The sequence below is a fragment of the Xiphophorus hellerii genome, chromosome 13, assembly GCF_003331165.1.
Source record: "Xiphophorus hellerii strain 12219 chromosome 13, Xiphophorus_hellerii-4.1, whole genome shotgun sequence".
Taxonomy (NCBI): Eukaryota; Metazoa; Chordata; class Actinopteri; order Cyprinodontiformes; family Poeciliidae; genus Xiphophorus; species Xiphophorus hellerii.
Window position 1 is genome coordinate 26,925,294 of NC_045684.1, and position 476,220 is coordinate 27,401,513.

Here is a 476,220-nt window from a genome sequence, read left to right on the forward strand (position 1 = left end):
TCTGAAGAGGCTTAGCTGGACTAGTAGTTCCTTGCAGTACATTTTCTGTTTTCCACAGTACTGCGAAGCTAACATGGTCTGAAAAGCTGTGCTTCATTCCTTAAGAGCAGCAGTAATAAGTTGTGTGTAACATCCTCTAAAAAGGAGATGAGGAAAAGTTCACTGCTCTGAGCAGCAGGCTCATTCAGACAGACATTACATAGATATAATATAAAGATCTAATCATTTCTCTTTATTTACACATAGAAAATGCTTGGCACATTTCTTCTTAAAGTACATTGTCTACATATACTTGAACATTTTTATGGCTTAATGACTTAGCAGTTACTAGGATAGATATTGAAACTCAGAAGGCGTCTCTGCACTTCTTCACATTCATGGGGAAGCTGTGCTCCAGCAGGGTCCATCCACCCAGATGGCCCGCCCACTCGCCATCTTAACCGTGACCACTGTCATCGCTCGTGTTTAGGCATCATGTCTCTGTCCACCGCCGCCATGGTAGGCCTGCTCATCTCCTTAGAAGACAGGTCAATGTAGAACTCAGCCACCACCGGGCAGTGATCTGACGCCACGCCTCCCCACGACCAGTTATCTGGGATCCAGGGATTAGTCAGGCCCTCCCGCACCACCATGCAGTGACCTGCCAGAGGAGCAGATTTAAGATCAAAAACCCAAAAACTAAGAAGCTGAAGACATGTCAGAGAGACATGAGCAAACAATTATGAGCAAAAACTTTCTTTATAGTTTTGTTCCAAGGAGCCACATTTTCTAGTAATGGGTTTAAACTGCAGCATTCTGCAGATTTTCTGAAGGTCTTTCAAAGTTTGTGAAAATTGGACAGTGGTCGTGTTTTATTATTTCAACCCAGAATAATTAGATATCATTATTTACATTTTAATATATAATAACTTCCTCCTCACACTGTGTCACCATAAAAACCGCAAGGAAGAGGAACTGACCTGAGTAGATCTTCTTGAGGGAGCGGCTGATCCAGATGTTGTCCAGGCACAGCGTGCCCTGAGGGCAGCGGGTGCTGATGTTAGTGAACTGGCTGGATGGTACCAGAGGACACAGCTTCTCCTTCCTCAGGACGTCGAACTCAGAGCTTTGTGGTGACGAGCCAAAGTGTCCCAGTACGACCAGCTCCTTCTCACCTGCAGAGGAAGCCATGGCAACAGGGTCAGGCTCCAGCTCTCCACAGGAAGGAGGCTGCTGTTTGGATCTGGTTCTGGGAGTTCAGACTGACCTCTGAGTGTTTCCTGGATGCTGGGAAAGAGGTGTTGCCCCTTGTCTTCGCCTGATTGGTGGGTTTTACTGCTGGACTCTCCTGCTGAGGCGGTGCTCTGCATGTGGACGCTCACCACCGTCAGCTCCACAGAACCAACCTGAACGGCACGATCAGTCAGTAAACACAAAACACGCACTCACTCAATCATTTCTTTTTTGCAGGCTGTTTCTTTACCAGCAGAGCTCCATTTTCTTCTTTGGAACATTAAAGATAATTACTCCTACATTTTTTTATGCTTTATTCCTGACCTTTTTTTTTTAAATCGATCACTTGATTCCCCCTATGCAGATTAAGTCGTGTACACGCTGGGACTCAGCTGCCTCTGTGAACCAGCTCCAAATGACTCCAACACTCACATTAGTGAGAATAAAAGGTTCTCAGTTAGACTCACAACTTCATCTTGTGGTGCTTCACAAAACAAGCAGCTCCAGTTCAAACTCAAAAACATGTGTGTTTTTTTTTAGCTAAATACAACTTACTAAAAAGTGCGCCAGATACAGCTGAGGGTGTGCATGATTTCCGTTGCCGTTGACGATAGGATGGTCGAGGACCACAGCATCCTTCAGATCAATTCCAGATGAGCTGTCCCACAGAAAGCCAGAGTAACTCGCTCCCTGCAAATAGAGAACGAGGAGAAACAGAGTCTTTAATTAGAATCCATGGCAACCTATTTACACCTTTCTATTACTATCTTCCTCCGAAAAGGTATCAAAACCCCCTACTGTCTCCTTTTTATTTGCTGTGAGAGAGAGATGACCGACAGACCAGGTCACAGTCACCTCACTGCTGCCAAATGATTTAGCAACTTTTCAGACAAAAGGGAAATGGCTGTCGGCCAAAATCAGAATGAGCAGGTCAGGCTTTTTAAAGATCAGAGGTCGGCCACAAAACTGCAATCGGTGCATTCCTAGTTAGGATGTTAGGCCAGGAGCAGAAAATAAAACACCTAATTCTTATCAGTTGATCATTATATAATCATTTTATGAAGCGATTAAGATAAATGATTGAAAGCCTAAAGCGATGATGTTCATGCTTACTTCTGACCAAAACTGTAAACAAAGTGACATTAATACAAAGGAGAACACTTTCAGTTCATTTTCCTGAAATTGATGGGAACATGAATTATAGTTTTTATAGTTCTTTCCAACCACAGGAGGAGTCAGCTGCTGCTAACAGAGGCATCCAGTCACACTGTTCTCTCACTGATCCAGTTTCTGCTAAACGATCAAAAGTCCATCATTCCCATCAGACTGTTGGAGTTAATCATGCCCAGCTCTTGTTGTCATATCAACCACCCATCTCTCATGATAGACCACAAGGTTGACCCAGTTCTTGTTTATATCACAACTTCAAATGGAGCTTTTCACTATCAACACACGGCATTGGCTTGTTAGAGGAAGCAAGGTGACCATTTAAAACTAAATAAATAAATTGGATCAAATGTTCTGCTTTCTGTAGGTGTTCATGTCTCGGAGCATCAGGGTTTGTGATATGGAGACTTCCATACCTTGCTGGAGCGTCCAGTGGGCTTCTCAGAAACGATGCTTTTCCACACGCCTCGGGGCCATTTCCACGTCCGTACGTTGGCCAGGGTTCCTTGGTTCAACTCCACACAGAACTGGAACAAAACACACAGGAAGCTGAGTCAGAACCACAGAACAGCCACATATAACAGCTCCTAGAACAGCCACATATAACAGCTCCTAGAACAGCCACATATAACAGCTCCTAACGGCATGGTATCTGGAAACAAATCAGCAAACTCTTCCAGTAGGAAGAGTTTCATTTTTAACTTAAAATTTAAAAAAGCAAAGCTACCTTAATCTTAATGATCCAGTCAGATATTTCACTGCATGTAGAACAACTACAGCTTACCAAAACATGATACCAAGACTTTACAACTTAACTGTTTGTGTTTGCTTCATATTTTTGTGTTAATATACTGTGGAAGCTGAAAGCTACTGTATTTTAACTCGACCTGATACCCCTGCATAAATCAGAGAACCGAGAAGCATAAGCAGTATGATGAGATGATAAGGCATGTAAGGTAACATTGTATCATGTGTTGATGTAAAGAATAGGTCTTGTGTTAGGAGTTGTGTCATAGAGTACAAAGCATGGAAAATACAGTTATCAACAAATTAAACACCAACTCAAAACGGCATGATTAAGTGCAGCATTTTACAGCTTGGCTTCAGCCTAACACTAGGGGGCAGATTAACTGCTTGTCAGCTATGTGTTTCTGAGACAATACACAGTTCAGTGAACTCCAGTAGCCTGGTGTGAGGTTACTGGAGTTCATCCAGGCAGCCTCAGAGCAAACACACCCGGAGAGGAAGCTCCTGATGTTGACATGAGCGAACACTGAGCTGATCAGCAGTTATGTCCCGGAGAACAGGTAGCAGTTCCTCCATCACAGCACAACAAAACAAACATGTTCAGAAAGGCTTACAGGTCAATCAGAGCAGGAGTTCCATGTGGAACACCAGGAAGTTCAGGCGGACCCCACCCACACACACAAACACACATCGGGGTCCTTACTGTGAAGGCCCAGGCTAATATGAGGCTGTTTGTAGGTTTATCTATGCTATAGCTACTGCTACAGCTACAGCATGAGTCTAGCATGTGAGGGACTGATCTATTGTTTTATTGCACCTAAAAATAAACAACAACATCATGCTTTGTCTTGATATGGGATCCCGGATTGAGAGACCAGAAACAAACACTCCAGGTTAAGCTAAGCACAAAGACTGAAGTGGACAGAATGAACAGAGAAGCTTTTTCAACTTTCAGGATTCTAAAGCTAACAGCTGTCAGGATGATTATTAATCCTACTGATCCTGTACTGTAAAGCAGATATTACTCTTACTGTTGCAGCTGTCAATGTTGATGACATCATTAGGTTGGCAAGGAACCAAACTGACTTTAGTAGCAGAGTCAGCTTTACGCCATTTCATTTTTCTGACTTCAAAGTTAGTTTTAATGCCCATTATAAATTTAAATTGCTAAAATCTAATTACAAATGATTTGTAATCACAGTTAAGTTTCATTTGTCACCGTCTCATTTATCACAACACAATCCTGGTTTAAGTGACCTTTGCATGAATGGGTGTGTCTCTTTAAATGTTTGTCATTTAATCTTGAGCAGGCTTTCTCTAGCTAATCTAAAGGTAACAGGAACCAGTTCAAATGAGCTTCATTCACTTCCTAGAGAGAAAACGGAGGATCATGTTAGGTTGGAATTTTTTGATCCTAAAGGAGGTTCTGTTCAGAAGCAGAGAACTTTGGCTAGCTGAGCAGGACTCTGCGTTCACTCAGCTGTCACAGCGGAAGTCATAAAACCGATGACAGAGCAGTTTTCGGTTCCCAGTAGGTGGAAACCTGAAACAGGATTTTTTCTCAGGCATCATCTCCAGGGGCCACTGAGCCTGTCGGGTACAGAAAAGTGAACCGCTTACAAGTATTATTTTGCCAAAACACAAAACAGCCTCATAATTCACTCTGAGTGTTGTAAAGTGCACACACAGCATGGAGCCAGCATCCTGGCAGGCAGCCCAGCAGTCCCAGGATGCTTTACTGTGAGACCTGGACTGGACTGGACTGAACTGGACTGGACCGGGCCAGGTTCATGTCTTACTCTGGAGCCCAGCTTTTCATGGTTGATTTATGTGACTGGTGAAAAGACAGAGATATTAAAAGCATTGAACCAGTGACTGGTTCTGTTTAACTCTGAAGTTGGAAGTCTAATAACATCCACTTTAACAGGGTTTCAGGTAGACAGCAGTAGATCAGCAGGATTTGCCGATTCCTCTGGCCGCTAATAAAGCTAACAACTGTTAGCATCACAAAACAGTGACCTCCTTTATCTGGATTCTGTACTTTTAACTGTTATGCAGATTGAACTGATTCTCTGATTCCATGTGATACATGTAATACATAAGCTAGCAACACCTTTTATGAAAGAAGGAAGACATGTTGGATTTTGGGGTGAGGCCTTGAAGATTTCAAGATGAATTTCAATTAAAGGGGCATTCCTGGGTATTTTTCTGACCTACCCAACAGAATTTCTTACTTTCACAGGCTGTGATAAAGCAAATATGCTAATACTGTATCATTTCTCCATGAGTTAACCAGCACTAACTCCAAACCAGAGAGGGTAATCACATAAACCTTATCCTTTTAAATGTCTCACCTAGCTTTTGCTGAAAAGATTAAAAATGCTTCCTGAGAATGAATTTTTTAATATCACAGTTTGTTTTTAATCCTCTAATTTAACAGAACTGGATGTGAACCAGACACAAAGGTTCCAGCCAGTCAATGAGCTCAGCTGAGCAAATATCACTGCTCTCTGTTTCGGTAGCAACATCTGGATCTTTAAGCGTTTGTATTGATGGAGGAAACGATGGGGTTAGGTTTGGGTAGCAGGACTTGTTTGGATCCCCTCTGATGAACAAAAGAACCAGCAATCCTGATGAATGCTGAAAAATATTCCATCAGATCACAGTTCTTGTTTTCTTGTGAGAACAAAGAATTAGCTTGTGGAAGTTCACAAGAAGACGACAGTGAAGTCATTGACCCAGATGAATTGTTCCGTGTTGCCTTGGTTCGGACTCGTCATCGTTTGTCCTCCTTCACAACGTTCAATGGCCAAACATGAACATGAGCTGTGGTGGTACACAACTGGAGTGGCTAGTTAGTATGCAAAACAAACCCTGTCATGTCTATGTGTGTGTGTGTGTGTGTGTGTTTGTTTATCTACTAATTACATTAGTTATGCTAATACTCACATATTATTTTTCAGTATGAGTAATAATGAGGAAGACACCCAACCACAGACAGAAGCTTCCTGAGCAACCAAGTGTCTGTTTTGGACAACAGTCCAAAGCAGACACACACACACACAGAGTGTGTGTGACTGATCTCAACAAACAACCAGCAAAAATATGCACAATTATATATTCATAATGAGGATCAGGAGATACAATAAATTATCATTTTATCTAATCTCTCAGATTATTGTAAGATTCAAAGATGCATTCCTTAGAATTATTCTTCAGTTGTGTAATATTATTACCTCAGCTTTTTTGTCCAAGTCATTCCACAAGAATTATTATTATTGAATTATTGTTTCTGGTGTCTCTAATCTTCCTCTTGATCTGAATGCTATTGATTCTCTACGAGGTTTGAATTTTTCACAATGTTCTAACTTTCTGAAACTCTGAACTTTGGGTTTTCACTAACAAATAATCATCAAAATTACATGAAATAAAGGCTTGAAATATTTGACTGTGTAACAAATCAATATAATACATGAGTTTCACTTTCTGAAATAAGTGAGAAAAAACAAATGTACCTGTATTTTCCTTATTGCTCTCTTTTTTGATTTGCTTATATTTTTGGAAGGCACTTTTTCTACTGTTATTGAAGACTCATTTAATATGGCAGCAGTGTTTTACTGCTACAGTTTGTCCATTCTTATGAGTAAATGGACAAAATGGAAAACACAGTAGTTTTCTTTTAAAGACTTTCCATAAAACTAACTGACATAATAATAGAGCAGAAAGAAACAACTTTTTTTTTGAATATAATCTGCACTTCTCATGCAGCCAGACATTAAAAATGGCAGCGGTGGAGGTTGGTGGAGGTAAAACGACGTGAGTGTGGGCTGAAGCTTCTCCATCCCTGCACTGCCTCGCTCTCATCCCACACCGCTGCTGACCTACTTCCCTCACACAGAGCTCTCATTTCTCAGCCAAGGTTAGACAGGGTTAGAGTGTCTAGGACAGAGTGACATTACCAGAGTGCGATGTGTGTGTGCATGTGGGTGTGTGGAGGCTTAGAACGGACATGTGATGCTGCTAAAATTGGCCTTTTAAGCTCTCAACATTTTATGGAGGCAGCAACATTTGTTCATTAATGCAGATGGCCTACATATTTATTCCATAATTGGAGAGAATGATGTGACTAGAGAAGATTCTCCAGGTATTAATGATTGTGTTTGTCTGTGTATATCTGTCTGAGCAGACAGAAAATGTGGAGTCTTCAGTCTTGACGTTTTCCCACCTCAAATGATCTGATGGAGCCTGGAAGAGATTTGGAGCAAGATGAGACTAACATCTTGAACCTGACCCAGAGGGACGTCAGGCCTGATGGGGGCGCTCTGGCTCCCACAGGAAGGCCCCTCCATGAGGGTCCACCAGCTGCCAGTGCGGCTGGGACAGTTGGCGTGGCAACACACACCAGCACAACCTGCCAGAGCTGGTGTGTGAGGTTGGTACCAGCTACCAAATAACAGGACTCACCTCCACACACAGCTTGGGCTCTGGAACCAACTGTGGGAGAGCTGGACAAGCTACTCTGGCGTTGCCATGGGAGACAGGCCTCTAGCAGGGAGAAGGGGGCTCACAATCCTCTGTCATGGTGTTATGGCAAGGCTGCCTCTGAGGATTCTATAGTGGTTGGCTGGGTAATGTAGGCGTTACTGGGGAGCTGTGATTGGAAGCCACAGCCTCCACAACCTGAAGCTGAGCAGATTGGTGTGTGAGGTGGATCAGCAGAGCTGCTAACTGATGGAGTCATCCAGGACATGTTACCGTGGATACTGCACTGTTAGCATGTCTTCATACAGCAACAGTCTTCGGTCAGACAGTTCTTTAGATTAGCTGCAAAACTGACTGCTAGTGGAGATCCTTCCAGCCCACATCCACTCTTTGAAGACACTTGGTTGATAGCAGCTACAGCAAAGAATATTGTCTCTGCTGTTTTCATTTGTTTGGGATGAAAATAAAGTATTTCTGAATTGAACTGAACTAAATCCGGATGAAGCTGTTAGCTAATCTGAATAAAGTCCAGGTTCATAATGAAGATGTTTTTCTCTGTTAGTCTGTGCTTCACTGGTGATAAACAGCTAGATAGCAATAAAAGAAGTAAAGCAGTTCATCCCATTCACACCAGTCATCTCCAGTTAAACCATTTGGACCTGGGCTGACCGTACCTTATCCAGGGCCTCCCGCTCCACCAGGTCCTGCACGGCCACCATCTTGATCCTGCAATGAGAGAAGGAGCAACTTTTACATTTATATAGTGTAATAGTTTAGCATAAATCAAACCTTTTTTCCAAAGACATAATATTTTGTCCAGCAGATATATATATATACAGTACAGACCAAAAGTTTGGACACACTTTCTCATTGAATTCAATGAGAAGGTGTGTCCAAACTTTTGGTCTGAACTGAGTACAGACCAAAAGTTTGGACACACAGTTGTGTCCAAACTTTTGGTCTGTACTGTATACAGTGGTGTGAAAAAGTGTTTGCCCCCTTCCTCATTTCCTGTTTTTTTGCATGTTTGTCACACTTAAGTGTTTCGGAACATCAAACCAATTTAAAAAATAGTCAAGGACAACACAAGTAAACACAAAATGCAATTTGTAAATGAAGGTGTTTAGTATTAAAGGAGAAAAAAAATCCAAACCATCATGGCCCTGTGTGAAAAAGTGATTGCCCCCCTCGTTAAAATAGATTATAACTGTGGTTTTTAACACCCGAGTTCAATTTCTCTAGCCACACCTGTTTTCAATCAAGACATTACTTAAATAAGAGCTGCCTGACACAGTAAAGTCCACCAAAAGATCCTTAAAAGCTACACATCATGCCGAGATTCAAAGAAATTCAGGAACAATTGAGAAAGACAGTAATTAAGATCTATCAGTCTGGAAAGGGTTATAAAGCCATTTCCAAAGCTTTGGGAATCCAGCGAACCACAGTGAGAGCCATTATCCACAAATGACGAAGACATGGAACAGTGGTGAACCTTCCCAGGAGTGGCCGGCCGCCCAAAATCACCCCAAGAGCGCAGCGACGACTCATCCAAGAGGTCACAAAAGACCCCACAACAACGTCCAAAGAACTGCAGGCCTCACTTGCCTCAGTTAAGGTCAGCGTCCATGCCTCCACCATCAGAAAAAGACTGGGCAAAAATGGCCTGCATGGCAGAGTTCCAAGAAGAAAACCACTGCTGAGCAAAGAAAACATTAGAGCTCGTCTCAATTTTTCCAAAACACATCTTGATGATCCCCAAGTCTTTTGGGAAAATATTCTGTGGACCGATGAGACAAAAGTGGAACTCTTTGGAAGGTGTGTGTCCCATAACGTCTGGTGTAAAAGGAACACTGCATTTCAGAAAAAGAACATTATACCAACACGAAAATATGGTGGTGGTAGTGTGATGGTCTGGGGCTGTTTTGCTGCGTCAGGACCTGGAAGACTTGCTGTGATAAATGGAACTATGAATTCTGCTGTCTACCAAAGGATCCTGAAGGAGAATGTCCGACCATCTGTTCATGAACTCAAGCTGAAACGAACTTGGGTTCTGCAGGAGGACAATGATCCTAAGCACACCAGCAAGTCCACCACTGAATGGCTGAAGAAAAACAAAATGAAGACTTTGGAGTGGCCTAGCCAAAGTCCTGACCTGAATCCTATTGAGATGTTGTGGTATGACCTTAAAAAGGCTGTTCATGCTCGAAAACCCTGTAATGTAACTGAATTAGAACAATTCTGCAAAGATGAGTGGGCCAAAATTCCTCCAGAACGCTGTAAAAGACTCATTGCAAGTTATCGCAAACGCTTGGTTGCAGTTGTTGCTGCTAAAGGTGGCCCAACCAGTTATTAGGTGTAGGGGGCAATCACTTTTTCACACAGGGCCATGATGGTTTGGATTTTTTTCTCCTTTAATACTAAACACCTTCATTTACAAATTGCATTTTGTATTTACTTGTGTTGTCCTTGACTATTTTTTAAATTGGTTTGATGTTCCGAAACACTTAAGTGTGACAAACATGCAGAAAAACAGGAAATGAGGAAGGGGGCAAACACTTTTTCATACCACTGTACATATATATATATATATATATATATATATATATATACTGCTCAAAAAAATAAAGGGAACACTCAAATAACACATCCTAGATCTGAATGAAAGAAATATTCTCATTGAATACTTTGTTCTGTACAAAGTTGAATGTGCTGACAACAAAATCACACAAAAATCATCAATGGAAATCAAATTTATTAACCAATGGAGGCCTGGATTTGGAGCCACACACAAAATTAAAGTGAAATAACACTACACGCTGATCCAACTTTAATGTAATGTCCTTAAAACAAGTCAAAATGAGGCTCAGTATTGTGTGTGGCCTCCACGTGCTTGTATGACCTCCCTACAACGCCTGGGCATGCTCCTGATGAGGTGGCGGATGGTCTCCTGAGGGATCTCCTCCCAGACCTGGACTAAAGCATCCGCCAACTCCTGGACAGTCTGTGGTGCAACGTGACGTTGGTGGATGGAGCGAGACATGATGTCCCAGATGTGCTCAATCGGATTCAGGTCTGGGGAACGGGCTGGCCAGTCCATAGCTTTAATGCCTTCATCTTGCAGGAACTGCTGACACACTCCAGCCACATGAGGTCTAGCATTGTCCTGCATTAGGAGGAACCCAGGGCCAACCGCACCAGCATATGGTCTCACAAAGGGTCTGAGGATCTCATCTCGGTACCTAATGGCAGTCAGGCTACCTCTGGTGAGCACATGGAGGGCTGTGCGGCCCTCCAAAGAAATGCCACCCCACACCATTACTGACCCACTGCCAAACCGGTCATGCTGAAGGATGTTGCAGGCAGCAGACCGCTCTCCACGGCGTCTCCAGATTCTGTCACGTCTGTCACATGTGCTCAGTGTGAACCTGCTTTCATCTGTGAAGAGCACAAGGCGCCAGTGGCGAATTTGCCAATCCTGGTGTTCTCTGGCAAATGCCAAGCGTCCTGCACGGTGTTGGGCTATGAGCACAACCCCCATCTGTGGACGTCGGGCCCTCATACCATCCTCATGGAGTCGGTTTCTAACCGTTTGTGCAGACACATGCACATTTGTGGCCTGCTGGAGGTCATTTTGCAGGGCTCTGGCAGTGCTCCTCCTGTTCCTTCTTGCACAAAGGCGGAGGTAGCGGTCCTGCTGCTGGGTTGTTGCCCTCCTACGGCCTCCTCCACGTCTCCTGGTGTACTGGCCTGTCTCCTGGTAGCGCCTCCAGCCTCTGGACACTACGCTGACAGACACAGCAAATCTTCTTGCCACAGCTCGCATTGATGTGCCATCCTGAATGAGCTGCACTACCTGAGCCACTTGTGTGGGTTGTGGAGTCCGTCTCATGCTACCACGAGTGTGAAAGCACCACCAACATTCAAAACTGACCAAAACATCAGCCAGACAGCATAGGTACTGAGAAGTGGTCTGTGGTCCCAACTGCAGAACCACTCCTTTATTGAGTGTGTCTTGCTAATTGCCAATAATTTCCATCTGTTGTCTATTCCATTTGCACAACAGCAGGTGAAATTGATTGTCAATCAGTGTTGCTTCCTAAGTGGACAGTTTGATTTCACAGAAGTTTGATTTACTTGGAGTTATATTGTGTTGTTTAAGTGTTCCCTTTATTTTTTTGAGCAGTGTATATATATATACAGTATAGATATATACTGTATATATATCCCTACCTAAACTTCATGAAGCTTTCATAACAAATGAACTGAGACTGAAACTATTTGTCTATTCTTTCTGATAATCTGCTGGCATCCCAACTTGATTATTCGGATCTAAATTACTCATTTTATTAACCATGTCTGGCATTTATTATTAAATATTCAGAGCCAAACCAGGCATATTGTTGAACAACAGGGGAGAGTCCTAAATTAAAGGTGCAGACGTGTTATTGGACTGCAGGAGAAGGAACTTTACAGCCCAATAAACCTTTATCTGTTTTCATTCCAACTCATTTTCCAAACCAACAGTCAGCACAATAAAAAGCAGTCAGTTTCTGAGCGGCCCTGGATCTTTTCCTCTAACTCCATTCGGCCGTGAAGAGAGGAAGTGCTTTGTGAAGCAATTTGTCATGAAGGGAGAAGCATTCCTATGCGAGTCGTTTGCGCTGACTTTCTCAACAAACTGCATTTAAAGATGAAGAGAAAAATGGGATAAAGTGGGCATCTAATATTTTTGTTCTTCTACAGGTCTGGAAGCTGTTTACACAGCCCAGCATGCACAGCTCCTGCAGCAGCAGCAGTAAATGTCTGGGGGATCTACAGCATTGCAACACAGTAGAACTGAGTTGGTTGCACAAGGAGATGATGACTGAACTGCGTTCACCTCTCAGCATCTAATCTGAAATCATAAAATCAGGTTACATAAGGGTCTGTTCTCTTGGTGAAATGCAGCCCCTAATAACCAGCATAGCTCAGCTTCTGTCACGACTGTACACACACGCAAACACACACATGTAACAGGGCCCAGTGGCTCCACTCAGGCTCAGAGACCAAACCTGGCAGAATGAATCAGAATGTCATTCTGTTTCTCCCGTTGCAGCAGACAGAAGTCCCTGCAGACTGCTTCCTGCTTCAGTTCGGCTGAGGCTAGGTCAGATCCAAACCATAAAACACACACAACTAAACACCACACTGATCGATTTATCTGTCAGGCTCAGCTTCAGTCAGCTGACCTGCTGTATTCTAGGAACACACTGATGTGAATGAGTCAGCTGCAAATCAGCTGCTGGGATCAACACTGTAACACACACACATCATTTCTCCCCTTCTGTGCTCAAGGCAGAAGTGTGATGAACAGACATGGATCAGCTGGCATTCTGGTCGCTCTAACAAAATGAGAAAATGAAGAGAAAATGTGAAAAATGATTTTCTTTAGCAGAGGCAGGGAGGATGGACAGAGATGATGGGCAGGTGGACAGAGCTGAATCCAGGACACGGCTGGAGGGAAACCTGTTAGAGGCTGCAGAAGACCTGAGACTGGGATGGAGCTTCACCTTCATCCAGCCAGAGCTGCAATGGAATGTTTTTCAAAGCATATTTAGGTGTTATAAAGGCCTAGTCAAAGTACAGACATAAATCCAACTGACAATCTGATTTTCTTTTGGGATGGACTGATCCGCTTTTTGCCCTTCCGATACCAATACCGATATCTGAGGTCTACTATCGATCCGATAACCATACAAAAAACAGCTGAATTGACTTTAAGCGTTTAGTTGTCTAAACAAACATAAATGTACTAAATTACAAATGTATTTGACAAATCTACACCAGTACAGAACACTTAACACCAACAGCTTCACAAGCTTGGTCAAACATGTAAAAGCAACATCTTTAATTTGTTCAGTCAGTGAGTATAACAGGCAATATAAAATAAATAAAAAAATTGAAACTGACTACATCAACAGGTTGACCACCTTAGTCAAACATGTAAAAATAAACTGTAACAAACCTTCTTTCAAATGGTTCAGAAAGTGCAATTAGAAATTCTAAATATAATATAAGATAAATAGTAAAGCATGATGTTGCTCAAAGCATAGAGTTAGACTAAATAGATCTGCCCTCTTGGATCAGGCACATTGTCACTTAGACCTAATCTATGATGTTTTTTCAGCATTGCAACCGATACAGATATTAATATGTATCGGAGTATCTCTAATTTGCTATAATATCTTATATACAACTATTAAAATTGATACTTGTATCATTATTTATCATTATTTTCCAAACAACATATTGGAAATCTTTCGGTCCTACTTTTCAAATTGTCATGTTAGAAAACAGATTGCAGCCAAACAAGCAGCCAATAAAAACAGCAACTCAGAAACCAGTGAGAAGGCATGGAGACAGTTGACACTTATTGCAACTAATCTAACCTCTCTGCTGCTCCACATGTAAAAGCTGACTAACATCAACATTAATGCCTCACATAAACATCTTAGTTCAACTAAACACGTACAAGACGGAGCAATGGACCTGCATTCAGACTGCTGAGGAAACTCAGTGTATGAAATAGGTTGGTGAGAGAACAAGGAGACTTTACCACCCCCACTGTTACTGTAGTCAGCAACTTCAAACACTCCTATAAAGAAGCATTACTGTTGACTGAGGGTCAAAGGCAGCGCAGCTGGAGCTGACCTGACGCAGCCGTGCATCAACACACCTCCACCTTGTCCAGAGGTCAACAGAATGAGCTCTGTCTGAAGGGAAAAGATCTGACCCAAGTCATACTCTGACCCAGAGTATACTCAAAATAAAAAACTCAAAATGAACATGAACATAGTCAAGGGGGAGCAACACACACACACACGCGCGCGTGCAAGCACGCACACACGAATCTTATGATTACATGAAATACCAACAGGAAGTAGATTTATCTTGAGTGTCGCTCTGACAACACAGATTATTTCTAATATCTGTTGGTGCTGCAGAGACATAAACACAGAGCTATAAAGTCAAATCAAATGTCTTCTTCAGTACATGTCAGATTACAGCAAGCTTGAGGACAAACACGAGGTTGTATAATCAACGAGATGAGCTGCTGGGTTCTGCTGGGCCATGCTGGCCCTGACAGTACACACTAATCTGATGAGAAGTTCACAGGTTTCAGCTTCAGATTCACATGGAGTTGTTCCTCTTTCCTAGATCCTCTTCTGCATCAGAATCACTTAAAGTCCTGACAAAACCTCTCAATTTCAGGAAATAACAGCACAGCAGTTAGCTGTAATAAAATTCTATGTGTGTGTGTGTGTGTGTGTGTGTGTGTGTTTGTCCTTGTATTTGACACATTTTAAGGACAATTTGTGTTGTGCCGTGGGGACCCCCTGCTTCTCGTGGGGCCCAAAGTCCAAGACCTATAAGAAGCAGCGCTGCTTTGGGTTAGGAGTTCGGTTTGGGACTAAGCTGTGAATTCAGTTTATGTTAGGTTTAGGCTTAGACATGTACTGGTAATGGTCCCCTTATAGTACAATCAAGTAACTATGTTATCTTCAGTTGCTATAAAAATGCTCCAAATATCAATCATGACTTAAAAGAAACCTGACTTTGTAATTTAGTGCCTTAAAATTGGATCTCTGTCTCTTTAAAACTTTTGTTTCTTCTGAAACTCCTCCTTCAGGAAGTGAGCACAGCACGGCTCTATTAACCCTTTAACAATGTTTTTTACCAGCGTTGCCCTGAGAAGTAGCTCAGTGCAATACTTGTTGTAACTGCAGATGAGCAGTTCCACCAGGTGTTTGCTAAATGATGCTGGCTAGTCTGAAGGAGTAGAGTGGAGTGGTGAAGGGGGAGCTGCTTTCTGAGGCCTGTGGTTCAGTTCCATCTTCAGATTTAATCAGGAACCTCCATCACGCTGCACAGGGACCAACAGGAGAAAATGCTAATGATGTCTGTGTTAACACTTATGTGAATTATTCTGTAAGCCTGTTCATAAAGTGAGAGTCGTTGATGTGAAAATATCCCCATCATGTACAGCCAGCAAAGACTTCCTGAGCATCGCTCCACAAACCAAGCTCCTGTGGAACTACTTATCAGTGAAATAATCTCTTTATGATAATGACTCCTTTTCATTGCCACTTCACATGTTCTGCCATCTTTCTGTCTTGATGCTAGTTGTACTAATTAGTGTTTAGACCTCACTGTGAGCTGATGCGCTGAAGGAAAATAAGCCTGAATTGCTTAATACAAAATAGGACTGGGAGCGCTTTACTGACCAGAGTGCCTCCAGTCTGGCAGGGCCTGCCCAGCAGTTCACATTAGCTCAGCAGAGTATCTCTGAATGAGCTCAGCTAGCGAGCAGGAGCTGGAAAAGAAGCTGTGACATGCTCAGCAGGATGCTGGAGAGTTAACGTCCTGCTTGTTTTCCTCTTTCTGCACCCTGGTTAATCTGCCATGTGATTAAAGAAACATGTGGAGCTTCCACCAGCTGTCCTGCCTTCCCTTCCCAACACAAACAACTGGATATTCTACTTCACACAACCTACTGACTCTTCTGTAGGTTAGCAAACTCTTTTCAAATTATTCAGACATGTCCAGTTTGAACGTCCGGAAGATGCTCCGTCCTTATGAAGAGTTTCCTTCCATTAATTGCAACACATTTTATTAGATGAAATCAATGCATATTATAACCACAAGCATTAGTCGAAGTGAAAACCTGAAGCGGGATAAACAATGAATGCCTTCTATGTATATGTTGCCATTAGGATCCATCCTAAGAAAGTTTAATATCCTGTTCCACTGCTTTTCTGAGGAAATTTAAGCTAATTTTTCATTAAAAATAAGTCATATATATATATATATATATATATAGTATATAAAGTATATATAAAGAAAGAAAGGCTTTAAGCCATGGTGCCCAAAGTGGGTCCTGCAGGGCCGGAATCCTGCATGTTTTCGTTCTCTCCCTGACGTACTCTCCCAGTAACAACCTTTTGTTCTTCTAATGAGCCATCATTGAACCAGGGAGAGAACTAAAACATGCAGGGTGCCGGCCCTCCAGGGCCCACTTTGGGCACCACTGGTTTGATGAGTTTACAGTTAAAGTGTAAAGTGACCTGCAGGTGGAATAATCAATGCTTCCCTGGTATCTACAGTCCAAAGGGTCAACACATTCAGCTTTGATTGTTCAACATGGAATCAAGGGTCATTTGGAAAGTAGCTGCTTCTGTGTTCAGAACTGCACAGAGTCTGGCTCAAGCACACAGAAGCCAAACCTGGTTGTGGATAAAAACTCAAAGAAAGAACTGAGACAGACGACCCAGGTGACCCATTCTGGGTGTCTCCCACCTGACGTTATAATTTTTTAACTCTCCCACAATCCTGTAGCTCAGCGTTCAGGAAGAGCTAAGCAGATGTCACGGTCAGAGAGCAGAGAAGAGATGAGTGTGTCCTGCAAGACACACCCATCTCAATGTGACCCCTCAGTGTGACCCCGCCAGGACCACGTACTGGGTAAAAGCTCAACTCTTCTTAGGACTGTGACTGGTTAATTATTATATTGATTGTTCTACATATACAAATAACTGCTCTGTAAGAAACTGTTTTCCTTACAGAGTAAAAAGCCTTTCTGACATAGTTTATCTTCAGATCAGCATAAGTTTTGGCAGATTTGTAATCAGCCGATCTTCTCTACCTCCACAAAGGTCTGAAAATCAGTCACTGCTCTCTTTTGCTCTGCTGTGAAAGGAGACTGACTGACATCAGGTGATGTTAGCACGGACGTGGCTAACACCAGCCACCCCACTGTGGACAGGTTAGTGACTCTGTCAATATGCAGCCACTTTTCAGACAAAAAGAAAATCAGTTTTGGCTAAAATCAGAATCAGCACTTCAGGCTTTTTAAAGATCAAGATTGACCAGAAAACTGTAATCAGTGCATCCTGACAGAAACAGTAATCTTACACACATACCAGGAGAAGTTTTTAGCTCATTAATTATTGGAAGTTCAGCCCAGTTGTGCCATTGTAAACCTCTGACAGGAACCTTTATGTCCGTATCAGATTAAATTAATTTGCAGGTAATGCTGTATTTGCCACCAAACAGTTGGACTTCAGGAACACACAGCAGGCTGAACCCGGACAGACTGAGCTCCTTTCCACTTCACTGCCTCTGTGTTCAGGGACAAGTGTAAGAGCAGCTTTACAGCAACCATAGATGGGTCAGGCCAGAACTGCAGCCTGAAAATAGAACCTCAAGTCGGACACTTCTCTAAACACTCCCAACTGGCTAACTCAATCTGGAACGGACAAACTGGGATCATTACTTCAGACAAACTCACAAGGTCTTACAACATCTTTGGAAAAACAGAGAGCAAACAAACACAGGACTACTTGGTAGGTCAAAAGTTTGTGATACCCTGTAGGAAATGAGTTATGGAATCAGAAAGTTAATCATAAATTCATAGGGCAATTTATTAGGTACATGTCTATGTTCTTCTGTATCCAGACATGATTAAAGAACAACATCCTGCTGAAGGTTAAGCTGCACATCAGAATGGGGAAGAGACACAATGTGAGTATTTCACAAACTGCAGATCTCCTGGGAATTTCACACACAACCGTCTTTCAGGCTCACAGAGAATCGTGGGAAAAAATGAAACAGAGGGCAGAACACCGCCTGGTCAAAAATGTGTGGTGGATTTCTGTGGTCAGAGGAGAATGTTTACGATGACAGAAAGGTGAACTTTACTCCAGTAAATGCTGCTAACTGCTAAGGTACACAGAACATCATCTCTGAACATCAAAATTAGAGAAAGTTCAAATTTGGTGTGAATAACATGAAAGCATGGATCGATGGTTCAGGTGCTGCTGCCATGGTTTGGAGGATATTGCAACACTTTGGGCCCCTTGGTCCCGACTCAGCATAATTTCACCCCTACAAGCAACCTGAGTTACTGACATTATGACCCCAGTAGAACCGTCTTCTGATGATTCCTTCCAGCTGGGTTATGCTGCTTTCTTGAACATGATGATGAGTTCAGTGACCTTTGGTGACCTCTACAGTCAGTTCCCAGTCCAATAGGGAAGCTCTGGATTCTCTGATACAGAACATCATGGATGTGAAGCCAACAGATGAGCAATGATGCTCATCATAATATCCACCTTCATCATTTATGCAACACGAGTCATTTTAAAGGTGATGAGTCCAACACAATCTGATTGGTGAAAAAATGAACGTCCTAATCCCAAACACAAAGGAACTAGAGGAAAAGTCAGGTTTACAATAAAAATGTCTATCTCTGTTTGGGTGTGCGTGTGTGTGTGTCCTTCAAATAAAATAAACAAGCACTTCCCTCGGCTGTGTGTGTTCACACAGGTAGACTGGGAGTGAGCAGAACAGCAGCATGTTTAGCCAGTCAGGCCAGTTTCATTCCAACCGGATCACAACCAGCGTTATGTACACAGCATGAGTCCGCTCAGAGAAACCATCTGTTCAACTGGATCTGAATCTCTGCGGAGGAGATTCAAATAAAAACAGAACTAATATTTCCAGAAACCAGAACTGTGCGCGACGGCCCAGGAGACGGTTCTCCTTAACGTAACATGACCAAAGCAGAAACATGTCTGATGACGAGACGAGACATGATGGAAGGCGTTAATATCGGAACGACTTCCCATGATTCCACGGGTTGTGGTAGAAATGCAGCAGACTGCTGGATCCGTTGGAAGTCCATCAGTCAGAGAAATTCTGATGGTTTGGATTTCTCCTCTCAGAGGAAACCGTGCAGCAGCAGGCGGCTTTGAGGAGACGATGGTGACGTCTTTGCTCCATGATCCAAACTCAAGTCTTCGCCCTCCTTAGTTCCTGTCAGAAACACCCTGAGGAGCCTCACAGCAGGCAGCCGACACACACTGCTGAGGGGTGTCCAAAATGTCTGGCACGTGAGCTAAAAGTATTCTGGGGCCACAAAAATATTGTTTTTAAAACCTAAAATCACCAAAAGGTTGTCATATTTTTACCTGCACAACAATAAGCTAAGCATGAACTATTATAAGTAAACAAATAGGATAATTAGATTGTTTTTGAAGGAACGAGATCATTGTTCTAAATCTTCAAATGGTTTCTGCATGATTCCTTGTTAAATGAAAAACGTTCAGTTTGCTTGTTATTCTGAACTTGATTGAAGAAAACAATAAAACAGGATCTATGTCTGTCTACATTTGAAAACCTTTGTTGTATTTAGACAAGTTTTAATACAGCAATTAAAAGCAGATTTGGCTGCATCAACGTGTACGTTAAAGTCATGGATAGTTGTGGTTACCATGACAATAGTTCCAAGAAAGCTTGGAAAAGATTATTGATTTCTGTTGCTTCTAACATTTTTGCTGAGATTTTAATTTAAAAGTTGGAATTTTGTCCTAATTTCTTTAATTTAATTCTTGAATCGTCGCTGGAGGACCGCACAAAATCAGTCCAGCGGCTTCAAATGGCCCCCGAGCCCTACTTTGAACACCCTTGGTTTAGCCAATCCTGACTACTGAACACCTACAGTAGGTCCGAGTTTATTTGCTGCTTTCAGGATGTTTCTGAACCCCAGCCTGAACCGAGTGTGTGACGTCACACACTCGGTTCAGGTCCCTGAGGACAAATAGCTCAGCTCCTGTGTGCGTGCGTGTGTGTGTGTGTGTCTGGGCTGGGTCTTTCTCACACAGAGTGAGCAAACAGAGGACAGCAGACCTGCTAATGAATCTCTAGGATATGGAACCTTAACCTGAAGAAGTGCTGAGTTGCTCTTCTTTCAGTCTGCTTGTCTACATTGTCTGATCTTAATCATCTCTAATAGTTTTTTGTCAGTAACTGATCTGATCTGATCTGATTTGGTAGGTTTGAAAACTTCCTGGTTTAGAGCTTTTAGAGTTCAGCTTTAGTCTGGGAAAAGTGTTTTAACTTCAGGGTATTTTATTGTCATTTAGCTTTGTGGAACAACATAAAACAGTGACAAGGAAGGGAAATGATGTGTTTTTACAAGTAAAAACCTGATTAGTTTTGGCTCACCTGCGTTTCTAAGGTAAAAACTGGGCAGAACCAGCTTCACTGTTACTACAGCTGGTCTTTGGGGGTTTGTCTCTAGCCGATCTTCACATCCAGAGACCAGAGATAAACTCAGTCAGAATGGATAGAGAGTTTATCTGAGCATCAAGTTTTCAAATCTTGCTCCATTTTCAGTTGGATTTAGAGATGGACTTTGACTGGACCATTCTAACACATGAATCAATATTTTGTGATAACATTGTGAGAATGATAAATGTTACAATAATTATTATTTATTGCTTCTTTTATAGGTAACTGTAAGGCTGTGACTGCGCCACAAACACAAATCCACCTCTAGAGAAATCTGATTTGTATCACTAAACAGCACAGTGATTGCATTCAATAATATTTTACATTTTATTGATATTTATTGACGCTCTCATTGAATGATGTGGAGAAAACAGTAAAACTATAAATTCCAACAATACAGACAGTTTTGGCGGGTTTTAAGCTACTTGTTGTCATGACAACAAGAAATCTAAATTCTTATCATGTTAACAAATTTATCACAAAAAATGCTAAATTATACAACAAATGTCCACCTGTAAGGGCTCCATTTACTAGTTTGGTGACCTCTGAGGGTTGTTGGTTTTTTTTTTACTAGATTTTAGGAACAGAGCATCAGATTAAAGAGGTCAAAAATGTTAAGAATTTTTACTTAAATGAATGAAAATCACTTTCCTTCCCTCTTAGTCTTCCGCCCAACTTATTGTTGGTGAATTGCACAAATAAATTCAGTTAAAGATTGTGGCAAACATTTTCAGTTAAATAAAGTGAATAGAATGTGTATGGTTCTGTATATTACACCATCCTCAGCAGAATCCTATCATTTATGAAAATCACACATCATTTCCTCACTGTTGTCCTAGAACTAAATTTTCTATTTAGAGTTGTGTTATCTGCATGGAGCATCATTAAAGGTGGAATATCAGTAATAAAAGTTCTCACAAACTGAGGAGCAGAGAGAGAGAACCGTGACTGCAGAGCTGAGAACCGCCAGACCTGATCCACATTAACCTGCTGCTGGAAGCCTCTGCTCGCTCTCACTTCACCCAGACAGAGTCTGGATCATGAAAAATAGTTTGTATTTGTTGAAATGTTGGCGTGTTGTGATGCATGAAGCCGTATCAGACGAGTAAGGAGGAGTTCTGGACGGGAGGAAAATGGTTTTAATCACTAAGCCAGTGTGATGTTCGGTGGAGGGTAAATATTTGTATTAAATGAGTCATTTTGTTTGTTTATCTTCATCAGCAGGTCTGTACCTGGCTGTGTACACAAAACACAGATCTGCATAGATTTACATAGATCTGTAAATTCCCATTCTTTACGCTCAAATAACACAAACAGGAAGCTGACATTACCAATCATCCTGATTTGAATGACATGATGCTGGGTCACATTTATGAATTTGAGTGACTTCCATTTTGAATGGACACGTTTTAATGGGAAGATGCTTCATGCTTTGCAGAGCAAGCAGCTGGGAAGGTTTCCATCTGCTTTAGCTGTTTATAACAACGTCTGACCATCTGAGATCATTGGTGAGGTCAGACACTGATGGTGGACATGAAGGTATAGTTCATAGTCTGCACTCTAATTCATCCCAAAAATTTGTATAAAGCTGAGGTATCATTACATAAGCATTTCATATGAGTTGATATCAATAATTATTGATTAGTTTTTTGTTTTAAATCTCTGAATTATTGTCAAACTGGTGAAGCGACTTTTCCTGTTTTATCCATTGTTTCCAGAGCTGTTTGTTCTTTTCACACCATGCGATTATGTTCTATGTTTAAGGAGCTGAGGCACACTGACGAAACTTGAAACTGCTGCTGCTAAAGCTACAGGTTGTTGCTAGGTAACCAAAGACTGAGTGACTGAGTTAGCCGATTCCACCCACCTTACTCACCTAGCTCAACATGAGAGATTGAATGGCTGAAACATGTCTGTCACTTCCATCCCCCAGAAACTGTCTAAGAATTCACATCCACACATGTATTGTCACGAATGCATAATTGTGAGTTTCTTGTAAATGTTCAGAAACATTGGTGTTACTAATAATAATAATAATAATAATAATGCATTTTATTTGACAGCACCTTTCAAAACACCCAAGGACACTTTACAATAGGGGTCTCCAGTCCTCGAGGGCCGCAGTCCTGCAGTTTTTAGATGTGCCACAGGTACAAAACACTGGAATGAAATGGCTTAATTACCTCCTGCTTGTGTAGATCAGTTCTTGCAGCCTTGCTAATGACCTAATTATTCTTTTCAGGTGTGGTACAGCAGAGGCACATCTAAAAGTTGCAGGACTGCGACCCTCGACGACTGGAGTTTGAGACCCCTGATTTACAACATTAACGTTCAGTGATGCTAACTCCCACCTGGATGTGGGATCGATGTGACGAGCAACAAAAATTGAGGGATTTAATTTCTTAAAAGATTAAAACTGTTTGTGCGTAATCTATCGACTTGATTATTTTGTTCCTTTTTATTCTATATGTTAACTTTGGACGGGGTTTAATGTAGAAAAAATATCATTAAATTCCTTGCAAATCTTTCTAAAGTAGTTCCACAAAATAAATGGTTTTGATTGCAAAAAAAAAAAAAAAAAATTATAAAAATTACTGTGAAATCCTGGAGGAACTGATCAAGAGTTCTTTTTACTGGACATACTGGTACAGAGGACAAATGCTGTCAGACAAGGCCTGTTGTCCTGGTAACCGCCAAACCCAGAGCGGTCCACTGGACCTCCAGACAAAGAGGAACGATTCATCCAGATCTCCTCCACCTCTAATAGACGTCTAGATCAGATTTCAGATATCAAGACAAAGGCAAGAAAAACACAGATAGAAGCAGCTCTATGCTTCAGGACCAGACTCTGGTCTGGTTCTGGTGAGTCAGAACTTTTGCACAGGTGACAAAACTCTCCTTCAGTGAGAGCAGTTAGTATCAGCTGTCATCCTGAGCCACAGCAATGTGCCATTCTCTCAAACAAACAGAAACTCCTCTCTATCCCACATGATATCCCAGATTAAGATATTTATCCTCCTTTGAGAACAGGTCTCTGTGACATTCTCCTCACCCCTCCTGCCTCCCAAACAGGTTCAGGCTCAGCAGCTCAGCTCCCAGCTGTGGGACTGGCTGGGAAACTCTAGTCACACCCAGCACTCTATCTGACTGTCGCCGCCCTGCTGGATGACAACGTAGTCCCTGAGAAACACTGACAATTCACCAGAATGAAGCGAAAGCACATCATATTCTGCCCTCATTGTCCTTTTCAGGGAATATCTGAACCTGGCTGCAGGGGAACGCCCAGCACTGAGGCATGGGCCGGTACTGGTTTTGTTTTAACCTGGTACCCTTTGTTGTTTCACCTCTACCTGCTCTAGTTCCACGCCAGGTCAGGTAATTTCCTGATAAATGAGGCGTAATAAATCCTGAGCAGAACCCAGAGGGAGGAGAAAACTAGTTAGATCATTGGAGCCAGGAAGGGAAGAGCTTAGCAGCAGTGTGGATGAGAGGAACGTCACTGCAGCCTGATCAGAACGGGCTGCCTGGACCAGTCTGACCACAGCCTAAACACAACTGGTCCAGCCGTAGAAACTTAAATAAGAGAACCTGAATTCAGGCTGCATTCGGAAACACCATCACATCTCGAAAAACAAATTAGATTTCATTTGATGTCTGCCTTTTTTGTGTGATCTGGGGAGACCTGATGAACATAGTAGCTGTTTATGAACAAAACTGGGAGTAGCAGATGAGACAGAATAACAGCAGCTTGAGATCGCTACATTCAGCCTGGTTTGTCCTGATTACTGAGCAGCAGATGATTAAAAGTGAATGACTTCCTGTTTATTCAGCATTCACATTCTGAAACCGTAGGGACGCTCCACAGAACAAAGTTTGTTCATATTATCTTTTTTTTTTATTATTACTTTTTTAAATGTTTCTTTGTTGTAGACATTAGGACAAAGTCAAACTGTGTCTGCTGGAATAAAATATTCCAATAGCCCAAAAGATCAATGAATATTCTGTGTTTTCAGATTTATAGATTATTATGAAAACAAAATCTGGAAAGGTTCTAATTGATTCTGTCAAGTATTCATAGAGGCGACCAGGCTGGGTCTCAGTTATGGATAAGAATGGTGATGCACATATAGAAAAGAATCAGCCGATTTCCCCTTGATCGGCTCTAACTGGTGATCAGCCAGTAAAATACAGTTTAAATCTGATTTTATCCTATTTATTAATTGCATCAAAACAAAGAATATTCAATATTTTGATCCACAGACGCCTCAGTAAACAGAAGCTAGTAGGAGATACATTTGTTATTCATTTTCTGATGAATTTCAAACTATGAATGAGCCAGCAGCACATCAGGACCGGCCTGAACCTGATCCGATTCAGATTCTGATCCAGACTCTACAGCCTTTACAGACAAAAGAGCCATTTAAACCTGCAGACCAGTGGATTAAAACGTGTCTGGAAACACCTGCAAATGTCACACAACGTTTTTTTTTAAAAAGCAACTTATAATTTCAGATATAATTTGATGCCATTTATAAAGAACCACCATTATGGTTTCTATTTTTTGATTATTTAAAATAATGATGAACCTAAAAATGTATTAAAAAGAAGATCTGTTTTTTCTGTGGGACGGAAAATAATGTAAAAAAATAAATCAAAAGCTCATAGAAACCAATCTAATTATAAGAAACTAAAGGAAAATGTCACATGAAGAAAATAAATAACTGCTAGAATCCTGCGTCTGTTATTGTAAATTCAGCTGGTTCTGTTCATGTTTAATCAACGTTATGAGGCGCCACTGCAGAGCCGTGCTGTAGCATTACTCACTCATTCTCCAGCAGGGTCATGCACACCACCTCCCTGACCCCCGGGTTGTTGGCCTTCTCGCAGGAGCAGCCCTGCAGGCTCCACGTCGCCAGGCGCACCGCGGGCTTCCCGTCCCGCAGCCCGAGCGGAGGCTCCACGTTCGGGCGCACCGAGATGATCTGCGCCGGCCCACCCGGAGGAAGGTCCAGGTCGTCACTTTTCAGACTGAATGAAGTGGGGCTCGGCTGGGACTTGGTGGTGCCGGTCAGTCCTCCGTTGGTGTTGGTGGAGGGCGCCCTGGAGCGCTCCACGTACACCTGGAAGCGGATTTTGTCCAGCAGCGAGCTGTTGACGTGACTGACCCTCACCAGGTCCTCGATGCTCCGGAACGGCCCGTGCTCCGCCCTGTAGGCCACTATGTTCCTGACGATCTTCTCCGTCAGGCCGCGGATGCTCATGAGCTGCGCCGCGGTGGCCGTGTTGATGTTGAGGCCGGTGCAGGGCTGGTGCTCCACGTCTCTGCGCAGCGACGACGGGGAATGCTGGGAGGAGTTGGTCCTGGAGGAAACGCAGATTTCCAGCTTGATCGCCTCCAGCTTGGTGGCGCCCACCCCGCTCACCAGAGCGAGGTCCTCCACCTTCTTGAAGCCGCCGATGCAGTCCCGGTACTCCACGATGTTCTGCGCAACGGAGCGGTTGACTCCCGGCAGAGTCATGAGCTCCTCCTCAGTGGCGGTGTTGATGTTGAGCCGCTCATGGTTGACCAGGATGTTGCTGAAATTGCACGCAGCGCTGAATTTGCGCTTCCCGCAGCTGAGGTCAGTGGGGTCCCTGGGGATGGAGCGGTGGCAGCCCAGATTCCCCATGGCGGCTGGTTCCGGCGGGTCACCGGCGGACGGCTCGGTGCAGAGTGGGCAGTAAAACAGGAGGAGGGCACCTGGGAGGGCAGAATGAGCGCAACAAACTGCGACTACATTCTGCGCGCTGCTGAAGCCCGTCTGCGCGTCCTGACGCAGAGATGGATGTGAAATCCAGACTGGGCAGTAAACTTTGCCCTGTGTGTCAACACGCAGCAGCCTCCGCACACACACGCCCGCACACGCGCACACCCAGTCCTCTGACAGCCTGGCATCAATCCCGCAGCATCACGCCGCTCTCTGCTTCCGGTCTGGAGCAGCATCTGCCTCAGAGGCAGCCAGACAGCCAGAGCCGCAGCAGCTGCATGAAGCCGCACAGCTGGAAGCCTTTCACCAAACACTCCACACATCTGGTCGGTTCACATCTGTGCATATTGGATTAAATCTATAGTTCACACAAATCCTCTAAAAGGCTTTTATTTTGAAGCCAAGTTTTCTTCTTTTCCGGGACGGCGGCCGTGGAAGGCGTGGCTTCAGGTGTGACAAGTAAGAAGGAGGGATGAGAGGGAACGGGAGGGGGGGTGTTATCATACATGTACATTTTATTTTGTTTATTGCATCTAGATATGACTTTATTACAGGCTAGGATATTATTTACATACCGAGCTGTTAGCTAATACAACAGTATATTCAGTATTAATGAGGTGTCAGATGAACGGGAACAGGGTTCTGTTAGGAAGTTAGATGACTGAATTATTTAGCTAAAAAGAATAATAATTTAAAAAAACAACTAATACATTTTTTTAGCTTATTGTTTATTAGTTTTTCGCTTTGTTCCCATAATATCTGCACTGAATTTCTACAAAGAATGTTGTCACACAATCTTTGGAAAAAAGACAATTTATTATTTCAGATAAATATCTACTATAGAAAATTTGATGTCATTTTTAAAGGACCACCATTTTATTTATATTTTTGGATTTAAAATAAGAAATTAAGATTGAATCAAGCAAATAGAGGGGATTTTTTCTCTCTCTCTGTGGAACCAACATATATGTAAAATAATAATGATAAGATACTCAGATCTAAAAACATAGTACTTTTAGAGTCATTATTTTTGTGAAACTTTAATGCTGATACTGCGGGAATAAACTAAAAAAAACTCTTATTATTTATTTGTTATTATATCTCAAATTAATAATATTAAAAGTTATTAAGAGCCATTGTTGAAGGCCCAATGAGCCACAGGTTGCAGACCCCTCAGCTAGAAAGTTATTTTTTAGTTTAAGAGTCTAGGAAAATCACACACTGCAAGTAAGATATTGACTCAATAGAACCCCAGTTTAACCAGCTAAACTATCTATAGGAACCGAAAAAGAACTATAACACACACAGCTAACACTGTAGCTAAAAGTAAAGTTAAATAATACAAGGCTGAAATAAAATATTAGGAAATCAACTCAGAGCTACTGTGATGGAACTGGGCTCAGTGATACTGTCTCTATCTGGAACAGTTTTCTTCTTTCTCTGATTGGATCACCATAACAACCAGTTCAGATAAAATGTGCTTCATTTCATTCTTTATTATCAACATCTATCACCACTGCTGCTGGTGTGCAGTGCTGAAAAGCCCTATTCAGCAGATGAAATGATTTTTATATCCTGTTTCAACACCTTAAAATGCTGCCTTACACTTTCACAATGGAACTTTGAAACACACACACACACACGCACACACACACACACACACACACACACACACACACTGAGCCAGTTTTATTTTACTGGGTTGTGTTTTTTAATCCTAACAATCTGACAGCAGTTGATCAAAGAGCTTTTAAACACATCCTTTAAAGCTGCAGTATGTAACATAAAACACACACACACACCCAAGCCCACACACCTACACACACATATATACTGTATATAAAACAGTCCTGGATTGTTCCTGGTTCAGCTCTCTGAGCTGCATGTGATTTCTCACAGATCTGTCAGCTCTCTGATTCTCAGCTCATGTGTGAAGCCAGCAGATCCTGCTGCAGAGTTCACAGTAAGCAGAGACAGCGCCTGGGAAGACAAGTGTCTCATACATAGAGACACTTCTATGTATGAATATTAATATGCAGACAATGTGGCAGTGAGAAACGTTCTGCTGCTGCAGAGATGAGAGCCTCCAGGGTCTGTGACGGTTTACATAGTCACGATGCAAAAGTATTATTTATCTTCTACGGTACATTCATCTCAGCACAGATTCATTTTCATCAGCCTCTTTTAGCATTATGGAGTCATTTTGACTAATTTGTTCTCATAAAATTTTGCTTTGTTTATTAAAAACATGAAACATGTGAGGTTGTGTCCAAACTAAGTTATCCTTGCCCAAAATATTCTAGAGTTTATTCTAGAATGTGAATCTCTACAAAGTCATTGAACTCTCTATGATGAGTTCAATGACTACAAGGTGCCCATGTACTGTAGCAGTAATGTAAGACCATATCATCATCCTTCCTCCACTGTACTCCAGTGTTTGCTGACACTTTAAACATCTCAGCTTTGCTCTCATAACTGTCAAATCAATGTTCCAGAGACGTTCAGGTTCATTCAGATGCAACTTTGCAAAACCAAGATTGTGCCGCCATTTTCTTTTTTAGTGAGAACAGGCTTTATCATCCAACCCCTCTTATCAAGTCCATTCTTCTTCTGATTGTCCTCTCATGAACTTTGACCCTAAACATGCAGACTGCTGCCTGTAGTCAGAGACAGAGCTCTTACATATGTGCAGTTTGTCTGAACTTGGACAATCACAGTTACCAAGATTGGTAACAATTTCACATGTTTCCCTCTTGAAAATAATTGTGTCATTAAAGACAGTTTGAAAATGGCCTCATCAATCTTCTGTTAATAAAGTTTATCTGACTAGCAGCATGTTGTTGCTAATTTCCCTCTGTTTATTCAGGCTGCAGTTTATCAGATTTTTCAATGTTTGTTTTGTCCCTTCATTTTCAAAAATAATCCTCAACATGTTTCACCAGTTAATTTCTGGGATCAGAGTCAGAGCTGGAGTAGTTCAGGCAGGAATCAACCTTTAACTACACTACAGCCTTAGGTACGTACAGAAACCACCGGTAAATAACCTGAACTGTTTTCACATATTAAGATTTGACATGACTGTTTAATTGATCTTCCATTCACAACATGTGACTTCCAACTAAAACAGGTCCAGGTTCAGTCCATTTCCACCCTCATCTTCAGGACTGGCTGGATACAGTCAGTGATTACACCAGACGGCTGACTGAATATTTACTTTGGATCCAGTTTCTTTGTGAAAGCAGAACCTCTCTTCTCCACTAGGGGCCGGGGTCCTGCATGTGACATGACTATACTCTGATCATGTCACATGACTACACTCCTCCTCTTCCTCCTTGTAAATGAAACGGGGTTAATGCAGTTCATTCTGGGAACAAGAGTTTTCATCCCAGCTCTTTCTCTGGAAGTAACTCCGGCCTTCATGGCTGGGGTCCAGCAGGGGCCCCTCTGTCTGCCGGCTGCAGTCTTATGAAGGGGGACATGTCCTCCTGACTGAAGGAGGTCGTACAGGAGGTAGCAACAAAACACCACTGGAGATTTAGTTACAAACAAGTATTTGTTAATGTGAGATTTTATTTTTTTACCTTTTGAATAATTTCAGTCCAATTAAAGAATAGATGTGATATTCCTTTAACTCAAAACTACTTTATTTGTCCCAAAGAGAAATAATATGTTGTCGTAACTCGTATCATCCAAGTATCTTGAAATTGCTCTTGTGGATGGTGATGCTGTGGACAGAAAGGATCTCCAGTAGCAGTCAGTCTTGTAATGAATCTGAAAAGCCCTCTGACTGAAGACGGTAGCTGTGCCACAATTACATGACTGTTATGACACTTTAACAGCTCACAGCTAACAGCAGAGACGATATTCTACAATACCATGTCCTGGATGTTAGCTAGCTCTACTAATCCACCTCATTTGCTTTTGCTACTCTTCTTTGAATCTCTGTTCGGCCGTACGGTTAGAGAGATGCTGGAGTTGGGGATCTTTGTTTATCATGATGGTTTGAACTTCTCCTCCTCTCTCTGGTCCTGCTCTGCATCCAGAAGTCTCCTTTTCACCTCCTCTGGGGTCGTAGTTCAGGTTTTATTTGAGCTTTTGAGATGCTAATCAACTGTTCCCAGTGGTAAAAAATATATTTTTGCCATGGTTATGCAGCAACTTTCTGAAAGTAAAATCTAAAAACCTTCCAGGGGCTCAACATCCAAAGCCAGAGGGCAGGGGCACAACTGCATACTTTCTGATTTTCTCATTCTTACAGATTGATATGAAGCCTTATCCAAACTGGCAACCCACATTAATAAAATGGTGAAATAATATTGACCACAAAACACTATATTTATAAAAGATATCAAAGTTTTTCCTACACAGTCCTAACAAACGTTTTTAATGTTGAAAAAATAAACGGTTTCTCTTCACAATATTTCTTAATTTATTTACTGTTAATCTATTTGTATGATTTGTTCTTTAAATTGCCATCTATATTATTTTTCGGTCTCAGAAAATGATTGAGGGATGAAGAGACTGATGTCTGGTTCTTTAGGTTCTGACGGGTCTGCGGTTCCTCTCCTGGTCCATTCTGTCTGATATCAAACCCACTGGGCGCCACTGAATGTCACCGACACATTTTTTAATGCCCCTATTAAACGTCTCTGTGATTGTTTAGCCTGTGTCTTCCCACCACCATCTGTATTTTTGCCAGAGGTTTTGCTTCTAAGGACGGTGTAGTGTCGGGTGGACATTTTAAAAAGACGCGGGTTGATAGCAGCTCACTGCGGCTGCGTAGAGTCCGTCTCTAAGCAACCGTGAGGTCCTATTTAGGTCGCGCAACGACAATTTAGCTGACCTTAATATTTCCCGTGTTTTGTTTTGGTCATTATTGTTGAGATGTGTGTGATAGGTGTGTCTATTAGACATTTATAGCAATGCGGAATAAATCGAGTCCCGTATTGGTTCAATACGGGGCGGAGACAATAACAACCACCTGTTATTTTAGGCTAGCTTAAGCTAACCTGAATATTTACAACTCTCTTGTAGATACACTGACCGACTGTGGCTCTATGTTAGAGTAGTCGTCTTGCAATCGGAAGGTTGTAGGTTCGATTCCAGCTTCCTCCTGCCACATGTCGATGTGCCTCTGGGCAAGGCACTTAACCCCAAATTGCCTACCGATCTGCGTATCGGTGTATAAATGTGTGTGTGTTTGTGAGTGCGACTGGGTGAATGTGACTCTAGTGTAAAGCGCTTTGAGTGGTCAAAATGACTGGAAAAGCGCTATATAAGTTCAGTCCATTTACCATTTATATACCTACTGTCTTTCAACCACTTTGAAAAGCTTTTCTTTGTCTCTCCAACATCTTTATTCCTCCCCCTCTTCCGTTTTCTGCCCCAGAGTTTTTGCTCCCTGTTGCGGCTCAATCTTTTCCGATCTATTGAAAAAGGCTCTTTCCACTGGGTGTTTGCAGGGCTTGTCCACGGTAACAATTAATGATGAACATCGATCCGATGCCCCAACAAGTAAGCTGGAGAAAGGTTTTAAGATGTTCGCCTCGTTATACACAGATAGGAAGGTGAGTTTTACTTTCTTTAAACTTTGTGGCTAACATTAGCTTTAGCTTATGCTAGACATTTTTCTTGTAAAAAAATGTGTAAGTATCTAAACATTTTTCATCATTCATTAACGGACAATGTTTTTACCTTATATTCAAGTATATTACGTGGTTTATTGTTGTTAGTGTCAGAGACCAAGTAACGGGGGATTTTACGGTTCAGGCGTTTTGCTTCTGAAGCCTGAGGAACAACAAGCCCATAGCTTAACAGTAGAGCAGCTCTGGTGTCAGAGTTCTAGTTCAGCTGACTGTTCAGGTTCAAAGTTGTTGCTTTTAGAAAAATATGGCCGTGTTCCTTAAGGTCTCCGTGTTACTTCACTTTACTAGTTTTGCATACTTCTTGTGAAGCAGCACGGTGTTTACAGCAGTGTGTACAGGCGGATCAGTAGCTCGGCTGTCTGGCTCTGGTCTGCTCTCTGGTTCCCATAAACTCTCTTTCAGGCTCAATACAGAAGTGATTCCATGGAAATAACACAGAAGGCTCCTTTACCTTCTTCTTTAGGCTGAAAAACCTGATCTGGAGTGACGTGAAGGCTGTAAACTTTGCTGTGTGGTGTTAGCTTTAACTGGTAGCTGCGAATATTTACAAGCCACTGTCTTCTTAATTCAGGACGTTTGGAAATCGATGAAAACTTAAAAGCCCATTATATTAGGAAGACAGCAATGTTCATAGTATTGTTTTATTTTCGTCTGAAATAAGACTTTGTCTTTTCTAGCTGTCATGGTAACTCAAAGCGAAAAAAAAGAGCCGCATTTGCGCATGCGGTTGTGACGTCAGCGCGGCAGGTGCAAAGAGCCCATTCAAATTTAAAAGAGAGAAAAAAAACCGCGCTTCAGGAACGCTGCCCAAGCTACCTGTATGGGAGGGGAGAGCGGCTGGCAGGAGGGGATGGACGCCTAATCAGTGCTGTTCCTCTGTTATTGATCATTTCATATACAAACAGCTGTTAAGTACATGACTAGAAAAAAAATTCCTCACATTGTTTTTGCGCCCCTCTAGTGCAGCGCCCCTATGCGTTGCATACACTGCATACCCACTTTTTGCGCCACTGCCAAAGGGGAACAGCTACCCAAACATGCAGCATTCCTCCAAATAAATATCAAATCAAATCAAAGTCTAGTAAAACAAATCAGAACTAACAGCACAGTTACCACCATGAGTGGCACAATTCTAAAACTACTCATATTTGCACATATTGCAAATATGAGTAGTGTATCTGGATCAATAGAAAAGCAGAGTCTGAGGCTTATCCAGCTAAAAGCCAACACTGTGCAACATCATTTCATGAGAATACTGCTAATGTAGAAGCAGCATTCTGAGCCAATACACAGTAAATAATACAATGTGGACTGATTTACATGATGGAAAATCTAAAAGCAGACATTATATTATCTACATGCTGTCATCTGTTTGAAGATACAAATTCTGCCTCTTGGCTCTTTGTGTTTACCCAATCAAAGTGAGTGTACTGTTTAGGTAGGAGCCAGTTCCTGTGATGTGCGATCAGCAGTCAGCCAGCTGGTAGAGCAACCTGTGGCTCACATTACATCTCTATTTCCAGACAGGATGTCCCCTGGCCTGCATGCAGAACACTGCCACCTCATTATGTAACATGGATTTAGAACAAATGCTTAAAGCTGGGCTAACAAGTAGACGTCTTTTTAACCAGAGGAGTGCTTCAAACTTAATGACTGAAAAAGAAGTGAAGTTAATGTAGAGAACCAGGTGAGTGTGCTGTATATTCATTGGCACCGGTGGGATCCTCTCATGCCCTGGTTTCATCGGACTTCTATTACCTTGGGGTTCAAAGCCAAAGAACATTACGCAAGCAGCCATTTTTACTGCCTTCTTAATCTGTCCTCTGAGTGCTGAATGTCTGACATATCAGAGCCAGCCCAGAACTCCTGAAGCTAAATCTCTGTTTGGTAGCAGGTGGAAGATGAGTCGGCATAATGAAGAAATCCCAACTAGCTACAGTTAAACATGAAGACAGATTCCCCCAGGTTTCATCATCAGAATTAAAATATGTTAGAATGAAACTGACCATATTGTCCCAGTTTTACTGAGGCTGGGTCAGCATGTGTACCGCATTAGACAGGGTATACATTCAGAAACAAGCTGCATGAACAAGTTTCCCAACTTCCAGAACTGCGTTTGTCCACAGACGGGTCAGTCAGGTCAGGGTTCCACCAGGGTCACAAAGTCACTGATGATTTCTGAACCTGGTGGACCTTAGGTGCACACAGGCCAGTCAGCAATAGGGGAACCTGGCACAGACAGGAAGCACGCCCGGTGGTGAGAGTTTCTGTGTGTTCTGCAAACGTCGGCTTAGGGTCCAAAAGGTCTGCCTTTTATTTGAACAAGCAAGAGAGAAATTACAGTTTACACTTTCACCTAACTGGGTTTATCCTGAAGTATCATTAGACCACAGCTGGAGCAATGTGGACAAGACACACTTGCTAATGAGGTTTTATTTAAAATGTTGAAAGTATATTTGTCATCTGTAAAACAAGAGTACTCTGACTCCATCTCTAACACTGACTTACAAACTTGATCTGTCCCATAATCATCTCTTGTTGGAGAGTTCCGTTAGAGTCACTTAGCTCTCTATGAGAGGCAGAGCAGAATTATCTGGCTCCTAATAGCTACACCTGCCAAGAGGATGAAGAATAATGGTTAAATGCTGCAGCTTTCAACTCAGCATCTTCAGCGTTTCGGTAAAACGTCAACACTGGCCAAGTCGGATGATATAGTCCTCAACTGGAACCAGGAGGACTGCTCTGTCCAGGTCAGGGGTCAAAGTTCATGTTTCTTAATGGAATGTTCACAAATGATGGGAGACTTTGGACCAGGATATGTTCTGGAACCCTCACTTTTATTCCAGGGAGGGATTGTACATGCCTTCTGGTCTGCCAGAATGAGTTAGAGTACTGCTGGGTAAGGAATGTCTGGGTTTTCCTTCTGGAATTGTTATGTGATCCGAGCTCAGATCACATGACTTTATCACCGTACAGGGACAGAAGTCCAGGTAACAGCAAATACTGACTTCCTCAGCCTTAAAACTAATGAAGAATCCCAGCTGTGTTGACTACTTTATACCAAAGAGGAAAGTAGGAATATTTAATTAAGAACCACTTGTGTGACAAGAAACAGCCCATAAACTCTACATTAACTCAAGGTGTTGCCGTGGGAACATCCTGTGTTTACCTACGGCCCCTGGCAGTCTTCCCTTGGACTTTGCAAATGATTCCAGGAAACTTCCGGAAAACACAAAGAACGCCAACAAACTTTACTAGCCAGGACATTATTTTACCTGTTAGAACTCCTACATAGTAAAACAACACACTGATGAGACCACTGGAGCCTTGTGCTTTTAATAAGACCTTTAATCTGTTCTGTAGGAAGAATAGTGGCATGGAGGTAAGAGGGAGGACATCTGCTTAATGGGTCAGAGGTAAAGCCAACAGAAATGGGGCGGTGGGTGTGGGGGAGGTTGGGTTGCCTTTGCTCCACAGAATTGCAGTAAAAGCAGCTGTGTCCTGGTTAAAGTTCAGACACAGAGATATGGCTCATCCAGGGACAGGGCCATATCTTACTATCAAGAAGTAGTGCTTTGGAATGTTATGCTGCCACCTACTGGGCAAACTGCAGAACGTTTAGCTTTAAGGCCACAATATCCTTAAGGTTGGTGGCGTTTGATCTGTTTAGCTTCCTATTTGATGCCGGCCAAATGGCTCTGGTCACAGAGAACATCAACAACAGAGGGGATTTTTGATATAGACTACTTGGCTTTCTACGATGGCCTGGGGGAGCATCATGATAATACAACAATTAAAAGTCTGTTGTGGTCTGAATGAGTTCTATATTTCTCTTTTTCATGTGTTGTCTACATGAATGTGCACAGACCCTGAAGCCATCCAATCACTGAACAGATGTTGAGAACAGATAAATGTGTGGATGTGCCAAAACTTTCTCCAGATGAACAGAAACAAAACTGAAGTTATCTTTGGACCCAAAGAGGAACAATAGAGTCAACACTCAGCTTCAGATTTACAGATAGAAACTAGAGATCAGGCTGAAATCTGGGTGTAGTGATGAACTCTGACCTGAACCTTTAGAGACACAGAAAGACAGTTATAAAGTCGGCCTTCTATCACCTGAAGAACATTTCCAGGATTAGAGGACTAATGTCTCAGCCAGATCTAGAGAAACTCATTAATGATGTGTTTATCTTTAGTCGCATTGATTACTGCAACAGTGTTTTTACAGGTCTGACTAAAAAAAGTTTGACTTGTAAACTTTTTTACAAGTCAAACAAAAAAACTTTACAGGTAAAAAAAATTTCACAGGTTTTTTTAGTCAGTCAGCAAACTAAAAAAGTCAGTTGACTGACTGAAAGTCAGCTGACCAGCCAAAGGTTGCAGTTAACTGATAGAATAACCTATTGACTAGATTATTTTATCTTTCATATTTTTATTTTTCATAATTTAGTAAAAGTCAGTTTTTCCTTTGATGAAAAGGTTTTTGTCAAAAACAACCAAAAAAACATTTATTCATTTGTAAAAGCAATAAAAGGGTAAAATATCCAAAGGATGAAACACTTTTTATTTGAACTGTAGATAATAAATATGTGAATAAAGGCATTTTCAATGCATTAAATTAGGGCCACCTCACAACTCAGCTTACAACAGGTTTTCCTGGTGTCGACTGGCTCTTTGGGCTGTTTGAGTTTGTGTGCAGAAAACCTCAACTAAACTAACATACTGGAGATGACCTTGGGCCCCAACAAAAGAACTACATTTCATTTACTAACATCTTGTACTGTTGTGCTAAATTCCTGCAGCCAACTCCAAACCTTTAACTCAAAGCTAATGTGAAACGAGCTCAATATGTTACATCAGCACACTGGGCTGGCAGTCGCTTTAATTTAAGCCAATGTTTTAAAAAGTGACACTTTCCAAACTGCAGAATTTCTGATTAAAGTGATTTTTATGAGAGAACATGCTTAAGTGTCCGGAGGCACAAAGTGCTGCCCTTTCCCCACCTGTTGCTGCACACTGCTGGTCAGCTGGCTAACTAAAGGCTACTGCACTTTTTCCTCACTAATCTATTTGTACTGAAAGTTATTGTGCCATGAAACGCTCTAAAATGTTGTGACTTACAATGAATATCCTTTATTTCCGCCATCACAGTTTTATTTTGTGACTTTGTACATTAAAACATAACATTACAAAAAATAGATGCAGTCCAACTGATGTTTACTGTCAACTTGAAGCAGGACAGACAGACAGTCTGCTTCATCTTTCAAAGGAAGTTTCTGTTGGAAAATATTCTTATGCAAAATCTGTAGAAGCTCCAAAAGTCTAATCCAAGCACCGACTGCACAACGCCCTCTCCTGATTGGTTCCGCTCTGCGTGAGCCCACTGAGGAGTCCGTTTGGTTTCCAGGGGCAACACCATCTACAACACTCGCATTAAACACTGTCTCTATCCACAGGCCAACAGGAAAGAACAGAAGGGAAGAAATTATGAACAATCATGAGTAAACACTGCTATACCTGGTTACAGTTTTAATTAAAGCAGCAGTGGCTCATGCTAACTGCAGCCTCACACTTTGAGTGTACAGGAAGTGGTGGGCTGACCCTTTGTTTGGGTTTTGGCTTGAAAAGATTGTGCAGCATGAAATATTCCCAAAGCAGAAGAACAAAGGGCAAAGAATGACTGAACTCCGTCTGTTTGAATCAGGAAGATAAAATAGTAGTCATGCTTCTTTGCGTACATTTGTGTGCCCCAAAATAGATCCAGAAAAGAAATAATGAGTTATTTAAGGTTAAATTCAGACTATGCTGCTGCCCACTGGCTTTCACTTGATAGTCACACAGTAAGGTGGTCAAACGGTGGGAGTACTTTGATCAGCAGATGATTGGCAGCTTGGCAGATCAGAACCAACAGTCCAGAGAAAGATTAAAAGATCTTCTTCTTCTTGCCCTTGTCAATGGTCCTGCAGAAACCAGAGCAGAATTGCAGAGTTACAACTCAACACATTTATCTGATCTAAAACCTGATGAGAGAGCATTGCTATAGGAGTCAGACAACATTAAAGCTGCAGTATGTAACTTTTATAAAGATATATTTCTTAAACTGTCACCATGTTCCTGACATTATAACGAGACATGGATCTATGAAAAGATATATATATATATATATATATATATATATAGATAGATAGATCGATCGATAGATAGATATATACAGTACAGACCAAAAGTTTGGACACACCTTCTAATTCAATGGATTTTCTTTATTTTCATGACTATTTTTAAGGCAAGAAATCCCACTTATTAACCTGACAGGGCACACCTATGAAGTGAAAACCATTTCAGGTGACTACCTCTTGAAGCTCATCAAGAAAATGCAGACTGTGTGCAAAGCAGTAATCACAGCAAAAGGTTGCTACTTTGAAGAAACTAGAATATAAGGGGTATTTTCAGTTGTTTTACACTTTTTTGTTTAGTGCATATTTCCACATGTGTTATTCATAGTTTTGATGCCTTCAGTGTGAATCTACAATGTCAATAGTCATGAAAATAAAGGAAACTCATTGAATTAAAAGGTGTGTCCAAACTTTTGGTCTGTACTGTATATATAGATATATATAAATAATTGTTTGTATCATGCTTATTCTAGATTTTTAATTTTATTCATTTGTATTTACTTCATTATTATTTACCTGCACCTGTATACAGTTGTATATAGGGCAGGGTGATATGGCTGAAAAATATATCACAATATTAACATTTCATATCAGTCAATATCAATAAATAATTGTTGATTAGTATTTCTGTTTTAAATATCTAAAATCCTGCTGAGCTGGTGATGTGATCTTCTCTGTTTTATCTGGTTTTCCCTGGACTTGTCCTGATTTTCTCCCTTCCCTCCATGCTGTTGTTTTTATATTCTGAAGCATTTCTGATTCACGGTGGCCAGACCTGAACCTGCTGATATACACGTTACGCAACAGGTTGTTGCTAGGTAACCAAATAGTGAGAGAGTTAGTTGATACCACCAACCTAGCTTAGCAAATTGTAAGAGGTTGAGTGGCTAAAGTCTTTAATCCGCCTACATCTCCCAGAATGCTGTGTGATTCTGGATCGGATTTCAGCGAAATTATTTAACGTTCTACCAGATGTATTTTCTATTGATTGATCTATTGATTGCCTAGCCCTACATACCAGCCCTAAGTATATGTATTTATAGTCACTCTTACAGTTTTTCAGTATTTTTTCTGTGTACTCCGGTAGCCAAGCAACAACTTCTCAAATTTACTGTTGCATCTTTGTTTAGTGACAATAAAGTTTAAGTCTGACTAACAGCTGTGTGTAAGGTTAATAAGCTTTGGCGTATTTCTATGCCTTTTTGAACTGGATATGTTTAGATAAAAGTTTTAAAAAACTTTTTTTGGTTTTAAAGGTTGATTATTACTTCTCCCATTATTTTTTCCCTCTGACATATTCCGTGTTGAACACGAATAAAGATTTATTCCATTCCATTACCTGTTAAGTTCTAGCTTCTGCTGCTCCAGGATCCTCTGGTGGGTCTCCCAGGTGTTCACCTCCTCCTCAAACTGACGCCGCTTCTCTTCCAGCTCTTTGTACTGAGCTTGCAGGTTTTTCTTCATCTGCTCATGACGCTTCTGGAGCTGCAGAGACAATAGAATCCGTTCTGAGATCTGCTCAGGGAAACAGATTTATTCCCTCCTCAGCTGTGTACCTCCACTTCAGAGTCTTGGAGCTTCTGGACCTTCTCTTTGACCTTCATGTCAAACACTTGCTCCATTTCCAGCTCCATCTTCTTCATCTTGGCCACGTGCTCGCGCCGCTCCTCCTCCATTTGAGCTAGGGGGCTCCTGGAGACATGGACACAGGTTCATACACAGCAGATGCTCACAGGCTCTTCACCTCCCAGAGGAACAATTCCCAACAGTAGACGTAGAAAAGGAGGGAAAGCTCTACATGACTGTTGTCACTGGAAGCCTTCTATAGCAGACTGCTTTCAGAGAGAGCTGACAGAGAGAGGAAGCAGAACCAACCAGAGTTTCACAGACAGAGAGGTAAACTGGCTCCTTGTTTCCCTCTGAGCAGAAGGGATGGAAGCTAATATCACTTCACGGATATTCATTATGATGTATTGGGAAGGCTCTCATCGTGGCTGAAAACCAGCCAGTCATCCAGATGAACTACGTTCCCTCTGACTTCCAGCCAGATCTCTGAGAAATACTAAAACACAACGATCAGCATTCTAACATCTGCCTGGAAGGCCCAGTGGGAGCTGAGGGGGGATTTATACATCTGAAGCACAATGGTGATTATAAATGATCTGTTTGTGTCACGATAAGCAACAAATCAACTAACAGCATTATAAATTAATAATGAGCTCAAAGAGATGATTCCTTTTAATACTGCAAACATTTGACACCCAGAACCAAGAGGTTAGTTTGCTCTTTTTTTCTTGCCTGTTTTCCCTGCCTAAGCTGATTAATATTGTTGAAACATAACAACTAATGATCCGTTTTAGCTAATGCTGATTTGGTTATTTTGTTGATTTATTTTGAATATTTAAAATGTTTTCTAGTTTCACTGTTAAATGATTTTATAAATGGATGCTCTTTTTCAGAGGGTGTGCATTGATATTCCATTATTATAACTATATTAGTTGAAAATGGTCAAAAAGATGACAATATGGTTTAACAGCATTTCATTTCTGGGACAATTTATCGTTCAGTAAAGTGTCATCATGACCCGGCCTAGCTGGTGATTCTAAAAGCTCACCAACGAGGCCTGTGAGCTAGCTCAAAGCTAGCTTACACAGCTGAATGTTTTAGCATTTATAAAGATTTTACTGATTCCAGACGAAAATATTCATCTATGTCCAACAGTGAATGGTTTAGGAGTAAGGTAAATGCAAGGTGAGACGAACAGCAATAACAGGATGTGTAACAAACTGCAGTTGGAATTAAAGTGGGCTAAACGGCGGGTGAGAATGAACCCTATGGTTCTTCAGTTTTTAGAAAACAAGCATGTTAGGTTTCATGTACATCTCATGTTGTATTCATCCAATTCCTCTACCTGGTAAGGACTTAGTATTCCCTGATAAAACCTCCAGATTTCACAGAGAGCAAACAGACTAAAAGCAATGCAGCTGAAAATAAGATAGGAGTCAGGAGAGAGGCGAAGCTGGAGCCTTTTCTCAAGGGAGTGAAGAAGTGAGGTAACTTACATGTCATCAGGTGTGTCAGGTCTAAAAACAAAGAAAGAAAGAAATGCACAGACACTTAGCATGCTGCCATAAATCATGCATTAGCTTGTGACAGTGTGCTGGTGGATAGAGACAGTTGGAGCTATTGGTTTAGCAGTCAGATGGGGATTCAGTTAGAGTGGGATTAAATCCAGCTGATGACCAGTTAGTGGGGGTTAGTGCTGGCTCGTTTGGACAAGGAATCAGTGAAGCTTTAGTCAGCCTGTGGTCTAAAGGAAACTTCAGGGTCAAACTGGGAGCAATCAGCTCCCAGAACCTCCAGCTGGGCCGCTAAGCTAATCCTAGGAGCCTTTTCTTCATCAATGTGACCTGTAGGGGGTTGGTGTGGTAAACTCACTTGGTTAGCTGGCCCTTGTTCTTATTGTTGTCAACACCATTATAGGTGACAGCAGCCAGCTTCCTGCTGCGGTAGTTCTCATAGTGGACGTTGTTAGTGACATCCTTCAGGTCCTGCATATGAGTCCTGAAACCAAGAAGAAGTCTGTTACCTCCTCTATGGGATGAATCAACAGGACTTTTCGTTTGGTAAGCTGCAATGTCATGCAAGTGAGATCATGTAAACCAGGGGTCAACAACCTGCAACAATGGTTCTTAATAACTTTGGCAAAAAATTAAGAAGAACCAGCTAATATTTTTAATTTTAGATATAACAACAAACAGTCCTTTATAATTTGATTTTTATTTTAAATCCTAAAAATAGAAATCAAATGGTAGTTCTTTCAAAAGGACAACACATTTCCTGTAGAAGATATTCATCTAAAATTATAAGCTGTCTTTTTCAGAAAGTCATCTAAAATTTGTGGCTCTAAATGAGATTTAACTAACTGTCCTGAGTGTAAAAATGGCTCTTTAGGCTGTAAAGGCTGTAGAGATGTGGGTTTTCACTCACCTTATCAGCATGTTACGAAGAATAGTAAAATCACAGTGGTCTCCATTTTCAACTGCAGATAAAAGAGAAATGATCGAAACAGAGCTGCTAACAGTGAGGAGTCACAGTGTTCCCAAACTCTGACCTTATGTTTCAAACTTTCCTTGAAAACTAAATCACTATTCATTACATCTAAATGTGCACCAGGCAGCAGCTCAGTGTGGAACCAAGCAAGGTAAAAACTAGCCTGCCTGCTGCAGTACCGTAACATGCCACAGTGTGGCAGCCCATGCATTCCTCCACAGTGAAGCTCACCACAGTCCTCTGAGGTTTCTCTGTGGTAGAGTGACTTGCATAGCTTCTCAGGGACCTTGCCCTCCGTCTCGCTCTCTTCCCGCCTGCTCTTTATATTTATGCTGACATGTTGCCAAAAACATTTTTGGTATTCCAGATCTCCCTCCCAGAGGACGGCCCACCCTCGCCCAAAACCAGTTTCATAGCAGCACGCCTACAACTCGTCTAATTGGTCGTGTTGTGTTCAGTCCTTCGGCTCGGTTTTTCCATATTGATCCAAGCAGATTCTTTATGATGTTTAACTTGTGTTTACTGCTTCAGTCATCTGCTGCTCTGTGGGCTGCAGATGTTCAACAGGTCTTCCCACAGAGCCATGGCAGCTTCCTGTGTCACGTCAAACGGCATGAGACTTTCACATCCTCTGAGAAAATGAAATCTGTGGTCTGTCCTGCTGCCTGCGTCAGAGTGACAATCTTTTATTCTGATTAAGCTTTTCTTCACTTGAACTATAAGAATTAAGGCATGTGAACTTTATATGACTTAATTTGCTATAAGTTAGTCATCTTGTCATCAAAAACAAGCTGATGTTGGGAACTTAAAATATTCACAATGCATTTCAATAATATTCACACTATTACTGTCACATATAACCACACACTTCAATATATTTGATTCACATTCTCTCCTCTTGTCACTCTCTCATTCAGTATATTTCAGTATCGTCACCTTCCTAAAATAATGGCCTTGGTCTTTTTTTCCAAAAGTGATTTTTTTTTCATCTAAATCATCTTTTGGCAATAAAAAGGAGGGATTTCTTTGCCAAAATAGCTTTTGGCAAAAAATGACTTAGTCCATTATTTTAGGAAGTTGACAAGGTGGATCAGAAAAAGAATTTGCATGTGTGAAATAATCTACATGATGCGTTTCTCTTAGTGATAAATTACTGAAATAAGTGAACTTTTTTCTAATTTCTATTTTCCAGTGTGTCAGCAGCTCAACATGCATGGAATGGAAACTGTGAGGTGTTCATGAGTGGGACGTCCCACTGGCTGCTATTGATGAGCTAACAGCTCTCACCTTCAGCCACGCCCCAGGGGTACTGCCTGCCCCGGACCCGCTTCCCGTTGACCTCGATGATCGTGTTGCTGCCAACTACAGCGAGAGGCAAACGATCCTGCAGGAAGGGAGAGGACGCCGGTTACACGGCGCATGGACCACTGCTAGAGACCACCGTTTCAGATGCATGACCAGAAACATGCATCTGAAACCATTTCAAATGTCACAGAGGAGCATCAAGGAGGAGCTGACCTTGATTTTTCTGATCATCTTCATCTCCTCCTCATTGTCCGTCTCTGGGAAGTCGTAGATTTTGATTTTATGCTCATGGATTTCTTTCATGATCTGCGTGCAGCACAGGAACAGAGGGATGTGGGATGTGAGACAAACACCCAGAAACATCAATAGTTACAGCTGAAGGGAGTCAATACACAGCAGGGGGTCCGACCATCAGCCAGGTTGCTCTGACATTATAAAGTATAAAGCAGCATTAGTGCAGCTGTTATCAGTGTCATTAAACAACACAAACGTGGATGTAGTCTATGAGGCTACATAATAAAGATATGTCATGTAATAAAATGATTTTAATTTATTAAACTAAAATGATTGAATCAGAAACATTTCCAAATGAACAAAGCAAATTAATATGAGCTGTAATGTAACAAAATGGCTGATGTGGAGATATTAGAGTGCAGAGAAAATCCTGCAGGCTGATGCAGGATCTCAAACACTTTACAGCATCAACGGGAAAATAATCTGCCTCCATGTTTATCAAATAATAACTAGGTCTGTTTCTTTAATACGGTATAATCAGGACAGTTTGGATGGGGCATTAATTTAAAAACAACATCAAACATGACAAAAGTGAGTTAAAGGGAAAAAAAAAGTAGTTGGGGCAAAATATCAACCATGACAGAACAGGGAAATCAACAGGAAGTTATGAACTCTGTGTCCTGAAGTCACAGTGACTGACAATTCAAATGTGGTTTCTTTAATGAACATGAAACTGTGTACCGGTACCCAGGTATGATGAAGAGGTAGAAGTTTCCTGTTAAAGCTGCAGGATGTAATTCTGATGTAGATCTGTTTTTTGTGTGTTTTTTTTTAACATATTTGCTAAAACTGTCACTATGTCTTGACAGTATAAAATGAGGCAGATCATCTCTGCCTCCTCTCTGAGCTCCTATTGGCATCTACAGACATACAGCAGTCAGAAACAAGTGCTGCCAATCACCCTTGTGTAAGGGCTGCTCACATCCTACCTATTGCGCTCGGCTATGCTATGGTAGTTCCTAAGTAAGTACTCCCAAGCTTTGTTTTGGGCAAATGTAGGCCCAAAACAGAGCAGTAATAAAGTGTGCAATTAGTATTTAGTATTAGTATTAGCAACTAGTATTTAAACTAGTCTTTAATCAATACATTTAAGGTGTATTTGTTGGATTTAGAACACCTTTAGAACACTAAACATGTTTCTTTTTAGTGACATAAAAAACAATGTTAGTTTTAGGAGGGACAGTCTGAGGATGCCTTCATGATTCAAAGGAAACTAGTAAAGAGAAACAGCAGTGGATCAAATGAACTCAGTAAAACTGTAGAACTGAAGAGGAGGCTGAGTGCAGCTGCAGGCAGACGGTAAACACACACCTGTTTTTTGAACTGTTGACACTCTTCCGGAGTCATTGTGTCAGCTTTGGCGATGAGGGGAATGACGTTGACTTTTTCATGTAACCGCTTCATAAATTCAATGTCTAGCGGCTTCAGCCTGGAGACAGCAGTAAGTCACAAGGTTTCAGTTAGTAGGACAGAGAAGAATTCATGATACTGGGTTCATTCAGAAAGCAATGTTGATCTGTATGGTGCGACAGATTTAAGGAGCCCATGTGCAGCTGTCAGTTTGCTGCCATAGTGGGAGTGTCTAAGGCAGGGTCTGGTGGGTTTCACGACCAGAACTACAGATAACAAATTGCACCGGCTCAGGCACCTGACTGGGACCATTACACACACAAACTTATTACAATAGAAGGCCAATAATATCTGAATCAGAATCAGCATTGTTATCAACATGTTTAGGACACATTCCCAGCCTATAAAAGCTGTTGTTTTGACAGTCTGAGGAGCAGAAGCCCAGACTCCCCATTCAGCAGCAGATGCTGCAAATAAACTCAGCCCATATGGTGGCGGACCTCAGAGGTGGACACAGTCCAGCACACCGGGTCACTGTGGGCCAACAGGCTCAACAAGCATCAAAAACAAAACCCTCTTCTGGTTAAGGAGTCCTGTGTGGCGTGGTGTGTGTCTGTGTGTGTGTGTGAGGAAGTTTGGCAGGAGCAGCAGCAGATGAGAGGAATGAGGTCTCCAGGTCAGTGAGCTCAGGGCAGATTACACCAATATTATTCCAGCCGCTTAGCCAGCTACGAGGCCGCAGGCAGGATGGGCCTGAGGGGAGCTAGCATACAGCCGGGGTGGCAGCGTAAACACACTGCCAACAGTGTGACTGCCTGTTAGCAGTCACAACTTGAAACTACCCAGCAGCACTCACCCATGACCAGACGGAGCGATGAAGTACAGGCAGCAGTGCACTCTGCTGTCCGGCATCAGCCGTCTGTTGACCCGCGACTCTGAGTTGAGGAAGTCTTCAAACTTATTGTCGATGTAGTCGGTCACCGGCTGCCAGCTGGAGAGGGGAGAGGGGTTTAGAATTCAAGGTTAAATATCAGAACAAAAAAAAAGATGGATGTCTAACATTCTGCTCTACAGTCTAACATCTATAAACTTGCCAAGCTTCAATGTATTTTATTGGGATGTTATGTGACAGACCAGCACAAAGCAGTCAAGTAGAAGGAAAATGATACATGGTTTCCAAACTTTTGTACTGATTGAAATCTGAAAAATACGGTGTGTGTTTGTGTTCATCCTCCATGAATGAATACTGTTTAGAAGCAGGTTTCACAGGGCGAGCAGCTTTCAATATAAACTTGCTTCCTCTGTCTTTTATAAAGCACCAGCTCAAGTTCATTTGGGTAGGATGGAGAGCCTGTCTGCTTGTAGAACTGCTTGTAGAGCTGAAGCTCATTGTCTGACTACAAAGTTTCTTTCCAAAATTTGCTAAATCCAATTTTCCAGCTTCCCTGCTGAAGAACAGTTTTCCCCCATGATGATGCTGCCACCACCACGTTTCACCATGAGGATATGGTGTCAGTAATGTGCAGCGTTTTCACCAGACACAGCACCAGTCATTTATTTGCTATGTCCCTCTACATGACTACTGCTGAACTGCTATTGGCAGTTCTTCCTGCCAGTGGATTTTATTGATGCAAACATGCCCCACACTCTTTTTCAGATGTTTTATAGTAAAAAATGTTGAAAACCACAAATAAATTTTCTTCCACTTCACATTTCTGTTCACCTTTTATCACAGAACATTAAAATAAAATACACAAACGTTTGTGACTAAAACCAGATAAAATGGGGCAAAGATTAAGCAAAATGAATATTTTTGGAGCCATCAACAGTAACCTATAGATGAGCTCACCAGTTACTGTTGTCTACGGCGTCCCCAAAGCCAGGCGTGTCAACGATGGTCAGCAGAAGGTGGACCCCTCCTTCCTTTATCAGAACCTGGGACTGCTCCACCTGTCATCAATAAGAACAAGTGTAGGGAACGGGGTTTGTGTCAGTTAGAGTCTCATTTAGAAACACTTTACTGAGGAGAACTGGAGATAAAACAAACAGAGCAGTCACAACATGGAAGTTCCCATAAAGCAATGGAAGAATCCACACCATAACAAGTAAGAGCAGCACGGATCATGTTTGTTTGGCGAGGAAGAACCAAGAGAACAAAGATGCCTCTGAAGGCATCAATAAGGTGGGGCCTGGAGGGGTAGAGTGGGCTTTGATCAGCAGACCAGTGTGGGGTCGAGACACAACTCGTGATCAGCAGATCAACTTTGATTCAATCAGCAGATCTGAAGCCGACCTCGGCCTCCCTCATGCTTTCAACAGGAAACCTCTGAGTGAGAGACAAGATGCAGCCAGTCGGGTCAGAATTAGAATTTAATGTTTGTCACTGTACATATGTACAATGAGATTAAAGCCAGCTTCACAACAGTGCAAACAATGTAAGAAATATGCAATATACACATAAATATGGTGGTATTTACAGTGTTAAGTCAATTAGATTTCTATATACACATATACACAACAAATAATTAGCACATGTGAAAGTTCAGACTCAGACAGCTCTTTGAGTCTGTTTCTTTTTGAACAGATCCAGAAGAAAAATTAGATGAGATAGGATGATGAAAATTTGTTTGGGTTCCCAAACAAACTTAAAGTAATTATTTTTCATTACTTCAAAGCTAGAAGTTTATTACTATACCTATTTGGTAAACTCAAATGATGCAACAGCATTTTAAACTTCTGATTGGTTCATTCACAATGCTTGAGTTAACAAGCGGCCCACCTGTAGATGCGTTTTAGAGCTACACCTTAAAGCCACTGCTTATCAGGAAGAGAACAATGCTTCTTCACTCCAATGTGTCCCAGAGATGATGACTTCTGCTGTGAAATTTATACACCACCACCAAAACGAAGTTACACCTTGTACAGGTGCTAACTGAAGTGAAACCAGTCTCATACCAACCTAGCCTGAGAAGCCACTCAGAGAGGAAGGAGCAAAATGAACAGCCACATTACAGTTTTATTAGAAGTGCCGACTAAGTGTCATTACTTACAAAATAATGCAAAGTTGGCACTTTAATGGACTTTCAATGCAGCTTTTAAAGCAACTTTGCATTAAAAGTGTCATTATTTACCGAATGACACTTCATGACAACAGTCATAGACATTCATAAACACTCGTTCATGTTCATGTCAGGTGTTACGTCATGTTTATGACCGTGTCATGTCAGTATTATACACACCCTATCAAATAAAATGTTAACGCTAATTCAAATAAAAAAGCAACAATTCATATTTAAAATTCCCACCAGGAAGGCTGAAAAACAGAAAACAAAAAAATAACTGCATTCATTTAAGAGTATAATTTAAAACAAACCATAAATGATTATGTTTCAAAGTAAAAGACCTATGAAGATGTTAACTGGTTGACCGTCGTGTAAGTGTGTAGGATTGTTGTGGAGACAGCTTGAAACAGACTTCCATCTACTGCGCAATGGGGCTGACTCAATCCCCAGACACGCCCCGTGAAAACAGTGAACTCATGGGAAAAAGCTGGAGACCAGATCCGCCTTCCTGCTCAGGTGCATCAGGGGGAGAAGGACTGTCCCGGTGAGACAGCATGTGTTCTGAAGCAAAACAATCTACCAAGTCATGCTTTACTTCCTTCCTGTGAAAACATGTTCTGCACCTCCTGCACCCACACTAAGCTAGCCTCAGTTCTACTGATGTAATCTGCTGTCACTTTTATAACTGGAGGTTTTGAAAGAGTCCCAGACTGGAAGCTAATATTAGCATCATCATGTGGCTGAATCTAAACGGTTTATTCATAATATTAGACAAAGAAGAAAAGTAAAGAACACTTTACTGATTTAACATTAAATTTCCAAAACTGAACCAAGGCATCTGTTAGAAGTTGCACTTAGTTTAATGAAAACTCCACTAACTCATTCATGTATTCATCAAATACTTCTTTATGTTGCTTTACATCTATTTGGATGATTTGGTCAGTTTCCCAAGACGTTGGGTGAGTAATGCAGTTATGTAGCATGTGGTCCAACCACATGATTATCAGGTCATCAGAGCAGATTTTAAAGTAAAAGCAAAACTATGTTGAAACTCGGTTTCCAATCATACTTCACTGTATTTTCCAAACCAGCCTGGCCAAGCAGCTACCTGGAGCCTCTAGCAGCTGCATTTTTCCAGTTGGGCTCCAAACATTGTTTCTTTCTCTATTCAAGGCAGCTACATTTCTTTATCAGGTTTTTCAGAGCAGAAAGTCTCCAGGGCTCCTAGTCTCACTACAGATCATTCTAAAGAAACCAGAAATTCTCCTATTGTCACTTCCATAAGCAACACTCTTCAATGCACATTCCTAGAATGAGTGTTGAAGACTCAAAGTTTTCAGTTTTCAGTATCAGTAAGATGTTTAAAGATGAAGTCAGAATAAGCACAAAGACTTCTGATTTTTTTTGTTAAAGAAGATTGTTTTCTACCACATCCGGTTCATTGGTTCAGAGAGAGTGAGAGGGCAGATAACAGGAAGGCTGAACAGACTTCAGCAAAGTTGCTCTGTCTTATCCTTTTTATTTTGTCAGAGCAGAGACAAGGGAATCAATTCTCTGGGAAATGCACACAGACTGATGGTTTTCTAGTGCTAGCCATGCTAATGGCTAATATAAGATGCTAGGATAAATGAAGCCCAGATTGCAGTGATTGTTTTCTCAAGGTCAAAAAAGAGATTTTTAATCATGTATCTGTTTTATCATAAAGGCAAATGAAAGTCAGGTAAAATTAGAATCAGCAGGTAGGAGCTATAGAAAAAACAGATCAACCCAACTGGAGCTGAGGCAGAGTGAAAACAAACAAGCAAGGCTGAGCTGAAAAGTGAGAAAAGGAAATGAAAATGTCCTCAGTTGTTCAAAAGCTTCTCTGTGGTCCTGGAGGAGGTGGCAGCAAGATGTGGCTTTCAGAGGGGCCTTCAACACCTGACATCAATACATACAGCTGGCCATGAGCATGTGCTTTTAGGTCATAGCTCTTAGTGTACAGATTCAGTCTGTTACCTACAGTACATGTCAGTACAAATGACTCAGGACATGTCAAAATGTTCAGCTTTTCTTCACAGACAAATCAAACCGTCAAATCAAACAATTTCCCACAATGCCAAGGATCCAGTACAGTCAACTGGTACACACTGACTTAAGAACGGATCCCCATTGACTAACATCACAACAGAATGTACTCTGACCAATGACACTGGAGGAATGCCAAAAACAAAAAATAAATAAATCAATTCACATAAGAATCCTGATCCTCATTACTACAATTAAAAATCAATTTAAAATGTAAAATTGATGTTTAAAAAATAAAACAAACCCAATGGTTGTTGGTTTCCATTTTCTATCCATGCAGGACGTTCTCCATCCACACAGGAAATGAATACTGAACGTTTATCTGTTGTGACGAAGAATTATCATAACCGTGAAGTATGATTAGTGAATAACTAACTAACTACAAAGACTTCATACCTTTAGATTAAAACATAAATCATTATGAATAATTGTTTCGACTCGAAAATTAATTGTGAATCAAATTGTTGCCCTAAAAGTCAAAATGAAATTGCAAGATAGTAAGAGATTCTGCCCCTATATGACACACCTGTACATGCTTGTCCTGAGCTAAATGAACCCAACTCTTCAGTGAACTAGTTCCTGAACTAGAACCCAGGACGTGTTTGTGAGTCAGCGGGACAAGAATGTGCTCATTCCCCAGGCAGCTTGTTGGCTAATCACCAAGTCCCTGCCTCATGCGCTCAAATTAGACAGGAACTACAAAGACACCCACCCAGGTTTTCTCACGTCCAGCTAACACCCCAACAAATTCAACTGGATTAGTATATGACAAACTGCATTCCTTACAGTGTCCTCACATTCTAGCAGTCTTTGCCAATAAAGGAACCACAAATGTGTCCAAATCTTCAGTCTGTGGTTCCTGGAGAGCTGAAGAACAAGAGCTGTCTGTTCTCTGTTGTAATCATCTCAGTGATCTACCAGTAAGCTTCACTTAAAGCCCCCAATTACCCAAGGACTGAAGCAAGGGGTGAATCCTGAAGCATAAAGTCTGTGGGAACACCCCTACACACACACACACGCACACATCCTAAATCTCCTTTAAGAGCTCAGGGGTGTAAACAAATTGGAAGCAGCAGTGGGTTGAGGATAGACAGAGACCCTCAGTATGCTGCCAGGAATTAGCTGAGATTTAGAGTAAAGTAGAAGATCAGAATGAACAGAGAAGGGCGAGGTCCCCCCCTTCTTTACACCAACTGCTTCACTTGTTCTCCTTCAACAGGAAGCTGCAGTTCAAGCTACAGGTGTGGGCTGTTAGTGATCCCTCTCCATCTGCCACCGCAAGCAGAAGCATCGCCTAAAGATTCACTTGAAAACACAGAACTCTGACATTTAGAACCATATACAGAAAACTGAAAGTCTTGCAGCTTTCATAAGCGTTGTTGCTTCCTTTATTTGTCCTAATCAGGACAACTTCAGCGTTTTACTTTTAAATATATACCAGAGGAAGTGGGAGAAATTGAATTAAAATCTCTGAGGGGTTCTTTCTCCCATCGATCAAACAGTAACTGTGAGTGAGAATTTGAACAAACCATGTGTTGGATGTAACAGCAGATACAGCAGTTTTCTGGGTTCATTGTGTTTTCTTCTGAAGCTTTAACCTGTCAAGTTAGACTCACTAATGAAGATTTTTGTCATACTTTGTGTGTGTAGCAAATACAGGAAGAGGATGTTGCTTTCATCACTGTTTTGAAGATGATGTTTAAAGGAAGTCAAGAGAAATATAAAAGTATGATGGATCTTTGTCACTTTGAGAAATGAGGCCAATAAATAGGATTTAATCCAGGCCTCCTGCCAAACTTCTGTTTGGCAGGACTTTCCTGCTGAACAGAAAACTCCTGGAAGTAGAATATACTTCAGTAGAATATACTTGTCATGGCAGGAGCTTGTTTGGTTTGAGGCCCGACACACACACTGACATGGAGCAGTAATTGGCTCAATTACAAAAAATCAGCAGAGAAACATCAACAAAAACCAGCTATTACATCCAGCATTCATTTATCTTGTAGAAGATAACTGCTCTCTAATAACCTGGCAATGTTATATGACTGCTATCAGATAAAGTTATCCATAAAATCCCAAGTCCACAACACATAAAAAATGAAAACAAGTTATTGTTTCAGAATATCTCCTGCATCCACCATGTTCTGAGTGGCCAAACTAGTTCTTCTCTGTGATGTACTAGTATGAGTTCTACAGTGAACACACATTGCTGAACAGTTGTTATTTTTTAGCAGTTTATCTTTAAACTGCCTGAAGTGAGAAAAAGTTGATCTTTCTCTATTAAAACTAAAATAATCACCAACTAAAATCCGATGCAACAGGAAGGGTGAAAGTAAATATTAAACCAGACTAAACATCTGCATAGGATTTCTAACCTTCCAGCTTCTAGGTTTTTCTTACCAGGTCATAAAACCTTCATCATACACAGATTATTTATCTACTGCTGTCATGACATAGTGACAGTTTGACAAATGTAAAAAGAACTATTTTTTAAGAAAAGTTACATACCGTAGCTTTAACAGGATGCACACCTATGCAAGCATTTCACAGCAACAAATGAAACACACTGTGACATCATTTAAAAATCATTAATCAGCCAAGATATCAGGAGGAGAACTGCGTTCCTCCACAAGTACAGCTCATCTGCGGTTCTAATTCTAAGAATCCTAAAGTTGAAATCCTCATACAACCTTCCTGCTGAACTACATTCACAGACTGAAAATAAAACTACTCACACCTCAAGTTCATCTATAAGTTAAATCAAGCTGCAGTGAAGCACAGCACGGCCCTGTGGTGTTTGTGTTGTGTCTCATTCATTGCAGTAGTACCATTATTGAAGCCACTGATTGGCTCTGCTCTGCATAGTCTGCATTTAGCTTGATGGCAGGCAATGGAGCGCATGCTGTCCCTAGAACTGCAGTCAAATGAAAGTTGTTCTATGTTAGCTCTTTACAAGGAAAAATTCTCAACTACACTGAGATACAAATAGGTTTATTTTGGAGATTTGTCTTGGAGTCTAATGACACCAGAATGAAACGCTTTGGCCATAACAACCGTTGTTACATCTGAAGAAAAAAGGGGAAGTTTGCAGCCTGAGAACACTCCAACTGAGAAGTATGGGGGTGGCAGTATCATGTTGTAGGTATGCTTAGCTGCATGAGGGACTGGTGCAGTGTACAAAAAAGCTGGAGTGGGGTTGGAAAAATTATCTCAAGGCATCACCAAGGAAGTTAAAGTGTGGACCCAAATGGGTCATCCAAATGGACACCGTACTCAGCATCACACCAGATCACTTAGTGAGGGGCTTATGCACAGTAAAGTCCATGTTTTAGAATGAACGTTACAAAGTCCTGATCTCTGGATTATAGAAAATGTGTGAGAAGGTGTGAGGGCTGCTAACCTGTTCTGTCAGGGGGAATGGGACAAAATTCCAGCAAACTATTGGGAGAACTTTGTGGAAGGAAACCAGTAAACGTGACCTAAGTCAAACAGTGTGAAGGGAATTCTATCAAAAACCAAGAGTGGTAAAAAAAAAAAAAGGAAAGCATTTAGTAATTCTAACTGATCTGAAAAGGAAATGTTTAATCGCAATTAATATCAAACAGAAAATACCCTTTATTAAAGGTTTACATGAATATTAACTGTATTTTGTGCAAGACTCCGTGGTACTGGATATCAATTTATATTCTTCTCATCTGAATCCGTTTTTAACCAATAATCTGATGGTAAAAAAAAATAAAAATCAAGACCAACAATTAGCTTCTAACTGTTGCAACAAACATCTTATTCATTTTCCAATAAACATGTTGGTTTGCCTATAGATTTATTTCAGAATCCAATCAAGAGACACATGTGACACTTATACTTTGCAGCTCAAACGACAACACATCTGGGTACGTTTAGTTCCAAACTTTAGACTTCAATTATGGCCACAAATGAGATTAAGTGGCTGCGGTCTTGGCCCTGACAATAATTATGCAGAGATTACACAAACCGTCTCCTCGTTCTTTATAGCTGCAGCTATCCTTTAATAATGCAGTCAGTGTTTTTAGAACTTCATGTTCAGAAATAATATTCAGACTTTTGATGGGAAAGCTTCGATGAGAAATCAAAATCAATAACATTTTTTTGCAGAAGAAAGCCTGACTCAATATAATACAGACAGGTTATAACCTGGAATACATGCAAATATTTCCAGTCTGCATCAGCCTCATCTTATTAATTATTATGTTGCCCAGTAGGGCTGCAGGACATTAGAAAATCATAATGAAAATGTTATTGGAAAATATTGCCTCAATCTTGTCTGTTGCAATAGATATGTGCCTTGCTGTTACCATAGCAACCAGGTTGGATACTGATACAGTCTAGTGTCAGAGTAAAGCAAACCTCTTTAATCTTTAGCTTCATATAATAAAACTGCAATGTTTCATTATCATGACAACATAAATCCAGAGAGACAGATAGAATGACAATACTGCAGTGGGTGAGACAGAGACAAGTGGACAGCAGCCCTCCATGAGTGTCTCTACCTGGACAGTTTTTTTGATCCTGTGGGAAGGACCGGGGTATTCTGGGGAGTACAGGTCGGTGAGAAAGAGCGAGTTGATCAGCGTGGACTTCCCCAGGCCAGATTCTCCTGCAAGACAAAGAACAGGGACAGAGTGACTGGTTTGGTTGGGAGGGAACAGAAGAATGCTCTACTGGGTTTCTAATCGCCTTCTTCAGGCCAAACTGACACAATCTGCAGATGTTTATCATCTCCATTTCTGCTGCAGTCTTCTGCAGCCAGACATTCTTCACATGTTTCAGATTCACACAGGAAATGACCCCTCTCTGCCCCCCCACCTCTCCTACTTCTTAAATAAGCAACTGATAACATTAGGCGAGGAAAAGACAGACAGGATGGAAGGGCTGTCTGTGAGCAAATTATTTTCCTGTTCACATTTCAGCAATCTAGTCGGAGAATCTCAGGGAGAGGGAGGAGTCAGTCGCAGAGAGACGATCCCACAATCTGCTAGCTGTCTGAAGTATATTAGGGGACAGAGTATGATCGGATGCATAATATTTTGAAGCAGCTGCGGTGGAGATAAACACAGTGACACATAAAACCCGGAGAGCATGGCGGTGGTAAGCCAACAGCCTCAGCAGGGCGTCCTGGGTGGAGCGCAGGGCGAGCTGCTAAACAAAAGCTCTACTGTGAGCGGAGGAGCAGCCAGAAAGCAGCCTGGCCTGGGAGCCAACAGGCTGCTGCTGACCTTTACAAGTGGTCAGTCTGAGGCCAACAGGGGCCACAGCTGCCAGCAGCTCAGCCCATCAACACCCTATGAACAGTGAAAATAAATGGGAAGAAGACAAAAAAAACAAAAACAAAGGAATCTTTCTTTAACCAGTCCAGAGTTAGAAATACTTTCCAGAAAGGGCAGTCACATTTATCTTCCAGCAGAGTGGCTCAGAAATGACAACTGGCTACTGATCAAACCATCAAAATGACTAAACTATGTCTGACTTTACACATGCTTTACACTGTGGACTGATACAGGACCAAAGAGACACTTTGTGTTGGAGAAAAATGAATTAAATGTCTAAAAATAGTAATGTTTCCAGTACAAATGTGTGTAAATTTTTGTGTTTTTTCAACATTAGCCGAGTAATTGTGGTGTTTCCATTAAAAACGAAATCTGATTAGAATCCCATACAAATAAGCTTGTTCATATGATAAGTTATTAAACCCATGGCAGTGACGGATGTAAACTGTTACTTCAGATATATTCATAATTCATCATGGTGTTAGCGCTCATCATCAATCAGCCAATCAGAGGAGATGTCGGCGTTTTATTCAGGGGTTGGAGCAACAAGCCTCTTATAGTTGGGAGAAGCTACATGTTGGGAAATTGTAGTTGATGATTATACAGAAAAATTATAGATTCAACATGTTTTAATGACACGCAACTTTTTATGAACTGTGATGCTGTGAGAGCTCTGATGGAGCCAGCAGCAGATCGTCCGAAAAAAACAAAAAAAAAAACATCATCCTAATACTACTTCCTGTCATCTTTATTGTTTCTGCCAGTAGTGACATCCAGCGGTTGATCATGTGACTCGTGTGATGTGAAAAAAAAAAGTTTCCATTGCAGTATTGTGAAATACCTATTTTTGATATGGCTGAAAAACCACCTCATCCTATTGTAAAAACTTAGAAAAAAGCTAAGTTTTGCTAAACTGCCATGTTTCAAATAAGTAGTTTTATCTTTGTAATTTCAATTTGCACAGTTCTATGGTTACCATAGCTTTACCCAGCTTTTGAAAATGTTTGGTTCCAACAATCATACAGGTGGAGTTCCCAGGGAGTCTTCATGCAGCAGAGATGAAATAGATGTGAGGAGGTTAGTTTCATTGAGCTCTTATTAGGCCTAACTAAGTTTGCTGAGCAATTAATTGTCCCAAAATTATTGCGATAAACAACAATATTGTTTGAAGACCGTTTTAAACTGATGTAATGGTAATGACATAATGTCATGACAGCACATCCTGCCAAAAATAAATACACGTTATTTTCAAAACAACACTTAACACTGGAACTGTAAACAAAATTAACAAAACAACCAAAAACAAAAATAAAATGGTCTCTCAGTCTCCATTAACAAAAGATGCACTTGAATTAAAACTAAGCACAACATAAAACCAAAGTGGAAATAAAATTTCAACCAACAGAGTATAGATGATGAAGTCTGCATACTATATAAAAAAAGAAAAGAAATCAAAAGTAATTTTATATTTGTACAAGAAAGAAATTTAATATTCTCTGTTGGTGAAAAGGTATAAAATTTAAAATGAAAAAAAGGATCATCTTCCATGATTAGAGGCATAAATCCACAACTGAGATATTCACTGATATTATAAAGTCTGACTTTTGCATCAAAAATGCCAGATGTCCTCCAACACTGAGGTGGTAAATTTATGAAATATTAACTCCTTCTGGTAGGGTCAGTTTAATATGGATATATTTTGTTAAAAAATGATAAACCCTAAATGAAATGATCATCTGAAAACTGCTTTTAGCTTTCTTTGATATTAACATCTGTTTGTTGATCTGAAATATTTAAGAAAGACAAAATAATAAAACAGAAAAACTGCTTAAGAAGCAGATCCATTTTTACAGCCCTCCATGCGACCGGCTGACCCCCATCAGTTTATAACTTGCAGTTTTTATATGAAGAACGTTTTTGAGTTTCTCCCATCACTCTGTGTCCTGCAGGAGGAGGAGCCGTCTCAGAGAGCTGACCGAGGCTCACTTCGCAGCCAGCTTGCCTCCTTTAAAGGAAATTTCCAGCAGCTGTGTAAACCATGTGGGTTTATCCCAAAGCCCTGTTTGCTATTCAGCAGGATGGTGGAGGGAAAGTAGGAAAATCCTGCCTAAGGGAGGGACTGCCTTGATTCATTCCTCTTCTAGGCTTGTAACATGCAGGTGATGTAAAGACGGTATGCTGGTGAATGAAAGGGAAACTTTAGAGTGTTTAACGTGGTAAGCTGTCACCTTTTCCCCACAACTGCATTTACAAATGCCACTTTCCATTTAAAATATGCAAGAAAAACTCTGAAGTTTTTCAGCAAAGGCATCAATTTGTGTTGTTTAAGTGATGCAGTAACAAAACTGTCAACTAGGAACCAAATCCACACAAGGCTCCAGCTGAAGTGGGCAACATCTAGGTCAGACTCTGCCAACATAGAAAATCACTGCCAAGAATTGACTTTGACTAACAAATGGCTCTGTCCCACTTACACTTGTTGGCTCAGCCAAAGGTCCAGCACTGAGAGAGTAAATATGTTGGAACCCTTACAGCTTGGAACAGTGGTTCTATTAGCAGCAGTGCATTTAAGCACACCTACAGGACTTTGTCATTCCCTCCAGGATGTCACAATGTGTTTTTGAGATTGTTGCAGTCTAAAAGTGCAGATTTTGCAGCATCTCTTTGAAAAAGTTGCAGTCAAAGTAGTGATTTTTTAAGCTTTATGTTTGCCATAATATGGTCTTACAGAAAAGTTTAAATTACTGCATATAACCCCCTGCCATCCCCCAAAAAGGATTTTAATATAGTTAATATTTAAAATGCAAGTAACATTTTCAAGTGTCTTCTAGAAAAAGCACCTTAATCTAAATAAAAGCATATCACGAGGAATTGTCGAAGTGTAAAAGGAAAAGAAGTTAAAGTTTTTGCTTTTTTCCAGCAGTAAAATTTGAGATAAAAGTATCACTCATGCTTTCATCTCACAGGTTCAGCTTTCAAGAGAGGCAATGAAATGGGAAGTTCCATTTGAAGGGGCCAAAGGGATTGGTCAAAATTCAGCCAAGTTGCAGTGATTGGTCAGAAAAGAAGGAAGTAAAAAAAACATTACGGTGATTGGTCAGATTTCCTGAAAAGTTGCAAAGACTGGTGAGAACTGCAAGATTCTTTATTTTACTATTGTCTTCTGTTTGTTCAGTGAGGGAATCAATATGATTAAATGCAGTTTCTGTGCAGCTCAGTGACACAAATCACACTTATTTATGTGACTGGTGTCCTGAAGAAACATGTTTCAAATGGGAATGTTTTTCAGGAGTGACTTATGTGCTTGTGAGGCTGTGATTGTTGTGTCATGCACTCACAGCCCTACAATTAGCTAAAAAATATGTAATACATAGCTTTTATCATCACTTTTATTGTTATCACAATATTACTAGAAAATATCATGCTAAAACTTTAAATCCATATTGCCCAGCCCTAATTTAAGGTTATGATCAGAAATCCAGTCTATGTAAAGGGGAATAGACCTGGAAGATGAAACAAAGAAGAAAACTCAGAAACTCTGAATGAGTGCATGTTCAAGATGAAGACTCTACGATAGTGCACTAGCAGCTTCATGGTTCTGTGTTAAACAGCTGCTAATATTATTAAACTCTAAGGTTCCTAGTTTTGCAGCCGCCTGGAGAACATTTCTCAGAAAGAAAACTGAACTTTGTCCCTTTCACAGTAGTATTTTCCCAAAACTGAAAGAACCAAACTCAATTTTTAAATGTATAAAAAAATTTACTTGATACAAGAAGTGGGTTTTTGCTACAATATATGATTTCTGGAATATTTTCCTCAGAATTTCACAACATCTCATAAAGCCTACACCCATCAGGTCCCATCAGAGCTGATGTTCAGGAACATCAGCTCCTTCAATGGCTTTTCTAATAACTCTGCTGTTCATATTACATACTGCTCATAAAATAATAACATGTTTCCTGAGAGAGCAGCAGGGGAAACTCCAGAGCTACATGCACAAACAGAGGAATGAGTTCCACTGAGACCAGATTCTTAACCCTGAGGCAACAAGCTACTGGAACTCCTGGGCCTTTAGCACAGGATGTGACATCGTGTGGCCATTCGGTGCCGTTTCCTGTTCAGGTAGCAGCATACAACAGGAGAGAAAGGAAAGGCCAGACAGGAGGACCTCCTGTTGAATAAGCTGACCAGGCGTTGACTTTCAGGGCATGAATGGAATGACAGGAAGTCTCCTCCCTCTATATAATTTAAATGAGACGGATAATCACATACACAAAACACACACACACACACACACGTCTTTCTATAATCACAAGAACTTTGCATTGACTTTGTATCATTTCTACAACCTAAGCCTGACTCTTACCCTAAACCCCAACCATTACCAGTACACGCCCAACCCTAAGCCTGACCTAAACTCAGTTCAGACCTCAGTCCTAAACCTAACCTCTAATCCAAATAAAGCACTAAATAAAGCAATAAAGCAAATAAGAGTCCCCACAACGTGGAATTTGTTAGGAAAATGGTCGACACAGTGTCTCAAAAACAACACCACACCCACACACATACACCCCCCCACACATGCCCACACACAGAGACAGAAAAGAGTGGGTTCAACAAACATCATTGTTGACAGATGGTGTTGTCTTTTGCAAAGTAAAATTACATTAGCATTTCCACCTGACACATACTAAGCTGTATTCAGACTTGGATCAATGGCACATATGTTACTTTTAATAATAAAAAATTCTGTTGGGTCAGTCCTCCAAATCACTGATTTCAGGTGTTCCAGTCCAGGTGAAGAAAATCCAGCATCTAGACCTACAGCCTGCTTCCACTATCATCTGTGAAAGAATGAGTCCATGGTACCATGAGATCAGTAAAGTGCGGTCAGGGGAGGCAGGTGAGGCAGACTTAGATCTAAGATAGAATATATCTTAGAATATAAGATCATTTATATTGCTATAATCACCCGGTGGTTTGTACTATAAAATATTTATTTTTCATTTAGCTTAACCAATTTTGATAATTTTTTCTTCAAATTTGCTGAATTTTTGCAATTTCCCATTCAAATGCTCAGAGGCGCAGCTGATGAGGCAGCAGCGAGTTGAGCCGAGCCTTGGATTGTGTAACCTCTCGCTAACTGTGCTGGCTGCCATTTGATGAGAGCATGTTCCTCCTGTCTGTACGTCGCCAATAAAATGGTTAAAGAACATTTAATATATGACCTGATTTTCCATAATTTAGCTTATGTATATAATGTACAGTGTTTTCTGTCACCAACTGTGTGTGTAACGTGTTTCGTGTGCTGAGCAGCGATCAGAAACGACAGAGAACAGATTCGAGGTGAGGCAGGCAGTTCTCCTGCCTCATGGCAGGGGGCGCTCATGATCCCAGACATTGGTCTTATGACTCCACGGCTGCAGAGTAAGAGTCAGATATTTTTATGCAGAATGAGCGGCGCATTGACTTCATTTATAAGTAAAGGTAAGACGGCAACAAAATTTCTTTTGTTTAGTTTATTAATGAAATACACATTTTGTGGGCTACAGTTTGCATGTGTAAAGAATGCAGAAAAGCAACAACCCACAAACTGCTGTGTTCGATTAGCCAATAATAGCAGCGGTAGCTATAATCTACCACAGTGATCACTTATTAATAATCACCCCCCCCCCCCAAAAAAAAACAAACAAAAAAACACATTAAGCCTAAAACCATAATACTGAAACGGACTGAATGTTCTGTTCTTTGTGTGGGAAATACTTGAGTGTTTTTTGGTGTTGAATTCTGAAACATAAAGTGGCGTTGTTGTCAGTTGCTATGGCAACGAGTCTGCTTGTGGCTTGGCAGACACAGAGAGCGAGAAAGAAGTGGTTTTGAATTGTAGTACTTTGTAGAGCGTAGTACGAAATTAATAACACCTACATTTCCAAGTTTCATTGAGTTAACGGGATTATTCTACGGCGGCAGTGCATGTAAAATAGTTTTTCTACCCTCCAGCGCTGTGCGCATGAGCGAAATTTCCGTATGTAGACAATAACATGCAGGGGGTCTATCTTTGTAAACCTGATTCTGATTAAGTCAGTGCCTCACCAGCTACGAACCTCACCGCATGTCACTGCATGAGATGCGTACAATAAGTCCAGTATTAAGCCTTCCTCACTACCAAATACTCCACAGTCAGCTGTTAGCTACACTATAACAAAGTAGAGGTGAGTGGAAGCAACAGGCACTCAGCCATCAGCTGGTCGGCCATGTAAAACCAGAGAGTGGTCAGTACACAGGTCAGCTGCTACTGTCCTCCAACCTCCATGCAGTCTTCAGATTAGCTCAAGAATAATTAATAGAGACCTTTTTGGAATGACTTTCTATGACCAAGCTGCTGCAAAGTTGATGACGCGAGTTTTTATTTTGAAAAGTAAGTAAGGCCTGTCATGATAAACTTTGCTGGATGCTAAATTGTTCCAGAAGTTATTGAGATAAATGATAATCTTGTTGTTTGTAGACCATTTTTAAGAAACATAACGGTAATGGCAAAATAATAATGCAAGAACACATTCTAAAAGATCAGTAAACTTTAAATTCTAATGATCATTTAACACTGGAAGACATTTTAAATGTCCAAAATAAACAAACAAAAAAACAGATAAAATGATTTTTGAAGTTTTTGTAAACAAAACTGTCCATCAAAAAAGGGCTAGTTGAGACCAAAGCACCAAACTGAAGACTTTTATCATCCAATTTTTGGTAGAAAGAGAGAAAAAAGAGGAACAACAAATCGGAAATTATTCAGAATGCAAACAATTAATTGATTTATTGATTATTGTGACAGGCCAAAGGGGCGTGGCTTATGTTCACCAAATGAGCACCATGTGTTATTGTCCATTTATCATTATCGAGGCGAACTGCTCAATATATCATGATATTGTCATAGGTCATATGGCCCAGCCCTAGTCTGTGGGGAACAACAGCTGCAAAGGTTATTACTTGAGCCACAGGCTGACCTTCTGTTTGCAGCTGTTAGTGTTGCATAATCATATAGAATGATATGGCACAATAAACCCAAACCCTTCTGTGACATTATTTTGTTTGGTTGAAACATGTAGACAACCAAACACAGATGAATACAGATGTACTTACCCACAACCATCAGAGTGAACTCAAAGCCTCTCTTCACTGACTTCCTGTAAACTTGGTTGGGGAGATTAGCAAAACCCACGTAGCCCTCCAGGTTCTTCTGTTGCTGTAGATTGAATTTACACACATACATTTCAATTTTTCTCCAAAGCCAAAAACTACAGTTGACAAAATGACCAGACATTCAAAAATCTCAAGGAGCGTTTCATACAGATGACACTTAATTTTGTACAGTTGTTAAATAATAAGTAAAGACCTGGTCTTAGACCAACACAAAGCTGAAGATAATGGCAAACTAGAAAAAAAATGATGGTGTTTAATAAATTTGTCACAAACAGAAATGTGAAAAGTATGGTGTGAGTTTGTATTTAGGCCTTCTGCACATATATTACATGAACAACTTTTGCAAAAATGACATCTACAAAGGTTTGGGGTTATTTTTCTGCTAGCTTAGCACATCAGGAGACCAAAACCTTTGCTCATTTTTCTTAGCAAATGAGAAAAATGAGCAGGTTGCTCTATCTTAGATTGAGCAACCTAAGATAGCTCAATCTTAGGTTGGATGTCTGTAAGAATCAAGGTCTTTTCCATTGACTCCCAGTTAGATTTAGGTTTGAACTTTGACTGGGCCATTCTAACACAGGATGGACCTGAACCATGCCAGTGTTTCTGTGGCTGGTGGTCCTGTTGGAAGGTGAACCTCTGACCCAGTCTCTAAGCAGTTCTCTTCAATGATTATCCTGTATTTAGCTCCTTCCTGTCAACACTGTCCAGCTTTCTTGTCCCTTCCCCAAGCATGATGCTTGGTTATTTGGTGATGTTTTCAGGGTGTTAAACAGTGTTGGGTTTCCTCCTCATGGAGCTGCATGTTGGCCAAAAAGTTCCATTTTAGTTTCATTTGACCAGGATGTTTTTCCACATGTTTGCGGACATGTGATGGACAGATGACCAGCATCACATCTAGGCCTGTCACGATAGCAAATTTTGCTCAACGATTAATTGTCTCAAAAATTATTGCGATAAACGATAATATTGTTTGAAGACCATTTTACACTGATTTAATGGAAATTACGTAATAATGCGTGTGATTTCCTGCCAAAGATAGATACACTTTATTTTCAAAAGAACACTAAACACTGGAACTGATAAACAAAATAAACAAAACAACCAAAAACAAAAAAAATGGATTCTCAGTCTCCATTAACCAAAAACTCACTTGAAAAAAAAAAACTAAATAACATAAAGCCAAAGTGGAAATAAATACTGCATTCAACCAAAAGAGTGCAGATTATGAAGTCTGTATACTATGTTGCCCTTCAGTAATAATTAGATTTAAATAGAGAAGATGGGCACATCGACTACCTGATGCAATAGTTCACACTACAGGTTTTTTGCTCCTATTTTTCCCCTTACGACAATCTTAGAACGTTGGTCTTTCTAAGATTGTGTGGTGGGTTACGGTAGATCGTCGTTGCCGCTCCGATCTAAATCAGGGGTTTTCCTCGACTGAGAGCGTTAACGCAGCCTGTTGAATCAATCAGAAAGCCCGGATTCTCCTCCACGCTTTCTGAGGGGAAATTACGGAGGGGAATCCCAAACAGCTGATACGGCGCAACCCGAAGTCCAACATGCAAAGAATATAGAAATGACAAGGGGAGGAGTTGGAGCAAAATTGCTACCGCAGTTGATAAACCCGGTAACTTTTCAGCTGTTCTTTGTTAACGTGACGTAAATATGTTCTAATGATTTTCATTCAGTCAGGACTTTACACTGACACTAGCTACATGCATTGCAGGTAGATTGTAGTAAAGCATTGATTAATGCCTGGTTTTAAAATTAGTTCACTGGACTTGTAGCCATTATTTTGTGCCCATTGTTGGACACCATACGGCAGGAACGAACCCGATCGAACCGTTATACCTAGGATTTCTGTCGGCTAATGTGTGGTCTGTCAGGTTTTGAAAATGGGCCGGTCATGTGGGCTTTACACTAAGTAAAACGAGGAAGGGGGGAGTCTATGGAGAGCACTGGAGTTGAGCCTTTTTTCATTCGGTGTCATCAACAGAAAGAGAAAAGGGCCGGAAGAGACGATAATGCCGATAATTAAAATGATGTCGATAGTTTTAATTTATCGTACGATTAATTGATTTACCGTTTATCGCGACAGGCCTAATCACATCACATTGTCCACTTCCCTCATTAATGCTCTCCTTGTCCAGCCTGTCAGTATAGGTGGACGTCATTATCTTTGCAGATATGCAGGTGGTCCATCCTCCCTCCATGGATGGTTGACTGATCAGACATGTTCTGAGCCTGGAATGTTGTTTAACACCCAACGCTGCTTTAAACTTCTCTATATGTGTGCAGGGTACTTGGTCTCTATGGTTCCGTTTGTCCTCTGATGTTCTCTAACAAACATCTGAGGTCAGAAACAGAACAGATGAGTTTGTACTGTAATTAAATTGTATCCAGTTAGACTATTTACTTATTGGGAGTCAATTGCACTGGACTTTTAATAATGAGTAAAATTGGATAAATACAAATACATGCCACACTTTTCAATGTTTCTTTACCAAAAGACAACAACAACAAAACACTAAAACCATGTATTCTTTTCTATCCATCATAACATTTGAAAACTTTTACAAAGTAGTTTTGGGGCAGGTGATCTTTGATCTCACTGAAACAAGAGTGATGTACTTACAGCTGGTTGGATGGATGGATGGAGAGCAAGGCAGCAATGAAGGTGGCAGATCCAGGACACATAAAAACAAGAATAAAGGAAAGAATTAGGGCAACAAATCGTCTTTTATCCTTAATCTCTATGAGCACTTATGAATATTTCTACAGGATTTGAAGTATGTAGCAAAAAATTTTTTTATTCCTTTCCTTTTTTTTTTTTTACATACTAGTTAAACTGACACAATGTTATGACAGTATGAGACAGATAAAGCTCCTCCACTTCCTCCCTGTGGTCCTACTGAGCATTCCTTTGACTTGTTAGAGCAGAGACTGGTGAGCAAGATACTATGGAATATTCTAGATTAGTTTCTAAATGCAACAAAACTTCATATTGTATATATAAATATGGCACTGCATTTAGAACTATTATATGAATGTAGCTCTAAGATAAAACATAAAATGTCTTGTTCTGGTATCACAGCTATAAAAAAAGGATGACACACATTCACACTGAATTAAATGAAGTACTTTGGTTTCTGGTAATTTTGCATGACTGAAAGACTTTTAACTGGTTTCTAAATTGAAACTCAACCACTTTTAGAACAGCCGTTCTACCTGACAGCTTCAAAGTGCTAACTGTGGCCCTCTCCACACTGCTTCCTGTTCGTTGCTCATAGTTTAAACTGAAACTGCATGCAAATACCGCAGAGAGAAGCATATTTCTACAAAAAATAAGAATGAAGACACAGTATGTTCTCTTACAACTAACATGACTGAAAAGTTCCGTTTACATTCACAAAGTGTTTGATGAGAAGCCTCCACATCTGCAGCGCAGCAAGCTGCTGTCTGTAACCATTGGTAAATGAGTGAGCTTGGTAAATGAGTGAGCTTGGTGAATGAGTGAGTTTGGTGAATGTCATCCCAGACAGAGAAGTGTTTTGAGCTGACTGTGTTTGTTTCAGCAGCGCTGCACAGCATCAGCAGCTCCCACTACCATGTTAACCAGAGGAACACATGGTGCTTACAGGAGGGACATGCTCCTGAGCTAAGATTTTACCACAAAAATTAAATCAGCGCAGGAAGGCGTTGAGGCCGTAAAGCAAGGTGCACTCTGCTGAAGAAGTGGAAACTATGTGGGAAGGCAGTCCCGGAAGCCTGAGTCTGAGTCTGCCTGGGTTCAGGTCCAGAGAGCAGTGAGCTGCAGCAGAGAGGAGAGAGATTCTCTCACACACGCCAACCAGCTTCCCACGACCCTGACACAGCTCCAGCATTCCACACATCCTCCTGCTCTGGAGGTTCATCCAAACCTCTCAGCCCATCCAACACACTCTGCTCCAAAGAACCACCCAGAATTCCTCAACTGGATTTTCATCCTAACATGGGAATAAAAACAGGAGATTCTCCAGGAAATTTATTTGATGAATTTCCTACAGCAGACTTCGGATATCCTGAGCCTGTCCTGGGGCAGGAAATATCCCCAAAGATAGGGCTGGACAATAAATCAATAAAAATATATATCGCAATACATAGAACATTTAATATACAGGATATTGACTGAACTCTGATCCAGAAATGCACAGCATTCTGGGGGATGCAGGCAAAAACAGACTTTAGCTGGTCAACCTCTCACTGCCAACTAAGAAAGTGGCATCAACTAACTTATGCACTCTTTGGTTACCTAGCAACAACTTGTTGAGTAACTTGCAAAGCAGCAGTTTCAGGTTTTACCTCAGAAGTGCTTCAAAATATATTTTAAAAAATGGTGTTGAGGGAAAACTGTGGATAAAACAGGAAAGGTCTATTAGCTCAATATTGCATTGAATAATGTAACAGCATTCTATGCCTAGTAAAATATTTATTTTCTTATTACATGTGGAATTAAATTATTTGTTTATTTGCATTTTTACATATTTCTAATGTTGTATGAAATAAGACAGTTAAATGGAAAAGCCAAATTTTTATCCAAGTTAATCAATTAACCATCAAACTATCCAATAGAATCAACTATTACTAAAATAATTGTAAGTCAAAGCTATAAAGAAATCCAAACATGACCAGAAATAAGGAGAACATGATCCACACCCCAGCCGGTGTTTGGAGCTATAATTAGGTAAAGTGTTGTGCCTTGCAGAGATCCACAGACCTGTAAAACATGTCACTCGTGTTTGCATACCAAAACCATTTCTCTCATTATTCTGGCATGATTCATCAAAAGGCTCCAACACTCCCAGTGTTGTTGTGTCTCAACTGCTGGGTGTTGCAGAATGAACCAGGATGAGCATCGCGTTGCTGCTGTCAGCCACAGATCATCATGCTGGGCTGGATGAGTCTGATCAAACATGTGACCATCAGGACCCTTTTCCACAGGAGCTAACATTGCTATGGCAAAACTGGAGCTAAACACTGGACTGAATTCCAATTTAACAAGATTAAAAATATAACAACTGTAAACAACTCTCTGATCTGCTAAGCCTGCTTTAGATCTGCTGGGTGGAGGAAATCTAATGTAGATGTGAACCATCCTGTTACTGCATGTAGAGACAGAAGAAATTATCTCTGATGCACAGAGACATGACTACACTCCAACAATCAGAGCAGGGACCCAACCCAGCTCAGCGGACCCGACTCAGCCACCACCTCCTCTTGGCATTAGCCTGCCGTGTCACCTGATACTCCATGTGTAGCTGGCAGGCGGCCTGACCTATCCATCTGCATTGTCAGTCTCTCTATACAGTAGACACACACACAGACACACACAGCATGCTGCTTGGATCCAGCTCTGTTTTCCATGATATAACTGGGTATTTATTCTCCTCCATGCTGTGTCTCAGAACTGCTCTTTCTCTTTTCTCCTAACAGCATTTTAACTGAATCATTTAATGAATCAGTGTCATTGTCTTTAAACAAAAACAGAAACTTTTGTTCCTGTCAATTGAGTAATGCACCTGACATCACAGAGACTTGCCCCAGTGCAGCAGACTGACCTGTCTCTCCACATGGTTTCACACCACACACTGACAAATTCTACATTTCACTATCTATAACCAGCAGGGCGGCTGCACTTGTTAAATGAATGTCTGGTGCTTCTCTAGTACCATACGTCTGCAAACAAAAGATGTCATGGTTTCTTTGAATTGTCTTGCTTCATGGTGGCGAGCGCTATCAGGAGTTAGCATGTTTAGCAATGTGTAGGTGCTTCACAAAGAAGACATGGACGGCAATAGGTAGATGGATATTATGCAGAACAGGAAGGAAGCCATCTGATGGGCGATGCTTAGTCAACACGGCCACTTACAAGCAACCATGTTAATACCACAGCAGTAAAAATATAAGAGACAAAAGACAAATAATTATAATCAAATGCTTTTTTTTTTTTTGCTCAAAGCAAAACCGGCATTCTTGAGGGACTCCTGAACACCACAGCGTAAGTGTTCCTAGTCACTGAATTTGAACTAAATGGAAACCAAATGCAATCCATCCAATAGACACTGTCCATCAGATGGGTAAACTACACCTGCTCTACCAGGTATGAAGTTTTCTCAACACCTAAATTTCAGAATTGTGTTCATCTGGTTAGGAACATGAAACAATTTCCATCCAACTGTCATGCAAATTTTGAGCCAAGTTATAAAATTTCACAAAAACAAAACAAAAAAAATTAAAAATACAAATTAGTCATGTTTCCTGCAGTGATTCAATCAGGCTACACAAAGCGTAACTACATTAGATGACGCTACGCATGGCTGTAATAAACAAGTAAATGTTTGCAAAGTCAGAACTTATTCACCATAGAAGTCTGATCCAGGTAAAACTGAATATATAAGAAAGGAATGCAGGTCATGAACAGGCCTACTTAAAGTCCTAACTTTAACCTAATTGAGATGTTGACCTTAGCAGGCATATCATACTTGAGAACCCTTCAATGCTGCTGAATTAAAACAATTCTGCAAAAAAGAATAGTTTTAGACCAAAATTACCCCACAGTTATACAAAAAAACTGTTTCCAATTCAAAAACACTTGATAGAAAGATCGACTTGTACAAGCTTTTACACTTTCACAACAGAGCAAGCAAGAACAAACCACTTGAAATCTGAAATTTCTAAATACTTAAGTTACCTTCACCTGCTAATAAAAAAAAAGTTTGATGATCTCAAACAAAACAAAAAGAAAAACCGTAAATGGGCAATAGTATGGTATTCAAGTGTTTCATGGGTGGGCTTAGCCCCCAGTGTTTAAGGATCCTAGAACAGCCTCTGGATCAAAGCATTAGACACAGATACCGCTGAGAACAACGCCGCTTCCGCACGTTGCTAAACGTTGTCTGTGGATCCTGACAGCTCTTCTCAATTATTAGGTCCGGTTTGACTTTATTTCCAACGAATGGGCCTTGTTCTGAAGTATTACTCAGAAGGAAAACAATACTTCTGAATGGACGGTTCGTGTGAATTCCGATTATTTAAGGTCTAAAAAGAAGTGACGGAGCTGTTTCATGAAGACAGAGCGGCAGGAAACTGCTTCTGACATGTTGCCAAACAGCTATACATGCCAATCATTTATACATGTCTCACTAACATGTCTGTTCAACAGCATTAAGCTGAAGTAACGACAACTAACATGTATTCTCCAGCATTTTGTTCAACGAAGTTAGGAAACAGTTCGCTAAAGAGACAGGCACTACCAAAAAGTCAGTCCTAAACAAAGCTCTAGGGCAAAAAAACAGCTTCCCAAAGCTGAGAAAACTCACCCATTATGTCGCCGTTCCCCTCCACTTCACCAACCAGGACTTCTGAGCTTGACATTCCCTCTGAAAGAAAAAAACACTCCCAATAACTCACTGAACCAGTATGAGTGGCACGCTTGCACTACGCCAATCGCTGTACGTAAAGGACGTGATTCACACGAGACCGTCAAAGCAAAAATGCGTACGCGCTCAAGAGAGTAACAGCGGCAAGTTATCGCGAGATTTTTATGAACCCAAATATCACTTAAAAAAACTCCACAACTAATATTAGTTCAATAGGATGATAAACATAGCTAAACTAAGGCACTGTGAAACTGGTAAAGTTTGCACAAATGTTTTCATAAGATTCAGGTTCAGCTGGAGAAAAAAAAAAAAATAAAATCTATTCATCAGCGCCATCTAGTGGCCTTTTCCATTACATACAAGAAACACACTTTTCCCATGTTTCATGAAGAAGACAGATACGAATTTTACCTGCTCTTGGGACTCATATCCTCTTTTCTCGACAAAGTTTTCTCATCTCACAGAATTATTATTATTATTATTATTATTATTATTATTATTATTATTATTATTATTATTGTTATTATTATTAACAGCATATAAAATAAATAGTTAAAATAACAACAACAAATCTCTCAGTAGATTTATTTGAAAGTAACCAAACATGTATGCCCATTAACGGAATACACATATACTATGAATATATTACACACAGTATATACTCTGCATAGCTGAAGTCATCATGTTTAACTTTTTTTATTAAAGAAAATAAAGATTGTTGCATTAATGAGCTGCAGATTATTAGGATGGATCTTTTGTTTTAAATGACAGAAAAACAGTCAAAGAGCTTTGCAGTCCTGAGCTATCCCACGCAGTGAGGGAGCAGTAAAATCAATCGCCCAAACCTCAGCAGCTCCCTCTCAGCATTAGATGGAGCACGAAAGCCTCTGGCTGTGAAATCAAATGAAATGGAGTGCAACAAAGAGGAAAATGAGCTTGTCGCATCATGTTATATAAAGATGGAAGCTGATGTTGTTGCTCTAAGCCTCACTGTAGCTGTTGAGTACTAGCAGCTTAGACACTGCAAGATTATGCAATATACTTACATTTATAAAGTACATCTTTCATTATTGGGCTGCACAGTGGCACAGTTGGTAGCACTGCAGCAAGAAGATCCTGGGTTCGATTCCCGGCCCGGGGTCTTTCTGCACGAAGTTTGCATGTTCTCCCTGTGCATGCGTGGGTTCTCTCCGGGTACTCCGGCTCTGTGTTGCCCTGCGACAGATTGGCAACCTGTCCAGGGTGACTCCACCTCTCGCCCAGAACGTTAGCTGGAGATAGACACCAGCACCCCTCCTGACCCCACTATGGACAAGGGTGTTAGAAAATGGATGGATGGATCTTTCATTACTTCATTTTCTCTGGTGGTGTGGTTATAAAAATATTTCTCTGACATCTCTGTAATGCTTGTGCTACAGTTAAAAGCGAGTGCTTCGCCAATAAAAAATAACTAACATGCATGTTTTTGTCAATACAAACATTCAGTGGGTGCAGAAAAGTACTCTTAAAGTTAATATGGAAAATATAATAAATAAGACACCATTTATTTGTGTGAGTTTGTCACTGTGGTCAAATTATTCCTACAGCTGTTCTCTTCCTTATTAACTATTGTATGTTGAACTGCAGACAATAAGATGAACTAATGTTTTGTAATTCAAAATAAGCTATTTTATAAAAACCATCCAACACAATAATAAAGACTACATTTTTATGTAAAAACTATACAAACTTTGAGGCAAAATCAAAGTTATCCACAATCACGGGTGAGTTTTCCCAACACATTCACAAGAAAGCAAAGGCCACTCACTTCTGCATGGGGGCAGAAGTGAGTGGCCCCCATGCATGGGGGAAGTTCCTTCCCTTTGTGCCCATTCAGATACCTGAAGTTCATTTTCTGTATGTCTTAGGGACTATATAATATTTAGTTAGAAGGGAGGACAAGATAGTAAGCACACTTTAAATGAAGGAAATTACTTTACCTGTCATTAATCTTAGAAAGCAAATGTTTATCTCACAGTCTTAATGGTCTGTTTACACTCAAGCAGTTTAGAGCATTAAATCTTGCTAGACCCTAACCCTAAATACAATACAGTACACTATCAGAAAATAGTTTTATCCTAACTAATTTACTCTGCTTAGATACAACTCTTACTTTAGTCCTTCTTAACAAAGGACTTGAGTTAAAAGGACTTTAGCAGCCTCTGTCCTCCTTCCTTAACAAAAAGGAAGTCATGACAAAGCCATGACTAGCTAAACCTTATTTGGCTAAACTACAGATTAGCTGTGGCTAGCTAGTCATAGCTAAACTAAGGTAGCCATGACTGGAGGGGAACTTTTGCAGCGCAGTGGGGAAAACCATTTGCAGTTAGCGTCTTGGCTAGTGGCTGAGGAAGCGTCCATTTGTCCATTTTGCTCACCTAGTGCTCACATTAGGTGAGCATTGGCTCTCATCTTGGGGCAGGACAGTGGTGGCAGTTCTGGTTGGCAGGACAACCAACAGCTGCAGGGCAGCATGTGTGGAGCCTTCGTCTCTTTTTGGACGGTGAGGCGGCTTCTGTAGGCTGTGAGATCTAAGAACCAAAAGTCTCGTTGTTCCCTGAATGTAGTTCAGACAACAAAGTCAATGTTTCTCAGTGACCATCCAAAACATGGTCACTGATCTTAGTTCTAGAGAAAATGAATGGGACAGAGATGAAAAGCTGTGTGTGACTAAGGAGGCTTTCAAACCTCATCCAGTTTCAACAAAATTCTTCCAAAATATCATGAGGAGCTTGTGGAAGGAAAAACAAAATATCTTAACCAAGTCAGACAGTTTGAAAGGCATTTCTACAAAATATTCAGGAAATGTAGCTCAATGCGTTTGAATTTGAAGATAGCAATAAAATAATACTCTCTATCATCATGCTGACATTCAGCAATAGAAATGATGTAAATAGGGACAAATCAGAGACAAAATGGTTGCCGTGGACGTCTGGATCAGGATATGAAATAATGCTTAAAAATTAGGAATGTGTCTGTTCCACATGTGGTTTTATGAATCTATATGCTACTAGTACTAAAATTTTGCTTTTAATTAGTGTGATGCAATCATTCATTCTCTTAATCCCATCACATTAATGACAACAACTGACTCTCTGGTGCCTCACTATCCATCATTCACAGTGGCATTTTGCGTACACAAGATGTCAGTGTGGCCTTTGTTATAGAGAAGCCAGCAGGCTGATGTGGTGTATTTAATAATGGCATGGCTGTATAGAAAAACACACAACTCATAAATGATTATTTGACTGGAAAATCAAAAATCTGAGTGACGAATGATAAGTATGAATGAAAGTGTTTAGTGTATTGTAGATTACCACCACCATGAGGCACCATCAGATTTAATACCAGCACCGAGATGAAACAGCTGTACAAAACAAACCATCTGTCATCCAAATCACCAATCCTGAAATCTAATTTCAGATTGAGAAAAGTGAATTATTATTCACATCTTCACACAATTCTAATTTCATCAGCATGGAAATTTCTTTTCTAAAACATTTAGCATCTTATTGACTGAAACAAGAACTCATACGCCTGTCTGTGCACATATTGAGCAAATTACTCAATATGTGCAAATAGTCTGTTTTATTTCAGGTCTTTTATTAAGCAGGGTTAGAGTGTTGAAACAAATGGAAGCTTCCCTCTGTTTTTCATCAACAGTGTTTGTCACAGTTCAGGAACAGACAATTGTCTGTTTGCCAATTTTAGTGCAAATTCCTCACTGCTCATTTTGTGTTCTGTATCTGTTTACTGTCTCTTTGTAGCAGGGTGTTTGGGAAGCGAATGTCGACACTCGCTCATGCACATGGATAGTCTGTGTGATTGGTATGAACAAGAGAATTATGTTTAGAGGTGGTGAATGAGATGACTGTCATCTCCAGTAGGAGCTCATTAGGAAGGAAAAGAAGCAGTTTCTCCCTCTCAGGAAGGAACACAGAAATGTGGCTCACGATTAACTCAAGACTTTGCCTTACTAAGAGAAAATGTCAGCAATATATAAAACAGATCAGTATGTACAGGGTACCTACAGATGACACTATATACATAGGGTAGCACTTCATCTGACAATGCAGGTCAGTCACTTTAGGATTTTCTATGTTACCCAAAAGGTAATCTGTAGGTGCCTGATAAATGCCCACATAGATTATAAATACGAGTCGCCTCATAATCCAGCCTTGTCCCTATAGGCAACTCAATGTGTGGAGAAGCGTAGAGGTGATCTAACATTTGTTGTAACCTTTAAGCAAACGTGCAAATATCCCTGAAAGTACTGCATGCATTTTTCCATATAACCACATGAATCCCCTTTAAACCAGTTATCCTTGTACAAACAAAATAGATAACCTGTAAATATCACTCTATCATATCAATACGTCCAAGGTACCTCATCTGTATTCCAAAGGGATTCCTGTCAGTATCTGGAAAGTTACTTGGACCATGTAGGCACCTTCTAATTAATATTCTCCTTGTGAAAATTTTAAGGAAAAGCAATCAGATGGGAGGGGTCTGTTCTAGTTAAGAATGTGAAGGTTCTGTAAAGGTTCTGAGTGCCCTGTTGGTTCCCTGAAATTTACTTTTGGGCGTCCAGAAAGCGCCCTGTGGCTACCTAGAAAAAAACCCCTCAAGGTAGCAGAATTTATTCTATAAAAAAACTTTTATTCTCCCGTTGCCAGCTGATATCTAGGCTTTTTTAAAATAATTATTCCCTCTGGTTCTGGATGCTGTGCAGTACCTTTGGACAGCTGTAATGAACCACAGTAACAAGAGGACTGTTTCATTACCAGAAGCAGCTGATTAACATCTCAAACATTCAAATAATACCTCAACTACAGCCCTAATTTACAAATGAGCTCAGAGGGTGATGTTATGGATGCACAGAAAAGGCGAATAGAAGAAGCTCAAATTTGTCCGGATTGGGTTTTTCACTGTGAGAATTTGTGTTTTTCTGTGTTTATTTTAGGTTTCTGTGTCTCTTGAGTCTCTGTGTTGTCCTGTCTTCCCCTTGATTGTTCCCAGGTGTGTGTCGTTCCGTGATTACCCTCTGTGTATTTAACCCCACCTGTGTTCCTTGTTCCTCCTCGGGTCCTTGTCTACCTGTCTAATCTGTCGCGCTGTTTAGGTTGTCGTCTTGTCCATTCATTCACCAGTTGCTACCACTGTCGAGCCTTAGCCTTCCGCTCAGCTGTGCTGCCTGGATTTTGGACTTTGGATTTGTGTTTTTTTTATCATTAAAATCATCATTTTCCTCACACCAGCCTGGGTCCTCAGCGTCTGCCTCATGTCCTCACACCGCAATTCATGACAAAATTATCATCTCCATCGATTCTGACAATTTCGGTTTGTTATTTAGAGTGGAAGTCATCACAAAAAGCTACATTAATGAGAACACCTCTGCAATATAACTATATAGTTATAACTTATAACTATAACTTGCAAAGGTCATTGAAAAAACATATTTGCCTCTCTTCTGTCCAGAAATTACCTTGATTAAAGCTTTGGATGTAATAAATCTTAACAGCGATGGATCTAGAACTTCTGCATTTGACACAGTTGATGGTAATATACTGATTGACAGGCTGGTGAAACAGGTGGGATGGTCTGATGCTCTGCTAAACCAGTTCAGATCTTATTTGGGAGAGGGACTACATTATGTCATCTGGTAATTACAAATCTGGGCCCACAAAAATACATTGTGGCATTCCACAAGGGTCCATTCCTGGGTCTCTTTTAATTAGCTTACAATTTCACTAGTTCAGATTATAGAGTATTACCTAGAAGTGCAACAATACATCTATTCATATAGAATATATCAGGTAGCCTTGTTGGTTCGGTATGCATGTGCACCACACTTCCTGTAAAGCGCTTTGGATTGTCTGTTGTATGAATGACTGTCAATCCTTGGCTTGCAGCAATCCCTTGAAGAAATTTGTATGAGTTACAAAAATATTCAATTTCCCTTTGGGTATAATAATGTATTTTTGAACTGAATAGAATAAGCAACACCAAGTACCCTGAACTCACCTTGTAGTCACTCTGTGGCCCAGTTGTAACCTTCCAGAAGCCTGAAAGTGCTGTAGCAGTGCCTTGAAGGTATATCAGTATCTTGTAATTATGCCGTAGCTGTACCCTTTGAGAAGCAGTCTGCAGGCAATCCCCTGTAGGAACGCTATGAGTGGCAGGCTGCATTATGCATTTCTACCTAAACCTGCCTGAAAGACAGCTTTAAAGTAGAGACACAACAGAGGCATCACAAACTGTTGACATTAGAACTCCGCCCCACATCTTGTCTGAAACATTAAAGACAACATTAGGGGAAAAAAATGAGATCAGTGTGGAACAGAATACAGAAGAAATGATCTTCAAAGGTTTTGGCACAATCTCTGTTTAATGAGGCAAAGTTGTGTAGGAGATGAAGTTTATCATTAATGTTTGAGACATCATTAGCTGAGAAGCAAAATAAGCTGTGCATTACAGGTTGAAATTAGGAGACAAGAACAAAAACAAATATTCTCTCATATAACTTCAAAGAAATACATGCAATATAATAGTGTCTGTTTTACCCATTGCAAGTAATTTGCTATAATAGTTGAAAGGACAAAATATTTGACCAAATTCTTGTTTATAAGTCACATGTTGGATTCCTGATCTTCACTGCCATTAACAGTGAAGATCAAAGGTTTTGGAACAGTAATGTTGAGTTTTCAGACATTTTATTATTTATTTTTCATGTGTTCAGTGTAGAAAATGAATATTTCTGTTGCTTCTGTTGAACTAATTTCTCATTCCTAGGTGAAGATTTAATAGTTATAAGATCTTCTTCATAAGTTTTGAGAATGAGCTCATAAATATTCTGTAATATGACAAAATGTTACCTACTTACCTTTAAGCAGCCCATTCCTTGTTCCATGTACCGTTTTGATGTTTTGGAGGTTTACGTTGTTTTATTATGGGAGATTTATGCTTCTGTCTTGGCTCTGTTCTGACTGCTTAATTATAGCTTCTCTTATATCTACAAAGTTTTCAACTGCTGCCAAGATAATTATTGCTCATAACCTGTCAACATAACCCCACTTCAGAAAATCTGAGCTGTGATAAATTTCCATCTTCAGAAAGCATTCTTCGCATCTGCGATCTTAAACAGCAAAGCTGTTCTGTGACGTACACTGCCTGTTCTCTGTGACTTGGAGCTAACAAATCAAATCATCCACTTTCCACTGAGGGATTAAGTGCCTATGCACACACACACCCACACGCACACCCCCCCCCACCCACACACACACACCCCCACACCCACACACACACCCACCCCCCCCCACACACACACACACACACACCCACGCTTATACAAATATCTCAATATCTTGACAAGGACTTTGCATGGACTTCCATTCATTTTTCAAATAGCCAGCTCCAAACCTTACCCCACACTTAATCATTACCAGTGCATGCCTAACCCCAAATCTAACCAAAACTCAATTCACCTTAGTTCTAAACCTAACTCCTCACCTAAATACAGCAGTCCTTCTGATGTGGCCAGGGTTTTGGGTCCCATTAGGAGCTTTGGGTCCTCATAATATGTATATTTATGAGAATAAAGACTCTAATGGTCTTTATTGGAAAGTATTTTGACAGAAAAGAGGGTAATGAGAAAGGGGGAAGACATGCAGCAAATGTTGCCAGTCCAGGAATTAAACCTGCAACCACCGCCACGACGACTAAGGCCTCAATACGTGGGTTGTGCTTTACCCCTTTGCCACCACAGCACCCTGGTCCTCATAACATTTGTTGAAAAAATGGGTCTTACAAGGTGAGAAATGTTTAAACATACACAGTGAGAGAGAGCGACAGAAGGAGAGAGAGAGGAAATGTCAAACACTAAAAGGTGGCTTTTCCAGATAACTTTAAGAAAAATAATTGAACACATTCAAACTGCAGAAGATGTAAAGTTTCCTCTCTCTTTCCTTTTATCTTCAGGCTGATGTGCTTCTGTGTGGAAAGTCCAATTATTGAAAATTGAACATTTCAGGCCTTGAAGGTGGAACGACTGTTTCTGTCTTCCAACAGCTTCAAGACAAGTAGGCAAGAGCCACGAAGCAGCTTTTCCACAGCCACTACAAAGCTTTAAAATCTCTCCTGAGCGGAGAAAGGAGCAGGCGAGCCTGGCATCTGGTGATTGTATCTGTCGTTTTTTTTCTGTCTGTAAGCTCACCGCTGCTCAGCCGCAGGAGATGCAGAATAATACACACCCTTCAGAGTTTAATGTGATCATTGTTGAAGAGAAACAAACTGGATTCATGGTCCAAACATCTGTCAGCTGAAGAAACCAGGTGTAATGGTATATTTTTATAGACCAGTAGTTATGCAGTATTAGACCAGAACTAAGTGATATGATCCTCACTGTAAGTTTCAGTCCAACAATATCTCTGGCCTGACTGCAAAAGAAAGATACGAGTTCTGAGAAATGTACAAATAAGAAGGATTGTCAGACCTGGCATGTTTTCCATGGCATTTCATTTCCTGTCAAAGCTTAAATAGGTCCATGTGAGGTCAGTGAGCCTTGCTAGGAAGCGCTGACTTCTTTAAAGCCACTTACAGCCCTACAAGCTCAGAGGCTGCATCGCTTTCAAAACAACAACAAAAACACAATATGATTCTGACATTTTTTCCAAAAAGGATTTAGGAAAAGAAGCAAAATTCAGCTTTAGTTATTCTGACCATAATACTCTTCATGCATCTTATTAGAGAATCTGGAAGTGCAATGATGGTGGCAGCATACTGGAGTAGCTCTGTGGTGTTTAATCTGATTACTTTCATTTTCTACATTTTTGTTCATAATGTTTACTGTCTGTACATTTGGACAATGAATTCTCTCTGGTTTTGAACGCTGAGCAGCTAGAAGGATTTTTGATCCAATTATTTTTTTTATTACTTTTGGACAGTTGTTATAATGCATAACTATGCAACAAAGTGTTGTTTTTACAACTAAGGGCAGATAATTATCATCTCAAAATGTCAAATAATATGTGAACTATGACCCCAAAGACCAGAGACATTGAAAAAGAGGCTTCATGGATCCACAGCAGGACCAAAGAACAGAGAGATTCCATCTATCATAGCGGACAAGGTTCATATTCCCGACTCCAACATCTGCCTGAGCGCACAGCCAGACAGAAATTTAAAGAGGAATAGCAAAAGCAAATGAGGAGGATTAGCAGAGCTGCTAACAGCTGATGGTTTCATCCAGGACATCTTACTGTGGAATATTGTCTCTACTTCCTGGCTGTTAGCATGTCATGACAGTCATGAAACTGTTGGTAGCAACAGTCTTCAGTCAGAAGCGTCTTCAGATTCGTGAGGAGGTTGACTGCTACCTGAGATCCTTCCTGCATCACCATCCACAACGACGATTTGAAGATACTTGGATAACATGAGTTACAAAAACATTTAAGTTCTCATTATGATAAAGTATTTTTGGATGGAATTCATTTGAATTGAATCCTTTGAAGATATTCAGCAGATGATCGATTTATTTCTTTGTCATTTAACTGTTAGCTTGGAAGATTCCCTCATAGCTGGCCTCCCTGTATGAAAAGGGATTATATTAGTCTCTAAATCATCTTTTGACTCAACACACAGCTCAAATCCAAAGATCATAGGGGGAATCCTTCCCTTCTGTGACTGGACATCCATTGAATGTCTGCTCATTAATACACAGAAACAGAAAGCTACAGTTTCTAACCATTTGTGTGCTATTTTTTCTGTAAAGCTGCATGACTTTTTTGTCAAAGTGTCATGATATAACAGAACAGCAGCCCAGTGTTTCTGTGTTTGCTTTTTTCCACTTAATGAGGTTTTACACCTCTCGCTTTATGTGCAGCCTCAGTGGAGTTGTGGAAATGAATCTTGCAGGAGTGAGAGGAGCAAGCGAGCTCTGACAGCCGTCAGGTGTGAAAGCAACGAAAAACAGATTTGTCTTTCCGGGCCCACGTACTGTACTGTTCAGAATGCAAGAACAAAAGCTGTGACCTCATATTGAGGAGAAAGCATAGGTGCAGCATTACACACAACTGCAGCAACAGAGGAGATAAAAACAGAATGGCTGTGGGAGTTGGTGTAACCTGCTCCTCTCTCAGACGTTTCCAAAGGGCAACATCAGCCCAGTTCCACACAGCGGAGCAACCTGCTGGAACAGAGCAACAGGGATGGCGAGGTCTCTGATAAACAGATGGCTTAAAGTAGGCAGCAGTGCAGAGTTTCTTCAGGGAGGAAATCTCAAAGTGGAGGGGTGCGTTCACTGTACAACATGCATGCCACATGCTTTCAGATTTATAGTAGCAGCATATCAGAAAGCCATGTTTTTCCTCTCACTACCTTGGTGCTGGTTTATTACACAAAATCCAAATAAAGACATTAAAGTTTAAAGTTGTAATGTGACAAAATCTGAAAAAAAATATGCAAGTGGTGTGATTACTTTTGCCAGGTACTTTATTCTGCTATATTTTTTTATAAGGCAACAACATTATTAATGGTGTTGGGGCAGAGTAGGACTTCACTGGGTTTATGACCACAACAGCTTAATTAAAACGTCAATGTAAAATGTCAACTTTATGAGGTCAAATGTTAATCAGCTGCACCCAAGTGTAGATAAGAGGAGGCAGTAAGACCAATGCAGAATGTTGAATGAGCTCAAGATGAATAATCTATGCCAATTTTGTTTAATATTTGTTATGAAACATGGTCAATATGAGCCCAATCAATCATTAGACCAAAAATGTGTAATCATAATAATCCTTTTGTATTACTGTCATGGGATACATTATTTCAATGCATGAGAATGAATGATGACAACGAATAGAATTATCTTTATTTTAAAAAATTGTATTATTTAAGAATGCATTCATGACAAGAAGACAAAAAAATTGGACTCTTAAAACAAAATACCTTTGTGATAAATCTACTCTGTACTCTGAGATGCGGCAGCAAAATCATACATTGCAGACATGCGTATGTGTGTGGGGGTGTGTGGGCGTGTGTGTGTGTGTGTGTGGTTTTTTTGTTGATAGGATTAGGAACAGGAAGTACTTGGAGACAGGCAAACATATGCTTTAACTGGTCAGACATTAGCATCTCCATGGTGTGTACTGAAAAAGTTCACCAATCGGTTTGCTCCAATTGGCTGCTATATAAATAGAAGGAAGAATAAATGATTCATCGTCAGTAGGGTGCGCTCTCATCGGTGTGTGACAGCAGCAAGAGAAGTGTATCTCTTGCTTGACAGCAGCCTGCAGGATGCCACAGAATAGATATGAAAAAAATATACACACACCTAAATCTGTGTGCAATGAGAAGCGTGAGGTAGACTTTGTTGAATCCTCATCATTTTCCAGCTGGACTAAAGTAAGTTAAAGCTGCAGCTCAGCAGCTAATTAGTAACCCAACCTTCCATTAGCTGCATGTTAAAGATACATGAAAGGCTATGTGTTCCTAATGTATTTTAAATCTCAATATCAACACTTATGGAGACTCACTCAGTACTACACTTTTCTCGTAGTGCAAGTTGTGATACAGGAGTGTATGCCTGTTCACTTTGCCTGTGTTTATCTTGGAGTGGTGAGGTGAGAGGATGTGTCCACTGGAACTGAACCTTGGAAGGCACACTGTGACTGGGATGCAGAGAAATGTACTTTCTACACTGCTAAGAGGACGTAACTCTCATGTCCACACTCTTTCTGATAATAATAATTAAAAAAAAAAACATTCATACCTAAGGGAAGGGTACAACAGGAAATTTTAGTGATTTTGAAACCATGACTTTTTTATATCACGGCATCTTTGAAACCAGTAACTGAGTAATACTTAGTTGAGACATTGAAATTTTGTGTCCCATTTGCTCCTTAAACATATGGATGAATTTGAAATCAGCTGAGAAAGACAGAACACCAAAGATCAATGCATTTCTCCTTTATTTCACTCTAGGTATGACATGCCTTTACAACACAGCCATGATAGCCAGTGCTAACATCTGCTCTGTCTGGGCACAAAGAGCTGCGGTAATTTACAATATGATTCTAAACAGATCTTTACATCAACATAGTTCATTCTGTTGTTGTAGAACCTCCAAAACAATCCACTGTACTGGGAGAACCCTAAATAAGGAGGTTTTAAGACAAAAACCAGAGGTGGAAGAAAGAAAACATGAGTTTGAAAACAAAAAGCAGATGTGGGAGGTATTCAGGCACTTAGAAAATACACTCTGCTCCTTGGCTACCGTGTTTTATTACACTGCACATGCATTTTACATTTTACACATCGCTCTGATCCAGTCATGAAAAGGTTGTCCCGACATGACAAGGCTATGGGTACGGCACATTCAATAACAACTAATTAAAGGGATTCAAGTATTCCACAAAACACCAACATTTGTATTTACATTTGATCATTTTTAATATCTATACCTGGACATCTCATTGTGTTTCACTGAACTCAATTCACCACCATAGCTGAACAGACTGTCTACCACTGGGTTCACACCATCCACTCTGTTCAGTTCTTGCATTTTCTGTTTTGAATCCAGAAACTGAAAAGTGACCAGTTATAAGCTGAATTTCTTTGGGTTCTTATTTAAAGTGATTGGAATTTGGAAAATGATCTTTATCACATGAAAGTCTAATTTCCTGGGAATTTACAGATCCCTGTTTCCTTCCTCTTTTAGATGGTCGTCTATGTGTCTGTGAGGAGCAGGAAGCCATTAGACACAATCGATTTTCTCCTGAGACACAGCTTGGAACATTGCTGCACTCTGTGTTATTAGAGTGAAATGATGCATACAGCGGCACCGTGACTTTGAATAGGCTCATTTGCAATGATCAGTCATGATTGGGGTGGCCATGTTCACGTCTGCAAAGTTCATCATTTACATTCGGAGCAAGTGAGAAGAAGCAAAAAGGAAAAGGCAAACATTTACAGTTAGCAAAACAGCAGAGACACCCAAGGACCCAAAGAACCACAGAACACCAACAGGAAGAGTCCACTGAAACCGACATTTAGTCTTGTGCTTACTTCGGCTCAGGACCTATGTTTAAAAATTCACTCTGAGAGACAACAGCTGGCTGAAGACCACATGAACAAACACAAACTTCACAACTTAAAGAAAACAGAAACCATCTAATGATTTTTACATGTTTTTAAAGTGCTCAGTCATAAGGTAAACTGTTCAGCTGTCATTGATAAAACTTGTTGCCGTCATTTGATTTCTTATTTCTAATAAAATCTTTGTTTGGCAGTTGACTGTAGATACTGTAAGAATTTCACTACAACATGTTTGTACAGACCGCAGCATGTCACGGTGGTAAAATTGCACTTGCCCTTCTTCCACCAACCTCCTGAGCAAAATCTTTACATTTTGCTTTTGTCCTCCATGTAAATACAATGCAAATATGATGGATAAGTGTTCACGTAGAGACACTATTTCTTGTTTAAATGTGGTTCATGTTTTTGTTGTTAATTCTGTTGCACAATTCCTTAAAATAAAGGACTGTTTTGATTTGACACAAGGATCCACAGAAAGATTCCTAAAGATATCCAGTATTGGCATGACAATGCAGTTCAGCAGTGGCACCAACCCGCTGACTTCCAGGACTAAACAGGACATATTCAAGCCATTGAGATGTCTTAATTGGATCCATGTAGGGCCCTCTGACTGCACTGAGCAGAAGTGAACTTGTGTCTACTTCCACGCTACAACCTTTTGACCACAAAGTTTGTGCAACGTTCATTTCATCATCAGTGTGCCTACTGAGGTTCTTCAAACTGTTGACATTGAATTCCTGAAAAGGTTTGGGTTTGATCCCAACCACGGCTTCTTTGCTAACAACAGTTCCAGCTTCATTTACATAAGTACACATCATAGTGAGATGCACTGGTGACTTGTGAAAAACCAAGATAGCTTAAAGAAGTTATTTGTGTTGTTTAGTCATTCAATTGAGACCGCAATCAGAAAACTATACATTTGGTCATACAGCTAAGCTGTCGGTTTGTAGCTGCTGGTGTCTCTGTCTCAGTGTCCTCTCTATGGACAGCTTTAATGTGTGCAGTAATTATAAATGGAGGCTTCTGTTCCCCCATTGGTTAAAGTCTTACTGTTTTTTGGAAAGTTACTGATCTCTCCAAGTCATTTTTAGATCTAAAAAACTGTTTTCAATGTCTCTAGATCAGTGTTTCCCAACCCTGGTCCTCAAGGCTCACTGCCCTACATGTTTTAGGTATTTCCTTGCTCTAATCCAGCTGATTTCAATTGATGACTGATTAACAGGCGTTTGTTGAACTGCAGTCAGTTGGATCAGGCACATTAAAGCAGGGAAACCTCTAAAACATGTAGGACAGTGTGGCTTGAGGACCAGGGTTGGGAAACACTGCTCTAGATAACCTAACGGCATGAACACATTTAGACCATTTAATGCGATCACAGAATCTAAGAGAAAGGTTTTCAGGTCTTCACATTTATCTTTGTCACTAACCCTAACCCCATATTCACTGCAGTGTGTGTGCTGGAATAGCTGAGTAAAATTGGGTTCAGTACTGGAACCCGTTTAATGGGACCAACATGGGTTAACTAAATGTGTCCATGTTTGGTCACTGATCAAACAAAATGATTCTTGTATGTTAGTTTCATGTTGAACACTCAGAACTGACCAACACATCTGGCAACATGTGTAGAAAGCTAAAATAAGTGGTCCTACACACGGGCAGTTTACAGGAGGAAGTTGTTTGTGCAAGTTGTCGTCTGATAATCAAACAAACTAAAGGCTGAGAGGGTAAAATAACCAGTCACTGTAAGACCGGATTAAAAGGACGACTGCTTTCATTGGTGGATGAAAGTTCACATTTCTGGACAGTGTGCAGGAAGACATCCATAGTGACATTCACACCAATCACAGGAGGAAATGGGTGTGAAGGTCAGTATTTTTTTTTTTTATATGAAAGGAACAATTTAAAGCTCCAAGATGGTTTTCACTTGGCTACTTGCTATGTGTGAAAGAGCATTTCCTTTTGATTTGAAGGGTGCCATTCTACAGAAAGCCAATTCCATTTAGAATTTGGTGACACTTGATCTATTATTCATTTTTGATCAAAAACATCTTATCAGACTATGTCTTCACAACTTCAAAAAATTACTACTTTAAGTGTTAAAACACATAAAAACAAATAAAAATTGATTTTAATAATATATGAATGTCTATGTGTCTTTATCAACAGGTTAGATGGCCAGAGGGTAAAATGGAGCTGGCACAAGCCTTATTCTATCCTTTGGGGTGTGAGTCCACTGTTACACGGAGACACCTCTCTTGAGTGTATGGTGTGTGTTTGTGTGTGTGTGTGTGGGCAAATCACACAGTTCAGCTGGGATTTGGAAGGGTCTCAGATTTACTGAAGACTACATAGTTTTTGGTGTGACCATAAAAGTATACTAAATAATTCTCAACAAAATCTATTGACAACAAACTCATCATAAATTGCTACATATGTAATCCTACACAAAGCAAATACATCTCAGATGTTACAATTGTTACAGTAGTGTATTCTGAACATGGAAACCGTTGTGGTTCCATGTTCTATGTATGATGAATTATTAGCTGTGTTGGTACTCTCACTATCTGAAGAAACCTCTAACCAGGAAGCTACACACCCGGAACTAATGACCTGATTCTGACATGATTTGGTTAACATGCACACCAGTTCACAGATTTAAACTCACACCAGCACCAGAGGTTTGACCAGGGCCGCCTGACAGAGCTTGATCGAGGTTAGAAGAAACCAGTTTGCAGCTGCATTTTAGCTTTGCATCATGTTGTGCTACATCACAGCAGATGAGGGGAACATTTTACAGCAAATGGAGAGATGTGAACACTGCACATTCTACTCTACAAAGGAAAACATGAAGAAATATTGATCATATTTGTTCTGTCCTTTGGGGAACACGAGGAACAAGGAACATTAGGCTGAACCAAAAACAGCGCTGCCAGGCAATTTTAATTCCAAACTCAATCATTTGCTGTGTAAAAATGCTTGAAATTTAGCTTTTCCTGTGAATCACTGGATGAATATTTATCTGTGGAACCACTGTTCTCTGAAAACAACATTGTGTCTGATAATACATCACATCTTGATGCCTCAGAATGGGCTTGGACAACATTTCTAAGCCATAATTATTGGATAGGAGTTACCCAAAAAGGCCAGGCATGAGTGCCTGAACCTTCTTAAAGACAGGTGAAGTCACAGGCTATAGGATACCAAATATGGAAAGAATGTACATATGAAAAATACTGTGTTTAAACTTAGAGCCATATGTTGGGGAATGCCAAATATAATGCAGAATATGTGCTGTCTGAAAGTCTATAAAAGTGGATGTGTTTTAAAATAAACTGGGACTCATCATCATTCTGTTTGAAATTCCCCCAGATTGGTTCACATATTTATTATTTTGGACATAGCTCTGGTTTGTTCCACAAAGTTTGTGTCACCAGTCAGATCCTGGAGCATTTTTAAAGCAGCAGATTGAAGGTGACCAAACAAATTGGTGTTACATGGAGCCTACACACTTCTCTGGACTTTTTAGTTTTGCCTTAGAGTCAGCATTGTTTCTAGAGCTTAGGGTCGTCAACATATTGTTAAAACCAGAGAAGGACATTTCCTCTTCTCACTGAGATGACATCACTTTGTGATTTATCTGTGAAATATGCTATGTAAATAAAATTATACTTACTTCCTTACATTTAGTCTTCAAGTAATATTATGCGTTTGACCTGATTGATGTGATAAATAGGCCAGACACAATAAGGAACAAGTTCAAAGCATGATACCTAATCCACTATGCTTCACAGTGTATTGTGGGATTAGGAGTTATATGATGAACTGAGTGGAGCCCTAAGACTCTTGCCTTCATCAGTCCATCCCATGTTGCACCATGTCTCTTCAGGCCAGTTAATGTGTTCTTTGGCTTCTTCACAAAGTCTTTTCTTTAAAAAACAGACTTTGCAGGGGGGATCTTGTTCATAGCTTGGCTTCACATAGGCATCTTCTACTGTTATTCACAGGTATCTCTAGGCCTTCGTCAGTCACCCAGTGGATGATCATTAACTGATTTTATTTCCATCTTCAATCCACGTGACTGCTAATTGTCTATTTCTTCTCACGTCTTTCTGTTGTGTTTTTACATTTTAAAGAATTTAAAGAAGCTGAATTATCTGCCCTTCTTTTTATGCTTTTTCCTTTTCAATCAAATCTCACATGAAAGTACTCTGTTATATTATTTACTTACTATTTTGACTGTCAGATGATCCTCTACCTAGATGTACATGTCCTTTACTTAGACCCTCTGGTGCTTTGCTAAAAGAAGCCTTTATGTACCAATCACTGGTCTGCATGTCCAATCAGTCTAATCCTTCAGGCATTGTGCTTAACGTGTCACTTAATGTTTTTATATGGATTGTATATAAAAATATTAACTAAATAAACCAAACATTGGTATGTTTTAATCCTAATTTCTCTCCAGATCGAAAACTTAGTTTATTACAAAAGAAACATTCATAGTGCAATAACATTTCACTATCCCACCAAAGACTTGTGTTTGGCAGCACACCACTAAAACTATCACAAAGACAAATTTTCTTTTATTTCTTATTGTATCACTACATATATTTCAAAAAGAAGACTGTTGTAGTCTTAGATATAGACTAGACTCACGGGTGACAAGTTGGACAGATTGTGTCTGCGATAAAGTTAGCAAACCAAAACATGTGGTTGCCATCCAATGAGAAATCCAATAACCCACCAAGAAGTCTGAATGGTTCTACTTTTGTAAAAATAATTAGGAAAATCATCTGATTTAAATTACAATGGGTTTACTGGTTCAACTGGGACTAGATATATTAAAGACAAAGTAAACACTAATATCACTGGGATGCTACATCAGTTTAACAGTGCTGTAAACTGGATTTGCCTCCCGACAGATTTCTTATGGTTTGGCTTTCTAGAAACACTTAACTATTCAGTCAAAAGACTTTTGATAACAGTTAAAGAATTCACTTCCATACAAACCTGTCTGACAACATGAAGCTAAAAGATCTCAGGAAGTAAGACATTGCCCTGATTTAAAGAAATTCAAGAACAAGTCACAAACACAGTCATTGACATCAATAGATCTGGAAAAGGTTACAAAGCCATTTTAAGGCTCCAGGACCTCAGAAAACCATAGTGAGAACCATTATCTACAAATGAAGAAGACATAGATCAGTGAAGAAACTTCCCAGAAGTAGCTGGCTAGCCAAAAATTATCCCAAGAGATAAGCAAGTGCTCATCCAGGAGGTCACAAAAAACAAACAAACAGAAAATCATTTGAACACTGTCGCAGCTAAGGCTCATGATTTAGCAATAAAAATAAAAGAATGGGCAAAAATGACTTTCCAATCTTAACCCATGAGAGAGTTTCGAGGACATACCTAGTAGATGTCTAGATTTAAGTCCAACAAAGATGCTGTGGAATGACCTTAGACTGGACATTTATGCTAGAAAAACTGTAAACACTAAAGAAATCTGTAAAGGGGCAAAAATTTAAAGCACTGTAATTGCTTAGCATAAAAGCTTCATCCTCCATCCAGTCAATGCGAACCTAACAATGAAAAACAGACCTGCAACAATCAGAACTGCATAAATTCCAACATACATATGTTTAATATAAAACACCTTTTATTTCTGGCAGGAATTAGCTTTATTGGAATTTAGTACTCTATGTTATTACCCTAAGTTGTTATTTTCAAAAAAGCATGGCAAGAAAATGTGTCTATTTAAGAGACAGGCCTGCTTAGTCAAAGGCGAGGAGAGAGATAAGAAATATTTTGTCTCATTTGTTGTAAATTAGACACAGTATAAATTGAATGTGCTCTGCTTCCATGTTATAGTTTCAGAGACGATGACACTTTTCAGCAGGTAGACACTGAAAAATAGGGGCTTTTGATTAAAGGTGTATATCATATCTTGTCTTAAAACTAAATATATATATATATATATATATATTTCCACATATTCCCAATCATTACCAAAAAGCCATTACCGTGGTAATATTTCAACCTGAGATTACATTTTTCAAAATGTTGTAGTGTGGGTGTTGTTTCATTTCTTGCCTGATTTCACTTTGAACATAAACTCAGCCTGGTAAAGATATATGAGAAAAGTTCCAAAGTACAAACCCTTCTGATGCTCACAGAGACTGAAGTTTGGAGTAGTAAACACTATAAATGTGGGTCCTGATGCGTAAACATTTCATTGAGTCTGTGATGGAGAGCCATTGTGATGCTGCTGTCAGACAACAGTGCTGATGTCATCAGCATCATCAGGTTTCTTGGGCTTACTGGGGAGAGACTTGAGGTACTCCAGGTGACGCCGGGCGTCCTCCTGGTTCTGACGAACATAATACACCACATATGATATAACCATTGCAAACCAACCAAACATGGTGACCAGCATGGCATAGTCTGTGGTCCTTTTTGCCAGGTTACACAGGTCAGTGTCAACTGCCAGGAAAGGTCGACCCTCCTGATCGAGTAGTTCGGAGCTCCTGCAGAGGACCCTGGCTGCGGCCTCGTGGTTGTGAGCCATTCCTCCAATGGCCTGCTGGAGGGCGCAGTCGCAGTGCCAGGGATTGTCATCTACAATGATGCGGGCCTTCAGTCGGGCAAAAGCATCCCTGTGAACGCTAGTGATGCGGTTGTGGGAAAGGTCCAGCACCTGTAATGTCCCCTCGATGCCACTAAAGGAACCTTCCCCTAAAGTTTCCACTGCATTATAAGAGAGGTTCAGCTCCCTCAAAAGCCGGAGTCCACGGAAGGCTTGGTCGGGCACAGCACCTATTTGATTGTGGTCCAGCCTCAGGAGGACAGTGTCGACTGGGAGGTTGGGGGGAATCTCTTTGAGGCGGGACTGACTGCAGGTGACATTCAGACCGTGGAGGTGGGGGTCGCGTAGACAGCTGCAGCCCTTTGGACACATGCTGGCCGAGGGGAAGCACAGGGCCATGAGGACAAGGCTCTGGAGGAGCAGGCACATGGGGATGGAGCGTGACAGCCACAAGTCCAGCAGAGTCATACTGACCGGCTTCCAGCAGCATCCCGCCTGGGGCCACAACACCACCACTGGTCCTTTACACACATGGCATAGTGGCTGCTGGACCTCACACTCCACTCGCTACAGATACTGGTGGATGAACTGGTCTCATCATGTTGTGTTGGGATCTGGAATGACATGAACAGACAGTCAGTTGAGACATTTTATCCATTGTTATTCCTTTTACTGGTTCTGACTGAATGCAGAGCAGGAGCAACGTTTCTCAGTATCTCGCCTTGTCTGCCTTTGGGTAGTTTTGGCTTTTTTGGATATTAGTTTGAACTGCTTTAGTATTAATTAATTGCACTTAATAGTAATAGTCTAAAATTAAACTGATATTGATTCCTGTTCAAGAGAATCTTCCTATAGATAAAATATGAGCACCAAGTCACTTAAAGTAGCTTTATTAGTGTGAATGCTTACAGCATTCACACTAATAATTACTTTTTTATAATATTCAGCTTTTTATGAATTTTTCTCCCCATGGGGGAAACCGCTCCATCCTGTGGCAGAATTGAGAGTTACAATATAAAATGTCATGTTTTACAGCTGATGTTTCAGATGTTTCCACTGCCTATTAATTGCAATCAGTCATCCACTTTTGGAGCTGTCATAGAGGAAACAAGGTAGTGGCGATTTTGAATTTGGGCAGTTTAACAGATTTTATGCTGTTTAACACCTGGGAATAATTTGAGCTTTGGACATTGGTTTTTTCTTGCTGCATGTAGCATGTTTTTTGTAGTCACCGTGCTAAATGATGCCTCCAAACAAATGTTGATATCTTAAGATATCAAGATATCAAATACCGTTTCACCCACCCAAAAACGGTGGGTGAATGGATTTCATTCACCCACCATTTTTATCAGAAAGTTAAGTTTTTGCCCTGTTCAAATTTTAGGGTTTACATAACTTCTTCTTTTTTCTTTTTTTTTTTTTACATTTCGTGGAACATATTACTGTAACCCAGCATGCTAGTGGTAGCCTATTTGCTATCATTAGTATTTTAGCTAGTTTTAGCTTTTTAGCTAATGTTGGCTTTTACGTGGGTTTTTCACACTGCATGAACTATTTCTTAAGTTTCTGCAAGTCCTCAGCTGTCGGCTTCAGACACTTTTGCGATTTTCACCAAAAACATTCAGCATTGAGCATTCAGCATTCACACTTGCATTTTCATATTAAATGCACAATTTCTAGTTGAACTTGAGATTTTTGCCAGAAAAGTCACTTTTAATTAATGACTTCATTACTGAGCATATTCTTTATATATTTGTAACAGAAACATGGTTGGATGAAATAGTGAGACAGTTGTTGAGCCACAATAGCTTTGGTTTGGCTATACATAGCTATTAACACAAACATGGTGGCATAATGGTTCCTGAAATCATTGGACTTTTAAGGCATAAAAAGACATTTATTCTGGCTCATACAAAAGAAGACCTCCAGTATAATAGAGGCAGGATAAGATGCTAAGTTTATCTTAAAAGTATGCGTATCCTGCATATTACTGAGAGTGGACACGGAAATTCTGGAAACTCTGAACAGCCTCAGACTGTTATGCCAGTAAGACGCAGTGGCCGTTGAAACAGTGAAAGCCCCAGCAGCCAGGAGGAGGAGGCGGCTCTGCAACAGGAAGAGGAAGCCCAGCAGCCGGGAAGGACTAGCAGCAAAGCTAAAGTGTAACCAACGGAGAACGTTGCTTCCATTCAAATTGCTTGCTAGAGTACAAAATAGGTAACTTAATGCTGGATATGACATCAAACTGCGAGATGAGTAACTACTGTGTCATAATTCTGACTGAGACATAATTAAACTCCTCTATTAATGATAACCCTTATAATTGTCAGGCTGACAACATTCCGTTTGGATAGGGGCAGCACTAAGTGGTAAAACCTGACGTGATGGTGTTTGTCATCATCTTCATCATCATCATCAACATCATCATCATCATCATCATCATCACTACTGTTTCCATCTGTCCTAGTGCCAACACTAAAGGGACTCTGAGTGAGTCAACAGTTCCACACTTCCAAACTACACATCCAGAGGGTGTTTCCACTGTTGGCAAGGACTTTAATCAGGCCAATATGAAGACAGTGAGATGCAGAGGGCACAGAACGCTGCATTGAAATGTGGCGATAGAGAAGTCATCAGAGTAGTAAGACGTGCCAATGGTCAGAAAATCCAGCAATTTTTCCATGATTCGGCAAACACCAGGCGCATATGGTGTTTGAAGCCCTCAACAAGATTTCCTTTCTCCAGTAAGGAAATCCACTCCTCAACCAGGTGAACCATACTCAGACTTGTGACAGCTGATGTTCAGAGGACCTTGAGAAGACTCAACATGCATAAAGCAGCAGGTCCTTATAACATACCGAGACTGGTTCTCAAGAACTGTGCTAATCAGTTCTTGACTCGCGACCTAATGGACATATTTGGCACCTTGCTAAGCTAGGTTCAAGACGGCCATTATCATACCAGTGCCCACAATGTCATCACTTAACGACTACCGCCCTGTCGCACTCACTCCCATCATGTTTCTTGTGTCTGGTGAAGGATCACATCATCTCAAAACTTCCCTCCTCGTTGAGGATCCCAGTTTGTGAGGATTGGTAAGAATGCTTCAAGGGTCATCAGCACTGCCCCCCCCCCCAGGGCTGTGTACTGACCCCACTGCTCTTCACCCTGATGACCCATGACTGCCATGTTCAGTTCGAACCACATAATGTAGTATGCAGACGATACTACAGATAGGAGGTGAAACATCCTGAATGTCAAGAAAACAAAAGAAATTGTTGTTGATTTCAGGAAAAATCAACAAGACACCCTGTGCCCCCCTGCTCATCAATGATGCTGCAGTAGAGCAGGTCAGAAGTATTAAATTCCTTAAAACATGCATGACAGAATCAAGGCAACAGTACAGGTCTGTTTTTGATGAGTGAAAACCATTGTAGCATGATATATACCCTTTAAGAGTTTTGTTTGATTTCATCAGGGGATAATAATATGATTTGACTCATAGTGTAAGAGGAACGCCAGCGTTATTTTTAAATATGATAGGATGAATTGTATTTCTGTTATATGCAGCGTATTGAATGACTAATATAGTGTCTGACACATATTATAGCTTAAGGCCTCAGGATTATTTCTAAGACAGAGCTTTGAGCAGAGTGACCAAAAAAGACAAGATATGAATGCATAAAGATAGTTGAAGCCACAAGCTGCTGCATGAAAAGTGTTTGCCTGCAGATAAAACTGTGCTATAGATAGCTGCAGTTGTATGTTTAGAGGTAAACAAGCCAAATATGGGAAGCTGAGTGTGCACTGTTTCAACTCCTATTTGGAGACGCTGTGTAGAGAGAGTTAGAAATTTATTTTATAATTTGGCTTTCGGGATGGTGCACAGATCCATGATGGCCTTGTTTGAAATAAATGCTCCTTCATTTGTATAAGACCATTCTCTAGAACGTTCTCACATAGACACAAAGACAAGATTTATGCAGTCTACACTTGGATCAGTTTAAATGTATTCAACTTATCTTTGACCATTTTCTCTTTTGACAGAGCAAAAAGCTGCCCAGTTTTCATCTTCCAGAAGCTGTTGAAACTCTGAACAGCCTCAGACTGGATGCACATAATTGGACAAAAAAAAGAACAATAACAGACGTGTAACTGGTATGTCAGGTTTTATTTGTTCTCACTCAACATTAATATGCATAAAACATCAATGTTTTATACATTAAAAACATTGGCTGTTTGTAATGCATAAAAACAATTTTGGAAATATAATTTCAGAAAATTAGATTTTCAGAAATTGCTAAAACAAACATACTAATAGTAGGTTGCCACACCCACCCTGTGGTAATCTGAGAGACATGCTGTCTGCAAAGTGACTCATAATCTTGCAGTAAATCTCAACAAAGTAAGCAGGTATTAATTTACATTCAGCAAAGAGCAGAGGTGGCCTTCACACTTCCAAACTGTAAACGGTCAGCTGACCACCTTCAGGACTTCACCTGCAGTTTTCACCATAGAACAACTCACTGTGTTGGTTCATGACAGCTGCAGCAGATGGAAGCGGACAGGGCAGACCCCTACAACCACTGAAGACAGTGATGTTTTCTACATGAAACCTTAACAGACTCCAGACAGGAGAAGCAGTAGTGAGAATCAACCTCCTTCATGGAGGTAACTTTCAGTGTTTAAATTAGAATATTTACTGACAGTAATACATTTCATAATCTGCATGAAATTCAGCATGAATGAGGAAAAGAGAAAAAAGACAATCATAATATTTAAAAGGGAGACAGGATTGTTTTGTCTTTAAGGTTTATTTATTAAGCTGAAATTATAGACAGCTTTTATACTTGATAGAAAATCCCCTCCCTCTGTCGGCTCCATATGGTAGAAATGTGGCAGGTTGTGAAAACCTAAACACTGAGCTCCTGTTGTAGTTATTTGCTGGCAGAGGAGCAACACTGACGTCCAACAATACGTAGACAATCAGGAAAAAAAGACAAAGGGTGGTCTGTTTACTGCAGAGACCTCCCAGACCCACATCAAGCTGCTCGTCCAGCTGCTGCACTGCTATAAGAGAAAAAAAGCTGCTCTACAGAGACACTGTCTCTGTTCAATGTATAAAACCCACATGAAGCAAACAGACCATTCACTATTATAGCACAACATTCAGTGATCCGCAAAAATCCTTTAGAGTGATCTCAACTAGATATTAATTAGGACAAGTCATAACACCAGATAGGAAGAACAACAGGTTTGGCTCACAGCTGCTGCAGATCCACCTCTTTCTATCATCTAGTGGTCATGTGACCCAGCGATGTTTCAATAGTGCATCAGTTTACAGAGTTCCCACCAGGATGATGGTAGCCTGGCTATTGCTTTCCTGCGCAATTCTGCTCCATTCAAATCTCACTTTATAGACAGTCTGGGCTTTCTCCCATTTACTTGGATTCCCTCTGGTAGAATTTCTACCGGGCCAATCAGTGAACAGAAGGAGAAGTTGTGAAGTATGACTTCGATTTTCTGCTCTGTTTTAGAATAGTAGTCTGCCTGTAGTTTCAGTATTGGCAGGGGAGGAAGTGAAGGAAGCCGTTCAGTCCGCGCTTCCAAATATTAAATCAACATTAACAGCCGCCTCGTTCAGATCAACACTTCTCTATTCACAGTGGAGGATGGTTGTTTACAGCGCAGGCAATTTCTGCTAAGCTTCATAGCATTGAACTGGTAAATTACACTTCCAGGCCAAGCGTTAGTGATTAAGTAAATTGTAAAACTTCAACAGAGTCCACACCTTCAGAAACCAATTGTCTCTCAATAGCTAAGGGTCCAGACCCTCAGGATGAAGAATAGCATAAAACAAGTGGCTGGTTTTTACCAGGCTGGATGATGTTGAAGACACTCTCCTTTAGTCTTTTATGGGGTTAGATTTGTGCTGACCACTCTAAGCATGTGAATTCAGCCTCAGAAAGTGTCAGGAACTGGCCTGGTGACCACAGGGATTGGCTTTAGAAGGAAGATCCATCCACATGTTCCTTCATGTCATAAACTCTGATCGTGGATCTGCCATCAGCTCTGCTGCAGCAAGTACCGTCCTTCTCCTCTCTCTATCGTCCCAGCTGGATCTTTGGTCTTTTTGTAACCCCTTTTCTGACAGATGACAGGGTCTCCTGTCCTGTCAGACATGTTGCGTGGCTGGTAGAACCAAACACAATAAAGAACTGACAGTGGGTAGAAAGAAGCAAGCACTCTGAGCCAGTGTTGTATAGTAACGAAGTAAAAATACTTCACTACTTTACTTAAGTATATTTTGGAGTACTTCATACTTTCCTCGAGTATGAAAATTTTTGATGACTTTCACTTTTACTTCACTACATTTCCGAACTTAATTGCGTACTTTTACTCCGATACATTTTCAATGTGTGGTTTAGTTACTCGTTACAAAAAAGCGAGAGAGAGAAACAAAGTGTTTTGACCCCACCTACTGATTAGCAAGTAGGCTACCGAACAAAGTCCGTAGCCTGCTTGCCTGGGCTTGTTCATCACCTCCAATAGGATACACCTGTTTCGCTTCTCCCATTGTTGGGGAAATCAGAAATCAGAACACCGTACAGCGGGTGGGACGAACACAGAAGAGTGCTGCCCGCACTGACGCGGCTCAGGGATTACGTGACACGCAGCGCCGTGCCCTATAATGCACTGTAAGCTATGTAATGTGTTTGAGGCAGTTGACCAAAATCCCGGACAATTTTTAAATTCCCCCCGGACATCTTTTTAGGTCTGAAAAGTAGGACATGTCCGGGAAAAAGAGGACGTCTGGTCACCCTAGTTCAATGGGGGACAGAAGCCATAGCGATAGCAATTTAGACTAAATTTAACGAATATAGGAAAGGCATGCAAGTTCAAAACCACAAACCATTAACATGTGCTACTCTTTAAAACTGGAACAATTTATTAGCAGGTTTAATTTTGTCTGCACTTGGTTGGGTACATTATTTTAAGTTTATTTGACAAGTTTACCAAAATATAAGAAATGTCATTCACACTTGCCTTGTTTTACTTTTTACTTGTACTTTTCATTACATTACTTGAGTACATCCATTTTTACAGTAATTTCCATACTTAAGTACAAGACGTTTCAGATACTTTAAGACTTTTACTCAAGTAACATTTCAGTCAGTGACTTCGACTTTTACCAAAGTCGTATTTTGGAGAGGTACTTGTACTTTTACTTGACTCTGAGATTTCAGTACTTTATACAACACTGCTCTGAGCTAGCAACACCCAGAGAACTAAGCATGGAAGCAAGGGTTACAAAAAGACCAGAGATCCAGACTGCAGCAGAGCTGATGGCAGGCTGACGATCAGAGGCTCACAGAGATTATGACATGAAGAAAGGATGTGAGCAGAGAACGTGGGAGGATCTTCCTTGTAAGACCAATCCCTGTGGTCACCCAGCACTGTCAGAGGTTTAGCTCACATGCTTTGTGTGGTCGACATGGGAATACTGATGAAGTAGACAGCACCTTTCTATACCTGTAATGAGTCTGCAGAACTGCAAAGGTAGGAACTGGAAAACAGGTAAAATGACTACAAATACTGCAAAAGCTGCAGCAACAGTGGTTAGCTAACAAATAATCAGTTCATGTGAGAACAGCTTTGATTCAAAGACATCAAAAACACATAATTAGAATGGTCAGTGAAGGTCATTACCTAGTATAATTAATTTGCACTTCTTTTTAACATAATTTTTAAATTATAAAATATGTAATATTTAAATATATATTTATGTTCATAATATTCTAAAGGGAAGATTCAATGACAAGGTATGAGAAAAATGGAGATTCATGGATCTGTCCAAGGACAGTAAATTGACTATTTTTCTAAACTAAATGAATAATTGCTCTAATCATTACTTCTCCACTTCTGTGTCAAATGTGTTATATCTGTGGAATGGAGGAAAAAGGAGCATAAATTTGACTTTAGCATCATTCTTATTAAGGACGGAGAAAATCCAGACATTAGCTGATTTTTAACAAAGCCTGTCTGATAAAAGTCCAAGACATTATAGGGTATGATGAAAATAATTCCTCCATCTTTTATCAAACTACTGTTGATTTTAATGTTTGATATTGGATGAGAGCCCAAGTCTTTGTCTGCTGGACCTCCAGAGGGACGGCTGCTTTCTCCAGCCCAGCTGCGAGATCCAATCCCTCCTGCAGTTGCTGGGTCAGCCCCGGGGCCTTTTGCCCTCCTGGAAGCACCCAGGGGAACCGTACCTGGTACCGCAACACACCTACTGCAGATTTCTGCCTGTCTATTTTCACTTCAGTGAGTTTGGGTGGTAAAAATTTTAAAACCTGCTGACCATCACTCAGAGTTAAACTGTGGTAGTTCATGGAATACATGCTGGCATTTTCCAGAGTGGACTGAAGTGACTGATGCTGACAGCATTACAGCCACACACACTGCGTTACTAAAAACAGTGGTGCCAAAGGGTATTTGAAGCCATTAGCATGAAGTGCCTCTCGGTTGATGGGAGAATGCCACTGCCTTCCAGCTCTGTTACTGAGGAAGGTAGGAAACGCTACAGAGCTTACAGTGTGGCTAACACTTATATATCTCTGATTATAATTGACATTCTTGATCCTGCAAGGGAAAATAATTTTTTCAACAGCAAATCAATATCATCTGCAGGGTCAAAGCAACTCACACGATTGTTCTCGCTGCATCTGTAGATCTCAGTCACCTGTTACTGAGATCTGCTGCTGTAAAACGGTGTGGAAGCAGAAGTCCTAAATCAATACCAGTCTTACTTAAGAACTACAATAATAAAGGTATTTTTTAGAAAGCACTGAGTTAAAACCTCACAGAAGCCTTGTTTCCACTGAGCAGTATGGCACAGGCTGGTGCCGTGAAGTACGCTACTTTGTTTCTATTGTAAAATCGACCCATTCCGCCAGCCCATATCGCACCATTCCTGGACCCGTTCAGTTGTAGGTCCATAGGACAATGGTCGGGTGTGGTTAGGGTGGAGCCACTGACATCACACAACACAATCCACTGATTGGAAGACAGAGAAACACCAGAGTTTGGGACGAGCACGAGACAAAATCAGGGACAAAGGTTGACTTTTTTGTCGTCTGTCAACAAGAAACCTGTCAACCTTTTTTTGACTGATGGGTTAAAAAAATCCAGTCATAATCTGTTTTTACCCAACAACTTTCATAATGACAATAATACCATATTCAACTGCATTTAAGCTTCATTTGGTTTCATTAATATTCAGTCCAAACAAGCTCAACAGAGAATCCATATTGTCCCATCACACATAAAGCAAATGAACACATGAAACTTTTTCTCCACAGTGACAAAATCCTCTGACTGTGGACCCAATGACTACATATAAACAACAAAATGAAATGATTGCACATAAATATGAACTATTGACCTACTGTAGCCTAACTATACATTCTCACAGCTTCCTCCTGAATTGGGGCTTGCTGCAGAGGTTACTGTTGTGAGGTTTTGGACTTTTCTTATGGCTGTTTCAATCATGATCTGGAGGCTGAATCTCGACTTTGCTGCCACACTAGAGACCGGAATTAGAAGCACCACTTCAGCCAAAGTTTTGGAATCAGGGAACATTTCTCCCGGCGAAGCAATCAGAGTTCTGCAAGACTTTGTAGATGAGAGGCGTCCTGATTCCCCAAGTCCTTCCGTCAGTGGGAGGAAATCCCACTCCTGGATAGCGAAATGCACTGTGCTCAGTGTTCAGGTCTTAAATAATACTCTGATGGTTGTTTTGTTTGATAGAATGATTGATTGATTTACTCATCTACATGATGCTTTCTATTGCATAAATTTGTAAATGCCTGCACCTAGTGGTCAGATGTGTGAATTGTAATCTGTCTAAATGACAGATGATTTTCAGATTTTTCTGTCACCATTTAAAAACAAAAGAAAAAACAGCCAAAGACAGAAAATCTTCAGTTAATGCGACTCCTGGTCAGGCGCAGTGAGAGCTGCGGTAAGCTATTTCATGGCTTACCATGAAATAGTGAAGCGAACCACACTAAATCTAAAATATATTAGATTAGGCATATATGTTTGCCTTCCAATTCAAACAAGATCTGCCGAGAATAATGGACAGCTGAAAAAACAGCTAAAACATTTCTATTAGAGGAACATGATATGTTGGATAATTATCTTTAATGCTGTCCTTTATTGACTTAGAGGTTAAATGTTTTCTTTTATTAGCTCCATATATTGTGTTACAATCTTTAACTTGCCTGTGCAGAACTCTGCCTAGGAGATCGATGGTATTAAATCACAAGTTTCTGACAGAAGAATAGTCTTTGGAAACACAACCCTATAAAACAGAATTGCCATAAATCCATATGGTGGTGATGATGATGTGTTGTATGGAACAGCAGAGTCAGGCTTCCTGTTGCTGTAAACAGAAAAGTACTTTTAACTTTTTCTATACTTTTTGAGAGCAGATGGAAATATGTTGAATGTGCTGCTGCTTTCTGGCAAAACAAAAGAAAGGAATGAGCACTGTCACTTTTCCTTCCACACCGTCTATACAGGAAGCGTGGGCAGTGTGACAGCAAACAGGCAAACAGAGAAATCCTTCTCTCAAGTTTAAACCCTTTTGCCCCAGGATTATAAAATGATTGAATGCTATTATTTCTAACTAAAATGTACACTGCAGTAACTGTAAGCTCACGAATGCTAATGTGCTTAGCATTCAGAAGCAAACTGAATGGACTTTAATCATGGAGATGGAAACCCAGCTAACAAGAAGTTAGAATAGAGGCAGAGAATCAGTCTACAACAGAGACTGTTTTGCTGTCTGTCGTTTTGATGGAGTGTCATAAATATTGAGTTATAATCTATTTTCACCCATCACTTTTAAGATGATAATAGAGTCTGTTACCTGAGCTGTGACCTGTAGTGGACACAGATGTGATCCAAAGCCAGATCAGGCTCAGTGCTCTGATGTTTTCTTGACTGAACAGGTTACCTCTCCAATGTGTGACTAATCTTGGTTATTTCCAATAAATAAATATGTTGGAAAGGAAACAATCATGAATATATTTTGGTTATTAGAGTATTTATGTTCATGTAGTCCTGAGTATGGGTGTTCATAATTTGCTGTTTGACTGTACAGTTATTAAGCTGGGTTTAGAAAAAGTACTATTACACCGAGGTAAGTAAAACTAACTCCACAACACAAGATATGTAAAAAAAATAATAAATAAAAAAAATAGAACTGTGCCCTCTTACATAGTTCAGGTGAATATACTGAGCTAAAATTTAAAACCTAGAGATTACGAGTCTATGTTTTCATAAACACAAACAGAAGACTTCAGAGTTGCAGGAGGATATTTTGCAAACTTTCCAAACTGGCTCAAGATGCTAAAATGTAAATAAATACAGAAATAAATAACTCCAAACTAAGAACAGATTTTGCTGAAGGAGAAATGCCTTTTAGTACAGGAGTGTTGCTGCTGCAGTCCCTCCTTGTGCAGTCAGAACCATTCAGATGTATTCTGTTTTGTAATGTATTCTGTTTTTCCTTCAAGCTTTATGAAGACTGAAGGCTGATATTTGTGTCACTCTTTGTAAAAGTCACCATGAGCCACTTGGGACAGCGACTGGGCAACAACTATCATCCAGTGACAAAACTGAGTGATGGAGCACAAAATGACTTAACTTAAAAAATTGTATTAATTCATCCATTCCAACTCGACAAGGTGTCTTGACCTGGATAAGAATCCTTCCTTTTTTAATTGATTGTGTGTCTTTCAGTGAGAGTCCCTCATTAATCAGAGCTGGCATGGCAAAAACACAAAATGTTCCAATCAAAATGTACAAAATAATACATGTGGGAATATAAAAAAAAAAAAAAAGCATAAGATGTTGGAACTAAACCCAAAGTTGAGGTTTTGAAATGTTTTTCTGGAGCTGTGCTCAAATGCTCATTAGAAACGTAACTGAGCTGTTGGAGTTGTGAGGGATCCTCAGGGAAAACCATCAAAACGTTCTTGGATGTTTTTGCTGGTAAATGATCATCTGTTTTTGTTTTGGTACAAACCTGCTGCTTTATAATAAACTTCCTCCATGACAATTTAGAGCTAATAAGGTCTGTATCATTTACATTAAATGTGGGATAAATACTGTAAGTTAACTTAAGGGAAAGTCTAACATTAATAACACTCACATGTAAGATGGTCTCTTACAGCTGATTGTGTACTTATGTGATCATGCAGAATGAAGCTCAGCTACGAGTCTTTTACTGCTTGGACTAAAGTTCAGTAGTCTGGTTTTTGACTCAAAGTTCTGGTGCAACATTGACTAATAGTGCTACTAACCAACTCCTCCCAAACACACAGCAGAGGGACAGCCTAAACATGTCGGTTGACACCATCTGTATTTTGACTCATGAAATCACTTCCTGATATGAAGCCTAGGCGTAAATTCAAACGGGAAGACTCTTCAGCCTCACCTGCATCGTCCAATCCCTGTGTCACACGCCTCAGCTGCAGCCAATCACCATCAACCCTCACCTCATTATAGCCAATCATTGAGCCAGCCTCCATTCATAAAGACTTAAATCCATGGCTCCATCTGCTCCCATTGAGCTTCAACCCATCTCCATCCCTCCTCCACCCTCGTTCTCCTGACTCCTTCATGCTTCCATCGTCTCTTCAGCCACCACCACCAGCGTCGGGCCCCAGGAGGAAGACGTCTCTAATCTTCATCCTAAGATGCTCATCCATGTTTGTCACATTTCGCAGCGCCTACATCTTCTGCCGGGGTCCGAGCCCCAAAACTTCAATTCACTCATGTCAAATAAAACTTCCTAATTGCAGCTTTTTCTTTGTGAATCTCTCCAGGTTGAATGATTGAAAAAATTATTTATTTTTTTTCACTATCTCTCCTAATTCTCCCATCTTGTCATAATCGATTTCCCTGGATTTGCCATCTTATCTGCATTCAGTTCTTCTTTCATCGTTATGCCGAATAAGTTTTGGTTAAATTAAATAAACATAGCTTTGAAATATTCAATAACAAAAGCTCCTTGGTTCATAAAAATAATTTATTCTTATCAATTTACTGACGCATTCAAGATACTGTTTGATTTTTATCATACTGGATAAATCACATACGTTATTTTTTTTAAATGTCTGCTGTTTGATCCTTTCTGAACTGAAACTGGAGCGGTGTAAAGTAACATCTGAACAATTTGCCTCGGCGCTACTCGACTCCACACAGGTTGGGTTCTTTCCCATTGCAATAGAATACAATGGACCACCCATATTCATGGTTCAAGATTTTCCATTTCTGCCCCTCAAACCAATCAGTGGCCAGCAGTCACATTGTCAGCTAGCTTGCTTGGAACCCCTGCTGAATAAACAGTAGCAAGCAAGTACCAGTACCAGTACCAGTACCAGTACCTGTTGGAAAACGCAAAAAGGATTTGACTTGAGCTGAGTAGATGCTACTGGAAAGTGAGCCTAACAGTTGACTTGTCCACTTTTATGCAATGTAGTTCAGAAGGGATTCAAAGTCACTGACATACTGTTTCCTATTTTGCGACATTAGCAGAAAAAGTTTCTCTGTGTCAAAAGGCAAAGAAATAAAATGCAGATCTAGGCAACTTTGTCAACACACCTCGTAAAGATGTGCAAAAAGTCCAAAAAATGAATTCAGTTTTTTGCAATTGCATAATCGTTGCTGCAAATGTTTGAAAAATGGTCACCAAGATGTCATAATGTACTCTGAGCATAATCTACATTCCAATTCATCTCAAATTAAATTAGGTTGACAGTTTGGTGGGATAATTATCCCATATCTATGAACCAAGCAACACAGAAATTCATCAAACACAATATCAACCTCCTTTTGTCAAATGCCTACCCAGAGAGACTGGCATGGTGAAGAATAAAAAGTGAGTTACATGTGATGCTTCCTCAGTACAGCTCTGGTGGTGCTGGAGGTCATGCTTCCTTTAGTCTGCCAAACCAGCTCTGATCATCCAGGGCATAGAGAGCAACACCTGGGGTTCCCACAGCTTCTGGTCCTGATGAAGTTGCAAGCAATCCTTTAGGCTTTGCTTTTTATTACAGCAGCATCTCTGTACCCATACAACTACTGCTGCTACTTTATTTATAAATAATATAATAAATATAATATAATATAATAAAAACAGCAGCTGTGACAAAGTGCTGTATAGATAAAAATCAATGAACATTGAAAACATGATTGAGACGTTGAGACTGGAACTAGATGAGCTTAGAAATCTGAACAGTTTCATGTCTTCTTAAGCTATTGCTAAGTAGATTCATAAAACTCCCTGCTTTCAAAGAAAGAGGTTGGTGATTCTCTTACCCATGTTAGAGCATATCTGGTCATATTTTATAGGTTCTTAGTCATCCAGGACAATCTGTTATGGTTTTATAGAATAAAACTGGATTTCTGAACTAAAAGATGCTCCACCACTCATCTGAAAACCCGCTTTAATTCTGAGGAAGGATTTAGTGAGTTCTTGGTTCTTAAAGTTGCTGTTAGGACAACTAATAGAATCACTGACCTGTCCATCCATCCGATCTCATTAAAACCCTGATGCATGCTGGTTCATTTGTCCCATCATCTCCATGCAGTGCCATGCTGCCTTTTTGATTCTTCCTTCGTACATAAACCACTGCACATCAGCTTACTTTGCTGTTAAGTGCTTTTGTGAATTATAAAGATGCCCAAATCTCACCTTTGATGAAATATGACAGATTATGGCTCCTGATCAACTTTCTGCTCCTGCTGGTAGATATTTTCACTGGAGTCAAAACTCCATTCCTTTACAGTGGACGATGAGTAGAGTATGGCTTATGGAAACTAACTGGAAATCCTTCATTTTCAAGCAGGTATGGATTGATTTAAGGTTGTGGCAGAACCAAAAGAGTTGGGTCCGAAAGACGAAAGCTACAAATGAACATAATAGTCATTGTTGTCACTTCTGAATTACATACTGACAGCAACATGAAGTATTTCAGTGACATGCCTCAAGGTGTAAATGGCTGCAGGAAGAAGAGTCAAGGCTGCGTTCCAGGTGTTTATCCAAGTCGATCTCCTCGGTTTTGTGAGACAGTTTCAATTTATGTTTATGTAAGAGGGGAGTTCTCTTCACAGACAACACCTCCTGAGTTATCTGTGTTTCCTGTCCAAACTAAACTTCACAAACTGTAGAGTACTCACTGCTAAATATAGAGTCAAGTGTACCACAAGTACAGGTTATGCAGTGTAATGAAGAACATGTATCCTCTAACACAGCTGCATTTTCAGTATTACCATACTGACCAGTAAAAGTCAGGGCGTTACTTAATTTGTCTTTCCACCTCTCATTATATTCTACAACTATATATGATGTCTAAATTTCTCCAAGTACATCAAAGACTCCTACCAAACCAGGCTGGTTAAAAGAACTCATATTAACAGATTAAATCATTCTCAGAAAAAGCAGCAAAAGCCTTTGATACAACTCAATTTATCACATAACCACATTTCAATCCCTTGGCTAAACAATTGCTTCCTTGAGGTGTGGTCTCTGATTTTACCCAAGCGCTAATGTTTGGCCATGACATCAGCTCCACTGTATCTTCAGAACCAATCTGTGAACGTCCTGAAATGGCCAAACCAGAGTCCAGACATTAATCTGAGTGGACATTTCTGGAGAGAGGTGAACATGGCTGACAGACGTCTCCATCCAACCTGATGGAGAAGAACGGAGCAAACTGCCTGAAGAGAGGAGGGCTGAGCTGGAGCTGCAGGTTGAGACTGGAGGCTGTTAAAGCTGCCAGAGGAGATCAACACAGTCCTAAAGAAAGACTCTGAATACTTATGTAGATATGATACTTTGGTTTTCTATACATTTGCAAAAAACTCTGCAATTTTTTTCCACATTTTTATAGTGCAGTATTTGTGTGTATTTTGAAGAAAAATAAATAAATTTAATACTATTTGGAAAAAGGCTGGAATATAACAAAATGTGGAAAAAGTGAAGCGTTGTGAATACTTTAGAAGAACTAAAGTACTCCAGTACTCCGGTTTCTTCCCACAGTCCAAAAAAAAAAGACTGAGGTGAACCAGTCTCTCTAAACTGATATGAGTATGTAGGGGTGTGCGTGTGTGGGCGTGGGGAGGTGTGTGGGTGTGTGTGTGTGTGTGGTTGCTTGTGCTGTGTGTCTTTGTGTTCCCTATGATGGACTGTCTACCCCCAATGATGGATTGATGGACACTTAAATTTGAAAAAATAAAAATTTCTCCTATTATTCTGGTTTTTACCAATCATGAATCATTTTCAGAATGTTAACTGACCTAAAACAAGAAAGTTTAGTATATTTTAATGTCCAACCATGAGAAAAATATGGCTATATCCTATTATACAGCATATCGAGTTTCACATTTGGTTTAGATTGTAACCACCTCACTTTTTTTTTTACATCATTCATCGTGCGACTTTGAGTTTTCTGAAATCTAAACATAGCAGTAGCTGACAAACCAACGAGCTGAAACAAGATCACGACCTCAATGACCCACCGAGCTGATCTGATCTGATCTGATCAGAAATCACTTCAAACTATAAATCACAATTTACAAAACATGTAGAGGCAACATATGGCCATGCTGACAATAAAATCTGAACACCAGTTGGACTTTTACACCCAACCGCTTCCTGCTGCTAAAGAAATGGAAAGAATCTGAAGAAATATGCTTTTAGCTGCTGCCTCGAAACTGCTTTCAGTCAAAATGTTTGCATTTCTCCTGACAGGAGGAGCTGGCAGTCAGGAATCATTATCTTTCTGCTTCTTTACGCCGCTGCATGTTTTTACCCCATCTCCTTGGTGGAATGGATTACATAGCAGGGTGGACTCATCACATACACTGTGACCTCTACGACCTTGTAGTGATGGTCATGAACATGATCACATAAGACTTGGATCTGTCTTTAGGTTGTTCCAGTGTTCAGACAGAGAATGATTAAGTATGTGAGGGCAGGAATATCCCTGTTATTTATAACACAAAATTAAATTCATTAGGTGAAACACATCGTTATGGTGCTCACCACAAACAAAGGTTGAATAAATTAACTTTGGCACACTGCGTTAAAAAAAATGAATTCTTAAAGATTCCATATTGTTTTGCTTGTTTACCACACCTACATATTTCAGAACAAAAATATAAGTATACAAAATAAAACCTAGGAAAACAAAAAACAGCTACTGGTATTTCTTTTTTTTAAATAAAATTTTTGCCATCTGTGGTGTATTTCTTTGGTATTTAGCATCTTAAAAATGGAGTAAATGACTTACATCCCTTTCAGTGTTGCTAAATCCAATCAGAAATCAGAACTGATCTAAAAATCTCGCCGTCTTTCCATTGTGATCCCAGTTATCTCTGTTGTTTCTGGTGTTTTCCTCTGTGTCCTCAATATTTGTTTATGTTTGTTACTTTCTTCAATAAAAATATTTTTTTTCATCTGCAGGCTGTCTTCATTTGGGTCCTCCGTCCACACCAACATGACAGAATATGAAACTCTAAAGGTTAGATATTCAAAAGAACTGTAGCAATTAATTGGCCTGGGATTAATCAATATAAATATCTCACTGAGAGATTTTACATTTTATAAGAATTCACAAGTTTTGGGTATTTCTGCCACACAACGATTACGACAGAATTTTCTAATATGCACTTCCTAAAAACCTGCCAAATGTTTTGACAAGCAGTCCAAATTATACCAACCCACCCAAAGCTGTTTGTCCAGGCCCAATGTGTTGAAAAGAAGCCCAGTTGGGCAGAAACCCGCCCAATCTGGCAACACTGCTCTCATTTTTCTTGTTTACAAGAAAGAAGACCTGATCTTTAGAAAGTCGTTGTGTGGAAACTGACCTTTACATTCTTAGGTAAGTGTGACGAAATATGTCTTCACACAGAGTGCAGGCTGGGTAACTGATCAATATTCTGGTTACCAATTAGCCAGATAAAATGATCTGTCAATGTATAAAGAGTAGAACAGCAGGAAGTTATAGTACTCAGTATGATCAGTATTTAGAATGTAGAATTTAGATGCTTCTACTAAATGGATCTGGTGTTTGTTCCATGCTTTACTTTTCCATCACTGCTGACAGGTGATAAAGAAATTTGACATTTTGTTTTAGCTTATTCTCACTGTATCTCACTAACTAGAGTTGAAGTAGAAAAAAATTTCTACAAATATGAGAATAACAATATCTAATACCTTGCCATGAAACATAACTGGACTCACAGCATCGTATTTTAGCAGAAGCAAAGTAATAGGAGCTGCTGTTGTTTTAAACAAAAGCCATTTGCTCTTGTTTAACACGTTTTGTCTCTACCATCTGTGGTATTTTACTCCAGTAATGCCTGTACTGTGGGAAATCTTGCATCGACCCTAGGTTAATTGTAAAAATAAATAAATAAATAACTGCAACAACATAAACACAAAACTCTAATCAGCGCATCGTCTCTCATTGCAGTTTTTAAGTTGGTATGTAGAAAAAAATATAACCATAGATGAAACGGTTTTGTATGCTGCTTACACCCGTCATTTTCCATGGGTGTTTTGTATTTTCTGAAAAATAAAAATATCCTCTGATTGAACAGAAGTGATGAATTATTTCCCTCCTTTCTTCACGTGCTATCTCCGATTTGACCCTTTTTCAGGCTAAATAAGATTATACTTTAGCAAACCTGAAGAGATTAACAGCACTTACATGCAGCCCTTAAACATAATGCTATCTGCACACACATGAATGCGAAAAGGCAGTGGAGGTATTGTAGTGGTTTACATCATCCGTCAACAGACACGTCCCCGCCTTGTGGCTGGGATCGCCTCAAAGAAATGTCCAGGTCCAAGTAAAAGAATCTCATTCCCTGCCCAGCAGCAAGCAGCGGTAACATTCCTGGAACATCCAGCTGCAGTCTGACATGGACACAGCTGCCTTCATGCCTCTTTAACTGCCGCATGCATTTGATGCATTGGCCGCTCCCTCAAAACTACAGACTGTGTGATAACGAGCAGAAAGAGGCTTTCATCAGAGGTAAACTGATGAGAAGAAGAACAATCACCTGCCAGACATTGCGTTCCCATTCACCAAATCTAATGTAGTTGGAACTGAAGCTTGGCGAACAACGTCACGCAGCCCTTCATTTAAAAAATGACTAATTTCTTCAAATCTGCTCTAGAGAGACACACTTCTAACCGTAAACGGCATTTGAAATCTGGTTCGCTGCTTTATAAAAAAATCCCTTCAATTCGTCGTAAGAAAACACAAATCATAACATCTTATTTAAATAATATTTGCACGTTTGTGGATGGTTCGTATCGGACGCTGCCGCCCTCCTAGGTGCGCTTTGCCGAATAAGGATCGCCAAGAAACTGCGGCTAAAGCCAGGTGGAAGTTAAAATTATGCAAAGGCAACGTGTTTATTCCGATACTAAGGAGCGCCGAATACATGCAGTTGCGTTGCTGTTTGTGGATAATTAGTTGACAAGAATCAAAATGTTGGATTATTAATAAGGTACAAAAATAAAAATGAAATTGTATTTTTTTCAATGGAGTCCGGGTCCGCTGATCCCCATGAAAACATCACGCATCAAACTCGAATTGCCAACCCAAAATAAAAGCCTTTAGTTGCCCAGGTGAAACGCGAGCTAAATGCACAAATGCCAAGTTGATTAAAAACAGACATCAGATTTAGAAACATGCAATGTCATCAGAGCAGATTCGGGCTTCAGGAAACAATTCTTCAACACAAGCATCTGAGAAGCCACAGACGGCAGACAGACAAGAAGCAACAGGCGACACAAGACCGCTCACCTGCTGACAGGCTCTAACAGCTGAGGCAAAACGCTCTTCTTCACATGGATGTTCTGAAAGCTGTGATGGCAGCCTTGCGCTTCAGGTGTCCTCCACCTCCTAATAAAGAAGTAGCACGGCGCTTTCGCATCTTTTAGTCCATACCTCACACTATGAAACACCGCATCGGACTGAATGGCAAGACAGGGAGGGGTTCGTTCATGAAGTCACCGTATGACAAAGACAATCAGGCTGAGCTTTCAGCAGAAGCAGCTGTCACGACGGAAGACCCTAGGTGTTGTTAAATCCAGCAAATTCAAAATGACAGTGTCAACAATGACAGGCCAAGCTAAAGCACTGATTTAGTTCACAGTAGGTTTAGGGTAGAATCAATCAGCATGTGGCACTTCTTGCATGAATCTCTTTGATAAGATAGTTTGGTTTCCACAGAAGAGGACTTGGCCCAATCCTGAAACACTTTGATCATATGGTAGATACCATATGATCAGACTCATCATGTTCTGTTTACTTATGGAGGACTTTTGATCTTAGCATACTTTAAGTGTGCTTTCTCTACAGCTCTGGGGAAAAAATAAGACACCACTTAAAATGATCGGTTTCTTTGATTTGACTTTTTATAGGTATATGTTTGAGTAAAATGGACGTCATTCTTTTATTTTATGAACTACTGGCAACATGTCTCTGAAATTCCAAACAAAAACATAGTATTTATTTGCAGAAAATGAGAAATGGTCAAAATAACAAAAAAGATGCAACCCATTCAGACATCAAATAATGCAAATAAAACAAGTTCATATTCATTTAGAAACCACAATACTAATATTTTAACTCGAGAAGAGTTCAGAAATCAATACTTGGTGGAATAACCTGGAGGTTTTCAATGGGGTTCAGTGTAGTGGACTCTTTGTTTTTTCCACAGCTGTATGTGGATAGAAAGAATAGTTAAATAACAAATTAAGACAGACTTTCACAAGTCAAGTACAAACATATTTAGTAGCCATCTAGTAAACCTTGTGACAATGATTGTGATGCAGCACAGGATCATGGGTGTGTAACTAAAGCAGAGAAGCAATGCGGGTCAGGTTGCTTTTTCAATTCAAATTCAAAAATATTTTATTGATCCCAAAGGGAAATTAAATGCTGTAACTCATAATTAAAGGTTATTAAAGATGCCTCTAACCTTGAAGGATCTTAGCTTCCTTAAGAAGTCCAGTCTGCTCTGTTCCTTCTTATAAGACGCTTCACTGTTGCATCTCCAGTCCAGGCTGTTGTCCAGATGAACACCGTGTTCAAAGTGTAGGGACATATACAGTATATATAACATAGTAATGTTAATTAATATGAAGTACTGCAATGGCAGTTGTATGAATATTGCATATCAGTGTTGTTTACATTTTTTTTATATTGGTGCATCTCTAATAATGATCAGTATCCAGTTCAATACTTTGGGTTGAGTTTGATTGTTATTTCTTGTGTATCTGCTCTTTAACATTGGTTTGCATTTCCTTAGTGTTTTAGCTCCAGTTTGTATTGTTCTGAATTCTGTTTTATTCACATTGTTCCTCTCTCTGTTTATTAGTTACCACCTCTTAGTTTCCTTGCTCATGCTGTTTCCCAGTCTCACACTGTTTCTAATGTCATTCAGCCTCATTCCTAGAAGTTAAAAGCCTGTCATTTCCTTTCCTCCCTCCCACATTATTCTGTTCTCCATTATCAGTGTCCTCCATGCTACTTTCAAACTCTTGAATGAGAACTTCTGTGTACAAACGAAGGAGCAGGAAGACTGTTTCAAACACAGAGGTTAATTATAAAGACTTCTTCCAGTTTTGTAGAATTGCCTCTTAGGTTGATGGTCTTTGCACTATGAACATAAGGAACCAACACAAAAAACTAAGTGTAAGTATCTCCAGTATTACTCAACAGTCGTGGAAAAGTCTACATAACTGATTGAAGCGCTTTTGGAACCCCATTTGGATTAGAAACTCAAAATAGTCATTTTCTGTCTGACTTTGTCAGCCTGTCTTGTTGTTGTGAGGTAAGATTGGTAAGTTTATGCCCACTTCTCTAAAAACACTAATACAGCTCATTAAGGTGGCATACATTTATTTATTCATCCACAGCTCTCTTAAAGTCCCACCACAGCAGTACAATCAAGTTCAGGCCCAGACTGACATTATGCCATGACAGCACTTTGTTCTGGATCATGTCGTGGTTGATTAGCTACTGTCTTTGGCACTATTTATTGTTATAATAACCCAATTTAAAGTGAAATTTTGCTGTCGAAAAGAAAGCTGGATGACACTCACGATTCCTTTGGTCCAATCATCAGCCAGCCGCTGTACTTGACAGCTGGTTTGAGGTGTGTGGTTTTGGTTTTCTACACACAGGATTCTGTGCATTATTGTCAAGCGTGTCTACTTTGGTCTCATCTGTCCGAAGGATATTGTTTTCCATCCAAACGTAAGTTTTCCTGGCAATTTTTTTTTAAGACAGAAACTCCTTCCCCCTGTTAAATGTCTAACTGTGCTGTGATGTACATTTTAATATGCTAACTTTATGTTGTCTACTTTAAGAAAAAAAAAAACACAGAAAAACAAATGTAGTTTTCTGATTGGTAGCAGTTTACAGTCTCAGACAAAGAAGTCAATCACAAGTGATTATTATTCATCTGTGATTCCATTTTTGCAACAAATGAAAACAACACCTTAATTTCTCCTTTTGTTCTTGTAACAATGTCTAAAGATGTTTCTATCATAACACAACAGTCTGCTTATCATGATGCTTAGTAAGGCATTGGCAACTCTGTTAGATGTTCCCTGTGTTTAAGCTGAACTGTTCATTTATCACAACTGCATCCGTGAAAACATCATTAGCACAAGATGAGTTGATATTCCAGAGTGAGAGGACCAAACGCTGCTCCAGCTCACATCATTTAGTGCTTCTCCACTGATGTTAAGAGGCAGATAATAGCAGCCGAGTCAGTTTCATTTACAGACCTGCTTTCACCAAGAGGTCAGTATTCCCGCAACTTGGAGATAATTATAATGTAATGCATGCATCGCATAGCGAGGGGGACCAGAGGAGAGATAAGTCATTTAAATGGTTTTCATGTGAGCTACAGCTCATTATAACATTCACCTAGTTTTAGATATACAATGTTTACTTACCTGCTGAAATTTTCTATTGTTTATTTTAGTTTTGAAGTAAACTAAAATAAACAGCACAATCTTCAATTTATTTTATAGGGACTTCATGTGATAAAACAAAATATAAAGCATCATGTATGGAGAGCAAAATCTTAGAGGAGAGCAGGAGGAAGTTGAGACCGTCTCTTCCATTAATTATAATGGGTAATATGAAATCACTGGCTAATAAGCTGGATGAACTCCAAGCCCTCATAAGGACTCAGACAGAGTATCCCTGATGCAGCCTCTGCGTTTTACTGAGACATGGCTGCGGGATCATATCCCAGACTCCAGCGACTCTCTGCCAGGCTTCCTGACTGTCTGAGCAGCAGCATAAGAAAAGGAGGTGGATTAGCAGTGCTTGTCAACAACACATGGTCTCATCCAGAGCATGTTACTGTGGAGTGTGTTCTCTACTGAACTCCTAGCACTAAGTTTCCATCTATATTGTTTACCAAGAGAGTTCACCAGTGTTATTTGGGCAACCTCTTACCATTGTACCTTCAGCTGTTGTCGACAGATGTCATGTGACGCCATCAGTTCAAACACAACACCCCAGTGCTTTGTCCCCAACACCCTTTATTCAGAGACAACATAAATTAGAGAACTGTGAGAATGTGTTCATATGAAGGTGAAGGAGCCATGCAGTGATGTTTTCAGGCTGCAGACTGGATTACTCTGTGCCAGCCACATGGAGAGAACCATGACAGGTTGTGTGACTGACTGTATGAACAACACTATCCCCACCAGAACAGTGCGATGGCTCCCTAATTACAAATCCTGGATCACCAGTGAGCACCAGTGAGTGTCAAACAAGAACAAAAACCTCCAGGGACGAAGACAATGCTCAGAAAGACTGAGATGTTTATTTTACAAGTTTGCTTTCATTGAGAGTCCTAGTCAACAGACCTTGGTCCTTGGTCAAAACTGAACATCCATCACTCTGATGGAGGAAAGGTGAAGCACTGAACTTATTTTAGCTTTAACTCTAGAGACAACCTCAAGACAAAATTGAGAAATAATTACCCAGAATGACTGTCCCGAGGTTCAATCCTAGTAACCAATAAAGACCTTCCAGAGAAGAGCAACACCGCCTCATTACCTATCAATCTTCTGCTTCTGTACAACACAGAAGCTCCTGCCTGGAATCATGTGATGATAAATAAGAGTAATAATAAGCCAATGTAAGTGAAATCCAGAAAAGAATTGCTGGAAACACAAGAGGAGCTGATCACTAAGCACTGTCCAACACATAGACCTGTCCACCACAAGAAACATTATGATCTGTGACCGTTCATGTAGACACTCAGCCCTACGGCCCTGAATCCAAAGCAACAGCAAAGGTTCCTATCAAGTGTGACATTTATTTAAAGAGACAAGTCTGTCAGATTACTGTTTAAATGATACAAGGTGACAACTGCTGCACTCAAGCTTCCCACTTCTCCATTACATTGGTTTCTGATGCCCCTAGTCCCAACAAGTCCACATGTTATGCTAATCTGATACCAATATCATCAGAATAAATCAGTATAATTGCAACAAAATTACCTGTGACATTAGAGTCAGCATTTTCTTGATATTATAGGGGAAATTATTCCAATAAAAAGAATAAGAAATGAGCTTCATATCAAGTCCATTTTCTTCTAAAAAGGATAGACTGTAGATACATTGTCTGAAGCTCCTGCAGTGACATATTATCTTCATTAAAAGCTTTGTCATCACAACCATTAACAGTAAGTGGGTCCTCAGGGGTGAGAATCAGTCCCAGCTGACACTTCACAGTCAATCAAAGCACTGATATGAACACTAACCTGCCATTTATGCTCACATTCATACCTAATGGTAACATAGACATCAGGTTGAACTGCATGGCTTAATATTCAATGGAAAATGAAGGATTTACAGGGTATCTATGGTCTAAGGTATGGTCGATCATCATCTTCAATAAATCTTTGAAGTATCTGAATTAATGAGCTGCCACAACACTTAATTTTCCTTTGGGATTAATAAAGTATTTTTGAATTTGAATCAACTTTGAATAGAACAGCAATGACTTATTTTGTAAAATCAGAGCAGTTCTTTCAGTGACAGCACAGCAGGTTTTTGTCTTAATTTTATTTACTCTGAGCCAGGTTTCAGGGTAAAATCAACCTCACAAAATAAAAGATATGCGACTTGTGCAGACTTGTTCTTTTAAACACAGAGGGCCTGCAGGTGAGGAAGTTCTGGACGAAGAGACAAACGTTGACCTTTGAGCAGCAATGAACACAATGGCTCTCTGACTGGTGAAAACTAAGTTCTTGCAGATTCTGGTACTAGTAATGTCATGATTTGAAAGCTTAATTTCACCTGAATACAGAAAAAAACCCTGAGAACTAAGAATTGTGGCTCAGTTGAGGTTATATTTTTAAACAGATAAATCTGTAATTTATCTGTTTAAATTATATATAAGGATATATTAGAATATAATTATACATAAGGGGCCTAATCTGCAGAGATTCAAAATAAAAAGTGCTAAATTACATGAGCAAAAGAAATGGCATGCACTGTCCTCTTTAATGAGGATTCTTCTTGTGCTACTTGCAGTCATTATGGTGAGTGGCAGAGAGCAGAGTAGCCATGAAAGAAAGATGAACTAGAATGTCATTATGCTAGAGGTATAATAATAATAATAATTTAAAAGTCAATCAAATTAGCATTTTGTTTTGCATATTCATGAATGTGCAATAAGTTCATTCCTTCCTGAATGAATGTATTGCCCCTGCCTCATTCTGGTGATGCAATATCCTGTTTGTGTGCTATTTGTTTATTAGGTTTGCACATTCTATTGAGTTTGCACATGTTTTTGTACGTGCAAACCTTCAGAAGAGTTTTATACTTGGATTTTGTGGTTACCGCACTGGCTGAAAGTTGTACTGGTCCTTTCAACCAGAAATCAGATGATGACTGGATGCATTAGGTCAGGGGTGTCCAAAGTGCAGCCCGGGAGCCATTGGTGGCCCTTGGGTTAATTTTGTGTGGCCCCTTACTGCAATTCAAGAACAGCACAAATCCAAGACTTTTTGTAATTATTAGGATAAGATGTGTGTGTGGGCATGTGTGGGTGTATAGGCGTGGGTGTGTGTGTGTGCCGGTGTGTGGGGGCGTGTGTGTGTGTGGGGTGTGCTGTCCTTCTGAAGCCCAGTTGGCCCAGCGTCTCTATCTGCTGAAACTTAGAAAAATGTTTTCCTCATCAGCATGAGGAAAAATATTTTTCTTTACAGGATTTTATTTTCTCCGCAGCTTATTAGCATTATGAAGAAAGAGACTATAAAGTCATATATTTTCTAAACAGTTCCATGATGAATGAATAGATAATCCAGAGTCTGCAGCTGAAGTTATTTGGTATGCAGGATAAGAATGGGCTTTTATTATGCAGCAATTACATTTGAAAAGAAGAGAGGATTATTCAACCATTTAACCTGCTGATTTTCTCATCTCAGCTTCCTGGGAAAGATCTCACCCTCCACTCATACCAGGATTATTCCCTCTGATGGAAACAGACACACCTTTACTGTTACAGTTAATTAACACATTGCAGAACTGAAACATGCTGCAGTAAAGTACCTGTGTTGCATTAGGATCTGTCATTTAAAAGGCAAAAAAGTAATTCTGAGGGGAAGTTTTCACTCATCAAGTCAGCTTGAACAAAACTCCATGCATGTTATTGGAAATAACTGTAGAAAACTCCAGCAGAAAGGAAGGAATCTGGCAGTGCAGCTTTCCTTTGACAGTTTCAGTTTTCAGTGAGCGTACTCTTACATGCTTTCTGTACTAAAAATTTGATGACTTCAGAAACATTGATGGCACTAATAAGCAAAAACCCTCCCAGACTATTAAAAGGATCTGGAACATGCTGCTATGAAGACATGTTAAGCCTGTGGAGGCTCTGGGCCAGGTCAGAACCGACACACTGCAGGCTGCCTCCCCTGGTACTCGGTGTAATCATCCCCACATCGCCTGCACTGACAGCTGCAGCTGTGCTCTCCCTTCCTGGGTTCTACATTAATAGCTCTTGACATGCTTGCCTGCTATAAGCAGCCCAGTCGGGTTTTGCATGACGGTTCCACATAGGGGGTCAGTAGGCTGTCAAGATGGCAAGTGATGCAATCTAACTTGACAAAATATGACCTCAGTGAGACTGACTTGGCTCTTTCAAAGATTCTGCTGCTTTCATGTGCAATCAATATTCACTCATTGTTGTTGACATTTCAAACTGATTGTATGGGTCCTTTCACAGCAGCCTTTATTGATTTTGTTGTAATGCATCTATAGATTGGTTTCATTTTCTTTCTTGCTAGGAAACAGGATTGGAAAGGAAAAAACATAAATGTTTAATATCTACTGTACTTCTGAATCTGTGCTCCAGAAACTTCATTGATGCTCCTTCCTTCCTTCCTTCCTTCCTTCCTTCCTTCCTTCCTTCCTTCTTTCCTTCCTTCCTTCCTTCCTTCCTTCCTTCCTTCCTTCCTTCCTTCCTTCCTTCCTTCCTTCCTTCCTTCCTTCCTTCCTTCCTTCCTTCCTTCCTTCCTTCCTTCCTTCCTTCCTTCCTCCCTCCCTCCCTCCCTCCCTCCCTTCCTTCCTTCCTTCCTTCCTTCCTTCCTTCCTTGAATCTGAGAATGTTTTTTAAATCACGACTTGATCATGATTAAATTTTTAGTAGAATCAATTTTATTTAAGAATAATCTGATGAAGTCATTAAAAGCTGGTGAGTTGATGGCACGTCAGTGATATGACTTTCTGTAAATTTGGAAACTACTGATCAGAACCCTAGGGTTATTCTTCTTCTCTATTAATGATGATGTTCTATCTTGGTGAAGGGTTTATTGATCCACTGTAATATGCTCTCCAAGTTCTTCCTCCAAGGCAGAGGCCTTCCTGTCTCTAATCTTTACTTAAAGTTTCTTTGTTTCTGCCCTCAGCTCACCCGTCCCGCCCTGAAATACCTTTTTTTGTTTTGCAGTTCTTTCAGATTGCTGGTGATCCAGGGTTTGTTACTAGGTCATCAAAGGAAAGCTGAACTGCTCACATTCAGTGGGGATGATGTTCTCCAAACAAAAGTTTATATAGTCAGTCACTCATTCAGTCGTGGCATTGATGTCCTCTTCATGTCACTGACACTGTTTAGCAGAGTCCCACCACACTCTTTTCACACATAAGACAGATGTGGGGGAAAAGGCATCTGAGGCCTGATTAAACATTAGATGAAAAGAGCTGTATGGAGTAGAAATATTTGGAAACATTTCTTTTAGATTATTCACCAAAGCTGTATTGAATTTTTGTAAATTTCAATTGTAGAAACCTTAATTTGGATCTCAAAACAAACATAGTATGAGGTGTTAAGAAAATCTCTGTGTTGCAGCTGGAGGGGGCTGTTTTGACACGGTGCAGTCATGGCGCCTGTTAACCAACCGGCTGTGTGTTAGGAACCTGTGCAAGAAAGCTGTAATTATCAGCAGGATTCTGGCTTGCATATATTACGTCTGTAACACTGTTCACATTTCCTGTAATAAGTCATTTTCTTAGGCTGTTTTCTGTTCGTATCTCTGATCTCTTGATGGAGCCAAGAACATGCCACCTGTCAGCCTGTGGGACCCCGCTGACGACGCAGGCTGCTCTGACGGGGAAATGCTTGGCCAGTTGTAGCCACAGAGAGACGAAGCAGAATGCTGAAGCCGCAGTTGCCAAAATGTCCATTTTTCATTCATAGAATAGCGTGACAATGACTGACTGAGTCCAAGAGAGCCCACATCAGATGCTTCATTAACTGTCCCACCCTACCGACACTCCAGTGAGAGAGACTGAGCAGTGACTGGGTATGAGCAGGAATAGATGGGATCTTCCCACAGGTCACTTTTTATTTCTTTAAGTATGCAGAATGAGACCAGATGGGATCCTGGATCCTCTGCTGCCTTTGAGGGTAACACACACACACTCACACACCCACCCCCACACACACAGCAGTGGAACAAAGGCTGACAGTAGAACAGCATGGAAACAGACCTGATACCCATTCTGAGTATCAGGTCGGGATTCGTGGCTCTTATTCATGATGCATATCGCTCCTGTAACTTGTCTGTATTTACGCCACGTTAAGCAGGATGTTCTTGATAAAGTACGTTCTGAAACAAATTTTTACAGTCTGTGGGTTAACAAGAATTCCTCTTTGGTTTGTTTTCACAGCTGCGAGTTCAGCCTGCATTCTGTGTGCCGCCATCATCGTTCCTCATCGTTCCTGGACTTAAGATACAGCTGCTGGTGCTAAAAATAGTAAATTATAAATTAAATAAAATTGTAATAAAAAATATTTAATGTAAACAAGCAAATGTGGACCATCGAAATCAATTTATAATTTTTCAAGATGTATTTGAAGTTTCCAACACATTTCAAGTGCCTTTATGCTGCTACAAAACCACAATACATACTTCAGTATTACAGCGCTTTACATTAACCCATTGTTAATTTCTATTATATTTTCTTGTCTCTTTTTCAAGTCCGTTAAAATTTATTTTCAGGATCCAAAAAATGAAAAAAAGCTTTACATATTGAAATGCAAAAATTCCACTTAAAGGCATGAAGCATCGGAAGTGAAGGGTAGGAGTCCTAAACGAAGCGAGAGACTGTGATTGGATTTCCAAGTTGTTTAGGCATCTATGTGTTCAAGTTAATTTGTCTGTGGAAGAAGAAAAGAAACAACGTTTACCTCCTCCCTGCTGATGTGTTTGTTGATATGATCAAATTGCAAACTTTGCCTGAATTCATGCTGCCTGATTGCTATCACTATGTCTCCCCTTAAAAGTGTTCCTTCACAACAATGCAATGTTTGGTTGCATCTTATTAATTGTACTTACTTCTATAGTATATGAGCATTAATCTTCTTACTTTGTAAAAGTGTAGGCTATAAATCCATGAGGGCTGCCAGTCCTTCTGATTGCCGGCTGCTGTCCATCACCATCTTCTTTGTTCATCAAAAGGTTGACAATAAATGAGAAGTCTGGTTTGCATCCTTGGTTGTTAGTGCAGCCAACCGTGCAGCACCTTGTGACCAATTTTACAGTGAAATCAACTAAATAAAAGTTGTACTAGGCCCTAGTACAACTTTTATTAGCCTAGTAATTAGGCTAATATTAAGGTATTTGCTTTTGGTTTGAATAGTTTTACAGGAGTTAACATTAGTATTGTTTTTTTGGCATTCATCATGGCGGAGTGGGTTGCTTTCTGAAGAGAGGACATCTTAATATCTGACCATATCACTAAAAGTGTTGGTTAATCTGCCTTAATGCATCTCAAAGGTGATCTGTTAGCTTGAGATCAGGAGTCATTTACAGAGCAGTAAAGTTCTTCCACACCAAACTCATCCAAACTATTTGCTACAAAGTAAATAGATTTTGCTTCTTGGCCTAGTTCACAGTCATGTTGGAACAGGAAGGGGCCATGTCCAAAATGATACAAAACAGACAAGAGCTTGACATTGTCCAAAATGTCTTGCTGTGCTGACATGTTCAGGGTTCCTTTTACAGGAAGTACTGGCTGAATGGTTGCTGCGGGAGATTCAAGGATTTCTCAAACATGCAGGAAGGAATCAAAGCAACAATGAGTGAACAACATTATAATAAGCTGAAAAAAGTTGATTTTACATCAGACTCTCCCTTTTGGAAAACATTTCAGGTCTCATCTACCAATTGTCCCAATCAGACACAAAGATGGTAAAGATGGGGTTACAGGTGGAGCTCTACATGTTTGGTCTTGGCTCTCTGCTGTGTCGTCCTGGTTGTTGGTTCTAAAGCTCTTTGGACATTGATTCCTCTTAGTCCTCTTAGTGTACATTCTCAGGTTGTTGGAGTAACGCTGAGACAACAATCTGTGCATTGTAAGAAGCATTGTGAAGGGTACTTTTCTCATTTTCTTCAATTATTTAAGGACTTGTGACTTAATTTTAGTCCTTGTTGTTTGCATTTCCTACTTGTACTGTAATTTATCTCAAACTACCATAAATTATTATTACAGTTTGATGGATTCTGGTTGCTACCAGAGTAACAGCTTTCCAGGTAGTTCATTATAAAGTGATCCACTGCTTTGCTAGTGGTTCTGGTTTGAGTCACTGTGTTTTGAGAAACCTTTCCATCTGCCCAGTGTGAGAAGTGTTGATTTCTCGACAGCTTGTGGAGGCTGTACCTACACGATAGTGGTGCTTCTCCAACACAATTAGAACAGTGCTTCATGAATAGCAAACTGGAAATGTTTAAAAAAAAAAGTATTTTCTTGAGTATATTTTTAAACAGAGGGAAAACAAACCTTTCATTTTTGTCCATCAGACTGATTCAAACATGGAGAAGATGGAGAACACAAGACGGTGAGCTAGCTGGCATTAAAAAAATATCCTGGATGGTCTAATGAGATCTTCCATTTAAAAAGTGGAGCAGATGGTTGAGGCCTGTGATTGCCACGTTTTACTCACTGCAATCTGTTCCTCCGATTATCCACAGAAAAGCATAGAAAGATGTTGCTTGGCTCCATCCAAGAGAGAATGTGCCTCACAAAAGCTTCATAGAGGCCTTAGTGCTCAGTGGGAACCAAACTAATTTAGGGTCAATTAGGCAATGTTTACACAGCTGAACTGGCTGTAGAGAAAGTTTAATCTGCAGTGTTTTGTTGATGTTTTATCAATCTTCTAATGTGAAGATAAACTCTGGTAAGAGGTTAGTGGGAGGAGCCATTGTAACACAGTCATATTCAGATGAACAGATTTAGGGTCCAGCTGATCATGTAGGTAAGTATACGTTAGAAAATAACAGATTACCATCAGATTTAACTTCCAAAAGAGTAACCTGAGAAATAGTCTGTGTATTAAGTCATTGCCTTAAGCAATGACTTAATACACAGCAAGAATATAACTTCCTGTTAATTTTGAAGCAAGAATATAACTTCCTGTTAACACATCAGTTTTAGCTGCAGTAATGCAGCTAATGTACTGTAGCATGCTAACTGATATACTGATTTGAGCTACGGTGACTCTGTCAAAATAAATACAAGGACAGTGATCTCAGAAATCACAACTGAAGCTGGCTCTGGAAATACAAAGCTTTTATTGGGAAGAAATGTAGCTTCTTAACATGAGGTTCTGTAGTGTAAGATCCATCTCATTATATGTACAGATGAGCTGAGACTGAGCATCCCACACATTATTCCAAAAATGCACAAAATGTAACTTAAAATGTATGAATCTTAATATAAAAATGAAGATCTGATGGTTTGTCAGAATTAAATTCCGAATTAAAAAGCAGGAAAATAGAAAATAGAACTATTCAACACTCAATCACTTGGTAATAAGACCAGCTTTATTTTTGATCACATATGTGATAAAAAAGTGGACATTTTGTGCCTCACTGAAACCTGGCACAAACCTAGTTCATATATGGCATTAAACGAAGCTTGTCCACCAGGCTATACATATCTGGAGAAAGCAAGGACCACTGGATGTGGTGGAGGGCTGGCTGTCTTCCATCGCAAGGATCTACCTGTAACCCCACTTCCACTGCCAGACCTGATAACATTTGAGAGCCTCCTTTTCAATTGCAAACTCCAAAAAGAAACAATTTTGATGCTCCTCATTTACCGCCCTCCAAAACTCAACACTGGATTTATTATGGAACTGCAAGATCTTCTGACATCCCTTTGTGTTACATCCCAAAATACGCTTATCCTGGGGGACTTCAACAATCATATTCATTCATCTAATAACTGTTTTGCCGCAGAATTTCTTGAACTTCTGGACTGTTTACATCTCACACAACACGTTTCAGTACCTACACACACAAAAGGTCACACTCTGGATTTAGTAATCACGGACAATGCCCCCATCTCCAACCTGCAAGTTGAAGACTTGGGGGTGTCTGATCATAAATTAATTTCCATGACTCTGCCAAATCCAGTTCAGAAATTTAAAGGCAATAGATTCCACCCTCTTCAACCAGGATATCCAGGATATCTCACTAAGCACAAAATTTACTTCTATCAATGAATCTGTCAACCACTACAATTCCAGTCTTCGCAGTATTCTTGATATCCATGCACCGGTTAAAACTAGGTCAGTTACTTTCTCCAGATCAGCTCCATGGTATACACCTGAACTCCGTAAAATGAAAACTGCAGGTCGTGCCCTGGAACGGCAGTATACTGCCAGTGGCATGATGGTTCACAAACAAGCTTACCGCGAACACCAAAAGACATATTCCAGAGCACTCACCACAGCAAGATCCCGTTACTTCTCCCTAATAATTTCGAACAGTAGTGGGAATTCCAAACAGTTATTCTCTGAAATAAACTCTCTGGTCAAACCTTCAACACACACACAGACTGACACCAGTATAGATCACTGTAACAGATTCATGGACTTTTTCATTAATAAGGTGACATCAATCCAGTCTGCTTTCCCTGCAATAGCCTCATCTCAAGCTGGCATCACTCTCCCCATACCACCCAGCACATTTTCAGTTTTCTCCGATGCCACCCAGTCTGAGGTGGAGAGGATCGTAAAAAGCATGAAAACCTCCACCTGTGTGCTAGATTCTCTCCCCACAACACTACTTAAGTCAAGCATTGCAGTCATCAGTCCGTTAATCACAACCATCATTAATCAGTCATTGCAATCTAGTCAGGTTCCCCCAGCCCTTAAAACTGCAGTCATTCATCCCCACTTGAAAAAACCCTCACTTGACCCCAATATCCTGGCCCACTATAGACCTGTTTCCAATTTACCGTTTATATCCAAAGTTCTGGAGAAAGTCGTTGCAGCCCAACTTCATCATCACATCCATAACCATAACTTCTATGAAAAGTTTCAGTCTGGTTTCCACTCAGCTCACAGTACAGAGACAGCCCTGGTCCACGTTATGAACAATTTGCTCATGACTGCGGACCAGGGCTCACCCTCTCTCCTCCTCCTCCTTGACCTATCGGCTGCATTCGACACAGTGAACCACACCATCCTTCTCAACAGGTTACAGTCAGAAATTGAACTTTCGGGCACAACGCTCAAATGGTTTCAATCATATCTCACCAATAGAACTGAATATGTTTCCCTGGATCACTGTAAATCTTCAATTCATACTGTGACTTGTTGAGTTTCGCAAGGGTCAGTCCTCGGGCCTACCCTTTTTACCATCTACATGCTCCCCCTTGGTCAAATAATCAATAAACACAAGGTTTCCTTCCACTGTTACGCTGATGACACACAACTGTACATGAAAATGGACTCCACTTCCCCCACAGTTCTCCCGTCCTCACTTCAGCTTTGTCTGGAGGAGATAAAGGCTTGGATGATTGACAACTCTCTTCAATTCAACAGCAATAAAACGGATGCAATCCTTTTTGGCACCCCTCATCAAACCCAGTCTTCACCTCTCAGCAGTATCTCAATATTTGGCCATAACATCCCCCTTTCCACCTCCGTTACAAACCTTGGAGTTAGGCTTGATTCTAACTTCACCTTTAATACCCATATCCGTCACCTTTGTAAAGTTTCCTTTCTTCATCTTAAAAACATCGCCAGACTCCGCTCCTCCCTCTCCCAACCGGATGCTGAGAGGTTGATCCATGCCTTTATCTCCTCCAGGTTGGATTATTGTAATGCCCTCCTCGTCGGGATTCCTGGAAAAAACCTAAAAAAGCTACAGCACATCCAGAACTGTGCTGCCCGGGTACTGATGAGGAGGCATAAATATGACCATATCACTCCTGTCCTCAAAGCACTCCACTGGCTACCGATCAAACAAAGAATTCATTACAAACTCTGTTTGCTCACCTATCAATGCATCCACGGCACTGCCCCTGCTTACCTCAATGAACTCCTCATACCACATGCCACCTCTCGAAGCCTTCGTTCCACCTCCTCTCACAGCCTGCATCAACCAAAGACCAAGCTTGCCACCATGGGAGACAGGGCCTTTCAGGCAGTAGCTCCGCGGCTTTGGAATGTCCTCCCAGAGTCTCTGAGAGCCCCACAAGGTGTTGAGGCCTTCAAAAAAGGTCTTAAGACACACCTTTTTAAACAGGCTTTTTTAGATCTGTTAGTTTTTTTAAATTGTAAGATTTAATTTGTTACCATTTGGTGTGAGATGTATTATTGTATGTTTTATTGTAAGTTTTATAATCTATTTTCGTCTCTGTAGCACTTTGAGATTTCTTTGAAATGTAAGGTGCGTTACAAATAAAATGTATTATTATTATTATTATTATTATTATTATTAAAACCACAGTGGAGACTCCAGAGAAATGCAGATGGGATCATCATATGAAGCTGCAGTTAGCATTAGTGGATTTGGCCAGGAAGATACATCCCCCCCTGTCTATTCAAGCCAGTCACAATTCTTGTGTTTCAAGGACCTTTAAATTTCAAAAGATGAAAAAAAAAAAGCACCAGCAGGTTCCGATCCAGCATATGGTTATAAGTTCACCTCAACCAGAGCTCTAATTATCCAGGAGTCTACTTACATCCAGATCACCTGTCCTTCACAGTCCTATTCTCTCATGCTTTTTTTTTTTTTCAAGTTGAACAATTTGTTTGATTCATGCTAACCAAGCATGGCAATCTCACTATTCACCTCAATCCTCTACTTCAACAATCCAACAAACTTTGCAAAACTATCCCCCTACTGTGATTAGACAGGTTTCCCGTAGGAAATGTCTACACTGTATGATCCTCCTTCTCAGTCACACAAAGACCCAAGACTCTTGGCCATCGCTCTCCCAGTGAGGGAAAGAGGCAATCCGGGCAGAGCGTGGTGATGCATGGAATATGGTGAAGGTTTATGTTTCAGAAGGGGTTTCACTTGAAGCCCATCATTTCTATGGTAATGAAGCATCTGCCCTGGCCTAATACAACACAAAGAGTAATGTGTCAGAGGAAGAATTTCAAGTCTTGTCCATTCATTTCTGTTCTGTTAGAAAAGAAAGCAGCAGGAGAAGTGAGGTTCCTGAGAGACACGTTTTCAGGAAAATCAGATGAAATCTTACTCTTTGAACTCCATCAATATTGTTGAACATTCCTTCGTTATCTCAGACCCTTTAATTCTCATCAGTAGTAGTTTGTTTATTATTAGTTGCTTCCTCTTATATTGACATTAACTTAGTTTGTTACTTAATGCACTAATCAGTAATGTAATATAGAGCCAACATAAACTAGAGGAGTGTTGTGTTAAAAATCTGAGTTTTCATCCCAGTTGTTTACTCTGCAGGGTCATTATATTTGCATATCTAATACACTCCAGCTCAATTTATTTCTTGTCATTTGTGTTGCTGCCATCTCATTTCTCATCTGGTTTTTCTCAGGAATTGTATTTCCATATCATTCCCTCTTTGAAATTGCTTTTCTTAGGAGCCAGAGGTAACTCCTTTTTTCTCGGGGTGCTGTACCAGTTATTCTCTAACTCTTCCTTCTCTTTACCACTTTGTCGTGACTCTCTAATTCTTGATGAACAAACTCCAACCCAGCCCTCATGTTGTGTGTCTGTTGAGTCTGCTCTACCCACTCCCTCAGCCACTCCATCTGAGGTAATTTGAGCAGAAGGCTGACTGAAGCTTGTTACTGGGTAAATTTAGGAAAATCTTTCACTCTGATTATAAAAGGTTATTTTTCAAAGCTTAAATTATTTTATGAAAATTGTAGGGCAAAGGTAGTATACATTGTAAGCAGTCTTTTAATGAGGAGAACGGAACAGTTTTCTTCCCAGTTGAAGAAATTTGATTTGGCTGATTTCATCCCAAACACTTTGATGCGCTATGTGAAGTCACAGGTAAAGATGAAAACAACGGGTCACAGAAGGAATTGAGTTTTTTTGAAAGGAAAAATTTCCATTAATTAAGAAATAATTGCTCTTAATAAAATAATCAATATCTTTGCTGTTTAACCCCTTTTTACCACCTGATCATTGATCAGCGTATAATAAATTATAGTGAACTCAAGACAATAAAATACACTGATGTTTGTGGCCACAATATAAGTAAATATGGAGAAGTTCAAGGAGTATTTTGCAAAGGCACAGTCCTGTAAATTAAAAATTAGTGCAGTATATTTTTATTTCCTTCAAAGACGCATTGTACAATCTGACACAACTATACCTTTTGTCAACATGTTTTATGTTTGAGTAAACTGGTTAGAGGGATAAACTGGTGTGAGGTTTCAGATATAATAGAGCTGACCAGGACCTGCTGCAGCAAATCATCCCCAAACCATGACACTGCCAGCTGTGTTCTTCACAGCTGGCAGTTCTTTCTGTGGAATACTGGATCTGGTTCCTGTCCAACATGTCCTCTGTTCTGGTGTCAGATCAGTTTTAGAACATTTTTCCAGAAGTCCTGGTCTCTGTCTTTCTTGAAAACGTCAGTCTGTTCTTACAGAGCAAAGACTTCCTCCTTTCACTCTTTCCATGTCTCTGCCCTGCATGTCTTTCCCATTTCCCACAATCCACTTGCCTGTCTGACAACTGTCAAACAAGGGCCACTGGAGCCAACAAAGCCTTAAGAAAAAAAAAAAAAAAGAAACACAGGGGAAAAGCAACCAGGGATACACAGAATCACCACAATCAGACATATTGCCAGTTTTAGGTGTGAAAAGCAGGGGAAACCTGCAGTCTGTGGAGCTGCAGGTTTCCCCCCAGGAGGGGGAAGGACTATCAGGGGGGTCCCACCTGCTGATCATCAGCCATCAGCAGAGGTTAAAAGGAGCAGGCTGCTGATCATTCCTCGCCTGAGTGTGGACCCATGTGGTAGCACTCATTCTGAGGGGTTCTCCATGTGCTTACACCCTTTCTCTAGCGTTTCTCTTATGCTCCTTCCTGAAGAAAAATGCAGGTTACAAACAGAAAGACCCCAGGCTGGGAATTGAACCCAGGACCTTCTTGCTACGAGGCAGCAGAGGATTTTACCTGCTGTGGTTTTGCTGTCAGCACTTTTTTCTCTTTCTTCTGTATCACAATTGCCCCAAGTTTTAATCCAAGAACCCATTAATAATTTACTGTAAGTGGCCTTTGATACTTTTTGCCCTCTCAAAGATTTCCATACATTGATTTACATGAGCTTGGTCGTCTTATAATCTAAATTCATTCCTCGTTTAACTGTAGCCAAACTGCCTCAGTAGCTCTGGGACCTCTAGAGCCCCAAATGTAGGAAGACCTTCGTTAAAGAAGACCCAGATCTCTTAAATAATTTTATAAATCCCTAAACTATATTTATGATTGCATATGTTTAAGTAAAAACCTTAGCAAGTTGTTTGAGCTTTGTCAGAGTTCCACACAGTGTAAACCTGCCCCTGCTTTTGCAGGTTGTCTGTCTCATACCACGCTGTCATGACACAGTGACAGTTGAAACAAATATGCTAAAAACGTATATTTTTAATAAAACTTACTGCAGTTGTAGAGAATTTGTGGGAAGACCTGAAAAGTCATATGAGAGCAAAACGCTTGTGGAAGGAAACCCAAAACATTTGACGCAAAAAGACAGCACTATCAAAAAATGTGTATAAACTTGTGATTTTAAATAAATAGTTAAATAAATCACTGTCACATTTTATCTCTCATCATTGTGGCATTTAGCAAATTGAAAACAAAATAATTTTGTTGTATTTTCATTATAAAATACGTACAATGGCATGAGAAATGAGCATGGCATGTATGTTTTAATTAAAGTAAAAATTTCTGGCTTGATGATTATCAAAATATATTTAATTATCAAAACTGACTTTAGTTGCTTTTTCTGATGCATCTTTATATATATGGATAAAACAAAAGTAGCTGTATCATTCCCCAATAATAGCAAAAATTGTAGCAGTGACCAAACATGGTGATGGTCATTACTGGAGCAGACGTCTCTGATGTTGATGCAGTGTGCATCGTGTTGTGTTCTTACACAGGGACCGGCCCTCACCTGGCTGTCACCTCACTGAATCATCAGTCTGCTCTGATGAGCTCAAGCTGAACATCAAAAATTAAAAGCCTGGACTGCAGGACTAACATACTGCCTCTGTCACTGCAGGGAAAAAGAAGGAGAACAAGCTAAACGTCTTCAACATGACTAAAACGGTTATCTAATACCTTATTTTACTAATTTCTAATGTCTGCAAAACTGTTTCTCATTTTTGCGTAAATAATGCAGCTTTCTTAAAGTAAATAGAAATTTAATCTACACATTTTTATTTTGTTTAAAGTAACTGCTGAAGAGATCATGTTTTTTTAAAAAAAAACTAAAGCACTTATTCTGTTACTGCTGGTAATTTAAAAAGCACAGGTAGATCTAAATGGCCGAATGGTTCAAACGTATCTTTAATACTAAAGCCATTGGAGCAGAGGTAAACCTTATTTAAAATGAGGAGCTGCCTGCCAGTCAATGGAGAGGTCTGTAGTTTTCATCTGACGTTTCATCTCAACAGCAACAAACAGAATCTGAAAAAAAAAAAAACCCAAGGGACTTACACTGTATGATTTTTAAATTATTAAAAACATTAAGTATTTTATTTCTACCAACTAAAAGGAAGTAAAATGAAAAAGGCAAACTGTTGGTGAAATGGCAACACCTGTTGGTGCAATCTTTAGAAAGAAGAGCTGGAAGAAACTCAAGATGACTGAGGACTGTTGATTTTCCTCAGATTGGGAATATTTCATGGAGTATTTTTCAATTCAGTTCAACTTTCTTAATATAGCACTAATTCACAACACATGATGTCTTGAGGAACGTCGCCAAAAGAATCATTCCAATTCAATCCCACATACATTCCACTTGATCCTAGTTATCAAAGAGTGCAGTATTCAAAGTAGTTTAAAAAGTTTCTATCCCAGGAAACCCAGCAGACTGCATCAAGTCATTGACTTGCAGTGTTCACTCTTCCTGGACAAACGTAGCGACAGTCGCTTACAGAATGTTAAGGACTTTAATGTCATTAAATCTTTTCAGGATTAGTTTGAATCTCTTCAAGCGAGCAATCTTGTTTTTGTTTCATCTACAAAATAAGGAAGGATTTTACAGAATCTGAATTTCTGTTTTCTTTGCTAACTGGTGCCTTGCTGATTTATTCACCTGAAAAAAATAAAACTGTTTTAAAAAAGTGAATTCATGTAGAAACATCAGAAGACAGATGAAACCTCCTTTTCTCAAACCAAAGTCAGAAGACTTTGGTCATCACCAGTCATCACCTGACCCCTGCAGCTTATCACTCCTGCCCAGAGAGCAGGAATCACAGTTTAAGAAAGCAACTAAAATGTCATTTTGTTGCAGTACGGCTGCACAAAGTGCTGCTTCAGCTGGCTTCAATAATGGACGGAGCAGAGAAATGGAGGCCATCAAGCGTGTGCCACAGAGTGAGAAGAGACGCTCTATTTTTAGAACGTGGTGATGAGCGGTTCTCCCTGTGGGACAGGGTGATATCCCTTTGATATCACCCTGACTGTTGCCATGGCGATTGTAATTCAACTTGGATTTCTCCTAATTAGAGAGACAGGAATGTACAAAAGAAGAATAGCAAGAGCAACTGGAACAAAAGTCATCATTCCAGCACTAAGAATCAATAGTTCCTGACTAGCTGGTTGAGGAGGACATGGAAAGGTAGAGCAAGGCCACTTCTGGCACAGGAAGCACAATGAGAGACAAAAATGTGGAATGACGATCCTGAAGGAAAGCTGGAGTAAAAGGCTTGTCTTTCACACTTCTCTTTTATGTAGAGATTCATTTAAAACCAATGTAGAGGAAAACACACTACAGATGTACTTTAAATGGAAGATCTGGGCAGCAACAGAATCCTCAATAAAATGCAAAAGGTTTCCTTTCTATGCAGCTCCGGTTCATTCATCAGTGTCAGGTTAGTCCCTTTTTGGAAGATGAATGAATAATTTCAAGATAAATGAATAACTGATTTATTCATTTGCTGCCACTGACGTCCAGAGCAGTTAATAGAAAATAATCTCTAAAAATGGGTCTGGACAGATATTCCCCAGTACAGTGATCCATCATCTGAGGCTGTTTTTATGTAATGTTGTTAAATTCATCAGAGACTGTAGCGCCATTCATCAAATACAGACCTACAGAAAAAGAAGTGCACAATGGCCTCTCAGTGCTGAAAAGGAGCTCATGGGTTCTGGCTTTGACTGAATTTGGTTTCTTGTGCTCACAGTGCATTAAAGTTCAGGTTTATTGACAGGCTTCTGCAGACGATTATAGATAGCTAATATCCCAAAGAGAACCCAACCGCTGTCAGTTCTCAGACTAACTCTTGACAGGACAACCATTAATTATTAAACACCTTTTAATAAGAAATGTCCACTTATTGATTTCTAATGATAATTATTTTGTTTCTGGAAAAGAAATGGTTTGTAAATATGAAAAACTGATCTTTTCAAATGACGTTTGTCCTAGTCCTAACTTCCATTTGGGAAATGAACCCAGATATGGGCTTTGACTAGACCCAAGACTGTCCACTTATTTATTCTCAGACAGTCCTTGGTGGAAGTGCTGATATTGTCATATTTCAGGGTCCTGCTTCTGTTTGAGTTTTTTTTTTTTTACAGATGGTGTTACATATTTCCAATGCTCCCTCTGACACACAGTGGAGTTCATGGTGGACTCCATGGTGACCAGTGGGCCATGGGTACATGCCCAAAATGACATCATCAGAGTATCTCCACAACTCTCACAGCCTGCCCACATAGTGAGGAACACACGGCCAATGGAGACACACCCAGTGTAGCTAGAACAGAACCAGACATTAAACAGACAGAGTGAGACTTGACAATGGAGGACGGGATTTAGGTACATGTGCTCTATTGAATGGGGAATAAACTGCCTTTTTAACAGTGTGAGATTACTACAAATACAAAATTCCTCCAAAGACAAATTTCCTTTTTCTGCTGTGTTTACAGACGTGTATTACCTCAGCAATAGAACAAAAATGAATCTAAAACCTAAAATATCAGCTTAAATTCATTAGAATACTTGAGATTTTACCCACAACATGTGATCTGTGAAAAGAAAAACCAGATCTGGCTATCCTTCCTTTCCTCTCAGCAGAATAATTAGAACTGAAAAGGCGTTTGCATATTGCAGAGCAGAGCTTTGTGGAGGAGCAGCGGACAATTTACACCACTACTTCCATTCAAATCCTGACACACCAACTCTAATTAACCTTCTTTTTCTCTCTTCTGCTCTGGAGATTTCTTTGTTGTTTTTTTCCACTATAAAGCTGAGAACACAGAAACAGGCTGAATGTAAAGACTGAGAAGAAAACATGAGGAAGGTGTTTTATTATAAATAACATTGTTTTCAGATTAGGATATTACTAATAACCATAAGCAAAAAAACTGACAGTGTTCCAGATGATCATCTCAGCTCTTTGCCAGATTGTCTGACTCAGCGGTCCAGCTGGTTCTGATTCTGATTCCTGTGGATCTAACCTGGACTGTTCCTACTCTCTCTGCCTCTACCTTGCTGGATTTTCACTTTTTTTTTTTTTTGGATCAGATCAAATTGTATTGCTTGACCTATACTCTGTCTCCCTGTGTGTCTGGTATATTTTGCCTCATGGATTCTAGATTTAAAATGCTGTGGGCCCCTGCATTTTGAATAAAGCATCTCTGGATCTGTCCAATGCCTTTGCTGCAGTGTGTTGCTACCACTCAGTTCATGCCCTTCCTCCTGCTATCCTCACATCAGACTTCTCCCCTAATGTGTCTCATCACAAGGACTCCTCTGTGGCTGCCTGGACCCTTCTCTTCTGTTGCCCTTTGGATCATCTTTTCAAGGGTCAGACTTAATATTTTTTGCTGAAGACAGTTTTCACTCAGTAAAACTCTGAAAACTTATAGCTTCTCCTGGGATTGTCTTTGTGGGTCCATTCACTACAAAAACCATGACTAAGGTCTAGGCAACAACAAAAGAGCATTAAGCATTGACTTTTACAGATGACTGATTAGCTCAGTGTCCCAATGTTCAGCTAATATTTAAAAATACATGTTTTTGCTTTGATTGTAGACCATTTTACGGAAAATGTCCCTCAAACACAGGAGGTATTTTTAAGAATATATAATTACAGCTAAGCCTCCATTTGACATGTTCTGGTATAGAAAATCTTAAGACTATTGAAGACATTTCATGTCAATGTCAGTGTCTTAAGACTTTGTAGGTACCCTTACTTCTAAGACAAAGCAACCAGTGCAATTTCAAATTTCCATTTGTTTGTTATGAATAATGTTGTAATGGACTACAGTTGGTTGTCAAGAGTTTTGCAATGAATAAGATGTGAGTAATGAACACATATCTTCTATGAGTTCAAAAGCAGTTGTTCTCTTTGCTGTTGCACATCGACAGAAAAGGAGGGAGAACATGTGTGGAATCAACTGTGAACTGATTCCATCTAGTGGTGAAGGGAGAAACATGCAGACAGTTCAGTTTTTCAGTGGCTGCATCTTTTTTTTACCAGGAAGGAGCAATTTTTTTTATGGTAATTGAATTAAATTTCTACAATAGACTGACATTAAAAGTGTCAGCAACATGTTTTTAGATATATTTTTCCTGACATTTCTTTGAAATATGTTTTTTTTCCCTGTAATTTGTCATAAATACTAACATTCCACAGAAGAAAATGTATCATACTCCTTTTGTAAAAGACACGCTTTTCTTTACTTCAAAACCTAAAAATAGGAATAAAATGGTGGCCGTTGGAAAACATTATAAATTTGCTACATGAGAAATTTGCCAAAAATTTGAAGTTGTGTTTTTTCCAAAGGTCAGGTAAAGGTAGTGGCTCTAATCCAGTTTTATTTAAACATATTTGGAAGTTTGTTCTTTCAGAAAAGAAAGCATATCTGTGATAACAACCCTAATACAAACTGGACTAATGTTGCAACGTTCAGTCATAATTCACAGTGTCATTTTAGCAGAAACCCAAACACAGAATAAAGTCACAGACACATTAACAGCGGTGCTCAGCAGTGGAGGAAGTCACCTGGGTGTTACTGAGTCAACCATGAACTCTGAAAATATTTAACAGTCCTAATTCTTGTTCTTGACTTTTGTCAAGAACAAGAAAATGCTCCCAAAGACAGAGGCATTTGTACCAATCAATTAAAGCATTTTGGAAAGCAGTTCCAGTTAAAGACATCACTTTTGCCCAGTGAATACTGGGTTATTTTAGAACATAACAGATGTGGAACTCTAGTTTATTATTTTTGAAGCAAATGTCATCAAGTCAGTCTATCATGAGAAACTGCTGAGACATAATGAAGCGTTGGTTCCACCAAATCCAAATGAGTTTGTGAGAGCAAGCCTTCGGCCCTCAGTCCTCCATGGTTGTGCTGTGCAAGGAACATAGTTTAGGTTGAACTCAGGCTCAGTGCGGTCCAGGTTGAGGGTTGGGGGCAGAACCCCGTGGTAGCAGGCCAGAGCAGTGAAAGCTGCCTCCAGAGCCCCAGCAGCACCCAGCAGATGCCCCGTGGCTCCCTTAGTAGAAGAAACAGCCAGACTGTCAGTGCTGTGCTGGAAGAGCCTCTTAATGGCTGCATTTTCTGCAGCGTCACCCAAGGGTGTGGAGGTGGCGTGAGCGTTTATGTAGGTGACATCTGCCGGGGAGACCGCAGCATCTCTAAGGGCAGCAGACATACACCTGTTGAAACATCAGGCAGGCGATTAAGCAGGTCAAAAAGTTGATATGACTTTCTACTTGATTCCTAATTTCAATGTTGAGCAAAAAAATAAAAATAAAATAAATCGGTCTAACGAGTCACCTAAATGCTCCATCCCCGTCTGAAGAGGGCGCAGTAATGTGGGTGGCATCCCCTGAAAGCCCATAGCCCAGGACCTCTGCATAGATCCTGGCCCCTCTTCCCACTGCATGACCCAGCTCCTCCAGCAGGACCACGGCTGCCCCCTCTCCCATCACAAACCCGTCTCTGTCCGGGTGGAAAGGCCTGGAGGCCAGCGGAGGGTCGTCGTTCCATTTCGTGGCGAGGGCGCGTGCTCTGGCAAAACCGGCCATTGACAGTGGTCCGATACAGGATTCTGTTCCACCTGTAACCATGGCAACAGCATCCCCGTGTGCGATGAACCTAGCTGCATCACCAATGGCGTGAGAGCCGGTTGTGCAGGCCGTGGACACAGCGTGGTTAGGGCCCTTCAGTCTGTGTTTGATGCTGATGTGACCCGCTGCCATGTTGACCAGGATGCGCGGCACAAAGAAAGGGCTCACTCTGTTGTAGCCCTTTTCTCTGAAAGCAGCGGAGGTGCGAGCAATCTCATCCAGTGACACCATCCCCATGCCTACAGCCACTCCCGTGTTAAGATGCTCCTCTGGGCTGTGGGGGCACCACCCTGAGTCCTCAAGAGCCAGCTGAGCAGCCCCGAGGGCCATTGCGGTGGCCGGGGACATGCTGTTCAATTCCGTACGTGTTGCAAATGTTTCCTCCCTAAACTGACCCTCATCCGACCCTCTAGGTACCACAGCAGCCACCTTACAGGGGATAGTCCTGTACTCCTCGGGGTCCAGGGCGACAATCCCACTCTGGCCACTGATGAGGCGCTCCCACACCAGAGCGGTGCCTGTGCCCAGGGGACACACCAGTCCTATTCCAGTAATAACAACCCTCCTCAGAGAGTACTGTCCATACTGGGAGCTCTGGGTGGGTTGGCTAGAACAAAAGGCAGCCTTATGAAGCAGAGTTCTGCTGTAATGAAGATTCAGTTGGAGTTTTGTCCGACAGGATAGAGATAATGCGGACATTTTAATATCTCCCACAACTAAACCGATTGACCTAAGAAAAAAAACTAAAGCAGCTAGCCTTAAAAGCTAAGAGTTGATTGTTTTTAGCTTGTTTTAGGTATCAATGATGAACGCCATTTCAGTTTTATTAATGACAAAAAATAAACGGACTAATTAGCTGTTTTAAAATTAAGAAATAAAATACACATATAGTTTAAAAATATAACTCTAAAGGTATAAACACAATTTCCGTGCAATTTTGAAGGTCATGATATTTTGTTAGGCAGCTTGTGGGACACATTCCTCGAGGACCCCAGGCGGAAGCAATTTAGCTCTAATTTGAAAGTAGCAGTAGTCGTTGGCGCTACATCTTCTACCAAAAGCTATAAAACAAAATGTCTCTATCTCCAGCGGTCACAACACTGTGTGACAACTCTGACGAGGTCTTCCTGGATGTGGCCAAGTTGCTGCTTACATATGCGGACAACATTATAAGGTATGTCCAGTAAACGGGTCAGTGGAACGTGTCAAGGTCCATCGGGATTTACTGTATCTTCCTGAAAATTACACACTAACTGCTTTGCTTTCTTTTATCAACTTCACGAGAAAAAAAACTAAAATAAACATTCCGCTTTATGGTCTCTGTACGGTATGCATGCATTTGTGATGGTTTTAATAAGGTGATACAATTTTCTAATTTCAGACCTCGTTGTAGGTTTTTAATCAGGGTAATTTTGGTGTACGTGTCATCATTAGGGATCAGCGTAGAGGTAGAGATAAATTCTGCTTTTTCTTACATGTTCCGAAAACACGCGAAACACAAATAGCAATAATATTATATATCTGCCCGTTTTATGTAAAATATAGTATTATTTATATCTTCACAGTTGTGCAATTTGTAGCACTCCTGGGTTCGAATCCCAGCCTGGGGTTTTCTTGCATGGATTTTGCGTGTTCTTCCTGTGCATGCGTAAATTCTCTCCGGGTACTCCGGCTTCCTACCATGGTCCAAAAACCAAACATGACTGTCAGGTTAATTCTCCATAGGTGTGGTTGTGTGTGTGCATGATTGTTTGTCCCGCTTGTCTATGTGTTGCCCTGCTATAGACTGGCGACCTGTCCAGGGTGACCCCGCCTCTCACGTGTTGACTGCTGGAGAAAGGCATCAGCATCCATCACTACCTCACTAGGAATAAGCGTGTATGATAATGGATGGATGGATTATTAACAGCACTCATTAATTTCAGTGGAACTTGATGGTGTTTGTTGTACAGGTACATCTCCGTTGATCAGCACACCCTCAGCCCAAGGAGGTCTGGACAGTCACAGCTGTGTTTCAGCAAGTTATAGTTCATTGTGGACTTCATCCTGGGGGTTCCTATATGTTTCTTGAACGACCTCATTTATTTCTATTCCGATCTAGAGTATTGTGGCTTTAAATGCCTTGATACCTGAGGGGCTCAGGTAATTCTCTCTTTGAGTCTTCAGAGGTGTTTTCTTGGACCAGAATCATTTCCATCCTACTTTAACTGTCTCCTAAGCTGACTGCTTAAGAAAGTTTAATATCTCATTTTTATAGTTGCATATGTAGCACTGACCCATTTTTACATTTTGAATATCTGTCAGAGAATAAAACCTAGTTGTTTTCAAATTTAAAAGTGATGATCTGTGGACCTCATGGTACTTTCAGCTTCCCACCTATTGATCACTGCAGATTTGTGTCTGGTATTAAAACTCACATAAGCTTCCTTTAAAACATTTGTAATCACTGACTTTTAATTTTAAATATGTAGCAAAATGTTCACTGAAAAGAAATCAAATTCTGCCATATTGTTTTCTATGTCACTGCCAACAGGTGTCCAACTGAGGAAAAGTACAGGTCTATCCGTATCGGCAACCCCACCTTCTCCACCAAGCTGCTGCCTGTCAAAGGAGCTGTGGAATGTCTCTTTGAGATGGGATTTGAGGAGGTAAATGGACAACTATCATTAATGTCACAAATTCTAAAGCTGCTGCTCCTGTTGTGTAACATTGTTACCAGCTGATTTCTCTAACCCTTTCCAGGCTGAAACCCATCTGGTCTTCCCCCAGTCTGCATCAGTGGAGCAGCTGAAGCACATCAGGGACTGTATTGCTGCAGAGCGGGATCTGAGACTGCGTGGGGGGCGTCCTGTCCGACCTGCTTCTCAGCCTGCTGTGGCCTCAGCATCGGCACCGGAGAGCTGCGCTGCTGCTTCCAGCCCACCAGCAGTGCCATCTACCCAACAACCTTCATCCCTGGTAGATACGCTCACTGCTTCTGTGTTGTTTCTAACAGTAAAGCGTGTTCATTCTTCTTTGATTTTCTTTGGGTTCCACTATCAAACTGAAACATTTATTTGTTCTTATTATCATGAACAACTTTTCAATTTCAGAAATACTTTATTGATGCCAAATGAAAATGAAATGTTGTTGCAACTCATATTAATTCTAATACAAATTTAATTCATTTGCATGGTATATTGTTATTGAGAATCCTCTAGAGCAGTGTTTCCCAACCCTGGTTTAGAGGACCAGGGTTGGGAAACACTGCCCAACCCTGGACAGTTTAGGTATTTAGGTATACCTAAATGTTTTAGGTATTTCCTTACTTCAGTCCAGCTGATTTCAATTGATGACTGATTAACAGGTGTTTTTTGAACTGCAGTCAGTTGAATCAGGCACATTAAAGCAGGGAAACCTCTAAAACATGTAGAACAGTGTGCCTTGAGGACCAGGGTTGGGAAACACTGCTCTAGGGCACAGGTGTCAAACTCCAGTCCTCAAGGGCCGGTGTCCAACAACTTTTAGATGTGCCTCTGCTGCACCACACCTGAATAAAATAATTAGGTCATTAGCAAGGCTTTGGAGAACTGATCTACACAAGGAGGAGGTAATTAATCCATTTCATTCCAGTGTTTTGTACCTGTGGCACATCTAAGAACTGCAGGACAGCGGCCCTTGAGGACTGGAGTTTGACACCCTTGCTCTAAGGCCACCATCACAGTTGCCTCTGCAGAGCAATGTGGTTGAAGATTCCTTAGTAACTGTTGCACAGTGAGACGGCCAAGCATTTTAGCAGCAACTTGGAGTTCAAGCAGGGGGATTTTTACATTATATACTGGATTATCAGTGACTACATTCAATTCCACATACTTGTTAACGTCCGTCTGTTAAGTCAATTTAATTAAGTTTTTTTGTATTTCACCAATTCTCTAAATTCAGTGGCTTTATGTCAGTGTTGTGTGATGCAGGCATGGTACTGTGTTGTGATGGAACAGGTCAGCTGGTGCTGCAAACATGCAAGACTGCAAGACATGGTTGATGTAAAAGCATTTTACATCAACCAGTCTATTGATTCATTTATTGATAAATAAAATCAAAAGATTTGGTAATATTATTGTACTGTAAACAGTCTGCTTTTTCACTTATTGCATATTACATCATAATCTTGACAAAGATTTGCTCATTAAACTACTAAATATGCTTAAAGTTTCTATTTCAGCATTATTAAAATGACAGACCATGTTAAAGATGAATTTAAAAGTGTAATAACTGGAGTCTAACATATGGTTATAAAGATGTTATGCAAATTTAAATGTTCTAAAACTGAAATAAATAAATCTGACGCTGTATGCTGCATAATGTGGCAAATGTAGTATCTGGCCTTGCCTCTGAGAACAGAATCGGTGTTAGTAAGGCAGAAGGCAGAGCTGATTGGTTCACATGGGTAGGAACAATGGTCCAATCAGCAGCAGCAGGGAAGGTGAGGCCACAGTGCAACCAGTCAGACTGGAATGGAACAATCTACTCCATTAGACAGGACCTCAGCTGGTAAGTGGATGAAAGCAAAAGCGTTTGACTTTTGAAGGCTGACTTTTGTTTTGACACGATGAACATTGACATACCAGAGAGCTGATTTTGTCAACTGGTACACTGCACTGCACTGCTCTGTCCTCTGGCCCCAGACCAGAGCAACACCGTGAACAGCAGGTAAACTCAAAGCTCCGAGCCACCGCTGCCTTCTTCCTTCTCACTGGGAGAGAAGAAGCAGCAGTAAATCAACACTGCTCAACTTTTTATTAACTTCTACTTTGGGTCCTTTAGCCCTGTCTACTGTATGTCTTAGCCAGTCATGGAAACTGCCATTGTTCCATCTGGCCTGGTGGTACGAAGCTAAGTCTCCAGCTTGAGACTGTGTGGTTTGTAAATTGCAGTCAGGAGCAGAGATTAGTTTGAAAGTTCTGACTGAGGCTACACTAAATAAATGATTTGCAATTACATGCACTGAAATGTATATTCTAAAACCTGAAATGAAAGCAGTTCATGTATAGCTTGGAACTTCTGCTAGCTTGGCATTTCCACCGGGGGTAGTGATAACGATGACAACTGCTCAAATACGAGTTCATCCAGTTAACTCTGAAAGTAAGGGGAAGTAAGTCACTATTAACCCTATATGTTTCCAAGAAACTGCAGTAGGACAAGAGAATTACACAATTTATGGCTGTGAATGAGCAACTCATTACTGTGGTGGAGAATACAGCTGCTGCTGGAACTACAGTACGTTGTCTCTTTGGAATACTGTGTAGTTGACTAATCTGTCTAAACTAGTTCATGTAGTTCATCTCCTCCAAAGTTTATCTGCTCTCACTACTGTTGACTTTGCTTAGGACTTTAGAGGCTTTCATAAATTCTTGATGTTTAAAGGGCATGATCCACCTAAACACAAATTTGTTAAGATAGAAATAATATTTTTAGCTAACATTGACAGTCATTCCAAACCATAATCTCAAATAAGTAAATTTAGTTTTTGAATTTGTGATGGAGTCTTAAAATATTTATGGATTTTAAAAACTGGCAACTTAAAATGAATACAAAGAAACTAGCATTATGGCACTATTTTGCAATCTGTTAAAGTACCATGTATGCTTTTCAGCACCGTTAGTACCTATATTAATTGCTTATTAATGCTGGTGGTCTGCTATGACTGATTGCGACTTGAACACCCCACCTCCCCCATGGAGAGCCCTGCAGAAAAGAGGAAGTTGGGTTCCATGGCAGTCTCTTTGCTTCCTGCATGTTGTTCAGTCCTTCAAAACTGGTGCCCTACCAAGTTGTAGCAGTCAAAGAGTTCAGCTGATATCACTTTCAGTCTACTTAGTTGACTAACTGGTGTTTTTGAAATCGTTGTGTTGGAAATGATTGCCTCTAAAAAGGAAAAAAAAAAACTTCACAATGTCAAAGAGGGTCTAGCAAGCTTTAGAGTGGCAACAGAATCATGGTTTTCTCTGATGAATCCTTCTTGTGATTGTATGGGACTTGTCAAAAATCAGTTACCTGGAAAAGATTATGGGAAAGCAGCCATGAGTTTAGGTACTGATCTAAGGTAGACACTTCTTCCAGCAATCCAGGATCAACCTGCTGAGAATCAGAGGATTTTCCAACAGGATGAAGCGCCGTTTCACACAGCAAAACTGATAATCAAGAGGCTCAGAGATCAGAACATTGAGATCCTGGACCTGTGGTTGGGTTGTCCATTTCAGTCTGAGTCTGCAGTCGGTTCTCCGAATTGAGATGGAGAAACAGATGTTCACTAACCGTGCTAGATCCAAACACTAAGAAGAGATGTATAGGTCATCATCAATCAGGTTTAGTTCTAGTATTTCACACAGAATTACTAGTTATGAAAACCAGTATTGACTTCACTCAAACATTTGATCAGTTTGCTGATCAAAGATGTTGGAAAGTTTATTGTTCATCAGTTTACTGTAGAAATCAGTAAAATGTGTAAAAATACCACCTGTGTGAGGAGTGACTGTACATCAGAGGGGTTGAGAACTCACACAGCGCCTTTTAAGCCAAGCTTTATAGAATCTTGAGTTTACAAATGGTTGGACAAATAAATGGTTCCATTCAGTTATATCGGACATGGCTGAGAGTGCATTCACTTGGACACCAACCTCTGACTTGGAATTTTTTTTAAAAAACTCTTTTTTTTGTCTTTCAGGAGAGCAGCATGAGTTTCTTTGTGACTCTTCAGTCCAACTTCCAACATGTGATGCAGTATGAAAACCCCGAGCTGCAGCTGAAAGCCAGAAGCATCATCCCTCATCACCAGTTGTCCTCCTCTGCTCAACACAAGCTGAAGGAGCTGAAGGAGGCTGACCCAGGTGAGATCACCCCTCAGCAACCACACCCACCCCACTCTGTCACACCTGTGCTTTTGCCTACCCTGCTCACCTCTCAAAATAGAGAATCAGAGGAAAGTCATTTTGCTGTCTTTATGTGTAGAATGTAAGCTGGGAATAGAAGACTGCTTGGTGCTGGAGCTGCTCCAGTGGTTCAAGTGCGACTTCTTCTCCTGGGTGGACTGCTTGCCCTGCAGCCAGTGTGGGGGCCCCACCAAACACGGTCCGGCCCTTGGGCCCACGGCGGAGGAACTACGCTGGGGAGCTCAGCGAGTGGAGAACCACTACTGTCAGAGCTGCCAGCTCTCTACCAGATTCCCTAGGTGTGTGTGCATGCGTGGGGGTGTGTGCATGTGTGTGAGAGAGAGAGGCAGAGACATTTTTAATACAAGTTCTGTGGAAAGGACTGGCATTGAAACTAGAATTTAGTTTGAGATATGATATAGCTGTGTAAATAAGTAGTCAGAGATGCACAATTTATTAATAGCATTTTTTAAATTATTGATGTTTTTAACACTATATATCACATCAATAATTCTTTGAATCAACAGTACAACCTTTTCTGTTAACAAGCTTGATTCCATTTTTTAATGAGCATTTGTGGGTTTTGTCTCTTCCGGTCAACATTAGGTATAATCACCCTGAAAAGCTTTTAGAAACCAGGAGGGGGCGCTGTGGAGAGTGGGCCAACTGTTTTACTTTGTGCTGCAGAGCCATGGGCCTTGAGGCCAGGTACATCTGGGACAGTACAGGTATGTCCATGTTCCATAGTACATCAGTAACCTCTCATTTAGTATTCTGTTGAGTGTCACCTGCTAAATGTATTTTCTCATTGTTTTTACTGCATTCCTACCAGAAAACAGTTTGTTTTTTTTTTACTGTACAGAACTTTCAGTTTCAGTTTGACTGTTCTCTGGACTGCATCACTCATAAGTTATTATATCCCTGTATATTATAGCTTCCTGCAATTTATTTCTTTTGGTCTGGAACCAAAGCTTGATCCTGCTTGCAGTACTGAAGTGAATACAAAGCAGCGTTTGTCTTGTTGCAGACCACGTGTGGACAGAGATTTACTCAGTGTCTCAGCATCGCTGGCTGCACTGCGACTCGTGTGAGAACGTCTGTGATAAGCCGCTGCTGTACGAGATCGGCTGGGGAAAGGAACTGGCTTACATCCTGGCTTTCTCCAAGGACCAGGTCAGAGCAGCGCTTGGTCAGCAGCTGCTGCCACTATCAGTATTGATAAAGCTAGCTGGCAAGACATAAGCCCCACCTTCTGTTGCCAGATCTAAAGCTAACAAACTGTTATTAAAGGAAAAACACAAACAAAAAGGGTAAAATTATTTTCCATTTGTGGATGTCTGCTTTAAAAATGAGTGTAAAAGTCCATATTGAAAGCTTTCTGTTGAGGTGCATTTGATGCATCCTTTCTGGTCTGGAAATCCCTGAAGATGAGGAGTTGTAAAGTGTTGCCAAGTATGGCAATGCTCGAGTTGCTGCTCTTCCTCTCCAGGACTTGTTGCCTAAGCAACCCCAACCTTTTATAGTGGATGTAGAGCAGGGGTGCCCAAAGTCGGTCCTCGAGGGCCGGCATCCTGCACGTTTTAGTTCTCTCCCTGGTGGTACCAACAACCTTCTCAGCAGGTCAATGTTCTTCTTAGGCCTTCTAATGAGCCATCATTGGATCCAGGTGTGTTAAACCAGGGAGAGAACTAAAACATGCAGGATGCCGGCCCTCAGGGACCCACTTTGGGCACCCCTGACGTAGAGTTTAGATATTTGGCCCGAGCTCAGGCCAGAATTATTTGCTTGATGCTCAGGGCGGGCTCTGGCTTCTGTCGCTCATTTAATAAGCCTGCAATACGTCCAGCGCAGAAAAAGCCAAACCAAAATGCATGATGTAAAGATGTGTTAATCTGCTTATTATACTATATGAGTAGATAGTTTAATCAGTTAAGGAAATAAAGAAAGTAAGTAGGGTGCAGAAGTTAATCGGACTGTAACAAGCACAGCACACTGCATGCACCTCCACCAGCAGCTGCAGAGATGGAATCTTTTCAATCACACAACCCAGTCACTTGTTGTATTATCGGTTACGAGTGACAAGATGGAGCTGGAGGATGTTCAATAAAAGCTAAACACTGTAAAAGTTACACTGCTTGCTTGGTGGATTGAAAAAGAAATGAGTAAAATCTTAATTAAAATAATATGTTGAGTTTACTTGGGGCTCAGGCCTATAATGAATGTTGATCAGTTAGGTTGGATCAGGCTTGGCCACAGTGTATAAGGACTCTGGCTTGGGCAGGTTGGACTTTTTTAAGCTCGATATGATCTCTAGATGGATATTTCAGGAAAATAAGAACGTGTGAATATTTTACTAGTATTAATCTGTGTTGCAATTCCAAACAAAGCACATTTTTGTCTGTATGATTGCTAAGGTTCTTTGATAAATTGGCTCTGATGTCCTTAACTTTGGGAGATTTGCAATCAGGTAATACTAACATAAGAAACTGATCTTATTCACTGGTCTTATCTATGTCCACTAATGTCTGGAAATCAGCCACTGTCCCTTTCTGCTCTGCCCTGAGAGAGGGCTCACTGACAGACACCAGCTCATGTCTGTTAATAGTCACCACACTGATGCCAACTTTGTAATGTTGTTCTATTTAGTGACTTTTCAGACAAAAAAGTATCAATCAGAATGGGAATAGGCAGGTCAGGCTACTAAAAGATTAATTGTTTATGGGTTTTGTGGTGTTTCATTATGGTGTAATGATTAAACATAAAATATCTATAAAAAGTAAGTGGAAATGTTTGTATTTGTTAAAAGGTATTTTATCTAAACAGGTGGAGATAGGTGAATTGAGATCTCCCTGTGAATTAAAGGTGGTTTGGTCCGTCACAGCTGGGACTATTTAAGGCTGCAGTTTCACCTGTGAAATTCTTGTTGATGCTGTGTGAAGAATAAACCACTGCTGTTTCCACCCCACTCTGCCTCAGCTTTTCATCCTCACTGTAAAATCCAGCCGCAAAAGGCCGCCTTGTTACAATTAGAAGTATAGTTAATGGCAGCAATCACTGTGAAACAGGGTTTTACTATTATTACAAAACAAAATGGTTGCAGAGTTAAAATTTAAACTTTCTTCAGCATCTCTCTTCATCAATCAGTGTGTTTGGTATGGTTGGGTTTTCTGAACAACAGCATAAAAAAGGCTGAAACATGACTTCCACACAGTTTCTCTGAGTTATGCTTTTCAGTTTCCGTCTGACTGGTGACCAATCAGGGGCGAGCCAACTGGAAACGGTCTGACTCTAGTGTCTAGCTGATTTTCCAGTGCATCTCTATCTCAGCCCGTTTCCATTTGCATCAGGGATTGCTGATATTCAAACTACCATGGTGCTGTTTTAAATTGCAGTAATTACACATAAGAATCTGCTTTTTACAAAACCACAGACATGTTTGGTTATGTGACAAAATGTTTCAAGTATTTCAGGGGTATTTAAGTTGATCATCTTGTCAACTGTTCATGGTCCAGTTTGGGGGTTTTCCTCATTGCGGAGAATTCAATGTTTTATGGTTCAGCATTAGTTCTAAGATAGAGATTAAATTCTTTTCACTTCATAATGGTTAAAACAAAGAGCACGCTCACGTTTTGTGTGTTTTTTACTTCTTCAGGTGGTTGATGTGACATGGAGATATTCCTGCAAACATGCAGAGGTTTTGTCGAGGAGAACCAGGGTGCAGGAGGCTTGGCTGCTACACACCATAAATGGCCTCAATGCTGCTGTGAGTTCCAGCGGTTTCTAACCTGCTTTTCAGAATGATTTGATGTGGTGGCAGTGGTAAAAACTTAAAACCTTGTATTTGTTCTCTAACAATGAAGAGACAGCAGTCCCTGAGTCCTGACAGGAAGAGGGAACTGACAGAGAGACTGCTTGTTGAGCTAGTGGAGTTCATTTCGCCAAAGACACCCAAACCGGGAGAACTGGGAGGCCGCAGCTCTGGGTCTTTGGCCTGGAGAATAGCGCGTGGGGAAACCAGAGCAGCTGATAAAAAGGTATCCACACAGGTAGAGTAATTCACTGAGACGAGGCCGATACACTTGAACAAGATGATGAGTGTGTTAGATCAAAGCAGATTGTTTCTGCAGGCTGGGGCAAGAGCTTAAAGACCACCTTTACTCCATCAGTTTTTATTGTTGCAGTTTGCTAAATATTCTAAATTCATTTAGAGATTTTCTAGTCCCACATAGCAGTTTACCTTAGAGCCACATTCATACACAGATTGGAAGGCAATGTGCGGTTATAGTGCCTTACCAAGGGGCACATCGACACGTGGTAAAGGTGGAAGCTGGAAGCAAACCTACATTTTTCCAATTTCAATTCAGCTACTGCTCCCATTGAGCTCGCCCAACTGTTCGCATTGAGTCCTAAATTACGATGAGTGATTACTATGTGACAGAATTCAAATGAATAAATACTGCATTGAGCCCAAAGAAAGATTAAATATTGCAGCGACTCATATTAGTTATAGTACGTCACTTAGAAAGTTGTTGAAAATAAATGTAATTAACAGAATATTACAAAATGATGTGCATGATTGCAGATTTCAGATCCTCACACCATCTGGAACCATTGGTCAATCCTCACACATGGGCAAAAGAGGGTGTCTATTTCTTTTTTATTTAACCATGCATGTGTTTGTTTCAGACTGAAGCTTTTGTGTTCACGCCGACTGATGAAGAAAAGAAGGCCAGGTTGTTTCACTTGCGCTACAGTGCCCCAAAGGACCAGTACTGTCGGGTGTCCAGCTCCTCTGAAATAATCCCAAACTGGGATCAGTGTGTATGGACAAAGGAGTCCGTCTTCAGGAAAGTGGAGAATGATTGGAAGATGGTGTGTTTATTATTCTTGACATAGCAACAAAAAAGATTAAAAAAATAAGTTTATGCTTGCTTTTTAGTAAATGTTTAGTCTTTAAAGATGTGTTTTAAATAATTACAACAAACAATTTTATTGTATTCATTATCGTCTCAATTTCAGACTCCTAAAATGAAATGCATTTTTTATTATGCTACTAGTGGTTAATGTGGGTAAAGATCTCCTTTGATTTTTAATGCAAGACTTTACATTTTTACTTATTTGAAAACTTAATACCTAAGAAAAATAAGATGAAAGTAAGTACACATATATTTAGATTCTGAAAAAGCATTGCTGGTAAACTTATTAGCACTCATCTTCAAGCCTTAAGTTCTAAACAACTTCCAGTATACAGTTTGTGGCTGTAATTGTGGTTGATTGACTTTCTTTCTGTAGGTTTACATCGCACGGACAGAAGGCTCTACTGTTGGAAGAATCAGCTGGAAATTTGACTTCGCTTCAGCTGGGTTGAAGATCCATTCTGTCTCCGTCATGGCCAACAGCAAAACCTTCCAGTCTGGGAAAGTCTCCTGGAGCTTGCAGTCGGGACAGATGACAACCGAGTTTTCTGGCGGTATATCTATGTGCTATGCTTTAAGGGGAACAAAGATATTTTATTATCCGTTTAGTTTTTTGTCTAACCTTTACCTCGTGTTTTTGATCCCTCAGATGGAAGGCTCCAGTCGTTCTCCAGCCTGTCTGCATCTTCAGAGCTGATTGTGGCAGCAGAACTCAGTGGGGGAGACGGGGACACCTCATGGCAGCACTCTCAGCTATTCAGACAGGGCTTGAATGAACAAGAGGCTTCATTTGAAGTTGTCATCCAACTACAAGATGCATAATATTTGTTTTTACTTTAAATGTGACCCTTTTTTCTGACTTTTAATTGTCCATGTCTAGTTTGGAACAAAAAGAATCTGTATACAGTTAACATTGTCAAAGAGAATAGTGCAATATTTAAACAATTGTGTGACCTGATAGTAGATGAATGAATGGATATACCTGTTGCATATTTTTCAATTATTTGGTTTGGGGCATTAACTCATAAACGAGGTACAAATGTAACCAGAAGCCATACAGTTTTGGAATATTTGCTTTCAATGTAAAAATGTATTTACAATTTGAGGCTCAAGGGCAAGCCCATCACAGCTCTGATATTTCCTGTTAGTAATAAAAGTCTTATTTGCAGTGTTTTATAATTATTTACATCACTTCATTCCGGCAGTGTTCTAATTGGAATATGTAGGTATGTTTAATTGCTATAAATTAAAGATAAATTTAAGGTCGTCAGTGCCGATGTAAAATTTAATATCACTGTATTCCTTCAAACTGTTTTACTTCCCCAAAGTCAAAAGTCAGTAGAAGTCGAAACACCGTGTATCATAAGCTCGGCTTTTTGCCGCCATCTTGCGTTGAGAAAAGAGCACCGTTTAACTTAAGCAAAGTGTTCCTATTGGTCAAAATACCGGTGCTTTTGAAAAGCGAGCATGTGATTGGTTAGTTTCCCTGCAAGACGATTTGCCGTCTGTGTTGCAGATGGCGGAGCCGGACATCGGGCGCTTCTGTTAGCTAAAATGCGTTTTTATTATTAAATGAAACAAATATTTAATGAACTGTTTTCCAGAGGCTTTTAGTGAATGTAATATTTTATTACTCATCGCGTGTATGTGAAATTTGACACCTATTTAAGTCGTTTGTTTTGTACAGTATTTATTATTGAGCCTTGAGCCCGGTTAGCATCTTTGTTGAAAGTTTAGGCCTACGGTACCACCGCTGGTCGATTTTAACAATAGCTGCGATAAGCTGCGCTTCTTTGCTTGTTTTGATTCATTCCCGGGATTGGGTTTCAAGCTGCAGAAGAAAAGAGTATGGATGATACACAAGTTTTTGTATCTTTTAGCATGTAATACCCTTGCAAAGTTGACGGGCTTTTAATTTGACTGGAGCTGAAGACATTTTGCGAGCTGCATCATAAACAAATTAAGGATCACAAAGGAAGATGTCCAACGGCGCCGCAGGAAACGGGGGGCTGGCTTGGATGGTAAGTTAGTTCAGGATTAGACCAACGTAGAAACTTAGAATTATTTTTCTGTTTTGTGTTTTTACGTTTAGAAGTTTTACTATAACCTAACGCTGGCTCACTCTGAGCTGAAAATTGCGTTTAAATGTCCCAGGCAGTCCGAGGGGTTCTCCCACTGTCCCCTGCCCGGCTTCTGTGTCCGTTTAAAGGTCTAACCTGGACCCCACAGGCCGGAGCCGAGTAACATTAAATACCATGGATGTTTTGGGTTTTTTTTGCCGAGCTAACTACAAATATTATCCAAGTGTAGTAGAGGGAGTGAGGATAACATAAGAAGCTGAAGTTAGGTTCCGATTCACCACCGGTATAAAAAGCTTTTTCACTGCTTTTTGGGTTTTCTGGAATATTGTTTTTATTCGCATCAGTTCAAAATCTAAAGCATTCTAAACTAGTGTCGGATTCTTTCTGACATAGTTTGCCTTTTTTAATACTTTTACTCGTTTCGAAAACACTAAGAAGAGCAGTAGTTTTTGGCATCTAAGCCACTTTAGATGAGGTTTTGTCTGAAAATCCTAAACTGGGCCAGAGGACTAACTTAGGCGGTAGCATTAGCATTTTTTCCATTTTTTAAAATCTTTGCTTTAATGAACGCATGTTTTGCTTTGTACTCTATTTGAAACTCATAGGCCCATACCAGGTGAACTGTATTCATATTTTTTAATTTCTATGAAAGTAAACAATACAATACAAAAGGCAGTAAGAGGGTTGTGGGTTTGGGGTCTTTCTGCATGGAGTTTTCACATTCTCCTTGTGCATGCATGGATTCTCTTGGGGTACTCCTGCTTCCTGACTGAGATTAATTGGTGTCTCTAAATTGTTCGTAGAAAACAATTTAGAGACGTCTTTGTGTGTGTGCGCGTGTGTGTATCATTGTTTGCCCTGCAATGGACTAGAGACCTGTCCAGGGTGTCTCCTGCCTTTTGCCCAAGTGCTTTAGTGGGGATCAGCGGGTATAGATGATGGATGGGTGGGTGGGGTCCAGTACTACTGTTACCAAGTTACCCACCTTAAATGCGATCTAGCATGACAACTGTAATTTTGTGTATTTGTTTGTATTATTATTAAAAACTTATATCCAAGTCCTGGACTGGTCTACAATTAGGACATAAATCCTAAGATACATATTTTTTTCTGAAATTGAAAACATTTTTTTGTAAGTCTAGAGAAATGTTATTTAAATGTTTTATAACAATCAGAATAATCCCATCCAATATTTGGACACTCAAAGTTACTGCATGTTACAAGATGAACTCTGTACCAGGTGGTTTTGTCAATAAAGGCATTGAAATGGAACATTTTCTTCTTTTTAACTCCTGAAGATAATGTTTCCCAAATCACAAACTGTATTAAGATAGTTGTTTAAAAAAAAAGACCAGTTCTGGTCAGTTCAGGTATTTTAGATTTTAATCTCAAACATACCCCAAAATAATAAAGATTTCCTAATGGTAGTGAAGCTGCGCTTTACCCCAGTGCTGAATTAGATCCTACCTTCAGTGTCTTCAGCTGAACGGTGAATTGTTGTTGATTTATTACAATTTAATTGTCATTAGTGGAACACCATATGTTCTATGATCTTTGCATTTAAGCAGTGTTTGAATTGATGCTGTTGCTTTTAATCTCTGCAATACTTGAAGCCTCATGTAGCAGCTCTACATCTGGGAAATCACTCTTAGGTTATTTTATTCTCTTTTTCATACCCAAAAACAGGCTGTTTGTTGTGAAGACAAATCATATTTTGCAGACCATTTATCACAATCTAGATAGTGATGCTTGAAAGAAAAAGAAAAAAAAAAACATCAATCCATTGTCTATACCTGCTTAGCTGTGAAGCGTCGCAGAACGTGGCTAGTGCCTTTCTCCAGCGCTCTTTGGACGAGAGGTGTGGGACACCATGGACAGGAAGCCAGTCCACCAAACGGTAACACAGATACACACACAGTCACTGCTAAAGGCCATATTCAGTTCAGGAAATGAAATGTTGTCATAACTCTGATATCATCCAAGTATCTTGAAAGAATGATTGTAGATGGTGATGCTGTGGGCAGGAAAGATCTCCAGTAGCAGTCAGTTTTGCAACCAATCTGAAGAGGCCTTTGACTGAAGACTGCTGCTGACCATCTCATTATCTTATGACATGCTAACACCTCAACATCCAGGAAGCAGAGACAGTATTCCACAACAGCATGTCCTGGATGACTCCAGCTCTTCTGCTCCTGCTGCTCCTCTTTAAATCTCCTTCTGGCTGTTTTGTTACACAGCTGGGCAGACAGAAATAACCTCAGATGCTTTTTATTTTTTTAATGGACTTTTGGAGCGGGAGGAAGCAGGAGCACCAGGGGAGGACCCTGGTATGTCCAGAGGGAACAGACAGACTCCATACAGAAGGAGTCTGTATGGAGTCAGACAGTTGATAGTTATCAAAGTCAATTTCTACCTTTATTCTAGTTTGTTCGTCTGGTTTAGAAATATTTACAGTATTTAAATCCTCTGTGTTCTGATAATGTGTTAAACAGGAGGCTGCTAATGGCAGAGGAGACATTGGAAAGATTGATGGAGGGAAGAAAGAGAAGGCTGGCTCCAAGCTGTCTGTGGAGCGAGTGTACCAGAAGAAGACTCCTCTGGAGCACATCCTCCTGCGTCCTGACACATACGTCGGCTCCCTGGAGCCCGTCACTCAGGTGAGCTGCTGATGCTCTGCTTTTTCCCTGGCTGTCAGAGTGATGCTGTCACCGCCTCTGAACCAATCAGGGCCCTCAGAAAATTAAGATCAAAACAACGAAAAGGCTAGCAGCAAGCTATTCTTCTCCTGTCCTTTTTTCACCCTCAGAGTTACAAATTCCCAAACTACCCTCCCACCCCCACACACAAACACACTCACACACCATGTGTTTCATTTCAGAATATTTCTGACTTTTCAAGAGGGAAAATTCATGTAATGTCTATTAAAGCAGTTTTTTTAAAGCAATTTACTGTATCATGCTGGCATATAAAAAATGAGCAAATAATGCAAAAGGTTCTGTGATGGTTGGCTATTTAACAGAGTCTTATGTCTCAGGTTCATTTGTCAGTTTTAGGTAGTAAAACCTGATTATGAGAAATTGTGTCAATTCACCTTAAACTGTTCCTTTCTGCAGTCGCTGCATATGAACACAGTTGACTCTTTGAGTTAGATGTTTTTTGTTTCTTTTTATTCATTTAACCTTTGAACTTTTTCAGCAAATGTGGGTGTTTGATGAAGATGTCGGAATGAACCAGAGGGAAATCACCTACGTTCCTGGACTCTACAAAATCTTTGATGAAATTCTTGGTAAGAGAATCTGAGTTTAGTTACCCTCTCAAACTCAAACTCTGTTTACTTTTACCTGCCATCTTTTATCTAGTCTGTCATTTGAATTGCACAGCTCAACAACATGAACAATGGATGAAATTAAGCCTGTTGCAATAAGCAATTAATCACATGACAAATTAAAATGAGCTGGATAATTTCCATTCTTACAATTAATATTCTTTTGAAGATCAATTTTGTTTACAGGCATCACAATCCATTTTATTTAGGATTCCGGTTTTGTGTGGTTTTTATTTTTATTTTATTAATTGTTTTTAAGTGGTGCATCTTATTTTGCATATTTAAAATATATTTCAGTTCTATTGTTAAGAGTTCTTTACAAAATTAAACTTTATTAATTTTTGAGGGGGTAAACTCTCATTATTAGGCCATTGTCAATATTTTACTTGAAAATGTTGTCAAAACAACAATATTATTGTTTATTGCAATAATTACTGGCACAATTTATCGTCCAGTAAAATTTGTTATTGTGACAGGTCTAGGTGGAATTAATGTTATTGCCAATTTAAACATTGTGTTCGTTTGGATTTTTATTGTTGAATATCATTTTCACTGTGAAATGATCTCAGGTTTATGACTAGAACAGTGAGTTTTAGTATCAGCTGCAGCTGTTTAATTTTCCCACGCCTCAGAAGTGATTCAACGTGGAAATCCTTTTAAAAGTAGCTGCAGTTTCCTTCCTGTGGACTTTAAAATGACTGTGGATAAGTTCTAAAGTGTGACAGAGTGCTCAGGTACGGTTTTATTGCTGAGAATCACTGGTTTTATTTCAGCCATGAAAAAACCTCAGCAGCTGTTGGAACCCTCACAAAGCAGCTGGGCTAATCGAAAGTTTCAGGCAGAGTTCACATAAACATTTGAGCTACACAGACGAGGAAGGGTCTCACACCGGACATTTTACAGATGCAGAGAGCAAGCTACTCACATGGCTCAGCTGTGTTTCTAATTAATTGAGGACATTGTAGTGATCTCTAACATTTGAATATTTTACAATATATTTTAAACACAGAGAATTTTATATATACAATAAATGACAGTCTCTGCTGTTATGTTTACAACTCAGGGGTCTTAACAGAATATTTTCCACTTTTGATCATCCTTAGTGCAGAAGCAGCTGGAAGATGTTAAAGCTGAAAACAAGAGAAGTAACCCTACTTACCCAAACAGTGGTCTGAAAACAAAAGCAGTAAAACCTTAATTAAAATAATATGTGTGGCTTAATTCAGCCTGGAGCCTCTAATTAGAGTTAGTCAGACACAATGTCCATGGACTCGGTCCGGGTCGGCGTAGAGTTTTTAGGTCCGATCTAATCTCTAGCTCGCATTTCTCCTCCAGTCGCTGTCCAGCAGGATGCTGTGAATAAAAGAACATCAATGTGATTTCTTTTTTTAACAATGATAAACATTTTCTACCATGAGCTTTGGACAGTCACTGTGTTCTGACATAGACTAAATCCTGGTGAATTCATCACAGTCCAACATTTGTTGACAACAAATGTTGGAATGCGTTCCAAACATTGTATTGCTGTTTATTCGGCACACACAGGCGCTGTGATGAGGGCATCTTTTCTGTATATCATCCAATCCATACAGGATTTACTTAAGCAATGTTGTGACAAGTTGTTCTGGAAAAGACCTAACAATGTTTGAGCTGGCATCCACTACAAACTTCGGTCTCTGTTTGGTTAAAGTGAATTCTTGAACGATTTGAAAGCACATGTGAATGCTAAGCAGACCACAGGGCATTCTGGGTAAATACAACCAAAACAAACATGTGGGTCTAGCGCCAACAGGTAAAATGGCTCATGGTTTTTTTTATCAAATACAAAAGAGAAATCCTCCAACCGCTAAAATCTGACACCACTCCGTTTTTTGTTTACATGTCGTGAAGAAGGAAGTTGTGCTCAGTGTCGTCTCCAAAGGTTTTCATGTCATTTCCTTCAGTGGTTCTTGGTGCAGCGCCACCACAGGCGAGTGGGGAAACAGGTTTTTCAAGAGGTTTGGTTGGTTTGACACAGAGCAGAGAGAAAGAGAACCACTCTACACTCTAAATGTTGTTTTCTTCCTCTGACAGTCAATGCAGCAGACAACAAACAAAGGGACAAGAACATGTCTACCATCAAGGTCAACATTGACCCGTGAGTATCTCCATTACTTTATTAACACAGGCGGCTTTGTGCCAGTAAGGGGGCAGATCTGTTTGTTGAAGAAAAACTGCTGCGCCATCTGTCATCAGCTGTGCTCTCTGGTCAGTAGCTGTAATAACTGTTGCTGCTGTGCCAGGTGTGTCCTCATCTGATTCTTGAGCTGCCTGATGAATAATCTCATTACACCTGCCTCATTCTGGTCTCTGCAGCTGACGTGCTTACACAGAGATGATGATAATGATGCTAATGCTTCTTTTCTACTTTACCAAGCCTGGATGGTGGATGTGAACATTTGGATCATATTTAAATTGTCTTTAATCTAGAAAAAGAGGACCTTTTAATTTTATAGTAGTAATGTCTCCCTTTACCCGGAGACATTATGAAAAGGAGTTATGAAAAGGTTTGATCACTAACTACTCATCTTTCCATATTTGCCCTGCAGCCACAAGTTGACTGTAGGGATGGATGCTGAAATATTCTGGTTTTCTATCTCTGTGTGCTGCTTTTTTAGCTTCTGTTATAAAACAAAAGACAGGAAGATGATCTGAAGGTGCAGCAGATGCATTTGTTTAAGAATGCTCTTCTTGTTTTAATTAAAACACTTTAAAAAGGTATTAAGGGCAATAAGGAGTTATCTTGTGAACTATGAATTTGTTAGATCCTATCCTGCTCACAATTTCCCCCTCCAGTCTGTTCTTTGTTCTCCATGTAAGGATTTGACTGCCGTAACGTTTTAAATGTTTCCACAACTTGCTGAATGAATCTCAGAGCACTTTGTTTATGGTAGGTTATTGACCCGTGAGGGTAGGTTATTATTATTAAAAGTGAAAGCCTGCAGTGGATGATTGAGTGATTTTTCTCCCATCTTCCCCAGTGAGTCCAACACCATCAGCATCTGGAACAACGGTAAAGGCATCCCTGTGGTGGAGCATAAGGATGAGAAGATGTACGTTCCAGCTCTCATTTTTGGCCACCTGCTCACCTCCAGCAACTATGATGATGATGAGAAGAAGGTCACAGGTAAAACATCAGTCAGTACAGGGATGGTCCAGTCAAAGCAATTCTTTCATTAGTCAGTTCATCCAAATCCACCAAAGTTCTCAACTTTGTATAAATACTAAATATAAGGCTGCAACTCACAACAGCGATTTAATCTATTAATTATTCTGAGGATGAATTAATTAATGGCACACTAAAGATTTTTCATTTTAGCATTTTTTGTTCAAAATTATAAATACACTGCTCAAAAAAATAAAGGGAACACTCAAATAACACATCCTAGATCTGAATGAAATAAATATTCTCATTGAATACTTTGTTCTGTACAAAGTTGAATGTGCTGACAACAAAATCACACAAAAATCATCAATGGAAATCAAATTTATTAACCAATGGAGGCCTGGATTTGGAGCCACACACAAAATTAAAGTGAAATAACACTACACGCTGATCCAACTTTAATGTAATGTCCTTAAAACAAGTCAAAATGAGGCTCAGTATTGTGTGTGGCCTCCACGTGCCTGTATGACCTCCCTACAACGCCTGGGCATGCTCCTGATGAGGTGGCGGATGGTCTCCTGAGGGATCTCCTCCCAGACCTGGACTAAAGCATCCGCCAACTCCTGGACAGTCTGTGGATGGAGCGAGACATGATGTCCCAGAAGTGCTCAATCGGATTCAGGTCTGGGGAACGGGCTGGCCAGTCCATAGCTTCAATGCCTTCATCTTGCAGGAACTGCTGACACACTCCAGCCACATGAGGTCTAGCATTGTCCTGCATTAGGAGGAACCCAGGGCCAACCGCACCAGCATATGGTCTCACAAGGGGTCTGAGGATCTCATCTCGGTACCTAATGGCAGTCAGGCTACCTCTTGTGAGCACATGGAGGGCTGTGCGGCCCTCCAAAGAAATGCCACCCCACACCATTACTGACCCACTGCCAAACCGGTCATGCTGAAGGATGTTGCAGGCAGCAGACCGCTCTCCATGGCGTCTCCAGACTCTGTCACGTCTGTCACATGTGCTCAGTGTGAACCTGCTTTCATCTGTGAAGAGCACAAGGCGCCAGTGGCGAATTTGCCAATCCTGGTGTTCTCTGGCAAATGCCAAGCGTCCTGCACGGTGTTGGGCTGTGAGCACAACCCCCATCTGTGGACGTCGGGCCCTCATACCATCCTCATGGAGTCGGTTTCTAACCGTTTGTGCAGACACATGCACATTTGTGGCCTGCTGGAGGTCATTTTCAGGGCTCTGGCAGTTCTCCTCCTGTTCCTTCTTGCACAAAGGCGGAGGTAGCGGTCCTGCTGCTGGGTTGTTGCCCTCCTACGGCCTCCTCCACGTCTCCTGGTGTACTGGCCTGTCTCCTGGTAGCGCCTCCAGCCTCTGGACACTACGCTGACAGACACAGCAAACCTTCTTGCCACAGCTCGCATTGATGTGCCATCCTGGATGAGCTGCACTATCTGAGCCACTTGTGTGGGTTGTGGAGTCCGTCTCATGCTACCACGAGTGTGAAAGCACCACCAACATTCAAAACTGACCAAAACATCAGCCAGACAGCATAGGTACTGAGAAGTGGTCTGTGGTCCCAACTGCAGAACCACTCCTTTATTGAGTGTGTCTTGCTAATTGCCAATAATTTCCACCTGTTGTCTATTCCATTTGCACAACAGCAGGTGAAATTGATTGTCAATCAGTGTTGCTTCCTAAGTGGACAGTTTGATTTCACAGAAGTTTGGTTTACTTGGAGTTATATTGTGTTGTTTAAGTGTTCCCTTTATTTTTTTGAGCAGTGTACATCTTTGTTCCATTTTGTTTTTCTTGCCTTACTGCATGCATTACTAAGCTCAGCTGAGCCATGAAAGTTTAACTGGATCAATACTGACTGTTGGCCTGTGTCCAGGTGGAAGGAACGGCTACGGTGCTAAACTCTGCAACATCTTCAGTACCAAGTTCACAGTGGAAACTGCCTGCAAAGAGTACAGACACAGCTTCAAACAGGTGGGCTGGAGGGGAGAGAGCTCTGGTAATGTTAGCATCTAGAGGAGTGATGCCTTCACAGGCACACACACCTGTGTGTGCTTGTGCCCACACACACACCATCCCTAGTGAAGGAAAAACAGTCCTTGAAAATGAGTGTTAATCATAATCTATGTAATTACTATGTTCTCCAATAACATCACAATCTAATCTTTTTCAGAAATCATGCAACAGCAGTTAGTAGTAAGAAGTGATTTTAATTTTGTTTCAAAATGTACAGTACAGACCAAAAGTTTGGACACACCTTCTCATTGAATTCAATGAGAAGGTGTGTCCAAACCTTTGGTCTGAACTGAGTACAGACCTGTGTGTCCAAACTTTTGGTCTGTACTGTAACTGTTACAAAAATGCAGTAATTAGTTTCTTTAGGTAGTCGATGATAAAGCCAATCAGAGAGCAGAGTGAGATTTGGAGCAGTTCATCAAAACTTCTTTCCACAAACATTTGTTCACACAGTTTGGACTGGCAGTTTGTGGCCTTCAACCATCGTCACTTTGAAACAGTCTGACATGAATGATTTTTAAGCAGACTCTGGACTCCACCGTTGCAGTGGATGGAGATGTTTCTCCCCAGACCTCAGGCCCAGTCTGGACATAGGAGGACCCGACCCGCTCAGGGTCAGGAGACGTAATCTACATTAACATCCCACTAACAACAGCCTAGAGAGATTAAAATGTGAGAGTTTTTCTCTCAAATACCCATAAATGTCTTTAGCTGCTGTGACCAGAGCAACACCAGCAGGCTTTCAAACCTCAGTGAAAATACTGATTCATTTACAGGGTCTTGTCGGTTGTTTGCCTATGTGGTCCTTGAATACTTTTATAATAGTTTGAATACTTTCTAGTTTTTCTGCTGTCATTATAAGACAGTTTAGTATCTTAAATGCAATGTTTGATTTATCCCTTTATCTAATTTTAGCCCATTTTGAAGCAATATCTTCCCCGGTGGCTTTTGATTTGTGAGTGAAGTAACTGCTGTTTTTGTAGGCGTGTGAAATGCTGTCAGATTTAAGGTAAGATTGTTCTTGTCCCAATTTGGTGGCAGCATAGCTGTGGGTGTCACGGGGTGTTTTCCTATCTATTTATGAGACATAGACAAACTGCACATTATAAGTCTAAGGTGTGTAAGAATTGTGCACATTGATGTGTATGCAGGTTTAACATGCTGTGTGTCAAAGTTGTTTGCAGAAACAACAGGTGTGTTACAGTGTGTGTGACCTCTCTTCAGACATGGCAGAACAATATGACCAAGACATCTGACCCCAAGATCAAATTGTTCGACGGAGAAGACTTCACCTGTGTGACGTTCCAGCCAGATCTAGCCAAGTTCAAGATGGACAAGCTGGACAAAGATATCGTAGCCCTTCTCACCCGCAGAGCGTATGATGTAGCCGGCTCCTGCAAAGGAGTTAAAGTCTCACTGAATGGCAAGAAGCTACCTGTAAGTGTACCTGTAATGTAGATTCCTCTCTAGATCTCTCTTTCACCACATCTATCCATCCAATGATTTAATGACGTCGTTTTTTCCTGCTTAGCTGACTATATGTATTCACAATCCAAGTAGTCCTTCCTTTCCATTTGTGAGAGCAGCAGATGCTTGATGATGTGCGCTCTATCTATCCTCTCGTTTGTTAAAGGTGAACGGTTTCCGCAGCTATGTGGATATGTACGTAAAGGACAAACTGGATGAGACGGGCGTTCCCCTGAAGGTGATCAATGAAACTGTGAATGAACGCTGGGAAGTTTGCCTCACCATGAGCGAGAAGGGCTTCCAGCAGATCAGCTTTGTGAACAGCATTGCCACAACAAAGGTATGGACATGTCAGACAGAGAAGTGGAAAAGTTAAGAAAAGATGGATTAACGCTGCGACTGTGTGTTTCAGGGCGGCAGACACATCGACTATGTAGTGGAGCAGATTGTGGGGAAGCTTATCGAAGTGGTGAAGAAGAAGAACAAGGCTGGAGTGTCAGTCAAACCTTTCCAGGTGGCTCTACTTTAGAGATTTAAGATCTTTATAATTGTCTTCCCAATTATTTTAAAGGCATATCATTGGGAAGATTTGCCTTTAAACCAGTTTAACCTCCGTTTTTATTTGGCTATCAGGTGAAGAACCACATCTGGGTTTTTGTGAACGCACTGATTGAGAATCCAACGTTCGACTCTCAGACCAAAGAGAACATGACTCTGCAGACCAAGAACTTTGGCTCCAAGTGTCCTCTGTCTGACAAGTTCATACGAGCTGTAAGGATCGTTTGACTTAGTTTCAGCTCCACAGGCTTCTGATTCATGGTTTAGAGCTTGAAACGCCTCGCCTTTGTCACCCACAGGCCACCAACTGTGGGATCGTGGAGAGCATACTGAACTGGGTGAAGTTCAAAGCTCAGACACAGCTGAACAAGAAGTGTTCATCTGTGAAGTACAGCAAGATCAAAGGCATCCCCAAGCTGGATGATGCCAACGATGCAGGTGTGGTTTCTTTAACGATCCGCTGTTGTCTTTAACCGATACAGCTGCATGGCTTCAAGTCCCACATCTTTCCTCTGTATTAATTCATGTCGGTGTGTGTTGTTTGTAGGTGGCAAACACTCCTCTGAATGCACTCTGATCCTCACTGAGGGAGACTCGGCCAAGTCCCTGGCCGTGTCTGGTCTGGGAGTCATCGGTCGGGACCGCTACGGAGTTTTCCCACTGAGAGGCAAGATCCTGAACGTTCGAGAAGCGACTCACAAACAGGTGGGGGGCCCAGTGGGGACGCCTGCAGAATAAAACCCAGAGTGAATCATGTTCAGTGGCCAACAAGCTGGGAAAGGCCTGGTGAATTGTTTGGTAAAATGGTCAAAATCATTGGGAAAGTATCACCTTTAAAAACCATCCTAAAAAGGAAAATACAATAGAAGTTTAAAGGTAAATAAAATAGCCATACGAAAGTAAAATCATATGTTTTCACAGAAGGCGTCCAGCTAACCTGGAACAAAAAAAGACACCAAACACAGAAGGTTCACTGTGTGATATGCAGCACGTTGGATCATAATTGATAAATTGGAAATAACAACAAAGTCTGACCAAGGTTATCCAAGAGATGCTAGCATTAAAACAGTTGGGATTCCTCCTGGTGTTGGCCTGAGCGGCTTTTCTTTTTTTATTATAAAACATTTATTGTAGGGAACTGAGATAAATAAGTCAGAGATTTTTACTGTCAGGATTTCATAGAATTTTGACAAAGTTTCAAGCCTTTTTCTGAATAGCAAGATAATGTACTTTTCTGACCTTCTATGTGATTTCTTATTACCTTTTTTTTTTTTAGCTGTTCCAGCCTATTTTGTGCTTCATAAACACCAATACTCAAACTAGCATCCCATCAGTAAATTCCTCAGTGACCAGTTCTAGTATTTACAATGTTTCTGGACATGTAGTAAATAGTTAAGGTATTGATTTCTAACATTGTCTGCTGTTCCCCCTGGTAGTAAGGAGCGTATCGTTTATCATTTAATGTGAACAGCACTTATCATATGAGTGTTAATTTGTTTCAACAAATTTTGATTAATGCAAAAAAAAAAAAAAATACAGTTATCAGAAATATTATTTTTGCTATTTCTACACTGTTTGTTCCAGAAGAGCGTCGATAAACATCAGTAAAATTGACACCAAGATTAAGTGTAGCTTCTGTAAAGAGGCATAGTGCATCTTAGTGACATAAATCACATTTCTTTAAGTGAGTGGTGTCCTGAAGAAGCCTGTCTCAAATGAAAAGGTTCCCCAATATTTTTGTGTTTGTGGCGCTATGAATGCTGTCATGCAGTTACCTAAAAATGAAGTAATAAATAGCTCTTCAAAATAGAACAACAAAGAAACCATCTTGAACCTTAAGTGTAAAGAATTTGAATAGATAAAAATGCTGCAGTATTTGGAATGACATTTTTTTTTCTGTTTACCAGATAATGGAAAACGCAGAGATAAACAACATCATCAAAATCGTTGGGTTGCAGTACAAGAAGAGCTACGATGACCCAGAGTCTCTGAGGACGCTGCGCTACGGCAGGATCATGATCATGACTGACCAGGTGACTTTCCTCTGGACCTTACTGCTGCTGCTGCTGGAAGGCTAACACCAGCTCTGCAAGTCATAACAACATGTTGTCTTCTGATAGGACCAAGATGGCTCCCACATCAAGGGTCTACTCATTAACTTCTTCCACCACAACTGGCCCTCCTTGCTGAAGCACACATTCCTGGAGCAGTTCATCACTCCTCTAGTGAAAGTAAGATGTTTATGGATGTCATGATGATCTTCAGAGCATGTTAGCAGGTCATGCAGGTGAATGAAGGCTTTCTGCTCTGCAGGCGACCAAAAACAAACAGGAGCTGGCCTTCTACAGCCTCCCAGAGTTTGAAGAGTGGAAGAAACAAACAGAGAATTTTAAAACCTGGCATATAAAGTACTACAAAGGTTTGTTACCTTTAACTTAGTACCCAAGCAAACAATTTTGTTTGATTGTGTTTTAATTTCATAATTCAAAACCATGTTTCAGGTTTGGGAACAAGTACAAGCAAAGAGGCAAAGGAATACTTTGCAGACATGGAGAGGCATCGAATCACCTTCAGATACAACGGTGCTGAGGACGACGCTGCCATCACCCTGGTAAGTTTAACCTGACTGTCTACTGCTGCTACTGTGCAAAGAATAATCAGGCTGGTAAAAACTAGGGAGGCACTGACCCACTTTTCACTTCCAATACGGATACAGATATCTGAGGTCTAGAATCGGCCGATGCAGAAAAACAGCTGAATTGACTTAAAACTCTACTCCTAATTCCACTGACTGGACAAACTAAAGTTGCTGTTTTTACGTTTGACAAGCTTGCGAAGCCACTGCTGGATTTAAGTGTGCTGTACTGCAGAGTTTTCAAATCAATATGTAAGTCTGAATTGACTTAAAACATTTCCTTTTTTAAATACAGACATAAACATACTGACTTACAAATGTTTTGAATAACTCTGCACCAGTACAGCACATTTAAATCCACCAGTAGCTTCACAAGCTTGGTCAAATTTGTAAAAACAGCAACTCTAGTTTGTTCAGTCGATGTAATTGGTAGTATAACAGCCAATGGAAAATGAATAACAAAGAAACAGAAACTGACTAAATTAATAGGTAGGTTGACTACTTTGGTCAAACATATAAAAATAAACTGCAACAAACCTTTTTTCAAATGGTTCAGAAAATGCAATTAGTAATTCTAAATCTACTATAAGATAAATAATAAAGCATGACATCACCCAGAGCATGAAGTGTAGAATTAGACTGAATAGATCTGCCCTCATTTACCAGGCGTATTGTCACTGACACCTGATCTAGAACGTTTTTCACTATCTGGATCAATCCAGATGTTGATATCAGATGGGTGCATCTCTAGTTAAAATCCAATAGGTGTTGTTGGTGAGAGCTAGCTAACCTTGTGGGTGACTGTGTGTCCAGGCCTTCAGTAAGAAGAAGACAGACGACAGGAAGGAGTGGCTGACCAACTTCATGGAGGACAGACGGCAGAGGAGGATGCACGGCCTGCCGGAGGTTGGCATCGTCATTCAGCTGCTCTATGAGCTACACACACTCAGACACAGTATTAAAAACAAACTGGCTGTAACAATAATTCTCTTTTTCAGCAATACCTTTATGGAACTCAGGCCAAACATCTGTCGTACAATGACTTCATCAACAAGGAGCTGATTCTGTTCTCCAACTCAGACAATGAGCGGTCCATCCCATCCCTGGTCGACGGTTCGTCAGCACTCTGCCTCTGAGCTTTAACACGATGTTAGGATCATGTGTGATGATATGGATGTGTGTGTTGTTTTAGGCTTGAAACCGGGTCAGAGGAAGGTTCTGTTCACTTGCTTGAAGAGGAATGACAAGAGAGAAGTGAAGGTGGCCCAGCTGGCTGGTTCTGTGGCTGAGATGTCTGCCTACCATCATGGAGAGGTAGAGGCAACTCATGGAATGACAGGTTATGTTGTGAAGCATAATCCTGCTTCACATCAAACTTCAGTGTATTTGATTGGGATTTTAAGGCATAACTATGAAGTAGAAAGATGGTGAGCAGAGTGGGAGAACTGTCTTCCATGTTTCTGATGCTGCATACTTCTCTTACCTTACATCTTCTTTAACATTTTTCGTCCTTAACGACAAGAGTTTTGGAGTTCACAACTCTTACCTTAGCTGTGCATCACTGCAGCTCTTGACTTTTCCTATTCACGGAAACATGAGCATGAGTCAGGAGCCATGACTAGCCTGTAGTCTGTAGTTGTGCTCAGTAAGCTTCTACTTCCTGTCTGCCTTGCAGCAAGCTCTCATGATGACCATCGTGAACTTAGCCCAGAACTTTGTGGGCAGCAACAACGTGAACATCCTGCAGCCTCTGGGTCAGTTTGGTACTCGCATCAATGGAGGCAAAGACGCTGCCAGCCCCCGTTACATCTTCACCATGCTCAGGTAAGGCAGACACTGTAGAATAATGGATTCATTACAGTAATTCTGATCTTTTTTATGTCCTGTTTGTTTATTAAAAGAGCCATCACAAACAGTTACCTGGTTGTGATTTATGATATAACATACCATAAATATTCCATTATAGCAGAATGACTGCCTGGAATGCAGGATTTATTGGTTACAATGCTTCAGAAATTACATCAGTAATATGTTCTGTCTGTACTAGATCAGAGAGGGTTGGATGTGTTGGTTTCACAGGTGTGAAATCAATAGATGCAGTATTACATCCATGCAATATTAATATAATATTTCACAATAATATTGCCATTCCATGATTTCTTAATATGGAGCAGTCCTAGTGCGTGTATCTTTGTTTAGTCACAGCCTTCATACTGATTGAGTCACTGAAGCTGGCTGGATTCATTACACTAGCAATACTTTAGTCACTCTGTATTTTATTGAAATATTTTATTAAATGAGTTTTGAGTTTTCTCCACATCCAGAAAGAGACTAGACATGTTCCTGCTCTTCCTGGTGTCCTAATCGTCTTTTCTCCCTCCAGCCCCCTGGCCAAGCTGTTGTTCCCAGCGATGGATTTCAATCTGCTCAAGTTCCTGTACGATGACAACCAGAAGGTGGAGCCAGAGTGGTACATTCCCATCATCCCCATGGTGCTGGTGAATGGAGCTGAGGGCATCGGGACAGGCTGGGCCTGCAAGATCCCAAACTACGACCCCAGGGAGATCGTTAACAACATCAACAGAATGCTCAACCACCAGGACCCCTTACCCATGGTAAAACTAAACAACACAATAGACAGAAAGAAACTACTTTTATTGTTTGTTTGTTTTTTTAAGAGAAACCAGTGGACTTTGTCCAATGAAACTTCAAATGTGACTCCTATCATTCAAAGCAGTTCAGGTCAGACAGATAAACTATATTAAGCATTTAATGACATCACAAGCTAAAAACCAACACTCTAGAAGATATCTTAGGATCTCTAGAATCTCCAAGTCCAGTAGTCTTGGGATGTTCTTATTTTAAATGTCAGTAGTAATGTGGAAATTGTTAATATGGTTCTTGAAAGTACCAATTATTATTTGTGTATTTTATTTTTTGTTGCATATTTTCCTCAATATATTTGTATTTTTTCTGAAACAAATGTAAGCAAAATGCTCTGGACAAAAAACCAGGTAACTACAGTGTATCCTAGGTAACAGGCAACATATTGTCAGTTATTTTTTCTTGATGATTCTGTCAGGAAACATTGCTACTAGGTTTGCACCAATCGATTGGCCTTCATTCTTAAAATTTTGTGTGATCAGTGATCGACTGATTCTTAGATGTGAAGCCGATCTTATCTATACTGCAGAGGTCTGTAAATCAGTTCTGCTGTGAGAGAGAGCTGACTGACTGACTCCCCACCAGGTTACGGTTAACAACAGTTATCCACTGTTGTCAACTTACTGGCACTTCACACCCCTCTGACACTGTCAGTTATGGAAAAGATGGTTTTGGCCAAAATCAATATCAGCGGGTGAGACTTTTTAAAAATCAGTGCTCGGCCAGAAAACTCCATTCAGTGCAGCTCTAGAAAAAAGACCATTTCTTCATCAGCTGTTCCCAGATTAATACTTGTATGTGCTTGTTGTGTTGTGAACCCAGCTTCCCAGTTACAAAAACTTCAAAGGGCTGATCCATGAACTGGGCCACAACCAGTACCTGGTCAGTGGAGAAGTGTCTGTCATCGACAAAAACACCATCGAGATCACAGAGCTTCCCGTCCGGACGTGGACTCAGGTACAACCAGGCTTCCTTCAGCTCATGTTCCTGAACCAGGAAGTGTTTTTGTCTCTGTGTGTCATTTGATGGGTGGGTAGCAGAGTGGCTAGCCTTGCATGGTGACTGCTGTGTGTTTAGTTGGTGGTGTGTGATTGACATGTTCCTGCCAGTGACTGTGACCCGTCTATGATGCGTTCAGGCCTATAAGGAGTCTGTGCTGGAGCCCATGCTGCAGGGGACTGACAAGACTCCAGCTCTAATCTCTGACTACAAGGAGTATCACACAGACTCCACGGTGAAGTTTGTAGTGCGCATGTCTGAGGAGAAGCTGGCCCAGGCCGAGGCCGTCGGCCTCCACAAGGTCTTCAAGCTGCAGTCCAGCCTCACCTGTAACTCCATGGTAACCACAGCATCCCTGCCTTTCACAGACAGTTTTCTGCTTTATGATCCAGATGTCACATGATGCCCAACACTGTAATAATGTTGGTACTTCCAGGTGCTGTTTGACCACATGGGCTGTCTAAAGAGGTATGATTCAGTCCAAGACATCCTCAAGGAGTTCTTTGAGCTCCGTCTGCACTACTACAAACTGAGGAAGGACTGGTTGCTAGGCAGCCTGGGGGCCGAGGCCTCCAAACTCTCCAACCAGGCCCGCTTTGTGCTAGAGAAAATCGAAGGGAAAATCTCCATTGGTGAGCTATGGACTGTTGACTCAGTTAGAGCTCAGCTTTCTGAAAGGAGCTGATTCCATTTCTTTTCTTTTCTCAACAGAAAATAAATCCAAGCGTGAACTCATCCGAATGTTGGTGCAGAAAGGTTACGAGTCAGATCCTGTTGCTGCTTGGTCCAAAGCTCAAGAGAAGGTACAGCAGAGCTCTAGAGTGACTCGTTCCGTTAGAGAGGTAGTAAACCAGGTATTGGGTGACATTGAGGCGCTAGGTGATGGAATGCTGGACTTCTCTGATAGGCTCAGGAAGAAGATGCTCCTGATGGGAATGAGAGCGACAGCTCAGTGGATTCCAGCTCCACTTCAGGTCCCAACTTCAACTACATTCTCAACATGCCTCTGTGGTGCTTGACTAAGGAGAAGGTGGATGAGCTGCTCAAGCAGAGGGACCACAAGGTACTACTCCTCTTGCTCCTCCTCCTCGTTTTCCTCTGTCAGCTCATCTATGTTCCTTCATCAGATTAGTTATGACTTTATGGTTTTAATAGTTCTGCAGTTTTTTCTTAGTTTCAAACTTATTTAGTTTTGACATCGTTTTCAATTCAGTTTTCTTTTCATTAGCTCTTAACCATTTGTTTGCTAGTTTAGTTCAGATTTGACTTGCTTCCGTTATAGCTTTTTGCAGTGTCAGTAACATACCAGGGGAAAGACTGAAATAAAAATAAAGAAATCACAAACCATCACAACTTTTAAGACATGTTCAGGTTTCCCCCAGAAAACTTGCTAAGCCCGGTGATTGGGGCGCCGAGGCGGTTTACCGGTGGTCCACCGTGTTTTTGTATTAAAAGATGTTAAGTAGATAGGAAAAGTAAAAATATTACTGGGTAATTATATGTTATGGAAAGACAACACCAGTGAAACAATATTTAAACCCACAACTAATCTTAAAAACAACAAATTAAAAAACACAATTAAAATTAATATTAATTATTTGCACTTTTGTTTAATCCAAATTAAGTCAGCAGCTCCATAAAGCCTGTTATGGAGAGGCACCAGCAGTGTGATTGGTCTGTGGTTCACACACCAAACATAGAGCTGCACAACCTGAGCTAATGCGGCGGGTTTTAAACTCTTACCCTAATCAAAAACTCTGGAAAGAAACATAATTCCTCACAGGGGGTTGATGTAAATATCCATACAGGTCAGCCTGTGTCCAGTTTGAGTGAAAGGAGGCGCGCGATCCACACTGAGGTAAACTTAAGACATCCAGCTGCTGCAGCGCGTGAGGCAACACGCAGAGGCGCCAGCGGTGTGATTGGTCCGGTTTTAAATGCATAAAATATAAACCTAACTTCTATAAACATACCTTTTAGGCATAAATCTGCTCCGCCAGTGAAACGCTCAGAGCAACAGAGACGCTTGCAATCCAACTTAAAAAAAATAAAAACAAATAGCGGTTTTTCATTTATTATTATTTTCCTAAAAACATAAACAAGAAAAGGTTAGCCTGGTGGTGGGGCTCGTAAAGCATGGCGGGCCGCCAGGCCTATAATATGCTGGAGGAAACCCTGATGTTAATTTAGGACAAATGAACGACCATGTTAGTAACAAAAAAAACATCCAGCAGAGGATCTTTCAAAACTTCAGAAACCCCAACAGCAGCAAAGCTCTTTAATGAGTTTTTAATGAGGACTTTAAGGTTGGTGGGATTTTCCACTTTGATAAAGTCCCTCATATTTGATCTCACCTTTATCTAAACATTTATATTCACACTAATCCCAAATTGGACTCTGACGCTTTCTCCCAACATCTGCTGACATGATACTAGGTGTGGATGGTTTACTTGATTTATACACTGCCATCTGCTGGCAAAATGTGGGACAGCAAGATAAAAAAACATCTACCAGAAACTAGATTTGTTTCTAGTAGTAGGAAATGTTTTTCTTTTAGTTCTAGTTTTTGTTAGTTGTTAGTCATTAACTGTAATGGCCTTTTGTTAGATCTATTTGGTTTCAAAGAGAAATCTTCTTCTCTGACTGCTTAGCTGATCAGAGTTTGGGTGTGTTGTGTGTGTTTGTGCAGAGAAGTGAACTGAATGACCTGCAGAGGAAAAACTCTGAGGATCTATGGAAGGAGGACTTGGCTGTCTTCATCGAAGAGCTCGATGTGAGTTTTGTCTTCTGACCTTTTTTTCTAATTCTTAAACACAAACATTTAAATCTGTGCCTTTGTTGATTTTCATTGTGTATCAGTAATCTGTTTTTAAGCTCCATTATCTCTGGTGTTTCTTTAGCTGACCCATTAAGTTTCACATGCCTGTTAGAAGCTAAATAACACTGGTTTATAGCCGCAAGTATTACATATCCTTTTGTGAAAAGACGACTTAAATATTTGTAATAAATATCTATGATAGGAAATTTGTGATCATTTTTAAAGAACCAATATTTTATTTGTGCTTTTAAAACCCTGTGGCATTTTAAAATGCCACAGGGCAAGAACTGTAACTTGTCTTTTGTGTTAATAAAGTTTTTATTTTCTGTTTTTCCCTGGACAGAATGTTGAGAGCCAGGAGAGAGAGGAACAGAACGCAGGGAAGGCCATCAAGCTGGTGAAGGGCAAAGTGGGGAAGCCCAAAGTGAAGAAGATGAACCTGGAGGAGACGCTGCCCTCCCCGTTCGGCCGCAGGGTGGACCCGCCTACTCAGCCAATCAAGTCTGATGCTGCCAAGAAGCTGATCAAGAAGAAGAAGGTAACAACGCTGGTGTTGTCTGTGGACATGCAGACGTAAAAACATCTGCCGTCCAGGACGGTCACAGGCTGTTTTGTTGTCAGGGCGACTCGGATGCAGCTGTGAAGTTGGAGTTTGATGATGACGGCGACGGAGGAACTGGAGAGAACTCTGTAGCCAAACCCAAAGCTCCACGAGTCAAGAAGGAGAAGAAGGAGCCAGGTCAATACCAGAGCGCCATATGGTGGGGAACTCCCTGTCTGAAGGAAGCGCTCTCACTCTCCTTCCTGTTTCCTGTTGCTCAGGAGCTCCCAGAGTGAGGAAGCCTCCAACTCCCAAAGGAGTTTCAGCTAAGAAGGTGAAGAAGAGAAACCCCTGGTCTGATGATGAGTCCAAGTCAGAGAGCGACCTGGAGGACAACGAACCTGTCATACCCAGAGAGACCAAGTCTCAGAGGGCCACAGGTAAACAGCAGCAGGCTGCAGGAACAGGCTAACCACACCACAGAGAGCTGCACCTGAACACAGCACCTGGTCTAATTCACTGTTTCCCTTCCATTTCAAAATGAAGAACTATTGCATAAAATCTCAATAAAACAGTAACAGTAGCTGGTTAGCTTAAAGTAGCGTAAATTGGAATTACAAAAATACATTCATTCAATAGAAACAGCAATTTTGAAAATAGTTCATGAATAAGACGTTGATTTCTCCTATTAATATATCTCATGTTAGTTTTTGCACACATTTCTAACAGACCGTCCAGTTCATGTGACAGCTAGACGGTCACATGGTGTGTATCCTCAGTGTGTTTTAGCTCCACAGCTGCCTCCCCTTATGTATTCTGTCATAGTAACACATGAAAGCTCCTGTGTTTTACCTCCAGTCAACATCGGCCAACTTTGTTATCATGACTGGCAGCGTTTGATCTTAATTCCCAGTGAGCACTTTGCTTTCAAATTGCCACCGGCCAAAAAAGAACCCATTAGCTTATGTCGGCTCCAGCTGTCTGATGCAACCCTAATGCAACTGAAATAAAAAGAGCGCAACCACTGGAATCCATGGCAACTGTAATATGCTTTGACATGGACTCTGCTTTCATCCTCCAGCTTCCAAGCCAAAATACACATTTGACTTCTCCGAGGAGGAGGCGGACGAGGAGGAGAACGGAGACGACGACATGGCCTCGTCCCCGGTGAGGTCAGTCAGAGACGACTTCGGCTTCTCAGACACCAAGGACCGCGACAGCGACCAGAACGAAGACGAGGAGGAGGAGAACAACGAAGACTCCTTCTCTTCTCTCATAAAGAAGCCCATGTAAGATTTAGAAGTTGACTGCTGACGGATGACTCTTTCCTGTCCTGGTAAATCTTGCCAGCTAACCGTTTCTCCTCCTGTGAAGGCCTGCACCTGCAGCCAAGAAGAAGGAGAAACCCAGCATCTTCTCCTCCAAGTCAGCCTTCTCTGATAAGAGCAATGACAGTGGTGAGTTCCAGCCAATGAGCAGCCTATCAGTCAATTGCGTAAATTAAAATCACAAACACAAGGAGGATGAGGTGGATTTTCAGCCGTATCAAAACAGAACTGCAGTGGAAACACTTTATTCACTTCACACAAGTCACATGATCAACAGCTGGATGTTACTACTGGTGGAAACAACAAAGACAATGACAGGAAGTGATATTAAGATGATGGTTTGTTTTTGTTTTTTCGTTCAGTGTGCAACCAGAGCTCTCACAGCATCACAGTTCATACAAAGTTGTGTCGTTCCAACATGTTGAGTCCATAAATCTTCTATAAAATCATCAACTACAATTTTCCCAAAATGCAGCACAAGTAGCCGCTCCCAAGTAGGCGGGGCTTGTTGCTCTAACGCCTGAATACCGACGTCTCCTCTGATTGGCTGATAGAAGATAAGCTCTAGCACCATGATGAATTATGAATATATCTCATATAACTGTTTACATCTGTCAGTGCCGTGGTTATTAATGACAAGTTAAAAAGTTAAAAACCACGTCATTCACGTTGGATTTTAATTTCATTTCTTATTTAATGTAAACACAACAAATGCAAACTTGTGTTTTTTCGACATTCGCAGAAAGTAGACAAAGATTTGTGCACATTTGAGATGGAAGCGCAGCTACTGCTGCATGTTTGCTGACGTGTTGGACCCTGTTTGTTCTGCAGACGGCTCCAGGTCGGACAGCAACAATGACACCGGCCCAAAGTTCTCCACCTACTCCAGCAGCTCAGCGTTTGACAAAGCTTCTCCAGCAAAGAAAGGTAACATCTCAAAAGCATCCAGCAGAGGGCTCTGTAGCATTGTGTGCTGTGTGTGACATTTTATTTTTGTGTTCAGCTGCAGCTAAGAAGCCCTCTGATGCTCCCAAAGCTAAGAAACCAGCAGCACCTAAAGCAAAGAAACCAGATAAATCCATCTGGGACTCTGACTCTGATACCGGAGACACCAGCACCAAGAAGCCAGCACCAGCTCTCAAAGGTACTGGGTTTTTACGTTAATGTGGGCTGAAAACGTCACATTGTTGATGGTGAGGTCTGGTCACCATCTGGTGTGATTGCAGGTAAAGTTCGGGGGAAGAAGAGGAAGGGCTCTGGGTCTGAAGACGAGTACAGTCCGATGAAAAAAGCTCCAAAACCTGTGGGCAAAGTGAGTTTATGACATCACACGGCTACACTGTAGAAAAACACACTCACTGTCTGGTTGATGTCTTTAGATGTTGCTTCAGTATTTCTGCGTAATGTTCTTTCTTCATGATGCGTCTGGTTTGTTCCTCCTGCAGCAGAACAGGAAAGCTCTCTGGTCTGTTCCTCTACATGTAACCATGGTAATCATTAGGGTATAACCACATCTACAACTCCAACAAACTGATGTCTTTCTGTGCTTACTTAGTGTCTGTCACTTCATTGCTCTTTATGGTTCCTAATGGAAATCCAAAAATGCTGCCAAACAAACTGGGACCCCAGTTTCTGCCCACAGAGAGCAGAAACATTGTGATGTTTTCACATCACCATATCTGGGTCCACTCCTTGTAATTATGGAGAGTTTTGGAAGTGGTGCCTTAAAATAAATCTAGATATTCTGAATTAACCTATCAGAGGTTTCCATAGCCATGGCATCATCATCTGGGCTCTATCAAATAGTGTATAGTCATAAGTTTTAATGCATATAAACGTATGACTTTGAAGAATCTAAAAACGTCTGTTTAAAAATTCTCTCTCCTCAGCTGACAGTCCGATTCAGTGTTGGCCAGTAAAATATTGATGATATGTAAATATCTGCTTTCAACTGTATAAACACAAACAAGATGATCTTCTCAGCAATTGAACAGCTTCTTTATTAGTTTATAGCAGTGTACAGTCAAAATGTGATAAACAAAAGGAAAAACTAGAGTCCAGCTTAACACATCAGATCCTGGTCTTGATGAGGAAAAATAACTAAAAAATCCTGCATAATTCAGGTTTAAAACGCAGTTTGGACACGGCCAACAATGCACAACTTTACATCAGACATAATAACTAACAGATGAACATATTGTCTTTAAGATACTGAAGTTTCTTCAATTTGGCACTTCTATAAAAATGCAAGAGAGGGTTTCCAAATCTGTTTAAATGCAACAGATTGTTTCTTTATTGCATTTGTCAGTTATGTCAGTTTCTAAAGGACAAGACAACCTTCTCTGAAGAGCTCGTTGTTCTGCAGTTTTTTTTTTAAAGTCCAAATGTTTTCACCGTGCAGAAGCCCCAGAAACCTCCGTCCGACGATGAGGATGAAGACGACGATGAAGACAACAGCCTGAGCACCGCGAAGGGCCCGTCCCGCGAGCGGCCGGGCCGGGCCAGGAAGGAGGTCAAGTACTACCACGACTCTGAAAACGAGGAAGACGACGACGACATGTTTGATTAAAGTCCATCCCGATCCACCCTGCTTGTTTGGAAGGTTCCTCCTCCTGTGTTCCCTCAGACTTTTGTACATTTCCTGTTTTATTTTTTCATTAATGGTGGTGTTAAATGATTTTTAATGTGTAGGTGTTTTACACTTTTTATTAATATACATATACAGGTTTGTTTTTTTACGCTCATTGAAATGTCGTGAAATTCGTCTGAAGCAGCTTTTAGGGGTTTAGAGCGCTTTTCTTTAGCACATTTTAACTGTTAAGATACTATGTAACTTTTTGAACATGAAGTTGAAAGTAAAGAATAAAATGTTCACAGTTCTGGTCCGTCTCTTCTCTGACTTTTGACTCTGGTAAACAATGCTGACATGCAGGTGGTAAACAGGAAGTAGAGAGGACTCAGATAGCAGGGTTGTCGCCTCCTGGTGGTCATAATGTTTACACTCGTTTTCTTCTTGTTGGCTGACCTAACTGTTGATGCCTAGTGGCAGTTTCAACAGTTAACAGCATCACTACATTATGATCATGATTGTTGAGCTCATTGTTGACGGATCGATCCGAAAATATTGGTAATATAGATCCCAAGACGGTCCATCTTAAATATTGATTTTCTTTTTTTAATCATAGTTTCTGAATTATGTAAAAAAAGAAAAAATGTTTTGATTTGCTCAGGTTATTTTTTTCACTTCATTTATTTAGGACAAAAAATGCACAATTTTTTTCTATTTTTTTTGTTTATTATATTAATATGTTGACATTAAATTCAGTCCTAGGTTTTTACAAAAACAACTAAAAGGAAAAAAAAAAACACGTGAAGGTCAGACGTTTGACATATCAAACCTAAATAATATTGGTACTGGTATCTGAATGCAGAAGATCTGTTTTCAAGTTTTGCCACAAATTCCCAGTTGGGTTTAGGTCTGCGCTTTGACTAGACCTTTCTAACCTGGTTATATTTTGATCTTTAGTATTCTTCAGCTTTTTTTTCTAGGATTGTCTGTATTTAGCTCCACCCAGCTTCCCATCAACTCTGGCTAGCTTCACCCTTATGAGGAAATTCATATTTACAATATGCTGCTGCCACCACCATGTTTAACCACAGGTATGATATTTTGATCTGACCCAAACCCGTTGAATGGGCCTTATTTTTATACATGACCTCTTAAGTCATTCTTCCTGCCACTCTTGTACAACAACAACCTTTCTGAAATATGTTTTTTTTTCTCTGTGTTTATATTTCTCTTTATGTGTGCAAACATCCAAACCCAGCAGCAGATCCAATCATGTTCCTCAACGCCAAACCCCACCTGGAGTGTTCCCACACTCAGAAACAAGAAGTTTAAAATAAATATATTTTATTACTTTGCAAGGACAGTTCATGGTAAAGTTAAACAGTACATGAACATAAAAAGCATATGTTATTATACAAACAAAGACAATATTTAATATGTAGGGCAGAACGTGTCGAAGCTCATGTCTTGGTTGGGTCACCCTGTAAGGAGGGGGCGGGGCTAACGGCTCCCTGCTCCCTGTGGAACTTGTGTTCATGAAGATATGAGCGTCATGTCTCAGTCACAGAGACTTTGCATGACGGTGGGCAGGTTCTCCACATCTGAACAGAAGAAGGTGACTGCAGACACTTTTGGATGTTTATCAAGAACAGCCTCAAGACTGACAAACACAGAGCTGCTGCTAAAGCTGCAGTATGCAACGGATAAGCAATGTTTTTTATTTTATTTTATTTTTTACATACTTGTTAAAACAATGATATTATGAGACAAATAATCTGTTAAAAAAAAAGGCTGCCTCCTTCCTGTGGTGATGCAACTGTCTGCTGAAATGCGCCGCTCATTACTGCTGAGCCTGATGTGAATGCTAGGCTAGTTAGCATAGGCACTGATGGTGGCAGATAAGTAGGTTTACTGTAACAGTAAGTTGTTTCTCCACCATTAGCACATTTAGCGGTATGTACATAAGTGTGATTGACAGCGCTAATACACGCCTCCCAGCTCTGATTGCTTGTTACTGACAGTATCTCTGCAGATGGCAGTAGGACCACAGGCGGGAGGCAGAGGAGCTCCATTTCTGTCGCTGATTGTCTCGACAGTTTTAACAAATATGTGAAAAACATATTGTTTCTACAAGCTACACAGTGCTGCTTTATAGACTGATACTGAAGCTCAGAGTCAGGACCACTGGCTCCTGTGCAGGGCGAGGCCAACATGTGGCTCACAGGGTTATCTGACCTGTCAGTAAGACACTGTTGAGTGACAGACTTGACAGCCTATATGTTATGTATATGACACCTTCTGGTCAGTGAGGCGTTTGCTGGCACCCAGGCAGTGGCAGCATCATGACTGCCGGCAGCAGGAACAGCCCACTGATGGCAGGATGCAGTGATTCTATGCAAGTTCACCTCAAGACAACAGAATATCATTAAAAAGATGGTTTATTTCATTGCTTCAGTTCCATTACACAAAAAAATTTGTTGGATTTAAAACATTTAATTTGTATTAGAGATTAAGCTTTTCACTGAACTGAAAAGAATATACATTCACCCACATAGATAAAACACACATAAAGATGGATTCCAAGTTGTTTTCCATTCATTTTCATGATAGCAGCAAAAACAAACAAAAAAATTTGTAATACCTTTCTCATCAGACCAATAAAAAAGACTTTCTAATCCAGATCCAGTCTGGGCTCCTGTTGCATGAATTACTGCATCAGTGCAGTGTAGCATGGAGGAGATGATCCTGTGGTTCTGCTGAAGTGTTCTGGGCCTTCAACTCATTGGTAATGATAGTTCTGCTGTCTCTCGTCCCCGACCGACACCCCATGGCGTTCAGGTCGGGCCCGTTTGCTGGTAATACACAGTCGTTCTAGCAGGTACTGATACTTTTGGCAGTAGGCAGTTGGGTCGGTACCAGATCCTGCTGAAAAATCAGCATCTCTACGTAGCTTGTAGGCAGAGGGAAACATAGAGGGCTGCTCTTTGACCTGATCAAGCCCAGTGGATCAGAACCAGATAATTGACATGGAGACCCAAACCGTCACTGACTCGGACCTGGACTTCCAAATGAAAAGTAGATTTTACTTTCAGCTAACTGGACACTGGACCACCGAGCAACAGCCCAGTTGTTTTTAGATACTTCTACTGTCTCTGGCTCAGGATCGCTTCCACACCTCGTATGTGGGAGTTGTAGTCCATGTCTTGGATGTTTCTATGTGTGGTGCCTTTGAGGCTCTGACTCCTGCTGCACTTCAGACCCTTCAACATTCTTTGTTTCACAATCCTTTCAACCCTCAGCCATTCATTTTACTTGAGCACCATATTTACTTCTGCCATGTTTTTCTCCTTCCTCTTGTGAACAGCCAACTCCCGACAGTCAACACCTTCCATAAGGTGGACAACTATCAACCTACACCACCCATGATGGTGTAGGCCAGTGGTTCCCAAAGTGTGGGGCCGCAGTGCCATTGCAGGGGGTGCCATTGCAGGGGGGGCACAGGAAGGGGTATGGATGAATAAAAAAAAATAAAACAGTTACACAAAAGTGTTTCACTGTAAAGATGGTTTGTAGTGTGATTTGTTGCAACCTGAAGTGTGAAATAAACTTCAGTGGAGTTTGAAAACAAAATATGTGTATAGGTTTATGTCTGGTTGAACGATGTGTGAGCCCAGTTGATTTTTTTTTTTCTTTTTGGGGGGGGATTTTATTGTAATCCATAGGGGGGCCCAGAAAATCTTTGGGAACCACTGGTGTAGGCTATTCCATTTCAAATTAAAAGCCTTTTTTTATTGGTATACTTGTGTACTATTCTAGTTCTGAAAGCTGGATTTTGGGTTTTCATCCTCAAAATGAACAGAAATACAAGCTAGGGAATGTATGTGCAATGAATGTAATACAATCTTCAAATTTAAAAAAAAAATTTAGTTACTGAAATAAATGATTATTTTAATGATATTCTGTTGTTTTTGTGACCAGCCAGCCTCAACACTTAAAAGTCTGAACAATCATCTATAGAATCTCTTCTGAGGGGAAGATAAAGCGACTGTGTGTGGAGGAGATGTCTGATGTATGAACTCTGCTGCTAAAGCCACACATCGACCACACCCTGCAGAAGGTTACCCTCTGATCAAACAGCTGTCAGCTGATTGGGTTGATTGTTTGACGACAGCCGTTTGACATCCTGGGGCAACAGTGCCACAAACAGAACACGTCAGTGGTATTGAGTGCCGGTCCATTTGTCCCATTCATGTCGCACCTGTGTTCAGATCAGCTCACCGTGTTCCAGTTGCTTCCTTTCCTTCAGTGAGAGTTTGTGTTTCCAAGGACGAGTGAGCGTCTTTTCCCACAGAGCTGCCAATTGGAATGCAAAGCACACAGCATTTATATAACATCTCTGCAGTGAGCTAGATAGTAGAGTCTTACAGTACGACATTCAGCAGAACAGAACGAGGAATCCAGACGGTGGAGTTGAGTCCTAAAGGAAGCGGCGATCAGTCCCAATGCCTCAGGGCCGCTTGACGCTTCAGGGGCAGCTGTGGACATTCTTCAGCTGTGAAAGTTTACCAGCTTACAGAAGATAAAAACTAACCAAACACAAAAACCAGCACCTCTCCCTTCATCTCTCACCAGGAGAGAGAGAGAGAGAGAAAGTGAGAGAGAGAAAGAGAGAGAGAAAGAATTCCCTCTGTTTCAAAGACATAAGCGTAAGTACTCAACACTGCATATCATTCTGACACTCCGTGTTATTATTCACATTCAAACAAGCAAAAAAGAAAAGAAAAGAAAAAAAAGAATCAAAAAGCTGAAACTGCTCTGACTTCCCTTATGATATGTATTTCGGAGCCGGGATGGATGGAATGCAGATGGATGTTTGTTATGCGCCTTGGAGACCCAGAACCTGTTGCTGCCTTAGAGTCGACTCACTTTGCTGCTTCCTATCAAATACAAGAATGAATCAGCAGAGGCGGATGTATAGGGAAAACACTTCGATAGTTCAATTTGGATTTTGAAGTCATGTTCATATTTAAATAACTGTCATAACATTAAAGAGTGTACCATCACCCAGGACTAAAAATGAAGCAGACCAAGTTAAAGGATTAGCTCAGATCTTCTGAAGTGGGGTTCTGTAGAGGTTCTGACCAGCAAATGGAAAAAAGCTTTTAGTGTCTTTATTGTAATGATTACAGATGCTAGCTAAAGCGTTTAGCTAACTGGAGGCAGGAGAAAATGGCCAGATCTTTCCTTCCTCCATCCGTTGATGATTAGCTGGCTACATAAAAGCTGCTATGATTTTCCTTACAACAAAGTAATCAAACTATTTGGTAGTACATCCAGTTTCACAACATACAATCATGAGGCAACTAAAGAAAAAGCACTGGCTGTCACTACTTTAAATACATAATTAAAGAGCCTGTTGGCTAGCTTCCACCTCTACAGCAGATAGCCTGGCTAGTTAGCCAGCTTTGTAACACTAGGAAAACAATAGGGAGGATATAAGAGCTTGGTTAAAATCAATCATTTCTTAGTATTGATGAAAATGTTCTAGTTCCACCGGCAGATTTTTGAACTTATAACAAGTTTAAACTTATAACTTGTTATAAATGGAAAAAATCTGCCAGTGGAACTAGAACTTTTTAGTTAATATTAAGGAACTATTGACTTGAAATAAGCTCCTATATCTTGCTGAAAAGTTACTGGTAGGTTAATTTTGTCTAATGAGTTTAAAATATTTACTCTAGAAACATGGCAAAAATACTGGGTAAGATTTTGTGGTTTTGCAGTGTGGGGGGCAGAGCTACACATTCTAGATCTTTGTTTGCTTGTTTATGTGTCAAAATAAAAAAATAAATCTATGTTATAACATTAATACAAGGTTAAAACAGTAGACCCCTATTTGTACACTTTTCTGTAGAACAAAATTTCCAGCCATTTGTGGAAAATTTGCCTATTTACAGAGATTTTTGTAGAGCTCATCTTAAATATTTGAAAGAAAATACATTGGCGAAATGCTACTTGAAACTCTATTGGCTGGAGTTTACAAAGCAGCCAATCCACGAGTGCCATTTATTTTTCTTGGCACTGGTTGGCTGAACCCCTAAGAGCGAAGATTAGGAAGACGGTGAGAGTTAGCTTCTGCTGTAGTGCTAACACGGTTTCCAATATAGTGCCTATTGAGTTATATTTGGTTTATGAGCTAACAGTAATAAACATAACTGTTTATTGAAATAAACATAACTGTTTATTTCAATAAACATAACTGTTTATTGAAATAAACAGTTATGTTCAGATGGGCCGGTCGTGGTCCTTAACCCCCACCAATACTGGGGCTCCACTGTGTTCAGTATCATAGATTGATTAAGCAACAATAGTAATTATTATTGCTTTTCTGGTTTCAATTTTTATTACTATGAAACTGTGGTATTTTTTTTTTTACCAGCGGTCTACATACTGTGATATTATGAAACTGGTTTCATAATATCACACTATTGCACTTCAGAATCTTATGGTCATATCTGTATAACCATAAGCATCTGAAGTGTAATATTTAACACTTTTGGGTGGAGTCAACAACAAATAAGCAATTTCCCTTTTTAGGATCAATAAAGTCTGTTCTATTCTAAGTGGTAAATGAAGTTCCTTTTAAGCCCCGCTGTCACATTTAGAGATTGGAGTTGTTTGAAGGCACTTATGTCCTGGTGTTTTGGATCAGACATGACTAGCTCTGTTTAGCTCTAAAACGAAGCTCTGCTTCACTGAAGTGTAGGCGCTAATATAACCATCAACTTCAGGTGAGATATTTTCTTCCCACAATCTCTCACCATAACCCCACTTCCCAAAATCCAATCCATTCCTTTAACTCTAACCGGGTGAGATGTGGTAGTGTGGAAGTTTCTTTCTTGTTAATTTTGTGCAGCGAAGTCGATGTTTTCCTTTTAGATCTTCAGTGGAAATTCTGCTTTAAAAAAACGTTTCCTTCAGCAAAACAGACTTTAAAACAACATTCAGTCACTTTACTGTCAACAAAGAAGTGAATATGACTCTTTCCAAAATGAAAAAGTATTGCTTTTGGTTAATGCATTAAAAAATATCATCTGTGCTGAGATACGGATTACCACATCAGAGCTGATGGACCCTGAGGCAGTGGAGGGTCTGGGTCCTTCAGGAAGACATAACAGTGTCTTTTTTCTTATGGTTCAGCTTCACATGTGACCTTGGCTGTGAAGAAAGGCAGCTCTCCAGGATCATGTTTTAGTTTCAGAGGAACCTCCTAACGCCTCCATACCAGCTCAGCCGGATTCGCCTCCCAAAGGAAGCGTTTACTCGGCTGGCCGTCTGGAGGGGTCAGAGGTCATCTGGAATCTCCTTTTGCATCGTTAGGTAAAGCTTACACAGTCAGGTCAGAAGAGCAAGGCAAACATTTGGAGCAGAGCTACAGATCCCAGCCCACAGTGTGCTTTCTGCGTCAGCTACAATCATCCGGACCCATGAGGCCCGGTGTTCCGGTGTTTCGTGTGTTTAAGGATTGCATTGCCCCCCGTGTTTCACTGGTGTAAACAAGACACTTTATGAGGGAGGAGGAAGGTGAGAGGCAGAGCTCTGTTCATAAGGCCACAGCAGAGCTCTGGCGCCGTCGACAGCAGCAGATACACACTCATTAGGCCGACTTCATTCTGGGAAATATAAACCAGCTGCAGGCTGATGTCAGAATGGAAGAAAAAAAAACAACAGTTTGATCACTGAGGCAGAAACATTTACTATGAAAGCGGACCAGGGTTTTGGGTTGGATCTGGTTGGAACAATGACCTAGATTAGGAATAGTCCTAAATCTCACCTAATTTGTTTGTTTTGCAATAATAAAAAAAGAAGCTATCTCATTTTTACAGATGAGATAGCTGAATCCTTCCAGATGAACATAGTTGAATCATTCAGCCCTGATATGAAAGGTTTTGTCCCAGAGAATCATCGATACATCAGCTGGTAACCAGAACCAGATGATCTTCAGATTGATCGGCTGTGGTGTGCCTGTTAGAAATCCATCCATACTCCATATGGTGTGGATGTTTCTACTTGGAGAAGACTCAAACATGGTCAGTTAGTTTCAGATTAAGTCAGAAGAGTAGTATGAAGCTCCATAAACATGAAACAGTGCTCTCCAGGCAGAGAGGTAGTGACTAGAGGTGAACTAATAAACTGGCCGGTCGATAAATCGGATGACTGGCAATCTGAGCAGCTACTGTCAACCAAAGGGGTCACATCTGCACACTAGCGGTTAGCAGTACTCGCTCCACTGTTGACAACTTAGAAACTTTGTCTCTATATTTAGTGACTCTTCAGACAAAAATATTGGTATCGGTCAAAATCGGAATCGGGAGGTGAGGATTTTTAAAGATAACTGAAATCAGTGCAGCCCTGGTAGGATTAAGTCTGCAGTTCTATTAGGATCTAAGACAGAGCAAGACTTTCAGCAGATAACAGGAAGGCTGAACAAAGGCTTTTTTCCTCTTTCTTTTCCAGCCTGTTGTCAAGGAACATGTTGGGTCTGTGAATGTTGGCAGGATTTCAGAAAGTTGATGTCTGAGTTCCAATGGAACACATAGAGGGCTTCATTTCTAATGCTAACCATGCTAGCTGCCTTAATTGCATTTTCCTGATGCTAAAGATAAGTGCCTCTGCTGCTGCGCTAGCAAAACATTTCTGTTCCTATTATAGTTCTCAAACAGAGTTTGGAATCGTTAGCAACCTTTTTCAACAGGTCAAAACTTTACAAAAAAATAGATTTTGGTTTTTTGTGAAGTCAGTAATGTGCACTTTAACCAGTAAAGTGCAAGAATTGTGTCAGATTTTGATGAAGCTGACGGACAGTTTTAGCCTCTTGTCCCGGTTGTTTTTCTGGGCAGACTGCCTCTCTGTGTGTGCGTGCGCGCGTGTGTGTGAATCTACTCGCTCAGGACTGACCCGGCCGGTCTGATGAGTGTGTATCAAAGCCTCTGCTGTTTGCTTCCCTCCCTGAGGAAACAGCTGAATGGACTCAGCTGCAGGTATGGAGGGAAGCGCTGCATTCTGCCGGTGTGGATGCACACTCATCCATGAACAACACACACGTTACGCAAGACTAAAGAGCAGTTTTAAATATACAAACAGATGGAAAATGTCTGACTTCAGTTACATCTATGTGCAATAACATTCTAGATATATTTTTTTAAAAGAACTTAAAATTAGTTCTGCTTTAAACCTTGAAAATAATCAACATGATGGGACAAGCACCACAAAACTCATCCTACAAACAGAGGCCTGACCATACCATGGTATGTACAGTGTGTGTATGCCAGCAGTACCACTGATGGACAGAGATGACGGAGAAACACAGAGAGAGAAATCGTTATCAAACTCCCGTCATGCAGATACGAATTTACACTGGAGACCTGAGGAGTATCATCTGTGGTGTTTGGGGAGGCCCCCAAGGGCCCTCCTCCTGAGTTCTGACTCCAAACTACAGCTCCACTCACAGCCAAACGCAGAGCACTCATCCTTTGAGGCCTCCGTGTTGTTTTATTTTCGAGGAGAAAAAATTTTGAGTAAATTGGAGAGAAAAATAGAAGGATTTAAAGTTAATGTTACACCAAGCAAAAGAGAAGGAATAAAGAGGTTATAGAGGGTCAGCTCCTTGTTGGCTGATCTTTTTGTGCAAAGGAATGTCTGAACGAGTTAAAGAGACACCTGGTGCCTCCTAGGGCTCGGTGCTGGGTGGGGGGGGCGTGGCCTCGTCGGGGTCCGAGGACTCTGGCGACTCGTTGTCCTTGGTGCTGGGACTGGCCCCGGCCTCGGTGGACGTGCTGCTGCTACTGCTGCTGCTGCTGCTGATCTGACTGTCCTGTCCTTCTGAGTTTTCCAGCATCTCCTGGATGAGAGGAGGCATGGAACCTGGAATCTCCATCTTCAGAGAGATGACTCGCTCGGCTCCTGGAGGACAGTAGCAGAACAAGACCACTTTAATACTTTAAACAGTTCAGCTAAACGGAGTTCACAATTTAGTGGCTGAACTTCATTGTAGTTGCATTGCATAAACACAAACTGTGGAAGAACCACAGTGCTGGTTCTGTTGGACCTCAGTATTGACCATGACATATTACTGGAACCACTGGAGAGTTGGGCCAGACTCTCCGGTCCAGAACTCAGCTGGTTTGAGTCTTACATAAAGAACAGAAATTTCTTTGTTTCAACAGGAAACGTCTCATTGAAGTCACATGTGAAATACCCCAAGGTTCAATCCTAGGACGCCTCTTAATGTCTATATGCTCCTACTGGCTCAGGTTATAACAGGAAATAAGATTATCTTCCATATTAGAACAGATAAATGTGTGGATGTGCCATAACTTTCTCCAGATGAACAGAAACAAAACTGAAGTTATTATCTTTGGACCCAAAGACGAACGATAGAGTCAACACTCAGCTTCAGTTTTACAGATAGAAACTAGAGATCAGACTGAAATCTGAACCTTCAGAGACAGATGAAGACAGTTACAAAGTCGGCCTTCTATCACCTGAAGAACATTTCCTTGACAAAATGCAGTGTCTGTTACTGGTTTTCACAATTATTGACTACATGATTCGTTTATGACGTTTTTATGTTTTCATGATGTAAAACACTTTGAACTGCTTTGTTGATGAAACGTGCTATGCAAATAAACTTGATTGATTGGTACATTCAATTTGAGCTCATACAGTTAGATGTGAATCTAAACATGTCTACCTCTACAGACTGTTACTGGACTCCTAACCATCTCTGCTACATTTCTAGGCCTGATCTTCTCACCGTCCACCAGAAGTTGATGGCCTTCCTACCTTTAGCGCTGATGCTGCGCAGGTCCGTGATCTTCATAAGGGTTTTGGGGAACATGTGTGGCTTGCTTGGTCGGCGCTTCCTCACGTAAATCTTCAGAGCCTCCAGCAGTGGCTCCTGGAGCTGATCCACCTTGGAGGGCTCCTCCAGATCTTGACGGTCTGATACACACACAAACACACACACACGGTCAGCCTGTATGGCAGATTAAAGCCTACAATATGATCAAAAGACATTTTTACCAGGCTAATCATTGGGGTTATTCATAGTACAGAAGGGATCTGATTTACCATCAGAATGATTTTCAACATTCATTTTTCAATAGAAATTTCAGCTTTTTTTTTTTTTTTTTCCAAAAATTTCCACTAAAGGTTTTTCCAACTGTTACAGCTGACAACATGAAGTAATGTGAAGTGATGCAAATGTCTCACTTCTGGATGAATCAGGGTTTACAATAATAAATAAACAAAAATCATAAAACAGTCCTAGAATCTTTCACCTGGTGGCGCTGTGGTCATCCTGTTGCAACAACGAGGTCCTGTTGGGTTCAACTATTTTAGTGGAGTGTAAGATCTATTTTTCCATCCCTCCCACAGACTGGACCTAAGCTGTACCTCAGCTGGCCAGGAGGTGGCAGTGTGTACTCTGGAACCTGAGAGTGTTGGACCCGCTCTCAGACTGTGCAGTCAGAGGTGTGGTTTACTTTTCATAGATTATGCAAGAGCCTGTAATGTTTTCCCAGGTCTGAGTAAAAGCCCGCTGAGCGGAGTGAGCCCAGCGGAGAGGGAGACTGATCTCCTAACAAACTGAGAGGCGGGAGGGACAGACAGAGGAATAATGAGACACAAATGTGTTCAACTCTCCAGTGAAACTTTATGCGACTGAATGAGAAGGACTTCTACTTCAACATTAAGGCCTGTGCATCCTGACATGATGGAGGGACTCTTGCTCTGGTTTTCCTCCTCAGACTCTTCTCCTACAGCCAGCTGACTGATGCAGCTCAGCTGCCTCATACCTGCTCATCCTCTCCACCTCCCCTCTCCTCTAAGTAACAACAGCTGATTTCTAGTTCACTGTATCAAAAACCTGGCTGCAGCTTTACTCTGTAGTAAATGGAGGAATCAATAGAGGCTTCCTCTGAGTTAAATAAAGGGCAGTCCAGCACTTTGAATTGGCGGTGAATTAGCTCATTCTTTGAAGATTTACTTATTGTCCTCAAATCAGGTTTTTGCTAATGATGTGGTTTAATCAGGCTCCAGACTGTTTAAAGTTTGTCTCAGACTGAACTAAATTAATCTGACAGGTGGGATGAACAAAGCAGTCAAACCCAAACCCTCACCCACACCCCCTGTTCCTCCACCTTCCTCCACCTCAGCAGCTGAGAGTCTGATTTGAACGTAAATTTGAAAGACATTTTCCACCAGACTGCTTCGTGACTGTTACGAAGCTTCCGACAGTCACAGATGTTGTACCGGCTCCTGGTAAGTTTCTACTCTACTCAGGATTAATTGTTGATTAATGTTAATTTGAGCAAAATGAGTTCCATTGGATTGGTGTTGATTCAGTTGATACAGAAACAAAGATGGCGCAAGATCCCAGAATGGTAGTTTAACCAGACCCGGGTGTGGGATTGAAAACGTTCTTTATGCCATCCTGTTCTAAAATGCACACACTTGACAAGCTCCTTAAGCTCCTGACCTTAGTAACACTCACTCAGCCGAGCTGCATGGCGGAGCAGCGTCTGTTTCTCAACCAAAAATCATTGAGACGAGGATGTGATGACAGAAAAGTGGAAAATTAGAACACGTTGGAAAAGAAACCTGATGCCAATAAGCATGGCTGATTTTGAGTTCTGTCTGTTGTGAGTTAATGCGCAAAGTTGTAACATTCCTTCAGGAGCAACCATGACGACCAACAAGAAGGAATCTGAACTGGAACCAAGACTAACAGCACAAAGTGTGGCTCTGACTGTGGCCTGACCTGACAGCAGAGAGCTGGATCAGGATGGACAGTACAGGCTGCCGTCCAAATTATCATGGGATTACATGTTCTATGTATTTTATTCAATTATTTTTCTGTTCAGCAACCAATAAACTTATTTATAACTATGTCTTTAGAGTTTTGTAATGTGATAAAGCCACACTTTTCTGTTTATTCAGTCAGTTTTTAATACAGCTGACACAAAAAAGTTATAGAACTATAATTATGTGCTTTGTTTTTTAAAAGTCAGCATTTCATATAAAATGCATCCCTTCGAGTTCTGGAAAGACAGCCGACCCCCCTGACACATGAGAGAACTCATGGTTTCAAGAAAATTTCCATTTATCAATTAATTGCTAGTCGATTGATAAGATCAATCAATTTTAGATTAAGTCATTAATAACTTGTCATTAATAACTAAAGGCCCACTCACTCACAAGATACTTCAAAGTGTTTTATAGGAAGAACAAATTAACAGAGAAAAAAACGATTGATTCATCAAGAAATGGTTAAAACCTGAGCCATTTCAGTAGACTCATGTAATGTGAGCCAGTTTCCTGGTGTTGGTCAGGACTCTAGCCATAGCATTTATTAAGCCCTTTACTGCATCAAATCAAAACTAGAGAGGTTTGATAAGAGGCATTGAGTTCTGGTCTACAAACCTCCTGAGATGAGACAGATGGCGCTGAGAAGACCCGTCTCTGTGTCGTCCATCTCAATGGGCAGCAGCTGGTTGGCAAAGGTGAACACCAAGTCGGTGAGCGGGCCGAAGCCAGCGTTGTGCATCTGTGTCCGATTTAGGGTCAGTCCGTCTGAAAAGGTCATGGTGTCCTGGTCAGGAGTGTACCGTGTGCAGATACGCAGGATCTGAGAGCGAAGGAAGGGAGGGCCAAGGAAATGGTCAGAACAACCTCGGTAAACAGGAAACTGAACATTACATATTCATATAAAGAGATAATCAGATCAGAGGATCATTGACTCATGATATGTTGCTGCAATTAAATTAATCAAAATATAAGAGTAACCACAGAAAATAATCAGTCACTAGGAGCAACAAGAGGTCATTGATAAAGCAGCTGGCTGCATCCAAGTACAGCAATGGAGAGTTTAGGGGAGGAAAATCATGTGGTAGGAAAAACTGAACAAACACTTTCTGTAGCTGAGCCAGGCTCTGGGCAAACCTTCAGTTAGCTCGCACGAATATGAAGCAGGTTCAGTTGTTTTTATCGGTTTCTGTCCCCTTAGCATACAAGAACATTTATAGGAATATATAATAAATCAATAAAATAACATATTATATTAGCAGCATACCCACAGGGTGGCACCCCCCACACACACTTTCCTAGGAAGGCAAAGCAGAAGACAGCACTCCCCTATCTCCCATGTGCAACCAATAATGTTCTCATACAGCATGTAGCATAGCCTGGCGCTAGCTGCTTTAGCAACCAGGAAACCTCAGAGAAGCAAAACAGTGACCTTCCACTAACCCCTGCAGAATCACCTTGCTCTGAATGTGTGTTTGTGTTTGTGTGTATATGCAGGCGTGCGTGTGTGTGCACCTAGTAATACAGCTGATTGTGAGCGTGGAGCCTTTGAAGCGGTTTGAGTGGGCTGCCTCTGACAGTGAGTGGCAGGAGTGTCTGCAACATGAAACAGAATAAAACATGGCTGCTGGCGGTGGCTCTCACCGGCTGGCCAGGCCTGCTCCCAGACACACTCCGGCTCTGTCCCACACATATACATCCATACATGTTGTGTTTGATCTCTCCTCTGATACGCCCCTCACCTAGCACAATGGCTGCGTCCTTCACCATGGAAATGTGCTGCTGAACAGATGATGATGGCTGAGCGACAGCCAGAAAACCATCACACTCGGCCTTCAACTTCTCAACCCCGCTTCCCAGTTCTTCCCTCCACCACTGCTTGTCTCATCAGACAGTAGGACCAGGTCAGTGTTAGCTCCCAGACCATCCGTCAACATGCCACTGCCTGGACGACCAGACCAGGTCAATAAAAATCCATTTTCAGAATAATGTTCTCTGCATGTGCTGCCAGTTTTGTCCAGACTGGGCTCGACTGTTTGCATTTCCAATTATTAATAAACATCTTTGTGAATAATTTATAGATTTTATTGTCAGCCATTTCACAGCTCTCTTACAGCAGTCTGAAGCAGACTGAGTTGACATCCTTTCAAAGCACACATGCAGTGTTATTTACGGTTCTTTTCAGACGTTTGGTGAGCAGAAGTTCAATTCTCATAACTATTAGTTCAACCTCCATAACATTTACTCATCTGTGCTCATCACTGTAGCAGCTTCTCATTTATTCCAAGAAATTTCCAGTGCTTCCGCACATCTGTATTGTCTCTGTACTTTTCTCTACTGTAAATGCTATAAAACTAATAGTCCTCATTACATTGGTTTAGTTCTCGCATCCAAAAATAAAAAACAAGTAAAAATATGTCAAGGTAATTCTATGTATTTCTTTAGCAGCCTTTCCAGAAAAGGTGTCCCAGTTTCCTTTCAGGTGAATCTCACCTTTCACTGATCAGGAGGAGTGTGTGAAGCATTAGCTTGTAAGCAATGATAGAGTTGAATCCTATGACTTAGCTCTAAGTGACGTTGTCTGCACCATTTCAGTTTAGATGTGTAAGAATGATTTACAGTATTCTGTGTTGTTTGCTCCAATTTACTTCAAGTTTGCAGCTCTTCTCAGCCCTACCCGAAACATGTTTCTGTTTGGTGTACTACAAACGAACGAACGAACGAACGAACATCCATCCATCCAGTTTGTGTTAGTTGTTTGGAGAAACGCACCAGGTGTTGTGCAAATGTTCAGACTGTTGTGAGAAATGCACCAGAATGCTTGAAAAAAGATGGCGTCAGTACAGAGCCTCGCAAAACTATCCTCAGCTTTTTCACATTTTCTCATTTTACAACCTTCTGTGACAGAGCAACACAAAGTATTATATTACTGCAAGGTGAAAAGGGGAACACAAATAAAAATATGAAAATTACAACCTACTAACAGAATCCAGTGGAACCACTTGTGTTCAGAGTCACATAAACAGTAAGTAAATTCTGCTGAAGGACGAGGCCATGGTCTCAGACCTATTCTGACCCGCTCACTCCTGTCGGCCAACCAGTTGTCTGCCTTTTCCTTCCTCTTCCTCTTCATCTCTGTCCTCCTCTCTCTTGGCCATAACATGTATAGTGAAACATTCACATAAAACACCAATTTGCACCTTGGATACATGATGTTGCATATTGTTACTTTATATTTTAACCTTCCTCTCTGAACCAGGGGCCTCCACTATCCTCAACAATCAGGGAGCGGAGACTTAAAACCAACAGACATCTCCAAAGAGGCCAGGAGTTTTTATTCTTTCTTTCAACGTCTTTTCCTGGCTTTATCTTGAAAAGGGGGGGCATTCTTCTTTTTTAAAGCCATAGTTATATTTATACACTTAAACTGTATAATGCACTTCCCCACTGTTGGGAAAGTGCATTATGCATTATGCACAGGAAGCACAGTGTTCAAAAGGTCGGATACGTTTACACCACTATTTCATCTGCGGCCTCTTCTAGACATCCACCTGTTTCTGAGATTCTGAAAGTGTCACCTTGAAGTCTTAAGCATTTCTTTTTTCAACAAATCTCACCAACACTTGCATTTCGCTTTGAGCAGAAGCAAAACTAAACATATTGGGCATATTTTTCAGACACATTCTCTTTTAACGGAGGAAACCCAGTTTCACTCTGAAATGTCCAACCTTATTTAGGTACATTTATTTCAATTCCATGACAAGAAATATTTCAGTACATGTTAACATCGCTGCTCTACACATGCACACTTTACCTGGGACAGCATAAAACGCTGATGCTAATTAATATAGAGCTACTGTACATGTTCATGATAGAAATATTTGTGACATGACTGACAAAAGAACTTAAGGCGATAATAAAATGTCAATATATAAACACTCCTTATACATTATGTTGTCAGGATGACAACACAATGCCTTTTATGTCCAGATCCAAAACAATAAAAATGACCTTGATTGAATAGAGCCCTAGAGGTCAAAAATGTAAAATGCATATCAAACCTGTCATCAGTGTTTCTGCGTTCTCCCTCCTCCCCCCCGTCTGTGCAGTGAATGTTAAATACCCCACCTCACCCCACCAACCACCCCCCCGTCCGCCTCCCACTCCAGTATGCATGACAGAAGCAAGAGGGGAAGAGAATCAGCCATTTGCCGTTTTCCATCTCATTATTGCAGCTCCATTACTACAGCATGTCGCTTCACTTAACAACTGCTAAATGACAAACAATCACCCAGCAGCCTGCAGACATTTCCGCATCTGTGCTCAATAAAGAACACACTATCATTAACAAACACAGAGCCACTGACTGGTCATCAGTGACAATATAAGAAACACACACGTACGCACACAAACACACACACACAAACCATCTTAAAGATTAAATCAGTTTAGACAGAGAAAATGCTCACTACAGACATCTACTCTCCATAAATTTTTGAATTGATAGACGCGGTGAGTAATCTGACGTGTCTGACTCCGGCTGGTCAGCCCAGACAAACCCCCAATCAGGCCTGATGGGAGCTGAGTTGGATGATAAATGGCGTTTCCTCTGGAGAGCTAAGCAATTAACTCAGAATGCTATTTGAAGAAATGAAAAGATTGTTTCAAATTGAGGGAGAACAAGAACTGTAATCAGTTCAGAAAAGTTCAGTCAGACAGAGGCAGGTTCCTGCAAAGGTCACCTCAGGGCATTGCACTAAAACCAGAGCCATCTAGTTTAAATCCCATTGCTCACAAAGCAACTCAGTCCAATTCTATACAGTCCAATGCATTCCAGTGCAATCCCCTGTGAACTGCAGTTCAAACTTGCTAAAGTTGTACTAATAATTATCGTTAGGGTAAGTTTATCTTGTTTTGTTACGAAAAATAAATGTTTTCAAAGTGACATTTGAGGGAGATTTCCACTTTTCCAGATTGGTTGCATCATTAAAAGCTATTTGGACTTTTTGTCAGTCTGATCCAATCAGGAAACGCAGATAGATGAAGAAACAGATGAAGGCAGCTAAAAAATGACTTTCCAACAGTCAAGCAAACTGTAGTCTATTTTAACCAAGCAATCAGACAAATGGTGCCTCCAGAATAGTTTTTTTGTTGAGAAGTATGGACCGTCGATAGTTAACAGTTTACATCAGGGGTCCCCAAAGTCGGTCCTCGAGGGCCGGCATCCTGCATGTTTTAGTTCTCTCCCTGGTGGCACCACCAACCTTTTCAGCATGTCGGTGTTCTTCTTAGACCTTCTAACGAGCCATCATTTGATCCAGGTGCGTTAAACCAGGGAGAGAACTAAAACATGCAGGAGGCCGGCCCTCGAGGACCAACTTTGGGGACCCCTGGTTTACATGGAGCCGCTCTTCAGCTGAACAGCAACATTTTAGTTGAGACCCAGAGGCCTGTTTACACCAGTGACTGGATTCTCTCACATCAGCATTTTTAAAATCAGGTCTGACTGAAACCTTTCTGTAAAACCTCCCATGAAGGTGTGAAGCACTCCGCAGGTGTGACCCGTCACCCTACACACGGCCGTGGGGTTTATTCTACACATGGCGGATCACATAGAGCTGCGTTGTGCTTACTGAACCTGTTCAGTTTCTGATGAGGAATATGTTACATGAGCACTTGGGAGTCAGAAATGGGTTACAGTTTACTGTGAGGTGGAAGCTGAGAGTCAGAAGTGCATGTTCATTCAATGACATGCTAAAATCATAGCGCCACATAGTGGTCTGGCATAACAACTACAGCTGATGCATGGTGGCGCTGTGTAAAAGTGGAACTTTTTCTCAATCAGCATATGAAAATACAAGCAGTTTCCAGGCGCTCTAGTATAAACAAAGCTGTAGAGTCTTTACTTCAAAAACAGTGATTAGATTCCAGATACAAGATTCAGAGCAGAACCAGGAGCAAAGTCACAGCAGTTCATGTAAATGATCTTTTAATCAACAAACAACTTTTGTATTTTATTTTTCATGGTTATCTACACTGAAGACCTTGGCTGTCAACAGTCTACCACCCACCAACTGAAAGTTCGAGTCTAGATGGTGGTGCAGTCGGTCCTACTGTTTTTCTTGCAGGAAGAAGGTCCTAGGTTTGAATCCCAGCTGTGGTCTTTCTTCATGCGTAGGTTCTCTCCTGGTACTCCAGCTTCCTCCCACAGTCCATAAACATGACTGTTAGGCTAACTGGTCTCTCTAAATAGTGAGCATGGATGTTTGTCTTGTGCATCTTTGTGTTGATGGACCAGTGATCTGTCCAGGGCGGACCCCGCCTCTCGCCCGATGACAGCTGAAGATTAACACCAGCCCCCCACAACCCTGCAAGGACAAGCAGGTACAGACGATGGATGTCTGGCCTGCTCTCCCCAGTTGTTAGATTCATCAAATGGAGGTTGCTAGGGGTGATCTACTGCAGGAACCATATTTATTGGTCATAACCAGATAACCTTAACATAGAACCCAACTTCAAAAATCTGACCTGTCCCTTTGCACCAAAACAAAATGTAATAATATTGTGTTGATTCAAAATTGTTACTGTTAGTTGCCAATTTGTGTATAAATATGTTCATTTCCTTTGGGATTAAAATGTTAATATTGACCAAAGCACACTTTGATCACTATTCAGCATCAAAAGAGATACTTATTTGAAATTCGTAGATCAGCTTTGAAACAGAAAAAAACAAATAATGACAAACAAGCATGCTCTTTCAGAATTAAAGCAGAAACACACACCAGTATGTCCAGGCAGGCAGCTTTCAGAAGTGTGATCTGATCAGCGATGGTCAGCCCTGTAAAGCCAGGCACTCGTTTGGCAAACTCCACGATCTTGATAATGCACTTGGTGGCCAGCTCACTGAACTTGTCCCACAGGCCCAGGTCCAGCCTCACACGGTGGTCTGCACTCGAGTTCTGCAACGTACAAACACAGGCAGTCAAGACAAGGAGCCGCCGCTAACGATCTGCTCACTGCGCCCTCCTGGCTCTGCTCCACATCGTAGTAATATACAGTCAAGAGGTTCCATACGACCCGAGCTCTCAGAAACTCTGAGCCGGGTGGCGGCGCCCTGCGGTAATGAGGGTAACAGTGTCAGTGAGCAGGGGCGGGATGCAGAGACACAGCAATGACAGGTAGCAGTGAGCTGGGACTGCCATTAGTACAGATATACAGCACAGAATCGACACAAATACAGGAGTGGAACTAAGGAGGCTGGAGATGACGAAGCTACAGTGAAGAAAATGAAAAAAGTGGAAGCTAAATGTTCTCAGACAGTTCAGTGAGAAAAAACAGGGGATGAGAGAGGATAGGTAAGCTGTTAAAGGGGCAGTAAAATCAACTTTTTTAGCTTTACATCATGTTATAATATCATTCCTTGATCAAAAACATACCAGGAGCGTTATATTGATATTTCATGGATTTTTGGGGAATCCCTCAGTCTCTCATGGCAACCATTCAACTGTTCAAAACGCCTGGCTGGACTTAGCTCCACCTTCCAGGTGCAGTTTCCAAGATTCTGAGCTTCCGCTTCACAAAGCAGCGTTTTCCCTTGAAACTCAGCTCCTTCAGACTAGCCTGCAGCAATTAGCAAACACCTGGTTGCACTGTCCATCTGCTGATCTCATAATAGGAGGTAATTCTCAGTGAAATGCTAGTAAAAACATTGTTAAAGGGTTAATAGACAAGCCATGTTATGATGACCTCCTGAAGGCGGAGTTTCAGAAAGAGCAAGAGCTTCTTAAAGTGACAGAGGCCCAATTTCAACGAATTAAATTTTTAAAGTAATATTTGATATATATTTCATAACAGCTAAAGTTAACATACTTACTTTAATGGCACAATATGCCTGGAAAATACACCACACTTTAACTTCTGTATTTAGTTTCTTGACAAATGGCTATTTTCTAGATTCTGAGAATATTTAACCAGCGACATATCCCATTCTTTGAACAAATTAATGGGGCAGTATTATGTGTTTGATTTAGTAAATTAACGTCTTGAAATCAGGCCTCTGTCACTTTAAAAAGCTCCTGCTCTTTTTTATTACTCTGCCTTCTGGAAGTCATCACAACATCATTCCTCATTTAACCATCCAAAAACTTTTCCAGCGTAGCACTGAGAAGCAGCTCATATATGACAAGCTCAGCAGAGGTGCAGTTCCACCACATGTTGGCTAATTTCTGCTGGCTAGTCTGTAAGAGCTTAGTGTGGGAGGGCTGCTCAGTGAGGTGGCAGCTCAGAAGCTTGAAAGCTTAGAAACTGCAGCTTTGAGGAGGAGCTGCACCTCAGAGGCGGAACTAGGTGCATCCAGGCGTTTTGAACAGCTCAATGGTTAGCTCAATGGTTGCCACAGGCGATTAAATGATTCCTCAAACATCCATGAAAGTGTCAAGGCATAACTCCAGGCACATTTTTGATGAGGGAATAACATCATAACCTGATATAAAACAACCGCCCCGCCCCCAGAAATTTACATAACACTGATCAAGTAATTTTTCGTATCAAAACTTTGATTTCTTCTACAAACTAAAATGACCCCAGGAACATTCTCCCACAAGTCAGGGTTGCTCTGAAACTGATTTTGTTCATCGTAAATATGTTACTGAAGAAGAAGCAACTGGGAAAAGCAACAAACTCATATAACATCCAATGTGTAATCAGCATGTGGGGTCCAGCCCATGGAGGAGTCCGGGGGCTTGAGGACAGCAGCCAGTGAAGTGACTGCAGAGATAGACAGCTGCGTACATCCGTCCCCCTGAGGCAGCTGCTAGACACGGTCACACTCAAAGAATCTACTGTTAGGCCACCACAGAGACAGTGGGAAGAAGAGGGCGGCAGCAGACAGTTAAGAGAGAAAAAGATCATTAAGTATGATAGGGGTTAAGTGAGAGCCACATTAGGGCTGTGTTAAATCACAGACAACGAGCTGCAGTCGACACAACAGCGCATTCCACTGATTGACGTCCGGTTTGATGGGAAGGGAGGAGGTGGAGATGCAATGTGGGTAACAAAGTGTTTGTTTCTCAATGGACAGGGTGAAGAACGTGACAGTGGCAGATATTAAAGCAACTTATCTTGTTGTGCCCTCTGGCTGAGGAGGGAAAGCACAATGAAAAACAGGGCAGAGCCGGGCGTAACGAGGTGTTACCGTTAGGCTTTTTTTAAAACCTCCTCCAACCTTCTTCCCCCCACCCAGCAATCTCAGTCAATTACACCAGTCCCATAATTCAATAGAGGGAAACAAGGACGTTACCAGGGAATCCTAATTTCATTTAAGTTCATTTCTCCAAACAAATTAGACAAGTTGCTGCATTAAAAAAAGCCTGGCAGTGTAGAAACGAGCACCAAGAGGTACATCAGCAGGCTCCAGTGCACACATGCAGAAAGGGGGACGGCTGTGGAGGCAGCCGCCACCTGAGATAGATGGAGACAGCGGACAAAGCGTAATGTGGCTAATATCTGCAGGCCGAGGCGTGTTCTGCAGCGGCGGCCGCCCGCTCGGCCTCCTCGCTGACGACTAATGCTTTAGTTTGTCTTTGAAAGTGCCAGGCTCGTTTTTCATCACCATCACTGTCAGCGGAGGGTTATTCATTGTGGAGCTAACTCTGCTAACCCGCCAGTGAACTCCTAAATCACCGCAGACTAGGATTTGAATATTTCACCACATAATTGGAGCTTTAACCTAATCTACAGAAAAGCCGGAGCTCCTCCTCTGTTTCTGTTGAGGAGAAGTCAAAAGCTGTATCAGGATCCAATCCCTTGAAATAATGAGGAACTCCTCGACGCCTGAGAGCAAGCATAATTACCACTGATCCAGATTACAGCTTTATCGAAGGCCCGACTGTCGACTCCAATAAACAACAAACACCAGCTTATGTATCATCACTGGAAAGCAATATTTTCTCTTTTGTTTGACTATTTTCAGCCTTGGAGTTTAGCTCAATGCAGGCTGTTTACGTGGCTAAATGGAAGAAACGTCTCATGAGAGACGGATGAGGGTGGAGCAAAGAAGGGTTACAGCGATTAGGAGCTTTGTGTTTGTATTGAGAAGGGGGAAATACGTGGTTATTAAGATGGAAGCTGACTGTCGCTGAGACGACGTGCAGCTGCGCACAGCAGAGAGCTAAAAGCTGCTGACTGCCCTACTTTAGCATCACTTCCACCGCTCTGCTGTGAAACCTATTGTCACTGACTGAATGGATCTCATCACTGTAATAAGAGACACACTATTGCTCATTAGGGCCTCTGTTGCGTTTGATTATTTTCGTATAAACATGTTTAGGGTGGGGTTAGTAGGCCAACCCAACCCTAATGACTGACAGGTGTGTGAGATTTCTCACAAACTAACATCACCAAATCAGTCCCCAGACGCCCCCCAGCCCATCCCACCGCAGAGCGGGATGCCAATCATGGCTCACAGCCGTCAGTTGTAATCTATATGTAAGTCAGCTGGAAAACAAGCATATTAGACTGTCAGCTCCGTCTCAATGCTGCTGCGTCTGCGTCTCAGTCAGCGGCTGCTCGCCACTTTCTCTCCAGCTGTCAGCCATCTTAGAGCTCCAAACATTTTCCTGTCAAGGCATAACAAGGTGTTGAGGTCGTTAGTTTCATGACCTCCATCTTTTTCACAGTTCTACTCAGCACAGCGCTGCCCCTCAGGGTGGATAAGGAAAGCAGATCCACATAGGGTTTTGTTGGATATTTTCTCTAGACAGCTCAGACCGCTCAGAGACAATCAGACCCCGATGTGTCCGACTGATGAGATCTTTCTATAAGACCCTGGTTTCCCCTCGCTATGAGGCCTTTCCATCATTCATTGGTGGGTCTCGTGTTTAGGGGGTTTCACATCAGTGGACTATAAAGCCATCTCCAGCATTGACAAGCATTTTTGACATCCAGCTTCACTCTGTTGCACATTTATATAAGCTGGTAATAAAGTAAGCTGGGTTTGATGCATCAGTCAAACTTCTCCAACTTGTTAAAAGTTGAAGAGGATCTGAAGATGCTATTTTGCTACACTATTTTTTTTCTTTTTTGTGTCTCAGTAAGTTCTGAGTTTAAATAAAGGTTAAATTAATGCTCCGTAGTGGGAGGAACAAACCCTGAGGTCAGAATGTTTACAGTTATATAATGATCCTGTCCACTGGCCTTCCATCACACTTGATGTCCAATCAATTCCTAACGGCAAAGAATAAAAGGTTCTGTGGAGGATTTGTCCAGACAGTGATAACTGTACAACTGGGGGCTCGAGCTGAATTAAATGGGGATTAAGAGCGAAGTGCAAGAAATTGATTATCAATATGCTGATGGCAAATTTGTCTGCCAGGATCCAAGAAGCACAATTCCATGAGTCAGATAACATACTGTAAACGAATGAAAACACCCAGGTCCCCATTGATCCAACAGCAAAGAGGAATGTGTGCCTCTTCCGGCCAAACACTCACCGTGGTGTATTTGCCAAGCTGGCAGAGGGAGGGGAAGGTTTCTTGATGGGCCTTACGGATCTTCTCGATGATGGTCTCCAGCTCCGCCGTCAGCTCGTAGCTCTCTGCCAGTTCTGGCTTCGGACTTTCCTTCTTCTTCTTATTCCGGTCATTCCGAACAGCTGGAGGAGAACAAATCACATCTTTCAGGTTAATCCTGAGACTTTTATACTGACAGTGCAGCTTAGGAAGTGGAGACAGTAAAACGTCTCCTGAGAGGATCAAGCACATCCAACATGTGGTGTGAATAAAGCTCCAATAGAGGGAGTTTTAGGATGTTTTCACACCTGATGGTCCAGTAGACTCAGTTCCATTGGGGACCAAAATTTCAACATTTGTTACATTTTCAGCTGGTGCAGTTCGCTTTCACGATGCACTGTGTTGAACTGACCAAACCCTTTGAAAAACCTGTTTCCCCCTCCCGTGTGGTGGCGCTGCACCAAGAACCACGGAAGGAAATGACACAAAAACCACCGAAGAAGAAACTGATCACAATATAGACAAAAATGGTTTAGCAAGGCAGATTCCAAAGCTGACATCCCTGACGCTCACTTTATATTTAAGATGTATTGTGTCACTAACATGTCAGAAATTTTGAAATATATCTTAATAATAATAATTTAAGAAAAAAATTGTAATCATGGCTGAGTTCATACTGCAGCCTGAAGTGACTCCATTTTTATTTTTATTTATTTATTTATTTTTGCCGTAATGCGACCTGTATCTGATCTTTTCATGACAATCTGAACAACACAAATCAGATTTGTTTTTTAATGCGACCCAGGCCACTTGGATGTCCGATACGTATCTGATTCAAATGTGACCTAACATCCAGGTCACGCCCAACCGACCGGAACATCATTGATACTCAACAAATGTCCGTATTCTGCCCAAGCGGGAAGAAAAACAACAATCATGGCGGACTATAATGAGGATTAAATTGTTAATGTAGTGGCTCTGGTCAGACAGCAACTTCTAAATCGTAAGTTATGATCCGCTGTTAGCATCCATGTTTACTTCCCCAAACACTGAGCACGCTCTCTATGTGTGATGTTATTGCGTCCTCTGCTGTGCATGTGGGACACTTTAAGGTTGTTTGCAGTTCACACTATAGATCGCATACAGGTCGCATTTATTTGGAAGTGTGAATGGGCAAGGGAAAACAATCGGATTTGACAAAAAAATCGGAATTGGGTCACCTCAGGCTGCATTGTGAACACAGCCTAAATGTAAAAAGTTACGTCATACTGCACTTACTAAAGCTCTTGTATCCTTGCCCAATGTTCAAGTGAAACAACTAAACAAGCATGTCACCTTTAATGTATCTGTATATACCCAAAATGTCTTAATATGACCAAGCTGGCATTATGCGAAAAATATTGCTGTAAAATCCCAGGTAAACATGAGCAGGCTCTCTGTTGTACATGTGAGGCAGAAGAAGCTCCAAGGCGTGTCTGTTCAGTTCATGGAGCCGGGTACTTCATTAGATGCAGATCTTTGAAGTCAGTCACAGCAGGAGATTACCTGGTTTTATTACTCAGCACAGCATAATCATCATGATCAGCAGCACTTTTGGAATCCTAACAAGGGGAGCTGGAGACAATGACTGAGCCAGGCCTTTTGTCAAGAGCTCAGACACCCATGGGACCTTTCTAGTCTGATGAGACAAAAGTCAAATCTTATGCCCTAGTTTACAATAAAGACCCTCTGTGTTTATTGTGTATACTGAAGGAACTCAGTGTTTCAGCTGTTTTGCAGTTTTCTGGAAGTTTGTTCCATATTTGTGGTGCATAGAAGCTGAATGCTGCTTCTCCATGTTTGGTTCTGATGCAGAGCAGAACCAGAACCAGAACTAGAAGACCTGAGAGGACTGGAGGGTTGATAAAACAGCAGATCCTTAATGTATTGTGGTGCTAAGCCGTTCAGGGATTTATAAATAAACAACAGTATTTTAAAGTCTATTCTCTCATGTTTGCTTTGGTTGTATTTACCCAGAATGCTTTGCACTATACTCTGCTTCCTGCTTTTGGAGCGATCTAGAACTAGATGATGTGCTCTATCTTCCTGGTTTTATTCAGAACCCCAGCAGCAGATCTGATGGAACTGGAGGATTGATTTTTTAGTCAGACCTGTAAAAACACTGTTGCAGTAATCAATGCAACTAAAGATAAACACATCATGGATGAGTTTCTCTAGATCTGGCTGACACATTAGTCCTCTAATCCTGAAAATGTTCTTCAGGTGATAGAAGGCCAACTTTGTAACTGTCTTTCTGTGTCTCTGAAGGTTCAGGGTCAGAGTTCATCACTACACCCAGATTTCAGTCTGATCTCTAGTTTCTATCTGTAAATCTGAAGCTGAGTGTTGACTCTATTGTTCCTCTTTGGGTCCAAAGATAATAACTTCAGTTTTGTTTTTGTTCATCTGGAGAAAGTTATGGCACATGCACACATTTATCTCTTCTAAGCATCTGACCAGTGATTGGATGGTTCAGAGTCACCTGGTGACATCATAATGTAGATAACTATCATCCGCGTAGTTATGGTAGCTAATCTTATTTCCTTTTATAACCCGAGCCAGTGGGAGCATATCAATAGTAAAAGGGGTCCTAGGATTTAACTTCTCACATGTGACTTCTGCTGCTTCGATGAGAAGTTTCCTATTGAAACAAAGAAATCCCTGTCCTTTATGTAAGATTGGAACCAGTTGAGTCCGACCCAACTCTCCAGTCATTTCAGTAATATGTCATGGTCAACACTGAGGTCCAACAGAACCAAAACTGTGGTTCATCCACAGTCTGTGTTCACATGGATGCCATTGAACACTTTGACCAGGGCAGTCTCAGTACTGAGACTGAATGACATCAAAGCAGTTAGTCATTGTTAGGAAGTGAATCTTTTTCTATAATTTCACTGATGAATGGAAGATTGGAGATTGGTCTGTACTTCTGTAATAGTGACGCTAGCAGATTGTTTTTTTCCAGTGGTGATTTAATATCATTTTAAATCCAGGGGGAAAATACTTCATTAGATGGATGACTTTATTATTTGAATCACATCAGATTCAATAATTCAGTTGTGTGTATGATATCAAGACATTGAAGGAGGAGGAGCTTAATTTCTTCTAAGCTTATATGCCTTAGTTAGTAAAATTCAGTCATTTTCTTCACCTTTAGTTTGAGTGGATGAAACACGATTGTTTTTTTTTTATAACTGTGATAAATCTAATACTTAAAGATTTCCATGATGAAGTCAGAAGCAGTGATCAGAGGCTCTGCATCAGGCCTGGTGCTCCACTGCTTCCCTCTGCACCCAGTACAAGGTGTTAAAAAGCTATATATTTTCATGGCCTCTTGTTTAATGCATCATTTGGATGTATCTGCTCATGCTGCCAGTAATTTGCTCGAAGTGCAGAGGTAATTGATTTCCTTAGCTGGGGGTGAGATGTATTTACCAAGCTGCTGTCTTCCTAAATCACATCTCGTGGCTCGCCAGTTGTGTTAACACCGCAACCCTCCAGTCAGTCACACTTCGTCTCTACTCTGAAACACCCAGACACTTCCATACACAGATGGTGGAACATCCCGATTTTTGCATTATTCTGTACTATTCGTGCTGGGCATGCATGTTGGTTTGAGGACGTCCCGCCGTAAGGACACTTTCAACATGCAAGCAACGTAAGAGTAAAAGCATGTGTGCTGACATGTGATCTTTATTTCAGTGAGACAGACTAAATAATCCAAATTACATTTTTCTAGAGGTCAAAGGTAATGTGTAGTTACGATGGCAAGGCAAAACATGATATCTACTATCTCAACACAACCACAATCCAAGAGAGTACAGCAAAGGTTATCCTGTAAACAATGAAACTACATTTAAATTAGATTATTTTCCATTGTAGATAATATAAAGGCTACTTTAGTTCAACTTGTTTTTCAGTTTTCCTTCATACGATTACACATTGAAAAGATTTTCTCACATTCCTCTTTTTCTGAGAAGAAACACTTGTTATGTATTCATATGTAGCACAGAGTTTGTGCAGTGATTTTCTTCTGCAGTTCAAATCCCTCTACTGCCTTCTCTGACTTCATTCACTGGTAGCAGCTTTTCTCTACAGACAACACAGAAACCTCCAACTCTGCTGCTCTAATCAGCACAGCCTTCCCTGAGCCCACAGTGACACCATAAACCCACATGGCAGCTGAGCTCGACATTCAACTGTCTCATCACATGAAATAATCACAGCTATGTAGAGACTGAGAAATATGTTCAAATCAATTAGAACTTCAGTTATCTAAGATATTTTTTAGGTAAAAAAAAAAATGTTACTCATGTTTGTTAGAATTTTACCTTTGTATTTAAACAATTGCAAAGTGCCTTCTCTGGTTCTGGGGGGTGTCCTGCCCCAAGTGGAGTTTAAGTATCTCAGGATCTTGTTCACAAATGAGGGAGAAAGGGAGCGGGAGGTCGACAGGCGGATTGGCGCAGCGTCTGCAGAGAAGCTGTACCAGTCCGTCGTGATGAAGAGAGAGCTGAGCCAAAAACCAAAGCTCTCAATTTACCGGTCAATCTAAGTTCCCACCCTCATCTATGATCATTAGCTGTGGGTCATGACTGAAAGAACGAGATCGCGGATACAAGCGGCCGAAATGAGTTTTCTCTGTAGGGTGAAAACTCTACAGAGGGTGTCTGGGTTAGAGATAGGGTGAGATGCTCGGTCATCTGGGAGGGACTCAGAGTAGAGCCGCTGCTCCTTCACATCAAGAGGAGCCAGTTGAGGTGGCTCTGGCATCTGGTCAGGATGCCTCCTGGACGCCTCCCTGGTGAGGTTTTCCAGGCACGTCCCACCGGGAGGAGGCCCCGGGGAAGACCCAGGACACACTGGAGGGATGATGTTCCTTTGCTGGCCTGGGAACGCCTTGGGAGCTGGAACAAGTGGCTGGGGAGAGGGAAGTCTGGACCTCCCTTCTTAGGCTGCTACCACCATGGTAGCAGCCTAAGTATAAGCGGAAGAAGATGGATGGATGGATGAAAAAATAGTATAATAGGAACTGAAAAGGAAAAAAAAAATGTGTTTGCTTGGATATTGATCTTTAGTGTTACAGCATTTCTTGGCAAGTCTGTTTTATCCCCTTAAATAGTCACAAGATTTGGTTTTAAAGAGGATCCAAATGCAGAGACAAGGATGACACAACCATGGAGAACAAATGAGTTTAATAACAGAACTCAAGAGACAGGAACAGACTGGTAATAGCAGGACAAGGAGTAAGAGAACCAAACTAGTGAGTTTAATTACTGAACACGTGAGTTTAATGAACAGATAAGGAACAGCATAGAGAAGATATGAAACTAAAACACTGGAGAAAGTGCTAAATAAACCACCTTCTAAAAATAAACCTCAAATTAGCCGGAATTAGGAAACTAAGCTCAGAGTAAAACATAACGTCTCATTATACTAATAAACAAAATATACAATGAACAAAAGAAACTATGACACAGAAACCCGGAAACTGTGCAAAAAAGAAACAATAAAACTTGAAGTGAATCAAGATCACAACCAAATTCAGAAAGAACAGTAAAAGTGGAATTAATGACTGCAGCACAGAGAAGGATATTAAATCAAGGCTAAAAACCCATTTGCTTAAAGTTACATTTAGCTAATAATAACTGGATCCCTGATTAATCCTAATCTGGATTCCAATTTATTAATTTCAGTAGAGAGTGCTGAACAGATATGCACACCACACTTTTAATAATACAAGTAAAAAATATTAAAACCATGAGAAATTGACAGATCAGATGTTGAAGTGTAGGAACCAATGCCGTTTTCCACTTCACTTTGTGGTTGGAACATAATAAATGTAGAAAATATCTTTACAAGACTCTAACTGAACTCTCTGTCAAGATTACTTTGGATACTGGATAACCTTTTTTCAGAACCTTTCTCAGGAAACAGAGTCGTTTTCTGTTGCATTTCCTGCAGTAAAACAAACGATCAGACTTTGTTTTACCTCAAGACTCCACATAGTGAGGTAGAACATCTTCATTTAGCAGGAATGTGCTGGAATGATATGGAGATAGAGTGCTCAGCTTTTTGAATTGTCAGATCAGATATAATTACACTAATATCAGTAGATGGGGGGTGAGGGGTAGGGGGTTTGAAATAGTTTATGAAATAAAAACAACTGAATCCTTGTGGATGATTAATTTTTTAAAGATTTTATTAAGAAACTCGAAGCTGCTGCTGCACTGTTTGTTTTGTTTTTGCAGCTCCCAAAAGAAAATAAGAATCAATTTTCAGATCAATGATGTAACTGTCTTGATTTACATTTTGTGCAAAAACTGGCATGACAGTCAAACCCTTGCTGTAGTTTCTGAGCAACTTTTTGCATGTTTACTGTTTTGATGATTTATTTACCCTTGGTGATGAGTTCCTTGTCTTTGAGGATGGAAGGACTCCCTACCATTCCCCTAATCTTTAGCTTCCTCCTCATATCTCCATCAGGTGAACGTCAGGACTCTGCCTCTCCAAGCTGCTCCAAGATGTTAATATTACTTCCAATCCGGAGAAACGTTTGTTTATTCTTAGTGGTGAAGATCACAGCTTATAATTTCACAATCAGAGTATTTGTCAGACATTTAGTTGCTGATCTGAGAGCCACACTGCTGCAGTAGGAGTTACCACTCAGCATCATGTTCTACAGAGGAGATGGTCAGGGGAAGTGAAAGTCTAAATGAATTAAGCTTTGGGAAAAATTTGTTCTGGGTCTCGTAGTTAAGCATCCATTTTAACTGCTGTTACTTTAGCTCTAGTGCTTGTGTTTTGAGCAAGCTAAAACCATTTTAGTTGTAAGAAGGATGAGTTCAGTATTACAGGTTGTGGTTTCAGCTGAGAGCTGAGAGCTGAAGGATGTTGCTGTTTGCTGCCAGGTTCTGATTCAGAGCTGTGAATGGGGGAGTGTCAGGTGTTTCTGGAGAGTTCTCATGAGGGGATGAAGGATCATCGACTGGCCTTCTGACAAGATGCTAAACACACTTTTCTCAGAAGTGCCTAACAACAATCTAATGTCCCTTAGCTTTTCAGGAGTGTCATCTCTATTCTCCTCCAGTGTGTTAGGTTGCTCCCTGTTTTTTGTTCATCTCTTTGTTGTAGTTTTTATGGCTGCATTAAACCCTGTTGGAGCGACTTCGTTTCCTCTCCGCTTGGTGCATGGCTGGTGGTCGTTGTGAGGAGCTGCTGGCAGCCATCTGCCTGCTGCCAAGCTCTGCACAGGGCAAGTAAACAGATGCAGCGGTAAATAAACACAATCTATCTGGAGTGCTGCGGCACCCGGGCTGCTTGCCACAGCACTTAACATGGCAGCTCACCAACAGCAACCAGGTGGGTGTCGCGGAATGACAATAAGTCTTTGCTGCCAGCGCAACGTTGAGATTAAGCTTAATGGTACTTAGGGGAAAGCAAAGGAGAGCATGGGAGACACCATTTTATAATCTACTACAGAGAAGGTGTACCATAGCAACTGCAAACGGGGAAGACTGAGAGACATTTAGAGGTGGGAAAGAAGTCTGAACTGTACAGCAGATAGGCTGATGTAGCCAGGACCTATTGCACTGCGAAGTGGCCCCAACTCTCATTATGTGGAAGCCCTATGCAGTGAGTCGCAGTCACAGTCACAGTGTGTCACAGTGTGCCCACTCACACAGCTGGAAGTGAGAACACCTGCTGCAACAGATCAGCTGAAGCTGTGAATTAGCAGCAAACCTACAGAGTGTCTGGAAGGGATTCACAGTGCTTCACTTTTTGGAACATTTTGTGTTCCATCCTTATTCCAAGTTGTATTAAATTAATCTCTTTCCTGAAAATTCAACACACAAACACTCTATTGTGAAAATGTGGGGAAAAGTTTTGGAGTGTTTTGCATATTTATTAAAAGTAGAAAGCCAGGAAGTTCACAGCCTTTGCATAATACTGTGTTGATCTCCTTTGGCAGCTTTAACAGCCTCCAGTCTCAACCTGCAGCTCCAGCTCAGCCCTCCTCTCTTCAGGCAGTTTGCTCCGTTCTTCTCCACCAGGTTGGATGGGGACTCTGTCAGCCATGCTCACCTCTCTCCAGAGATGTCCAATCAGATTCATGATTTTCTAAACTCTGGTTTAGCCCCTCCAGGACGTTCACAGATTGGTTTTGTATCCTTTCAGATCTGGATCATGTGCTTTGGGTTGAACCGTCGCCCCAATCTGAGGTCAGGGCGCTCTCCAGCGGGTTTTCATCTAGCATGCCTCTGTTCATGGCTGTATTTATCTTTCTCTCCATCCTGACTGGTCTGTCAGTTCTTGCTGTTGCAAAACATCCCCATACCATGATGCTGTCACCACCATGTGTCACTGTAGTTATGGTGATGAGCTGTGCCTGTTTCCTTCAAACATTACTGGCATCCACACCAGAAAATCTTGTTTGTCTTTTAAACGCGAAGAACACACCAAAGATTAAACTGCAAAATACAAAAAAAAGTTACAATGATTCTGTTACTGATGAAAGTGTGATAGCTACAGAGAAAACCGCAGCATTGAGACTGAAGTATAGTTCATTAGAGTTTAGAGGAGATTCTGCACATTTCTGTATTGCGATATCTTTTATTGGTCAGATGCAGTTTGGGTGTTTATACAATAGAGAGCATCTGTTTCTGGATTTTTTGTATATAAAACTACAAAAATAAGCGATTAATTGATCTAATTATTTTAATATCTTGGAATCTATGTAATAAAAGAATCAAAATAAGCTGAGCTTGAGATCAGCATATCAAAATTTGAAATTGTCCAAATTCCACTTTTCCCGTCCGTCAATGACTGCTGCCAGGCCTTGAGCACACATAGGAAACACAGACTGTGTTTGAAATGCTACAAAGTTTTGCTGGAGACAGTAACAGTCAGCTCTGGAGGTGATCTCCTCTTTGCGATAAAAACAGTCGAATGAAAGAAAGCCTTGAAGTGGGCATCCAGTTGGTGTTGATCTTCTACAGCAGTCAAGGAGAAAAGTCTCCTTTCTCATCAGCGGCCCTGTGGGAGGTTTAGCCTGAGGATATATAGATATCATCTTTTCTATGATGCCGCCACTGAGGTGTGAAACAGCATAAATGAAAGGAGTGACACCCCCCACCAGGACTAATGAAGCATGAAGTGGGCCTGAGCTATAAATGCTGATGCAATCAAAGGATGCCAATAACCTGTGAAATGCAAACTGTTGTCACGGTGCCATTCTCTTAATAGATGACAATATAGGAGAGGGAGCAGAACTGACAGGAAAACTGACACAGTTTATCCAAATTTTAAAGAATGTGTCAAAATCAAATGAGAAGAAGCTTGGGTTTAGTTTGTAAACAGAAATCTAATATTTAGTGTAATTGTAGCTTTTTAATAAGAGATTAGTAGAATGACTGAGACAGACAGTCTGTCCTGATTGAACTCGGGGGGGGGGGGGGGGGGGGGGTTAAAACGTTTGTGAATAACTTGATTTGCTCATCTTGAGTAACATCAAATGTGAAAACATATGATTTTAACATCTGACAGTGACTGAAAATAGTGAAGATCACTAGAATACCCAGTAGACACTTAGAGAGAATTACTCTAATAGTTGACTTGTGTTTTCACTAGGAGAATGAGCCTGTGGGTCTGTCAAATCAGCTGATGAAGAGGACTGATGAAGATGGCTTGTGAATCTTCTGCCACTCCACGGATTTATTTTGAATCATAATAAAAAAAAAAAACTCAACCCTTTCATAAAGGGTAGAATTTAAACTGATGCTTACAGCTACCTGCATTAAACAAGCTAATAGCCGACAGATGCTAGACCACACAAAGTAAAACTCACCTCTATTTTCTAAATATGTACTAAATAAAATGTTTTATGCCAGCTAACAAAATAAATTAAAATCTATCTATTTCCAGATTTTAGAACAAAATAAATCATCCATTTCAAAAGAAAAATAAATCGTATTTTTTTTTATAAACATGGAAAACAAAGAAAGATAGTTTAATGCTAGATAGTTTGAAAAGTCTGCTGTAGATATTAATTGCAGATTTTGCATAAGAACTTGCAGAAAAATTTCTAAAACAACCGTTTATGCTAATAAGCTATGCTACACAGTTTGAAGTATAAACTCCTTAATCATTCAAAATATTAGTGAAAACTCTACAGTGGCTGCTTGCTCTCATGCAGTGTGGTGACCTCTGCTCCAAATGTACAGTTTATGTTTTCAACAAGACTGGAAAAAATATTCAACTATATTAATGTTGTTAAAGAGGAATTATAAGGTTGTGGGTTTGATTCCAGCTTCCTGCTATCAAATGTTAGCATGGCACTGAACCTCATGCTAACGTTTGGTTAGCAAGGAGTTTGTGAATAGTAGACTGATATTAAATATTGATAATATTGATGGCAAGTTAGTATTAGTATCGGATCATTACTAGCATGCATGATCAATACTTTAGTTTAAGGTTCCTTTATGAAATGTTTTATTTTTGTGTTGTAGTTTCTCAATTTTCACTCTATTTAGAAAAAATACACACAAACCTTGTTAATATGTTATTAATATATTTCGTAGTGAGCTATAAACTTTGTCCAAATTCTGTTCAAGTTTTGAACAAAAATAATTCACAAGAAAACCTACAGATCTGAAGTATGATGACATATCAAACCTAAGGAAAAAGTATCTGTATCAGTATTGGTATCGGCGATACAGGTTCTGTATTCATTTGGCATCAGATAGATACCAAAATACACACACCTCTAGTGTATGCGTGTATGAAGGGGTGTGTGTGTGTGTTGTGAGCGCCCCTGAATGTCAGTCCCATATAAAACACTTTGAGTAGTTAGTTTACCTACAGCAGCTCACTAAGAATTCACTCCAAATTGCCTTTGATACAGATCACAGAGTGACCTTGTCCCTGACACATAAAGTTTACTTTACTTATTCACTCAACCCATGATATGTCTGCCAATCTTGGGGCCAAAGGTCACATTTAGTTATGTGCCAAGACAACTGCAAGATATAGCTCAAATAATAGATGGTGCTTACTTGACTGGCATGTTTGTGCTGCATTGTAAATATGTCTCTTTGCTTTTTTGTAAGTAAACACATGCACAGGATCAGGACTGAGGAACGGTGGAACAAGGTCGTCGTTGGTCCACAGGGTCTGACTGTCTCAGCTGAAACCAACAGGATGTCCAACAAACCTCTGTGGCTGATGCAACTCCTCCAGGCTGGTTGAAATACCAGACAGGGCATGAAAACAGAACTGAATGAAACATGAGTGTTGCTGCTAGAGTGGAAGTCCTGCAGGAGTCAGAACCTGTAAGACTGATAGTGATGCACTGATACCGCTGGTAATCCACTCACATTCACTGTTCGATATTTTATCTGATATAGTCGCTGCAGTGCAAAAAAACGGCAAGGGAGAACCAGAGAACGAATCTAGGCCACCACCTTCAAAAATAGAACATAATTTGAAGTGTACTGTACACGTTGTTTCATTGCTATGAAAAGCTACATAACATTTTGCACTTCATTTGCATTTATTACCCTGTTCTCTTTCCTCAGTATATAAGTAAAAGCATATTTGTCTGTGTGTGTGTTTGTGTGTTTTAAACAGTACTGAGTCTATTTTCATTCAGCGAGAAACGTCCCATCATTCTAATGCATGAGGACACATCTTTAGCTGCTTTTTCACAGCAGACATTGTCAGCTTCAGAAAAACATCCACAGTGGCTGTTTTCAGTCAGCCTTCAGCATGTGGCAGACTGAGCAACACCAGGACCCCACAACTGGAGTCAGCCAAATCAAATTTAACCACAATTCATTCCCGTATTTATACTGTTTAATGTCTCCAGAACCTGTTGGTGTGCAGATCTCAGACCACACCAGCAAACGGAAGAATCTCCAGCCAGATCTAAAGGCTGTCCCATTAACATTCTGGATGTCATCAAAACCAGCATGAGCGATACATTATCATTCAAATAAATCAACTTCCATTAACAGTGCATGTCCATAAAAATATCTGCATTTAGCCACATGTTTTGTCACATCAGGCTCAAACATTTTAATGTATTTCACTGGGATTTTGTGAGATACACAAACACAAGCTGAGGGAAAATGATATTTTAAAAAAAAATCTTTATGCCATGTAAACTCTGCCATCAACATGTTCCATGTTTCACCGCAGGAGACATTGTGTTAGTGTTTTTGTTGCCATACTTTACTTCACTGATACCTGGTAGGAGAGCGCCTGTTAGCCGCTATAGCGAGTGACTTACACCAGCACGATACTCTTTGTATTGTTTTTTTTTCTTGCTTAAAAATACTCCACAAACTATGGTCATTGCTTCTAAGCCAAGTATAATCTGAGAAGTTGTTCAGTTTTTTTTGTAGTCTTTTTACAGAGTACTTTGTTCTGTCCTGTCACCTTTTACTGTACTTGAGTAAAAATATGCTTAAGTTCTGCTATTTTTACTAGGGCACAATTCCTAGCTACTCTAGCCACCTCTGTCTAAGGTTGATTTTCTTCATATGCAACTGGAGGTTTCGTCAAGGTGGACGAAATGATGAATAACTCCAAATACCAGCAAAGGTTTAATCTAAAACCTTCTGGTGTCTGCCAGGAAGCTGAACATGAAATGGGATTTTTTTTTTAGCAACTTTTTTTAGTCCACACATACACCTAAGGGCGTTCATAATTTGGGCCAGGTATAATATATAATCAAATCACATACTGGTTCCACATGACAGCTCCTCTTCCCATTTTTCATCATATTTGAGGTTCAATTTTGCTTCCAAGTAATATTTGTAATATAAACTAGTTAAAGCTAGTTTTCACAAATGTACATCATCATACAATGTGTGCTGGAATTTTCAAAAGACAAAAACCTTTCAAAAATCTTGTCACAAGTCAGTTGCGTCAGAGACTTACACTCTTTGGACATTCCCACAGCGAAGCACTTCTGCAGGCGACAGTACTGGCAGCGGTTCCTCGTCACTTTGTTGATGATGCAGTTCTTGTCCCGGTGACACGTGTACACCATGTTCTTCTGAATGCTTCGACGGAAAAAGCCCTGAGGAAACACACCAAGGGGAATGGCGAGGTGAGTAAGGAGTTTCATGTGAAGTAACCCCTCTGAACATCATTGCTCTTTTAATCTTTCAAAGATGCCTGTTTTTATTCATAAATTTCTGCAATTACAAAGTATTCTCCTGCCAATGAACATAATGTCACAGCAGTCTGGATAACCATGTGCCGCCTGTTTTGTCTTTCGCTGCCATTGTTGCTCAGAGAGTCAGCACATGCCTGCTGGGAGCTCTGCAGAGCCTCTAATGTTGGATTTAAGCTCAGACACAGAGTGCTGGTGGGAACAGAGAGGAAGAACCTTGGAGTATCAGACAGAGAGGCTGCTGGCGCTGTTTGGGAGATTAACCAAGGACTTTGGTTTAGCTGTGCTGGGACGCACCACTTCTGAACTTGACAAGGTGACATTGAGTTCTGTGAAAGACCAAAGCTTCTCGCCTTCCAAATGAATGCTTTCATTGTAATTCAGTGAAACAGCAGAGAAGTAAAAGACCTTAACTGAACCCTAGTTAAGAGTTATTGGTGGCTTAGACAAGAAATCCATGCATTAGAGCAGAGCTTGTGTTTGTAGGACTCTTAACAGATTTTGTTACTTTGCCTCGGGAGTTCAGATTTAGCTCAGGGGTTTCATTCCCTACATGGGCCTGGCAATAGCTCTGAGTCTTGTTTGCATCTAATTGACATGCAAATGTTGAGCAAATTTTTAAAATGGTGCAGCAAAGATAAAAAACAAATTAGACGCATTTTCATCAACTGGTTTGGAGCGAATTAGCCATGTTGCGTATACCATAATTTCATCAGACGTGGCTGTAATAAACAAGCTGCAGATGTCTCAAACTAGCAAGGATCACACAGCTCAGACAAATAGACAGAATCATCCCCTGTGTGTTGGAGGTTTTTTCTCAGAATCAGTTTTTGTTGGGCCTCTGACCACCACCAGCAGGCAAGGTGGCTGAAATGACTTACCCAGGGACACAATGACAGAGGAGGGTGGAGCGGGGATCGAACTGGCAACCCGCTGATTGCAGGGTGAGCTCTTACATCACATCCTGTGACAGGTCTAAGCTCAGGGTTCCCTTTCTGCACATACTCTCCTTTAGGAGCCATAACTTTGCCACTGTTACTGACATCAGGATCTGCCATGGTTTTCATAACAGATTAAAATAACACACACCAGTTTTCTGTCATACCGTTCCTTCAGGTTATCACTCTGTACGAATCTCATAGCAGCAATATCTATCTATCTCACATGACTGAAACACTGCTTGGCAGATCCTGGGCCTTGTCTAAACTGACATCTGTCTGCATAGAAGGCGATATGCTGGCAGGTTTGCAGCTTTGCCATACTTCCTTCATACATTTTACATCTTCAGCTGTTATATTAGACATTGAGCACTTTTTATTGCTTTAATTGTTTAGGTTGTCATTGCTTTGTGTTGATCTCACATAAAACCCTATCACCTGTGGATGTATTTAGAGGCCACACCTGGAACACACTGCTTTCTGGATAAAGTCAGCAGAAATCAGGAAGAGATTTGTTGAGCTGCTTCAGTCTGGGTCATCCTGTGGAATGACATGGTCATCTGTTCAATCTATTATATGCAAGTTGAGACATGATGGGAATGTCCAACTATCATAATGCCCAGAAATTAGACATGTTTGGTGTTCCAGAGTTTTGGTGTGTTTTGGTCCAAAATGTGGATTTGTTTTACCATCCAAACCAAACTGTGAAGTGTGGCAGCGTCATGTGGGGCTACTTTGCTGCAGGAAGGACTGGTGCACTTCATAAAATAGATGGCATCATGAGTAAAGAACATTGTCTTGAAATAATGAAGAAACAAAAGGTGAAAAAAAGATGAATGTGTCTTTGTACATGGTGTATGTAAACTTCTGGTTTCAAATGTACATTTTCCAGCTACCACAAAAGAAGGCAGTGAGGTAGACATGACATGTAATGACAATAATAAACTTTGTAATTTCAAGCTGATGTACAACAACTTTTGTCACTAAGCAAACTGAAAGGAGCTGTTGCATTATCCTGAATGATCCTGACGTTTTACAATCATTCTATCAAGGTTAGTCAAAGCTAACCCTGATAGATAAATGGCATATTCAGACGTGAGCCCTTGAGACTCATCCTTAGCATGTTGCTGGAGATCAATAACGAAGACATTGTGGTTTGAATTACTGGGTCTCATAAATAGAGGTACAACACGTGATCTTTACTGCCAAGACCTCACACAGGAAGCTGAGCCTTGGCAGATTTTTGTTCCTCACTTTGTATTCATTTGCCATTACTGTGAGGTCTTCTGAAATCATCGTCCATCATTCAGGCCTTTTTGCACATGTTCAGAGGAGTTCACACCTATGAGGCCATGGGAGGGTTAAAATTCCATTTACCATAGCTGTCTATGATGGATAGGACCTTGCCTTTTCATTAGTGAGCCAGGATGCATGATGGGTAACAGATTAGATCACAAGACTGAAATGGCTGACTCTGAAGCCCATCTTCCATCGGCCTAAAGCATCTGTCAACTGTGGCACCAACCTCCCAGCAACACAGGCGCTAGTCAAATGCAGCCTTTTGTGTCCCGCTGTGGCATATGACCAAACCGAGGTCAAACCCCCCCACACCTCCACAACTCCACCCCACCATCAGCTGATATTACTCATTTTTTAATAGAGGCCTTTATCTTGGGAGATGCAGGCTGAGTGTGTTGGTAGAAACTCCCTTTGAGGTCTGATGGATGAATAGAAGCATCCTGCATTTCCATCAGCTGCTATAGAAGTGTGTTCAGGTCGGCTGGAGAAACCAAGGCTACTCTGGTACTTATGTCATTCAGAGCTGGGAGGATGCAGGTCACTTAACCTCAGAAATCTCCGTGTGTGGGATAAGTGCTAACAGTGTTGAAGGTGAAGGGTCGGACTGAGGAGCTGCTGTGTTGTGCCCCTAAAAACGAACCCGTTCTGAGACTAATTCTCTGTGTGTGAGCCTGAAGTGTTCAAGACAAAAAGATTTACTGGCAGTATGAAGTCCAGGTTTTACTGTTTGGAGCCGCAGCTAAGCAAGAATACATCCTGACTGAAAGGGTAAAGACCATAAAATAGTAGTAAGTACTTTTTTAACAAAACAGTTTTGGATATCCATAAAGCATCATTACAAAATCCAGAGTGACAGCTACTACAGCTTTTATTCCATTGCCACAGACACACAGATTGTTGCCTCTGTTACAGACAAGAAGAGTGAAAGCCAACCAGAGCAGAAAGAACTCTACAAACCTCTTCAGTGTTATCAGTTATTCATGTTGTAGAATGTCCTTATAGATCCTATTTTTAACTTCTTTTTACATCTCAAGAACGAGAATATTAAAACTGAATGATAAATGATATCACAGCAAAATACTCTGACTTTTATCATTTAAAATTTCTTAAAAAGGCTTAAAGGCTGAAGCCTGCGCTGACTTTAAAGGGCGGGGGATCACTATGTGACTTTTCTGAGTTGTACATCATGTTATAATGTTATTCCCTCATTAGGGCATCACCAATCATCAGAGACACACAATCATCCACAACCACCGTGTCTCCTTTAAGGTCTTTTCATTTGTCCTCTTCTTGTTTCTTTCTCTTCTTTTCCTCCTCTTTTGTTGACCTGCAGTCTCGTCGTTCCCTCCAGCGGACACATGACACGAGCGCTGAACTAAGACAGCAGACTGCTCTGATATTTACCAGCGTGCGTCCTGCGGGTTTACTCGTTGGAGGCTTATGAATGTGCAAACAAAAAACACCCTTGAGCTCCTTGTTGTACAAAGGTGTTTACCTCGGTAAAGTGCAGTGGGGGATTTGGGAGGCAGCTTCAGCGCTACATAAATGACAGGATCAGAGGTTTGAGCTGCAGGGACATGCTGAGGATGAATCCCACTTCATACGCCAGGAAGTAAAGGAGAGCAGAGACGCTAACGTCGCTTACTCCACTGCAATGTTTAAACTGAGCTAAAACTGTTGCTAAGTGACAATATGGCTGTGCACTCACAACTTTTCATTCAGGGAGGGACTTCTGAAAAGCATCATACCTGCTACAGGAAATCAGTTCAAATGGAGCAGTTTCTCATTTCACATATTGTCATGTTACCAGGATCTAGTTGCAATGTATCCTTCCTGCCACATGGAGGATATAATGGTAATAATACATTTTATTTATGTAGCACTTACTAAAAAATCCCTCAAGAACACGTTACAGGAATAAAACAAAACTACAACCAGAACACTAAAACGAAAACATACACTGTAAAAGGAAAACACCTAATGTCTATAACTATGGACATTGAAAAACACAAGATAAGCATAAAGCAGGACATTAATCATAAATTAAAAGCTGTTCAGAAAAGGTGTGTTATAAGATGTGATTTGAATGTTGATAGGTTTGTACAGTAGTGCATGTGTTTAGGCAGAGGTTCCAAAGGGTGGAGGCTGTCATGGAGAAGAATGGAGAAGACTCTGTCCTCAGCGTTGACCCCAGGGCCAACGCTGGGGTCTGAGTGCTGGAGGCAGGAAGTTAGCATCAGATGGAAGGAGTGTAATGATGGAGCAGGTTGGAGAGGTAGCATGGGGATTGGTTATGGAGGGCTCTGTAGGTAAGAAGGAGGATGTGCTGAGAGAAAGGGACCCAAGGGAGCTTCTGGAGATCCAGGTTGATGTGGTCACAGGAGTAAGTGTGTGTGAGCAGGTGAGCAGCAGAGTTTTGAATGTGTTGGAGTAGGGCTGGACAATAAGTCAATAACTATATATGCAGCAGTAGACTTGTCAATATCAATAAATATTACATCTGATAGAATGTCCAATACATTATTCACTGAACTCCGATCCAGAAGCGCACAGCATTCTGGGGGATGTAGGCAGAGGAAAGGCTTTAGCCACTCAACCTCTGTCGGCCACACACTCGGTGGCCTCACTCTTTGATTGCCTAGCAACAACCTGTCGAGTAACTTGTGTTTACCTAGCAACAACTTGTTGAGTATCTTGCGCAGCAACAGTTTCAGGTTTCGCCACGGTGCCTCATGACAACTTCAAAATAAAAAACTTGGTTATAATAACTGTGGATAAAACATGAATGGTCATGTCACCAGTTTGGCAGGATTTCAGATAGTTAATACTAGTTAACAGAGGTGTTTATGTTTCTCTACCACCTATCCAAAAAACTAATCAGTATTTATCGATATCAGCAATTACTGATATGGACTGATATGAAGTGCTTATATGGTGATAATTTTGTCAGCCATATTATCCAGTTTATCCAGCCCTATGCTGGAGTTTATTGAAGACTTTGGATGATGAATATACTGTATTTTTGACAAAAAGAGAGAGAATAGAAAATAATACTGAAATGACAGGAAAACAGGACAAGAAGAACCTATAATAGAGGAAATGAACATTAAATAAAAGTTGCACACCAACTACAGCAACGGACTCAAAAATGTCAATTATAGAGGAAAAAATTTTAAAAATAAATCCCAATCAAGTGAAAAAATTCAAAAATACTTTATTGAACAGAAAAAGAAATTAAATGTTGTAATTCATATTCATTAAAATTCTTCAAAAAATTATTGCAGATAGTGATGGCTGTTGGTAGGAGAGCTCTCCTGTAGCAGTCTGTATTACAGTGAGTCGCAGGAATCCTCTGACTGAAGACACTGTTTTCCCAAGGCAGTCTGACGAAGAGGATGGTCAGAGTTGCCCATACTTTTCTTGATTTTATGAAGAATCCTTCTTTGCATCATCTTCTCCAGAGGATCCACAGTCATCCCCAGAACAGAACCAAAACAGAACCGGAACAGAACCAGCCTTCTTTATCAGGTTGTGTTAAGGTCCCTGGTCCAGATGACTGCAGATGAGATGACACTCTCAACAACAGAGCTACAGAAGATCTGCAGCAGTTAGACACTCAGTTCTTCAGTCTCACAAACTGTGGTCTGTTAGTGAGGTAGCAGCATCATCAACTCCAACTCCATGGTGATAAGCAAACTTCAGGGGGTTCTGATCTGTGCTTGTCTGCTTACTCAGGTGGGCCAACAGGGGTTCTCCAAGACCTCCATGATGTTAGATATCATGCAAACAGGTCTATAGTCATTGATGACTGATGGGTGAATGCATATAGCCTAAATGCAACCACAAAGAACAAATGAAGAATGCTAAATCCGAAGTGGTGACCAAGCCAGAGTAACGGTAAATTACGTCTTAAGCTTGCTGCTGTAGCTCCTGAACAGCAACCACCAGCTAAAAGACCCAGATCTTGTGACAGATAGAGCCCTTATCATATGGAGCTCTTTATTAATGCTCTTTAGCAATACAAACACCTGAAGTAGTGGACACAGCCACAGCCACCTGGGAAACGAGGCCACTTCCCTCTGGACTGATAAACTGCACCTTTACCGAGATCATTATCCAACATCTTGTTATCTTAATGGGCGGGGGATTGGATAACAGAGCCGCAGCGCTGCTATCTTTGGTCTTCTCATTTACAGATTAAAAAACGAAAGTGCGGCCCATTAATTATTCAGCTACAATCCAACTCCTTGTCCACCTGGCCTCCTCCTCTTTCTCGCTCTCTCTCCCGCCCTCTGTGCTCCTGACATCAGCTGGCGGCCTGCCGCTCCGGGCCCGGCTCTGAGGCCGGGGCCACGCTGTTTTGGGTTGCTTAAGCATTCAGCACAGCCATGGTGGTGTGTGTGTGTATGGGGTGTGTGCGCATGGATGTGTGGGGGGGGGGTTGGTGGTGGATTAGCTTTCGCTCTTAATCGTGTTGACATCTTATCACTGCTGTGGAAAGTGGAGAGGACACTGGAGACTCTGGGGGAGAGGCAGGGAGGGGGGTTCCAGTAAAACGAGCACAGGTAGAGTGGGGACCTGGAACAGGAGAGGTGTGTGTGCATGTGTGTGTAAAAGAGGGGTGATATTTATCCAGTTTATCCAGTGCAGGCTATTACTTACACCTCAGGTTCGCTGGTGAAAAACACCTCAAAGTTCAGCAAAAGGACTCGCAGTGTGCGGACTAGAGGGAGGAGAGAGGAGGCACATGCTTCCTGGAACGTCTCCGTTACCTCTGAAGATGTTTATCAGAAAAATGCCACTGGCTGTCGTCACAAAACAATCATCACAATACAGGTCTCATTCCAAGACTACATTATTTTTCTATATATAGCTAATTTCTATATAAGAAATTAGCTGGTTACCAAAAATTTAATTTTTAGCTCTATTAGCCCTAAGTGGAACAAGAGTTGAACAGTTGAAAACTCAAAAATTAGATTTTTTTTTTTTCCTGCCAGTGAACACAGCATGCTAAGTGATACCTGGCTGCGCTGACAACAACACTCTCTGATCTGGAAAAAACTCAAAGGTAGCTCTTTTTCATATCAGTGAGGTGTTTGAAAAGAAGCAAAGAAATGTGAGAAGTGTTTAGAACCAAACTAAACCAATCTTGACAAATTTTTATTTCTTTTTAATAAATCCTATAGTGGTATAAATTTCTGTACAGCAAAGTGTTACCAGTGATTAAAATTAGGGCAAAATATTTACATATTTACAGATTTTGCATGTTATATAACAATGCCCTGTGGTTAGCTAGAATTCATACAACAAAAAATCGGTTCTCATTGTTGCAGCTGTGTGATGAAAATCACTTCATTTTGTTCTCAACCTCATGTTGCCCAACTCTTTTTATCACAAAAATCCCTGGCAAACTTGTAGACCTTGAAGGGTCAGTAGGAAAACCAACGTGACCAGGTCTTGACTGGTCACGTCAAGCCTGATCAGAACTGTTAAGAGAGAAATTAATCACATTTTTGAACAATCTCTGGATTGGAATTGGTCTATATATACAGTATATATATACAGTATATATACAGTAGTACAGTATATATACAGTATATATACAGTATATACTGTATATATACTGTACTACTGTATATATACTGTATATATATACTGTATATAGATGTACACACAGACACACATAGGACAAGCAACCATGGACACACACTTGTACCCACAGATAATCTGGAAAGACACAAACTCCATGCTATGTGGAGTATAACCATGCAGAAAACTCTCAGGCTGGGATTCAAACCCAGGCCACCTGTGACACTGGGCAGCCATACATGCTAACACCAGTTTCAATTTTAATTTAGTTCAGCTAATTAATATGGCAGAGATCCACAATCAACCAGCTTATGATGTGAACTTGATTACTTGCATGTCAGTTTCTTCATTTTACTATAACAGTTCACACAAATCTGAGATCGGCAATCAGCCAGTAAATTGTGATTGGTCCATTTCTAAAATGTTCTCATTTTTACATGCAAAAGCTGGGAAAAACTGTATATGTGCTACACATTTTAAGTACAACCTCAAGTGAATCAATAGTCAACTCTTATGCAGTGAGAATGATGCATATAAGAAAATGTAATTAGGCCAGACTTACATAGGACTTTTTTACCCTCAGGTAACTTACACTAAGCATTTATAATGTGCTTCTCATTAAAGCAAACACTTGGCTGGGTATCACACCCTGAAGCTTCCAAATGAAAGGCGACACTACATCACTGATCCATGGCTGACAACCCTGAAGATGGCCGCCAATCTTCTTAGAAGTGGCCGTCTGAGTTAGTTCACCCTGAGGGCAGACTGTGCAACGCTCAGTGATAGTGCAGAAAACGACTGAAAATCAAAAATCTAACATTCACTGCAAGTTGAATGTTCTCTGATTCACTGTGTTCACTCCATCACACTCTATGCCTGCATCTTTTCCTGTCACACACACACACCCTCCATAAACCTCCATAAACCTTCTGATTGTCTCTTCTTTTCCTCCTGCAGTCCCGTATTGCATGTGTCCAATATATACAATATCCATCCTTTATACGTATCTAAACCATTCCAGCCTGATGTCACTAATGCTTTCCCTCAACTGAAGCTACCTTGATACAGTTGTGCTCATAAGTTTACATACCCTATTAGAATTCAAAATTTTGGGGGTAAGTTTAAAGTTCTCTTTTTAAACTATAATGACTCAGAAAACACCAAACTGACCCAGATCAAAAGTTTGCATACCCCCCAGTTCATCATACCACGTTTCTGATGTCATTATGATTTCAAAAGAGTAAACAGTTGTTTGATAGCAAATGGCTTCATCCAACCACTAACCATGAGAGAGAAAAAAGGTTTTGTCATTCATATTCTCTGATAAATGGCCAAAACATTTAAATAAAAAAACACCACAGGATATGAAAACTTATGAGCACAACTTTATTTCTGTATATATATTAGATTTTTTTTTGTTGTTCTTGTTCTTTGTGCAGTGCCTTAAAATGGCGTTAGTCATAAATTGGTGCTATACAGATAAATTGAATTGGAATTAATTCAAAGGGGAAAAGCGTTGGGTTCCAACTGTTAAATGTTATAACTTTACAGCCAGACAAGATTTTCATGCTGAATCCTGCATGAACAGACAAACCAGTGAACACATCATGGACTGAGGATGCCAGGTCTCCTGAAAGAAAAAGTCGATTTTGAGAACCAAAATGGGGTCAGCGGTGACGGTGTGGTTCACATGCTGTAGCAACAGAACACACGGGACAATTAGACAAAAAGAGGTAGTGGCTGCACAAAGGCCTGCTCTGTTACCGTGGCAAACATGAAACCTTAACAGATAAGGCACAAACAGCAGTCAACAGCTACAACTTGGAAAACAAAACAACTCTCTCAGACTCCCAGTCATCTGTTGTGTTCCTTGCTGCAAAATATCCCCTGAAACCTAATCAGTCCCAACCCGACCATCCAAGCACCTGAGGAGCCCAGATGGAGCAGCAGATACTGCGGGCCCTGAGCAATGAATAAGGGGAAAGTAGAAGGAGCGGTGGGACTCACCCCGGCCCGCTCTGAATAGCTGCACACATAGAACTGGAGATGGAGCGAGAGGCAGAAAGGCAACAGAGAAGAGAATGAGAAGGTTTCAGATCACAACCACAACACAGATGCTCCACTGTTGCACCAATCTTCTCACCATTCTGTAGGTCTGTATGGCCCAAACCTGACAAGGGTCCCTTGCTCCCCACTGAGATTCTGCTCAATAACAAATCAACAAAAAAAAGAGACAGCCTGCTGGTTTCCTCTGTAGTCAGTCCTGCTGTTGAATTACTGGGTGTTTAAAAAACCTCTTAATGAATTCATGTCTTACTGCATGAATCTGAGGCCGGGGCCACGCTGTTTTGGGTTGCTTAAGCATTCAGCACAGCCATGGTGCAGCACAATCCCACACTGAAACCGTTCCTTCATTAATCTGAGTTCATTTGATTCAGTAGAGGAATAAAACAAATTCTGTTAAATTGTTTTCAATGTTACCTAGGGTGAACAAAGTTAGCCAGCATGTAAGATATGCTTTATGATCTTTATTGTGATTTTTTTTCAGTGCTGTGAGAGAAGAAGAAGAGGGGAGGAGGCTGATCATCCTTTCTTACCTTCATCCCCCTCATGTCTGTTTCATATTATATTTACAGATTTTTAAACAATGTTTCTCTTCAGAACAGGTTGTTCTTGACATCTAAAATTAAAAATATGTAGATATGCAAGTAAACAATTAGTCATTTATATATATTAAAGGCCAAAATTATTACTCAGTTAGGTAATTATAAGGGGAAATCTTATGCAAATCTGAGTCACTTTGATGGAAAAATCCATCCATCCATCCATCCATCCATCCATCCATCCATCCAGCCGTCCATCCATCCATCCAACCAACCAACCAACCAACACATTTATCCTCAGGTGATGGTGCCCATCTCCAGAGGTCCTGCGGAAAAATTTGCTTTTTAACTCGTTTATATTTCTTTCACTGCAGTACATTGTGATATTCTTTCCACTGCTACAAAATAAATCCTAAAATCTAACTGGTAAACCATGAAATGTCTCATTAACATTTAAAAAACGCAGTAAAACAAGTTGCTCTAAAACAAGTTGCTCTAGAAAGAGCCTCAGATCAGAGGTAAACCAGGGTCTGTGGAGCTACAATAACCAGAAATTCAGACCAAAGCATTGCAGTTCTACTTTATATAGATCACAAGTGAATGACTTATATGTGAAAAGGAAGGATTTAAAAGCATGATAAATCCACTTTAAAACAAACTTCTGTATCTTGCAGAAAAGTTAGTTGTAACAGTTTTATCTTATTTCAAGATATTTGCACTAGAAACTCAACCAATAACATTTGATAAGGTTTTGTTTTTGCAGTGTGCCTTTTGGATCCCGTCTTCTCCTTATAATTATTCCAGCCTTGTGTTTTTTTCTCTTCCCCTCCATCTAAGCATAACATGGTTTGTTCTGCTGTTGGTTTACAAATACATTAAAAATCCAAGTGATACGTAAAGGCGGTTATATGATGGAACCTTCTGGTAAAAAGGCAGAACACATCCCATAAAGACATGCTTCCATTAATGAAGCTGACATCCCCAACCTGACAGGACCAGAGTGGAGCTCTGCAGTCAGCTCTCAGCGTTGTTCTGACTATCCGTTTCGCCGCTGTAAGGAATAACAGCAGTAGGTCAACAGCTCAACCCCCACGCTGCGTCAGCCTGCTGCTGTCACGCGAAGAAGGAGAATTAAGTGTTTTGTGAAAGAAACTATGCTCTCCTCCTCACTGTGGAGGAGAGCATACACAGACGCCCACACACGCCATAGTTGACCGTTTAGTATCTTTGTTGTTGTGACTGTTTCCAGTTTTGGGGCATGACCAAGAGCCTTTTGCCACAAGACGTTTTTCACCTGTGTTGATCCATTGTTGCTCTGGAGACATTTTTATGTTTGCTTTGATGATTAATATTATTTTCCTAGAAACTACTTATAAGACTACAGTAAGAAAAAGTGGTTAAGATTTGGGTTATGCCAGCCGTTAGAATATTATCAGACAAATAAAAAACACTTTTTATACAGAATTGTGGGCTTAGTGAAAAGTATATTTATTACCTTCTGAAAGGTTTTATTTGCAAAAGGTACTTTTAATCTGAGCGTAATTACAATAGATTTTCTAATTTACTGAGATGTGTCTAAATTATTACAATTCTAAATAAACGTCCTGGCATATTTAGAACAAATATATTCAATAACATGGAAACACTGAGCAAGCCCCAAGTCAGACTGAATATATTTGTTTTATACTCTGTCCTCCTTTTTCTTCTCCATTTCATTGACCTTGTCTGAGTTAAGTAAAGTTGTACGATTTCTTCTGTTCATTAACCAGTGAACTGAAATATGAAGTAAGTTCATCAATAGAGCAGCAAACATCGGTCTAGAGAGAGTAGAAGAATATCACTTTGTAATACATCCTCCCCCCCTTAAGCCTCTGCCACACTGACCTTCTATGTTTAATTTTCCTCGGTTAGTCCAGGCCTTTTTTGTTGCACAGAGATGACAAATCCCACCATGAAGTGTGCACCGAGGAGAGCCGTATAGATTATGGTCGCAGGATGAGAAAGATGGAGCGACATTTTTCTTTCTCTGCACTAAACTGTCAGCTGAAGCGGGATCTCTGTCATCAGCACTCTGTGCCACCAGCTGGTGGCAGGAAGGAAACAAGGATATGAGGAGGGCACAGGACTCGGCGGCTGCTGCGTGCGATCGCTCAGCCACAAACAAGCACAACAGAAGATATTCATTTCTGATTAATGACTAATACTAATAAACTATGTGGTACAGAAGAAACATCTTGCAGAAGCAGTCTTGCTATCGCCTCCAAAACATCCTGCATTATTCATTATTACACCAAGTGGAATATATTTTTAGCATTGTTTGTGTGTTTGTCAGCAGGAGACCTAAAACAACATGCAATCTGCAAAATACCCTGTGACAAGGATGGAGGTCGGGTGTGTGTGTTTGAGGGTGGGGTGTGTGTCATGCTCCTCTTACAAAGAAAAGACCAGAATGAGATACAGACTTTTAGGTGAACCAGATCTTCCTGGACTTTCTGGGCAAACGGACTGGAGTTGGGTTAAAGTGAACTAAACTGGGCTGGTGTGAATCCATCCTTAAACTGGGAGCCGTGCCACTGACAGAGCTGCAGTGAGAATTAATAGTGGGAGGCTGTGGAAAAACGTTGAAAAAATTCAAAGAGAACCAAACATTAAGTAAGAAGTTTTCTAAATCATTCCTCCTAAAATCTCTATTTTTATTCTCGCCTTAGAATGCACGGGCATTTGCAGCCAGTATGACAAAATGCTCTACAGCCTGTGCAATTTGCAGCACAGTCCAATCCTGTCCATTAAATTGTCAGGGTCAAGCTTGATCATCCACGACTCTCCAAGTAAAGGGCACGTCATGCTCAGACCAAACCGAAACAGTGAAACAATAGAAATGAGTTTCTATAGCAGCATGAAAAAATATGTGCGCAACAACTTAATACAGCCGCTGAAGCGATCCGAATTGTTAAACTTCCCCCAACATTCCATCCCTGTGTGTGGCTTTGGGGAGAAAAGAGGAGCAGACAGCGCTGGGAGTTCAGAAACACAAGAGTGTGTCAGCCAGTGTGAGCGTTCAGAATGCTGAGCTCATTCACAGGGGTTGTGGTCCCTCGCTTGTCAAACCAGTTCCATCAAGCTAATCCCACTGAGTCGACACCTCGGGACCCAACAAGAAGAGGAGAGAGAGGGGAGGAGAATTCACGGCTCACAGTTTTGTCTTCATGCTTTCAGAGCTGTCAGCGCGAGCGACACGCGTGCCGAATCACGCCCTCCTCTCTGGACATCTTATGCAAACTAGTCCCACGACGTCACTGCCCATACTGCTCCACTAACGAAGACAGATTTACTGGAGACTTATACCTGCTCTGGTTTCTCTTATTCCTTAGTTTAGCAGAGAAGTGCAAGAAAAGCAACGTGAAGCTTTGCACCTTCACTACAAACATGTCCTGCTTGCTAACTGAAAGGTGAAAGGAATGCTTAGGTTTGCTTTTCTTTCTGCCAGGAGAATTATTGTGATGAAATCCATGCTAAGCAGCCGCTGCTGGTGCTGAGTTTTAAAATATTTTTTGGAGATTCAGCTGCAACTTGCACTGCTCTCTATAGAAAGGCTCCAGAGATGAGCTGGGTTTTTCTGTCTTATGTATGCCAATTTTTTATTGAAAAAACAGCAGAAGCGTACTCACTTTTACTGTTCAATGCGAGTAAAGAGAATTAACCCTGCCGGGCGTTCTAGACAGACATAGATTGAAAGAGGAGCGGCAAAAGCAAATGAGGTGGATTAGCAGAGCTAGCCAACAACTGATGGTGTCATCCAGGTCATGCTGCTGTAGGATCGCTAAGTATAACCAGTTTGGGCTCATCATAACAGTCTTTGGTGTTACTGAGGGAAAATGAGTGAAGTTAGAAATGTTCAACTTCTGTGAACTGCTTAAGAAGCCAGTCAGAGGAAGCACATAGAAAAAGAAGAAGGAAGTGTTTTCTACAACATGTCAAGATGTGTGTGTGGGCGTGGGTGGGCATGTGTGTGTGGCTCAGTCAGGCGGCCAGAGAGAGAGAGAGCATCTGATAACAGGAAGGCTGAATGGACTGTTCCACTCTGTTGAAAGAAGTTTGTGGTTTTCCAAAGGAAGTTCTGTCTCTTGTCAGAACTAAGTGTGAGGGTTGGAAACAATTTGAAGTCTGTCTTGACTTTGTAAGATTTGCTTGACTTTGGGTCAACACAGATGAGACTGTCATCTTTTGCATATGCATGTGCTTCTGGAGGTCCATATGCCACGGCTCTGTTTTAACAATTCAAATGAGCTCTGTCCAACAAAACACATCAGCTGAGGCTGGGCAACACACTAAATGACACTTGCCAGGATCAAAAACACAGACATTTTTCAGTGCTTATGAGTCTGTACAGACGCAATGAATTTAGAGAGCAGTTCAGTGGCTCTGGGCATGTCTGCTCAACCACCCATGATTTCCTTCAGTTGTTCTCAACAGTTGGAGTGACTTTGACAAGAAACACCAGAGGCTCACTCACAAATCCATCAGCAGGCCTGGTACTCTTATGATGTGCTGTTGGTGGCTCAAATTTCCAGGGTATGGGGGCTCAGAGTACAAAGCAACATATCCTGCAAAAAGACAAAGTTGTCTGTTTGTGGGAAATTACTGTCAAACCTAGAGAATCAAGAAATCCCATAACCAGAATGAACCAGTGGTGTCTGTATGCATACAAGTTTTCATGCAAGACGCAGAAACATTCATGTACACATATACATGCAACATGTGTATGGCTGCATGTAATTTTGATGTGTAATGACAGAAAAATGTAATGTTTCAATTGTTTCCTTTTGTTTTTATGATGTAAAACACTTTGAACTGCCTTTGTTGCTGAAATGTGCTATAAAAATAAAATGTGATTTGATTTTTATTTGATGTGGATGGTTGATTGATGTTTTGTTGCTTATAGTATTAGTAATTGACTTTTGAATAATATAAGTTTTTTTTCTTCAAACTTCTCCTTTTCTATCATTACAAATTTTTTATAGTTGTCAACAAAGTTACAGTGAAATGTAACATAAAATGTGGTTTAAAAAGTTCTTAAACCACATTCCAGCTACAGGACCAAAAATGACTCGTAATGCACATCCAACATGTTTTTTCATGTTTAATGTGCATCAAACATGCACAAATTGTTGAGAAGTAAACCTAAAATTCAAATGTTGCTTAAAAACAAGTTTTGTTCAGTCTTACTGATCCAATCTCTGCTACACCTCTACAAAAATGTAAGGTCCTAAATAAAAGCAAGTTTTAATGAGGAGCTCCTCTTAAGAAAAGAGGATAGAATAGGAGAAAATCCCTGTTAGTGTATCTTTACAATGTTTTCATTTATTCAATGTTATGATCACAAACACTACAGTTTTGCTATTTTATTAAAGCTTGTGGTCATTTTCAAGGCTTGAACAAGCAATAAAACTGATCAAACCTGAATGAGTGATTGGGTGAATATCAATAGAGCTTAAAATATAAATGTATATAAATATGAGAAGAATCTAAGATAAAACACAAATATGTGCATCCTTGGAGCAGAAGACTTCCCTCATTCAAGTGATTCAAAACATTTTAGGAAGAACTGAAGTGGCTCTTTGCCTGACCTTCCACAATGAATGTACTGAACATGATGTAATGTTTGAACACTGATCAGTGGAGGAGTTTATTCCACAGCTTGGCAGATATCACTATATGTGTCTGAGCTTTCTTCAACAGGTCCTCCACATGCACACAGATGAAGCCCCCACTCTGCCTTTAGTCTATTTCTGGCTTTAATTGGCACATTCACCGGGGAGTAAAAGGCTCCTCTTGTTGTGTAAAAGCCTACAGCTGTACTGAAAGCTCAGCTGCTTCTGCTCAACAGAAAGGCCTCGGCCCCGGCACAACACACAACAATGGCTTCACCATTGAGACACAGAGATGAAAACATTCTCCTTTTGCAACAGAATGTCACATAAATCAAATCCAAGATATTTTATGTATGCTTTTTTTTTCCCACATCAGCATCATCCAGCAGCATGTTTGTTTCAACAGAAACTTTCCATTAGATGAACTGGATTCACTATCTGCCATAAAATGGACTCGACCACAGCCATGTGATGATCATGTACATATCTGTACAGAATGGGTCCAGCGTGCTGTTTGTCACTCACCCTGAACACTTCCGCGAGGTCAGAGGTCATGGCAGACCTTTGTGACTGTTGCTGGCTTCTAACGGAACACCAAATGCTTGGCTTGACCCAGAGAGCGATGAGTGAGCAGATCACCACCTCCCCCTGGGCCAAAACCTCCAGAGGATTCCTGACATTCCTCTGCTTCACTTACACACATCTGAGTCCAACTGCACAGGAGAACAGCAGCAGCCAACCATCCAGGAACTAAGTACCTGGAATACACCACTCACTTCCTGTACACACGAATCTGACATGCTGCCTTATCATTTTCAATTTAATTCAGTTCCACTCAGTTAATTTATTTAACTCCAATTCACAGTAAACTTCCTTTTCAATCCAATCATACAACCAGATTCCAAGTCAACACTGAAAAAACACAAAACCAAAAAGTTTTCTTTTTCTAGATTCTACAAAACTAACTTATAAGTAATGTTTCAGCAAAACACAAGAACTTGTTTTAAGTCCATGATTCTTTAATATGTATTTTTTAGTACTAGTTCAACTAGCAGTTTTTTTTTCCACTTTTAACAAAACTTTCCATGTCATAAGTAAAAAAAAAAATCTGCCAGTGGAACTAGTACATTTTATGATAGGTATGCTAAAAGGCTGTTGTACTGATTCTGGAATTACACAAAAATACAAACCCACTTTTCAAATGTTTTCATGTAAAACTGGTGAAAATAATTGACCATCCTTCTGTGTACGGCCGTGTGTTGGTCAGTTACAAAAATCCCAATAAAATGTGACATTTCTTTTTGTAATGTGACAAAATGGGACAAGGTTAAGTTGTATGAATATTTTTTTAAGGGGATGTTTAAATATACAGTTTCCTAGCAACAACTACTGAAAGTAGGAGCAGATTGATAAATTCTGTGAAGGAACTGCAGTGAGGAGTGGAACTAAAGTATCAAAATGAATCAGATTTTCTGGATCAAATTTAAAAGTAAAGCAGGCCTTCCCTGAAGATAAGAACCATGTAAACAGATTTGTTAATAAAGACCCGGTTTTATGCCTGCACATTTAAGAAAGTTTTATACATTCTAAGTATAATTCACAAGTAATTCAAATATCTTATCTGTGTTTAGTTAAAAGTTTAATTGTTAGTACCAAAAGTAATGATTATATGCTTTTTTTAAAGGTTAAATCTCATGTTATTTGAGAGATGTGGTAGATCGTAGGGCGAGTCAGATGTAAACTGAGAATGCTGGTTTGTGGTCATCAATGCTCATCCATTATGCCGTTTACAACTCTTCTTCGGAGTTTTACACAGAGACTTATAATGAGCTCAGCAGATGCTCAGTTCCAACAGGTGTTTGCTGATTGCTGCTGGCTAGTCTGAAGGAGTTGAGTGGAGAAAGCAGGGGAGAGCTGCTCTGTGAGCTGGAAGCTCAGCTTCTAGTGAGGGTTGTAATTTACAACCCTCACTAGACAGTATGAGCAGGTTTTACAAAACTATTTGGGTTAAAATGAAGTGACGACTCTACAGCTCTTCATGTCTATGTTATGTCAGTGTGGTAATGAAAAGACAACACAGGCTTTGAACATACACAGCTTGATGTGTGTTGCAGCAGGCCAGTCCTACCTTGCAGCCCTCACACGCACTGACTCCATAGTGATATCCAGAGGATTTGTCCTGGCAGACGAAGCAGGGCTTGTAGACTCTGGGCGGAGGCGGCGGCGATGGCGGGCTGGGGACCAACTCCTCAGAACTGGTGCTCTGCGTTTCGATGGCTGCAGGGAGAGCAAACGAGAGGAGGATGAGAAGGATTCTGCTCAAATGACTAAATAACTCAGTTAGGGTTCTAGAAACCAAAAACGGACCTTTTCATTTTCAACCTGAAGGCAAAACAAGACTTTGTTGACAAAATTGTTTTCTCTTCATACAACACAAATGGGATGAAAAATAAATTATCTGTGCAATATTTTAGAAAATGTGTCGTGCAGTACTTGTTAGGACAACTTTGCAGTTCATCTGTGGATGTTGCTCCAGTGTGCTCTTGTTCTGGTAAATTGTACTTTTTATGTGAAGACATAAAAAAGGCCGTTACACTTTCTCCTGTCTCAGTAGTTCACTTCAGTGAACTCCACTGAAGTGTAGAGTTATGTGACTCGGAATAGTTTGAGCACCAAAACCAACTTGTAGCTTTCAAGTTATTTTATTTCAGAAACAATACTAGTGGGCACATCAGGACCACATGATTTCATGTATGGACTTCTGAATATCTCCTACATGCCACCACATCTAAATAAATAACGTTCTTATTGTTGATTTGATAATCTTTAAAGAATAGCAGTGAAAATGTTCTGAAATCGGTTTCAATATTTCTTCAAACTACCCTGACCCAAAGTATCACTTAGTTAGAGAGTATTTGTTAAAACTGTCACTCTGTCAAGAAAATCAAAGATCAAGCTGCTCTGCCTCCCAGTGCTAACTAGAAACAACCAATCAGAGCTAGGAGGAGGGTCTTATTGCTGTCAATCAAGCTTGTGCACCCCAGCCCCTCTCTCTCTTACTCTCTGCTATGCTACAGCATCTTCCTAACAAATACTTAGGCTTGACAGAATAGCAACTGATGATGGTGAATGATGAGTTTTCCTGGGACAGTAAGCTGTTTCTCTGCCTTAAGCAGCAGGTACACAAGCATGACTGATGACACTATGAACTTCCTCTTGGCTCTGATTGGTTGTTTCTGACCGGGAGGGGTGCGTTTATTCAGACAGGACTGGGAGCACAAGGAGGAGGTGGAGGAACTCAATCTTTTCATAGATTACTGGTCTCATGCCATACTGTCATAATGTCAGTATAACAAAAATATGGAACAAAATATATATTTTTAGCAAAGTTACATACAGCAGCTTTAATAAAATCAGGCTCTTGTCAGGATCTGTGTTTTCTGTGTTCATTTAGAGTTTTTTGTGTCCTTGCGTCTCTTCGTTGTCCTGTCCTCCCCTTGATTGTTCCCAGGTGTGTCTCGTCTCTGTGATTACCCTCCCGTGTATTTAACTCCACCTGTGTTCCTTGTTCCTCGTCGGGTCCTCGTCAATGTCCAGTCTAGTCGTCGTCAATGTTAGCTTCTGTGTCGTCAGTGTTTCCTCGTGCCTGCTGTTTGTTGTTTGGACAAGTTATTTTCATTAAATCCTCATATTTTTCATCATTCCTGGGTCCGCTGCCTCTGCCTCACCACCTCACCCGCACCACTTCTTGACAGAAGGACCCGACCATACCGATCGGTGAGGCTGCTATAATGGACCCAGCTGGAGCGAGGTTCCGACCAAAGGAGCAGAGCGGAATGAGGCGGAGATCCGGCAGGGAGGAGAGGGAGCTAGTGGAAGCCCTCGCCGACTTGCAGCGGGAGCTTTTCCGGGGGACAAGACTGGTGTTGGCACCCCCCGGATACGGCCCCCGTCGATACCTCCGTCCGGGAAGCCAGCGACCTGAGCCGCCGGTGGAGCCGGCCCCTCGTCGCTTTCCGGAGCCGCCACCTCCGCTGTCTGCCCGGAGACAGCGACGTGAGCCGCCGGCAGACCCGGCCCCTCGTCGCTTTCCGGAGCCAGCACCTCCGCTGTCTGCCCGGAGACAGCGACGTGAGCCGCCGGCAGACCCGGCCCCTCGTCGCTTTCCGGAGCCAGCACCTCCGCTGTCTGCCCGGAGACAGCGACGTGAGCCGCCGGCAGACCCGGCCCCTCGTCGCTTTCCGGAGCCGCCACCTCCACGGTCAGCCCGGAGACAGCGACGTGAGCCGCCGGTGGACCCGGCCCCTCGTCGCCTTCCGGAGCTGTCACCTCCGCTGCCGGTTCCCAGGCTTCGCTGCGGCTCGCCCCCGCAGCCGGTTCCCAGGCTTCGCTGCGGCTCGCCCCCGCAGCCGTTTCCAAGGCTTCGCTGCGGCTCGCCCCCGCAGCCGTTTCCAAGGCTCCGCTCCGGCTCGCCCCCGCAACCGGCCCCGAGGCTCCGCTCCGGCTCGCCCCCGCAACCGGCCCCGAGGCTCCGCTCCGGCTCGCCCCCGCAACCGGCCCCGAGGCTCCGCTCCGGCTCGCCCCCGCAACCGGCCCCGAGGCTCCGCTCCGGCTCACCTCCAGCCGGCGCACCCGAGGCCGAATCAGCCGGCGTTCCAGCCGGCGCACCCGAGGCCGAATCAGCCGGCGTTCCAGCCGGCGCACCCGAGGCCGAATCAGCCGGCGTTCCAGCCGGCGCACCTTCCGAGACTCCCAGTGTTCCTTCCGAGACCCAGACCCCCAGCGTTCCTTCCGAGACTCCCTGCGTTCCGACTCAGACTCCCTGCGTTCCTCCAGAGACTCCCTGCGTTCCTCCAGAGACTCCCTGCGTTCCTCCAGAGACTCCCTCCGTTCCGACTCTGACTCCCTCCGTTCCGACTCTGACTCCCTGTGTTCCGACTCTGACTCCCTGCGTTCCTCCAGAGACTCCCTGCGTTCCGACCCTGACCTTCTGCGTTCCTCCTGAGACCGAGACCCCCAGTGTTCCTCCTGAGACCGAGACCCCCAGTGTTCCTCCTGAGACCGAGACCCCCAGCGTTCCTCCTGAGACCCTGACCCTCTGCGTTCCTTCCGAGACCCCGACTCCCGAGACCCTCTATGTTCCTTCCGAGACCCCGACGACCAAGACCCCCTGCGTTCCTTATAAGACTCCCAGTGTTCCGACTCAGACTCCCGGCGTTCCCACTGAGACCCCCTGTGCTCCACCAGAGACCCTGCCTCGGGGGGCTCGTCATCGCCGTCTGAGGGCGGCCCCCGGGACTCCCCATTGCCACCTCCTGCGCCGCGGACGGCCGCTGGACCGCCTCCGAGGTTCCCGCCTCCAGCGCCACGGACGGCCGCTGGACCGCCTCCTGGGGTCCCGCCTCCGAGGTTCCCGCCTCCAGCGCCGCGGACGGCCGCCGGACCGCCTCCGTGGTTCCCGCCTCCGGGGTTCCCGCCTCCAGCGCCGCGGACGGCCGCCGGACCGCCTCCGTGGTTCCCGCCTCCAGCGCCGCGGACGGCCGCCGGACCGCCTCCGGGGTTCCCGCCTCCAGCGCTGCGGACGGCCGCCGGACCGCCTCCGTGGTTCCCGCCGCCGCGGACGACCGCCAGACCACCTCCGTGGTTCCCGCCTCCTTTGCCTCCGCCCACCCTGTGGGTAGTTTTTTGTTGTTTTTGGACTCTTGGCCCTCCCTGTGTTTCCGCCCGCAATGGTGGGTTGTTTTTTGTTTTTTCTGGACTCTGGCCCCCCATCCGGCGCCCCTCCGCCCACCCTTGTTGTGGTTTTTTTTTTTGGGCGTCTGGTAGCCGCCCTTGAGGGGGGGGTACTGTCAGGATCTGTGTTTTCTGTGTTCATTTAGAGTTTTTTGTGTCCTTGCGTCTCTTCGTTGTCCTGTCCTCCCCTTGATTGTTCCCAGGTGTGTCTCGTCTCTGTGATTACCCTCCCGTGTATTTAACTCCACCTGTGTTCCTTGTTCCTCGTCGGGTCCTCGTCAATGTCCAGTCTAGTCGTCGTCAATGTTAGCTTCTGTGTCGTCAGTGTTTCCTCGTGCCTGCTGTTTGTTGTTTGGACAAGTTATTTTCATTAAATCCTCATATTTTTCATCATTCCTGGGTCCGCTGCCTCTGCCTCACCACCTCACCCGCACCACTTCTTGACAGCTCTAGCAGGAGCTCTGGTTGAACGCTGGAACTACACCCTGACTGAGCACTAATTCTATTGTTGTTTTCATCAAAATCTCTTTGTGAAAGTTTTCATTACATTTTTATGTGAGCAGATGTCAGCATATAGATCCTGAGTGTAAACAGACATGACATAAATAGTATCAATCAACCAAGTTAATATGTATAGCACATTTCATCGACAAAGAAGTTCAAAATGCTTTACATCATAAAAACACAAAATACAGTCATCCAACACACAACCAACTGACTACCTAAGGTTATGACTGAAAACAAGAAGAGGACTCTGTGCTGCATGTTCAGTCTGACACCAAGCCCAGTGAATATAGCAGATTGAAGTAAATTCATAATTAGCACTAAATATTTGCAGAGATCTCTCCATTCAAACACAACCTTTCAGTCTTCCAAGCACCTCTGAACAGATTAGATTACATTCTTCCATACTTTTCAGAGTGAACCCAGTTACTGATGACAAGGAAGAAACTTTAAGAATTAGTGTATCCTTTTCCCAATATGGACTCCTCTGTTAATTTAATCTGATCTCCACCTGGATTCACTCTGTGTGTGTCAAATGTGCAACTTTGGAACAAGTGAAGCTCTAAAAAGTCACATCAGTGTAACTGGGAGTCTAAATGCTGTCCTATGGTAAAAGATTGAGAAGTAAGTTAACTACTGTGGTTAAATGGAATTAAATGACACCTGAGTCTTTCTCAACACTTGCTTTGAGAGAAGTTGGATCTACAGGGTCAGATTAATGACATTTTTCTGCAGCAGTTGCAGAAAAAGGATGCATTCACACCAGCCCTGTTTGGTCCGCTATAATCAAACTCCAGTTCATTTGCCTAGAAAGTCTGGTTTGCTTGAGGAGGTGTGAATGCGTAATCAAAGTCTGATACGGATCAAAAAGCAAACTCTAGTCTTCCTACAGATTACGGTAGGATCTTGTTTGACAATCATCTGAACAAAGTTTGTGTAAGACTTAAAAACAATGAATTTGCCCAAAATAATCAAAACCTTTTGGGGTAGTTGTGTACCCCAGAATACACAACTACTTGTGTAATCCTGTAGGACAATTTCAGTGTGTAATTGTCCCACAGTCCTACAGTCCCACAAAGTAAGAAAATGAAACAAAAATCAAATCAGAGACTTCACTTGGAACCCAAGCCAAAGCTAAACATACATACCACCACATGAAAAGACAAATTTCTAATCATCAAGCCATTTTGCAAGTATGTTTTAAAAAGGAAATTGTGTTAAGTGCAGGTTAATGCACACACAAATGGTCTCAAAAGGCACAACTTAATAATTGTTTAGAAGTCACACATTTCCTCTTGTTAGTCTGATCAAGATTTAAGACAAGCAGGAGACAGAAAAGTGTACGCTCTTCACAAACTCAGATCCAAAGTTTATCTCCTTTCTGACATGTAAATGTAACAGGGTGTGAACATATGGTGGTGATGATGAATGGCCAACAGCACACATCAGCAATATGCATTAGCCTTCACCAGGTGGTGCAGGCACTTTAACATACATCCAGAGGAAAAATACTTTTGGCTGCTGATATTCCTCTGGTGCATTTGTAACGGCTGGGTGGTTCCACGCTGACGAGAGGCAGGGCAACAATAAAGACGGGCTGCCTATTTGAAGCTGATGGCTGCCTCTAAAAGGCAGCATGGCCACCTGCAGACAGATGGGTCACACAAGTGTGTTGCAGCACCTTGTGTGCGTGCGTGGACATGCGTATGCAGGGGTGTGTGTGTGCGTGTGTGTGTGTATGGTCATTGGGTACCTGTATGGGCTATATCAGGTGAAGGGAGCCTTTTTCCATTTTCTGGGTGATTAAACTTTGAGTTGACTTCGCTGCATGTTAACACACACAGAAAGCTGTATCAGACAAAGAAAGACTGGTGACAGACAAGCATGAGCAACTAGTCTGGCTTTTCTTTTTTTTTTTTAGAGCAGGCAGAGAAAAATGTGTGGCTGCAGCGGTTCTTGAACTCGTAGCCTCTGGATGAACCTTCCGGTGGGGTCGGACAGGAAAGCACACACTCCCTGCCAGAGGCCGGGCTGAATGTGGGGAAAGCCTAGAGAAAGCAGCCATCCTGATTGGTCAATACACTGGAACACCAGCTGCTTGGTGATCCACTGCAGACACTGGCTTTTGTTGTGCATATTTGATAGTCAATAGGATGTGGACCATCTTTTATTTCAGATGTATAACATATTGGGGTGTAATAAAATGTTCCAGCCATTTCCAGGCTCCAAAATGATGTGAAGCTAACCTTAATGGTGCAAAAACAAACACCAGATTCCTCTTGGAGGATATTTCACTAAACATATTTCACCTCTACAAAGCAGCTGGTTGGTCGGGTGGATACCGATGTTTTAACACAAACGCTGGAGAAGCAACTGGTGATACTCATCAAGCTGGGAAGGCTAATAAAACTATTCATGAATATTGAAGTCTGTCACTCTCCAGTGAGAAAGATTGTGGAGAATTAAAAAACACTTAAGACAGCTGCCAATCTTTAAAGGAGTAGCAGCTGTCTGAAATCCTGTGAGAGTGTGCCCAACAGTTTAACATCTTCGGGAGTGAATGGTGTGATTTGTTGACAGGGCCAATAAATTGATGTTGTATGATAATTAATAAATAATCAGAGAGGTTACATGACATGCAGTGTTATGTCACTGCAGTGTCATGTCAGTGCATGTCACATCATGTCACTGCATATCAAAATTGTTTTGAGTGTTGTGAAGGAATAGGAAAAGTTTAGTTAAAACTCTAGTCAACAAACTCCTGTGGATCTTTTCATAATAATTTTGTGGTTCCTATACGCTTGAAAAACAGCAGTGAGAGAAGAGATGTTGCAAGATTATCTACCAATGTAGGAATAATCTGCAGAGCAGCAGCAACATCTACGCCTGCCGTGGACCGAGATACCATGACTTTAAAAAAGCCACAGCTACAAATTCCTGAGTGGAAACTGTTGGGACCAGCCATGAAGGACTGAAATAAATACAGAGAAAAAAAGAGACTTGAATAGAAACTATTAATCCCACAATGCACTGCATTAACCCACTTTCAGTTTCTTGGAGGAAGAGTTGGAGTGTCACATGACACGGTTAACAAAACAGGCCTCCTTGCCCACTTCCTGCCTTGCATTACATTTTCAGAGAAAAACTGGATCCACAGTAGATATTCTGTCTACTCCAGTTGGTGGATAAACTTTGACTTTGGCTTATTTGAAGCACTGCAGAAAGAATCTGTAAATGTTAGAGAGTCTGGCTCTGATCCTGTCACTGAACTGATGCTGCTGCCATTGTTCTGAGAGAAGCACCGCAGCAATACACACCTCCAAGAGCCCCTCTGATTGCGCTCGGCCCGGGCCAGAGAGCGGCCCTGGAGCTAAGAGAAGACGGACCTCTGCCCACCGCTAGCAGAGCGGCAGCCGCAGCTGGTTTCCCCTGTGATTTATTCAACTGGCAAACACTGCGAAGGCTCACATTTTTTCCATCTACTTCAATAACCCTTTACTTCTTTTGCCCCCACTGCCACCACAAAAAGCCTCTTTCGTTCCTCAGAGAAATTGCTTTGCTTTAAAAAAAAAAAGAGGCTTTTTGTCTGGGCAGAGATAGTTTACATCAAAACAATTTAAATATTGTTCTGTATTGTGTAATTCCTTTATTTATTTATTTGTTTTGCATTGTGGATTTTCTAAACTGTATTAAGCCGGAGAAGAGAAAGTCATCAGTGAGTCAAGCTATTCAAACTTTATCCCAGTAGGCGATTTGAACACTGACAGTCTGGCAGATTTTCCATTTTTCCTGTACTCTCTTTTTTACTAAACTACATGAAATAGTTTCAACACTAACGTACATAAAAGTTGTCGGTTGTCCTACGCTGTCCTCTCTTTGTCCTCTGTGTGCTTCTACTGTATCTCATTCTCCAAGTCAGAAAACCAGTGACATGTAAAGCTGTGCCCACATGCTCCACATGACCAACAGATGGCAAAGAACCTGAAGCAAAGTCTGTCGCTGCACACAGGCAATTTAACACAACGACGTCACTTCGGAAATTAGGACAAAGCTGCTCTTCTGCTGCAGATAATGGCGGGACAAGTGTGCTTTAAATCCAACACTGACTTTAATTTAAATGAAATAGAAATTCAAAGGAATTATAAATCGCATGATTGAGTTAAACCTGACAAATTAACAGATTGCCAGAAGCAGGAGAAAAAAAAGGAGAGTGTGTGTGGACAGGGGTGGGGGGGGTTGATGAAAAGAGGAAGGGAGGCCTTTCCTGAAGCTCCTCAGGGTATCAGTTTATTTGGTTTGTGTTGAGCAGAGAGCTTTGGTAATCTGAGTGTGAACTGGTGGGCATAGCCAGAGAGGATTAGAGGAATATTACTCAGTGCACCTCGTTCTCCCTGTAGCTGACACTTGGTTCAGTTTACAAGTGTCTTCTCTGCAGGAGCGCCGCTCACATCCAGCAGTCACAGTCAAAGGAAACGGTCAAAGTTCATCCGAAGCACACTAAATTACAAACAGCTTTACTCCACAAACACATTTCACAGAGAGGGAGGATTTAACATTCAAGCTCACACAACACGGAAATAATGAAGAGCTAAGAGTCATTTGACTTCATGTAATGAGGGGAGCAAAAATTGGGGCAAAGAGAAAATCTGGTTTAATTCAGATCAGTTTACTGAAGTAGCACTAATTCACCGAAAAAAATGGGTTCAATTTACTTCCAATTATACATAAATACACAATAAATCAAATTCATACCACTATGATTAGAATCAGTGACACTAAGCTGACTGTAAATGCAACAGATGACAGAATAATTTAGTTAATCATGCAAACATTTGATCAATGTAAGGAAGCTGAGATTCGCATTAAGTCATTGACAGCAATCCTTCCTCCAGAGTGAGCATGTGGTGACAGTGGTCAGGAACTACTTCTTCTTAACAGGAAGCAGGAACCAGCATGACTGTGAGTGACACACTCATACTGGTCATTTTGATTGGGTCAATAATATCTTGTCATAATCTATTTTTACCCATCAATTTTTTTAATGATAAATAATGACATTTTCAAGTGACATTTCACTTTTAATTTTCATTTGGTTTAATTAATATTCAACACGCTGAACAGAGAATCCACATGGTGCCATTAGACATCCGCAGTGACAAAATCCACTGACTGGCCTCAGTAACTGCAAATAAACAATCAAATTAAACGATTGCCCTTGAATTATGAATGATTCACCGACTGTCTTACAACTTCCTCCTGGTCTGGATGGACCTGAATTGCACAGCGTGTGTGTAACCAAATGTCTCATGGTTTTCATGCTGGTTTAGAACCTGGAATTACAAGGGCCACTTCAGCTAACCTTGTAAAATCAGGGAACATTTCTCCAATAGAAGGAAACATTACGCTCTGAATGAAGAAATCCTACAGCAGTGGTCATACTGACCAGACATGCTTCAAACTTTTCTGCCCATAACTCTTCAACACCCTGTTAGCACCTGGATAGCGAGATGCATTGACTTCAGGTCAGAGAATTTACTCAGATGGGATTTTCATTTTTCTTTTTTGATTGATTGATTGATTGATTTAGTGACCTCTGCGATGCACTCTATGTGTAAAGTTGAAAATGTCTGCACATCTGCACCAAGTGGTCAGCTGTGTGAATTATAATCTGTCAAAAATGGCGGATGGCTTTCAGATTTTTTCATCACCAATTTTCAAAAACAATTGTCAAAAATAGAAAATATTCGGTTAATACAACTCCTTGTGAGAGTCTGTTTGCCATGACAGACTGGGGGTTTAAGAAGACAGAAGGCAAACATAAAAAACACAAGACACTGGCTCAGGATCACTTCTATGGGAAAGAAAGTCTGAGTGCACAGAGTTAATGATACATTCATGGGGTTTGTCCAAGAAAAAAAATGTATGTTTCACATCATTTTCACTCAATTCCAGTCAAGATTTACCTGAAGAAGAAAATCTGACAAGTTATTCAGGTTAAAAAATGCACCCGCATTCAGTTATCAGATTCAAGGTCTGAGCCATAGTTTAACACTACAGCAAGTCAGCAGAAACTGCAACATCAGGGTTAAGCCAACACTCTGCAGCCAGCTCATCAGGTGAAACCACCTCAGGTGTTTTCATAAAGGTGACCAGGAAGTTCAAATGGTGAAACAAGCAGAAGATGAAGAGGTGGGCAGTTCAGGAGAGGCACAAAGAATCCGACTGCTGAAATGAAGTTGATTATTTAAAGTCCACTGGTGTTTGTGGCCTTAAAGGAATGAAAGAACATCTTCTCTCGCTAAGCTAGGCGCTTTGGGTACAGCAGAAAAGTATTTGGGAGAAAATCTAATTTCATATTTTGGTTCTCAGTGGTGTCAGTGAGGGATGATTTTTCTTCACTTTTCTTAATTATGATAGCATTCAACTTCACAATGTATGTGGCTTAAATACATACACTGATAATTCTGGTTTCACCTGCTTTCCTTTTCCACTCTACTGATTGCTGGGACTCCTCAGTGTTCTGTCAAATGACTATTGATACATCTGGTTAAATATCAGAAAAGTAAAGAAGTAGAAATTGTACCTTATATTTTTATTATATATATATATATATATAAAATTAAAGTGAATTTTTTTGCAATTCACTTTCATTTTTAGGTCTGTTCAGTTTTGGCAAGGTTTTTTTTCCTACTCTTTTGAACTTAAAAGCAATTAAATGCATTTTCTTTTCAAAGATTAGAGCTCTGCTTTACAATATTCATGCCTTGTCTATTGTTTGATTCGGTCATCCACTAAAATCCATTTAAATGAAAACATTATTTTCATGCAATAAAATATGATTAATCAAGATTAAAATTGCATAGAAGATTAAGAATTGTTTTTAGAGATTTAAAATTTTTAATTGAGTTCATTGCCGGGTCTGTAATGAATTAATCACATTTTAATCAAAAACTATACATCAACAGTTCAAAAAACCTTTTTGCTGCTAAATCATAGAATAATAGATATAGCTCAACAACAAAGATATTTATTGTTTTGTGCTGTTCTTTGGGTTCTTCCACCATCAGATTAGATCAATATGTTATTCTATCCATTCATCTTTCCAGAGTTTCAGGAAGTGCTGATCATTCATGGAACGTCTTTAGAAATGTGGACTGTAAACGCTGACATTAGCGTTAGCTGCTACACGTTTAGCTTTCAGATGCTATTTTAGGTTTGAATAGCTTCACTAATTGGCTAAATCCTTTTAGCACAAGTTGAACACAATAATAGTCTTTTCCAGCGTCCAATCAAATCATCCATGTAGCAAAAATGAACCCCCAGTGGGCCGAAAGAAGTAATCCATCGTGCGTCAGGTTTATGGGTGTCCCAGAAACACTCCATAAAGGTTCCGGCTCGATACTTTATACTTTATATATGTATACTGTATATATATATATATATATTAACCTTTTCTTTTATTTCAATACTTACATTCCGCAGCATGAAAACAAGTGACATAGATGTTGTTTGGTGTTTATTTGACAGATGTTTTTTTTATGCGTGTTTGTGACACTATCAATGTAAGGATGCCCTGGGCATGAATCCATATCAAAACTTGCCTTTTGAAAGCAGGAACTGTTCCCATCAAGCCCTGTTAAAGTACAGGAGAAGGTCACACCGGGCTACTATTTAAGGTTTCTGTGACATGAAAGGCAGCGAGAAGCTCATAGATGAATCTCTGTGATTGTTCTGAACTTTGAAGATATGCATTTATCTAAAGCCTGTTGGTGTTTGATATACAATAAAAGACTGGATTCTAGATGTGATACACAGTATCAGTAAATAACCCTGGTGGGACCCCAATGCCATCCTAATCATGTTGATTAAACACGGCCAGCACCAGACAGCTCTCGTTTCATTTCACCGCAGAACACGACTTTTATTTCTCCCCGTCCGCCTTTCATTTCACACACCCACTAAATTAGTGTGGTGAGCAAGCTGTGCTAATGGTCTCTCATGTCCACATCAGAGACGCTTAAGCCTCGAAGACAAAAAAAAAGCTCCAATTATCCCATCGCACACATCACTTGTACTATACTCATCCCCATGCAGCATCACAGACAGCGCTGCTCTGATTTATTTAGCCTTATCTTTAGGTGTATTTTGATGCAATTAAATCGCATTCATCCTCCTTGCTACGGTGTGAGCATCAGACGCAGCCATTCTTCAGCCCGCAAAGCCCATTTCATCTACGTTAAGGAGGTCCTTGATCATTCTTAATTAACATCCAAACTGGATGAGGAAATGCATTAATGGTGGGCTTGTTGTCAGACTGCTAATTAACACCCAGGAGAATTCCATTATCCTTAATAAATAAACGAAGAAACCAACAATCCTGTGACCCTGAGAGGCTTCTCAATCTGAGTCCTGGATAAAAACAGAGCGCACTCCAACAAAACAAGAAGGCGTTTAATGTTCTATAGTCGGACAGGTCAGGGGGTCAAAGCAGGGCTTACAGGGACCAAATGAGCTTTTGTCTTTTTAGAAATAGAGCAGCGGCGTCTCCTTCTGTCCTATTTAGCTCTTTCTGAGTCCTGCCTTTATAAAACTGTGGACATAAGTGAAAAAAGACGAGTCACTAATTAAACAGATAAGCTGATGGGTTTGCTGCACAGGATTAGGAATGAAGGATGGAACTAATATATAGTCACTACAGAACTGTAACTGAATGTTATGCTAACTGGTCTGCATGGTGACAAAGGCTTCACTTTGTCATCCAATCAGATTGTAGGAGAAATGAAATGGAAAGAATGTTGGTTCGATTTTTTCCAAACTGGTAGCGTTCACAGATAAAGGGAAAGATGCCACCGTGGTTATTTTTAGTTGCAATTTTATTTATTATTGTTAATTTTTTTTTTCCCACAATGAGTAACCCTTGCTGCGCTGGAAAAAAAAATATTGCTCCGTCAAATGCTGACATGTCAGTCAGTGTTTAAAGTAACAGCTTTACTGCTGAAAGGAGTCATGAATTTATCTTTAACTACAATTTTACAATTATTCTTTTCCACAAACATTTTTCTGAACTGTTTTCTTGAACACAGAAATGCCTTGTGAAAAAAGAAAAATGCAACAAACATGAATCTTTTTGAAGACTTTTTTTTATAAGACATGGTGTGTTTGAGAAATTTTACCAAAAATATCAGAATTTTATTTGTCACTTTTTGAAAATAATTGTTTCATTTTTATAATTAGAGTTTAAAAAAACAAAAGATATAAAATAATAAATGTCAACATATTTATTTTATGAACTAAAAGAGAAACTAATAGATTTATCCTGGAAATTGATCTCAATGTGTACGAAATTCTGAACAGCCTCCAGCCACCGCTACGTATTTTCACTATGTATATGAATATTTGTGAAATTTATGGTTCTGTTAAATTAGGAGGAAATAACTGCTGTAATAATAGTTTACATCCTAAAAAATAATCTACATATAATGCATTTGCAAGACGTGAACTCTAAACAAGTTTCCATAAAGAACAGTAAAATAACAATAATTAATACTGAGCTTTGAAGTATAAATTGCTAAATTAATAAATGATTAAAAGATATGTGGAAAAATGATTTAAATCTCTAAAACAGTTAGATAAGGCGTAATGTCGAAAAGTAATCCTCTCTGCTAGGAGAGAGTGGCCCCTCTCACGCTCTCTAACAATCTATGCAGGAAATAAAAATGAAAATGTGACAAAACGGAATCATCTAAAAACCACAAATAGAAAACTAAAATATCGGAAAATATTTCATTTGTGAGAAAAGGTCATTCTTTCCATCCAAACATCGTGTTCCTCACTAATCACTGAATTACTGTGGGTAGCACACACACACACGCACACCCACCCACCCCCCCACACACACACACACAAAACACTGCAACCATAATGCAGACTTCAAAATTTATGAATATGTCTAACACTTCCAAATGTGTATATTTGGTTCAATGTGAAATTTGGCAAACCATGTAAAAAATACATAAATAAATGAAAAGCATTAAAAACAAAAAATCATTTCCAAAGACCAGACAGGAAAATCCAACCTGAACCAAGAGCTCAAACGGTTGTAAGATGGAGAGGAAGAAAACCCACGGAGCAGTCTGCGTGGAGATCAGGTTATTTTTAAAGGTCCAAAAAAAATTATTTTCTTCTGAGGTATATATATATATATATATATATATATATATATTTTTTTTTTTTTTTTTTTCCTTTTCTTCCTGCCCACAATTATTTTTGGATTTTCTGTAACATGGCTTTTCTTATTATTATTGGTGGGGTTTTTATTATTTTATTTTATTGTTAAAATAAAGTCATATCTAAACCAAAGACCGTCACCGGAGGACACAGTCGCCCCTATTTCCAAGGGGCTCCCTGTTCACCCCCTGAGCCTGACCTTTAACCGCTGCGGGTTAAAGGTCGCAGCAGGAACTTTTGCACTTTCCCAGCGCAGATAAGCAGCCCCTCCGCAGCAGAGCCCCCTGGGTGGAGGCTGGTAGAGGAATGACGGCCAGAGGCCAGTCATCAGGTGGGGATAAATCCCAAACCAGAAGCAGCAGCTGTCAGCCCAGAGTAAACACCGCAAAGTGGTTCTGAAGCGCAATGATATCGTCAGCATGACGCTGGGATTCATATCACATATTGTCGTGTTTTCTCCTAAAATAACTGCATCGATTCTATGATTTTTTTTTAATTCAAAATGTGACTGAATAGAAATGTTTCCGGAGCGTTTTAATAGAAAAAAAATACCCGTTTCCCCCTAAAATGTCACTGGCCTTGACTCATCCGAGCAACAAGCAGCCGCCCATCGATCATCCTTGTCCAAATCCTGTTCCGATAACAGGCCACTAATCTTGTTGAGGAGTCCGCGGCGTCATTTATCTAAATCAGTGTCAGGGGGCGCAGGTCGCGGCTCGCCCCCCACCCCCCTCCTGCCATGCGCGCAGGCCCACCGGCCTCTGGACCTGTTTACTCTCTGCATTCCTGCAGCCAGCATGGAGCTCTCACAGATCAGCTCATCCGAGACCAGACATCCATCAGCGGCTGGGAGGGAGCTGCTTCCGCTGCCGGGGATTTATGGAGGCTTGAAAAATGACTCAGAGTTGCTCTCTGCAACATGCTAAACTTTCCCCCCGACAAGTAAGTTAATGTTGCTCTTAAGACTCTTAGTGAGTTTGGTTATAAACTGAGGTTTTTTCGTTTTTTCTTCTTTTTTTAGGGGGTTGGAAATGAGCTAAAGAGCAACTTGATTTTTAAGCATTCCCTGGTTCTCCCACCAGCAGGCCCTGAACAGCAACATGTTGGTCATCTGATGACTCAGTCCGGGTTCACTGGTACACCAGCATTAAGAGCTCAGCCTCACTTTAAGTCACAGAAGCAACAACAGCAGCAACAGGAAGAGAGGATGAGAAGTTGGACCTACAGTGTGCGCTCCGCCGGTGCTGCCACTCTCTGTGCGCCAGTCCGCTGATGCAGGCTTTCAGAGCTTTCTCCTGCAGCATGCAGGACGACGGGCTGGACGTGTAGAAGTCCAGCATCTGCCCGGGACTCACGGCCAGCATGTCCATGCAGTCAAACATGACCACTTTGTTCACTCACTCGTGTGCGTTCTGCAGGAAAATCGCCGGCATAGACGCACACAACTCCATCAAACTCCTCTTCTTCACCCCTCCTCCTCTTTTTTTTCTCCCCCTCTCTTCGTCTTCTTCTCCTCGACGCAGCGGATTTCTCTCCTCTTCTTCTCCTCCGTCCCGCACCGGAATCATGAATTACGTTGGTCCCGCAGCTTGTCCTAGATGCCCCTGCTCGGGTCTCTGGCACCGAGAGTGGTCAGCGCGCTGCAGCGGACCTCCGGACGGGGTTCCTCCATAGCCAGCGCCGCTCCGCCGTGTTCGCAGCGGATCGCCCCGTCCCGGCTCTCGGCTGAAGCGCTCGCGCTGCCGCCTGCTCGGAGCGGAGCTTCTTTATTATTCTAAGAGCAGAAAATAATCGCGAACGGTGTTTAAAAAACAGCCGTTCCCCTCCGCGATGACGAATGGGTTATCCGTCCCACCAGTGCTGCTCATTTCCAACTAGTTTTGCCACCGAGAATGAAAGATTGAATTGCCTAATGTATGCGAGTGAACTTTGGGTGAACCCTTCCGAGGCTGCTGACCTTCAAATGACCCAGGCAGGCTGACATCACTGCAGCTCTGCAGCGCAGAGGAAGGCGGCGAGAAGAAGCGCATGGGGGAAGGAGAAAGATTTATTCTTTATTTTTCTTTTGGAAAACAGAACGACTTCCAAAATATGAAACCATGTTTTTGGAATTCATACCAAACCACCACAACGATTCTGTGCGGGGTTTTCCTTTCTTTATTTTTTTCCTGTTTGTCTCCTTTACGCAGAAAAGAGTTCCTAATTTCTCCGTACATTTAATGCTTAAAAAAAAAAATAAAAGAAGACATTTAATATACAGGAAATTGTAAATAAGTAATCGCAAAATTATATGTTGTTGAAAAATAATTTGATGTCAAATTTAAACAAATTTTCTGATAAAGTAAATTTACAGGAAACAGCTTATTCACTTACATTTGGTCATTTGATAAATAAACAAATTAGTCAATTAATCAGTTAACTATTATTGGTGACAGTTATATTAGTTATCATTTGTTTTTTGTACAGTGAAGAAATATGCAAGCGCATCAGTCAATTAACCAAAGGTTGTAACTGGCTCGTTTTTTGTTGATCTGGCTGGTAATTAGAAAGTCAATTTTATTAAATTTTTTTTCTTGAGTCCCTGAATGCTGTAAAACTGAGAACTCTCATCATGTCTGTCTGTCTGGAAGCTGATCAACCAACAACATGCACTGTAATGCATCATGTTCTGATTTTACACAAGTATTTGCACCCTGTGAACTTTGACCTATGTTGCGTTACAACTGAAGATTTCAATGTATTTTATAGATTTTATGGTAAACCAAGACAAAATTAGAATAGATCTGCGAAGTGGAACAAAAATGAGATGTTGTTTTTTAAAACTGTTTTTCAAAGCAAAAATCTGAAAAGTGTGGTGAGCATGCGTGCTCTTCTGGCCCAAGTGGCTGTGTGTGAGGACAGAGACAGTGAGCACAAGCCACTGTTTGTACGCGTGACATGTTTATGCACAGGGTTTTCTTCTCCTATTGAAATGTATTTGGATCATGTGTTCGTATGTCTTGGCTGGACTGTTGGGACCAGTTTTTATCTTATGAAGCATTTGGGATTTGTCCCACTGAATTTGGTTTTTCAGGAATCTGGCCAGTCAGTGAACAGAAGAAGGGGTCGTGAACGATGGCGTTGATTTTCTGCTCTGTTTTATAATTTTAGTCCACCTGTTTCAGTAATGGCAGCGGAGGACGCAAAGGGAGCCATTCAGTCTGTTGGTCGCTCTTCCAAATATTGGGAGATTAAAGTCAAAACAAAAGAAATGTCTAAGTTATTTTATGATAACAAAGTAGTTTGTTGTTGTTCGATGCGCATAGAGTGTTTTTATAATATTTAAAACATTTTCCAGCCAACAAAGAACCTGGTCTTAACGTTCAACTGAAGCATGTTGCTTCATTCCTGCCAATGGACGATTGAGAGCAATTCAGAAACATTATATCAAAGAAAGAGACAAAAGAGGAGGAAACAAACCCTGAAGCCTCTAAAATATAACAATTTAATCACATCAAAAACAGAATAAGAAAGAACTTTTTTTCACATTGATCATTGTGTAATATTAATGAGTGTTTGGGAATCTGAAAGGAGTTTGCAGTGTGCTGCTGCCTTCAGAGACTGTAATGCATTATGCAGTATATGGTATATGCAGTGCAGATATGTTTGGAGCTGCTGGTGAGAAGAATAATAATGCAGAGAGGAGGAGACAGTATTCCTCTGAATAGTTCCAGTTTTAACCTAAACTTACTCATCAAGTATCTAATAAAACAAGGGGGGATGTTAACTAGACTGTGTTCATCTACACAGTGTTGGGATAAGATTCATAAAGGCTTTTAAATAATCCCCTAACTTAATGTGTAAACACAAATATGGTCAGTTTTATGTTGTTTCTCCTCCATACAGGAAGTAAAAATAAAGGCTGAAAAATCTGGAGACCTTCTAAACTTTGGCAACAAGAAGGACCTTCCTTGTTTAATGCCAACATGTTGGTGTTTGGGATTCAATGTGGGACTCAGAAGACAGGAGATAAAACATCATGCCTTCCTGTTTCCTGTAGGGGAGGATTTTGATGAAGGAGATCAATCAGGCATTGAAACATTAGATGGTAAGAAAACCATTCAAGGAAATAAATATGAACACACTGCACTTCCAAATGCTCTCACACACAAAATTATTTCCCCCTTTAACAAATTTTTAATTTAATTTAAATATTTAATTTTCAAATAATGTCTGAAATTTATATTTTTACTAAGAAATGTTGGGCATGGAATTAATGTTGATCATCCATCTATAGTATAAAAATGAGCAAATATTTCTTTATGTAATGTACTTTACATTTACACCAACTGCTGTGATTAACTTTTGTGATTTACAGAGTTTTTATCTGTTTCTTCTATTATCAGCATTTTCTTATGCTGATAAAAAAATGTTCTTATCTCAGTTCTTATCAGACAGATAAGATTTTTTTATCAGCATAAGAAAATGCTGATAATAGAAGAAACAGATAAAAACTCTGTAATGTTTGATCTCATACAGATCTGGAAAGTATTCAGAGCGCTTCATTTTATCCACATTTTATGTTTCAACATTTTCCTCCAGATTTCCTCCACTGACCAACGATGGAGGTATGAACCATGTGGACCCGTCTGGTCATCAGAGATCTCCTTACCCAGAATTCCCAGAGCCAGAATCAAACCAGACGAGGCAGCATTTAAGTTTCTATGCTCCTCTGCTTTGGAACAAACTGTCTGTAAATCTGAAATGTGCAGAAACTCTTGGTTCCATTAAATCAGGACTGAAAAGAGTTTTGTTTACAGCAGCTAATGAAGTGTCTGCATAAGGCTTTATTTTCTGTTTTCCTTTCCTTTGACTTCCAGAAAAGCACATTGGTCTGCTCTGTGTATGAATGTTGTTGTAAAAAAAATGATTTATTTATATTTGCTTTTTATTACAGAGCTGACAATCAGGTGACACAAAACACATTGAGCTCATCTGTTTCTGTAGTACAGCTATACAACCAAAATGTGTTATTTCAACATAATTCAATCTGTTTTGTGGAGCGCACCAATCCATCCTGCAGCAAAACATCCCCACAGCATGATGCTGCCACCATTGTACTTCATAATTGGGATGGTATCTCATGGTAGCAAACTTTTTCCTTTTCCAGTGAAGGTCATTAGGGCCCCACACTTTAGCTGTGGTTTCTGTTTGTGCTGCTGAGGACGTTTTTACCCCGTGGAACAGATGTTTTTATTCTTTCTCATTCAGTGAGCTGTAAGTCGGAAGCTTTAAAAGCCACATCATCATCACCTGGGCTAAGAAACTCCCAGAGTTCTCCAGCGTTGCCAAGGGAGGGCGGAGTCTGGCGCTGCCAGCCAATCACACACAGAGTTGCTCAGACAGCCACTGGCCCAGGCAGTCTTTATTCGTCAGTGTTTTTGTCTGAACTCTGAACCTTGTATTTCTGGACTCTCCAACTACATTGCAGTTGTATTTATCACAGTGCTGGAGGAAAATCGGTTCCTGGTTGATGTTTGATTTGTGTCTAATATTTGGTTGTTAACTTACATATTAATATTCTCAACATGTTTCCTGTTACCATCATATCGGTGGGGTTCTTCATTTTTGGCCCATTTTGTGTGATGAATTGAAGCAGCCAAACATATGCATACTTTGATATAGGTTGCTGATCTTATTAAATAAATACATATTATTGGATATGCTTTAATCCAATGGCTATCTGAATTCATAAGCTGGAGCTTGAATATATGCATAAAATTTAATAATTTCTGGAAAGTAAATTTTTTTGTTTTGTCTTAACAGTCCTGGTGCTTTTATTCTGTGCTTTAGTATTTACTGTGTATTTCTAATTTGCTCCCCGTTTCTCTGTGTGTTCTGTCAGCCATTTCTCCCATTTCCTCAGTTCAGCTTCAGTTCCAGGCCTCCCCTCACAGCTGCAGCCTGCAGCCAGCTCTTGGTCAGCTCCCTTTGTTATCCCCACCAGCCTGTTTCCTTTTTTCTCCTCCTGTGATTTCGTACTTTGAATTTCCACTGGATTTTAGTTTTTGATTTTTCTTTTTTGAGTGAACTCGTATTGATCACCTCCCTGCTTCCTGCAACTGGCTCCTGCTCTTCAACTCTTAAGGACAAAAAATGACAATGAAGATAATTAGGGATGAAATTCTATAAACATTTGGGCTGATATCAATATCTGATATTAATGCTGCTGTAACTGATAACCAATGTTTATCAAATTTGAATGTATGTATTTAGATAGGATGCAAAAGTTGCCACATCACCTATTGCTGCTCTGCTTCAGTTCCTGAGCCCAAACGGCAAGAAAAGGGAAATAAACATCGGTTGTTAATATCAGCACATTTTCCTCATTGGACCGATATGTCAGAAATAACTAACATTGGCCGACACCAATGATGATGCTGATGACACAGGTCATCACTGACTCTCCTCAAGCTCATGTATTTGAAATGGCAGGGTGTGAATTCAGTGATTTGGACCATAAAAATGTTGAAATCATAGAACTTTACAGAACACTTAACAAATGTATTTTCTCTAGTCATTGTTGGTGTTTTAATGGCCATGATGGCAGGTGAGGCAGAGCTATTGACTGTATTGAAATCTCATGGGGAAAGATTTTGTTTGTAATAGCGTCACAAAATGTTGTGATTTTATTTGTCTAAAAACATCGCATAGTCCGGTTTTCAGGGCAGAACTGATTTATTGTAGTGACAAAAGTAGCAATGAGTAAATATATGTATATAAAGATTTTCTGCACATCCTTGGCTCCAGTTAAAACAGGAACTTTTCATAAGAAATGACTCTTCTAATGGCACCAGTTTGGCATTACACTGTAAGGACAAAATGAGGACTAACAAGAGAATTACAATTAGCAGCTAACATAATCTCTCATTAATGAGTTTATGGGAAATGGCTCCTCTCATGGCTTTGATATCTCTGCTTCGTTATAATGATTCCTAAATGGACTCAGAGTTATGTTTGTGGACAGAAATTGTGTTTCTTGAGACTTAGGCTGCCAAAGAAATCTGTGTTGATTGTTTCAGAATCTGAAATGTAATTGGACAGCTGACCTTCATGGTATCTTCGACAAGTAAGCCGTCACACTGAATTGGAAGTCATTTCGAACCGTGCAACCTGGATTTGAAATAATTTGCTATGGGCAAGCCGTATACGGTCAGCGAACTTTTCAATGCAAACCAATCCTTACTTTGCTATCTTAAACCTCATTATTCAGCAAGATAAAAAGAACAGTGAGGATAGTGTGTTCATGACTGTTCATGTGTTTGTTATCAGAAATGCAGGTAGGACAAAAAGTTCTGACCAGAGTTTATGACTGATAGATATCATGTTGGTCACTCCTTTTCCTGAGCAGAGGCTCTCTGCAGCTCCTCCAGAGTCACAGCTGAACACAAATGTCTGGAACAAATGTATTATTTCAAAAAAAATTTTCAGTTGTTATCTCCACTTCACATAAATGAGGGGAGGGAACCTTTAGGTGCTTAGTTTAGGTACTGTGTAAAACAGCCAAACTCGAGCTTCTTTATGTTTGTGTTCATCTTGTGACTTACATTTTGGCATCGAAAATGACTAAATTACAGCCATCGCAGCAGTGACTGATCAATAAGCTAAGAATCTAGGAGATTAATCATATCTAAGTCAGCAATTTAATGAAAAATTGTTTTCTTACACTGTAAAAATAAAATAAAATAAAATATATATATATATATATATATATGTACAGTATATATACTGTATATACTGTATACTGTATATATATAAGCTGCTTGCTGCTTTTTGTGTTTACTTAGTGCACTATTAAAATGTGTTTGATGATTTGAAATTTCAAAATTTTATTGTAAATTAAGAGGGTTCTTTTTTGTTCGTTTATTTCTTTTTACATTGTACCTCATTGGGTAATTTTGAGCTAAATCAATAGTTTTGTTATTTGCACTGAAAATGCTTCAAATCATCAAACACATTTTAATAGTGCACTAAGTAAACACAAAAAGCAGCTTTCTAACAATGACTGAGGTGTGTAAAATTGACCATCATGTTATCTTAAAACGTTGTTCCCTCATCAAAAACATACATGGAATATTGCGTTGATTCATGCATCACTGAGGAAACATTGAATCTTCAACCATTCAGGGATGCCTAATCTCCTGCTGATGCAAAGCTCCATATTTCCACAAAGCTAATGCTTGGGTCTGCAGCCTCCAGCCAAGCTTCTGCCTCAGACAGCTCCTAGAGACTAGCAGCAGCACCAATTACCAAACAGCTGGTGGAATTCCACATTTGCTGAGTTCATCACAGGAACCACTTTTCAGTCCAGCGCTCCTAAGAACGTCTGTAACGCGACAAAGGAGGAGCACTGCTGTGATGATGTGCTGAAGGCAAAATGTTGGATAAACCACAAGCTTCTTAAAGAAACAGAGGCCAATTTCAAGGATTCAAATTGCAAAGTCAGATTTCTTTTTAGTTATGTTTGATATATACAGCACTTTTATAACAACTGAAGGTAACATAGTTAATTGATCATTAAAATGGCTCCATGTGCCTGTAAAATAATTAATATAAACCCTTTAAAGCAATTATTTATGGTTATTCATAGCCAAACTATTGTTGCACAACAGCGATTATCGATTGATTAACACATCATACTACACACACCACTCTCACATGCACACACCCACGCCCACCCCTACACGCAAACGCGCACCCACGCACCCCCCCCACACACACCTCTTGAAAATAATAATTCCAGCTGAATAGTAAATAATGATTCCAACATCTGTCACTTCATCAGTAACTAACAGTAAGTCCTTAGCAATCTGCTCTATATGCTACCAGAGATTATTTATTTTTGTATCGGTGTGACTCATTTGGTTCACCCAACCCCCTGGCAGCCACACATCCAAAACTGGATGTGGCACAGATGAGACGCCCATATAGAGCTATTCTACCTGCTTTTAGTTACCCTGTCACTTTGTTTATTACTCACTGTAGAGAGTAGGGGATGTTGGATCTGTGAAACTTGTTGGAGATGGTGTACTGCATCGAAAGAAAGCTCCATTAGAGTAGACATCCCACCAACTGTCACAAATCCTTTGCAATTAGAGTTAAAATGAGATTTTGTCAGTTGCTGCACCTCTTTGGATGCAGGGGAGAAGTTTTGTGTTTAGCATTCCTTAAAGTAATCAGGTTCTGAATAAAATAAAAGAGATCTGCCATTTACTTTTTTCTTTAAAAAATTAGACGAAGTGTGTGTTATGTGATTGTGCACGCCAACGTACCTGGTATTGTTGATCATTTCATGTTGCATTTAGCATATGTCTAAGTGCTGGTCTGATCTTTATTTTAATTATCTTTTTATGTATGTATGACAATATCCACTCTATCCATGCACAGCCTCTCTCTGATATCAATACTGGAGTGAACAAGTTGATTTGAGAGCAGAACCAAGCTGACTGCACCGCACACCAGTCCCCACAGAGCTAATGAATATTGTAAGGAGCCAACAGCAGACCTGAAATAGGAACCTCTGGACCCCCCGACACACACCAGCTGACCCCCTGCAGTTTCACCGATGTAACAGTAACCCCTGGATAAACACATACACACCGCACTGTTCAGCCCACGTAATGAATACACCTGAAAATCCACCTGTAATTAGAAGGTGATAATGAATCCATCCATCAAGATAAGCTGCTTTTTTGGCATCCATGCCTCAGTGGCCGTGGCAGCCGAGGCCAATACTCAGCAGTCTGTGACACTACATGGCGTAGATGAGCAGTTAATAAGGCCAGGTAAAGCCCAGCAGCTCTGAGGAATGCACACGTGTCCGGACCCCTGTTTTCGTTGCGCTTTAACCCGACCGGGAAGCTAACAGCTTAAACCAAACAGCAGCAGGAGGATCGGGGAAACTTTTGATTACAATTTCTTTTTGCACAAGAAAGCCGGATTTCATGGCATATTTATGAGCACATCTGAATTTGGTGCTCTCAGTTCATCGCTGGGTCAAACCCTGTTCAGACTGCTATATTTAGTTACACTTGCACTTATGCTATTGGTAATTTAATTGAAGCCGCGTGGCAGAAGCAGCCGTATTTTCCACTCAGGTTGAGTATCATGCCAAAATGTGTATTGGAATCAAGCCTTTGTGTTGTAACAGGATACACCGTGAAACAGGAGATTAGGATTAATTTTGGCATAAATCCTCACCACAAATTCTTATTTTTGTAAAAGGAATGGAACTTTTAAGGTTTTTAATATATTTCCTTTTCAAAAAAATTGAAATCCTTTTAGAATAAAACCCATTCAGATTTAGGACAAGCAGTACTTTTCAGAAGTATTCGCAGCCCTTCAGTTTTTTCACATTTCAGACCTGTTGCAACAACAAACCTGAATTCATTTTATTAGGATTTTATGTATTAACTTCCAACTAGACTTGATTGTTTAAATTTAATATACATACTTCACACTTCAACAAGTACTATCTTCTGTTGTGCTGTACTTGAATTGTTCATTTTGCTACATGCCTACTGCTTGTTGATTTTGTACTATCGACACATTACAAAAGGGCCTTATGTCTTAAAATAAATGTTTGCAGTAATGAAGAGGATATTTTTGATATTGAGCCTGTTCAGTCTCTTGAAGGAATATTAATTAAAGGAAACACGTGACTGAGAACCATCATGACAGACTAGTGGTTTCATCCTTTAGTTCACCTATTTGAACTGAAAGATCAGTACAAATACAAATGTACTCCACATTTTAAATTTTTATTCAGAAAAATCTTAAAACTATGTCTTCTTTTCATTCCCTGTCAAAACTATGCACCACCCGTGTAGATGAATCATATAATATCTTAATGAAATGAGAAGGCCAGAAAGAAATGACAGGATCAAGTTGCAACTAAAAAAAGAAGAGAACAAATACCAATGCACAGAGTCAGTGTAAGAGTTTAAAGTTTAGGGTAAAAAAATCTCATCTGTTTTGAACAATGTTGTTCAGTAATTTGAATTTCACGATGAACGCTGGCAGATGCCAGTAAGTTCCTGTAGTCATCTGCATGGAGATAAGTGATTTCCATTTTCAGCTGCTTCTAGCGGTTCAAACTGCTGCCAGCTCTCTCAGTTGCTAAATTCAAATGCTAATTATCTCTTTAATGAGCAAATACAAGAAACAGCTAAGAAATAATGAGCAATTGATGATGCAGGGAACAGGACAAACAAGCCTGTATGAGGTCAGCGCCTAGTTAGGGAATAACTGGGACGTTTAGGATGTATTCCCAGCAGACCTGTTTAGTCTGCTGAGATCAAACTCCAGTTCATTTGTCTAGGAAGTCCGGTTTGTTTGGGGAGATGTGAATGGATAATCGAACTCTGATGGGAACCACAAAAGCAAACTCTGCTCCACCTCAACAGGTGAACAGAAAGTGAATGAAGGAAATCATCTTCAGCATAATCACCCCTTATTAACGACAGAACAGTTAACTGTGTCAAGCTCACATGATTGTTTGCAGCTGTAGCACAGCAGCTAATAAACACTGACTGTGATTTGTTGACTGTCTCCTGGCCAAGCGGGATGGAAAGAAGACACATCTCTAACTGAGAGGTTATAAAGTGAGTTTCTTGTTCCTTATGTCCTGCATTCCTTCAGCAATGTTTCCCTGCTGAAAATGTGGGTCGATGGAGAAGCAATAAGTTACAATTTTGTCTAAGTGTCTTAACAGAACCGGCTCCATTGTTTGCTTTGCCGTCTCCTGTGAAACACTGGCAGGTTTTCATTCCCAGTCAGATCTGTGTATGGAGGTGTGTCACATCTTATCCTGAATCGACATACTTCTTAACTCCTAAACAAATGTCTTATGCTGATGATACGTCTAACATGATGATATATTGAGTTATTTTTGTGCAAAAAGAACTGAGATGGGTCACCAAAACAACGGACACATTACAACTTGAAGGGTCCGGCCATGGAAATAACCTAATAGAAAAACAGAAGCCCTGCTAGGTGAACTGAATTGTTACGGATCACTGATAAACCTTCACAGCCTTCAGCTAGCGATGCATCAGTCAGCTAATTTACAGTTTTCTTTAAGATCAGAGCAGCTGTTCAGGTTCTTAATTCAATCCAATCATACAAACAGAATCAAAATCCAGTACATCCATTCCAAATGATGCTGGTTATCAAACAATGCAGTCAATTTCAGTTTATTATGCAATTAAGTTAAAAAGTTTCCTGTCTTAGGAAACACAGCAGACTGCATCGAGTCACTGACTCCTTCTGGACCAGAATGTAATGATTCCTTGCAGCAATTCTTCATACCGACTCCGAGCATGAATGTAGCGACAGTGAAAAAAGGAAAAACTCCCCTTTAACACCTTGAGCAGAACCAGAACCTGGTTCAATGTGAGCGGTCATGACCAACTAGAGCAGGTGGGGGCAATCCTGGTCCTCGAGGGCCGGTGTCCTGCAGCTCTTAGATGTGTCCCTGGTCCAACACACTTCAATCAAACAGCTGAATCACCTCCTAAGTTCAGTCAAGTTCTCCAGAGTCTTGCTGATGACCTCACTATTTGACTCAGGTGTGTTGAAGTAGAAACGCATCTAAAAGTTGCAGGACACCTGCCCTCCAGGCCTGGAGTTGCCCCATCCCTGGCAAAAGGTTGACTGGGGAAGTTGCCGATCTCCAGCAGTCACTGAGTGAGAGGCAGAGTGCAAACAATTAGAGGAACCAATTAACCTTAAATTTTGATACTGTCAGTGAAAATGGCAGAAAGCTAAAAAATCTAGCGTACTCCCTGAACAGTACTATTGTTAGCACTGACAGTTTTGGGGTTTGCTAACATTTGATGAATTTATTTTCATCACATTGAATCTCTCCCCCACTTCTTTCCTTCTTTCTATTTCATTTCTATTCGCTTGCAATTGAAATAAACCTAAAGCAGATAATAATAAAGTTTAAATATTACTTGATGAAAGCTGTAATGCTCCACTTGTGAAAGTAAATTGGTTAGACACTGAGAAAAATTCTGATTTCTGAACTCCTGGACAACACTGTAAAATAAATACATAAATCACAAAATGTATTTATTTAACTACAGGATAGTTGCCTATCCCTGTTTTGCGGTGCAGTCTTCTAACTTCTCCCTCTCACTGGGGACAGCAGGGTGTTGTGGAGAGGCTTAGTTCTCCAAGCCAAACCTCAGCCGGGATCAGGGTACAAACCCAAACACATCTTGATTCAGCGCTTTCCTCCATCTCAAACTGCGCCGCCTATTTGGACGGCTTACAGAGGTTTACTGCCTGTGCAGGCTGCCTGCCTGCCTGGTGCACTCAGTGTTTCCTGAAACCAAAGTGGCTGCCATGTTCAGGAGGTAAATCCACGGTTGCTGGAATATAGCCACTCTTCTAACAGTTCGCATTTCTATTGAGCGTTCATTTAATTTATTACTTTTTAATGTGCATTTACAGAGATCAGTCTGATGGTTTAGTCAGTGTTATGTATGCTGTGTTGCACAAATATGAAACACAGTTTTGTTTTAATTTAATTTAGCCATAAAGAAAGAACGTTTTCAGAAAGCTGAAGGAGCACTGCTGTGAAACCAGCTTTCTCTTCAGCTATCCCCACTAAACCATCACCTCAGCCCCTTAGCCCCTTAACCCAGCAGCCATCTTCCAAGTCCTGCCCATGATCAACAGTTTGAAAGGCAGATTCTGGTGTCTGCACTGAAGGGAGCTGCCCATCAGTCAGGCAGGCTTCTCTGTGGCTCGGGGAGAGATTAATGGGCATTGAGGGGGCTTCACACAGTGAGGCACAGTCCGCCTGATCAGAAAGGCCTCCAGGGCCTGTCATTTCACAGCGATTAGCACATAAAGTCAGCTAATCTCTCCCTCCACTCTTGTTGCATCGATAGCCATCTTAAACATGAATATGATGACGCACACTCAGAGGCTGTCACACAGCCAGCGAGTGTGATAAAACACAAACGGCAAAGAAAATGACTGTCCAGTGTTTCATGATCGCTTTGTGCAGAACACCGATTATCTCTGGAAGACAGCAGAATTAAGTATCAAACGTGTTTGGACTTATCAGTTTCAAGGTTCTGCTCTGAAATAGAACTAATTAAAAATACAAACACTGTACGTGCCCTGAGACTGCATGTGTTGTGAATCGGTGCTGTATAAATGAACGTTTATAAATGTTTTATATTGCAAGGTCAGCAAGAGAAACCCAATGCAAACAATAACAACAAAAAAATGTACCATACTTTCTTTATGGAGTTAATAAACTTAATGACACTAAGGGTGTAAAAATAGTGATTTGCAGCAGGAAAGCAGTAGTAAGTTTGGTGGTGACATCATAACAAAAGCACAGGTAGATGCCAGAACATATTTAGTTCAGTTCAATTCAATTCAGCTTAAGTCACAATTCACAATTACATGTCACAATATAAGTCACAATTCAGCTTATTTATGTTGCACCACTTCACAACAAATGTCAACTCAAGACACTTTACACAAAATCATTTCAATTCAATCACACATACATTCCAAGTGATCCTAGTTATCAAACAGTACAGTATGCTCAATTAATTATTCATAATAATTTTAAAAGTTCCCATCTAAGGAAACCCAGCATAGCATCAAGCATTCACTCTACCCACTGAGAAGTCCACAAGGAAAACAGAAATCCAGTCGACACATCAGACTGGATTTGTAGCTGTTGTTGGAGTTTGACAGAAGTTTTCCTCTGGAAGGTTCTGCTGCAAAATTGACAAAGTTGTCAAACTTGTTAGTAGTTGGAGGAGGCTGCAACCTTGTAACTGAAAGCTGCCCATTCAATTAGCTCACCTCTTTATGGTATAGTTAAATTTTATGAGAGGTAAATAGAGTCATGAAAATATGAATACTTTATTAGATCTATATTATGATATCTATTGGAGAAGCCTAAGAAAATCCGACCCTCAACATAAACAAGAGCAAAGGAGCAAAAAGCGCAAATAATCAGACAGAGAATCTGACAGAACAATCCACCCTCTAGTCAGGATGTGTGCATCCACATCCTGAAGTTCAGCTTTCAGCTTATCTGACCTGACCAGCTTCTCCCAGTATTTATTTATTTATTATATCTCTATAAAAGTGATATGTTAGCTGTGGAAAAGCTTAGATACATCGAATTACTGGATTTATGAACCGCAGCATTGTTCTTGTTCCCCAATCCCCTCTTTAAACACTAAACTTCTGCCCCGATTGAATCATGGGGATACTTTAGACTGGTACCAAATGGCAGAACGCAGACACCTAATTCAATTAGAAAGCCTGAGGGCGGCCCGGCATGTCTAACTACATCACGGTTAAGCATCTTGATTTTGTCAGAATTATAGAAAATGACAAGTGAACTCAACATGAACCAGAGAGTCGGCGTGGAATCCTCGTATTGGCATTTCTTGATCGAGGCAAGGCGGTGCCAGAAAATCAATACTCTTCAGTCGAGCTCCCAGTTTCCTCCTTTTGGGTTTAAAGAAAAGAACTCCCAAGCATTGAATGCTACAGGGATGTGTGTGCGTGTGTGTAGGGGTGTGTCTGTCTGTGTGTAGAGGGAATAGTAATTAGTTAGTGTTCCGTAATTGCTAACTGCTAATTTAAAAAAATACATTTTTCCCTCATATGCATTTTTAATGCTGATAGAATAATAATAATAAAAAAATACGTACTCTGACAAGTTCACATGTGAAACATGTCAGACTAATCATCTCAGTGATCTCTGTTCTGTTATATTTACAGAGCCTTGCAAAAGTATTAATACCCCTTGATCTATTCTACATTTTGTTACCTTACAACCACAACTTTTAATTTATTTGATTGGAATTTAATATGATTGACTAAATCAAAATATCAAAACAAATAAAATGATACATGGAATAAAATAACATTTTCTGCCACTTGTCTTCAAACGTCACCTACCTGTTAGAGCCCACCTGTGAATAATTTCATCTCAGTATAATTACAGCTGCTTAGTGAAAACCTCAGAAGTTTGTTGGTTGATCTTATATTAGCTGTTCAATTAAACTACTGCAGAGTGAATAAGTACATCTGTGTCATATAGTCCAACATTAATTAAATTATAAATTAAGTTATTTTCTATTCCCATTAAACTTTGAATTTGTGTACATTTAAAAAGCCGGGAGTTGAATCTGTTTCTCAACACTGAGGATTTTTCAACTGGAGATAAGAGCACACCATCTAAAGGCCTGGAGACGAGTCATAATGACATAACAATCCACTCAAGCTGTATGGCCTTATTGATCTCAGGATCTTATGCAAGGTGGGAGATTGCTCCAACCCTTCTCGCTCTCTCTGTCTGCCAAAGGATTCTAGAACCATGGCCTTCACATCTGGGCTGAGTGTTTCTGAAGGAGGAAGGCAGGAAAAAGGCCTTGGATGTTTGGATAGAACAGGGGTCTCAAACTCCTGTCCTCAAGGGCCGCTGTCCTACAGTTTTTAGATGTGCCACAGGTACAAAACACTGGAATGAAATGGCTTAATTACCTCCTCCTTGTGTAGATCAGTTCTCCAGAGCCTTAATGACCTAATTATTCTATTCAGGTGTGGTGCAGCAGAGGCACATCTAAAAGTTGCAGGACTGCGACCCTCGAGGACTGCAGTTTGAGACCCCTGGGATAGAAGGACTCTTTCAGATCCCAGATGGGACCTTTTGTGTTTATAGCTGGTGACATTATTCCTGTCGGTTCAGGTGGATGCCCATGCCTTGTTAGGTCTGCAGTTGGTCAAACCTGTTTCCATGGTTAGATGACAGATTGAACAGAATTCTGTGAGATGTCCAAAGCTTGGGAATTTGTTTTAGAACCTAACTCTGCTTGGAAATTTCTCCACAGTTTCCCTGTCTGCTGTGTTCCCTGATCTTTATGATGCAGGTTGTTTTCCAGTGATCTCCAGCAAACCTTTCAGGCCTTCATCACAGGGCAGATGAGTTTATACTCACCTGGCCTCTATTTACTTCAAAATAAACTTTTCATCTTGATGAAGGATGGACTTGATTTTAATGTGGATAACACAAAAAGAAAGAAGTCTTCTTTTTCCGTAACTGCACACAAGAAGCAAATATTTGATAACATGTACAAATATATTTTTGTGCATGAAGAATGTACAAAAATGTATTACAAGCTGAGCTCTGTTTTTGGTAATCAGAACATAATTAAAACAGACAGTGATGATCGTAGGTCTTCCCAGGCATCAGCCTAGCAAAAGCACTGGGATCCAGTAGCAAAAGCACAGGGATCCAACTCTAACATGAAGTATTTATACTAATGCTAAGAGCTAAGGATGACACAAGGAACATGATAGTCTTCCTGGCATTCAGTTTCACTGTTTATTGCTTTAAATATGATGAATGGAGTTTATCATTGCAGGCCTCATGTAGCTGGTTGTTTATTGTGGGTTGTTTATCCTGCAGCGCATGAACAATGCTGCAGAACTCAAGAGTACTGAATGGGGCCTTGCACCTTTTCAAAGCATGAGTGCCTGCATCAAAACAAACAGGTACAACAAATCCAGTACTCTCTAAGAGAAAACAGCTTCTCCGTATAAACAACCATTTATCGAAGCTTTCAAACCTCCCAAAAAGGCTCCACAGTCTGCTGGCTTTTTCCCCAAGAGAAACTCTCTCAATTAAACGGATCCTTTCATGGGTTGTGTGTACTGGGGGAGGCCAAGAGCCAGCAGCCAAAGAGGAGTGGGCTGGAGAAAGGAGCTTTGCAGATATACAATTTCTTTAAAGTCCTAATAATCCGGCATCTTAATCCTTTCTATGTACCATCAAGTAATCATTCAGAAATGCTGAAAAAAATGAACACAACTCATGTTTGAGGAGAGGCTAAATATAGTCTCGGGGTTGAACAAAAGAGGTGAACCGAGTCTGACACGCTGCAAACACAACAGCTGAGTGTGTGTGGTGCAGTGTGACGGATCACAGCAGAGACAGCAGGGCTCACAGCAAAGTTCACTACCATGTGATCCCATTTACCTGTTTGTTAGCCAGGAGCAGCACCCAGGAATCAACACTTAAGGCTCATATCATCATATCCACGTTCAGTACACAAGTCATGTATGTTGTCAAAACATTTATCTTTTGCCATGACAACAGTATTCCATGTTACCATATTTACTGAAGAGAGCAAACGACAGGAAATATTTGAAATAAATGATCACAAGTTGAAGTTTGTTTGACCTTACTCATAAATAAATCCCACTGCCGTGTCGCTGCCAGCAGGAGTTTTACATCAGACTGAAAAACGTGTCCAGTGTTCATACTGACCTTGTTCAGCTCTGCCGGTATCAGTGTGACAAAAAGGATTGAAAGTTGGGATTTTTCCGCATCAACCGTGGCATGAAAAAGTATGTTAAGGGTTTTTTAGCATAAGTGGCAGTTTTATGGCCACTTATCAGTTTCACTTTTATCTCATCAGTCCACAGAAACTTAAAGTATTGAAGATCATCAATCTTTTTCTTTGCTAAATGAGAGACACATCATTAGATCTGCTTCTTTTCAAAAATGCTCTCCTCAAACAGAGGAGAGCATTTGCTCTGTTTGCCGGTTTCCATTTTTCCAACAAATTTTTCAAATTCAAATTCAAAATTTTCTTATTGATCCTAAAGGAAAATGAAATGTTGTTGTGAATCATATTAATTGCAGTTCTTTAAAGAGTTATTGTAGATAGTGATGGCTGTTGGCAGGATCTCCTGTAGCAGTCTGTAGTACAGTGAATCTGAAAAAGCTTCCGACTGAAGAAACTCTGGTTTTCCAAGACAGTCTCATGAAGAGGATGGTCAGAGTTGCTCATAATTTTCTTGATTTTTATGTAAAATCCTTCTTTTCATCATTATCTCCAGAGGTTCCATAGACATTCCCAGAACAAAACCAGAACCAGTGCAGAACCAGAAGCAGAACCAGCCTTCTTTCACTGGTTCTGATGCTGCTGCCCCAACAGATGACAGCAGAAGAGAAGTTTTGTTCTCAGATCTTTCCTTTGGAGGCCCTTTTTGCCTATCCTCTCTCTCTCAGTAAGGCTGGCAGAGTTTAGATGTTTCTTAGAGGCCTTTTGTGGCCCCCTGGGTGAGTAGTTGATTTGCTCTTGTTTTGGATGGTTGGCCACTCCTGACAAGGGTCGGTGCCTCTCTCCAGCTGTCAACAGGCAAAAGGCGGGGTACACCCTGGACAGGTCACCAGTCAATCGCAGGGCAACACATAGACACACAGGATAAACAACCATGCACACACACCTTTTATTTAGAGAGGCAAATTAACCTTAACATTAATGTTTTTGGACAGTGAGAAGAAGCCAGAAGACCCACAGAGATCCCACGTATGCACAGGAAGAACAGGCAGAAAGACCCTGTGCCAGGAATCAAACCCAGGACCTTCTTGCTGTAAGGCAACAGGGCTATCAACTGCGCCACTGTGCAGCTCCAACTTTTCACTGAATGCAATAAAACCCCTGAACCATGTTGCAGCTAGAGAGGAATATTATATATATATACAAGATTCATGCTGTTGTAAGCTTGACTCTTTCAATTTAGTATTACTAGAATGTCAGAATGCAGCTGGTATCTAAAAATTAAAAATAGGAATATGAGTGTGAACACACTGCAGGCGGTTTTTACACATCTCCTCATGTTTTGCTGTCAGTGTGTATTCCAGAGTCAGGCTGCCTGTTGTGGGCCGTCCCTGTAGTGCATTGAGCAGAGTAAAGCGCATTGGGTCCCCATGAATTAGAGCAAACATCCATCCAACTTATCTCTGAATGCAGACTTGGGCTCTTTGCCTGATAATTGCAGGTTAATACACACGACTCTCAGACACACAGTAAATCGCTTCTTTGTGTGAAGCTTAAGAATCGCCAGTGATTCCCATCCGCAGCCTCCATTTCTGAGTCCGGATCAAATGCAGGGAAACACAGTGTGAAAACTGGACTTTTGCTAAAACAAATTAGGATGTATTTCCATCACCACCTCACTGTTGCTATGGTAGGACGAACTCGCTTGATCATTCAAATCTTCAACTTCAGTCGCATGGTGGCTCGTCTGACGGGCAAGAACCTGAATGGAGAGAATCTTCAGTGTAGCACCAGAAACTTCTCATTGTCCTGACTGACTCCTGGTTCCTCCGTCTCGCCCCCTTTTGTCCCCGCCCCCACCATACTTCCCGGTTAGTTCCAGATCCCCTCCTCCACTCCGTTTACCACCCACCTCCACCCAAAAAGAAATGATCTTTAAAATGAGCAGTAGCTTTGCCACACAGTAAGATGCTCTCTGGCTGCAGCCGCTCAATGCAAACAGAAAACCGCTTATTCACCGTCTCATCTTAAAGGGGTAATAAATAAGAAGCTGGACAAGCTGGTAGCCTATTGCTAAAAGGGCTGGCTTTCATTCAAAGTCTATTCAGAGAACAGTTGTGGTTTTGTATAGACACTTGTTCTGCCTAATAATAAACATTAAAAAAAAGATTATTTCTTGATTTATGAATTGTTGCGGTGGACAATGCACCGAGACCACAGGAAGAGAACTTCATTCAAACAAAATGACAGAAGGTTTGGCTAGAAAAATGAGTTTGCATCCAGTGTTTAAGACTACAGTAACTTTCAAAAATGTATTTCTGGTGAAATGGTATGTTTTTTTTACCCCTCCAGGGGGTCTTTTGTGGGCTCTGGTGTCCCTTATATGACAGTAGGCTGACAGGAAATGGGGAAGGAGAGGAGGGAAGACATGCGGCAAATGTCGTCGGGTCCGGGAGTCGAACCCGTGACGGCCATTTTGAGGACTGAAGGCCTCCAAATATGGGTCGCGCTAACCCCTACGCCACCACGGCAAAATGGTATGTTTTGATTATGAAAAAATGGAGAATATGAATCCAAATATCTGCTGGTGTGTGAGTGAGCACACTTTGTAGATGATGTTTCTCCATCAGAATGTTCTATAGCATGAGAGACAGAAAGAAGGAAAGAAACAAAATAGGACACAGAAAGGAAGGAAGCTGCTACATGCTAGCTGCATAAATGCACAGCCCTACGTTGACAGGATTCTGTCAGCGTCCACCATTTTGACTTGGCATTATTTGTCCATTCTACTAGGAAAACATTCTCCAAATATATCAAATTACGACAGACTGATATACAGACAGATTCGAATGTGGACTTTGACTAGTCCATTCCAAAACTCTTAAGGTGCGGTGTTATGTGTTTTCAAAGCACATAGTGGCATTTTATAGCACACTCAAGTAACCATGGCTGCATTCACATTGCAACCTGAATTTTCCCCAATTCCGATTTTTTTGCCTTAATACACAGGTGTCAAACTCCAGTCCTCAAGGGCCGCTGTCCTGCAGTTTTTAGATGTGTCACAGGTACAAAACACTGGAATCAAATGGCTTAATTTCCTCCTCCTTGTGTAGATCAGTTCTCCAGAGCCTTAATGACCTACCGGTAATTATTCTATTCAGGTGGTGCAGCAGAGGCACATCTAAAAGTTGCATAGATAATGATACTGTATAGATCAAACATGACTTAAACAAAATTTGACATGGCAATTAGATGCGTTTGAAATTGGGCCAGTCCTGGATGATTCCTGTTGGAAGCCACTGCATGGTCCATAAACATGGAGGACATGAGCTCAGTGCCACATGTGGAACACAGACGGTGTTGGTAGATATTTCTGGAGCATCTTCAGCTCTGCTCTTATTTCTTATTTAAAAATGTTAAATGTTTCTTATTTATCAGTTATTAAGAACTATTCAACCTTTGTAACGTTAATATTTTCTCATCAATTCTAGATGACTTTTCTAGAATTGATGAGAAAAAGATTATTTTTCGTTGCTGTTACAAACCACTATTTATGGTTTTCAGATGCTAGCAGCCGCATAGCATCTATATTCTATATCTGCCCTCGAATATAGAATATAGTTACTAATTTAAAATTATGTGAATAAATAAAACCCAGCAAGCTCTACCATCAGCACAGGACACATCACACAGCCTGGAAAATAAATAAAAGAAGCTGCATTTAAACTGAAGCTTTTCCCCAATTAGTTTTACTCAGTTTATTGGTCTTTTTTTTTTTTTTTCCCACGAACGCCGTTAACATTCATGAATCCAAATAGTGCAGCTTTTGGCTGGGAGGACGTGATGGTTGGAGTCTCTCAGCGCCTTGAGAATGATCAGATTGGTGGTCGGCTCGGAGTAAAGAGCTGTGGCAGACTGAGCCGCTCATTAAAGAGCTCCAGATGTGGACCAGATGTTAGGGGTCTTTCTCATAAAAAAAGAAAAAGGAAAACACCATTAAAAAAATCCTCAGCGGTCGATGTGATGGCAGCGGGTTATTAGCATAGCTTGTAGTAGAGTGGGCACATTTCCAAGCAGGAGACGGGTCGGGATTTTGTCATCCATAGTGCTTCCAGCTTCTGTGTGGAGTATATGTATGTTTCCGTGTTTTCCTGGGATTCTCCCAGCGCTGCATATGGTACTTTGAGACAGACTCTGTGAACTGTGGTTGAACCGTCGGAGGGAATGCATTCAAAGAATGAAAAGCAGTGGGGGTAAGAAAATCTCCCAGCCCCCTTTTTTCGATCGCTCATACAACGGTCGGGTTTTTTTAGACATTCCTCTATGAATAGTCGATGACCAGAATTCTTTGTGTGAGTTTTTTTTTTTTGTTACACGAGCCTTTTACTACATCACATGATGCCTCTGTGAATAAAAGATGTGCCAGACGGCAGATGAAAAGCATATTATATTTGATAAAACTTGGCAAATGCAGAAATAGAGATGCAGTTAGGCCTTTGGGTGTTCTGGTAGAAGCATTTCTTGCTCCTCTTTACTTCTCTCTGCAGCAGGCCCGGAAATTCAGCTTCAATCTTCTGCCAGCTACTTGAGGGCCCACTGATTTTCAATCCAGAGGGCCGATACACGGTGTAACGAGAGAAATCAGCATTACTCAAAAAATAAAAAATACATGTGACCTAAATACTCTGGATTCTAAAATAACAACGGGAAACCCTGACAAACAGTCAGGCAGCGACACAAAGGAAGAGGATAGAATAGGAGGGGGCTGTGAAAAAAAATAGATCGATGTGTAGGTGTGGAAAAAAAAAGAAACAGCTCAGAACAGGTCTGATTTTCCACAAACAGAGAACCATTTCTGTCATGTTGTTATCTTTCTAAAAACATTTGGTTCCCGGTGGTGCTTGATGTAATCTTAATTACTGGAAAAGAGTTTACTGATGCAAATCAGTTTTTGTCTCGCTGTACTTACAAATCAATGTCCTAATAACACCATATTTATTTCAAAATAGTTTGAACACCACTCAGACCATTCTTATTAAGCACAAGACATTTCAGGCCATATTTATTTACACCACATGGCAATAGAAACAAAAATCGATGGCATGTATACTGGAACTGCAAATGGTGTTTATAGATTTAACTGAAAATAGAGATGGTCTGTTCCCACTGACCTCTGAATGGGCAGCAAAACAGGTTAGAGAATGAGTTTACTTCAGGGCTAAATAAATATTAGGTAATGCTGAAGATCTTTTAATTTTTTTGAAAATTAAAAGATTTCCATAAAAAAAAATTAAATCTTTTTTTCTAATTTGATTTAGAACAAATGATTAAGTATTGTTTTAAAATAATAAATGTCCAATTGAGGACAAAGTGTTTTCTCTTCCTGTGGTCCAAAGCAGATGTTGTCTTGGTGTGACGTTCTGTTCGTCCCCCTCATCATGGTGGAGGGGTTTGGGTGACCTGATGATCCAGGAGCCACACAGTCAGGGGCTTCAGGGCCGGGGCAAACGGGTTCTGTGTGGGAGATCAGACAAAGCTCAGCCTGAGGAGGCTTATGATGAGACATAACAATAGAAGCAGTGTTCTATCACTGGGGACCCCCTATGGAGCCAGTCCTGCTGGTGAGGCACCGGGGGGAAGACCTGTTGGTCAGGCTTTTACTCATGGGGTCCGGCGCCAGGGACTCCCTATTTGTGGGAGGAGCCAATGGAGTTGGGTCAGTGTGATCCTCGGATACAGGAGTTAACTTTTGGGGTTCTGACTGCAGTCACACTCACCTCAACGCTCCGGAACCAAGCAGAGTGGGGATCTTCATTGCCCCCATCTTGGAGTCTGTATGTTGGGGTTTACACTGGTGAACAGGAAGTTAGCCTCCCTCGCTTACTTGTGGTGTGTGTGGGTGTGCGTGGGGGTGTGTGCGCGGGGGTGTTCGGGGGTGTGTGTGTGTGTCTGTGCCTATGAACCAAAAGGTTGTTCAGATTACCACGTATTTTGGTGTCCTTGAAGGGGGCGCTGCAGAGCACTCCTGCTGGGCACTGCCTCGATCTGCTGGGGAACTCCAACGCTCACGTGATTAAATGTCCTGCGGATGGACTTTGGTCATGTCACAAGTAATTAAGTAACTAATTACTTTAGAATACAAGTAATTAATAAACTAACTAGATCACTTTCTTGTGGAAGTAATCAGAAATTAGTAATTTAGTTAAGTTACTATTTCAAAGTGACTTGACCAACAGTGGTGGGCAGAACACTGAAGGCCTCTTTAGTCTCGTCTTCCAGGGAGGAGGTGGGGACTTTTTATTTTTTATTAAATATGAATTTCCTGCCATCCACTTTGACTTTGAAAAAAAACACAATATAAAAATACACGGGCCATCGAAGCTTCTCTTGTAGTCAACTAAGAAGGCTTAGAAAACCAACCTCATTTCTAAACATGACGCTTACAATCCAGTCTACTCCAGGTTTCTTGTCTATTAAAGGGAACATCTGGTGCATCATGCTACATTCTATCAATAAATATGCACCAGCTGTTGCCCTTACACCACACACACTATTTTATCATTTGTTAGATTTCTCTTTTGGCTTTTTTTCACAAGCATTTTCTCCCTCTAGCTTTAGCATCAACTTGTACTGTCTGTTTTGCCAACTAAAAAACTATTCAATATGATGAAGGACAAACAACATTAAATTTGTATTTGTAATAGAAAAAATTGTATTTGTTCGGCATGAATCCCTGTTTGGTGTTTTTTTTCTCCCAATTTACACATATTATAAACACTGCACTAAAGGTTGGAGCTGTCTGCTGAGAAAACATTACAGCAAAACCAAAATCAATCATTTAGACTTGTGAAAAAGAATTGCAGTAGCTCACAAAGCAGCAAAAGGAGAAACCAAGCCAATCACAGTGTTACTAACTGGGGTAAGAAGCATCATCAAGAAACTCACAATGAGCCGCATGGCACAAAAGAAGCCTGCCACAAGAAGAACATTTTCAAAAACACTGAAAAGAATACTAGTCAGAGAAATCTGCAAAGGCCCCAAAGCTGCCGAGATGCAGAGGAATGACTTAGCCAAGTCAGGAATTGCTGCCTCTGAGAGGACTCTTAGTAAAACTCTGCACAAGTCTCCAGACAAAGAAAAACTTCACTTCTGCAGAAGAAATTCCTTCAAGCCAGAATAAAGGCCTCTAAGGTTAGAAGGACGGTGCATTCTGGAATCACGTCTTTTAATCAGATGAAACCGTAGAGACCAGAACCGACCCGAGCCAAATGTCAGCATTTCTCAATAACACTGCAAAAATACAAAATATTATGTAGTACATGTTTATGTCTGTTTTTTTTTTTTTGTGCAAATATTTTAGTACACTTGAAATGAAACAAAACTGACTTACAAGTAACTTTTCAGCAAGATATGGGTCCTTATATTAAGACAGTCTTTCCTTAATATTGATAAAAATATAAGGAATATATTTTTATATTCCTTATATTATATTATAATATAAAGAATATACTGTATTATATTCGTCAATAATTAACAAATTATTGACTTAAAACTAGCTTATCATGCTGAAAAGTTTCTTATATATAAGTTTTGTCTTATTGTACTAAGATATTTGCCCTATACCGTGTTCCAAATTATTATGCAAGTGATATTTTCTCAGATTTTCTTAAATGGTCAATGCAAATGATGGTCAGTAGAGTCATAGTATACTGTAATAGTCATGAACTATTACAGTATAAATCAAATTTTACTGAACAAAGCTCCCCAGGAGAAAAGTATTTTTTCAAAAATAAAAAACTCAAAATCCACTGATCCAAATTATTATGCACAGCAGATTTTCTAAACATTTTATGGATTATAAAGAACTGCAAACGGCCATTCTTTGAATGTGCAGCATTAAATGGTCACATGTATTAAAATCAAAAGCTATTTCAATCAAAAACATCTTAACAGACCGAGTTACATGTTAACATAGGAGCCCTTCTTTGATATCACAGCACAATTCTTGATCCATTGAACTTGTGAGTTTGTGGAAAGTTTCTGCTTGAATTTCTTTGCAGGATGTCAGAAAACCTTCCCAGAGCTGCTGATTTGATATGAACTGCATTCCACCCTCAGATCTTCTGCTTGAGGAAACTCCAAAGGTTCTCAATAGGGTTGAGGTCAGAGGTCAGAGGATGGTGACCACACCATGAGTTTCTCCCCTTTTATGCCCATAGCAGCCAATGACACAGTGGTATTCCTTGCAGCATGAGATGGTGCATTGTCATGCATGAAGATAATTTTGCTACTGAAGGTTCGGCTCTTCTTTTTGAACCATGAAAGAAAGTGATCAGTCAGAAAGTCCATATACTTTGCTGAGGTCATTTTCACACCTTCATGGACTCTGAAGGGGCCGACCAAAGATTCTCTCCTCATGATTTCAGCTCATAAAATGACTCCACCACCTCCTTGCTGACGTCACAGCCGTGTTGGTGGTCATCCACCACCAATCCACTACTGCATCCATCTGGACCATCCAGGGTTGCACAGCGGTCATCAGTGAACAAGTCTGTTTGAAAATTAATCTTCATGTACGGCTGGGCCCACTGCCACCGGTTCTGCTTGTGAGCTCTGGTTAGGGGCCCAATAGCGGGTTCATGCACCGCAAGCCTCTGGAGGATCCTCCACCTTGAGGTTCCAGAGGCTCCAGCAGCTTCAAATAACTGTTTGCTGCTTTGTAAGGGCATTTTAACAGCTGCTCTCTTAATCCGATGAATTTGTCTAACAGAAACCTTCCTCATTCTGCCTTTATCTGTAGAAACACGTCTTTGTTCTGAATCAGCCACAAATCTCTTCACAGTACAATAACGCTTCAGTTTTCGTTAAATATCTCATGTTTTCATACCTTGTCATACGGCACTACACTATCTGATGATTTTCATCAGCAGAGATCCTTTCTCTTTCTCATATTGTTTGAAACCTGTGGCCTGTTTAATAATGTGGAACATCCTTCTTAAGTAGATTTCCTTTAATTGAGCTCACCACACAAACTAATCAACCAGCTCTCTGAAATTAATTATAGTGATTCAAAGAGTCCTGACACACAATACCATCTATAAATTTAATAGCACAACAAAAAAAATTATCTTTATGACACTTAAATCCAATTTACATAATAATTTGGATCACGGTGTAGAAACTAGAGCAGACATTCTTGGTCAGATTCTGTTATTTTATTTATTTTCAGCAAAACAAATGAATATTTATTGGTGTTTTATTCTTTTCACAGTCTGTGTTACATACAAGATGTCACCAACACTTGATTTGTTGAAATATGTTGCTCTGAACTTTTAGCTAAAAATACTTTGCAGCAGCATTACAAAGAGGACATTCACCGGATCACCATGTTACAGAGCTATCAGTCACCCTGTTTTCTTCTTCTCTCCTTTTATCCAGTTGGGTTTTACTCAGGCTGCTCTTAAATGCTAATGATATGCTCTCACAACGGCAGACGAGTAATGCTTTGGAAGAAGAGAGAAAAACAAAACATTTCCTTGCTGATGAGCGTAGTCATCTCTGTGCACAGCGAGGAGTGTGCCCACGTTCCCCTGTCAGATGAAAGCCTTGATAATTCGCTGGGATCAGAAACAGGTAGGGCTCAGACAGGTATCCCCTCCCCCCACCCCCTAAAGGCCAGAGAGGAGGAGAACACAAGCAAACGGAATGACAGACGAGGAGAGGCTGGCAAAGTCTGACTGACATGCTCCATCCACCAACTTTTTGACATGAAAATGTGTTACTTTGTTATGCGCAGATTTTTTTAATGACGCCTGCTCTTCTGTTTGACAACTTGATGTGTACTGTGCTCTGAATTTGATTCATAGGCCTTCTCTGTTTACACACAAGGAGCAAAGTTAAGATTTCTGCTTCCTGGGGTTATTCTGTATGAGGTTCCCATGTTTTTCACATGAGACAGATAATCTGCTCTCTGCAGGAACACACTGCTCAGTCTGAAACAACCAATCGGAGCCAGGAGGAGGGTCTTAGAGATATCAATCATCTTCATGTATACACTTCTCATACCCTACCCCCTTTCTCTCTACAGCTAGTTCCCGACAATGGAGCGTGTCCTGAATGCTAGGCTAGTTAGCATAAGCTAGTTAGTTGAAACAATAAGTTGTTTCTCCTCCATTAGTTCATTGGGCAGCAATCATGAGCATGATTGACAGCACTAAGTCCCGCCTCCTGGCTCTGATTGGTTGATGTATTTCTGCAGTAGCAGCACAGGAAGGAGGCAAAGGAGCTTTTTTGACAGATTATATGTCTCATATTATGCTGGCATAGTTACAGTTTTAGTAAATATGTAAAAAAAAACAAAAAAACATTGTTTATAAAATTTACATACTGCAACTTTAAAAGGAAATTTGTGATGGATCATAATGAACACAACAGGCTCTTTCAATCCAAACCTTTTAATGCTGCCACTTTTTATCAAAACAGTTTCATCTGTTGAGCTGTTTTCATGTTAAAAAAGTGGAATGTTGGTGTCATATTTGAAATGAATGTATTAAGGCATATTATAAGGCTTCCTTTGTCTCTCTGTCAGTGTCTCTAATGAATACACAGCATCACTCAGCGACATGCAGACAAACCCAGCAGTCCTGATGGGGCCCACAGTGCCTCCCAGGAGGTGTGTGATGTATGCAGCAGAGTTCAGCTCCTTTTGTGTACACCCCAGCGGAGGTAGAAGCAAATTTGACCTCTGACCCCAGTAGCTTGCGTGTGTCTGCATGCTTTCCCCAGGGACCGTTGGCGTAGTTGTCATTCATGTAAATGTAATTCACACACACACACAGCACTCCGCTCATTACCTCTGAGTGTGTTTCAGTTGTTTTGATGTCTTTGTGCATGTTTAATGTCCAAAGTTCAGATGTGTGCAGACATGTCTCTCCATTAAGCAAACACACACTTTTGTCTTTTTGGGTATAATTAAGTAAAGAAGAGTGTCAGATTTGGCCTGTTTTTACTTTTCAAAGGACGATCAAAACAGAGGCAGCAGCTGTTCTTCTTTCATCTTTTTCTGTGTGGATGCTGCTGCATATTTCATGCCTAAACTTTGCGCTAAACCAGTCGGCAAGGTGAAATTCTCACAGAACCTCCCTTTGTGCAGTGGATTTTTTTTTTTTTAAACTAACAAAGTGGAAATTAAACATTAGACATGACCACTAAATCTGTCTTAGAATCACCCTTTAAGTTGGTTCTGTTTGATTTCCTCATTAGGCCCCAGTCTGCTGCGAAAATAAAAGTATTTTAGAGTAATGTAATGTTTTTACTCAGAGAGTATAAAGCCATGGAGAGAAAATGTAAAAGAACTGAATCTGAATTTGCTTTATAAAGTCTTAAAGTCTCACTGACGGTGGATCGGATACAGAATAAAACTTTGGATCACAGAATTTTGGGAGAATGGAAAACTCAACCTGCAACAGTGACATGAAAACACCCACTTGTGTCAGGCTTAGCGGTGGGATGATATGGACTTAAAGTTTTATTAGCATTTTGTGGTATTATTGTGATAATGAGAAAAGTGGCAACAGGAACTTTTTTTTTTTAGGTAACTGTACGGCTGTGACTGCATGACGGAGCATTCACAGCTCCACAAACAAAAATATATCTCTTCAAAAACATTCCCATTTCTAATATGTTTCTTCAGAACACCAGTCACATAAAGAAGTGTGTTTTGTGTCACTAAACTGCACAGTCACTGCATTTAGTTATATTTGCAAACTTATAGAGATTTATTGATGCTCTCACTGAACAAACTGTGTAAAATCCCAACAATGTGGAGAGTTTAGTTTTTTTCCTTTAGATGTCATTAATTGAAATTTATCATGACAACAATAAATCAGAATTCTCATCATGAAGATAAATTTATCATGATAAATGATGAAAAATATAATAAATACCCACCCATATTCAGGCAGCCAGTGAAAAGCTTCTAACAGAGGACCATAACCTGTCTGATCCCACAAGATGCCTTCCATCAGTACACTCAGTGCACCATCAGGGGGAGCTATACCAGAAACTCCGTCATTATTCAACACCAAATGAGGCCCATAGCCATGGTGAAGCACGGTGGTGGTAGCATCATGCTCTGTGGTTACTTCTCTTCAGTTTTACTGGGGATTTGGTCAAAGTGGATGAAACTGTGAAAAGTTCTATTTACCATCAGCTTTGACCAGCAAGCTGAAGGTAAAGAATCACAGTGACTTCAAATCAGCACAACACACTAAAAATATTAGGTTTTTACATGTAAAGGATAAATAAAACATTAAAGTTTTATTTGGTAACAAACCCCCAAATCAACATTTTCTGCTGATAAACGTTCTAAATAGCTTATGTGGGGTTATATGTTTATGATTCTGGGCAAATTTTGACATTTTTGTATAAATTTGTAATTATTTCTGAGTTATTTTTGCTTAAAACCATCTCAGTATAGATCTAAGATCAACTGAGAACTTCTGACAACACCTGAAAACTGATGTTCACAAACTCTCACTGCACCTGGCTGAGCTGGGATACAAGGGCCAAAACTCCAGATGTGGAAGAGATGGAACCAGCTGCAGATGCAGTGATGTGTGGTTCTAAAAAGTATTGGATCAGACGCCGGCCACACTTTTCTAATACTTTGCATTTTTTCTGTTGGTCCATCACAATGTACTAATAACATGCTAAAGTTTGAGGTTGGACAAAATTTCAGCTCTCCAAATATCACAGTCTTCTTCCAAAGTGTTGACTTTAAACAGTGAAGCTATCATAAACAGTTTCAACTGCAAGCAAAAGAAGCAAATTGTTGCAAATGAATTTCTCTCTGTGGTCCCAATATGTTACATCAGAATAAAGTCAGTAAAAGAGAAGGATTAATGTACATCATTTTAATAACACACAATGCTAGGAAAACTTGGTTGAAAAAGTCAACGAATATTGAAACTACAAACACTGAAATATTAAAGAAGAGTTTAATACTGGAGGGTTAAATGGCAAATAACAGAATATGACTTCTGAATGAAAGGTTCCTCAAGTTGGTTGATAATTCGCAGAATTAAGAAATATTATTAATGCAAACGACGAGTTTAAGGAAATAATTTTCCAGCCCAAACTGCAGAAAAACATGCTCTTAGGGCTTAATGAAAAAAATGTTGCTTAATTCCTTACATCCATGGAAGTTTAAAAACCCAGAAGAGCTGAGAAGCAGAGGGAGCTGCTGACTGGAGCTGCTCCCAGGAGGAAAATTCCTCCTGTGGTTTTTACATCAGAGCAGATTTTCCAGGCAGCAAGAAAAAAAAAAAAAATGCTGAGAGTAAACTTGTGGGGCTGAAGATTGAAAACAGCTGAGCTCAGGTTTAGGCAACTGAAACCAAACAGTGTCAAAAGATTTCAACAGCAGTTAGAAAATTTCTGGGAAAAACTTGACTGTGTGGGAAGTGTTGCGAGGCAGGGTGCGTCTGTTCCCATGGCAACCTACACCTGTTCAGCTCAGAAATGGGGATTTTACGGTAGGGACGCCATGCGGGCGGGGTTTACGAGTTCACAAACCCACACGATGATACTGTCCATCACAGTATCTTCACTTTCCATCATAATCTCTGTTAGAGAAAAGATTATAGGCTAGCATGGTACACACACACACACACACATGCCCACACGCACAGTGCTTAGGAAGAGTTGAGGGAACTCACCCAGTCCCTTTATATTACCTGATGTATGAATGATGCAGTAGCCTAGCCTTGCCTGGTGTCTACAAAGACTTGCCTCCAGGTAAAGATGATGAAAACCTTCAAATCTTTTAATGGAAGCTGAAATTCTATTTTCAAACATTTTAATTTTTAATAAAATCACCAGTGACACGTTGTGGTTTCTGGTGTCTGCTGGTAATGTTTCATACTGATAGGACAACACTGAGGTCTGACTGTAACACATCACCAGGCTGCAGCACACAGACTGAGATCACATATCAAACTGAAGGGAGCCAAATCTGGACCACCATGACTTTTTATGTATTTTTTTCAAGAACTTTCAACATGTTTACTATTTACTAGTATTACTTTTAAAACTACTTCAGTGTGATAAAGATGTACATCGTGCAAGTGGAAGTCATTTGAAATGTTTAATCAAGTTAATCACAGGGTTTGTAATTAATTAGTCACAATTAGTCGCATTATAATTGAAAACTTTATATTGAGAAAATAAACATTTTCTGTTCAAAATCTTCTTTACTACTAGTGTATTGAGTAAATTTAGATGTGAGCTCAGTGGTCAGAGATGCAGCCAAGAGGCCTGTGGTGAGTCTGGACCAAATGATCCACAGCCCAGAGGGCAATCTGTCCACAGGACATCATCACAGCACAAATGTGGTTTTATGGTAGAGTAGCGAGAAGAAAGCCATTGTTCAAAAAACAGAAAAGAAAAACAAGAAATCTCATCAGCAGAAGTCATGTTGGACACAGCAAACGTAAATGAAAGAGTTTTGGTCAGACTAGAACAAGGGTCAACTTTTAGGCCAAAAATACGGTGGTGGCAGCATCATGCTATGGGGGTGCTTCACTTCAGCAGGATAGGGAAGATGGTCATAGATGATGGAAGACGGATAGAGACAAATACAAAGCAATGTGGGAAGAAACCTGTCTGAAAAAGGCTTGAGACTGGAGCAGAGCTTCAGCTTCCAGCAGGACAACCAGTCTAAACATAAAACCAGGGCTACAATGGAATGGTTTAAACAAAACATAATTAAGTGTTAGGATGGTCCAGTGAAAGTCCAGACATAAACCCAATCCAGAATCTGTGGCAAATCAGAATATTGCTGTTCACAAACTTTTTGCATCTAATCTGACTTAACTTGAGCTGTTTGGTAGAAAAGAATGAGCAAAACAAATATAGTCACTAGATCAAACCTGCTAGAGACAAACCCTAAAGACTAGCGGCTGCAACAGCAGCACAAGGTGATTCCACAAATTATTCACTCAGCGTGGGTTGAGTCCTTTTGCAGTTTGCTATTTATTTTTGTGGTTATAATGTGAGAAACTATGGGAAAGTTAAAGGAGTATGAATACTTCTGCCAGCCACTGTGTTAGATAGAAATTGTTGGGTGTCAATAATGACTCCTCCTCAGGTCTAATTATTTCTTAGCATGTTTTGCCGACTGAGTAAATGTCCTCAGATAAAGGTTTGCATTTTTACACATCTTCACCATTATGCTGATCCAGCTAATCACTGTTAACACCAATACAGCTACATAGTTTGGACTAATTACCGCACAACTTCTCCTGAAGCTGAAAGCCACTTCTTCACAGGAGCATTTACTGGAATGGAAGCTGAACTCACCAACTGGTGAAGGTGTGCTGCTGGACGGCTGCTGGATCTGCAGCCTGTGAGGCAATACTGGTGGCAGCTGAGGCAGGGAGCTGATGACGGAGGGGAACAGGAAGGGGTAAACCCGCGGTGCGTAGTGCCTCATCTGGACCAGAGGAGGACTGCTCTGGGACTGGGCACGGCTGGCGGTCTTCATCACAGCAACAGGCGGAGGGCACACTGAGCTCTGAGCAGGTGACCGGGGAGGCCATCAGGTGACCTCCTGGTTGCAGTCACTGTGTCAGGAAATGTTCGGTACAACCTCAGCACTTCAACACTGCCTGGTGGCGGGAAGGAGTGCGGTGGGAGCGGGCAGGGGGCTGTGCCCTGCAGGTTGGCTTAGAGGTTTCCTTCTGTTAGTCCTGAAACACAAACACATTTTCTCTCTTCAGTTACAGTCCTTAGGAAACAAATGAGTCAAAATTAGGGTCAGCAGGTCAGACAGCAGATTAAAAAACTGAAATATGTAATGGGAGGAAAATGACTCATTGGTGCTTCTCTGATTGGTTTCATTTTTCGTCACACGAAGAAAACGTCAAAGAGAAATCTATGGAACAGAACCAAATGTAAGATACAATGGATAGAAACATTTAAACAAAAAACTGTTCTGAACTTCATCCAGCTGAAATTCATAATTTCAGAATAAATGACATATTAAGAAACTTTACAAACAATTCATTTCCATCTAACCAAACATACATTCCAATCGATCCTACTTATCAGTACATTAAGTTCAGTTCACCGTTCAGATCAGTCCAAAGAGTTTCTAACTAAACAAACCCAGCAGAGCATCCAGTCGTTCACTCCTCCTGAACGACAATGTAGCCACAGTCACTTGCGTTGTCTTTGACTTTCCAGTAATCCCTCACACTGAACATGCATGGAGTGACAGTGGAGAGAAAAACATCTCTAAACAGGAAGAAACCCAAAGCTGAACCAGAACTTGGCTCAGTACAAGCAGTCATGACTGGAGGTTTGATAAGACAGAGCAGAATGTACAGGAAAAAACAAATCAACTGATGTAGGATTATTTTCTATGTCAATGAAAAGCAAAATGTTAGCAGCAGGAGAAGGAGAGCAATTAGTTGTTGACAGCATCATCTCAGCTCCCTCCATCTGATTAATCAAAAATATACTCTGAAAAATCCACTACAAAGAGACAAGAAATGTTTTTACAAACCTGAAATAAACTGGTGGCTTCATAGAGCGCAACCTTAAACTGGCAACTTATTAAAGCTCATCTTTATTCAGTTTCTCTGAGTTCACATCGGATTCAGTCATCAGTCAGAGAAATTTAATATATCATCAATACAGGTCAGCTGTTCAGGAAGGATTATGGTTTTTCCTCATTCACACCTTTCAGCTGCAGCATATTTACAGTATACAGACTCACTTCCATGAACTGCAGACTGGCTGAGCTTTTCAGTGCCACATGAGGGTAGAATTAAACTGAGGACCACATCTTTTTACATTAGCAATGAAAGTACTCATGCTCCTTGAATCTTTGTTGTATTTTCTTAATATTGTGACAAATCAGCCATTTGTCCCATTTCAAGAGTTCATCCTCAGTAACTTCTCTCTGACTTATTCAAACAAAAAGCTGGCAGTCACACAGTGTACCAGCTTTAAAAGCCAAATGAAAGTTACTGATAAAACTATAAAGTTAAAATCCAATGTGATACTTTTATAAGTTTTGTTCCTTATCTTTAGCTGAAAGAAAAAAAAAAACCTGCTCCGTCAGCAGAGGTTGCCGCAGATAAGCATCAATAAAATATTCTTCTGCTTCTTAAAAACTTGTTGCCATAGCAATGTCCTGCAGGTCACATAAGTAAGTGCACTCTTTAGTATAAACATACATGCTTTTGAGATAAAATTAGACATAATCACTTCAGAGAAAATACTGAGGGCCTTTTTAAAGGAAATAAACATTCAGATGCAGGTAAAGTCTTCTGGATGAGAGACTTCACTGGCGTTTTCATTGACTGGATGAAGTGTTTACCAAAACTTAGCATTTCAAAATAATCAAAATATTAGGATCCTGCTAATGCTTTTCCAGTCATTATCACAATATAATGTGGATCTGAACAAAGACTCTGAAAGACGCTACTGGAAGATAAAAACAAAACGGATGCCTGCATGAATAGTACGGCTCTACTGATCATCATTCCAAAGACAAGGAACACAGAGAGAGGCCATCAAATCACCCAAAGAGGAATTACTTGTTATGAAGAAGTACTTGTTACAAGGCCAATGTCAAAAGCAGAAGCTTCTTAGAATATTAAGACAGCAAAACTGCAGATACAGAATTTGTGGAATTATCCTCTTTTCCTCAGAAGGCTGAGATACTTAAAAAAAATAAATAAATAATAATAATAATAATAATAATAATTCCTGATGTGCTCAATCAGCCATTCCCCTTTATATTGTAGAACAAACTATTCTGTATAATATTCAAAGATTAATCAGTCTTATTGAACACTAAATATTTTTTGTAATAAGACTGATTAAAATGATTTACTTTATAAATCATAAAAAGATCAAATAAATAGATATTTATGTGCACACCACCTATTTACAACATGTCATTTCAAGGCACTTTACAGAAATCATGCATACATTCAAACTGACCCTATAGCTGTCAATCAGTTCAGATCAGAAATTAATGAAAGATTTATTTATTTTTTTTAAAACATGATGATGTCATGATTCTCAGTTGTTGCAGTTTGGGCCTTAAAGCAGAGAGGTGAGGCAGCAACTGAGTTTGATGATTTAATGAATATTTCAAGCTTGCTGGGAGCAATCAGGGCAGACAAGACGACACAGAAACTAAATGAAAACACAGAAAAACCAAATCCTCACAACATTTACCCCTAAACAGATTTCTTCTGACATTTTTTTGTCACTCTTAAATGTTTCACATCAAACAAATCAAAGATAAAATTGTCCAATCCAACCTGGCGGTGAGGGAGTAACCCCGCCCACATGTCAGTTACATCATGAATTAACTGGTTAAGAGTTTTTTTACACTGCAGATTTCAGTTTGTCTATCCAGACCCAGACAGGTCAGTCTCACTGTCTGACCTGCAGAAAGAAGGAGTCACTTAAATAGAACCTGAGTGACAGCATGAGGTTTTATGTGTGTGTCAATCTGACTGCAGAACTGAGTGTGTGTCAGTGTGTGTGTCAGTGACAGCTAACAGGCTCAACCATCATGAAGGCTCATCAGCGTAGAAAGATGGAGGCAGAGAGAATCCCACATGTTTCTCTGTTCCTGACTCAGGCTTCCGAACCGACCACCAGCCTGCTCCTCCTCGCTCAGGAATCCCTCAAACTCCTCGCAGCTCCTGAGGCTGTTTTCACACCTGGTGACTCGATTCAACTGGAGCCCAAAACTGCAACATTTCTTCCATTTTCAGCTGATTTCAGCCAGACTCACGTATTTGTTTGGGCTGTATTCACCCAGCATGCTTTGACCTGCTGTCCACTTCCTGCTTCTGGAGCAGAACCTGGTCAACTTCTGCACTTGAACCGCATCAAAGTTCACTCTAACCGAATCCAGACCGACTAGAGTTCATTTCTTTGGTCCATATCAGAGTTTTATTAAGAGGATGTGAGCAGCATGTACACGGATGGATTGACAGCACTAAGACGCTAAAAACGATGCAAAAAAAAGCAGAGAGGAAGAATATTACTTCAGTAATGTGAAACAAAAACTCATTATCAATCATCAGGTTTTGTAGGGTCATTACTTTTCCTCATTGGGTCGGGTCAGACTGAATGGCCATTTTACCATGAGTTCAGACAGACAGATTCCAAATCAATCACATCAATTCTGATTAATCCAACAAACAATCAGGTTGAGTTTATTAGTCTAATTAGTTACAAAGTTTTTTATGTTTGGAAACCCAGTAGATTCCATGGAGTCACTGACTTGCAGCATTAACTGAGCAGTGGGTTTGGACTCGCTTTAACCATGTTCAGTTTCACTGCAAAACTTTGGGCTGAAGTTTAAAATACTTTTAAGAAGATGGGAGGATGACTGGAGGCTTTGCAGCCGCATGGAGCACAAGCTGAATATATTTGAAATCAAGAAGATGGTTTAAGTTTCCACTTTGCAAACATAAGAATACAAAAACTAATTTATACCCTGTTCTGTCAACCTTATTAATGACCCAAATCAACCAGATGATCTGGAGTCCAGGAAGCATTTGAGCGCCTGCTGATGAATTATTTAGCATTGATGTTTAGGATTAATGAATAAGACTGATTGTGACTCAGTAGACTGTGAGGGAAGATGGTAAATGGTTCTGTGATAATTGTTTGAAGAATTATTTTTTTCATTTATTTATTCTATTCATTTATTTAATAGTTTCTTATAGTCTGATGATGTGATTGTTGTTGTAGCAGCTTTCCTCGATCCAGGAAGAATTTCTCCAAACGGAGACACAAAAAGATTGTTGACTGTAGCTTGCTGCACACTGCAACTCAGCTTGCTGCACACTGCAGGTCAGCTTGCTGCACACTGCAGTCAGCTGAAACAAGACTACAGCACTTTTTCCTTCCTTATATGTAAGACAACTTTGGAAATTATTCCAGTTACAAAAACCATTGACAGTTATGGTGTGAAAGCTAAAGGAGCACCATCCCTCACTCCCATTAAAGTATTACTTTTAAAACTAAGAAAAAAAGATTGAAAAATGTTTTTAAAAGAACTATAAGCTACAAGCTACAAGTTACAAGAGCAGACAAATACTGAACGAAACAGTGGGAATAGTTGTTGCTGTTTAATTCCACCAATAAGTGATAATTCATGTGCTATATTTTGTTTTGTCTTACCAAAACTGGTATTTATTTCTGCAGGTTATCATGCAGTGACAGTTTTACAGCTGCTGAACATTCTCTAGTTATCTGCCTCTGTCTGGTCATTCTTCTTCTCTTGTACATTTCTCCTCGTCTTTCCTTCCTATTTGTTTAGTATCTTTCTGACGGATGAGGGTCCCTCAGATGCTGACCCCTCTGCATCTAGATCATAGCTGTAATGACGAGACCAAGTGGTGCTAACATGCCTCGCAGAAAGGTCAATAGACCTGAAAGGAGGAACGCACATCGACAGCGCCGTCCGTCTGGGGCTGGAGGGGCTTCGACAGCAACCAACTGCACATCAGTCATACCGGGATCAATTACAGAATCCATTCCGCATCATTTTCAGGTGCAGGCCAATCAGAGGGAGTTTATTCTCCCTTAAGGGATGAGATAAATGACATCCTCTCACCTAATCAGCTAGACAGCACGAAAACAATTTTCATTATTCATAGCAGAGCTGTGGAGCTGCATCACCCTCTGCCCCTGTTCATTATGCACATTATTCATCATGCTACATGAAGAGGAGTTCCTCAGATTGCTGGAGATGCAGCTCTGCAGCAGGCTGCAGCAGGCTGCAGCAGGAGCCATGGGACTTCTCCTGAACTTCAGATGTTTGGAAGCATGATGCATGCTTTGTTAACTCACACACACCAACATCCATAACGAGACAGTACACACACACACTTCTCAGAATCTCTCATACAGTCTTTTTTTCCCGAAGTCATTTTAGTAGAAGACAAAACAAAGTGCAAGTGAGACTGAGCAGCAATCAAAGCTGGAAGTGAAAGAAAGCAGAGCGCTTCACATGTGAGAATCCCAAACAGAAAGGATTCGCTCACGACTCATTTCCTCCTGCAGTTTGTGAAACTACAGACTGATCTTCATCCTGGGCAACCATGGCTTTTATTTCTTTGTTTTGATCAAACGTTCCCTTCCATGCAAGTCACAAAATACTAAAACATACTGCGTATTGAGGTTTCTAAGATGTTGCTCATTTACAATTAAACATTTGCTTGTAATAATGAGTCTTGGTATGTTGTATGATATGGCCATACATCCTAGTTTGTCTCTCACCAACATTGTAGTGCAGTGCACTGGAACTTTTATTTTTCCTACTAAAATGTATTTTCTTGGAATTAGGATTGACCAACATGAAGCAGTGAGTAACTATGAAATGGAAAGAAAATGATATGTGGGTTCCAGATTTACTTACAAATAAAAAACTCAAAGGTGTGGCGTGTTTTTGTTATTAGTTTATTCAATTCCACTAAGACAAAAGTTTTTCAGTGCACTTAGGGCTGCAGCTCTTTTGGAGCAGGTTACCAGCTTCATGAAGAGACTTTCATTTCAGTCAATTCATCTCTACTAAACAGTTCATGCTCAGTGAGGTTGGATGGAGAAGAATTGTAAAAAAATACATTTTAAGTCTGAACTTTGACTAGGCCATTCTAGCACATTAATCAACGCTGGTGTAAACCATCTCATTGTATCTATGGATGGCAGCTGGATTGTCTCATTCATTTCATCATTTCCTGTCTGTCATATGGAGACTTCCTGTTCGTCACTGTAACTCCTCTGTCCTAAAAACATCCAGACAAGCTGAGCTTTCATCCAACTGCAACACAAAAATGTGGAGTAATGCTCTTAAGAATCTTATTTACACTTCACAAGTGAAAAGTCACAAGAAATATGTGCTTTTTAGTTGTGGTAAAATGACAAATATACCAGTGTTGGATTAAATAGTGGAAATCAAAATACGTGGATATACATAAAATCTAAAACCATATGCAATTAATAATATTATCCAACATTTACTGTGAAACATTCAAAGCCCTTGTTTATTTGAAACAGAGTCTAATCACAGAAATCTTACTTTGCATTTGGAACTGCCTGTCAGCCTTTCCTCATTCACAAACCGGGACAAAAACTCCATTCAATGAGCTAAATAACAAACACATAACTATCATTTATTTAAAAGCTGCTTGAAAATCAAGGACATAAAGAGCTAATGAGCCCTTTATGTACCAATTCATTGGCTCATTTAATAATAGTCATGATTATGTTTGCATGTAAAAACCGATTGTGAAAAGCTCAGTGCCAGTTAGAGTGTGTGAGAGGGAAGGGGCATGCACCACTTATCAAGACGGATAAAGTAGGTCCTTCTCTGTGAAAATCCCTCCGAGGCGTTAAATCACCGCCACATCTGCTGCTGTTTTCATAAACTTTCAGCCACCCTGATATGTCTGTTCCCTCACCGCGCCTGGAGCCAAGCCAGCTACAATATTGTTTCATTTCTCACCGAGGTTTCAGAGGAAAGAGGCCTTTCTCCTCATTCGTACTCACAGATGTCCAGACTCAGCTCTTTATCTATGTTTTTTTATACTAACACGTAGCTATAAGTGCACCCAGTTACATTTCGCTGTCTGTACACCTGCTTTCTGTCTTAAATCAATGCTTGTGGTTAGGTCAGGACAGCCATGTTTATTCTCGGAGGCAGTCAAGCAGCTCAGCTCATCAGCTTGTTTGTATGAACAGATCTGGGAACAGTCACCAGGCTCTGTCTTTGGTTTCCTGCTCCTCTCTGCATCCTGCTGTCAGTTCAGCTCTGCTTCGTCCAGCTAAACTCTCCCTCTGCACATTATACAGCATATGAACCTTACCTTAATCTCAATAACTTCAAGTTTTTCATAGATAATAACTGAGCCAGTTAGACTGGTTAAGGTAAAACAAGGCACAATATCCACTTACTGAGTAAAAGTCACTATGTTTGATCTCAGGGGGGGAATTCACTGAATTGACTTTAATCTCCTCCATTTTTTGCAGCTGATTTTCTCCTGCTGCATTTTTATTACTGAAAAATAAGAGCTTGAGCTAAATACATGCAGCAGCAAACCGACCCATCAAGTCCAGCATGAAGCGGTGATTTGCACCCACAGCAACTTTTAATCAAGACAGTGGGGCAGGAGGAGGAAGCCTGGACAGGTTGCCACTCCATGGCAGGGCAACACACACATGCCTACACACGCCTACACACACACACACAAGAAGGACAAGCCAACATGCACATGACCGCAACCAGTTTGAGAGACTAGTTAAGTGAAAAGTCAGAATTTTCGACTGTAGGAAGAAGCTGTAGAGAACCAACACATGCACAGGGATAACATGTACATTCTAGAACACTTAAAGGTCACAATTTGAACCCAGAACCTTCTTGATCCACAGCACTGCTGCTCAAACCTTTAATAAATCATACTTTAACTGAAAGAGAGCAATCTCTGTTTATTCACCATATTTTCTGCCAGTCACTGCTGACCAGAATTACCTTTTGAACATAACTAGTACTTCTGGAAAAAAATTTTTGAATATTGTGTATCTGTTTTGCAGTTTTAGTGATTATGGTAAAGGAAACCCAAACTTGAATGTCTGAAAACATTAGAATAACACCAAATCAAGACCAAATCAAAACAGATGCTATAAGCACAAATGTCAGCTGTCTGAAAAGAATGAACTGAATATTCACTCAGTTTTTTACAATAATTACTGCATTGATGCAGCGTGGCATGGAACAGCAGCCTGTGGTTCTGATGAGGTTCTGGAAACTCAGATTCCTCTGACAGCTGCATTCAGGTCATCTGCCTTGGTGGGTCTGATGTCTCTCATCTACAACCTAGAGATTTTCTAAGGGGTTAAAGGTCAGGGGAGTCTGCTGGCCAATCAGGAACAGGAACTCCATGGTCACTGTTGGTACATTTGGCACTGTGGAAAATCAGGTCAGCATGTCCATCCAGCTTGTTAACAGAGGGAAGCAGGAAGAGTTCTAGAGTTTCCTAGTAGTCTGGACTTCAGAAAAACTGTAAATTGAATAATAAACACTGATGAGGGTAAGTACATGTGAATTGAACATCACGTCTTCCTTGTGTAAAGTTCTCTGTCTCTTTCCTGTCCTGATGGAATCTCTTCTCCTGCTCGTCACTCATTGATCAGATTCTCAGGAAACTGATCCAGATGTGAGAACAAGTCCTGGAGTTTGATGCTTATGTTGCTCCATAGTTCAGAAAGTTGACCTGATTGTGATTTTTGGATTCAGCTCATCAACATGACCCTAAAACAGATGAAAAACCCCAGACAATTTTTTATTTGTTTACCAGTGTAATCTGCACGAATGCATAAACACACACTGGTAAAACTGGCACAGAATCCATGCAGTCAAAGTGAATACAGTATCTGCAGGACACTGAGTGTCAGGGGAACTCATTAGAACACTTTGTCATCTCAAGTCGAGATTGTTGACTCATTTTCATGGTGAATTTATGATTTAAAAACAAGCAGCTAAGCCTCTTTAGTCGCCTCATTTTCAAAGTGAGTAGCTCACAGTGACTTGACAACATGCTTCATTTGGTGATCATCGTGGCCAGCATTATAGGACAAAAAGCAAACATTGCAGCTTCCAGGATTAGACGGCCAAGAAAAGTAGGCCAAGTGGAGCTGTGGAATTTGGGTTGGAGGGACAGAGATGGTGTGACGTGGCAGCAGGAGAAATATCCGTTCAAGGTGTCACATTCAGGACGAAGTAGAGAAAGGGAGCGGGGAGTGGATGGATTGCACCGAAGTAAAGAGGCTTTTGGAAACATTTCTGTTACTGCAGCTTCTGGAAAAAAAAAAAAAAGAAGCCGGGGGTCGTACAACTGTCACAGCTCTTCTTCCCCCTCACTGCTGCTTTTTGGAATCCCCACCCCCAGTCTTCCAATACTAGGGGCGCACAATGCATGCTGCAGCCCCCAGGAACAGAGCACCAGCTCAACGCCACAGTACAAGGAAACATGGAACTGAAACAATAACGAGGCAGTGGGAAGGGGATTAGCATAGCATTGAAAGGAAAAAAGGGATTCATTCATCAAAACACTCTGAGCTCGCTGCAGTAAAGATGCAGACATGCATTCTGTACAGCTGGGTGTTTACTGCAGACAGCAGAGAAAGCCGAAGCATTTGTTTACGCCCAAGACACAAGAGTGTGTTCAGGTCGGAAGCTCACTCCTGGAAATGTGGGATATGTGATTCCAAACGCAACAAAAAAACACTTTTCCCCCAATATCATGGTCCGGGTGTGTGTGTGTTATTAATACAAACACTAACATTATTTCTGAGAGCAGGTTTGGCTCTCAGGCTTGCTTTGACTGGTCTGTATGGAATAATGCAGGATGGTACAAGATATGGATAAAAAAAAAATACTGATGTCAAATATTTTCAGTCAGTCTTTTGCTATGTTGCTACAAATATTTATTTTAACTCAGGATATTTCCAAAAACCAGCGGTGAATATTAAAAATAGATAATTATTCTTCAATTATTCTCACAACTTTAATTTATTCACATCCTGTCACATTAAAACCTCAAACTTCAATGAGTTTTATGACGATCTTTTGTTATAGGCAACACAAAGTGAACCACGGTGAAATAGAGTTCGTCCTTCCACATGATGGCTGCCGTCCTACTCTGCAAACCTCACGTCATCTCAGCCGATTCTCCACCTGAGCCGTGGCTCTCTGCAGCTCCCCCAGTGTTACCGGGACTTGGCTGCTCCTCTGATTAATTCTCAAGTTTGGCTTGTCAGTTTCCGGATGGCTGAAATTGGAGCATAAGGACTAGAGTAAAATAAATATATAAATATAATAAATAAATATCAATTGAAGTACAGAAGTAACTTGAAGATTATGTATCTGTATTAAAATGACTGAGAAATATTAGAAGGTCAGATTTAAAAAATCGGTCTGTCTTTGTTTCAGTCAGTACTATGGCTGGGACTTAAAGGACTTAAAGTTATATCGTGATATTTTGTGGTTCTATTATACAGTAATAACAATTAAAATGACGATAAAAACTATTTATCTCTTCTGTTTGAGGCTCTGACTGCATGACAGCAGTCAAAGCTCCACAAACACAAATGTCGCTGTTGATTAAACACACCTGTGTGTAACACACTCATTTAGGACACCAGACACATAAAGGAGTGTGATTTACTGATACTCTCATTGATTGAACTGGAAAACATTAGCAAAACTAATAATTCCAACAAGAGGGGCAGTTTTAGGGGTTTTAAACATCATTAATTGGTTTGTATCATGATAGCGATAAATCTAATTTTTTATCATGACAAGAAATTTCTCACAATGAATGATAAACGATATGATAAATTCCCACCCCTACTCAGAAGATAAAGACTTAATTTTCTGTTTGTTTTAGAAAATAATTAAATGTATAGAAATAAACATCTTTGATTAGTAAATGATGAATAAAATTAATTAGGTTTAAACAGCGATCAAGTCATAACAAATGTTTATAAGGAGTTGCAGGAATTTAAGCGCAAACAGGTTTCATAAAGTCAAATCAAAAATAAATAAGACACTTCACACCATCATTCTTATTCTGGTCCGAGAAGCGAGCAGCTCTGCTGCTTGAGCCAACTGACTCATAATCCATGTCGCTTTTTATTTAGCTGGAAGAGCAGTTGGCGAATAGCGATATGGAAATGAGAGGAGCTGATCAAAGCTCTCCCCCACTGGATGAGCTCCTCATCTGTCTCTCCAAGGACTCTCAGTCTGCCAAGCGCTGAAGCTCCTAATACAGACGTTTCAGCACACATGCCCAACCAGTCGCCATCATTAAAATTTCATTCTGACATGCAGCATACAGATTCCTGTGAGCCTTACAGGCTCAGCCGTATCCACCTGACTGACTCCGATGCGCCTCGCCTTCTCCCTGCCTCACGTCGCCCTGTTGATTGGACCGGGCCGCAGTCTGAGAGGCAGATAGGAATCAGAGGATGAGTGACTTATTAGGCCACTTCTGAGAGGAAAAGGGCCGGTCCTGGTGAAACGGGAGGCAGGAATTTAAATATAGATATCGGCTTATCGCAGCCTGACTTGTTACTGTGAGAACTGAAAAACGGATAAATAGGCTGCACAGAGTTTCTAGAAGAGGAGGGAATTATTTTAAGAATATCTCGTGGATATTCTTAAAACATGGGAAATATTATGATTTTAAATGTTGGGCTCAATGTTTTCATTGATTAAAATGAACCACTTTTATATCAGCTTTTTTATGTACCTTTAGAACACAAACAGCTCATTTTCATTTGGTCAATCAACACAGCAGCAACAGTAAAAAGCAAAGTGTTGACTCCATGCTCAGAATGAGGAATTGCTGTTTGTTTAAAATCTTTAATCATAAACAAACTTGTGAAAATCTTAACTATGTTTTGATCACGCATGTCAGGCCGTGTATGAATATTTGTACCACATGTCTGAAAAGTTACTTCTTTCCAAAGAAACCATAAACATTTGTAGCCACAGCACTCGTCTGTTGTTTTGGACCCAGTGTGACTCATTAATCTTTGATTTAACCATTAACAATACGATGTAATGATGATTAAAAAAAATTGGAGATTTGCTTGTAGTTACTTTCATACAGTGGTGGTTGTCATATGAACTTTATGGACTTTATGAAAACCTATGAGACGCTCCTCACTCCTGCAGAGGACTGAGTTCACTGGAGTCTCTGCTCCTGTTGTGATTCAGATACAGAGTCAGGACTGAGGAGGAACAGCTGAGTTTGTGTCAGCTCCCAATGTTTCTTTTTCTTTTTTTTTTTTTTTGGATTGTAATACCACACACCCAGCTCACAAACTTTATTAGAAACATCTGATTTGTGCCAGAGAGTTAGAAGCAATAAAATCCTGCAAGAAGCAAAATATTAGATAAAAAAAAAAAAACCTGGCTTCATTTTTGCTTTCTCCTAATGCTTCCTACTTCACTTTGTTGATCTGGTGTCACACTGCACTGCAGAGAGGAGACATGAGAAATGAACCTGACATGTCAGGTGGGGGACGGATGTCAAAAACAACCTCTGGCAGAAACACAAAGGCACCTCCTCCAAAACACTCGGATAGAATATGGTGGAAAATATCAAACATATCAAACTGAACCAACAGCAGTTGCTTAATACCATAAACAGAGCGCTGACAGTGAAGAACAGCTTATTTAGGAACAATTTTGTACATGATTGTTTCTACATCTTATAGATACAGCTGCGTTTGACATGAGCCGTATTACAGACTAATGTAGACTCATCAATATTTTTCAGCCTAAAAACGTCTGTGTAATTATACCACAGTCACTCTGGTTAACCTGGCTGGACCTGACTCACCTGATCTGCTTATTGTGAATCAGTCCCAACAGCAACAAAAAAGCACAGAGTTATACAGTGTTTGATGCAGCCACGGTTATAAAAACCTTAAATCCAGCAGCTCACTCCACTCTGGGCAGATTCTGCTCAGACTGACTGGTTGCAGCTGAAGAGGCAGATCAATACAGCCGGCAGCATCAACCAGTGTTACTGTAGAGCAGCTACATGGACGCCACTGGGCTGTGAAAAGCTTTCTCTTGAGTGTTTAATAGCTTTAATATCTGCCAGCAGATAGACACTTACAGATGGAGTTCCTTAAAATGGCAAAAAATCAATTCAAAAAGGCTATCTGTTAGCATTCCACCACTCTGAGGATCTCTAAGTCATCACAACATGACACCCCGCCCTCACCTGTCTGTACAGGTCAGGGAACTTTAACTGATGGTGACTTGGAGGAATCTGAATGATTTCCTGATCATTCGTTTTGTACAAAACAGGTGACGTGCCCTGACAGACTTAAAACATTATGTATTGAACTACATGTTTAATGTAGAAATAATAGACTGTCTCACCACTGCATTTACTGTAAATGACCATACATTTTGGGTGTAAATAAGTGTTTAATACAAATATATTGGTGTAAGTCACAAAAGAACTGTTGGTGAGTGGAGTTATTTCTATGTGGTAGAACATTAACACTGGTGTTAGTTTTTAGCTTTAGCCCTAGTGTAAAAAAAACGAATTATTTTGAAGGAGTTTGATTGAAGTATAGATGTAAAAAGTAACAGCAGAGTAACCAGTGATTCTTATCAGGCTGTTCTAATTTCCAGCATCATTTCAGAAGTCCAACTAATGAACTTATGCCAACACTCTTATGTACTGAGACTCCAGGATGCATTAAATCTGATACATGGGCTGCAGCTCTCAAATGTTTTAGTACCTGGTATTTATTGAGTAATTCTTTAACTGATTGATCAGATGCAGTCTGAATATGGAATGTTTTCAAAGCCTTTTTGTTCAACTGGTTTTCTTCATCACCTTAATCTTCAGTCAGGCATCATTTGCCTGCTGTGTGAACGCGGTCTACCACCGACAGTCAGTTGATTAACACGTTACTTTTTATCTCAATGAGGTAAAATTGTGTTTCTTTTTCTTTGTGACATTTTCACTGACAAATGAAAACCGTCTCAAATAGAAAACACAAGTTGCAAAACACAGTATTTGTCTTTTATTAATCACATATCTTGCTACCTTTTCAATATCATAAATATTTGCTGAGAACATTTGTTTAGATCAAGTAAATAACAAACAATCTAAAAAATGTGGAATTTGCCTTTACGTTTATAAGGCAATTCGAGGACAGATTTTCTTTGTGTTTTAGATCTGATTTATAGATCCCCTTTTCTAAAAATAAGACAACTTTGTTTCATTAACACATTGTGTTTAGTCTATTGTTGAACAGGTACATATTAAACATTGCAAATGAATTGTGCGTATTTAATTGAGTTTTTGTGTATTTAACAAAAACACATAGAATATAACTGAAACGGTTAAAATGATTTCTTTAAAGGTTTAACTTTATCACCTTGAAAGGTAATAATATTTATTTCCTTTAAATTCCTGAAACTGAACAGCGATGTTTACAGTCTGTCTGTCTCTGGCTGCAGCCGCCTCGACGCTCCACTTCACAAACAGATGACAGCCTTTCTCTGCAGTGCAGCTACGCACATCTCTCTTCTGGAGATTACTAAAGTGCTGACTGCTTTAACTGAAGCATAAAATGCCAAAAGGGAAAGTCATGACAGGCCAGGCGGTCTGTTGAGAGATTATCAATAACATAGTTCAGTCGGACCATTTAACATAATGTGGATCAGGCCGGGCGCTGACACTCGTTATGAGCTGTGTCGAGGCTCGGGGGAGAAATCAATGCATGCTGAAAATGGACAAAGAGAGAAAGCTGCAGAACATAACTCGTGTAAAAATAAGATGTTAGAACTGCTGTGCAGCATACTGGAGCAGCAGCTCGGAAAACCCTTCATGCCTTGATGTAAACAGTACAGTGTGTAATCAGCAGCAGCCGTGTGACAGCTCAGCGCAGTGTAATTTAGGCATGCTATTTAAGGACAAACACTGATGAGGCTCTATTGTGCAATCCTTCATTAAAAGGCAATAAGAGGAGTAATCTGTTAATGACTTCCCCTGCAGTTAATGAATGTTTCTTTGTCTACCAAGGTCTTTCTACAATAACATCCAAACAATGCCAGGCATTGTCCCGCGGGGTGTGAGGGGAGCTGTTGTGTATGTAGTGTTGATGTTTTTAAGGAGCTTTTGGGAATATGTGACTGATTTGTGGAGTCCAAATGGAAACAGCAAACAAAAAACAAAGATGAGAATTTCCTCTGCCAAAGCTGCAGCTTGCAGAGTCCTGGGATCCTCTGGCCTTGGACATGAAGTCCAGGCTTCCAGGTCAGCCCTGGCAGATTCTGGTTCTGTTCAGAGTTAGTTCAGAGTGGGGTAAGATTCAAGCTAAGGACATGGGTTTTATTAAGATTGTTTAATGAATGTTCAGATGAAATTCAGATGAAAGAAGAAAAAAAAAGTAAAACTTAACCATGTATTTTGTGCGTGGAGGAAAGTTCTGGTACTGATCTGTTTGGGCCTCTGATTGAACGTCCTGTTTGGTTTTGTCAGTATATAATGCAGAATGCAGGCAAAGCAGATAGAAAAGTAGAGAGTGCTGTCTCCTTTTGACTTCTTCAAGTCCACAACCTGTGGTTGTGATGCAATCTGTTGCATCATATGCTCAGGCATATATGCTCTGCTCTATGATGTTTTCTCCCTTCCTGGTTCGGTCGGTGTTGGAAATGAAAATTTGTTTCAACCAACTTACAGGTAAAATAAAGATTAAACAAATAAATAAGCTGTATGGTACATGGTCTGCAGCTGAATAGCATTTTATCAAGTCAGAGGACTCCAAAGTGTTTTGCTTTACATTCATTCATTCACCTGCCTGGGCCAGACTGACAGAGGTGAGGCACCTGGGCGCTTTAACCACCAGCAGCAGGTAAGGCAGGTGAAATGTTCTTGCTCATGGACACTACAACAGAGACAGACAGAGTGAACCCCACCGGTTCATCTGGTTCCAGGATGAACTCCTATCCCCCTCAGCCAACGTCGCCCTACAAGCTACAACTTCAGCTGACCTGAAAAGAAATTCATTTGTTTGTTATAATAGCAGTCAACACCACAAAGGGTTTGAGGAACTGACGTGTTCTCATTGTGGCGCCGTGAATAAGTCGTCCTTTCTAGCATTGGAACCCTCTGCCTGATCAGGCCCGGAATGAACAGGTTCTGCAGTGTTACACTGAATCATTCCTGTCTTTTGGCAAAAAGTCATCGTTGGGCAGGAACGGCTGTTATCTGATGTAAAACAAGACAAACTGCTCACACTTCCTGAACAGTAATAGCATGCTAACACAAACACACTCATCAAGTGTTTGTGTCAGTTTGTTATTGGTGTTTTTTGATTTGTAAAAGAAATATTCAACTGGTGAAAATAAACTGAGCCAGTGCCATGTGAAGGGCCTCATTCCTGAATGTGTGCCACTGTTTCTGCGACGTATTGAAGAGGCATGCTCTGCTTTGATAGACTTTAAAAAGATAAAAAGAAATACAGCTGGAATCAGGAATTCTTTCTGCTGCTGTTACTGTGGTAGTCGTGCTAAAATGCTGCAGAGATCGAATAGTGGCAACAGCATTCTGTGAACCATGAATTCATTTCCATTTTTTCACTCTCTGTGTTTCAAAAAGCTGCATCAACTGGGGCTAAAAACGCGAACTATCATGTTTCATCCTCAGAATAGCAGAGATTTCTTTGCTTTAATCCTCTTACTGGTTTCCCTGAGTAGTTTTTTTTGTTGTTTTTTTTGTCAGAGCTAAACTCTAAAGTCCTTATTCATCTGCTCTCTTTCTGCAGACGACATGAGCTGATATTACAGATGTAATTTGTGTTGATGGTAATTGCAGTGTCAAACTTCTTAACACCAGAACATAGGGAGAAATCTGACAAGAACATGTTCCTTATTAGTTACGTAGTTATGAACTATACCATTCATTTGGCACATTTCACTTTCTTTTCTCGAGCAATGACAGGGAAGCAAATTAGACTGGGACCCTGTTCTATTCACTGTACAAAATCTGTCAGTGAAACTCAATGAGTGATGCTTTTAAAGAAGTTTATTTCACTACCAGTATCTGCTGGGTGGTACAAAAATGTCTGTTTTTATTTCACTTTACTAACCAATTATTGTCAGTTCTGCCCTTGACTAACTTCAAAAAATGTATATATACTGACTGTGAAAGACAACAGAGCCAGTGAGTACATTTACATTAATGTAGCAGATGGAACTTGGGATAATTCAATGGAGGCAGATCCCAGTTGTGAGAGGCATGAGCCACAGAATCACTGCATGAACAATCAGCAATCCCTTCAACAAGAAACCTTTGAGCTGGATCTGACCTGTGTAAGGAGCAGGACATGAGATGATGAGTATGAAGTGTGTGATGATGTCACCAACACTATTATAACCAAAACCTGCTTTTATTTCCTTCTACAACCCCATTGGCTCCTTTTATGTTAGATGATTTCAGAAGGTTAAAGAGCTCAGTTGGCTTAAAGAGAAACTTATTGTGACTTTATCATTGAAACTCAGTGAAGAGGCCCATCATCTCTATCTCACTTAGGCTGTGTTCACACTACAGCCTGAAGTGACCCAATTCTGATTTTTTTGTCAAATTTTTTGCCGTGGTCATTCACAATTCCAAATTTATACGCGATCTGTATGCGATCTCCAGTGTGAACTGCAAACGACCTGAAAGTGTCCCGCACGTGCAGTAGAGGGCGCAATAACATCACACACAGAGAGCGTGCTCAGTGTTTGGGGAAGTAAAGATGGATGCTAACAGCGGCGCATAGCTTACGATTTTGAAGTCTGACCAGAGCCAGTACGTTAACAATTTAATCCTCATTATAGTTCGTTGTTTGTTGTTGTTTTTCGTCCCACTTCTGCGTATCAGATACTCGATACAGAATACCGAGTATCAATATCATCAATTGGATGGATGCGACCTGGCCGTTCAGATTCAGGTCACATTTAAAAAGATCGGATACATATCAGATATCCAAGTGGCCTGGGTCACATAAAAAAAAATCTGACTTGTGTTGTTCAGACAGTCATTAAAAGATCACATACAGGTCACATTAAGGCAAAACAAAAAAATCGGATTTGGGTCACATCAGGCTGCAGTGTGAACGTAGCCATAAGTATTACTTGATCTACTTATTATTGATTGATTATTTGTGTAATACAAGTTCACAGCACATAGCAAAAAAGCATGAGTTCAATCAAATCATAGTAGGTACAGATTTGGAATCTGTAGCTGACAGATTCCAAGTCAAGAACATACAATCCAAACCGATACAAGTTGTCAAGCATCGATACCGATGCAGTGAAGTTCAGTTTATTCAAGAGAGTTTTCTATCTAAGGAAACTCAGCACATTGTGTCTCTGGTTACTACTACTGTAATAACTCATTCAGTGTTATTTAACTCATCAGATCCAATGCTTTTGTGTAATTTTATTATTTTATTATGAATCCAAATGATGAACCTAAACCACATTTAGCCTCATACAGTAACATAAACACATCAATGATGGTGATAAGCTTAAATCAAATGTAGATACTAAACGTCTTCAGTTTTTCTCACATGTAGATGTAAATGTCCATGAAACGCATGTCAATTATCTAAGAGATGCTGTCATTCTCTAGCTGGAAACTCGTTTGTTCAAACAGTCGTCAAAACATCCCTTTATTTTACATCATTTTAGTTTTCTTTTGTTTTTTATTTTAAATGTTTAACTTGACTTTTTTTTTTGCTTTATTTTTGTTGAGGTGACCTGGTGTACCCTAAAAGGTGCATTTTAAATAAAATACATTGTCATTACTCTTGTTATTGGCACTGTTGGAAGCAAACAAGCAGGGGCCATTGTCACGGTTATTTGGACAGAAGCTGGAAGTCTGCATTTGATTTATGCAAATCTGCATAATATGTATTTATGTGCCGGGGCCAGGCAGTGCATGCAGCACCTGCAAATGTGGATGTATGAAGAAGAGGAGTGCTGCCACATGCGTCTGCAAGGCTTTTATATGTCTGAATTTTTTTGTGCACCAAATGTTTCAATATTTGCCACTAATGCCAACTTCTAGTGTGACAGCTGCACACTTGTTTTTTTTCTTAAGGTTTTATTGCCAGCTCTCTTATGCATGAAGCCCCAGATGATTTCACGCTGCCCTCCAGGTTAGTATTCTGGATTTTCTCTGGTACCTTCAGTTTTCTTCCTCTTGTTAAATATGTAAAGAGGTGAGGAAAACTGGCCTGTGTTTCCTGTTTGCCACCAGGTTGTCATTTAGTACCTGAGTGTTGGTCTGAAAACACCTCTCCTTTCAGGAGCATACGTACAAGATAACGCAGAATTTAAAACTGTTCTTTCAGCTGCATTGCTGCAATGTTCAACCAATGTAAACAAGATTCCATTCAGGAAATGCTGTTAATTAAACATCTTAATCCCAATAATGGATGTACCACCGTGACTCAGTGGAGACCCCGTCTTTATCGAGCTGACACAGTGTGAGGAGTTGAGTTCGGCACGACGTGCTGCTGAGTGTTTGACTGTAGATCCAGCTCTTGATGGCAGGATAATCAGCTTCCAATCCCTCTCCGCTTTGATAGCAGCCCCAGGGCCTTTATCCAGTCCAAGAGCCCTCATTAAAACCCCAGCCGAGAGTCCAGACAGACCCTGGCACACTGTGTCCTTTCCTCACAGTGCACAGAGACAAACCACGGTGGGAAACTGGCAGAGATTAAGACTTATCGGCCAAGTTTTGTGATGTTGGATCACAAAGATAAAGCAAGCATCTCGGTACACCTTGAAGATTCCTTTCTGAGTCTCTGTTAAATCCAAGAACTTCTCTTGTTTCTCTACGTAAGTGGTAGCTTGTACAACATGAATTCAAATCATTTCAAAACGTATTGTTAATAAACTGCTTAGCTGCATTTTCTTTCACACATTGCTTTAGTAAACATAAGGCTAGCTAATGTGTGAAGGTAGTTTCTAGCTTGTATTGCTAATAGTAGTATGCAGTCTGGTTACCAAGGCTTTCCAAACAAGGAACAAAAACATTTTCAGACTAATTCATTAACTCTTAGTCAACTCTACCGTCCCATGGACCACAGACTCTGTGTGGCATCATTTTGTCCATTCAGACCCCCAGTAGGTTAAGGATTCCTACAGATGTTTAAACCACATTTTTTGACCATGTTCCCTGAAGTGGAAAGTACAATAATACTTTTATAGTATTTTTAAGAAAACAGTGGGTCAGATCATGAGGAGGAAAACACATTGTGTTTAGAAAAAAGTAAATAAATAAAGTGGGTAGAGATCTGCTGTTTTGCCTGTGTGGATTATTTATACCACAGGGACAACAATGATATAAAAAACTGCATTTATATTCTAGAATAATAACACTTAATTTTTCCGTCTTCTCCTCTGAGCATCTATAAACCAGCACATTATCACCACCATGGTGGTGAAAACTGCATGTCTTTGAGTGAAACATTCAGCTGATATAAAAACTGGGATGTGTGTTTGTCTGTACGAGGGTCAAGCAGCCTGCGTCCATGGATACGGGTTGATGTTATTCCCAGATTTAAGATTAGAGATTAATGGGTGGGGGAATAAATGAACACCCCCACATGTTCCTGCTTCTCTGTCATCCACTTTGATTAATGCTTTTCTGAACAGCAATTCTTTTTAAAGTAAAGACTAGCGGTGTTCCATACCGTCTCATTTTCAGTGATATCAGTGGAATTTTTGACATCAGTGAGAAAATTAATATTGCAGTGTCAAATGATGACGTCATGTAACTGAGCCTGTGCAGCATGAGGTGCTGTGTGGTGATGCTTCCCAACCACCATAAAAACAAAAACGAAGCTGGTCAGCTGGTTTACAGTTTTCAGTAGCTTAGCTTCAGTAGCTTCAGTAGTTTTTTGGCCTCTGCAGCTCCCGTACCCGGCATTACCTGGTTTCACAGAGCTCAGCTCTCTGTCATGTTGACATACGGCGTTACAAAATCATTCAAATAGATCTCTTTTTATGGATTAAACATTTGGTTTAATTTGTTAGATGTGTTTTTGTAGAATTCTGCAACTGAATAATTTGCTTTACAGGTAAACTAAAGAAATATTATATCACATTCTAACATGATTACTCTACTGTCACAAAGTAAAAAATACTTGGAAAAGCAAAATTATTGACTGGTCAAAACTAGAACTAAAGGCTTAAGACTCACTCTCTCAAACATTTGCATTTGTCACAATTTATTTTGTGAAATATGAAAATGTAAAAAATATTAGCTGACAGATCATTCAGTCAGTTCAAATCAAATGCGAAAAGCTTTTGTAGGTTCTTGACAATGAACATGATTGAATATATAACTGTATGTAGTGTAGCACGGTGCAGTTATGAGCCCTGGCTTCATTTCTGCCATATTTTATTTGGCATCACCAATATTATTGTCCAAAAACAATGAAAATCAGATTTGAATTTGGGTTGAATGTGTTTGGAACATGAAAACTGGTGGCCATGTTTAAAGTTTGATGTTCTGAGCAGGTTATAATCCTTTGAATAATTTATTGTCAAAACACAATGAAGAAAAGTCTAAATGTTAGAACCTGAGTAAAACTCCTCTGTCTTTAACTCTGAAACATCTTGCTAACCTTCTAAATGTGTCTAAGAATAAGCCGAAGTTCTCCACTGAGTCTTCTGGAGCTCTTAGACATGATTCATGTTGCCAAGCGCAGGATTTTCACCGGCATCCATCCTGGACGTGTTTCTGTTTCCAGGCTCTGCCGCAGATGCAGAGCTTCTACCACAACATTATGAAACTGACCTAATTTCCCAGCTTGCTGCAGGCGGTGATATGGCTCCTTTTGTGATTTCAGTTTTAGCCTAAATAATTGATTCAGTCCTCCTTTGTCCATAATGTTTCCTGTTAAATTTCTGCCAGTGATGGCAGACTTATAGCTTGTGTCATTATAAATACAATCAGATAAATGTGTAATAACTACTGTTTCCATGCAGTCGCAAACTTAACACAACTCAGTTAATGTTTCTGAAAACACTTTTTTTTCCTCAAGGCTACGTTCAGGTCATGTTTAAGCAGCAGCGCTCATTACGCTTGCAGCAAACAAACAGATATGTTTCTATTTCTGTTCCAAACCTGAATAAGTTCCAAAGAGTTGGAGGCTTAAATTGAATTTTTTTTTTTTTTAAGAATTCTGTACTGACCCAACTTTAAACATGTGCACTTGGCCCTTGAAGATCTCAGTGGATCAATGTACATTCTGTGTAACTGGAAGCATGTCAGGCTGCCTAAATAAATCCAGGAATAAAAACGTCTTCCAGTGCGGATAGAAACGTCTCCAGACTTTTTCACATTCTGTTTGACGCGTCTACCCAGGCGCCCAGCCCAGGGTCTGATAAAACATTCAGAGCAGGATCTCCCAGCCCAGTGCTGCTGCTGCTGCTGCTGCTGCTGCTGCTACTGCTGCTGCTGCAGCGACGGCTTCAGCTGTTCTTGTGATAAGTTCCCTCCTCCTCTAATTAAAGCCAGTCAGCCAATGCTGGAAGGAGCTGCCTGCAGTGAGGAACCTGCAGAAACTGCTGGGGAAGCCACTGAAATATTAAGATGCGTAGAGAAATGGAGACATTCTGCTGTCAGCCTCTGAGCTTCGCTTCCATTACTGCCTGTTAGGACATTTATCCTCACACCACCGGAGAACCTGAAGGGTCTCGACTGGGTTTCAACCAGAGGGGGTTTTGAAGAGACGATAACAATATTTTCCAAACAAGTAGAGCCATCTTGATATTAGACTTTTTTTGCCTAATAGACTATTTTACAAACAAATAAATCCACATATAAAATTTCTAAAGGACAAAAATATTTTTTGGATATACAAACACACCTTTTGCTCAACAATGAACCTTCAACATATATTCCACAAACCTCCATCCCGTACGTAGCAGCTGGGGAATAAAATCCCTCTGATCAGCAGGTCGCTCTCTTCTAGTCTGACAATCATCTCTAAATATTTAAACTCTTTCCTACAAGAAAAGACCCAAGCTTGCAAGATGTTTGCTCTAGCATTGCATACAGTGTGTTGCAAAAGTACTTACACCCTTGAACGTTTTTAGATTTTGTCATGACAACCATAATCTTCCAACTCGCGTTATGGGAAGTGCATGTGATGGATAAACACGAAGTAGCTCAAACCTTTGCAGCATACATAAAATGATACATAGTTTTGTGAATGTTACTCTAATTAAATATCAGAACACCTTGGAATTTTATATTCAGATCCTTTTACTTCAGTATTCCTGAATAAGATCTAGAGGGACAAATTGTGTTCTAAATCAATCAGCAGTGTCCAGATGCATGTCACCCCCAGACCAGGAAATCATCACTCAGCTGGACGATGATGATACAGACCACAGTCCATCCTACGATGTGATCACTGACCCAGACCTCAGTGTTAACATCCACACACATTCTACTACTAAATCAACTTTCTATCACAATTATCAGCTGCAGCTCATCCCAAATGCTGCTGCCAGAGTTCTGACCAACACCAGGAAGACAGATCATATCAGAACCAGTTTGTTTATCACTGCAACAACTTACACAACAATTAATCGTCTAGAACTGTGCTCCCCAACCACCGGGCCCCAGACCGGACCAATTGGTACCGGGCCGCGCAAGAAATAATGAACTACTTCCGGATCTTTTATTTTGAAAATCCTAAACCGGATTTTACCGGTTACTTCTTGCGCGTCAAAATTAAGGCTCTGGAGAACTGATCTACACAAGGAGGAGGAAATTAAGTCATTTCATTCCAGCGTTTTGTACCTGTGGCACATCTAAGAACTGCAGGACTGCGGCCCTCGAGGACTGGAGTTTGATACCTGTGCTGCAGATCTTCTATCAGTCTGTTGAGAGTTTCATCTCTTCTGCCATCATCTGTAGGGGCAGCAGCATCAGAGCCAGGGACCTGGAATCAAAGAAGGCTGCTTCTGTTCTGGGATGACTGAACTTCAACTTTTAATTTTGCTTTTATTTTTTATTAAAAACTTTTCATTTTTGTATTTAATTAAATTTTTATCTGTTTAAACCTGCATTTGATGTTTCTTTTTATGTGCACGTGTTTTGAATTTCAGTGTAATTGTTTTATCTCTGGTCTTTTATTTTTCTTTTAAACCATTTTAAATGACTCCCTGTATGACTGATGATACACAGAGAAACGTTTTAGTACTAGTTCAATTTAAACTTTTTTATTCTAAAACATCTCTGCTTTTGCCATTTAGCTTTCTTAATGCAAACATATTTGATGTGATTAGAGAGCTAGATAATGTTCAGAACCTACACAGGGACATGTACTGCACAGTAAGAACAGATATGAATGTGTCATGTTATTAAAAAGTAAAATAAAGACATTATACAAGCAGCTCTTTCATTCTAGGAGTTTAATTAAGAAAGCCGTGAACAAAGGTGAATTAACCGGTTTAACAGTGTGTCACCGAAATGCTTAAAGTCAAATCCATCTGCGACATAAAGGGAGAGAAAATACTTTTGAACAGTGATAAGTGACCTGAGCGTCTCCCTAAACCAGAGCAATTGAGTCTCATATTAGTAATGAGATTATTCATTTGATCACAGCTAGACAAATGGCCTATGAAGTATTGACACATAATGAACAGGCTCTCATTTCATGAGGTGGAGGGAAACCAGTGGGAGCCACAATGCCAACTCCATTTTCCACTTATTCTATTTTCAGCGTAATCATGCTATTAACAATTCATTACCTTTTTATGAAATCAGAACGACAGTGCAGAGAGAAGCTAATATTCCTCCCAGTGCATATTTATGCACAACATTTACAACTCAACTGTGATGAAACTGCACGGCCTAATCCACGGCTCTGATGACTGAGGTCATTAACCGCGCGGCTGATGACAGCGTTCGTCATTAGTGTCACTTCCAAGGTGTTACAGAGTCAACACATTAACAGCAGGATGTAGGCGGGATGGAAGGAGTCAAGACTTCACATTCAGCAGGCTGTTTGGGTCTGGGGCGTTTCATGCTCCATATTAGACTAAATAAAACCAGTTTTGGTTTGACCACTAAGGAAGAATAGAAAAAATATTCTATTATTATGGACAATAATATGTGCAGCTGACTAGATACTAATTGACAAAATAACAAATGTTGGGAATAAATAATTCTGTGTTTGCCTCTGTCTCTTTTAGCTATTTGCATGCCTCTATACACACACAGTGAGCACACGCATTTCTAAGGAAATGACACGCTGGGGAACGCCATCTTTAAGGCATAGTTTAGATAGAAGCCAACTGAGGGAACTAGAAACTGTTAGGGGCCATTTTGCTGTGTTAGCCCATAAGGTTAGCATGGAAAATGGACCAATGCTGCTTTTTAGTCTTAATAAATGAAATTCATGAATTCAACTCGCTGACTCTTCTTCAATCTCATACATCAAGAACCTAAATGGAGAAAGGATAATTCTCCACACAGATTAAAAATAAACTTTTATATTTTTCCACAACTATGAGCCTATGTCATAGACTATTCCTGAGTGAACTGTTTACCTTCCCATCGTTCTACCACAAACAAGAGTTTTCGATATTTCTCCGTTATATCATTTATTAGAAATCAGAGAAAAATCATCATAATATGAAAAGGAAAATCACCCCAATCAACATAAAGCATATATCTGTTGTTCATCAAAGATCAGTCTGATTCAACACATTAGAATATCATTGAGTTTGTTACTGCAGTAAATCCACCACTGATGTTTTCAAGACTTTATTTCTGTTACTAATGATGATCATTTTCTGCTCCAGTAAATTAAAACATGACATTTAAAACTAGAATATTACATTGGAGCAATATAAAAACATCTCCAAATATCCAGTTATTGTAGGTTTAGAACCCACAATAACTGGATATTGAGGGTTTTCTAAGGTTTTAGCCCCTGTAGACTTCTCTTGTTTCAAATGAGATTATTCAGTCAGAAGTCTGAATATTTGCATGCAGCCTTGTGAGATTGCATCCAAACTTTTAAGAAATCCCTGAATAGAAAACAGTTTGCTTGTTTCCACTGGTGTTTTCATGTGTTAAGTCCCAAATTCTTTCTGATTCGATAAGAGTAAGAAATTCAGGAAATCCAATTCAAGCCAAGCCCGGCTCTGTGAATCCTACTTTCCTCATGGCAAACTTTCTTTGAGCTTTTCATGTGTTTGTTTGGAGTATTTTCAACATGAACAACATCGTTCACATCCAGGCTGGGATATTTTATTTAAAATGATTGATTTTGCTCGGCATAGTGACATGTTATCTAGAAATAAAAGCGACATACAAACCCAGACATACAAGCAGAACACATTGACACATTTTCTCCAGCTTCTTATATTCTCATATATTTCACTAATTTTTCTCCCGTGTTTCTTTTCTCTGTTTCTCTTCTGACCACACAAACCAACATGAACTTATGAAGTGTCTGAGCCTTTGCATGGATGCAGGCTGCTGGGAGAAACATCCAGTCAGAAAAACAGCAGCTGAGATTTGAATTTCAAACCTGCTTCTTGAAAGATCATATCAACATGTACATGTTTTATAGGTTTTGTTTCAATATAAATAAACAACAACATAAACAGAACACTCATCAGGAAATTTAATGAGTTGGAATGAAGGTATGTTTTTATTATTCTTATCTAATGTAACGATTATTGTAGTGATTGGTTATTCCTTTGAATATGTTGACAATTAATTGATTAATCTGATAAAAAAAAAACCTGGCACAATCTACAGATTTTCATTCTTAAACAACAACATAATTATTATTATTTAATGTGAATGTTTTCTCATTTTACAATCCACACATAGGTCATTCTGAACTGTGTGGAATAATCCTAACTCTTCTATGAGGTCATAATCAATTATATCAAACAATGCATGAAAATAAATGTATTTATTAATACCATCTAACATGTACCACCATGTCTCAGAATACTTGGCTCAGAAAAAGAAGGAGAAAATGTAGAAACAAGAAAGAGTGAGAACATACGGGATTTTCATTTACAGTCTGCAGAGCGTTGTATAAAATTTGCAACATCTCTCCATCTTAATTGATAAAACCAACATATTTGTCCCCCTATTTTCAATTCTAATGACAGGGGAATGCCATCCCTCACACACAGCGTTCCTCCATAGCCATCACTATGAAAACACAGGCATTCAATAAACCACGTTTAACAACTGGGCAACGTTTCTTCTGAATCCAAGTTGGAAAAATAAGTTTAAAGTCAGAGTCAGCATAAATTGTACTTCTACAGTTTTTGCACACTCAAAGAAATCTTAGGATATAACATAGAGCCTGCTTTAAGTAGAGAAAAAGGAGATGTGAGGGGTGGGGGTGATGTTGGAATGGTTCAGAAAAGGCCTGATAAGTAAGCATGTCACAATAAGTAATGAATCAGTTAATTGCATGATAAATTAAAATGAATTTGATCATTTCCATTGTTATGATTAATATTTTCTGAAGGCCTATTGTGTGTCCAGAAACATCATGATGCATTTTATTTATGGTTTCTGTTGAATGTGGTTTTTATTTCCATGCTATTCATTCTTTCTGGTTGTCGTGTTTTTGGATATTTAAAATATCTTCCAGTTCTAGTGTTAAGTATTCTTTACAAAATAAAACTTTATTACTCTTTTTTGAGAGGATAAACTCTCACTATTAGGTCGTTATCAATATATTACCTTAGTAACAAAAAACATAAACTGATGTTGAAAATTATTTTAGACATACACAGTGTCTGTTGTGACTGAATCTCTACCCTCCATCAGGGAAGAGAAACAACATTTATTAACTGAAAAAATCTATTTTATCAGCAGAATATATAACATTGGGTTCCCCAAACATGGACTGGATTAAAACTGAACCTCCATAAATACACAGATTTACCTCCACCTGCCTTATTATTGGTCACAACATTAAATCTACCTGAGTATCTGCTTGCAGGTGAAGCAGCATTAGAACCATTTCTGGTTCTGGACGGGAACAGAAGACCAAGTGGGCTCACTAACTGGACTTCTTTCTCTCCTCCTCAGTAAAACCACAAATGAAATCAGTGAGTTCTGAAAACCAGATGACCTCTGGGCTTGTTTGAATTTCTAAGTAAGTTTATGTTTAGTTACTGACATCCAGACAACAACAGTTTTACTCTTCCGTCTGCCGTATGTGACAAAGTCTCTGCTGAGAGCTCAGATGCCTGCTCTAAAAGTACATTCATTTTCTTTTCTTTTTTTGTGAAACGCAACTTTGAAGAATAAAGCAATTCAGTAATTTGTTCATCATTACCATGCAAAATTAAAAATTGATTCTGACCTAAAGATAAGTCTAGTGCTGGGATTTTGAAGGAAAAATGAGAACATGTGAAATGATGGTGCTAGGAGTGTGTTGCAAGTGCGATCCCTCCTCCCCTATTGATTCAGTTTGACAGCTCCCCTCACATTGATGAATCCAGGCAGTGTTCCTGCCCCCTCTGGGGTGTCATCTGTCTCCCACCCCGAGACTCTGAGCAAACCTCACGCCTTAATGCTCATTTAAATGGGACACAAATCATCATCTAAGAGAAATGGCCTGTTTAGACCCAACGTGTCATCAGCGCCTCGCTGAAGTTTCGCAGAAAATCAACAGAAAAATAAAGCAGATCTTTGGAGATAGAGACATAAAGAGGCTCAGAGTTTCTTTACAGAAAATGTGGCTAAGCTCACAGAAAATGTGGGGTATGAATAATAAAAATTATTCATACCCCGGAAAGATGAGAATGTGAAATAATTTTTTGCATTCTGTTTATTTCTGATAGAGTTTAGGCGAGTGCCTAAACTCTAAAGATAATAAAGCAATGTAAAAAGAAGTGTTCATTTAAACTGAACTCAGGCACCCTCCAGCTTCTCCCAGGGGTCAGAAGGTTCATGTTCCCTGGCTGGAGGGGAAATAAATAGCTGAAAACAGGAGTTAACATGCTGTGTATAAAAATACACAACCTTTTTATTCTCACTGTCTAACACTAAATGAGAGCAAGCCCTTCCTGTTTAATGTTAGTTGGAATTATCAAAGTTATTTCAATGTGCTTATTGGCAGAATGGTAAGAGAGAACAATCTACTAAAGAAATCACATGAAAACCCCTGAAGACAGTGAGCACAGCTTCCTTCTTTGTAAAATGTAAACAAAAATGGAGTGATGTCAGATTTTAGTGGTTGAAGGATTTCTCTTTTGATCTTGGTAAAAGACCGAGTCATTACTCCAGCTAGCGCTAGACTTGTTAGACATGTTTGTTTTGGTTGTATTTACCCAGAATGCCTTGCACTACAATGCTTCCTGCTTTTGGAGAGATCTCCGGTCCGCTTGGCGTTCACATATGCATTTGAACCGCATCACAGTTCACTTCAACCAAACCCAGGCTGAGGTATGTAGGTGAGCCAGAGTTCAATTTTTGAATCCGCATCAGAGTTCGATTACACATTCACACCGACACAAACAAAGTGGACTTGCAAATGAACCGGAGTTGGATTAAAGCAGACTAAACAGAGGTGCTGTGAATTCCTCCTGAATGGCAACTACAACCACGCCGGTGTAGGGTTAAGGTCACCAACAGCTGGAGGGAATATTACAAATATTTTCTCTGGATTTTAAATAAAAATTCAATAAATTCAATTTGTTCATCAATTCATCAAAGAGCATTGTTTTTCTTTTCAATATGTTTGTCAAGTAAAATATTTTACCTTCAAATTCATCTGTATATTTAGGTTAAGACAAAACTGGAACATTTTTCACAAATTGTTGGTAGCTCTTGCAATCAGGTTTTCCAGCGTCTCTCAAAGAAAGACCAAACCAATTTGCCGCCGTTATGGCTCTAAGTAACTGAGCTCCTAAATCCTGCCAATGAACAACTGGCTGTTTTCTCAATTAACCAAGCTGTATACACAGTTACCCCTGGGGATATGAGACATCTAGCCCTTGTAAAGCTGGAGAATATACTACCCCGCTCAGTTCCAAGCTATTTATACCTCTAAGTGTACATTACAATTGCTTCAATGTTATTGCCAGTGCTATAAAAGTCAAAGAGTGACGGAAACGATTGAGAGTTCAGTTCAAAAGCCAGATGCAGGAGTTGTTGTGAGAGTCAATAATTCAGTCTAGATAAGACTGACAATTGGCTTTAAGGTGCTAAATGACACATAAAGTCTCACCCTGAGGACACATCACAGCTATCACTGCTGGCGCTTTACACAGTAAATAAGAGTGAGCTCTCTGGGTGATGTGGATATTGTGAGCTCTTCTTTCAGCAGACTTTGTGGAGGAGTCATCTTTCCCTTCCTTCCACACAGATTTGATGATGTCTGCAGGGAGGATTTTAGAGGTACTGTTAACAGATGTGTGCTTTGCTCCTTAGAGACTTCCTGAAATGTAAGTGACAGATTTATTAGCTTGTCACACCAGGGAGGTTCTCAACTCTGCCTCTGCCTGTCCGCTTACATATGCTCCCATTATTAAAAAAACAAACAAAAAAACAACTATGTAAACACAAAAAGGGATGAGGATTTTATTTTGAAATCACACAGAGTAAAGCCAAGAAAGAAGGTCCAGGAGCTAAATGGCAGGATTGACATACGTAGCAATGTTGGAACAATCATGAATCAAAACAAATATTGGTTACTCTATCCAGCTCTGTATTTCTATTTACTTCAGTTCATTTTAGAAACTCAACTTGTTCCTAACTTTAATAATTACCTGTATATTTTTAACATTGACTTAAACTTAATTTACACCACAACTCCTACCCCTAATCCTAACGATGGTCCTTGTGTTGTTGGGGATTTTTGTGGGTGTGTCTATGTGTGGGGGCTTTCCCTTGGAGAGGTGCAGCCCAGCTGCATGTCATGTGGCTTTGGCCAAGAAGCCAGGCTGAGAGTTAGATTCCACATCATTTGAGATTTTGTCTAAAAATATATCCAGAGGTATGCCTCTATGTTACATCCATCCATTTTCTAACTCCCTTGTCCTTAGTAAGGTCAGGAGGTGCTGGTGTCTATCTCCAGCTAACGTTCCAGGTGAGAGGCGGGGTCACCCTGGACAGGTCACCAGTCTGTCGCAGGGCAACACAGAAACAGACAGGACAAACAACCATGCACACTCACACCTCCTATTTTTGGACTGTGGGAGGAAACCGGAGTACCTGGAGAGAACCCAGCATGCACAAGGAGAACATGCAAACTCCATGCAGAAAGATCCCGGGCCGGGAATCAAACCCAGGACCTTCTTGCTGCAAGGCAACAGTTCTACCAACTGCGCTAATGTGCAGCCCCATGTTACATCCATCCATCCATTATGTAACACACTTATCATCTAGGAACGAGGGGGATGAGAGGTGAGGTACACTCCGGACAGATGTCCAGTCCACTGCAGGGCAACTGACAGTGAAAATTAACTCATCAGAAACCCACCAAGTCAATGATGGATGGCTATCTGATTTTTCCGTCACCAGACTGAAAATATTGGGTTTAACGCGACCACTGGCTCCACCACTCACATCCCAGACTGGATGTGAGTGGAAGTTTGGACTTTGAAAATTTTCCAGGTTTTGCAGACAGAGCCACAAGTGGATGGGAGCGTTTGAAACACATTCACTGAATAAGTTCTGATGCAGCAATCTCTGCTGTAGCACAGTAACAGAGGAGTGGCTACTGAAAAACCCAAAACCACCAAAAGCAACAGTAAAAACTTTCTAGTGTGACTCAGGAAGTTTTCTTTCAAATGTTGCCGTTTCCATCAACCTTTTCTTTTCATAAAGTAAATGTAAACATCTGCTTTCAACTGTGTGTCATGGACGTTCCTCTTTGTTAAAGCGCCCCAGAGTGTTTGGGGAAATTTTTCAAGAACTCAACGACTTCTATGCCATTTTTGACACTTTAAAGGAAGTCTTTTAATTTTTCACTAAATAAGAATTTTATACGGAGTTATAAACAGTTGTACTAAAAAGCCCAACTAAAGCAGTTTTGCAACCACGCAACATTCTATGGTGTTCAGTTATAAAAATGCCACTGAAATCCTTTCTAATTGGAGGAAACATGTTTGAAATTGCATTCACAATTTATGCTGTCTAGAACTGAACATAATGAATTTTCAGGATGTTGGAGAAGTTCTCCAGCTCTTCCTGCATACACAGTGACTTCAAATGTCTTTGGAATTTTGTGAATCAAAGTGTGTGGAGTGCAGCAGGCTGGCTAAAGGAGCTGCAAGCGCAAACCCAGTTTGACAAATGCAGCTTTAGCGGATACAAATTGAATTATTCAGACTTAGAGGCTTTAGGGCAGGATGGGGAAAAGATCATTGGTTTGGGATCCTGTGGCTATTCTTCATGCTGAGACAACAGCAGCAGCAGCAGCAAAGGCAAACTGGAGGTCACCATCTATTATCCATAGCAACATGTAATCAATCAGCAATTTTAGTTAGCGCTTGTGTGTGAGCGGGGGAGAAACCTGTTGAGTGATGGGGGAGGCAGAAAGAGTTGGTTTCAATATGAAGTTGATCAATGCACTGCATTAAATTTGCCTGACAGTGTGTGAGTGGTAAAAATCGAAAGAAACAACAGCAAGGTCAAAAGAGCCCCCTCTCACAACACACACACTCTGTGAAATACACACTTTGACAGATCCTCCACAGGAGAGCTCCACAACAAACACTTCCATGTATTTTTTATAAAACAGGCTACTTCACGGTCTTTTTACAAGTACATACTGTAACATCTACTCTCTAATTAAAGGCATACAGTGCTCCACGCTCTGAAGTGCTTCACACACACACAGGTGTGTGTTCACGAGTGCTCTTCTCCAGAGGTGGGGACTCAAGTCACATGACTTGGACTCGAGTCAGACTCGAGTCGTTAAAATCACGACTTGAGACTTGACTTGAAAAAATGCTCAAAGACTCGGACTTGACTTTGACTTTCATGCCATTGACTTGGGACTTGAAGCTGTTTACTTGAAAAGACTTGATATTTTTTACTCAAAGTCTTAAAATTTAAAACACATTATTTATAAAGTGGCGTCATTAATTAATTTCACTCATTCCGTATCAATATGCGCAGACCGTCACTATGGTTTTCCTCTCTCCTTATGTATGTATGTGTACGTAGCTGCAGCACAACCAATCAAATTAACAGGATTTGGACGTTTAAAAAAACGCGGCAAAGCTACAGAGCTCAGGGAACGAAATACGAAATAACCGCTCGAATATGCTTACGCGAGTAATTTCTTTTGGCTATGTAGGTTATGAACTTTCGACTAAAAAACGAACTGCAACTTGTAAAACATGCAAGAAGAGAATATCGGATGGAGATGCCACGACGTCCAACTTTGTCCGGTATTTGAAGCTTCACAAAGATCGGTAGGTGGCACTTTTCTTTTGCTGTAAGATAGTTGACTATAGCTAACTTCGTGTTAGCATGTGTACTCCGGGTTAAATTGGTGATGATTTACCATAAATCCGGTCCTTCAAATGCCTCCACAAATAATGTGCACCGTGTTAGCTCAGGAAGCCGGTGGATAGTGAGCGGGGCTCCGGAACAGAAAGCAGATTCTGGACCTGAACACAGGGAACAGAGTCTCTCTGTCCCATCATGATGATGAGCCGGGTCTAGTATCATCTAAGGATGGTTGGTGTATTTGAAGACATCTACGTTGGGAAATTATATTGACAATATATTGTTTACTGCAGTCAGTGCATTAAGTCAACTATTTTTGACTTAATGCACTGACTGGCGTGACTGTCACATGTCGCACAGAACCCATTTCCAAGTAGTATAGCTTTGCTGGGAAAAAAAAAACGACCAAATACAGTGACTGTCCCAAATAAATTTTGTGTTTAGAATATCTGTCCCATATTTACGGAGGACTGAAACTAACATACTTAGAAATAAAAGCAGAAAAATAAATGCACCAGACCTTCCTGAGTTTACTTGTGATAACTTCATTTATACTTATTTCATTTTTTGAAAACTATGATTGTTGTAGTGTTGATGTTTATTTATGAATAGAAGGAGTAAACTGAAGTCAAATGTAATTCATGAAAGGCTGTAATTTATTTTCTGACATCTGTTTACTTCTGACAGATTTGAAGAATACCAGATGAATAAGAGGATCACAAATGAACCTCAAATACATATTTTAAAAAGAACAAATGATCTAATATTTGAATTTTATGTATAATTGCAAATTATTAAAAAAAAAAAAAAAACGACTCGAAATGACTTGAAATTAAAGGTTCCTGACTTGAGACTTGACTCGACTTTGCCTGTCTTTACTTGAGACTTGACTCGGACTTGAGGACAGAGACTTGAGACTTACTTGAGACTTGCAACACAGTGACTTGGTCACACCTCTGCTCTTCTCTGCTTCTCACTTATCTGCAGTTTTATCTTCAACCAGACAGAAGTTGGTCAATTTCTGTAGAGCTGCACAGAAACAACTGTTTTGCTTTGAGTCTACCAGCCATGTACAGTACAGACCAAAAGTTTGGACACACTTTCTCATTGAATTCAACTGAGTACAGTCTGTACTGTACATCTACAGACTGAAACTGAAGCTCATGCTCATGACTCAAGCCGTATGTCGAATGTGGTTGTGTGTTTCCATGTCAACAGATGTTCCCACCTGAGCTGTGGATCTCTGCAGCTCCTCCATGGTCGTCCTCTCTGCTTCCCAGCCCAGCCGGTCCGTTTAGTTTTATTTTCCTGTTTCCATATTTCAGATGATGGGAAAATGTTTTTTAAACCTAACCCTGATATAAATCTCTCTACCGGTCTGACCCCTCTGCTGTGTTCCTCAGTCTTCATGTTGAAGGAGTTTTTCTCTCCACTGTTGCTACATGCATGAGCAGTGTGAGGGGTTGTTGGAACTCAGTGACTGGATGCAATCTGCCAGGTTTCCTTTTATAGAGAAGTTTTAACCAATTTGAAAAAACAAACTAAGTTTGAATGTGCTGTTTAATGACAAATATCAAATATGTAATTAATCTTGAATCTGCCTTTATTGAGTTGACTTGTTTTTGGGTGACTGTTGCTCTGTGGGTAGAGTGGTCGTCTTGTGATCAGAAGGTCTTAGGTTCAATTGCCTACCAATCTGCGTATTGGTGTATGAATGTGTGAGCATTTGTGAGTGTGAATGGGTGAATCTGACTATAGTATAAAGCACTTTGACTGATCAAAATGATTGGGAATATAAGTTCAGACCGTTTGCCATTTGTATTCGTCCTGAGAAGATGTTTGTTTTTGGGCACTACTCAGGAAAAGTAAGGGATATTCAGCTTTCAGGTAACATTTCAGGATGAACCTAAAAGGCACTATGACCTTTACAGATGACCTTAAAGTGACTTTCTCTATGTATCTGAATGCACATGTCCAACTGCACAATGTTTCAGTAATTTTCCACAACTTGCTGATCTCTAACAAGGAGTGGCAAAATTCACAAGTGTTTGATCCCTGAATTGACCAAAATCTTTCCTGGTTCAGTCAGAATTAGTACCTACACCATCCTCCTCATCGTCCCTTTCACATTCTGACATCATGGGACCAAGATGGCCGCTGTAAAACTGATCAATGGCTCACCACTACTGTAGCCATGTACCATGAGATGTCCACTGAGTTCAGAATTTTTTCAGAGATACACAGAGACTGGCAGAGTCACAGAAAAGTGTAGAAGTGGACATCATTTGGACTATATTTACTAATAAATAATAATCGCAAAGCATTGATGCATAATTGTTTTTAGCGCCCTGGTCAGGTCGACAGTCCATTGCAAGGCAACGTAGGACAAGCAACTATTAACTCCTAAGGTCAATTTAGCAACCTTTAGCCTCACAGTCATATTTCTGGACAGTGTGAGGAAGAACCGGTGCATGCACAGGGAGAACATGCTAACGCCGTGCAGAAAGACCCCGGGCCGGGGCCAGGACCTTCTTGCTTAAAGGCAACAGGGTCAAGACAGTGTGTAGACCTCAGTTTGAATGTTCTACTTTTAAATTCCGACTAAACAGCAGTTATCTTTGTACCACAGGCTCTGGCCTCCAGTAATAACATTAATAAAACAGTTTTTAAGACTTTTATTTTTCTTTCACATCGAGAATATTGTTAAAATTATAAATATTCTGTCCCAGAGAGATGCTGAACAACTAGTCCATGCATTTGTTACGTTAGGGCTGAACTACTGTAACTCTTTACTACAAGAAAGTAAAAAACGATAATAAAAGTTTTTAAAAATCAGTCAAAAGTCTTCAGATGATCCAAAGCTGCAGCAAGAGTTCTGATGAAAATGAGAATGAAAGAGATTGATACAATGCATATGAAATTTTCAGGCTTTGTTGCACATTATTATGTAAGCCTTTACATTAAGTTCAAAACTCTGCTGCTGTAAATCTGAGAGTGTGCTCGAACTAAGAGGTTGCACTGAGTTCCTCTAACGGCCAGCAGCAGCAGGACAGAGCTGCTGGGTCAGCAGAGGGCAGCCTGTGTGCAGCACAGTGTGAGGCAGAGACTCTGCACAATAACCATTACAGCAACAAGATCCCAGTCCAGCTGGAACTGGTAAAAGGCTCTACTTTGTTCCCAACATCATCATCATGAAGTAATCAAGTTTTTAGAGCCTGACATCATGGTATAATCATGTTATTCCCTCATCAAAAACATACATAAAGTGTTAAAGATCCACTATTATGCTTCTTCCTTGAACAAGTTAGGTTAGGTCTGTGGCCTACACAAAACATGTTTGTCAGATTTGAAACACAAAATCATTTTCAGATATTGAGATTTCACCCGACCGGTTCTGCCTGTTTTGAGCTCATTAAGGAATGCGCTGTGTTAGGGTCATGTCATGATTATGCAAATGAGCTGCTTCTGGCCACGCCCTCCTGATTCAGCATTTAAACAAAAACAAAAAAAATACTTATTCCCAATAAACAGCTGGGTGTTTTTGTAGAAGCAGTTGATACCCAGATGGTACTACAGAAAAGTGAACTTTGCATAATAGTGAACGTTTAATTCTTTCATGCATGACTATATTACAGTATTTTCCCATGGCAACCGTCGCCTGAGTGGACCTAGCCCCGCCTTCAAGATGCAGCTCCTTCTCAGAGCTGCAGTTTCCAAGTTTCTTCCTCACAGAGCAACCCTCCTTGTCGACTCCCCCGCTCCACTCCTTCAGACTAGCCAGCAGCAATTAGCAAACACCTGGTGGAACTGCTCATCTGCAGTTACAACAAGTATTGCACTGAGCTACTTCTAAGGGCATCACTGGTAAAAACATTGTTAAAGGCTTAATAGAGCCATGCTGTGATGACGTCCTGAAGGAGGAGTTTCAAAAAGAGCAGGCGTTTTTAAAGACACAGAGGCCCAATTTCAAGGCATTAAACTACAAAGTACAATTTATTTTAAGTCATATTTTATATTTATAGCAATTTTATAACAACTCAAGTTGACATAGTAAGTTGGTTGTGCTATAAAATTGCACTATGTGCCTGGAAAGCACATAATCCTGGCCCTTTAAATAAACCCTTGTTCAGAATAATTTGCTTTTAGAAGAACTTCTACTTCCCACAGCAATCAAAAATCCCTTCAATATCCCTAGAACTCACTCTAAGAGCTATTGACCAAACAAGAAGCTGGTGTCTAAAGTCAAAAGCTCCTCTGTGTAGCACGCCACAAATCACTGTGGCTTTGATGCACATGAGCAGTTCAATTCTTCATGGGCAAATCTAAAAGAATTATTTGTGTTCTGTTTGCCACGCAAAGATATTCTCATTTTATTGTTTCTGTCCTCCTGGGACGCCCCTGCAGAGTCTGTCTCACTGGGTGAAAATCAGACCTCCTTTTAGAAGGCTCCTCATATGCCAGCATCATTTTACTAGATTGCTTCAGCACTGTGAAGTCCAAAAGCTTTACTATGGATTTTCCCTCTGAGAACTCCCGCTATCTGAAAGAGATCAAAGCGGCTGAGACGAGCTGATCTGTGCGGTGTTTAAGACAGCTCTGAGGGCCAGCAGACGTGACTGGACTGATCGGCCCCGGGGTGCAGCGGGCCGGCTGGAAGGAGACTCAATCAGCATTTCTTGCCATGTTTATGATGATGACACACAAAATGTGTTGCAGAGAAGACGCTGGATTGCAATTATTGTTGCTAAGGATGGCCCAACCAGTTACTGTAATTTCCAGACTATTAAGTGAATCTGAAATACACGCTGCACCAGCAAGCTTTGAAAAAAAGAAAAAAGAAAAATACACGTAGAGGGCGCACTTGTCTATAAGCTGCAGGTGTCCATGTTGTGCAACCTTGAGGTTTTCTTTATTTTACAGAGGCTTGCAAAAGTATTCACCCCATGAACATTTACATATTTTGTCACAACCACTAATATAAATATATTTTATTGAAATTTAATATGGAAAACTAACATAAAGCAGTATGCAGTTGTGAAGTATAAAGAACATTATACATGATCTAAAACTTTTTTCAATATAAAACTGAAAGGTTTGTTGTGTAAAACTTGTGAGACGCTGGATTGCTGCCTTCCTGAGTCAATACAATGTGGAACCATCTTGTGCTCCAATTCCAGCTGCTAGTCTTTAGGGTTTGTCTCTCCCAACCTAGCCTCCCCTACCAGACGCAGCTCCTCCTCAGAGCTGCAGCTTCTGCACTTTCAACTCACAGAGCAGCCCTCCCCCACAATCCCCCCACTCAGCTCCTTCAGACTAGCCAGCGGCAGTAGCTTGTTTACTGTAGCAGTAAACAAGCTACAGTAAACAAGCAGTAGCTTGTTTACTGTTTGCTCAGTAAACAAGCTACTTCTCAGTAAAAATGTTGTTAAAGGGTTAATCAAGGAGACATGCTGTGACGACTTAATGAAGGCGGAGTTTCAGAAAGAGCAGAAGTGTTTAAAGAGACAGAGGTCCAATTTTAAGACATGAAAATGCAACATTTCTTTTAAGTCCCATTCACTGAATTTAACAGTTAATTATTTATGTTAAACAATTGGCACTATATGCCAAGAAAATACATGTTGCTGCCTCTTTAAGAAGATTAAACAAAAATATTATGAGTTTGTTTACTTTTATTTATTATAGGTGTTTGATTGTGATTTTGCGGCTGTAGAAGGAGAACTTCTCCCTGTGCTCCTCTTGCTGAGACGGAGCAAGTGACAAACTTGACTAAAGTTTGTCACTTTGGTAAACTTTAACTTGCAGTGCTAAGCATTCCCCAGAGTTGTGTGCAATGTGACAGTAATGGAGTGAGGCTTCTGAAGGCTTGCAGCTTTTCTGTGGAGTGTGGCTGTTCTTTGCAATCAGGACAGCCTGCAAGGCAAATTTGAGAGGATTACAATCAGATGTAGCTGGATAAGAAGTGGTCTGTGTCAAACAGCCTCTCCAGCAGGTCCAGTGAAAAGGTTTAAGGACAGATGTTGCATTCGCAGCATCTTCAGAGTTTTTTAGCTGAGGCATCTGCTGCGTTGTAAGCACTTATATTTTTCTGTCACCTGTTGCTGAAGTCACTGAGAGCGAGCACTTCAGTGAAATATTGACATGCTTGAAGTTACAGCTGCCTTAACACAGCTAAATGTACATTACATCCAACTTGCATTGGATGCATTCTGATTTGCCTATTTATGTCCACATAGCAGTTAAAACTTGAATTTATGTCATTCTATCTCAAGCATTACATTAAAATAACTTTTACATGTGATTCACATAATAAAAAAGACTAACTGAATTTCAGACCTCTATCTAAATCTCACTTTTTTTATCCAGATTTCTTGAAAAATGGAAGCTAATCAAGTGTGTGAGAACAGTAATGACATGCTTGAAGAGTTTCCTGCAGGTTTCAGAGTTCTGATGAAGATGAAAATACCAGGAATGCCAACCAAGGTAGCTGACTACAAGTTCCAGTCTGATACACGGGGGAGTAAAAGCAGGATTCGACACAGACATCCACTGCATTAAAGTTATTGTGTTTCTATATAGAGGTACAGTATGTTTTTCACTTATTTTACTTATTTAGCTTTGATTTAACCAGGTAGTCACCATTGAGGTGCTCCAGGCTTTCATTGCCAGGTCTCCCTTAAAAACATCTCATTTTAAAGAAAACAAAACGTTACAAAAAATGCATCCACAAAAACAACCTAAAAAACTTTTTAACATATAGGAATAAATACATTCCACTCAATTAGTATGTGATTTTTTATTTTATTTTCTATTGTTAATTTTATACCAAAAACATTGATAAGATAAGATAAGATAAGATAAGATAAGATAAGATAAGATAAGATAAGATAAGATAAATCTTTATTGTCATTATCACAAGGACAACAAAATTCAAAGGGTGCCATCAGTCGGTGCACATGCCCAAAAACAAAAAATAACTGTCTCACAATTCACACACAACGCAAGAATCAACAAACAACTGGCAAAAAAAAAGTAAGAATAGCCACATTCTCACATACATCATTTATGATGATTAATGGTTGTTTTTGATTGCATTTAGTTTTGTTAGTTTTGTTATTGCTATATGTTATTGTGATATATTGTTACTGCCACCCATTACCATAGATGTAGGATATGAATTTTATGCCATATCACACATCTCTACCTAAAAATACATAATAATACCCCATTAATAACCAAGCACCATCATTCTTCAGAGACCTGGTCTGATTAGCTTTGCTGTGACTAACTGTTTGTCTTGTGGCCTCTACCTTGATGAGTTGGTAACTTCTGCGCTAAATGAAAACAACGACGGCCTTTGGTTGTCTAGGCGTAAAAACAAATCTGATGGGGTCTACCCCCGGAAACGACGCAAGTTCCTGGAAAAACATTTTTAATTGCTTTGTTGTGTGACTGGCATGCATCACACTAATACATATCAAGTCTTTAGATGACACAAGTTTTCACTGTAAGTTCAGTACGATGAGAGAATCCACTCTGAGGTCTGGCATGGTGCAGGTTTAAAGGAACAGCTTCACTTATTAAACTGTCACAAAGTCTTAACAGACTGACACATGAGGATCCCAGATTATTGGTAAGAAAGAGGATTATACACATGAGAATAATATCATTTACAATGCATATTAAAATGGTAGTTAAAGCGAAGTCAGCTGCCCTTCAAGTAACTTCTTCTGCAGAGAAATCTCTGTTCTCGGCCCTATAAAATAGTCAGAAGGCCGGATGCTAAGAACATGAAAGCGTCTGCTCCTCTATGCTTACCATCACCATCAGACTACATTATCATCATCTCAGTTGTGTCCCCAAGATTGTGGCAGACTGCGTCATAATTATTTCATGGTGAGTTTTGTAGGGGAATTGAACACGTGTTTAATTAATTGAAATCACTCTGTTCCTCCTGCTGGCTGAAAAGTTGACAGAAAGAAATAATTCCTTTGGACAAAAAGCATGTTTCTGAACCTGATGGAGAGCTGCAGGCCTGAACCTGGACGATCATATGCTTCAAACTGTTTGGGTAGTTGGAAAATGTAAAGAAATACAAAGAACAGTTTGTCTATTTTCAATAGATTGTAGCTAATCATCTGACAGCTTAAGTTTATTCATTCAGACTGACTTTAACTTAAAGAGACTTAAAATGCTTATTTGTTTTTTTTTTGTTTTTTATTTCCTTGAGCATTTCCAAGATGGCAGTTTAAAACTTTGAACCGTCCTGATCAGAGACAAGAAAATGCTACTAAACTCGATAAACTGATTCAGTTTGTCTTCATAATGACAACTATCCCTGGAGTCAGATTGAAAAAGAGACCTGGTATACTAACAGTTATGACCAGATGAGGGCAGACCTAACAAACACCGAGAACAAAGTCAGTATGATGCAGGACACAGAGCCAAGAGAGGACAGCGAGCTAACGACAGCTAAGGCTACCCAAAATATATGCAACAAGGTAAGGTCATTTTATTTATATAGCACATTTTCAGCAACAAGGCAATTCAGGGTGATTTACAAGAGTTAGAAGAAATACTAACAAAATAACCAATGAAAAGTATAAAAAGTTTATAAAAAGGTAGAAGTATAGAACTACATATTGGTTCCCCATGTTTAGTAAGAATAAGAATTTATAAACTACAATATCAACAGAATTCAAAATGACATTATCTCAATGAAAAATGAGATCATGCAGGGTCTGAGCAGCTTTAAGAGCAAAGAGAACAAGAAGCTGGTGGAGGTCCGCAGGGATGTTGGTAATCAAGGCTAACCGAAGCAAAACAACGGGGAAACGGACTGGAGACGATGAACATGGACCTGAGAGACCTGAGAGATTCACTGCTTTCCTGCCTCAAATAGCAGAAAGCTCTCCTAGGCAAAACATCACTGATTTAAAATGATGAGCCTGACGCAAAAATATCCCCATTTATGGCATTAAAAGGAGCCAAGAGTAACGCCACGCTAACGTTCACTGCAAACTTTCTGAAAGAGCAGCTTTCCATCGGTGAAGGCAGCGACAGGTCATGGATGCAGTTTTATCCTGGTCAACTGTCACACAACAATCTGAAAATCTGAATGTTGCTTCATACCTGTAATTATGTCCATCTTTGTTAGAGTGTAAATATTACCGCCTGCTCACACGTTTTGTTCTGCTTGCTTGATAAGTGGAAACCGACCAATAAAAATTCAGCTGCAAAACAAAAGAGATTTAAAATATCTTAACCTGTTTCATGCAGAAATCAGTTGCCTCACTTCACAAAGACGTCTGTCATTCATCTAAGTTACTGTGTGAAAACAGCCTCCACTCTACCAAGGTTAAGAATAAAAATACACATCTTTTACCTTTTTTGTAGTTGAATATGTTTACAATTTATTTTTAATAACTGCATAGTATTATTATCCTATTTACAGTCTCTTATTTGTTATTTTCACATTCGTGTTAAAAACGCATGATTCCACTTCTCTTTAATTTGCTTCTGGTATTTGATTCATTGTCCCACTGTGGGACAATAAAGGATTTTTATATTCCATTCTTGATGCAGCTGTCCAAAGGTTCATTCCCAATCCTGTCTTGTCTACCAATTTCCTGTGATTAAAGACCGCTAGTAACACAAAAGCAAAAAAGAAAACAAAAAAAAAACTGCCCACACAGACTGAAAATCAAGCAAACTCATGAAGCATTGTCACTGTAAATCACTGCACCATCATAATCAATGTTTGCTTTTCCATTTGTTAAATTAAAACTTGGTTTATTTGGCTGATTCTTCCCTTTAACAAACCAACTTCTGACTTGACAGTCATTAAAGTAGGAGTAGATCTAAAAAAAAAAAAACTAAACCAACAAAAAAACACATGGGAGCAGATCATGGATCAGAATGTGTATGTACCAACAATACATACACTCCTGATCAAAATCTGAAGGTGGGTTGGAAATTGTCAAGAATTCACATTTTTGCCACTGTTGGATCTTAAGCTGGACACGGGATCAAGGATTTGGGCTTTGGAGAACAATGGAGGGAATGTGGATGAGGACGGTATGAGAGAAAAAGGATAGAGAGAAGAAGAGGGAGAGAGGCACAGATATGAATGCCCAGCTTGATTTTAGTGTGCTTTTCAAACTCTGCCTCAGACACAAATCACCTCAAACAGATTGCATTGCATTACGTCAAGAAAATCTCACAGCATTAAACGGATACATAAAAAAAGATGAATAATTGTCTTATTTAACTTCCTATTTCATCCCAGATACCATTAAAGTTATGTCTTACTTTGCCTTGATCTCTGTCAGGTCAGGTCAACACGATGTCCAGGGGTCAGGAAAAATGATGAGAAGACAAAAAAAAAAAAAACTTGTTCTGGTGCGACAGATAAACGGTTCTTCCTGCTCACAGCATCACCATCCACAACTCTTCCAAGACATGTGTATGAGATATAACAACATTTAATTTTGCCTCAGGATAAACAAAATATTTTTGAATTTATTTGAATTTAATGTTCAGTGAAACATCTTATTTATAGCATCATGCTGAAGGGTTGCTTTTCTTCAGCAGAGACAGGGAAGCAGGTCAGAGTTGATTAGAAGATGGATGGAGCTAATCCAGGATAATCCTGGAGGGAAACCTGTTAGAGGCTGCAGAAGACCTGAAGCTGGAGTAGAGGTTCAACTTCTTCAAACAGATCGCAGCATCAAGGTAACATCAACACTAAACAAACACATAAAAGAAAGATGACTACATTGTTTTATTTAACTGCCTATCTCAGCCCAGACATTAATAAACTAGTTATCTTATCTATCTATCTATTTAATCTTGGGATTTTCCCTCAGGGAAATTGTAGAAATAAAACAAACAAAAAAAACAGTCTATTAAATAAATAAATAAAAACACATTTTATTCAATTTTTTTTAATTTAATTAAAAAATAAATAAAAATCAACTAAGCGTTGATCTCAGTCACTAGGGTCAACATTCAGTCCAGGGGAAATCGTTTTGCAACTGCTTTATGTTGGTCTGTCATAAATCCAATCAAACACATAAAAGTTTTGGACTGTAACGAGATAAAATATGAAAATAATCACACAGGTATGAATGCTTTTGTTCATACTATGCTCATTCATTTTGCATGCTATGTTCAACACACTGCATGTATAACCGTCAGCAATGTGGTCTTTATTTGAACAAACCTATCTATGCACAAAAGTGTTTGCCATCATGAGTGTTCTAAGTGTCCTGAGGAGAAATGACTCCAGATGCTGTTTGTAAGTAAAACAGCATGGCAACTCTGAGCTGATACTATGGATGTTGTGAAAATATCGCCATATTTTTCTTTTGTTTGCTTCCAAACCTCATCAATTCCCCTTCATTGTCTTTAGTCTTATCTAAGTAATGAGGCATAACAAACACACTGATGCAATTTTTACGTAAGGTTCATGGTAACAAATCAGTATGCCAGTTAAGTTCAATCTTCTACTGAACAAGATATCTTTCATTCATTATTGATGTTGTGTGAGAGGAGTTTTCCCCTGAAGGCACACTAGGATTCCCATAGCCAAACTCCACTTCAAAGCCTTCTCTGTAATCGTGTCTTCTCTTTTTCTCACCCCGTCGCTCCCTGACGCTCCACATTACATGCTCCATCTTACTCATTTACTGTTTCCTTCACTGTATCCGTTTAATTGTGGCATCCTGATAGCAGGATCGAAAGATCAACAGCTTCGTTTTGGGATGTCGCCGTTAAAAACGATATTATCCTGAATAATAATTAAAAAAAAACAACATCTGACTTCCTTGGACATGCTGTTCACTCCATCTGACCCAAAGCCACGACCCAAGCAACTGAAATAGTAAAGTGTGCTTTAAGAGGAGTGAGGCCGTAAGAGAGGGTGTAGTTGAAGCAGATAAATCAGCTGTAATGAAATAAAAGAAGTTTTTGCTTTTTCACATTTTTTAGTAATCTTTGTTTTGTCATCATATTAATCTAAGTAATCGATGTAAAAATCTTTAATGGTCTCACAGCATACAAATCTTTGTTCCTGTGATGATTCATCGTTGGTGATCTGCTCCAAACCCTTCAGGTTGAAGGATTCTCTGCCATCACAACGATCTCTCACTCTCTCTACAGGTTCTCCATCAGTTCCAAGTCTGAACTCTGGTTGGTCCTCAACGAAAAGGTAATATCACATCAAGGAACATATTGGTCAATTAGTCAATATTGCTATGAATCGAACACTGCTGGGGCAATGACTAATTTTGGTCCTAACTGTATGCCCAGTGTAAACAGTTCAGGTTTGACTCCTCTGGGTATTTTAGATTTTCAACCAGCAAAAATCTAGTTCAGTCTTAACGCATTCGTACTGTGAAACAGGGTTTCAGTGCTCAGAAGCTTCAGCGTTTCAGAAGCTCTAACAGCAATTTCTGCAGCAGACACGAACTTGTAATGTAGAGCTGTTAGTCTGAGGAGCAGGTTGTGAAAACAGAGTGAAACACAGCAGGACTACAGCAGGTCCTGGACATTAGAGGGGCTGAAGGCTCTCCATACCTGACCCATGTTTGAGTTGTTTTAATGGGTAAAAACCTGAACAGAAGAAGAATTCTTCTAATATTTGCCCAACATACAGTAGAATGATTCTGACTGCTGCTGACATCCACTACAACACCGACTACCAAGAACGACAAAACACAACCAGTAGCGTAATCCATATACATCCATATTCATTCACAAAGCAGACTGTTTCACTTCAATGTACTACAATTCATTACATGCAGTGGCTATGTTGCTGTTGTAATTATTTTAGTAATTGAGTAATCTATAGATTATTCTGACAATGAATCAAATAAAAATGTTGATCAAATAAAATATTGATAAATTCAGCAGTATTGATATCAGCAATAGACACCGGCCCAAATGTTTGTATCTGTGCATCCATAGCAATTACTCTTCTGTAAAACACTGTTCAGAAAAACTACCACTGCATCCAACCTTGAACACATCATCTCCTCCATGAAACACGGTGCAGGCAGAATGATGCTGCGGGGTTGTTTTTCTTCAGAGAAGTTCTTCATGCTGGATTGAGAGCTGGAAGGAGAAACACTTACAGACTATAAGTCGCCTTGTTAATCTGTGTAAAGCTGTAATTAATGTTGAAGGACAACAAGATCTGCTCCACTGTTGTTACAACTGAACATTGAGTGTTTCAACAGTTAGAAACATGAACTAACATAAACTTTTCACACTTCCAATAAATTTTACCCAAAGGTCAAATATCCCCAACCTTTTTGAATAGCATACACAATAGAATTTTGAAGTCTGAGTTATTGCAGTGGGATATTGAATTCAATAAATCGATTCTTTTTTAAACAAGTTATAAAATCGTAATTTTTTTCTATTACAAAACTAATTCCCTATGCTACACAGGACTTCAGTGACACCAACATTAAATAATCAGAATATTAGAATATAATGTTGCAATAATTTTAACATAGACCACACAAACCGCTCTAGGACAAGGTCACAAGGTCTTCTGTGAGACAGGCACACCAGTCTGCAGTGTAAGCAGGACGACCCAGAGGACGGGACGCAACATGCCACAGGTTCACCTTTCTAACCAAACTCAGAACTTAGACATTCAGGAGTTGAACGCTGAGCTCAGGAACACTCCGTCCATCTCTTGTTATTCAACTTCTCACAGCATTGGGCTGATCGGGTTCAGAAATAAGGATGTTCAAGATGTAAATGAGTCTCTGGGGCCAAACTGGCTCCACAGCAGGAGGACTCACCTTTATGAGCACAGATAATGATATGTTCTGCCACAATAGCTTAAAAATATGACAAATATGTGTGAGGTCATCAGGCCAGCCTTCCTTTTCAGGAGAAGATATTTATGTTTTATTTTTCTGTTTCCTGGAAAACACATTTCATCCCCTTTAGGGTGGATCCACAGCCCTGTTCGGTCCGCTTTAATCAAACTCTGACTTGTTTGCTTGGGGAGGTGTGAAGGAATCCAACTCTGGTGCCCGTGCCAAATAACTTCGTCTGAAGATTGGTCTGACCATGTAAAGAGTAAAACTGTCACTTTCTGTAAAAAAAAATCTGAGAATTGGGATCAGGCTGAATGTTGCTTTGATATATTTTACTGAAAAATCTCCGAGGTGAGGCAGAGAAGCAGCGATGTGTCTGCTGAAGCTGCCCCTCCAGGAGAAGATGGAGGGTCTCTCCTTATCCCTGAGAGCATTTTGCCACCTACTGACAGAAAGTGGAAATCACATGGCTAGTCGCTGGGCCCATCCATCCTCAGCTTCTAGTTTCTGTACGGTGGAACAAAGTCCACTATGATGGGAAAGTTGTTTTTTTGCTTGTTTGGTTTTGTTTTGTTTTTTGTTTTTGCAGAAATAGTTTTTACAAAAGTAGAAAATGGCACAAATCTTATAACTTTCACACTTGATAAAACAAAAAACTTTTTTATGGATTTAATAAACCACTTTAATTTGAGCAAAAGGTTCAACATGAAGGTCCTGGAGAAATATTGCAATTAGAGTTAAGCTTTTTATCAATATAAGTTCCCTTCAGGATATTGCGTCTCAGATCTTCCTTTTTGATATCTTTGAAGTCATTAATATTAAATCATGTAGCTGCAGTCCTTATTGCCAGCTGCAGCGCCGCCGCTGTGCGAAGTGTTGCTTTTAACATCACCGCCAAGGATTTCACGCAGAAGTAAGTCACAGAAAATATCAAACCGGGCATCATCTGAAACACAACCTGCCACTAACTTTGAAGATCCCACTGACGGCATGTTCTTCCATCACAGCTCCACCTCCAGCCCTGATGGCATTTCACAGAGGACAAAGCTGCAGCGTGCATACAAGTGGGTTAATTAAAAAGACTCAGGAGTCAATCAGAGAACATTTACATACCAGGGAGCTCTTTCACTGTGCAGGGTTCAGAGTGAGAAAACATCAAAGGGGTTTAAACTGCGGGCATGAAAAGCATGGGAAATGAGCTTTGAGAAGGAAGAAGGCTGCAGGAGGAGGTGGGGGTGGAGAAGGGACTCGCTGTCTCTCAGGTAGACTTCAGATTCCCTCCAGCAGCATGAGGAAGAAGACCTCAAACACTCAGTGCTTGTCCCTTGTTGTCCTCTCTGTTTGTGCATCTTACAGCTTGCAGACTGACTAATAATGCAGCTTTACCTTCACAGCTGCAGCTGACATGAATGTATTTTTTTTAGAAATGAAACTATTTTCCATTTGAGGAATAAGAACGTGTCGGCCACAGTGAGATGCTCTGAGCTGGATGGTGTCAGATCTGCTCTGACACCAACTTACAGGTGTAGCTGATATCGTAGTCATAATTATATGTTGCATCATAATCTGTAACAAGATTCAGATCTTCTTCACTTTGAATGGAGGTAGAGATGCAGTCTGGATTCTGCATGAATCAAAGAAGCATGGATACCTGACAACAGCTGGCACGCTGGTCAGCTCTGGGCTGCAACAGGTAGCCTGACAGGTGTCATCACAAACAGTCACAACAATCATCAGACACTGATCCACTGATCCATCCTCACTGGTTCCCTTCCACCAAAACTCACCTAAAACACCAGGATGTATGAAACCAGTCTTTATTATCTCATGCTCACCTGCTGCAAATTTTACACAACTTTCTGAAGGTTTTCTCTCTTTTTTTTCTAAATTGCACACATCAATAATGCTACAACTGACGGCGGAATTTCATAAACATCTGAAAGCATGCAGAAAACTTACCCGCGACTTGGTCTTGACGTCCGCGTTTGAGACGTGCGTCGTTTTTGGAGGTTAGTTTTCGGGAGACAAATCTTTTTTTCTCCCCGGCATGAGAGCGAGTGGAGAGGACAGGAGAGCAGCTGTTAGGTCCTCCCATGCAGGCAGCCGAGGCAGAGGTGAAGTCCTTCAGTTACCGGCGGACCGAGCCGCAGCTCAAAGCCGGAGATTGTATTCCTAACGGGCGCGTTACCGCAGCGTGGCGAACACAGGGTCTCACCCAGCGTGATGGGAGCGCGGGTTAAACTGACACCGTTAACCGCGTGACACCAGCCTATACACACACTCACACGCACGCGCGCAAAGCGCTGCTCATCCGCCGCAAGACTGATTGGGGCGAACCTATAAATCTATAATCAATTTATGAAGTGGATAGATAGATAGATAGATAGATAGATAGATAGATAGATAGATAGATAGATAGATAGATAGATAGATAGATAGATAGATAGATAGATAGATAGATAGATAGATAGATAGATAGATAGATAGATAGATAGATAGATAGATAGATAGATAGATAGATAGATAGATAGATATTCATCATCGGTTGACTTTATTAGTAGTTGGCTGGTTCAGTTGAGCTGTAGTCTAAGATTCTGCCTATACAATATTGACCAGTTTGTATTTTGCCTGCATCACATTGTAAGATTTTTATGTTGATTTTTGACCCAATCTTCCCTTTCCCACAATCTTAAGGACGATCTGATTATCCTGATGGAGACATTTCTGTGGTGTGTTAGGATTGATCTACTCTGCTCCAAAGGACATCAGGTCCGCTCCAACTTCAAACTGGAGATACTCACCATGTTGGATTGTTTGAAGTGTGGCGTGTTCCCTAAAGACAAAGGAGGATGCAGCCTGGTGAAGTGTGTCATGTGGCCTGCACACCATCAATGCTGGCATCTGTACCACTTCACTCATTCTGAATAACATTTCTGCTGTCATTGGTGCATCTCTGATGTAGCAGTTTTTATTGTCACTAATTGTCTGTCTTTATGCTCAGACATGAACATTTAGTTGTTTTTTTTTTACCCCTCCAGCGGGTCTTTTGTGGGCTCTAGTGTCCCTTATATGACAGTGAGCTGACAGGAAACAGGGAAATCTATCTATAATCACTGTCTGCACAGTGAAAGAGCCCCCTGGGGAAGACATGCGGCAAATATCGTCGGGTCCGGGAGTCGAACCCGCGACGGCCGCATCGAGGACTCAAGGCCTCCAAATATGTGTCGCGCTAACCACTACACCACCACGGCACGCCCCATTTAGTACATTTTTAAATTAACCAACTACGTTGCACATTCTATTGGACTAAGATTTTGATATGATTTCTGCCTCCTGATCGTCACCTTTGCCTGTTCTCTGACTGGATTTCTGCCTGTTCCTTCAACGCCTGCTTCAAGTCTTTGAATTCAGAATGTTGCGCCACGCATATTGGATGTTTCCGCCTCCTTTACCTGTCCTGTGTTCCACCTGGACTGTTTGCCCGACCACTGGTCAAATTACGGATACATTGATCATTCCACTGGTAAAGTCAGATCATTGCAGCAGTTAGTGCAACAAGCTGAACTGGCGGTTGGAGTGAAACAATCCCCTTTAAACTGACATGTTCTTCTCTGACTCTCTCTCTGTCAAAACTCCAGATTGTGACCTGAAGCAGCAGCCCCATTCCTGCTGGCACATACTCATGATTGTGGTTAGTAAAGATTGTTTAACAGATCCAAAACAGAAGTGTTTCTGCCTAGGGTCCAGAACACCCTAAGAACCTTACAAATTCAACTTATAACAGTTTATTGGGAAAATAATAAAGTGATTATTTTATCAGTATCATGCTGATACTCAAGCAAAGTCAGCCTGAGTATCAGAAAGTCAGGCTGGTTCAGTCATGATCCAAACAAAAAGAAGTTAGCATGAATCAAATCCTACTGTATATAGAAGATATTTTCCTGGGTTTTAACATTTCATTAAACAGTCATCATATAACTATGTTCACCTTTTAAACATTTGAACTGGAGCAACAATCAGTCAAAGACTTGGTCACTAGCTAGTGTTGGCCCTCCCCCCTAAGTGTCTAGTCATGGCAACAGGACATTATGATGGTGTCTACACTGATTCACTGGTTCATCCTGCTGATGACAGTGGAATGTACACTTTGAGTCACAAACAATGAGAAAACCTTTGTTCTTCTGTGATGTTTCTAAAAATGGAGTCCTCCAGAGCTGCTGTGGAGATTTTTTGTAGAATTGGCCACCAGAAGTCATTCTGAAAATGTTCCTTTTCAGACATGATTGTGGGGGAATTACATTGATATAATTCCTGGTATACAGGGAGTTTATACCTGTTCAACCTGTTCACAGTCTAACAAATATTTCCTCTTCTCCAGATCAGATATACATCCAGACTCATCATTTACTGTTAGTAGCCTTCCAGATGGAGAATAACATTATGACATATCTTTTGACATTGGTAATAATTATATGACTTGTTGTTATAATACAGTGCTGTGAAAATATATTTTTCCCCTTACAGATTACTTCTGTTCTAATCTGTTTTGTCGTGCTTTAATTTCCCATTAGGTACATTTTAATATAAGACAGAAAACTCTTTATAAAATTAGTTCACTTATTAAGAAAAAAAAACTGTGTTGACTAAGAATCTCCACATTTTTGAGCATCCTGTGGTCGTACTAGTCAAACAAGTCCAATGCATGGAGGTCTCACCTCAAAGTTTTCCAGGACTTAAAAGATCAAAATAATGTCGAAACTGGCCTGGATGAGAGAATCTTGATGTGGATATTTGATTTATGTGAAACATTTGTGGCCAAATAATGTTTTTTTTTCTTTTTTTCAGATGAAAATGCTATGCTCATTAACAATCTGAAGCATTGTTTCTATTGGACTAAAGTTTCTCTAAGGTAACATGAAATAGTACCACTGTTTTTCTCAGATAATTGCCAGTCCCTCTAAGTTTCAAAGACCAAACTAGAGGTGAGTGATGCTGCTTTTTTTTTTTGGTATCGTTCTGATGCCATATAAATATCAGGCCAGTAATTCCGATATTGATACTGATACTTTTCATTTAGGATTGATGTATCATCAAACTCCTGACCTCCAGGTCATTGTTAGGTTCATTGTTTTCTTAGAAATATTTTTATTCAAATCTAGGATAGAATTCAGATAAAGTTTATAGCTATCTACAAAATACTTTTATAAAATAATAACATGTATTGTGTGCATTTTTCTAAATAAACAAAGTGCAATAACTTTTCATTCGAGAGCAAATCAAGACAATGTCTGTTTTAAGGTTGAGAAACTACAATTCAAAATAAAATAAAATTTCAAGAGGGAATCTGAAACTAAAACATTGATCTTATCACATTAGTATCAATCTGACACTGATACTGACGTGGTATTGATATTTTAGATCAATTCACTCAACTCTACTTCAAACAGTTGTTTTCTTTGTGCTGAAAGACAAGCAGACGGGCCAGCCATTATACTGCTACCTTGTGACATCCTAATGTAGCCATGCCACACTCTTCTCATTCAGCGGGAAAAAGATTATAATGTTATCAGCACTAAGGGCTGAGTGGGCATTCTTCTTCTTGAAGATATTATCTGTGTCTTCCTCAGCAGACAGTCAGAGAAAGAGAAGAGTGATGGCAGGAAGGAGGAAGGAAACTCCTCTTTTTGACACCATATCAACTGAGTGCTCCTTATCGCTTCTATTTGCTGCTGAGCCAGACGATTACCAGGCTGCCTTTATTCTTGCGGCTCTGACACGCAATTATTCTCACACTCCTCCTCACTCTGTTAGCACTCAGTACTCAGAGACACGGAGAAGCTGACCCAACACTGGAGAAAATTCACAAGAGTTGTAAGAAAAACCCACTTCTGGCCTTCAGCATCAGATAACAGCTTGTGTAGCATAAAAACATCAAACCAGATTAAATCTTTCCTGTTTTAGATCATTTAGGATCACCTAAATAATTTGGTCAAACTGATGAGGTTTTTCTATTTTTCCTTCAAATTCAAAAGTTTAGCCTCTCTGGTATTATAAATAGCATTAGAGTCAGAGTGATTGTCTCAACTGAATGTATACCTGCGGTTGTATTTCAAGGCCACGCCTCAAACCTATTGCTTGACTGTGGGAAATTGATTCCTGAGAGTCAGCCAGAATCTCAGGAAAATAACTGGACCTCCCACATCATACTGATCAGGAAGGAAAGGAGTTCTGGGTTCTGGTTGCAATATTTAAAACAATCCTAGAAGAGAGGAAGATGTCATAAATTAAAGCAAGATTAACAAAGACAGATTATAATTTGAAAATTGCCTTTAAGTTAGGGATACATATAAATTATCAATGTATGATTAATTGTTGAATAATGCTTTTATTGGCGTAAAATGTATTCCATTCATTTGACTAATAACTTAGATCAGGGGAGGACAATCCTGGTCCTCAAGGGCCGGTGTCCTGCAACTCTTAGATCCCTGGTCCAACACACTTGAATCTAAAGGCTGAATCACCTCCTAAGAGCAATCCAGTTCTCCAGATATTGACCTCATTATTTGACTCAGGTGTGTTGAAGTAGAGATACATCTAAAAGTTGCAGGAGACCGGCCCTCCAGGCCTGGAGTTGCCCACCTCTGACTTAGATGGATCTTCTTTTAGTGTTGTAGTGTGGCCTCCATCAAGATGTGGGATTCAAAATGTTCTTTATGTGGTTCAGTTTTGGAATGTATTTGACAGGCTCCTTAAAACTGCAGTTTGTAACTTTTATGAATTTTTTTTTTTTTTTTTTTACATATTTGTTAAAAGTGTCACTATGTCATGAAAGTATAGAAAGATGCAGATAATCTGTGAAAAAAATCAAATTCCTTTGTCTTCTCCCAGTGATCACAATGATGACTAGAAACAACCAATCAGAGCCAGGAGGAGGGTCTTCGTGCTGTCAATCAATCTTGTATATATGTTGCTTAACCTCCACCCCTGGTTAAGCAACACATGGTGAAGCTTCACCCCAATAGCAGAGTCTGTCATGAAGGCTCAGGTTAGCAGCGTCAACTTCTCAACCAAACCTGATTGGTTTGCTACAAAGGCGAGAATGTGAACACAGAAAACTGGAAGGGATAACGCAGAAAAATCGTAACATGATTAAAGAAATACAGGATGTTAATAAGCATAGTGAAGGCTGTCGGGAGTTAATGCATTTCATGGGGCCAGGTTTTAACTTTTTATTTTTTGAGAGCAAACATAACCACCTGTTTAAAGGCACTGTACTTAGAAGGTAGCTGAACTGAAAACACGACAAACAGCCCAACGTGTCGCTCTCACCACTGATTGTTGGGACTGGCTGGACAACAAAGAGCTTAATCCTTAACTTTAATGTTACTCTATCTTTTTACATCTCTGTTCATGGGGAATTAAGTGTTTCACATATTTAATTCTTTTTTACTTTTTTATATTCTAAAACCTAATAGGTTCCTGCATTGATATATTTTGTAGATAAAATATAACAATATATATAATATAACGATATTAATTAAAAATACATGAAAAAATTGAATAAAATAATAGTCATACATGTTGTAGAAAGCCCTTCTTGAAATAAGAGAAAAGCAAGGTCTTTAAGAAAATGGCCGCATCCAATTGGAAATAGATATAAAGATGATGTAAAAAAAACAAACTTGCATCACATTTGCCGAAAATGAATACACAAATGTGATTAATGATCAGTTATTTATCTATAAAACTCTCTTATCTGTCCAGTTTTGTTTTGTCCATTAATGTGGAAATAAAACAGGCTATAAACAGTTGAGCTTAACAGTATTTAAGTATCCTAAAGAACTACAAAACTCAAGTAATACACAATCTAGACAAAACATTCACCAAATGTGTGATTAAAGAGTGTCCAGATTGATCTTTCTCTTCTAATTAAGGCAACTAGGCAATGATTTGGGTCTTCATTAGCTTTCCAGGTTTATTGTTTTGGGATCTGTTTAATCAGTAGGTTTGCTCCGATCTATCTTCCTCTTGTCTGTGCCTAGTTATCAAAGTTGAGTCAGTTTACCAGAAGTAAATTAAACCATCTATATTTGCTGGACAGTCCAATGTGTGATAGTGTGTTCTTTCTCCCAGATGTCCAGGCTGACAGTGTTAAACAAATAACCACATATAATCCGTATCATGTTCAGATCTGATACCGAAGGCCATGGATGACCTCATCAGAAAAAGAGAATTGAGATCTCGGTCTTTGGGACAGCTTGTTTGTCTGAACTTGCCATGATGTGAACTTCGATTGTTTCTGCTGGCCCTTCCACCTCAGTTCCTGTAGACCAAGATGCTCTCGCCCTTCCTTTTAAACTGTTGTCGTTGATCGTGTTCAATTTTCCTTTCCTCAGAACTTCTCTTGGTAAAAATGTAACAGATTCCTGACTCCCCCTTTTGTTCCTGAGAATTCAGTCCTTAATATCAAAAAAGAGGGGAAAAAAATTCCCTTTTTAACTTGATCATACAGAAATGATTATGGCATCTTGTGGCGAGGTGGAAAATGTCATGAATTTCTGTTGTAATGAGCGATGGCTGGCAGGACGGGTCAAGGGAAAAGCTGTTTAGCTGTGATCCTTGAATGAACCTTTGCAGATAAACGTGAAAAGACTGAGGTAGTTTATCTAAACAGTCCACATTCCTCATTCAGCATCAGATTCAGGCAGATCATACATTTCCTTCCCCTCTGAGATGCTTTTAGCTTTACCTGAGCTCCTTGCTCACCTTCCACAATGATCCAGGTAAAGGATATTGTTCAAAGCTTTTTGCTGAGAACAACACCGCTCTGCAGATGGATGATTGTCGGGGCTGGGCCTACGGAGTGTGATTTCTTATCTCTGTCAGCAGTCACTGGGTTTACAATCCATCTGGGTTTGCTGAGGAGGTCAAACTGAGGGCAGCATGGGAAACAATAGCACAGGAAAGATAATGACACAATACAGCAGAGTCTCCTGAAAATGGCTTGGATATGGTGTGGGGGAATCCTGTTACAGAAATTTGAACAACTACTCCCTCTAGTGGTTAAACAACTGAGGTGGTTCCATCAAAGAGGCAACGTTCTCATGTTCAGAAACCTCAGATTGAGATATTGTAAATGCAAATTTCACATAAAAACCCTCAATGCCTGCCAACCAAGTGTTGATAAGGCTCACGAGGAAAAACAAAGAAAGTTACTAGACCAAAGAACTATAGCAACAAAGAAAAGACAAATGACCTGTTACTTTTACAGTTCTGGATCAATGAACAAAGCAGTTCGGCCGTCAGCAGGTGTAGAATCCTAGTTTAAACCAAAACTAGGATTCTCTTGGTTCAAACTAGGATTCTACCCCTGCTGCTGGGGCAGAGTCCTAGTTTATCAGTTATTCAGTAGAGAAGTTTGTTTGGATCGGTGGTGGAAACCGATCACCACCGCCTCACTAGACGGTTGGTGATCGGTTCACATGAACGCATATCTGTTAGAATCATTTACCCTGCAAATATGTGTTGGACTGTTTTAGAGGCATTTCTGCACTGCTTGGATTGTGAGTCTTGTCTGATGTGAAAAAGTCATAGGCTTTCTTGTAGTTAATTCTGGCGGTACATGGTTGGTATGTCTGGTGTTGTATTCCTAGCTGACCGAGCTGTCAAACAGTAGGTTGGCTCTTCTGGTAGCACTCCTGGTTTCCTTTTACATGTCGATCATGTATTGACCCACATGCTTGTTCATCTTTGCTATAAGGCCCAACAGAAGCTTTTATATGGCCCAGAGCCATGTCATTGGTTGGTAGTTGGATAGAAGGCCCGTTTCTGATCAGCACTGCCCGGCCTGGGGTCAACCACTCTGGGTTGTTTCCATTGATGAACAGCTGGTTCATCATGCTGCCAGGCATTCAGGGAGAGCTGTCAGCTTCGTATGGATCATGCCAGGATGTGGTTCAGTCTAACACCTGCTCTGGGAGATTGCTTGTGGTCAGCTTTCAGCTCCAGGAGTCAAGGGGAATTGGTGCCATGTAATGCCTCTTTCGCCAATGTGCTCCTCAAGTATTGTTCAGTCGTAGCTCTGAGTGGTACTGATCTCATCTTATTAACCTGCCACAGAAAGTACACTTCAGATGGTGCTATAGAGAACATCCCGTTTATTCTCTGGCTTCCTCTTCTATAGTGTACCTCTTGATGACGCACAGGAAAAGATACACCATTTCTAAATTGTAAACAAATACAGAATATTAAAAGTGTGTCATGCTTTCATAAGCCCTTTTGATTTCAGGGTAAATTGCAGCTGTTCTGTGAAGAATTATACAAAGGCAACCTGCATAACTCTTGGATACATCTTATTTAAGAGTTACTTCAACATGCACAAGAAAGGGATGGAAGTGCTTGTCAATGTAGTATAGTTGAAATAAAATTGCACAACTTTTCAGCAGTGATTAGGGCGCGAAGGGGTAAAGCACACGACCCATACAGAGGCCTCAGTCACAGCTGTCAAAGGTTCGAATCCCGGTCCACTGACGTTTGCCACATGTTTTTGTCTTCACAATCCACTTTCCTGTCAATCTACAGTGATATAAAGGCCACTAGAGCCAAAAGTTCCATCCCTTCCAGTACTAATTAGTGTCATGCAAATGCTGCATTTCACTTAGTTTTAAGGGCTTGTTAACACTAACATTACAGGTACATTTCAAAAAATGAAATCTCTGAAAATTTCCATATTTTTTGTCTCTCATTTCAGAAAGTGAAACTTGTACATTTTGTAGATTCATGGCAGTAAAATAAACAGATGACAGTCTGTCACTGGGACTCTCAGATCCAGGCCTCCTGCAAGTTTTAGATATGTCTCTGAGTCATTAGCAGGATTCTGGAGGGCCTGCCTGCACTAAGGAGGTCATTCAGATTGTGGACTGAAGTATGTTGCACCAGGAACACATCTAAAAGTTGCAGAACACTACAACAGACCCTCGAGGTCTGGAGTTGAGGACCCCTGGCCTATCATATTTGTGACTTGTCTTTACTTCTGTGTTCTGATTAGCTTGTTTAAGCAAACATGGTTGTACCTAGTTGACAGCAGCCTAAACTGCACACACAATTATCCAAGTTGGGATTTTCAGCTTTTACAAGTTGATCAGACTTCTACTGCCTTGTTGTCCAGAATTATGATTTAATCTTTGTCTGACAAGCAGCAACGCAGCACCTGTTCTTGCCTAGGAAAGTTCCTAGACAGAAGCAGTAGTTGTTCGTGAAAATCCCCCAAATTCTTGAATGGATTTTATTTGACAATCTCCTCAAGACTGAGGTTCTCCCTGTTGCTGGTGCAGCTTTTCCTACCACACATTTTGCTTCCACTCAACTTTCTACGAATATGCCTGGATAGAGAACTCTGAACAAATAGTTTCCTTAGGAACAACCTATTGTGCCTTTGTCTCTGGCTGTCAATGACCTTCTTAACATCTGTCCAGTCAACAGTCTTCCCCTTGATTGTGTCCTACTGACCCAGACTAAGAGCATTTAAAGGCTCAGGAAACCTTTGTAGCAGATTTAAGTTAATAAGCTGGTTAGGGTGTGACAACATGAGTTTACACTATTTCATTATTCCACAGTATTCCTATTTTCTGAATCAGTGAATTTTGGATTTTCATTATCTATAAGCCATCACCATCAAAATTACAAGAAATAAACACTTGGAATATATCATTTTGTATAATTAATATATATGTGAAGCATCAGTTTGACTTTTAGAAATGAGCAACAAAAAATATAAAACTCTTATGATCACTTTTTTTTCTACCCCAGTTAGAGTTGCAGTTTTGACATACGACCACTTGGTGGTAGCAGTGGTGTGTGTTTTTTCTGTTACACATTGGGACCACAAAACTTTCATTCTGTGTGAAAAAAACATAAAACTAATGCTTCTTTTAATAATGTAATGTTGTTTTCTGGAAGAATATCAATGATAACCAGTCACTATTATCAGTATTTATGCTCAACCTTGAGAGTGCAGGAATATAATTGTACCTGGAGATAATGAGGGCTTGGATTCAAACCATTCTTAACAAGCAGAACTTGTGGAGTTGTTACAGTGTCGCTGTTGGATAACACTCTGGTTTTTGTTTCAGGCATGTTTACAGCCTCTGCATTTGAACTTGGAACCATTAAGGAAATAACTGGGACAGGTGCCAAGGCTCAGTCCCAAACTCCACATGAGCAGACCCAGGTCCAAAACATGGGGTTTCTAGAGTCTCATGGTGAAAAGCTCATAATGAAAAATAGAATTTTAAAAAAAAGCTCATATGATCAACAAATTAGCACTAAGTTACTGTAAAGTTATATTTGCCCACAGATTTATTGAAGCATTTTTGGACAGAGCAAAATCCTCAAACAGATTAAAAGGATTCTTGTGATCTTGATCCAAAATGGTGTCTGTTCTCCACAACAGTACAAGTGGACTAGTAGATCTCTACAGCACCACCAGGTGGGTCCATATAACGTTGCAATAATCTATGTTTCTACCATACCCACAAAACCTAGAATGTCTACCTTCATCCACAGGATTCCCTCGTGCGGTCAGCCTCCCCTCTCTCTCCTGTTTCTCCCCAGATCTCATCCCCATGTTCTGTCCTCCCTCTGCTGTAACCACATCCCAATTCTCTGCATTTCCTCCGTGCTGCTAATGCAAAGTAAGAACACAAGCAATGAACCGTATCATTCATGTATAATCTTCTCATCTCCACAGATCATTTCCAGAGTTTTGCATTGCTCTCTGCTTGCATAGTGTGTCATCTCACCATTCAGACTGTTCAGCAAATCTTTCTTTAACCTCAGCTGCTGCTCCTTGCTGTCTCAGGGGTAACTGATTAAGCATGGCACAGATCCTATAAAAAACACCTTCAGTTTAATATTTGACTATAAATGGAAAATCTTGACCAAGTGTAATGTTTATTGTCCTGCATTATGCATTGCTCTTTCTAGGATGAAGAGCTTTCCTTGTAGATGATTGTTGAGAGGAAATGTGAGTTTTCATTGTGCCGCCTTGTTTTGCTGTGCAGTTTGATCAGTGCTGCTTCCCATGTTTGTTGTAACATTAGTTAAGTTTCTATTCACCATAAAATTGCACAAATTGAGATTACAAAAATAATAATAAATATGCTTAGTGGAAACACACCAATTAAAAAAAAACTTGATAAAAAGTTGTTGAGAGACATCTTTTGTAAAACTGCAGAAGACAACAGGAAGTAGTAGGAGGATGATGGTTTTTTCTGTTTTTTTACAGCATCACAGTTCGTAAAAAGTTTTGTGTCATTCCAACATGTTGAATCTGTAAAATCACCAACTACAATTTCCCCAAAATGCTGCATATGTAGCCATGCCCCAAGTTGGCGGGGCTTGTTGCTCCAACACCTGAATAAGACACCAACGTCTCCGCTGATTGGCTGATAGATGATGATGACACCATGAATGAATAATGAATATATCTCATGTAACCGTTTACCTTCGTGACCTATGATCTATTGTGTGAACGAGGTTATTCAGGTGTGATTTTAATTTAATTTTTCATCTAATGGAAACACCGCAACTGCAAACTTCAGCTCACTCAGCTCACTTAGTCCCTGTTCACCAACATGCTAATCTGAAAGCAAGCTCTCTGTGTGCGTGTGTAGGTATATATGTTCATGTGACTGGGGGTGTTCGTGTGTGTGTATCTGTGTGTGTTCACTGGTTTCTTGTTGTTGATTGTAACATTACTTGACAGTTGCCAGAACTAAATGCCCCAGTAGCTGGAGGGAGTGGGCACTCAGCTGCACACAGATACTTTATTTATAGGTGGAAGAGATCAGAGAAAGATGGGTTCACCAGGTCAGCTGCCAGAGCATCACTGTTTCTTTTCACCATGGCTGGATGGTACTTCAGTCAGACCACAAGAACGGGAAGAATGCCTTCTGAAGCCGGCGTCTGGTGGACACAGAACACATTAATCTAATTCTTGGTCAGAGCCATCTTTTGAAAGGAACAATTACTCTAGCCTTAGAAAGATGTGATTATGTTTGAATGCTTTGAAATATAAAATTTAGCATGTAAAACCTTCATGTTGTTTCACTTTTGAGGCAGATACTGAGCCAAAGGCTTCTCAGGCTCTTTGCAGATCTTTGTTTTCAGACGATGAATGTTGGAGATAAAAAATTGGACGTCTTTATGTTCTAGTGACCCAAGACAGAGAAAAAAATAATGAAGAGAAATATGTCTCAAAATTCTCAAAGATGAAACTACTCTACCTGGTACCTTGGTTTCCTCTTCCACTACCGTCTCAACCCAAAATGTCCGGTGGGCAGGATGTAGTTGATGAAAGCAGAAGCAAGACCTTTAAGGTTGGAGGTTAGTCCTAAACAGATGGAGAGAGAGAGACAACAGGACAAAGAGGAGACGATGACAAAAACCTGGGATGGACCGGAGGAACACTGGACCAAGGCAGCATGGGAGACGGCATGAAAGCAAAATACATCTGATGACTAACAAATGCTAAGCACCACACAGCATGCGGTCACATGTCTTACATCTGTTTCAGAGGGTGTGGCCTATGATATAAGTTATTTATATTACACGATAAACAATGTATTAAACAAGCTGGTCAGACAAAGACTGTAAATCAATCAAATTCATGGAATATAAAGTTCACCACTACAAAACAAAATGCTACAGTCAGATATTTTCTTTGTTTTCTCCTCTTTAATTTCTGATTTATTCGGGTCAGATTCATCTGTATTAACTTTGTTCATCAGAGGGATCTTATAAACACTATGTAGAGAACTCCACATGCTTCCAGATAATTCTGCAACAAATACAAAAAAAAACACATGGAAGCAGATCATGGATCAGACTAACTAACTAAGACCTGTAAAAGAAACACATCATCCAACATGATTGCTAAGATGATGGGTCACTCAATCCAACATGGCTGCAGAACTGCTTTCAGTAGAGTGTGCAGAAATGAGTGAAATAAATAAATTCAGAAGATGATCATGATGCAATCACCACTTGATTCAGCCTATGGACCCATGTTACCATCTATCGTCTCTCACAAATCATCAGTTATATCATCATGAAGTTATGGAGAACATCCAAATTACAAATAATGTGCTAAACATCCAAGTTAAAGTAAAGGTTGTGTGATGGATCAATCATGAGATAATGTATTTATAAGTGATGATAAAACTTGCCTTCTCTGCACCATAGAAAGAGAAATGATTTACGTGCCAGTTTATCTTTTAATTTTTTGATTGGTTGAGTTCTGTGAAGCTGCTGATGTCTTCTCTGTTGACATGTTTCCCTCCTACAGCCTTTTTGTATTTCTTCCAAGTTTTAGACCTCAGTGACTGGAAACAACCAGTATATTTTGGTAAAGTGGTTTTCATTTACTGATTTGAAGGAGATTTGGGATCCTGTTGGAGGCTGGAGGTCTAGTCTTGTGGGGAGCTGTCTTTTTCCACCAGGAGGAGCCATGAGGTCGCGGTTTGTTGGAGGGCGGCTCCCGTGCACCGGTGCGTAATGGGCACAATCATCGCCCGCATAAGAGGAGCGGACGACGGGTTCTCCAGCGCCAGAGTGTTATACCAGTAATGGTACCCAGAGCCCCTGAGTGATTTTCTATGAGCTTCGTCCGATAATCCTACTCTTAGTAATCATTCCTTGTTTTCCTGTTTTCAGGTGCATCTTTGTGACGTTGAGTAGTCGGCTTGTGAGAACCCAGTTCTGGCCTTGGATTCCCTCCTTCGTGACGCCAGCACTCCCCTGTCCGCCCTCTACGTGTCTCCCTTCCGCGACCTCGGAAGATCCACCCAACCCCCGGATCCCGGACCGGACTCCTCCACCCTACACCCAGCCTTCAAGACTCCATATCCACCTAGGGGCCCCCCCCCCCCCCTACCCCGGCGGACGAACCTCACCTCACCCAGTAAGCTCCTTACAGAACCCGTTTGGTTCCAGCTTACAATACACTTACCTCTCCTCCTTCCTGCACCCAGCACTTAGACGATCCCGATCCAGCCCTTTCCAGAAGACGTTTCCCCACCCAAATTTTCATCTGTTTTCTTTGAAAAGAAAAACAATAAACTTGATTTATCTGATTCATTGTGTTTCTGCATGTGGGTCAAGCGTGTAGCTTCAGGCATGACAGATCCCTTCCATTGTTCCAACCAAAAGCCCTCTTGTTGGGTGGTTCGATTCCTCTGTGTCCTCCAGGTGCAACAGCTCATTCATTACAGTCTGTAAACTCTTTCTACTAACTGCAGACTCACCTAAACTTGTGCATGTATTTTTTAGAGAAATTATAACATGGTTCCTTGGTATTGTTATCAAACTTAAGTGATTAGATTTATTTATTTTTTGTTACTTTTCTTGAGCTGGGAAAAAAGAGCACCAATAATTACAATGACAGTGTTTGCTTAATGGATATTTAAAATTTGCGAGTAAACTTAAATAAAATAGTTTTGTTTAAATCTGTGATTTGTTTTAAACTGAAACTACTACAGTAGTTAGACATTTTCCAAGTATAGTCATTACTTATTCTTTCCAGTCATATTTGAACTTTATTCTAGGCATCATTCAGGTTTTATAAAGTTCACTTAGTGGCAGAAATGTCTCATATCATTAAATATGTCAATAGTATATTAGGCATAAACAAAACCAGTGTATACATACATATTAAAAAGGTTTCCCAAAATCTGTGACAAATCTATAATAAAATAATTAATTGGGCAAATCACCTAGGAAGATGCTACAACAGACAGAATGAAAACAAACTGAAAAGAGGCTAAAACTAGGGAACCAAAGGCTATGTTCATACACATATTTAAATCATAGTTCTAATGATTTTAAATATCTCACCTTTGTTTTTTGACATCCAAATTGCTATGTACTAAAATGTCTGATTGTTGTTTTGTATAGATCACCAGGTCCTTACTCTACTTTTAGATCAGTTCTCAGATTTCATATCTGATGTGGTATTAAATAGTGATAAGGTCATTACAAAATTTTCAACTTTGTTAAAAAGATCCACAGACCTACTCTTATTTTCGTAGCCTGTAGTTTGTGCTGACATGCATTTAGTGTGAACAAATGGGAGTATTTCTTTATAACTTTAATCTTACAGAGTATGTCAAACCCAAAAGAATATTTCACTGAAGCAAATCATTACAGGAAAATGCTGTAATGACTTTTAAAGAATCTGTTCTATGTTTACAGCACAGCAGTTTAATATCTACCCTTTCACAGTTTGATGAACTTGTTCATAGTGAGAGATCATTGCTGATCTTGGTTTTAAGGTGGGAAGTGATTTTAAATTGGACTGCTAAATTAGAGCAGTGACGAGCGGTTTTTATCATTTAGGCCAATTGGCAACAGAGAAATCTCTTCCTTCTAGAGGATTTTGAAACAATGATCCATACTTTTATTTCATTTCATCTAGATTACCGCAACTCACTTTGGGAAAGTCACTGCTGTTGCACCCACAGCTTGTTCAAAATACCGATTCATGACTTAACAAGAACTCAAAGGAGAAATGACATAACCTCTGTACTGGTCTCACTTCACTGGCTGCCTGCTTTTTAGGGTCTATTTTAAATTTCTTCTGTTTATTTTCAAATCTTTTCACAGTCTTGCTTCACCTTTTTCACCTCCATGCATCTTGTCAGTCCTATCTGTTGCTGCTAATAACTGCTGCTAATGGAATAACTTGCCTTTGCATATCAGAGAGTCTCCTTCACAGTCCACTTTCATGGTTTGTCTTAAAACTGATCTCTTTCCCTTGGCTTTTGATGCAGCTAGAGTTAACTTTGCTGTGTCAGATTTGAACTCTGAGGAGTTTTCTTCTCGTGTGGGGCCTAAGGTCCATTTTCTCAAAAAATACTATGTTGTGGTAGAGACCGACTACTCCGTATGGGGCCCAAAGACTGGACCTCTTAAGAAGAATGGCAGTTTTGGGGTTATGAATAAATCCGCCTTCACCTAATGTATTGTGTTTTCTCATCTCATGAAAGGGTGGCGTCTGTCACGATGGCTGCAGCCTCAGCCTGTCTACCCAAGTCTTATGTGTCTCTTTGTGTTTCTTCAGCCGGGCTGTGCAAGAATGCAATGTAATTTCTCTTTGGGATTAAGAAAGTATGATTATTGTATCAATATTGATTGACTGATTGATTGATTGATTGATTGATTGACTATAGACTAGGCTTAGGACTAAGGTGTAAATAAAGTTAGGTTAGGTTTAGGGTAATGGTCAGAGTTAGGCTGCAGAAATAAATAAAAATGAATGGAAGTCAATGTAAGGTAGACATACTGTGTGGGTGTGTACTATATGTGTATATGCTACATATAGAGCACCACTTTCACAATTTACTAACAAAGCGAGGTCATCTGTGTAAAGTGAGCATCTTTTCTCAGTCCTCCTGAATTTTATTTTTATTTTAGGGTAATAAAAATAAATTATACCTATAAATCTACTAGTTAGATTTATGGGTATAATGTGAATAAAATTTTGGTTGAGGTTAGGATTAGGAATGGAGTAGTAATGGTAAGGATTAAGCATAAATGCAGTAAATAAAATGAATGTAAGCCAATGGAAAGTACTCAACAGCTACAGAGATCTAGCAGCTGATCCCTCATGCCTCCTCCGAACACAAAACACTGAAAAAACATCTAAATTAAAATAAAAATAATACAGATATGCTTAATAAGATGTCTATATAATGTTCACCTCATGTTTTTCGTACACTGTTTAATATGGTTGGCTGGAAGACAGACCCAAAACATGCCAGGAGAAATCATCTCCGCTGCACTGGAAGATCTTTAACCAGCTGTCAGGAACAGGGCAAGGACAGGACAGGCTGTTCTCTTGGAGTGAGCCCACCTGTGGAACCAGAGCAAAAATGATGCACACCACTCTGTTGGTGTCAACCTATTTTTACAACTAAAGGACCTGTCTGTACTTTATTGCAGTTAAATCCTTTAAGTTTCACCCTTCTGTTTTGTGCAATTGTTCTGTTTTGTCCATGGAATATTATGAAATTTATATCATAGTTGGCAAGCTTTTCCTCAAATTTAGGAAACTGCAGTGAACATACAGTTTTAAGAAAATGTATATTGAAAAAAAGGTTTTGGCATAAAACATTTTTCCAAAATACAAACTCACCAGTTCTAGTTAGCTAAATGGCTTCAAGTGTAGAAACAAATTAGATGGACTTATATAATGATCCAAAGTGTTTTTGTCATGTATGGAATTGTAAAACTGATAATTGCAAATGTTAAAGATGTATATATTCAAATCTCATATAATAAAACAAATAAATGTGTATTTGCATGTTAAATATTACCTTGTAATTTCACCAAAATCTTTCAACTTGTAGTATGAAACTTATGAATAACAAGATACAATATATATCCAAAACTCAAAAAGAATGCAAGAAGACAATTAGAATTTTTTTCAACAATAAAAAATCAGGCTTAACACTAAGGTCTGACAGTACATGCTAGAGTTGGAAAACATAAAGATTTAGAACGAGTTGGAATAAAACATAAGCATTGACATTTTACCAGAGGTTGAACAGATGCAAAGAATTTAGATGTTTTCAGAAACAAAAACCTTACTGGTCCTTCATATTAATAAGCAACAAGATACATTAACTTATATAAAGCTTTTTCTTCTACAGTGACTTGAAGTAGTAAAGTATCATCGATGAAGTTTAATTCAGTGCTTTAAGTGGTTTTCAGATGTATTTGTTTGACACACCCTCAATTTCATTAAATCATTTGCTTATATGTCAGTCAAAATGAACTATACTTATGAATGCTGAATAGTCATTCCCTCTAAAACTAATGGTTCTCATTTCATTATTTGACTTTTGTCACAATTTCTTTTTATCTACTTGTCAAACTCTATCAAGCAGATTTTGTTCAATTCTTTACCATTCTTTCCTGAAAAATTCTTCTATATTCAGTCATTTCTCTCAGGTGAACCTCAGCTTTCACTGAAGAAACTGTTTGCAGCTGTGCACAACTTTACACAACGGATGTTTCTTATGGTTATTGTAAAAAAAAAAAGTTTGAACTTTGCTTTTGCAAAATTCTGTGAACAAATTAGAACTACAAAGACCATCAGCAGTAAAATAATGAAACATTATATTCAATGTCTGCTACTCACTGACCTCACTTATTCTAACTGTGCTAATTAGCTGTGCTAATACTTTATAATGTTGGGACCTGACCTTTCTGTACTGTAAAACACGTACAGAGTGAACTGTCATAATGAAAACATGACAAAGCTATTTGACTTCTGGTGTCAGAACTTTGATGACACTGACACTTTCAGTGTCATCGTTGAGATATGAAATATCAATTTTGAGCAAGTGACCCACTTTTGGAGGTTTGAAGTTTGTACCAGCTATTTTGAGAATTGCACCAGTTGTGTGCAAATGTTAACAGTGATGTGAGAAATGCAGCAAAGCAACTAAGAGAAACTGTAAAACCCAAACTCCTCAAACTCTGCAGAAGTTCTTCAGCTTCTCCAAGGTGCATATTATTTTCAAATTAACAGACTTAAACAATGTTGTTGAAGTTATTTATTTGTGAAGCAGGACTGATATAACAGGTTGAACATGGGAGCATTTTGCATGATTTTGTTGCTTTTGTAGTTCTTTTAGTTTGTCATTCATTCAAAGCTGCAAATTGTTGATTGATCTGTGAATAACCACATGTAAAATGTTGGGTTTTTGTCACAGACTGCAAACGACATGCAACCATCACCCTTCTGTCTCTTCTTTTTTCCCTTTTCTGCCCTCAACTCTTGATCCCTTTTCAAGGCCATGTTCACATACAGGTGAACTTTGATGTGCCAATAATCGAACAGACCACTGGGAGTCGGGAGGGTGGGAGGCACCGAGGGGGAACTGCAGAAGATGAGCAGATTTTTGTTACTTTTGTATTGGTCATGTCTTTCAACATGCTTCACATGTTTTTATTTTAAATATGTCCCTATTTATTATGATTTATATAATTATGATGATTTTTCACCAGATTTATTGTGGCTGATATTTTAATGCAAAATATCACATGTTTTGCAAATATATGCAACTCTGGAAAAAATGAAGAGACCACTTAAAAGTATCAGTTTTTCTGATTTTACTTTTCATCAGCCTAATAGCAGAATTACCTTAGTTTTATTTTTTTAAATGGGACTTAAGCAATTATGCTATTAGACTGATGTTTTTATAGGTATATGTTTAAGTAAAATTATTATTATTATTTTTATTCTATGAACTACTGACAACATGTCTCCAAAATTCCAAGCAAAGATTTTGTATATATTTGCAGAAAATGAGAAATGGTCAAAACAACAAAAAAAATGCAGTGCTTTCAGACCTCAAATAATGTAAAGAAACCCAGTTGATAGTCATTAAGAAACATCCATCCATTTTCTTCCACTTATCCAGGGTCGGGTCGCGGGGGTAGCAGCTTCAGAAGGGAGGCCCAGGCTTCCCTCTTCCCAGCCACTTGTTCCAGCTCCTCTGGAGGAATCCCAAGGCGTTCCCAGGCCAACTGAGAAACATCATCCCTCCAGCGTGTCCTATGTCTTCCCCGGGGCCTCCTCCCAGTGGGACATGCCTGGAAAGCCTCACCAGGGAGATGTCCAGGAGGCATCCTGACCAGAAACAACAATACTAATGTTTTAATTCAGGAAGAATTCAGAAATCTATATTTGGTGGAATAACCAGGAGGTTTTCAATGGGGTTCAATGCAGTGGTCTCTTCATACCCTTTGTCCCACTGAGGGGTATTTCTATTCTATCTTTAATAAAACATAAATATATTCTTGTTTCTGTAGGTAATTTCCCTTGTTTTGCACTTTAGGTCTCTTTTACTTATAGTCATAGTGTTTTTATTGGCTTGTTATGCTGCCTTCATATTCTAAAGGTGACTTTTTAACAGAATTTGTCACTTTCTTTCAATCATTACAACTAACTGTAAAAAAGTTTTGCTATTAGGTAGTTTCCACATTGATGATCAGTTTAACAGACTTGCTTCACAATTTTTTGATCTCACTTAAAGGTGCAGTATGTAACTTACATAAAAAATCTGTTTTTCACATGTTTGTTATAGCTGTCACCACGTCATGACATACGTCAGTCAATCTCATGTATATGCTGCTAAATGTGCAAATGGCAGAGAAACAAATTACAACTTTCGTTACCTGAAAACCAGTTAGCTGTCGTTATTGGGGGTTATGCTAACTAGCTCGAGCATTCACAACAGGCCAGCGGCAGCATAGCAGGGAGGGGAGATGAGCAGGAGGGTGATGGACAGCACTAAGACCCTCCTCCTGACTCTGATTGGTTGTTTGTAGTTAGCATAGGGAGCACTGGGAGAATGCAGAGGAGCTAAATTTTTTTCACAGATTTAAAACCGTAAGAGGTAAGAACCTTTGAGTAGTTTTAGATTCTCATTTGAGTTTCTTCATACACTTAAATAATATCAACAGAACTGCTTTTTATTAGGAATATTTTCAGTATAAGATCGATTATCTCTGATGCTCAAACCCTGTATCATTCTTTTATCTCATGTCATTTTGATTACTACAAATTCTCTATTTACTGGTCTGCCTCAAAAGCCCTCAGTTGTCTCTATTAGGACAGAACACAGCAGCTAGAGTCCTCACTAGAATCCATATATAGTTCCTACACATCTGAACCGGAAGTGATTCATGCCTGTTTAGGAGGCAAGTGCAGCGTGAAGCACAGACGATTGATGGTTTCAAGACCAACAAAAAGAAAACGGCTGACTGCCAAGACGGCTGTTAGTTCCAAAGTTCCTGGAAGTGTGATGCCACATGAGAACGAGGTACTTCAACTCTTGCCTTTTTGCACTGGTTACCTGTGATGTTTAGAGCTGATTTTAAGATTTTAAAGTTAGATTTTAAATCAATTAATGATTTTTGCTCCATCTTATATTTCTGAGCTGCTCACTCCTTTCAACAATCTCCTCATCACCAACCTCTTAAGCCATCTGACCCCTCTAGGCACTTTCTGTGCCGAGAGAGGTAATCGACTAAGGGTTATCGAGTTTTTATGGTCAGATCGTCTCTTCTATGGAATGCCCTGCCACTTAGAATTAGACTAGCCTCTTCAATGTCCTATTTTACATCTATCTTAAAAACTCAGATATAGGTTGGCTTTTAACTTTTGATTCTCGATTGATTAACGTTGATTCTCTGCATGTTTATTTTGTGTATTTTGTGGGTTTTGATTTTGCTATGTAATGTAAAGGACTTTGCAATTCTGTTTTGAAAGGTGCAATACAAATTAGATGTATTATCATTGTTATTATAACACACAGGCACAGACCCCATTTGATAGAGTGGGGTGCCTGTCCAAGAAGAGTTCTCCAGGTCGAGAAAAGAATCTTAAATTTCTCTAAAATAAATTGAAAATAAATAAATAAATAAACTGCAATTGCATCACTATTGGAGCCACGTGTTAAGATTTGGGATGTGGGGTTTTGACAGAAGCTTTGCAGAACCACTTTGAACAACTTGCAACCTTTCTACGAAGGTTTTGCTTAGACATGTGTGAACTACCATATAATCTATCATCTCAGTCTTCTTTCTCTCTGCTGTAGGGGCTACAGCAAATCAGTGTCAGGGAGATTGGTACTCGTAATCAGCTTGGTCTGGCTTGTACTACACCTGGAATGGTTAAAACATGGAGGAGGAAGTTAGAACTGAGCAGGATCTACAAATCTGACCAGGGCTGACTGTGGCAGATCTGGTTAAAGTGGAGAAGGGACTACAAAATGATTTGTCTTTCAATGTATCTGAATTAAGATTATTACTACTAAATTTCTCCACAGTAATGGGAAATACTTATTACCAGTTATAAAGACTTGATGGCAGTTGTTGCTGCCCAGGGTGGAACAACCAGTTATTAGGATTAGGGGGTAGTTACTATTTCATATATTGTCACATCCTAGTTCGGATCTCTTTTTTCTTCGTCAATAAAATAATTTGAACACTTTTTAAATTTTCTTGTCTTCTATTGGTGTAATAATAATCCTTAAAACAATTTGAAAGAAAAAAGCATATTCAACAGAAATCTGTAAACAAGTCAGAACCATGTAGGTCAAAGACCAACAATATTGAGACATAATTTTTATTTTATAAGACCCTAACCCTAACCAGTCAAATAGTCTTACTGCTATCAACCGTTATAGAGAAAAACAGACATTAAAAAAACCCTTAAAAAAAGAAAAAAAGAAAGTACTTTGGAGTTTGTAATTAGGGCGAGGCTTTGTTCCTGCCCTTGAACCAGCTCTCGGATTCCCCGCAGCGCCAACTTCTTGTGCTACAACATTCAGTCTTAGTGCTGTCTCGTCGTGTTTTTCTTCCTCTTTTTGTAATTTCTTCATGACTTGTTTTCGGCTCCATGTTCAAGTTCTCGGCCGTCACGAACCGTGGTAGTCGCGCACGCGTTCCGCAGCGCCAAGGCACACGCGCGCGGGTGTAGCCCCTCGCCTGATTTGCACTGGCACGGGTCATTTCAGGTTAGAGGCTGGCGCTGTGTCCCGTTAAGCTTGGCCCACGGAGAGCAACACTGGATCCAGCTGAGGTGGAATGCACGGCCAGTAGGACACCGATTCGTTTCTGGATACAAGCTTCGTGGTGCATATGCGGTACGTTTCGCTTTTTAAGGGGGAGTGGGGCTTTTTATGACTATTTAGCCAATGACAGCTTCTTTTGAAAGGGACATTTTAAATATATATACCAGCCACATGGACTGAATGTTTTTTTTCTAGGCTAAATGCTTTCAGTAAGGTTAAACATCTTTATGTCCGGTGGAATTACATTCAAAATGTCTGAAATTTAACCCTATCTTGCTTGTACTAAAAAGTGCACGTCTGTATACGTATGTTTATTTTCTTATAAGCAGCCATTCATCCTCTGTGACAGCTCGGGGTAGAAATTATTTTTAAATTGCACGTTATAGGAGGATTATTTCAACATTAATGTATGTTAACGCTGCTAAGATGGCAAGTTGTTATCCCTGTGTTATACCTAGAGTTAAGGGAGATTTTGTAAAAAAATAGTACGTTTTTGCAAGCTTTATCTTGTTTTAAGGACGCCGAATTATATAGTTGTCGTAAAAATTCTTTATTTTAACCAAAGTTGTTTGTAAAACTCACTACATGTCTATTAAAGAAAGAGAGTTAAAAATATATGGATTTAACACGGAGTTCCATAGGGGAACGAACCGGATTAGCTTTTTTCCTTCATACTTGATAGAGTTGGGGGTTTGGGCCCGTAAACGTTCACTTTGCAAATCCACTAGTTCATACTCTAACACTTCCAGCATGTCCTCACTCACTTATAATCGTGTTGCTGTTAGATATTGTGCGTATTTCCGCGTTCAGCAGCAGCTTTCGCTTTTTGGCACTTGAACTTCACTGGAGCCCTCCATTAACATCTGGTGTGCAGGAATAAGCAAACCCCGCTCCCAGCGCATTAGTGACTTTAAAGGTTGACCATGACGCTGCAGTCACTGTGTCACCACCAAATCGCTGAGGTGTTTGAACCAGAGGAACGACCTGCCTCTCAGGTGTGACGTTTGTTTAACGCCACTTTACGTTCACTCGTTTATTACTTGTTGTGTGATGGGTAACATGTGGCCATGTGAGCACGAAGTGATGCATTCAGGTCGGTCAGAATTTATTTATTTTTTTATTTATTTTTACTGTTTTTTACTAGGAAAGGCAAATAGGCAAATGATCAAATAGTCAAAAATAATTATGTAGGGTAGCTTTGGTGGTCAAATTTTTTACTTCAGTTCATTAGTGGCTCTCCTTCAAGAACCATTTCTCTATTAAAGGGATAGTTGGAACTTTTGGAAGGCAAACACTATGAAGTTATTATCAATAATACTTCCCTTGTCTGTATTGGAAAGGTGTAATGTCACTGGCGTTTGTAGAAAAGCAGTCTTAGGCTAACAGGTAGCCAGACAGACCTGAGTTTGGCAATCTAAAATTGTTCAAACTGAAAATGCTCATATCATTGACATGCAATGTTATACTATAAATATATTCACTGTCTACAAATTCATAGCTTCCATACTACTATATGGTTACATGGAGGGGGGGGGGTAGTGGAGAAGTTGGAGAGAGTGGGCGTTTATGTCACTCTGCTTGATTGACTGATCATGAGCCTACAGGAAAAATATCCAAACAGCCATAAGATCTGGTCTTCTATTCGTTTGTTGCCAAGTCCAGAAGTCTACTGCACTTTTGGTGGACTTAGCGCCCCCAACTGTTGAGGTAAATGTGGACAGCCTCGACCATCTTTACTAACACAGAGAAAACAGAAACAAATTTAACAAAAGGTATGTTTATCGTCTGCTAATAACTTTGTATTCTATGGATATAATAAAGCTGAATGATATGGCTGAAAATAAAAATTTCATATCAGTGGCTATTGATAATTATAGATTATTTTCTTGCTTTAAATATCCAAATACTGCCAAACTGGTGACATAACCTTTCCTGTTTTATACAAAATTTCTCTTATGCTGTTGTACTCATTTCCTTTCACTCCACCCTGTTCTTTTTATTTTAAGTAGTTATGGGCCATGGTGGCGAAACTTGAAACTGCTCCCACATGATGAGCTAGTTGGGCGCCTAGCCCCGTTTCTTCTCCACCAGGGCAGCCTGGTGTCAGTGCTGCACAGAGAGAGCAGCAGTGTAGCTGCGCGTCCTTGAGTCTGGCCGCCCTGACTCTCAACATTATCAGCTTAGTGTTGCATAGTGAACAGTTCGATGTGATTGCGGTTTTTTGCACGGCATTTTCCTATGCAAGCCAGTACGTCACTGAGTATCTGTGTGCGGTTCTGAAAATATACCTTTGCAGGGATGTGTCTTAACAGACGTCTGCATTGAATCTGCTTCAAGCACACGCAGACTGCCAAGGAGTGAAGAGTACATTGGAGGCAACATGAAACTGCTGCTGCGCATGGTGCACATCTATGTGCACCATTCTAGCAATCAGTGGTTAGCTAGCAATCAATGTTTGCTAGCTAACCACTGATTGCACGAGTCAGATGACCTCACAAACCTTTCTTAGGCTACGCTCACACTGCAGGCCTTAATGCTCAATTCCGATTTTTTTGTGAAATCCGATTTTTTTTGTGTTTGGGGATGTAAGCATGTTTTGCTATTTTAAAGTTGTTGTCCAACTGGAGCCAGCACATTGACAACTTAATCCATGGTTGCTGTTTTTCTTCCTGCTTCCGCGTATCAGGATGCAGAACAGAGACGTTTGTTGAGTATCAGTGACATAAAGGCTGGATGAATGCAACCTGGCCATACTGACACAGGTCACATTTGAAAAGATCAGATAGGAAGTGGACTCAGGAACACTTACCAAGTGAGAGTGAAGTCACATTTGTAAAAATCAGATCTGTGTTGTTCACACTGTCATGAAAAGATCAGATACAGACAATGGAAAAAAATCAGATTTGGGTTTCTTCAGGTTGCAGTGTGAACGTAACCTTAGACGTTGACTGGCTAGAGCAGGGGTCTCAAACTCCAGTCCTCGAGGGCCGCAGTCCTGCAGTTTTTAGATGTGCCACAGGTACAAAACACCGGAATGAAATGACTTAATTACCTCCTGCTTGTGTAGATCAGTTCTCCAGAGCCTTAATGACCTAATTATTCTGTTCAGGTGTGGAGCAGCAGAGGCACATCTAAAAGTTGCAGGACTGCGACCCTCTAGGACTGGAGTTTGAGACCCCTGGGCTAGAGCCTTTCCTCTGCCTACATCCCCCAGAATGCCATGTGGTTCTGGATCAAAGTCCAGTGACATTATCAAGATTGTATCAGATGTATTTTCTATTGACATTGATCACGTGTTTATCGCAATAGCTATCATTATTGTTTTATCGCCCAGACCTATATAAACATGTTCAGTTTGGTAAAATTAGCCAAGTATTACCTTCAACTGATGTGTGGATTTCTCTTTTTTCTAAAAGCTTTATCAGCCACAGTTTCTTTAATTTTGGGTGATCGACAATCGGTCAATACTTACATGTGAAAATGATCTTATCCACAGATCTTTCTACCAACACAAGTCTCAAAGAGAGGGCTGGATAGCGAGCCTACTGTTGCCAATTTTGCATCTTTTTTGCTATATTTAATATAGAAAGGCCAAAATCATGTTTTTTAAATATTGGTGAAAGGCCAGAAAACTACAATCAGTGTACCCCTGATTTAATTTCACTTGGGAGGTATTTTGAGTTTGAATTTTCTTTTATTAACAGAAATAACAGTTACTCCTGATGATACTTGCAGGAGAGTAAACTGCTGCCACAAAAATAAAATTTGGCACATTTAACTCTGGTTGCTCCCCCGGCACCTCAGAAGAATGGTAGGGGAAACCCTGGCTTCTGTACTTCATATCAATGTGTAACCTTTGAAGTTGTGCTCATGACTGAACACAGGCAGATTGTACAATTATTTCTAGTTTAATCAGATTATGTTTTGACAAGATTTTTAATAGACTATTTTATTTGCATGGATAATAATAAAAATAATGACTAAATGTTATTTTCATTTTGTCATGTTGAAGGTGGCTACTTACATGTTTTATACATTACAAATCTTTGCTTACATTTTATTTTGTAGTTTGAGATTAATGCAAGTTTATTTAGTTTTTTTATGAAATTAGTTGTAGTTAGTAATAGATTTTTTGTATTTTTAAAATGTATTTATGTCTCAGAAACGAAGCATAATTAATTAAACATTTATAAGAAAAGTAATTTTTACAGAAACTCCAAACATAACTTCAGAGCTTGTCATTAAAAAGCATTAGTAAGTTGCTAATGCTTGGATTAATTACTAGTGTGGTAGAATTAATAGTGTGGAACACAGAAAGGTGCAGTAACATATTACATTTTCTCAGTTACATTTATTTGAGTAACATTTTAGGGAGAAGTTGTACTTTTGGTGCTGTCATTTTTACAGCACCATACTTTTCAATTCTACTTGGTTAATGTTATTTTGAAGAAATGCTCCTCTCACTTGAGCACAATTTCTGGTTGTCCAACCCACCTCTAGTTATTTCACCAAATGAAGAACAAGCACGTTTCAACCGAAAACGCACCAGGAGTCTTGCTTGTCTGTTTCTGGTTTGTAAACAAGTTCCTGCTATTTTCTATCTACTGAGTCTGCTATGTTGTCTGGAGGTTAGGTGAACATACAGTAACATAGTAGATATTGTCACTGGAATTACTTGGTATGTTCTAACATGTATGTAATTAAACAGCACTTATGTATACAAAACCGCTGTTTAATTACATACCCATGAGTGATTAAATGCTTCTGCCATTTGATGGGCCCAACACTAGTCAAATACTTGAGGGAGGAGCTGAGTGATGCATTTACTTGCACTCAGAAATCAGTTTTGCCAATGTTGACTTTTGCAATGTTATTTTTTCTGTGTTAGTTTTAATAAAATATTAAAAGCCCAGTCTATTAATTACTTTTGCTATAATTATTTTAAAGAATGAAAAGAACACCCATTTTGAGATGTCATCTTAATTTTTCATTTAACTGGTAAGTTATGAGTTTAGGGTTAGTGAGTTTATTAGCATGTTAGTTTTAGTATGTGTAGTAGTCAGGTTTAATGTTCAATCTGTGCGCCCCTAAAAATACCCCTCCCCCCAAACCCTTAATAAAAAAATGACAAGGTCCCTAGAGCAGGGGTGGGCAATCCTGGTCCTCAAGGGCCGGTGTCCTGCAGCTCTTAGGCGTCTCCCTGGTCCAACACACTTCATTGAAGTAGCTGAATCACCTCCTAAGTGCAGTCAAGTTCTCTAGAGTCCTGCTAATGACTTCATTATTTGACTCAGGTGTGTTGAAGTAGAGATGCATCTAAACGTTGCAGGACACCAGCCCTCGAGGCCTGGAGTTGTCCACCATTGCCATACGGAAAACAGTGGATAGGATCTCAGTTCTTTTCAGGTTGAATTTTTATTTATTTATTATAAATTTAGCAGCTTTATCCTGGTGTTGCTAACATGAAACCGTACAGAGTCTCAAACTGTAGAACTATTATTCCTTTGAAAATTGTCAATGAAGTTGAGTCCTTACTAAATGATTATTTTGAAACTACAGCTCAGACCAATGACAAGAACCAAACACAGCTGTCACACACATCACAAACACACACAGGTACTGCTGCAGACTAAGCTATGGGACTTCTTCACACACAGCACTTTGTAGAAAATAAAGTGCTATCTTTGCTTAAAAGTTGAATAAACATATATATATTTAGCTGCATCAATCCTGCACTTGAGCAGGTATCGATTTCCTAAACCCAACTGGGAACAGATTGCTTATTCCAGGACTCTGTTTATAAACTGTTTCTGTAATGTTCACACAGTTGACAGCAAACCTGTCAAAACTACTACATAGGTTTAGTTTGCTACATCAACTCAAACTTAATGCATCCTCTTTAGATGTTTAATATTCTGCGAACATTGATGAACAATAAGTTGGCTAATGGAAATGAGAATGTACCTCCGCTTTTTAAAGCACTGCAAAATGGATAGAATGTCAGGTTAGTTGTGTGAAATCAGAATTTTATAATGTGGCAGTAACAATGTGATAACCAACTCCAGTCTACCCAGTAATATATGGATGACTCACAGCAGCAGAAAATGGGAGTCTCTTTTACAGCGGGCACCCTGGGAGCTCCTGAAGGCAGCACCAGTTGTCAGCTGAAAGTATTTAAGGTCTCAGTCCTGCTTTGTTGCTCGTGTTTGTAGTGGCTGGTCTGGACAGCCACTGGCTCACAGAGCAGTAATTGTGTCTGCAGTCTCCAGCATATCCTTGTGTGTTGCTGCAGCTGAGCGCTTTGTGGCACCGGAGCAAATAGCTGGAAAAAATGACATTTCAGTTGTTCCCCCTTAAAAGTCTCTCCGTCTGCCACTGCAGCTGCCAGTTTTACATGCAGCAGCAAGCCTCAGCTCTTCATAGGGGTAAAGCAAGGAGTTATGCAGTAATTATGAGTGTTCAATGAGAATGGCTTTGATGGAGCTAAAAGGATATGACAAAGGTAAAATATAGTACATCACACTGCAATTCAAAAGTGCTTTGTTAATCCCAAGGAAATTAAATGACCTAATTGATCAACTGATTAATACAAAGCTCTTGTTAATGTTACATTTCCATATGCTGATTAATAGCTTCCAATTTGTAAATAGGAGCTAGAGAGATTTTATTATCCTTTTATAAAATAAGCAATATCCACTTGTAAAATATTTGCTCCTTTACTGAAGTTCTTTGTGCAAATATGACATGAAATGTCTTAAGCAAAAACTATGCTTTTCTTAAACCAGTGTTGCTCAAACTTTTTCAGGCTGAGGACCACGTTTAACAAAAACTCATGGACAACCTAACTCGAAATTGCAATAATACGACATCTTATTATATATAGCCTAAAATATTAGTCTCTTAACTCACTTATTGTCTTCTTTGGTCATCCTAATGAGAAAGCTGTTCTGTAAATGTGACTGGCCACAACAAAACCATCAACATGTCAACTTGTGGCGTTTTGAGTTATTTACAGGTTCTGAAAGTATCGATTCTAGGCTTTCAATTGATGTCAAACAAATCCATGGAAATCAAAAAGAGACATTCTTTACTACAGCTGTTGTATATTAATAACATTTTAAGGCTATTTGTAATTTAGAAGCGCAATAAGGGAAAAACAGACTTAAATTGCTTTGGCAGAAACATAAATCCTCTTCTGTGCTGTTAAAGTAAAAAATATGCACTCATTGCTATTGATTGTATTCATCTATTGTATATTCAGCCATTAAATAATTTTTAATTAAATAAAAATAACAATAGCTGTTGAAGTGTGAGCCAAGCATTATAAGCATAAACAGTTCTCATGAACTGAAACCTGTTCACAGCATAGAGTCGTTCAAAAGAATCAATTTGCTCATGAACAACACATCAAAACCCTCAGCAGGTATGACATGGCTTTCTCCAATCATAAGTGATCCCATTGTTTTCTTATCCTTAGCTTTTCTTTTGAGTGACCCGGTTTTAAGTCACTTATTCATTTTCATGTATGAATCGCACTTTGAGCTCATGTCACAGCAAATAAATGGTTGTTTACATGCAGTATCTTGCGGACTAGTACAGGGCTCTCGCGGACCATCAGTGGTCCTGGGAGCACAGTTTGAGAAAGACTCCCTCAGACATTTGGTATTTTTAAAACAAATACCAATACAAGTATATTTTGCCCAAGAAAATGGAGAATCAGTGCTCAGTAGTTCAATTATTAGGAATGCTTACTCTCCTTGCCTAACAATTTTGCTTGGTGGTTCCAATAACGCGAGGCATATTTGCATGATGACATATTGTGTAAACTTCACATTTTTATTTGACCTCACAGCAGAATCGCTTCGAAGTATGAGGCTAAATATATTACAGCCAGTTGCATCTTGTGCAACATGAGCCTTAAGTACAATGGAAGGATGAAATACCTCCAATATCCTCAAACAGTTGACCACCCACAGTATGTAACTGATGATTGAATTTATACTGGAGGTTTCTACCTGTTGAGGGGGAGTTTTCCTCTCCACAGTTGCTGCATGCATGCTCCAAATAAATGATAACTCAGTGTACAATACAAGCAACTGTTTGCTGTTGCGACATGGAGTCCAGGAGGAGTGGACAGTGCAAATCAATGACTCAATGGAGTCTACTGGGTTCCCTTAGATCAGTGTTTCTCAACCTTTTTTGGGCCAGCGCCCCCCTGTCCATTATCCAGGTCCTTTACCGCCCCCATCATAGAATTTATAGGCTACTTTGCACTTAATACACTGCCTGGCCAAAATAAAAGTCGCCACCAAAAAATGGTCACACTCTAATATTTTGTTGGACCGCCTTTAGCTTTGATTACAGCCCGCATTCGCTGTGGCATTGTTTCAATAAGCTTCTGCAGTGTCACAAGATTTATTTCCATCCAGTGTTGCATTAATCTTTCACCAAGATCTTGTATTGATGATGGGAGAGTCTGACCACTGCGCAAAGCCTTCTCCAGCACATCCCAAAGATTCTCAATGGGGTTAAGGTCTGGACTCTGTGGTGGCCAATCCATGTGTGAAAAAGATGACTCATGCTCCCTGAACCACTCTTTCACAATGTGAGCCCGATGAATCCTGGCATTGTCATCTTGGAATATGCCCGTTCCATTTGGGAAGACAAAATCCATTGATGGAATAACCTGGTCATTCAGTATATTCAGGTAGTCAGCTGACCTCATTCTTTGGGCACACAATGTTGCTGAACCTAGACCTGACCAACTGCAGCAACCCCAGATCATAGCACTGCCCCCACAGGCTTGTACAGTAGGCACTAGGCATGATGGGTGCATCACTTCACCTGCCTCTCTTCTTACCCTGATGCGCCCATCACTGTGGAACAGGGTAAATCTGGACTCATCAGACCACATGACCCTCTTCCATTCCTCCAGAGTCCAATCTTTATGCTCCCTAGCAAACTGAAGCCTTTTTTTCTGGTTAGCCTTACTGATTAGAGGTTTTCTTACGGCTACACAGCTGTTCAATCCCAACCCCTTGAGTTCCCTTCGCATTGTGCGTGTGGAAATGCTTTTGCGTTCACAATTAAACATACTCCTGAGTTCTGCTGTTGTTTTTCTTCGATTTGATTTGACCAAACGTTTAAGTAATCGCCGATCACGATCATTCAGGATTTTTTTCCGACCACATTTCTTCCTGGAAGACGATGGTTCCCCACCATCCTTCCAGTTTTTAAAGATGCGTTGGACAGTTCTTAACCCAATTCTAGTAGTTTCTGCAATCTCCTTAGATGTTTTCTCTGCTTGATGCATGCCAATGATTTGACCCTTCTTAAACAGACTAACGTCTTTTCCACAACCACAGGATGTGTCTTTTGCCATGGTTGTTTAAGAAATGAGAAGTTACTCATTGCATCAGCTGGGGTTAAATAACTTGTTGCCAGCTGAAAGATAATCGCCTATGCAGTACTTATCCAATAGGAGGCTTGTACCTATTTGCTTAGTTAAATCCAGGTGGCGACTTTTTTTTCGGCCAGGCAGTGTATTGTTGTATTAATATTACTATCACTGTTATATCAAATATATCAAAACTAATTAAAAATATAAATAAGTGATAAGTTTCTTACTGTTATGGTCTGTAAAACAATTTTCTTCTTAGTACTAGATGTTGTCTCAACAAACTCATGGCACTTCAACAATATTATTTTACCTTTTATCTGAAAACAATGTCTGTTTGTTCTTGCCACACAGTCCTCTGTATTAATTATTGCTCAAAAGGTCTTGCCATACCAGTTTATTCCTCTGCATTTACTTCAGTTTCTTAGTTTATTCTTGCATTTTGTTCTTCATGCATGTCCATTTAGTTTTCTTTGATTAGTTTTATCCTCTCTTGGTTTATTGTGGTCCTCTTTAGTTTCTTTCCTGTTGCTAGTTTTATTTTATCATTTGTATTGATGCTCAGTCGCTCACCACCAGTAATCTTCACTCATCACCTGCTGCGCCTCCGCCACCCAATCATCATGTGTTTCACCTGATTTGCCTCTCATAGTGATTTTTCATTGTTAACCGGCGGATTCTCTGATCTTGATTCACTTGATTCTCTGATCTTGTTGCTGCTCCATTCTACGTTTCGGTTCTCCTGTTTCAGAGTTTTGCGCAACGTGTGTGTTGTTTTTTTTTATTATTATTTTTTTATTTCTTTTTTTTACCTCCTACGGTGCGGAACCTTTTAAAACAACGGGGAAAATCCTGGTATTTTGATGATTTAAATTCAAAATGCTGTTGTACTACCCTTTCATACCGGATCATTTTCAGCACCGATGTTAAATGCATAAAATAAATGCTCTCTATCGTGGAATCACCCATGGAGGGATTTCTTTATTTAAATTGATTCATTTTTCTGAGGGATACACAGTGAGTGTATCGTGATTTTACTAATTACAAAAGAGCGATATTCTGTCGTCCTTCCATGGAAGCGGGCAGCATCCAGACGGATAATAAAACACTTTTTATATAAGTTGCTGCTTTGACATGATCAGAGCACTGCCAAAACATATGTACAACAATCCTCAATAAAACAAAATATTTGAACACCAGACAAGTGAATCACAGCACCGTCATCAGCTGGTGTAACGCTGAACTGATGTGGTGAAGCTACCATTAGCAGGACTGCGGAGCTGCTCCAATAAGCTAACAGAAACACTGAAGAGAAGAAGAGCTACCATCGATACAGTTTAGCCAAGCATATTTTAATGTTACACAATACAGTTTTAGCAAGTTGCTCAAAGTCTAAACTGGTATTGCTGTGCATATAAGGTGTAAAACTTACCTTTGAGCAAACGCCCCCCATAGGAATCTCAGCACGCCCCTTTTGTAAAACTTTCCACCAGTGACCCCTGCCACCCTCTGAACGCCCCTGTTGAGAAACGCTGCCTTAGATAAAAAAAAACAAAAAAAAACTTCTTAAACAATTTGAATAATACAGTGAACTTGACTGCATTGTTTGATAACAAGAATCTACTAGAATGGATGTAACTGACTTTAAATTTGTCAATATGATTAAAGTGTACTGACTAGATATTAAATAAATCAGAGCTTGAGATGACATTTTTCCCAAATATAAAAAAATAGGATTAAATTTGTGTTAAGCTTATTTTCATTCCATTTTAAAATACCTTCCTGATGTAGTTTAACTGTGTAAATTCTTCTCTTAATAAACAATGAGTTGGCCATAATCTATCCTCTACTATATGTGAGAGCAGCTAATGACTGGCCTAGTACTGTTAAATTAAATTTAATAACTAAACCATTTGGTCATGCTGTCAGACATGAAAGCAAAACCAAACTTGTAATATTTGGTATCTTTCCCGGCTCGTCTTTACTCTCCCAGCATTGGCTCCCTCTCCGTCTATAGGAGTAAGTCACTCACTGAGGCTCTGAATGGCTCCAATCAGCTGCTCACTCACTGCAGGTGTCAGGTGGATGGATAATTGGTGGCATTAAATCTCAAAGGAAGGTGAGTCTTCCATAGCAGCATACTGATACTGGAGCCTCTCCTCCACAGTTAAGGGAATCCAGAATGGTGGTATGATGTTGATTTTAAAGGTATTTCACTAAATGAGACAGAATTACACTTCTGACTTGAATTCAGCTTTAAAATGTTTGGATTTGACAGTGGGGTTCTAAAGATGCCATGTTCCATGATGGGGAAATGGGATCAATAGCTGCTCTTTCATTTTGAGAAATAATCAGTTTTCTCAGGGAAACAACAAAAAACAGAACAGTTGCCTATGACAGTTGGCTTAGCAATAACCAAACTTATTTAGACTCTTCTGAAAATATTCTTTGACTTTGTGTCAGCTTCAGAGGACATTCATCATTCCATTTTTTTTTCATAAAGCACACAATCTCTTTTCTAACCTGGCTCTCTGTGTAATAATACTGTTAAGTCTGTTACTCTGAACACATGCAAATTTTTAGCAGCCTTCCATGTAGAATCTGATACTCCACTATTAATAAGAAAGGAAATAAATGCTCCTAAATATAATGTTTCTGTGAGTCGTGTGTTGAGATTTTCCTGTAACATTGATTAAGAGCAGATCTTACAATTTGGTTGTTGTCTTGCAGCTGTTGTGTATTCGTTGTCTTATTTGATGAGCCCCAAACTACATGCTTTATTGATCAGTGGATGGCTGACTATTTGAGGACTTGAACTGTAGTCTACAGGCTGGTGTCAAACAAGCATATTTACAAACTTGTCACAATAAGCAATTAACCAATTAATCGCACAATAATTTAAAATTAACTCAATAATTTCCATTCTGATGAATATTTTTTGAAGATCAATTTTAATTACAGACTTCATAATCCAAGTTATTTATGATTTTGATTGTGTGTGGTTTTTATTTATGTATTTATTGTTGTTTTGTTCTATATTGGATATTTAAAATGTTGTCCATTTCCAGTATTAAATGTCCTTTACAAAATTTTATTATAAATCTTATTAGTCTTTGAGAAGGAAATCTTACATTATGTTCATATTTTAGTTACTATTTTTAGGTCAGATATATTTTTGTGAACATTTTAAAAGACAATATCACTAGATGTAGGTCCCTTAAAATAGTTTTTTTTCTATATATGATTTTTATTTATTTTTAGTGTATTTCCTATTTTTATTGATGAAGTTGTATTATTGTTTTGTATTGTTTGTTATGGGACAATAGATGGACAATTCTGCTAAATCTGATATGTATATATATATATACAATATTGTGCGTTCATTAATATGAACTGTCCCATTTAAATAAATTCAATTCAGTTATGCCTTTAATGTCTGAACTTATCTATGCTATCGTTTATTGCAATAACTACAGGGGCAATTTATTGTCCAACAAAATCTGTTTTTGTGACAGATCTACCTATTTCTTATACACAATATAGATCAGAAGATACATCAAATCAGTTTGCTGATCAATAATCTGATTACATCAATAAAATGTCAATATTATCTTACAGTCACACCTGTTGCTGTTGGTTTTGTTGTCGTTTGTTGGTCACACTTGGAAGAATTTAATTTGAAGCATCTACAATTGAAACGCCTTCAAACACAGACTTCTGCAGCTGTAAACTGAGCTACTGTATGTGTGATGATGCAATATGGCAATCTGAGTTAGTGACAAGGAGGCTGTAGTCTTGACAAACTGTTGCATGTGGTGTGATGTTTGGCTGCCAGTACATATTGTACTCTGCAGCTGTCACAAGCAACTGCTAACATGAACCGGCAACAACGGCATGGCATCATAACTTACTGAATGCTAAAAATCTCGCTGTTATGTTTCAGTTCGATATTCAAGATGTCAGATGTGTGACAAAAGATGAGATCAAACTTGTTTTGCCTTGGTAAAACAAGCTGTGAACTGGTAGAATACAGAAACCTTTATGCCTCTGGGACTTTCTCCCATTTGGTCACTCTACAGTCACAGAGTTAAATGTTTTCAGATCAGATTCCACATTACAATCACCAAGTAGTGCATAATTGTGTAGTGAAAGCTAAATGGTATCTGATCTTCAAAATGCAGTTACTACTGCAAATCTTTGGGATATCCATCAGCTTTGCACATCTGCAGATTGAAATAGTCACAAAGTAGAAGCTCAGAATCTCTGTGAACAGCGACTTTAAAATCTTGACACAGAGTCCAGCTGGATGCAAGTCTGGACTTTGATTGGACCAATCGAACACATGAATATTCTTTGATGTAAAGTTTTCCATTGGGTTGTTCCACCTTCTGGAAGGTGAACCTCCCCCCCTAGTCTCTAGTCTTTTGTAGCGTCTAACAGATTTTCTTGTGTGGTTATCCTTAATCTATCAGATTGCTCGGTCTCAATGACCAAAACATTTTGACAGCTGTTCCAGATAAAGTTAGAGATTATGCTTAAAGCTGTTTTACAAAGTTGCCAAATTACTCACCCTTTGTCAGTGACATTAATAATGACAAAGTCTATCATCTGACCCCTTTTGTCTCCTTATTTTATAATGGTCAACCATACATTGTGCAACTCTAAAAATATATACATTTCATTGTTGAAAATAACATCAAAAGTGTGCAAACTTTCTCCTGCATGATTTATCTAATATAGGATTTTACAGGAGGGTGTTTGTGTTCCTTATTGTTTGAGCCAAATGAATGAAAGGTGTTTAACTCCCTGTTTTTTTTTATAAACACATTATAGATGGTACAGTAGTTGTGTTTCCATTACAAATGTCGAAAAAACACAATTTTGAAATTATTTCCTTTAAATAGTAAATGTAATTAAAATCACCCGTGAATAAGATCGCTCATGTGATAAGTTACTAAAAAACATGGCGGCGACAAATGTGACTTCCTTGTATTTTTTGCCATTGGTAGTTGATCACATGACTCGTGATGCAAAAAAATGTTTCCATTTCTGTTTAGTGAAATACACTAATTTTGGTATGGCCAAACAACCACCTTTTATTGAAAAAAGTTTTCAATAAAAAGTTTTTTCAAATTAATATGTTTTTATTAAGCAAATTAATTTTCATAATTACAAATTGCACAATTTTAAAGCCTATGGAAATATGGTTGCTGGGACAACTACTACTTTGACATAAAATGAATACACGGCAGGTATTAATTACGTCTCAGCTGTGGTCTGTTCACAACCCAAAGGAAAGTAAAACTAATCAGTTATGGTCAAGATGGTGAAGCTGAAATCTAGTTGAAACTTGTAACCTACTGAGCTATTAACAAATAGAACAATGTTTACCTGACAGTAGCTAAGGTGTTATGCTGTAATCGATTTAAGAAAAAAAAAAAAGCCAACAGCCATTCTGCTGGCAGAGGGTAAATGACATGAGCTTGTTCTACAACTAAGCTGAATCAACTACAAACACTTATAATGGAGACCATTAGTCGGAAATGTAGCTCAGGTTAGGTTTACAGGACCATGATCATAATAATAACACACACAGTCTACACTAAGAAGGAAAAGAATCAAGATATTTTCACTTACCAAAGTCCAAACTATAGTCAGGCTGTGCAAAAGTCAAAACTGCTGCAAATGTCAATAAACTGTTACAACATTGAGTGAGAGTGGGCCTAAATTCTGATTATAATTATGTAAGGAACAGATTGAGTCATACAGAAAGAAACTTCATGTTGTTGACAACATCATCCTCCAAACTGCTGATCTTTGAGGTAGATTCAGGTTTAACACGCTGCTTTAGTATTTGCTTAAAGTTTGCGAAATAAGTGCCATCTTGTGTTACGTGTCATCACCAAGGGTTTTCATTCTAAATTTAATGGGTCTCATGCACATAACAGAGCAATGACAAACAGTTTATAGTCCAGGGGTCTTTAACTCCGGCAACTGTTAGATGTGTGTCTGCTTCAACACACCTGAGTAAAATAATCAGCTAATCAGCAGGACTGTGGAGAACCTGACTGCATACCAAGGAGATGATCAGTCATTTGATTCTGGTGTGTTGGATCAGGGACACATCTAAAAGTTACAGGATGCTGGCCTTTGAGGACTGGTTGAAAAGCCCTGTTTATACATTCACATGTATGCCATTACATGAGTGGATATTAAAGCTGTCCAAAAATACCTTTGCTTTAGCAGGGTTTCTTTACTAGGTTCAAAAGCTATTATCCATTATGGCTAATAGTCAGCATTTTCAATTAGCCACATGCAAAGTTGATTAGCTACAGCCTGACTATTACATAGTTGTTGAAAAAACAAACGTATATGGTTTAAACTAAGCTAAAATGTAATTTATTTCATGTTTAGACCGAGAACTTAGAGGATAAATTCTCAAAGTAGCTATAAAGAGTGACTTGCACAGGCAGCTGTATTTAACTACTTACAATCATATAGATATCAACATTATGGAGAAAGTGCTTTCATGTACTAGAAAACATCTGACCAAGCCTAGAAAATTAGCTACTTATTAATGCTACTATCTGCACTATAGCATTTTAGTTCCTAGTTTCTCCTCCAATAAACAGAAATATTCCACATCTAGTAAGTTTTTTTTATTCAGCTTTTTACTGAGTGTTTTTGCTGCATTTGCCTGATAGGGAACTTATGAATCAAATATTTTATGTAGGTTTCATAGAAACTAAAATAGAGGAGTAAATAAAATCATAAAATATTTCTGTTATGATAGATTTTCATAGATATCATGGGTTCTAATGAAATGTCAAAGGGGTCTGTTATTCCCTCATGTCAAGTTGATCAGGATGTCCAAAATTAAATTGGTTTATGAATACACCATTATGTTTTCTAAGTATAAACCATGTTTCTGTAGAGAATAAGTCTTTATTAATAAGGTGCCTGGTGGGAACCTGATTCCCTCCCAGTATTCTTCATGCAAGAGCAACATTATCTTGGTATCGTCTGCATTAGTTGTATTTTTGACATTGCTGTAAACTTTAATTTTAGTTTGAACATGCTTTGGCCCTCTGATTGGACAGCATGTGTTTGTTTTTTTCCACTACTATGTATTCGTACAGCTGGAGATGTGAAGTCAGCCCACATGTGCTTAGGAATAATGGGTCTTGGCTTCTTAAGCTCATTAAGGACAAAATAACACCATCATAAAAGTGTAAGCCTGCATGTGCCTTTAGATTCTTTGGACTTTGCGTGACCTAATCTGAAATTGGCAGTGTCTTTTTTTTCCTCTTTTCAACAAAGGGATTATATAAAACATATATGCTATTTTGGTTTAAAAGTGCGGTACTTCCAAGTTTAAATAGCTGTGGTGTAGTTTAACCTTCCTCAAAGTGTACTAAAACCCGAAAATAAAATGCTCACAGAACTCAAAGTCTCTTATCCATATTAAGCAAGGTAATATTAGCTTTGAAGGCTATGAAAGGAGAATAGTTTTAAGATAGTAGCTATGTTGAAATAATATAGGTATTCATTTGTTTATCTCTCATGGGAACAATCTGTATTAGTAACTGCAGTAAAATTCAGCCTTTTCAAACAGGTTAGAGGAGAAGTTGCATTAAAGCTAAACATATTAGAAACTGGTGAGCATGTTATGCAGCTAATTAAAATCCCTGGTCACTGATATTAACTAACTCCATATTAACTCAAAACACTCATATTAAAGGTTTTATACAAAAAGATTCTAAATAATAGAATGACAAACATGTTGTCAAAGATTAACATGCAAGTAATAATTTAAGCATATTAACAATTTTTTGACTTAAAATTGATCATCAATAACATCAGTTAGCCTTTTTTATAAGGATATATAATATTATATATTTGGAAGTGTGGTCAACATGGACTGAACAGCTTCCTTCATTTCCTCCCCTGCCATTGCTAAAACTGCAGGCAGATTAAAATTCTAAAACAGAGCAGAAAATCGACGTAATCTTTCACAACTTCTCCTTCTGTTTGCTGATTGGCCCACATTGAAATTTTATCAGAGGAAATTGAGTTCAGTGGGAGAAACCCCATTCGGAGTAGTGAAGAGAGATGAGAATCTAGCAGAAATGAGTAGGAATGCAACGGCCAGACTACCAAGCAGCTGGTTACTTTCTCTGAAATCTTGTTCTTACTAAATTCTGTGCTACTCCCCTTGATATTTCTGGGTCTTCTGAATACAATGTTTATCTGGAGCTCTTCCATATTTTTGCCCACTTAAGTATTGGTGTTGACAATATAGTGGAACTGACGTGAAGGCAAGGAGTCTGAAGTAACACTTATACTGCTGAATCATGGCAAAGAGGTGTTGCTGTGTCGTTGCCCACCCAACAGCCCTGCAAGTTCAGTTTGCATATTTTTCATATGCAAGTGTAGGCCTTTTGCATGTGTGTGTATTATTTATTTACTTTCAAGGCTTTAACATTAATTGCATGTGCTGGTTGATGCAGTGGTAAATTGTCCAGGGTGACCCCCCACAGTACCGGCAAAACAAGACAGTACAACAAATATTAAGAGATGTTTGACAGAATTACATATATAAAAGTCAACTAAATCTGTACAATTAGATCTAATGTTGCCAAACAAATGAAAATATGTATATGTAAAACAAAGTGTAATGGAGTTTTAGTGCGTGAGGGACTGACTCTGGCTTCAGGTTGGCCATCAGAAGGCCTGCATTTTTGCATTGAAGGGCATTTTGAGATTTTCCAAAATATATATTTTTTTTTTTTTATTGAAAAAAATTTATTAGCAATATTTCTAATGTTACTTCCTTAGAATAGAGAAACAACAGGGTTTTTTTTTTCACTGAAGCATGTTCCTTTCAGAAGCAGCACAATCCTTTATATATCGCCTGTAAAGGATGCTTTTGTTAGAAATCATTCGACCAGCATCATGACCTCACAGGGCGTCCTGTAAACTTTTCAGCTTCTGCTCCAAAGATGAGCTTTGTGGTGTTATATTTCTGTAATCTATATGGATGACAGAATCTCTACAGCATTCTGTTTGTCTCTTCTGCTGTTTTAACCCTCCACCAGTGCCACCCATGTCTCTTTTTGCTGTTGCAATAATTTCATGTGGCTGCAAACACCCAGCTGAAGATTGGCTCCAAGGTGTGCCTTGATTCCGCACAAACAGAGGGAAGACTCAACTCCATACGTCAGGATCATTTGTGCTTCCTGTGTGTGCTCCTGCCTGCACCGCCTGTGTGTTTCTGCATGCCTCCACTGCTCTTCATTTCTTTTCAGACAGTTGCCTTATCCCATATTTTAACATCGGGTTTCACAACTTAGGTTTTGAAATTTTTTATACCTAAAAATCCCCCACAGTGCAGTACCTTTGCTAAACACAAGGTGTTGCTATAGAGGGCATTATAATGCTGCACAGCAGGAATGGCAGCAAAAGAAGAATTTACAGGAAGTGCATAAAAATGTGACATATTTAAGCATACTTCAACTAACTAATGGTTCGTGCAGCTTAGTAAAGCAGGACATTACAATAGGCTGTTTAAATGAAAAGTTTTAATAACAGATGTTGAGCTGGATAATTCAGCTATGTCATGAGAAGTGCATTAGTCGGTGAGGAACAGACTGACACTGAGGTTTAGTAGACCTGAGTGTGTGTTGTAGATGGAGCTGTTAGTGTTTAAGGCGTTATCAGCTTTGCTTCTAGAAACACAGGACTAGAAAAAGTTCTACTTTGATTGTAGGTTCTGGAACTTTATTCCACCAGAGCCTCATTTTGTGGAACGCTTTGAACTTGGCTGGATGGTTCTTGTGTGCATTTTCCTGCTGGGGACCAAAACAAGGCTGTACATGTAGATGAGGTGTCCTGACACTGAGTGGGTCCTTCTCCTGCAGGAGTGCTGCTGAGATCTGTGGGCCCACATATCTGCTGTGTGTGACAGAAGATCACAGTTAAAATCTGTGACATCATATCAGTGGAGTGTTATTCTGTGATTGTTTTGTAGTAGATATGATTAAGAGTTAAGTGCTGTTACTCCAGACTTTCTGGAATAATGTAACTGAATGAAAGCAAGCGGAATCCGACTCCCAATCTTGTCCCAGGAAGAGGTGTTGAAACACCAAGGCCCTAACACTTTTCCCTTCCTGGAGAAGGAAGAAGCCTCCGCGGTTCCTGAAAAAGTCAAAGGGAGTGCAAATGAGGCCGGAAGAAAACCACCCAGGCTCCTAGAAAGTTAAAAGGATTCCCTCAGTGGAAATGGAGCACATCGTATCCACTCAAAAAACGATTTTCATAGATGAATAAAGAAGGTAAATAAAACATAGGGGTGAACATCGCTGCAACAGGTTTCCTCCATCGCCACAACCACACCCCAGAACCAGATTCTTCTGGGTCTGCTCTCACTCACTGACCTGGGCCTTTATACATATCAAAGTGTGAGACCTTTTTATTCACGACTTTATGTCCTTATCAGCACTGTGCCATTTTATTCCAGATTTGTAACTTTTATTTATCCAAATAAATAAATAAATCCTTTATTTATACAGGAAAATGAAGTATTTTCCTGTATAAAGTCTTGAGTCTTGAGACTCATTCTCTCATTGACAGCAGAGACTTGTTACATACATCACAAAAAATAACTTAAAGGCAGAAATACAATCTACTTAACACTTTTAAAAATTGATACACACATTGGCAACAGAAGAGTTTTCACTGATAACAAATACAAGAGCCTACAGACAAATTTTCACATCCCTTTAATAAAGTTTTGAAGTGAGCAGATTGGGGAGCTTCAGGACCTGCTGCAGCAAGTTTCAGATAGAGGGACCAGAAAATTAGCAAAGCTCAATACGCACTGAAGGAACACTGAATGTGAAAAAGTCCTGAAATCGAAGGCTGTGGTATTGTTTTTTGTGTGAAATGTAACATGTCAAGTATGATGGAATTAACTGGAGGTTGGATACCAGTGTAAGAGTCTGTGAGTGTGTAGAGAGGGCCATTTAACTAAGGAATATAAAGTGCAATAGTGAGTGAAGGCTTTGCTTTGAATCTAAGCTCTCCATGATAGACAGCGTTCAACAGATGTAATGTACATTTATTCTCTTTGGGGGTTTTTTGGTTAATTTTTTTCTGTGATCTTTGTAAAGCACCCTGGCTGTTTTTCAAAGGACTATATAAATCAACAAATGACTGGATGAATTATTCATACCAACAGAGGAGTTGGATTTCAAATGATTTCCCTTGTATCAAGAAGTTGCTTGGAAATGAGGAAGGCATCTCTCCAAAACAAATTCAACAATGTAAAAGGAATTGCAGTTTTGGGGGGGGACCTTTTAAAATACCAATGTTGAGATGTTGTTACCCCCGGCCCTCAGTAATCACCAGAAAAATCTTTATTAACATAAACATACCCTTCTTCTAATAGCTAATCAGCTTTTTGCATGCTTGTCATACTTGGTGATGAGCTTTAATTGTTTGAGGTTGGACATTCTCTTTGCCATTTCCCTCATCTGTAGTTCCCTCCGCAGGTTCTTGGTCGATTCATGTCAGGACTCTGACTGGGTCGGCCCAGACATTCCTACCAGTCAGAAGAAACATTTTGGTAACGAGGAGCTTTTAGTGATAACTGCCCCTCAGGCCATACTCTTGATGATGTCACAACCTCTTTGTTAGTTTATTAGTGAGTCAGCAATGATTCATCTTTCAACAATTAAAGAGGCTTTGTTCATAGTAAGCAATCTGAGAAATAAAAACAAAAAGTGTATTTTTGAAATACAAATAGGACTTAGAGGTGTGTTTTATGAGTGGAATTCAAGCGCTCTTGGTGGCCCCCTGCTGGTTTGGAGGTGTCCTTACATGTTGCTTAGTTTGCTTTGCCTTGGGCGAGCTCTGTGTGGATGTGGAAGTTTTTATGTACTTAATTTTTTCTCACAAATAACAGTTTTGACAGCTATTAGTGCATGTTGGTGCATGCAGTACTACACTGAGAACTTGAGTGGTGAATTGTGGTGTCTTTTTTTATCATGGTTTTCATTAAGGCACCGTTTTTTGACATTGGAGGTGCCAAACATTTTCTGTCCACTGAAGGTTGGAATAAAATTATTTTTACTAGATTTGACAGTTTGTTTTGGTGAGGCTTTGGTAGGTGATGTAAGAACACGATGGGACGTTTCGTTAGCTTTTTATTGGCTGTGTGCCTCGGCCTCTCGTGCCCGTCTTTGCTTGCGCCCTGCAGCACAGTTTGCTGCTGAGATCTGTCTGTATTTACCTACATTTAAAGACCCTTCATTCTTACCCAGACTCCTAGTTCCTGCTACAGATTAATGCCCAGAGCTGAAAGGTGTTGTCCAGATGCCTGCTGACTGGTACTGACTGGTATTCAGACCAAAGGGTTTTGTGCAATAAAAGTTTGAATCTGTTTACACATGGTGAGAAAGTGTCAGTTTGCTGCTCTTACTCTTAAAATGTTCAGGTCTGTTTCCCATAGACCAGTGGTGTCCAAACGTTTTGTGATCAGGGCCAAAATCATCAACATGAAAGCACTTGGGGGGCATAAAAAGTGTTTTTTTAAGTGTACATATAAATTTATTGTACCTTTTTAATTTTATCACTACATGTGCAAGAAACCAACAAAATGGACTTTTATACAACAGGGATTTGTAAATCTAAGCTCTAACACCGCTGTTAGAACAGAGGTTTTGTTCTTTTATTTATTTTTTTATTTATCCTGAGCTGTTTAATAGCTCTAATTATCAGCTTTGCAAGCTAATCTAACAAGACTCTAGCAATATTTTGGTGTAAAACTGATCACTGTATTTTAGAAGTGAACTTTTCACAAATCAAAATTGCTAAATGCATTTTAAATTACTTCTATATGAGTTTTCTTGTATAACACAAAACGGCAACTCAATAACTTTCTCTCTTCTAGGGTACAACCAACAATTACTTTAGTAATTAATTATTCTATCAATTATTATGACAATTAATTGGGTATAAAAACTTTGGCACATTCCGCTGATTTTTATTTAACTTCTAAGACCTTTTTATGCAATATTAGCAATATACACTGCCTGGCCAAAAAATAAGTCACCACCTGGATTTAACTAAGCAAATAGGTACAAGCCTCCTATTGGATAAATACTGCATAGGCGATTATCTTTCAGCTGGCAACAAGTTATTTAACCCCAGCTGATGCAATGAGTAACTTCTCATTTCTTAAACAACCATGGCAAAAGACACATCCTGTGGTTGTTTGTGACCTTTTGTTTTTTTCAGCACCAACATTTGGCCCTCCATGTTGGAGCTGAAATGGACCACAAAGTACCACCATGGTTTTTAACTGCTTTAAACTATCAGGTTATTTTTCCCTGGATAGATTACTCAGGTTACATTAGTCTTATCAGTACACCATGTCACAGCAATGTGTCTAGTATGCACTATTGTATGCTAGATTGTACTCTATGTAAGCCACATTTAAACCTTTGTTTCATTTTAGAATGTGAAGCTGAGATGTTTGCCCACAGTGTAATGCAGAGTAAAGGCTAAAAAATCTACTTATTTTATTTCCTCCAAAAATCGGAACTTCTCCACCACCCATGCTGTTCTAAAACTGGAACATTGACTCTCGGGTTCTATAAGAACTGATTATGAAATACAAACTAATAATAGTCAATAAAACAAACTTAATTAGAAAAATCTCCTTTGTACTGTTTTAGCATTGTTAGCTCAGAGAAAATGTGTTTTAACAAGAACAGAGCAGAAGATAACTGCTGTATAAACACCTCATGTTAACTTGAATGACTAGTATGGAATTCTTCTCTTGTCCTTTGACCTCTCCTCAGGACATGATTTGATTTGTATTTGGGTGCTACTTCTAGAAGATAATTGAAAATGCAATTTTTACTTAAAATATTAACAATGTTAAAATTCTGTCTTTTTTGGGAAGTTAACATGCAGTAATTTCAACTTTTCTGGAAGACCATGTTATGGCAAAACTAAATAAAACAATCGCAACTTTGATTGCTACTTTTTGAAAAAGGTGGTGTAAAGTCAGTAATTTTACACCACAACAATCACAAAAAAAACATGGCAACATGCTGTGGGGACTGATTTATAGAAATTTTACCTTTATACACTTCCCCTCCCCAATATTTAATGGAGACAGCACCTGATGCAGGGACAATGCAATTGTTGTGTATCTCCAAGCCGGTAGTAGGGCAAGTGAACCTGGTAGCCCGCCAGGCTTATAATACACCGAGGGAAACCCGGGAGACAGTATTTCCTGGCTGTCTTTGTTAAAAGACTGTTAATAGAGGTAGTTGAGGGTAGGTTTGTCAAAACGAATTTAAAAGATTAACTTCACGTTTTCCATTTTCTAGTTCAATCATGTGTTGGTAGGAAAAACAAGTGTGACAGAAGGAAGTGTCATGTCAAAATTCTCAACATTTTAAACAATCTGGTTGCGCTAGCTAGGAGTGCACATATTTAGTAGTCAAGTTAGTTACGGCTCCACAGGAAGTGTCGTCGTGAAAACAGGGAGCCTCCACACTATAAAGTGGGTGATCATAATGTTATCAGCTTTGTTGCACTTTCATTCCCTTGTCTTTTAGGCAATAATGCTGCAGTAAAGTGGTCTGATCTGGAGGGTCAACCTCCTCAGACCCTAATGTTGATGGTGTTTAGATTAAACTTGGTCTAAACAGCCCGGAGCTAAGCTCTGCTGAAAAAGAAAGCTCTCTGACATTTCTCAAGGAGGAACTCCTGCTGACTGAAAACACTGCAGCTGACCACAGAGGATACAGTGCAGCATACAGATTTAAAGTTCAGTGGGGAGAGCAAACTGTGCAGCCGTTTCCAGAACACACATATAAAAGTGAGTCAAGGAGAATTAGTGTTTTTCCAATAAAGGAGAAAAGCAGGGTGCCGCTGCACAGACGGGTAATAATAGGCTGTGGCTCTGTGCTGCACCCAGCTGACTTTCTATTTTTCCTTATCGGTTATTTGTTCTCCAGCTGGATGTAACTTTCTAAAACTATGCCCTGATGTGCTTCCCTATTAGAGTAAAATCTGCACTGAATTCTTCTTTTCTCTATAGACCACAGGGAACAAAGCAATGATATATTTCTGAAAGCTTTCTCCCTGTACGCTGATGACTAGACATTGATATTCACTTTATATTTTGCCTAAAGATATTGCAAAATATAATAATGAGAATATAATGCAAAAGATAATAGACTTTTGCATTAATTAGCATAAACCATGCCTAATCTTCCTTCTGTGGGCTCACCCTCATCAATCTATGCTGGATGGAACTTTTCACTGTTATGCTGGTTTGTTCACATGCACAGAAATTAAATGTTGGCAAGTTGTTTGAAGGATTTAATGAAGTGCCTCTTATATTTTGCTTTATGACAGCCTAAATTTGACTTTTTGCAAATGTGTTCTAAAAATGACTGAGTGCCTATTGGATATTACACACTGATTCCCACTCATATTCCTATTCCTTCTACTTGTCTTGAAGTTATTGTTCCAGCTTGTCTTAAATTATATTTGACTTCAGTTTATACTAAGGGTGTAATGTGATCTTCTGGCATGAGAACTTGCAATATTAGAACCCAACAGTACTTCTCCTAAAAACAAAGTTCATGCACAGTCACTCATGAATTATGGTGCTCATGGTGGCAGAATGTTGGAGCAGCTCTGTCATATTTGGGATTTGTTCTTTTGGTTGACTTGCTCATTATTCATTTAGCCGTATCAGTAGCTGCATTACCATTGACCATATAATTGCCTTATTTGATATTTCGAAAATGAATTTACTTGAAGGGATCCATGGTTAGTTGTGAGAAATATTTATTTTAGATGTAAAAACAGTACAGTAATAATACTATAGGTTGTTTAGTTTCTATAAATTTTAATAAAATATTGTCACATGAACATCGCCATGTTGTTCATGCTGCAATGCATTCTGGCCTAAAAATTATGTTTGTAGTCTGACTCTGCAGTCAAAACAGGAATGAGTAACATCATTAAACTTTTTCAAATTGAACCGGTGCTCTTTGAAATTGATGGGATTGTAGAACTCACAAGAGGTGATGAATATGAGGAGGACCAAATGGAGGAAGAGGACATACGTAGTTGGCCGTAGGAGCTGGTGTTTTGCTGTTGAAGGTGCCATCTTCAGCTTCATGAATGAATCAATAAATGACTGGTCAAACTGTGTGATCCAGTAAGTACTTATATAGCTCTGTGTCTGGTCCAGTAACAGATGTTTAGGGTCTGGTCTTGGTCCAGTTGGATCAGTTGTTTCATATTTAGTACCGCTAGCAGTGTAGCTCCATTAGCATTTCAAAGAGCTTCCAGCCCTGCTTGTCTGATGTTTCTCCCAGCGTTTAGCTGGCGGCAGTGGGGTTTAGGTGATTTGTGGATAAAATGTGTCAGCAGGGCATTTATTTTTAGCTCGTTAAGGTAACAATCACCTGTTAGAGCCTTTGTCAGTTTTGCTCATACAAATGACTCAGAGTCTTCTGGAGAGAAATATTGAGAGCACAAGTGCCCCAGTTATTCGGAAGTTGCGTTTGGCTCCGGCTCTTTCCCACCGTGCTCTTCTTTCTTCATGTGGGAAAGGAACCAAACTCACCTCACTGTTTTTTTTTTTTGTTTGTTTTTTTTTATTACAGCCAACAGTGACACAGTGTGGCATTATCTAAAATTACATCAGTCAAACGCAATATGATAAACAACTAAAAGTAAAGTTGGCCTTCCTGTTTTTACTCTGTAGATTCCAGTGCAATACAGACTGAAGCGTGTCATGAAACCAGCAAGTAAAAAAAATGGCGACCTCCGTGGGTGAAAAATATAACAAAATATGTACATTTTTGAAGTAATTATGAGTTTTAGCGTATGGTAAACAGCAATTTTTTAGTTAATAGGAAAATTACAGCATATTTAGGCCAACATGTTAAACTAATCCTGGATCTCTTTAATGGAAACTTACAGATTTTGAAAAATTTCTCATTTTTCTATAAAACCTTTGGTGCTTTTTATAAAAGGATTAGGTGCTTTTTTTGGCCATATCAAAGTTGGTATATTTTGCAAAACTGCAATAGAAACACTTTTTCTTCAAACTAGTACTTTTCATTCAAAACTTTTGTTTGTGTTGACATGTGATATGTTAATTTTAAACTGTAATTGAATGAACAAGATAAACAAAAAAAATAAAAGTAAACTTTCTGAAGTGAGCAACAAAAATATTGAACTTGGGTCTTATATTTATTTTATAATTATTCTTTTTATTGAAAAGTATAAGTATAGCTGTTCTTGTCTCAGCATACTGAGATGCTTGTTTTTTCCCCATACTGCTGCAGGTTTCACACTGTTCCTTTAATGTAACACAGTTGGTCTGCAGAAAAGACTGGACACCAAAGCTTAAAGGCCAAAGACATCATTAGCCATTTGTCTACATGTTAGAGTCATGGAGGAGCTTCAGCCCCAGATTCCCAGCAGACAATGAGCATCCTGAGGCTAGATACTGAACCCCATATAACTGCAACCTAGTGGGGTTGGTTTGTATAGCATTATCATTCTCACATCCACATTCTGCCAGTTACATGGTGTGAGTCATTTGAATTTGTGTGTCACAACTCATTGAACTGTTGGTTCCTGTGTATGTTTCCTGCCCATGGTAAAAATGTTGCAGGAGAATTTCTATCTCCAGATGCAGCTAAATCTTTGTCCCAAAGGAACTGGTTTTACCTTTAGCATACTGTCTGGGTTTACTGGTGGAGGGGAAAATGAAATACTTTAAAGGGGACTGTCATGAAACTGCAGTGTGAGGTGGTGAGGCAGACGTAGTGGACCCAGTTGCTGAGAGAAATTATGACTGTTTAATGGTGAAGAATGCACAAATAATCTCAAAGTCCAGGCAGCACAGCTTGAGCGGAAAGTCTAAGGCTCACCACTGGTAGCACTGGTAACTAAAACCAAGACGCAACAGGAACACGACAGAATCGGCAGACTGGTACAACAAGGGCCCGACAAAGACACAGAACACAGAAACACGGGTGGCATTAAATACACAGAGGGTAATCATGGAACGAGACACACCTGGGAACAATCAAGGGGTAGACAGGACAACACAGAGACTCAATAGACACAGAAACCCAAAATAAACACACAGAAAAACTCAAATCAAAACAGAGAAAACTAAATCCTTACAGTACCCCTCCCCCCCAACCGCTACTAGACGCCCCAAACAAGTCCGAAACAAAATAAACTCAACCAAGAGGGGCGCTGGACGGGGGGCCAGAGTCCAAAAAACAACCCAACCAGGGTGGGTGGAGGGCCATGTAAACTCCATGGCCCTCTGGAAGGAGGGCCAGAGTCCATGAACAACACAAAATAAACTCAGTCCACAAACAAACAGCACGGTCAGGGTGGGGCCTGGCCTGAACAGTCAGTGGCCGAAGGGGCAGGAGGCGACCCGTCTTGGGAGGTCCGGCGGCCGACGTCGGCGCAGGGGGCGGACCACTGGAGGCGGGTCCAGCGGGCGACATCAGCGCAGGGGGCCGGCAGATGGCTCGGAGAGGGCTCTGGGAGGCGGAGATTTGGAGGGGGCACTAGGGGACGACGAGGGGTCTTGGAGGGCACTAGGGGTGACGAGGGACCTCTGGGGCCACTGGGAGGCGGAGACTCGGAGGGAGTACTGGGAAGAGGCAACGAGGAGTCACTAGGGGGCAACGAGGAGTCCCTGGGGCACTAGGGAGCGTCGAAGGACCACAAGGAGAGGGCTCAGGAGGACCACAGGGAGAGGGGGAGAACCCACTTACAAGGGCGAATGGCCCACTGACTGGAGCAGACCACGCCACCAGCCGTGCTGCCTATCGGCCAGGTGCCAGCCTGGCCACCTGGGACCCCATCACCATGGGGACTGTGGTCGGAGGTGAGAAGACAGCGGCGGCTGAAAGTGGAGAGGCTGCAGCGGCGGCAAGAGGCGAAGATTCTGCAGCAGCGCCCAGAGGAGCAGTGTCTGCAGCAGCGGCCAGAGGTGTGGCGAGCGCAGGAGACGTAGCCAGAGGCTGGAGGTGGTGCTGGTCCCGGAGATGCTGGAGCAGGGTTGGTGGAGCGGACGAATCGGATGTCCGGCTTTGGAGGCAGAGGGTCGCCAGCCTTGACATCTAGAGCTGTCTGACGTTCAGACTGTGCCTTCTGCTGCAGCTCCACCAACCCCAGGGACAGGAGATAGGCGGACCAGTCTTCCAGCACCAGGAGAAACCTGATGGCGACCCCGAGGCATCTATATGCGAAATATGGTTCCGCCACAATCTCAGCATAGTGAGATATGATATATACCATAGATATGTAAATATCTGGTGTCAACTGTATACCAAAGACTTAAAGATCCAGTTTCTAAGTAAAAAAAAAACTTGCTCAAATTATAAGATTTCTCTGTTGATCCACTAAAGCTGTTTAAAATGTGTCTCAAAGCATAAGAGAGAAAGAATGGAGAAGGCAAACCACAATGGACCTGCTGGTGTAGGAGCCGATCCAACAGTTCACTGTACATCTATAAATCTAACTGACAGTTTTATTCTCTCTCAGATGTTCTCCAATAAGTGGGGAGACTATTGGTAACAATGTGTTGATCTACCAGAATGAACCTTTTAAAATTAGACACAGTGTTTTCATGAGGAAAGAGATCCCAAGAGAAGAAACACAACACAGTGGTATTCCTGAGACAGAGACTTCCGTGTTTTGGAACTGTTAGAAGTGTAAAAAATTTTATTACCATTCTAAAGACTTCTTTATTTTAGGATCAATATTTAGGATCAATATATTGTGAAAATTTATATTTGTTGTTATGGTTGGAGATACTTTCATTACTTAAAGTGAAAAGTTACTAAATGCCATTTTTCTTCTCATGAGTGAGGTTAGCATAAAAACTAGAACAGATTGAAACAGCTGGCACAGATCCCCCAAAGGGGATTTTCAGAAAGGTTTTGTGTTTTTGTTGACGTTGAAACTCTTGTGTGCAGGATTCAGTCATTTCTTGACAACGGGGTGGGGGTTCGCTCCGTCTCTAAGGCTGAGTGGAACCACCCTACAGATGAAGCTCATTTCGCCCCCTTGTACACGGGTTCTGATGATCCATGTGACTGAACTCTCAAGTACAGTCATGTCTCATGACTGTACTTGAGAGTCGGAACGTTGACAGAATGGTGACTTGAGGTATTCAATAAAAAGAATATTCCATCGCTAAGTGAAAAACATTATAAAGATGAACTAAACTCAGACTGATGTTTTCAAGACTTTAGTTCTATTACTCATGGTGATTTTCTGCACCAGCGAATGAAAACATGACATTTAGGATTAGAATATGACCTAAGGCTAATAAAAAACATTTTAAATACAGGAATGTGGTCTAGTAGATGTATTACTGTTTTAACAGTTGTTATTTTTAAAAGGTACTTTCCATGTGCCAAACAAGTTTTAGTGGGACACATACTTTTAATTTATTGAATATATTAATACAGGAATGTTAACAACTTGAATTTTGGGAAAAGTGGCTGTCTCTTCCTCTCTTCCTTCCCTAAAACACAAAACTTAACGTGTTCATAAAGTTGTATTTTTTTATAGTTCCATTTGTTATTCTTTCACCGAAATTGGCTCCAAAATGCTCTAAGGTAATTCAGAGATTAACTTGGAAAGACACAGAAATGGATTTTCTTTGCAGGATATTTCCAGAAGAGTCATGTTTGTGCATGCATGGCTGGCTACACAATTCTCCAGTCTTCCAAATCCTCCCACAGTTCTTTTGCAGTCAGACTGGCACTTGGATTAGTTTTTTAGGGCAGTATATATATATATATATATATATATATATATATATATATATATATATATATATATATATATGTTGCTCCAAGGGACCAATCTCAAAGTCAATAAGTTTTGCTTACTGTAATTTCATAATTTTATTGTGTATTGAAGGTTTTGTTCCCTGAATGAATGAAGAAGGGATTCATGGACCTCGTGTGTTAGAAGGGATAAATATATTTTTAAAGCTTTACAGTTTATACAAAATAGGCTTTAGTTGAGATTAGTGGAAGAAAGCTGTTGACCTTTAGCAACTACTGTATGTCACGGAACTGCAAGAGGTGCCGTGATGGACGTCCGAAGTGTTGTGCGGAGTGATTGTTTTCTCACATTGTTTTTGCCAGCGTAGCCAAGGCTTCTATTTGTAGTTAATATTAATTCCTGAAGAATTCTCCTAAATTTCTGAATTTAGGATAAATTCAGGAATTTACTATTCAGAATGGTAGTGAGTGATCATTCACTCACTTAATTAGTGAGTGAATGGCTTTAATGAAAACACTTTGACTATTCTCTCAAGGTAATTACAAAGACAAACAGCTAAATGACTCTTCCAGAACTGTTGTTGCTCTTGGAACCAACTGTTCTCTGGCTTGCCTATTGGAATTAACATGAGGATGTGGAAATAAAGCTGCATTTGTTCAAAAAACAGGAGTAGATCTGTTTGCACTTTTCACCCTCAAACCTCCCTTTCTCCCTTCCTCATTTTTGAATAGTATTAGCATGAGCCTGTTTTAGCCCCAAGAGACTCAAACAATGATAAGAGCTGAACCTATTCCCTATGGGAACCAAACACTTACACCAAAATAAAAACAGCATTGTGAGCCAGAGTTCAAATAAAATTAGTTGATCAGAAATTCTTATGTGTCGTTTCCATGCAAAGATTCCCCTGTAGTGCATCCTAGTCACAGGCCGGTATGAGATTTGATATGATAACCTTGAGGAAAAATACGTAATATATCATAAATATATCATATTTACAGAACAATTTACAAGAAAACAAATCTGTTACATGATTCTATTTTTAACATTTTCAACAACTAGTTATACCTACTTCTGCTAAAATAATCTAAGATGTTGACTCTTCAATAATAATATTATTATTATTATCAGATAATAATAAAATTTTTATTATATAATAATAAGAGTATTATTATTGCTATAATAATACTCTAAAGCTCTATTCTTACCTCATTGATCAGTCAGCAGAATCTAATGCTGCAACTTTAACTCCACTGTTCTGTGCTGAGCCAGAGAGGACAGGGCCGGTTGTTACATCTCTGGAGTCTGAGGCAGAGTCTGCAAGGGGCACAACATGCAGGTCTGACATATTTCAGAAATGCATCTGAGAAAAGTGAAGATGCACCAATCCGATATTAATATCTGTTTCTGTCCTGATATAAAAAAAGAAATTGGATCGGGTATTGGTGATAATACTAAATCATAAGGACAGATTTATTTAGTTTAACTCTATGCTTTGTGCTCTGAGCAACATCATGCTTTACTATTTATTTTACATTATATTTAGAATTCCCAATAGCACATTATGAACCATTTGAAAGAACGTTTGTTCCAGTTTATTTTTACATGTTACAAAGTAGTCAAGCTACTGTTTTTGTCAGTTTTGGTTTCTGGTAACACTTTATTTGAAGGGGCGTGCTTAAGACTGACATGTCATTGTCATAAACATGATATACCACCTGTCACGAGCATGGCTGTCAATGACTGTTGTCATGAAGTGTTATTCTGTAAATAATGACACTTTTAATACAAAGTTGCACTAAAACTTGCATTAAGAATCCATTAAAAGTGTCAGCTTTGCATAAAAAGTGTCATTATTTACCAAATGACACTTTATGACAACAGTCATAAACATTTATGAAGATTACTTCATATTCATAACAAGTCTTATGTTTATAATAGTGTCATGTCAGTCCTATGCATGCCCCTTCAAATAAAATGTTACCCAATTTCTTTATTATTATTTCACATTGTCTTCTATCCTCCTAATTCCACTGACTGAACAAATTAAAGTTGTTGTTTTTACAAATTTGACCAAGTTTGTGAAGCTATTGGTGGATTTCAGTGTTCTGTAATCCACCAATAGCTGGTTGTTGTGCAGAGTTATCAAATCAGTTAGTAATTCAGTACATTTATGCCTGTGTTTAAAAAAGAAACATTTTAAGTCAATTCATCAGTTTTTTCTACATCGGATCAGTATCAGCTGATACTAGATCTCAGATATCTGTATCTGTATCACAAGTGAAAAAAGTGAATGGGTGAATCCCTAGAAAAGAGATGAGTAGATAGAAGTAATACTGATAATACGCCACATTAAGCTTTGTGAGCATCTGCCTGAGTGTGTGGAGCCAAACACACAGCAGATAAAGAAAAGCAGGAGTCAGAAGAAGAACATCATCGATGCTTGTTGTAAAACAATCCAATGAGGAGGATCATTTTTCTCTCAGAGACAACAAGGATGCAAAGACTGCATTAAGGTCCAAGGGGACTGAACACACAGACATGGAGATGTATGTGAAGCTCTTAACAGACTTGCTGCTTGTAGCTTGCCAGCGCTACTTTGAAAACAGTGTTACCTTAATGAGAGTTAGAAAACATGGTAAGCCGTTAGTTTCCATAAAACCTAATATTTCCAAACAGGTAATATTTTTATTATTTTTCCTTAAGCTTTATCTAATTTGTGTATGTGAGTGAGACAAAATTTAATAAGCCTTCTTTCTGCTGAAGAAAATTCTTTCTTTGGCATCTTATGAAAAAGAATTTCAAACCATCCAAACTGCAATGGAAGAAACTTTGATACCAGTAACAGGCCCATGCCTTCTTGGGTCCTTGTCAAACAGTCCTGGCATTAAATTAAACCACTAAATATTCAGGTAAACGTTTTGCCAAACCATTTACATGAATATGCATTTATACATTCAGTAGAAACTGTCCACAGAAGCTAACATCCACGTTTATCTCCATGCTAAGGGGTACAACAAATATAAGTGGCACTTCCAAAATGACAGCAATGCACCTAGGTATTTCATCATTCCAAGCAGGATTTGCTTTCTGATGTTTTGGATATTAACTACCGAAACATCTTCAAATAGACAAGTTTTCTGTGAGTAATTTGGAGTCAGAAAATTCCGCAAACACTCAACTGGGATCCACTCTATATCTGTTTTACCTTTATTTTATTTTATTCCAGCTGATCTGATGGTACACTGTTCCCATTGCAGGTCAAGTAAAAATTAAAACAGATGGATATGATGTTGTTGTAAATTATTATCCATTCCCTTCTTAAAGCCACCCTCCAAAAAAGGTCATTGTTAAAAGCGTCTGCCCAGCATGTGGAGCTACTCCATTCCCGGAGTCGTTTTCAGGTTAGCGACTGGAAACAGTAACCACTGCTTCCAGGTTCACTTCATCCCAGGAGGTTCTCCACTGTCACTGATGGGGTCTGGACCAGAGTGGGCCCGGGGTGGGTGGCAGGGTAGAGGTTAGGGAGGCACATGGACTCTTGTGTCTGTCATAATTTGTCTAAACTGGGCGAATAGGAAAAGTTTTGAGCTTGATGGCATCTCTGCTGATTCACTCCCTTCACTATTCACACTCCTCAACGCTGAAGCAACACATCATGAATTTTTTAAGAACTGTGTTTGGTGAGGGGCTTGGATAAAAAAGCACAAATGATCTCACCAGTCTGATAATACCCTGTTTTTACAGAAATGTAAAAGTCCTGTCAAAAGTAAACTGTTCTGTTGTCTTAATAGCCATAAATTAATGATGTGCCTTTATGTGACGGGATATTAACCCACTGACACCTTTACAGGTAAGCGACATTTTGTTAATTTTTCTATTATTTCCTAATAAAAAATTGTGTTTACATTCAAAATTATCACACTTTGTACATTAAGAGTTTATTGTCCTCCCTGAAGCCTCGGGTTGCTATGGCGACCGGGGTACCATCTGAACATGAATTGTTTGTCGCTTGCCATCCGGCTTGATGCTTTGCTCTGACTCGGTACAGTTCTAATGGACTTTGAGTGAAATTGACACAGAATTGGCATCAAATGTAACTGGCTTAAATGGAGATGAATGTAATTATCATTAACTTGTTTAATTGGATTGCTTTGCATTGTTGGTGGACTAAATCAGTTCTCAATTGGATTCATTTGAGCTGCATTTAAATGGATTTGAATTAAACATGTTTATTTGTGTGTGTGATGTTGAATGACTGCACTTTGAGCTTTGCAGACGTAAACACACTTGTCCAAACGCTATAAACCCATTGTCCTATGTTCAGATTTAGTGATTCTTCTAATGAAAACTTTGTTTTTAAAGCATTTGTGTCGTCAGGCTAGGCGGCAGGCTCTAGGTCTTCAGGTCTTGAAGTTCATAGTGCACTCCACCCAGACTGGGGTTGACCACTTCATGAAAAAAACTTCTGTTCTGTTCTTTATGGGATCATTTTGGAGTTGGTGGTAGCAGTGAGAAACTGCTGGATAAATTATGACTGTGGATAGGCCTGTCACGATAGCAAATTTTGCTCAACGATTAATTGTCTCAAAAATTATTGCGATAAACGATAATATTGTTTGAAGACTTTTTTACACTGATTTAATGTAAATGACGTAATAATGCATGCAATTTCCTGCCAAAGTTAGATACACTTTATTTTCAAAAGAACACTTAACACTGGAGCTGATAAACAAAATAAACAAAACAACCAAAAACAAAAATAAAATGGATTCTCAGTCTCCATTAACAAAAAACTCACTTGAAAAAAAAAACTAAACATAAAGCCAAAGTGGAAATAAATACTGCATTCAACCAAAAGAAGGCAGATTATGAAGTCTGTATATTATGTTGCCCTTCAGTAATAATTAGATTTAAATAGAGAAAATGGGCACATCGACTACCTGATGCAATAGTTCACACTACATGATTTTTTGCGCCTATTTTTCCCCTTACAACAATCTTAAAACGTTGATCTTTCTAAGATTGTGTGGTGTGTTACGGTAGATCATCGTTGCCGCTCCGATCCAAATCTGGGGTTTTCCCGACTGGGAGCTTAACGCAGCCTGTTGAATGTGACAGGCAGCCAATCAGAAAGCGCGGATTCTCCCCAGTGCTTTCTGAGGGGAAATTACGTCGGGGAATCCCAAACAGCTGACACGGCGCAACCCGAAGTCCAGCGGACATTGGAGATGATACGTGGAAACAACATTAATGTTAATTCAACATGCAAAGAATATAGAAATGACAAGGGGAGGAGTTGGAGCGAAATTGCTACCGCAGTTGATAAACCCGGTAACTTTTCAGCTGTTCTTTGTTAACGTGACGTAAATAGGTTATAATGATTTTCATTCAGTCAGGACTTTACGCTGACACTAGCCACATGCATTGCAGGTAGATTGTAGTAAAGCATTGATTAATGCCTGGTTTTAAAATTAGTTCACTGGACTTGTAGTCATTATTTTGTGCCCATTGTTGGACACCACACGGCAGGAACGAACCCGATCGAACCGTTATACCTAGGATTTCTGTCGGCTCATGTGTGATCTGTCAGGTTTTGAAAATGGGCCGACAATCGGCTGACAGCTCGTGTGCGCTGGGCTTTACACTAAGTAAAATGAGGAAGGGAGGGTCAGTGGAGAGCACTGGAGTTGAGCCTTTTTTCATTCAGTGTCTTTAGCTGAAAGAGAAAAAGGTCGGAAGAGACGATAGTGCCGATAATTAAAATGACGTCGATAGTTTTAATTTATCGTACGATTAATTGATTTACCGTTTATCACGACAGGCCTAACTGTGGAACATTCAAAGCCCGGTATGTATGCTCATCTACGGCGAGTGTGTCAGTAGACGTTGATGGTCAGAAAGGAAATAATAACTTTTTCTCCTCACTTGCACATGTTAAGCTGTTTCTGCTGAATGCGCCACTAATGTGGGCTTCATGCTGGGAAGCTCACATTAGTGACACAAACAAGTTACGTCCAGGCCTGGCTGTCATGGCTGTTAGGAGGTGGAAGACTTTTCCACTTCTTCTTGAGTGAAAATGGCCACTGGTTGAGGCTTTTTCAGCTGGAGCAATTCAATGAATATTTTTATGAGAGTACACCTTGCCTAGAAATTCATTTTCCTTACAGAGTGAACAAATGCATAACAGGAATTAGTTACTTTTATTTAATAAGTAAAACAACATTATTTTTCCTATTGTCACTAAAATATAAGTACGGTTATAATAATTTTATATCTAACACCTTATTTTCAATTGAATATTTTTTCATTCAGCAGTAAAGGCATTAACTCCCACTAAATTAAAGGTGCATTCACACCAGGCCTGTTGAGTCTGCTTTTATTAAACTCCAGTTTGTTTGCCGAGATAGTCCGGTTCGTTTGGGGAGGTGTGAGTCCAGAAATGAACTCTGGTCCGCCTTTGCATCTTGGTCTCTGCTCATGAACTGTGGTGCGGTTCGAATTTTTTTGCGAATGCCAAGTGGACCGCAGACCTCTCCAAAAGCAGGAAGCGGACTACGGCCCACGGCATTCTGGGTAAATACAACTAAAACAAACCTGTGAGTCTAGATTATATCAGGGGTCCTCACATCTAGACCGGAGGGCCAATTTCCTGCAGCTTTTATATCTGAAGCAAAAGACAGAATGACCCCATCAGTGCAGAGTCCTGTTAATGACCTCATTATTTGACTCAGGTGTGTTGAAGCAGAGAGAGATGTAAAAGCTGCAGGGAACCAGCCCTCAAGGCCTGAATTTGAAGACTTCTGTTCTATATATTGATACTTAAAAATCTGTCCAACAACATAATAAATGGCTATTTCTTAGAGCTGTGAACAGCAACCCAGACTCTGACCCTTCTTCCAACATCAAAAGCAACAGACTTTGCAGCTGTCCTTCCCATAATCCAATAGTACGGTAGTTGTTTTCTTTAAGCTCAGCTCCCAAACAGTGGTCTGGTGAATTTATCTGCAAAAGCAAGTCAGAACTCCTGATCTAACACATGTACACATTTCTCTGCACTATAGTCAGACCACAGAGAGCCCAAACAAAGACAAGACCCAAAGGTGACACATACAGAGAAACACACTGAAAACAGTTGACACAGTATGATAGCACACATATGAGCCAAGCATCAAAACATCTGACCAACGTTCAGGGATCACTACCCAGACAACATTTTGTTGGAGAAAACATTATTTTCAAGCTTTTGCTTTAGGTTTAAAATAAATACATTACAATCTGTTTGAAAATCTATTAAACAATTCTTGTTTACAGAACTGGGTGTCATGTAATGATTGTTCTTAAAGAACCCCAATACTCACTGAAAAACACCAGCTCAAATATCAGATAGAAAGTGTAGAAGGTAAACACAAAAACTGTCATGAACTTTGGGACTTTGGTCTGTTTTGCTTTTCCTATTCAGTTTCTTCCTTAACTTTAAGATTCCTTGTAGTACTACACTGTTTCTGTTTTCGTGTTTTAGTTCAGCCTTTAGTTATGGTTCTTTGTATCTTCTTGATTTATTTTGCGAACCTGTAACTTCCGTGTTCTCTTGTTGGTGTTTTTTGGTCTGAATCTTGATAATTTCTCCTGTTGGAGTGTTAATCTGGTTTGTTTACATTTCTGTTTCCTTGTTTCCCACATTCTCTGCATCTTCAAGTAGACATTTATCCCGGCTTATCGGTTCAACTACCACTGCATCTGCACCTGCTCCTTGTTCAGTTATCAACCCTCCTACATTTCTGGATCTTGCTCTTTATTGTTTTATAACAGAAACACTGAATCCTGACATCTGGCACAGTAATTAAACATCTGCAGCCATCAAATTATTCTTTAAGCTGTCTTCCTACCCGTTTGATAAAAGACATTTTTGTCACTTTTGGTCCTTTCATCTTAATGATGATAAATGCCTCACTTCACTCAGGTTATGTCCCATCAATTCTCAGACATGCGGTGGTAAAATGCCTTCTTAAAAAACAACCTAGATTCAAGTGTATTAGAACATTTTAGGCGCATATCTAAACTTTCTCTTTTTGAGGTTCTCAAAAAGTTAGCTTTTATTCAGCTCAAATCTTTTTTAATATATTATAACAAAACTGAGAAATTTAAGTGTGGGTTTAAAGGTGCTCAAAGTACTAAAACAGCTTTGCTTGTCATGTTCTGTGTTTTTCTGTGTATTTATTTAGAGTTTTCTGTGTCCCTGAGTCTTCGTGTTGTCCTGTCTCCCTTTGATTACTCCCAGGTGTTTCTCATTCCCTGATTACCCCCTGTGTATTTAGTGTCACCTGTGTGTCTGTGTCTTTGTCGGGTTCTCGTCTCATTTGGTGTCTAATGTGCTCAGTCCTTCATGTTGTCCTGTCGTTATACCAGTTGCTACCGACGTTGAGCCCTGGCTTCCGCTCAGTCGTGCTGCCTGTGTTTTTGGACTGTTTCTGGATTTTGTTCATTAAATCTTCATTATTCATCTAACCTGGTTCCATCTGTGTCTGCCTCACCACCTCAACACCACCCTTACATGTAGTGATGGTGAGATGAAGCCTCATGAGGCATTGAACCACTTGAGCCAACTGGTTCGAGAAAGGGTTCATTTCTTGAGGCTTCATGTGCACACGAAACCACCTACTGGCCAGGTGTATAATCACAGCCAGCTGTATCTTAACACGTGTGATGCATTGAATTTTTGTCTATTATGGCTCTTGGGAATGACTTCACAAAAGGTGTAGGACGAAATCATTTGTCTACATAAATTATGTATACACATATGTGTATAATAAAATATTGTTTGAATGTATCCTCTGTGTGTAATTATTCCCAAAATAGTAGTGTCATGTGATATGGCATGTTGTGTAATAATGTTTTTCTGTGACTCTAGAAAAATGGCCTGGGCTTAATCAGGCAGAGGACAGTGAAAGTGCTTGTGGAACTAGGGAGGGGTAGTGAATAGGCTAATGCTTGTGTAACTTGGATGATTTCATGCATTTTTATTAAGAAACAACAATTTCTCCACAGTTTTTGGTTTCAAACGATTTCTCTTTTTTGACACTACATGGATGAGGTGTTATTATTGTACCCCAACTCCTTGGAGCACAATAAACACCTCACCTTTACAGAAAATAAGAAACAGTGAAAAATACAGTTCCTCATAAGCAAACCTAATGCATCTGCAAATGTTCAGTTCACCTTACCTTGTTAGGGCTTATCAAATCAAAATGTTCCCACATAGGGGAAATCCTCCTCTTTCTCGCCGGCTCCATCCTACTCCTATCCTGTCCTCGCGCTCCTAAATCTCCTATCTATTAATCTCTCTCCTAAACTCTCCAAACACCAAACTAACTGTCTCAAACTAAATGACCACTATCCAAACTCTGCTATCCAAACTATCAAAACTCTATCCACTCTCTCAACTGACCGCAACTCGCCTACAACAACCCACATTTTGAATGGAGCCTGTGGGGTTTCTAAAGCTGTCAAACCCCGCGCCAACATCTGAGCCACTTCCCGAAGCAGTCACGTGGTACAGCCAGGCAGCGAGGCTTCGGACGTCATCGTTTTCGGCTCCTCCCCTAAATGAAGCAAGCCTCGATACGCGCTTTACGGAAACGCCCCCTCCATTACTCGACACACGCCTCGAAGCCTCGGCACATCACGTAACATCACTACTTACATGACATTGCTTTGAGCATACTGATCCTCTTTTTAAAGACAGACTGGCAATTTTGCTGTTTTATTACTTTTAGATCTGAACAATGCATTTGGAATAGTTTAAATCAAATTTAGAACAGAACTTTCTTTGTCCATAGTAACCACTGTGGTTCTGGGGCCACACCTATAAAGTACAGAATCCCCTGAGACTCAATTTTAGGTTCTATTTGTTTTAATTTATATTTACTGCCTTTTGGTCAGATTTTTAGGAAATTCAACATTTTGTTTAGTTGCTTTGTGGATGACGTCCATATGCCTCTAAAAACCCTAAAAAATAATCTATACAGGTATTAATATATTGTTTTCTTAAGTTAAATCAGACTCAACTTAAGAGCAAAGGCTTTCTCTGTTGTTGCTCCTATTCTCTGGAATAAGTTACCTTTCCAGATTAGATCTGTCTGGGTCATTTTAAATCGCTTCTTAAAACGTATTTCTATCCATTTGCATTTAATTAAGGCCTGACACTGTACCTTTTCTGTTGTGATGTTTTAGTTGTATTTTCTTTTTGTCAATTTATTGTATTGCACTGTTGTCTTTGTGCAGCGTGGACAGATCTAATCTGTCTTTAAAAGTTCTGTGTAATCTTAACATTGACATTTTCTTTGAATTTGATGAAATCAAAGAAAACAAATAATGTAGTAATATATAGTTGTGGCATGAAAACCATAAATAAAAATGACTACCTCAGAGAGGATCAGTATGACTTTTTTGGAGCCGATTTATTTGGAACGTTTTATCTATTTGGTTATACCATAAAGCCCTGTGTGTTCCTGAGTTTTTTCACAAATCACTGCTTTTATAAGAACCTTGTAGATATTTTCTGTTATTTCTTGTAATTTTCACAAACTATTTTTTTCTATTTTCTATTACTAGCTAAATCAAGGTGAGCTGAATCAGCAAGTACTGTGTGCCTAAAGCCGTATGTGGGCTTACCCCACTAGCTGTGTGGCCTAATGTGATCGTGTTATTTCAGACCGGGTTTGTGGTTGGGTATGAGCAGCTTATGGACCCTCTGGCAGTCAGAGTGGTACTTGCTCTGTGTTTCTCCTTCAGGTGAAGCTGAGAAAGGCTCTTAGGATTAGATGGGATTAAATTATTCATGGTGATGTAGAGAAAGAAGCAGTAAGAAGAACTCCATTTTTGCTTCTCTGCCTCTGGCTGGGCTGCTATGTGGGAGGGTAAAGGTCAGCTGAGTGGAAAAAGGATTTTATTATCTCTGAAAGACTTGATGCCACACAGATGTAAAGGGTAAGAACTGGAATACAGCGCTAAAGAGGCTGATCAAATATTTATGTGGATGTGTTTGGTCTTATAGCCTCTGTATATTATTTTCCTTACATTCATAATGCTGGTAGTGATGTCAACAGCCTGGCACACTGCAAACTAAAGCTGTGAAATCCATCTGCATGCTAGTTATTCTGAAAATAACTAGCATGTCATGAAGACAAACTCTGAGAGCATATTTTCACACCTTATGAAGATGAAGTTAGTTGAAACATGTTGCTGCTTTGATGCTCTTGTGAGGAGTGGAGGCTTTTCTCAAAGCCCTGTTGTCTCTGAGAAGTGGAGAAAACTTGTTTAGACAGGGCAGCGTAGGCCTGACCTAATAGCAAATTTTGCTGGACAATAAATTGGCCCAGAAATTATTGTGATAAACAATAATATTGTCATTTTGAAATAATTTTCAGTTAATATAGTAATAATAATGAGAGTACACCCACTGAAAGATCAAACAAACTAATTTCCAAAGAACATTTAACACTGGAACCAAAAAACATTTTAAATATCCAAAACAACAATAAAAACTGATTTTAAAGTTCCTCTTACCAAAATGGTATTTCAAAATAATAATCATTCAGCTTAGATAGAGAAAACAAGTAAAGGTTGTATAGCAAAACTAACTACTTTGTACTGGGTGTCACATGTTGGCAGCGTCTCTCAAAATGGCGGCTTTTTTTATGACATTAAAGGGGAGCATCTCTTTGACAATTGTTGTCCAAATGGAAATTTTTGCACTCATTTTAATTTTCATGTAGTTAATTGATTTATTGCTAAGCACAGTCTTAGTGCTGTGTCTCCTTACTATATTTCAAAAATGATGTAGTGGTCAGCGTGACTTTAAAGCCAGCACAGCTACCAAACCATGGTTTTTGTGTCAAGTATCAACTTGCTCATCCTGTTGCTCAGTCAGCTCACAACATTCTAGTTTAGCAAACATAATGGTACAGGGAGACAGTTGTTCCTCAAATTGATCAAACCCAAACCTAAGAAACAGAAACATCACTCTGGGCTCAAATGATGTGAACAAATCAAGTGATTTTCTATTTACCATTTGCTCCTGCTGCCACCAATGAGGTACCCACTGCATTATTTCAGAATAATGTATATCTTGCTGGTTTCAAGTAAGTATCTCAGATAAAACTTAGAAAGCAGCCATGTCTTTGTTACAATCTATACAAGAATTATAAAAATGAACAGAAGTAAAAACTTGAAATTAATGAGATTTTCTGATGACATTCTAATGCATTGAGATTAGGCCTGTCACAATACCAAATTTTTCTGGGCAATTAATTGTCCCATAACTTATTGCAATAAACGATAATATTGTCGTTTTGTCTCCCATCACCATGTCAGTGATGGGAGACGGCGCTGCTTGCGCGGTGAGGCGACATTCGCTTTACCTCGTCCAGCCGAGATGAGCACGGCTAGCAACATGACAAAAGAAAGTTGGAAATCGTTCAACTTTTGTCGCTGTTGTTGCTATAGCGTCCTGTGTATTCGGTTCAGCTTGAGGGGAGAAAATCTGACGCGTTTAGCTCCCTGTGTGTTGAGCTGTTACCAAAGAAACGAGAGCGAAGAAATAACTTGAGGCACTGGGGTGAACTTCTTGTCGTCCTCTTTACATGAGAAAAAACAAGCTATTATTATCGCCCTCCTTTTATTATCGAGCTCATTCACTTATTGTTTATTGCAACAGGTCTAACTAAGATACAGTTGTATTTTGAAATTATCCCATTTTTTATGGGTTCATGTTAAATATGAGCGCTCTTAAAAACCGAAAAAGACCTTTAGAAATCTAGATCAAAACCTTTGTAAAAGATTCCCAGATAGTCTGGCTACTTGGACACAAATGCTGAGTCATTAAGAGATGACGCAGCACTTTTCCACAGCGATTTTATCCAAAGCTGTTTTGATTTTCAATCCTCACTACATATTTTTGCTGCTGCGGTTTCTACAGCATCAGCCTTAATCCATCCTCTGTAAATCTGTGCTGCAATTGATCGTATCCTTCCTGTTTGCCCTGGACGTTTCCTCAAAGTAAATGAAGAGACATGTCAAGTTTCCATCAACGTTCTCCATCCATTCCTGATGACGTCACTGGCTTTCGTCAATCTCTGCCCACCCTCCCGTTATGTTCTGGTTATATGGCACCAGTCAATCCGCCCTCTGCTGCCCAACACAAGTGGAGCAGAATGCAGTTGCAGACACACCCAGGCCCTCATAAAGGGTTCGGTTAGCCGTCTTCTGAGGTCTACATACTTTCTGGAAAGTACCATGTGAGTTTGAAGCTGCTGTAAATCTGAACTGCACTAGAATGTTAAAAAGAAGCTTAACTGCTGTCAGTGTTTATGACACAACATTTTGAAGTGAATCTTTTTACTTTTTAAAGATGGTTGAGACTATTTAGATATCATTGAGTTTCAGTTTGCATTGCTCTGCTCCCAGCCAGTACTGAGTGGTTCCTAAAACAACCTCTGTGCTCCTCTCTGAGCACAGCCCTGGGACCAAATGTTTTCCAGTGTGCAGAATTCCACAGGAAATCATGCTCCTTTTTCGTGGAATTTTGCTGTAAAACTTCATGGCTCCCTGTAGAAAAATGTGATTTTTTTTTCTCGTGTTTTTTTTTTTTTTTTTGCCAAAACATTAAAACTGCTTTCTGTTCAACTCATCTTATGACGAAATACAAAGGACACAGAGACTCAACGATGGAAAAGCTCTAAAGCTATTATAGAAATATTTTTTAATAGCACCCATGTAGACTCATCTTTTTTTTTCTTTCGCTCTGCTTATTCTCCAGCTGGTTTCTCTGCTTACTGTCCAACAGAGCATAGAGAGCAAAATGAAAGCTTCTCTCTCATCCAGACTGCAGTTAAAGCAACATCATTAGTAAGTTTTGTTCTAAGCAGGATCACAGAAACTATTTGGTGCTTGTAAAATCAGCAGCTCTATAACCACAGAGCTTGTTTTATTGTTGTCTAATTGTGGAATGAGCATGTAACAGTTACATTGCAGCTAGTGAGCTCTTAAAGGGCTATGGAGCCATCCTGACTTGCGGTCGGTGTGCCTTTACCTTTAAGGGGAGCGGCATGGCGAGCACTGAGCGATGTGGCCGGTTATGTAAGGCTTGGCTGTGCCGCTCAGAGCTGCTTGGCCCTTGCTCTGTCCCACTGCCAGACGCTGGAGGTTTCATCACCCTGCTGTTTCAAAAGGCCCTCTGGACTCTACATAGTGTTTAGCTCCACTCTGTAGTTTGCCCAGTTTATTTTCTCCTTTCCTCTCTGCTTTCCTGCACCATCTGTCATCCTCAGTGATAGACCGTCTCTCTCCCGTCCCTCCCTCCCTCCTCTTTAGCTGACTCGCTCCATCTAGTAAAATTATTATGGACTGAAAAATCCAAAGTCTTATGTACCGGTCGGGTTTCAGGATTTGGGTTTTATGTTAACTTTGTCATTTGCCTACTTTATCAGTCATGTTCATAAATAAGTGCAGAGTCTTGAAAGATACAAATTGAGGAGACCTGTTTAAAACCTCTTAAAGGGGCAGTATGTAAAATATTCTTTTTTGTTATATTATAATGTTATTCCTTCATTAAAAACATGCCTGGAGTTTTGCTTTGATCCTTTCATTCATGTTTGAGGAATCCTTTAATCTCCATGGCAACCATTCAGCTATGCAAAAACACCTTGTTCTTGTCCTTGGGGTTGGCAACCAGGGTCGTCTGTATTCTGAAGAGCAGTGAGAAAGAAATGGTGAGTTTGAGGTTATCGGAAAGTGGAAATTCAGGAAGAATTAGACTGATTTTACTTGAGATGAAGATAGACTTCCACCAGGGGGGTAATACCGTGGTTTCCGGGATATGGTCTCTTTGTGGGTGTCCTTGAAGTGATCCACGTTCCAGTGTGAGATCTTGATGGAGTGAGTTCTTCGCAGGTAGATGTAGAGGAATTATGGAATTTTAGTTTGGATAAAATTCACCAAGTTTACTGTTTGATAAAATACTGCAGTCCTGTCATGTACGCTCTGTGTTTGACTTCTTCCAGATTGACCTGGTTTATCTGCTTGAATGTTTCAGATCAGTCCCTCTAGGACAGGGGTCTCAAACTCGCGGCCCGTGGGCCAACTGCGGCCCTCGGGACGATAGTTTGTGGCCCCCGCCTTAATATGAAAGTTTAATGTTAGTGCGGCCCGCGAGTTTGATATAATTGGCACTTTTCAGTGTTGTGTGCGGAGCTGAACGAACTTACCAATCACGGTGGAGTATATTGCTCTCGGGGGCGGGACATCGGCTGGGCCTATTTACATTTTCTATTTGTCATTATTTGCATGTGGTACATGCGCAATTTCCGCGGCCGCTCCCGCTTCACGTGCTTCAGCATCCAGTCTAGACCCGGAAGTTGCTGATCAGTGTAACGTAATTAAGGTTAGGCGCTGTAACGCTTGGGTTGTGTTTAAGGGAGGAGAGGAGGCAGCAGCTTCGTCAGGACGGTCAAAAACTCACAACCACACTGGTACTGGGAATTCCACAGTGTTGTCCTTTAATAAATATGCTCTTCACCAACCTTACAAAGCCCGGTTGAACGGCTGCTATATTATCAGACATGAAAATTGAGCAGCGTCCAAACAACCCGTAACATTACTAAAAAGTTAGGGAGCTAACATGTCCGTCTAGCACGTTTCTCCCACGCTCTCTACAGAGAAGCCGTGGCGCATACTTCTGACATCATTAGCAATACTAGAGTATCTTAAAGAGACACTACACAATTACGGCTGTTACAGCGCCTGACTACGGCCAAATATGGTAATAGGCAATCAGAAAGGTTAAACTGAGGAGACCGTGTGTGTGAATGCGGCCCAGCCTCACCCAGACTCTACCTCCAGCGGCCCCCGGGTAAATTGAGTTTGAGACCCCTGCTCTAAGATGTTGTAATGTTGTTTTGCGAATGGTGCGGCCTAAAATTACTGATTTTGCAGCCTCATTTTCAAAAGGCTGCAGTCAATGTGAATTTTTTTTATCTTTATTTTTGTCATAACATATGGAGTCCTTAAAGGGACATTGAAGGAAAAAGTAAAAAATAAACTTTCAGGATTTTGACATAGTTAATATTTAATGTGCAAGTACCTTTTTGAAAAAAATATCTCAATACAAACTAAATCATATCTTGAGGAGAAGTCACAATGCAAAAGAAAAATCCCATGTTGGTCATTCAAGTAAACATGAACTGTTAACACGGTAGGAGCAAATCCTACAGAACATCTCTGAAAGAGTTATCCCAAAAAAACCCAACAATGTTATTGTTTAGTTTCCTTATAAACCACGCTTTCATCTTGGTTTATAAGGTGTCATGAAACAGAAAGTTACATTAGAAAGGGAAAGTGGATTGGTCAATATTCTGCCAAGTTGCAGTGATTGGTCGGAAAAGAAGGAAACACAGAAAACGTTAAGGTGATTGGTCAGATTTGTAAAATAGTTGCAATGACTGGTGAAAATTGCAAGTCTGAGGAAAGTTTGTGAATGTTGAGTGAATTTGCATTAATAGTTGAGATTGCAACATTGCAACTTTCTGGAAGGACTGATTAAAAAACAGTAAAAACCAGACAACGAAAATACAAAACAGCCCTCCCAAATATATTTGCATTTATTAAAAGACAAAAGCCTCGCAAAATGTCTGGACCTATGTGAGAAAAATAATCAACCCCAGGTTAAATTCTGAATTTTTAAAATATGACCACATTTTATGTGCTTCCATTTCATTCGCCACACTAAATAGAACCTACCTGAGAACATGAAGTGGGCTGAAAGAGTTTAACACATCATCTAAAGAAATCCAAAAACAAGCGAGGAACAGAGTATAGATATTTCATTTCACAAACTATATGATGAATACAAAGAGCTGAGAGATTGTGCTTATTGATTTAAAATAATCTGAACATTGTAAAAGCAGCTGGTCTAAGTGCTGAACTGAACTTCCTGTTATCCAAAGGTGGTTGAAGAGAAACATCAAACCTTCTGCACAGTGTGTGTGAGAGCAGGTGGGTGGAGGCAGAGAAAGCCCTCCAGGCCTCTTAAAAGTGATTTCTCATGGTGATTTGAAGCTTTGGACTAAGGTCAAGGTTTCACCTGTCAAAGTTCTTCTGATTCTGTCAGCTTCCAGTTGGTGCGTTTGGAAGGAAACTTGCTCATGTGTCGTTATGTGTGTTAATAATGCTTGTCCAGTTTTAAATGCACCACCTGCTGTTTAAGCTTTACACAACACATGCTCTGGGTATCTGTTACTACTGAATAAATGGCTATGATAGCATCTATATGCTGTGATTTCATGCTGTAAATACTTTAAGGGGACACTTTGCATTGTTTGATTGCAAATACATCTCTTTAGTTGAGTTGTTTTCCAATATATTACAGGAAAATAAATAGACTGACGAGCCCTGGTTTCTGAACAATTGATGATAAAAGCATTGGTATTTCAGTTGTGAAAGTATTAACACACCTTAAAGTTCTTATTAAGATTTTGTATCTTTGGAGGCACAAACTGCAGCAGATCCTGAGTGGGTGACATATCTTTAACTATTTTAGTAGGTTTTTTTTTACTTGTCTATGTTTAACTTGTCCATTTTTTTTATTATGTATATGTACTGTACATCACTTTGTAGACTTTCAGTTATTTTAAAGTGCTTTAAAAATTAAAGTGGTATGGTATGGCATGGCATGGCATGGTATAACCAACACGTCATAGCAACTGTCAAACATGGCGTTGGATGAGTGATGATTAGGATTTCTGGTCCTGTGGTCTGGCAACCATAGGACCAGCAGTTCTATAGTCTATTTGTATTCTATTGACAACTATGAGCCCTTTTGTCTGACAGCTGAAGCTTGACCCAAACTGAATCATGAAACAGCTCAATTATTCCAACTGCCACTAAGAATATATTACAATAAATGGCTGCAATTGAAAGTCTAAACCTTAAGAAAGAGATGGATACATGCCATTGCAGTGTAGATGCTACGGTACAGCAACTTCTGTTCACTAGCTCAGTGTGCTATTTTATCTGTTTCCGTTTTTAAAGCAACATGCTCCACCATTCCTGGGCCAACTTCAATTGTAGATCTGTGACATCACAATGAAATAAGGTATCCCAAGCAAAAAAAAAAAAAAAAAAAATTTAACCTCCGAGAATAAAATATAGGTTAATAAAATACACATAATTTTTGTTGTATTGATATGTATACAAGGATGTCTTGTATGTATGTATATTATTTGTGAAAGTCCACTTAGTAAAAATATATCTGGGTCACAACTTTTACCGGAACTTATAAAAAGGAACAGAGGACACTTGATTGGGGAGAGAAAGGGGTGTGGCAGCACGCTGGAAGAGACGCTGAGCGACGGTCCGAGGAGCTTGCAAGATTAGCCCGGAGAGAACTGACTGCTGGACTAAAAGCGTGGCCAGAGCAATTCACAAAGGGGTCAAAAGTCTTCTGGAGGCAAGGTAGAGCCACACGGAGCGTTGACCGGACCCGAGGCGCTCGCGATCCAGGCCTGACGAAGGGAACCGCCCGGGCACACAAACGCCGACCCGGTGAGACCCTTCCAATTTTTTTTTCGTTCTTTCTTGTATTTTTGGTGCACGAAGACGGATTAATACTTTTGGGCCCCAACGTTGTTCTTTTTTGCGCAAACGGAACTTTATTTTTTTTGGATTGCCTAATTATGGACTGTTTTGATGGACTATTATTATTGATGAACTATTTCTTTTTCTTTTGATTTATAGGCTGGGTTATGGACTTAGATTTGACTGTTTCGTTGTTTAATTGTAAAAAATTAAAGAGTGACGGGTAAAATACTATGATTTCAGGAAAACAATTGATTATTAAATGTAGCGGGCAGCTTGTAGCCGCTTCAGTGCGCTGATGTGTCCCCTCTTTCTTTTCATTAATGAAATCGTTTTTCTAGCATTGTTTGATGGTCATGCTTATTACCAACTTCGTATAAAAAGAAGTAAAAGGACTCACTTGAGCGTGTACATTTCCCGTTTATTCGAGGATTTTGTTACAGATCCATAGGACAATGACACAGTCAGGGTGGATCTGCTGGTATCACACAACACAGTTCATTCACTGAGGGACAGAAAGACATCACTGCTTGCAACAAGCATGAGACATACTAGTGCGTCACATTAGTTGTCACTGTAGTATGACGCTACGATAGGATTTAGCCTCGCCTGCCCAGTGACGGTCCAATAGGCAGTTGATACGTCAGATCATGAAATAGCAAACCAAACCACACCGACCAGTGCCATACTGCTCAGTGAAAATGAGGCAGTAGCTTCTTTTTTAAATGCCAATGATGTGAAATTCCATGATTTGTTCTTGCCTAAGTTGAAGAAAGAAATTCTGTTCTAAATTTAAACCTTTTAATCTAAAAGAGGATATGCTTTCTATCAAGAACCTTCAAAGGCCTGCCAAGCTTTAGTATTCCTCTCTCTAAGATCAAGAGTTCTGTTCTAAACTAACCACCAAAAGACTGGATGCAAGGACTCATTTTGGGGGAGTGAGACGACTCCTGAGGAGAACCCTCTACCCAAATATCTGTGCTTCCTGAAAGTTGGACCACTTTCATACAGTGGAAGAAGGTTGAGTGTGGAACTGGAACCAGACATGCCAAGGAAGGGATTGAAGTACCTCAGGACTCAAGAAAAGTGCCACATTATGAAAGTATCTTAGTGAATGCTAGGATCTCAGCAGATAAAGCTTCAGTCAAGTCAAGAATACTTTCATTGTGCAGCGAGGACGTTATAGAGGCTGTCAATCCCTACTCATGAAACTTTGAGCAGAGACAGAGAGGAAGCATTCTAATAACATGTTAGAGCTTATTGGTTTCAACACATCTTCCATTGTGGTTTATGGTTTCAATCTGTGACCACATGTTGCTGTGGAATAGTCCTCTCCCTTTCTTTTTCACTTCTATGTTGTTGAGGTTTTTGAGCAGGTCATAAATTTTAAAAGGATGCTTGTTTAGACCTGGAATGCTTTGATCAAAGTTTGGAATTATGACAACAACACAAAAGAGAAAAAAGGTTGTAACTATTCTAATACTCGATTAACGTAACAAGGATAATATTTAATGATGTTTTTCTAAGGATGGTAATGATGGTGGGGTTTAGAGGTAGATATCGATACTTCTACCTTACATTCTGAAATGTGTCTGCAGCCACTCAGAATGCAAGTAAACACCATGAAGACCAGGCTTGTTTAAAAAGAGAAAAGAAAATTTCACAGCAAAGGGTTATGGATAGGTGTATACTTTTAATTACTGCATGTAATTAAAAGTATTTTGAGTTTAATAGATTTTAACCACTACTTTCTATTTTAAAGACACAACAACTGTTGTTTTTACAGTAAAATCTCATAATATTCAACATAAGGGTGAGCGATATTGCCAGAAATGATATCACTATATATCTTTTTAAACATATCCATAACAATATCAGATGATTTTCCACATTTTTATTATGTTTTTATTTGGGGAAAGGTTTTTTTTCCCTACTTTTCACCATTAACAGTCATTACATAAAAAATACTCATACATAAGTATATACAAAATCACACAATGTGTACTATTTTGGCTAACAAAAGGAGTTTGAAATCAGATACCAGATGGAAATACAAATACTTATATACACATAGAACATTAGTTTTATAAGATGTTAAGTGTTTCCCACTCATGCTTTTTTTAAAAAGGTAAACATTATGTGCAAGACGAAGACTCTTGTTTTAATATAAAAGTAAATCTCAACACCAAAATATCACCATTAGGAAGTGTGCAAAAAGTGTGCACAGTTCCTAAAAGTGAGGAATAGTTTTCATGTTCATTTCTTCTGTCACCGACATCTCCACTGAAGTAAGAACTATGTTTTTTAAATGACTCTATTGGGCCACATTCAAAACCAGTGTCTGATTTTTATTGGTTAATTTTCAGTAAATATTTGTCTATTATTACTTTTATCAGTTTCAAGTAATTTCAGTGGTCATTGTAGGTTTGATAGACAGACAGACAAACTAACAGACAGGTTGAATTTTATGGGAATTAAAATAATCTTTGATAAACTTTTTTCTAAGAAACAAACTGGAGCTAATAGCTGTACCCCAAAGGGGGGGAGATTAGTAAGACACGTTGGATTCTGATTAATGTTAAGATGATTTTCACTGTGTGCATTGATCCTTATTAGAGTATATTTGGTTTTCAAACTATTAAATTTGGCAGTAATAGGAACAGAATAAGTTTTTGTAGAGGGGGTTTCAAGTTCATGGTTTTCAGCTTTTTGCAGATGGTTGTGGTCCCTAACGCCCCTAATACCGGCGTTCCACTCTATGTTTTCTAGCCTTCCTGCCAAAAGCTGCAAATAACTGTATATGTTAGAATGGCATACCAATGTGAGTGTGTGTATGTGAGTGAGAGTTAAGCTGCTGTAAATCAGGGTTGGACTATCATTTTAAAAGAAAAGCCGAATGATGAGATATTCTATATGTTTTATTAGCAGTAAGCGTGGCGTTACTAAAACAGCCGAGAATGTGGACCCTTACCCGAGAGATTGCTGAAGGACTGCCAGCATTTCCAGTTATAGCACGTTCCATGAGGATCCAGTTATCAGAAGGTTTTCTGTGCTTGTTCATCCTGATGTTGCCGCAAAGTTTCTGTGGTGGATCGGATTGTCCACATGCAGATGTATTAGCAGCAGTGTGAGCGCTTGGTATAGTTCTACTTTCTTAAGGGTATTTCTAACTATCACTGCAAATAAAGCTTCCCTCTGCCACATAGCGGTGATATCGGCATAAAGAGCAGAAGGATAGCATAAGATACAGTGAGCTACTGTTCTCCCACTGGTCATTTTGTCTTAGGTTTTATTGTTTTGGAGCTAACTCGTGAACGTGACATCACAGTATTTTTTGGACTGTTGTCCTTCAAAGCCTGCCTCCATGAGCTGATGGAAGTGGCTCTTTGCTCTTGGCCAGCACAGAGTTGATGCTAACACAACATCGATTTGTGTTTGCCTGCGTTGGTAAAAACACAGAAGAAGAACTGGACCTGAAGAAGCACCAGTACAGGAATGTGACCAGGTGGAAAGTCTGATAAAAAGGCTTTGCTCTGCTTGGTTTTGAAATCCTATCTGTCAGGGTGTCAAAGTACAATGGTGAGTTTTAATGTCATGTAGCAGATGATGTTGGAAGGTTTTGCCTCTTTCTTCACTATTTACTCCTTTCCCTTTTAGGGAATCCAAATAAATGATATTTTCATGTGAAAATCCACCTGCTTGGGATCTTTTATTCACTCTTCAGTTCCACTGTCTGATTGTTTCCAGTTATTCTTACAGCATAATTTAATTTGCATAGGTATTGAGAGAAATGGGATAAAGATAATAGTTTTAATTCGTCCATTTTCAATCTGAGACTTTGGTCTTGAACTGGTAAAGGGTGGAGTGCCTTCTTCAGGTCAGGGAAGAGATCCCAACTCCAGATCAGCAGAAGATTATGGCTGACAGATGGATTAATCAATCGATGGATGATCCATTATTTGTATCCATTGTCTTATGGGGCCCAAATCCTGGGCCCCATGAGGAGCAGTTGGCCCCCATAGTATAGCATTTCTTAGGAAAATGGTCTGTGCATTGTATCAAATACAGGGCCACACATACATCCACATCCACACACACTCATACCTAAGGGTGATTTAGAAAGGCCAATGAACCCAACAGTCCCATAAACTCCATGCAGAAGGACCTCAGACTACCAACTGCACAACAATAACACTTTTCTTTTTGTTAAATACAGTATTTCTAAAAACCATCAGTACTTTCTGTCAGTTTTGGAAATATATTTGCTATGTATCAACATAGGTCCCTCAGTTCTTGCATTGGTTTTCATCTGTTGCCATTGAAGGACAGTGTTCAGTTCACCAACTTTCTTTTTTATTACATTTCACTTGGACTTTATCCTTGGTACATATGCAGATGTCTGGTATCATTTCGGCTGAACTGAACTGGTATCATTTCGGTGAAATCGACGTCTGTGTCTAAATTTAGCAAACAAAAGAAATAAGCATTTTTTTTATCTTCAATTCCACCACTTAGCTGATATCTTCTCCCATTTAGATTTTGGTATTTTCCCTGCACAGTTTTCGGAAAAATGGCTGCAGGCCCAAAACTCATAGGAATGATGACTTGCTAACACTGACACAGCCTATGTTTTTCAGTCTATTTCTGTCCCCTGAGTTAAATGCTCAGGAGCTGTGCAGCTGTTTTTGCCCAATGTGAATTAAGCTGTGACCTCAGCTTGATACTTCACTTAAAGTTGCCTGCCTGAGATTTATTTATTTATTGCATGTTATGTGGATTAGAACCTCTGTAAGTATAATCCAGAATTGCACCAGTTCTCTGGACACTAATTGTAACTGATGTGTGTTTCAGAGCTACGCTGTAAATGAAAACATGGCATTTAATTGAAAAAAGGAAGTTGACTCAAGTCATTCTTCATCAAATTACTACTCAATTACTTGAAATTTGTTGTTGAAAAGTCTCTCCAACTTGAACTGGATTAATTCAGAAAATGTAAGTTTTTGATAGTTGTGCTTTATTTCTGTGCTGGAAATTACTTTGACTTAGTACCTCATGCATCCAAGTGCAAATGCTTTACTTTTTCTTTTCTGGAGCCAATAATTTATCTCATCTGACTTATGAAGAGACACTAGTCCCAGTGCTTCCATGAACAGGAGCGCATTCACATAGAAGAACATCAGAACAAGTCTCCATGTATCATTTTATCTTAAGCTATGCTATTAGCACTATGCTAACTTTAGACGCCAACAAAGGCAGGACTACCACTGTGTGTCGACCTATGACTATGGATATCACCACAGCCAACTAACGTAATGGTGTTTGGAGGATAGAGAGAGTGAGTAAGGACAAGGACCCATTCATGAAAATTGGTTTGAACTTGAAAAATGAGTAAGTTTAAGTTGTAGGTATTTAGCTATTCTAAGCTAGGTTAAATTTGTATCAAGCAGTCCACACAAATAAAAAAATAAGTTAAGACAAATAAGCTACATAAATCTTTTTTTTTGTTGTTAATTGTACTACTAAAGTTATTAATTCTGCTTACTTAAAATGAAATTAGTCTTTTTTACTCACTAATCTGAATCTTATTTTGCTTACATTTTTTGAGGCAATGAGTTTGCATAATTTTTTTAAGTAAGGTGAACTAATTAGATTTTACAGTGTAGAGGAGCCAATGGTGCTGGGTGGAGGTGAGCCTAGTGTAGAACAGCAAAGCTGGCCAACAGCCACATCTTTATGGTTCAGCAACATGGGGAATCCGCACATGTTTTACACTCGTCTGACATCACCACGTTTACAGGCTCCTATGTTTTAGTGTGTTCAGATGCTGGCGGTCCTGAAGAACAGCCCAGTGGGGGGCATTTTGGCTGTCTGCTCTGCCCCTCATTCAGATAATGTTCTATAGTTATGGGTTTCCCTAAAACTCTGGCAGAGTTCCATGCAACCAAGGGCTGCAGTGCCGTGCTATCCGGGTTTCTGCACACCGACCTGGATTCAGACGTGTTCAACCCTAACCCTACCCTATCTCTGATCAGTGGAGCCTGTTAGGATACATGATAAAGAATTCTGTGGTTAAAAATTTCATTGCATTTACTTGTTCTTCAATTGTTTGTTTCTGTTTACATATTTTTTCCACTGCCTTTTGATACTGCCTCACACTCTGCCTCACACTCTGCCTCACACTCTGCCTCACTTTCTGCCTCACATTCTGCCTCACATTCTGCCTCACATTCTGCCTTACACTCCAAACATTTCGTTCAATAGTCTTTTTTCTCCTGTGCCATGGTTCATGAGGCCTGACAAGCTTTTTATGTCTGATCACCAACGCCTGCTGTGCTATAAAAAAGTAATTGCGTCTTTACAGAATTGGCTTTTTTTTTTCTCACACTTAAATGTTACAGATTATCTAAAGGGAACTGTCCAAACCAAGCCTTTAAATAACCCCCTGATCCTAATAACTAGTTGTCCCACCCTGGGAGGATACAGCTGCCATTAAGTGTTTCAGAGGAGAGGTCAAAGTGCAAACGAAGAATCCATATTGTTAACATGAACTGTTTACACAGGCATAACAAATCATACAGAGCATCTCTAAAAGTTTTTTTGAAGAAAAAAAAAGGTGACTTATTATTTAGTATCACACATGATTCATCTCGCAGGTTCAGCTTTCAAGAGACATTATGAAACAGGAAGTTAAATTAGAAGGGGCAACAGGATTGGTCAATATTCAGCCGAGTTGCATTGATTGGTCAGAAAAGAAGGAAGTATAGAAAATGTTAAGGTGATTGCTCAGATTGGCAATAAAGTTGCACTGAAAACTGCAAGTCTGTGCAAAATTTGCAAATGTTAAGTGAATTTGCATCAATAGTTGCAATCACAGCTTCCTGGAGGGAATGTTTTATGTCACTGTGATGGAATTTTGACTCACTCTTCTTTGCAAAATTGTTTTAATTCAGACACATTGGGAAGTCTTTCTGCATAAAAGGTCACTTAATGTCATGCTACTCCATCTCTAGTGAAGTAGTTAGAGTTTTAATAGGCAGCAGAAGCCATTCAAAGGTCGACATGCTGCTTTGCTTTAGATCATTGTCCTGCTGCATAACCCAAGTGAAATAGAGCTGCAGGTCACCAAATGATAGCTGGACAATGTCCTTCCAACTTTTTTTTTTTTAGCTGCTGTAAATTCATCCTAAACTATAAAAAGTCATCTTTGACAGCCGCTTGTGTTAACAGGCAAAGAGTCCTGAGAGTGAAACTTACCTAGATGGGACTTTACAAAAGCAATACATTTTAGCAAAGGACGGCACATGAAGTAAAACAAACATATTTTCCAAACTTGCGCACTAAACTTGCAGTGTATCTATGGAAACACTGGATCTGGCTGCATTTCAGTAATCAGTTTAACAGTAAGTTTTACAATTTTTGCTAAACAAATCCCCAGTTTATTAAGTGCAGAATCAATATTTCCAGGGTGGTAGAAACAGTAGCTGTAATGTAGGTGTGATAACATGCTCTGCTGTACCACCAAAACTCAGCAAAGGCCAAACCAGATGAGGAAGCAGATGTTGAGGATTAGGAAGGCTCAGACTCAGATCCTTCAGATTCAAAATTATGCAAAATATTGTAATTAGCAACAAATTTATTTTTTCAGAGAAACAGCATCACTGGTCTGCCAGTATTTTCCCATTTTTCTGCTTTCTCCGTTCCTCACTGCTGTCCGTTGAAGTCCCTCCTGATGTCCTGAGTTGTCCTCTGCTACCCAGAATTCATTGGATGGATGGATGGATGCATACTTTCAGAGGAAGTGAGGATGATTCCTTCAGCTGCTGTTCTTAAAAGTTAAAAGAAGTGAAGGAGAGGGTTGGATGTTCTTGAAAATGCACTGTTGACCTCATCCTGATATCAGAGAAGCAGACAGATGCTGCAGCTGTCAGGTGTGTGTTCATACCAGTTGTCACTTCAGGAGTCATAGAAAGGTCATGAGCAAGGTCAGTTTGGCTTGGATCAGACTCCATAGTCTCCTAGGTGGAGGAGCTGGTTGTCCTGGACCTGGTGCTTTTTCCGACCTTTCACTTGTACCGATGGACATACACAGATTTTATGATGGAAACCTCACCAACCCACTCTTTTTATTATTTTTTTTACATGTTTGTGTATTAATCATTATTACTTTAGGCTGCATCGAATTTTTGATTTAGTAAGACAAGAATAATGTATTGGATGGATGGACGGACGGACGGACAATAGTTGTTGACCATCCACCCGTGTCGGTCCACACGTTTTGCACAGCTGACTGGTTGCCACGGAGACTACAGGATTTCTCAAACATGCACGAAGAACAAAGAACTCCATGTTTTTGATGAGAGAATAACATTATAACATGTGGTAAAACTCAGAAAAACTTCAGAAAAGTTGACTTGACTTAATTCTACCCCTTTAACTTTAGAGGGGCTGCCGGAAATAGCTACAGAGCTAAACTTAAACTGCCAGCCATCAGAAATAATCTAATTTTGGCTAGTTGGGATTTTTTTCACAGAGGTTTTATTTGCCTTTTGAAAGTCTTTTGTTACTGGCTGCAATCTTATGCCAGATTTAAAGTAATCAAATATCTTTGTTGGGGTTTTTATTTCTAAAGGGGAATGTAACAATCTAGAGAGCATAAAATCTGTTGACTGAACTTTCCAGATGGCTTTCATTTTACTAGTAGAGAGATGTTGTAACACTATCCAGAATAAGAACTGTGGTAAAAAGAAATGGTGGGATTGGAAGATAAGCACATCGTTCAGATCAGAAGGAAACATCAAGTGGGGCGTTCACAAACAGGGATTACAGGAACAAGGACGCTTTGCATCCATGAAGTTTTCCCACACACCAGTTGAAACACAGGGAAGTGGTGGGTAGGAGCTCTGCCCCAACCACACAAAGACATTTTCTAATCATTGCAGCTCAGCCAAGCTGCAGCTGTCTGCTTGTCTTCCTCACTTCGTCTTCAGACACAGACACAAAGTGTGAATGTCATTTTGAATTTATATTGGTCTATTCAGAGGTTTAGCTCACGCTTTGAGAGATGGGGAAGATGAGGAACCTGTGTTACTCTGTTAAATATAACTCAAATCACCATGGAAACTGAAAGTATCATGGGGTGTCTTGTTGCAGTTTTCTATCTTAGTTTCTGTCCTTGGAGTGAGGCATTCAAGGAAAGAGTAGTAGGTGAGCAAAAAGGCAAATTCCAGTTGTATCCATGTCTCAAATGTATGTAACATGTTTTTCAGGGAAAAGTTATTAAACTTTTTCTCTTTTTCAAATAGAAGTGGATTAATGTGCATAATACCATAAAACCTTACAGTAGGGCTGGGCGGTGTTTCGAGTATACTCCATGTATCGCAATATTTTCTATTTACGATAGTTAAAATGGCTGTATCGCAACCATCGAGTATAAATTGTCTTTCAAATAAACTTTAACCGTCAAATTCACTGCGAATATGGTTTATCCAACACCCTATGAATGCATCACTTCTGGCACCAGGCTCCGTACACCTCTTTCACGGAATTTCGAGCAGGGACTCCGCCGTCCCTCACAGATTTTTGTGCAATTCTATGGTACCTGTTAGTGTCTAGAATTTACAGGGTTTCCGTTACGCGCAGTGACCCTCAGTCACTCGCCGTTTTTCTTCCAGCACCAGGCTCCGTACACCTCTCACGGAATTTCGCTCTGGGACTCCGTCGTCCCTCACGGATTTTTGTGCAATTTCAACATAGAATCAACAATCAAAACATGACATTAAGTAAAGTTCCATCATTAAATTTGTAATTGATTACGTTTCAAATACAATCCTAAACAGGTGGTTTTTTAGTTGAGATTTAAACGAAGTCAGTGTTTCAGCTGTTTTACAGTTTTCTGGAAGTTTGTTCCAAATTTGTGGTGCATAGATGCTGAAAGCTGCTTCTCCTCGTTTGGTTCTGGTTCTGGGGATGCAGAGCAGTCCAGAACCAGAAGACCTGAGAGGTCTGGAAGGTTGATACAATAACAGATCTTTGATGTATTGTGGTGCTAAGCCATTCAGTGATTTGTAAACTAACAACAGTATTTTAAAGTCTATTCTTTGAGCTACAGGGAGCCAGTGGAGGGACTTTAAAACTGGTGTTATGTGCTCTATCTTTCTGATTTTAGTGAGAACGCGAGCAGCAGCGTTCTGGATCAGCTGCAGCTGTTTGAGTTGTTGGACAGACCTGTGAAGATGCTGTCGCAATAATCAATACGACTGAAGATGAACGCATGAATAAGTTTCTCTAGATCTGGCTGAGACATAAGTCCTTTAATCCTGGAAATGTTCTTCAGGTGATAGATGGCCGACTTTGTAACTGTCTTTATGTGGCTCTGGAGGTTCAGGTCAGAGTCCATCACTACTCCCAGGTTTCGGGCTGATCACTGGTTTTCAGTTGTAATAACTGAAGCTGTGCATTGACTCTAGATCGTTCCTCTTTAGGTCCAAAAATAATAACTTCAGTTTTGTTTCTGTTCAGCTGGAGAAAGTTTTGGCACATCCACACATTTATCTGTTCTAAGCATCTGTTCAGTGATTGGATGGGTTCTGAGTCACCTGGTGACATCGTAATGTAGTTATCTGCGTAGTTATGGTAGCTAATATTATTTTCTGTTATAACCTGAGCTAGTGGGAGCATATAAATATTGAATAAAAGGGGTCCTAGGATTGAACCTTGGGGTACCCCACATGTGACCCTTGACCTCTTTGATGAAAAGTTTTCAATTGAAACAAAGAAATCCCTGTTCTTTATGTAAGATTCAAACCAGTTAAGCACTGGACCGGAGAGTCCGACCCAACTCTCCAGTTGATTCAGTAATATGTCATGGTCAACAGTGTCGAAAGCTGCACTGAGGTCCAACAGAACCAGCACTGTGGTTCTCCCACAGTCCGTATTTATATGGATGTCATTGAACACTTTTACGAGGGCGGTCTCTGTGCTGTGGTGAGCACGAAAACCAGACTGGAAGGAGTCAAAGTGGTTGGTTATCGTTAGGAAGCTATTTAATTGTTTACACAGCTTTTTCAATAACTTTGCTGATGAATGGGAGGTTGGAGATCGGCCTGTAATTCTGCATTAGTGATTTGTCCAGATTGTTCTTTTTTCTTTTTCTTTTTTCATAGCCGCGCTGCCGCGGTAGAATTAGTCCGTTAAAGTGAAACCTGGAGACGTAGGTATGATTCATTTAGTGCTATGGAATGGGAAAAATAACTCAAAAGAACTCATTCTTTTTTTTCTCGCTCTCTGTCGGCTTTACGCTACGCGTAGACCCGTTGCCATAGCAACTTACAACAACGCAACTTTATGTATCAGGATTCAGAACCAAAAACACTCAAATATTTCCCCCACATAGAACACAACATTCAGTTCATTATAGCTTTATGCTTTTAGACTTGGATATGTATTTTGCTTTTATTAACAAGTGATCGCTATGGTAAATTAGCCGCCGCTGCTATTAGTCAAGCTAACACAGCGGTGACTGATTAGATCATTTAAACACCTGCTTTACTGATGATCTGTCAGTTTGTGTAGGTCGCCTTTTTTATTTTTAAGCTGAACCAAAACACACCTTATTCCACACCACATTTATATGTTAAGTTTGTCAAAGTCAAGCATAACTGACCTACTTCCCTCTCCCTCGCTATTTTATTTCTTAGTTAAAACTTATTTCTCACCTTGTTATCTAGTCATAGTGTAGACAGTTCATAGCAAAACACTGCATTCCGTTTTATATGAGCTTACATTTAAGTCTAGCAGGGAAATGGGGGCGGGAACTTGCATGGAGTCTAGTTTAAAATAACATTGGAGCTCATTTAAGAATATCGTGTATCGTGATATAGCAAAAATATATCAGGATATTAGATTTTCCTCATATCCCCCAGCCCTGCCTCACAGACAGAATAGAGAGGGAAAATCTTTGTATTAGAGCAACTACTGCATTTTATTGCAAGTGTTTCCCATCCATCCTGTCCCGCGACTCAATTAAAGCCAAACATGCATAAATATTCTCTCTTCTGATTTTAAAAGACTCCACTACCAGCTTCTGCTTCTTTTCACTTGTTTTTATCACTGTTCTTTTGACATACTGTACATTTTTTGTTAATAGGCATGAGTCTGTTACTGGTATCAACATTTATAAAGATTTTAAGAAGATTTTTTACAAAGAAAAAAATTCCTCCATCGAACCAGTCCTGTCATTTAAAGTCCTTCTAATGAGAAGCCAGGGTCCGTTTCAGTTTGAGTTGTTCTAGCCTGAGTAAGTCTGACTGGTTGTTAGCTTCTCCCACTCCAATCATTTACTTACATTTTCAACAAGCCTGTGATGTTCTGACTTCTCTCTACTGCTGGTGGTAACCCAGGGTAACTTGACAGAATCCAACTTTAGTAACTCCAAACTCACCCTTTAAAGCTGCAGGATGTAACTTATAAAAAACAGTTGTTTACATATTTGTTGAAACTATCACCATGTTGTGACAGATAATCTGTGAAAATGTGGAGCTCCTCTGCCTTTTTCTAGTGCTAACTAGAAACAACCAATCAGAGTCAATAGGAGGGACTTACTGCTGTAAGTCACCCTCAGTGTGGCGATGCTCATCTTTGCTCTCTGCTAAGCTGGATCTAGCACAGCCTGTTGTGAATGCTCAGGCGAGTTAGCATGGAGACTAATGATGGTGGATAAACGGTTTTCCTGTAACAGTAAATTGTTTCTACACCGTTAGTACAATGCGCAGCCAGTACATGAGAGTGATTGACAGCACTAAGCCCCTCCTCCTGGCTCTGATTGGTTGGTTTTGGTCAGTGCGTTTCTTCAGTAGGTCAGGGAGGAGTTGGAGGAGATTGATCTTGTCACAGATTATCTGTCTCATACTGTCACAACATGGTGACGTTTTTTGGGGGGGGGGGGTTACCCCTCCAGTGTCTCTAGTGTCCTTATACAAAAGTAGGCTGACAGGAAGGGGGAAGGAGAGGGGGAAGACATGGGGCAAATGTCGCCGGGTCCGGGAGTCGAACCCACGATGTCCGCGTCGAGGACTCAAGGTCTTCAAATATGGGTCGCGGTATCCCCTACGCCACCACGGCACGCCTGACAGTTTTAGACAAACATGTAGAAAACATGTATTTTTTATAAAAGTTACATGCTGTACCTTTAAGTCCATGTAATTAAATAATAATAATAAATAACTAATGTTTTAATGTTAAATAATTTTAGCAGTAATAAAAATAAGTACTGTTTTACATTTATCAAATGTTCTATATTTTATATTATGTGGTATTTGTATTTGATTGGACTTTTTTTTATTTTGAGGCATTAACATGCATTTTGCTCAGTGATTGTACAGGAAGAGGACATACAGAGAACCCTAGAAACAGTGTTGTGTTCAAGACCACCTAACCCGAGACCAAGACCAGAGTGTATCGAGACCGAGACAAGACCAAGACTTTTAGGGTCCGATACCAAGTCAAGACCAAGACCGAGGGAAGTCGAGACCGAGTCAAGACCAAGACCAGCGCCAGTATGTGACAATAAAATGTGAAACATGATCAAAATCACTAAAATTGATCTAAAAGACCCACATTCACGTAAAAACACCTAGATATTTTACACAGAGAACTGGAATAAACATAAACATCTTTATTTAGTACTTCTATGTTGTAATCACAGAATTTCAAACAATCAAAGTCGATCAAAATAGTATTTTCTCTGCCTTTCATGAACAGTACATACATTTATGTTGTTTTTAAATGTGCTATTTCAAAACCATGTGCAAATATGTAAAACTGAAAAAATGCCAATCATTTCTCTCGTTTCTCTCTCGTATACAGATTATAGCTACATTATATAACTTTTCTTAAATAAATCTATATCTATCACCAAGTTGTGACAATATGTTATGAGACAGATAATTTGTTGAAAAAAAGATTGATCTCCTTCACTTCCTCCCTGAGCGACTACTGCCATCTGCAGAAATACAAACCCCATTGAAATACGTGCACAAAAACATGACTGACTTTTATCAGTTCTAAGACCCTTTTGCTGGATCAGATGGTTTGTTTTTGACCAAGCAGTGTATTTCTCCAGTTAGCACTGGGAACATGGAGAAAAGGCAGAGGAGCTCAATATTTTCACAGCTTGTCGGTCTCATAACATACTGACACAACATAGTGACATAAATATATAAAAAAAACTATATAACTTTTACAAAGATATTTTTTTGTTTTAACAAAGTTACATACTGCATCTTTAACTCTGCTGTTGAATGGATGTAGCAACTTATACATAACATACATAATAAAGAAATCTGACATTTAGAGGCCCAACTGCATGCGTTTCAAAAATAAAATTATACAACTGGAAGCAGTTTCATAATACGCCAAAGCTTTAGAAAACGTCAATGGCAAAACTCGAGAACAAGGATAACCATGTAGTTGAACAGTGGTTGAAATAAAGTAGGTGATACATAAAATTAGTTTAAAGTAAGGTTTCATTGCACTTCAGAAAGATTAGAGACTGCAGCATTTTTGCACCTAAACGTGCACGATGGGGTCTCATTACAATGCCTCCTCGACTAAAAACCCTTTCCACTGGTGCAGAGGAGGCAGGGACGGATAGCACTTTCAAAGCCAAATTGTGCAGTTGAGGATATTTGGACTGGTTTTCTCCCCAGAAGGCAAGAGCATTGTCACTGTCACAGTCTCTTATATCATTAAAGTGTCTGTTTAATTGTGTTGCAATACTTGAATTCTGGACAGAGGAGCTGTGCTTCTTATGTGCCTTGTAGCGTGACAGAAGTCGAGGGCATTTGGCTGGTGGCGAATGACTGGTTGGATCCACATTCATGGCTTCTGAGCACTTGTCATCTGTACTCTCCATGTTCTCCACCCCAAAGATCAATGTGTCTGAAAAACACAAACACAATGACTGTGTTAGTTTTCAAGAACTTTGAGTGTACAAAATAATGTTTATGACAAAAGTAAACTGATGAAAAGAAGACTATAAATTCCACTTTATGATTTAAGGCTTTATGTGCTACGAATTTGAGACATTTTAAGATTTATAATTTTGCAAATAAGACTTTTTTTTCAGCAAAGAAAAATGCATACCAACCTGTCAGTGTCTTCTTAAGTTCATCTCTGAACTTCTTCACCGATGCTGCATTACCTCCGTTGGTAACATCTAAATCCACCCAGCTTAAGCCAAACTGTGGATCCAGCATGGCAGCAAAGAAGTACACATCATGGTTAAAAGGTTCCTCTCTTCCACTGTCTTTGGCCATGTTTGTTTTTGTAAAGATTCCAGAAAATCTTTTCACCAGAGACTGCTGGAGGGCTCTGACCAACGGCCGGCACTGCATTCGGGTCTCCTCCATCTTGAGGAGGTGTGTGTTCAAGTCCAGTACAGTTGGAACCACCATACTAATAGTCACTGATCTTTCCCCTTGGGTCAGCTCTGTTGCTTCAGCAAATGGAGAAAGAACTATACATAGCTCCTTTAGCTGGTTCCACTCCCGCGCACTGAACACGACATCCTCATAGTCTTTGTTGCACATTTCACTGAGTGATTTGTGTTCTAGAGTTGTAAGGGCCTGTACTTGTTTAAATGTACTGTTCCAACGAGTTGTATTTGCAGCTGGAACACTTTTATTGGTGCCAAATGCAGCCTCAAACTTATCTTTAAATTGTGAGCTGCTATGTAAAAGGGTTGCGAACTTTGACGTTTTTGCTATGGTGCGAGAAATGGTCTTGACCTCCTTCATACCATCATGCACAACTAACTGGAGAGAGTGTGCAAAGCAGGAAAGACGTTCACCAGATGACCATGGTAAGTCAATGTCTTCCTCTGAATTAATGTCCTCCCACAAGTGCTCGTCATCTAAATTATCCTCTTCACTCTCACTGTCATCAGATTGCTGCTGGGGCATGTGTACTTTGAAAGCACATTTCATATTGGGTGCATTGTCTGTTATGATATAGCTAATTTTGTCACGAATACCATATTCCTCAGTGATCTCCTCAAAGGCAGACGCAATGTGCTCTCCAGTATGCCTCCCTGTAAAACGCCTACAGTCCAGCAGGTAGGATTCAAGTGCATAGCAATCTTTAGATTTGTAGCACACATGGGCAGTCACCCCAAGAAAGGAGCGTAGCCTGCGATCAGACCAAAGGTCAGTTGTTAATGACACAGACGACTGGGTCTTCAGTTTCTCCAAGACAGTTTCCTTGACTTTTCTGACCAATTCTGGAATTCGTCTCTCAGAAACTGTTTTTCTAGAGATTGGTGTGTATTTACTGTCCAGGACTTCAAGAAAGTGTTTAAAGTGTCCATTTTCCACGAGGGAGAGGGGCAGACAACATCCAATGATCAAATCTTGAACAATGGCTTCACTGATGGCTTGCTGCCTTGGCGATTGTGGGCTGTAGAGCTGCACTTTCTGTGTAAATAACGATATTGTTGGCTGTGTGACATCACTCTGTTGCCCTGCCTTGTATTCCAGGAACCTAATAAATAGGACATAGAAATCAGTTTATCTGATCATATGAACATCAATTACATAAGAAAACAACCTTAAAAATAAGTAGGAACTTTACAAATACATGTCAAATATGTGTAATGTAATGTTACTAGAAACGCATGTAGATAAACAAAATGCAAATCAATGGTATTTTGGCCATCACATTTTTGAAATGGATAAACAAGTAAGTTAAATGACTGATATGGTATGAACCATAGAGAGTGAACTGGTAAAAAGTTACTTATTGACCTGAAATTGTAAATGGCAACATAACAATGTGGTTTCTAAAAGTAATTTGCCTATATCCATACAAAGCAACTAATTTATTAATTTTTCATAAGGTGAGGCATATTAGTCTCTTCACTCTCTGCTTATATCTATAGACTAGTTCCCACAGCCAAACAACAGAGCATCACCTCCACGTCTTATCTTCAATGTCAGGAGCTATATCCAGCTCCTAAGGTCAATGTAACTTACATTGACCTTAGTTCATAATTATGAGACAGTGAATGAATTCATTCACTGTCTCATAATTGTTTTTCATGAGAAAGAAAAAATCTAACTTAGGAACAGGATGTTATTATATGTCCAGTCGACTCAGTCTCTCAAGGTTAACTGCATTTGCTTACTTCCCTTAATAATGTTAATTGTAGGACCAATGCAAGAAAATACAACTTATTTAAGGTTAAGCATATCAGGTTTGGCACATTAATAAATTATATATGATGGCTTTGGAGACATTGGGGTTACCCACCAGCACAAGCCAGCACATGCTGACAGAACCATTACGTTCTGTCATGGTTACGTTACAGAACGTAACCATTACGAACCATTACGTTCTGTCATGGTTACTTATTGACAGAACCATTACAAACTGTCATGGTTACGTTACAGAACGTAACCATTACGAACCATTACGTTCTGTCATGGTTACTTATTGACAGAACCATTACGAACCATTACGTTCTGCCATGGTTACGTTACAGAACGTAACCATTACGAACCATTACGTTCTGTCATGGTTACTTATTGACAGAACCATTACGAACCATTATGTTCTGTCATGGTTACTTATTGACAGAACCATTACGAACCATTACGTTCTGTCATGGTGACTTATTGACAGAACCATTACAAACCATTGTTCTGTCATGGTTACGTACGTCACCTTATTATGGTTATTAATAAACATAGGTAGAGACTTCCACATCAGTCTTCTCCTTCATGAGAAGTATTGAACAAGAACCAAAATATATTACGATTATCTATTCAGACTTTTATTTTTGCTCTGCTTCCACCTATGTGCTGCAATCCACTCATGAAGCCGACAGAAATACGGAGACATGTTCAGGAAAGCTGTAATTGAAACAGCGTTGTCCATGCACAACACGAATCAACACTTCTTTAAATTAAATCAGTAATGTCCGACATGTTTTCACAAACACTACTAGGTGACAACTTGTGCATCAAGCTAGGTGGCAAATAGCGGATAAGAAAGGAGAACATTCACCCTAAAAGATAAAGCATACATATATAACTTTAGCTAACTTAATATGTGTAGCTAATATTGAAATAAGAACTGTGTGATGGCCGGGTAGAATAATTTTGATACCGAGGAAATTGCTTACGTTAACTTGCTAGCTTTCCTAATATCACTTTTACACACAGCTTACCTTTCTTTGTGCTTTCTTTCAAGGTGTCGATAAAAGTTGGACGTAGTCCCCACCGTCTCTGATAGTGAAGCACTGCAGAACTTACATTGCGCTGTATGCTTTTTTCTCAATGTTGCTTTACAAATGTATTGTTTGTGATTTAAATAGCCAAATTTTATAACCGATGATTTGGCCGACATCTTATCCCCTTCTCAGACAACCACTTGTAACTTTCAATCGAAGTGCTGCAGTCCGCGCTCAAGGTGAAAGGGGGTGGGGCGACAGCAGTTAAAAAAACAACATGCATTTACCAATGAGACGGGTTATTGCTTGGATTTGAATCAGGAGTGCATCCAATAAAAAGAAGGATCTTAAAGAAATTGATACTGATGATTTAGCGTTATTTTCACAGTTGTGGTCTTGACCGGTCTTGAAATAAAATACCGAGTCCTCAATGTCCGAGACCGAGACAAGACCGAGACCAAATGTGGTCGAGTCCGAGACAAGACCGAGACTATCAAAAAATGGTCTTAAGACCGGTCTCGAGACCAAGACCGTTTTCGAGTACTACAACACTGCCTAGAAACATGCTGCCTCAAGGCAGGGTGCCCTACTACTGCCACACTGTTCAGATTATTGTTTCTTTTGAATCTCAGCTACGAACTCGTTCCTACTTGCGAAAGCTGTTTCTAGCTTGATGTTGACATGTTTCTAGATAACTGGTCTAAAAGAGACAAGAAATTCCTTGTGGTCTTACCACAGTGTTTGCAGTATTTTCACTACCACCAGATGATGAGCATCTGATCTGAAGTTAACATTAAGGCCTATTTTTGTCAGAACTGGTGTCTGATGGCATCCTGTCGTGCAGTACTGAACTGTCCTCACAGTCTTATAGCTTCACACTGACATACTGCAGAACCACTGACAATAACATTTAAGCACCAGTTTAGGCAGGAATAGTATGATTATTCACAGTAGCTGTAATTCCATTACAAATGCACGCACATTTTTATAATATTCTACTAATGTTGAAGAAACACAATTTTGCAATTGTGGTGTTTCCATTAAATAAGAGATCAATTTAAAATTACATGCGATGGACGTAAACAGTTACATCAGATATATTCATAATTCATCATGGCGCTATTGTTCATCATCTATCAACCAATCAGAGGAGACGTCGACGTCTTATATGGGCGTTGGAGCAACAATCCTCTTATAGTTGGGACTCACTATGTTTTGGGGAAATTGCAGTTGATTTTATAGGATGCAACACTTTCAAATCACACACAACTTTTTATGAACTGTGATGCTGAGAGAGTTCTGTTGAAGATTGTCCAAAACAAATCAAAACAAGCCATCATCCTAATACTTCCTGTCGCCGTTTCCATCAGTCATAAAGTTCGGCTGTTGATCATGTGACTCGTGTGATGTGAAAAAAGTGTTTCTATTGCAGTTTTGTGAAATACATTTATTTTGATACTGCTAACAAACCACCTCATCCTAGTGCAAAATCTACAAATCACATGTGAATAAGCTTTGTTGAGCTTATTCACATGTTTTTTGAAGTTGTCATGTTTCCATTAAACAAATGTATTTTGTAATTTCAATTTGCACAGTTTTAAATTTAATGGAAACATAGCTACAGTGAGAGGGGGTGCGTGGGCGTGTGTGTGGGGGTGTGCATGTGCATGTTAGGGTGTGTTGGGGAGTTTAGTCTCATATCCTGTCAGAGAGATTTAGCTCCAGAACCCTCACAGAGCAATGCTAACAGCTTTGTTCAGTCTTTTATCTTGCTGCAGGACTTGTTGGTTTGCAGTGCTGGACTACAAATGTGATCCTGTTCATACAATGGCCTAACCGGGTTTTGTTTATGTGTGTGTTTTCATAGGTGTACCTCTCGGGGAGCTCAGCTGCTCCTCAGCTCAGCTCACACTCAGCCTTCAGCCCTTCCTCTGGTAAGATCTACGTTTATGTCAGTTCCACACAGCCAGAGCCCTGCACTCTGCAGAATGCCTTTACACAGTGTCTGTTTAAACTAGACCTCCCTGCTGTGACCACTTAAACACTCAATCACATGTCCTTGTGTATTCTGGAATTACAACAATGAAAAGTGCAGCTAAGCTAATATTTTATCAAGCAATCTTACTTGATAACATATATGCAACAGGAAAAAAATTCAAAACTATAACATAATTGTTTTGGGCTCTGTGTAGCTTCTTTAAAAATAAAGTAGCAGAAGTATTTTTTCATTTAAAATATTTTAAGTTGATCAGTTCCCATGCACTTAATTAGCAATGGATGACTTCCTGGTTTCCTGGGGTTTCCATATGTTGTGACACACAGACGGTTTTTTAACCACTGCCCACTAGACTGGACTAGCACTAACATTAGCCTTGCTACTGCTAAAACTGAGCAGAATAAAAAGGAAGGTTAAAAATATCCAAATGTCAGCATCAGAGATCTACAGCAAAGAGCCACATCTTAAGGGCCCACCACAGTTGGACTGAAGTCAAACTGTCGACGCGCGGTCATGTGGTTTTCGGATATTCGTTTTCGCACAGCAGTAAGGTCATGGTGTGATTTACTGCAGCATAGTAAGCACATGGTGCGTTTTCAGTCTGCCACCAGTTGACTTCCACACAACTTTTGCTTATTGGATATTTTCTTCTTTCTAAACCTTAAATGCACATCAGAATATTTGCCTAAGCCTTAATAGCTGTCTGTAATCAGCAGGAAAATGACCAGAGGAGCTTTTAGTGAACTGCTCACATGTTCCCAAATGGAACAGTAGTTCAGCTTTGTTCTCTGAACTCCAATTTGACTGTCACATGATTACCCTTGAAGCCAAATGTTGCTAGGCAGTTACCGCTGACACGGACACATCACTTGACAGAACCCCACTTTGCTTCTTTACTACTACCACACAATACATAAACTCATGCAAACAGAGCAAACTGTGTCATCAGTATCATTTGTGATTGTGTACTGATTGTTTAAAAATGCAACCATCTTCACATGAAGCCAACGCCTGGGATCAGATCAGAACTTCTTTAGTTGATGAACCTTCTGCATAAATTTGCTTTAAGGGCTTCAAAGCTGCATTTCCATCGTATATTTATTTATTGTATATTTATTTATTCCGAACATGATAGTAGTAGAAAATAATATACATGAAGGAATACAATAGACACATTTTTGTACTACAATAATCTTAACATGCTCGAAAAGGAGTAGGAAGAAGTAAGAAACTTATGAAGTCCTACCCCATAAACTCATACTATGGTTTCAGATGGACCGTCATTATGAAGTCAAAAAAATATTGATAGTTAAATAAATTTGCTTAATGGATACACCCCAGTTTCAAAAAACTCATTTATTGGTAAGTTTTGGCGCTAGGATGAGGTGATTTTCTAGCCATATCAGAATTGGTTTATTTTGTAAAACTGCAATGGAAACACTTTTTTCACATCGCGAGTCACAAGATTACCAGCCGGATGTTACAACTGGCGGAAAAGACAGGAAGTAGGAGGAGGGTGATGGGCCGGCATGATTTTTAATGACTCATTGCATGAACAAACTTAAAACTTATAATTGTGTTTCTTATTTACTGGAAACACTGCAATATTGAAATTGTGTTTTTTCCACATTAGCATAATATTAAAGTTTTCCGCACATTTGTTATGGAATCGCTGCCTATGTCACCACAAATGCAGAAACCAGTTGACAAGTTGTGTTGTCCAACATGTGCGTTGGCTCTATGAAAGAGCCCTTAAGCAAAAACAGCAACTCATGGATCAACAGTCTCTTTGTCATACATTATGCAGCTCATGTAAGCAGGCTGCAGCACTGCATGAATTATTGGTTATAATAATTGGGAGTGCTCAGCTCCAAGTCTCCAGGTCATGCTCATGACTGTGCACAGTGGAACAGGAACACCTAAACATGCCGTGTATCTGACATCCCCTCAGAGATTTGCATGTTTTTCCATCATCCACAGAACTTGATGTAATATGATAAGTGCAGCGGGTACAGAGTGACTCCGTTAATTCTTCCATCAGCCTGAATTCTTTAATGAAAACACCATCTGCTGTTCTTATTCTGTGGTACCAGTTGCCATGATGATAGACCTGTGTCATGTTTCACCTGCTCTGATGTAGCCTCAGAAATAAAGTATCAGAGCACCAGGTGTAGCGGTCAGAGATGTAGACTGAGTCCCAAATATGATGAACGCTGTTCAAAGTTGAGTCCTGTGCCTACAGTCTGTTCTATGTGAAGTTATGATGCGTTTTACTGACATTTTCACTTCGATGTTCTCCTGATACCGCTCAAGAATCGCACTGCATCTTTTTTCACTCTGACAGTATTCGTTTTTCATATCAATAATCAACTTCAGTCAAACAATTAGCAGAAGAGTTTATCCAAACATAGATGTGAGACGCAACACTTTTGTTGTCCAAGTTGTTTTTGGAGTGTGATTGATCTCGCACTTAAAATCCTAGAGTGGGATGGAATGCCAGCCCCATCCTAGCAATAGCAACAACATAATCTCTTGAAGGAATTAAAGATAGTATTTGGAGTAAATCATGTGGTAGAAATATTCCATTATTATTATTAGTAGTGGTAGTACTAACAAGGGGTGGGAATCTTTCACTATCTTATGTTTCGGTTACAACTTTTGAGGCCATGTCTCCAAATCGATTTTTGATTCAAAACGATCTGCAGTTCAATCTGCTGTTGTGCAAAGGATCCACATGATCTACTCCAGTCTTCTTCACAAGGCACAATGACAAATTGAGATATTGAGGTGTCTTTTTTGCATTTATTAAGTTTTAAATATTCATCCATGCTTCGATGGAATTGGTGTAAGTTGCAGTACTTTAGTGCCATATTGGGGTTTTGGTTAACAACTGGAGTGCTTTCTTTCTTGGTAAAGCTGTAGCTCAGCTGTCGGTGAAGAACTAAGGAACTCCTGTTCTTCGACCGGTTAACATGTTGGTCACGGGACGTTCATATTCACAGACCACCTGGGGGTCACCCATTCTGGTTCAATATAAGCCATGCCCCTATATCATATAGGCACATCTTTCTTCTTGCCAGAATTCCCACTCCCTCCCTGCATTTTCCATTTTGCTCCTGTGAAACCGTCAAAGAGAGAGCGCCACTTATTGAGGTATGCATCCTAAATGAGGATTGTCTCTCCTGCCTTACATGCACAGTGAATTTGGTTCTTTTTCAGACAGTGTGAACACTCCATGATGTAAAATTGCACATATTTGAAGCGACATTTACAATACTGTCGTCTGTGATATATATCGCCCGCCTCTATGAGGAAAAGGCAACATCATCTTTACCGGGTCAGTTTCCTGTTTCCTGGTTTACGTCAGCTGAGCTCACACACAAACAGCTTTCTCCATTATCTGTTTTAGTCTTCTGGTCCAGAACTGAGCAAGAGTTCTGAAACTGAAGAAGCTGCTGAGGTCATCAGCCAGTTGGGGGGTGAGGGACTGGGCTCTTCCAAGCTGTTGTTGGGTCATCTGCTGAGAAGCTGCTCAAAAGCTCCTCACCGTAGCTTCTCTTACCTCCACTCAGTGTTTTTTAGTTTTATTTTGAAAAGATCAGCCATTGTATTTGTTATATTCATAAAAGAATATTAAACTACAATTGTCTCCAACCAAGTCAGGTTATATGGGTTTGGTCAGGATGTGCCCATGAAGTCGGGTGTCTATGCCAAACTAGTTTGTTCTGTGTGCTGCAGAGCTACACGGTACGTACTGTTCTCATTCTTCTCGTCAGACAGGATGTGGGAACAGTTGTGGTTGGGAAATGATGTCCCCGTGTAGAGAAGGAAGTGCTCACTCACAGTCTGCTGCTCTGTCTTCAGCCAGCAGCATTAAAGGTGCCCACAATTCAGTGCAACCGCTGTTGGGAATCCCAGAGACCCAGAGAACATTTCAAAGCTCTAAAAGCTCAGACAGAAACAGGAGCAGTTCATGCCTGCTGATCAAGGGTTTCTGCTTCCACCCAGACTTGATGGTTGCAGATAAAAACTGTGGGATCTGAAATCTGATGACTTTGGTGACCTCTTGAGTCGACTGTGTGGTAGTGTTTCATCATATCAGCAGCGAAGAGCAGGTGTTGCTCAGCATCTCTCTAAATGTGTGGATTCCACAGTCCAGGATTGTGTGGTTTTTCCTGCTCTGTGCTGAATTTGGTGATGTAATCCGATACTCATTTTTTGATATCAGACCGATTTCCAATATCAATATCAGATCATACATCATAGGTCATTTGTAAAGATAGAAGACCCATTCACAGCTTGGTGGATGCATTATATCAGGTTTCCACTGTGAGATCCACATGTCTTCAGTCTCTGTATGGATGTTACAGCCTGTATTCATGCTTTTTCATGTTGATTTCTCTCTGATACTGTGGGCTCCTGTCTTTCTGCGTCCTGTATCTGATGTATGGATGCAGCAGCTTCCGGGCCTTCCCCAGCTGTTGTCTGGATGTTAAATGCTCTCTGGGGTAAATCCAGTAAACTCCAGCACTCTTTCCCATCAAACTTTTCCCGCCAGCTGTTTTTCTTTTGCAGAAAACCTCTGAAAGCATTTTTTCTTTTTTTTCCATTTTTGAGAGTAAATTTTTAAGCAGGAATTAGGTTTAGCAGCAGAAATAAACCTTAGAAATCACTTTAATAATTACCCATTTGTGCAGACGTTTCACCACCTTTGTACCTAACAAAGCGTTAGGTACAACTAACTCTTTGTTCTTTTACTCTTCTGAAGTATAAAAACATGTTTCACCAGATTATCATAGCCCGTATAAAATGTCAGCATTTCCAGCAGACAGTAGACATCTGGTAGATCATAGGATGACCTTTAGAGATCACTTCAACAAGTAGCTTTGTCCTTTAGGACCATCCAGGAACATATGGAGTGTGACGATCAGTCATGTTTAACCTGCCTCAGTGAAGTCAGAACATCTGCATGCATACAGAGTAGCTTTTTCAGTGCCAACAATTACTCAGTTTCAGTGAAACCAATGCTTCTCTGCTTCTCGCACAGTATAGTGGCTTTCAGCCGCCACTTTAAATGTAAATCCTACAGTGACTATAAAAAGTATTCAACCTTTTTATTGCTTTTACAAATAATCATAATCAATAAAATTTGGCAAATTGCAAAAAAACCCGAAAAACTTTGATACCAAAGAGAAAACTGATTTCTATAAAACTATGGCAATTAATGGAACTGGATGCTGCACTTTTCCTCCATTCTTCTTGCTAAACTCTTCCAGGTCTGTCAGGTCAGCTGTGAGCAGGTCTGGTCTTTGACTGGGCCACTCCAGAATCTCCCCTTTGTTGTCTTCAGACCATCTTTGTGTATCTTTAGCTGGAAGCTTTGGGTCGTGATCTTGCTGGATGATAAATGTTCTCTGAAGCTGAATGTCTCTGGCAGACAGAAACTAAGGCTGTGTTCACCCTACAGCCTGAAGTGACCCAATTCTGATTTTTTGGCCTTAATGCGACCTTTATCTGATGTTTTCATGACATTAATATATAATGTTATTCCCTCATCAAAAACATACCTGGAGTGTTGCATGTTTCAAAAATCCTTTAATCTCCCATGGCCACCATTCAAATATGCAAAAGGCCTGGAGTGCTGCCTCTTCATAAGCTGCAGTTTCCAAGCTTCTGCCTTAGAAAGCAGACCTCCCACGCCACTCCCCCACTTCACTCCTTCAAACTAGCCAGCAGCAATTAGCAAACACCTGATGGAACTGCACATTTCTGAGCTCATTATAGGAGCTGCTTCTCAGTACAACGCTGGTAAACACATTGTTAAAGAGTTAATAGAGGAGCCATGTTATGATGACTTCCTGAAGGCAGAGTTTCAGAAAGAGCAGGAATTTTTAAAGAGACAGAGGCCCAAATTCAAAGCTTTTAATAAGGAAGTAAAATTTCTTTTGAGTCATATTTGATATCATAACTATTCCAGAGTTACTGACATTGTTACTTGATTGTGCTATAAAATGGCACTATGTGCCTGTAAAACACATAATTCTGCACCTTTAGCAAACCATACAATAAGGTGTACTCAACCCTTCAGACTTAAGAGTATTAAATTTGTAACTTTCACTTTTCAAAAAGCCTTCTGATTTGAAGGTGAACAGTCATGTAGTGATGCCTTCAAGTCCCGTATCAAACTCAACAACTGTGACACGTCTGCTGCTGGATCTCAGTGAGAGGAACCCAGCCTTGGCTTCCGTCATGTGGACTCTTGTTTTGGCTTTGGCTAGACGAAAGGGTGTGTGTGTGGGGGTGGGTGTGTGTGTGTGGGTGTGTGGGGGTGTGTGCGTGTGTGTGTGTGTGTCCCAGAAAGAGCTGGTGTGTACCTGACGGTACAGCCAGTCAAGGACATTCAGCTTCCTGGTTTCACATTTTACCCAGGTTCAGTTACAGACAGATGCACACAGTGACTGTGGAGAGGCATGCTGCAGTCCGGCACACTGAGACGCTGATGAAGCTCGGTTTCCCACTGCTGCTCATTTATCAGATGCATTATGGGGAACATAGACAGCAAAAATATTGCACACTTGGCGACTAGCTTGAAAGGATGAGATTGAACATGACTAAAGTTACTAAAGTAATTACTTTAGTTCTGTTATTTAGGGCTTTATTGAGTAATTTGTAGGGGGACCTGCTCATCATTCTGCTGTGTTGATAACCATATTGGTTATCCATACTGGAAACAAAATTTCCCAATTTATTGTTGTGTTGGTCGTTCCCACAGAGCATGCTGGATAGTAAAGTTAACCCTGCAGAGGGATGATAGGTATGAGCATTTCAATTATTGCAGCAGCAACTGTAAAGTAGTATTTGGCAAGTAAGATGTTAAAACAAGATATACTAAACTGAATATGAGAAACTACATTCAGTTTATTCTTTTGCTTGAGTGCAGTGGTGCCCAAAGTCAGTCCTGGACTGCCGGCGTCCTGCATGTTTTAGTTCTCTCCCTGGTTTAACACACCTGCATCAAATGATGGCTCATTAGAAGGCCTAAGAAGAACATTGACATGCTGAAAAGGTTGTTACTACTACCAGGGAGAGAAGTAAAACATGCAGGATGCTTTCCCTCGAGGACTGACTTTGGGCACCACTGCTTTAGTGTGTCAATAATTTAAGAAAGAAGCCTTTTTCCATGTCACAGGTTCTTTGGGTGAGCCAACCACAACAATAAACGAGTAAATGAGGATTGTTTCCAGTCAATGGGGATTCAACACCGCATGTTTTATGACCCAACGACCAGCATGTCCACCTCTAAATGGCCCAAAGAAGGCCAAAATAACAATGACCTTGAATAGATCATTCATACAGGAAAAGTTTAATATGGATGAAATGAGAAAATTGTGTAAAGCAGAGAGGACCAACATCCCTCCAGTCATTACTAGTTGCTTTATGAACAGAGTCCAGCTCCTGCTACTGATCACTGGCTCTGGTTTTGGCTTTAACTAGATGAAAGACAGGGGGAGTACTTATTAATTTTCAACTCTATATTGGGGAACTGTATTAAACAATAAATCAATTAAACACATGACAAATTATAACAAGCTCTATAAGTTCCATTTGCCTGATGGTCTTTCTACCAAAGAATGAACGACAAAAGGCTTCAGTCTGATTTCTTGGTCTCATCCAGGCTCATTTTGAACTCCAGTTTTGTTTACAGCAATCCCAGTATCCATTTTATATGCTGATTTTTGTTTTGGATATTTAAATGTTAAATGTTTGCTAAAAATGAACATTTATTGATCTTTGAGAGTATGTACTTGGATTATTATGCCATCACCATGATGTTACTTGAAAATCGTATCAAAACAACAATATTGTTCATTGCAATAACTACAGTACTGGGACAATTTATCACCTAACAAAACTTATTGTGACAGTCCTTCCTTCAGCTAATGTTCTTTGGTTTCTGAGTCTATTTGAAACAGTAAAATAAAACCCGACAGCTGCCTGTTACATGATCAAGCAGTAGAAATGATTCCATCCTTTCCAGTTATTTAGAATAAACGAAGATGGCTTCTGGCTTTTCAAGTTAAAAACTGGAGCTTCAAGCAACAAACCTATTTCTCAAACCAAGCAATTAAACATGAGTCACAACATCATATGGTAACAATGAACCAAAGAAAGAAGCTACAGGAAAACGCAAAACTAGCCACCATGAACTGATAGGATACTCATAGCTCATTGGAGGGTACATACACCCCTCGGATGGATGGATGGATGGATGGATGGATGGATGGATGGATGGATGGATAGATGGATGGATGGATGGATGGATGGATGTATTAGCTTATGATGCATTTCTATCAGTTGTATATAGTTTACTAAAACAATAAATCAGATGAAATCTTTCATGTCCATCATATTCTCTAAATCATTCACCTCTTTGCTTCTCTGTGTTGAGAGGTTCAGAACCCTTTCATTCTGCAGGATGTCTGGATTGTGCTAAATGTGTTTGTTTGCATGGGAGAATTTGAAACTGGGTTATTTTAAGATATTCCCTTCAGACTGTTGGGGATAGACTGGATATCTATGCTTTTAAAACACCTCTGCTGCTTAATATAACAGAGGATGAAGCAATATCTGATACAGATTTATCTGCGTAGTGTTTGGTTATTGTCTTTCCAGAGGGTGATAGATTTTTACAAATCTGATGTATTGTTCCATATCCACTGTTAATACATATTCTAATATTTATAAAGGTTGGGTTGTTTCATGCTTTCCATTTATCCTTTTCTAAGTTTTTGACACTTCTATATGGATGCTTGGTTGCTATGCCAAAATCTAAATCAAGCTGGGCAGTTTAAATAGAACCATAAAAAAGATTTAAGAGATAATCTTAGGGAGGACCATCATTTTGATTGCAGACACTTTTTCCATCGGTGAGAGAGGGAGAGTTCTTATGGTTGTAATGGGATTTCATTTAATTGTGTTTAGCCTGTTAGAAATATTGATGCCCATGAACTTGATGTTCCCAAATCTGTAATGGGATAGTTGGACGGAATATTACAGAAGATATGAAGAACTGTTCATATGTGCCAACTGCTAGTGGGACGAAGGGGATTTGCACTTTGAGCACAAGCAATATACAGTATAATCAATATTTAAAAATTTTCTGGGATATATTAGTTTTTTTCAAATCCAAGAAGTTTTTACTTTGACGAATTGCAGTCACTAGATACTGAGTTAAAAGTGTCTGGTCAGTAGAGTCTGGGTTATCAGTGGCTGCAGGCTTCTGTGATTTTTCCATAATAACTCTTCGTCAACTTGGCTCTGAGCGCTGTCCGAAGTTTCCCTGTACAATGTGGTTGTGGCTGAAAAACAAAACACATCTGGCTTAGCTGTGGGCGATACGGACTTAAAATCTTATCACGATATCTCCTGGTGCTACTGTAATAACTAAGAAAAGATAATAAAAACTATTTATTACTTATTTTTGAGGTAACTGTATGGCTGTGAATTCTGACACAGCATTCATGGCGCCACAAACACAAACGCTGCCCTTGAAAAACATTTCCTTTTGAAACAGGCATCTTCAGGACACCACTAGTGTAATTTATAGCCTATCACAGTAACTGCATTTAGTCATATCTTCAAATTTAGTCATTTTAGTGATGTTCTCGTGGTACAAACTGTGGAGAAAAATATCATAAACAAAATTTTCAGTAACCCTGCGAGTTAGGGTTTGCTTTAAGCATCATAAATTAGAATGTATTGAAACAACAATAAATCAGAATTCTTATTGTAATGAATATTTTTAAAAATAAATGATTATTGGTAAGCCCTTAAACTGGATAATTTCATCCAATATTGTGTTAGGTTTATTGATTTTTTTTTAACTTGAGCTGTATAGATGTGCAGTAGCGTTCTGTGGCCAAGTCAAAGACCAGTAGAAAATAAATTTGGCCGTTTCTTATTAACAGCACAGATGTTGCCTTTAAGTTATGTGATCAGCTAATATGCTAAAGGCTATGCATTTTATTAAAGAGGAACAATTACAAACTTTTCTCAAGGAAAACTTGCAAGACAATCTTTAAGCTTGTTCATTCTGAGAATCCTCAAGTCTTTCCATTCTAATAGATGTTACTGTGATATGGACCACCTACCATACCTCAAACACTGTCATGGTAGAACTAACTGACTGCTTTCATTAGAACCTGGAGGTGTGAAGTACATGTGTCTGTAAAGCCTATATTCATCAAATCAGTGCAGTGAAGGGAAACATATTGTATTCAAACAGAGATGAGTTAGTTGTATAAGTGTAGAAATGTGACTTCTGGTATATGTCTGTACACTTTAGAACATTTCGAGATATTAACTTAAAGAAAAAAAAGTCTAATTCTAACTTACAGTACTGTAGTAGTTTATGTGGGAAATAAATGACAACAAAAAACAGAAGAGCTGAAGCTCTGTAATCCCTGTTAGCATGTGCTTGGGTTGTGGAAAGACATATTTTAGGATCAACCACCAGATGTCGCTGTGCACTGACAAAACCATGCAGAAAAAGTCCCAAGGCCTGTAAAAGGTTGATTCTTTCTTAAGAAACTACTGCAAATTACACCTGAAATAAACACAGAAACAACAGTTATGCCTTGTACTAAGTTAAATAATGAGATTGCACTTTAACTGCATTTTTTCCCACTTAGAATCCAGTGTTGTACATAAAATGGCAGACACGGAGAAAACGTTGTGGTGACATAGAAGTGAAGGAGAGTGAGTGGAGGACACACTGACTCCTGGCTGTGTTCTGGTTGCTAGGTTCCCAGATGTCTGAGGAGGCTCTGAGGATGTCATCCTGGCCTTGAAGCCCACCAGTATGTCAGGTAAGATCCTGCAGCCCTCCCAGCAGCGCCCGGCCACGACCACACACAAAGAATTTACAACGTCAGAAAAACCTTTAAATCCATCCTAAACAGGAAACTAAGGATTCCATTCTTTAAAGACACATTTTATTTTACATAAAATCCCAGGAGTTGCTTTTAGAAGCTTTGCAGCAGCAGATCTATCCGGGTTTTCCGGGACCTCAGGTCCTGCATGTTTCAGGTGTGTCCCTGCTCCAGCTCACCTGACTCAAATGACTGCATTCACTCATCACCATGCCAACAAGTGCTGCAGAAAAATGCCATTGAGCTATTCAGGTAAGTAAGAAACACTGTAAACATGCAGGACAGAGTCCTGGTTAAAATGGTGATAGCATCCAGCCCTACAAGCGGTTCTGCTCCCATGTATCAGATTTACACCTGGATGAAGTTTAAATATTCAGACCCGTTGATGTCCACCTGACAGCAGCTGACTTCCTGTCTGTCCAGGAAGTTGACTCCCTGAAGGCTGAGGCCTCGCTTCCTTCAGCGTGCCGCAGCACAGTGTGTCATCTGCTGCTGTGACCCTCTGCAAAAGTTTCCAAATTGAACTTTAAATCTTCTAAAGAGGAGTTGAATGATCTGTTTCTGTTCACAGTGACTGAATTAATAATTTTGGAGTTTTAAGCCCTGAATTGAGTCCTGAAAATCAGTCGGCCTGCTCCGGACTCAGGTCTGCTGTCAGAACTCACTTTTTCTAACGAGTCATGAGATCAAGTTCAGTTTAAACTCAACTTTATCTACGTTTCTGATGTCTTTACTGTAATGCAATCACCATTTAATACATAATACTACATATATATTATTATGCACATAATAAAACGTTAATTATCATTTATAGTAGTAGTAACACCTGCCGTAAACCTCTAAAACGAAGTTTCTAGAATTATTTTTAAACTTTCCAATTAATCTGAGCTTGAACAGCTACAAGCTTGAAAAACCTACTGAACATAAAAGTTTTTGACATCTTTCCTCATTCCCCAGAGAAAATACCAGAAACTCCTGCAGGAGAATGCCCTTACAGACCCAGAAAGCAACCTCCCAGCGCTGCAGCTCGCTGTGTGCGGGACATATGGGCTGCAGCAGCGCGCTAACAGCTTGTCCATTTAAATTCAACAGGCAAGTACAGTATGTGCCGCTAGATGCATTTAGTCAGTAGAGATAATGTACGAGGTAAATTGGTCGTCACGTGTGGATTTAGTCGTCCCACTAAACACCTCTGATCCGGCACATATGTTATCGAACCAAACAGACACAAGCTCACGTGTATCGCACGAGGAAATGAACCCAATCCCCTCGCTTGCTGTTACACCCTGAAAGCAACACCAACTCAGCCGCTGAGCTAATGACTGGGATGCTGCTGGGTTAGCAGGCTGCTGCAGCTCCTGTCTGACAGGCCTGCATCCTCTCTGTTTCTGATTGCATATGAAAGCAGAGCAGCTGCTCTGTCTGTCTCTAACCTGTTTTACTGAGCTATGGCCTGCTTTGGTAAACTGCCTCTCCCCATCTGTTTTTAGAGCCTGCAGAGAAATGCTCCCCCCGCTGGAAGGATGAGGCTGTTCAAAACGGTAATATTTCACCTCCCTCTTCTTCCTGTCTGTCTGAGTGAGCTCGGGAGCATTTCTGCTAAAAAATAAAAAAAAAAAAAGGTTGACATGAAACCAAAGAAATGCTTTTGTTTTCAGTCTCTTTACTTTCCTGTAAATCTTGATTTTTGCTCTTAAAGTGGTCTTCCTCACCCGTTCTAGAGAGATCTAGAAAGTGGTGTGTAGCTTAAGGGTGCTCTCATTACACAACACATAGTTCTAGTCGTTCAGCATTCATATCTGCAGATTGAGTTTATATAAACTTTCCATGTTGTGGTAACAGGAATTAAGACACATTAAGGGCCGTTATCATCATGCAGCTCTCCATTCCCCAACACTTGTGTGGGTTCAGGCGTTCTGGGTGGAGGCGGCCCGACCTCCGTCACCCGAGCTGCCTCCTCTTTGCTATTCCAGGAGGACACTAAGGCGTTCCCAAGCCAATCGAGAGGCATTATCCTCCTGGCGTGTGCTGGGTGTCCCCGCAGCTTCCTCCTGCTCCAACCTGTCTCAAACACTTGGCCTGGATGATGTCCAGGAGACGAACTGCTCAGATGTCCCAGTCACCTTGACACTATCCCTTTTAGTGTGAAAGGGTAATGTGCACCCTGAGCCCCCTGAAAGAGTGAGCTCCTTACCACATCCCCAGGGTAAACACAGACTGTCTTAAAAGCAAGCTGATTTGAGCCGCTTGGATCCATGACCTTGTTCTTTCAACTACCATCAGACTGGGGGAAAAAAGCCAGGCTGAAAAACAAGCCCAGATGCACCGGTTGGCCTCGATTGCAAATATCTGATTAAATCATTTCATCAAATACTTAAATAAATTTTTACTGTTTTGCTCCAGTCCAGAAACGTCTTACATCTCCTATGTGTGCTGATGGTTTCTGAAACTTTCCATTTTCCAAATTAGACCCAACATTTTATGATGCCTCAAGCATCTGTGTCTAAAATATTTTGCACCGTCGCATCATGACTACGCCTCCACTGTGTCTTACAGTGAAATGTGAGTCTAGGTTTAATGTGCTGTTTTATGCCACCACTGCAGACTACCCAGGTTCATTCTGAATCGCTGTGTTCTCTGAACTTTTTCACGCTTTCAGATCCATTCAGATAATGTATTTTCACTAGGAGGTCATCTTGCATAAAACTGTTTGTCTTATTGTCATATCCTCAGATGAATATGTTTTTCTGAAGAATTCAAATTGTGCAGGTGAACCTGGACAGAACTGGGATTCATTCCAATCATTTCCTAACAGAATTCCTGGCTGTTGTCCATCTCATCCAGAGTTGGGTTGTGGCTGAGCCTCCTGCAGGCTTCCTCTCTCTGTGGCTCCTTCTTTCACTCCAAACCATTTCATGCAGCAGGAAGTCTCTCAGAGTGATTTTGCTTTAATTAGGAGTCATTAGATGAAAATAATAGTTAATATAAAGCCAGACTATTTAACTCTGTGCAGTTCTTATAAATGTTTTACCCTTTTCTTGCTTTTACAAATCAATCATGCTCAACAAAATGTGGCTTTTTGGACAAAATAAATTGGAAAACAAACTATTGATGTTTAGGCAAAAACTGATTTCACAATAATGTTAATGAATACAAATATTTTGACATAAATAAGTGTTTTTCACCCCTTTAAAGTGACTGCTCTAGTTCAGCTGGTTGCTGAACTAGACCAGCTGACATCAAATATATTTAGTAATTGACTTAAAGCCTCACAGTGAGTGGAATGGAACCCAGCTGACTGCAGCGACTGGAGTATAAAGACAGCTGGTTCTGGAAGGTCCATTCCTGGTTACCACGACAGCATGAACACTAAAGAACACTCCAAGCAAATCAGAGGTTAGTGAAAAGTATAAGTCAGGGGATGAAGGTGAAAAAAAATTATCAACATCCCCCAGAGTTCATCAAGACACGAAAGAACAGGTCGTCCTCACAATCTAGTCTACGTGAAGGAGACTAGTGAGATAAGACACCAGGTTACCATGACTACGTTGAAGGAGCTCCAAGCTGCAGCAGCTGAGATGGAGAGACTCTGCAGACAACGTTGGTTCTTCACCTGTCAGAGTTTTATGGGAGAGAGGCGATGAGGAAGTCACTGATGAGAAAAACTCACATCGAGGCTGGACTAGAGTTTGTTTGCCTAAAGGCACGTGGGAGGAGACACCATGGTCAGGAGGAAGAAACTTCTTTGGTCTGATGAGATTTTTTTTATTAAGATGTTGTTTTTAGAGGACATAAACACTGCACATCACCACAAACATAACATCCCTGCTGTGAAATATGATGGTGGCAGCATCGTGCTGTGGTGGTGCGTCTCCAGCAGCTCCTGGAAGGCTTGGAAAGGTCAAAGGTCAAATGATTGCTGGTAAATCAAACAGTTAGTTTCCATCTTCCGGAGAGCTTTGGCTTCAGAGAACATTTATCATCCAGCAGGACGACGAACTGAAGCTTCCAGCTAAACACACACAGAGACAATCTGAAAACAACAAGGGGGAGGTTCTGAAGTGGACCAGTCAAAGTCTAGACCTGTTCACAGCTGACCTGACAGAGCTGGAGGAGTTCAGCAGGAAGAATGGAGGAAAAGTGCAGCGTCCAGATGAGCAGAGTGACTGAGAGCGATCCACACAGACTCCCTGCTGGGACGGAGCCAGAGGGGCAAATACTAAATACTGACTGGAAGGAGGGAATATTTATGCTAATTTACACTTATTATATGGCCAATATTTGTAATTCATTATCATTCAATTTTCACTTTGAAAACTGTTTCTCTGTTAAATGTGTTTTCTGTCATTTTTAATCAAAAAAGCCACATTTTGTTGCTCATGACTGAATTGTAAGAGGTTAAAACATCCAAGGATTTGAATACTTTTTATAGCTACTGTAATTCATTTTATCAGTGAAGTCCAAAGAAAGAAAAAGTGATGCAGTGGTTTACAGCAGGAAGAAAGGTAAAAAGAAAGGAAATCATCTATGAAATAATCCCAAAGAGACGTTTTCTTATTTAATGTAGATTATTCTGACATCAAATATATTTATATAATAATTGACTTAAATAATTGGGTACTTGGAGAAAGAAAGTAAAGAAGAGAAACTAATGTAGTGTTTGTAGTGTTCTGACTTGTTAGCCCAGTCTGTAGTTTATTTTTAATTTAATAGATTATGATTTGTATATAGTCAACATGCTACCATAGTCACTTTCTACACAGTACTGAAACTATGACGTAAAAACTCTCCAAACACCAGAATGTGTTGGATCAGTTCAGTCTGTTCAGTCAGACCCAGGAGGATAGCAGCTTCTGTGAGGGAGGGGAAATGGCCGAACTGGACACAGTAACACCCAGCTCATCTGGTTTAAAACTGACGATACGTACACTGCTGAAATCAAAATGACTAAACTTCCCAAATCAGAACCTCAAGGACAAACTTACAGATTAGACAAGATGTCCGGTTCCTTTCTTTGAATTTTATCTGAACTTCTGTGTTTCTGGCTGTAGCTGGATTTTTTAAAATCTGTTTTACTGGTATGTAATAAAAGTATTTTCATCAGAAATATTGGATTAGTTAGTGGAGAGGAAGCCATTTTGATTTAAATTTAACCAGTTAAATATGTTTGTTCTGACGTTTACAACAAATGTTCTCTCAAAACATGCAGTTTGTATGCAGAAATATACTATATAACCTTATATAATATATAATCAAACAATACATCAAGTTCAGTTTATTATTCAAACTGGAGGAAAGGAAACCTGACAGGTTGCATCGAGTCACTAACTTTGCAGCAATCCCTCATACTGATTACGCATGTAGCAACAGTAGAGAGGAAAAACTCCCACTTAACAGGAAGAAACCACCTGCAGAACCAGAACCAGAACCTGGCTCATCTGCTGTAATCCAATATGAGCTTTGAGAAACCAGAGCATCCACACACTGAAGCTCTTTTTTCAAGTGCCTTGAGATGGTATGTGTTGTGAATTACCATTACCTGGAAACACTAAATTGAATTAATTGAATTACATTCTACGTAGGAATATATAGCTATGTGTTTTTTATTTTTATTTTGTTTTGTTGGTTTTTATTGTTTTTAATTAGATTTTTTTTTGCTTTAAATAAAGAATGTGTAAAAATAATACACATAAAAGAAAGAGTTCAAATAAGTTTATACTTTTGCCTTGCTCCTTTTCAAACAAATAGTTATCTAAATATGTTATGGCATCTGAATTGTAAATGTAAATATGTTTGAAATAAACACATAAACTAAAAAACAGACTTAAGCTGAACTGAATCCAGGACAAGAATTATATGTATCCATTCATAATATTCTCAGAATTTAGTTTAAACAGGAGGACTAAAATTTTAATTTCTGTTGTTTTGTAAAATTAAAGATAAATAAAATTTTCTAAAAATAAAATTAAAGAGAAACTCTGGAAGCACTTACAGTTTGTTAACTCTGTGGTTCTGACAGTGTGAACATCACAGCAGTGTGCCAGGCTTCTATGTTCAGTATTAATGCAGAGCCTACAGGTGGCAGATGGAGCACATGACTTTCTTGCCAATTGACTGTTGCATTAGGGTTCCAACAAGAATTTGACAACTTAGAAATGTTTGAATTGGATTGTAATTTATGAAGCTTTAAGTTAATTTGCTGACCCAAACACATTTCTTCCTGTAAACCCCAGTTTGACTGTAGAGGGCATTTCTAAATCTAGTCCCTCAGCAGAAGAAGAGTTGGTGTCCTGGTTGTGCTGGGTTCAGTCCTGGAAGTAATATCAAAAAATCTATTGGAAAAACTCACAGTTAAGCATAGTCATAGTATTATAGGAGAAAACGTTTGCATGTATGAAACAAAAGTTGGAGTTGAGATTTTAAAAATTAGGATAAACATGTCTTGTAATTGCAGTTTGTATGTAAGATATAATGACTTTATGTTTGGTGACATGCTTACAATTTTTCTCCACTCTGGTCTAAGAGTGACCAGTAGAACACAGCATGTTAGGGATCCATCATGTATCAGCACTAAAATCGGTATTGGTCAACATTAGTCATTTTCTAACATATCAATAAATAAGACTGATATTAACAATCGATATTTTTACCATCTTGTTGCCGTTTGTTTCTGGACGAGGAGGGGAGGAGGTTGATGTGATGTGACAAATGTGTTTGTTTGGTCATGTGACAGTGATAGCGATGCAGCACAGGATTATGGGAAGTTTATCTGGTGAAGTTAGTGGTGTGGTAGTTTTAATCAAGGTGAAAAAAGAGTGAAGAAATATATACATAATGTATACAGTAACAATAAATGCCTGTTATCTGGTAAAGCTGTGCTTCCTACTTTTGGTTTTTGTTGCAGTCACTGGGATGTTAAGAATAGCTGCAGAGTTGCATAATGAGCTGGCATCACTTGACCTTAAAAGTTGAACCTTCTAATAGATCAGCTTTTTAACAGTGTGTTTTCTGACTCTTTACCAAATGTTGGCTGTTTTGTGAAAGGAATAGAAAAGTCTTTGTGTAGCAGTCGCATGTTTGGAGGTTAGTGGTATTTTTCTCTGTGACACGCTGTCAGACTCTCAGTGAAACAGAGCTGCTGACGACCGCTCTGACACAAAAACACTAGAGTAGTATGAAAGAGAGCCATGGGGACGTTGCGGATAATCCGCTCCAACTTCAACTTTCAACCTGGGAGCCTTCTGTTGCTCCCCTGGGCTTACCCTGAACTTCACTGGGAAAGGTTCATCTAATGTGGCCTCCTCAGGTAACACGGACTAGCCGGGGACATCTGGCACGGGGCGTCGTGTTAATTGAGGGCCCCTGGGTGGAAGAGATGCTTGACATCCAAATATTGTTCATGACCGGCTTTGAACCCCTGAGTCGCAAAGTGATCAATCAGGGAGGGAATATATTTGTGTAAAAGCCCTTTGCTGAGCCACTGCAGCTAGGCGCCTCTGACTGGGAAACTATGATCCCGTCGGCACGGCGGCGAAAAATGATGAGGAAACAGAGGCATGAAGGAGCGAGTGTGTTGTTAGCTGGAACAGAGAGGCCATGGCGCTTCATCCACCTGTGTGGCAGGAATACTTGGAGTCTGCCGCGAGACGGATCTCCAGGTGTTTACTCTGCCAGGATAACATGCATTCTGCCTGTGGAAACAGATTTCCAGCTCTTTTTCATTAGAGCATGTTCAGAAGAACGAAGTGATGCAGATCTCTCTGACCGGTAAGGTGAGTCCATCACATTTTACCTTCATTTGTTTAAAACTGACAGCTATGCTTCAGAAGGTGCCGTGCATTTCTGAACATTTTTTTTATAACTTTTGTTATAATAAAATAGCATTTTAAAATTTATTTAAAAAATCAAGACCCTATTTTAAATTAGAATCTGATGAAAAAAAATCTCAATATAATCAAATTAATTTAATTGTTTTATAGCTCTGCAAGTATATAAAAAAACTAAATTTATTTACATGCAGATGCTCTGAATAAGTTCTGATTTTAAGCATACATTACCAGTTGTACAGCAGCTTTTAATGACTACGGTACATAAAAGATCGGCTGAACCGTATGTTAAAATTACTTATTAGATTTAGTTTTTTCTGCAGCTATAAATAAGATATTATCATCAGTCTGACAAACATTCAGCTAAATAAAAACATAAGGGGAATAGTTTGAGCACAGGCGGACCTGAAACCCACCGTAAGGTGCAGCCAGATCAGACAACAGATTGTTTCAGTATTGACTTGCCCTAAACTGTCTGATGGATGCTTAACAGTTTGTCGACAGTTGTTAAGGAAACTGCAAACAAGATTAGGCCCAGTCAAGGACATCACCTCATCAAAAAGTTAAACTGGTATCAAGCCCTCTTTGCAAGCAGATTTGCCTCATAGGACCTGTCTCTGAAAAGCTGCTGCATGTTGATTGAATCCAAATGTGACACAGTGACACTTGTTGAATTAACCCAGCCTTAACCCCACGCTAAGCCTCTCTAACATATTCATGTTGACTCCTTAGTTACATTAAAACATTCATTTTGCCATGAATGTCATTTAGGTTATTTTAATGCTTTGTCTGAACATCCATAAGGCCAATATTACTGTGAGATTAACAAAGTAATGATATACAACTTCTCCAATTAATATTCTTTAATAAAGTCAAAATTTTTCTCATCCTAAGTGAGCTTGTAGTTAAAATTGAAATTATAATATTTCAATATTGAATTCTACTATGATTTCTGTAGAAGCACTACTGTCTGTGTTTTTTATTTTGTTTTAGTTTTTTTTAGATACATTTCTGTATTATTAGAATCTGGATCATCATATATCAAACAGCTCAACATACAGGACCGAAAACTGCAGTAACACTAATACATAACACGTTTTCAGAATGGTGGGTGTGTTTTAAAAATAAAAAGATTAAATGTGTTAAATGTGAGCTGATCTTTTATGTAACTTTGCCATTAAATAACCGGCTTTGTAGAATTTAAACAAGTAGAACATTTTGAGTGAGCCAAACTAAAGCTTAGAGAGGCAAAGACACACAAGTTATCTATTGTAAATGTATAGGAAATGTCCGTGTCGGATGGACATGGTGGACATGTCCTCTGATTTTTAAAGCAGATAATGTTCTTTGACTCCATGGAAGTATTCTTGTCCCATCAGTGATCTGTCTGCAGCCCAGACCTGTCTCTGTCTCGTAGTCAGAGGCAGATGTAAATGAAGGCAGAGGACAACTATGGATTGTTGAGCTGCTAAAAGCACTAGAGCAGCTGTGATGCCAGTATGAATTATGATTTTCCTCAAGTTGATCTTTCTGGTGTTGGTCACAAATTTCCACATTACATCAGTTGTGGATGTAAAGGACAGGAAGTCGTTCTGAACGTCCGAACCGGAACACAGAACATGAACACGTTGCATCTGAAACATAATTCCCTGTCAGATATTCTATTCAAGCGATGGGAACTGTGACTGAGTGCAGACTACTGTTCTGTGTTGTGTTGCAATATTTTTAATTCAGTGATTTTGATGTTAATGTACAGGTAATAACATGAAAATAAACTGACATTAGTGAGGACAGCTTTCTATAGGAGAGTTTGACATCAGAGTTCCAGCAGGCCGTCTCAAATCAAAATCATTGGGAACAGCATCCTGGTGGAAGCGTGTTGGTCAGTTGACTCCCTCACCATCTCATGCTTTTTCAGATTTATTTTTTCATAATCAGTCTTCTACTGCAGTGTGAATGTCCCTTAGCTGCTGGTCCAGTAGAAATGAAGTCTCATAAAGCAGCTGTTTCCCCACCGTGGGACTCAGAGGTTCTTTAAGCCGGGTTCAGGTTTTGGCTTACTGATCCAAACCATTTTGTTTGGAGACTGTGAGCTGTTCAGCTAAAAAAAAATCTTTTCAGACAAAAGGATAAAGAATAAAGAGATCAGATCATTTTTACCCAAACAAGGCTGCTACTCTCTCTGTTTTATACAGAACCATTCTGTTGATTATTTTGTTTGTCCTGCATTAAAGTTTACTGCAGTAACTAGAATTATGACTTAAAACTGACTAGCTAAGGTATTTTGGTTTTAAAATACAATTCACCTTAAAATGGGATTTCCCCAACTTTATTTGATTGTGATAAATGTTCATGTTTTACCTGGAAAGAAAAAACCATCTCAAATAGTGACAGTATTCAACCTTGCCATGTTTTACTCGTTTTATTGCTTTAACAAATTAATCACAATCAACTAAATTTGGCGGTTTTTGACAAAAAACAAATTCTGTTACAGTGAAAACTGATTTCTATTAAAATAATATTAATATAAAAAAAGTGATTGCATGAATATTCACCCCCTTTAAGGTGATTGACTTAACCTAGCAGAGGTCCAGCCAGTTGATGATACAATACAATGAGTGGAATGGAGACCAACTGAGGGAAATGTAGAAACATCCTGGAGGACAGTTAGTTTCCATCTGCCAGAGAAATACGGCTTCAAAGAACATTTATCATCCAGCAAGACGACGAACCGAAGCTTCCAGCTAAAGATACAGAGATGGACAACAAGTGGGAGATTCTGGAGTGTCCTAGTCAAAGTCCGGACTTGTTCACAGCTGACCTGACAGAGCTGGAAGGGTTTAGCAGGAAGAATGGAGGAAAAGTGCACTGTCCAGATGAGCAGAATGACTGAGAGTGATCCACACAGACTCCCTGCTGGGACGGAGCCAGAGGGGCAAATACTAAATACTGACTGGAAGGAGGGAATATTTATGCAGTCAATTATTTTATTTTACACATTTTTATTTAACTGTCATTGTTTTGTAGAATTTAGTTACATCACAAGACTTGCATTTTTTTGTTGTTGCTCATGACTGACTTGTAAAAGCAATAAAATGTTTAAATTAATAACAACTAATGTAGGATTTCAGTTCAGTAGCAGCATTGCTTCTAAGTACGTAACAGCTTGTGCTAAAACGTCCTAACCAGAGTTGTGTTTAACACTGCTGGTGAGGACTGAACATGAGTTGCGTTGAATTATTAACATCTTGCCTATTACTTTGTGAAAATTATACCCCTCAGAATAACTGAAGAATTTTGAATCAATGACTTACAATAAAATTTCATTTTCTTTTACGATCAATAAAGTATTTTTAAATGAAACAATCTATTTGCCATGAATCCACTTAGCTGCTAGATTGGAATAGTTGTTACTCATCTAAATACGTTCATTTACATTTTTCTGAGTCGACTAATTAAAGGACTCTCTGAGCTCGCTGCTTTAACACAGCAGCTGCTTACTGTGTAAACTATTTACACAGCTCACGACGGTTTGAAGCTGGTAAACCATCACACATCGCTAACGTCAGGCTCGTGTGAGGCTTAATGATGCAGCATATGCGTAAACTGCCAAACAACAGTGCATCCTGATAATGCAAGTCCTTTTTTACTCCGCAGCTAATGAGATTAAAAAGCCACCACTCTGCACTGCTGCTTGTTACTTCAACACAAGTCAACGTTTAAGTTAATTTAAGACACTTTAAGCGTCATATTATATCTGGACCCATAATCACTTTGTCAGGCTTTTTGTCTCAAGGTTTAAGCTGCATTACTGGATTATCAGCGCCTGTGCTGATCATAATCTAGCTGGGAATTAAAGTGTGTCTCAAAGTATAATAGTTTGTTTGTTTATTGGAGCAAGAATTATTAGTGCTTTTCTTGTTAGATGTGGCATGTTTACAGAGATCTGTGCTGTTCTATACATGAAACAGTTTTTATGTAGTCCTGCCTCAGATTCCCAGGTTAACACTGAGTGGCTGTGTTGGTCAGTTTTTATTATTTTCTTCATTTGACCAGGTAAAACCACAGCGAGATGCAGGTCTCATTTTCAAGAGGGACGTGAGCGCGCACACAACAACCTAGTCTTAATCTTAAACTTTAATCAATAATTAACCTGAATTTCAGCTGAATGGGACTATAAATAGCATTTATATTGTATTCCTCTAATAAATATTGTTTATTTTATTATTATTTACCTTGATTCTCTAAGAAACACAAAAATACAGGAGGCTTGTTTCTTCAAACTAAACCATCTTATTTCTAACCAGCAAAAAGAATTGAGATCTTTATTTAACTGAACTGAAATAAATAGTTTTCTTATCAGAGCTTCATCTTCAGGTTGCTTTAAAAATTGTTATTGCTGGACAGCAGCTGGAGGGAGATTCTCTCAGCGGGAAAACCTGAAGAAAAATATCATCATTGTCCAGTATTTATGTGGAAAAGGAAGCAGATGCCGCTATTATCGCTGCTGCAGAAATTCATTTAACATATTGATAACAAAACTCCCAATAAAATTTAGTTTCATGTTGATTTTGACATTTCTTTTGTAGCAAAGAAATATAAAAGAAACTCTAAATCTAGCAGCAGTCTCTGAGTAGTTGTGGTTGGTAGAATATTTGACCTTTCAGTAGTAGGAGCACAGCTAGCATTTCCTGGTTAGTCAGGCTACCTGCTCAGGTACTCTGGATGCAACACCTGCAAATAGTCTCCCAACTGTAGTTTTAAAACAGTGTTAGCTTAATAAGAGTGGTAAGAAAAAGAAAAACATAGAGAATCATTAGTCAAAGAGAGGAAGCGTTGTGTCGGTCTGTCAGAGACAGACGAAACGCCAGCAGGTTTTGAACAGTAACTATTTCAAACTTTAGTACAGAGCACATTTTAACAAACTGGAGCAGGTTCATGTTTACTGTGCTATAACCTGTCTGAGTTAGGAACAGCTAAATAAGTCTCTATTAGCAGTGATCTAAAGATACATTTCATAAAGTTTGTCACATAATTGCTGCAGTTAGAAACAGTCCAAACCTCACAGACTCATTGTGCTAAAAACCTCTTCACAGAACATTTTGTGATTTTGTGAGAAAATGTTTTTGCTGCTGTGGTCATCATAAAACAACAGCCTGCATTTGAAACACTTTCTGCCCATATACAGTCAGCTCACTCCACCTCTGTCTGATACAGGATGGTACCTGAACGCATCTCAACTGCTTCATCAGAACCAGCAACTTCTGGAGGATCCAGACTGGGACTCCCAGTCTGGATCTGGTTGTCATTCTTAGCTCAAATGTTTTCTTGTGCTCAGCTTTGGAATCACTGAGGTTATGTCAATCATCTGAACATCAGCTGCTGAAGTAAATATGACAGATCAGTGTGTGTTGCTCAGTGTGTTCTGCTTCCTGCAACCTCATGTTTCTGCCTCAGAATCTCAATAAAAAGACTTGATCGCATTAAAGCTTATCCCCTCATTACTGAACAGAGAGCCTGATCAATATGGCTGAGTTCAGAATAAGCATATTATCTGAAATGGACCATGACCTCATCATGTTACTCATGTGCTAATAATTAGTAATAGACAATAAAAAGGATGGATGGATGGATGGATGGATGGATGGATGGATGGATGGATGGATGGATGGATGGATGGATGGATGGATGGATGGATGGATGGATGGATGGATGGATGGATGGATGGATGGATGGATGGATGGATGGATGGATGGATGGATGGATGGATGGATGGATGGATGGATATTGTCCCCATGAAAGTGATCAAAATTAGCTGCCTTGTTTCAAATCTTTTAATGATTTTATTATAGTAATTTTTTCCTCATAATTTGACCTTAAATCTCTGTGTCAAGTGAAATGTTAAATATAATTTTTACTGTATGTCTTGTTGCATGGACAGAGTGGGTGAGTTTATTTTTGTAGCTTGTTTCTCAATCAAAAGTGAAATGATATTGTACGCTGATTGTACACTTTAATTGGTTGTGCTTTCTCAATAAATATATCTAAAAGACAAGCTGCTAGAACCACATTGAGGGAGTTGGGGAGTCTTGGAGGTAGCAGAAGTGTGAGGTCTGTAAAGTCATGCTTCAGCTGGAATAGCTGTCTGGGTGAAGATGCTTCTTCCTCTTCATCACATCATCTTGTGTGTGTCTGGAGCTTCTTTCCACCCTGGATCTTCTGGCTAATTGCTTACTGTAGGTGCGGCACACAAAGATCCTAATCTGTGACATTGCCAGTGGAAGTGGCACATCAAGGATTTGCGGAGTGTGAGATTAGTGCCCTACGTCGTCATAAATCTCTGCTTCCCAATTCGGCCGGGTGGTGGCGGGTGGGGCAGTTGCTAGGTGTAGTCTGCGCTCCGTGGATTTGCTGGATCAAATGTTTGTTCTTCTTTGGTGCAACTTGATGAAGTTGTTTTTTTTTCTTGGTTTTTTTTTGGGTTTTTTTGGAGTTTGAGGATGGATATTTCATTTATTTAGCTTGATTGGTTGATCCTGCCTGTTTTTTAACTCCAGAGAAGAGATCTGAGGTTAGTTTATGGTGCTCTGTGGCTCTTCATGATGAACTACTGCATACCGGACATGTACGAGATGCCCCACTCTGGGGTCGGGGGCTATGCCGTTCAGGGTGGCGGGGAGCATTGCATGTACCCCGGGGATGGGGCCGGTTACGGACACTACGAGCCCCAGCCCCTGCATCACCCGCCCTGCATGGAGCAGGCCTGGCCCCCCGGCCAGCACTACTCCTGCTCCTACACTGCCGGCCCTTCCTCCTTTAAGAACGAGTTCTGCAACATGGAGGTTCCTCTCAGCCACTTCCACCATCAGCCTGAGTATTTTCCTGAGATTAAACCTGATTATTCACATCTGCAGTGGATGCAAGGGGCCCACAGAAAAGGTATGGCATCTGGACCTCTGGGTCAAAATGATTTGTATGAGTGGAGTCGACTGCTGCATGTCCAAATCCATACATTGCATTGATTAATCCAGCCTCCAGGAGCTAGTTTGATTAGATCTATGTGATTATTAGTGTTGACTCTGTAGTGATTTATGAATCGATGCTGTGCGGCTTTTTTAAATTAAGTGTGATCAGCATGAAGCCACAACTCCTGGCATCCCGCAGTGGAAGGCGGCTCCAGAGGGTTTGACTGAGGCGAGTTTAGGTTCTGTATTGATTGATGCCGAGGCAGCAGAAGGCTGATGTTCGATTCATTATTTCTTTTTTTTTGTCTTTTAATAAAGCCCTAAATAGATATTGATCAGTTTGTTCACCTCCGATCCTGAAGACTGACCGGCTCCAAGCTCTGATCCCATTAGGGCCAGAGCAAGATGTTAACGAAGTTAGCTGGAAGATTACTTTGGAAGGAAAAAACTAATCTGGGGCTGGGATTCTACATAACACATTTAACATATGTTATTCACACATAGTAGAAACTGACAATAGTGTGTGTGTGGGGGGGGGTTCCGTGTGTGTGATTTAAAGTAGTTTCATATTGATGTCTTTACATTTGTTAGACTTTTGTAATTATAAATCAGACAAAGGCAAATTAATCAAGTTAAAACCTCAAACAAAAACCAGATTTCTACACCAGTCTGGATTCGGTTTAAGAATAGAGAAACTTTTGCATTTCACTGCCTTTATCAAATTATCAAATTATCTAAGCATTTAATTCTGCATTCCTGACAAAGAACTATTGTAAGTGAATAAATGTAGATGTTTAAAACATGCCAGCAGTTCCTTAGCATCACTTGTTGTGCTCAGCATCAGATCAGCTCTACTGGATCTGAGAAACAGGAGCTTCATGAGTAACTGTTAGATATTCTGTGCTTTAAATACAACCACAATAAAGTGTGTCCCTGTTCTGTGTTTCTGCCTGCAGGTTACATACCGAGCTACCTGGACAAGGATGAGCTGTGTGTAGTGTGCGGGGACAAAGCCACAGGCTACCACTACCGTTGCATCACATGCGAAGGCTGCAAGGTATCATGACGGGCCTTCTGGTTATGTTAGGCAGCCGTAGCTATCGCTGATCAGCCTTGATCATGCAGCCGCTTCCTTTGCAGGGGTTCTTCAGGAGAACCATTCAGAAGAACCTGAACCCCACCTACGCCTGCAAGTACGAGGGGAAGTGTGTCATCGACAAGGTGACGAGGAACCAGTGCCAAGAATGTCGCTTCAAGAAGTGCATAGCGGTAGGAATGGCAACAGACTGTGAGTACATTAACTCCTATTGTTTTTGTTTGTCTTAATGTGTGTGTGTGTGTGTGTGGGTGTGTGCGTGTGTGTGTTAATAGTTTCTTAACCTATTCATCTTAAATCCTTTTAAAACCCAGGGGATGTCTGATAATCTGTACACTAAAACCTTTGTTTCAAATAATCTGCACAAACTGGACGTGTGACGTCATTTACACACATTGGATGTTTTTAATAAAAAAAATGTTTCACTGCACCATAATGTTATTATAAACCAAAACTGCATTCAACACTTGGTATTTCTGATGCTTTTTCCATACAAATAAAACAAAGCTATTCAGCATGGTAAATATTTTCCCCCTGAATGCAAAAAAAAAACTTTTAAGAAACAATGTTTAAATTAGTTCGTCCACGTTATTCATACCAGCCATTCAAATATAGTCAAATATAGTTATTTCTGTTAAATATATATATATTTTTTTTTAAATTCTGCTTACAGCAAATGAAACATGACATTTAGGATTAGAATAAATTACAAAATGAAAACTTTTTAACAAAATATTAGCTCATTTAGAAGAATTATTCTAAATTATTGATTATTTAATTTAAAAAAACTAAAAATTACAGAGCTCTAATTCACAATTAATGTAATGTAACTAACAAACACAACCCTCAACATGAAACCTAATTATAATCTATGCAGTTAGAAAAACTGAAAAAAGTAAAATTATTAATTATTAGTAAAAACAAAAAAATCTTTATGAAATTATATTTCCAGTTCTCTGCTGTTCATTAGATCGAAAATAAACATAGGAAATTCAGCTTAAATTATGTCTGTCCATAATATTTATTCATTTCAGAGACAAACTAACAAGTCTCATAATTCGTCTGTAATAATAAAACATTTGCTGGTTGTGAATGCAGGGTGTGTGTAAGCTTTAGGTTGTGTGCTGATTTGTAGCCAGCTGAGTCACTCCCCTCTGCCCCCCCCACCCCCTTCTCCTCCTCCTCTTCCTGTCTGCTCTCATCATCCCCGCTCTCCGCCGCTGCGCTCGGCTCCAGTGGTTCTGGACGACAGCAAGAGGCTGGCTAAGCGGAAGCTGATTGAGGAGAACCGGGAGCGCCGGCGGAAGGAGGAGCTGCAGAAGACGGCGTGGGACCGACTGGAGCCCACCCAGGAGGAGTGGGAGCTCATCCGCCTGGTGACGGAGGCCCACATGTCCACCAACGCTCAGGGCAGCCACTGGAAGCAGAAGAGGAAATTCCTGGTGAGACGTCCCCCCCGCCCCCCTCCTCTTCCTCACCACAGCCGTCATTGCATTGATTTACTCTGCCTCATCCGAGCCCCCAGCCCCATCACAGCCCTGTTCCCCCTCTGCCTCCACAGCCACTGTTCCACTGCTCCCTGTGTTAATATGTCCATGTGTTGTTTTTGTATCTCCTTGTAGAGGAGGTGAGGAGAGTTAGCTGGACGAAGGAGAACAGTGTTCCTGAACGCAGCAGCACTTATTTAAAATGGAACATCTTACTTTTGTCATGTTGTCTGTCTCTAAGCAACAACCTTTAACTGCTGCTACTAATCACTCAATTTTACTTTCAAAGTTCTCTTTTGCTGTTGTTGTTTTTTTCTCTCTCTTCAGCGGTTTCTGATTTTATGCTTCAGAGCTGTTTTTGCTGTTTTGTTTGTTTAACAAATTTGCTTTTTTTTCTGTTTAATCTAATAATTCTGTTCAGATTAAGTTTGTCTGCTGGGAATTTCATCTTGAGTTTCTGTGTCAGGATTCCAACTACGTTTTTGTAGCATGTATATTTTCAGCCCCGTTATGTTTTTGTCCTCAATTTGAATATTCTTATCTGTATACTCTCATGTCTCTCATGGTTAAAACCATGTTTGTGTAAAATTAGCCCAGTAACAGTCATATTAGTGACTATTGTTAAAATTAGCATGCGGCTGTTTGAAGGAAACTTCCGTGTTTTAATCCCACCACAGAAACTCAGCTGGAACTCCTTCATCTCTGCGCCTGTTTTCTGTCTGCTCACCTTTCATCTGTCTTCAGTTTAACTTGTTTTCTTCTTAGTTGACTTGACACGGGTTCTTCATTGAAACTTCACGATTCCTGTTGATCATCCAACAGGTCGAGGAAGCAATGCTTCTTAATGAAATAACATGTAATTTATTCTATACTTCTGACCAGAGTGCAGCAGGGGTGAAGGACACTAAGGTAAGAACCTGCAGCTATAACCAATAAAATCATAACAGGGCCCCAAACTAGTTTCCCAACATCAACACATGAATGTTATTTTAATAAAACACAAATCATAAAATATGTAAACTGGATACTTTTCCCTGTTCTCTGTCCTCTAGCCTGAGGATTGTGGTCAAGCCTCCATGGTCAATGCAGCTGAGGAAAACAAAGTGGATATTGAAGCCTTCAGTCAGTTTACAAAAATTATCACCCCTGCCATAACCCGAGTGGTGGACTTTGCCAAAAAACTGCCAATGTTCTGTGAGGTAGGTGTCAGAGGCGAGAGCTCTGCTGCCGGCAAAAAACTGATCCAAAACATTAACAGCACCAAGAAAAAGCTGGAAATAATTTGGACACTTTTCTCAGTGTCAAAGTTGTGTAACTAAAGAATATTATTTTAGATTTACCTGCGTGTATTATTTATGTTTCTATAATTATGAAAGAATAAATATTTTGTCTTGTCAAATAGGATTTTTTAAAAATATAATTTTCTCTAAAAATAATAAAATATAATTCAAAATATATGAATAAACAAGGTATAAAAGGGGTACTACACATAATATGGCATAATAATAATAAGTAAATATTGTTGAAGTTATTGGAAAGAAATCATGTAATCTTGAAAGCTTAAATTAAATTACATATTTAATATGACAACTGGTATTAATATTCATTGTAATTTACATTCTAAAGCAAATTATAAAACTTTAGACTTTGGCTGTCTTAAGTTATTCCATGCTTAGTAGATAACACTAATGCTAATGCTAATGCTGTTAGCATCATGCCACCATTAACATTGCTAGTGTTGAGTTACTTGTCTGTCGTCAGTGTTGAGTTTTTCTTCCTCTGTGTGATTCCACTCTCTGACGGTCATTAACATTCCGTGGTCTGTGTGTGTCCCGACTTTCCCAGCTGCCTTGTGAAGACCAGATCATCCTGCTGAAAGGTTGCTGCATGGAGATCATGTCGCTACGAGCGGCCGTACGCTACGACCCAGACAGCGAAACCCTCACGCTCAACGGGGAAATGGCAGTGACTCGAGGTCAGCTGAAAAACGGAGGACTGGGCGTGGTGTCGGACGCCATCTTTGATCTGGGCGTGTCGTTGGCCTCCTTCAACCTGGACGACTCTGAGGTGGCTCTCCTGCAGGCTGTAATCCTTCTGTCGTCCGGTAAGCCGGATGAAAACCCACTGCTCTGCTCCTCTCCTGTTTTTATTCTTGACCACTTTATAGATGTTTTTATATTAATCGTTAAACTTTAAACCGGCAGATTGTTTGGTGTGTGCTCCGTCCACAAACACTGACTTTACTCCATCTCCTGTTGAGGCACAGATTGAGTGAATACTTGGCTTTGACATGAAATCCATATTAAACAATCAATTAATTAACATAATCAGTGTGAGGAGCTTTGTCCAGCTAGCTTGGGTCTGTGTGCTCCTCAATGAAGATCAATACTGCTCATGCAGAATGGAGGCGGGGCCAAGCTACCCTTCTGTTCTTCTCACTGGAAGCATTTCTAGTTTTAATCACAGCTTCCATTTTTTATCGTCATTTAATGTTGCTTATTACTTCCCACATAAAGACAGCAGCAAGTATTAGAAGCAATCAATGGCAGTAAAATATTGTAACATGGAATCAGCACATTAGTGTAAAAATCATTTCTCATGTGAATTAAGGAAAACAACTTTTAATCAGTGCCTACAGGACGCCGCCTGGCATAAAATCACCTTTTTCAAAAAGTTGCAAACAAAATTGCAAATGTTTTATGTTTCATTTTTGCCCTAACATGGTCCTACAAAACAGTTGGAATTGCTGCACATAACCTTCCCAAGAAAGAAGGAATCTAAACATGGATCTTGGGAAAGGATTTGCACATTTTCAATGCTATTTGAAAATGTGCAAAGAACATTTTCAAGTACCTTCTCAAAACTCTTAATACAAATCAAATAATGTCCTAAGGTCAAAGTGCAAAAGAAGAATTCCATGTTGGTCATTCAAGTTAACATGAACTGTTTACAGAGCAGGACCAAATCATACAAAACATCTGTAAATAGTTTCGCAAAAATATAAAAAGAAAAGGCAATTGTTAGCGCTTAGCATCACACATCTTTCATCTCCGGTTCAGCTTTCAAGAGACGTCGTGGAACAGGAAGTTAAATTAGAAGCCTGGTTATAGTGTGTGAGACAGAGAGACAGAACCTGAAGAGAATAAACGAGTTCAGTTTAACAATTCACAACATCATCCAGCCATCAGAACATGAACAAAACTCCTGCTAATATTTATACCAGTTTAAAAGTTACTTTCTGCTGGGGTGGCTGTTTATTGTGATAAATGCATTTTCCTGATAAGATTTTGATTTATTAGCATGATAAATTTTAATTAATCATATTTTAAAACCCATAAAACTGTCAGGATTGTTATTTTTACTATTTGTTTTCACTGTTTGTTCAATGAAAGTGTATCAACAAATGAATTTGGAAATCTGACTATAAATGCTGTTGCTATGTGCATTTCAGCAACATAAATCACTTTTCTTTATGTGACTGGTGTCTTAAAGAACCTGGTTACCATGGGAATGTTCTTCAGGAGCAGTGTGTGTGCTCGTTAGTCTATCATTGCTGAGTCATACAGCTATCTAAACAAAAGTCACCTTTAAAATGATCACAACACCAAAAAAATATTGTGAAAAAACTTTCAGTGTGAATCGCCCACCCCTACTTTATGATCACCTTTTATTTTCATTTCATTTTTTTTATTAGTTTTGCTTTATTCACTCAATAATAAATATAAACAGTTCATGTGACAACTAAAATAAATGATGACTGAAAAGGAGCAGAAAGAAGCATTAACTTATGACATCTGCCTCCTGTTCACATAAAAAGAAAATTAGCTGCTCCTTTAACTGCAGCAAACTTGTTTAGGATTCTCTGCCGCCTCCTGGTTGTCATAGTAATTGTGGTTGTGTGCCCAGATCGTCCAGGCCTGACCAGCGTGGAGCGAATCGAGCGCTGCCAAGAAGAGTTCCTGCTGGCCTTCGAACATTACATCAACTACCGCAAGCACAAGGTGGCGCACTTCTGGCCCAAGCTGCTGATGAAGGTGACGGACCTTCGCATGATCGGCGCCTGCCACGCCAGCCGCTTCCTCCACATGAAAGTGGAGTGTCCCACCGAGCTGTTCCCTCCACTCTTCCTGGAGGTCTTCGAGGACTGACCAACGGACGGCAGTGTATGAGTGTGTATGGACTGTGTGTACATGCGTTGTCCAAAGCCTGGGCGCCCTGGTGGTCTCGGGGGCGGTACCAGCCGGAGGCCCGTCTCCCCGAACTCTCTGATAGCACTACTGAGTGTCACTTCATTCCATAGTTTAGGACTAGCTCCCTGGTCTAGTTTTGGATGAAACCATTCCTCACATTGCGGGTACATGTGAATAGCCTTTATTTCTTTTCCTGGTTTGTCGTTATTTTTGTGCATATAACCTCTCACCTCCAATTTGACTCTAGTTATTTTTTTTCTTTTTTGACAATTGTACAGTTGGCATAATGGTGATTTTATTAACAGCTGTTTGAACGTTAGAAACTATGGAGATATTGTTTTTTTTTTTCCTTCATGTTCTACAGAAACTCAGTGAAAGTTGACCTGATGCAGAGAATCAGAGCAGCTCTGATGATTCTCCATTTGGTTTCTGGTTCGTTCACTTTGTTCTGAGGAATCCCACTGTCTCCTGACTCACTCCGTAAGCCAGCTGCTCATATCAAATAAAGCTGCGTTCAGAAGCTCTCGGAAAAATCTGAATTTTGGAAGCAGGCAGCCGCTGCGAATGAGCTGCACAACCCCCACTGTTCTGCTGCACACTGCTAGGCAGCTGGCTGAAAGAAGTCTGCTGCACTTTTCCCACTCTTACTAGAAAAACAGACGAAACACAATAAAGTAGCTGGTAAACATGCAAGACGTCTGTCAGTCAGCTGCTGCTGTTATTCTATAGTAAGCAGAACCAAATGTTCTGTTCTGCACAATTAGCAACTCGTACATTTCGTCTAGTTCTTATTTAAAGTCGCAATCTAAATAACTCTTCTGTAATAAGAGTTTTGAAATTGAAATTGTATTTCAAAAAGTATCATAGTTGAAATTACCAAAAGTAAAATGCTCCAGAAGAAGCAGAACCTTTTGATATAGGAATTGTTGAAATTATATATACCGAGTAGCAAAAATAGTTAAGCGCAGAATTAGTTGAGTGCAGAAAAATGTATGGAACATTGAAAAATAATAATAAAGAGAAACACAATCTTAAGAAGTGATAATGCCGAAAGCATTCTTACTTGATTATACAAGGTGTTAAAATAAACGTGGCTAAGCTGCATGGTCTGCCTTTGATCTAATCATAGTGGCTAAGGTTAGGACTGTATGCTTGTACTTGAGGACAGTTACCAGATTACTTTTGCAGCAGTAGGAAATATTTTTGCTACAATGTTTTAAATGAAAATTGTTTTTTGTTCATCTTAATAATCTGAAATGTTTCTCTGGAATATCACACCTATCAGATGAGGCTCCATTCAGTGAGAAAAGCTAAACAATGTGCAACGTCATTTAGAACAGAATGTATAAAGCATGATTTGTTTTTTTCAATTTGGTTAGATTTTTGCAGAGCTATATTTTTGTAACACAGAAATACTCTAACTAGACTCTTAAAACACTTTGTGACAATCTATAACAGCTGGGGAAACGAATCAAACTAAGGTGCTAGCTCTCTATTTCAGGGAACATACTGAGTACTCATAACTTCTTAGCAGATCCCCACAGCAAAAAATGCAAAATTAGAATTTTTTTATTTTGTTGCAAAAATTAGAATCGCCCCTGAAGTCAGACTAAACTGAAACAAGCTGATCAAATGGGAGATTCAGACTGAGCCGACAGCTGAGGGAACGCTGCTGTGTTAAACTGCTCCTCAGCCCCACAGGCTGGTCAGGAATAACAAACACGACCTCACTGCTGGCCAGAACCACAATCACTACTCATCATAGGGAATCTGATTTTGTGCCAAAATAAAGTTCGTGACCCCTAACCCCTTCCCTTCCCTCCCCTCACACATTGAAATCATTTCTTAGATGTTAAGATGGTGAATATAATCATATTTATTATCTTGTAAAACGTGACAGAGAGTGAGTCATGTTTCAGTGAAGATCTCAGCCATGGTGATCGGCGCTCTCATCCAATCATGTCAGTATTGTCTCCTCTTCGTTTCCAGCTCTCTGTAATCACAACACTGTAAGCTGAAGCAGTGATGTCATGGTGCTATGATGGTGAAATGAACTGAGTTCTTATTTTACATTTCTGAATCGCAGCTTGGCATGCAGTGACACACATGTACACTATATCACAAACATAATGTCATATACAGGACTCCTGACACCTCCACCAATCAGCCATAACATTATGACTGTGTCAGCTCGCCGTTCCTTCCAAACCAGCTGCGCCCCGTTAACAGGGTCAGTGGCTCATCGTTTCGCTCTAGATGATCTCTGACATCATCAGATGTTCAGTTGGACTGAAACCGGGCCAGAACCTCTAAGAGGGAAAGGAAAACACTGCAAAAACACAAAATCTTACCAAGTAGTTTTGTCTTGTTTTCAGTGCAAATATCTCCACAGGACACTTGAAGTAAGACAAAACTAACTTAAAAGTAACTTCTTAGCCAGATAAAGGAGTTTCTCACATATAGATTTAAAAAGTTATAGTTCCACTGGCAGATTTTCTTCACAACTAAGCAATGTTTGTTTATTAGGATCCCTACAGCCATCGCCATAACGATAGCTACTCTTCCTGTGGTCCACAATGAATCAATCAGTTGCATGAAAAATTTAAATGAGCTTGATCATTTCCATATTTTTGGAAGGCCAGTTTTGTTTACAGGCACAAAATAATCCATTTTTCTCCTGGTCCGACTGTCTGTGGTTTCCATTTCTGTTTTATTTATTGTTTTTGGTTGGTGTGTCTTATTTTACATATTTCAAATACCTTACAGTTCCAGTATTAAGTGTTCTTTACAAAATTAAAGTTTATTGGTCTTTAGTGTTGTTATGCCATTATCAATACATGACTTAAAAATGGTCTCATAAAACCAGTTTTATCATTTATCATGATAATTTCTGGGACAATTTATCAGTTAGCAAAATGTGTTATCGTGATAAAGACCTTATGTCTCCAGACCAACTGCCCTCATAGCGCCACCTGAGACATTTTCCTGATTTAAGTGAAAAAATCCACTTGTGGAACTTACACTTTAGCAATTAATGACTCAAAACAAGCAGCTATGACTTGCAGAAAAGTCACTTGAATGTTATTTTTGTCAAATTTCAATTGTGTCAAGATATTAGTACTGGAATCTAAAGCAAATACTTGGTGTTATTTTGTGTTTTTTCAGTGTTGGTCAGTTTATTATTACTATTATTATTATTATGAAGGTCTGGACTCAACCATGGCAGTTAGAGGTACATGTGGAGGCTTCAGGTTCTGGTCCAGTTTAGCAGCATTCAGACCCAGCCGTCCATGTAATGTAAAATCAGATCTAGTTCATGGGCTTCTCCCATTCTGCTGACGCACACAGAGGAACATGACTGAGCTGAGTGGTCTGAGCGCCGTCAGACGGCGCCGGGCCCAGCAAACAGCACCGCACAGAGTCCTGACACCTTTCCACCTGAATCAGCACTTTGAGCTGCAGCTGAGGAACCAGGCTGGGTTTCTGCTAACGAAGAGATGAAAAAGGCAAAGGAGGGAGACTTTATGTGGTCTAACGTTTAAATTATGAATCTCCGTGGTGATAGAGGAAGCAAATCCTTAAATATGCAGTAATATGTTAGGGTTTAAAATTGTCTACCTTATGAGTCAGAAACAACCACAGTCCCATCAGGATTCCCTTATGAGACACCTGGGAATGTCAGAAGCGTCCTCATGCTTTGGGGTCTTCACACGTTAGCCAGGGGTCTCACAAATACTTCTGACTCGATGGAAAAAAATCTAAAAGCAAATTAAATAGGCCCATTGTATTTCCTATAGGATAGGAATGGTGTTGAATTTCCTGTATTATTAATAATACAGCAAAATTACTGACAAAATACATCTAGTTTTCACATTGTTTGGGGCTTGATTGAACTAATTTATTGTCAGAATAAAAACGCGTTTTGCGTCCCTTTCTTTCAAAATGTTCAGCCGAGTTTAATCAATTTTGCGTAATCAGTTTGGGTGCAGCGAAGTTTTCAGTAAAAGTCTCTGGATAAACATGACAATGTGGGACTGAACAGGACGTCAGTGGTTCACTCCCACTAGTCAGTGGTCATAATGTTATGGCTGATTGAATGACTTGCTCAGAAAACGCAGGTCAGAGTCGCATCTCTGCCACCTGGTGGGACCTGAAGGCTGAATGAATGTTAACTTGTCCAAAACAAACTTGATATCATCAGCTGGTCATCATCCACTAAAGAGGCTGGTGAGATTGTGAAAAAAAAAGAAAAAAGAACCGTCTCACTTTCATGTCATTGTTTTAATCAGCATGTTGTGTTTTTGTTGATGTTCAGAGATTATCAGGTTTTTATTCCGGTGGAAAGAGTTTCATTCGTCTGTCTGGCTTTCACTAAGCTTCCCTCTCTACCTGAAAACAGCTTGTGGTTTTATTATGTACTTTTTCTCTCATTTCTGTGAAGTGATGCCTTTTTATCAAAGCAATAGACTTGCTACAGTGTTAGAAAGACCTGGACCTCACACCAACACACACACACACACACCTCGCGAACTGTACAGGTTGAAACAAAATGCACAGACAATCAGACGGAGGAGGACGCAACGGTGCCCAAACTCAGGTAGCCAAACCTGAAATGCAGGGTCAGGCCTTTTGGGGAAGCAGCACTGACCACCTTTACGTGCACACGGCACATAATGACTTTGTAGGTAGAGGGTCCATCTGTGGTCTGACCTCTTATTACAAACAGATTCTATGTCATGTGGCCCTCTTCAACCAAAAACGTCCAGGAAGTAAACTCAGGGAACTAAACAAGGCCCCAGGTCTCCCCTCACTTTTATTATTTCTGATCCCTTTACTATATTTATTTATTAAATAATAAAAGTTCACTAAAAAAAGACAGACAACTCTAACATGTTCTACTGATGCATTGCCAGATCCAAAGTGGATTCAAAATTGTCTTATGAAAGAGAATAAGCATGATTTCAGAAAAAATACATATTATACTGTCTGGTTATGATGCAAAACCAATGGATGTAGCATTTGGTGCTAAATGCTATTAGCAATACAAGTCCATAATATATGTCCCTTCATTTTAAGTGTTCAAACACAAAAGGAACATGTTTTAAAAATTTATATTCTACAAATAAAAATATCTAACACTAAACCATAAGAAGAGCTGATAATTAAATCAGCTGTAGTTTTCACTACGTCTGTTTGTATCCAATATGGCCGGTGAGCGGCCATATTGGATACAAAACTCTGGTCTGTCCGGTGAGCTTTGTCTTTCCCGGTTTGAATTGTGACGATGGAGGCAGAAGGGAAGGGTGTATAAATCAGTAACCATAGAAACCAGGAGTTTGTGATTTTTCAAGTTACAAAAGATTATGAGACTCATGAAGCACTTTGAAACTTCTTGGGAAGTTAGCTGTTAGCTTCCTCTGTGTCTTCCAGTCTGGTCTTATCTAGTTATTGTATCAATCTAATGGGAACAAAAGACACACTTTTTATCAATAAACATCAATTAACATATAAATAAATCAGAAATCTGGTCTTCATCATGCTAACACATATTAAAAGTCCAGATGTCAGGTGGACACTGATATCACTGTAATGCATAAACATTGTGTTTAAAAAAGTTTCTTCCTGTGTTTAAGCAAATGAGCAGCAGCCATGATGCTATGATATAATGCTAATTTAGCTGTGAAAAAACAAAAATGCCTTCACTTGTCAATATTCCATCCATCAACAGTAAGGTTTAACGTGTCAGTGTTACCTCACTTCACCAAATATGTTGAGAGCAACGAAAGGCTGCTGGTACAGTCCTGACTAAACACTCTAAGGATGTGTGTAGTTAGTTCGTTCCCAGCCTGGTTTGGACATTTGCAGGCTCCTGAGATCAAACTCAGTGTGGTTGAAGTTCAAATCAAACATAAATGTCACAGGAATAAACTGGATTTTTTTTTCTTTTTTACACTTCTGCAGATTTTTGTCTTAAAGCGGAAGCCCTGCTGGACGGCCTCAATTTATAAAAATGTTCCTTAAGTGTTTAACTCTGCGGAAAGAGGAGGGGAAATATTTTCGGAGCTCATATTGCTAGCCGTATTTAGCTTTGTTATTGGTTTCCTGAACCAAAGCTGGAAAACACCTTGGATAATTCCCAGTTGGGATTCCAAGATAAATGACTCCAGGATGCTTTGGACCAACACTGAGTCTGTGTTTTTGTTCAGCTCTCAAACTTTTTATTTCAGTAAATCATACTAAAGCTGATTTTAACAGTTCAGTTAAAACCTCTCTCTTTTTTTTAGCCTTTTTTAAAATGTCTATTGAGAATGACCATAGGGTCCATAAACAACAAAATAGTTCAACTGATCTCCAAATATCACACTCCTGCTCTGCTGTCTTGTCCCTGTCAGGAGGACGGAAGCAGCTGAAAGTCCAGCTTTCTGTTTCCAAATGAATCTCTAGGAAAACTTCATGTTGCGTTTGTGACAGCAGAACTCCAGATGAACAAACCAAAACTGATGATTTCCTCCAAACTCAAACTCAGTTCTGGTTTTAGACCCGGAGCCCGTTTTTATTTTCAACATGTTCTCATTGTCGGTGCACATAAATGTCGTCAGTGCTGACAGAACCGGTGCCTGTTCACTGTTCTCTCTCCCCACTTGTTCTTCTCAAGGTTACTCAATCACAAATCAGTCACAAGACTTGCACCATAGAAAAGTTTTGGGTTTTTTTTACAGTACAGTTGAAATAGGATGTATATTTTCAGAATGCAGATTTTTTTTAACGTTGGCATAAGATGAACATGGTATTGTTTTTGCGTAGTATTGACAAAGTGATTTCTCTCCTGCTGACCCAACATCATGGCAGAGGAACTGAGCAAAGCAGCTAAAATCATAAAATGTTAGAGCAGCATTAGTTGTTCGGTAAAATCCATATCACAGGACTGTAGCTGGACTTCACTGTCAGTACAAAATGCAGCAGCTACACTTGCACACAAGCGTAGGAAAACCTCTGGATGCTGATGTAGCCACTGTCAGCCCAGACGTCCCTCCTTTGTACATTGAGTGTTGTTCCTTGTATGACCCGTTCTACACTGACTGGAAGAGAAAGGCAGTGATGGTGCGAATGAATTGGTTTTACTGGAACCGTCCTCTGGTAATCAGCTCCCCAATGGTCGTACATGAACACAGAGGACCTGGGGAAGGTTTTGAAATGCACACAATGGATGATGGTTGCAAGTAATGTGAGAATAAACATGGTTTTAAGAGTTTTGTCTTTGCATGTTTTTTTTTTTTCATCTCTTGTTTTTTTCTGCATGAAATTAATCATCTTAATGTCAGACCTTCAAGTATTAAATACATCCAGGTAATCCATATTTGATTCAAATTACATTTAACAATGTATTAAATCAGTTCATTGTTGTCATACCAAACGATGTAATTAATAAGGATTGTTTTTCAAACTGAGTGCTCAGAAAATATTCCTCTGTGCTTTACTCAGCCAGCGTCCTACTTAAGGCTGAAGTCCAGTGAAAGGTCCAGTCGGCTCCCAGCCTGATGTTGGCCTGGTAAGGGTAATAAAGTTTGATAATGTGGATAAGAGCCCTGGATCACATGCCAGAGTAGAGAAACAACAACTTAGCTTAATGAAATTTGTTAACATAAAAAAAGTTAGACATTTAGTTATTGAGCTACTTCAAGTTACTTTTCACAGTTCCTGTAGTTCTTGAGCAGTACTACATGTAGAAACTCTGAATTTAGTCATACTTCCTGATCCGCTTCAAAATCCATTTATACACACATATACATATGTATTTATATACACACATATATTAATATGCACACATATGCATAGATTAATATCTATGCACACATATATGTGTGCATAGATGTGTGCACTAATATGTGCATGTGCAAAACATGCACATATTAGTGCATGTTTTGCAAAAGTTTTCCTTCTTTTATGAATGTAATCAGTATTCAAGTTTTTGAAAATTATGAAGTTATAGTCCGTTTCATTTGTAATAACAGCTACATTAATGGAGATATAATAAACCTATGCATCACTTCACACCTGCTGATGCGTAGGACTAATGTTGACCTAATGTGTCATTTATATTAGGAAGATCTCCTTTTTTTGCCTCCAGCCCTGGGGGCCACATCCTGGTCAGCCCCTGGTCCCTGGTCATAGTAACTTCTGGACCTGAACAACAATCTGACATCTGGTCATGCTTTTAGAGCTCATCGACCCTGGACACGAACCCAGTGTGTTCTGGTTCTGGTGGACATTAAGGTGGCTCAGTGAGCAGAGGTCAGCGACTCACCGCAGGACGTTTTGGTCCTCTGGACGTGTTCAGGATCATCTGCTTGGCCCGATCCACTCCGAGATCCTGTGATGACACCGTGTCACCAGATCTGACACCTTCCTTCTGATCCCATCGGTAGTCATGCCCAGGTGTCATCCATACATCTCAGTTACGTTGTCCTCATGTGTGGCATGGTCTTATGAAAGAACTGTGTGTCTGACGTTTCATAACGTGTCTTCTCTGGAACATGATGATGGGTGCTGGCCTTAAACCAGAAGATGCAGCTGGTTCTGGAGAACCTCTTCAGAATCCTCTGGTCAGGTTTTGTGGACCTACAGACGGGTCAGTCCTCCTCAGAACGATCAGCTGGTGTTACAGAAGTAGTGGAGTTTTATAGTTTAGTTGTGTCGCTGTCTGTGATGTAGCGTGTCAAACATCAGCTGCAGTGCTTTGATCCTGCCGATTTGGGGAATAACTGTAAAATGAAAAATTAAATGATGCTTTGGTAGACTTTTTTTATTTTGTCTACAACAGTAACACAGACTCTTGTTTCTCTCCCTCTCTGCGGCCCTGACAGCTGCTCAGCACGGAGCGAGCGAAGACCTTCATCTTTTTTCTCTCCTCCACAGGAGAAGGCAGATTCATCTTGTTCCTCCATGTTACTTTCATGCTTCTTATATTACCATGTTTACATACCACTTTAAATGTTGATTACTAGAGTTATGATTTTTCATGAGACAAGATTTCTTAGTGCAAGATTTTTGCAGCTTGAGGTGAGTTTTATTTTGCAGCATCAGCAAAAGAGGCTCAATGAATGGAACAGCTTGATGATCCCTTGTATGTGATATGAAGATGCTTTTGTATTTGTGCATCTGCCTCAGTGATAGCCATCGTTGATATATTAACTTATGTTATTGAACATCATTTCATACTTGAATATTGAATATTTCCTGAATTTCTAGACTTGCTCTATCCCAGGGGTGGGCAATCCTGGTCCTTGAGGGCCGGTGTCCTGCAACTCTTAGATGTCTCCCTGATCCAACAGACTTGAATCCAATAGCTGAATCACCTCCTAAGTGCAGTCAAGTTCTCCAGAGTCCTGCTAATGACTTCATTAATTGACTCAGGTGTGTTGAAGTAGAGATACATCTAAAAGTTGCAGGAGACCGGCCCTCCAGGCCTGGAGTTGCCCACCCCTGCTCTATCCTATTTTTTAAGTCATTAGGAAAAACAGACATAAAAAGCCCAGATCATGTGGAATCTCTGCACATTCTTAGCTTTAAACATTTTTCGCAGCAATCTTCACAGGCTCTTTGAGGTCTGGTTCAATGTTTGGACTTTTGTTCCAAACTAACTTACTAAATTTCTTACAAGGCGGCTGTGAAAACCCAACTGCCCCTGGTTGGCTCTTTGATTTGGAGTCAGAGCAGCACTGACGCCCTCTGCTGACGGATTAGAAAACTACCTCTGGCGGCACAGTGAGTCTTTAATGTCCTTATATGAGAAAAGTCATTAGTAATTGATACTCAACACAGAAACACTTCACCTCACTTATAAAATTTATTTTTATAGATAGTCATCTATATGGTCATGTATAACAGTACATATTTAGATTCCACATATACTTTCTATAGAAATTGGTTTCCTGCGACTCGTTCCACACTCTGACAGAAGCTCTGGATATTAAAAACTAAACTAAATGATGTGAACACCAGCAGCTCTGACAGCTCAGTCACTTCACTAATACTACAGTCAGGTTCTACCCAACAGGTCGGAGCCCAGTCAGCCACTGGGGAGCCGCTGGTGTCTGCAGTAACTTCTCAGTAGCTGAGAATCCAGAGAGTCAGTGTGCCATCCATCAGACATCAGATTATTCACTAAGATCAGAACACAACAGAACATGGACAACAACAACACGAGGGTCAAATAAGACGTCATTCAATTTCAGCTACAATCTCTCTTGTGTGATGGCCCCCTGGAAAGCGTCGGCGCCTCCACGACATTCAGAGTGGTGTAAGCCACTGGAAACCTCTGCAGCGCTGCCCATGTCAAACAAAGCAGTCACATATTGCACTATGAATGCAGAAACCTCAGTCACAAGACAGGAAAGTGCTTCTAAGCGCTGTACAGCTGCTACACACAAACACAACACATGGAGGTGGCGAGGTGCGGCGGCGTCAGCCTACAGTACGGCATGGGGATGCACAGCTGCCGGGGCCGGGGCCGGGGCCAGACCCGGGGCCCGTTCAGGCTGTGCCAGAGTTCAGGAATGGACCTTGAAGGCCAGCAGCTGCTCAGAGTGCATGTTGTTGAGGGAGCGCAGGTCGGGCAGCTTCAGCAGCAGCTTGGTGAAGATGGCCGACTCATTGGGGTGGTTCCTGGTGATGAGGCTCCGCAGCGCGCGGATCAGCGTCTCCTGCAGCGCCTCCACAGAGTTCACGTTCTCGATGCCGGAGCGGTCTGCAGGGAGACGGGATGCAGAGGCGTTCAGACACATCGACTGGCTCAAACACGACTAGCCACACCTGATCATTTCATCAGTTCAGCACAGAAACTTTTAAAATTCAAAGAGTCATTTCTGCTAAAACAAATGAGTTTAGAGCCAGATATGCTGCCTGACCTTTAGAATAAAAAATTACTTATAATGTTTTGGTAACTTTCTACTGCAAGAAATCTGTTGTCATTTTCAAACAACCACCGTTTTTATTCCTACTTCTAGGTTACATTTTTTCATATGGGATGCTGACACACAAAGTTTCCAGTCTAACAACAGATGGATCCACATTAAAATGACTGCCACTTTTAGGGTCATTTATGGAAATTTAATGCAATTATTCCAAGAAAATCTGACTTTGATAGAGTATCTAAAAGTTCAGTTGTTTACCATTTATAGTCAAAGGTCCAAAGAGCCAGTTGAGGCTCTGGGGCCTCTGGGTTTGTCTCCTGCAGGGTGTGGGACCCTCTGGACCCCACAGGGGGCCCTCAGGGGACCCACCTGAGAAGTGTTCTGCGATCAAGACCTCTTGGACACAAACATCTCACTGATCAGATTTAGTTGTCAGGATCAAAGCCTTTCTGCTTTCCTTCTCTAAGTCACTGCTCTAGCGCCACCCTGTGGACACTCAGCCTCCTCTCTTTGTTGTTCTCTGTTCATGTGCAGCACAAAGGGCTGGGCTGGTTATGAAGATCTCAGTTTTGGTAAAAGATTTTTTTGCCCCATCAATGTACTCCTTGGGTTTCCGTAGGTCAGAGTACAACTAAACAGAAGTTGCACCACAAGATGGCAGACTTACAATGTTTGTTTAGTTGGACTTTGAATTCATGTAAACTCAGAGAAGGGCTCATTAAAATAAAAATGAAATTTGAAAATATTTTCTGTCATTTGTAATTTCATTTTAAGAAAGCAAAGACATGGTGCAGCAGATAACTTCATATTTCAGCAAAAACTTTCACACACAGATACAAGAACATAACTTGGTGCAGATGTTCCAGGGGTTTGTGTCATAGAAAAAAAGCCACTAAAAAATTCAAGATGGCCATCAAAGAAAATCTACTTCGACATTAAATTAGCCAATATTAATCACAGATGAATAGTTTTTGTTTCAGTTGATACATAATTGGACCCACAGAAATCATAAATTATCATAGATGGTTGTCATGGAAAATGTATTCTTGCTCTGAAGTTGTCAATTAGATGAATGAGTTTGGCATTAAATCATAGCCTATGTATTTTGGACCATAGAACTTATATACATTTCCTTGATGTGTCTCATTTCTCTGCTGGACATGTTTCTAAATAGTCGCCATGGTTGTAATATTTATAAATATAGTGAATATATGCACTAAGATCTCCAAATTACACAGGTGTGGACACAGCTAACAGTTAACTAAGCCACTATTGGGACAGCTAACTTTAGTAATCACCACTGATTCACTAAACAGCTACGCTAACACTACAACTAAACATTTAAAAAATTAGCTGACGCCAGCGCTAAACAAATAAAATAAAACATTAGCTCAAGTTAAAACTAAACTGTGAGGCATAGAATATTAGCTGACATTAAAGCTAAACAGCTAAACATATTAAACAATTTTTTTAATGTTTTTAGCGGTAACTATCGAGTCGACTGGGTCTCAGCCTTTCGCAACCTCTTTCTTAAAGTATTTTATTTTTCTCAAAATTATTGCATTTCCGTTAAACAAATCTATTTTCATAATTCCAATTTGCGCAATTTTATGCTAAATAGAAACGCAGCTCCTTACTATCAAACATGAAAACTTGATGGCAACTGCTGTTGAATATTTTTAGACCTTTTACTTTATAAATGAAAACATCGTGTGAAATAATCTGAATATTATCAGACTATTCTGTCGAGTTGAATCTTTAAAATGAAACTAAAAGGAGCAGCAGAGTGAAGGGACCCACCGGCTGACACCAGGACCACGGCCATGAACAGGCTCATCTCCTCCTCGCTCAGCCCCAGGTTCATCAGCTTCTCACAGAAGTCAAACATGGAGCTGAGCAGGTCTCCGGAGCCCATGGTCCTCAGAGCGTCCACGCTGTACTTCTGTCCCCCCAGGAAGGTGACGGAGCGCTCCTTCACATGGAACAGCGAGGCGAAGCGGACCACCAGCACCTGCAGGACAAGAAAGGCTGTTTCTATTGTATTTCTAACCCTGAGGGACAGGCGGACGGGGGGTAAAGAGGACGGGGCGTACCTCGAAGGTGCCAGCCTTCAGCAGGCTGACCTGGTCATGCTGGGACAGCTCCCTGAAGCCGGGGATCTTCTTGGCGAACTCCACTACCTCCCTGACGGCGGGGGTGAAGCTGTGGGAGAACTCCTCCCACACATCCTGGCCCGACTTGTGCGGGTCCACTTGAGGGGACATGTTCATTGGACAGACCTGCAGACAGACAACCAATTAGGACTTAACAGGGCTGGGACAACCAGAGACCCTAAGTGTCCTCCACTGTGTCTCCACACACGTAAATGAGCTGCAGTCAGACAAACACATGAGGGACAGCTGCGCTCTGTCCCAGCGCCGTGCCGCACCGTCTTACCAGGTACATTCTGCTGCCTCCTCTCCAGGCGCCACCGTTGTAGACGCTGCCAGGGCAGGGCTCAGTGGGCGGAGCTCTGACGGCTCCATGTATGTAGGCGGGGCTGTGGCTGGCGCCGGCGCTGCGGGACGCTCTGATTGGACAATGGTTGTCCAGCTGGCTGTGAGGCTGTCCCAGGATGGACAGGAGGCTGTGTCCCGCCATGTTGACAGAGTTGTTGTTGCGGCGGTTCCAGACGTCCTGGCCCTGCTCTGAGAGCTGGACGGGGGCAGCTTGATTAAAGTCCCCGCCAGGGGGTCTGGGCGGGCCCTCGGGGGCCCGGCTGCCTTGCTCCTGGTTGTACATGAACGTCTCCTGATGGGCCCTGGTCACCGAGCCGATCACCTCGTCCTCGCCGCTGTCCGACACACTGGGGGACGGCGAGCTGGAGCCGGTATCCATGGGAACGGCGGAGTCGGGGTCGGAGCTGGAGTCCGACTGGCTGGACCCTGAAGGGGAAGGGGCGGGGCCGGCCTCCTCGGCGGCGGCGGCGGTTAGCGGCGCGGCCTGGCCGGCGGCGTGCGGCTGACTCAGCTCGCTCTGCAGATGGTCGCCGCTCATCATGCTGTTCATGGCGCTCTGCATCTCCAGCAGCATGCGCTGCTTCTCCCGCTTGGGGATCCGACCGAAGCGCACAGCTGAACAGTGGGAAGAGGGTCACTTTAGCTCGCTTTGACGTTAGCATTCTGGATGTTAGAGCAATAAAACAAGGAAACTGACAAACTCACTGAGCCATGCAAAAGTATTTACACCCTTCACACATTTTGTTATGTTGCAACAAACATCCACCCTGTCAGACCAACACAAAGGGATAATAACAATAATAATAATAATAATGAACTAGAGTGTGCCTTCTGAGTGTAAACTTCAGCTGCAGCTGGAAGATAAGTTGATTTTATGAACTATTTGAAGTTCATAAAATCTTTTTGAAGATTTCATTTTTTTAAATCTGGATGGGTTTTTTTCCACCAATGTCCTCCTCGTGTTTCCATAGTCCAGAGTGACGTCAGCTCATCCAGGGCCGCCATCTTGTTTAACAAGCGTGTTTTACAGCTTCTGATTACTTGGACTTTGAATTCAGGTCAGTTTTTTTTGTTTTTTTTTTTAAACAAGAAGGTCAAATCATTACCAAAATAGAGTCAGAATAATAACAGAATAAAGATGTAATTTTATAAGAACTCCAACACAAAAGTTTGTTGAACATCTTATGAAGTTCTACCTTGGTCTAAGTTTTACAGATAATTCTTAATAAAATACTTAATAGCCTGGTAAATGTTTGCAGGGTGTAAATACTTTTGGTTGGACATAAACCAACCAGTTTATTTCTATTATTTGCATCTTATCCAGTTTGCCACCTCAGGCTGGACTGGTGTCCTCACACACTTACAGTCTCGGGACATCCCCACCATGAGGCATTTCTTGAAGCGGCACTGCTGGCAGCGGTTCCTGTTCATCCTCATGATGGGGCAGCTCTCGCTCTTAAGGCACTTCTTATACTGGATGTTCTGCTGGATGCTCCTCCTGAAGAAGCCCTGAACACACACACACACACACACATCCAAACAGCATGGTGAGTGCTCCATTTTCTGGGTTGTGGGAGGCAAGCTTATGGTGGGAGCTCTGCTCCATGACGGGACACTGTGGGAATTCCACAGGAATCATTATTCAGTTGTTAAACATCAAGCAATCACGACATACCTGACTCACTGTCTGCTTCACAAGCTTCATGAAGAGTTTAAAGGGCTGCACTATAAACATGCTGCTCCTCACAACACCTCTGAGCATTTTTATCTTCTACAGAACTGAACATACAGCAGCTTTCTGATGGTGTGTGTGAGAATGTGTAGGAATGTGCATCAATGGGGGGTCTACAGGTTTCAGCAAGTCAAATGTAAGACTTTTTAAGACCTTTTCAATGGCGCCTTCAATGAAATTTAAACAGACAGAACAGTCTTTTCCAGGCACATAGTGACAATTTTATAGCACAATCAAGTAACTAAGGTTTTATTACCTTTAGTTACAAAATGTTCTATACATCAAAAACGACTTAAAAATTTAACTTCGCACTTTGATGACTTGAAATTGAGCCTGTGTGTCTTAAAGAAGCTCTCTGCCTTCAGAATGTCATTACATGTTTATGATGAGAAAATAACATTAGAACATGATATAAAGCTCAAAAAAGTTTTGGTTTTTTTTACATAAAACCCCAATCCTTCTCTGGTCCCTGGTACAAACTCTGCCTCAGCCAGAGTGTGTAGCTAGGGCAGAGTGGTAAAACAAAATGTTGTCCAGCCAACCGCCAAGAAATTTGCACTTGCTCATAATAGATCCAAAAAAGCTAATTGGCCACCTAGCTAGCTAACACAGATATATTAGCAGCTAGTTAGCAGTAGCCTCAACCACCTTGAGTCACAGTACACAATGAAGATGTCTGTATGCGACTCAAACTTTTGCCTGACAGAAAAGTCAGAAGAAAAAAAAAAAGCTTCATATATAAAATTAAATAGTCCTGCCACCACAAAAACCTGTATCAACATATTCAAGACATATTTAAGACATTTTAAGGTTTTAATTTAGATTCATGAATTTAAGACTTTTGATGCGTGGACGTCCTGATCAGGCATGGTGGTTGGCTCACATGAATAAAGAGAGAGAACTAGTTTCACAGAGTGTTTGCTCACAGCTGCAGAGGAAGCTGCGCCTGCAGTGACCCAGTTCAGCTGCAGCAGAGACAGACTGAGGGGAGAGTGTAGGGGGTGGGGAGGTAGAGGGGCATCCTCACCTTGCAGCCCTCGCAGGCGTGGACGCCATAGTGGAAACCAGAGGCCACGTCGCCACACACCTTACACAGCAGCACCAGGCCGTTGATTTCTGATCGGCACAAAAACACACAGCGGTCACTCTGCTGCTTTCACACACACAAAGGCTCTGAGAGGCATGTCACCAGAACAGACACACACACACACGCACGCACACACACATTTCATGACAACTTCACCAGAACATCTGGAGTATAAAAGCACTGGGAATACTGGGAGGCGGTGGTTATCATTTAGAAATAGAAACTGGGGGAAAATAAATGCTGACATAAAGAAATAAATGCTGAGCAAAGATTTTTTGTGAATTTTATATGATTTACATTAAGTTTAACTAAGTGAGTGAAATAAACTGAAAAGGGAAAAATAAATAAAATATTTTCTATAACCACTTTAAAAAAAAACAAAAAAACTTTGTTGTTACAATATAACAATATCACATGGCTTAAAATTATATTTAAAGAGATATAACGATGTAATAAGAAAAATGTAACTGACTTAATATTCAATTTTAAAAATACTGACAATACCTTCCAAGTCGCTGCTTCAGGATATTTTTATGCTTCATTTTATTTCAAAGAACCTAAACCTAAACTGCAGCTTCACATGAATTGCATCGAGCAGAACCGAGCCGTGGACCTCGCAGGGATCCCTGCAGCAGCTCCGCACAGCGCATGGAGGAGTGTGCTGCTTACTTGTGATCCCACATTTTCCCGAGGATGAGGAGCGGCCGCCTCCCTGAGACCCCGGAAGCTTCTGGCGACCGACGGCGAGCGGCGGGTCCATCAGCTGGCCCGGCCGCCCTCGGCCGGGCGAGGAGACACGCCGAGGCGAGGATGACTGGTAGCTGCCGTTGGAGGAGTCGCTGTGGTAGGAGTCCAGGCTGGAGGCAGAGCTGGAGGAGCTGATGTAGGCGATCACGCCTCCTGGTGATGCAGAGGGAAGGGGTAGAGGGTAGCGCTGTGAGATGACATGGACTGAAAACACGACAACAAACGGCAGCTCAAGGCCTCTTTAAAAGACCACCAGACAGAGTGGCTCCTTGGAAAGTAATAAACCCAAACCCTCTAATTTATCACCATGTGTCTCTATGCCAGCATCCAGCTACGCGGAGGGATTAAAACTTTCCCTTGCTCCACTCCTCAGGTTTAAAATCCTTTTATAGCAGCCCAGATTTGGGCGCTGCGGTGGCGCAGGGGTAAAGCACCTCCATGTGTGGAGGCCTTAGTCCTCGATGCGGCTGTCATGGGTTCGAGTCCCAGTCTGGTGACCTTTGCCACATGTCTTCCCCCACTCTCATTACCCACCTTCCTGTCTGACCTCTCTCAAATAAATGCCACTACAGCCAATAAAACCTTTAAAAAAATGAGAGTCCTGATAAAGAGGAGCGACCAGCCATTGTTCCTCTCATTTGCTGCTCCACACTGCCAGTTAGCAGGCTGAAAGAATGTGACTACTTTTGTCACTTTACTCCACACAAAAACAAACTAATTTAACTGCCTGAAAAGATTCATAATGTGGAAACTAAAGGAGCAACAAGGCCAAGTCCTTTTCAATCCTATGGAGTTTCTATGGGACCAAATTACAATGCAATCCATCTCAGCAAGTACATGCTGGTAGACACCAGGTGGTGCTAGAGCACCCGACCTTTGTTCTCTGGAGAAAAAAAAGGGCCATTTTAAAATGTTTTACTTGTATTGTGTGTGGCCCAAGTTATCATTTCTAGATTTTAAAGCCTATATTACAAGAGCCCAAAATTTTGGTAATTTTTGCCCAACATGATACAACTTAAAGCCTGGTTGTGAGTCAGGGTTCTGTTGTATTATTAATTTTACTTAAATTGCATCCTTGTTTGGAGTTTTTTTTCCCTCCTATGTCCCTAGACCCAAAAAACGGCTTGCTTCTCAGCACTCCACTATATAGGTTTTTATTTTTTTATTTTTTTGCTTCAGCAGATGTTATAGCAGGTATGGAGTAAGTCTCTGAAATTCTGCTTCAAATTGTTCTCATCTGTTTTAAATTAAAGATATAATCCTTAATTTATAAAGATGTAAATGTGAATGTATGTACATTTGAAGGAAGATTTAGAAAATTGTCCAGGAGGACCAATCAAAGCTCTGCCAGCAGTTCCATTTGTCTCACCCACTCGAGCACCTGACCCTCAAAATGTCTGTACACGCCACTGAATCTCAGCATTATTTAATATACATATATACAGTAGTTAGTCAATTCAATTATGTAATTACAAGCATATTACTTTATATACATATACTCTCACTTGTCCAGTAAATGTTACTTAACTTCTGCTGATTGACTTTAGGACAAAGGTGTCATCAGTTTGCTTCACTATTTCGATACGGCTACTGTGGCTCACTATAGAGGAGCACAGTCTTAGGGGGCAAAATAAGAAGAAATACTTTATTTTTTCAAAAGTCACCAACGATCTTCTGCACCCTAAACAAGTTTTCTACTTCATTCGAGTCCAGATAATGGAAAATGAGAAATGAAAAATGAAATTGGCATCTGCACCATAGCTTTTGATTTGGTTCTAAAACCCAAATAAATGAATGTCATTGATTACATTATACAAACTAGTATGATATTATTAACTTGATGTTCTCCTGTTATAAATAAGTGATTTTATCTTACTCCCTTTTATCCTGTAAATATTGAGAAACCTTGATGTTTCAACAGAATGTTAGGAAAGAATGAGCTTCTTCACTCATCCCACATTAAGTCTCTATTGATCCGATGTCTCTTGGTTTCTTTAGCTGGCTCTCTCCTGAGCGCCTCACTGTTAAATCTGGGAGTTCAGCTCCAACAGTTCTTCCAGCTGATGCCGTCTTCCTCTCCCCCTCGGTGAGGCCAAACCCAGAGAGTCACTCCCAGACGCCAGCCCTGACTGGAACTAACCCACTTAAAGTAAAGAAGTCAGATCAGAGCTCACAAAAAGCTCATATTGTTGCCAGTCTCCTCACACCCTCATTCCCTCCTCCAGGCAGTCATGACAGGCTGACCTAATTTCTTACCCCTGCCCATCTTGGTGATTAGATAACAACCGTTACATAATGTCAGCTTCACATGGGTGTGTGTGTGTATGGGGCAGGTAGGCTGGACTTTCACTGCAACCAGCCGAATTGTAAAGCCTCAAAAGAGCAATATTAGTGCTCTGAGGCATTTAAAGGGTTTATTTATGATGGATTTCATTTTGAGTTACCACCGTTTCACAGCAATTGAGATGCAACAGGAGGCAAGATATAATCCATTTGTTTCAGCAAATGTCTGGTATTAATGTCAGCTGATCAAACCCACATAAAGAGGCTCAATGCAGACAAAGTGTCAGGAAAAGAAATGTACGTCCACGTTTATTCCAACAGGCAACGATTAAGCATATACAAAAGAGCAAATGCACAACGACAAAGCAAAGATTTTATGATGCATTCTAAGAAACTCCATCCAAAAAAAAAGAAAAAGAAAACTGGAACACTGAATTCTGTAAAACAATGCTCCATTTAAAGTCTGCTCGGAAAAAATGGTTTATGTAAAGCTTGTGTGTAAAAATAGATTTTAAATGATCTAAACCAAATGATCTAATGTTTTATTTTTTTTAAAAAAACAAAAAAAAACATTTTTCTAAATAAAATTTGTCGTTAGCACCGTCTTCTCCTTAAAGATGGGTTTAAAAGTAGAGTTTTAAAGTTCAACCAAATATAATGTTTAAAACTGTGCTGGTGTATAAAACTACAGTGGAAACAATTTTCACCACAGAATCTGAATAAATAGCACCAAACAATATTTTCACTGGAAATCTTTGAATAATATTTTCAGTCTAGCATTTCCGATGTGCCCTGAATGCACCACTAAATTCAGCAGTCTTTCGCCGCACCCCACGTGGAGCTGCATGATCTTCCACTGGAAAACTAGGTCACCTCGCGCAGCCTCACGTGTATCCGCAGCAAAGGCCCACACTTCACGGCGGGGTGAATTATGTAATGCCTTCATCACCGCCCAGCTCGACCAATGAGCGGAGACGTAAGGGGTGCGTAAACACATGTGCACATGGCTAGGCTGACGGGTCCATGTGAGAAGAGTAGACTGCAGTGCTGCCAAAGCAAAGTGGACGGCCAACAACAGCAACCCTCCACCCCACCCGGCAGTCCTAACCCAGTTTAATATTACCACACCGCATTAAGCTACGACCATCAACACTTATTCTGGATGTAAACACGGACCAAAATATAAATTATTATTATACGACCGTGAATAAATTAGTGGCAAAACAAGACGGTTTTAGTCCAGCTGAACCGACAGCAACAAGCTGCAGTCTCTTGGCGTTTAAATGACACTCACCAGCTTTGCTCGAGTCCATGTCCATATCCTGCGAGTTGCCCCTCTGCTACCTCGTTGCTGAAGCCGTGTTTGATTTGGTTCTCAGCAACTAGAGTCGCTGGTAGATAACGTTCGGGGGGCAAAAAACTGCGCTTTGGGCTAAAACACTGAAATCACGGACATTAAAACAGAATGGAAGCCCAGAGGAGACAACCCAACCAAGTTAGAATCTCACAGGAATGAAAAAAATAAATAACTAAGTTTTAAAAAGCGACTTTCAATGACGCAACAAAAACACCCCAGCGAAACCCGGGTTTATCTCAGCCGGAAGGTTCCGTCCTGCTTTCACTCTGCTCCAGTAACCGAAACAGAGCGTCCTCTGTAGAGCTTCCTACACCGAAAACTGGTTCATTACAAGCGCAGCTCCAGGTGAGGAAGACTGGCTCTGGAAGCGAGCAATGGGCAACCATGTGACCCAGTTCACCGGCTCCTCCCTCTGCAGCCTGCAATGGTGTCAATGTAACCCACTGACATACTTCCACCAGAGCGAACAAAGGCTCCTGGCAAGCGGGTTCGACGTCCGGAGAAAGCAACAAGTTGCTCATTTACAGACTGAATTGAAAATGGCGCATTTTTTTCTCTCTTCTAACACTTCGAAAAGGGAACCAAGTAATTTTACACAAAGATTTCATTGTTGATGCGTTTGTTTTTGACAGGTTGTGCAGATAGATTGAAGTGGTTTTCATTCCATGGACCAGTCTGGACCATCGGATCCAGACTGGTCTGAAACCTGTTCTGTTCATGACTGAAGATATTTTGAGATTTCCACATTTAACTTGCAGTGTGGTCCAAAACTATTCATAACCCTGGCACATCTAGATTTTACAATGTTTTCATTCCGTTTATTTCTGACAGGAAATGAAACAGGCATTGCTCTAAACATCATGAAATGACATGTAGGGATTTTCAGTTTTGAAAATCGTAAGTTGTCAAAAAATAGCTTATGGACTCCTCAATAATCAGTTGAAAAATCTTTGTTGTCTTTACAGGAAACAAATCCTTTTATAATCTCTGATCTTTGGTGATGGAAGGCTCATTGGAAGGCCTCCCTGTCATGACCCTCATCTCTATCTCCCTCCACAGAGTCTTTCTCACTTTCACTGGGGTTGGACCACTCCAAAACAAGAATACTGTTTCAAGTCAGAAGAATTATTAAAATATTACTTTAAATGTTAATCTGCCAGGACTGTGAATAATCTGGGGCTTAACTAGATTCCAGGGAAACTCTCCTGCCTGGATCAGTCCTGGTGTTGGATATGATAATGATGCATTTAAGTTCACTCTCAGCTCTTCACACCTGTAGCATAAATTCTGATGTGTTCATGCAACAATGTAAACAGTCCAGCTCTGAGTGTTTCCAGTCTGTCCAAACAGGACATGTTTTTCTTTACAGAGACTCACATCGAGCCCAGGAATCTTTTTTTCTCTGACCTAAATATGATGAATTAGAGATGAGAGGACACAGCTGACTAAAACCTACCTCTGTTTTACCACACACACATCTTCAGGGGTTGGATAATAACTCTGTCTTCCATTTTTCTTTACCTGAACATATTCCTTGGCAGTTTATATTCAAATAAATTCAAGACTACTTTATTAATCCCCAAAGGAAATTAAATGTTGTTGTAACTCCTATTATCCAAGTTTCTTCAGAGTTGTTGCAGCTGACGATTGGTGTAGGCAGGAAGGATCTCCTGTAGCTGTCTGTATTACCGCAGAGATGAAGGCGCCTCTAACTAAAGATACTATGTTGTTGTATAGCAGTCTCATAAGGAGGATGCTCAGGGTTGTCTTTTCACTTTATGAAGAATTGTTTGTTTGCACCATCATCTCCAGAGGTTCCAATTCAGTCACCAGAACAGAACTTTACCAGGTTGTTGAGTGTTTTTAGAGAAAAGATGACACTCTTCAGTAGATTTATAGGAGATGATGGTGTAAGCTTCCTCGACATGTACAGTCTGCTCTGTCTCTTCTTGACGCCTTCACTAGCTGAGGTGGTTTTTCAGCAGTATGAAAACAGAAGTATTTCATAAAACTGTAATGGAAGCACTTTTTTCACATCACACACGTCAGGTGATCAACAACCGAATGTTACTACTGGCAGAAGTCACAAAGAAGACAAAAGGAAGTAGAAGTAGGATGATGGTGTTTGTTTTTGTTGGTTCCTCCAGAGCTCTCACAGCATCACAATTCAGAAAAAGTTGTGTGTCATTCAAACGTTTTGAATCCATAACTCTTCTGTAAAATCAGATTACAGAAGAGTACAGATTAAACTGTGGTGTATATAGGACCTGATAAAAACCAGTTAGATGATTTTATGTCTTGATATTATGCAGAAATGTTCCAACTCAAACCATTTCTCCAGCATCGCTAACTGTGAAAGAACTTTAATTTCTCAGCTGTTGCTATGGAAACCAATAGGATAAAGTGATAGTAAAAACTTTACTGCATTGTAAATTAATATACATCAAACTAATTTATTTGATGTATATTTGCTTGATGATTTTGATGATGGTATTTGACTAAATGTAATGTCCATTCCATGTTTCATAATTAAGTTACTGTACAATGTTTTTATGGTGTAACGCATTCTGAACTTCCTTGCCAATGAAATATGCTGCCATACAAATAAACTTGACTTCTAATCTAATCCTCATGTTGTCGTACGGCCGTCTTCCAGATGGAAGCCCGTCTCCCTGTCATTCCTGCTGGGTCAGTGTGACATGCTGGACTCGTCTCCAAGCGATTCTTGGTTCCATGAACCATCTGAATAACTGAATAACTACAGTGAAATCTGTAAGGAGTGATCAGTTCAAGTTCAACGGCTTGGGCTTATAGACAGAACAGTTTAGCGGTCAGCGTGGCCCAGGAGATCCGGTAAAGGGCAAACAATGAGGAGGGAGTTTCCATTATTCTCATCTCGTCTGTCTTTATTCCCATTCCAGAGGTCCCCTCTGCAGGAGAGGAAATCCATGGAATTACTGGTGAACACACACACACACACACACACACACACACACACACGCACACACACACACACACACCCACACAAGCACACACACACGAACAACACTGGGATTTACCAAAACTGGTCAAAGTATTTAAACTCCTTCAACCTTTTCAAATTTTGTCATGCTATAATAAACATCCATGTCTTTTCTGGGATTTAAATTTAATAAAAAGGTTTTTAGGAATGATGTGTCACAGACCAACATGAAGTAGTGCATAATATTTAAGTCAAAGAAAATGATACCATGCCTGTTTTTATTATTATTATTTAAATAAAATTCTAAAACAATGTGATGTGCACCCAGTCAATCAATACTTTGTAGAACCAACCTTCAGTGCTGATCCAGCTGCAGGTCGGTTCCTCCAGCTGCTTTGCATTTCTGCAGATCTTGTTGCTCATTCTTCTTCACTAAACAGCAGATTTGATGGAGAGCATCTGAACACATTCTCAACTGAATTTAAGCTCTGTCTTCTGATCTACTCCACTGCAGGTCCAGCGTGTTCTAGTAACACTATGAACCAGAACCTCAATTTGTGATCAACTTTTTTTCTTTTGTGGTATTGAGAACGTTGTAATTTTATTTTAAAGGATCAGATTATTTAAAAGTTGTTGCCACATTGTCTAACAAAGGTGAGGTATATTTTCTCTCAGGAGCAGGATACTCAGGTTAAACTTAAAGATTATTAGAAAACACTATTATTTGTTCACACTCAGTGCTATGGCAACATTGATGGTGAGTGTTCTGTACTTGTGTAGCACTTCATCAAGTCCAGAGGACTCCAAAGCACTTCACACTTGGTTTGAAATTTGGATGAGAACTGAGGGCAAATATTCAAAAGAATTTCAGATATGAATTAATTTCAAAGCTTAGTTCCTGTTGTTACCAACCGGAACAACACATCTATTCTCACATCTCAACAGATATGAGAATAGAAAAAATATGAAAAGGAATTTGAAGGAGATAAAGGGGAATGTTTGGTAGGATGTTGTGGAACCAGATGTCTCCGCAGGTTGGGAGTGTTTCCAGAACTCCCATCATTTTCGAAGGTGCTGTTAAAGTGTGTGTCCTTCTCCTGTTGAGGGTAGTTTGTGCTGTGATATAAAATTTTAAAAAATAACAGGAAATGAATAAGAAGCATGCTGATTGTTTACTGTTCACATGTTAACAGTGGATTTACAGGCAGATGTATGTTAATGTAAGCTTCATTACCTCAGCTGTACCTGAGATAAAGTTCCCTGAAGAATAAGGACAAATAACATTTTTATTATACAGCAACTTTCATGTATCAGAGCTGAAAATTATCCATAAATTTGGAATGGAAGCTGTCCCACAGCATTACTGATCCTCCACCATACTTCTCCACAGACTCCCTCAACTGTTTTGGTGTTAAATTCAATTTTTCTCTCATCCTTCTGACTAAAGCTGTTTTAAACCAACTCCATGTTTACTCCTATCACCACTCCTGAACAACCTGTTAGCATGCAGGTACATCTAATGGTTTCTATGAACACCTGATGTCACTATTTGTTGTGACAATATAAATGAGAATCATCATATAGCCTAGCGACCAGTGGCTAAAATTCATGGGCATTTAAATTTGATTTTCTACACATTTACTAGTACTGGTAAGAAACATGTAG

General features: G+C 40.2%; 10 protein-coding genes and 3 long non-coding RNA genes across 21 annotated transcripts; 6 read left to right on the forward strand and 7 right to left on the reverse strand.

Annotated features, from left to right (window-relative positions):
- Positions 1-206: 206 nt before the first annotated feature.
- Positions 207-26,629, reverse strand: eepd1 (endonuclease/exonuclease/phosphatase family domain containing 1). The gene is made up of 7 exons (XM_032580290.1): positions 25,543-26,629; positions 8,283-8,334; positions 2,796-2,906; positions 1,768-1,902; positions 1,247-1,385; positions 960-1,154; positions 207-640 (listed from the first exon to the last, which is right to left on the reverse strand). The coding sequence occupies exons 1-7, from the start codon at positions 26,385-26,387 to the stop codon at positions 453-455; spliced, it is 1,665 nt and encodes a 554-aa protein (XP_032436181.1). The 5' UTR covers positions 26,388-26,629; the 3' UTR covers positions 207-452.
- Positions 26,630-37,221: 10,592 nt separating this feature from the next.
- On the reverse strand, positions 37,222-70,436 carry LOC116730802 (septin-7-like). Of its 2 annotated transcripts, XM_032580292.1 has the most exons (15): positions 70,288-70,436; positions 70,078-70,079; positions 62,864-62,966; positions 54,947-55,053; positions 47,138-47,238; positions 46,145-46,279; positions 45,250-45,367; positions 43,858-43,950; positions 43,627-43,723; positions 42,277-42,328; positions 41,725-41,850; positions 41,349-41,369; positions 39,843-39,978; positions 39,626-39,771; positions 37,222-38,073 (listed from the first exon to the last, which is right to left on the reverse strand). In XM_032580292.1, the coding sequence occupies exons 1-15, from the start codon at positions 70,340-70,342 to the stop codon at positions 38,037-38,039; spliced, it is 1,329 nt and encodes a 442-aa protein (XP_032436183.1). In that variant the 5' UTR covers positions 70,343-70,436; the 3' UTR covers positions 37,222-38,036. The 2 variants fall into 2 exon arrangements, with proteins under 2 accessions (XP_032436183.1, XP_032436184.1); XM_032580293.1 differs by lacking the exon at positions 41,349-41,369.
- Positions 70,437-82,334: 11,898 nt separating this feature from the next.
- lrrc3b (leucine rich repeat containing 3B) lies at positions 82,335-110,241 on the reverse strand. Its single transcript, XM_032581569.1, has 2 exons — positions 109,963-110,241; positions 82,335-90,675 (listed from the first exon to the last, which is right to left on the reverse strand). Exon 2 carries the CDS (start codon positions 90,527-90,529, stop codon positions 89,747-89,749), a length of 783 nt encoding a protein of 260 aa, XP_032437460.1. The 5' UTR covers positions 90,530-90,675; positions 109,963-110,241; the 3' UTR covers positions 82,335-89,746.
- Positions 110,242-133,962: 23,721 nt separating this feature from the next.
- Positions 133,963-136,038, reverse strand: oxsm (3-oxoacyl-ACP synthase, mitochondrial). Its single transcript, XM_032579822.1, has 2 exons — positions 134,948-136,038; positions 133,963-134,826 (listed from the first exon to the last, which is right to left on the reverse strand). Exons 1-2 carry the CDS (start codon positions 135,937-135,939, stop codon positions 134,421-134,423), a joined length of 1,398 nt encoding a protein of 465 aa, XP_032435713.1. The 5' UTR covers positions 135,940-136,038; the 3' UTR covers positions 133,963-134,420.
- A 189-nt stretch (positions 136,039-136,227) lies between these two features.
- Positions 136,228-148,233, forward strand: ngly1 (N-glycanase 1). 2 transcript variants are annotated; one of them, XM_032580260.1, is made up of 12 exons: positions 136,228-136,414; positions 137,774-137,888; positions 137,983-138,198; positions 141,944-142,106; positions 142,228-142,447; positions 142,755-142,876; positions 143,176-143,321; positions 145,801-145,911; positions 146,009-146,194; positions 146,835-147,020; positions 147,441-147,618; positions 147,714-148,233. In XM_032580260.1, exons 1-12 carry the CDS (start codon positions 136,314-136,316, stop codon positions 147,884-147,886), a joined length of 1,917 nt encoding a protein of 638 aa, XP_032436151.1. In that variant the 5' UTR covers positions 136,228-136,313; the 3' UTR covers positions 147,887-148,233. The 2 variants fall into 2 exon arrangements, with proteins under 2 accessions (XP_032436151.1, XP_032436152.1); XM_032580261.1 differs by having other exon boundaries at positions 146,009-146,182.
- Positions 148,234-148,558: 325 nt separating this feature from the next.
- On the forward strand, positions 148,559-173,549 carry top2b (DNA topoisomerase II beta). Of its 2 annotated transcripts, XM_032580258.1 has the most exons (37): positions 148,559-149,085; positions 150,947-151,042; positions 151,638-151,802; positions 152,341-152,431; positions 154,544-154,607; positions 155,491-155,636; positions 157,520-157,617; positions 158,884-159,096; positions 159,293-159,466; positions 159,539-159,640; positions 159,760-159,897; positions 159,984-160,122; positions 160,232-160,389; positions 161,592-161,717; positions 161,805-161,915; positions 161,998-162,103; positions 162,186-162,295; positions 163,133-163,225; positions 163,318-163,432; positions 163,512-163,633; positions 163,995-164,143; positions 164,703-164,934; positions 165,806-165,940; positions 166,122-166,322; positions 166,419-166,614; positions 166,694-166,785; positions 166,890-167,045; positions 168,672-168,755; positions 169,144-169,338; positions 169,422-169,539; positions 169,623-169,781; positions 170,423-170,630; positions 170,716-170,798; positions 171,501-171,596; positions 171,673-171,813; positions 171,896-171,981; positions 173,071-173,549. In XM_032580258.1, the coding sequence occupies exons 2-37, from the start codon at positions 151,016-151,018 to the stop codon at positions 173,236-173,238; spliced, it is 4,797 nt and encodes a 1,598-aa protein (XP_032436149.1). In that variant the 5' UTR covers positions 148,559-149,085; positions 150,947-151,015; the 3' UTR covers positions 173,239-173,549. The 2 variants fall into 2 exon arrangements, with proteins under 2 accessions (XP_032436149.1, XP_032436148.1); XM_032580257.1 differs by lacking the exon at positions 150,947-151,042.
- Positions 173,550-179,650: 6,101 nt separating this feature from the next.
- Positions 179,651-326,955, reverse strand: LOC116731541 (retinoic acid receptor beta-like). 2 transcript variants are annotated; one of them, XM_032581353.1, is made up of 9 exons: positions 326,665-326,955; positions 277,116-277,504; positions 229,040-229,188; positions 210,594-210,735; positions 197,595-197,755; positions 192,888-193,064; positions 186,724-186,928; positions 184,084-184,242; positions 179,651-183,201 (listed from the first exon to the last, which is right to left on the reverse strand). In XM_032581353.1, exons 2-9 carry the CDS (start codon positions 277,297-277,299, stop codon positions 182,969-182,971), a joined length of 1,410 nt encoding a protein of 469 aa, XP_032437244.1. In that variant the 5' UTR covers positions 277,300-277,504; positions 326,665-326,955; the 3' UTR covers positions 179,651-182,968. The 2 variants fall into 2 exon arrangements, with proteins under 2 accessions (XP_032437244.1, XP_032437245.1); XM_032581354.1 differs by lacking the exons at positions 277,116-277,504; positions 326,665-326,955 and adding an exon at positions 244,601-244,779 and having other exon boundaries at positions 179,658-183,201.
- LOC116731542 (uncharacterized) lies at positions 245,046-250,140 on the forward strand. Its single transcript, XR_004341594.1, has 2 exons — positions 245,046-247,462; positions 247,957-250,140. It is a non-coding gene; the product is annotated as an uncharacterized LOC116731542 (long non-coding RNA).
- Positions 326,956-339,442: 12,487 nt separating the features above from the next.
- Positions 339,443-340,540, forward strand: LOC116730765 (uncharacterized). The gene is made up of 2 exons (XR_004341407.1): positions 339,443-340,334; positions 340,420-340,540. It is a non-coding gene; the product is annotated as an uncharacterized LOC116730765 (long non-coding RNA).
- A 94-nt stretch (positions 340,541-340,634) lies between these two features.
- On the forward strand, positions 340,635-340,838 carry LOC116730766 (uncharacterized). Its single transcript, XR_004341408.1, has 2 exons — positions 340,635-340,666; positions 340,737-340,838. It is a non-coding gene; the product is annotated as an uncharacterized LOC116730766 (long non-coding RNA).
- An 8,245-nt stretch (positions 340,839-349,083) lies between these two features.
- thrb (thyroid hormone receptor beta) lies at positions 349,084-451,789 on the forward strand. Of its 5 annotated transcripts, none has more exons than XM_032580913.1 (11): positions 349,084-349,424; positions 418,353-418,419; positions 429,285-429,349; positions 430,903-430,953; positions 445,160-445,260; positions 445,344-445,491; positions 446,536-446,741; positions 447,609-447,695; positions 447,839-447,985; positions 448,632-448,890; positions 450,693-451,789. In XM_032580913.1, the coding sequence occupies exons 3-11, from the start codon at positions 429,343-429,345 to the stop codon at positions 450,932-450,934; spliced, it is 1,248 nt and encodes a 415-aa protein (XP_032436804.1). In that variant the 5' UTR covers positions 349,084-349,424; positions 418,353-418,419; positions 429,285-429,342; the 3' UTR covers positions 450,935-451,789. The 5 variants fall into 5 exon arrangements, with proteins under 5 accessions (XP_032436804.1, XP_032436805.1, XP_032436806.1 ...); XM_032580915.1 differs by having other exon boundaries at positions 349,085-349,424; positions 447,669-447,695; XM_032580914.1 differs by lacking the exon at positions 418,353-418,419.
- On the reverse strand, positions 411,912-424,569 carry LOC116731247 (uncharacterized). The gene is made up of 3 exons (XM_032580912.1): positions 424,563-424,569; positions 413,405-414,795; positions 411,912-413,196 (listed from the first exon to the last, which is right to left on the reverse strand). The coding sequence occupies exons 2-3, from the start codon at positions 414,240-414,242 to the stop codon at positions 412,769-412,771; spliced, it is 1,266 nt and encodes a 421-aa protein (XP_032436803.1). The 5' UTR covers positions 414,243-414,795; positions 424,563-424,569; the 3' UTR covers positions 411,912-412,768.
- A 9,015-nt stretch (positions 451,790-460,804) lies between the features above and the next one.
- Positions 460,805-471,971, reverse strand: nr1d2b (nuclear receptor subfamily 1, group D, member 2b). The gene is made up of 8 exons (XM_032580911.1): positions 471,531-471,971; positions 467,876-468,106; positions 467,147-467,235; positions 465,752-465,896; positions 464,326-465,002; positions 463,983-464,168; positions 463,690-463,900; positions 460,805-461,723 (listed from the first exon to the last, which is right to left on the reverse strand). Exons 1-8 carry the CDS (start codon positions 471,553-471,555, stop codon positions 461,527-461,529), a joined length of 1,761 nt encoding a protein of 586 aa, XP_032436802.1. The 5' UTR covers positions 471,556-471,971; the 3' UTR covers positions 460,805-461,526.
- Between the last annotated feature and the right edge of the window lie 4,249 nt (positions 471,972-476,220).

Coding starts and splice junctions, on each gene's coding strand:
- nr1d2b (XM_032580911.1), bottom strand. CDS start 471,555: ATGGACATGGACTCGAGCAAAGCTG. Junction 465,003..465,751: donor GGTGGGGATGTCCCGAGACT/GTAAGTGTGTGA, acceptor CCCACTGTTCAG/CTGTGCGCTTCGGTCGGATC. Junction 463,901..463,982: donor TGAAGGCTGGCACCTTCGAG/GTACGCCCCGTC, acceptor CTTGTCCTGCAG/GTGCTGGTGGTCCGCTTCGC.
- eepd1 (XM_032580290.1), bottom strand. CDS start 26,387: ATGGGGAATCTGGGCTGCCACCGCTCCATCCCCAGGGACCCCACTGAC. Junction 8,335..25,542: donor ATGACCCTGCTGGAGAATGA/GTGAGTAATGCT, acceptor CTCTCATTGCAG/GATCAAGATGGTGGCCGTGC. Junction 1,903..2,795: donor CCACTGGACGCTCCAGCAAG/GTATGGAAGTCT, acceptor CTCTATTTGCAG/GGAGCGAGTTACTCTGGCTT.
- ngly1 (XM_032580260.1), top strand. CDS start 136,314: ATGTCTCTATCTCCAGCGGTCACAACACTGTGTGACAACTCTGACGAG. Junction 137,889..137,982: donor TTGAGATGGGATTTGAGGAG/GTAAATGGACAA, acceptor AACCCTTTCCAG/GCTGAAACCCATCTGGTCTT. Junction 147,021..147,440: donor TGGAGAATGATTGGAAGATG/GTGTGTTTATTA, acceptor TTCTTTCTGTAG/GTTTACATCGCACGGACAGA.
- oxsm (XM_032579822.1), bottom strand. CDS start 135,939: ATGTCCGCATTATCTCTATCCTGTCGGACAAAACTCCAACTGAATCTT. Junction 134,827..134,947: donor GACGGGGATGGAGCATTTAG/GTGACTCGTTAG, acceptor ATGTTTCAACAG/GTGTATGTCTGCTGCCCTTA.
- lrrc3b (XM_032581569.1), bottom strand. CDS start 90,529: ATGACTCTGCTGGACTTGTGGCTGTCACGCTCCATCCCCATGTGCCTG.
- thrb (XM_032580916.1), top strand. CDS start 443,838: ATGATGAACTACTGCATACCGGACATGTACGAGATGCCCCACTCTGGG. Junction 447,696..447,838: donor CAGGGGTGAAGGACACTAAG/GTAAGAACCTGC, acceptor TCTGTCCTCTAG/CCTGAGGATTGTGGTCAAGC. Junction 448,891..450,692: donor TGTAATCCTTCTGTCGTCCG/GTAAGCCGGATG, acceptor TTGTGTGCCCAG/ATCGTCCAGGCCTGACCAGC.
- LOC116731247 (XM_032580912.1), bottom strand. CDS start 414,242: ATGAAATGTGCTTTCAAAGTACACATGCCCCAGCAGCAATCTGATGAC. Junction 413,197..413,404: donor ACTTAAGAAGACACTGACAG/GTTGGTATGCAT, acceptor TGTGTTTTTCAG/ACACATTGATCTTTGGGGTG.
- top2b (XM_032580257.1), top strand. CDS start 149,044: ATGTCCAACGGCGCCGCAGGAAACGGGGGGCTGGCTTGGATG. Junction 157,618..158,883: donor ACAGACACAGCTTCAAACAG/GTGGGCTGGAGG, acceptor ACCTCTCTTCAG/ACATGGCAGAACAATATGAC. Junction 170,631..170,715: donor TCTCTCATAAAGAAGCCCAT/GTAAGATTTAGA, acceptor CCTCCTGTGAAG/GCCTGCACCTGCAGCCAAGA.
- LOC116731541 (XM_032581353.1), bottom strand. CDS start 277,299: ATGAAGACCGCCAGCCGTGCCCAGTCCCAGAGCAGTCCTCCTCTGGTC. Junction 229,189..277,115: donor CAGCACACCTTCACCAGTTG/GTGAGTTCAGCT, acceptor CTCTCCCTGCAG/CCATCGAAACGCAGAGCACC. Junction 184,243..186,723: donor CATCTGTCTCATCTCAGGAG/GTTTGTAGACCA, acceptor TGTGTGTATCAG/ACCGTCAAGATCTGGAGGAG.
- LOC116730802 (XM_032580292.1), bottom strand. CDS start 70,342: ATGTCAAGCTCAGAAGTCCTGGTTGGTGAAGTGGAGGGGAACGGCGAC. Junction 47,239..54,946: donor GGATCAAAAAAACTGTCCAG/GTAGAGACACTC, acceptor TATTGATGACAG/GTGGAGCAGTCCCAGGTTCT. Junction 39,979..41,348: donor CCTGACACACCTGATGACAT/GTAAGTTACCTC, acceptor CCATGTCTCCAG/GAGCCCCCTAGCTCAAATGG.